We start from the raw sequence: 576,716 nt of genomic DNA on the forward strand, positions 1-576,716 counted from the left end.
AGATTGATGTTAGCACCTGTACAATAACAGGAATAACTTATCGCTCCAAAAAATCACTTTTAGTAACATGTTATTTTGCCTATATTGGTAAGATACTGTCACTGTATATGGACACTTTTATGGTTTGTGTCTGTGGGCCACCTGCTGGATAAAGTGGGCACCGAGGAATACTACCTGGTACCAGGGACACTGGGATTTGCAGTCAATGCACCCCTATCGTTTGGGTAAGTTGACAAAGTCCACAAATGAACAATCAACAACTGATTAATGATGATTTGACTGATCGAAGCCAAGCATGTGCTTTGACTGCCAGGGCTGGGAGTGTAAATATGGACCGACCACCCCACCCCAGATGTTATCAACTAATTCACCCTGCATACAGAGACAGCTGCGAAAATGCCATTTCTCTCTCTCTCTCTCTCTCTCTCTCTCTCTCTCTCTCTCTCTCTCTCTCTCTCTCTCTCTCTCTCTCTCGTTTTACTCTGGCACATTTCAGAGAGGTATTATGACTGTATCACACAAATCCATGGTAATGATACCAAAGGAGATAATTACTATGTGACCTGGTCACAAGGTTCTCTCAAGAAAATTTTAGTGATTGCGTGAGAGGACATTTAAACTACCACGCCTATTTTATTGTTGTGAGGCGGTATTCTCTGCTGTGGAGGAGGGACAGCATAGAGAGGAGGGGTATCTGATCAGCTGAGTCAAGTAGCACAAAAAGAAGGACGGAAGCTTGGCAAAGTAATTTTCGAAATAAAATGAAAACGATTATTTAAACACATTTTCATCAGGATGCGTTTTATTTTGAATGTCTTAAGCGGAAGGTCACTCTCATTACGGACGATGATGTATCCCTTGCTCCACTCTCCATTTTGAAAAAAAAAAGAACCATCAATAGGGGCGTGAAGCAACTGTGTGAATGTTGTGAGGAAAAAACTACTGAAGAGTTTTGTGAAAAAGGAGGTAAACCGTGATTAGAAGCTGAATTCGACTTGTATGCGTCGAGTGGGTGTGGATACGGGTTTTTTCTGTCGGTAAAATGGGAAACTGCCACACCGTTGGACCAAACGAGGCCCTTGTAGTCTCAGGTAACGTAAACGCTTTTCGCACGATGTGTTGTACCTCCTCGGGCTGCTGCCTGGCTCGTCACGCTAGATGACGGGCTCACGGTGAAGACTCCGGAAAGAATACAACACTCTCCTAACCTTTATTCGAAAAGTAACCCATTAATGCGTTAAAACAGAAGTCAATATTATTTGTAATATTATATCAACCCCCCCCCAACTATTTTATTTACTGAGGCAGTTGACGGGTCCACCCTCACCCGCGAAAGAGAAAATGTTTCATATCTGCCTTTATATGTCGTCTTAGGCTCTTGGTGACATAATAGTCACTATATCATGCCGACGTTTATAAATTATGTTTTCTGTAATGTTCTCTCTTTCTCTGCTTTAATAACCTTTTTATTTTTATCGTATTATATCATTGCTGTAATGCGTGTTCAAATGTCCTCCCAACATTTTTGTGGCTGGGATTAATCAGTTTTGGTTCCACATCTGTTTACATTGATTTCTAAATGTAACATTTGCTTACGGAACTGCTTTCAATTGTCCACTTAATTATAATAAAGCAACAATCATGAAACTATTTATAGAAGTCGAGATGTAGGAAAGCTGGGCTAAAATATATAACGAGTTTATTTTATATCTCTATGTCTGAACAGTGGTGGTAGGATATGGCGGCTCTCTGCTGCAGAGGGAATAATGTTACAGCTGGATTGATTAAATTACATGAGAAAGGCTGATAAACTCTTGTGGTTTCAGTCTGGCACACAACATGAACTAAACTATACTACACAGGACACCCAGGACTCTTAATCTCAGGGGCCCCTCATATAAAAACTCAGAGGCCAGCCCCCTCTTTTTGGTCAAAGTTTTGGTCCCACAGACTAGCATTGGATTTTGTTTTAATCAAAAGTCTCTGTAATGTTGTAGAAAGTCAAAAAGAGTATTGTGTATCACTAAGTAATGGTGAAATCAAAGCTTTTTAGCATGTTGCTGCATTCTCCAACGATCTGACATGGATCCCTTACTGACCACTTTAATGAATCCCTGAGTTTTGCGCCTTAAATGAAATCTTTCAGCACTGTAGAAAAGTGGTTTGGCAGTGTAGTGCACCAACAGTTTTTAGCACACCTCCATAATTGAATCTGTTTGGACAACTTCCACTAGTGATGAACAAATAATAGAAATGTCTTTGGGATTTTCCACTGTGAACAAATTTTTAAGAGCATGTTAGTCACCACTTAGAGGAACATAGATTGAGAGCAGAGGTTAATGGCCATGAGTGACATCCTGATCCCAAGGCCAATTCTTTCCACAACAAGAAATCGCTTTCTGTATTTTGAGGAGGATGGGCATCAACACAGAATTTCTTATAATAACCTATTGTGAAATACATGAAATAACACCACCTTATCTGTGTCTTATGAATAAGGCTTGCATTACTTTTCAAAAACAAAGCCCCACATCAAGAAAAGTTGATGATGGGATTTTTTTTATCCTGTGTAGACTCTCATTCATTTGCATGGAGCCCCTCCCCCCTCCACAGAGGAGTGAATGCAGTAAGGAATCTCAGTTATGTCAGTGGTAAACTAGAGCAACTACTCCAAGTATTTCCATAGCCCCTCCGCCTGCTGCTTTAGTTGGAAATAGGATTCTGCAGGAGTCAGGTGGGCTTTAATAGTAAAAGCATGCCCCACCCACATTCCTTTATTGAAACACCCCTTTTAAAATGTAGAAATCAGATTATATCGTAAGAGAACATAAGAAGAAGAACAAAAAGATTTTTTCATGGTACTATACATTCTGCTTGTGGTCAGTCTCTGGTCAAAATTTCAGGATTCAAGAAGGCAAAAAGCAAAAATGAAAGTTACTTGGTTCATGAATAAAGTCACAAGAATTGCAGACGGTGAACTGAGAAGCAAGAGCACAGGAAATGTGGCATCACAGCCAGTTCCGTATGTCATCATTATGAATTCACGTTGAGCGTATTGCTGTTTTCCAGGGACTCCTAAGTCTTTTTCCTGTCCTGCACATTATTGCTACTGTTTCCTGTGGGCTATTGTTCAGTCACACTGAGGAAGTATGTTATTTGTGTAATGTGAAAAGGGTGTCCGAAAGTAAGATTTCTGCTTTAGACTAGAAATTTCACAATATTCCCTTTGAAGAGTTTTTGATAATAATCCTGTTGATGGGAATGTTATGGAAACATCAGTGATGTATGTCAGTATGGCCCCTGGGTTGTAAGGCTGAATGTGTTAGTAAAGATAGCCCAGCTCCTCCCCCTCCTCTGCCTGTCAGTTAACATGTGACAGCTGGGAATGTCACACTAAATGCTTGAGATTAAACTATCAGACTGAGGCCGCTGAATGGGACTGATACATGTTGTCTAACCTAACTTGCATCTCATCTGCGAAGAGCTGCCATTCACTTTGAAGCTGTTGTTACTGTAATTTTTACAGTGCTGCATTAGGAGGGTATGGGCACATGCAGTTTTGAAATTGGATGTTTCTGTTGAATTCTGCACAGGAAAGAAATGTGTGTATTGTGCAGAGAGAACTGTTGGTCTGGAAAGTTTAACATGATGTACAGTATGTGTTGGATAAATGGTTTGAATTAAATCACATGACTCACCACAATCAGATAACACATGCTGCACCACATGTGTATAGCATTTAACAAGGCTGACTAGTTCCAAGTCGAGAAGAACATTTAAGTCAGATTGAGTCAAGAGAGATAAACATGCATCACATGCTTGATTTGAGAAGCTGTGAAAATTACAGTATCCTTCTCTGTGTGAGTGGGAGAAAGGTGACATCAAATCAAGAGATTGAAAGTGACCCTGGAAAGCAGAGATAACCTGCTTGCTTTTAGTGTAACAGCACCCAAACAAACACTGTGGGGACTGTGGTTGGAAGATGTGACTGGTGCTTGTTTTTCTGACTTTTTAAAAGAGCACATGATCATCTTCCTGAGAAACTGGGTCACTGGCTGATAGGTCTCTCCTAACAACTCTACACTTCTTTGCGCTTAAAATAAAATGTGCTGTCACAGGTAAATATAGGATTATGTATTTATGTATTATTATAAAAGATATTCAGTTAAGCTGTTACGTGAATCTTTGTGCACATGCATGTAATCCATTGTGGATGTCTTAAATGAAGTTCATACAGAATTTTGTTTTCCAGCTGTTTAAGAAATTACTTGGTGAGGGTCTAAACAATCCAAATCAAATTACTCCTCTAATGGTTTTTTGTTCTATATTACTAACTGATGCTACTGCAGTTTTTATTTTATTTATTTATTTATTTTTGCTACTGTGATTGTAACCACGTGACATCAGTTTCATCTGTGTTTTTCCAAAGGTGGCTGCTGTGGCTCAGATCAAAAGACATATGTTGTGGGAGGCTGGGCATGGGCCTGGTGGCTCATCTCTGACATCCAGAGGTAAGACATGTGGACACTTTTTGGACACTTCATGTGCTTTTCTACAGCACCAACCCCAGGCCATGTGTTAACTTCAGACACACACAAGATGTAGATATCATAATTTATAAAGCAGATGTAATTAAAGGGTAAGACTGGTGTTATTTTGCTTTTTCTTATTGTCAACAAATCAAATGAAAAGAACAGGCCAACAATGAATCGATCCATGAACTATTGTGTAGCCAAAGCCTGAGGTGCATGTTGTTTATTCCACAGAGCTCCACTATTGTTCAGAAACTCTTAAAACACATCAGTAAGTCACAAATTTGCTCTGAATTATATGTTTCTTCATAATGATGAACAATTGCTTTGTAGTTTATTTTGAGTCAATCACATGTGCACTCTCCTTGGGCTGTAAATACACACTACGAGAGAAAATGCAGATTAATCCACAGCTGAAAATAGTTCCTAACAAATGCACTATTTAATTTTGTGATGTGGTGTTTGCTAAAAATAGAGTGCACAGCTGTTAAACCATACATTTGAGACTTGTTTTTAAAGATTAACACCTTCAGTAGAGACAAATGGGCTTTTTGCCGAGTGCATTGTTGGTTTGGGTATTTTCATGGAATTTGTCAACTGTAAGAAAAATAAGCAGGATTGCCAAACTTACACTGAAACATTTGAGAGGAAAAAGTTTATTTATTTATTTTTTTTTTTCCATTTTCACTTGTAATTTTGAAAATAGTCTGACTTTCATGTCTAGATAGCATTAAAATGTGGATGTTTTAAGTTCAGCTTTGCAGATTCCCTGAAAAAGTTCATAAAGTTTGTTAAGAAAAGAGGTGTGGTTGTACTCTCATTCCTACCATTATACAGTCCATTGAAGAATAAACAAACAACATCAGCATTAAGAACTAATGTTTAACAGATGTGTAAACAAAGCGGATCATCACTGTCCGCTGATTTTAAAAGCCAGCTTCAGAGATCACGCTGGAAAAATAAACAGATGGTACATAATGGCAAGGTCAGAGAAAGTTACAAACAAAATATTTACAAAACCAAATAAATAACTTCACCTTGTAGAGTGTTGAACTACCATTTTAAACCAGTGACACTGGGGGTGGGGTTGGGGGGTACAGGAAACAAAGAAATTGAATATTAATCATTCAATTTAAAAAAAACAAAACAAAAAAAAAAAACAGAAGCTTTAACCCAGAAACAAAGTCTTTAGCCTGATGTTAATCAAGTCTAACTCAAAAAAGAAACAAGCCCTGCAACTGAAACACAGACTCTTTGTAGACTTGCACTCTGTTTATTTGACCTTTACCCCACTCTGAAACATTAGCTTCTTCTCTAAAATGTGCCCATGTATCCCTGTAAGATCCCAGAGTTACACAAGTTACACAAGTCGCTGATTTAATGTCAGTGTAGCAGCTTTTATTTGCAATGAAGCTGTTTACAGACTCTAGGTTGTCTTGTGATCAACTTTTGATGAGACTTTTTCAGGTCTGAGTGATCACAAATTTAGACTGAGCTGCCCAATAATTATGGGAAATTATCTCAACTCTTTTTTTTAAGTGCATTTTTCAAGTACAAGGCTCAATTGCCTATGGTGTTTGTTTGCCTTTTTTTAAAAAACATCTAGCAGTTGAAAACCGATCTGTGAAACATAGTGTAATGTGATCTTATGAAAATAGACTAATCCGTGATAATATTCCCTGTCTCTGGAGCTCCTGGTTTTGATATAAAATAATTTGTGTTTTTTAGTGTTTGCCTGCCTCTGCTCTGTTTCTACTTTACTAACCTGCTTTGCTCTGTCTGGTGTGGATGTCATCCTGTCTCACCCCTAGTGTGTCTCCTTCAGGTTACCCATTTCCCATTAAGTGCTGTTCTCTGTTTTTTGTTGCTAGGAAACGTAATGGTAGACCTCAACAATAAAATAAAGTTGTTGCGTATGTCCGGATTTATAAATCCCCATTTAGAGACAAGCTGTCCCAGGAATTCCCTCTTGTCTATTTTTATTCAATGTTTTCGTCATGGGTAGTTTGGTCAACATTTCAGATGCTTTCTTGGATGATGAGAACAGGAAAGATGCTCTTGCTCTTCTTCAGAGCACTGACCACTTGAGCTAAAAGCCCTGTGTGCATAAGCCAGTAGCTGGACAGCAGTATAAAAACAGGGGGGAGGGAGTGTGGCTTCCCGCTCCTGCTGCAGTAATCATATTAATGTCCAGGCCTGTGACTCATTGATCCAATTCTTCTGTAAAGAGGGGGAGGAGGAGCTTTTAACCAGAGAGTCCTCTCTCCAAGTGTTGCTGCAGTCAGTCTCCCATATCTTTGACTCTGAAGCTGGATTTACTAAAAAAGAACAGCTCTGGGTATTTTATCAGCGCTGAAACATAACCTCACATAAACAGTCCAAGCAGACTAGTATTGAAGTTGAGGATATGATGGCTTGAAAAGGGCATTCCTGAGTAATCTCCATACAAATGTAATCTTGCAGAGTCACAGGGATCAAGAATCCTGTCAACACCGACTGAGTTTTTACCTGTGGATCTCGCTCTTTGTCCCATTTAATTTAATTATTTATGAACAGAGGCTACAGTAGCTCTGTTGTTTGCTTTTGTAAGAGGTATCACCAGCAGCATATATATATGTGAAACAGCCCTCTGGGCTAAAACCAGCAAAACAAGAGGTCACATTGTGTCTTTTACCCCCTATCTCTTCCTTCTTCCTCTTGACCTTGGTTACTGACATTCCTAACAGCTGTTGTCCAACTTACTGTTTTGCCTCTGCTATTCCTGCTGCCCGCCTGCCTGCGTAGAATGTCTTTGGAGGTTATGACCATCCTCTGTCGCTGTGAGAATATCGAAACCTCGGAGGGTGTTCCCCTGGATGTGACAGGGGTGGCTCAGGTAATACATTTCAAAAGACCCTCAGAAAAAAAAAAGCAGTGGCTGGTGCTCGAGATCAAAGGACGACTCAGGAAAATGGTTCAGCTAACAAGCTAACGTTGTCTGTGTGTGTTTGCTCTTCTCATCTTCATTGCTTTTTTCTTCTGCAGTCAAAAGGAGACAATCAACTGTCACTAACTTGGGCTTCGCCATAAAGCTGAACTCTAAGTCACCTTTGGCAATGGAGTCACTAAATGAATGCTATAGAAATGGCAAAAAATATATTTTGAGAAATCCAATGAAATGAAATGCAGATTGCATTATTTGAGCATATATTTGAAAGAAATAATGACAAAAGTTTAAACTATACAAGATTTGTATTGTGGACAGCATCTCATTTTGCTCCGTTGTTAGTGATCTGGAGTCCTTGGGCGAATGGTTTCACTTTGTCCTGTTTTTTTCCTTGTGTTCTGGCCCTTCCCTTCATTTGCTTTCCCTCCGAACATGTCAATTTTTATTTTTTATTTTTCCACATTCTTCACAGGATAACGCTTGAGATTATGACCCTGCAGCCCAAGTGTGAGGATGTAGAGACAGCGGAGGGTGTAGCTATTACTGTCACTGGGGTGGCTCAGGTAAATCACCACACTTTTCTGGGAATGCCAGTTCAGACTCCACTAACCCACACCTCCCTCCCCTCCACCCCTCTTTTCTCTGGCATCACCTCATAATCACAGCAGAGGTGGTATTTCATACAGAGGGCTCAAGTTAAGATGTATACCTGTATTTTTGATCAAGAGACATGTAGATGTACACACAGATGTTGGGTCAAATTGTTGTCTGCATGATTTCTCATAAAAACGTATCTGACCAAGCTGCAGCCTGACTGACAGTAGTGCTGTGTCATTCATTCATTTTGTTTGTACCACAGATTTGGCACAATGTAGCATTTTGTTGACACAGTGCTGTTTTCAGTCTTTCAGTGAACTTGGTACTTGTGTAGTGGCTGATGTGCATCTTAGTGTCAAAACATCTGTCAATGTTTTTATTTTGCTTGTTTGTGTTTTTTGTGTCTGCTGTTTCATTGTTCAAACCTCATCAGTGCCAAAAGGAAATCTTTTAGGTTGACAACTTGAAATGTTGAAGAGAAAATCCACATAACATAACATAATCTGCTTCATAGTCAGTTTTGGTAACAATGCTTATACATTAAAAGTTAGCAGCAGACTGAATACATTATAATGATACTTTCTCTTTTCTGTGATATTCAGAATTCTTTACATTATAAAAAAAAGAAAGATGGCAAATGATTACAAGCAAACTAAAATACAACATTTCACTGTTGTGTTTTAGTTTGCTTATAATCGACAATATCATTTCAAACATTCAGGTGTCTTAACAGATCATAGGGATAAAGCAGGAGCCTGATCATGTAAAGCTTTTCTTAAATCGACAGCCGGGATTGTAGGAGTGTGGTCTTTTCTTTTAGTTTGCAGTATTATGCACAAGCTACAGTCAGTTTATATTTCCTCTGACAAGAGGAGGTATTCACATCATAGCAATCAAGCGTGGGTGAGATAAAAGCATGAACTAGCAAGGACTGGATGAAAAAAGACCAGACTTTGTTTGCCTTAAGCAGGAGTCGTCAAAAGGCTGACAGTGGCTTCAGAGATACTAAGTGATCATGGACGAACCCTGATTGGTCAGTCTAGGCTGCTTGTGTTCTCCCTGTTGACTCCCTAATGCAGATGGATATTGTTGATCATGAAAAAAACATTAGGAAATTTGAGGAAAGGTTCAGTAATCTGCTGTTTTTCAGGCAAAGCTATCTTCAATGTTTCTCATTGAAAGAAAGTTAACACAATAGTGTAGGGAATACCATGAAAGCACTTGACTGACCCTGTCTTTGGACTCTCCTAGTCTCGGCTTGAGTCTTCAGTCTTGAGGAAAGTGTAGATTGAGCTCCAAACAAGTGTAATAAAAAGGGAAATCTTTTTCATGGTGGAGTTTCTTTTTGATAACTTCCAAATGATATCCTGTTGTTTTTCATTTCCCCTTTTTAGTCTGCATGCCAGTGTTTTTTGTTGTGTTTAAAACATAATGCCACATCATCAGTTCTTCATTTTCACTACAGACATGCCGATGTTCCTCTCCTCTGTGTTTTTCTACATGCATGTCGACAATGAGCCTACTGTTTGCAGCTGAACAGCCCCTTACTCTCACACAGTTCACTTCACAGAGAGGCTCACCATGCCACCATTTGATTGGTCCAACCTAAGCCACAGCCATTGTAGAGTGTGTGTTCCATGGTAACAGGGGTTGTGTGTCCTTCTTAAATTAAAGAGACACAAATGTATAGACTCAGAGGGAGGCATCCAGCAGAATTCATTTAAAGAAAACCAGAGCAGAATGTTAATGTAGGATATTGTTTTAACTTCATGTTACTAATAAATCAGTCACATTCTTTGTTCACATTTTGCCATGTGACTTTAAGTAGGATTATTTTTGTCTACTTTGACATTCTGCTGGTCAGTTTCAGTAAAACCACATCGATTTAAAGACCTAACAAATGTGTCACCTTTAAAAGATAACTTCTGGCCTTTGAGGAACATGAGTTGGATGTTTTGTTATTCTTTTTCTGTCACATTTCCTGTTACTTGTGCTTTTCAGTTTTGTATCTTTAAGGAGCTTTGTGTTTGGAAGAGGCAGGAGGGAGGGTGGTGTCATGAGGGGGATGTGGTGGGGCTGGGGTAGCAGGTCAGGAGCAAAGGGCAAGAAATTACTATTGCACAGAGGTCCCTAATCCAGTCTCAGCCACGGTACGGCTCCCCCTGCTGTCTGTTTGAGCTGGCTTGTGTGTGGTTGTGTGGCTGAGTTGCAGCCTTTTCTGTTTTCAGATGTGTTTCCTTGGAATGATGTTCATCTCCCCTGACATTGTGTTGCCCTCATTCCTGGTATGAGTGCATGTTGCAAAACCAAACAATGTGTAGACCTCTCGCCTGAGGACCCAGCTCACACTCTCTCTCTTTTTACAGCTCCAGTGGAGTACATCATCCAAAAACCTCTGTCTCACACACATTTTTAATTTAACAGATTAATTGTCTAAGTGAGCTGTTGTATTTTCACTGACTGCCCTTTGTGTTTATCTTGTAAACCTCAGGTTATTGCCATTGATTTTTTTTATTTTATTCCTCTGATTTTTTCCCCCCCTCTTTAACTTCATATTTAAATGATCCTGTTCATTGTTTTCAGACTGTGTAACATGTAACATGGCACTGCATTGCCATGAATCCAGCTTATCAGATTTTTCTCAGTGTAGCTGATATTTGAATGCAGAATCAAACAGGGACTATATCCTTATATCTGTATTTAACTCTGTGATTCAAGATGTTTTAATGTAGTATTTTCATTTACAAGTATGTCTATACAGTACATGCTTTGCTTACGCCCAAAAGGAACAGGTTTGAAGTCAAATTTATGTCTGCATCTGCTGATATTGATTAGCAAAGTAAAGCATATAGTAGCTGATTACTGACCATGGTTTCAAGGATTCTGTTGTCTGCACTAAGTCCACTTATATTGTTTGCCTGCAGTCACTATACAATGATGATTTATATGAGGAAAGAACAAAAAAAACAACATCCCAAAATAATCCTAAAATTAAGTGATATGTAAACTCAGCAGGTTTTATATGAATTGGTAATTTATCTGGCCATATAGACTGTGCTTCATGCCAGTATTGGCCAGGATTTTCCCTCCGTCCCCAACACCTGCTGAACAGCTAACTGCAGTGGATTATGTGTATAGACTTTTTCTGTTCTGATTGAAGCAGTTCATCTCAGTACAAGGTTTCTTTGCCAGATCAATAGCAATGATGCATGATTGTAAGTTTGAAGCACTCCAAATTGCTTCAAAACAACCCAGAATATATGCATGTATGTCACTACTGCATTGCAGACTTTGTAAGATTTCCTCAAATTCTGTTTGTGTGTTAATTTCCCATTATATTATACTTTCTTTTGTACTTTTAGCTGTTTTCTATGTGTTACTGATGGTGTGATGTTGTGTGATAACTGCTAGATAGAAAATTATTGTTGGATGATACCACAAAAGCTAGTATGTGTCATGTTTTGATGTGTGTCACACCTGTGTGTGCCTGTATTTGAGCTTGTGTTGTGCCCGTGTTTGTGTATGTGTGTTCAGCTGACGATCTTTGTCCATGTTGACACCAGGTCAAAGTGATGACAGAGAATGAATTGCTGGGTTATGCCTGTGAGCAGTTCCTGGGGAAGTCAGTCATGGAGATCAAAAGTGTCATCCTGCAGACCCTCGAGGGTCACCTGCGCGCTATCCTTGGTGGGTAGCTCCCCTAAGCTGCATGCTCACTTCTTGTTTGTTTCTTGAGATCAGGGCTCTGTGGGGACCATGCCATCTGTTACAAGCTCAAAATGAAAAGATTCACGCAATTGGCAAACAGCAACCTGGAAAGGTCAATTGATCAATTTCACTGAAGTCATACATTTTTTAATTTATTTTTAAAAAATTGAAAAGTAATGGTATGTGCTGCTTCTGTTTATTCAAGTAAGCTGCTAATGCAAACAGAAAATGTATAACATGCTCACATGATAATTATTGTTGACGCAACATTAACCATTGTTTCTATTTTTTTAGGAACCCTTACTGTTGAGCAGATCTACCAAGACAGAGACAAATTTGCCTCACTGGTGCGAGAGGTGGCAGCACCTGATGTTGGTCGCATGGGCATCGAGATCCTCAGCTTCACCATCAAGGCATGACAAATAGAAAAACTAAGTTTGCTTCATTATGCATTTATCATTGAAATGTCTTGCACATTTGAATGATGATAACTTACAATGCTTTATCTTCACACTTCTTCATCTGATAGGATGTATATGATAAAGTGGAGTACCTGAGCTCACTGGGCAAAACTCAGACAGCTGCTGTACAGAGAGATGCAGACATTGGTGTTGCAGAGGCAGAGAGAGACGCTGGCATCAGGGTAAGAAGAGCTTTAAGAGGAAATTAAACCTACAGACATGAGCAATTTAAAAACATCTGTTCTCTGATTGTTAAGAGCTAATAGATATCACATTAGGAAACCAACAGACTGCTCTTGATCCATCTCCCTGTCATTACCTTTTGCACACTGTCTTTCACAGGAAGCTGAGTGTAAGAAAGAAATGATGGATGTTAAGTTCTTAGCTGACACAAAAATGGCCGACTCCAAACGAGAGCTGGAAATGCAGAAAGCGTCCTTCAACCAGGAAGTGAACACAAAGGTATAATAGCTACATCTGAATATATCTTCAGCAAGCAAACTCAATGAGAGTGGAGTATAAATAAGATCTCCTGCCTTTTCCAGAAAGCAGAGGCTCAGCTGGCGTATGAGCTGCAGGCAGCCAAAGAGCAGCAGAAGATCCGTCTGGAGGAGATAGAAATTGAGGTGGTGCAAAGGAAGAAGCAGATCTCTATTGAGGAGAAGGAGATCGCTCGAACTGACAAGGAGCTCATCGCCACTGTGAAGAGACCTGCTGAGGCTGAAGCCTACAAGATGCAGCAGCTGGCTGAGGGACAGAAGTGAGTGGATCCCACACAGTTTGCCCCTCTCAGTACACACAGCAGAACGTCTTTCACTGTTATTTTACTTTAAATGTGTCTATTCTCGAGGGGAAAATGCTAATGACTAGTTTCAATTTCAAATGTTTTAATATTTTTCATGAATCAAATGTCAACCGACAGCAGTACAGAAATCTGCCTTAAATTAAGCTGTTGCCATTTCTTTAAATGCAATTCCAACACTGAAGAATCCATAATGCAGCAACCAATGAATAGCAGTTCATGATGGCACATTCCTTATGCTTATAATCCAAGCTGTGTTTAGTCCCTGTTCAGATTGAGTGACCATCATGCAAATAAGTGCCCTAAAACTACAGCATCATGAAAGACAAGCCAGGCTTTCACATAGTTACCTTTGCTCACAATGAACACCAATAAAAAACAGTTGAGGCAGGTGACTACCCACCCTGAGTGTGGTTCTGCTCGTGGGTTCTGCCTCTTAGAAGGAAGTTTTTCCTTGCCACTGTTGCACTGTCACAACTCCTGTTGTTATTTGGCGCTTTATTAAAAAAACTGACTTAAGGTACACATAATAAAATCTCTTAAAATCAGGAAGGAAACTGGAAACAAGATAAAACCATGCTGAGTCTTGTCCTTTGTTTTTGGATAAACATGCCTGTAAAGACACAACCCTTAGTGCCAATGCAAACAAAAGGAGCTCCACGACAAGCAAACATTTTAAACACAATTCATACGACTGAATCAATCAACTTAAACTTTAACTTAATGTTTTCAGATGTTTGTTTACATAACCGTACAATAAAGACAGCAATAAAACTGGGCTAAACTGTATTTTAGTTTTATAATCAGTTGGACATTTGTGTATATTTCACCTGTAAGTCAAACTTACATATTAATCAAGTATACTGTATACATACATGAAGAAACTGCTAATGTAAGCAAACAATGAACAGTCCTTTTGATGCTTCTGTAACCCTACCCCAGGATAAAGAAGGTGCTGACGGCACAGGCAGAGGCTGAGAAGATCCGCTGTATCGGAGAGGCAGAGGCTGCCTCCATTGAAGCTGTGGGAAAGGCAGAGGCTGAGAAAATGAGGCTGAAAGCTGAAGCCTACCAACAGTATGGAGAGGCTGCTAAGACAGCTCTGGTCCTGGAGGCTCTGCCTAAGGTCTGTGTTATACATTTATACACCACTGGTTTTAATAGAAATACAACATTTGGTTTAATGGGTTTATTCGTCTGTGTCTACAACACTAGATGATTGGCACCAAGGTCATGTCCATGTCTCTTTCAATAGACTTTTTCTTGTGAATGCTAAAAATGAAACAAATAGTGTCAAATAAGCATAGTTAAAATGAGACATATTGTTTACTTTTCTGAAGTCAGTATTGATTTTTATACTCACCACATCAACAAACCAGTCATCACTGGACAGCACTGAGAGATACAGCAGCTGTCTCTCCTGTCATGTCCTGTGTAAACAAGAAGTCCCAGGGGAAGAGAAACGATCTGCCATTGTCAATACTTGTAAAGAGTGCATTTCCTCATGTTTCCTTAACAGTCTCCTCCTGTTTCCTGGCCTGGTATGTGTATCATTAAAATGAACCAACCCAAACCCTGCCTTACAGATGCTACAAGTACTAATTTTCTCACATTTAGTGTGGGGCAAACCCCCTTTAATGTCTTAACATGGCATTTGTTAAAGCATTAGCATGCACAGTGGTGAGAGCTACAGTCTAACAGAGACATGACTTTGGTGCCAATGTTTTTGTCACGTGTTGCTGTGGAGAACAAAGGTACAAACACCTGAGGTTTTTTAATGAGGAATGGAACAGAATGAATGGTACAGTATATATTTATGTCCGATCTTGTTTACCTTCACATGTATGTGATGGTGTGGAGCAGAGGAGTGTTTTGTCAGTGAAATAACAGCTCACTGTGTCTTATAGATTGCCAGTAAGGTGGCTGCACCCCTGTCTAAGACCGATGAGATTGTCATCCTAAGTGGAGAAGGCAGCCGCGTGACTGGAGAGGTGAACCGTCTATTAGCTGAGCTCCCCGTCTCTGTCAACGCCCTCACTGGTGTGGATCTGACTAAGGTGAGAATGGCACTGTTCTCCACAAGAGTTAATAGATCTCATCAGACCCCTCATCTGAGCTTAATCCTTATATTGACTGTTGTCTTCAGGGCCAGCTGTTTACTTTCTGGCTTAGAAGATTTGGGTGTTTGAACAAAAAACAGAATACAAAGCAGCCTCAAAATACTGTTGTCGATGCATATATTTGTCAGAAATTAAAAACATTATGACAACAACTGACCACAGGGCACTTAACAGAGCACAAACACCCACCAACGCTCAACAGTTCTCCATCCTGCCAAGCTGCAGCCTCCATGCTGTCGGTTTATCATTCATGTCTTCAGGGACTTTCCTACAAAATAGCACAAGAGTGCAGTGCGGTGTAGAAGCAAACATGAAGAATTTCACCACCCACATAAAAACAAAGTTTAATAGTTATGCCTAAAAACACCATCTTATAATGTAAATAGGCAACTGTTTGCTAACATGGTCACCCTAACAACTTCATAAGGTGATTATACATGTCAGTGTGGATTTTCAGCTTTTTCATTTGTTCCCCTAGTGGCTGAAAAATACATTACTGCAGCTTTAAGATGAAGCAGGAGCAATTTTCTGGAATTATCTAGATCTTGTAAATGTTTTTTTTTCTCAAACCAGTTCTTTTCATTATTTCTACAGATTTCATTCAGTCTTTACAAAATTTTGTACATACATTTTTTGGATGAGGTTAAAGTTACTCATTGTTGTTTGCCTCACCAGGTAAGTTATAATAATGGTGCAGTTACAACTTAATTCCGTCAACACATGCACACACTGACTCAGGATAATTCTGTGGGAATCTTTCCGTGTCTGCTCCTTGTTAGCCATGATTGGCCATCAGAGGGTGCTGAAGTCATTCTTTAAAAATCTCTGGCCATATTTTACTTTAATAGATATTTATATATATTACATAGATATTTCATTGAATTCAGAGGATTGTGTCCAAAGCTTTCACCTTTTTCACTTTGCAGCAATCACCTGTATTTACTTCACAAATGGTGTGACAGAATAATACAGCACAGAATACACCGATATAGTGTATACAGAACATAGCTGGAGTTTCTGAATGTGTGATAGCACTGTGTGCTAAGCCCTTATGTTCATTACTCTCTGTTAAAATGATTTAAACCTTCTGTTGTCTGATCCCACAGATCCCTCTGCTCCAGAAAATGACCACCCCACAGTGCCAAACAGCCATCTGATGAATCAGGCCGGAGACTTGTTACTCTCAATCCTTTGACGTATATCTGCCTCAAGCATGAAAACAGTTTTTTTCAGCCTCTGACCCCTTATGCAGCTGCCTTTGACCAGAAGCACTCTACACCAACCAAGAGGGTTTTTTTGTATTTTTTTAGAGATTTATAATTTTCAAGAGGAGAAAAAAGCTGGAGCCTTACTTCTAAAGGACCAGACTGTATGTATCTTTTGTTGTTTTAAATTCTTGTGTTAGACACATTGATTTTTATCACACTGCACTAGTTAGCCAGGATTATATGCTGGATGCCTGTCAAATCCTACAAGTCATCCAAAGCAGAGCTGGGTATTTCTGAAAAGTAAAAGTCAGCTTTGGCTCTTTTTGAATCTGATTGTGTTAAATATCATTTATAGAAGGAAAAACACCACAGTTTTTAATAGTAGGTGACAGAAAGAATCCAAAAAATTAAGGACACATCTGAATACTGTTCTCCAGAGCTGTCTAAACTCCTGCCTGGAGTTTGGAGTGCTCTACTTCCCTGTCAGCTGTTATGACATTTATTCACCTGTGGGAGCAGAGCAATGTGTGCCAGCTTCTGCCTCTTCATTAAAAGGTGATTCATCTAATGCTCAGAGTCCAGTTGTAGCTGGCAGCAGACTGAGCACAGTGTGATATGGGTAACTTTTATTTCCTCTTTACTTTGAAAACTATGTTTTTTATAGATTATTTAGATTTATCTCTAACTCAGAGAGAGGTTGTTGGATTACCAAACCGTTGTTACACTTAAGGTTCACCAGATTCTCACCCACTGTGATTGTAAAATTTACATTTATTACAATATCTTTGAATCGTTTGTATAACCCTTACCTCGTGGTATATTGTCATGTCGGCTGTCTTCTCGTTTTTGATGTGCAGTGCCTGTTTCACCACTCAAGTGCCCAAACCTTAGGACAGTGGTTTGGCTTTAGTTGGATCTGTGATAGAGTGTATCACTGTGTTATAGATGGATGATGTTTAAATATTGCTCTCTGCTCTCATAACATCTGCTTATACTAACAATAGTGTTTACTCTTCACATTTTTTCACATTCTGACACAATGCAGATATAAACGCTAAGCAAACGTATAATACAAAGCCATACTTAGAAAAGATTAGCCTTAATAGAGACCTTGGACGCGTGCCAGGCTTACTGAACATTTCCATATTACCTCAAGTAGCACATGGTAGACATTCAGGTTCTGAGCTTTCATTCATTTTGTTACTCTTCTCTCACTTTCCTCCTTTGGAGATGAAGTGGTAGTCCTCCCTCTACTCAGATGTGTTTCTCAGATGTTGTTTGAAATATTCAGATTGTGTACGTATTTTGTAATTTTAAAGAGTAACCCCCCAATCTAAATTTTTTATAGCAGAAAAGTGACCTCTGACCTCTATGGGTTGAAAGTTGCCACTCTGTCACCTCTGACCACATCCAGCCTTTGACAGGAATTTTCTAGGAAGTTGGAGAAGGAGCATGTGATCAGGTTGTGAACACTGTACATTGTGCTCAGGTGGTCTTCAGTTTGGTAAATGTGATGTGAACATAATGTAAGAGTGAAGCAGTTGGAATAATGGCTTCAACTACTGTAACATATAATTTAAAGTCAAGACTCTTGCTGATCAAGTCAGTCTAATCACATGATCAATGGTTCAGTGAGACATCAGCACTCAGTGTGGGATCACAGTGTGCAACAAGTTGTAAGTTTCAGCCTCTGGGTGGCAGAGTCTTGGCAGATTTTAATCCATATTAAGTTGCTCCTTAAACTGAATGAGCCTTTTGTTGCATCCTGTTACAAATCTAACTTTCATATCTTCGTGCCAGCCTCTTGATTTGCTGCACTATCCGACCTGCTTACTATGCACACAATTAGTTCAATTCTGTATTTTGTGTAAATCACATTGTGAATGATCATTAACCACTTTTCAGAGTCTGTGACCTGAACTACTATGTTTTATTGTGTCAGTGACCATTATGAATCGTAATCACACCATTTTTCTTACTTTCTGTGAAATAAACATGAGGCTTGTGGCTTGTTTGGTCTGAGCAAATTTCATCTTGATTCTGTTTTTGACATAAATGTTACACTTACAGTTTACATTTACAAAGCAAACACAATAACATGAATAACCAGTTTCCTAGCCATAACTTGAAATGGCCAGTATTTTTTAATAAGTGATTAGTAGTATGTAATGTCAGTCATTAGTCATGCAAACCTGACAAAGATCACCTGATCAGGGATACACTGCCCCATAATTCACTGCAGCCTGGCAGAACTCGCCAGTGTTTTACTTCACTGCAGGAGAGAGACTGACACACACATCACTTTAAGTTGGCTGCACAATAGATGATTGACACGTCTCTTCTTCACTCAGACATCAACATGAAACCGTCACACACCTGAGAGAATGGCTTCACCAGTTTCTAGCAGTCAACTTTTAAACTATAAAAACAGCATCTGATCTGGAAAAAATATTATATTTTGCTGTGCTCCTTTTATTGAAAAAAGCAGATTTTGTTTCTATACACAGTGCCTTTGTTAATGTGCAGTTTGTTAACTGTATCGATCATATGTATGGAAATACTAATAGGATGTTGTATCATGAATATACTGTAGGACTAAGACTGACTTGTAGAATATGTGAACTTTATACATATATAGTATTCAACTGTAAGTTTTGCTCTTTCTGCTTTTTCTCTATGATATTCAGTACTACACATGTATAAGGGAACACAGATATATATCTAGTTAGATGATAAGTAGGAATGTAGCTCTGAGTAGCATTTAACAGCTTTTCCTGTAGGATCTGGAGCTCTTGAATAATGAATTTCCATTCACTATTTTGGCCATTATATCATGTGTCAAAAAAATGCGTGTTCTTGATTTACATTGTCTGATCAGAATATTGGCAACTTCCTGTTGTGGAGAGGTGAATGTACTTAAAGACCAAAACCTTACAGATCTACGCCATTACTTTTGTCTGCATCTGTCGTCTATCACAGGAATAATCTGTAATCTCCATTCAAATTATACTGTGGATTTAACTTGTGGCTTCTCATGTAACACTGGCCTTTGTAAAACTGATCCAGCATGGCATTTGAAGCATGTGTTCATGTTATTCTGTGTTGTGTGCCGCTCTTTAATAAACGCAGTACCACCTCCTGTTGGCCTCAGTGTGTGTCTGTTACACAATATTAAATTAGGGAGGCTTGATTTGGCATCTCACACTGATAGCTTCAAAAGATCATGCTGCAAACACAGCATAGCTGTCTAAATATTTGGGAGATTAATCATCATATGAGGATAAGCACCACCATCATCGTCATTAGTGTTACTATGCTGTGTGTTTTAGCGCGCAGCCGTTCCTCTTAGCAATATGACAGGGCTGCAGACTGAGTCCCAGCACATGAAGACAGAGATAAAAAAAGCCTTGGGTCACCAGGAGCAGATGTGTTCTCTGGTCAGTGACCTCTCCACTAAGCTGGGCATCGTCATTGTCACAGGTCATAGGTCCAGGTGCTGTTGAAATAACTATGGTGAACCAGTGAAATAAAATCTTCAATCTGCTATCTGTATGTTTGAAATCACAGTCATTTTCAACAATGAGACTAGTGAATTAATAGGGAGCTAAACTGATATGTTGGACTTGTCATCTTTGTGCCATTAAAGGTAAATTAGACATATAAGAAATTTCCTGTTAGAGTTTGGTAACATTGTACTTTATTTGTGTAATTGCTCACTGTTACTCTGCAGAGGCTAATGTGTGCAAAATGTGGTTACTGTGGTCATTTGTGTTCTGCTGTCTCTCATTACTTTGCATGTCTACAGATACTGAGTACTCATTGTTGTCATTATATTATTTCAGCGGTGACCAGCTGCTCAATGCTCCTCTGCATGATTAATGGACTGTCTTGGGAATGCTGGTTTTATTGCTACTGTTGTCGTCATGTATGTGTTTCTTAAGCTTCAGCTGATGGAGAACATGACTGTACAGCCTGGCCCACAGACAGTTCATGTTCAGCCTGCAGAGGGCAGTCAGAGTCATCTCATTAACACTGACTGGTGACACAAATAATGCAGCAGCAAACTCCAGCACCACTGCTAATAAATAATAACCATAAAAATGTCAGTGTCAGTGTTGTGACGTGTCAGTTCATTTCTGTCCTGAAGGAAAATCAGACCTGAAGTAACTGGTAACCTGGAAACATTAAACATCAGGAACATCATATGTCAGCTTTAATGTTGTGAAAGTTATGTGGCATTGTACTGCCACATAATGATAATAACATGATGTTCCTTCCTTGTTGGTGGATATCTGGAAAGTGTGGAAGACAATTCATATTGTTTTACAGATGCCTGAACATACAACAGAAATTATATAAATATATTAAAGTTTTTGCCTTAATCTCTGACTCACTGTTTCTTTTCATTTTCAGATTCATTACTTAATAGCAAGCAAATACAGAAAAAAAACTACCTTGAATTTCCTTTTTTTGGGGGGGGGGGGGCGCTGTGTGAGTCAGTGCATTTCCTCCAGGAAACATCATCTTCACTGTTTCAAAACATCAGATGACATTAATGGATCCGAATGGAGACCTGCTCCTCCTGTTTATTTTAGAACTTGAGGGTCACAACCTAAATCTGAGGGCTCAGGAGATCATAAATGGGAAAGAAGAAATAACCAAGTTCTACAACACATATTTATATTCATTGTTCTGGTTTAGTCTGGTTTAATGTCAAATCTTAACCTGAAAGTAGCTTGTAATTACAGTTGTCAGCCACCAGTGGTGGGGTAAAAAATACAATATTTCCCTCTGTAATGTTGTGGAGCAGTATGATTAGGCATAAAATAACACGTAATGTGCAAGTACCTCAAAAGTGCAGCACTTGAGTAAATGTACTTAGATACATTCCACCACTGCTCGTCTTCCTTACCATCGTATGATACAATTTAATGTAATGAAGTAAGTGCAACATTCAGCTGCTGCACTGCTCATATCCCACAGTCATTAACATACCGGCAAATACAGCCTTTAGAGACACAGTGGCAGGTTGTGCCAGTTAAACCAAACTCATGTGCAGCCATGTTTGTAGCCTTCCCAGAGGACACAAGCTCCCTCCTAATAAAAACAAATGATGTGGTTCGAATTGCTCCTGACCAGATGTTTCATAGTTATCAAATGGTGGCATGAGCTATTCTCAGTTAATGACAGATGGATTTAAAAAAAAAAACGAAATTCTCACTAATTTCTTTTAGACCATATATCACCTCAGAAGATGATCATGATGCCTCTTCATTAGTCTGTTTATATAAAACATATTTCCACTATGTTGTATTTGCTCTGAGTCAGTGGGTTTGGGTGTGCAGGGTTGCGGGTGAGGAGGGGGGAGGTGGTGGTGGTGTTGGGGGGGGGGGGGGGGGGGGGCAGGTTCAGACTGGAAAAAACTAGAAGCATGTGACAGAGAAAGAGTGGGGGTGGGGTGGGGGGTCACAACATGATGTCATGATTGGGACTACATTTAACACGTGCACGCAAAAGCCACTGATTCAGGCAAATATCTTACCTTCTTCCAACAGCACACAGTTTAATCAAACCTCAACAAGTTCCCCTGATTACCTTCAATAAAACCGGCTTGTTACACGATGGGAGCGTCCTCCCTTTTTGTCTCCACAAGCATGAAAGAATAAAAAACTTATCTTCGAATGCAAATGGAAACTTGTAGAAAAAAGGCAGAGGCATTTCAGCGGCAGATAAAGAGTTGGAGGGAAACCAAACCACCCAGATAGTCCTACCTCCATCTTTATCTGCACCTACAGGAGGACCTCTCACACCCCATACCAGCTCCCACACCCTAACCATGTTACCATGGCAACTGCCATATCCCACCTAACCCAGGCCTTCCTACAGAACATGCCACTGTTCACATACAAAATCTAGAAACAAAGACATCTATGTACTGAATTGAATTATTAGGTTGTTATTAGAATAAAAAGAATTACAGTCCTTCCTTTATATGCACAGAACTATATGTAACTGTGATTAATGAAGTTGACCTTAAAACAGTGGTGTAGTGGTGAAGACGTGAGTGTACTCTCAATAGTTGTATGTTAATGACTTGGTGTTGGAGCATGGGTATTCATCAGTTTTGCTTGAGAAATCACTACACCTATGTGTTCTTATATCCTGCAATACATGACTTTGACCTTTTTCATTTAATAGTAACAGCAATGTTTGGATTTAAATTCAATGAATCCACTTCTAAAAGAAAGTATAAGAGCTAAAATCCCCAGGAAGGCTCCTTTTCTCTTCAAAAACAGTCTGTTATTATGGGATGTAGACAAACCGTCAGGGATTAAAGACAAACTACAGCAGGTAACCCGCTCTATTGCAGTCCATGCATAATTTGATGAGCTCTGTGTGTGTGTGTGTGTATGTGTCATATCTAATATAAAATCTCCATATCCTGGAATCTATCATATGAGAAGAAATCCACCGAATTTAATAAGTCAGATAACATGTCATCAGCTGACATATTGTGGTATTAAATTCCAATCCATGAAACCATCACGCATAAATCCGAGGGGCTATGAGATTCAGAAGACTTGAGAGATGGTGAACATTTATTACTACACTGTGAGATAAAGCTCAGAGCACAGCTAATGGACAGTAAAAATAATTTAAAAAAAAAAAGCCATGTTCTCTCATAAGAGTTCTTTTGTTTGGGCATGTATGACCAAGAAAGGTCTAAATTCTGTGAAATGGCTTTGGACACAGAATTTTGAGCAAATAGGAGAAGAGTCAGTGCTGTTAGCTGCTGAAACTTAACTTGATTTTTTTCCTCTGATATCAATAAATACTTTTGCTTAAAAAGGTTACATCTGCACTTTTCTTTTTAAATAACATTTTACAGATTATGATGTAAAAAAAATAAAAACAGGATTCATGTGTAATATTTGTGCAAAGTCCAGCTGGGTGTAATAAGGGTGTGGACCATGACCGGACAGAGGCAGTCAGGTCAGGACCAGATAAGAAAAAGTTCAACCCGTGCCGTCTGGTCCAGCCCAGATGTCATCATGTTATGCTAATGAGCCAGGGGCCTTTAAGTGTCAGAGCCCAACCCGGGCAGACCAGTTTGGAGAATGAACCTGAAGTGGACACATAGCAGACCTTAAAATATGAACATGGTGTGAAGGGAAGTGTCAGCAATCCATAAAAGATGCAACGCAGAGAGGTGAGTATGTAAGACAGAGAGGCGGCCGCTGAGGCCTGAGCCTCATGGCAGGTGGAGGGTTAAGGATGTTTTACAGTACACTTTATTGAAAAGGGAATTTTCTTCAGTATTTAAATACATGCCAAGCTAATTTAATCATATAACCATAACCATATAATTAACATTATTTTCATTTTCTGTTTGCGTCTCATCTAGCCTCACCTCGCAGACGACAACAACACCCTGCTAACGGTTATGTCTTGTGCCCTGGACAGGATATCATCTTATACTGTAAGTTTATTAAAGAGACACTACAGTATAGATGATGTACTATCCAGGGTTTCATTCCCACTCTGGCGCTATCAGCACATGCTCAGGCCTAACTGTCCACAGGCTGCACACACTGCAGAGGAGGGCCGTCAAACCGTTACCATTACTGAGTTTTAGTAATGGTAAGGGTTATATGGCCCTCGCTCAATGTCGTCTGGACCAGGAGGAGGAAAAACAGGAAAAGCCTTTGATTGATGTCTTATTCATGAGCTTCGTCTCTTAATCCCATTTTTAGATGTACTTGTGGTTGCATGTAAAATAAAGCTTACGGTTCCCAAACAAATGACTGCCTCATTATTTTGGTAAAAGCACACGTGAAGCAGGGTTTCAGCTTTCTAAATGTCTTGTGTTTGAAGGATTGCTTTAATGTGCCAGCTGACATACATCAGCTATAATATTTTCAAGCAGCAGTTGGCTTGTCTAAGTGGTGATCTCTGCTGCGCAACCGGCTTGTCTAATCACTGGGAAGCAGCCATTTCAGAAAGAGCTTGAGGGCTTGACACAGCTTCTGTGAGACATTCAAGGCCTCTCCCTCTCTCCCTCCCCTCCCATCGCCCTTGCTTTAGGCCACTGGCTGGTTATTCATCAAGATGCCCCGGATAGAGTAACTGTCGAGTTAACTCACAGGCAGCAGGAATGAATCTAATCACCATTATCTGACCCATTTTAGCATCAGGTTAGTGCTCCATTTTGCCATCCATTAGGGAGACAATTCAGCCCTCGGGGGCAGAGCAGGGCTTTATAAGAGCCAAAAAAGCAGGGGGGGGGGAGAAAAAGGGAAGAAGCAGCGGAACAAAAAGTGATAGTCAGAGGGATGGATGGCCACACTTCAAAGGCAGCGGAGAAGGCTAAAGTGATGTGGGAGTGCGGGGAACAGGGGTGGATGGTACATCAGGGACATCTGAGTGAACATGACTGTGCAGGTCCCACTTCAGTTTATCTACAGTCCGTGTTTGCACGAGGCGCCCGCCAAGTAAAAAGCTCTGAGAGCCAAAGATAAACCATCGGCCTTTTCACAGCTCGCCAAACCTGCTCAGCCATAAACACACTGTCAAACTTGTGTCAAAACATCCATTTGATGAGAGTCTCTGTCATGTTTGTTACCTAAAATACATCAGTGCTAAATAAATGTCTATAATTCATAACACTTTATTTTGCAGCTTGTGTAAGCTGCTTTTAATCGACATGTTTTCTCTGTTTCACTGTCTTGAAATAATGAATACAGTTTTAGAATGATGTTGGGGTACCATGGGGGCCTTGCAGTTGACAGTCAATGACCCTGACTGGTGCTCAGTTAAGTCTCTGCTGTCAGCTGTCAAATAAAGGCATTGAATGTCCCCCAGAAAATCTAAGGAATATATTTTACATAGCTTTGTTTTACAGCAAAAACAGTTTTATCACATTTTTCTACCACTATAATGACAGCATCTTACAGGTATCACCTTTATATCCAAATGTTTTACATCTTATGGGACCACAGGGAAGAATGCTGCTGATGCAAACGTCAAACTTTGGCATACAACCTCAATTTCTCAAAGAAGTACAAGCTCAGTGGGAGCTCTGGGACTATGGACACAGTGTATGCCATCTCATAGTTCCTTTTCAGACTCACAATGAGATCTTATCCTTTGTTACAGAGATATCCAGCAGGATCTGTCTCCACCTTTTCATGTCTTCAGGATTGCACCATTAAAGTCCTTCCATCGTCTTCACTTTTTCAGCTTGGCTGAGAGCCTCAGCTTTACATCCCTCAGGTAGACGTGGCTCAGGTCCTCACCTGCCTCTTGGGCGATCTGTGCTACCATCTGGCCACCTGTGCCAATCACCATCTTCTACAGAAACAACAAGAAATACAGTGACATCAGGCACCAGTTTAAAAAAACACAAGGCCACAGGTTTTATTTTGCTTCAGGAAGAACAGTCCCACTTGAGAAAAATTTAAAAGATATAAATTTAGATTGGAATAGTCCCTGTGGAAAACAGTACCATGATACTGGTTGGCTGGATATAACACCAAAATATAGTATGTTAAAGGTTTCTTTTTAAGTTAAGATATTGAAATGTATCCCTATTAAATGATGATGGCAACTATGTTATGCTCGCTGACACCACAAAAATATTTTAGAGGATGTTTTTTTTTTAATTCATTTTTTATACGCCACTGTTCAGCCAATGTATTTCTACCTCCTGTTGAGGTTGTGTGTGAGGCTTGTTTTCCATCAAAAAGCCTGCACTGATTTGATAAAGTCAAAAAATATCATTTTCAGTTTATTCAAATAAAACTGAAAAATGTGGCTTTGCACCACGAACTATTTGCAAAATAGATGAGATTTGATTTCTTTGGTCAGTCATCCCTGGGAGTTCTAAGGCAATCTATATTTCTTATGTTATTCCCTTTGTTGAATGTAAAAACTAAAGAATGGTGTTGGTCTGAGTCACTCTTTTCAGCAGTCACTGGCCTTGAAACACTTCAGTAGCCCCGATGTAGCTTCAAATATTCTTTGTCATCAAATATGTATGGTTTAGAAAAGCTGCTCAAATATTTACAAGTTAAAAACATGAGGAAAAGGAAATCTAAAGGTATGGGGGAACAACAAATAAATATCAGATGCTTCAGATGTCACTTCACTTCCTGCAGTTTTGTGTCTGCAACTGACTCAACCTCTTCAATCAGTTTAAGACTGATATTTCAATAGACTGTTTGTGTTGCGTTTACATCACATCTGACTACTGGAAGAACAGAAGAAAACATTCATTTGTGCATTCCAGATTGTGATAATAGTGGGACTTTTTTGCAGGATTTGATGTGTCATTTGACACTGGCAGCCAAAAGTGATTAAAAATCTAAATTTGTCCACTTTTGCTAGCTGGGCCCCAGTGAACACACAAGCACTTTCTAGCTGACACAGTGAAATCACATTCGTCACCTCAACACATAAATGCTAAATTAACCCACAGTAAGTACTAGATAGATGGATAGTGTTGTTCATTAATCCCAGAGTGAAAGGTCAGTGTTACAGCAGCCAAGTCACACGAAACACACACATATATATACAATCTTTTTATTGTATATATAATACAAAGAAGAAAATAATCATAAATGTACACTAAACTAACCTCCTTTCAATAACCAGCTGGACATACACAAAAACATACATTTACAGAGTGCACTTACCATGTGAGAATCTTTCTTGACATAAAGTTTCACAGAAATAAGGAGTTTGCCCTCTTCTCCCTCTTGCCAGAGTTCAACAGTCTGAAAACAAAGACATTTAAAAGTTAGAAATTTCTCAAAAAGCCAGTACAGTGAGATAATTGTTCAAAGTGGAACAGGAAATGTCAGCTGCTGGTTGAGAGCTGTGGTCACTACTACACATCCCAGAATTCCTTGCCTGAAGGTGTCCTCCACAAGAGGCTGACTACCATATCTAATAAATAAGTGTTAAATATTTGCATATGAATTAATGTGTTGTTAGTTTGTCAGAAAACACTCATGCAACATACAGTAACTAATAACAACTATACAGTCTACACAGCAGCAATAAATACACACATGACAACATTGAAAATAATGAATGGGAAATGACATCCTTGGCCATCTACAGTGAGGCCAAGGTGAAGCAGGTGGAGGATGGGTCCAACAGCTGCATCAGGGCACATGTCAACATGTAGAGTGGAAGTGAGTATGAAGGGCTTTAAATAGGCCACAGAATCAGTGCAGTGGGATGATGTGTGTTGTCAATTAGCTGTCAGCTTAGCATCGCATGTGACTGTTGAGTGTCCATGCTGAATTGGTTCATTAGTCACCTGTGTCACTGAGTAAGGCACCTCCTGGGGCAGATGCTCCAAAAGCTTCTCTCGGATTATGTTTTTGCAGACTTCCTCTGGACTCTGATCGGTCAGGACTTCACTGTGGTACTGCCATGGACCTGGCTTAGCAGCAACCATAAAGTAGCTCTACAACAATGAGACAAAAATTAAACATTAAACTACAATGACACTAAGTCATAGAAAAAGAAAAATGAGATATTGAGAATAATCTCATACTGAACTAAAGCTAACATGTCTACCTGTAAAACTGCAATATAGCTGACACGTGCAAAGGTGTACAAGGTTTACAAAAGCTTCTGTTTGCATTTTAGTTAAGTATTCAATCTGTTCCAGTTTCCTTAGTTTTCAAAAGGGGGTGGAGAGAGGTTTTCTTCAAGGCATAACAACAGAAGTTTTTAACATATGTTTTGCACATTTTGAAATGGTAACACAGTTGTTCTTACTATGGCCATATGTGTGTACCTTCAGTGTCTCCACGTCTTCTCTGTCCACAGAGGAGAGCATGAAGACATCTTTGAAGTGAGGCCAGCCTCGCTGGCTGCTCAGCTCCTTCAGCTGCTCTTTGTTCAGCTCAGAGTTTGGCTCAGCGCTGCCCTCAGGCCCTGCGCTGTCCTCGTCGGCTGATAACTCTGAATCCCTCTCTGGCCTCTTTTTGGCCCACGGAGGCTTGATCACTGGCCTGACCCGCATTCTGCGTCCATTCACCACTCCACACGTCAGCTCTGCTGTGATATCCAGCAGCCTGTCTTTAGCCTTCACCAGGTCCACCTTAAAGAGAGAAGAGGGTTAGTGAAGACCTCTATAAGACACTTAAGTCCTGGTGATTATTTCTTTGAAGTGTTCAGAGGAAGTCTGGTGATATAATATTTTTTTTATTGTCATCAAATCCCAGGAAAGACTGAAACCAACAAAGTACTGACAGCCTCATACTGTACATCTTATTCCTCTGTGCCATAGAGCTCCACTGTTGTCAAAATGTGTCCAAATAAAAACACATCAGAGCCACACTGTTGCACATATATGATTCAGGGGAGAGAATACCTTATTGAGGACCAGGATTGCTGGGATGTCTGGGTGCTTGGCCAGGCACTTGAGCACCTCAAAGTCAAGCCTGCTGCACATCCATCTGTCTGCCACATCCACCACCACGACCACTGGAAACAGTTCCGATTATAAGCCACTGAGACTAAACACTATATCTCACTCTTAATATTCAATCTATGACACAAAAGAATAACTCAAAAAATTACTGGCTCAGAGTAAATATATATATATGTATAATACTTAGTTCGGCTTCTTTGACTGTGTTCCAAGGATCCACAAGCAAAGACTTCTCCAGCTGGTGTCTATGGAAACAGAGGATTCATTCATACATTACAATGTGTGATAATACTGTATGGAGACTACAGACTTTGAACAATACCAACAATATAAAAAAGAGAGGCACCTTTTAACTTTTGATGGGGTGGTGAGACCTGGAGTGTCCAGCAAAATCTGTAAAAATACAAATATATGCACTGACTCAAGCATCTGGCTGTTGAATGGTATTAAAATGCATCAGATAGATGTGAAAAAGTTCTTACTATCTGTGTATCATTCTCTGTTATGATGCCCAGGGAACGTGACCGTGTAGTGTGTACTTTCTTGGACACAGCAAACACCTTTAAGAAATGAACACTGACTTAAAAAAGTAAGCACCTCCTCCTCCTCCTCCTCCTCAGTGAGACAGATACATTGTAGTATAGAAGTTTAAAAGAGAGACAAGTTAAGACAGGGACCTTTCTGCCGAGGAGCTGATTGGACAATGTGGATTTCCCAGCATTTGGGGCACCTAATATAGCCACTTTCAAAACTTTTGGGTTGTCAGGCTGATCTGGATGCCTCAGTAACAAAGACATTTGTTCACCTGAAAAAAAATACAAGTGCAATTAATCATGAGACAGACAATGAAAGTTAATATGAAGCAGTAAAAACAGGAACTAGAACATGAGAGTGGTGGAGGGATGATGTCTGCAGTATTTGGAAAAAGGCTGAGGCAGAATGATCAGATGAGTTTAGGGATGTAAATCTCTGAGGCAGTGGTCTGGTTACCACTGTCCGGCGGAACTGAGGCTGGGAGGCGATAAAAGCTGCTGTCTGCCTCTGCTGCTTTGCCTTTCATCAGTCTGTTGAGCAACGCCTCTGATGTAATAAAACAAGCAGGAGTGAAGATAAATCCATTCCTCCCTCCTCTGCTGCAGGCAGCACTTCCTGTAAAGACATCAACATATCCATCACTTCACTGCCAGCAGGGCTGCAAGGTAACTGACTGATTGTACTTATTTGGATGATAGGCTGACGCAGTCTTATTATGCTTTCAGATGATCACTGTTTATAATGTTTATCATGTCATAAAATGTATCCCAGAAACGTCTCATTCTAACTAAGTGTTGGAGTGTTTGTGCAGATTGAGTAGTCCTTTAGAAATCACACAAGATTTACTATGAATATTAAATATTTAACATTTTTACCTAAAAATGACATACCTTCAAAGGTACCCTTTGGAGTTTTTGACCACTGGTAGTGTTACAGAGCAAAGTTTTACGAGTGGGCCTCTGTTATTTCAGTATCGTGAATGAGCATGTGGCAGCATAATTTACTTCCTCCAGTTGGTTTCAGGCTGTTCTGCTGATGAACAGTTAGTGGTTGTTAACACACCAACAGACCTTACAATGTGCCAAAAAAGCCAGTGAAGAAGACTGCCAGCAAGCCGACATAGATATAAACAATTCGCAATTGCAAATATTTGCAAAAATGCGTGCTATGCAAATGGTTTATGACGAAGGACATCCCTTCAGCTAATTTGTTAAACCTCAAGGATACATACAGTGCATTTTGATGGGAAGCATTGACTGTAAACAAACCTTTAGATAACATTTTCTGGTTCCACTTTTTGAAAAAGTGGAAATGCGAGAACCTGCTAATTTTCTCTATTGTATATTATGGCAAATGACATAAAAATGAGACATCATTGAGGTCTGGGCTGTTGGTTAGACAACACAAACAATCTGGAGACATGTTTCTTTGTTGGGCAATTGTTATGGCAAAACCATTAACTGATTAATTTGAAAAAATCTACACAGATTAATCTATAATTAAAAAAAAAAAAAAAAACATAGCCCTCGTTCAAACAAATGCATGGATGTAATGTATGCGACCCAGTTGAACCCAGGTTGTCCAGCATGTGAGCCAGCTAAATTTTTAAATATCCCCTCCAGACATAAAAATAGTCTGTTTAATTACTTAGTTTTAAAAAAATCTCCAAATTACATCTGCTCCTGTAATATATGAATATTTAAACATTGTTCATTTCACTGGGTTAAGTGCTGGATACAAATGTCTCCTACTTTACCCACTCTCAGTGTATGTGTCCTGGAGGCTTCATCAGATAAATGTAAAAATAGTTTTCTCTCTATAGCTCAAACATCCATAGCTCAAGTAAAGGAACATTTCTGAGAGGTGGGGGAGGTAAAAACTTTATCGGTGCAGAACATTGAATTTAATCTGGGTGTGTTTCTAAAATGGGAAAGAAATTTTAGAATTTTATCAAAATAAGATTCTGGTGTGCCTGCTGCCTTGTCAGGTTGCATTGGATGTGTGCCTGTGTCTCATACTCCGTCTCAGTGACACGGGAACTGATGGGATAAATGAAAAGCAGCATAATATAGTTTTTATGAACGTGTCAATCAGAGGAGCAGAGAGATGTCCTGATTTGTCTGTTTTGTCGCCCTGTCCCCTTCAAATGTCAGTGTACGCTGCTGAACTGAAGGTCACATTTTACCCATTTTGTACTCGTGCCATACTTTACTAGCGACTAAATACGTATCCATGCTAACAAAAATGAAAATACACGAGCAGCAGATGATCCTTTTAGCACTGACCTGCTTTGAGAAGCCATGACGCACTTTCCTGTCGAACAGACACGACGACCCGTCTGGAGAGGACGGCGGAGTCTCTGAAAAACCGAGCACCTACTCTAAAAGCCATGGAGCTTAGATAACAGTTACTGCTGTATTTCAGCTAATATGAAAGTATTTGTCGTTTGAGAGGTGAGCATGCCTGTTTACATTCACATTGCCCATAGGGTGGAACCATATTGCTTTGACCAAAGACAAACATCTTCCGGTCTGAAGAATGTCCTCACCGAGGTTAGGGTGGAGGCTACACCGCCCCCTAGCGCCCAATATTTCAAAAGATAATTTGCCTTTCTCCTTCATGCTGTCTTTAGCAGTCGTTAAACTCAGGACATCAGTCTGACAGTGGTGTCCTCACAGCTTAAAACACCTCAGCAAAGATTCCCATTTGACTACTGACCAGAGGAGGAGTTGTGTCTAAAGCAACCCAGTTTGAAATGTCTCCTGTTGGCATGACATGAGTTGACCTAGGTTATTTACATTTACACAGTTAGTACCTGATGCTTCTATCTAGAGAGATCCACTAAGACTGCACCAGTAGAATAAGCTTCAGTTCCTACAACAACAATGACAGATTAGAGTCTAAGTGACCTTAAAATGATGCATAAGAGAAAAGCACCAAGGAAAGAAATAACAAGAGTTAAAGAATGAGGTGGAAGATAATTCAATTTAGAGGAACTGAAATGAGCAGGGAGAGGAAATCATTCAAGTGGAAAAAACTGCACTGCAGGTTTTGAAACCAAAATGATGACAGGGTTAATTCACATTTATATGTACATTAATTTGTAAAATAACTAAATAAAATAGCAGCCATGCTTCATTTTGCATCAAACCCTCTGGAACTCCCTCACAGCTCCTGGGGCCCCTGTTTAGGAACCACCTGTCTACAGCAGGTAGGATATTCAGAGGCTAAAATCAGCCAACGGCAATTCTAAATCAGCTCATCACAATGCACAAACACTCTGCCGACATGAGCAACTCGCAGTTTAAAATGGATGACAGCGCTCAAAGGATCTTTTGGCTCGGGTGATATTCTCCAGATTACTTTGTGAGGGATGGTGCGGCTGTAACCACAAATCAGATTGCACTGCGCAGACTTTTTCTTTCCCTCTTGTCCCTTGAGTACACACAACAGAGCTTATCCCCAAGGGTGCTTGAAGCACAGTTGTGACAATGCTGCTGAGGATATATCGAGCATTCATGCTTAGAGCAATATGCCAACATGAGGAAAACACAGCATTCTCTTGTAGTCACACCTTATAACTCCTCAGGACTAATTCGCAATGACAAGCTTATATAATCACTTGATAACCATGAAGTCTGTAAGGTTAATCATCAGACTAAAAGGACACCGTTTGCATATTGATTGATTACTGTAACACGTAGTTTTCATTCTGTATGGCAAAGCCAGGCAGAGCAGATGTCTCCCTATAGTCCATCAAATGCGCCGGCTGTTTGTTAGTCCTCGAGGACTTGCTCGGGGCGGAACAAACACCTCCACTGGGGAGAATGATGAAGGATATCAGGTAGCTCACAATCTGTCATCATCTAACTCTAAAAGCTCAGCAGCAATGGAAGGGCAACAAAAATGGAGCTTTTAGTAGACACTTTCTGCCGAATTCCAATTGAACCAGAAACCAAAAGGATATTTGAGGATCAGTAATGTTTGAACTTTCTCTCTATCTGCCTCCCTCCCACTCTCTCCCTCTCTCTCTCTCTCTCTCAAATTCATTCAAGGCCTTTTCTCCCTCCGGGCTTTCCTCACATGGCCATTTCACGTGGGAGTGTATCAGAGTTCTTTCTATGACTGCATTAACTTTGGCCTTCAGAAAGAGCTCTCTCTCTAAAAAAAAAAAAAGACAAAAAGGCTTCGCCTGCAGACCATTTAATCATAAGCTGTAGCCCACTTTGCCATTTGAAGTGCACTTGCCAATGAGATTCAGCATGGTGTTACAGAAAACCTCTCTCTCTGTGCTGTAATTCAGTGTGCTGATGATTCCTAATCAATCTCGTTCTCTGTAATTCAAACAGAACACACATATATTGATAGGGAACAGGTCAAAACTCCCTGAATATGCAGAATTTTTCTGCAGCTGAACCAGGTGATGTGAGACAAAGAGGTCTTTGCTCTCTTGTTCATTTGCTGGGGTTAGATGTGAAATAACTGGCAGCTCCTCTACTAATAAGAAGACCTTGCTGCTCATGAGGAATAACAGAGTGCGTGGAATAAGAGGCACGAGCCATGGGGAATGTCAACGGGGAGCAGAGGTGGGAAAAAACAATCAGTCAGTGCGTCAGAGCATCCATCACTCCATCACCACTGATTGCAGGGAGAGGCGTGATGCTGCACAGCTGGCTGACTGTCTATAAAACAGCCACTCCTGAACTTTTTCATGCTGAAAACTCCCAATGCAGTCAGGTTATTTGTAAAAGGTCCCACAGATTAATGAATGGATGGATGAATTTCCACATCTGATAAATGAGAAAGCAGAGAGATTTGTGTTATGCGATGCCCTGAAGGTCCCCCAAGGTCCCTCGATTCAGCAATCACTTCTCTATATGTTCTTGTTCAGACTGCTTTTTAAAAGAGGTTATTTAGCTCCCAAACTACCCATATAGGTCACATTGATGCTCTGATTGTACAATCTCTCTCTCAGTGGGGGAGATAAAGGAAAAAAAAACTTTTATTCATTCTAGACTTGCAATCGATGGGACTTGTCTGTGAAGTGGATCGATAATGCCTCCCTTTGAAATCATCAATCACGTCAGTGGTGAATTTAAAAAGCGTAATTAGGAACAGCGTTCTTAAACATCCTGTATTGACGTCTTCTTTGGTATGGAGAAAGACACCATTCTGCATCATTAACTTTGTATTATTGCCTGATGGAGCCTGCTGCTGCTACTTCCCCACCTGCTGAACTCGGAGCGCTGTGTGTGATTGGGCTTTCAGACCAAATTCTCCCCTCTTTCACTTGCTGATGGGGGAAGTGAAGCTTGCAGGCCTAAATTGGCTGGAGTATTGTAATAAGCCCAGTCCATACTGGAAGCCAGGCCACAGCTTATCCTTCGCAGTGCTGTATTTCAGAAATGTTTGTGGAGTTGAACATGTGTAATTTTCTCTCTAATCATCTTTTTGATTGCTTTTGTGCAGGTTCTAAGCTGACATGACATTACATGACCATGAACACACATTCTCCAGCATCCCCATAACTCGCCACACTCTTCAGTGTTGTCCATCTGTCTCTCTCTGGTAATAAAATGGTATCAATACTGTGGAGAGGGCAGGTGGGCGGTTGTAATGGAGTAATTTATTTTAGTTGTCACAGAAATATAAGTCTTTGATTAGGGAGCTATACACATCAGGTTGCACAAATAGAACCTTTCATCAAATCACAAAGCATGTGACACTATTGACCGTGGAGTCTTCTCACTGAGTTTAATCTTCCCAGCAAAATGCATAATACAGTATGTGAAGAGCTCAATGACACATAATCCAAGAGTAATACGACTCTTGCTAGTGTACCAAATGAGTATTACATTTGGGCCAGTAAAATGCATGAACAAGCTGTATTTTGAAAGTTAAGCTGAAAATGTTGATGCAAGAAATAACGATTATCATTATTAAATAACAAACCACTAACAACTGAATGTGTTTGAGACATCTTTGCTACCGGTTTGGTGGCTACCCAGGTTCAATGTGTTCATCCATATTATAAATACATACCCCTAATGTTATCTAGCTAAACTGATCCAAGGTGATGTCAAGGATCCAAAAACCATGGGCACTGCTCCAGTACAACTGATGTGAAAAGAATTTTGTTTGTGTTATCGCCATCGCACCCAACAACACTGCATACAGGTGTGGTGATTTAAGTGATTTAGGTTTCATGTTCAGGTGTACAAAAATTGTTAGGGTTATTGGTCAAAAAGTAATACAGAGATGGGTGACTCAACTTTACTCTTTGGGCAACAAGTATCAAAAAACAAGGGAAAAACCAGAATAAATTGCTGTACAAACATAACAAATGCAGATGCTCCAACTGAGGGCACAATGGCTCACTGAATCATTTGATGAGTTTGAAAACGATGTGAATCACATGCTGTGGCCTTTGCAGTCACCAGATCTCTACCCAACTGAACACCAATGGGAGATTTTAGAGTGAATGTTATAATGATGTTAGAAAACACCCTCAACCATCATCATCAAAACTCAAATCATCAGCCATCTTGAAGAATTTTTGTAAAATTATTATTTTCCAAAAATAACTACAGCTGTCAAATTAATGTAGTGGAGAATAAAATGCAGTATTTTACTCTTAAATGTATTTAAGTATAACTCTAAAGTTGAATAAAAAAAAAACTAAATTAAAGTACAAAAGTTGTGCTTAAATACCGTATTTGACTTTGGTTATTTTAGGTTTTAAGAGTTAGGTTTCACAACTGATCACATTGCATGCAAACCCACCACACCCATTAGAACATTATTATTATTTCACAAACAAAATAGTTACGATTTTAATAGCTTTTTTGTTTCTTAGTTTTTTGCTTTTTCCTACTGATGACAGACAATAGGATACAGGTAGACAAGAGTTTTACATGTAGTTTGACATTATTATCTAGGCACTGTGATTAAACACCAACATCTATTTTGCGTTGTCTCTCTAATTTCACCTCCCACTCCCGTACAAATATTTAATCGCCCAATTAAATCCCACTCTGACTGTACCTTTAAACTCCTCGTCTGTCCTGCGCAGCGCACAGCGCAGTCTGGAACTGTCCCAGGTACTGCGCATGCGCCGAAAGTTGCTGCCGCAGACAGCAGCAGCAGTGATTCGGCAGCGCAGGGCAACGGGAGAAAATCTGTCCGTTTTAAACCATGGCGACGTACTAAACGATGCCTTTCGCAGAGGTAAACGGAGAGTAAGTAGTTGTATCTTAATAACACGCCTGCCGCCCTTTACTGTGTGACATCCTCTCAAATTGTTGGCATAAATGTCAGGAAAGGTTGAGAAGGCAACAATGGGACTGTGTATGTTTCAGACTGGCTGGCTAGGTTAGCTAGCCAGGAGCCTGGGCAGTCAGCTGGCACACTGGCAACATGCAGGTTTACAGCTACTATACTGCTCCCCTGTACTGTCTGTGTGTCTGCTGTAAGTCTTTACGGTTTAACTGACTCTCATGAGAGTACACTAAAGAAGGCATACATTCTTGTTGAAAACTGGTGTTAACTGAATGAAACTGGGATTGTGGTGCTGAGCTGGTTAGCTAGTAGTTTTTTTTTGCAATATGACAACAACCAGTGAGGATTATGTGGAGCTCCATTTGCCTGCCAAATCATCGTCATTATTGTAGTTTCATTATGTTTTGTGCCTCATCTCAAGAGAAATTGTAATTGTAATATCCTCTCCTGGAAGGAGCCGGGGCTGTGGATGAAGTTGAAAGTGTGGTTATCTTATGCTATTCCTGGCTTTCAGAGTATGGTATAGCTGTCACTAAGTTGTCTCCCGCTGCCCGTATCTGATACACTCATCAGGATGTGTGTGCATATATCCATATTTAGTGTCAGTCGTCTTCATCCCGTGATACAGATGTTTGTGTGTGTGTGTGTGTGTGTGTGTGTGTGTGTGTGTGTGTACGTGTGTGCGCGCGCGCGCGCTCTCTCTCTCTCTCTCTCTCTCTCCTTGCTCGCCAGCGGCGTGTCTGCAAATAGCGCCTCTTATTATAAGGACACAGGGAAAAGTGTTTCCACCTGCAAAGGCAAGTGTTAAAGGTGATAACAAAAGGTTGACGTCACCGGGCTCATCCTGATCCTGCCGCACAACCTCGACCACTGAGGAGGTGGAGGAGGAGTGCAGGAGGAGTAGTTTCAGAGGAGGAGAGCAGCTCTCTCTCTTTTTTGCCATAACGTCTAATGGTTCGTGTCTGGAAGGAAAGGGTCTATCTCTGATCAAATTTCGGGTATCCTAAGGGCGCACTTAACTAATGGGATCTTATCGATGTTTCTCCCCCTCCAAGCCTGATCTTTACACGGCGGAATGTTAATGTTGCCACAGCCTGTCCGTGTTGTCTTTGGCTGCTCTGAGTCTGGCTTTATTGTTGTAGTCGGTCTATAATGACATGGAGCTTGACGGATATGATTAAAAAACATACCGCAGTAAAGCAACACTCCTGTGACTGACTGGACTATGGAAGTGATCGGTTTCACTCTGCACATGGTAAGATGATAAAACATTTTGTGGAGAATTGTCGGAGAGAACTGCTCGGTCTACAATTTGCATGACAATTTTGACAATCTGTCTAAATATAAAAAGCCATTAAACTTTCTTTACCATAACAAAGGTGAAACTGTTTAGTTTAAGTCAGCAGGGAGGATGTGCTCAATGATATCCTGCGCTTACTCAAACAAGAGCCTGACATTACTTGCCTCAAAAGTGCAGTTTTGCAATGTAGCTTTCTTCCCCTACATTTTCCAAAGAGCAGATAATTAAATTTCAGACCATGTTGTCTGGGAAACTCAGGCCCCTCGACTCTCTGCAATTATCGTGTAGAAGGAACCCTTTTTGCATTGGGGTGCTATGTTTCCCAGCACAATGAAGATTAATTAGGTCTTAGAAACAAATGACTGTAAGGCCTCCTCCCATCTGTAAAATGCAGTCTGCCTCTAATGACAGCAATCTGACAGACACCTAGAAGAATGAAAGTAAAATGCTCCACAGATACTGCGAGATATTACAAATGCGGAGACAAATAACTTTTTACAGTACATGCTGTATTTTGCATAACACAAAGCTTAGTGATTAAACTTTGGCATTAGTGCATTAGTTAATTAGTTTCTGTGTGTGCTCTTGAACACGTGCTTGCGTCTATTTAAGTCTGAAAAAAGATGAGTGTGTTTGCTCTTACTCAAAAAGGCAGCAGATAAGCCCAAATGTCAGGAGCACCTGGTTCATTTGTTCATGTCATGCTGGTCAGCATTGTAGAAAATTATGGTGTTTCACCAAATTGAAATACCACTTGAATGCATGTGTTAATTAGAGCTCTGCATGGCTTTTCAAAGTGTCTCCTCTCCTCTTCCTGTGAGTCATGTGCTGACTCTTTGACCTGTCACCGCAAACCCAGAGTCTTTGCTGAGGACAAACTGACAGGAAAGCAAGTTTGCCATGGTTTTTCAGCCAACCACTGACAAATATATTGGAACATATTGATTTACATTGTGGGCAGAGTAGGGTAATTTCCTCTAAAATACTTGTGTAGCATCTTGGCTGCTTTTGCCTCACAGTCTACAATTTGCCTGTGGATGAGGTTAAACTATTGTAGAAAAAAATACATGTAGTCAACATACACACCTGCGTGTTTAAGCTAACATGAGTGGAAGCTTTAAATTAGAGTGTTGAGTAGAGTACAGCATGATTGTAATATGCTCACCCTCACAGTTTTCTAGATACTAATCTTACTCTATCAAACTTTCCTCTTGTAAACAAATGGCAAGGCACCTATTAGTGAGTGATGGTTGGTTTCACAGAGCAAAATCAATCATTCTGAGCACCTTACACTGACATCCAGATGTTTTGTGTTTCAGAGGGTTCTACACATGACAGCCAAATGGTCTGATTCCCAACATTAGGCTTGTTTCAGACAGCAGTAATAAGAGGATAACATCAAAGCTCTGCTTTATTTCTTGGAGACTTCAGAGCAAGACTATGAATAACAGATCACAAGGTACAAAGAGTGAACCAGAGAACTTGAGCAGCTTTTATGTTTCAGCTGTTGTTGGGATTCACAGGGAGCTCATTAAAATACATTGATTAGTAACAGTCCTGATTCTGTGATTGTTGACTGTGAAATGGCTCGGCTAACCAGCATATTTTTGATACAATGATTTTCTGTGCTGGGATGAGCCACTTGGCTGGTGCTCATTTTGGTTTATTCAAAGCCAGTCATTTGATGTAGCATTTTAGCGACGGTGCTTGAATTGGAAATGCGTAACTGTGCACTCTCCCCAATGCAATACATTTGTTCCTTTCATATTCCAGCGGGGGCCTGTGTATGTTAAATCTCTTGCAGGTGTTGTCTGTGAAGTTTATGTGCATAGCAGATTTTTATTTTCCTCACCTCAGGCATTTTAGATGAGCAGCATTTGTTGAATATCATCCATTTGCTAAATGAGGCTGCCCCCCCCCGTCCCGGACAGCAGGGCAGAGATTTCCCAGGTACCAATGACCTGCCAACCGGCTCCACCTTTCAGTCCTCCAGTCACCAATGCAGCTGTCAGTCCGCACTCACCCACTCAGCCACCCACCATTTGGAGACACTGTCTGTGAGGCCACCCGATGCCTTCTCAGCTGTATGAGTCTGGTTACAGACAGGGAGCAGATGTTTGGTAGCCTTTGTGCAAGTAGGCAAAGTCAAGAGACAGAGTGTGAGGGTCAAACGCAGGTCAGGCTGGGAGTAAAGAACTGCAGCCACATGATACATCCAGATCAGGTGTTGAGGACATCATGGGCAACTTCAGGATACCTCTGAGAACAAGGGACTGACCTGCAGGGCTCAGGCTGTGGGTCAGCTGTTACATGGTATTTAGTTTGGTTCACATGGGTTGTTTTATGTTGTGCCAAATAACTGCAGGCGATAGGCCTGATTTGATGATACACTTTGTGTCTTTGTTTGCTACATATTTGTGTTCTTCATGGCTCTTTTTTGCATGGATTTGCATATTACCCAGCAGGTCCAATTAGGGCAAAAAGCCCTACTCTTTCTGGATAGTTTGCGTAATCAGCAAACCCAAGGCTTTAAGCCAGGGAGTACTGCAAACTGATGTTACAAACACCAAGACCAAAGGGCTTTCTGAAATTGTTGTGTCTTCAGCTTGAGGGCAATCAGGGAGGAATCCGGGCCTCCTGGTGACATTCACGGCAAAAACAGCATTCACAGCAGCAGGAGGAGCAGGGTTTGGTTCAGGACAGCATCTGTCTGATCAGGCTTGTCGGAGGCACTGGAGACGACAGGGCTGTTTATCCACCTCCATCTCACAGGAACAGCAGAAGAGCAGGGCAGATACTGTTATCTGTTTATGACACAAGATAAGGCCGTCTCAATCGGATCACTGACCCTCCACAGAAAATCTCCATCCCCAATACCATGCCCTCTGTAATAAGAGGTTGCCAGGCGAGTCCCATATCACTCTTAAGTAATCCTAATAGATGCCATTAGCATGTCCGCAGTTATTGCTGTAGTTTTCCAATGTCCATGCCAACTGTACATATCAGGGCATCATTAGCCATCACCAGAGAGGCTCACAGTCTGACCTGGTCTGTGGGGTCAGAAAGAATGCCACAACAAAGCACCAGTAAAGCTGTGGGGTGATATCAAGTGGAAGGGATAGAGGGAGAGTGAACTCAAAGTGTCATAGTTGGCGCAGACATTAGATAAGGCTAAGCTACGAGAGGATTAGAGAGGGAGGAGATGTAAAATGCTGTCGGCTAATTGGGCTTTATTTTTAATATTTCAGAGGGTTCATTAGAGACTAAATTGGTGAAGGATTTCAGCTCTGGCTGTAGTCTGAGGGCCTTTTGGGGACAAGCCTTACAACCTGAATAACAGCAGATAATTTTGGTCGAGGTCTTGTCATTGAACACATGGTACAAGAGTTTTTGTTTTTTTTGTTTTTTTATTTAAATGCTACTTTTGTTTCCCAGAACTTCAGTTATGTTACAAAGCTAAATTTCCTACCTCTCCCACTTATCTTACAATAAGAATACAGTGACAGTCATGTATTTGAACTATTTAAAGTAAAAATTTTTATTTTCTTGCCAGGATAGTAGCTTCATGAAATTGGTAGTAAAAACTGAAATCTTTGAGAGGGCGCAGTGACCTTAAGGATGAAGTTTAGGGTGTCATACATTTATCTTCCCCCAAGTGACAAAGCAGTGAATGTATCTGAAGGCATTGGTGCTAAGAGCTATGTTGGAGAGGGACGGAGCCTGAGCTGAGAGAGCTAGTGAGGGGTGAGCGGTCAGTGCACGCCACTTTGCCATGACCCTACTCAGTTTATCATTGGTTGCACCACTTCTCCAGGCCTCTGTGTGTGAGTGGGTGTGTGTGTGTTTTTCTGTGTGCGTCCAGTGTACCAGAGAGCGAGTGGCACATAGAATGGGGCCCTTTATAACCTCCTAACCCTCTGGTCCTGTTTGCAGCCATTGTTGGCCACAGTGAATGGTATCTCCGTGCCTTGAAAAGTAACCAGATGACATTCTTCCTGTTGTTCAAAAGGGCCCAGGGTTGTGTTGTGAAAAGCGGCTGAAAGGATGAGCTAAGACTGTGACCTTCAGAGGCTAATCTCTGGCATGTCATTCACTGCCTGTTTGAGGCAAATGCAGACCTTTCTCTCTGATAGCAATGCACTAAGTCAAACAAGGTAGAAATTCCTCTTAGGGTTTCAACAGTTACTCTCCAAAAACAGTCAAGTTTTTTTTTTTTTTATTGAACATCCACTATAAAGGAACTAGAGGGTGTCTTGTAGAGGCTGAACTGAATCATTATTCCAGACAGGCAGTGTGTCTGACACCTACATTGTCCAAACAGTTTCTTCAGGCTGTGACTGAGCCCTCTGTACACAGACCTGTGGCATCAGCAGCCCCTCTCTACTGCATGCTGAAATACCGCCACTGCTGTGAAAGCAGAGGGGATGAAATGCACTTAGTGAGACAGTAAACATCGGTGCGGCTCTCAAACTAGCTTACGTTGTTTATGTCTCCTCCTCTCTTGTGTATTTGCTGTCTTCAGCTGGCTGCGTTTCCTGGAATGTGCAGAGATGCAGTTGTCGCTCTGCGGGGGGATGTTGGCTGTAATCACAGTTCATAGTTCAACTCTGTAGCTGGAGGAGTCGCATTATTATCCTGAACTAGACGACCACACTTGACATTACTGTTTTTGTGTATTGAGATAATTGTTGCAGGATTTTTATAATGAAGATTGTTGGCTGCACAATAGATGCATATCCTTTTTTTCTGTGTATATTACCAGGTTTAAAACTTGCCTCTTAAACTTTGAATCACATCTGTTACATTTCAGACAACAGCCTTCACAGCATAATACAATGTGGCTACATAGTCGCTCTACACCATGACTCTCAAAACCCCTTTCTCCAGATGCATTTAGTTCACACACAGAACGAGCCTTTACCATTAATGTGTTCAAGGGGATTTGCTTTTCAGCACATTAGAATACACTTAACTGGCATTGAGCTGTCTTTGTGCCTGTTTAAATGATCTCTGAGAGCAGGTCTTCGAGTGAGAACATTTTCTGCCTGTGTCCTGTGAATAGCACTCGTGCTTCCTGTGTTAGTGCTGTGCCACCTGTATGGGGTTAAAATTGGGGTCAGACCTCTTGCTGGAGTCTGTTGTTCGGGTCCCCCTCTTTTTGCAGGAGCCGGTTGTGATGGGGAAAAGAAAAGCTGTCAGATTTTTAAAGGCCTCTTTTGTCAGACATCTTTCAACGATAAATGATTGGCATATCTCCTGTTATTTCCCCCTTTTGTTAGCGGCCATTGAGTTCGAGAGCAAATAGTAAAACTGGCCATTATGTGTGATGTGTTTGCAGCCTGTGTGTGTGTGCGCGCACACACACGCACGCACATGTGCATGTGCATACATAAAAAGGCGAGGTTGTTTACAAAGGAAGCATTGAATTAGAAAAGGAAAATGTCAACTTTTATCATGCTACTGCACAACCATTTTGCATTAGTCAGAAAATATCCCCTGAAGTAGTGTAACATCCGCAGAATGTGATTGAGATAGAGAGGGAGACGGGGTGGGGGTAGAGGAAGAAGGGTGGGCCACAATTTGAAAGGCATACTTGAAAGTACTCGTGTGTAAAGAGTCCTGAGGCAGGTCATGTTGCTGTGTGACAGAGAAGCATTCGTCTTGCTGTGTATCTGACATCCCAGGGTCTCATTGCGAGGGTTTGCCTGCACTGCGTGTCGGCTTTCTGTAATTAATAGCCAGTAGCCCCCTCACCCCATCCAAGGACCAGGTGCTGCTTAGATCTGCCCTGGCATGGAAAGACAGCAGATACGGTTGCAGGTTTCACTATTACTGAGGTAAAACTTGCAGATGTCACCATCATCTCTCTCACTTCATACATCTCGGCTGACTGTGTATATATAAACACACAGTCCTGGACCCAAAACAAAGAGATGTTTAATCATTACTGTGAATTTTAATGGTCCACTGCTGATGGATAGCTTGTTGGTAAAAGATGTGGTTCATTTAGTCTACTTTGTGTCAAGCACCATTGTACTCATGTCCTGTGCTGTTTAGCAGGTCTTGCGGCCCTGACAGATTGCCATCCCGATGGGGAGATTTACCCAGCCAGCACTGCCTATGGCACTGACACCATCATTAGGCTTTGATCAGCTGCAGTCTGCAAGGAGAAGAGGAGAGAGTAATATTCTTGATCTAATTACTAGGAGACATTTCAGGCAGTGTAATGTGTGATTTAACCTCTTGTCAGAGGCTATAAAAGGAAGCTGGGTTAATCTTCCTGGCAACCTCTTTTTCCACGCAGGGGAGAGTGCCTTTAAATTTCCATTTCCCATGAACTGGTAAAAACCACTATGGCAGAGCACTATGCTGACACACTACTGCAGACTTTCTACTTGAAATCTCTCAAGGCAAGAGTTCTCTGACCTTTGAATGTTAGCAACAGCTGGTTCGCCGGAACTCACGTGCTATGTGCATTTGGAGAATTGCAAGTAGAACAAAAAGCTGTCCTTTTGACTTCTGTATGCTTCCTCCAAATGGATTGTTTTGTAGCCCCCTTTGTTTCTGTCTCTCTCTCTCTCTCATTCTTTCTCTCATTCTTTCTCTCTCTCTCTCGCCATCACCACCCACACACTGCAGCATGATGAGTGCAGGAGCCTTGATTGAACAAATAGATTGTAAGTGGAATCGAGGGGTTTGGGTTAATCAGTCAAACATAGTTAAACAATTCTTTGGACATGAAGGGATTAGTCTTGCCTGCATTGAGCTCATCAGAGCCTATTCTCCCCAGTGCTGGCTGGGCTTTTAGGGCCAAGGGCCACGGCCTCTCTGACTCCATGAAGAACCACACACGCACCCCTCAGCATGCTCCATTGCCTCTGAATGCCCCACCACTCTCCTCTCCCTTTGTTACTGAGTACAATTGGAATGATGGATTAGCAAATTAAATGTAGACCCTTCTATTCATGGCCACCCTGGCTCAAAGTCTCATTCACTAGATCTGTCACAAACCTACTTTAAAATGGTTACCAGGTTCACTGTATGTCTTTTAATTCCTTCAGAAAAATGTGTCTTTTACCTTAAAGCTACTCTAGAAAACCAGTTCAGTGACTCTTTGCCAACACAAGGGCTCTCAGTATCTTGTTTTTACAGGATGACTTCCTGTGCATTTTCTTCTCCTTTTATTACTGAGTGCTGATCACACTGATAGGAAGTGGCCCTGATATGATGATGTGTGGTGTTGGCAAGCTCGGTACACAGCTGCAGCCAGCCTGAGCCTGCTCTAAATTACCTGTGTCATTGTCCCCTCTGTGTTCCTGAGAGCAGGGCAGAGACCCTGTTGGCCCACAGATAAAATTGACCTGCCTGACCCACGTTCCCTTAAAATACCACCATGTTGTTCAGTTTAAATTTTTGAGATATTTGGTGTTCTATATACCATGGTTTTGTAGTAGGCACTATGAAGTTTGCATTTATTTGTTTTACATGATTTACTATGATGTTTTGCTCCCCTTTTAACCTATAATTTTAACGTTTAGTGTTTCTGGTGATAGTATCCTTGAATCTTAATGTCAGGGCAACAAAGCCTCTCTGAGGTGAATGTTTAAGACAAACAAGTTCACATTATTCACAGTATCTCTGCCTCACATAATGCTCTTATGTTCTATCTAGAGCTGAAAAGATTGGTGGATGAATGGATTAGTCGATAAACTATTTGTTTAAATAATTTCTTAAATAAAAATACCCATTATGAACTGATTGCAGCTTTGCAGTTGTAGGGATTAGCTGCCATATCTGTCTTATTTGATGTTAAACAGTTGCAAGCTATCTGATGACGTCACCTACAGCTTTGTGATGTACATTTTACACTTTTTTTTAAACATTTTATAATAACATGAACCACAACAATAGAAAGAAAAAAGAGAAAGAAATAAATCATCAGTTTGTTTTGAAATTAAATTAATTATTCTGTGCAGCCCTGTAGTTTTAACTGTGGTGATGTATGTGTAGTTTTTTTAATGTTTATAATTTAAACCACACACAAATATTTTCTTAATATTATGAAATGTTATAATTTTTAAATTAATAATGAAAACATTCTCCATAACTTTTCCCCTGCAAGATGAACTATTTTCAGTTTTTACCCCACTAAGCAGTCAACACAGGCCCCCGCTATCTCTTGCTCTCACTGGCCCAAAGTCCCTCCTACAGTGCAGTGTGGAGGGGGGTGGGGGTGGATTGCTGTGCTCTGTAGAGACCCCAATTAGCAGGACTAGCAGGCCTGCTGAAGGTCACTCCCAGAGCTTTGGTGTGAAAAAAGAGGAGGGCTGGGCCGGTCAGAAGCAGCTCAGAGAGTGACGGGGCTGAGACTCTCAGCTGGACCCAGGAGTTCTCACATAATAACCATACTTTCTTAACAGCAACAGCAGTTTGCATATTCTTCGTTATACAGTGTTGGCAAAAAGTGGCTCAGGATTTTGTTAAAGGTCAAGCGTTCTCGGCGGACTGTCATAGTATATTGTGACCATATCTGAGAGATCCATTTGTCATTAGCTCCAAAGTCCCCTACTTCATCAGCCCGTGTCTGGTGTCGGCTATCTGGGCCTGATTGATAGCTCTGTCCTTATTGAAGGGAACGGGGGGTCGATGGCAAAAAATTTGCTGCTGGGTGCATTAATGCGGTGTTCAATGGCATAGACCTTTGAGCATGCCTCATCAGTCTTGAATCATTGGACGGCCGCAGGAGATCTGTATGAGCAGACATGATGCAAGAACGCAAGAGAGAGAGTGATAGGAGAAGGAGTTTTTATCAGCTGGGCTAACTCTATTACTCATATGACTCTATCTCACCGGTACAGACTAGACTAAGAGATTGAATATTTTGATTTAAGATTTATGTATTCAGGACTATCCACACACACACACACACACACACACACAGAGTCTACCACTGTCTGCCTCTGTCAATATGATACATGTGTTCAATACCTATATTAACACTGAAACTAAACTTTTTCAGAGCCATAAAATTGTATAATATATTTACAAAATATGATATATAAAACAGTCTAAAATTGGCAAAATTTTCAGGAAAAATCAGAACTACTTGACAAAAAGAATAAGTAGCTGCGATGACAAGTCTGACCAGACATTTGATGCTGGCTTTCAGTGTTTGACAGTTTTTGATACTGGGTTGCAAAATCAGCGCATTTCTGTCTGAAAAGTGTTGTGGTTCAATACACAGCTGCTGAAATGAATCTTAATCCACCCAAAACTGGGGTCAGTGGCAAAAATAGAATTATTTAGTTGGGGGATATGAGATGTTGGTTGGGATGTGCGGTTTCACAAATAACATCACAGCCTCTGTGCTAAAGATGCAAACCAAACTGTTAAATCAGTAATTTGATAATCATAAGATGGTGCTGTGGTTGTTGTTGTTGTGTTTGTTTTGGTGTTGTGGTGACTGCTTTCTCCGTATATAAAACCGGTACCTGTGTAGGAGTATAAAATTCTGGTGCCATGACAACACCAGTACACAGTGTGTGTAGGCTCACAGTCAGACAGGCAGACAGACAGAGGGGCCCTGCAAGCCTGGGAGGGCCAGATGTTCCCATGCAGACACGGACGTGAGATGTTTGCCACGCCAGGCCTGTGTTTGCCTGGCTCTCCACAGAGTCACAGGCTGGCTGCCCGTTGCCCCCGAGCTGGTGTCTGCTAGGGAAAAGAGCTGGGGGTGGAGAGGTGCTCACATATACACAGGAGATGAAGAAGAGACCACAAATGTCTTGTGTTTCGCCAGGGGCAAAAGGAACAAATCTCACACAACCCTGTCCGGTGCAGAAAGATCTCTTTTATTCCTCGGCTGGTCTCTAGGTGCGAAGGGGACTCATTTGGTCTCACTTGAGGCCAGACTGAATGTCAGAGCTGCCATGGAGGCGGCTGACCTTACCAACCTTCCATAGACACAGGATGGAGACAGATCAGCTTTTATTGAACACATACACCGCAGGGTTTGAAATTGTTATGTAGGGATTTGTGTTTGACTTGTATGACTGCACTTCTCAATACGGCAGAATATTTTCACCAGTTCTGTGCATCACATCCCCTTAGACACGCATCTAAATTAATCCACTCTTGCTAACTGAACCAATGCACTTCAAAAGAATCTTAGTGAGAGCTATTTCTTTGGCCTGTCACAAGACCTTTATAAACTAACAGTAAGAAATTAAACTGGATAAAATAACAGTGTTAAAGATGAAGCTGTGGTTCACTAAAATTCTTTTGGGGGGCAGTGTTTATAAATAATTGAGTGGCCCTGAGTTATTACAGCATCTAAATTCTTAAAATTGATGGTATTCTTACAGATGTAGACGCTGCTTACACTTTCAATATCTCACAAGTCACAGTTAAGCTATTAAGGTGTCTAAAGCAATAGTGTGTGGCATTTGAGTAGTATGGCAACATTAAATAAGAAGACTAACGGTAAATGAAATTGTGTTTTTAGTGAAGAATAGTAAAAGCTTGAATTGTTTGAGTGAGTTCTCCTACAGGGTTGGACCAGGCATAAGTCTAATTAAGGTTTTTTCTTTATATATGTGTGTGTGTGTGTATGTGTGTTGGTATATATATATATATACAGCTCTTATGGGACAGAGGGCAGTTAGTATAATGGCACAGTGGATAAATCTCTCGCAGTGGCCCTGTGCAACACTGGAAGCTGGTTTTGTGCGTTAAGCCCTTTTAGGATGATTTGTGAGAGTCAGCGCCTGCACAGTTTTGCCTAGCAGAGCTGCTCTGACCCCCCCCCCTTAAATCAGCCCAGCCACACTCACAAACAGGCCAGGGCTGGTTAGTGCTGGGTCAGTGATATGGGTCTGGGTGGGACAAACAAGAGAGACTTAACTTTCTTTGTTAAACACAGCGTATATGTCAATATGAAGGCACTGGTAACACAAGAGGAAGTCATTATTCCGGCAGGGGAAAATCATTGGTGTATACTTCATGTGCTTGTGTGTAGTTTCCTATGCATGTTCTTTGTGTGTGTGTATATATATATATATATATATACACACACACACTCACACACACATATATATATATATATATACCTGTGTGAGAGAGATAGAGAGATGGGGGAACAGCTGCATTGATTTGGTTTTGTTTGCTGAGTACTCAGAGCAGAAATGTAAGCCGTGGGAACACCTGGAGAGGGGAAAATGGGAGAAGAGGTGGTGGTGGTGTCAGCTCTGCTATTGGCTCTGTACCAAGCATACATGCATGCACGCACACACACACACACACACACAAAATGTACACCTCTGGTGTGTGAGGGTAGCCTAGGATCCCAATCAGCAGCACTTAACAAAGCTTTCCTCTTTCTCCCTTTAATCGCAGGCTCAATTTGTCACTGGGGTGTCCAATTTCTGATAAGCGCTTTGACTGAGAGTCGCGAGGTGGGTGTGGGGAAGAACACAAAATGGATGCACCTGCTAACAAATGAAATCAAACCACTCCATCTTCATTTCCCCTTTTTCCGCCAGCTGGAACAATGCTGCCGCGCTTTAGCTATCAGCACATTGAGTTATATCCCACTAACCAGGCAGAAGGCCTTGCTGACTTACAGTCAAATAGTTAGAAAGGGCTCATAAGTCTACTTTTAAACCTGAGATGGGCCACTCGGCCCAGTTTCAGACCTGATGGAAGTTACCTGTACAGCTAATTGTATTTTCAGAAGGATTATTTTGTAGAAGCTGGGGAATGTAGGTTCTTGTCAATTTGTCTACACTGCAAGAGATGTAATTCTGAATACATATATCTTTGTATGTTGAATATCATTGCAGTAGATCAGTTCAGTTCAAATATGCTTATCTGTTTGTTTAGGTTTCTTCATTGTGCCTGTACCACAGCTATGTGATTTATAACTGAGCATTCACACAAGGATGCAATTTGAAAAAATAGCTGCCTTAGGTTTGATGTCTATCACTGCACATACTCTGACACACAGAGATAGCAGATTTACGGTACTTTTGTATCTGTATATCTGTGTTTGCTCTAATCATGCCATCCAAGTCCTGTACCAAACCCCAGAGTCTGGCATTTGACATGGCAGCATGTGACTCAGTGCATTGTTGTCTGGTGTGATATGGGTATATGTGAAGATAAAACAGATGTGGTGGCACCACTGAGGAGATGAAAGGAGCAGTGTTGATGTCATATGTATGAGCGCCATCTCTGAGGTGGCTCAAGTCTCTCCAGAAGATAAAGAGTCTTTCCCGCGGTGCTCATCTGCATGCCTGTGCTTCTCAGTGTTTTCCCAACATTGTCATCTGTTAAATCAAAAACTCCAAGCTAGTGTAGTGTGGCTAGAGGGATGGCAATGTTGGTCTTTTGGTCGAAAGTGGTGGACCAGCAAGTGGCTAACCAATTTGGTCCAGACTGAAATATCTCAACAATAATTGTCATGACTTTTTGTACAGACATGGTCCCCACAAGATGAATCTTTATGATTTTGATGATCCCTTGACTTTGGCACCACCAGCGGGTCAAAGTTTTCTTTAGCCATCTAGTGAAACATTTCAAGATCTACTGGATAGATTGGCACAAAATTTTTTTATCAGATATTAATTGATCATATGATGTATCTTAATGACTCTGGTGGTCCTCTGACATCTCTGCTTTAAGTGAAATGTCACAGCTGTGATGGATTGCCGTGGAATTTTGGGGGAAAAATCATGTTCCTCTCAGGATGAACCATAATAACTTTGGTCAACACTTTGCAGATACCTACAAAAGTAATGAAATTCCCATGGCAGTAGCCACACTAGAGAGCTGGATAGCTTACCTTACATTTGCTTCCATGCCTAACTATCTAGTCAAACAGTTTTAATTGCAGTGCTGAGTAAGAAAAGGCCCAGCTTCTGTACATTGTCATGGATGATTTCAGAGCAACCTCTGATTAATTTGACTCATTTCATGTGTTAATCATTAATTAGTATGAGATTTACTAAGAATGAAAGTAAATCAAATCCAATCTCTCGAGCAGCTTCATGAGATCCTCACTTTTTTCTTTCACAACATGTCAGATCTTTTTTATTTTTCTACCTCAAGTGGTTTAAGAGTGTCATGTCTGAAAGTAGGCTGGCTTTTTCCTCACTGAGGCATGCCCAGCCTCTGGCTGCACTCTGGATGGATATTCAGCAGATAAATAAATAACTAGGCTGGCACCCCTCACTTTGGATCCCCTCTGTTGGCAGGCCATCCACACTGCATTTTCTATCAGGTGTAAACATGTCTGTCAAACGGCACAGCCAGGGGCCCCGGCATTTTGGCATTCATGACGCCACGCATGCGGTGCTGCCAGCACTTTCTGTCTGCCTGCCTGACCTTGGCCAGGCTTGACATGACTGAGCACACTTAGTTCTACCTTCCACATTTGAGAAGCCAAGTGGGCTTAAGTGGCTGTTAGTGAAACTGACCCCAAGTTGAAGAATGGACCTTGGCTGGCTGTCCTCACAGCGCTGACGTGGTGGATGGGTAATGTACATGACATAGCTCTGGCAGAGATAGCCAGGCCACGCCAGGACACTCACTGCCTGATATCTTCTCATCTCGCCACCATTACTGTCATCTTCCCCACTGTGAGCAGCCATGGACGTCATCCAAGAGGCTGTGCCACAGGCTCCAAACCACTGATGTAAAGACAAGACAGGAGGAATGAGGTCACTCTGATAAGAAGAGGCCACGTGCTTTGAAAGTGCGCTTCCTTTTCTTAGTTTCATGGTACACAGCTCATCTAAGAGCTTGTGTTCTCGTTGTGAAGCCAACGTTCCGTATCTGACACGTATGCAAAGATTTATCCGATCCAGCTGTGGACTATGCATTATTCTAGGGGCATGCTGTCTCTTTTCACTCCATATCCACCATCTCACCTTAGGGAACTGTCACTTTTTCATCAGTTAGTTACTTAGTGTTCATACAGCCTCCCAGCTCTTCTGCAGACCGCTCCCTCTCTCTAAAGAAGAGTAGTTTCAAGTAGCTGTCTTCCTCTCTCCCACACTACTGCAGCAGTTTCCTTGTTTGACAGTTTTATCCCTGACACACTGTCTCTCGCATCTTGGAAACCACTATTTTATAGACTCTCCGTTTGTGTGCAAGTTTGGTTTGGGGTGGTTATCTTCTCTTCATTTTCACCGTCCGCTCACTATCGTGGCCATCTCCCTCTCTCTCGCCCTTTCTCTTTTGGTGTGAGATAACACTCTGGGTTGATGGGGTGGTCTGTGCTGACTGAAAAAGCAAACGGCCTGTCCCAAACGCCTCGGGACGTGCTGGAATCATCAAGATCCATTGTGTGAGACTGCGAACCAGCCTGTCCTAGCCTAACATGCTCGTGGCCCTCCGCTAGCAGCAGAAATCCTTTTCTACCTCTGTTGTTGGTAAAGCCTGATGGGCTAATGAAGGCCATACCAACATGTTATTTCTTTCTAACATGCTCAAGAGCCAAGGCTTTTTCCCCCTTTCTTTTGACAGAATGCTCTGGCTTGGTATTCAAGGGTAAAAAGCTGTTCTCTTCTTCCTGCTCCTTTTCTTTCTTTACCTCCTATTCAGAGACTCTGCTTGCAAAGAAAAGTAATTTCACTCTCTCTGTCCCTGAGAGAATCAACACTGAAGTTGCATTGAATTTCCACTGCAACATTTTTTCTTGGCTCTATTTCAGACCCATAACCTGGGGGTAAACATGCAATTAAAATAACAGCAGCCTGCTTTCTCCTCCACTCTCCTCTCCCTTAGCCATTAGCCCAAGCCATGTACAACATGGTGACTTGGTTCTCCTAATTGCTTCTGCTTTTAATTGGTATAGTAAAGCTGCAAATATTCAGCCAACAAGCAAACATTCTTTCTCACCTTGTTTTTTTTTTTTTGTTTTTTTTTTTTTTAATTCTTTATAGTTTTTCTCCGCTAATATTTTTGTATGCCAATTCTCCTAATGAGCTTATTTTTAGAGCACAATCCTCGCTTTTCCTCATGCATTACTACTGGTAGATATTTTAATAGACAATTTCCTATGCAGTTAGCCTGATGCTATTCCCAAATTTCTAACAAATGCAGATTGTGGTTATTGATCAAAGCATTCTGCACATAAATGCAGTCAGCTGGTCTAATTTCTTAAATGGCTTCCTTCCTTCTTCTCTTTGTCACACTTTTTTTTAAACTTTCAGATGGCTTTCTTCTTCTCCTTCCCCACTGAGGAATGAATAGAAAATATAGGTCAGCTTTTATGGGAGCAATTTGACACATGACACAAGCCATGTGCATCACTTGCGCAAGTCCTGCTTTGTCTGCTCGCCTTTATTTGTCTATAATGAAAGCCACACAGTTATTCACACACTTTTATTACGGTTCTATAAGTAGTTGGTGGAGACTTGCCGAGTCACGGGGGCCCCCCTAATACTCTGAGAACCCCGTGGTGTCTGTCTGCATGGGGCTGATAGTGTGAGACGCCTGGCTAAACTCCACCAAGCCAATCCCTGCTCCACAAGCCTGCCCAGTTGGCTCGACTGGGCCCTCACAGACTCAACTTTGTTTCCACTCAGGACAGGAGGGGCTGCGTCTCTATATCACAAAGGCTACTAAGCCATTAGGGTAGACACCTACTTGCCAAGATGGATGGATGGCTGGAGGGTCAAGCCCACGTCCAGACCTGGCTAAACCCCCTGCCTGGTGGTCAGAGGGTAATTAAAACTCAGCAGCTGAGCTAGGCACCTCCAACGTTAGTGAGCTCAGTTCCTGTCTGGACTTAGACCCTGTCAGGTGTAGTCATCCTGCTCCTGATACAAATAGTGTAATGTGTTGAAAAAAAAAAAGCCTGTGTGGGGGAGTTTGCCTTTGTAGAAAGCACCAGTGTTTGGCGTGTGATGTATATTTGAAGTCGCTGTGGCAGTGGTGCTGATAAGCGAGTCAGTAGACGTCAGGCTTCTGTCTGTTGGGCTTCATCTCCTCCTGCTCTGCGCTGTAAAGCAGAGTGTCAGCTGGGGCATTACCATAGGCTGACCTTTGCCGCTACACTCCCCACTGCACAGTTTTCTGACATTCAGGGGCGCTGTGGGGGAGGCAGGAAGGGGGTGAGCCGTTGGCCTGTTGGCTGTTTTTTGCCTGTAGTGTGTTGATGTGTGTGTTCTCATAACAAATGAACTGACAGTTTATGTTGATGTTTTTGTGTTTTTTTGTTTTTTTTCCCCCACAGCATTTCATTCTCCTGCCACCGTTTTGCTTTTGAAACCCCTAGCAAAGACACTGTTGTATTTGATATTTAGTTTTCCTCCACCCCAAACCTGCCTGTTGTCAAAGAGATTGCTGTTATCTTTGTGTGAAATCTTGGCACCCTGATAAATGAGAGAGGGCTGGAAATCTTGCCTGCTGACATCAAGGCGCTATGTACCTAAAATCCTTCCAAGGCCGAGGGAAAAGAATAACATATCAGGCCAATTAAAGTTAATGCATGGTGACACGCTGAATCGAGGGCAGGGATTGCTGCCATATGGCGGTCCAGGCTGTAAATCAGAAAGCAGGGGAAAGGGAGAAGGATGAGAGGAGTGGGAGGCTGGGCAACAGAAAGGGTGACGCAGCATCAGCGGCACAAAACACCCCCAAAATCCTCAGATCTGTTTCAAGACTGCTGCTCCGCCACCCACCAGTCTCCCCCCTCTCTCTACCCTTTTCTCCTTTCCTCTCCCTCGCCCCCCGCTGCCCTGCCCCTGCAGCACCCTAAGGTGCAACGCTCTCAGGTATCTGTGTAGAACTGGCAGCTTCATTAAGGCTTGTTTTTTCTCCTCTCACTGGGAGGATTTAAATGAGCTGTCATCCTGACCTTTTTGAGCTCCTGCTTTTTAAAGCGAGTTCAGGCACCCCACCACCCCAAACCTGCCACCCGTCTTTCTCTCTTTCCACCTTTCTCTCTTGCTTTGTCACTCTTTCCTCCACTTGTCTCTTCTCCCCGCAGGGGGGGAAGACACTTTTAAGCCATCACCCTGCGGCAGACAGGCATGCCAAGGTTGTTTTGTGGGTAATTGCCTCTCTCATAGACGCTGTTTGTCTGTGCACACTTGCCGCCCTCTTCTGATGCCACACAGCAAAAGGGGAGGGCGCGGACTCTGTAGACTTAATTTGCTCCCTGACTGTTCTTCAGTGCTGATTAAGCAAGCATCTGTGGTGTTTTGAATACAGCAGTAAGCCAAGTGGAGCATGGCTAACGTTTTCTCCCTCTCTATTACATCAGGTTATTGCACAAAGTGGCAGGCATTTATTGGAGCTGTAGCCCTGTTTATTCATTTCTTTTCCACCACATCCTGAGCCGGCTCCATTGTTTAATGTCCCCAAAATAAAGGCCTCTTTGAGGTCTAGAGGACTGCAGTATCGATCAGAGACTCACTAACTTGTCAGCTCCAGGCATCTTGAGTGTGTTCTTTTCGAGTGTACAGGAGTCATTAATTTCCTCCGCCAAGGTCTGGTAGAGACGGAGAGGTAAAGTGCAGGTAGCAGGGTCCAACTAGCTGACTAACATGCAGGGCGAGGAGGAGGAGGAGGGACTGAGTCGATTTAAAGCTGCTAGCCCCTCAGGCCCAGTCTGCTAGTTTTACTTCAGCTGTTTGATGTTTAATTGAAGTTGTTATTGGCATCAAATGTCACCTTACCTGATGCTCCAGGTGTGAATCAGTTTCTAATTGAAAGGTAACTATGTCTCCCTCAGCCCGGTGCCTCCAGGGATCGGCCACAGAGTTCTATTAGTCCGGACCCAGCCACTGTATCGCCACGCACCATGTGCTGCCTTGCAGTTATGTCTGACTGCTGACCCCCACCCCCCCACCTCTCTCTCTCTCCCTCCCTCTCCCTCTCCCTCTCTCTCTCCCTCTGCAGTGTGAGGAGAAGTGTGTGTCCCATGTTGCATTAGTGTCTGTGTGAAATGCTGGCCTGTCTCCCGGGGCCAGGTGACCTCCCCCTCCAGCTTCTCCCCCACACGCAGATGAACACTGGACTTCAGAAATGTAAGTACGGATCTCAGCACGTACACACGCACACACACACACACACACACACACACACACACACTATTAACTTCCACCACCATCCCACACAATAAACCAAGCTGTTACAATTCTGCTGCCCGCCCCACGTCAGATCCCGATGCCAGCCCTGGCCTGGTTCTCTTCTGCAGCTCTGTGTTAAAACCAGAAAGAGAGAAAGAATATTTTTGTGCTCCAGGACCATAGATCTGTCTTCAAGGGAAATTAGGATGAACTGTGCCATTAATTTGCTGATGAACAGCAAACTAGCTCCCTTCCTCCCTCTCTCCCTCCCTCCCTCCCTCCCCTAAAGATCTGTCTGCCACCAGAGTGTGGTCCAGTATGCTTACTACAACACTACTGCCACATTCTCATGTTAGATCTGACCGTCTCAGTTACTTTTCACCATCAGGAAGATGTCACTTACTGTCAGACTCACAGACAGATTGTGGCTGAATGCTTTTGCCCTGATGATCTTGTAATGTGAGTGAGTTTAAGATGCAATCTGCTGCCCGGGTTTAACAGCAGACTAGTCAGAGCTGGCCCAGTTAATTCAATGTGTTAAAATTTTACAACTCAACTGCTGACAAACTTGGACTCTTCAGGCTGTGAGGGGCAGCAGCACAAATGGAGAGTTGAAGTCAGCAATCAGTCACGAGAACTGAGACTAATTGGCTCTGGAGGACATTAATGTATGACAAGATGATGAATGGGAGTAGCAATATAAGTCAGTATTATTGTCTTTCTGTTGTACCTGTTGTCTTTTCAGCCTGAACACATTTAAACTGACATTTCACAGTTTTTAAAAGTGCACATTATCATTTATTGCTTTTTATATACATTCAAATTCATGTATTCGTATGTTTTGTAACGATAGATATATATTGCTTCAATGATGCCTGCGTATATTCACACTTTATTGTATTGGCAAGCTTTTTAGATGTGCACAAAAGATCAATCACCTCCCAAACATTGATTATTTCCCATCCAGTTGGTCAGCTTTGTTTGTTTGATCAGTAAAAGTCTGTCTCCTTCTCCTCTTGCCTGTTCCTCTCTGAGAAGAAACTCAGCCCCAGCCTGACCCATTTCTGCAGCAATTTTTTTTTGTAAAATGCTCCAGCTCATCAAGACTGTAATTTCAGAATCACAGTAATCAGCCAACCCCCAGGAGATCAGTGAGCGTGAGGGAGTCTGCTAAGTGCCAGCGTCTGTTGCCTCACTCAGGCAGGCTTGTGACATGGTGCAGCCATCAGCTAGACTGTTTCTCTGCTCTTCCTTTATGTGACACACTAAGACACATCAGAGCACAAAGCACAACTGGAGTTCAATTGGTTTTTCTGTCCAACACTGTAATCCATTTCTGTGATGGAGCGTGCTTCCCACTGCATGGCCGTTCCTAGAGGTATAATTTCAATCATTTTTTTTTTTTATTCTCGTAATTTTTTCATAATACTTTTCCTTTTCATCTGCTCTTCAAAGTACTATTAACAGACATGGTGTTACATCAAAAGCCACAGAGCTGTATTTCATTTAGACTAAATCATTTTTATCAAAGTACCTCAGGAAAAAGGGAACACAAAAAAATCTGCACATTCTCAGGTTGCCGCCCTTGCGTGCCTGCAGGTTGTGCAGCTGTCATGTTTTGAGGCATTAGTTCCCTGTGCACTGCCACACAGCCAGAGCAAGGCCTGAGCCCTCAAGTAACACTGCTGTCTCGCTCCCGGCTATTCACAGGACTCATTGTCTCTCCAGAGCCCTGTCGTTTACCCAGCACGGAAGATAATTTGACAGTTTAACGCCATATGAGATGTGCTTGGCTGCTCTTAGGTTAAATTCATAGACTAGTTGTCACTTGAAATCTTTAGTCAATACTCTGTACTCTCTAGTTCCCACAAAAAAAGATACTGGAGAGATGGAGAGGTGGTTTACATAATTAGCTTTGATTTGTGTTCTCATTCACTTATCCTTGACCTCTATCCTTTCAGCTACTCAGCGTGCTCTACTGCTAAGTCTTGTGTTACAGAATCTTGTCTTTTGACCCCACCCCCCCCACCCCCATTTTCTAAGCGCTCCAGATCGCCGTCTTTCCTGCGGGTGAATCTGTGCATAGCAGAGTCATTTAAAGTTACGAGCTTGCAGGTTGCTGTCAGAGGCAAGGCCAGAGCAGCTGCTCTATTTATCATCAGGGAGTGACTGTGAACAGACGATGGTTGTGAAATGTAATGGCTATCGGAGGAGTAGATCAGGTACAGTAAGAGACAGTGGGTCATGAAGAAAACGGCTCATCCCCCAGGCAGGATGACTCAAGTGTCAGGAAGTGGCCCTTGGTCCTCAGTTCTTATAGGCAGAACAAACAGTGAGTGCAGCTGGACCACTTGGCTCATTTTCACATTTCAGTCCCTACTGAGATCAAAAGCAACCGTCTTTTCTTCCTCTGCATAATATTTTTCATTTTTCAAAGGTCTTGCAATGTTGATCTATCAGCATGTGGGATGCTCTGTTCAAAAGTCTGCAAAAGTGTAAGGAGGTTTCTTCATGTGAGAAACCAAAATCATGTCTAATTTGACACCGAAGCTTCAGACCTAATTTCCTGCTCTTGTGTGAAAATTGCAGTTTACAGCAGCATGAGCCCCTGCCCCCTGCTGCTTAAACCTTGTTCAATGAAAACAGTAGTTTGAATAAAAGAAACCCTAATTAGTGCCTGCTGACTGTGCACTTGTGTTCTAGCTAGCTAGCTAGCAGCGGGGTAATTAACGCATGGCCAGACTGGCCTCTTTCCCCCATTTCCCTCTCTGGGAACGTGCTTAGCTGGAGATCTGAGAGATGATACGCTTGTAGCCACCAGCAGCCGCCTACAAACTTCACTCAGATCCTCATTAACCCTCCCTTGATGCTTTAAGCTCTTCAACTAATCCAGGTTTCAGGTTAAGGTTGAAACGCTAATAAGCTACACTTGCTTACTAGAACACATAATAAACAGCTGCCAGGACCCTTGAACAGATGTAAACTGCAAGAGGTTGATTTTATCCACCGTTAGGGGAAACTACTCTAAACAATAATTTACCAATTTCATTACACATTTTACAGCAGTTCTGTTAAACTCTGTCTGATTTGCTTTTTTCCCCCCAAAAAATGCCCACCTAAGCTTTGTTAACAATGTATAATCCCTTTTCCAACTTAATGGATTGGTCAGTTTCCAGACATAGACATTGCTTTCTTTGCTATTTGCCCAAGTCTTACAACTTAAGTATAAAACTCATTATACAAGTGCCGGTGGCAAAGAAATAACACTGTTCCCAGTCACATGCCTGCTGCTGTTTTTCTTGCTTTAAGTGAATGCCATTTTTCTGTCTATCTTTAAAATAACACATTGTTTAATTTCCTGCAAATACCAACATAGGCCTAAACACACATTTATATTAATTTATCAGTCATGTCATGTATTAAATTAAACATATACATCGTGTTATCATCTCATTTTACACTAAACAAAGCCTGGTCATTTTTATTAGAAGGCAACTCTTCATCTCAGTCTTGCAGAGGTAAATCTGTCATTTGAACAGTTGGTGAAATAAGGTGTTAATCATTCGAGTCTGACCCCAAATTCAAAATCTGTGCAGAAACCAAAAGTATTTTTTTTCTCATTTGAAGCTGTTAAAGTGTTTTGATCAGTCAGTTTTGTGTGCTTATATTAATTACCCCCAGTGTACCCCTCCATGTCAGCTCAGTGTGTGTGTGTGTGTGTGTGTGTGTTCAGTGTGTATGTACCCTGATATCCTCCAGACAGATTGTCTGACACAAAGCTCTGACAGATGATGTTACATATAAAGTCACTGTGTTTTTTAACATTCATTCATGCTGTCCACAATCCCGATTTCATCCAGAAGATCTCATTCCGATGATAAAAGATGTTTTATTCATTGCAACAGCTGATGGTACTCTCTTCCCACCTACTCAGAAACCCTTTCTAGAGCTGCACTGACATGAGGTTTTGACAACAGTTGCAGAGGCTGTGCCAGAATCTTACAAGCACTAAATATATCTTGAATACTGATAGCAAACAAGTTGCCTTTATGTGTAGTTTTATTGCGTTTTATAGCTTAAGTGGTATGTATTGAATAGTAAATATAAACCACTGATACTGTGCTGGATAATTGTTAAAATCAAACCACCTTTGTATTTATTTTGTCGGTCTCTGTGTCACTATATGGAACATAATTTCCATCGAGGTCATTAATCATCACCTGTGTTTGACAGGTGAAGTCCATTCTCAGCATGTCTGTGCGCCTGTGTGTAAGTGTTCATTTATCTGTGTTTGCTTACCCTGGCATTTATTCATCGACAGACATTAGGCCTCGGTGATGGCGGGTGTCGAGCTCCAGCTCCTTGGCCCAGACCCCTGCATTAATGAGGCTGCCATCAGCAGGCTGAACACTTAGTCACAGCAGCCCCCCTGTGTGCCGCCCCATACCGGCCCCGCACATCGCTGCCCATTGTTTCCTGTTCACAAATAAAGCGGGAATTAATTAGCCAGTTGGCACAACTCTCTGTGCCACCGTGTCAGCGCTCACAGTTCAGCTCCGTCCCTCATCCCTCAAGCCCAGTCCGCCTTCTGTGAGACTGAGCATAACAGCCACGGCCGCATGAAACTGCAGACCTCTGCCAGCAATTCAGACATTTCAAGTTACTGCTCACTCAACAGCAGAGAGAAGTAGCTGTAATGACGACATCTATTTTACCTGAACTGAAAATACCCCTCCTTGCAGCTTATGAAAGAGGAAGTTAAATGCAGCTGAGGAACTCGTTTTCCCTGCACTCTCTCATGTCCATCAGTCCAATAGTTGTGGTGTAAGTGGGTCAGAGTGGCGGGGCTGAGGTGATAGGGACAGCGAGATGGAGGAAAGCAGTGAGACGAGCCTGTCGTTCTCTAAAACGATTATCACTGACTTTTATTGTGTAAGTGAAGTGAGTGGAAGCGAGCGCACGAAACGCACAGTCACATCTACCCAGGCTGAAAACGGGTACATAATGTACAAAATACTGACACATTAGCCAACACCTGCATTTTAAACAGGCTCATGAATGAGACACACCATCGTGCTCACACATGCACAAACACATAATCATGTTCACATTGTCACTTTGACATTGTTAAATTTAACCACAGTGCTTAGCAGGTATAACAAATGTCTGCGAGCTGAGGCCTGGGAGGTGTTCCCGCAGATCAGAGACGCTGCTGCTGTGTCTGATTACTTGTCTGCTGTCATGGAGCTCTGCTCTCTGCGTCTATCTCTTTCTTTCCCTCTCCCCAAAGCAGCCACAGGGGACCATCACTGCCTCGCTCACTCTTTGTTTATGTTGTGAGTCAGTAGCAAGCAGCGCAGCCCCCCCTCAGCTGCATACTTATTGTTTGCCCGGATGCTGCGTCAATTAAGGCCACTAAAAGCTCCTGACCTCAAAGTCACAGGCGTGACCACAAAATTGGATTTTAGACTGGGGATGTGTCGGCCCCAGTAGTTCAGCCAAGAATGAGATCGGAAATCTCTCTCTCTTCGGCCTCATGAGATGGGAGCTATGAGGGTTTTAGAAGAAAAACAGTGAGGTATGGAATATGAGAGCACTGTTGAAATCAGGTTCCTCTCAGCTGCTCAGATTACAACTGATGAGCTCTTTTGTGGCTTTTACTCTTCTACCTGGATTGTTATCTCTCTCATTGTGCCTTCCTTTTTACCCATTCTCTTCATCTCCCCCACTCTGCCCTCTCTTGATTTCTGTCTCTGTCTTTACCTCTGACCTGTTCTGTCCTTCACCCTAGGGGACACCACACAAAGGATGAGATCCGCTCCATTTCCAACCCCTGCAGAATTGGATGCATATGCTAAGAAGGTTGCCAACAACCCCCTCACCATCAAGATCTTCCCCAACAGCGTCAAGGTCCCCCAGCGAAACCACGTGCGCCGTACAGTCAACGGGCTGGATACGTCAGGCCAGCGCTACAGCCCTTACCCCTCGTCTCAGGCCAGTGCCAAGACAGGCCTCCTCGCCATCGTCAAGGTGCCCACGGTCAAAGGCATCCTGAAAGATTTTGACGGCAGCCGGGCTCGCTTGCACCCTGAAATCATCATGAACCCCCCCACTGGACCCTACCAAGTGGCTTCGACCAGCACTTTAAACCACCACCCACCTCTGCCAAACCTCCCCCGGTCACAGCAAAGCTTACCCCTCCAACCACAGGACCCACCTCAGACTCTACAGATGCCCCTCCCTCAGCACCAGGGCCACACCCAGAGCCTCAGACACCCTCCCCCCATGGCCCAGCACCCTCAGGGCCCATCCAGACTTCAGACTCTGTCTCAGCACCCAGCCCTTGGCCACCCACAGGGGCCCCCTACTGTCATGCTTCAGCAGCAGCACCTTCAGCAGCAGCCGCCCCCTGGCCTGCAGGGGGGCAGGAAGCTGCAAGATGGCGACGCACCACCTAATGTTACCGTTTCTACCTCAACCATTCCACTCTCAATGGCTGCTGGGCTGCACCAGGGCCGCCAGGCCGACCTGAGCACCATTGTGCATCAGATAAACCAGTTCTGCCAAGCTCGAGCCCAAGGTGCAGGAGCCACCTCCATGTGCGAGGGCCAGATCGCCAACCCCAGCCCCATCAGTCGCAATCTGCTTATCAGCGCCTGCTCCAGGGTCTCCATGCACAGCAACCCCGCCACCCCCGGCTTCCCCCCACCCAACTGCATCATTGGCCCTCAAGAGAAAGCCACGGCTCTGGTGGGAACTCACCCTCCACCCAGCGTGGCTGTTATGAACCACTTGCCTTCCAGCCACACTGATCTCAAGCAGCAACACCACTTGCAGCAGCATCTGCATCCACAACAGAATCAGCAGCAACAGCAGATACAACATAATACACAGCAGCAGAAGATGCGCTCTTGGAATCAGCACCAGTTGGCTCATGTACCCCACATTCAGAATGGTGGGACCCACCTCTGCAAGCAGCCTTCCAGGGACCCCGCCTTCCATTTTAAGGGCATGGGCTACCCTGCAGAGGTGTGTGTGGGTCAGCCTTACACACTGAAACCTCCCGTAGAGAGGCCCACCCCCTCTCCCCCTGTCAACAACAACGGCATGCCCGGTCCCATGGCCCACTACCCTAATGGTCACTACTTCCAGTCCCACATTTGGAACAGCAGCATCCTACCCACACCCAACAGTGACAGCTCTGGGTCTCAGGACGTAGCCATGCCATTCCACGGTGCGGGCCCAGGGGGGTGCACCACATTAGACTGTGGGCCCCCCGGGGCTCCCCATTACAGGCTAGGAGCGAGCTCCTCCTCCACCTCCTCCTCCGCCCAGACTACTCTGATGCAAACGGCAGATTACTTGGGTGGGGACTTCCAGACGCCCTACTTCCGCGATCAGAATCTAGGGTTGATGGGCAAGATGCACAGGCCTACTCTGAGCAGGGTAGGTCCAGAGGTTGGGGATGGCAGAACCGCTCTCATCCAGCACCCAGGGTACAGATAAGCTATGGCCTTGTCTACACAACAGTTATCAAACCCCTTTGTTTAGTCTTAAGAAAGGAAACACATGAATAAAATAAGTTGATAACTTAAACAAATGACCGCTAATGTTAAAGAGGGTAAATTAATATATTTAATGAAGAACAGTATTTTTTTGTTCTTTTTTTAATAAATCTTGCAAGTGATCAATTGCTACCTTTATTTTTGTTAATGAGTGCATTTACCTGGCACTTTAGGGAACTTTTTCATGTGCGTGTGTGTACATGTCTGTACTGTGTGTGTCATTCCCTGCTCCCAACTCTATCATACTCATCTATCTGTGTGCCTGGATCTTAACAGATCCTGTGTAATTTCAACTTCAGACTTATCAGTAAAGTTTTCTTCTGCATGTAAGAATGACGATAAACAGATCCCTACTAAAAAAAAACTACCTGGATGTTTTTTACAGGGTCTTGTCAGGAAGTTTGTGTTTTACTAGACAAGCAACTAATTTTCTTTTCGCTCAAATCTCATAGTAAAGTCAAGATTAAACACATTCATTAGGACATTAGGGAGTAATGATCTTGTCTCAATGCAAAGCTATCAAACACTGGAGACTACAAAGTACAGCTTGTGGTATGCACATGTACACAGAGGTTTTGTTCTTTTTAAATGTACTTATTTATTTGTATAATAGGATATTCGAGATTGATTCCTCTCTGTCAGTTAAGGAAGCATGTAATCAAGTTGTTTGTACATAGTAAACATCCAGCAGGGAGCAAATATGTTAAAAAGGTGATGCTCCATTCTGCTTAAAATGCTGCAACGAATTCAGGTGTTCAAAAAAAAAAAGAAAAAAAAAAAGACTTTTTGTCAATGCCAGGAAGGTTTGGCAACAAGATTGTGAAATGTTAAGTGCAGAAGACGTCATGAAAGCTCAACTCTCATACCTTAAAATGGCCAAAGTCTGGTTAACAAGGACACACTGTTATGAAGATGTACCATTTTTGTTTTCCTTTCCTTTTCAGATCGTTTTTGTAACCATGACAAATGTATTACTTGAATGTTGAGATTATTTGTTTTGCAGGTATTGAAGGGGGGTGGGTTAGTTACAAGGACAAAACTCTGGAGTAGAAGAAATAATAGTGTTACTAATGTCATGTAGAATCTAACTACGAGTCTAACCAGAGTTTTGATCCTGACAGCAGGAACTTAAGTGAATTAAGTTACGTGTAGTTGCTACTGATTCTGATGTGAAGTCTGCCTGAAAAGACCAAATTGATCACTTGCAAGATCACTTGGAGGTAAACAAAACTGACTTTTAAGTTTAAAGTGAAACAGCAAATGCATTGTTTATTTTATTGTACACTGGCTTACCTACTAGACTACTGTAACTTTAAAATTTAATGATTGTGTGTGAATGTTGCCTGCTGATGTGGGTAGAGTTCAGGGTGTGTGAGTGTGTGTGTGTGTGTGTGTGTGTATAAACACAATGACGCCCATGTTTTGTTCACCTAACTCCCTAACAGCCCTTAAAAAGCCTTAAGTGTTTGGTCCTTGGACTTTCCTTTGCAAATGAGCATGGTTTTAATGAAAACCCCAAACAATAAGGAAAAAGAGGATGGTAAGGATACACAGAAACAGCATTTTTTTTTTCCCAATCTTTTTATTTTAATGAAGTTTTGTTGAATAGACAGGCAATTCCTTAGAAATTCTTTATTATGGAAAGCAAGAAAAGGAGTAATATTTTGTAATTATATATTTTAGCAATGTGTAGTTACAGAGCTGTAACTTTTTTTCCAAGTTTCAAAGCTTCAGTTTGCAGTTGTGATTATTTATAATACTTGATTTGCTTGTTATTTAAATTTTATTTTCTCCTTTGTTTCTTGTACTATTGCTGTGAAATGGAAGAAGGTCCATAAGCCTTTCTTTTGTGTCATTCTGTACGACAGATAAGAGGCAAGAGCGTGAGAGTTGTGCTACTCTTTTTGTAATATTGTAATAATAAAATAAAGTTCTAATTTATGCTTTGAATTGAGTCTTAAATGTAGTTTGGATCATCTGCAACACTGTTGTACATGTCTGAGCTAACAACAGGCAACTTAACTGCAGTTTTCTTCTGCTCCCTTCATTCCCCATGAGCTTAGATACAGTAACTTAACTATTGTCATCCTGACTGTTCAGGTAGGTTTCTATTCACACACCTGTTTCTCACATAATCAGCCTAACAAGTGGCTGAACGGCTCAAAAGGCCCGTCTGAACCACATAGAATTTGTACTACAACAGCTAGTGCTGAAGGTGGTGATTGTTGCACCAATTGCTGTGCTTTCATGCCATTTATCCGAGCCTGCCTCCGCCAAATAGAAACAGGAAGAGGAGTAGACAAAGCAAGCTGTGAAATCCGCAGGAGTATCTGGCTGCAGTAGATTTAGCTTGTCTGGCTGTGATGAAAATGGGAGCCGTATAAAGGGCACACAGTGGGAAGCCAGGATCAGCACCTTCATGATCACTATTCCTCCATGAGGGATTTTGAGCGATGCCATAGGTGCCGGCGGGTTATGGCCTTTTTGCAGAGAGGATGTGCATCCTGTTCAGGTGGTGGCAGAAACAGCATGCGCAGATTAAATGCTTTATGTATTTTAAAAGCACGGCTCCCTTGGTATTTAAGCAGCACTTGTTGCAGCATTCAGCATTGATAAATTCTACTTTTTAACACCATTATGTCAGTCCGATAAAACATCTACACCATCTTCCTCATCCCTGCTCATGTCAGTAAAATATTGCCTCAGAGATTATATTCAAAATAAAGCTGACACTTGAGTATCAGTCAGTCAAAAAGACAGTGCATCCATTTGGCAGTTACATTTCTTGGGGAACTGAAACTGAATACTATGTTTGAATGCCTCATTGATCGGGTCACTCGGGCTGAGTGAAGCTCTCTGTTGTCTCTTTAGACCGGTGTGGTGCTCAGAGGACTCATCTCTGTGGACTGATATGTCCCCAGCCGCCGACTGCCCTCCATGAATAAGCCTCTCCAGCTCCTCCCTGTGGAAAAAAGGAGGAAATGTTACTAGAGGAGGATTGCTTCCCTGTCACAGAGAAATGCCTAAAAAGCCTTTTCTAATCTAGAAACTTTGAGTCTGCATCCGTGTCTCTGTACCTCTGTTTGTCTGTCTGTGCGAAGGGGTGTCGGAGCCGGGCTGTTGGACATGATCCCAGCAGCCAGGATCCTCATTGATTTTGCCCAGGTTGATGTTCCATTTGTTCCAGTTGACTTCCTCCACTCTGAGACGACAAGAAGAGACACATGCTCCAATTACTGTCTGCTGTGTGACACATCAATCAGCTGTCAGAGAAGGCAAATTAGTGAAGAACAGTGTGCTGCACTTCAATCGATCCTCCTCACACAGCTGCATCTTTTGTTAAATCTTAAAGCCTAAACCTTTGTTTCTGCCTTATTATTATTACTTGCTCAGAGGATCGTCCTGTAGTGTTGAACAGTTTGGTGTAAGAAATTTTTACTCTTCAATGTTAAAAATCTGAGAGGTAAGTCATAAAGAGATGAAACTTTGTAACATGCCAGATAATGTCTCACACCCAAATCAAAAAAAACAAAAACAAAAACAAAAACAAATAGACCAGCCAAAGCTTTAGGTCAGATGACTCTCCAGTACCATACCTCTCACAGTACCCTTCCTATCACCAAGAAACCTGACACACACCCATCATCTCATTTATGGACACACATGCAGATTTAGTGTCTCACCTTCTTCATCTCAACTGGAGATGATACAGGACCACTACTGAGCAGCAGACATATGAATAGTGTATGCCGTCTCTGTCACTAATAACACTGACTAATGGAGATGTATTCAACCATCCTAAATATACCAAAAAGGTTTTTATCTAGGGCAGGATTAATCTGCGGGGGGGCCCTACTTCTCCTCTGAGTCTGTGGCCTGTTGCCTTTTAGTACCAGGTACCAGGTACAGTGCACACTGCAGATTACATGGTGGCTTCTCTACATTTTGCCCAGAAACCAGCTGGTAATAATATGCTGGCATACTGCTCTTCCACTGGTTTACTGTGCTGTGAAACACAAATTGTTTTGGTAATGTGCACTGAAATGATGAAAATATAAAAGACAGATTTCCCTACCAGACAGGACCTCAATAAACACGACTGAATCTATAGCCATGCTAGCAGCTCTGTTCACAGCGGTGCCTTGAGCTAAATACTGATATCCTACACTATGTTGATTTAGCTTGTTAGCACATCATTAGTTTTTCAGGCTTTTGGTTACAAACCACAGTGTTGGACAAATAAAAATATTGAGTTGATAATGGTGCCAGGTGAAAAGCGGGATCACTAAGGTTGTCTGTACTAAATTTCATGGTAATAGTGCAATAGTTGAGACATCAAAACCACAAAGGTTAACATCATGGTGGTGCTAAAGGAAAAGTCAAAGGATTCATGGCAAACCATCCTTAAAGCCTCACACCTGGCATAGTCAGCTGGCTGTTCATATGTGCTTTATATTAGCAGAGATCTTTGCAGATGAACAAATTACACTCATTTCCACACAGCAGGTGGCTTTTTGGGTCCATATAGTGGGGACATTTATTATGGAAATATACATATTATCCAAGAATGAAACTTTTCAGAACATGTCAGTCACTGATTATGTGATCTAAGCTGAAAGAAGCCAACCTGAAACACCGGCGACGGTCATCTCCAAGAGCAGTGCCCAGTTTTTTCTCCACCCCACAACGAAACCTCTTTCTCAGACAGCAGGGCAGCCTCTTCTCCATGTCCAGGATGGTATTGGCCCTCTGAAAACAGTCGCATCACTTCATCAAAACCACAGCTGCCTGGATCAGTGACTCACATGACCCACGAAACCACTGGATGCCTCACCTGCAGCTTCCAGATGCTGGCACTCTCCAGGGTGATCTGCTCCACAGTGCGGTTCATGAGGGCGATGAGCATGTTGAGCAGCAGGATGTAGGTGAGTATGATGTAGCCGATGAGAAGCACATAGAAGACCTCCTGGTACTGGTAGTCCTGGGTGAACTCCATGTCACCCATGCCGATGGTGAACTTGAAGAGCTGCAGTGTGGTGTAGGAGATGTTTCTGAAGCCGGGTTCCACGCACTTCTCAGGGTCAGAAGGGACATAGAGACGGGTCTTCCCACTACTCACAGTGTTGTTAGCAGGGCGCTCTATTAGCAGGCTGACCACCGCTGTGACAGCAGACAGGAAGATTATACACGACATCCATTCATTGTGTACTGTTTGTAGCATTATTACAATTTTTTATCTCAAAGTGGGAGGGTGTTGAATGTCTTTTTGCTCAACTATTTTCATTGACAGAAGAAAAAATGAAAACACCTGCTGAAAATCCAAAGAGGAAGACGATGTAGACGAAGAGGAAGCGCAAGATATCACTGAGGATCATCTAGAAAAAAGAGAGGAGATAAAAGGCTTCAGGGATGAGAACGTTCACTGTGATGTTCACTGTGCTACAGTGCAGCCTTATGTGAACTACCTTCTGTATCATGACACTGTAGATGCCCATGTGTTTGTCACCCCTGGAGAAGTAGAGCAGGTTCACCCAGCTCAGAGCGAGACACAGGACCAGGAAGCCGAGGTACTCCTCCTTCCCCCACAGATACAGCCCGGCCGCCATCATGAAGAGGACGCCCTGGAGGAAACTGCAAACAGCAGAGAGCCAGCTGTGACTTTCAAATCATTTTAATATGTTTTTACCTACAGTAGGACACACGCAGGTCATTACTGGTTCAATGGACCTTTTTCACTGCAGACATTTTGAGACGTCACAGGTCTAAATAATACAATGACTGAATGCTGAATACCACTTAGCTACTTCTGTGTCAGCGTTCTTGTACTTTTAATAATGACTCACTAGTCTCACTGTCACATTTAAATGCAACTGAACCGTTGTTTATATTATTAGAATGTTTTTATGTTTTCATTCCGTTTTGTTGTCTCATGAACTGAGGTCAAAGGTCATTGTGACATGTTTTTGACCTCATGAACAAGATGCCTCAGGAATGACTTGAGGGATTTTCTTCCAATTTGGTGAAAACATTCACTTGGAACCAAAGTTGAACAGATCAGATTTTGTCTGTCAAAGGTCAAAGGGCACTGTGGCCACACAAAACATGTTTTTGGCCATAACTCAAGAATGCACACACTAATTAATTGCAAATGGACTGATTGGTGGAGGCATACAACTGCACTGCAGTAATTCTAGCTCCTATTATGACAAGTCAAAATGTGTGCTGCATTAAAGTCCGACTGGTTGATTGTATACACCTGTGTCTGGGAGGTCACACAATTCTGCTGAGTCAGGATTGTGGTAATATCTACACCACAAAGACAAAGGAACACTCAAGCAAGTCCATGAAAAGGTTTGTTATTTTTGGTGTCAAGTGAACAGTACACTATCAGATGTTACAGGGGTTGACATATCGATCTGTGAAGCAAAGTGCTGCTAAGAGATACAGTTTGTCTCGATTATATTTCAGTTATAGACGTGTCAGTTGTGTCTCTGTTAATGATGCAACAACAGCTGCTGATTTTATTAAATCCTATATTTATGCATCTGAAAGATAAACTGTAACAGTAAACATAAAAATAATGGTTATGTTTCAATGAGTCGCATCAACGACTGTTTATTTTCTTTTCTTTTTTCTTCTTCTTTTTATTTGTCAGTATTGTGTTAATGATTGCACTGTTCTAAAAAATGACCAAAAAAGCCACGTTAAAACCTTTTTGATTCATTGTTCAATTTAATTCAAGGGGTGAAGGCACTGTATGTAAATCTGTCTCCTGATATAAAAATCTTCTAGCATGTTTTCCTGATTAGTTAATCTCTGAAAACTTTCATCACTCGCTTCCCAGTGAGTGAGGAACATGTCAAGACAGCTGCTCCTGAGCCACCAACTAAATATTTTCAGAGAGCAACTTAACACCCTCTGTAAATTTTGTTTTTGATTACTTCTAGCATTTCAATATCTCAAATGGCAGCGGTGATATAGAAGTGTTCTCCATGGTGTGCATGAACAACAGAGCACATTTTTGACCACACCCAGATGAAACAGATATAAAATTGCTACCAGAGGTTACAGTGAAACATGGTTTTTCCACCTGGTGTTGTTTGTTATCTACACAGCATTTTAAAGCTACCCCGCGTAGACTTAAAAAAAATCTGTGGTCACACACAAAAAGATACATGCACACATGAGTAACACAATATATGTTGTCTGCCTTGGTTTCACGCTGTTACACACTGATGGACAGCTGGTGGCAGTAGCGTGCAAAGAATTGTTGCATAGCGCCAACAGAGGCAGTGAAGAAGAAGACACATTCATTAGACCTTAGGGACACACACAGTGCATTTTGGTGACAAACACAGAATGTAATTGTAACTTGTTTGTGTACAAGAAACTCCACAAGGCATTTTTAATTTTGATCAGGTCTAGGGGAAAAAAGCTCAACTACTTACAAAAGAATCTCATAATATCCATCAATCAGCAGTGTCTGCAGCTTCGGACGCTTCCTCTTCATGTCAATTATCTGGGGATTCAGATATAAAAGTGAATACAGTTTCCACAAGGTGCTAATAAGATTGGATGGACTTGAATTTAAAACACAAGAGTAACCACATACCCCTATGACAAAAAAATAGCAGTTTGCCAGTGCTGTTAGTAGCTGGCCTAAAACATAGAGGTAATCCATTGTCGTGTGTTCGATGGGAAACGGTGGCTGAGGGGCAGAGAACACACATCAGCAACATCACCACAGGTCTGTCTGGGATGGCTAGATCAATCACGCAGTGTGTAGCAGCCAGCTCACCTTTCCAGTCTTCTTATTGTAGGCCACAAGAGTGAAGATTATCAGGTACAGGAGGTAGACCAGGAAGTTGAAGAAAAACAGTCGACCGGCAAACCTCTTCCACTTCTCATCCAGCAGCCGGTTCAGAGGCTCCGTCTGGAGCATCTCGTGACGGTTCTGTGAGGAAACAGATGTTTGAGTACAGAATAATGACAGCAGCTGCTCTGACTGGGTTCATGATGACTTACGGGAATGTCACAGCCGTAGATCAGTATCTCCAAGACTGAGTTGTTTTCGGATGAATCCAAAGAGGCCAGGTCATACAGGGAGCAGTGGACGGGCCCGTAAACCCATTCAGTGAATTTACGGGACAAATGTTTTGTGTGACTCTCTTGGAATTCCCGTCGCAAGATGTGTGAAAAAAGCTGGAGACAAATGAAAAGAAACCCAGAAGGTTCAGGGTCATTCATCAAGGCAGATCAGCATAAAGACTGTAGACATGTCTGGAACCCATTTTAGGCACTAAAAGCCAAACTTCTCATGTTCAAGGGTTTGAAACATTTTCTAATTTTCATCACTATATATGCCCATTCCCAAAAGACTAACAGACTTCAACTCAGTGGAGCTTGGGGGGCATGGATTCAATTTTTGCTTCTGTACCCTTTTGCATTTTAATCTTGTCATGTCTGTACTGACCCCTATCTTCCCAGTCTTGGCAGCCATTTTGAGAGGCGTTAGCCCTTTGCAGTTCTCAATGTCCTCCAGTTTTATATTTGGATACAGTCGGGCGGTGGTCTTGAGGATACGATCGTACATGCTGGTGATGAACTCTGTGTTGTCCTTGGAGTTGTCAGCCACCACCACCAGAGCGTGCAGCACTGTGTTGCCCTGAGAGTCTGCCAGCTTTGCATCTGCTCGCTGGTACTCGTTCTCCATCAGGAAGTCCACCATCTCGGCCTGATTGGTGCAGGCTGCCAGAGACAGCGGTAGCTCACCTGAGGACAACACACAGAGAGACTCTGTCATCTTTGTTTACAACCTTTTTCTTGTGTAATCGATTGAAAACGCACAGAAAACTTATTGTTTTTCCTTCCTGTTTGTATCATGTGCTCTACCAAGAGTCTTGTCTAAGAACCTTATCAGTTATCTTTAAATGGACTGTGTTTGATAGAAACTGTCCTTCAGAGGTCATCTAGACAGTCTGCAGATTAAAATCCTGATTAGCTTCTTCTTTTACATCAGTCCATGTTCTAGATTTGACTCATCCTCTTCCTATCTTTGAATAGGACACTGTACAAGGACACACCTGCACACATGCAGTTGGTGTGGATACATATTACAAGATACAAGAGAACAACTGCACTACGCTTTGAGATAAATTAACTGGCATGCATACTTTGAAAGGTCACTCCATACATGGTACAGTGATGTTAGGGTGTGAGGGTTTGAAGGCAGAGGGAATATAAGAGGCAGGTAGGTGCTACTGATGGTATGTTCCATTTGAACTGGAAGTCAGAATTTACAGGTTCCCAGTCGAAAAGTTGAACGGAAACACCACCTGAAGTCAGATTTACGTCTCAGAATAAACGCCTCACCACCTATGACCCCAAAGTTCAAGATGGCTGCTCTGTGCATCATCAGTAATGAAATCAGTAATAATATACTGTTTATTTGCTTTTCTGTCTGCTTTGTGTCTCATTAAATAAGTCATGCACACAACTCTGTCCAATTTCTATCTGTGGACAGTTCGTCACTGTGTTTGTATGTGCAAAATATAGAGTAATGTGTTGTTATCAATTGCTATTGCTATAACAGTGGCTAACCTGGCTAGTGTAAACCCCCTTCACTAACTGAAAAATAAATAAATAAATAAAAGTCAGACTTCTTGTACTGGAGTCTTGGGTGTGATGTCAATCCTAACTCCAACCTCAAAAGTAAATGGAACACAGCATTAAAGACCATGTTGAGTTGCATTTTGGGAAATGTAGGGTCTGAATATCGCTGCCTCTGTTTGATTGATTTTGACCATTCTTCTTTTAATCTGTCCCTTGTGTGCCCCCCAACTTTATGAAAGTGTAATACAGAATCACTGGAGTGTCCCTTTAAGTCAGTACAATATTGATCAGTACAGCTGTGTTCTTTCCTGCTGAAGAAAATAGCATGTCCATTTATGAGCCCGCAGTACATGGTTATTCAGTGGTGTAGTAGTGTCTTTTGTTTTTATCTTTAATTAGCATGAACTAAGAATGAAAGAATGATTAACAATAACTTGAAAGGAAAATAATGAAACACAGTTTTGGAAAATCAAGAAATTAGATATAATGAGAAAGTCCATTTGCAACTCACTGTCACAAAGAAAGCTGAAAACAGACATGTCATCAACAGAAAACCAACAACCCACACTGTCTGAAATACAGTGGAGGAGCAACCCAGCAATGACAGCAACAAAGATGCTCCCAAACTCTCACATGATACCTCCCAGATGATCTGTGTGTGAGGCTCCAGAGGTGGAATGCCCCCTCTCTGCAGCAGCATGGACTCACCAAAGTAAAAGTAGGGGCCGTCATGCGGCTGGAAGAATTTTCCACAAGCTTTGGCATGGACATCTGCTCCTTTACTGACCAGTAGTTTCACATAGGAAATACTCCTCCTTTCAATGGCAATGTGGAGAGCTGTCTGGCCTGTTGAAGTCAGTCAAAATATATCAGAAAATCAGTCACATTTCTTCATATTCCTTTACTGCAGTTAGGTTTCTTAGGGCTTTAATTATGGTGAAAGTTAATGTAGATATTACTCTCCCAGGATTTTTGCTTTATGTGGAGAATTGGAAAGATGCAGACAGAGAGAATGGGGTCAAATATGAAAGGATTATGTCAAATTCAAGTTCCCAGATTCACAAAAATAGTTTACCTTTGTAATAGCTTTTGGTGTAGGCTGCATTCACAAACTCTTTAATGTCACCAAGCTTCTCTGAAATGTCAATTAACAATTCCACAGTCTCGTTCTTGCCATCTTTGAGGTGCAGCAGAGCTTTCATCAGGGCAGTTTTACCGTAGGACTGATCTGCAGGTGCATATATTCACAGGGTTAACACACAAGCCAGCAGCTTACAGCGTGGTGCATCTGCTGCATCGTGGGCCCTGTCATACTCACATAAGGAGTCAGAGAGTTTCTTCATGTTTTGATACAGGTACTGGTACAGGCCGTCCAGCTTTCTGACATCCCTACTGGCCACCGCTTCAAACAACCTTTCAATGTCAAATGTCTTGCTGTCTCTCTTCCTATTGTCCTGCTCTTTACCTCGAATCCCTCTACAAACAAAATATATTTTACAGATAACTGGGTAAAAATTCATGCAAGTCAAAAGGTCAAGCAGCTTCATACGCCACATTAATCAGCACTGTGATAATACACAGCACCCATGATATAATGAACATTTAAAAAAATAAGGCAGTGCTCCATGCATGTTATCATTGCATGGAGAGGCTCACTTGTCAAAGTTGAGATTGAATCTGATTTGAGGCTTGGTCGCCTCCATTTCCTCCTGGTAATCAGTGTCCATGGGAGCCATGGGTGCCTCCTGGCTTGAACCCAAATCAGAGGTCAAGCCATTTTTCTTTGCTGCCTTTTTCCTCGCTTTCTCTTCCTCCGTCCTGTCATCTGCCTCCAGGGAGAAGCCAAACATCTCTGACTTGTCCATCTTTACCTCCCCCTGCTGTGGTCTGTGTAGAAATATGGCACAACAACAAACGGGTCCAGTGAAGATAATTCAACAGCTATAGGTAAATATGTCATACAGCTTCAACTAATTCTCTCCCACAGATTCCCAGGAAAAAAGGGGAAACAACCCAGTCACGTATGATTTAGTTTAGAAAAGCAATATGGAATGTAGAGATGAAAAAATATGTTTATTCTGCTACACAAAATGCTGTCTCTAATCTTCTCCTGCCTCTAATACTACTCAAATCAAATTGAGAAATGCAGAAATTACACTTCCAAACTGCTCACAACTGTGTCACACACACACAGGTTGCTTTGACTTAATTGGTCACAAGCCAGAAGTGGTTCAGTGTTTTGTTGTTACTATGTGTTTGTATCAGCTGAGTCAGAGACATGCTTACCACAGGGGATCGCCTCACTGGCCTGAAAAGGCACAGACATATTTTCAGACATGTGATGTCTCACCCCCAGTGACTAACAAAGAAGTTTATTTAGAAGATGATTTCCATGACTGCAGTGAACGCAGCACTCAGTCTGATAGCCACTTCTCTGTAGAATTATCAAATCATTCACAGTCACGTAACTCGTGTAAAAAACAGAATTTCTGTGCAAATTCCTGCAGAATTCAGCTGATTTTAAGGTAAAGGGAGACGTGTAAAGGAAGATGGGAACCTACATTTCTGGTGGGTTCTTGTTCCCCTTTCCATCCATAAAATGGGGAATTAATGACTCACTAGAAATGCTGCTAAGACTCCGTGATCATCACAAGAGGAATATATATATATATATAGCACAGCACGAAACAAAGGATGAAAAAACAGAGAAGTGAAGCCCATTTTCTAACCAAACACAAATGTATTCTTTATAGCAATTATTTAGTTGCATCAAATCTGAATGACAAATTAACATTTTCAAACAAAAGCTGCAACATTCATACATAAATATTTTTTTTTGTTAATTAATTGTATTTGCAGAAGCATTTTCTTCCACACCATATATCTATATATCCTGCTGTATTATTAATGAATCCTCTCATTCATGACCTACAGCACTGAAAGCCTTTGTTTTGAGCAACATACTCCAGCTGAAGTCTTCTGATTATTAATAAAGACTGTAAAGAGAGAGACAGTTACATCTGTGAATTCTTTTCCCTCTGCTTTTACCACTATCTGCTCTGTATCCTCATTAAAGCTCATAGAACTAGAATCCAAGCCGCGCAAAGTATCATTTTACATGTCTGCATGTCTGAATGTTCAATGTACAACCATTTTTTAAAAAAAATTATAGTAACATGCTATGACAACAGAAAAATATATATTAGACACAAAGGATTTTATTCAATGCTTGAAGACCTGACGCAATCTAATCAATTGAGTCTGGTAAACAAAGCCCTAACATGTCATTTGACTCACCAGAAATAAGTCCTCCTCTTCCAGATTGTGTTGTTGAATAAAAATCTGATCTTCAAGTCAAAAACAAAACAACAGTGTCCTGCAGAAGTCAGGGTGTGTGAATCCTATTGTGCTGCATCCTATGATGCTCGCAAGACATAAGAGACATGAGGTAGCTGGAGCAAGTGAGAGGGAGATAAAGTGACCCGCCCTAGAGAATATCAGAGCCCATTACTGGAACCTCGAAGGCTTAAAAGGATGCTGTATTGACCATCCATGCTCATGTCAAGACAGGAAAAAACATACCACCACAAAGGTGTTTAATAATGAGTTTATCAGTAAGGGGCTGAGGAACTACAGAGCACCTTAACACTATGTAAAGAGCTTTTGCAACTTTTCCATCTGGCATTTAGACAATTACATTCTATTAACATACTCCAAGTAATCTACTGAGGCGCTTAGCTGGAAAGAAATGCAAGGAAGACCAGTGGTGCCATAAAAATTGTCTCTGGAAATATAAACATGATCAACTCATGCCTCTGGAAATTAAAAAATCTGAAAGAGAAACTTACCCCTATTGAAATGCAGATTTTCTGTAACTTGTGTATAATATTTCTCAAGCAAGTTTTCTTTTTTTAGTCCTTAATGTTGTTTAAGCTTCCTGTGTTTTTCACCAGCCTTTTTCACAGCCGTTTCATTTTAATGGGCGTGTGTGTGTTGAGTGCAGCTGTGGTCCTGTGACTGAGTGTGTGGTTTCAGAGCTTCTGCCTACCAGCGCAGTTTCCTTTAAGATTACTTCCTTTATTCACAGTTAAACAGAGCACGGCACAGCAAGATGGTTAAGACAAGCTAGAACTTTATCTGTGCTGATGTGCAGCCTGATGTTACCTCAGTGTTTCTGGCCTTTTAATATGAATTTTTAGTGCTCTGTATTCAAAACCTGAATTTATGGACAAGGATACAATCCAGATGCTCTGTCAAAGCTAACATGGAGATGTCACAAAACATTAAAATAAAAACAATATTTAAAATTTGAGACAAAATGAATTGTTAATACTGCTTTATTTTGACTATAATCACTTCAGGTGTCAACTATTGGTCCAGTGACAGAAAAAACATCTGCATATTAACTGTAGTAATTTCAACAAAATGCTGCAAATTATTAACTAGCAATACTAATAACACTGATGTCATGTGTGTTTTCAACAGTTACAACTGTATGTACTTGTAGCAACTCAAAGTGGAAATGTGAATTAAGACGTAAAATCAAGAGAAGGCAAAGAAAGTGCAGCAATCATTCATGTAAATAAAAACTTGGTAATAAAAAAAGCTTCATATCCCTTAAACCAAAAGCTGTCTTTGTAAAATAGGGCCAGTGGGTGGATAAAATTTAAAGAAAATATAACCAGATAGTTTGAATCTGCTGGGACAAACTGGACAGGAACAGTGAAACATACTATAATAGTATAGCTCAGCTCTTGAGCAAGGCACTCTGAACCTGAGGTGCACGTGTTGAGATACTCTGAGGCCAGCCAGTGCCAGACTTTATGCAGGTGTGTGAATGATAAGGAAGGTGCTCCTGCACCAGACTAAACCCTTCCCTGAATAAATGTGCTGACCTGAGTCCTGTATCACAAACATTAGTGGCTTAGCCGCTGTCTCTGGGCCTAACTCATATCATGACACACTTTTTGATCAAGGCAAATCGCATTGGTAACCAATGTTGCATGTCTTTACCTACTCCAGAGCAGGTGAACTTCAGAGTATCAAATCAAAACCTAACTGACCAATCAGATCAGTGGAAAGATTCAGTCATCATTGGATCCTCGCTGGGACTGAGTTTATAATAAAGTGACAAGTGATGAAGAGCAATAGAGACATTTTTAGGATGGGTAGAATTACTTTGTTTTTCTTGATAATAGAGATATTATGAATATTAAAATTAGGCTTCCAACAATCACAAAGTTTCTTTCATTCCCCACAGGATTCCTGTTGGTGTATAATTTTTAGACTCCTACTCCTTCAGCACTGCTCAGAATAACATGAGGCAACATTTGTTTATCAAATCTTTTTAGAGTCAATAATAATTTGACATATAAAGTATACTCAGTGTGGCTTTTTTTCTCCACCTCTTCCATGTGAATGTGCTTAGAGCTGAGCAGGAAAACCCAGAGTTACAATAAATGAGCCAGTAGAGCCACAGTCAGTTGGACTAAGTTGAACTTGCTCAGTGATACAGACCCATGTACACGTGCAACACCGCAATTAATAGAGTGGGTCCCTTAAGCAATTCCAGACTGTTGAAGTGAAGATATTAAGGAGAGTTGAGCAGGAAACATCAAACCCAGAGGGAAACACAAACTCATCTGATATAGAAGGCAGACAGAAGGAAGGAAAAAACAATGACACAGTAATATATGATGGCCTGTTTTCTGCTTGGATGTTAACATGTTTCATTGATTTTATATAATATGCCTTTCAGCAATGAGCAGGAATGAGCATAAACTTGTTGCTCTCTGCTCTTAGTACATCTGTGTTGGTGCAGAAACCAGCAGCTGTAAAGCTGAGTGATAACAGAATGTGTCGTTTGTTGTCTGTATACAGCCCTAATAAGGCTGCAGTCAGTGGAGAAATTAGCTCTACAGTAGATTTTTTTCTGAAGAAAGATGATGAGCATCTTTCCAAAATAGTACAAATATTTGATGCTGCATTGACTTGATATTGGAAAAAACTAACACATCAGTCAAACACTTCAGTCACAGTGTATTTAAATGTTGTAAATGGCAGATTTGTTGCTGCTCTCAGCAGCTACATTGAGCCAGTATGTCAATCACTTGGTAGATTCTGTCCTTTGGTCTGAAATTTTCCACAACCCCTCCACTCATACTGAGCCACAGGATACACAAGAGTTTTGATCCCTGTCCTGACAAACACAGGTTCTGTTTTTGCTTCACAGATCAAAATAAGTTTCAGTATTTCAGTTTGCTTGATTGGTCCTTGTTTAAACGAAGTCATACCATGTGATATGGTATTCAGAAGTGTGCAAAATTCTCAGTTAATCATGTAAACAGACAGGGATTCCCCTGTGGATTAAGAGTCTCATTCAAAGTCGGTCACAGAGGACCATGGCCACGCCAACAGCAGAGTCCGCATTCTGTCTGTACACCACCGGCTGAGGAAACGCTCTCTCAACTTCCTGCCTTAGCACCTCGTTTCGAGCCAGCGCGCTCCCACTGCCCACGATCCTGCTGACCCCCGCCTGCTGCAGATGCTCGACAGGCATCATGGAGGTGATGTTGTCCAGGACTCCGCTGCACAGCGCCCTGGTCACGTGACCCAGAGAGAGATTGGAGGCAGAGATGTTGGTCACCTGACCGAGGCAGAAGGGGTTGTGTCTCTCTCCGAGGATGGTTGGACTCACCCTCAGGTCACTGGTTTCCTGGTTTAGGGCGCAACCAATCAGCTTCTCATATAAGCATGAATCACTCAGCTCAGCATCTGTGAGGAGCAGGCAGGTAGTTTATTACTTGGATGAAACACATTTGATAGAAATGATCTGTTATATTGGCATCACTTCATTATAATCAATTAATCTACACTAAAGTGGTTAGTACATTAGAAACAAAATGCTGATCACAAAGTGCTGATCAGTCTGGTATCATCAGTGATGTATGTTTTATCTGCTGAAAAATCAGCAATATACTGCGTGTGTAGATAAAGAGTATAGTCATGCCAGCAGCTCTTTGGAGCTGTACTCCTGCACCGCAGTGCTTTGTGCTAAATGTTAATATCAGCATGCTAACATGTTCGCAATGACAATGCTACCATGGTGTTGTTTTACAGATTGCATTTTAGCAACTTATTGTGCATGCATTTGCTAAATAGCACTTAACACAATGGCAATGGCACTAGATGAAAGGTTAGGGGATCACCAAATTCATCCCGAGGGAGCACTTGGAGTGCTTGTACTAAATTTCATAATAATCCATCCAATAATTAACAAAACATTTCCCTCACCATAGCTCTTAGCTGTGTACAAAAAGTCTGGCCATTTCCTTGACCCCTATATAATGGGGGCACAATACAGTCAGATGATTAATGTGCTCAGGATTCGGACGCTGTAGTACAGAGGGAGTGATTCAAGACAAAGCCATTAGGATTCATCCTCTGGGAGCCATGAATGTACACAAAAATTGTGAAAATCCACCCAATATTACAGATACGGTGGCTTCAGAAACATTTTTGACCCCTTCACTTTTTGTACTTTATTGTGTTATGGATTTAATTTTAAATGGATAAAATCTGCCCATCAACACTTCCTCTCCCTTCTAATGAAGACTGAGAGGATCTGTCAGGCAGAATGGAATAAACTGCCTAAATTGCTGCCAAAGGGGCTTCTGTAAAGTACTTAATTACTAGTCTGAATACTTTTGTAAGTTTTTGATTTTTAATCAATTTAAAATTTTATGAAGTCAGTCTGGACCAAAGTGTTGGACTGACCAACACTGCCCTCCCTAGAGCCACACCGTTAGCGAGGCCATTGGAGAAGACCTGAGTTTGTAAAAAGGTAGTTACTGCACCTCTATTAATTTAAATCAATAGTGAGCTTAGAGGAACTTAATCAGTGAGGTACATTTTATCTCTTGAAATATCAATAATATTCTGCTTCATGTGTAGATAACTTAGTAAATAAAAATACATACTGAGCTCTTTCATCCAGGTCGTGAGCATCTCCACAAAAGTGGCCAGTACATTCCCTCCGTTGAGCGACGCTGCCACCGCCAGGTACAAGGAGTCAAAGTAGGGGAAGTAGGAGATGGAGGAGGTCAGCTGAGGAGAATGTGGAGGTTTGAAGTCAGCTGGCATGGCGAAGGTCAGCTGGGCTGAGGTGCTTATGTTAAGAACTGGGAATGTAGGAGAAAGATACAGTATGAGGTGGATGAATAACAGCAACAAACATGAAATGCAAGAGATGATGGTGGGATTACACTTAGTCCATAATGCTTCTGCTTTCTGTGTGAGATGAAACATAATAATGACAAAAACTTTTTGTTTTGGTTGGTTGTTTGGTTTTTTTTTTTTTTAGAAAAATGCAGCATAAGATACATGGGTAAAATGTTTACAAAAACATCAGAGCATCAGTTATAGTACATTGAAGAATTATTAGTAGTGCATTAGTAGAAGAGATCAGATGAGAACAGATATAACATGTTACGGTGCAGCCATAATGGATTCTTCCATTTAAACTGAATAAACTATGAGAGTATAATACATTCAGTGCATTAACTGTGATGAGAGATGAGAGAGATGACTGGACTTCCTCTTTCACCTGCATCTGTTCTCGCACTCATGCAGGAGTAGACAGAGCACTGGAAGTCTCCCAGGGCGGCCCCTACTGGTGTACCGGCAGGAATACCATGCCAGTCAGAGCACGTCTGTCCTGCCAAACCGCCAGATGGCACACACTGAGGAAGCAGGGTCAAAGGGAAGCCGGCGCCCCTCAGACTAGAGCATGCACACACAGAGTAACTTGTTATGTAGGTTACGCATAACAACTGTGACAATGTAAGCTTGTAATGATGTACAACATTTCTCATGCAATTAGTACTTCAGTTGATGTGTCTTACTCAGGAAATGCTCTGCCAGGCTCACATAAAACCATTATTAAATGAGGAAGTGAAACACTTCACATACATGTCTATATTCCACTGGTTGGAGGAAGTGTTGAAGAAACCCCAGCTGGCTGCATTCTGAGGTGTCATCACACACACATCCAAACCACACAGCATGGACACCACATAGTCCTGAATGGTACCTGCAACTGTGAAGTCTTCAAGGAACTCAGGCCTGCAGTGAAACCACACATCTTTACATTTTACTTTCACATCATAAAAGCAAGTTTTACAGTCAGCTCTACATGGGTAGTTTTTTGTGTGTGCTGACCTGTGTTTCATGTACCAGAAGATTGTTGCGCAGCCAAACCCTGTGGCTACACTGAGATGTGAGTCTGGTTTTGGGAGAGAGGACAAGAGTTCACTGCTGCAGCGGCCATCCTGCCAAGTGATCAGCTGACTGGTGTCTCTGGCTGTGAAGAAGTCTCTGTTGGACCAATCACAACCTGTGAGGGGAGAGCAACCTGGTCGCATTAGATTTTCCGTGGTTATAAATCTATAACGTGAAAATAAAATGTTGTATGCAACCAGCAGAGGGCAACATAGTGATAAAAGTCTGGTTGAGAAGAGGAGTTATCTCCTGGTTTCAGTGCCTGTAACCTCCCAGTTCCTCAATCCATGTTTAAAAAAAGCATATTAAAAGTCATCAGTATTACAGACTGGGAGATCACTGTAATTCAGCAGTCTGAAAATGCCACACACTCACTGAAAGGCTTTGTCTGTATCCCCATCTATTATTAATGAATGTTTTTCTGAAGCATGCACTTAAACATTAAACATTAGGTGGACTGTTGTTGCATCAAACTGTGAGTCTCTCTCTCCAGTCTGGAAACACAGATGTGATTGTTCAGATCAGAATCTAATCTGATTTTCTCAACTTTACACAGAGGAACCACATGTGATAACATTCACTGATCTGTGATAATAATTACAGACAACTGGGGGACACACTTAAATGTCAACACTCTGAACAACACATTCAAAATCATTAAATAGCTGATGATATATACCGGGGCGTCACGGTGGTGCGTTTCTGTGTGGAGTTTGCATGTTCTCCCTCTCCGGGTACTCTGACTTCCTCCCACAGTCCAAAGTTAATTGATAACTCTAAATTGCCCGTAAGTGTGAATGTTTGTCTATATGTGTTGGCCCTGCGATGGACTGGTGATCCGTACCCTGCCTCTTGCCCAATGTCAGCTAGGATTGGCTCCAGACCCTTAATGGATAAGTGGTATAGATAATGGATGAATGATATATACTCTACTCTAATTCTAATCTCCATTATGTGCATTCATATTGAGACGTGTTGCAAGAACAATTGGAAAATGCTGGAAGTGATTGTCCCCACCCTCTCACACAACCGGATTAACTGACACTTATGTACTAGCAAATAGATCTATATATCTACTGATGACATAATACAAACTGAAAGAGAGATTAATCTGAGGGACTGTGAAGCCATAAATAAGTTAACAGGCCTTGGTTTCTTTCTCTTCTTTGGAAAAACAGACTTTTCTCTGTGCTCCAATAATAAGATTATTATAGTCTCAATATTTAGGAGACATGTGAATACATCTGATTTATCATTGATTAGCTTAGCTCTTTGGAAATAACTCAAATCTCAACTAATGATCTGTCAAACCATAATCTGAGAAATGAGGTCATTTTATTTGGTAATTCACTCGTGGCCTGAAAACAAAACTAACCCTATGATCATGGATCAGCACATCATTTTAAAAATCATCCAGTCCTTTGTAATGATGGAGACTGTCACATCTGAGAGTGTGGTGTGGGAACCTTATTATGGGCCTCTTCCAGGAATCAGAAGTAGGCTGTCACATGAAAAGCTCTAAATGTTTCTGAACTGGAGCCCCTCTTCATTTCAAAGCCCTGGGTTATTTTAAAAGTTGAACTACCTAAATATGCACATTTTATAGCTGGAACAAATGAGATTTTGCTCATTTTATCTATTTTTCAGGGTTCTGTGCTATCAGATTCACTTGCTCACAAGATAAGTCATCTATCTGTCTGCATCCATCTCTTGTCTCTTCCTCTGATCATTTTTGCTCATACAAGTGAATTAAAGCATGAAGATATCAGTCTGTCCTCCTCAGACGACTCATGTATCACAGTGCCGTTGTTACACAATTCACCACACACTGTTGTGAAATGCCACATCGTGCATACATCCACACAGGCAGGCAGTGTACTCTTACCGCTCTTTGCTTTCCAGAATAAAACCCCGTGCATCTGTCCGGACAGCCCGATGCTGTTGACATGCTGCAGCTTGTCTCTGGGCAGAAGGCCGACGCACCGATTCAAAGTGTCTATGATCCTAAGAGTATCCTGCTCTTTGGCCTGTGTGACAAGAAAACGTGGCCAGGTTACTCACACACACTCAAACACTCTGCGGGGTTAATGCTCCCGAGCTGCAGGGGAAAGTTGAATGGGACGTGAACGCACTCACCTTTGTGACGCTATTGTTGATGATATCGGACGCCGTGGGCAAAGCGTGAGTCGCAACTACAGCTCTGGAGTCAGTTTCAAACAGAACTGCTTTTACCGAGGTGGTACCCAGGTCTAGACCCAGGATATAGGTCGACATGATGGATAATGGCACTGAATACTTCGGCGCGATTAGGTCAGCTGTGCGGCATCATCATCAGAGGGCAAAGTCAACACTGTTGCATTCATGTAAAACTAGGAAATCGTAAATTTCCCTTTTATTTGACTGTAATTATTCCCAAACGGATGGTTCCACTAGTAAAGATAGGAAAACCAAAACAAGCAAGAAATTGACCTCGTAATTGTCTGTGTACGACAGATTGAGGAAGAACTTAAAATCTGCTTTGCTCCCAATTTTAACGCTCCTCTTACTGTGTCATATTCAACGTGTCAGACACTGGTGTAGCTACCAGTATGATTATTGGTATATGATGTATGCCTGAATTCCACTTAAGTGGACCCATGCCCGGGCTTTAGTAATGTGTTCTGGCTCACTGCGATGGCACACCTGAATGGAATTAAGTTATTACTCGTTTGTGTGTTTGTAACACTTGTTCTTCCTGCCATGATAAATCACAATATTATCTGTGAGATGGGCTCACTGTCTGACTGAGGTATAATCCATGCCACAGCTAAAGCTAAAGTATGTCCGTGAAACGTGACAACATAAAGGTCATAGGGGCACGCATGTGGGTTGATTAGGAAAACATGGAATTACCTACTTTTTGATGTGCAGGGAACGCAACATATCGTCGCCTGCTGTGTGATGAATGCCCCTCTCCCATAATGCACTGCGGAGGAGCATGGCCGACTTTGGTTTAGGAGTGTCGTACGAACGAGAATGAATGTGCTGTTTCTGTGCCACACCGGCTGACATTCATCAAAAACAACCAACTTCCCGAGTTTGTGAAGTGACTCTTACAGATTATGATTTTGTAATCGCGCCGTGAGGAGCCGACGAGTCACTGCGTTTATCTCCGGTGAGAAGTTGTCATCAGTTACCGTCAGCGAGCTACCTGCTCAGCTAACTGTGTTAGCATGTTAGCATAAGCACTGACAAGGATGTTTAAATGAAGCAAATTAACGTGCAGTTAAAATACCCAGGGTCGTGCAGTATTTAGTTTAATCATTAGGCTGTACTGACCAGAGTGTGTCTGTATTTGTGTCTCTCTCTGTCTTCTTAGGTGTCTGGTTTTATCTCCACTGCAGGGCTTTAAATGTTTAGCCAGGTTGATTCATTGTGGTCAGTAGCTAAGCTAACGTCGACCACTGTACACTGATAGCTTTGTTTTCTGCCTTTGTCACTCATATTATGGAGCTTAAATGTATCCAAACCTCTGTCGCTTTTTCTATTTTTTCCCCTCTTCACAGTAGTAAAGTTGTTGAACGTATAACTGTAACTTAAACCCACAGTAATCTGCAAGAGATGCAACGGTACAAATGAGTTATTAATGTAGAAATGCCATTGTTTGCCAGTAGTGGAATAACTATTCAAGTCCTTTGAACTAGCATAAGTCGTATTACCGCAATGTACAAGTACTTCATTACAAGTAATGGCTCTGCAAAATGTCTTTAAAACAGATATACTGACCATGACCCCTGTCACAACTGTGATATGTCAATGCTGTATTATTCTTACTATTATTGATACAGTAATATATGATCAGCTTTTTTCATGTAGCTCTTTGAGCCATTATTTATAGGAAGTTCTGTCTGTAATAGTCAATCACATTTGTTGTTCTAGCTCTTATAATTAAAGTTGTAAGTAATTCCTCTCTGTAGCTGTGAGATAAATGTGGTGGTACAAGTAAATTATTTTCCCCCAAAATGTTGTGAAGTAGGACAGTATAAAATAAAAATACTCAAAGTACAAGGGCATATATAATATAATATTTAGTATTTGTTCTGTAAACATGTTCATTTCTCACATTACAGTGGCACCTTCGTGTGATAGCTGACCAGAGCCAACATGGCAGGAGTTGTAGCCAAGCGTGAGGGACCACAGTTCATCAGTGAAGTGGCTGTGAGGGGCAACGCTGCCGTGCTGGACTACTGCCGCACCTCTGTATCCGCTCTGTCCGGGGCAACAGCTGGTATCCTCGGGCTGACAGGACTGTATGGCTTCATTTTTTATTTCCTCTCCTCATTTCTCCTCTCTCTGCTGCTCATTCTCAAGGCTGGACGGCGGTGGAACAAATGCTTTAAATCGCGGCGGCTGCTCTTCACCGGAGGCCTTGTTGGAGGCCTTTTTACCTACGTCCTGTTTTGGACTTTCCTCTACGGAATGGTGCATGTGTACTAAAATGATCTACCACAAATAACCCTGAATTATTTCTACCTAATCCTACATAAACCAATAAAATTGTCTGCCCTGCTGTTTGTAGATACACCATTAGTGAAAGACTTTTGATTTTTCCATTATAGACTGTTAATGTACTGGAGGATGTGTCAAAAATTACCACATGCAGAATGAATTGTCCTCCTTTTAATCCTGCTCCACACTTAACCTGTGACTATGAATTTATTTAATCTGTAACTCAGAATCATCCATACCAGAATAAGAGCCACAGTTATTATAATGTAGTTTGTAGTTTAACGTAGATCAAAACAGATTACATTTTATGTACAATACTATGGTCGGATTATAACAGATGTGATCACTGATTTGAATAAATACCTCTGTACAACTTGTTTGTATACATTATTTATCAGTTTGTCTGTCAGGCATTGCCACGTGTTGACACGAAAACATGACAAATATATTTGTTTCAAATAATAAGGAATATTCAATAAACAGAAACAAGAACAGGAAAGGGAGTCCTCACACCTCAAAGTTCATTCATTAACAATCAGCCTGTACATCAATGACCTTGTCTACTCACTGTGAACTAGTGGCACATGACGAACTCTGTTCCACAGCTTAATAAGTGAAGAAGAACATACAGCAGGAAACATATCAGCAGTGTTAAACAGTGTGTTCAAATGCCTGTCATAGGTACATGATGCTTCCAGCTGAAATACAAACAATTAAGACCGTTCACATTTGCTTACATGTTGCTTACAAGTGCAATTTTCTCTTTATCTATTCTTTCATAATCATTTCTCTCATGACCCTAGAAAGTATTTTGCAAACTGAAAGAAAAATTCACTTCATTTTTTACTTTCCAGTGAATCTATAATGGTTAGTATTTTTGCTGTAATTTTTACAAGTCAGTCCTTAAAATGGTGAAAATAACAAAGGCCATCATGTTTTACTCAAACTGGAGATTATGCTTAATTAGTCTGATCAACAGCTAAAAAAAGCTTGAAGTATTGAAACATACATGAAACAGACACAATGAATTCTTTGCATTTGTAAATCAGTACCTGGCATATATTTGGCAATTCACTAAAAGTCACTCTGCTGACTGCATTAACTTTATCACAGTATCTTTTGCACATCATTGTTTATGGACCTGTTGTACTCTCCCACATTCCACCTTTGGTTCCTGACTCAGCCACTCAAAACCATCCTCTTGTATATCTCTACATCAGTGTCCTGGCTCTCTTGCAGAGTGAACATTGACATTTTCCCTGGTCCAACACATTTTCAGTCAAGGCAAGCATCACTCAGGCTAGTGGCATGCCCACAGTTGTGCCAGTAGGTGAGAAGTGGACATCAGTCCGACTTTTGGTTCCACCTCCTGTAACATAACCGAGACCACTGCAGGTGACTGACTTGCAAACCTAACTGTGTGAGGAGAAAGTGATATGATGTCTTGGCTCTGCACCTTGAGTAGAGAGAATGGCAGAGTACCGTTGGCCTGTGTTGCGTGGAATGGTGGGACCCCGTTTCTCCACAGACGGCTGGCTCTCTTCAATGGGAGAAACTTCCTCAGTGAGATCAGTTTCCTCTGGCTTTTTGATGGAGTTGCTGGCTCCTTTCTCAGCAGCTGGTTTCCTGGATCTCCTCTCCCGGTGTCCTGCCTTTCCGTCCTTGTGCTTGGTCCGGTCTCTCCTGTTTCGTACAGTATATGACAAATGTGCACATGAATGTGTTGATTTAGTTTTGGAAAATGACTAATTTAAAAGTGTATAAATACAGTTTACAGTGTAATACAGTCTTACTTGAAGCTGATGATTTCAAACTTCCTCTCTCTGTAGAAGGAGCTCGTGTTCATCATGTACAGCAGTATCATATCACATGCAAATGCCCCCTGAGAGATAAAAAAAAAAATCAACTGGATTTTCACTTTCTGCTGAAAGTTTATTTTTGTTACTGGTTAGCCATCACCCTCTAGTGTCACTATAATATGACATATTTCAAACTTCCATCACCTCAGTAATTATACAACAATTATCCACTTAGACATCAAGATAACATTTCAGTAAATTACTCACTATACCCAGCAGAGCAACACCCGAACCAATGGCAATTATTGTGGGAACAATATTGAATTTTCCAGCCTGCAAAACAATAACACACTTTCACTGCAAGTCTATTACTGGAATCATGTACCTCCCTTAGAAAAAAAGCGTTCATATCACTGCTGTACCTGGCCATTGACTATGATATCGAAGCGAATTCCATACACTTTATACAAAGTGCGATAGGTTTCACCGTTTTGATCCTTGTAATACCTGGCATATCTGCAGGGGGGGAAAATCAGTTGACTTAAACTGTAAAAATGAAAATAAAACAGGTTCAGACAGGCAGTGGCCTGACACATTTATGTCTGGTTTAATGTCTGTGATGACGTACCTGAAGTTGTATCCTGATGTGACTGAATTGTTCAAGTTCATGTCTAAACGGGTGAAGCTATACTGTGGATTACACTGTGAAGAGTCCTTATCCAGGTCACAGTTCCACTCAATAAGAATACCAACAGACCCACCCTGATGGACAAAAACAGAGACTTTTTCAGTACTAATAATACTAAGTCTTGGACCTTGACATAAGAACAGCCAACAGCAGACGTGGATGTTAAGGGGCGTGTAATTCAGAGATACTGTACAGTCTAGGACAAGGCCATGAAATCTCAATATCATTTCTGTGATAAACTGGTAGCCTAAAAACATCAAAAGGGGAGTGATGTGATCTCTTGTCTTACTTCTTTTGTACAGAATTGTTCTCTGATTTAGACCATTACAGTAATATAACTATGAGGAAATGAGAGTGTGTATGATGGTTTTAGCGTCTTTAAAACCCAGATTTGAGCGAATTTGGGCAATATTTCTAAGACAATACAAAGAACCAGAGACTATGGTTGCTTGTTGAAGCAGAGCTGAACTGTATTTTACCTTGATGTGCCTATGTTATCCGCATTGCTGAATTTGGGTTAACTTAGACAATTAACCCCCCCTTATAAAGCCAATCAAATGGCATTTGTCTGTTTTTGGATATTAACAGGAAATATGGAGAGAGAGAAGGAGAGATTGGCACGGAAAACATTGCCTGGGATTTAGCAGTTGCAGATCAGTTTGTCTTTAACAACAGTTTTTCCATCCCAATAATCCCCAAAGAAATCTATCATTAGAGAATGATGATGAGAGACTGGTTCATGCTGTTCCCTTCAATACAGCCACCACAAATCCTTGTGAAATAATATATATGAATCATGTAAATAATTGTCTTTTGGGTTCAACAGGGAGCATAAGAGTGTTGTTCTATAGTTAATAATTGCCATTGTGTGCAGCTAAAATGGATTTCCATAATTACTAAATATTAAGGCTCATTATCAAATAACTGTGAGGAAGCCAGGAACTGAAATCACTCCCACACACAGTCTTAATTGGCACGTTATTATACTTTGTACCTTAACGGCCATGTCTTGGAAGTCATGATTAGTCCAGCTGACCAGATCTCCGAGGCGGAAAATAGGGCAGTAAGGATGGTTCTCGCTGTCGTAGGTGCATCTTTTCAGGTAGCCCTCATCTGAGGTTTCAAGGACGTTAGACCTAAGAGATTAATACATGAAGAACACGTACCATATATCAGATTTAACCTAGAGACAAACATAAAAACCATCCACTGAAGTTACAAGATGAAAATCGCCAAAGTTAGAGTTATCAGGTTTTCCTTTGAGGAGTGCCTTTTTCCACCTGTGTAATATATATATGATCAGTCACCTGCCCCTCCCCCTGCTCAGTCATCCCTGCTGCAACCCCCCTCGTCTGCTCCCCCAGTACACTGCCCCACCTCCACCTCCACACCCCTGCGCACAGTGTTCAGCTCACAGCTACCCCCCCACTGCTCCTCCTGCCAAACACCCACCCCCGCCACCCACACCTTCCAACACACAGCCCCCCTGCTCCAATCTGTCCCTCACAACAACCCAGGTGAGAGATGAGCTCAGGAGGATCAGGGCAAGAGAGGCTAAGGGTCCAGACGGCATCAGCTCCATATATATATATATACACACACATTTTCCCTTTCCTGTAGTTTTGTGCTTTTTTGTCTCTCTCCTCTTCTGTCGCAGAAAGTAACCCAACTGGTCAAAGCAACTGCTCAAGGTTTCTGCCTCTTAAAAGTTTTTCCTTGATACTGTCACATAGTGCTTCTTCATGGTGGGTCTCTCTTTGTGAATATAATAATATCAAGAATACAGTCTAACCTGCTCTGTATGAAAAGAACCTCAAGATAACTTTTGTTGTGATTCAGCGCTATATAAATAAAACTGACTTGACTTGACAGGGGGCAGCAGAAGTCATGAAGAGACTAATAGACAGCAGACCCTGCTGAGTCACAGAATTCCCCTGACTTCACATGTTGGATTTGACCTTTTGACCTTTATCTTAGACACCCATTTCAGCTCAACCGTAGAGAGCCTTTATACTGTGACAACACACACACACTCTGACTGCAATGTAAGCTTAGATATGCAGAATTCAAACCATTCAAAACCTTTACACCCTCTGGCTGTAAGAACAGAGTGCAGCCGTGTGTGTCACACTGTAAGACGTGTAGTGCTGCCAGCCATTTTGAGGAGCACCTATCAAGAGGGACTTCTATTACCTGCCAATCCCCATTAAGCATAAGTATGTCAAGATTAGTGAGGAAACATAAGAGAGATGACTGTGTAATTGGAATAAGATCCTGACTGATGAATTAGGCGTGGCTTGTGGCATCTCTCTGCCTTCTAGCAGTACTTAAACAGACGACAGCAGAAAGGGCAGCGGCAGAGCTCCCTGGGCCAGCCCCATCCGATCTGACACCTGTCCAGAGCGAGGCCTGCTGTCAAGGACGTCTCAGATGACTGTTTCACTGTCTCACTGACTGCAATGCACAGGCTGGTATAAATAGAGGGCTCTCTGCACCATAAAGCTATTTAAAGGAGCCATTGAAACACGTATATCCCTCAGCTCTCTCAGTGATCTATGTCTCGCTGTCCTGAATCCATTCACACACCAGCAATCAGCACCACTTACTTGGAGAATTCAAACTTTGGAAACCTGATGAAATTCTTGATGTAGATGGTGAAGTTTTCCGCTTCACTCAGTAAGGGCTCTCTGCAAACGAAAGAGACAGGCAGCTGTGTGAAAAAAACAAAACAAGCGGACCTAACAGGCTGTATTAGTAATAAATAGAACCTGTGAAATATCTCGGTCCCTGTGAGGGATCAGAGTGAGTGTGAATGTAATGGCACAAAATGGCTCATTTCCAAAGTTGTGCAGGAGAGGAGGGATACTCACGCGGGTCGCTTGCTGTATTCAATAGGACACCAGGCGTAAATCTCACAGGTCCCAGTGCTGTTTAAACACAAGCCGGTCTTGATTCCTGACAGAGAGGTTTTTTCTCAAAATAAGACATACTGGAATACATTTGTGTATCATGTGTGGTTCGACATGTGTAAGTATTGTTTGTTACAGTATGTTGAAAACTGTGGTCCTCACCATGACCAGCTATTACAGTCTCTCCTTCGACACAGTCATCATTACTTAGACATCGTCCATTTGGCACCTTGAAACTCTGCAAGGTAGAATAAAAGTTTCTGGATATGAAAATGCAATTCTGTGTGCATGCTAATTTGTAACAGTGTAACCTACAGGGATTAAGGTATTAGGATTTTAAAAATACATTTTAAAATGCTAATGAGATTCCTCCTTTTCTGCATACTCACCTCAGCACAAAACCCCAGTCTCTGATTGGGGGTCTCTATGTAATTTGTTACTATGAAGAACACCTGCTCGCCCTACAAAATAAAATTAAGTCCAGACAATAAGATGGAGAAGCAAAAGGTTAAACAAATTACACTCCCCAAGAAGTTCAATGTTGTTAAATCTGCTTAGACAGATGCTGAGGCTAATGATATCCACAAAGGCAGATACTCAATAGCTTCATAATCTCTCCCGACAGGAGCATAATTGGACAGAGCTCTGACATCAGTATTAAAACAATGCAAGCTGAGGTTTCCTTTCTTGTGTATAAGTGAAAAATGAATAGATAGACTGATAGATAGGTAGGCTCACATTTGGGGGTATGACATAATCTTCAGCACTCCAGAGGTGAAGCCCTGTCTCAGAGCTGTTGGTCAGGGTAACACCTTTAAGCTTGGTGATGACTGAGGTCTGGATGGCCTCTTCTCTCTCCTGGTACCCTTTCTTCACTACAAATACCCACCTGAGACATTCATAGAAACATCAGAGTTCATCAGGTTCTAAAGTCTTGTTGCTTTTGGACATTGCATACAGTGCAGCAGTGTAGTATCTGTGATCCCTTGTTGAACAGCTAGTTTGTGACCATGTGGTCTGGGTTGACAGCACACACATTATAACTGTCATTAACTGTGTTCATCAGCATGTGGCAGATGAAAGGAGTAATGTTAATGTGTAAATGTATCCTAGACAACACAGGATGTTTTATGCATCTCCACTGGAGTTATTTTGGAACTATATTGCACATACACGAGGGGTGACAGCAGCATCTAATGAGCAAAATGAAAAATACCAAAGGTCTCAGAGGTGATATGGAAATAAAACCAGTTCATGAGAACATGAGCAGCCATCTTTAGGCTACACTATATGTCACTGATCCAAATATCATTTTACAAGCACCCTGCAGCAGGCACACAGCACACACTAAATCTGTCAAGTTATAGTTCATCTTAACTTTCATCACCAAGTGAGGTCAAACCAGTTACTGGTATTAACCCTCTCACCATACTGCCCCAGTCACCTGCACAGTTAACATTACCCTTATGTACACCAGTGTGACATCACACAGTGAAAAGATGGGCTAAGGTAACCCGGGCTGTCTAAGACAGTACTGATTTCACTAACACAAACCCTTTTCAAGAGACAACACTCTTCCTAAAGTAAGAAAAAAAAAAACCAATGGCGCTGTCACTTTAACAGCACAAGTAAAAAACGACATGCTCAACTATTTTTAACTTGTGAATCACTGTCTAAAAGGTTACTTTATAACATGATCGTAAAAAGGCGGCATGCAATGCACCTCACCCTATTATGTATCCCAGCACGGCCAGCTGATAGAGTCTAAACAATATTCCGATTCTCCTGTTTTCGGCGATAACATATTTCTCTGTCTTGTAGTTGAGGAGAGAAAGGAAGAAGACCCCCCAGCCTGCCATTCCTCCCGCACCGAGAACCCGAGTGAGACAGCAGAGCAGGCTCCCAGCTCATATATACAGCCAGTTCACTTGACATGCAACGAACGGGCAAACCCATTGAGAGAGGGGCTGCGAAACACCGACCAAGTTTGCTTTAAAAGACGACCGCGAGGTGTCTGAAGGAAATTTCAGAATTATCTTCCCTTAGATGTCAAATTCATTTTCACTGACATCAGTTTCACAAAACTTTTTAGAGCAGTAGGCTTAATGATAAATCTCACTCTTTATGTCAGCAATTACTTTATAGGGGCTCTTAATATTTTGGCTAATATTATTGTAAAAAATAACAACCTGTCTTACTCTAAAAAATAAGGATCCCATAATATTTTTTTCACCGAGGAAACACTGTTTCTTTATGTTTTTGTGGGTTACAAGCAGTGCCGTGCAAACGGGGTGGGTGGCTAAGGGGTGAATGCACATCAGCTCTGCAGTATGCTATGTTGTACCTGAGCCACAAGGCCATGAATGCCATTTCCATCCCCAGGGACTTTATATGTAGCCTCTACATATGCATGAAATTGAACTGTAAAATATGTTTATATATAATATATATTGTTAAGTAAAGTGTCCTGCACATAGATCTAATTGCAACTTTAAAATAGAGTACTATGCAAAAGTTGACCCCACTCCCTCCTCCCCCCACTTTGCCTTTAAAACAGCTCCAGTCCTCCTCAGTACACCTGTACTTAGGTAGTTTGTTCCATCTTAGAGAAGTTGCCTCAGTTCTTCTGTGGATTCAGGCTGTCTCAGGGTCTTCTGTCTCTTCATGTAATCCCAGACTGACTCCATGATGTTGAGATCGGGACTCTGTGGGAGTCAGACCATCTACTGCAGGACTTCTGGTTCTTCTTGTCTCTGAGGACAGTTCTTTATGATCCTGACTGTGTGTTTGGACTCACTGTCCTGCTGCAGAATTAACCTGGGGCTGATCAGACACCTCCCTCTACTGATAAAGGATAAGAGTAAACATATCTAAAGTGCCTAAAACTTTTGCACATTACTATATATAATTTAAAACATTAATAAAAACTACAGAGAAAACTGTAAAAATAGCATTTTCACCTGCCCCTGCTCTTTAAGACTTAACCATGAAATATAATGATAATGGTTAAAATCCTTCAGAGATCTTATTTCTATACTTTAAATGTTTTTTTTTTTCAAGAAGAAAGCCATGATAACATAGTTAAGATAGAAATTTTAGTCTTGTCCCCAGGTTTTCACTAAGTCCTGTTACCAACCCCCCACCCCCACCCCCCTCCTCTAAAAGGTTTGGAACAGTTTAAAGTCACATGTTAAACAGGAAGTTCCATCATCAGCATCTTCTGAAACCATATCTTTAAAATAAACACTTTCTTGAGTGAGAAACAAAGGAATTAGTTGACATGCCCTCAAATATACTTTTTGAATGACACATGAGTTTCAGCAACTCATGCCACCACAGCAGGTTGAGCAAGCCCAGCAACATTCTCCAGGACCTTCTTGGGGATCCTGCAGCAGGTTGAGCAAGCCCAGCAACATTCTCCAGGTCCTTCTTGGGCATCCTGCAGCATTTTAGGCAAGCAAAAAAAAAAAAAAAGACCTACAAGTGCTGAAAAAATAAAAGTCTACAAACTATCACTTGAGCTACTGTTAGATGGGACAATATGGTCCCCAGTCAGAGTCAGCCGTTCTCCTTCCATCAGACAACTCCACTTCTTGAGTTGTCTGATGGTCTGCCAGAGCTTCCTAAATGCCAACCAAAAGTCTCTCTCTATAGCCTTCCTGAACTCCTCCCACACCTGGGCTTTTGTGTCTGTGACCCCCACAGCCACAGTCCTTCTGGCCTTCCATCTACTGTTTCAGAAGAGGAGAAGAGGGAGGCCAACCAAAGACATCTTCGTCACTACTAGTGTCCACCACCATGGATCAAGTTAGTGGCACCACAACAAGCACCTACAACCTTCCAACTACAACTCCAAGTAGCTGCCTCCACAATAGAGGCTTTGAACATGAGTATTGCTTGTGAGTAACCTCACACATGCCTGGTGGCTCACTGGTTTTAGAGTCAGTACCAGTGCTGTGTGTAGACGTGAGTCCAACTATATCTAGTTGGTAATGCTCCACCTCCCTCACAACCAGCTCCTCCCCTGCCAGAGAGGTCCTGAGGAAGATCCCAGGGATCATCTCACTTAGGTCCTTGTTCTTGCAGGCTTATAGGACACTCAACTTGATCCTGATTAGTATCCCTGGAGGTGGTCGGCCAACTGGGTGGCAGTTCTCCACAATTCATCTACCATTTGATGGCCAAGTGCACAAATTCCTTAAAGGAGCACTCCACCAATTCAGGATTGCACTCTACAATATTATCAGTGGACAGTTTTTCAAGGGATCAAAATTGACGAAGCAGAATCAGAGATATCATCACCTCTTTTGGACTTTACACTCCCAGATTTATTTTCATTTTCAAATTTTCAGTCTTCAGACCCAATAGATGCTAAAAAGCTCCCTCTGGAACCATGAAAGGCTTAATACAACTTCTCAGACATGGAGTTACTCTCCTGGACCTGTAAATGGACTTTGGTGGATAAAACCATCAGAGTTCCCCTTTAAAATAAGACATACATTATGCATATCATATAGCCTGTGCATTTTTCATCTGTCCCACTTTCAATAAATCTTTCTATATATTGCTAACGCTAATTTTATTTTTACCACATGTATTTTCTCTTTTCATTCTGGTCCAATAAATTATAATCCACTGGTATTCTTTAAAATACACAGCATAGCACTTTTTACTCTACTGTTTGGCTGCAGCAGCCTAATCTCCCACTTGGGATTATCTAATTTTCCTTCCCCAGTCTCATTAATGTTATCACCATCTTCTTTCATTTGTCTTTGACTTCCACAGTACAGTTCATTATCACTGCAGTTAACTGTACTGTAGGCCTAATCATCCAGATGGATAATAATCGCTTTTTCGCAACATGTTCATCAACTCCCTCTTTTTCTGCTTTCGAGTTCCAGACATGGCTCCAAATCTTTTTGCAGGGTGAGATGCTGATTAGAAAGTCTGTCATTCAACCACAGAATGCAGGTTCAAGTCCATCTGAAGTCTACATGACCAACATGCTGCTATTCCTAGCTGTGGCAATACTAGCTGTGGCCTCAACTGTTTTTCCTGTTATTACTATCTGTCTGTATGGCTGATTCTCTTTCACATCTCTGGATGATTAAACCCTCAGCAATAGCAGAGACTTCTCAAGATACTGGCATCCTGACCTCTCTGGAGTCATCTGCTCCCGTATTAGTACAATGGCTGGATTAACTTGTTAAGTGGTCTTGGGCAAAAATTTCTCAATGGGCTCCTTCTGATCTCCCAAAACAATCTGTGCCCTCTATGCATCTGTGACTTCCAGTGATATAGAATTTTACACCATGTGAAAAAATTACATTTCATAACAGGGCCCCTCTTCAAGACAGGGCCTAAATATCAGGTATAAATGAAAGATTTGTCTGAGTGATATAATTTGGTGTTTTAACTCATATGCTGTGGACCTGGAGTGGGTCTGGAGAACTGGAGCAGTTGCTTCCTTTGCCTGGATCCTTGATCAAAACTGCTATCACTGACTTTTATCTCAGTCACAGGAGGAGAGCAGAACAAGAAGACTTATACCAGCTTATACCCTCGGTTCTTTGTCAATTAATAATAAAAATGGGATTCTTTATTTGAGGTATAGTGCTGTGCAAATGTTTTACACACTTTCAATGTATTGTCCGTCACACAATACCATCAGGAAGACGCTTGATTATCTCCAAAACAATGATCCCAAACATACAACCACAGTCATGAAGAACTATCAGAGACAAGAACATGACCCCATGAGCCCTGATCTCAACATCATGGAGCCAGTGTGGGATTGTGCCAAGTTTTCCAAGATGCTTGGAACAATCTACCTAACAAACAATTTGACAAACTGTGTGTGTGTGTGTACCGAGGAAAGTGTGGTCAAGGAGTCAATTGATAATATTAATAATATTCTTGCCAATAATTTATGAAAGCATCCTCACTTTATTTTTAGTGCCTAGTGCTTCTGCACAGTGCTGTACATCACAACCCTGTCACTAGCATTTGAGATGTAAAATAATCACAAACACATCTCTAGATATTTGTAAAGCAGCTGACTTGGGTCAGGACCTGTGTAAATTTCAAGGGCCTGCTCCACAGGCACCCACTTTGAACCAGATTTGTACAGTGGTACAGGAAAGATGTAACTGAAACTTTATGGAGGGTGACCTCTAGTGGCACCATGTTCCATTTCACACTTCATTAAATAGCCTATGAATACAGTGAACACAGTCATAGGACTTTATACAACAGTCCATGCCTGGTTTTACTCAGCCACATTATCCCAGTAAGTCAATTGCCTGCTTCTAGAAACAAAATAAAAACTCTAACCCTTCCTTCTGATTCTCTTAGAAGTTGTATACAATGAAGCCACATCAGCTCACTTTTTATGAATGACCAACTGGCAGTATTTTGTACACTGAAGACTTTTAAATTGCTTATCCATTGTGAAATACATAAATAATAGCAAATGTAGAATGATTGAAGACATAACTATACATTTCTTTGTGATTCTATTTATGTTTAATGATTCCAAACAGGACTGAACAATATGCATTGACAGATATTGTGAATGCGAAATGAGTCATGATTTGATGATGATGTGATTTTTACTGACGTCTGTATCAAGCAAGCATGCTCCCTTACACCTGGAGAATATGATTTGCAGGCCAGGGCACGTAACACTACAATGTGTCATTTATACTGGTATGTAAAAAAAAAACAGTTCAACCATATTGTAATTTCAATAATATTGCAATTTATTGTTAAACCCTAATTCCAATCAAAGTACTTTAAATATATTTTAACCTAACATGTAATGGTAAGTCGTTTTTGCCGGGGGAAACTGATCACCAGCAGTGCTCACAGTCTAAACCAATGTGTAAAAAAGGAAAAACACTGTATATTTTAATATTTTATCTTTTATTGGGTTAGGTTGTCATGGAAATCAAGTAAAAGTATGGGATCATTTATTGACCACCCCTCAGACGCAGGACCAGATGGAGGGTGGACTCCTTCTGGATGTTGTAGTCAGAGAGGGTGCGGCCATCTTCCAGCTGCTTGCCAGCAAAGATCAGCCTCTGCTGGTCTGGGGGAATGCCTTCCTTGTCCTGGATCTTGGCCTTCACGTTCTCAATGGTGTCACTGGGTTCAACCTCCAGGGTGATGGTCTTGCCGGTGAGGGTCTTGACGAAGATCTGCATGCCACCCCTCAGACGCAGGACCAGATGGAGGGTGGACTCCTTCTGGATGTTGTAGTCAGAGAGGGTGCGGCCATCTTCCAGCTGCTTGCCAGCAAAGATCAGCCTCTGCTGGTCTGGGGGAATGCCTTCCTTGTCCTGGATCTTGGCTTTCACGTTCTCAATGGTGTCACTTGGCTCAACCTCCAGGGTGATGGTCTTGCCTGTAAGGGTCTTGACAAAGATCTGCATACCGCCCCTCAGACGCAGGACCAGATGGAGGGTGGACTCCTTCTGGATGTTGTAGTCAGAGAGGGTGCGGCCATCTTCCAGCTGCTTGCCAGCAAAGATCAGCCTCTGCTGGTCTGGGGGAATGCCTTCCTTGTCCTGGATCTTTGCCTTGACATTCTCGATGGTGTCACTTGGCTCAACCTCAAGGGTGATGGTCTTGCCAGTGAGGGTCTTGACAAAGATCTGCATGTCTGCAACTGTGAAAAATAAGGATTCCACATTACTAATACTCTTTAATGTCATGAGGACTACAGCAAAAATTACTTTGCTTGACAGGCAAACCAAGAAGCCTACAATGAAATACTAATAATACATAATACTAATACAACACCTTACAAAATACAGTTTAATATATGAGCCATAGGTTAATGGCTTCTTCCTGTTAACAGGTATACACCAATTGTTAAATCGCATTATTCACGTTCTCCATATAAAGCAAGCCATTTTCGGGCAATATTTGCCATTCAGTCTTACCTCAAGCGGTGAAAGTGAGCTGCGTCTGACTAGATTACATGAACACACTGGTAGGAAGCCGGTGATTCGAGCACAAGCGCCATTTTAAAATAAAGCTATTGTTGTTTGCCTTCGTTTTGTCTGCTAACGTTACCCGCTAATGGAGGATATAGCTAGAAATGTACCATTGTTATTCTTTAACATTCATACCTCTCGCGTTTTAGTTCACGTTAACGCAGGTTTATAATAAATAAACCATATCACGTCGCCTATAACGATGGTTAAGTACATTACTCGTTTGAAAAACGTTATTTCCAGGTTGCGAAAAGGCCTTTACAGTCAGTGTTTACGAAGTGGTTAGCTGGTTAAAAGGGACCAGAAGCGACAACAGATAAAATCTATGAACGATATTAACCTGGTGGAAGAACTGTTGCAGATAAATTTTAATACTAATGGTAACTTTTTTGAACGAACGATTGTACTTACAGTCACTTTTCAGTATTTGGTCCCGCTTCCTGGTGACAACACCTCGGACTACTGTTGTCAAGGGGACAGGATGATTTATAATGGACCACGTCATCGACCGATATTCTTCCGCAATCGAAAATAGTTCCCAGTTTGGTTGGTTTACTTGTGCCACATTTAGCTATATTTCACACAACAAGAACAACAATGAAGTTTGCCTACAAAATGAATGAGATGAACTATGGAACTTGATTAATAACTTTCCAAGGTGATAACTTACCTAGATGAAAACTTAACTATGGAGCATGTAAATATATTTTATTCCAAATGCAATAAAAAATGATGAATAAAGTCTAAACAGAGCTGTTACACTGATTTTTATCATTCTGCAAGCTTTCCTTAACATAACCTGAGGAATTACTGATGCTTCTTAACAAGTGCTCAAAGAAACTATTGTCTTAACTGCATGACATCATGACTGACACACAGGCACCATATGATCATAACATGAGTCACATGTGACACAGGGAGAACTTAAGAAGTGTGTCTGCCAGTGAAGAAGTGTTTTTAATAATGTGCTACCAGCTGCTGTGACAGCAGAGGCACATTCCTCTTGCTCCAGCTATATCAACCAGGACACCTATATGCATACTACATTATCATACTGAGACAAAATAAATAAAAAACAGGGGAATCTGTTGCTAGGCCTGTATGAATAACAAAACCAAGTATACAGTCTGTTTGTTTAAAAGAGTACTGGTTAAACCAGCTATGGCTGTTTTATAACATTGTTAAAAAGCTATGTTTGAGCGTAACTGGCTAAACAGGTCAAGTGTGTGTTATTATTTTGTTTTTCAGAGTAGAGCTGCTCCATGAAAAATATATGAAACAAGTTGTTTTTATAGTGTAATAAGTTGTGTGCTTCATTAATTCTTTGTCATTTCTTTGTGTATTTTCTCCAGATCTTGACATAATAACAAAGTAGATTGTCAAGTCTACAAGAGATAAATGCCTTTGGCAGGATAAACAGATGACACCAGATTATCCACATAACAGTGTTGAGCTAGTTTAGTTTTGGATTAGATGGTAAATATCACCGTATAATCCCTGTTCCCTCCATAAACCACACTACACTCCTCTACTGTTATCCTTAATCTTGTGGCTTCAGATCAGTGATGGACTGAGGTCCTTTATTTACAGTAAGGAAAAGTACTCAGTAAATGTGCATCAGTGCATAAATGGCAATTCACTAGTTGAGGTGGAGCTAGTTTTAACAGTTGTATACAGTTCTGCAGTTTAGTCCAGTGGTTCCCAATCTACAGGTTGGGCCCACTCCAAAGGCTCACACAATAAATAATAAAGAGGGATCATGAGATGATTAATGGGGTAGGAAAAAAAAGAATAAAATAAGTTCTGCTGCATTCATTTGTATTCTTTTCTTCAAGCCCTTTCCTCTGGATTAACTTTACCTTTCAGACAGTTATTTATGTGAAACTGATTTAGAGGTTTGAAGGGGAAATGTCTCTTTGATGCAAACAATTAATCTGAAATGTAACAAGGGGCCCCCTTAATTAGAGTTGGGAACTACTGTTGTAATATTTACAAATGTACTGTGTATGTATAATCTTATCATAGATTTAACTGCAAAATCCATCCATCCATTATCTATACCGCTTATCCGTTAAGGGTCGCGGGGGGCTGGAGCCTATCCTTGCTGACATTGGGTGAGAGGCGGGGTACACCCTTTACAGATTGCCAGTCCATTGCAGGGCCACCACATATAGATAAACAACCATTCACACTCACATTCACACCTATGGACAATTTATAGTCACCAATTAACCTAATGTGCATGTCTCTGGACTGTGGGAGTAAGCTGAAGTACCTGGAGAGAACCCACGCAGGCACGGGAAGAACATGCAAACTCAACACAGAAAAGCCCTGGGTGAAATGGGGCTCAAACCCGTAACCTGCTTAACTGCAAAATCTTAGTCTTCAAAGTAACTACAGCTGTCAAATAAATGTAGTGGAGTATGAAATATAATATTTCCCTCTGAAGTGTAGTGGAATATAAGTACAAAGTATAAAACTGAAATAGTCTTGTAAAGTACAAGCACAGTGCTAACGTAAATCTAGTTATTTACTGTCAGACAGTAATTCATATGTTGGGCAGCACAGTGACAAAACAGCATTGCATGAATTTTCTCACAGATGTTTAACACTCAGCATGGTAAGAGGCAGTGGGTTCCTTTCTGCCTGTCACCAGGACGTAAGACAGTCAATTTGTACAGAACTTTGATATGAACTTATCCCTATAGTAATACAAAATGTTCACCATTAAAACAAACAAAAAGCAAAGTTAATCAGATTTTACTGCTTCCTTATGTTGAAACAGCTTCCAGCTCCCTGACAGAGTGCCTTTGTTCCATACAGTTTTCAGGTGCCAGGACCAAACCATCGACAATGTTACCACTTAGTAGGCTACTGTGTCTGCCTCCTGTCAGTGGAAAGCATATTTTTCCTTGATATATGCCAGTGCTCTTGCACCAGCTGTACAGTACACCTTTCCCGCTTCACTTGATTTTAGCATATTTCTTCTTCCTCCTTTGTTGTTCCCTGAATCTCATTGTAGATTCCCAGTTGTTTACTTTCCTGCCTCATCTCTCCTCTATGAAGCTTGTCAACCATTTAGTCAACTAGATGGCGCCACATCCTCATGAATAAGAATTTCTTCAACCATCAACATTCAAGTCTTCAGTAGACCCACAGCTGAGTGTTCAGGCCAGCAGACAATTCCTGGAATGACTAAGCATTTCACAGAAAAAAATGTAATGAAATGAAGGGGCTTACCAGAATTATTAATGTCAAAATCTAAAAGTACATAAACACATGTATACCATGTCAGTCTACTGGCATAGGACATCTTAATAAATCAATGGACTCTTGTTATCTGTATTTACTAAATACTGTGCTTAACAAGGAAACTCCTGAGTGAATACAAGCACTGATAATAATGCTGGTTGGATTGTCTTGCTACAAATTGAGCTAAAGCTGTGTTTTGATGATATAAATAACACACTCTATTATACAGCACTCTGTACTGAGCACAGTATGGGCAGGAACATCTTGGATCAGATATTATGCTTCCTGTTTTACTTTTGCTGAGGAGCTGTCAAAGGCCACTGGATGTCTCTAGTCTGTAGTTTGAAGACTGTTAATCTAATCAAGCATATGAATGTAAAACTGAAACCACCTTGCTTTTTTATGATTTACAGTTGTGTTGAATATTAATACTTGATACCTGAGATTTCTTAGAGCATAATTCTGATAGAATAAGCTAGTTGATCCTCAACATGTATTATGCCATCTGTTATGTCATACTTGACAAAAAAAAAAAAAACACACCCGCTGTAGTAGTATTACTGCCAATATTAGGTACATTAAAATAGTTTACATCATTACCAGGAAATGAGAGAGCACATAAGGTTGAATTAAATTTATACTACATACAGAACAACGCTATTAAATTCCAACCTTCTATTCCTACTTCATCTTCTGTAATGCTGTATCTAAACAGTGAATCTGCATTAAGAATGAACAACACCAGGAAGTTAAGTTTAATCCTTTATTGAATGTTAAAGTTTTGGTCACGAAAGTTTTAAAATTTCTTATTTGTGACAACTTTTTAAGAGAGAGCATGTAGCGTATGTCATACATAGCACATCAACTTAGTAAAGTAAGGACATGGAATCACATAAGCCATTTTACTGCCCACCCCTCAGACGCAGGACAAGATGGAGGGTGGACTCCTTCTGGATGTTGTAGTCAGAGAGGGTGCGGCCATCTTCCAGCTGCTTGCCAGCAAAGATCAGCCTCTGCTGGTCTGGGGGAATGCCTTCCTTGTCCTGGATCTTGGCCTTGACATTCTCAATGGTGTCGCTTGGCTCAACCTCCAGGGTGATGGTCTTGCCAGTGAGGGTTTTGACAAAGATCTGCATACCACCCCTCAGACGCAGGACAAGATGGAGGGTGGACTCCTTCTGGATGTTGTAGTCAGAGAGGGTGCGGCCATCTTCCAGCTGCTTGCCGGCAAAGATCAGCCTCTGCTGGTCTGGGGGAATGCCTTCCTTGTCCTGGATCTTGGCCTTGACATTCTCAATGGTGTCACTGGGTTCAACCTCCAGGGTGATGGTCTTGCCAGTAAGGGTCTTGACAAAGATCTGCATGCCACCCCTCAGACGCAGGACCAGATGGAGGGTGGACTCCTTCTGGATGTTGTAGTCAGAGAGGGTGCGGCCATCTTCCAGCTGCTTGCCAGCAAAGATCAGCCTCTGCTGGTCTGGGGGAATGCCTTCCTTGTCCTGGATCTTGGCCTTCACGTTCTCAATGGTGTCGCTTGGCTCAACCTCCAGGGTGATGGTCTTGCCGGTGAGGGTCTTGACGAAGATCTGCATGCCACCCCTCAGACGCAGGACCAGATGGAGGGTGGACTCCTTCTGGATGTTGTAGTCAGAGAGGGTGCGGCCATCTTCCAGCTGCTTGCCAGCAAAGATCAGCCTCTGCTGGTCTGGGGGAATGCCTTCCTTGTCCTGGATCTTGGCCTTGACATTCTCAATGGTGTCGCTTGGCTCGACCTCCAGGGTGATGGTCTTGCCAGTGAGGGTCTTGACGAAGATCTGCATACCGCCCCTCAGACGCAGGACAAGATGGAGGGTGGACTCCTTCTGGATGTTGTAGTCAGAGAGGGTGCGGCCATCTTCCAGCTGCTTGCCGGCAAAGATCAACCTCTGCTGGTCTGGGGGAATGCCTTCCTTGTCCTGGATCTTGGCCTTGACATTCTCAATGGTATCGCTTGGCTCGACCTCCAGGGTGATGGTCTTGCCTGTGAGGGTTTTCACAAAGATCTGCATGCCACCCCTCAGACGCAGGACAAGATGGAGGGTGGACTCCTTCTGGATATTGTAGTCAGAGAGGGTGCGGCCATCTTCCAGCTGCTTGCCAGCAAAGATCAGCCTCTGCTGGTCTGGGGGAATGCCTTCCTTGTCCTGGATCTTGGCCTTGACATTCTCAATGGTGTCGCTTGGCTCAACCTCAAGGGTGATGGTCTTGCCTGTGAGGGTCTTGACAAAGATCTGCATACCACCCCTCAGACGCAGGACAAGATGGAGGGTGGACTCCTTCTGGATGTTGTAGTCAGAGAGGGTGCGGCCATCTTCCAGCTGCTTGCCGGCAAAGATCAGCCTCTGCTGGTCTGGGGGAATGCCTTCCTTGTCCTGGATCTTGGCTTTCACGTTCTCAATGGTATCGCTGGGCTCAACCTCAAGGGTGATGGTCTTGCCAGTGAGGGTTTTCACAAAGATCTGCATGTTTTTAACTATGAAAATTGACACACAAAATGTATACATGAATACTGGGAATTCACATCAGAGCTTAAGTAAAACTCATCTAAAACCAAAATTCATAAGTAAAAAAAGATTATCAACAACAACAATCTTACCTATGATATTACCGTTAGACAGAACTAAAAAGACGGGTTTAACACTGTGAACGCTTAATTAAAATTGTTAAAACAAATCTACTACATAGCTCATAACTATCCACAGCTCAGCAGCCATTCCACTCCGAGCGCCATTTTGAGATCATATTGACCCTCCTTTTGTTCAGCTAACGCTACCCGCTAATGGACGATACTGGAAATGTTGAGTCACTGCTGAAGCTAACATTAGCTAACACAACCACTGTCGTGTTGGAGCTTTGTTGAAAGCGACGATGAACCGATCGTAGATAATTGGTAGCTTGTGTAAAATTAAGAAACAACGTAAATTCTACTTATCAACGGACTGAAAAGCAATTTGTGACCGATGCCACCATTAACGTTTCTCACAAGTGAAGTTGAAAAACCGTGACACCGATCACCAAGCAGTCCACTAAAACAGCTGTTGTATACATAGCTCAAAATATCAAGATAATATAGCTTGAAATTACATTTATTTTGTACTCACCAGGAGGAAACGCAGTATAAAATTCGCGTGTTGCTTGCGTTGAATGCTTGTCTTTCGGCTTCCGCTGACATCTGCCGCAGTACAGGCAAACACTGTATTATATACGGGAGTCGGCATACGTCATCTGTCAATATCCGTCCGCATGTAAAAGCAGTTCCCACTGCTCCAGAGCGCACAATTTCAACATATATAATCTATTTTTAGTGTAACTCTGTTACTGTTACTCATAAACATGGGTATTCAGTCGAAAATTATATGCTTGAGAACGATGTTTTAACATATCATCTGTGGCGGAATAATATTTCAGTACACTGCGGCTCAGGCTCCAGAATTTGCTAGAACCACCACAGCAACAGCCGCCCTACCCGAGCTCCTGATTGGACGGCGCAATTGTTTGTTTGACCAGCGATTGGTTGCCGTGTTACAGTAAGTAATGTTTGATGACTAAGTTATGCTTATGACTATGGGAATATAACACAGTCACGTTCAAAAATTATACAAGATCTGAATAGACAAGTCCTGTGTAATACCAGGCTGTGGCAGGGTGGCCTGCGCATCACACATCACACACTGTCCATTTTTCTTCCCTCTAGAATACAAATTATGGTACCTATTGTTGTACTAAGAACTCATCAAGTCTGAGTGACTGTGTATTTGTATGACTGGCAAACAAGGGGGACATGTACAGACATGAATTAAGTCGATCTTCATGAAACGTGCCTGTTAACAACAGATGGAAACGTGCTCGGTAAACGTGCTACCAGCTGTTATGACAGCAGAGTAAAGTATTTAGGGCAAAGAGGATGATCACACTACTAACTGGCCTCCTTTACCCACAACATTTCATTTACTTGCATACGCACATCATGTTCCTAATGACACAGACCATCTAAATAAAGAATACATTCGTGATTTATAGCCAACCTGAACACCACTGCAAAATATGTAATTTGATAACGATAATTTGCTGATACAGTTTATCTGGTAGGCACGCAATACTAGTCATTGCCATAAATTGCATGATCATGACCTTAATATTGAAACAAGGGATGTTTGAGATCTAGTGAGACCATACTTAGTAGGTAATACTGTCATATAGCTCAACCCAGCTGTATTTGAATTCTGGTGTCTTTATTGAAAATATGGACATATGGACAAAATAATGAGTTGTACAGAGTATAAACTGTGAGTAGCACTGAAGAAATCATTTTGCTTAGCATGACGCTCATACTGCACAGAGAGCAGACTGTCAAGTCACCAGTCCTATTTCTAGCTTCAAAAGCATATTGTTATCTTTATGTCTTGTGCTGAGTGACTAACAGTTCAGTTTTAGATTAATTTCTGCCTTCTTTTTTAACCACTTTAGTAAGTTATGATAGTGTAGAACAGTGAGATATTTCCAGTGTTGAAGGTACAGGAAAGTGCTTGATTTTGTTTGCATGAGCACGTCTAACTGTGCCTGGCGTGACGTCAATGTCCAGGTGATACTGGAAAATTCCCATAAGTTAAACACTGACTCTCACTTAAGATTGTGAGAAATTAGTTTAGAGTTTATCTTTAAGGTCAGCCAGACAAGGATTTCCATTTGATGCAGTGAGTTTTTGTGATATGCTCCTGTAGAGAAGTGACCCAGGTGATTAAACACTGTCCATCTGAGATTCAGGTCAGTGGTCTCTAAAGTGGCTTGTGGGAACCAAAATAGGAGTCCAGCAAGATGGTGACAGCTTTCTGTATAACTTCATCACTGGCAGCCTCAAGTGCTGACCAGTGATTTTCCATGTTTAGCTCCCACAGTCATTAAAGACATTTGTGTCACTGTAAACTAAATTAAATCAAAGAGCAAAAGCTCAGATGGGAGTCTGTAACATACTGGGTCTCTTTTTTTGGGTCATAGATATGATACAGCTAGGAGAGTCCCAATTTATGTATTGAGGTCACAACATTCCCTTGCCCCACCCTTCCAGCACCCTGTCATATGACACCCAACCCGTGATGCACCGCCTCAGAGCTTTCCAACACAGAGCTGGGGTGCCTGGCTGAACTAGTTCAATCTCTGAGGAATGTGTTGTGCAAATCTACTGTAGTGTGCCCTGCCCTTTGCTCGGAATTATTATAGACCGTCTCAAAGTGTTCCAGGAAAAACAATCCATCAGGAAACAGGCCTTGCTGAGTACCGGGGAAGCTGACGCTATTAGCACATGAAATGAAAGTGTGTGTGGCTCGGGGCAACAAACTTGACGTTGGCTTTTCTTAGAGGTATCCACCTTTAAATTTAATTGACATATCCAAAGACCACATCAATAGCTGTGAATGGGTCGAGGGTGTAAGTAGGTGAGAGGCTTTTAATGTAAATAGGGCTCTTATCAGTGATGGACCTTGATTAGGGTCATTGTGTTTTCTGCAGCAGGGTGGTTGTTTTTGGTTGAGTCGCTCAGTTCCACGTCAGCAGGTTTCACAACAAACACGTCACACCAGTTTCACCAGACCTTTATGAAAGAGCTGGGTAAATACATTTCTGTTCTTTTACTTGATAACAGCACAGTGACTGAAGTAAGGCTTACCATCCCAGGATACTAAAATATGAAAATACTGTATAAACAGTGGTTTATATAGTTTGTTATTTTCTTTCCTCCTACAGAATGGATCTTGTAAAACATACAGGCGGCTGCCACTGCGGGGCTGTTAGATTTGAAGTCTGGGGTTCCCCAGACCTCCATGTTTTCCATTGCAAGTACGGATAATTAATTCAACTATAATGTTTCATAGTCATATGAAGAATGAATAAAGACATGCTGTCATTTTAATTCTAAAATTAGTAGTATTAGTAGTTGTAATTCTGGGTCAGAAGTTACATTCTTAAGAGTGTGCAAAAAATCAATTAAAAAAACTATCAAGTTATGGAGATTTCAAACAATGTTTTGTGGCTTGTACTTTTTAGTAAATCAGTGTAACTGATGTATGTTTGTTTCTCCAGCTGTAGCATTTGCACAAAGAAACAGAATCATCATTTCATTGTTCCAAAAAATCAGTTCACACTCTTACAGGTAGGAATCTACTGTACGCTTCTCACTGTAACGTTAAAATCATGAGAACATTGTAAGACTGTATTTTTTCTTTTCTTCCCAGGGGTTGGATAATCTGACCACATACACATTTAACACTCATGCTGCTAAACACACCTTCTGTAAAACCTGCGGAGTTCAAAGTTTCTACACCCCACGCTCCAACCCTGATGGATATGGTATGACCATCAACTGCTGACACAAGACAGCCACACGGTTCTCACATGCTGTAAACCGATTTAATCATCCTACTGTTTACTGCAAACTAATTCTGTTGTGTTGACTTCAAACTGTCCTGTCTACTCTTTAATGCTCTGCTTTCATGGTATTTGTCAAAAGCAGAAATGTTCTGTCCACTGTAGAAGTTAAATGTTACAACAGGAAAATAACAAACCAGACTGGAAAACTGTTACTTGGCACAGCTGAACTGGTAAAGCCAAGCTGTCACTGAAATATGCTGGGGACAATGAACTGTGTTGTTAATATGCAAACCAGTGAACTGTCCTTTGTTGCTATTGTTTCCTCCCCAGGTGTGGCTCCACACTGTCTGGATCCAGGCACTGTGTGCAGTGTCACAGTGGAGAAGTTCTGTGGGGAGAAGTGGGAGGAAAGCATGCAAGCTCACAAAAGCATCAGAGACATGTCTAAACCTGCATCAGACACAGCTGAGAGAAACAAAGCAACACCACCGTGATACAAGAATCAAACAGTTTTTAATCAGTAGTAGTACACCAGAAATATTGTACAGTATTTTCAACTATCTGTGAATGAAAAGCCTGGAAAAAAGGCTGCTCCCCAATCGATTCAAACCCTAGTGTTGTTTTTATACAGTGTAATGACTGATAATGATAAAGACACTTCTATAACAAAAAGGAATCAGAAGTTTCAAAGTTACTGTCAGCTTTATTTCGGAAAACTTATGAAAAAAGTACTCAGGCTACTTCAGCCAATAAAGTGCCAGGCGTCTCTCACTGTGAGCAAAACAACTCATCAGATGTGTAAACAGCTTGTTTATTCACTCCTACTACTGTAGCCCAGTAGTTAGGCAATCAGACATCTGAGAGTGTCAATATCAGTGCATAAGGATGGGACAAACTTTTAATAGATCTTCAGGTTCTTTGGTCCTTGTGGGATGATTTGGAATGTGTTTATGAACATGTATCGGGAGAAGGTGATGTACAGATACCGAAACCACAGGAGCTGAGTGCGATGACAAAGCATGGCGGCCTGAAAAGAAAAGAGAGATTATATAACCCATAACAGGCAGACAAAATCTGATGCCCAGTGTAAATGTTCTTTATGTAGTGTTACTTTCATGGGACAGTTTAAATCCTCAACTCAATTTACTGTAGCATCTCTTTTTACTAACTTAATCTCCACTCTTGCTTCCTCAGCACAAATACTGAATGTGACCTTGTTAGAATGAGCTAAAAACATGCGTGCCCTCTTAAGACTAGACAATGACATGTCTTGCCAACAAACTGTCTATTTTAAGGCTTACTTTGGCTTGCCTGTAGCCCTGTGAGCCTATAATGCAGCAGAGACTTGAGAACAGCAGCCAGCTGAGGGGGAGCTCCAGGAAGGAGATGTACTTCCTGAGGAGGCCAACAGTCACCAGGGAGAGCAAACAGCAGTCTGGGAGAACAGACAGAGACCCAGTTAGCTGTTAATGTTGTTAAACATTCGCTTAAGCAGTCGACAGTTAATTAGGACATTCTCAAGGCCGCTTACTCAGGCCATTCCTTGTGTGTTGCATTTGTATTGTAGGTGTAGATTGTGAGTATGACTGGTATGATTGTGTGGGAGCTGAATGTGCATGTGACATATTCATAATGTCAAGAAATCTGGATAACACAGTACAAAAATATCACATTATGTTTCCAAACACAGACTGTCAATATAGTACTGAAATGTTCAACTACAATATTAGTCTTGCAGCAGGGGTTTGTCAAGCACAAGAAGCTTAAAGCTGTTGGTAAGGAGCATGGAGTCTTGCTGTAGAGCCAGGTGAAGAGGCTTATTACAATCACGTTGGGCCTAATTCTCTCTCGCCTCCCCTGCAGGCTACAGTAAGACCAGTGCAACAACTGAGGCGCGAATGCCTGGTAATAAATAACCTAGAGTGTGTTTTTAAGATTGCTCACTGCGGGCTAAAGAGGTCATGGCAGACCAAAGTCATTTTGTCCTAAATAAAGTGTGTGTTTGCAGTTGCCTCAGGACTGAGATGATAGTGCCATTCAACAACCTGGTGCAGCAGCTTAGATCTCATATATGATTAACTACATGAGCCCGTAATGCCTGTTTCTTATCATTGTGTCTACTCAGATTTTATGTGCGTGTGCTCTGTGGGCCTGAATGTTTACCAAACTAGCAAAGAAGTCAGCCTGTTGTAATGTGTGTCACCCTCACTGTCCTACTTTTCCTTTCACATTCTGTGAAAAAAAAATTCCCCATGAGCGTCATCATGAGACCTTTCAGAGGCAACTGAAAGCAAAAACGCTGCCACAGCTCAAAACAATCAACATTGGGAGCATTATATTTAGTTTGAGGGCTAAATATGACAACATAATATTTAGTTTGTAACAAGAGACATCTGTATTGCAACTGATGTTTCTAGTCCAGCTGGCCTCATGCTGCCACCAGCAGACCAAAACATATAGAAAACACAAGGCTCAGGCAGCCCTTTTGAACAGAAGAGGGCGCTGCACATTCACAAAATACCCAGTCTGAGTCAGTGTTTACAGTACTTTCCAGGGTTCTCAATGTGAAAAATGCAGGGTGGTGGTGCTTCTCATTCCTGTCTGATTGTGAAGCAGTTTGTATTTTAAATAAAAACTTAAAGAGTACATGTGCCCATAATTATATTACTTAATAAGCTTTAAGTAATATAATTATGGGCACATGTACTCATTCTCATTTTCCTTTACATATTCAGAGGAATCAGGATTAAGAATTTTTAAGAGTGACCAGTAAATCTGACCTGTCATACTTTTCTCATGAATTTTGAATATATAAACATCTTGGAAGTTTTCTTTGTGTCAAACGTACCATTGGGTACTTGTCCAGTGGATGCGAGATGGCTGTAGGAGGAGAGGAAAAAAAAACAATGTTACACATTCTTGAAAATGTCAAGGATGCAAATATTGTCATCAAAGAGATAAAACATCTTACTGATGAGTTTGTGTCGGCAACTGGTGCATAAAATAGCCAGTGTCATGTTTCTACTTGCCTCTGTGTAACTGAGATAAGAGTTTTGGTTACACTGATTACAACACAAATGGGTAAAAAGTCAGTGTAAGTGCACAGAGGAGGCCACACAGTGCTACCGCCAAGCTACTGCGACATATCTAGCACTGTGTGTGTTTTTGGGTCATGTTGTATTACGTGCTGGAGAGTTATACTTATAATGTTATACTTAGTACAACACGAATGGGTAAATCATCGTCAGGTCTTGTTGGAAGCACAGTCAAGCTTCCATATAATACTTGCACTTCTATATCCAAGTTTTTTTTTGGTAAAAACAAAACCCAACTGTTGATATTTAGAGCGCTCTGGAACTAATAGAAAGCCCCTCTGGGTTCTTGCCTAATGGGAATCATGAGATGTGATTTGGAGAGCTCACATCTTATCAATAGATGAGGCCCACAGATTGACAGAGAGCCACATAGGATAGGTGATGGAAATCAGTGCAATATGGGAACAGCAATGTACACTTCATAGCGCAAAACACATTTTTAAAACAACAGTTTGATGCAACTTGCTTGGTTGGCCTCTCCAAACCAGAGCTGCCCTCCCACCTCACCACTTTAGGGACAGGATTTACTGCTGCTCTCTGGGAGCAGAGCCGAGTGCCTCTGAGGACTCTGTTTGGATGACCTCTCAGCTATGTAACAGACCAATTCTGAAAAACATGGTGTGTGTGTGTGTGTGTGTGTGTGTGTGTGTGCGTCTTTGTGGGGAAACATTTGGAGAGATGGATGTTGATGTGAGTCTAAATATTCTGCATTTTCCTGGACAGTGTTTTATGACTGTGGAGTGGGCTGGTTTCTGTGTGCATGTGTAAGCCACATAATATCCTTACAGTTCAGTCTGTACCTGACAGCTTTATGGATGGCTACGTGATTGGCATGGCCGCTCACTCCTCTTCCATCGAAGGTCAGCACCTAAAACAACAAAATATCCCATTGTGTGGGTAAAAAGCCAGAATCTGGGTATCTAAAAGTGAATTTAAATAAACTAAGGCAAAAACAGAAGGAGAGATTTTTCTTGGGTTAGTGAAAGCTTTTCTGTGTCTGACTGTGGAGCTGCTTGGCAGCTGACAACTGATATTTAAAAAGCCTTTTTCTGTGTGCATGCTTGCACACCAGAGGAAGCAAGTGAAAAAAAAAAATCAGGTCAAAGGGAAAGAAAAAGTGCTTGACTAAAGACTTGGCATTTGCTATGCTCAGACGTATTCTACCATGACTATGTCTTTGCAATCAAGCATAAGTTTAAGCTCCCAACCAACACATATTATAAGTAAACTGAATCTTTTCGATCTTGCTGGCTTGCAGTAGAAAAGCAAGAGAATGGCATGACAACTGAATGTCCAGTTTAAAAGAAGGGAAAATTAACTACTTTTCACATCTAGTTGTTTGTGCCCAGTATTTTTCCTGCCTAAATACATTAAAGAAAATGGTTATGTGTGACTGATTTGATTCTCTAAGCTACTTTTTCATTTGGAGGCATATTTCACTGGTGAGCTTGACAGGATGGGAGGAGATGGTGTGTTTGTTTGTGGTCTTTGATAACAAGAAGAGATCAGCAGCTGAAGGATAGAGGAACCCAGCTGTACTTCCTAATCATCTACCCTTAAGAACTGTGGGTTTCTTGTTTGCCTTTGCTGCTGTACTTTTTGTTTGTTGGAGCATTTGACTATTTTTACCCTTGTTGAGATAGACTGGATGAGAATTCTTTGATTCTAAATTTGCCACATTCCCATTAGCTAATAGTGCAGAACTGCACTGCGGCTGATAAGAAACACAGAGTGTAAACACAGAGATTGAATCCAAACTTTCTACTGCAGCAGAGGCTATTTCCCCTTGTTTTTTAGGGAGGCTCAGAATACAGTCTGTGCTGTACAAAGAGAGATGGCGGCTGTCAAGATTATTATACAGACCACAGTGGAACTGGGATAATGAGCTAGGAAGCTGTGGTGCCAAAACATATGGTGAAAACAAAACAATACATGGATTCTTACACTAAGTGGCAGGGAAACTGTGTGTTAACATCAAACAGGAAATGACAGAAGCCACTGCTTTGAAATGCAAACACAGAGCTGAGTGTACCATGTTGAGGGAGTGGGCTCGTATGTGCTTCACAATTAAGGCAGAGATCAATGAGATGCTCCATTCTGCTTTGGGATCGTCTGGAAGTTTTCTGGGGAGCAAAGAAGAGACCCTCTGGTTATTCACCAACTCAATATTACCACAGTGTTTTACTGAAATACAGAAGTGCATTGTGTCTGTGTTGTAACTTCACTGTAACTGAAAGTCAGGAGCAGTCTACACAACATTAGATTTCTGCACAGAGCAGCGTTTTAAAATAGGCTGTTGTGGAATGCAAACATGAGGGAGCGCTGGGAAGTCTAGGGGTTAAGGGTCGGAAGCATCTTGCTCATCTGAAACAACAGCCTGGAGACAGCGATGGAGAGTACATCAAACATTGGCCAGCCCAAGCCCTCAGTCTACTAAACATACACTTTGTTTTTTAGAAAAAATAAGAGCTGATTTTTTTTTCTTAGTTTAGAAAATTTAAGTATTGCTTTCTATGATTGTTCAACATTCCCCTTGGACTCAAGAGAAACCTGCCACAAAAAATAAATTGAGAGAAGTGCTTCAAATTGTGCTTGGGATGGACCAAAACATTTCACATAAAAAGCAACGACCTGAGGGCTGCATTTCAAGTGGAGAGTGAATTTACATGTACTTAACTGAGGGGATGCTGGTTTCACAAGATAAGAACAAAAATCAATGATGTGACTGCTGTTGTTGTGGACTTGGGGTAGCGCATGGGGTGGCGTGAGTGACATGAGTACGTACATGCATGAATATGTACATGTAAGTGTATAAAGTGGGGGTTGGTGTGGGGGCGTGTGTGTCGGCAGTTGCTCCCCTCCCCTTCTTCGCTAACAATGAGCCAGGACAGTTGAGCTAGTAGAGGGAAGTGATGGATTAGGCCACAAATCTATTGGCTGCCAGCGATGTGAGGGTCAGGGGTGGGGTTGCGGCAGCCGGGGGGTAGGAGGGTCGGCTATGTCACAGAGAGGAGGGGCGAAGGTCAGGGGTTCAGAGATAGTTTAAAACTGTCTGTCATCGAGTGAATGCACCACTGTGACACTTTGATACCAGTGACCTACATATCATAAGGGCTATGAGCGTGCATGTTGTTCTTTAAAGTTGGATGGCACTGTGAACTGACTGATCTCGAAAAATGTCGCCTAACTTAATAAAATACAAGCCTGTCCTAAATTCTGTCAGCTTTGGCCTGAAAAGCTAATAAAAACAAGTAAGGTGTTTGGCATAAGTGCATGTATATTAAATATCCTAATATACTTCACAACTTGGCTTCTCTTTAGCCCTATCTGTGTTTTAACGTTCCATTTTTTTGCACTGCTGCATTTATTCATTTATTATCTATTATTATGTCTTACAGCTTGACAACCGTAGCTAAGCACAAGCCTGCAAGGAGAGGGAAAAAAAAATGAACAAAAGATATAAGACACCTGACCTTTCTCAAGCAGGATGCAGGCTGAGTGTCAGCTTCGCCATGGCAACAGTACAAAATGTCCTAAAGTAACCTCCCTAGCTCCCTTTTGTAGCTTTGCATGTGGATGTCTAATTGCTTGCAGGCATCTGTATGCAGTTGTTGAACTTTGGCCCAGTAAGGGGATTCTGTGTGTGTGTGTGTGTGTGTGTGTGTGTGTGTGTGTGTGTGTGTGTGTGTGTCGGGGGGCGGGGGGGCTTGTTTAGTCTGGTCACATGGACCACAGGCCTGTGAAACTGCCAGACTTCTGTCCACACAGTCAGATTATATGTCCTGCTGGGAACGGCTGAGATGCCACTAAATGCCTACAGTACACCCACAGTATCCCAGTGTAATAAGGCAGTTACAACTATAGTAACAACAGTCACATGAGTAAGTTGTGCAAAAAAAGAAGAACCATCTAATGTGACAAAATTAAGGTTTGTTGCTGGCTGCAGGATTCAATAAGTGGGAAACACAACTATTTTACTATGCAGAGGCCAGTGTGGTGGTGACAAATGTATCTAGGATAAAAGCACAGCCAGAGGTCAGTGGCAGGGCTGGAACATCTCTCCACAATTTACTGCACCCTGCCATGTGCTTATAAATCAGCCAGGGCTATTTTTACCTACTGATCAATGTATATTTAAACCTTGTGCAGGGAGTAGAGTGTTACTGCAGTGAATACAGCTTTCCTTTCCAGAAACTTGAGCTGAAAACTGTGTTTACATCCACACAGAGAATTACACTAATCCAATCAAAAACAAAAGCTTTCAGTTTGTGTTTACTTCTGGCTTAAGATTTCTTAAATACAGTAAATCCTAAAAATGTTGTCACGGACCAAGTCAAATTAGACAGAGCTAGAAGGAGATGTGGTGGGTGAGACAGAGAGAGGCTTCAGTTCAGTCTGATGGATAATATAATGAAGAAGTGGTTGGATTTGTGCAGTGAGCAGCTATAATGAAGACCAGGGAGCAGACACAGGTCAAGCCAGTGCAAGTGGAGGGGCAGTGGAGCGTGCTCAGATCGAGCTTGATCACAAAGGCCCCAACATGCACTGGGGCCCCAGATACTGTCAACACAGCTGTCCTATTCAGTGAGCATTAAAGGGAAAATCCTATTTTAAAACAGAATCCACGTGTTATTCCTGTCATCTTGGAGAACTAGACTGTAGTTGTGAGTGAGAAAGTTTCACCCAGATCTGTCATCATGAAATATAATACACACTGCATGCTAGACTTTTGTTGTGAAGTTGTGACCTCAGCTTGAAAACAAAGGTCCAACGGGGCATCAAAATGCTCTGATGAATGCAATCATGTTTTGACCTTTGATAGCATAAAAATCTCAGTTCTTAAGCCAAGGTACTCATTTTCATAGCTGTACTGCTTGTTTTAGGCTCGACATTATCTTTGATGACTGCATTGAAAGCCTCCTAAACACTTAAGATTTGTCTGTAGGCCAGTACTGCAACTACTGTATATGAGCTGCACTCACCTCCAGTCATACTTGTGTAACCCTGTATTCATCAAAACTCTGAATGAGTTTATGGGAAAACCAAACAAATAGTCATTTACTCTCTGGAGTTCTGTACAACAGTCATTTCCTAAACTATTGAAGCTTAAAGGGCCATTGTTTCACAGCTGCAAAAACAGCAGTCAACATTATGTGGCTGAGTGAGTGCTGTGTGGATCCAAAGCATATTTTCAACTGTTTCCTCGTTGACAACAGCTCCGTAGGTTCATACAACCACAGCAGTTGTCAGTAAGAAAATATAAGAAATAATGAGGTATGAAATTGAACTTTGCAATTATCTGCCAACAAAACACTTAGCTGTGATATACATGTTATTTGATACATTTAATGGACCTTGAATATTTGTCTGGAGTTCCTTTTTACACAAAAACAATGCAAAGTTACAGTGCTGCATTACATTGCACAAGCACAATTAACACGACCTGTTGAGACCAATGTTAAAAGAGGACTGATATGGACCTGCAGTATTTGAAATCACTCACGCTGTGTTTAGCAGTACTTTTAATTTTGTCCACCCAGTATCTATAAATGATGCCAAACAAAATATTAGAAACACCTCTTAATACAGTACAAGTCTACAGCACCACAAAGTACACCCCCCAAAATTACCATATCATTAAAATCAGCAGGATTTATTGCAGGGCTGTTAGATTTGTGTTAGCAAGGTGTGTTTAACTGTGTGGAAAAGTTGAAATGAAATCAAACTGATACAATTTAAAAATCCCCAAACAGCAGATGATTATTATACTATGTAGAATTATAATTCGAAAATTATTTTGTGGCTACCAGTTGCTTGCACTGTAGCCTTTTTTTCTTTGTGCACAGTAAAATGACCAGTAAGAAAACAGGGAGAGGTCAAGTCAAGGATGTACATCTGCACATATTTGGGCAGAGAAGGTTAAGAGCAAAGCCAAAGCGTAGCTAGCCATGTAAAGACACACAAAGAGAAAAACAGTTTGGAATGACCTACATTAGCAGCGCTCAGAGTGCTGCCAAAATGTATCCCACAGTCCTTGGCAGTTGGCCCCAGCAGACATGGACAAGAGGAGGAGGGGTGGAACAGAGGGAGAGAGTGGTGAGAGAGAGAGAGCGAGGGAGAGCTTGGTTGTGAGTGTGTGGGGCTGGGGCTCTCAAAGTGCTGATTAGGTGTGTGTTTTGGGCAAACAACAGAATACACAGAAAGGGAAAATGGGCTACACTCCAGTTCAACAGAAGTGCAGACAGCACTAAGATCAAAGTTCAGCTATATTCTGTGTGCACAAGATGATAAAACTATGAAATGTGTGTGTGTGTGTGGGTGTGTGTGTGTTTTAAAACACACACCAACAATGTTCGCTAGGGCAGACGGCCTGGGCAGGTTGCCAGCTTATTACTGCAAGTTCCAGGTTAGTGCCAGAGTTCATACAGCTCCCCTGGTGAGCCAACATGTAGACACTCACATGTAGGCAGCCCTGAGGTTCTTAGAAACTCAAACCATTTTCAAGGGAAGCTGCAGGGTTGATCCACAGAAAAAAATCCCCCTTTTCAACATCACCTTTAACAACTATTTTCTCTGTAACTTGACCTTGCCAATAGCCAGAGCCAGGGGACTAAAAGTCTTACAGCTGCATCAACAACAAAACAAAATATAGAAGAAAACAGAATAAGCGCAAGTTCCACAAGAATTTGGACAACAATACAGTTCGCAGTTCTGTCTCCAAGCTCTGCTCGCCACTTAGAACGTGAGATGACAAGGGTTATGAGTGAAGTCTGTTTTAACTTAGAGGCACTTACAGCCATACTGAGAGAACTAAATCTGTTTCTATGCATGATTTATGACTTTTGTAAAATACAGATATTTTATTTGCTGTGAAAATCTTTTATTAAATATTTTTCTGGAGAACTCTGGGATGAGGGAGCTAGTGAACAAAAGCCAGAGTTTTTCTTTAACTGTCATGTTCCTGCAGCAAAGCTGGAATTTGCAGGTCTATTCTTACCAATCATTTTCTTACTTAGCTGCACAAGGAAATTGTAAGGGAACCACTGACGCAGAGTGGCACCCTTCATTCCATACCTGTGAGAGGCAGATATGTTCAAGTTTTTCAGTACATGAAACATTAATATAAGATTATATTGACATCTCAGAATAGTTACCATCCAAATTTGAGGCTTGATTTAGGCAATTCTGAGCTACTTGTCTCTGCAGATACTGATGAATGAGAGACTGTATTTGAGCAGCATAAAAATATATATTAGTTTAATTCAGTAGGAAAACGAGGCAATTTAATTAATTGGCAATTACTGCCCCAAATATAATGTTAAACAGCTTTATAGCAGTCCGAATGTACCCAATTACCCCTTTAGGGATCACTGACATATGTGATCACTAATCCATCATAACTGCTCAAACATGTTGATAGGTTGCTCAGAGCACAAAAACAGCTCAGTGGTACAAACATTACAAACAAACAACAACTATCACAGTCCCACTAACTTATTAAAAAAAAGTTAACAGTCAGGCTAACTCATTTATTTCCTGTGACACACTGAGGTGGTACATCAGGCCTAGCTAGATCAGCTCTCCTACAGTGATAATGCATGGGTGTGATTTGTGGTCAAGTCTAACTGATGAGATCCAACAGGCAACAAACATGCTGGGACCTGACTCCTAAACTGAAGGTAACATAAGTATATTTTGTTGAGTGTTTTTTTTTAAAGATAGTAATTAGCCTTAGTTTTAACAAATATTCAGAGTCAGCAATGGACATGTACAGTACAATCATATTTAACACATACATCTGTACATTTTACAACATACATTTTTACAAGTCAAGTTTTAAACATTAAAAAGCACACAGCCAAAATATTGTAACTTGTGTGTTGCGTGTTTGGTGCAGATTGCTGCTTACTTATGGTCTACTATGGTGACTCTGGAGGCTGGTATCCCCAACACGGCACAGCTGTTGAGAAGTTCTTGTTTACGCTGAGTTCCTTGATTGTAGTAGTTTCCTGTGTAATATTTGGAGAACAAATTAAGCTATAATGGAGATGTATCATAATCTAAAATCCAAATACAAGTCTGAATTCTGTCTGTAGACTCTGCCTAGGTGCACTTTAAAACATTCAGCTCAATTTGAAGTATATTTTCTTTAGCTTTGTAATAACTGTTCTATACCATCAGTTGGGTTGGATCAAAATGAAATACAGAGCTGCATTACTGAATAGTGCTTAATTGCACCGCATCTTAATAGCCACAAACACCACAAACAATGTCACCTTCTGAAAATTGAGTAGGTTGGGTGACAAAAGTCAGTACCTTCACTTTCTAGGATCAGTACCTTTACACAGATTTGTGTGATTTTCTTATTTTGATCACGCGCCTTTACCCTTCTTTCATATTTTACCTGCTTGGTTAACTACTGACCTTATGAAATCTTTCCAAACTCCAGTGGAGAAACTTAAGTGCATAGCTTGCGATCTGACCTCCCACAATAGTTGAGAGAGAGAGATTAGTACAAGCCACTAGGAAATCACACATGAAACACCAGCAAACAACCGCCTGATTCTAGGCTGTTTATTATGTCGACACAGCATGGTTTGATTTGAAGTAGAAATCGTTTTCAGCTCTGTCTATTTTCAGTAGAATGATCAACAACTGTACTTGACCAAAACCAGTTTAAAGCAAGGCGGCGCCAAGAGATTTAACAAAACGAGTAAAACTGTCTCCATCTCGTCCCATCAGTATGTAATATGTATGTGTGTTATTTAGTCAGACGCAGTAATCCTTAAATCAGAGACTGACATGCACACACGCTCAAACTATGTAATGTTTTGCTCAGTGATTGACAAAACCACGTCGCTGTTTTGGGGGAGCTGCTCTGTCTTTTGGCCATTAAAGGCAATAAGATTGGCTAAAGCTAGTTAGCAACAAACCACACGAGTTACGATGCTTACTTTAACTTCACACGGACTTATTAACGTTATTTATACAAACAATACTGTGCTGTCACTTTACCTTCAGATAAACACAGCAAATGAACGCTGGCATTTAACTCAACCAGTCGCACAATCGTTGGCGCGAAGAACATACATTCATCATCCGGATGCGCAGTTACAATCACAGCTCTGATATCAGATCCGTCTGTTTCTCCGCTTGATAAAACGTTCATTACATGCTTCAACGACTTCATCAAAGTTCGCCGATGACGATAGTAAATGCATTTTATCCAAAACAAATAGGATAAAACTATGAAGAAAATCAGGTAAATACTCATTATTTTGACCGTTACCGTAAACAATCCGTGCGAAGACAAGGTTAAACGTACAAGTGGTTCCACGTGCGAAAAACAGGTATGCAGTCTGTCTGGTGTACCTAACGTGACCCATTCTTTACAGGTTGCAATAAGTATCAAACCAAGTGCAACAAAGCAACAGCTTCTCACTTTCAGTCACACAGTAGTGTGTTTTACTCACATGGAGTCACTGTCGCTTTCTCAGATCATTTGAATTTAAATCAATTTATTAGGAGAACGAAGACACTAATGTTCTACAGAATAATTTTCTGGTGCATTTGATTACAGAGGACCTAGAAAATAAATGAAAAAGTTATATATATCGGGCTAAATTTCTCATTTTGAAAAGTGAAAATTACAAACAACAAAAACGTTACCATGTTTGAGGGAACGATTTAACTGTCACACTGCATTATCCTTACAGGAACATAACAAATAAAATGCAAATTTTAAGGCCAGCTCCAAAAGAATGCGATAACAGTCCGCTCACTTTATAAATTCGACCTTGATATTTATCTTTGTACATCCACACATGTCGAGGAGTGCCAATTTCCTGTGAATGCAACCGAGTACGAACAATTTATTTAACACTGTCAGGACATCGACCGACAAATGCGGCGCAGCCTTCAGTCTGCCCAGTCGTCCACAGCCCATAACCCGCGGATTTACAATCAACAATTGCCACATATTTCTGTCCAGGGATATCTTTCTTTCCCATCGGTATATTTTCTAAATATGAGGTGAGTGCAAATCGCTAATGTGAAGCAAGGCAACATGTCTAATTAGCACGCTATTTAAGCGCCCCGGTCTACGCTGAAAATTTGCCTTGCAAGATGGCGACGTGGTTGAGAATTCAAAGGTGAATTACAGGCTAAGTTAGCTAGCTAGCGACAACAACAACATCCTAAACGTCATGTTTCAACGCCGGAGTGATGAAGTAGCATATACTTAAATGTTGATCTTTATTGTTATGCATGTTTTTGGTGCATTTCCGGAAGAGCTCTCTGTTGTGGAAATGGACCCATCCCCCAAGATAAGCTACAAATGCAGTTGCGTTTATATGGCAATATGGAGTTAAAAACAACAATAACGACGCACAGCAGCAGTATTTCTCACGACTAGGATGTGTATGGGGCCCCGGAGTTCACCGTGGCTGCTGGAGTTGTATGCAAATCACCAGAGAGATTGTAGATCTAAAATTAACTTTACTAAGAGCTTCATCGGGAAACGACAAAAGCTGACCAAAGCAATGCACACTGCACGCCTGTGCTCTGAAAATGACTTAAAACCTCTTCGGAAAATACAATTACAAACTGTTTAAACGGAAATAATAAATGTAGGAGTGAATGTACTTTACTCACAATGTCTTTTATCTACTTTTATGATCTATGATGTAAGGAATGAGAGAGGGATACAACTTAAACTATATTTTGAATATGTCCACGAAATAGTTCCCCCCATGGATTCCTATGCAAGTTAGGACAAAAACATGGATAAAAACAGTGAACCCAATTATGGACAATCAGGTCACTAACAAGGGCTGCAACAGCCCTGATTAAGAGGGCAAGCGTATTAATAATATCCTACAAACCTAGCTCCTTTTGAATATTAAAAAAATTGTAATTTGTAAATTTCCCCATTGTGGGACTAATAAAGGATTAAATCATTGCAGGGACTCATTGTCTTGAGTCCACAGAGGATGCTGTGACTCAGGCTTGAACCCAAAAGGTCCCTTCCCTTAAATTGGGAACGCAGTTTTTTGTAATGGAGCAAGACCACATTTGAAAGATGACAAAATCCTTCTTGGCAGCAGCAGTGTTTGTTTCCTATTACAATAACTGTCAGTAAATATTGGTAAATATTTTGTCAAGACCTTTCACAAGACTTCAAGTTCATTATCAACTGAACTGAAGACAGGCAAGAGTAGCCTACATAGGAGCAACTTAGTGTAGAAAAAAAGTAAAAGCATATAACATATAAGATGCTCTTGTGCTTCTGGGTGCTCTCTCAGAGCAATTTACATTGAGCTGATTTTTTTTCTCCATTTGTTTTGCTCAGTCAGAAGGTACTGCCTAAAATTAGTCTTAGCTGCTGCTTCGTGTAGAGGACATGGGACATGATAATCTTTGTCACTTCTTTATCGTTTACAAATTTATATCACTGTAAATGAAAGAGCACAATGTAAGAACAGCTCTTTAGTTAATGGTAGAAAAATCACTCTCCAGCAGCAGTATTGACTGGAGCTGGTTAGTTACAAGTGACTTTGTCACTGTTATGTTTTTAGTATTTCTGAAATTGTGAAAGTGGATTAAAGTTTTGGACCCACCAAATGCTGTGGCTTGCGGACTGAAAAAATAAAATAACAGCTTCCCACCCTGGTCATGGTGGCAATGGTTAAAGCTTTTCCAACCCTTAAGTTAGCGTCATAATGTCTTGGTGTGGTGGTCATGCTGTAAATCTTGCAGACCCAGAAGAAAAATGACAGAGCCGGCAGAACACAAATTCACATGATGTATTCCTCTGAAGAATGATCAAAAGAACCAAAAAAAATCCAGTGATGTGTTTGTTCTAAACCAACAGACAGAAACTTTTCCTGTTCGTGTTTGGTAGCATGTTTTTGTCACCTTTTAATTTTCAAACTAGATACAAAATCTGTGTTTGTTCAGTTGCAAAGTACCAGGACATTTGGTGAGTAAGTTTTCTTTATTAACAGGCACTCATCAAGAAGTGTCATGCGGTGCTTCCTGGCTCCGATCTTGGGTCCTGTTCATTGTATATTGCTTAACTGAGCCAGGCTAACACAATTTCATGTATCTAAAATAAACTTGCTAAGGTTCATCCAACTAATATCTTAATTTAAATGCAAACAATTACATTAGGTAACTCTGGGATGTCCTTCTGAAGTAATGGCAACATGAGAGGAAAGTTCAAACCTTGGCTCACTGCTCATATGTTTGTTTGGCATGACATGTAAGAATAGAGATGACACCTTTTTATCACAGTTGCTCAGCATAAATTAATTATAATCTGATGAATTTATACTTCTTTTATCTAGAACATATTTTAACTGTGAGATGACACACCCCACCAGTCCCTTTTCATAGGCAGCAGATTGTTTATACAACAGATGAAATCACATTTTTTTGGACTTAAATAAATAGTTTACTGTTATTTTTCATGACTAAAATATAATCAAATTTAAAATAAAATAGGAGTATTTATAATTTCCACATAGAATGCAAGTAAGTTCATAAGTCCATGTCTTTATACTTGGATTGGGTGTTTTTTTCCATTTTTTAGTAGTGTCTGTTTTATTCCATTGCATTTTATTTTCCAATCACATACAGACATTTAACTCTTTCGTCAAAAATAAATTATGGTAGCTATCTAACTAATACTAACTTTCACTTACTACTGGCTGGCATTTTCTCATCAGGCAACAGTATATTCTCCTTTTGAAAAGCATCGTCATATCACCTATGAATTACATTTGTAGTCAAGCACAGTATGTTTGCATATAATACTACCTAATTTGTTTGTCAGTAACATAAAATGATTGTATTCAACACATCTGCAAAATACTTAGTGGCAATGTATTTGCAGATAAGGTTATACTGAATATAATTGCAAATGTTCACTGTCAATGAGTTTTTTTTTTTTTCTTTTTCTTAAGGCAGGATAAGATTAAGGCAACTCAAACAACTCACTTTAGGTTGGGGACTGTCTGAATGTTTAATAGGTGGACGGAATTCAAAACGTTTTGGCTCCGGTAACGCTGCCAACTCTGAAAAGGCCTGCATTTTTTCTGTTTTGAGCTGATTAATGTGACAAAACACACCACATCCAGACTAATAACAAACCATCAGCAGTCAAATCAAGTTAACCCAGTTATCAGTGTTTGAACAACAGGCCACTGTTTTTAATTCACAAAAAGACTGTTTTGGTGTTTTCTAGAGCTGCAGCTGCACAGTTTGGCCCAATGTTTTAATTCACTAGTTGTTCCTGCACTTTTGGTTTATAGGCCTTGAGTTAAATTAACACTTTAAGGTAAACCAAGAGCTTAGAGTGGTGTATTTTGAATTTGGTTCTAACCTTGTCACCCACATTGGCAACAGGAGGTGATATGAGTGAGGCAGTGCTGTGGGCCTATACTCACCAGCTTGGAAACACAGAGAAATATTTCTGACAAGTGAAAAATGCAAGAAAAAGTGTTGGGCTGCTCTGACTGTCTTGGTCAAGTAAGATTCGTGTTTTAACCAATGTACATGCCTAGTTGTTGTGTAGTATGTACCGACTTCTTAGCACACTGTATGTTCAGTAGACCACGTTGATAGCTCATCTCCAGTTCTACACCAGCACATCTCTCAAAATGCTGTATATTCTGACAGTACTATCCAGAACTGTGACTCTAGCCATATATGTTTTTATCTTTGTTGGCTGATTCTTTCCTCCTCTTTGTTTATCTTTCATGCAGAAAGATATTTAAGAAGCTTTGATATGTTCACCTTAATGTCTTAAGTCTGACTTAAAAAAAAAAAAACTGAATTCATGTCTCTGTCCTGGGGCAGGTGGTTTGTGTCTCCAAACATGGTCTAGCTAAAATCTCTGATCCGTGAAGCCGCAGCAGCCCGGTAGCACTGAGCCAGGATGTCCAGTAGCTCAGGCTACCCCCCCAGCCAGGGGAGCTTCAGCAGCGAGCAGAGCCGATACCCACCACATTCTGTCCAGTACACCTTCTCCGGCACACGCCACCAACAGGTAAAATCTTCCCTCTGTTTTGTTGTATTCAAGCTAACAGACATGTTTGTAATTGGATAATTTAACCGGCACGCTGTCGGCACGCTGTCGGCTTGTTTATGTGACATTACTCAGGTATTCGAAGGTAACATGTAAGCATACTTCTTTAAGTTACAAAGTGAGTTACAGGGAAATATCAACAAGTAACTTCATAGATCCGAATATATAATTTTGGCTTGAGGTTTTATGCTACTGATTTCAGGGTTTGATGTTAAGTATTTAAGGAAACAAGACTATTTAGCTGTTTTGTTCCGCTTTGGTATGGTTAGTTAAAACTTTAGTGGCACTGCACAATAAACACTGTTACTGAAGAAAGTGAAATATTTGCAGTATCCTGTCGTTACACTTTTGCTTTCACTTTCGTACATGGCGTGGGAAGTCACTTGGCTATTCTACATGTGGTAAGCAAAAGATAGGTTAATATTCGAAATAAGAGGGATCTGTCCTTTTTTTTTTGCTTAATTGTGATTTGGGACTTAGATGAGATGCACAAAAAAAGTGAGGTTAGATTCAGACTTCAGACAATGAGGTTGAGTTCAGACTTAATCATGCTGAGCGTTACCGATTATTGTCTGGATGGGCAGTCTCAACAGAAGTGCAGAGATATTTGTTACATAAGGCCTTCAAGCTGCGCCCTAAACCTTTGCTGACATTTTATCTGAATAGGTAATGTGTATCTGTTGACATCTTGGTGACTGATTTGCAGCTTGATGCAGAAAATAAATCAGAAGTCACGACTCTGCTTAGCTTGCGATGTTCATTGTAGCTTCAGCAGAGGGACTGTTGGTTAGCCACACCAAACCACAGCTATGACAACTGTGTACAAAACCTGCAGGTGAAATGTGACTGATTTTTTAGGATTTTCTTGTTAATTGTGGTGGCATTATTATCGGTGTAAATATTTTGTATTGATAATGGTTTAAGTAATATTTTAACTCTCAAAAAGACATTCGCTTCCTGTGAAGAAATACATATTGTGATTCTAATATTTTTCTAATTGAGGCATTTGTACAGGTTGAATGTTTTCTTTGTTAATTTAAAATACAATTAAGAAGAATAATTATGATAATTGTGCAGCTCTGTAAGGTTTGTAGAGTACTTAATTCCAGCGAACTTTTCAGATGCAAGTTCATTTGATTGTTAGATATTGGATGATGTTTGTTTGCTGTTTGGGTAGACATACTTCGTAGAAGCTTACTTTCGCAGAACACTGTCGTTTCTGAGCATTTGGATTGTTTGCTTGAATCTGGGACAAAACTGAAGTTTGGAAATATTTCCTGTAACTGATTTTGCTTGTTCAGGTTTGTTTGGAGGTCACAGTGTGCTGATAACATTTATGTGAGATTTAACCAATAGCTCTTTGATAAAAGCCTTGGTGCTTTAAAAAGGTTTTCATCAATTTCCTTGAAATGACCAAAATTCATTTTAGTTTGGTAGAAAGAAGCAGGGCGACTTGTTTCAGTAATTTTATTGTGCACTGATAGACGAGTTGTTTCAATGGGGGGTGACGTCTTTCCCCACTTCCAGGCCCATCTGTCTTCCACAGTGTAATATTACAAATATGTGGGTTTTTTTTTCGCATCTGTCTGATAATCTTAGACATAATGTTGTTATGCTCTCTTCCTATAATAAGTTACATGGGCACTGCCTCATGTACTTGCTGATAAATGTGTGAACCTTGTTATTTGAAAGCATAGTTAATTAGTTTTTTATCTTTAGCAATTAGACCTCTAAATGCTGACATCGCATCTCTGTCTTACGCTCACAGCTGCAGTTGATGAATGATATAAATGGCCTCTTAATTCATCCAGGAATTTTGCCTTTATTAGATTGAGAACAGCAGAGAGCTTACAGGAAATGAGGTAGGTGAGAGGGTGTGACATGCAACAAAGGTCCTCCTAGACCCAAGCTCTAGATGATGTAAGTACATAGTTCATGTTCCTGCAGTAAACCCTTAGGCCAACAGGGTGCTCCTCAGACGGCGTTTGACAGGGCTCACAGGCCAACACACAATCTCTGTAGTTGCATAAGTTGGAAGAAAGTGAGACTTTGAGGCCAAAAAAGATGCTTCGGGTCACTGATATGTATAATGTGTGAATAAAACAGCCTGTGTAGACACATGTATTGACTAAAACTGATGCATGTCTGTTGCATCACATAGATAGAAACAGACAATGAAAAACGTGGTTCATACTCACCCAGTGTAGACAGGACTTTGCCTGTCTGCAAATATTATTTGGTTGCTTCATCTGTGAAGTGCTTTATTATAGTTGCTAGCTTTGCAGGAACTGATGATGATGTACTTTTTTTCTCTGATCAGTGGACCCGTCTGGTGCTTTACACACAGATCCTTTTTCATACTATTGTGATCTTGTTCAGATTACTTCATACAGTTGTTTGTGGTGTGTGCCTTTTTCCTTCAGGATTTCACCGTCCCAGACTATCGGACTCACATGCAGGATCCACAGGGTCGGAGAAGACCATCTTTACTGTCTGAATTCCACCCTGGAGCAGAAAGGTAAGAGCTTCACTTCAGAGATCGAGCCTGTTGTCTAAATATCTGATGAGAAGAGCATGCTCACTTGCTGTCAGGATTAGGATTTTTTCCCCCTTAATGTTAGGGTCTGTGTTGCAATCCGTCAAGGGTGCCATGGATGTTCCCAGTGTGGGAGTCATACATCTAGACAGACAGTTGCAGTTTCCAATACATTTGTGAATTTCCTGTTTATTCTCTCCTTCAGGCCTCCAGAGAGACGCCATGGTTACGAACAGCAGTATCACTCCGTCACAGCCCAGCCCGAGCACGAGGCCTTAGAGGCTAAGCGCCCTCGCATGGAGACTGTTGCAGAGGCCCACATCACCCGCACACCTCCCACTGCTGGGGGTATGGTCTTACCTATGCCCCATACAGTACAGGACAGCCTAAGAGCCACTGTGGAGGTCAAAAAGGTTGGTCTCAGTTGTGTTTTTGTCCTTTGAGAGACAGTCTGAGGACTAAACCATCATTTACACCACTTGCAACCTTTCAAAACCCTCTCATAATGATTAAGAAGTTCTGAGATATATAGTGTCAGCTAGGGATGGGCATTTGATTACTTTTTGAAGTCGATTAATCAAGCCAATTTAAGTCGTTTAGTCGATTAGTCATGATGTCATCCTTAAGACACCCAAACCAAAATAATATACTATGTTGTTGTGTCGAGTCATGTTTTTTGCAGTGTAGTGTACAGATGCACTAACTTTACCTCCAAAGCTGCACTCATTGACAATGCACCTCAGACTAGTGGTGATGTTCTCAGCTGTGTGTCTCTCATCTGTGCTGCAAGCCTGGAGCACAGAACCAGAAATGTTCAGGTCACTGTCCATGTAACAGCAGATGATAGTGACATAAAACTCTGATGTGAGAGCTGTCCATGCATCGGTTGTTATTGCTACTTTGTTGGCTTGCGTCAAGTTCTTTTTTAGAGCTGTAGCTGCCTCATTGTACTTTTTCTCAATCTGGCCGGTAATGGTCTTCCATGAAGGCACGGTGTATTTGGGTTTCATGAGCCTTTGACAGCTCCACTCCTCTGACAATGGTAAGAGGAAACATATTGTCCAAAGTCATTTAAGTCACCAAAGCAGTTATTTGTTTCTATCGTTTGCTGTCACAGCGTTTAGGTGCGTTTAGGTGCAACAAATCCATAGTATTTTCCACCAGTACCAGCTGTCAGCCGGACATTAAAACATTTTTAGCAGACTACTTTCTTAATGTTTTAAGTCACATTACCATCACTTTTTATAACATTAGAACTACAATCTTAAACCAGGTGAAGGATTTTGTCATCAGATGTCTGGATCTTGAGTAAACAGGGAAACAAGCTGAGCAAACAGCAGTTTGTTTAATAGCCTGCTTTGCTTCTTCTTATTGCTGACGTCTGTTCCAGTGTTTTGCTTGCACCACACAGAGAGAAGATTCTCCGCATCTCTATGAAGTAAAACAAATCTCCTCCCACCCCCAACCAAATAAAAGTTAGTCAAATAAAAATTAGTCGATTCTTTAAAAGAAGGTGTTGACTATGCTTACCTTTTCGACTAATTGACTAATTGATTATTTGTGCACATCCCCAGTGTGCCACTGCCTCAGTAGCTGCTTTTTATACTTTGTAGAGTATGACTTTGTGGGTTGGATGGAATCAATTCAGTCTTGTACAAATGTTGTGCTGTAGTTTTCTGCAAACTTAATGACCCATTTTGTTTCTACCAGGAGTCTCAGTTCACTGTCAAAGTGGAGTCCCCGTCCACAGGGGGACCTACACTACATATGGGGGAAGAGCAGGACACTTCACCTTCCAAACTATCTAAAGAGGAGCTGATCCAGAGTATGGACCGTGTAGACAGAGAGATTGCTAAAGTGGAGCAGCAGATTTTCAAGCTGAAGAAAAAACAGGTTGGTTTCCCAGTGAGACCTTTTGTTTCTGAACATGCTTCAATCACAGATGGGTTTGACAGTATTGTGTATGAAATTTCACATTTCACAACATGTTCAGGTATTTGTAGTTATTTAACTTGTTTACAGTTCAAACCAGCCATAATTTAAATAGAAATATTGTTAAGAGAAAGAAGTAACATGGACATTGGCATAAATAAATAAAGCCACAAGACAGGCCAAAGTTGTTATACAGTTATGTATCAGAACAGAAACATCATGTTGAAGTGACAAATGTTATCAGTGTAGCACAGCAAATTTAGCTCATGATTAAAAGAATCTGAATGTTTGTGAGTTTTTTGGTCAGTTTTACAGCGGTCTGTGGACCTCCCTCTCTCCTTGAAACTCGTGTTTACAGGCTCTACCCCTTGTCAGTGAGGAGAATCTTGCTAAGCCCTGCAGGCTAGCTCATCCTCTCACTGAGGAGTTTTAATCCCTACACACCAACAATTGAATTGGGCTATTAGATACAGATCTATGGATGTATATACAGTATATTTCCCAGTAAGGTGCTTTGAAAAGCTTTACTTTTAAAGCTACAGTCTTATTGTTTCAGCTCATCTTCCTGACTGAATGAGTTTGTTTTTAATCCAGTTTGTGGTCGTCTTTCTCTTGCTATCTTTTTTGCATTTCTGTCTCATTAGATAGGAATGTAAGCTGAGCTTTGTTGGGAGAGAATACCTCTCAGTTTTTCAGTCTGCCTTTTCCTGAGATTTTCAGGGATTTATTTGTTTTTTTGAGGTATTTCAGGAAGTCCTAATCTTGTCCCTGTAACCTGGTAGTTTGCATAACCTTTAACTCGTAAACATTGACCGACCAGACACTCGTTCACCTTGTCTGTTAGTATCAGCGTGGCCTCAATTGCAGAAACATTCAATTCTCTTTAAAAAAAATGTTGTACTTGACCAAGCCTGTAGGGAATCATCTGATAATGCCTGCATGGGCTTCAGATATCAGAAGCTAAGATCAGATCAACACAGTGTGGATGCATCTGTTTTCCACCATTGCATGAAAATGAAGACAGATAAAAAAACACGAATAGAAGAAAGGAGACTCCACATATTTTCCCTGTGTGTATTTTGTATGTCTTTTATTGTGTGCTGTTGGTCAAAATGTTGTGTGTTGGTGTTGTCTCTTAGCAACAACTGGAGGAGGAAGCAGCAAAGCCAGTGGAGCCAGAAAAGCCAGTGACCCCTCCCCCAGTGGAGCACAAGCACCGCAGCATTGTCCAGATAATCTACGATGAGAACAGGGTTAGTTGTCAAACACCAAGACACACCAACAACAGGCATCAGCCCCCTCAGTTTTCGTCATTTTGTTTACGTTCCAAACAACAGCTACTCTTTTAGCTATCATCTCAGCCTCAGAACTGGAAAAAGTTACTTTTACTTACTTTACGTTACTTTAGGCCTGGTTAAACTCCCTTAAACTGTGCTGTGGAGTGCCAAGCTTGGGAACACCTGCATCTCTGCTGTGTCCTCACAGCAGGGGATAACCATGGTGACCACAGCCAACCAGTGACCGTCTCCTCACTGAAACCAAGTCATCTTGTGCACAACTGATGGCTGAACACGTGTCTGTCTGTGTTCATCTCTCAGTACGTTTGTAGCTTCTAACTGAATCTCTGTGGTTTGGAGTTTAGTTTCACTCAAACATGATGTTTGCATCTCAAAATATTAGTCTTGTTTTATTGATTTCTTTTAGCCATATCTGAGCTGTTTTAAGTTACTGAACATTTCCTGCCACTGCTATTGCAAATTTAACCTTTCTTCTAGTGAACCAGGTAGAGCTATGAAGCAGCAAGCTCAGCTCAGCTCTGCATGCATGTCCCCACCCCTGGCGAAAAACTGCATTTGGCATAGTGATTTTAATTTTCAGAAATAATACTTGAGTGAGTCTGCTATTGGGATATGTTCGATTGTCAGTGGTTTTGCATTGTTGTTGTTTTGAAGGCAGTCGTGAGAGAAAGTATGCATGTTTTTACTGCAGTGCATTTTTGTCAAATACATCATTAGTTTTGGTAAACTTTTTAATCAATTGAGAATACATTCAACCTGCAACGATTAGTCAATTAAAAGAAAACATTTATAGCAATCAATTGGCTGTCATTTCTTAAGCAAAAATGCTAAACATTTAATGGTTTCAGGTTTTCAAAAGAGAGAATTTGCTGCTTCTTGTGGTTTTACATTATGAGAAATTAAATACTGTATTTTCTTAGTTTTAGTTTGTTTTAATGTTGCACTGACTTGTCAGAACTAGCTATTTGATGTCATCATCCTGTATTACATTTTTCATTGTTTTTCATTGTTTTTCTGATGTTTAATAGAACAAGCAAATAATTGATTAATAATAATAATTTGTTTATCAAGAAAATAATTAATCAGCAGATTAATTGCTAATGAAAGTAATTGTTCGTTGCAGTCCTGAAACACATTTAACTGAAGGTCCAGGCATTGTCTATATATGTGACCTAGCAGTAAGGGAGTGTGTGTGTGTGTGTGTGTGTGTGTGTGTGTGTGTTTGTTTATGGAGGTCACTGTAGTTCATGTCTGTCAGACAGTGTTGTGGTAGGAGGCTGCTGAGACACGCCTTCCTTCACAGTTAGCTGTTAACCCTTTAGGCTCTAAAGCTGCTCCAGCTCTGTGCACAGCATTTAGTCTGGCAGCTGCTGTTGTTTGTCTCAGTCTGTATGTGGAGGCTTATGAAATGTGAAAATAGAGAGCTATTCAGTGTCATTCTGATAGTCTTGAATGAACTGACAGTCTGCGCTCATTCGGGAAAAATCTTTGCCAACCCTGTTCATTGTGCTGCAGTGGGAACATCCTTTTTTCTTTTTTATCTATTTATTCATTGTTTCTTGTGACATGTATTGCTCTGCTCAGACAGGTACATCTGCTCACTTTTCAAATATATAAACTGCAGAAGCTAATACATCAAGAGCAAATTAAATGTATCTGAAATTATCAAGCAAGCATAAATTTTTCCTTGTTCACGACTTAAGGCCATTATCAAGGTATGTTTTTATTTTTTAGTTTTTTTCTTAATTCTTAATTTTTTAGGCATCTTCTTAATTGAAGCTTCCCTTTATGTTCTGTCCAATAAAATTATCTCATAAATATAAAGCATCATATCTTAAGATCAATATTAACCCAGATGTGATGTGATACTGCTTCTCAGATATTTTTAGGTGAAAATGTTTCATCTTTTAAAGCATTCGGGTTGCAGCTTCTCTTTGCTTTTGTTAGATCTTGTAATTAAGTTAGCAACTCTTATCCATTTTTACAGAAAAAAGCTGAAGAGGCCCATAAAATACTGGAAGGTCTTGGTCCTAAGGTTGAGCTGGTATGTGATTTTAATAGCATTTTTTGTCCTAGCATGAGCTTTGAAGAAAAAGTAATACTTCTACTGGTTTCCTAATAGCTAAAGGGTTTTCCTGGTCTGCTTTTTTCTTTTCTTAGCCCCTGTACAACCAGCCATCGGACACGAAGGTGTACCATGACAACATCAAGACGTAAGTGTCTACATTTGTTCCAAAGATTCATTTCATGAGCACCTGTCAGCACCAGTAAAGTGCAAGAACATTGTAGGAGACACAATGCACACCACAATTACAGCACAGGAAAAGTCTCAGCTGAGCAGTGGAGTGTTGGAGATAATGCTGACCTCAGCAAGATAAACCCAGCCGGTAATTCTGTCTAATCTGATTGCTGAGTCACCTAATTGAGTTGCCCCACTGACACCTGGGAGAGTGATTGAGAAAGGAAGCAAAAGAATGTACGTGCGTCTGCATCAGGTGCTTTTAAAGCAGGGTTGTGTTGGGGGTTGAAGGTCGTGCCGTCTAGGATAAAACCCTTATCAGTGTGTACTGAGAGCATCCCATCTGGTTTAGTCTATTATCAAGACACAGACAACACCTCTGTGTGAATCTGCTGTACAAACCACAGTCCCAAGGTCAGCTCTCGCAATTCTCTGCCCACAGCTCAACATTTCCCAATATTTGGTAAATGCAGCATGGCAAACAAACAATGATATGTTCATGATTTTTTGGAGGGGGTGTTGGAAAATAGATCAAGCTTCATCCCACTAATTTACAAATGTGCTTTCGTGCTAGCTTTGTTCTGACTGGATATTCTCTGTTGAAATAAGAGGTGTCTACTAGGACATTACCTTTTTTTTTTATCTGTCATGCAGTTTTGTATAATTTCTGCCAAATGCCACAATAATTTGTATTAATGTTTTTCAGCAACCAAGTCATGAGGAAGAAGCTGATTTTGTTTTTTAAGAGGAGGAATCATGCTCGTAAACAAAGGGTAAGTGTCCCTGCTGTTAAGAAAGCAATTTCCAGGTACTTGTGTCTGTGCTCTGAATGCAACGTAAGCTGCGCTCACTCACTGCAGTAGTCATATCATACCTGCCGTTTGCTCTCAGATGACCTCAGCTGAGCAGGCAAATATTTGTGGGATAGTAAAATCTTTCAATATGCTATATCTTCCTTGTTTGCCTACAGCTACAGAATATCCACACACTCTGGGCACAAATTCAACAAACCACAGGTTTTCTGTTTTTTTCACATTTATATTTTTTTATTTAATTGGATTCAAAAGGCAGACACAAGACAGTGTATTCTTAAGTGTGAATCAGAGAATACTGTCTTAATGTTAAATGTCATCCCACTCACTGCATACTTTTGCCCTGAATCGTCTTTTCATCTTGAAACCTAGTTCATGAAACAAAAGTCTTCAGTTGTTTGATTGTCCATGTTGTTGAGCTCAGTGAAAATTTAATGCTGGTTTTATATCATTCTTAAACCAAGACACTTATGTAATTATTAGGACTCTGTGTTAAATCTAGAAATAGTGAACTGCAGTTAAACCAATTCATTAACCAGACAAGAGTCTATAACCATGGGCTGATTGGAATGGCATTAGTTTTATAAATATTTAGGAAAAAACAAGGAATTATGATCCAATTAACATTTAGACCTGATAGTGAAAGTCAAGTTGTTGAGACATTTCACTGAAAACCTCAAATGCTAACCTCATGGTGGCGTTACAGGTAAAGTGAGTAGAAGAAAGGAGCCGGGAGCCATGAACGTATACAAAGTTTCATCACAATCCATCCAGTAGTTGTTGAGGTATTTCAGTCGCAACTAAACTAGTGGACCCACCAACATTGCGATGTTTTATATATGGCAAGTCTTCTACCAAATGGAAAACGCCCTGGTTTCCTCTGTTTGTTGAAAAGTATTGTGTGAGCCAATAACTGCTTTTATATTCAGTAAAATAACAAATAGTGTCACATCAAAGAACAGATTTGAGCATTGCTTTGGCCGAACAACACTCCGTCGTTCTTATCTGTGGCCTGTGATTTAAATATTTCTGAATCACCCCATGTTAAAACACTTGGCTCTGTTTTGTACTACAATGGTTCAGTGGGTCCCACCTTTGTCTGGCTCTTCCCTGTCAGGGTCAGACAGACCTTTTGGACTCTGAACAATGCCAGAGTGCACATGGCCTCACGCCAAGAGGAAGGTGAATTGTTTGTCCCTTGCTGCAGAGAGTGGAAACGAGGGTGCATTGTCCTCCCAATACAGGAGTCTTTCCATATTTTCACTAAACATTTTAACTCTTATGCCTCTGCAGCTGAGTTTCATTTTCAGTTTTTATATAGCAAGTGTTTCCCTGTCTGCTAAAAAGTGAGATTCTGTAACAAAATGGCAGTGAGCTTATGAGAGTTATTTGTAAACAGAATAGTTGCATCAGAACAAACTGTGCTGGGGTCAGGACAGTGAATTAGGTAATTTGAAAGACAGACACAAACCCACAACGAACACAGCCAGTTCCTGAACAACATGTACTCTCTCAACTCTTAAGCTCTCACTTCAAGTTTCTGCAGCCTCTCTGTAGTTGTTTACATTTGTTTTCCTTTTCATAAACTCTCACACTGATTTCACTGACACAAATAAAACATGCACTGATAAATTCATGTTCACCCACACAGTCCATAGGAAAGAGAAATGTCATGGACCAATAACTGGTTCCAATAACTGTGCTTCCATTATTTATATCTATTTTTCCTCTTTTTTCAGTTGACTTAGCAACATATGACATCAACTATACCTCCAGCAAACTAAGCTCTATTCATTGCTTAATCAGAAACATGAGAATTTCTCATCTCCAAAACTTCTTAGCCATTGTAAAACGTCCATATCACACCCAGAAGCTTAATAATTCAGTGTAGCTGTGGGTGACATCTGCACCTTCATGATATCTAAAACCGTATTCCCTGCGGATCCTCTGGATCACTGCATTTGCAAGAAGTTCTTTTGACCCTTGCTGTTGTGATGGATGACCACTCCCGATAAAATTGTGCATTTTTCATGCTGTGTACACAGGAACAGAAGATCTGCCAGCGCTACGACCAGCTGATGGAGGCATGGGAGAAGAAAGTAGAGCGAATGGAGAACAACCCCAGACGCAAAGCCAAGGAGAGCAGAACACGAGAGTACTATGAAAGGCAATTCCCAGAGATCCGCAAGCAGAGAGAGCAGCAGGAACGCTTCCAGAGGTAACAGTATTTACCCATGACTGGTCAGCACAGTAATGCACTGTATTTCTGGCACAATATATGGTGGTTCTTTGTTCAGAAGCTTTGCTTTACGATCTTCCTCAACTCAGTAGTAGGGGTAGACTTTGTTTTACAGACTGGGGCTGCAGTCACTATTTTCATTATTGTTTGATCTGCAAATTATTTTCTCATCATTTCCCAGAATAATTGGTCTGTAAAATGTCAAAGAGTGTCCATCACGATTTCCATGAGCACAAGTTTACGCATTTAAACTACCCCATTTTATTGAGTAACACTCCAAAACCCACAGATATTCTCTTTATCATAGAGGACTAAGAAAAGAAGCAAATATTCATTTTTAGAATTTTTTTGCTCAATATATTACTTGAACAGTTAATCAATTATCAGCAGTGTTGCCAACAAATTTTTTTTGTATAATTGTGGCATCTGTAATACAGACCTACAATACACTGGTGGAAGTAGATAAATGGTATTAACAGAAATATCTGTTATCATAGTTTTATAGCTCAGCGCTGCATCTGTTAAATCCAGGTAACTTTTGGTTTTCAAGAGCAGCTTTTATGATAGAGGCCTTAAGTGGAGTATAACCTTTTACTTATGTATAATGCAGTAGTAACCTTTTTTGCAAGCAGTGTAATGCCATCACAGCACAAGACTGAGGTAAACACATTTTATTTAAAACAGTGGACCTATTGCTTGTGTGAGGGTGATCAAAGATGGAGGAATTAGAGAGAAATAATATTCACTCTTGTCATCTTTTGATGCTTCAATAATGCTGACAACAACCACAGCCACACCCAGACATCAAAATAGTCTCCTCCATTTTTAAGATATCTGTTCGGATATCACCTAAATGGAGGACACTAGGTGGTGTGTGGTGGCCTACTTTGTACAGAGACACTGGCTGGCTGGGTGGCTCTGGAAAGGGTGGGAGACAGGGTCATGACCAAGCGTCTGGTTGTTGCTGGCGCTGATGCTTTGTGCTTTCATTGAAATCTCCCAGTAAGAGTTTGCATGTCAGCACTGTTTATGCAGACTGCTAGACCATGAAGGAGGAAGCAAGTAATAACTGGTCAGAGAGACTTGTATTCATTAATAATGAGTACAATGATTCTGTTTGTTAACAGAGATTGTCAAGTTCCAAAACTCGTCTCCTGTTGCTCATGTTAACAATTTGACTTGGTTTTGATTGGAAAGGAAACAATAGTGGATAAGTCAAGAAAGCTTGGAAATTTTATTTCCTCTGAAAAGAATGGAACATAACTGATAATGTCTTTGCACAGCATGCAAATTTAATGCAACATTTAAAATACATTTGTAACATTTTAACATTTGTAATGCATTGTGTCCCTGTTTCCCACAGGGTTGGACAAAGAGGAACAGGCCTTTCTGCAACAATTGCAAGAAGCGAGCATGAGATTTCTGAAATCATAGATGGCCTTTCTGAGCAGGAGGTGGGTACTAACTGGACTGTCTTTGAAATATATCACAGTGCAGATATGAAATAACATATCTAGATGACAACAGTCCAGACAGTTAGTATTTTTAAGAGGGCAAGATCTTAAAAAAAAACCAAAAAACAAAAAAAACTATATATGTATGTGTGTAGTGTGTGTGTGTGTGTGTGTGTGTGTGTATATATATATATATATATATATATATTCTGAATAAGTCACAATGGTGGGGGACAGATTTACAAGTAGAAAGATGTTTTTTCTGTTGGAGTAACTATGGCCACTCTGACTGTCCATGTTTCACAGAACAATGAGAAACAGATGAGACAGCTGTCAGTCATCCCTCCCATGATGTATGACTCTGAGCAGAGACGAGTGAAGTTCATCAACATGAACGGCCTGATGGATGACCCAATGAAGGTGTACAAAGCCCGGCAGTTCATGAATGTTTGGACCGAACACGAAAAGGAGATCTTTAAGGAGAAGTAAGTTATATTTGTTTTGTGGGTGGCACAACGTGCCTGGGTCACCCAGGCCCCTGTAAATCTGCAGTGGAGATATTGTTCATTGACCTCAGTGCCAGCTTGCAAACTTGCACTGATGTATTTTTGGCTATGGCACATGAATAACGGCTGGCATCTCTTTGCAGGTTTGTCCAACACCCCAAGAATTTTGGTCTGATTGCCTCCTATCTAGAGAGAAAGGTAACTTGCTGCTTGTATTTTCACACGTAACCGTTTTTAAAATATATAGAAGGATATAATGGTATAGATGACATTTGGATGCTACATTCAGTCAGAAACACACAACTCTCATAGACCTTAAAGCTCTATGATAACTTGTTCATAGTAAAATATAAACCTAGAATTTTTGTCCATGCTGTAGTCACACATGATGTAATGAAGTATTTAGCTTTAATTGTTTAAGCATTTATTATAAAACCATTACATAACTGCTGATATTGATTTATTATGTACAAGGCATTTCTTTATAATGAACAGAAATATTAATATTTGCACTCTGTGGTTTCCATCGCTCATTGGTCGTATACATATCAGCTCTTATATCACCTTGATAATAATAAACCCGTTTGGTGTGTGGTATCTGCCTCTGGGAGACAAGTTATTATTAACAGGAGTATTACATTTACAATACTTTTTGTTTGAGCATATATGAAAGGAAACAAGCAGATGCTTGAATATGCTGTGATTTCTTGTTTCAGTGTGTTGCCGACTGTGTCCTGTACTACTACTTAACCAAGAAGAACCACAACTACAAGACACTGGTGAGGCGAAATTATGGAAGACGGAGAGGAAGGAACCAGGTAAACTTTATGAAATATTTTCTTGTCCCTTGTCTCTCTCTGAATCAGATGCTCTGAAATGACATGAAAGTAGGTTCATTGCACTTAAGATCACAAAGGCAACATTTTAGATCTGACCAAACAGTTTTTACAAAGAGAAGTATATACAGGGAGTTTTTAGTGGAAACAACTCTGTCAGGTGATTGTGAGATGGTGGCTCGTCACATACCGAGTTTGCAGCATTGGGTTTGTCTGATTCACACACCTGTTTCATGTTTCCTTATTAAACTGACTGCATTTTTTGTGACAGATACACTCATACTACACCGAACCTAATCTCTTGTGTTAAGTGCTAAGGTTTTGGTATGCACATTGCTGGCTCTATTCATGGGTCAGAATGGGTGAAACAGGGAGCAGAGTGCCAGAGTTGGCACCCATTAATTTTCTTGAATCATCCCTTGAAGTATTGGGATATTTCTACTGTATGATTTGCTTGTATGTCAGTATTTCTGAAGATATATCAGCATTATTCGCAGAAGTGACTATATGTATACCCCACCAAATACAGTTGTATAGTTAAATATGGATTAATCAGAGCACTGAATGTATATAAGTACGATTCTGCACATTCTGGAAAATGTGTTTAGGATTAGAAAAAACAATGCTGTTGCTCCCAGTAAATTACCATCTGGCAAAGTTTTGAGCTCAGTGAAAGTGGAAACAATTGATCGATCAATTAGTTCATACACAGAAAATTTTGAACATAGGGAACCTTGGGATGCACTCCAAGTTAGAAGAAAGAAACAAGGGCATATAACAATTCACTGAACTGAATAGTTTCTCAAAAATCAGTGTCAACTAATGCAAAGAAATCAAATAATTCTGTATTTAATGACAAAAGTAGGAGTTGGCAGTCTGCTTGATGCTAATTGAGTGTGCAGTGTGCCAGTGAAAATGACAAAGTTAATGCTATGAAGATATGTTTTTATACACAGATTGTTCTTCAAGGCTTTATATAATTATTGTCTTTGCACCAAAATCCAGTACAAAAAGATGCACCATCTCCCAGGCCTGTGTTGGTGGACATTGAATATTATTTTCATCCATTCTGGTGGATCTTTTCTCCTAACTGGGCTACTCCCTGATTCTCTGATTCTAGAGTCCTTGTACAGGACATTCTGTCTCTGTGCCAAGCACATCTAGTGTGTAACACAATGGGTTGGTTATAATACTGTGTCTTTACATAGTGGGAGGTGGAGAGCACAAGAATTCATGATTACATCTTAACCACAAAGATGTTTCTCCGTACTTTACAATGTATTACAGTTTATGGAGGATACACGTCTTTTCATTTTTGCACCGTTCATAGCATGGTCCTTCTTGCAATGGAGAAAGAACTTGTCTGTTGTTGTGATACAGAGTGACGAGTAAGTGTTGCAGAATGTCTTTCTGTTCAGGCAGCTTGTGAGCTAATGATGCTGATGATGTGTGTTTTTGGAGTTCACGGTCATTTCATATCGTGGATCAATTGCAGGTTTTTTTTTTTTCCAAATTTGAGAAACAGTGTGGGTTTTGTTTGAGAGATTTGAGGGGGTGGGGGGGGGGGGTGGGGGCACATAGATTTCCTTTCTCTGATGTGCCATCAGTCATTTGATCTCAGTGGAATAATGTGAACATGGGTCCAGCACCATCATCTATAGTGCAATGCTAGACATGTCATGCTGTGACATGGAACACATAAAAACACAGGTTTTACATGGGTAGTCACTTTAATGTGAAAGATGGTCTCTATCGTTGTCTTAAGATTTAGGTCAGTTGCTTCAATGGCTCCAGCCCTTTTTCCAAACCATTTTGTGGTCGTCGAGAATGTAATAAATGCATTTTTTTTGCCATTTTGATGCACATTAGGATGCAGTGGATTTCCAAGCTACTGGTGTGACTTAACAACTGCAGTTCGAGTGAGTAGAGTGAGTCATTAGAGAAGGAAGGAAGAGAACAGAGTGAGCAAAAGCAAGAGCAATGGAATGTAGGGTGAGTGAGTGAAACTGAGTGAAAAAACCCTCAGCGAGACCGAGTCAGCGCTGGCAGCTTATCTGGTTGAGTGTGTGCTCTTGTTTTTTTCATTTTCCATTTCCTCTTTCTTCTGTTCCTCTGAGAGTGAGAGAGAGAGAGAGCGAGAGAGTGAGAGAGATATTCACCCCTCTCTGAAACAGCTGAATTGGTACAGCCCAGCCATCTGACAGGCCCAAAAAACTCACTGTGCTGCTGTGAGTGCCAATCAAAGAGGAGTGCACGGCAGGGATTACCTTGAGTGACCCTGCATAGATTAGTGCGTGCATGTGAGATGGACAATTCTTTGGGCGGCTTAAGCGGCCTGATGACACGCTTTCCTGGAATATGTGCGGCGGTGCCGTGGCCCGGCAGCCCTTCTAAGGAGCTCTGCTATGGTGCTGTCCTGCCCCTCTACTGCTATCGTTACCACCGCTATGGAACTACTGGAGGGTAAACTCACATTTGCAACACCAGTAAGCTGTGGCTCACAGCAGAGCAAAGGGGTTTTATGACCAGCAAATGAGCTTGCAGGTATGTCACTAGCTTTGAAACAACAGATTTTGGTTTTTGTAGATACCACACTCCGCTGTTGTCTTGTATCTTCAATTTTTTGTCTGTGTCGTAGTTTCTGTTGCTCTTTTGCTTGGGCAGTTGTGTCTTAGCCCACATATTTACTTGAGGCTTATAGGCAGTCAAACTCAAGCTATTTTAGGCTAGTTTTTCTAGGACATGTGCAGGCATGATTCTCAGTTTAACAGTCAAGCCAAGGCTGTGTGGTCATGCAAGTACATATGTGTTTATGCTACGGGAAATGAAGTTTTGATATGTGGAAATGTAAAAATGTATGAAATTGGAATGTAGGAAACTCAGCTTCAATCAGCTTCAAAAAAACAATAAACAACAGTTAAGTACTCACAATACACACTCTTGTGGTAGCCTGCATAGACTACAGCCCCCACTGTGTCTGCAACCATTTCATTGGTTATTTTCAGTAGTAGAACTTGCTCCTTGAGTCTGTTGTCGTGTCTGAGGGTCTTCTTACTGATGCTGGTCTGTTCTGACAGAAACACAGCATTTCTACAGTTTATCTGTCAGCTAAAGCTCCACCCCTCAAGCAAAAGTCTCAACTGAACAGTAGATGTTTTGCAGTAAAGGAACATTTTCCACCCTTTAGTATTTGTTTTTTATGTAGCATAGGTTTAGATTAGACTGTTTATATAGAGATCCAATTAGGACCAGCTGCAATACAGTGTTGGCTTTTATGATTTTCTCTTTTATGGTCTTGATAATAGCTGCTTATCACTGTGTGTTTATCTCCATTTAATATTTAGTATTTATCTCCATTATAGCTGAGAGACACAGTCCTTCAGTGATTATGTTATAACTTAATGCTGTAATTCTGATATTTATTTTAGTGGCCTAGTACTCCCTGATAAGTGGGAAAAGTATTTTATTTCAAAAATTAGACCTGAGATTATTTTGGCTTGGCCTTTTTTTGGCTTTCTTGGGCAGTAAAGTAAAGTTGCAGTAATTTGGTAGTTGTCTTGGAGTGCAGGTTCACCAGGGAGGTTATCTGTCTGCTTATCTGTTCATCAGCTGTTGACAAATGTGAAAAAGACTGTGTATTGTGAGAGAAGGGCAGGGCAGAAATGACAATGATTGCAATCCAGCAAAAATCCAGTTTTACCACAGCCACCCCTTACGTTAGCTCTCTTGTGATGTACTAAAACACCTGCACTACAGGCCATATTTTGTTATTTAACTCACCAGCACAACACATTAATCAGAGGAGCAGAACACTGACAAACGTCCAGAGCATGTGTTTGTAGTAAAATGCCAGAATAGACAGACAAACTGGATGATAGCAATTAGATAGAACATTCTGCGGTTGTCTGTACAACATTTTACGTGCTAACAGATGAAAAATATGACAAAGGTCAAATTTGATGATGTTTTCAAAATTCTGGAGGAGTGTACACTCTCAAATAGCCACAAAGGGCCAGGAATGATTTGGGAGTGGTCTGCTGCACATCTGTATTGAATCAGTTCATTGACTTGATAGTTTTGCACATAAGCACCTTATTGTCAACACTTTTCATGCTTATGAAAGCCTGTTGCTGAAATGCATCAGCCTTGATATTGTATAGAATTATTTGCTTTGATGGTGTGCAACCTTTTTCCACTTTTGAAATGATTTCTCCTTTGAGGCTGAGCACCCCATTGCAATGCATACTTGTTAAAAAGTTAAAAAGTAGAGCAGACAGAAGTTTTTTCTTAGAAGCATAATGTCTAATCATCTTTTGTTGTGTTGTTTCGTTTACACAATTTATCACCCTTTATCCTAAAGGTTTAATATTCGTATATGTGGTCAGTATTTATTGTATCACATATATGTGATGAGCAAATATAAATAGCTTTTTGCACATCTGTTTTTCTCAAGAGGCCCTCTCTTAATTTCCTGTCAGTAAAGTTTATCAAGCAGTGAAGTAAATTTCATTGGTTTGTAGCATCAGTGATGAGCAGTTCTTTTCCTGCCATGCTCCTAGTAACCAAGGCAACTGTGGCATATTTTTTTTACCTTACTTTTGACAGTAAATTGTTCCATCATGAATGCTTTTAAATTATTTTTATTGTCAGAAATGCCAAAATGAATGCAAGCTATGTACAATGAGTTAAATGTGATGGTTTAAACTTATTCCCTGTTCTTTTCCTTTTTCCTTCTTTCAGTGACAGTAATAATTAGTATAATAATAAGTAGTTTTTTTCATTTCCTGACAGTGCAGTGGAACTGCTTGAAGCAAGAGTGAGAGATTCCTCTGGTGGCTGAAGTTCTGTGGTAGGAAAGGGAAGATTGACTTGTGGCTCTGTCATTTCCTAAATCAAACAGGACTTGTGAATCAGCAAAAGAGGGGAGAAATTAAAACTCTCAAAATATTCAAGCCAGGTCAGGAAAGAGCTTCATTTAAAAACACTGAAGAACCACAGAACCACAGGGCCTCATTGACTTTTGGAGAACATCTGTGTAGAGGCTCTTTACGCAGTGTGGGAGAAGAGGCAGGAATGCCACGGCTCTCTGACCACCTCCAAAGCAAACACAAGCGCTCCCAGACCCAACCAGAACAGCATCTCAATGAAGGACATGTATGGGGAGAATAACTCTGCCCTAAAACAGACTGCTCTCCTCTGCAAAAAGGTCTCTGAATTGTTGAGTGCCAAAAACATTCTTTGCAGACTACTGCAGGCAGGAAATGAGTCAAGAATTTGAGTCCCAGTCCAAGTTTGACGTGGTCCTGTCTGTATACATCAACCTACAATCTGAGCTCTGAGTGTCCAGGTTATTTCTTTAAAGAATTGAACAATCACCATCGTACCACCTCTAAAATATTGTTACATGAATATTCTTAAGCTGCTCTGGCATGCAGCATACTAAATGTGAGTTAACACACTTTTGTAATGGATGGCACCATCATATCTAGCAGGACCCCTGATCTGTAGCTTGTAAGCAACAGTCTTGACAAATAAGTAGTAACAGTGATGACATCAACTACAAATCAATTTTTTCAGTTTTGTCTACAATTGGTAAAAGGGACATGAAGGGTTTTTAACAGCCTAGTATAAAGTATATGTGGTAAACTTAATAGACTATAGTATAGTTTTCTTTTTAAATGTTGATTTTGCTGGTCATGTAACTCTGCTCCCAGAAGGCAAAGTCTGCTGATTATTGGCTGTCTCTGGTTAGAGCTGGCCAGAGCAGCCACTGATTCTGCAAGTCAGGAGACATATACTTGCTACCAGCTGAGTAGTTAAGGCTGACTCTGATAAACTACTGTAACAGTTGCTTACTGTCTGTTTCTAGAGAGTTGTCAGGCTTTTATGTGTCAGGCTTTATTGTTTGATTATGGCAGCCACACTCCTCATGTGCAGAGCCATGTTGTTGGAAAATAGACAGACAGCCACAACCCTGCTTTTTTTTGTTTGTTTGTTTGTTTGTTTTTTTATGTTACAGCCCTGTCTTCCTTCTCTTTGCCTCAGTCCATATCTTTTGCCTTTACCATTGAGTGAAGCACATTCCTTGGCCCCATCTGGTACCAGCATGGGATGTTTGGCTTGGCATAGCCAGACTTGTTCCAGCACAGCGCTTTCATGGAACAGGCAGGAGGAAGCATTCTGTGGTGTACCGCGCCAGCAGTGATGATAAAGAATGTTGCTCTGCCCTCAATCACTCTGTCGGATCTGTTTTTTAAAATTCAGTTTTGAATGATGTTTTGACTCTACTTATGTAGGCAGATATATATCGATCTGAACTCAACTGAACTCAAATACTAACATCATCTTCTCTTCTATTTTATCTGTTGCAGAATGATATAAATTCAGAATTAGTGTTATGGTCAAGCCCTTTGTATCTTTTTTGGGGATTTACTGAGACAAATTTGGTATGAGAACTGGCCACACTCCAAATTTCATCATTTTGTAATTAAGGCAGACAGATCATAGAACAGTGTCTGCAGCGTGGTTGGTGTGTGTTACGTATGTTTCTGTAGATACTCGACCATTTCAAGATCATCCAAACATGGCATAGCCCTAAACCTCTCAGTGCAGGATGTACAACAAGGCTCTTCATCTTCTATCCAGTCATTATATTTGTTGTATCTGTAGTTTTGAGGAAACCTGAAAAGCAGCTTGGAGGTCTAATAACCAGATGGCAGCATACATTTCTACCTTTCATCTAACTTGGTCGATCTGCTGTCAAAGTGAATATTTAAGCTGACCATTCAGGCCCATATTCTGTTGTATAATTTTAGATGGTCCGCTGGGCTCACAGGGCCAGTGCAGGCAATGCTATACCATTAGAAGATGGCTACTGCTTGATGGCATGTAAATAACCTGGACCAGGAAGTGTGTAAATGTCAGGAGGGGTGTAGAAAAGGGTGAGGGTGTGCTGCAGGTATAAAGCTCTGACATAGGCATATGTGGCATAATCTGTGTCATAGTTAAGTAGGTCCAAGAAACAGTAGGATATGACCCTTAAAAATGCTTGTGGTGGTTGTTTGCCCTTTTTGAAATGCATTACAGCACAGTTTTACTTTATATCTGAATTCAAACAGTGATATCACTGAAGAGTATGTACAGCCTTGTATGTTTGGTTATGTGAATTTTTGGCATCTTGAGTCCCTTTGACTAATCTACACATCACCCTTTTTTGTAATGTTTCAAGGAGAAACAACTTAATATTTTGCCCTTGTGTTTTGTCTCCAGCAAATAACACGTCCCTCACAAGAAGACAAGTCAGACGACAAAAACGAAGAGGACAAATCTGAGAAGTCCGAGAAAAAAGAGGACGAGGAAAAGAAGGACGAGGAAGAGAAAGATGAAAAGGAGGATTCTAGGTGAGTTATGAATAGTTGTTTGTCCTGGTGTCGCTGTAGTCCATTAGGCCCCGCAGGTAAAGCTACTTAGTGTCAGTCTTTGGTCCATACACTGCGATTATTCCAGCCTGTAAATAAGAGACACGACTGTAGTCTATGCTGTGCCTAGAGCTATTCCTCCTGGATGTAACTTAGCGACACTGAATAGGAATGAGCGCAGGAGTAAAGAATTCACAAAGCTGGCTTTACTTCAGGCTTTAATGGCACAGGCCCAGAGAGTGACTTTTATCACATTTATCACATTTATCTTGATGTGTTGCCCATTATAATCCTGTGATAAACAGAATGCATATCCTGTTTTTGGATTGTGTTGTCTTACATTGTCAAAATAATCAAAACACCAGAGCTGGCGCTGTGATGAGAAGATTTCACATTCCCAGGCTCTTAGTGGAGTGATACATGTCCATGGTCTGGAGAAGACTTGGAAGTAGTAGAGCAGTGTCTGTTTTGGTACTTTACTAATAAATCAGACAGCTTGCTAACTTGTTAACAGGTCTGTCCAGCCTGAGTGTAGACAAACTCTAAAATGCTTTTCTTGTATGTTCAGTCATGGAGGAAAAGAAGAGATTACAAAAAGGGCCTCTTATTGCTGAGTCAAAAGGGAATAGATATTTGCTGTACCAACGGTCTTTAAAGCTGTGCTTTCCCTCTCCAAAACCACAGGGACATTGGCAAGGACAAAGACAAGTGTGACGGTGGGGAGGACGAGGACGGAAAGGAGCAAAACACGCCGCGTGGCAGGAAGACTGCCAACAGCCAGGGCCGCCGTAAGGGAAGGATCACCACACGCTCCATGGCCAATGAGGCTGCATCTGTGGCGGCTGAGGAAGCACCTCCCCCTGCCTCTGAGCCTGCCTTGCCAGATCCTCCACAGCTCGCTAAACCTGATTCAGCACAGAAGGCCTTGAAGGAGCCTGCAAAAACTCCAGTGGCTTCCATGGATGCTAATAAAGGTGAATCCTCTTGGGCATGCTCTGTGGAAGTTGTTGAAATTTATTTTTTTTTTTTTTGCAACACAGAATTTGATAGAGAGGGAGTTCACAAACAAAAAACCCCACAATATGTTACACAATATGAAGAAAGTATAATATGAGCATCAGATTGACAGTTTTTGGCTCTGCATTCAACGTTATATATTGTCCAGATGGCTGCGTCACTTCTTGATTTTATTTGGATGCCACATTTCGGTGGGGTCCTTTACACAGTCACTCAGTTTATATTCCTTTCGCACATGCAAAGGTTTTACATTACAAACAAAAGTTGTTTTTTGAGTAAGGTGACTTTAACTTTAGCTGTTTTAGCGTTAAAGTGAATAGTAGGTTCATTAGGTTCAGGCACTCAGTGCTAAGTGTCAGACAGACTCTGTCCTGCACTGCACTTTGCTCAGGAAGCTCTGTGTCATCCATCCATCACCATGGCAATCCACTGCTCTGGTTGAGCTGTTGTCATGGTACTTAGTCACGCACTTGTACTCCTCCACCCTTTGAAGTCTGTGTCTCAGGTTTGCAGGTATCCAAGTCCCTGTGTGTTAAGCTTGTTGTGGTGTTAATCTGAATCATTAATTCACTGTTTTGTAAGTGTCCTGTGCTCCTCTGCCACCTGCTCCCGCTGCTGTCTGTTGAGCTCTGTGTTGTTCAGTAGTCTACGTTATGCAAGGTCTACCCTGTAATGATGTAATGATTAATTAACCTTTTACAGTTTGTCCTTCCATCCTCTCAACCCTCTGACCTCTCTGGCCCTGTTCTGGGCATATCATGGTTTACGTAGGACTGTGTCAACTGTAATCTCCCTTAGTGACTACATTGTGGATTTTGTGTGTGTTTGCTTGCTCTGTTGTAACCCCGGCCTCAGTGGGGCTTCTTAGAAATAAGTGGGGTAGGTGCTAAAGGGTAGCTATCTGTCGGTCTTGCCCAGTTGAAATGGTACTAGGCAAGTTTAGGGAGCTGCTGATTCAGCAGGGGGCAGCGGTGGGGGTTTGATCTTGCTTGAAACTGTGGGGGATGGTGTGTGTATGTGTGTGTGTGTGTGTGTGTGTGTGTGTGTGTGTGTGTGTGTGTGTGTGTGTGTGTGTGTGTGTGTGTGTGTGTGTCTTAGGCTAGGGTCTACACTATAGACAGACACCCAGCCTGTTTTCAAAGCCCAGAGATTAATGACCACACTAGAGGGGCCTAACCTGTCACGGGGAGAACATGTGAGTTTTGCCGCGGGGGACGGAAGCTTAGTCCAGTAGACATTTGTTTAACTAAGTGTAACAGACTGTGTGGCTGGGGGACCTTTGGTAGAAGCCATCTAAACAGTGAGAATTGATCTCCTCATCTTCGAGGTGGGTGGGTGGTGGTGCGGTGGGGGGAGCCTCCTGTTAATGTCAAGGGTACATCTGCTGCTATATTAGTCCAAATGTTTACACAGTCTCAGTGGGTGCCATGGAGGAGAGTGGGTTAGAGTTCACTTGGCCCCCTCCACACTAACTGTGCACTTCTGTGAATTTTGTATGGGGGGGTGTGGAACTGTGTTGTCAAGCCAAGGCAAGAAGGAGGAGTGTATATCAGATGCGCAGTGTCACAGTAGAAGGGGTGGGAGGGTTTTGGGCTGGCTCTCCTATCTGACTATTTGTCTCCATCCAAGGCCTTTTCCCAAAGAGAGAGGCACGGCTCTCTACTCCTCCACTGTCTGGTGCTACATCAGCTGACCAAGGCCCTCCCCTCGTGGATTAGAGAGGAGGAGGGCTTGTGCTGGGCTGTGGGGAAGGGGAGAGAGAGAAAGAATGAGAGTGAGGAGGAGAGGAGAGTGAGCTAGAGCAAGAGTGTAAGTGAGGTAGCAGGTCTCGGCAGCCCCTGAATGTAAACAGATTATTAGATTAGTGGCCATGAGAAGGAGACAGCTGAAGAGAGGACTGTCACTCTCTCTCTCTCTGTCTCTCCCTCCCTCCGTCCCCCCTTCCTCTCTGTTGCTCACTCGCTCTCTCTCTCTCTGTGTCAGTGCTCATGGGGCTGTTTTTCTGTTCTTTGTGATTTAGCTGGAGCTGGTGAAACCGGAGAAACTTCTCGCTGGACCGAGGAGGAGATGGAGGTTGCCAAAAAAGGTAGCGTTTCAGTTAATTCCTCTCTCACTTTATCTCTCTGTCCTTCCTCTGTTTCTGTGTTGCTGTGGCTCCTCTTCTTTTTATGATCTTTTCTTGTTTTCCTCCTCCTCCCCTGTCTTTCTCTTTTCCTCTTCTGGGTATCTGATGTTGCCTCGCCTGTTTCTTACATGCACAAAGGGATGAACATGCACATGCATTCGCACAAATAGAAACTTGTTCTGCTGCTGCTGCACTGGAAGCTGACAGAGACCATTGAAAGGTCTCAGGGATTTTTTTCCTTTTAGCTGCACTGCTCTGCTGTCTTCTCAGAAGTGATCTATTAAGGCCATCCATTAAGCAACAGAGCGTGACTTTGTGGCTTCCTCCAAGATCACTATCTATTATTCACATTCAAACACTTTGTCAGATCTCTAAAAAAAATTTAAAGTCACTTTGGTCTCGTAAATTCTTTAAAATGTTGCATACTGTGCCTGGTCTCTGACTGCACAGCTGCAGTCATTAGTCAGGTCATATGCCATTTGAGGGTGCCCACTCTCCCCCTGTTCTGTTGGCTTTGTTGGTATAGGCTCTTATATAGGGTCCCTGAGTGCCAAGAACCTTAGACTGGGGATTAATGTGGATTAATTAAAACTGTTGTGTGGGTATTGGAGATTTTCTTCCCGCTCATGAAAATACATTGCTACTATGATCTCCTCAGGCAGAGGATCAATCTCAGAGCTATATGCTAGATATGTCTGGATTAGTGTACCTAGAAGAGACCCACTCTACTTCTTATAATCATATGACAGAGCAGGTTCAGAAATCACTTTTATGTTATGCTGCCACACATATGCCGGTCATGCATGTCATAGTTGCAACCTGTTGATCTGTAAAAGCCTCTGTGTTAATACAGGACTAACATACCCCAGACCTGTAAGTAAAATCTGTCATTTTCCCCTACGGGACAAGAACTCAGCTTTATGAAGAGAATTAGAGGAGCAGCAGTCTTAATTATTTCCCTGATTTGCTGCAAATACATTATTTGGATAAAATAATGAGAACATCCAGTATATGATACTACAGCACCACAAATAGTTACCTTTAAAATTATCATAAAATCAGCCAGCTTCTCTATGACAGCAAAAATTTGATATTATAGGCTTCACAGAGATGGCTTCTTATTGCAGTGCTATTCCATTATCTTGTATAACATTGAGAGTTATTCCTTATAGTATGTACATAAATTATATTTGCTATGCCAAGTTTCTGCCAAACCAAGAATTTAAAATTAAGATGTTAACATCATCTTATGTCTGTAAAAATGTTAGTCAAGGATTTTTACACAATATGAGTGGGTAGATTGTTGCCATGGTAATACTAAAACAGTTGATTATTTATCTGTAATTCTACTTGCTGTCATTTGTCAGTCTCAAGATTAACAGCAAAGATGGTTAATCTTTAATTGAAGATCTTGGTGCCACAACTTGTATAAAATATGTTTTGTTGAATGTGTTATGAGCAGTGCTGTGAAATGTTTGGGAGCACACCTTAACAATGCTTCTTTGGAAGGTCCTGCTGATAGGAATTGTTATGTGCAAGAACACTTGTGTATATTTTCAAGGCTGGTAGATGAAGTTACCATAGTGGTCATAACAAATGAGGCTCTTGGGATGTCTGTGAGAGTCAGTGTTTTAATATAGGTAGTCTAATAGGTAAAATACACCGTCCTGCTGGATGTTTTTGGATTGTCTGCACTTTTAAATAATGAGACACAAGTCACTCTGAACTGTCCCAATGCCCTCATTCCCTCATTTAAGTGGAAAAGTAATGGGGCTTTGTGTTTAGCTCTGTGGTGATTTGTCAAGCTGCCAGTATCCCTCATCTCAGTAGGGCTGGGAGGGAGGGGAGGTCACAGGGGTTACAGGATTTAGAGAAGAGATGCCCTCATGTCAAAGGTAAATGGCAGTCTTCCAGTTCACTGCAGCTCTGCAATACCAAAAGTTTGCCTTCAATAATAATAACTGCAGCAGCTTTTGATTGTAAAGAGTAACTATTAAGAATTTATTGCAACTATCTTCTTTAGGCATAATTATGGTCCAGCATGAAGCAGTAACTGGAAATGCGAGAATTATCTAATGTCAAAGTATGTCCATGTCAAATCAGGGTTTGATGGCTTTGTACCACTCTGCCCTTCCCTTTAGACACTGTAAGTTGAATAAAATGATTTTAATTTGTCTGAGTCTTTTAATACTGGATTATTTCTCTTTGTCCTGTACCAGGACTTGTTGAGCATGGGCGAAACTGGACAGCCATTGCCAAAATGGTGGGCACCAAAAGTGAGGCACAGTGCAAGAACTTCTATTTCAATTACAAGAGACGTCACAACCTGGACAACCTGCTCCAGCAGCATAAGCAGGTAAGCTGTTTGTTATCCTCTGTTTTCTGTTATGGTCCGTCATTGAACCATTCTATCTATAATGTATGAATGCAAGATGCTACTTTGTCTTTTTTCCCAGGATACACGGCGGGCTCGTGCTGATAGGTCTCAAGGTGAAGGTCTAGCCACAGCATCTCCTGATGATGATGAGGACAACGCTGATGACAGTGAAGGTCAGAGAGACGGATAGCAGAGAGCATGTGCTCATCACTACACACACACACATTCACACTTTTCTTCCTGTTTATCTGAGGCACAGTCCTAGGACAGCCTGAGTGAAGGACACACAGCAGGCTGATAGGTGTTTGTATCCAGTTTTTGTCCTTGCCTATGAGTCGTGAAGTTTTGTGCCTGATATTACCAAGTATAAAGTAAAGGGAGTAAGGAGGGAAAGAATGTAGAGATACGTGCAGTGAAAAGCAGGGAAGACTGATCCAAAATACCCTCTGAATTGTCATTTAAGGATTTCATTTGAGTTGAATGGCGATGTGCTTGCTGTCTACTGACTCTAGTTTTAATGAGTTGGGGGGGTGGGATCAAATGAAAAAAAGCAAGGGGGAGAGAGGAAGAGATAAAAGATATGAACCAGTTCTGACTGCATGGGCGCCTGTTGCATAACAGTTCTTGGCTTTGAAGACTCAAGAAAGCCTACTCTTTGAACACAAGTGCTGGTTCTCTTGTTTGATCCAGCAACCTGCCTGTCTACCCGCTTCCCTCCTCTCCACAAGTCCTTATCTTTGCTGGCATGATACTGTTTGGTGAGGGCATCCTGCTATGAAAAAGACACCATTCTATGTGTAGTATTATAGATGAACACAGAATATTACTGGTTTGTGAAAGCAACATTTTGTCTTTTGAAGATTACAGTGACTTTATTATGCTCTTTTTGTGGGAAAATGGTCATGCTCAGCAAACCTCCAGTTCACAAAATAGCAGTGGCAACAACAGGAGGTCACAAGGGTTTCTGTCATGTTTATTTGACTTTTTCCTCATCTCACAGAAACCCAAACTGCTCTGTAGAGGCCTTGGTGATCTGCAGCCTGCAGATCTCACATTATGCAGTTATACATAAAACCATACAACATTAGTATAGCTCTATTAAAGTGTACTTAGAAACATTGTGATGGTTGTCATTTGTATGTTTAGTAATGCTGCTTCTCTGATTTAGATTTGATACATTTAATGCATCTGCAAATTGTTTTTGCATAAACATAGCATCTGGACTCACCATCACCATGGCAACAACTGCAGCGATAGACAATATGCAAACCAACAGAGACAGGCAGATTTTATATGCAGTTTCTATCTGACTGATGTATGATTTTCAGATATAAATTCATGCTTTATATCACATACAAGTTGCACTTGTCTTGTTTGAAACTCTGTGTATAAAGAAGTTGGCATTTGAGATGCCATAAATCAAAGAAAACAGATGATTAGTTTGTATCTTGAAAAGTTCATTTTTGTATCTTCGAGACCTTGGTCATAGCACAGTCATACTTTAGTGATATAAAGCATTAAATAGACAAAACTTGTTCATAGATTATTTGCAATAGGAACCAGTATTCATATGCATACTGAAGCAAAACCTGATGAGGTGAAGATAACTTGGTTTTATAATCAGTTTAGTTGTATGCTCTCTCTCACTAGTAATTTGGGGCAGATGAGCAGGTATTAGTTGGTGCCACAGATTGCTGCTGTAGATTCTCCAACACAGGTAGAATACAATCTGCAGCTGATGTCTATGTAGTGCTATGCATATTTTTAGGATTATTACATGAAACCTGTGTGCTGGTGGCCATATGTCCAGTTTTATGCATTGATAAATTCAAGTAAAGCCTCTGAACATGATAAACATCCCAGTACTTAGATTTATGTTTAAACAGGTCTACATTTATTTTCATTTTCAAAATTGTTTTTGCCGGTGTTTATTCTTAAATGACAACAGTCAGTAGTCAACTCACAAGGCTCAGAAGTCTTGTGAGTTGTGATGGGTTTCATACGCTCTTTAACATGTACTAATTCATCTTGTCATGCTTCCTCAGGTGGTGACAACAGCTCTGATACAGAGAGTGCCTCCTCCCCCTCTCAGGCTGACTCCTCAAAGTCTGGTGACTCCAAGAGGGCAGACAGCACTGCAGGAGACGCCCAGTGCTCTGACCAGGACAAAGGTCAAGCCAGCAATGGAAAGGCCCCAGAGCCCTCATACGGGGAACTCTGTGTCAAGGAAGAGAAAAGCCCAGAGAGCGAGACTGGATCCCAGGAGGAAAAGGCCAGAGTAGCCTCCTATCCAGGCTCAGTACATCCCAAAACTGAACCTCAGGATGTGGACATGAAGACTGGAGAGGTTCAGGTTAAGATGGAGCCTGAGATCAAGGAGAAAGGAGAAAAGGGAGATCACAGCGAAATGCAGAGGGATCTTCATTCAGATAATGACTCCAGTGCCACCTGCAGTGCTGACGAGGATGTGGAGGCAGAGCCTGAAAGACAGAGGTGTGTTTTTTTCCACTTTTTTCCACTGTCTTCATGTTCTCATGTTTTGTGAAGAAAATTGCTGTTTACAAGAACAGGACACGTGTGTTACTGATACATTTTGCCTTTTGCCACTGCAGAATATTCTCCATGGAGAAGCCTTCATTGCTCAGTCCTCCAGGCTCAGTGCTGGTGTCCTCACCGAAGCAAGCCCAGCTCAACATCCAGCAGCTGCAACAGAGGGCAGCAGCCATCCCACCCATGGTTAGTCACAGTCTCATGTTGGTCTTTTTAGAATAGTACAGAGGCAGGCAGCAGGTTGAAAACACACCCACACATCAGTCATTATGAGCAGTGTGGTATGATCAGAGACTACAGGTGTTTATTCTGTCAGCCTTTTAATTTCTTGTGCAGAGACCTGACATTTCCATCGTGAGCCATTATGTCAGTGTTGAGTGTTTTTTTTAAACCTGTGAATCTGCATCATTTACCGAGGTCTTTATTGAGGTGTAAGATGTATATAGTCTTATTTTTATGTTCATCAAATGTGGAGAATACATTTTTTATTTGATATGTGGTCAGTGCTTCACTGATCAGACAAATCAGTCAATATCTCACCAGGTTTATATCTGGCGTTTCAACTCATCTGGTGTGTTCCCCCCCACCCCCCACCCCTTCACTTATCAAGGTGTCTGGTCCTTTTGGCCCTGGTGGTGTGCCCATCAGCGGTTTTGCCATGTTGCAGCACCAGATCAAAGCAGTGCATGAGTCTGCACACCAGGAGGAGAAGCAGAGGCAGGATCAGGGAGATCTGGAGCGCAGACCCCCTTTCAACACCCGCAGTCCCACCGTACTCGACAGAGATGGTAAGAGATCAAAAACTATCCTCATTCTGTCCTCATCTCTCCTCCTTTCTGTTCATCGCTCCGTCAGCCTCGTTCCCTGTTGCTGCTAGCACTGGGCTATTTATAGCTAATGCATTTTTTAAGCCCCATTCATTTTTGTGCAGTTTCAAAAAAGGGAAACGTTTGAAGGTGATCTGGACTGTCGTAGTGTGGTTCAAGCCAAGATAAAAAAGTTAGCTGACCCTGTTCTACATTTGATGCAAACTCAAAGCTGAAGTGTGCGATGGTGGCACCTCCTGAATTGCCTGTGGAGAAAGGGGACTGTGGTGCTTTTTGAAGCTGAATGACTTGAGCGTGTCAGTGTAGGACATTTGCTGCTTCTGTGCATTCAGACAGAGTTCAGCCACTTAGCTCCAGAAGGGAGAGTGGTCACTAGGCAGACTGCATTACGGCCTGATTTTTTTTTGCAAAGCTTTTAGCACCTTTTAGCCAGAGTGCTGTGAAGAGTAGAGCAGCTGTCAGTAAGCTGCTGAGCTTTGACACCAAGATATTTATTACATAGGTTTCAGCGGGTGTATCCAGATGGCTGTGTTAGTTGTTGAGGCCCGTCCATTCTAGGTCAGCTCAATGCTCACTAGCATTGAGTTCTTGTTTTAATAGTGGTTGTCTTCCCTTTGTCCTTATGCCTGTGTACTGCAGGTAAGCTCTTACCCTACATGCCTTATGACATGAAGCTGGCTCTGGACCAGGAAGCCCACTCTGGTCGGCCAGGCTCTCCCTACAGACTATCTCCCAGGGAGCTGAGCAAGGCCTCACCCCAGCCTGACCCCAACGCCCCCAGTGCCTCACGCTACAGTGTGCCACCAGGTAAAAGCACACATCTTCTCCTCCTCCTCCCCATCCCCTCACTTCTTGCCTCCTCCCTTCCTTTGCTGATATAAACTAGCCTCGGCTGACTCCCATTGAGTCTTTTGTTTTTGACAATGGAGGCACTTAATTGACTGTTGGCAGCAGAATATTATGTAGTTTGGACTGAAATACAGTGTACTTTATGTTTTAGCTGCTCTTATATTTCAGTTTGACATGTTTTGATAGCTATACTTTACAGGCTATCATAATAGCCTGTTTTTATATTTATATACAATTGTCTTTGATTTTAATGATGGCAGAGGAGGACTTCTGTGGAGATTTTAATCCTGTTGTAAGTCTGGGTTTGGCAGTATTTCAGAGCACTTGTGCATTAGATAAGTCAGGTTGAATTTCCTCTTGTCCAAAGGTTTATGTACCCACACAGGGGTTATACCATGTACAGGATGTATGTAGTCAATGTTTAGCTAACATAGGAAATACATTTTGGAAGCTTTGCCAGAGTTTCTCTCAAGGAATATCGAATCAGAAAGATTATAAATTAAGGAATGTTTTTCAAGAAGTTTTATTCTGGGAGGGTGTCATTCTCTGTGTGCTCCTCTTATTTAATGCTAAACCTAGTGTTTGTTTAATAGCTGCTTGGGTCGAGCACTGTTGAATAAGTGCGTGTAGGGTCTTTTTTGTTTGTCCACACATAACACTGTTTTGCATTATATATGTTTGCTTTTTCGGGACAAAAATATACCTTGATCGCTGTACATGGGAAATGCACTGTGTGCTTATACATGTGTACCAGTACAGTAGAGGTCAACCAAGTGTGAGCCAGCTCTTTCTGGTTTACACACTTGAGTAGGTTGGTGATTTTATAATTGCAGTGAGTACATCAGTCAGTGCATGAATCAGTTATTTTTGTTCTTTCCACAAGTACACAGAGAAAACACTAGCACACTTCTTTGAACTTTAATCTTGGCCCTTGTTCTACCTTATTGTCTCAAAATGAAGCTGAGATGATTTGTGAATCACTGCCAGTCAATAGTTGCCATCATCGCCAATTTTATTTAAAAAGTTACTTCACTTTTAAAATCCAGTGTCATTCACATTCCCATGACTAAGACCCATATTAGTTCAATCACCTACAGTAATTTATAAATAGGTAACAAAAACTCACCTACCTATTTAGACCACAATAACTTAGAATTACTATAAAGCAAAAGTCATATGCAACAATCAATAAACATTTCACAGCTGTGTGATACTAAAATGAGAACTTGCACTATATATATATATAAATGTGCTTTTTATTATTGGTAAATGAACAATACTCAGACTGTTGCTGAACTGTGCTGCTGAAGACCATTATCAACAAATCAAATCATTTTTTATATTTACATGTATGTTTGACATTGTTGCAGTGGTACACTGGCTAAATGTATTACATTTCAAGTTCAGATATCCTCTGTAATTGGATATAATGACTTTCGAATCTTTGAACCATAAAATTAAATTCTGCTTTGTGCAGAATAATCAGCAACTGAACTGGGCTTAGTTGTATCACTGCAGTTCATCCAACATCACCCTCTCCACCTTCACCATCATTCACTGTGTGTTTACCAGAGGTTTGAATTATACATCAGTTGAAATCTACAGAGAAACCTCTTTTATTGCTGTTGTGACTTGAAAACTACATAAAGTGGAGAATTTCCAGATATTTGCAAGATTTTTATAATGATACTGGAGTAAAGTGTTGAGGGGGCAGGGGTAAGATCAAAACTTTAAACAAGTTTGATGTTGATGTTCGTGGCAAATTTTAGTTTCTTAGTATTTCACAGACCTGTGTTTACTACACTTTCCAAATTAAAGACCAAGGACAGCAGTAAAGATTTGCTTCTGCTTAAAGAAGGCAAAGGGGCACAGTCTATCAAATTGGGGTGCAGGGAAAACTTTCCCTGTGAAAATGTCCTCTGCTGTCGTTGATGTGGAAGTGGCATTTGGACTGGAGAGTTTCTCTTGCTTTTCATTTGGGGGCAAACATATTTCTCATGTCCTGACAAATTAGGTTGTTGTCTCTGATGGTGAACTGTAGCATGAATGTTAATGTTTGACACACAGTCTCCCTGCAACAGGGATTTATAAATTCGTCACAGAGTGGCTTGTTTTCTTATCTGTCCCTATATGAGCCATCAGGATGATGACGTCCATGCCCGCTGGAGGGACTCTCATACAGACATTTGCATTTTTGATTTTGTAGAGTGCAGAGCATGAGGCGCGCTCCCTGCTGGGAGGTTACTCCCGGTCTGTGTGTGTGTGTGTGTGTGTTTGTGTGTTATGATCCATTTCGTCTACTCAGCTTTCCCAGGAGACGAAAAAGCAGACAGCAGGCATGGGCCAAGGTTACCTCAGGCTGAGGAACAGGCTATTAACTAAAGTCTTCAGTGTGTATTTCACCACTCACTGGGGTCTGTCAGAATGAAGCTGAATATTTTATTGTGCAGTCTTTGATGGGAAAGCTTAATGGAACACGTATGTTGGGTGGATTGGAGCTGTGGTGTCTGGCAGTCAGAAGACATTTAGAGCACAGAATTAGGTTGTGAGCTGGTAACTATTTTGCGATTTCTTGCTTGTGAAGGTATTAAATGCCCAGATTTTTGCTAGTTATCAGTTGTTTCTGACCTTTTTTGTCTTTTTTTATATTCCCACCAGTCCTCCACCCTGCCCCCAACCAGCTGGTCCAGAGTATGCCAGATGGAGTCCGTGTGACGTTCAGCAGACCCAGTCGACCTCCCAACATTCCCTCTCCTCCTCCACTCATTCCAACCACCAAGCCCACGGACAAGCCCTCCTTCATTCAAGGAGGCTCCATCTCCCAGGTAAGACACCAGGGTCAACTGATGTGGAGCAACCCTCCTCTGACTTTTCTACACCACGTTGAGACAAACCAGTGTCAACAAATGTAATTCCTTAATCATCAATTTCACGTCCGCTCTCGCTTAAAATAGATGCATCTTGGTTTGATGATGAAATGTTTTCCACACACATATATCTATGTGTATTAGTCAGTAGAATCAAGAGTTTATGATTTGTTTATTGACTGCTATCAAATATCACAGTATAAATTTCTTGTTTTCATAAGCACAATGACCTGACCTTGGAATTTGTCCTTTGTCCTTACTTTTCCAGGGAACTCCTGGCACATACCTCCCGCCCCATGCTGTCTATGGGCCAGAGGGGACTAAGAGCACTGTGGGCTCCATCTCTCTGGGTTTGCCTCGGCAGCAGGATCCCAGCAAGCCTGGTAGGACAGTAGACAGTCACATTACTATGCTATTTTGTCATTGTGCAGTTCACATTGACAGAACACCATTCAAATAAAACTACACATGACATAAAAAGTAGGCCTGTATGTACCTTTAGACAAACACTAAGTACCATCCCCACCTAGGTTAATGACACCTCTGTGGGATTATTATATTTTGCAGACCATAACACTTTATCTTGACAGTTTGCTAATGCAGGATTTTATTGTATAATGGCTCTGTTGCAAGTCAGTGTTCAAACATATCAAAAAACAAATGCATTACAAATGGTGCACTTAAGGTCTGCTGCATGCTTTTGGCCAGTTCATGTGATGACTGAAAACCAAACATGTGAAAATTCATCCATTCATAAGGCAAGTCAGAATATAGCAGTTAGAATATTCCCTTTAATCTCAGATCACATGAATATTGCCAAACTCAGGTTGCATCCAGTGTTTATGAAGTTATTTATTCACTGTCATTGAACTTGAACTGCTGTGGTTACTGTTCCAGTCTTGAAAATGTGACCATTGCCATAAAAAACAGCAACTTATTTTGCATCCATTAGTCTCAAATGTGAACAAACTGACTATTAATATCTCCACATAAATCAGTTAGGGTACTGCTGCAGGGAACATGACTGCTCATTTGCATTGCCACCAGCTGTTGAATGGGCAATGTTGTTTATGTGTTATGTGTTACTTGTAAACAAGATTGTTAATGACACATTGACCATGAAAGAAAGGCTGATGATTAAAACATCTTTCAGACCTTTTGAGCACAGATCTGTTGTATTACTCTAGTACAGATAGTATGCTTACAAAATTCCCTCTCTGAACTCCCGACACTCTCTCTCTCTTTGGTCTCTAATCAGAGGTGTTTTTACCACCACAAACCACACCAATGGAAACTTCTGAACTGTACTGTAAAGGTCCTGTAAATCGGGCACTGGGACATCTTATTTACCTAGGTCACTTAATAAATTCCATCATCATGTTGCGCAAAACTCATTACTTTGAATGCTACTGCTTCAAAAAAGTACAATGGCTATCATATGTTTTGTTTGGAAGAATCCATTTTCTATTATTACAAGAATTAAGCTTTTGGTTGGACTCCACTAGATAACCCCAACCACACCTAATTTAACTCTGTATTTCCAGGAGCTGGAGTTCCATCCATACAGGATGGCAGAGGCAACCCAGCAAAGGTGGGTCTGACTTTTAGAGGATCAATCACTCAGGTAATGACTGGATGAAGTGGGTTTTATTTTTTAGACTTTTCCATTGGTCATACATTTTGGTGGGTGTGTGGTTTTGCTCTTAATGCTGCATTGTATCTTTCTATCTTTTCTAAAATAGGGCACACCAGCCCTGCCCCAGTCCAGCATTGCTGCTGACCTCCTGAAGGGCACAATCACAAAGCTGGCCACAGAGGACCTGAGCATCCCAGACAAGGCCAGGGGAGAACAGCTGGCTAAAGGTCACGTCATCTATGAAGGCAAGAGTGGTCATATCCTCTCCTTTGATGGTAAGTGTCTTAAGTATTGGTACATCAAAAAACAGTTATGTTCTTTTTCACCAAGCAGACAAACATGAACATGAATCTTTATGTTCAAAAGCTATCAAGAATCCCAGGGAAAACACCCGCAGCCCCAGAACAAACCATGAGATGAAACGCACTTATGACATGATGGAGGGACCCATGGCCAGGGGACACCCTGGCAGGGAAGGCGCTCCATATGAGGGTACTGCTTGTGTGTCCTTGAGTGTACAGTATGTGTCCTGCTGTGTTTGTTCACTATCAGGAGACTGATGGTGATTATGTGTTTTCTCAGGGTTAATCAGCAGAGCCTTGCCTAGAGAAAGTCTGCATGGAGATTCTAAGGAAAGACCAATAATCACTGGATCCATCATGCAAGGTAACTCATTTTAAAGCTTGCTACATTTCCATAAATCATCCACTGTTACTAGTAGTATTAAATAAAGGGAAAAGCTGACAAAGCTTTTCAACCTTTTCCAGGAACACCTAGAACTGCTGCAGAGAGCTATGAAGATGCCATGAAATATGGAAAACAGATAAAGCGAGAGAGTCCACCGATCCGTTCCTTTGAAGGTGGCATTGGAAAAGGCAAGCCCTATGAGGGAGTAAATACTATTAAAGAGATGGGACGCTCCATTCACGAAATCCCCCGGCAAGACCAGTCTGGCCAGGAAATCTGCAAGACCCCTGACATGTCAGACAGGAGGGTTATGGAGGGCCCAATGTCTCAGGTATGACAGACTGAGTTTTGAAAAGCTGTCCAGGTTTTTTTTTTTTTGCACGCTGCATTTAACTGTCATTCTTTAGACCTGATCTGTGAACAAATTATTATATTAGTAGCTTTTATATTTGGGTTTTATTTTACTCTCAATATTTCACTATTATTACTATATCACTAATATTATAAGCAACATGAACAGATATACACAGTGGGTATAACTGATGATGAATTGGTGACTGACCTGTTGTTCCCTCCATTTGCCAGATTCACTCTCTCAACCAGCCGACTATCAAGCACAACGTCAAATCTCTAATCACCAGTCCCTCTAAGCATCCCCACAGCATGCCCCAGCTCGAGGCCATGGAACGAGCCAAATATGAGGAGGGCAAGGCAGTACGTCACACCGTGGTTAACTCCACCACCTCTGTCCTGCGCTCCACGCACCAGGAGGCTGGCAAATCCCAGCTTAGCCCGGGCATGTATGAGGACGCCAATGCTCGCAGGACCCCTGTCAACTACAGCACCAATCCTGTATCCAGAGGATCACCCATGCTTGGACGTGCTCCAGACGGTATATTCCATAATCATTTTATTCCCAAACTGTGGACTTCAGGCTCTCAGCCATTCATTACATGTCCAACACTATAATAACAGCAATTACAGTTAGACAAAATTGAATTAGACAGTTATCTTGCTAAGCCAGGTCATTTTATTTACCAGAATAAGCTTATTAGGACTAATATGTAATGTGCACCCACTGCTGAGGGCACTTATATTCCAGGTGTCTGCCACAGATGAAGTGTCATGAAGTCATGTTAAATTGTTGTTTAACAAAGCATTAACCGTGTGGCTTCCTCTCTCCTATAAAGGTGTTATGAGCTCTGCAAAGTCTGCTACACATGAAAGAAAGAGTGCCATGACCCCAACACAGAGGGACAGTGTTCCAGCCAAGTCCCCTGTGTCAGGTGGTGACCCTGTAGCCTCTCACAGCCCCTTCGACCCCCACCACCGGGCCGTTGTTCCTGGGGAAGTGTACCGGGGCCACTTGCCTCCACATCTCGACCCCATGGCCTTCCACAGAGTGCTGGATCCTGGTAACGTGTTTAATCCCTTTCCATGCTTTCCACCATCACTCCAAACAGAATAATAATAGCCTTGATTCTGAGTAAACTGACTAAAGCAACTCAGGCCTTCTAATTCATAGGCATTACATGTCCAGGATCTTTTTCAGCTATTGACGTCAGCAGTTGCGATCAGTATCTGTGCGCCTTCTGTTCATTAGTTTTGTTTTCTGCCACAGCGTTCATGTTCTCCAGGCAGCCGTCCCCGACAAACTACCACAACACCTACCAGCTGTACACCATGGAGAACACGCGGCAGACCATCCTCAACGATTATATCACTTCCCAGCAGATGCAAGTCATTCCTCGGCCTGACATGGCCCGTGGCTTGTCACCACGGGAACAGCCTGTCGCTATACCTTACGCAGCTGGAGCACGAGGTACGGCCCTCCACCAGCTGACCCTCTCTCACCTGCTACATCAGGCAGGGAGGAGGCCTTGGGCGGGAGGGGCTGTAGTATGCAGATTGTGTGCTTGTGAAGTAGTGGCTACCTTTTCCAGACGCCCAGAAGCAAATGACCTAGACAAATTTTGCTCTTTATATTGGGGCTGCAACTGATTCGGCTTCTATTACTACTCAATTTACAAAGTGGGTATGGTCATCCAAATCTCCATTTGCTGAGTGGTTGCCTCTTACAAGTTGACCACTATTCCACTCACTTTGCAGCCCTGTTGCTTACTTACCAATCTGTATTTGGGAGCACTAACAGAGGAAGGTGATGGGTTAAAGCTAAGTGTATACGGTGTTCGTACATTCAGAAATTGATGAATCGGTTCTTGTTGTTCACCGCTGGCCCTTTGCTTCTGTCTGTAAAAGGGATTATTGATCTAGCCCAGATGCCTCCAACTATCCTGTTGCCTCACCCTGGGGGAACAGGTACTCCCACTTTGGAACGCATCGCCTACCTCCCTGGAGCTCAGCCCCCTTTCCCTCCTAGGGCTTTCAACCCAACCTCCATTTCGCCAGGTGAGGACCCCTCCCCTCCCTATCCCCTCACCCCGTGTTCCCTTATCTTCCTTGCCACGATCTCCATGTTCCCTCACACCTCTGTAAGAGTGCAGCCCTGCACTGGCCTGCGGTGTCAAAGGTCAGTGCTGCCTGTCCAGTCAGAGATCAAGTTGACTCTTACTGCTTTCATACTGGGAAGGATTTCTCACCAAACTGACGGTTGCACAGCAATAAAATGTTTTACTATTTCACAGAAAGAAGAGAAATTGTGCTTCACAGGTCTTTCTTAGGGATTGAAATGTGGAATGAATTGAATTGTCCTAAAATATCCAAGTTGTAATTTGAAACAATTCAAAGACATTCTAAATATTTTAAGTGTATGTGAGACTAAAGCAGCAGCAGATCCCTGTGTGGTCTGTTGCGCTCAAGGCTTAATCTGAAATGGTCAATATGGCAATATTCCTGGGACAGAATATTACCATGATTGCACCGTGAGGGGTTCAAAACTAACCCTGCTGAGACCACATGACTGGTGTGTGTATAAATCTTGCATTTGTGGTGTTTGTCATTGTTCTTCTCAGGTCACCCAGCCCACCTTGCTGCTGCTGCTGCCAGTGCAGAGAGGGAACGGGAGAGGGAGCGTGACCGGGAGCAGCAGGAGAAAGAGAGGGAAAAGGAGAGGGAAAGGGAGCAGCGGGAAAGGGAGAGGGAACGGGAACGTGAGCGGGAGCGAGAAATGCGAGAACGGGAGCGGGACCGGGAGCGAACCAATGAATACATCCGTGGAGGTGAGTTGTCTTGTTGCTGTGTAGATGCTGATCTAAATTCAGATTCATTATGTTTATATCACTTTGATACAGGAAGTCGAGCTATTAGGTACTTAATTTTAAGCACTATTACAATGTTTGATGTATGTGTGTGTATCAGGTGGACCAGAGCAGCCAGGGCGACCAGGGAGTCGAGGTTATCTGCATTCCCCTTCTCCCTCGCTCAGGACACAGGACGTAGTGGTTCAGCAGCGACCAAGTATTTTCCAGGGCAAGAGTGTCATCACCTCTCTAATGTAAGTTTAAACCTACTGTCTCTGTATTTACATTGGCTTACTCGCAGCCTCTGTGTGTGTGCGTCTTACTGTATGTATAGGAGTTTGTTCAGATATCCTCAATTTATGTAAAAAATCTGGCCAGTAGAGAAACCACTTTTTACAACTGAATACATCCTTCATTTCTTAATTTCCTCATCAGGCCCCATTCAGCAGCAGTGACAACAGTGGCACAAAGTAGCTCTCGCCACAGTACTGCTGCTGATGCTCTGGCTGCGCTGGTGGATGCTGCAGTCTCTGCCCCACCGGTGGACGTGGCCAAGGTTAAAGAGAGCAAACATGAACGGGATGATGACATGTCTGCATCAGCTGCAGCTCGGCGAGCAGCCAGCCTCTCCGAACAGCAGCAACAGGAGGCAGAAAGACGATCCATGCAGTCACCATATGGTGCAATGTCTCTGCCAGGAGGTAAGCCCCATCCAGCTTACTCTGAGGGCCCTGGCGTCGGGGTTAAGGATAAGGGACCTCAAACCTCAAAGTCCCGCATCGAAGAGGAGCTTCGGACTCGTGGAAAGACGACTATCACAGCCGCTAGCTTCATTGATGTCATCATCACACGGCAGATAGCCTCTGACAAAGACTCACGAGAGCGAGGCTCTCAGAGCTCTGATTCTTCTAGCAGCTGTAAGTGTGTTGGATACACATGGCTTAGGAGATAGCTGAACCTTGTTTAAAACTGCACACAAGTGCACTATGACACAGTGACATCGTCAGTTACTTAAGTGGGTTAGCACACAAATGTGTTAAACATTAATTGTTTTTTTTTCTTACAGTAGGACTTTGTATAATGCAATCAAACCTTAAGATTGTGTTCTTTGCTTTAACAGAAATAACTCTTTGTTACTTTTTCTACAGTGTCATCTAATCGATACGACAGTACCGGTGGAGGAGCCATTGAGGTGATCAGCCCTGCTAGTTCCCCTGTCCAACTCCAACAGGACAAACCAGAGGATGGGCAACAACAGGCAACAGGTATGAACACATATTCAATTTGTGCATGTAAATTCTTCTGAGTAAAATACCGAATGTTTCAGTTTATTCAAAGATTGTTTCAAAGATTTTGTACTTCATGTCAAAGGTGACATACAGTATGACAACAGTGGGACAAATTTAGCTTTGAGGGCTAAATTTAGCTTCTAGTGGAGTAAACATACCATAACTTAACCCTGACTGACCTTTTCTTTTGAGACTATCAGACACCATTCCTTTGCACCGGTCAAGTCACCAGACTCCACTTGAAGTTATTCCTGTCACTTGCAAGCAGATGTAGATCAGTTACTGCTGGCATACACTAGATTAGTTCCTCCCCATCTTATCACCCCTCACCTGAACTTGACTGTTCCTGGTCGAACTTCACCAGCTGGCATGCGGGCCTACGACATGAGTCGTTACCGACCATCAGTGGACCCACCACAGCCCCCCTCCTCCCAGGCAGACAGCTACTCTCAGGTCCCCAAGACTCACCGGGTCATGACCTTGGCAGACCACATTTCGGTAAGAAATGTTAAAGAATATGAAAAACTAATGCAGCACATATCAAATTTACAATGTACATCATCCTACCATACCTTACTCACCTGGTTTTGTGGTTCCTGTCATGCAGCATATCATAACCCAGGACTTTGCCCGGAATCAGGACCCCACTCCGGTCTCCTCCTCAGCTTCTGCCACATTCCAGAGCATGGTACCAACAGTGTCCTCTTCAAGTCGAGCCAAGGTGCCCAGCCGCTACAGTCCTGAGAGCCAGGTCCAGGCCCTACACCACCAGAGACCTTCCAGTAGAGTTTCACCAGAGAATGCCCCTGACAAGTCCAGAGCCAGGTACCTGGACCAGACACTATAATTGGAGTGAGTCTGATTTATTATGCATCATGTGCCTAACATTAGTCTCTCTCCTTCCTGTCCAGGCCTGGTAAGTCTCCAGACCGAGGAGGCAGACAGATGGAGAACTATGAACCCATCTCTCCGCCACAGAGCTACCAAGGCATGGACAAACAGGAGGCTGGCGGGCCTCCACCCCAGAGGCGAGAAGCTGACAACTCCGAGATCAGGTAGTGGTTCTACATACGTTGGACATGTGATAGTTTGAGGCTGTCACCCCAAGAAGCCAAGTATATTCCTTATAGAAGGGAGTGGAATTTTCTCTGTGCAGTTTGTACATGTGTATTGAGATATAAACATCACCTGTAATATGTGTTGTTAATATCAAATTACCAGTATCTCCACACTTGATCTACACACTGCTAAAGATAATTTGCTGTTAGCGCCCTGACATTTCCTGCATGACTGTATTGGACTGTAAATCAATTTCTTGTACGGATGCCAGCAAGCCTGAGTGTTCCTCGCTGTCAGCAGCCATTTGACATCTCAGTGAGGTGAAGGTCCCAGCCGAGGGCTTGTTACCCCACTTACCCCTTTGTTGTTTGACTCTCATCCTTTACCTGGTTGAAGGAGCGACTCCAGGTCCCCGGGGAATGTCAGCTATCTGCCCGCTTTCTTCACCAAGCTGGAGAACACCTCGCCAATGGTGAAATCCAAGAAGCAGGAGATCTTTCGTAAGTTGAACTCCACCTCTGGTGTTGGTGATTCTGATGCTGGTAAGTGGGTCTTCTCTTATCGTCTTCCTTCAAGCTAACATGCATGCAGCAGACGATGAAACTCTTTCAGTTTGTGTGCATGCAAGACTTTTGTGTCTCAGAAACTCAGCCCTAATTTTTCAAGCTCATTAAGCATGTGATAACACTGGAACAATTTGTCTTACCCTCTTATTTTTAACTCTGTTACTTGTCAGACATTTAGTGTTTTTCAACAGCCGATAATTGTCTTGCAGGAAACGCGCAACCAGGCACAGAGATTTTTAACTTGCCGGCTGTTACAAGCTCCAGTAAGTGGCTGTGAAACTCACTCAGATACTTAACACTTCAGTCAAGTTGAAGTCTCCTTTCAAACTGTTTTGATGTGTTTTTGTGTTCTTTGTAGGCAGCATCAACCCCAGGAATCACTCCTTTAATGATCCAGCCAGTAACCTGGGCCTGGAGGATATCATTCGCAAGGCTTTGATGGGCAACTTGGAGGAGAGACAGGAGGAGCACCAGGGAGGAGTAGGTGCCATCAACAACACACCTGGCGCAGGCGGTGATGGCCGCCAGGAAGCCAACCCATCACCCAGTATGGGTAGGCACAAATCACATTATCAACATCACACACGTTAAGAAGAGCTCTTATGTTTAACATGTCGCTGGTTTACACATTTGGCCTATTTGAATCTACAGGGAAGCAGAAGCAGGGCAAAGCCAACAGCCGCAAATCCAAGTCACCTAACCTGGGTCAGGCTTATGCTGGAGGGGAGCGTCCCTCTTCAGTGTCCTCCGTCCACTCAGAGGGAGATTATCACAGACAAGCCCAAGCCCAACCCACATGGAGTTGGGATGACCGACCCTCATCCACAGGTGAGCTGTCCAGTCTCTGCTGTTTGGTAAAATCAAAGACAGAAAAACCTGGCTGAGATTAATCTTCATTTTAAATGTTTAAATCTCTTTTCTTTTAAATGTTTTAAAAATCTCCTTTTCCCCAGGATCCATGCAGTTCCCTTACAACCCGCTGATCATGCTAAACAACACGCCACCAACATCCATAGCCTCCCCCTCCATACAGAGCCAGCAGCAACAGCCACCTCCATCTGGAGCCCCGGTGGCCCAGCAGCGCGTGTGGCAGTCTCTGCTGTCGGAGCAATACGAGACCCTGTCTGACAGCGATGACTGAGCCCTGCTTGCTACAGCTCCAATAACCACAAGAGATGCCTGCACTGCGGCATTTCTGTTCACCCCCCTCTCCCAGAACTAACCTTGCTCATTCGCAAGTGTGACAAGTAGATGGGGTGGTGTCATTTTTAATTTTGGTGCTATGGCGCCCCCTGGCTGTTAGCTAAGAGTACAAGCAGCAGCCTGTGACAGGCAGGGCTCTCCAGAACAAGACTTGCTTTTGGTCCGGAAGCACTCACCCAGCCTGCCGGGAAAATAAACAAAACTCGACTGAGGGGATGACGTGAGCTATAGTAAAGATGAAGAACTTATTATGTAAAAATAAACAACATAAGAGATTATTTCTGAATTTTGTTTGATTTCTGTAAAGATATACTTTGTCTTTAAGAAAATCATTGTATGTAAATAGAGTAACCTTTTGCAGTGTTTTTCTTACCTTGATTATTTCTTATTTTAATGTCGCTTTTAAATTGATCCACTTTAAATGGGAAGAGTAGGGGTATAATCTTTACTATCACAGTTGGTCTCTCCCAGTCCACCTCCACCCCACATCACCTGACCCCATTTTAATATTTTTACCATAGCGACGCTAAGAGAGACCAGACCTGTGGTTTGTACTTGACCATGAGTGGAGCACAGAGATTGTGCCACCCCGCACGCCATCCACCAAGCACCACCAGAGCCTGAACATCGTGGACATTCGAGGACAAAACAAAACACAGACTAACATTTCAAACAGCTTTGATATCTGATGCCTGTCTTCGCCACTCAGTGGAGATGATGTATGGATTGTAATTATCAGATAATAGATGTAACTTCTCACCCGGTTCTAGACAGAGAAATGTCTTCAAAAGTTGAGAACACTGGTGTCATAGCAGAAAGGTGAAAAGTCTGATATAAGCTTAATTTTGCCAGAAAAGATATCCTTATGACTACTCCTGGACCCCGTCTGAATAATGAAAGTGAGCCAATTTTATTTTATTTTTTTCTCTCAATAGAGCTGACCATGGTGTGACACATGTTGCTGTCTCTCTCTGCAGTTTCCAGCCTGTCCAGAATGATCTGCTCTGCAATGTTGTCATGGTAAAAAAAAAAGTATGTCAGGAACTTTTTTTTTTGACTGTTTTGCCATGCCTTGTGACTTGAGAAAGAAGGCAGCTTTAAGTAATTTTCTCAGAGATATACGTTGGTGTTTGATGTTTGTATTTGTTTCTGTAGTCCCTTTTTTTTGATACTATCCTGACAAAAATCTGAACTCTGTAAATTGTCTTTCCATTACACAAAAAGACAAAACTAACCAAACATAAAGAATGGTCTGCACCATTGTTGCACTTTTTTGCTTTGTAGCTTTTGACAACAAAAAGCATACTACCTGCTGTGTAACTTATTCAGCCTCCAGCACAGGAGTATACTAAGATGTGCTTTACCTTTTTCCCCACCACTCACAGAAATCTGGATGTTTTGCTTTTCTTGTAGCTGGTACATGAGTTTGTAGTATGACACTTGCATCACAGTTACAGTTTTAAGTGTATGGTACCGTTAAATGTTTAGGAGTTTTCTGTCATGGTGATTCAAATCCATGACCACTTAGTCTCTGCTTTCATTGTGTCAGTCAACAGGCATAATGCTTAGAATATTAATTATACTAGGTCAACATCATAAATGGCAGTAACGATCCTTTGCAAATCTTTTTTTACATATGTGAAAAAAATACCATATTCTGGCTTTTTCCACTTTCACTTTGCTCAGTCAACTAATCCATTCTGCTCTAAACTCAATATTTTGTTTCTTCCTTTCATTTTGAATCATTTGTCATAGCACATGTTCAGATTTTTATTTTCTGTCATTTTCAACATCTTTGTTATTCATCCTATTTAGAAGGGATGTTATGTGTTTACAAAGGCAATGACAAAAAAAAAAAGTTTACAAACTTGAATCTTAAAGAAATCCGACATGAAGCCGAAAAAGAATTGGAGCATCTTTTCAGCTCTCTATCAAACACACAGTGGTGACTTTTTTTTGTCTTTTTGAAATTGAGACTTGAAAACCCGTGTATCCTATGATGTTGAAATGCAATGTTTGTATCGCACAATGTCTCTTAGTAGGCTATTACAAGAGTTCAGACCAATCAAATAAAGTGGATCAGTTCTCCACCACTGAAAAATGTGTAGGTTCTTATAGGTGTCTCATCTTTATATTGACTATTGTGATGTTACACTGCATCCCCAGTTTCTACTGCTGCCAGTTAACTCTTCAAGTCAAACGTGAAAGGTGTGAATGGCCTGTTGCTTCAGATCTCATCTCTTCTGACATGTGCATTATGTTGGTTATCATTAATATTTATCAATGAAAAACACTTAAGAGAAGTGTCTCTACCAGATACATGGTAAGGAATTATGGGTTTTAGCACTTAAAAAAAAAAACAAGCTAAGCTGTAGCTGCCCTGACTGCATGATCAGCGGGTGATAAAGTGCCTTTGTTTTCACAAGAACGTTAAAATTACCACCTTATCCCTTTGGAAGACCAAAAATCCAAGGGCTGCCCAACAAATACAATTTTATTTCTTGTAGGTCTTTTATTTTGGAGGAGAGCAAAAGGCGGAAGTTGTAATATTTTGGTCGAAGCTTATTGGCTGAAGGAGTCGATGACATCATGAATAAAGCGGGCTGAGAAATGCCTTCACTATTACCTGCAGTGGCTGAACAACTTTTTCGAGACATCCAGAAAATATACCAGGAAACGTCTCAAAGTAAGGCGAGAGTGGTTAAGAGAGATTATTTTGTCGCAGTCGGCCCTTGGATAGTTTTAACTTATAAGTAGCCGTAGCATTACTAGCTAGCAGTTTGCTGTAGCAAGGTGACAAACTCGCTTGTCTTAATAAGAAGACTTGGTGTGAAATTATCCCTTGTGTGGAATGGATAGTTAACTTCTCTTTTACATTAATTAAACGCAGCTGTCGTTGCTGTGCACCAAAGAAACGTTTATGTAGTATTTGGTATATTGTGTTTGACTTCACGTTATTCCAGTTTTACAACGATGTAGTCTAATAATCTGACTGTAGGGGCCGCTGTTGTAACACACTTCATCCTGTAGATCATTGTGATTTCTTTAGACGGCACATTGTTATTCGGGTTATACACCCGAGAAGATAGATCTTTTTCACAGCAGTAATTTTGACTTGTCAGTGTTAGAAAAGATCGTTTTAATTATTTTTAATAACCCTAGGAATCCACTCAAATGCCCCAGTGAACCATGACCTCAAAACAGAAGTATTTAAATGGGATTCAACCCAAACGGATTTTATTATTAACCCCTGTGCTCTGGGACAGGTCTTCTGTCCAGTGCTGGCTCACTGGACTGACTTATTGGCACATTAAAATGGAGCGGAGCCACCATTTTCCATGAAAATAATGTCTGATATTGTAGTATGAACATGTCCAGCATGATGAACCTGACACAATTCACACATCAGTAAGCAACTTATGCCAATAGAAACCCGCAACAAAGTTTTGTGCAATTCCTGCCAAGCCATAAACCCCAAATTTGCTTGCTATGCCTCAGCGGACCTTTAATAGCATTAGTCACTGGTTGTGTTTATGTGTCCTAGCCAATTTTTAAAAGATCAAACTGAAGAATACATTTTTATTTTTAGTTTGGCTTCAGGGAGGAGCTGATTTAATTTGTAAGGGGTCAAGGGACTAAACAATACTGTGGGTTTGAATAGTTGACATAGAGCCACCCAAAGGCAGTGCCTTGCCCAAGGTCATCTGAACAGTTCTTTTTTTGGCCTTATAATCTGAAACACATAATAGACTTGAACCAACAACTGTTTGGCCATCAGCTTCCCCCTCCACCCATCAGTCTGCAGCTGCTTCCCTAGCAGGATACAGAAAACTAGCTAAGTGCTTTACCAAAATGTGGTAGTATAATTCACATTCAGCAATACCATACAATTTAAAAATCATAATAATAATCAGCTCAGAATGGAGTAGAATTTAATACTTTCAGTGCTTTTTTATTAAAATACAGTGTAACAGCAGTTTAATGTGTCACAGGATGAAAACACCAAGTACTCATGTTTGGAAAGAGTTCTCCAGTGGCTCATAAACATTTTCTAAGCAGCAAGTCAAGCCAAACAAGTGTACACAAATAAAAGTTTTGTCTGTGTATATAAATACATTACCTCTTCCTCACCATCAACACAAAAGCAGAATGAAAACAGACAAAACTGCGACTACCATTTTATTATTTAGTTAGACAGATTGTCTGAGGCAGCTTGTGTTTGGTTGGAGGATCTCTGTCATAATGTAAACGCTTAACAGATTAAATCAAGTAAAGTGTCACTGTAATCTGTCTGCATGCAATTAATAATGAACATGACAGTACTATTAAATCTGTGCAATTGTTTTTTTTGTTTGTTTTCTTAAAAGAAATACATGAACTCTCATTTCAATAAGTTTTTTCTTTTTTGCAGTCCCTGATGACCTGCTTATTGCGTAAGTGTTGATCATCCTATTCCCATTTCCCACTGACTTCCATCACAAATGTTTATTACTAACTCTGCCACCAATGACTTTATTTTACTGTCAAGGTTTTTAAGGACAGTCCATAAATCAATTTATCCTCGCCTGGGTTAAGATGTGAGTAAAAAGGTTGCACGTGGTTGAATCTGAGTGGGTGTGAAGTGCAGTAACCACACTGGGGAGGGAGGCCTTTTAACAGTCTGGATTTGCCAGAGTGACGCAGCGCTGAGACACAGTGTCATGATGCTGCTCTGTGTCTTCACTGAAACATTTCCTGGCATAATGGTCTGAGTTAGTGAGAGTGAAGTGGTGCTCCCTGTCTGGGTCACCATGGCCACATCCTGTCTGCTTGTCAGGAAGACTCAGGTTTGGAGGCTCTTCATCACACTTTGTGGTCATTCACAAGCAGACGCCATTCCCTTTTTATATTTATCTCATCCTTATCTCATCCTTGCCCCATGGGGAAAATAAGTTTTTAATGTAATGCATAATAGAGCATTGAACACCAATATAATTATCTTTTATGCCACTTCACATCCTTTTGGCATATCATTGTACATAGTAAGTGTGGAATAATATTCTTAGTAATATGTATTTTGGTTTCAGTCCTTGTTTGATCTGAACTGGTAAAGAATAATATAATACTGGTAAAGAATAATAATGTTTTTGAAACCTCTGAAGCATCCATTTTAAAGTTTTGGTGTTAGTTTTTTTTAAAACCAAAGAGTTTCATGACTGTATGAGGATTCAACAGTCATACAGGGAAGAAGTGACTGTAAAAGAGGCAAATGTGGTTCTTCTACAACAAAACTGATCACAGTCCTGTACTGCCATGTATGTGTATAAAGTTGAGTGCACAAGTACAAAACATGACGTAGATGACTTTATGTCTTTCCCTCTCCTCTCATATTATCGTCCTCATTCCAGTCTGAAGTTTGTCTTCGGGCCTTGTGCGCTACAAGCTTTGGACCTGGTCGATCAACATTCAGTCACCTGTCTGTCATCTCCCAGTGGGCGCAAGGCCTTCCAGGTCTGTCATGTATCTGTCATTCTTTACAATCAGTAGTCCTGCTTGCACAGTTTACATCCTACAAATTAATGGTTTATATTCTAACATTAAATTACTACCACAGTATCCACATTCTTCTACCGCAAAAAAATTTCCAACTTGTGCAGCCACATAATTAATGTGTGTAGGAGTATTCTCATTCCTCTGAATCAAACTATGATGTCAGAATTTTCTGCTCCAGTACTTAGTTAATTGCATGTTAACACTGTTCTCCTGGTGGCCCAGTTTTATTCATGTCAGGTTTTTCCAATCAGAGAAGAGAAATGATGTCAGTTCTGCCGTGTTTTTGTCACATTATCAGTTTAATAATAGTCTATAAATATATATTTCCATCTGTATAAAAAAGATCATCAGCACAACTGATTGGAGGGCTTCTTTTTAATCGTGGAGAAAGTGTAAGACCAAAGATATGTTCAGATCTTCCGTGCACCTTGTCCAGTTAAGCCTGGTTTTTGTGTGAGGGTCTGAGACTCTGGCCCATATGGCTTTATCTCTAAAGATAATTTAATTCAAACTCTAGTAAAGAATCAAAGTTTGAATTTTTCCCTTCAGTAGTCATCCACCTTTTCTGTCAAACCACCCTCAATAATCAGATTTTTCTTTCGTCAATCACCTCCATTCACTGTTGAGCGCCAGTATGTTAAATATCCTTCCAAAGAAAAGGACATGAGTTACCAACTGAATGTCCAGCTAATCCTGGCGTGTGACATTTTATAACTATAATAGCAACACTGAGGGGTGGAAACAAAAGGAAATAAAAGGTGTTTCCTAACTTGAAGTTCTTTGTTTGACTCTCTGTTAATGCATAACATTTATACATTTTACTTGGCTTCCTTGATTGAGGAGGAATGCAGAATATTATCTATAGTTACCAAATGACTTCATATCTGAGAAGAAATGCTATTATTCCATACTGTCTGAAGTGACCTGAGTCATGCTGCCCTCAAAGTTAAAAGTTAACCTCAATCGGAAGCAGAATTACTTGTGATGGGAGAACAAGGCAGTCCACTGAGGTTGTGGTCATTGTGACCCAAATTTCCTGTAAACTCCTTCAGGGCCCTGAAAAAACAGTTTTATGGAAGGAACTGTGAAATACAATGCATCTAAATAAAGACATGGGTTCTGTTGGTACACTTTCAGTTCACTTCATTTTGCTTAGGATTGTTTGATGTTCAGCAGAATTTATTGGAAATGATTAATATGTCTGTTTTCATTGTCTTCTCTTCTGTTTTCCTGAGAACAAATCCAGCACACAATAAGAAATTCATGAAAGACGAAACTTCCACAATACAGATTTTTATTTTAAAAACATTGTTTCCCTAAATATTTCTGTAGTCTTTGACCTCTTGTGATATTTAGATTTTTCTGATGAAACCTCATACATTAAGGTCTGTGATTCCAAAAATATTGTATTTGTACAAACTGAAGTTTTAACCACACTCAGTCGTCCTTTAGCTGCAGTGATTAATCGATTGGTCTGGATCAGTTTGAATGACAACACCAAATATTTAGTTGGTTCCACCTTTCACTTAAATTCAATTCAGTTTTATTTATATAGCGCCATAGAGAATAGCGAGAGAAGAACATAGCATAACACGGGTTCCATGTATGATGTACATAATAATAATAATAATAATAAAGTATTAACTGCTAACGTAGCAATAAAACTAATAGCAGTATAAGTAATTTCTAAGTATAGCAGCAGGAGACTTCATCACAGATCAGACTCTACAGCTCCAGAGGCAGAAATACCTGCAGAAAGAGACAGAAGAGGAGAGAAAGACGAAAGATATTGAGTTAGTAACATGTAACATGGGATATGAATCCATATTGAGTGGAGAGAGAGAGAGAGAGAGAGAGAGAGAAGCTCAGTGCATCAAGGGAGATCTTCTGGCAGTCTAGGCCTATAGCAGCATAACTAAGGGATGGTTCAAGCCTGAGCCAACCCTAACTATAAGCTTTATCAAAAAGGAAACTTCTAAGCCGACTCTTAAAGGTACAGAGGGTGTCTGCCTCTCAGACCGATTCACATTTCATAGACTAAACAAATAGTGAATTAATTGATAAAGTAACAAATAGTCATTATCTGCAGCCTTAGTCAGTCCAGACTCCTATCATTTAATCCTAATCTTGCAGTTTTCATGGCATTATTTTGTACATTGAGAATAAATGATAATAAATTGCTGATTGCCACAGTGTCTTTCCGACTCTAGAGTTCAGTGGAAGTGACACAGGTCCTACGTGTCAGGACATCAGCTGAACTTCTGGGAAGGTCACACATGTCTCCCTCTGTTCTGCTTTAAGCTCCATTGCTTACTTTCTGCTCTGCTGCACTTAATTTTTAACTTGGGTGTGGACCACCACTCACACCCAGCTGTAGATTAATGGCGGAGAAACTAGTTAGTAAAGGAATAGGTTAACATACTGGGAAATACATTTAATCCCTTTCTTACCAAGACATAGATGTGAAGAGTGATACCACTCTCATGTTGATGCAATTAATATGAAGCCAGCAGCCAATTACCTCAGAGGCAGATGAGATGGCCTGGACCTCTGTCAGAGGGTACACAAGTCCACCAGCCCCTTTAAAGCTCACTAATTAACACATTACATCTTGTTTGTGTCATTTGTAGAAAAACTGAGGTGTAAAAACAAGTTGAAGTTTTATGGTACATTATGAGCTGGATTGTTTCTCAGCTGGTGATGCAGCAAGACAGTGACCCTAAACACTGAGGTAAATCTACATGTACATGTTTTGGAAGAGCCCAGGCCTTAACTCAATACAGATGCTGTGGAATGACCTCAACAGAGCCGTTCACACCAGTCATCTTAAGAAATATGGCTGAGCTGAGGGCAGTCTGTGAATGGTCTAAAATTCCTCCTGATTGTTGTGCAGGTCTGATCTGCAGCTACCTGCAGAGCTTCTTTGTAGTCATTGCTGCCAAAGGAGGTTTGGCCAGTTATCAAATCCAAGAGTTTACTTACTTTCTCACCAACATTATGAACATTTAATGTGTGTGTTTAATAAAGACATGAAAGATTATAATTGATGAAGATTTTATCACATTTTATGACCAATTAATGCAGAAAACCAGAATATTCTAATGGGTTCACTGACTTTTTCCCACCACTTACCTTTGAAAATGACCAACAGCTGAGTAATAAGTTTTAATTTTTACCTTTCCAGCTACTACAGATTTGTCTATTCATGATGTTTCCCATCAACCTGCAGGATCAGGTTTTCCCTTTGAGAATAGTAGTATACATCATGTGGTAAATCACAAGCCTTCACAGGGAGGTTTTTAACACATTCATAATCACACAGCATTCCTCTTTGTTATAAATCTTGAGGATTGAGTTTATTTCATTGCATAAGCAGCCGTGGGCGTTGCTCCTGTGGTCTTGGCAGGTTCTGTTTGAGGTTTTGACAATTAGGGATACATTAAGTGAGACTAAAGTTTACACAGTGTCTGTCCAAATGTCATCTGAAAGCCATGGCACAAATATTTAGCTTACACTGGTCTTTGAATCTCAACTTAAACTTCACACTGAGTGCCTCAGTGGGCCACTGTTAAAAACAAACCAAGTTCTTTTTACCTAAATATCTGAAACCAGAACATGGCTGACATGGCATTAAGATATAATTTAGGTTCTGGGTAAATGTTTTCACAGCAGGTGTCTGACTTTTAAGAATTAGAAGTTGGGGCAAAGGAGGTGAAGAGACCTCTCTGAGGATAACAGATCGAGTCGTGACAGGCAAGAGGTTTCAGGTTGGAGGGCTGTACATTCTTACTCAGTGTAGACCATATGTGAGCTGCACATGACAGCACTGTGAGTTAGAGGAACGTCATTAAACCTCTAGAGGAGAGTGACGCAAGGCTGAGGAACAGTGGCTAATTTTAAAACTAAAGCCCATCTGCAATTAGTCTTCCACTTGTCAAGAGACTTCACAGATTTTCTGTAAGGCAGGAAGAGGAGAGAGAGCAGATTTCTTTCATCAGATCATAAAAAATAAGCATAAAAACAGAAGTTGAATTTCTTAAATGCTTTCAGGAAAATCATCAGACTCATATTTGGAAATAAACAATATTCTCAGAACATATGCAGCACTGACGTTACAGGAAGTACAGTGATTTATGTGTTAACTGGACACTGTCTGAGAGATGCTGAAATAGAAGTTGATAAATTAACAAATTCCCCCATTTCTGTCATTTCCTCTTTATGTACTGTTTCCATGGGACACAACCGAGTTTCTCATGTTGTCATGGTTATTTGGTCTCCTCTTTCCTCTAAAGGAATGAATAACTCATGAGACCTTGGCATTTTACTGCTTTTCACCTTATCTCATTCCTTTCGTTCAGTGACCTTTTCATAGGAAATGGTGTACCAAAGTCTTTGGGGAAATAGAAGTAGTTAGTGTATTCTCAGCAGTGATGAAACTCCAATTGTATGAACACGAACACTCTGTGGATGGCGGTTTTCAGTCTTTTACTCAACAAAATAATAAGTTTCTGATGAGGACAGCAGTGCTGAAGTGATTAGCTGATTAAGTAGATTACTGATGTTAATCAGCTAGTTTGGTATTTGATTAAATCACTTAATTTCGGGTAGAGATGCCAAATATTTGCCGACTTGCTGTTTTTTCTATTTTGTAAATTGAATGCCTTTGGGTTTGGGGCTGTTGTTTGAACAAAACAACCAATTTGTATAGTTTTTTCAACATTTTCTGTCATTATATACACTAAAATACTTTGCTTCATGTTCATCAAACAGTGCAGTTGAAAGATACAGTAGGAAAAAATACCAGCCAGGACTAGGATTGTAATTTTTTCTGTCTCTCAGTCCATGTTAATATCTCTGATCAGATACTGTGTTCTATCTGTGGTAAGGAGCAGTTGAGATGCTGTTGTGTTAATGTGAGTGCCTGGTTATGAAGAGTAGCAGCTTAAGAGACCCTCAAATTTATTTAATCCTTTCTCCAGCAGTGTTAGTTTGCCAAACCATCCTCCCAGCCTGAATGGAAACAAACTCTATGTGGGATGGAAGAAGGCTTTTTAGCACTTAAAGGAGTTCATCAGCACACATATAAGAGACAGGCGGTTTTTGAATGGAATAAACTGCCAAAGACTCACAAGTCAAACTAAATGCATCCAATCAGTGGTTACTGGTGATGAAAATATAGTGTGTTGGAGTACAGATACAGAGGCTGTGTATCTCAGCAACTTCCCAGAGCTTTAAATTTCCCCAAGCCCTTTTTGTGGTGTGAAACCAGTGGACAGAAGGCCGTCCAAACTCCTAGCCCTCTGGCTCATAATGGCTTCCCGAAAAGTATTCCCATGAGAGCCACCATTTCAGGCAGAGATGGAGCCAGAGCTTTGCTGATGCTTTAACTCTCACTGTTCCATCTACAGTGACTCAATGGCAGATCTTGATGTATAGTGTTTGTTGAGGAAATCTGGATCCCTGCCAGGCGGTGGAAGCTTATAATTCGTGGTGTCTGCTGATGATATTAGCTGCCAGCTTTGGAGTGTGAGCTGCAGCAGAGCCGCATAATCTATGATGCCAGCAGACAACAAAAAGGACCCAAGTGTGAGCTGGTTTTCAATAAACTTGGCTCTTTAGAAACTGTAGCAGTCGTTGGCTTGGTCCTCACAGTTGCACTGCTTCTGTCCCCATCCTGCTGTGTATGGTGCTTTATTCATCTTTACCGAGGTGGTTTAAGTCCATGTAATTGTCTCTTTTGCCTTATTTATAATGAAGTGTCACATTGAACAAATGAGGTGTTTTTACTCTAGTAGGTCACAGGGAAAGGTAATTTATCGAAGCTTCGGAGAGTAATGGAGCCTGCTCTGCCATCTTTGGAAACATTAGTTATTGTGAAGTGTCAAGCTAATCTACTGACTTAATGTCCTCGTGTGTCACGTGCTTGAGGATGAGATTTAAATCACTGTCTATAGCTGGTAGTGAGCAGCAGCATGGTGGGCAGGGGGTACTGTGAGCCAAGGCCATTAGACACCACGCAGGTTGTTTAAAAATGCAGCATTTCTATCTCATTTCCTCTAAATAACTAATGTAAAATGATGAGGTTGTTGCAGCCTCACCTTCAACTCAACCACTGCTCTCTCACTTTTATGAAACATTTAAAAGGAAAGTCCAAAAAAGTTCACATCTGCATATTCCTGTAATTTTGGACTGTTAATGTCTTAAGGATGCACGTTTGAATCTGCAACTTGAAGTCATGATAACCTCTGACTTAAGCTGGTACAATGACACTGAAACAGTGACAGACTCAACAGCTGTTATAAAATACCATGTCAGCTGTCATAATCTGTGAACGGTTTGATGAGGCAGCTGCAGGGCTTGTCTCTACATGACATCACCAGTCTTGTCTGTTTGTTGTGTAACTTGAGGACAAACTGGCTCAGATTCAGAAAAGATCATTTCTTTTCACATCAACATTCAGGAGGGTTTTTTTCCCTTTCTTAAAAACTATTATTCAATGTCAATATAGCATAAATAACACATGAAAAAAAATCCAAGGTGAGTGAATACTTCATAAAGTCAGTGTCAGTCATATTTTAAGGTTAAGGTTGTGGCTGGAGGTGGAGGAGGGAGAAAGAGAAAGATGTTCTTGGAAGCGTGTTCATGTCTTTCCTGCTCTATACCTCAGCTCAGCCTGTCATGTGTGGACTTGTAAGACATTTATGAAGCAGTAAAGAGTTTGTTTTCCTTCTTGTCTTTCCATACTTTTTCTGTCTCCACTGCTCCTCAGCTGCACCAGCTGTAACTAGCAGCCACTACGAAGCCTTGTGATCTTTTTGATTGGAAAACTTCCCCTTTATGAAGAAACAACTGACACTTGTCTCTGTGTATGATCTTTCACAGACAAGCTGTTTGTGTATGAATAGCCACATATTTGAATGTGCTTTGCATTAATCTGTTCCAGGTGATGGGAGGCTCAGGACGTTTGTACACCTGTTTTTTGTCCTGTCACTATTGCCCGTGCCCCGCCTTCGCCTACACCGTGCTTCGCAGAAATGAGGGCTTGCTGGTGAGTCTCATATAAACTCTGACACAGTTTGGGCTGTAAATGGAGCCTCAGGCTGTTTTTGAAACCAACAAAATATTTATTTAATGCTCGGTCAGATTTATATTCTTCTTTACTTATATGTTGATCAGACAGTTTTTAAATAATTTTGCCAGTTTAGACTTTAGTTTGGTTTCTTTTAAATGAAGAGCTCTGTAGAAAAAAACTATTTTTATTTATCAAAATAATAATAATAATAATAATCTGTCCTCAAACTCAGGAAACATATTTGCAATAATGATAAAATAACTGTAAAAATATTTGACCCTTCACACAGGGAGACAAACACACACAAATGTACACATTGTCCTGTTGGGGTTGATTTTTGTACAAACACTAACTCACACTCACAGGAACACATACATATATGGTTTACAGTATATACAATGACATATTTACACACAGGTGAAACCCCCTTCGCAGCTATTGTGTCTTGTCAGTCAGGCATGCATCCTGTAGAAAACCATCGCCCAGTCAAAACTGACAGGAAGCACACATTGAAATGTGTGTAACAGATGTGGTCTGGTTGTGTTTTTGTCTGGTCACTGAGGGACGTCTCCACTCTGACTGGCTGTTTTTTTGCCTTAAATATCTGCAAGCAAAACGACCTCAGCTCCTGCCCTGATTATCAGAGCGACTTGTTTCCCTGGAGTGCTGCTAAAATCAGTATGAGAAACAGAGAGCTGCAACAGACCAAGGAGACTCCCTACGAGCGGATCAGCGTCACAGATATCATTCCCCATGAAAACACGCACGAGACAGAAAAAAAAAAACTCTCCAGCAGCTTAAATAGGGAGCTGTTTGAAGCTAGAGTTGATTTTGTGTTGTTACATGTGTGGAAGCTAAATGAGGCTTATGGTGTCTCTGCAGTCTCACAGTCAAAACTATATGACACTTAAGAGACTCTGAGTTTGATCATTCAGTCTGCTGTCCTCCCCCACTGGAGCCACTCTATTCATTGAGGGGCTCTGCAGATTCCAGCATGACTGGATAAGGCCAGACCAGGTCCATACTGCTGACAAGTAGGTCAGGACAGATAAAGATGCTCTCCCACCAACAGCAGACAGCCATGAGCTCATAAACAGAGCAGACGGGAGAAGCTAATAAACAAACTTTGTACCTTTGTCCTTTACAGCACACTTTGAGTTTAGGTAAAACTCTAATCCATTGTGGAGGAAATATCATTTATATTGGATGGAATAGCCTGAGGCTGCAGCTGAAAAACAAAGTCAGTGATTAACATTTTAAAGCTGATAATAATGAGAGGAGCTTTAGAACATGTTCAGTGGCACATGCACACAAATACAGAGGTGCAGGGCTACTTGTCATGCAAAACACACAATGACCGGGCTCACTTTTTATTCATCACACAGACGCTCCATTCGGAAAATGTAACTCACTTGTAACCCTGTTAATCACTTGTACTTTTTGTTTAAAGAAATGTTTATAATTTGATATAAATATTGGAAATTGTTCTGGCATTTGTTTTGTGACTAATATTCTCAGACTAAAGGACCACTCAGTGGAAAATTTCCAGCAGGTCACAACCAAGTGGTCCCTTTCTAGGCTTGTGTTTACATGAGATCTTTGAATTTAAATTACTGCAGTGTCATTAGGGTTTCATATCCGTGTCATTAATCACGTTTAATGAATCAGCGTCTGTGCTCTTTTCTCCCAGTGTAAACACATCCTGGCTGCCTACCTTTGTCAGGCCATGGGCGTGACTCAGCAGGAGAGTGTTTCTGATCAGCAGATGTCCATGCTGCTCAGTGGGACCACAGCCCCCTGACACCCAGGTACGTTCACCACCCAGCACAACAGCTGGACCAGCAAACCTGGCCCTAAAGGGACAGCATGGAGCCTCCCGGATGAGAGCCCATGATTCAAATGGACATTTCAGGCCACTGCAGAGAGGAACACCATGTTTCCTGGTCTTACATGTCTCTCTGAAAGACACCAGATGTTGCTTTATTTATTTTTTCTTTTGGAGGAATTCTTAATCTGTTTCCAGGGAAACGACATCTGTTTGTTGAGTGTGAGCTGCTTTTATTATTAGGTTATTTTTATCTGACGTCACATTAGTTAGGGAAGCATTGTGCGTGTGCAGAAACATTTTCAAAAATATGAATACATTTTTCCCCCATGCATCTTTTGCAAATGTGAATTGTCATATGATTTCAAATTGAAATTTTAGGAATAAAGACTGATCTGTAACAATATAAACATTACCTTTATTAACAAAATTATTCACCATACATACAGATTGCATCATGTTAAATAGCAGTATCAGTTTGCAGTTGTAGTTTTGTTGAATGAAAGAAAGAATGTCCTCTGGAAAGGTTGCACACAAGCTCGACCACAGTGGATGTTTTTCCTGATTAGTAACGACACTATAGCACACTGACAGATAGGTACTTCGGAATGAAAGGCAGGAATGTTGAACTAGATCAACTTGTTATTGTCTGTCTTACCTTTAAAATCGCAAAAGAAGGCAATAGTTTGACATCAATCAATAGCTTGTAGAAAGCCAGACACCTACAGTACTTATTTTTACACATCAGTCAACAAAGACAATAATACAACATTACAGTGCAGTTACAGTATAGATGTCTCCATTGGAATGTACTAAATGCTGGCACACTCCTGTATTTTAGCCCTTGAAGTCAGGTCAGAGGTGGCACACTGGACACAACAGCAAATGAAGGGAGATAATGAAGCAGTACTCAACCCAAGAACACTCAAACACCAACACAACATGGTTCAACACCACCAATGAAGCACACCAAACAGGAAATAATCTAACATGTCAGTGCAATGTGTTTTAATTTGTGTAGTGATGGCTCTCAGGTGACCGAAAACACCCTCGTTTTTTTTTTCACATAAATTACAGCACTCCAAACGAAACTCAGCTTTGCTCTAATGAAATCTACCAGACCCTTTTTGTGTCAGCTCTCACCTGTCTTCAATTTCAAAAGATTAACAGGAACATTCACAACAATGCTGACCACCACACCCCTGCAGAAAAGACACAAAGCATCAGGTGCTTTAAGATTTGAACTGGGGGAAAGCAGTGTTGCAGCTGTGTTCCCTCAAACTATGACGTTGCACTACAAGCACCACTGAGTGCAAAGAATGTGCCTCTCAGAGAACATGTCATTATTACCTGCTTCATTAAAAACGGTCTCTCTTTTTCTGGGGTCAGCTGTACAGAGGAGAAAAGAGTGTTAAATTATTAACAGTATGTTTAAAATGAGTCCTCAGTGCAGTATATTTCTGAGGTTATAAAATATATAGTTTTCTCAATGAAACAGCTTGCCTCAGTTCAGTCATTGACTTCAGCAGCTTAGGGATGACTGACTGCACGAACAGGGACAGATGAGAGCCTCAGGATCCCAGCTGAGACTGTGTTTGGGGGGGGGGGGGGGTGTTGTCAGCTGGACTCCTAAGGCAAGTAACATTCATATACAGCTAACTGAATCAAAGCCTTGATTGCTTTGCGTTATGTAATACATGTGTACCAGATGCCTGATGCTGAGGAATAATGTAAATTGCACTCAAATTTTAACTGGCCTGTATGTAATCAGTTGGCTCAAAACAAAGCAGCTAAAAATGCTCTGTGGTGACGCCATATTTCTATAAAGGGTACAATCAGTTTCCCACTTCCTGAGCTTTTATCTTAAGAAACATGGAAATGATATGGAGCACCACTGCAGGTGTGTTTTTTCTAAACTACTTATTTCTGGGACTGCGTGACTAGATCAAATCAGGCTGCTTTTCTTTGAGCCACAAAAACGCTGTCCTCTGGATCATAGCCACAGGGGTCACAAGATAATTTTGTGACCCTTACAGCTATGAAAGATGACTCATGGGATAGGGAGAACATTTTTTTCTGGTTCATGCTTGCTTCTTCTTGTAGTTTAGTTATTTGTGATTTTTTTACTATGAAGGACAGCCTGTTTTTGACCCCTCTGTAGACCACCGTGTCCCTCCACCTATACATGCATTTTTTGGAGAAATTACTAGTGCAGCAACAGGGACACCTGCAAACACTGGCACTTAGTTGAAGCAGCAGATCAAGAACATTTCAATACAAAAGTATTTTGTATATATCTTAGCTGACTCTTATTTTGGATATTGATATGAAAAATACCATGGATCCACTTCAATACCTGCTCAAATAAAACATCTCTCTGTATATTGAGCCTGTGATGGTCATGAGTATGTGGGACCTTTTTAGGTCCACAAGTATAGATCTAGCCACTCAAAGTTTTTTGATCTTTACATTCTCAAAGATAAGGCTGTGTAATAAATAAATTATTAAACACTGGCACTGAATGTTGACAATATAAAATAGCAGGGCACAAAAAGGAGTGTAACAGGGTGGATTCAGAATGAACAGCAATTTAAGTTTGGATCCTTTTCAGTCCTACAAATCCAGTTAGCTTCATCATGTTTTTAAAGTCAAAAATCCTTCACAATACAAAAGTTATGTAAGACGCACCATTCAACATTTCACTGCGTGACCCCTGATACTTGGCACAGTTCATAAATAAATGTCCACATTCAAGGCGCATTTGACATCGGTTCATCTTCACATATCATACCCTTGTTCTGTAAACATTAGAAACCTCAGTGAACATAAAATTCACGACTGAAAAAAACAGAGTTGACACAGATAATACTCCTCCTCAGTACGACTCTATAGCAGAGGGTCAATGGTCATGTGGATTTGGTCTCTGTTGCGTCTGCTGCCGTTGGAGCTGAGGTACAGCTCCTCTTTACGGCACAAGAAGTGTTGGGCCAGGATCTTGCGGAAGGTGTTCCTGAAGTCCTGGATGCGGTAAGCGTAGATGATGGGGTTGACCGCAGAGTTGGCGTGCGACAGAATGATGGCCACGTACATGACAACGTCCGGCTTCTTCAGCTGCCCGTAGAACAGCGTGAGGCAGTTGAGGATGTGGACGGGCAGCCAGCAGAGGGCGAATAGTCCCACAATAATGGAGAGGGATTTGGCGGCCCGGATCTCCTTCTGCAGCAGCCCGTGGTGATGGCTGTCCCCGTTGCCCACGCACTTGAGCTCGATCTGTCTCAGCTGCTTCCTGGCCACAGTGAAGATCTTCAGGTAGATGCCCAGCATGATGAGCAGTGGCAGCAGCACACAGACAAAGAAATTAAAGTAGACCATGTAGTGCATGTCCACTACACTCTCAAAGAAGCACTTGAGCTTACAACTCAACAGTGAGTCTCCTCTGCCACTCAGCCCCTGCTGGTCAGCATCTGTAGTGTTGTCCGTCCTGGAGCTGTTGTTCAGACATTTGGCATACTTCAGGTTCCAGCCAAAGAACGGGATGAGGCCAATGACAAAGGAGAGGATCCATAAGATAGCAATGATCTCTCTGGCAGTCTTTCCTGTCATTAACTCCTTGTACCTAGAGAAAACACAGCAGTGGTTACTGGCTTTCAAAAACAGGAGGCTAAAGGTTGAGTACAGCCCGGTCACAATAGATCCAAATACAACAGAGCAGTGTGAACACAAATTTATTCAGTTTCCCATGTACCTCTCGTGAGTTTTACATACCTCTACCTTTATTTCATTTACTCAAAATGTAAACTTAGCAGACAAGTCCTGCCACTATTTTGTGACTTAAATGTTACTGATAAAGAAGTTTTACAGTCCTTGAAAAATATTTTGTGACCAAAAAAAAAAAAAAAAAGATCTGATGATCCATTTTCTATGTCTGACATAAATTGTTTTCTCTGTTTTTAACTTCAAACAGGTGAAAAAAGTTTTGCTGGGATAGTATTTCTAAAGTTCCTTAAATTTTTCTTGTCATTTGTGAAAACAGGTGAAAAAAAAAAGTTTGTTATTGTAATACTCATTTCAGCCACAGAGAGCTGAAGTGCACCACTATTCTGGTCCAACCCTGATCAAATACCTACAAAAATCCTGACAGAAATTTTTTTTTTTTTTTTTTGTCTCCTCCCAAAACTTTTTTCACCTGTTTTCACAGAAGAAAAAAATGAAGAAACTTTAAAAAGATTGTCTTGACAAAACGTTTTTCCTCCACCTGTTCTTAAGTCATAAACTCGAGAGAAAAAATCAGATCAGTGAACCGCTGTTGGTGTGGACTGATGGACTCATTGCATTATTTTTGTACAGTGCATCAGGATGCACACTGGGCTAACAGCTTACTTCTGGGTCTGCGTGACTGAATCAAATCATGTTGTTTGTCAGGGAGCCACAAAAACGCCTTCCTCTGGATCATAGCCAACAGGGGTCACAAGATGATTTTGTGACCCTTATGCCTAAGAGAGATGATTCATGGGATATGGAAAACTTTTTTTTTCTAGTTTATGTTTGCATTTCCCCAGTTCTCTTCTAGCTTAGTTACTAGTGATTTTCACTATGCAGGAGAACCCCTATTTTAGTTAGCACTGTGCATCATGTTACATTCAAGTGTTTTTTTTTTCTGACTTCTTTTTTTTGTTTTTCAAAGAGAACAACGACTAGAATTAGTCCTTTGTGGCTTTTGCCTCCACCATCCAGTAAAGTTGATGGTCACAGTCTCCCCATCTGTGTGTGAAGTTGACCCTTTTGGATATAAAATGCCATCACTTTATCATTTTATCCTGTTACACATTTGTGTGAAATTTTGTGACCTTTGAGCACCAAAATCTTATCAGTTTATCCTTGAGTCCAAGTAAATGTTTGTATCAAATTTGAAGAAATTCCCACAAGGCATTACTGAGATATCACATTGAAGAGAATGGGACATAACATAAACATAATGGCCATGGCTGCTGCCGGTGTGGAGGCATAAAAAACATCAGCTTCATAGTCTTGACAGTCAGCTTGACTTAAAAATTTCAATTATCCAAAACAAAAATACCACAAACTTTGTTGAACTGTATGTGTATCTAAGAAGAGCTGTTTAACTCGTCTCCTTTTACCTTTTCCTTTTACAAACTAATTTCTTGTCACTGTAACTCCAGTGAATAAAACACAGAATTACACCCTCAATTCAGTTTAAGTGCACAGCTGGTAAACAAGACAAAAAAAGATTAACATAAATAGCTAAAGGCAGTTACACCTCAAATTACTTTCCAAGTACTTTCCAATGTAATTATGGTCTGACTGCAACACTGTCAGACAAGCCTGTTTTAATGTCACCACGAACACATTATCAGCTACAAAATGAAAGCACAAAGTCTGATGCAATCTCTGACAGCATCACACATCCTGCCTCACTTAAATTCATATAATGCTAAAATTACACACACCTCACTTGAAAATTGAGGAAGGTTAATATATCAGTGTACATAAACAGATACGTGAGTTTCACAGGCTGTACCCACAGGACATGAGGACTTGAAAGTGAAAGAGGCCAGTGAAACCCATAGAGACTGCAAGTTATTCTGGTCTTAACTTTTGTTCCTTTCTTGGCTTCACACTGTTATATTTTACGCTGATTTAGTGTGTTCCTGTAGAGCCATCTGACTGAAATATGATATGAAGTTCTCCACAGCAGGTGCACGGCTGCTGTGGATCGAGATGCAGGGCTGAGTCACGCCAGTGTCGCCCTGACTGTCCCCATCATATGAACAGAGCTCGAAGCAAAAAATGAGCTGTTTCCTCAAAGCGATTAAGGCAAGCGAACCACATGGCAGTGACTCATACACATGCTGACATGCATGACACACACATACACACAGCAGTCTGAGCTGGGGGTGCCACTAATAATCTGTCTGATCTCTACTACACATTGCTCGATCACGCTATATCAGAACTTAAAATCTGACTTTGCCTGTAAGCAGTATTACATAATTAATAAAAACATTTTCATCTATTTGACAAATTATTTATTTTGTGACTGATTAATAATTTCTAATGTACACCTCTGCATCACTGCCCAGTGTTTCACTGATTAATATTAGTGTTTCTTGTTCATGTCTTTCACATCCTTTAACAGAAGGCAGAACTATTACACATACTGTGAGCAGACACAGACACAAGCTCAGACTATCAGTGGGCCACAAATAGCCAGTGAGTAAAATAAATTGAGGAACTGGTTGTGTTACTTCAGGAAGAAATGTTATACATACATAACCAACATTGTATGTACACAGTTTGCACTGTTTAATTACATTACAGCAGATGTTTAGTGGTTCTGGGTACGCTGTTCTTGTTCAATACTGCACCGATCTCAAAGTTTTTTGCCCCTATCAATCCTTTACACCCGAAAACAAAAATACAGCCCAGGTTCAACAATCCCAGAGTTATTCTTAAAGAAGATGTAGATAGTGCTGTGTTGAGTTATGACAGAATATGTCTCCCAGTACATCATCATTTGATGATGATCAATGTCAGGCTGTGGCTACACTGACAATACTGGTTAGTAAGATAAAATCAGTGTTTGCTTTTGGTCTGGTCCTGGCATTTATACTGAAAAAATAAATAAAACTAAAAATGAAAGTCAATCCAGGCTGAGAGGAAGTGGGTTCAACCTGCAGCATATGGCTCTGACTCTGGTGACACAGGCAGGATGTCAAAGTTATCAAAGTGCTGCTTTCAGATGCAACGAATTTGCCAGTAAAATGAAAGTCATGTTACTGTAACAACACAGCTTCTTAATCATTAGCTCAGTCTCCCTCTGACAGGGCAGTCAGACTGAAAATAGCCCTGTGTTCTAATAATTATGACAGTCCCAGTCACTTTTTCATCAGTGGCGTGCGAGCCCAGCCTCGGTCCTGCTAACCCCCTGCATGGAGGCGAGCGGGTCGCCCCGGGGGGCCATGAATAATACAGCACTCTGCCCACTCTGGAGGAGAGCAAGCTTCAGAGCTGACCATGACCTGCACACTTCCCCACATTCCAACACCCAATCCTCTCCATCCTGTCCTCCTCCCATCTGTCAGTCACAAGTACATCAGGCTCCTTTTCCCAGAGGGTCCATCTCCTGCACATCCCCTCCCACTCTCTCTCTCTCTCTCTCTGTCTTTAGAGGCAGGGAAGGGGCGAGAGTCTGAATGGATTAGCTCGGGCATGACGGCAGCACACTGGCATCTATCTTTGTTTTGCTTTCTTCTCCTGCCCCATTCTCCATACATCCCTTCTCCTCTCTCTGCCACTGTGCTTCTGCCTGGGACCACAGACCTCTGACAGGCCACAAACACACACACACACACACACACTCAATGTTCACAGGGTCCACTTAACTATCCGGCAGTATCTGCTGCTCAGCTACAAACACAATCAAACATGTGGCCGTTCCCACTGACAGCTCTATGGGATTTTATACTTCACCCAGCCTACCTGTGTGTATGCAAACAGAGCTATTTGGCATTTGGATTATGAAGGACGAGGGCAAGTTGAGAATAAAACTATGTATCTATGTAACACAAATTTATATTTGTATAGCTGTCACACTTTGGTGAAGTTGTGATCATATCAGACTTGAACTGGTTTGACAGAAGTGACACAAGCAAATATAGATCTCTGTGCATTTACAATAGGAGGTTGGACTCGCTAAACTAGAGTGTGACAGTGCGTCTTGCTGTGGAGCTCAACAACTTCTTCTCCACAAAATCTTTTGTTTTTCAGTATGAAATACTCAAAGCTTGAAAGCTTGATAGTGGGCTGTGGTGAGCTCGGTTTTTACTGCCAGCAATCTCTGTAGGATTAACCCGTAACCTCCACTACCTCTCAGTTCAGCAGCTGTATGTGTAAAACATCCATACTGCACTCCTGAATTACACGGTCTCAGCCCAAGTGAATAGAAGAGTTTGGAGAGCCCTGCACGACAGCGCTCGCCACCGCCGCCATCAAAACACTGTGTGAAGGAATAACTTATAGTGTTCACTCCTCAAGCTGAGCATTTAAGCTGCTCTGCAGGTAACAGTAAATACCACCCATACTAACCGTGTGAGACTGTAAACTCTTCACCCCCACTTTTAAAGTGAACCCACACGAAAAGCTCCACCTGGGAGCCAGTTAGCTTAGCTTAGCACAAAAACTGGAAACAGAGGGGAACAGCTAGCCTGGCTCTGGGCAGAATGACTACATAATAAAATACATAAAAGGTTTTGGACAGATTAAAGAAACACATGAGCTAAGATAATCGTCTCCTGGGCTTAGCTTCACAGTTAGCGCACAGATATGAAGGAGGTATCAATCCTCTCATCTAACCTTCAGGAAAAAAGCAACTAAGTGTATTTCCCAAAATACATCAATAAATCACACAACACTGACATCAGGTCCTGAAACCTTAACTCATCTCTAAACCATAATGGGGAACCTTTGCTAACCTTGTCAACACTACATCACGCTGCACTTCATTGTCCTCAACAGCTGATCTGAGGTCATTTCAGGACTGTGCATTTATTGTAGTCAAGGATGCACCCATCACTGTATGGAACATGTACAAAATAAAACTGATTTCCATGTCATTTCTATGCAAATATAATAAAATACAGATCATGACATCCAGCCATCTGGTTCTTCAATCTTACATTATCTTGACTTTTTGACCTTTTTAATGATCACACTAACATAGGATATATCAAGGATGACACAGTGCCACACCCACTACACCCCTACATGCGCTGAACCACAGACAAGAAGACTGTTAAAACTCTCCATTAAAATGATGATGACGCTGCAATGTGCTGAGTCAGCAGCCTGAGGCAAGACCACAGCAAGTCAGTGCCACTGGCGTGGGTGGGGACAATCCTCTGTGGTCTACACTGCACTAAAGGCTATTTGAAAGCTCCAACAGAACAGGGGGGACAAAATAGCCGGAGGGTCTTTTTTTCTGAGAAACTCGGACAGGGGAAACGAGGGGATGGAGGAGAGTGTTGAGTGGGTGTGCGGCTCAGTCTTCTCACGGGAGTTTAAAACATCTGGCTCTGGCCTTTCACTTCTTCTGAAACCATCTGTGAAAACACTTTTATCTGAGAGAGATTCGCGGCCCCAAAGGGCTGCAGACTGGCCCAACTCACACACACACACAACAAACATCACTGCATGTAATTTGAGCTGAACATACACACACTGACATTATTATCACATGAACACGTGTGTGTTGTGGTGGGAGCTGAGCTTTCAGAGGAAACCATTACATGTCATGTTGAAAACATTTTTTTACAGTTGAGTGTCGCTGGTTTACAGGCATTAAAGTCAGTGTTCTGTGTGTGAGGTAGAATGTTGTACATTAAGTTTTGGTTTCCATCTGTAAGTCAAAAATAGAAGCACAAATGGGGATTTTACAAGCCACTTGGTTTGTGGCAGTTAGACAACTTTCATCCCAGACTAGTGTCAAACTGTCCTTTCTTGCCAGTGTTTGAGTCTAATGGAAATGACAGCACATCACAGCCAAACAGCCCCTCAGCACGAACAGCCCCCGAAGACAAGTCCAGTGCCCACAACATTCACAGCACTGAATGCTGCCTTTAAAAAGAAAAAAAAAAAAAACAACTGTCAACTCTGTGACACGGTGAAATGCCAAAAACACCACCACCTGGAGACAGACAATTCCCATCTGATAATGAAGCTTGTGTTCTTCAATTCACAGAAATATCAAGCAGCACCGTGCTCTCTCTTGCCTGCTTCTGTTTCCTCAGGCGGAATGTGGACACGCTCAGCGGGCTGCACGGAGGATCTCTGTGGCCTTTGCCATCAGGATCAATGGGAGTGACACACCGGGGGCCAGGTATTGATCCAAAGGCTTCTCCTAATGTGTCCCATCAAAGAAGCTGCACAACAGATCTTTACATCTTAATGAGCTGCAGATGTCAGATTAATTATCCAAGTTCTCAGACACAGACCTCTTGTGTTTCTGCTGCTGTAATAACAGAGTCACCACTGTATACTGAGAGTAAACCTGACATTCTGTAAAGACTGTAGATGAATGGAATTAAGGTTACGAAACAGACACAGACAGACAAAGTGTTTGCTGAGTCTGTCTCTAACACCTGATTTAATAATGTTTGGAGAGCTATCATCTGATTATCATGCCAGGTTTAGATATTAACCCTGCTATTTTTACATGAGGCATTAATCTCAACAGGAAACTGATTCATGAGATCACAGAGCTGATACTGATCTCCCAGACTCTGAATTAGATTATTTTTCGATGGGGGACACGTGACAACATGCAGGGACTTTGAGTAATTATATTGAGCATTTTTTGTGAAAGGGATTAAAGGAAGTTTTTCTGCTTATTTAGCACAGTGTGTATTAAGGTGGGATTAAACAGTTAGACCACATTCAGTTTAAGTTGCAGTCTTGGAACCAACAGGGTCTTTTTTTTTTTTTTTTCAATTCATCCACTGTCTTCACACTGATTCATCTCACACCACAGATCGAGTAAACACTCACCTTAGAGGAATTTTGACGGCCAGATATCTGTCAATAGCAATGGCAAGAAGACTGAAGATGGAGCTCTGTGTCAGTACCAAGACAAAACAGGCCAGGAAGAGGCATCCATAGAAGTCCAGGTGTATGCCGATGCTGATGGTTATTGCGAAGGGGATCGCGAGGCAACCGACCAGAATATCAGCCACAGCCAGAGACACCAGAAAATAGTTGGTAGCGTTCTTCAAAGTGGTGTTGATGGCGACAGCCCAGCAAACCAGTACGTTGCCGGATATGGAGAGAACAGCAATTACTACTTCAATCACTATGTATAACGTCTTCATCTCAGCAAAGTGTGTTTTGAAGGACTAAAACCTGCAGGTTGTTCACGGAGAAGACGATCACCCACAACACTGTTTCTAGTCCCAGAGGAGTAAAGAAGTCTGTCTGCTATAATCCAGGAATATTCCACAAGTGTGAGCTGCACAGCCAGCCATCTGCGGGAAAGAAAATCATTTACATTACGTTCATGTTGAGAAAAAGCAGCAATTTACTGATCCTGCATCACAAAGTTTGCACAAAGCTGCTCAACTGTGCCTATTAAACAGATAGAAAATCACTCAACATTGTTTTCTCACCTCAATGAATCTGTACATCGTCTCCGGATGTTCTCACACCAACAGCGACCGATCTGAGGAGCGTTTAAGCCGCATCTATAGATGTGTAGCGCGGACACTGTGTAACACAACTTTAACCGCGACAGCAGTTTTGAGGTGGAGAGAAAAAGGGGGGAAAAAACTCAATTTCACAGAGAAGCCACGCCCCAAACACACACATGTGTACACACACACTCGCAACACCCACATGCAGTGACAAGTGGCTGGTAAGGGTGGAATCCCAATCGAGTCACTGGTCCTCCGTGCGTAATTACGCGCCAATTAAACAGCACCCAACGACGCCACCACGTGTTTTCCGTTTACTGTAATCGCCGGCTTTTATGTTGTAGGTTTCAGCACCCGCGCCCGCACTCACTCACACTCACAGGCGACTGCATCTGGTTTCAATCTGGGGTTTTTGCCCCCCCCCACACACACACACCGGAGACTCATAACACAAAGTCAGAGCAGAAAGTTGTGTCTGTGCAAATCCGTGTTAAAGAAAGGGACATCGTGTTTGTGAAATGATTTGTTATTACTGAAGGATTGTCCTGTGATGATAACTCTACAGTCTGTTTATCAAACAGACCCTGTAATGTTGTCAAGCCTTTGATCTATTTTTTTTTATTAATTCTCTGAGGAGCCATTCCATTGGATATTTCAGTCATCTCTAAGTCCTGCTTCATGGGTACCTGCACAAAAGGTGCGCTGTGAAAAGCAGGCGGTCGTTTTCCAGTCAGTGTTCCCACGTACCCGCATGTTTTATGGCCCTGGCACAGAGCTTTAATGGGCACAGTGGAAAAGTAGTTTAACCTCAGCCTGAGCAACACAGCAAAACACACTGAGAAACTGGTACGTTCACACAGATTGACTCAACAGAGCGGAATGCTTCAACTCAACTACTGTCTATTGTACACAAGGAACAATAATAAAGAAGTGACTGATTGAAAATAAAACTTGACAATCCTTTATTGAGCAATATTCATCCAATAGGCCTCCAAATCTGAGATCAGTAAATAGAAAACTGTCTATCTGTCCACAGTTTCTCTTTTCAGGATGCATGTCTCGTAAATAAATAAATAACACTTTTATCTTCCAAAACATAAGGGCATCTGCAAATGGAGGCTTGTCTAAACCATACCACAGGGAACATGTTGTGCCTCCACTCTTACATGTAAAAGTAATCCTCTCCTTCATTATTTAACATGGCATGCGAAATATAGATATATATTTTTGCAAAGCAGCTGCAGTACCATAGTTGTTGTGAGAGTCTTGATGGAAAACGACGGGAGGAACGACACAGGAGGGCACGGTACCATGGTCTGATTGAGTCAATCCTTACTGCTGTAAACAACACAAACATAGAGATCAGTCTGTTGTCATAAAAATATTCTACAAAACTATTCTGCAACTCTCGTAGTGTTAAATTATTTTAGTGTGGCATCACAGATGGCAGCTAAGGTTTGTCTGATCTCTGTTTTTAAAGGACAAACACAATTAAAGTGGAAAATAGAAAGGCTTCAGTTCAACTCAAACCTGTTCAAAATACTCTCTGCTCTGCAAAGTACAACTCCAGCTAGTTTACAATAAGCACTCAGCATCCACTCACTACAGCAAACAGGACCCATATTTACCCAAAGTTGGGTTCAGTGAGAGGGGACATCGCACTGAGACAGATCACTACACTCAAACCATGCATAGATAGTCTTGTATAAGTTGTGATTTGGCAGAAGATTTGGCACAGAGGTCAGACCATTTCCACAGAGCGTCTGATTCACAAATAAGAAGTGTTGGCAGCACAGGGTGACACAAAGACTGAGTTTTACTGGAAAATAAGGTGTGAAAAATGTCGATTTTTTTCCACTGACAGCCAGTTTGTGACCCAAAAAAAATCTAAATCAATATCAGTTGTACTGTCAACTGCTACAAAGTCTGAACAGTATTTTGTACCATAATCTGTTTGTCTGTGAATCAGATGCTTCACTGATACTTTAAACCTTATATAAAGAACAGGGGGATGTGTTTCCTGGCTGCACTGTTGTTGAATTTGGGTTTTCAGCACTGACCATCAGGAGTTACGACAGAAAACAGCGAGTTCATGTAACAGCTAAGTTTCTCAGCAGCAGAACAGTCCTCTGTCATGTCTCTGGTTGAACAGGAGAAGGATTAAAGTGGCAGGGCTGGGTCTGTCTGGAAGGTGAGGGTAGTGCTGACAGACAGGGCAGAAAAGTGCCGCAGTGCCTCCGGTCTTCATCAGTCCTCAGCTCCTCCTCCTCCTCCTCCTCCTCACCGGTCAGGTCTCAAAGTACTTGTAGATCTGAGAGACGTACTGCATGACGCTCTGCCAGTCCGGTCTGTCGGTCTTCATCAGCTCCTCTATGTCCTGTTTGGAGCAGAGAGAGAGAGTGAGGGGGGCTTCGGGGGTTGGAAACATTTCGAGCTTTACAAACAGCGCCGCCATCAGGCCGGTCCATCCCCTGAGGTTGTGTCAAAACTGCACCAATAGTGTATGAAACGCAGTTTTACATTAATGATTAATTAATGAATACATTTCTGGTGTTAATATAAATAGTTAATGTATTTTTCAATGTGTGATCATAAAAGTGCAATCATTAAAGGTGAGTAGTATTATTATGAAGTCACTCTTGATAAAAGCATCCGCCATGAATATGAACTGTTGAATTTTTCACCCCTGTTAGTCTTAGTTAGTTTTTAAATGTTGGAAGACACAAACATGCAGCATCGACAGAAGATTCATCACATCAGAGAGTCAGAATACAAAGTAATAAAACTCAGCTGCATTAGTGCTCAGTTTTTCTTTTTTCTGCCAGATAAGCCAAGTAAATACAAACATCAACACCTCTATGAATTGTAAGAGCAAAATATCAGATGAGTTCTGCTTGGATGGTAAATGTCAGAGAGATTTACATTTTGTTTTTCATGTCTAAAGTTCCTTATTTGCATGTTTCCCTCCTCTCTTCCATTTTTTATTTCCTGTTTTACATCACTGTTCATTCAGTCAGGTGTAGAGGATGTTTGACTTAACTATTGAGTTAGTGTATTTAAGCCTCAATGGGAAATCACAACATGACTTCTGTCACACTGACACAGTTTCTCAGACATTTTATCGTCTTTGATTTAATAGACAAATGAATGTGTTGCGCTGCTCAGAATAAAATTATGTAGTGATTGTTCTCAATGTTTTGAGAACTGCAACAGTTGTTCAGAAAATGTGTTTAAGCGATTGAGAAAAACTGTAATCTCCAGTATGAGCAGACTCCTGTCGTCATAAGAGTCTGATCAGCTGTGTGAAGCTGCAGTCAGCCACTCAGGGACAGATCCTGTCCAGCAGTGATGAGTCAGGCAGTGAACTGGACTTTCACATGACTTAAGAAGAGTCACAGCATCTTGTGTTAGCTCAGATGTACACAGAGACGTCAGTACAGTCACCGCCATGATGTCTCAACCTTCTGACGGGAGGATCGTTGACTACTCTGTGGACTGTGTCTGAAATTTTGTTTACGCAGCAGACACAGAGATGAAAACAAGGCATGGAAGTTTGTCAGTGGAGAATAGAGTAAATCATTTGTTTACAGCATTTTGAAGTCACTGACATGGGATCAAGTTTGCTGCATCCAATCTTGTAACCACATGCACGTAATGGAGAATTAATAACACAAAGAAATGTAACTTTGGTCTCGTTTAAATACTTAAAGCTAACTGACTTCCATCCTGAGGTCCAGCTGGTTCTTCCTGATTTACATCCAGTGAGCTGATTCAGAGCAGTTATTTTTGTGGTTCACATGTTCCTCAAACCATGCAGCCATTATCAGAAGTGCAGAGAGTAATAACAGGAGAGACGTCAAGCACAGATGTTGAACAGGCAAAAGAGGTCACAATCTAAAATCATTACAAGTGCCAGCAGCAAAAAAACAAAAAAACAAAAACGTACCAGTAACAGCAGAAAAAACATCATTTTATTCCTCTAAATCCAGCCCTTTATATCTGCTTTTCCTGTAAGTTGTGTGTGTGTGTGAGGAATTTACCTGACCTGGTTAGCATGTTTGGTGTTTACTAGTAGTGATACATGTATTTATATCAGAATGATAAGAAACAGTAAAAAAGCAGGGAAGCATCTATGACCAGACAGCAGTGAAGTGACTGAGTCAGAACCTGTGACAGTTTTATGATATTCTTTGCTAAAATACAATGATTGGGATAATGAGTTTTATCCAACTCTGAACAACTATTTCTTCTGTCAGGTTCTTACTATGAATATCATTAATAATCAATGCTATATATAGACATACTTGATTCATTTGAAACCAAGTCTAAGGGCTTTAAAGGAAAAAATCCCCCATAAAATGTCATTCTTAGACTCTTGCTCTGAGTGAGACTCCACAAAGTGACTTTGCCCAGCAAAGAAACAGTCCAGAACATCATCGCCAATGAAACCACAGCTTGTTGATTTTATTAACCATGCAAGCAGTAGCTCTCTGTCGGACAGTTAGTTGGTTGGTCCACAACTTTGGTCCAGATTGAAACTGTCAAACTCTTTACATGACTGTGTTTAGTGCTAATTAGCAATTGTTAACATGCTACCACACTAAACTAAGACAGTGAATATTGGAAACATAATATCTGCTAAATCACAACTAGGAATGGCTGTAGATTCTTCATCTTGTTAAATGCTGTTAATGTCACGTTTTGTGATATTGTGTCATATTTTAGGAATCTTTATCTCTGCCTTGTTACACTCCTGTTTCTGTGTGGTTTATACAAATAAGATATAACATGTTCATTAGTCAAATTTAGATGTGCTGGTAGGGCTCTAGATTTGCTGTCATAAGCTTATTACACTGCTTCACAAGCAAGTAATTATGAAAGTGACCTGAAAGTGAACACCCTGGGAAAAAAATGGAAGAATATTCTCTAAATACTTCAGTGGAACAGTGGGTTGTTACGCACCCATTTCCGAGGAGAGCTGATAATGTTTTCACAAACAAACAAAGCTAATTAAAGTCAAATTATATCTAAATTATGTATTAGGTTAGTTTTTCTCTTGAATTAAAGTGTTGCAGATTTCCAGTGCACAGTGCTGGATCACAGGATAAGGGCAAACATAAATACAGGGTAGTCTCAGTAACTGATATGATACAGTTAAACTCAAGACTATCAGGGCGAAAAATGGTTCAATAAAATGGTTGTAGGGCATCTCTGTTCTGAAGCTTCACATCCTGAAAATTGAGCTAATCAAAGTGTACTGTTTCCAATTTGCCTAATCAAAGGGTCCCTCTGTGTTATCTGTGTACGTGTCGGTGTGTGTGAGCTCTGTGGCAGTTCAGCTCACCAGGGAGGGTTTGATGCCAATGCTCTCGGCGGCCTGGAAAGCCAGGGTCAGATTCCGGACCTGAAGAAAAACAAACCAGGGGGTGTTGAGACACAGTGAGACTCCCTGCACAACGTCATCCCGCAATGCCACACATGGTGGTTCAAACAGCAACAATAAGCTCACAAATACATTTATAAACCCTCACAAATACCCAAGAGACGGTCTAAAATGTCTGTACGCCTTTGCTTGTTTGTGTGAGCATGTGTGTATATTATAATATCCCTTATGTTTATTTGATATGTGTAAAGCTATACTGGACAAACTCAGTCTGTAAAAACAGACCGGTCTGTGAGCCTAATCAACATCCCCATGAATGAAATCCCTGTAGATTTAACCTAATTCCCCTTATGAAACCGTGGAGCTTGAGGAAACCACTTCTCCACAGAAAAGAAGTGATGAATCACAACTTCAAAGTGAAATGCAAACTGTTCTTGTAAGTGAGCACTGTTGATATAGACTGAACTCACCAACAGATTTGTCTCTCTTATCCTGACATTGTATTTCTTCTGCCTGTTGAATTATGAGTGCAGATCCATGAGTTGCTAATCAAGCCACTCACAACCACTCCATCATATTAAATGCCTCTAGAGATCAGCACAGCTGGAATAATGAATTAATAAATTATGAATTTATAATATTTAGCTCTATAGTAGTAGAAAGAATAAAGTTCCCCTGTTTCACCTAAGATCTAAGTCCACCTACAACCTGGTTTTCTTAAAAACATCTATGATAAACGACAAAGGAGAGCAGTAATGGGATTATTGAAAGGACAGATTATTCTGGGAACAGGTTGGGTGTTTGGGCCTCGGGGAAAGTCACTCAGCAAGAGTTATTAAAGCCAACACACGTCTATTGAATTATTCAGAGAGATGGGCCACGCAATGTCTCTGTCATCAGCTTAATGTTACACATTCACACCAACGCGACCATGCGCGCACGCCCACAACTAGTTTGTCACGTAGGATGTGTCAGGCCTGGTCAGAGGTGTTTGTCTATTGTTTTAATGCTGTAGCGGGATGAAAGGTCCACAGTCCCCAGAGAGAAACCATATTGTTTGCAAAGTTATACTGCATATACCACCTGCAAGTCCACATTACACAGCTGTCAACACTGAGCTATAGCTACTGCCCTGTGCTCAGGATCACTTACAGTGTGACTTCACGTTCATAATTCACCTCTAGGCTATCTTTTACTGCTGTATGGACAATATGGCAGACCTATAAATGTATATAACTTCACACAGGAAGTCTGTAATGTGCAGCTTAACGGTGGAAAAAATGACTCCCGGCAAAATGGTTTGAAAGCATTACAGAGGTTTTTATTTTCCTCTTGGCAAACATGCATCTTTCAGACCTACACTGTATAAGCAGACAATTTTCACAGTTTACAGGTTCACATTTTCCACAAACAGCTTCTTGTGGATTCATATGTGGTATTTTCTGGCGACACAATTCTGCAAGTCTAAGTCAGAGAGAGGACAACAAGATGCTGAACATGGAGTTGTTTGCTCTACTCCTGAATCAGAGGAGACATTTTCTTGTTTTTGAAACAACAACAATTCACCTTACTAAACAAATGCAACTCCTTCTTAATTCATGCCTGACGTCTGAAAGATAAATATCCTCATGAGGTCAGTTTTTGTATTAATTCAACTTCTTACACAAGAGTGGATTTTCTCAGCAAAGCATGTGCGACTCTGTGCCCTTCTGCACTGGTACAAACTGACACCAAACCACTGCATTGCTCATATATGGATGTTTGCATAAGCTCGTTCGGTGATGACTGAATCCAAATATTCAAGTGTGCTGGTATTTAGATAATGGGGTTGGATGTAATGTAGGAAGAATAAATTGATGGATCTGAGGAGAGAGCCTGTGTGTATTAAATGTGCTGTACATCCGTGTGTATAAATATACTGATTTCTCATCAGTTTAGTATCTTTAGTTTAACTGCTGCTGAGGCACTCACACACCTGATGACACTTGATGTGTATGTGAGTTAAGCACCTCACTGAATGGGTGGGTGGGTGTGTGTCTTCCTGTAGTTTTCTACCTTATCTTGACTGATGAGTTCCTGGTAAGGGATATGGGCAGGCAAATACGTGTGCAAGAGGGCGCAGAAAGCCAGGCCGTCACTCCAACTGCTGCTGAAGTTGGTCACATCAATGTTCTGTAGGCAGAGAAAATAAGTGGAGGCAAAGGTCAACATCATATGATAATAACGAGCTGAAAGTGCCCATAATTTGGGTGGAAGAGCTAATAGGAAGAGCAGGCCATGAAAAAATCCATTAAGTCATAGAACCACAGGAAACAACATGAACATCAAATTGTAACATTATTATATGCTGTTCTGGGTTTTTCAGAGTCCATTAATGCCTGGTCATGTTTCCTCTGGACGATGTTAGAAAGAATCCTAGAATCCCTTTAAGCATCAGTGTTCCTTCTGGTCTCTCCTCTGGGTGACAAACGTGCATAGCGGCACGTCCAGTCTGTTGTTTTTTCGCGTGTGTGTTTCACAGAGCATCGTCAGCTCATACACTATGCAACATATTCACGGTATGATAAGAGGAGAAACCTCAGAGGAAAGACTTCCTTCAGGCCATTGTTTGGCGTTGCAGGCTCCCTGTTCGATAGATAAGTTATTTCCGGTATCTTCCTCTGTTATTCCTCTCATGAGCTTTGGGAATGGGGCTTGTCTGTAAAGCTTCCTAAGCCTTCCCACACTTATACCCATTCATACCCTGAACCTGGGAAAGTTACAGTGCTCTGATCCTGGTCCACTAAGTACAGATGGAATGACTCAGAGCCCTACAAGCAGACATTGTTTAAAATGTCAAAACATGCAACAAAAGTAATTAAAGCTACAATATGTAACTTTAACACCTCACATTAAAAATATCCGGACAAGTGTGTGCTTGTCATTTGTGCACAAGTATTCGGTCTTAGACTAAAGTATTGGAAGCCTGTGAATATTCTCATTCATCCAGGTCATAGTTATCTCAAGGAAAGTTTTAATCGAAAGCAACTGGGCTTAGTTATAGTCTAGAAGACGTTTCACCTCTCATCCAAGAGGCTTCATCAGTTCGTGTTCGCAGCTGACCAGGCTGGGACTGGTCCAGTTGCTTTCGATTAAAACTTTCCTTGAGATAAAGTATTGGAAATATTAAAAATTTGACACGGTGCTATATATGTAGAAGGTCAAAAGATCACCAACATAATTACAATTCATCCTCTGGGGATAATAAATGTCTGTCAAATAGTGTCAAAGATGAAAAAGAGAGAGCTAAAGCCTTTGAAGGGATCACCAAAGTCAGTGGAGTTTATCCTCTGGGTACCATGAATGTTTGTTCAAAAGTTCATGACAATCCATTCAGTAATTGTTGAACTATTTTAGTCTGGACCAAAGTCATGAGCATTTCTATCCCTCTAGACTCTGGCATGACTAAAAATGACATATGACACATTATAACACTGTCCAGATGAGACAAGAAGCCCTGCTGTACTGTAACTGTACTGCAAAAAGACTTAAAAAGGAATAGAAAGATAGTTTTTTTAATGTCACTGTTTGCCATAAAATTATGTTTGGGATAAAGCATTGCATTAAATATCTTTGGGTACATCTGTGTGTCTGCATACACAACATTAGCTCCAGTGAGATGCTGAAGATTGCACATGCAGCCATGTGTTTGTTTACTGTTGCTCTAAGCCAGTGGTCTTCAGCCCTCACCCTGAGGACCACAGCCCGGCTGATTTTCGATCTATAAATCTAATCAGTGACTGATCCATACATGTGACACCAGGTGAATGTAATTAACTACCTGATAGGACAGAAAAACAGCAGAAGTCTGGGTCCTGAGGACAAGAATTAAAAATTACAGCTTCAAGTCACTGCAGTAATGAATATCCCCTGAGCTTCAAAGAACTGTTGACAAATGTGCTATTTCTAATTTCCTTCACTTGTCTGCTATGATGTTATGCATCCAAGTTATCTCATCTTAAAGAGAGATGCAGTTTCAAGATAAGAAGTAGATCAACCTCAGAGAAAAAGTACCTATGGTCTGATATACATCCCATCTGAAAAGCAAAAAGTGGCATGTTTGTTTGTTGTTACTGCCAGGTTACATCAGTGTCACACGGACAGGGCTGCCTTTAGCTATGTGTGATCCCTCGGTTATTTTTTATCTACTTTTTAGCCATGTAGCAGCGTGCTTCTGTGCATGTCAGATGATCGGGCAACCATTTTGGCCTAGAGTGACAATATAATATGATAAATAATGTTGTTAACATACAGTAAATATTTCATCATGTTATTGTTAATCATCTCCCTACATCTGAGACAGGTTGGAAAATCCTTTACAGCATGCAAGTGAATGATCTACGTAGCTTAAATCTGACTTGTTAAAATGCTGGATAATGAGTGCATTAAAAATGTATAGCCAATCATCACTGTCCAATTTGAGGCATCGGGGAAAGCTACAGAGCCTCTGGGGTCCCTCCCTGTCATTATACACTTTGACTACCAATTTGATATTTGACAACATTAATTAACAGTAAAATTTTACATCACTCCCAAAAAGTGATTTCTCCATTGCAAAACAGAGGAGACCTAATTTTCATCCATAGTCTTTGATGGTACAACAGAGGCTGAAAGGGAGTTTTTGATGCATTGACCTCCTCTCCATCGTTCACTCCCTGTCTATTATGTCTGGAGGGTAGACCTGTGCAGTCATGTCAGCCCACATTCCTCTCATAACTCCCCCCTTCTCTCTCTTAGCTGGCTCAGCAGCACCACTAGTAGCACTGTGTGTCTGTAATGTATGTGCACACACACACACACACACACACACACACACACACACATATAGAGGGACTGACAGAGGGTTAGACAGACCAAGATAGACAATGACAAATAAGTTGATAAGAGAGGTTGTAGAGGGCAGTTTGTGTATGGCTGTGAGAGAGTGTGTCTGGGTGTTGGGTTGGTCTGAGGAGAGCACATGTTCTAATCCAGGCCAGGGATGGTAAGTATGTCTGAGTTCAGGGTGGGAGAGGAAGGGGGTTGGGTGGTGGAGTTCGCTCAGGGGCAGAAAGAGAGGGAGAAGCATGAATGCTAAAACAGCAGTGGACAACAACAGCTCTCTGGGAGCCGGCTCAGAAAAGCAAACACAGCATCAAGCGACAGGAAGCGTCTCGCTCGGCACAAAAGGCAGAGCTGTCGCTTTTTAGGGCTGAGAGAAAGAGAGTATGAGAGAGAAGCAGGGGAATTGTACAGAGAGAGGACTGAACAGAGGGGAAAAAGGGAAAAGTTGATCTGTGTAGAGCTTGTTCTGACTCCAAGTGAAAAGCAGATAGGATCTATGATAGCATCAGTAGTTAAATTAAGGAAAATGAACCTGGAAATATTCATTAAGTAACAAGTCCACACAAAACACCCAGCCTATTCTAAACATCTTACCAGTGTCACAAAACTTTAAATGGAAAGAGGTGGAAAATTGGTCAATTTTCATAGAATTAATGTAATATTTTCCATTTTTACATAGTTAACAGAAGAACCTGTGACTAGGCTGCAACTAACCAAATTTTGTCCTATCAGGAGATATCCTCAGTGGAAAAGCTGAAAACAGGTAAAAATTAAATAAAAGAGACTTAAACAATAGCAGAATTGTTGGTGATTGTTTTTCTGTGGATCAACTAAAAGATTTATTGACTCATTGTTCAAAGCTGCTACATGTAAAACATAAAAACCTTAAATTATCATTATCAACATAATGTATAGAAATAACAGTTTTGACATCGTGCCTTCATGTTTATGTATTATGTTGCAACAATATCTATTGAAGCTAGCATGCAAACCAGATAGGCCTAGCCGATCCCATTTTGCAATACCACTTTATACCTCAAGAAGCAATAGTGAGTAACTGTAGTATCTGGTCTAAGTCCAATAATAGAGGAAGTAGTGCTGCCCAGAAGATGTATTCTAACCTCTTGTCAATGAGTCAATGAATTGAACAGTTAACACAACAATGTCTGAAGCTCTTGGCAAGCGACGATCACCACCACCACCTGCTTCCAGCAAGAAACCACATTCAGTGGAAAACAAAAGTGAGAGAAACAGAGATAGAGGCAAAGCAAGAGTTAACATTGGCCTTGCTTTCCACTGCTGGACACAGCTCTCTGTGAGTAAAGGAATGAAGTTTGATGCTGAACTTGCAACATTTCTATTAGACTGTTAAGTAAACAGCTGTTAATGCTAATGTTGGCTATGTAGCGATAGCAAAGACTGACATATATTACCTTTAAGCCATACATGTGACTACAGCTGCAGAGGACATTAAAGGCCAAAGACGTGTCGTTTCCAGCCTGGACAACATAACCTCTCTGATGTAAACCATTTAGAAATGGAATTCACAGACGAGCTGGACACAAGCCAGGTACTGAACGCCACAATAGAAGGTGTGTGTGTGTGTGTGTGCGCTCCCTGCTGCTGGACTGGTGTCAAGTCAGTAGCAGGGATTAAAGCCTCTCTGCTGTCAAGCTTTCATGACACTTGACACCCAGATGTCAAAGTGCCATTATTGCAATATTGAGCTCTTACTCATAGATCAAGAATGTAAAAACACAAAAGAACAATGCAACATGCAGCAACCAGCTTGGGATGGAGGATAACTAACACAGACAAGCACAGTTTGTTAAAAAGCCATCAGTCTAAAGGGTGAAAGTAGGCAATGTCAAGGTGTGACTGATGAACTTGTCTCAGTGTATTTTCCTGTCACATATTCTTTCTACTTCACCTCAAATGAATGAATATGGCAAGGGGAAGAAAAACAACCAGGAATGAGATGTGGGAAATAAATAAATATAAATGTAGGAAAGAGAGCAACAGAGGGGGAGAAGACAACAAATACAACAAAAAGGAGAAAATAAAGTTAGAAATGTAAAGACAAAGAACATAAGAGGAGAGAGAGGAGGAGAGGGCCCTAATGGAAGTTGCAATGAGTCACAGTCAATGACAGACTGAAAGCCCAGGCACGCGGGACCATAGAGATAAAGACAGGGGAGCAGAAAAAGTCACAGAGCTGGTGGAGCTGAGGAGTGCTACTCTCCATAGATTCAGCCTGTCTCTACATACAATTTAATGGACTCAACCTACACAAAGGACAGGATAAAAAGTGAGGAGGGCGACCCAGGTCAAAGACAGCACAGGAGTACACAGATCAACTGTGCTGATACTTTGTGACAGATGCTCCATTTGTTATTCACACAAAATGTATTAGCATGAACTTGATCCACTTCAAAGTTGTGGTGAAAAAACCCCCCATCTCGAAGTATTTATACTGTAGCACTGAACACAGCTGAAGTTGTTTGCTTAAAAGGGATACAATACATTCCCAGTTTTTGGATATCTAGCTCTTGCTAAGATGTCAGTTATTCTACTAAATTGCCCATATACAGTATATGGCTACACAGCAGCTAAATAATGTCACTCATTATTTAAAATATTCTTTAGACTTAAAACAGCACATTACTAATTTAACAATACCCATAGCTGTACCACTGATTTAATGACTTTGTGTCTGTGATCACCAGTGTTTTGTGTGTAAAAGTAGCTTCCCCATGTAAAAGCAAAGAGTTGCATTTCCTTGACTCTTCCCCTGCTGAGCTAGCCTAACACATCCTCTGTATGGGATATATTCTTCAGATTCAAAGAAAGATTACAAATAAGCATATCTCTCAAAATGTCACTATGTTCCTTTCATTAGACAGCACAGCATTTTCTCCCATTGTTACTGTTGAGAATATTTAACTGTACCTTTTACTCAAACCAAGTTTAAATAACCCTTAGCACAACCACTTACCAGATGTCAAGGGTTGTTCAACATGTAATTTCTTTGCACATAAGTCTAGACAGCTCCACGGATTTTTGTTCTCAAATTTCTACCCAGTGTTGACCTGTATATCATGATCTGCTTTTTACTGATGATTTTAGGAATTTCAAAAATGATGTGGCACATTGTTGAAGATATTCCAGTCTTCTATTCTGAACTGCAGTGATCCCTCTACTGTGATTAACTGCAATATGTTATTTCACACTGATGACCACACACAGCATTATTATTGTTAATACTACATTATCAGAACTTAGCGTAATGACTACTCTTTGAACTCCAAGTCTCTTCCCCTCCTCGATGTCTGACCTCCATTCTACACTCACCCTGGGGGTCCATTCCTGTTTCTTCAATGGTTTTTTATGTGTGTGTGCGTGTGTGTGTGCATGTGTGAGTTTCCCAGACGAGGCCGGATGAGCTGTGCTCTGTCAGGCCCAGCTGAGTCTAATGTTCAGAGCCTTTGCTCATTGTTCCCATCTTGAACAAACAGCGCATTTATTTTTGTTTGGTTTCTTTGGTTAATTGAGAAAAAAAAAGTTTAAAAAGTGTCCGGAGCTGTCCTAAATTAAGACATCAAAGAGCCTGATAAATATACAGTAGGAGGCTAGAGTGTTTTCCAACACACCAGACATTCAAGAAAGCCTTTGCTCATTGAACATGGCCAAAAATGTCTATGTTTGGAAAACTGGAACCGCAACAAGTGGATCATTTGCTTCTGAACACAAGACACAATTACAGCAGAAAGATTCACAGTGTACGTCAAAAGTTTTGACAGAAAAATATAAGATTTTGTGATTAAAAATTTGAAAATTCCATATGAAATTGGTCTAGTCGGCTTTATGATCACATATCATTGTAGTCTGACTGCTGTCCAACTACAAAGTCCATTCAAGCAACGTAAAGATTTAAAGATAGAGAGCAGGAAAGAGTTACACACACATACACAAAATACATAAAACAGCCAATTTCAGGCTGAGTGTGACCTCTTCAGCAACGCATCTTACAAACTGCCTTGAAAACCAGTATAACAAGCTGTATAAAAGCGGTCTTGTGTTTCAAGTCTGTGTCCAGGCCAGTGCTGACGTGCACAGGATCCCATGTGAATACTAATTTCCTGTGAGAGGCCCCTTCAGTCTCTCCCACAGGGCAGAGTCAATCAGAGCCAGCTTAAGGTCTTCACTGATCGATCTGCGCTTCCCAGAATCTGACATTTGAGGTGTGACAGAGCCTGTCTGGGCTCACATCCCATCCTCCGCTGAGAGTTTAACACAGGTCAGGTATTCAGCTGCTCTAAGGACCTGTGCATGGTTGATAAACACACCCCTTCACACACCACATTTCCCTCAGGGGGTTCGAAGGCTTTTCTCCATGGTGACAGCACGACCATCCTACTCTTGTGTGTGTGTGTGTTTATATGCATTTAATTTGCCATGTTTTCCCTTTTCTTTCTCTCGCTGAGTTACCCTTCCAGAGATCCATAGAGTAGACACATGTTCACACCATCGCAAACACACATGTCCATACATTGACACACGTGCTCGCGGCTCAGCTGGATGCATGATTTACGGCACATAGGCCATGGTACCTCCTTTAAATACCACCATGTTACCTCATAGATCAATAACTAAGGTGAAATTAAGCTTTACATTCAGATTCTTTTAGCACATCATACATCTAATTTCACCCTCTCCATGTGAAGATCACCAGCATTTATCTCACTCCTTTATTGATCACAGTAAACAGGCTATGATCATCACACTTTGAGACCAGCTGTAATTACACACATTTACTGTACCCTTGACGTGCTATTTGCATCTCCTGACATGCTTATAATGCCTCCCGTTTTCTGTTTCAGTTTAATTAGGCTGCTGTTTGACCAAAAGGTCTGACAACAATAGGACTGTAATAACAACTGGCACAGGGCTGACCCTCCCATCGGCTTTGTTCTCGTCTCACACAGTGGCTTTTCTGGCTCCAAGCTGGCAGATGAGCATGATTTAAGAGCCTGTTTCCTGACTCCACCGTTTGGAAACGAGAGGGAATGGAAAGTGAACAACGATGGTCAAAGCTGCCTCTTCAAAATGACCATTAGTTATGTAGACTGAAGAGGCCAACATAAATTACAACTGGGTGACTCTATGCTAAAAGAGCCAATTAGTGTTGAGTTACTACCTCTTTGACCTTAGTCCACAGCAGAGAGGAGATGGACCGCAAAGTGACTATGGGATGTACTGATAAAACTAAACCTCACTAACCTTTATCAGAGCAGAACACAAGCATGACAGAGAGAGGGAAAGAAAAAGTGGCCGACTGGGACGTGGTTGTATTTCAGACATCCCTGCGTCTGGCTGTCCCGGAGCTACAAACTGTGTGACAGATTGGCCAGTGTCTCTGGACCTCAGGCCCGTACTTAGTGGCTTCCATGTGGACGGAGGCATCGTAACATTGTACCAGTCTGACCTTTCACCAGACATATGAAGCTCAACACATCCTCTGACAGTAATCTTTTCCTTTAGTTTTGCCACGAGACTCAAAGAGGGGCTTGCGGTCACATATTTTCTGGTGCAGCGAACTTAACTTACTGTAACTAATGCCCAAACTTTACTGTATGTTGCACACATAAACATACAGTACAGATCCATGCATCACTGAAAACAGAAATCCTTGTGGAAGGTAGTGGAATTCACCAAGAGAAGGAGAAAGCTCAAGAGGCTGATAACAGCCATTCTCATAAATCTCTGCTGAGAAACCTAAGTTAAAGACCAAATGTACAACATATTTGGGAAACTGTTCTGAATCTGTTGCAGGACTTTTTGCTCAGTCTACATCTCAAATGTCTCAAAGTGAATCTTTAACTCTTTTACTTATCTTTTGTGCATGATGTACATGTATAGTCATTTCACATTTTGTACAGTATATTTGGTGTATTAGAATATTAAGAAGCTCCTTAGTAACTTAGTCTGATGAACAGATAAAAAAAAGTTTGTCTTCTCTCCCTTCAAATAAATAAATAAATAAAAATAGATAAACAAAAGATGTATTCTTAACATATTTATGACAATCTGCAAGTTCGCTGGAAACTGATATTCATCAGATATGCACACAGATATGTGTCATGATCAAATGCCCGTAAGGCAGTACAGTGTAAGAGAGTCACTGTTATTCTAAAAATAGTTTTTTTTAAGGTTAACTGCCCAATAGCCTGTGAATGAATCCAATTACAGGTCAGGCACATGGTGCACATGGAGGGAATGCATCACAGCTCAAATCAAGAACAGTTACTCCAGGAGGGGACTGATTATGCCATAGACTGAAACACTCCTAGTAACAAAATCTTCTTACTGCATTCCTAATACTTGCAAATAATCACACTGTGTTACTAAGTCCTTTGTGAGAGGGGATCATAGGTTCCAATGTTAATTCCTGACCAATGGGAATGAGGCTCTATTAAGGGTTTTGTGTTGCTGGACCCCACTGTCCTGAACTGAACTGGGATTTGCAATTCCATTTGGGTTTTAAGTTTAAGCATGTGGTCAAAAGTAACTGAGTACAATTACACAAATATTATGCTTAGGTAGCTATGTATACTTGAGTATTTTCATTTTATGGTACTTTATGCTTCTACTCCACAACACTGCAGAGGGAAATACTATACTTTTTACTAAACTCCATTTATTTGACAGCTACAGTTACACACACACATATACAAAATATCTGATGGAAAATTAACATACACCACATTTGTTGATTATAACTACACCCAACAGGACAGTTAAAATTAGCCCTAAAAATATACAGTACAATAATTTAACTGTGAGAAAGATGGGATTCTGCAGAATGATACGGTTATTACATTCAGCTCATGGTATTTCTATAGTTCTAAATTCTAGATGCAGCAGTATTTTCACAATGTGGTATTATCCCGACCAATGAATTTAAGACTTTAAGCTGGTGTTCATACTCAAGGCAACTGACACAGCAGGGAGGGTGTGGGGTGTTCTCATGAGGGTAAACTTCCTCAAGACACCAGACTGGCTGACTTTGTTTAGCCATTTAATCCCCTTTAAAATTTGCTTTGATAAACTTGAATGTGTATACTGTATATTGGAAGTGTTGTTGAAATCTTTTCATGAAAAGCCTCCTTCTTCTTGTATCTAATATAGTTTCATCATTAGCACCTGTCTCAAGTTGTTCTTTAGTACTTTGTCTTGAAAAGCTCCTATTGTTTTTACAGAAGGTGATGGTGGATATCGACAGATATTAATACCAAACCACTGATGTTCCATTACAGGTCAGGGTCTTAAGACACGCTCCTGCTGCCCAAAGACTCATGTTAAAACGATTTGAGACATTGCAGTCTCTGTACAAGTCCAGCCTTTTGTGAGACACATCATTTATCTGTTGGTCAACAGCAATTTTATCTCATCTGCTCAGATGTTTCCATCACAGAGGATCTGCTGTGTGTGTTTTACCAACACACATGCTGTGTGACCATCAAACACCCCACCTCAGATGTAGGGTGACTCAAAGTTCACTGAGCAGCACTGCGCCTGAGAAATAGGAACTATTGATCAGAGAGCTCATTCAATTATCCAGAGCATTTATCACTGAGAAAGCTAGGACTATTTTTAGCAGTTTATATCAAATGCATCTTTTCATACTTGGTCAAGTCAGAGGTTCATGCTGTTAGACTGAGACTAAACAGACTCAGTTATGTGAATGAATCCTCTATCAGAATGCTGAGAGGGATGAAATGACTTCTCTTCCTTCTAAACTAGAGTTTGTAGGCTGGGACCACTTTGCCTGCTGGTAAGCATTTTAGCATTAGCTAACTGGCATGCTGGCACAAAAACATGATGATTACATAGGCAAATCTCTAATCCCACTGGGCTTAATGGGCTCCTTAAACTGGGTATTAGGGAAGCAGCTAAGCCAGCTGATTGTCACCATTTGGCTCCATGGACACATGGAACACAGATGGGAACACAACTCAAAAACAATACATAAACAAATGGACATGCATTAAAAGAAAGGGGGGGGGGTAATATAAACACACACATGTATAAATCCAGTGTGTCTTTAACCCCAGTGCTCTGCTTCACTGTTTCCATTACCTTTGTGCCACAGTGACTTCATATCCCCAGGGAGATGACAAGTGGATGAATGGTGTGTGCGCAAACACAACTTTGTGCCACTACAGTCTAGCACCTCAGTGATAGCTTAAATAAATGAAATAACTACTGAGCCCGAGGGCGTAGGCAGACCAATACTGCACCTGTGCAATATAAAAAACGGGAGTGGGGGGAGTGGGAGCCATCATTTCACTTTTAAATGAAAACTTGAGGAGTGCAAGACTAAAATAAAACTGTCAGACAAAGATGCAGAGAAGAAGTGGGTGTGAAAGTGAACGGAGCCTGCCTTGTATCTGAAAGAGGTCTCTGGCCTCTGATCCCTACCGGATAGCCTTCTGTTTTCTTCTGGCACCACTTCAGTAGAGCGTTTCTCTTAGATCCTCCATACTCCCGCGCCAGTGCAGCCAAGGGGTCCTTTCTTTCCACACTGTCACCGGGGAAGCACAAACCGCAGTCACATAGAGGAAGAGGGACAGGTACAGCATGTCACTTTGATTATCCTGTACAACTGTTATCATCTTACATGGACATAAAGTAAGCTTCAAAAATACAATAATTATCAAAATTCTATTATTTTATTATCATTTATTTTATTATATCATTTTATTCTTTTTTTATTCTATTATTCTCATAGTATCAAACTGTGTTCAGTTAAGTTAGCATTTTGCATATAAAAATCCTCTGCAGGAAATAATTTCATGATGTCTGAAACTTGTTCATAGTTGGCTATAATAAAAGCTATATATATATATTTAAGCTATAAAGATATAAAAGCATTTTCCCTATTTCTCATAGGAGCGCTTCACAGACCTAAAAACTTACACTCTTCTATTTTGTAAATATAGTTTTTTAAAGGGTTACCGGTCCTGTTTACACTCCAGAGGGAAAACAGCTCAAACATAAACAACACCAGAAATAAACTGGTGTTGTTGCTAACTAATGGTCAAATATTCAGTACAAGATCATGGTTAAAACATACTTGTCTTCACATAACATATGCGGTGCACAGAATTAATATTAACAAGAGAATTTCCACCAGAATGATATCGTATAACAACCTACATAGCATGTACCATGGTGAAGAAATTGAAAATACATTCTAGTAGTTAAGGATCAAATTGACCAATTTGTACAATTCTTTGATACTCCTTTTCCTCCTCAGTTTATCTCATTCCAACAATCCCACAATTCCTGGATTTCCATCACCACAGAGAACACTGTGATTTGATCTTGCAATATCATTACAAGATTAAAGCTTTGAGTCCAGAGTTGGCTCAAGATTACTCTGGAGTGAAGCTAACTATATACAGCTCAGAGCGTTCAGTCTGGCTTTAAGTGTAGGATGTAAAGCTTTACCTCTGTTTTTCAGGCCGCCCATCTACCTTCATGGGCTTGTGCTCGAATATTTACAAACAGCATACTGACTGCACTATTATGAGAGAATAGAAATCACGAGCGGCACATCATAAAACAGATTGGTTAAATGCCTATTTGCGGTAGTATTTAGAGGGTCTGCTCCCTGGGGTTTGTGCTGGAGCCGAGGCCATGGGAAGACCACAAGACACGGTCATTGCTCTGAGCATGGTAAACATTTCACACGTCACCACCACTGTGCTGTTAAATTCGTTATTCCTCTGTTTCAGGCAGCGTAAGGCCAGAAGCAGCTCGACGCTGTCCAAACAAATATTGCAGAGGCGGCGATACAGCAGCTACGTATATTACAACCCTAAAACCATACCAAACACAGATGATGATGTTTGAGACAGAAGGTGTGCATGTGGGTCTGCAAAACAGTCACACACATTTACATTAATTATCCACAAATATGTTAATATGCAAGTGCTTTTAGACAGACTGTGCACATGACTTTTAACAATTTATTGTTGGTGGTGGCACTTATGATACTGTAACTAGAGGAGTTTAGGCTTGACAGACAGGCTTTTCAGTTTCAAGAGAGTGGTCATCTGTGGTCATCAGAGAAGTCATCTGTGTCACATCCACACTGTTGGCAATACAAACTGTGCAACTCCAGAGTCTTCCAGCTGGGACTTAAATATTTAAATCTGAACATCATAAGTTGTTATAAGTTGTTGTGCTTTAATCAATTTACTATTTCACAAAAATGCAGAACTGAAAGGTTTTTATTCTACATCAGTATTCCACTACAAAAAGCTCCATCTCGCCCTATTTACCCTATTCTTTATAAAAACTTCAACCAGTTCCCAGGAAAACTGCACAGCTAATTAGTGGAATTACTGGGTAATCCCACCTGAGTTTGCTGTTGCCTCGGTTGTAGCTGAAGGATCCTGTGCGGCTGCTGAGGGACACGGGGGTCTTAATTACAGACTCCAGTGAGGGGCTCTTCCTCATAAGACTATTAGGTTTTAGGTCTTCCCCGCAGCTGGACAACTTATCTGTGGGTTGGAGAATGCAGCAAAGGGAGGGAGGCACAGGAGAAGAGTCAGAGAGAAGAGTAAGAAACAGAGGGATCACAACACACATATTAAATACACTACTCACAATAAGTTAGGGATATTGTGAGAGACTCAGTGGATGTCATACATACGGTGTTTGTTTCACTACAGAGATTTTTGGGATAGGGAGGCAATTGTATTGGGGTGATAGACACACCTCATTTTGTGTTTTCCACATAATGGTCTCACTGTGTACAGTGTGCCTTACATATTGGGGCAACAATATCCCTAACTTATTGTGAGTAGTGTATATACGGTATACAGTGTGTGTGTGTGTTTATATATATATATATATATATATACACATACACACACACACACACACATATATATATGTTGACAGTCGATACGGACATTTAGACATAGTTCCTCTTCATTTAACTTACTGTGTAGACTGATTACTTTTGACCTATCAGCCTTACTCATTTCTAAAGGCACTGACTAATAGCAGTACTTTGGCTGGCTGTCCCCTGATGTAAAAGTAGAGTGTGAGGCCATTCATTGTTCCTGTATGACTAATAAATGAAATATCAGTATACACATAATCAAACACTATGACCACATATCTACAACCATCTCTGTGTTACATACCATGAGGATGAGCGAATTCTCCCTGATTGATTCTTTTTTCCAAAGTCTTTGACAGTGGCTTTATGTACGAGTGTCTCTAAAGCAACATAAAACACAGAAAGTATCACATCACATCAGAGTCAAAAACAATTTCACATACAAGAAGTATGTTTTTAAAGGAAAATATCTGGTGTATACCTGAATAGGGGAGACAGCAGCAGCAGGCGGGGTACGTACAGGAATCCCACTCAGCGGGCTTCTTGGTGAGGAATGCATTTGAACTGTGTGACCTGGTCCATCTAAGAGACCAAACAATATACAGTACCCACTGATTACTCTGTCAAAAGAGCCTTGAATATCATTTTCTAGTAAATAATACATGTTGATTCTGCAACTTATTAATGCTACAGAGAAGACAGGCAGTGTACGGCAGCCTTTCTCTTTGTTCAAATTACAGAAAAGGGAATTAAAACCACTATTTGCAGTGGCAGGTGGTGGACTCACCAATAGAAAATGACTGTAAAATGCATTAAAAAATCGACCAAGATATTACAAGGAGTGTGTGTAAATGGGAAGGACAAAAAAATCAGAGACACCTCTCAGTATAATGTATAACACCTTTAAGTATGACTTCAGTAATAAACATTACATCAATTTTACATATTTTTTACATCACCAAAAACCAAACATTTGCTGCTTTGCACAGATGTTTGGCAGAGCAGTTGCATTAGACTGTATAGGTGTACCTAAGAAAGTGTCAACTGAGCGCATGTTTTTGATTTAAAACTTTGATCTGTCCATTTATCTATCCATTACCCATGTCATCTTTTACGGAGCCAAACCCAGCTGACACTGAATTTAACACTGGTTTTTATTTAATTCTCTGATATTACTGTGTATGTTAACATAACACATTCAGTAACTATATATATATAGTAGGGTTAGTGTTAGGTATTTAAACCCACACTACAGACTTGTCAGGTCATGATAATTAGAATATGCTTTTTTATTTGATACATACAGAGCTTTCTGAGAGAAGGTGGAGCCATGATCTCTACAGTGCAGCTGTAATTCAGTCTAAATAAAAATGAAATTAAATGAAATTGCTTCTTAATCAGTCCCAGATTTATCCAACAAACAGGCATCAACTGATTCTGCTGACAAACAATACAACAATTCTTTGGCCTTTATGAGGTCATTTCAGGTCACACAGTCCAGCACAACTACACAGAACTTTGCTCCAGAGAAATGAGAGATATCCACGCTGGAAATCTCACCAGCTGTTCTCCTCTATAGTTACACTGCTGGAGTGGGACTCCCGTGTGTGTGTGTGTGTGTGTGTGTGTGTTGAGGTGCTCGGTGCTCACTCTGTCCAACAGTATCAAAGGACTTTATGAGGGATTTGACAGTAGCTCCGGGCTCTAAGTCGGCATCTCCACCGGCGTCCGTGGGTGTGGTCGGGATCATGGAGATGCCACACCAGTGACGGCTGTTATCGGTGTCGGACACTCTCACCTCATCACCTTGGGACCTAACAGACAAAATGAACATGGTTGCTGTGCAGAGACAATACACAATACATATACACGAGATAGCATGTGCACTTGTGAACTAGAGACTGGACATTCAAAACCCTCACTTTACTACTTTTCTTCTGTGATTACCTGTTGATTAGAATGAATGTTGTAAAATAGATTAGGTATATTGACAAGATCATGTGACCATAGTTTGAAGTTTGATCTGTAAATAACTTGCAGACACTTTGGAACAAAATCTGAGCAATCCAATCATTGTGACACTTTCTAACCCTGGTGAACTTTGGACTACAGGCTGTAGAGTAAGGGATTTGGGGTGCCTTTATCAGTGATGGATGAGGAATGAATAACAAGTTAGGAATTTGTCTTAAACATTGAACTCAACTCACCTCCAGAGAGTGCAGACTGAGAGAGATACACAACCACAGTTGGACTGGTGTAATTTCATTTATTCATTGACCTAATGAACAACAGTCAAACAGACGTACAATACACTTTTTTGTAATCGTTCACAGGAATAAAGCCAGTCTTTCTGAATCTTTCTTTGAAGAATAAATTAACAGCACATTCACTGTATTGTTCATTAAATGGCTTTACTACAGACAGAAAACGACCTATCACACGGTTACCATCTCATCTTTTTCTCAGTGTTTTTTATATTTATCCAAATGTTTACATTTTGAGCACCAGCGCCTTATTATCTGGTAGAACAATATGGCTTTTAATAAAAATGCACAAACTGAATATCTGTGATAAAAGTTAGACTGTAAGTGGAACCTGAGATCCTGTAACCATATCCCATTATACTACTACTACACAAAGTATTCTGTAAGGGTTTGGCTCAAAGATGAAATAAATCAACCACATGATAAGTGACATATAATTTTTTGGAAAATGTGCGACATGACAGAGTCTGAATATCTGATAAATTAAAAAGGAGGTTGAAGAAATCGCAAAATATATTTCACATGAGTTTTGAGCTTTGAGTGACCTCGGATGTTCAGATAATTGATAGGTGGTTAATTCTATAATCAACCACACAGAAGGTTTGAATTGACTGTATTCAATATACTTATAATGTGGAATGATCCAACTCATTATTTGACATCTGCTTTAAAGGAAAAAAATAATCCCTTCAGGAACCTATAGCACAGTCTTCTTGGTCTTTGACTTAAAATGGACCATCAGCCTTTTGGTTGGTTTAAGGAGAGTAAGAAATGACTCTGAGGTACAGCTGTCAGTGTCTGTGGCAGTTCTAAAATCTAATTTTGGCAGCGCTCTGGATCTGCAAGTATGGCTAACTTCAACATCGTTCTGGTTATTTTATCTGGCAGAGAGAAATAATAATAAACATTACTGTGTAAATTTATGACAGACAAACAAAGCAGACGACACCAGTATATCCACATGGAAGTTACCCGTTTATAGTAACTGTGTGTTCTGTAGTGCCATCTAATGGCTAAATGTGACAATGCATTTAGTTTTACCACAGAACCAAAGACTAAAATAAATTGTTTTGTTTTTGCAGATCATAAATGTCAGGTTTTAAAGAAATAGAGTTCAAAGTAAAATAGTAAAAGAAGAACCACTTAGTTTTTGAGTAATGGACTTTCAAATCTGCTGCGTTGCTGTTGCCTTAAAATACAGATTTTCTGACGTTAGTCTGCCTTTGTTTGGCAGAATGCTGCTGAGAATTTGAACTTTTTCAGCTTTGCCACTGGCTGAACATTTACCAGTATTTTTCATACTTCAGCCTGCTTTTTTCACAGGTCACACACTTTCTATCTTCTCAACTCTCTAAAAAGGCACAAAGCAGCTTCGCACAGTATAAAAAGGAGAGTCTCTCAAACTTATGGCATTTCTTCAACACAAGTTGAGAAAATTTACAAACATAGAGTACATTCATTGAGAAATAAAAACACAGTATTATTATTCAAAAGGTTCCAAAATGTAAAGATGTGGAGAAATGGAAACCAGACTGTGTGTTATGAGACTGTGTAACTGCATCTACACAATGAGACTGGTTTACCACGTTACATTTTGAATGACACAGAAAGCTATTAAGTGCAATGATAACACTGTCTTCACTTGGTGCTGAGGTGGAAGGCACTTCTCTAGTGCCCCTCAACTGCAGTCTTCGTATCAAAAGTGGCTCCAGTGCTTATTCTGAAAAGAAAAAAATAAGGAAGATGAACGACTGTATACAATTACTGTACGCAAACTATTTTAAACAATTAAATTTACATGGGCATAGTACATATGCAGCAAAAATAGAGACATTTCTTCTCAATAATGTTGTTATGAAATGCAGACCTCTGGGCACTGTTGACTTTTAAAAACTGCTCCATGCATACCTCATTGGATTAATAAGGTCACTCATAATGTCAAGTGTGATTAAATCACCCGGTGATGAAGACGCTATGCAAATGTATCTGAAGCAGATGATGCATAGCATGAGTTTAATCCAGTCATGCCGTGCAGACCATCCTGCTATTTCACCAAAAACGTAGGAGGGTTATTCATCCAAAGAACAGCAGGTGGCACCAGATACATCTACTTGAATGGTAAGTTTAAAGAACCAGGCAAAGCAAATCAAAAGGAGAAGACAGTCCTGGAGGTGCAGTCAGCCACCATAAGGAAAGACAGACAGAGTTGACAGGTTGAAGCAGCAACACAAAGCCAAACACAGATAGGAAGGTCAGTGAGCAGCAGCAGCACACAGGGCAGGGAGAGGGAGAGGCAGGCTGGCTGAGAGAGGGCTGACAGGGCAGGGGACTCACCTGGACTTTACATAGGGAGGCTTGTCAGAGGGACATCTTTGACAGAGTCGTCACAGGGAGCTGCTGGAGGTGGGGAGCGGACGTAGCGTAACAGCTAATCTTGGGGAAAGTTTGCTGATTTAGCCATGGTCTAAAACCAGTAATATACGTAATATCTAACTATATATTTATAATTATATTCACAAGGACTGCATGGAATTAGAACAAGAAATATCTGGTTTTAAACCAAATATTACCATGTTTGAAATACTAAAACTGCTCTCATGAGATTTGTAAGGTGATACAGTATGAATGACAATGTTTCAAGTTGAAATCATTTAGAGACCATTAGACCTACATGAAGGTAAGAGACCATTTAGAGACTGGCCAAACATAAACAGAGTAATATATAGTAGCAGATATAAGCAGACTTTGCCACAGGTACAAAGTATATCGACCTGGCATGATAATGAAAGGGGACAACACTGTCAAAAACACCATGGCATTTGCACGTTCAAACACTTATATACAGTTTACTCACACACAAACCAATGCCACGCTCTTTAAAAAAACATCAGTCACATTACTGCATGGCCACAGTGCAACAACACTACATGAACCTTAAATAGCATGATACATTGGTGTGGGATATTTTCAAAGAGAGACAGTGTTACACTGGCTTCAGTGTTGCATTGTAAAACACTTGGATCAGAGCAGTGTCTGTGCATTGAGCAGATCCACCACAGCATCTGCCTGCTCATATAATAATAACCTCCTCTAATAAATATACTGCAGGTTATTATGATGTATGAGGTTTGAATGTTACTAGAGGTCAATGGTCAGTGTGGAAGAGGGAGACAGAGAGGGCAGCAGCTTAAAGGAGTAGAATACAGAGAGGGAAATACCACAGGAGACTGCTCATTTACCAACAGAGTCTGCCAAGTCCTAGGAAGCTGAACTCTGAAAGATTTAATCTTGTGAAATACCAAGATATGTACCAAATAATGTTATCCTGCCTTAATACCAGATAGGAATTTTAGAAGCCTCTTAAGCAAGAGATTCTTGGGAGAAAAAATTATAATCTCTCTGTTTGTATTACATGTATAAAACATGGCACTGAATGAGGATATGGCAAGACTCTGGCAGGTATCTCATCTCCACACTGTGTTGAGAGAGAAAGGAACTGCAGCCCAATGCTAAACAAGGGGAGCCCAGGGGGGTGGGGTTGAGGGGGGGAGTGGTGTAGTATGGTGAAGATGGTACCTGACTCCCTGCAGGGCCTCTAGATCTGCAGAAAGCTTTGCACTGCGATCCTGCTCTTCCTGCAGCTGCCTCCTGAGTGCACGCAGCTCCTGCTGAGCCTCCACTTTGATGTCATTGGCCACCACCACTGCAGTCTGGAGGTCCGCCTGGAACCGTCGCCACTCCTCTTTTTCATCCTAAAGACACAAATATATGGATGTGTATTGTACAGGTAGATCCACATATAGACAAACATAGTCAGTAATCATCAGCAGACACAGGAAATGATTGCAGAGCCTTTGGATTTAGCTGAGTATCAGCTATCCTAAAATAAAGTTTAACAGATGAATGAAATCTGATGGTTACAAATGACACACAAACCATTATAACTTCTTATGTTTTTTTTTTACTGAAGACACTGGTAAATCGTTTACAGTTTAGGCTGGAAAAAACTATATGAACCTGAATGATTCTGTTATGACTGTGGCTGTTGGTGTTAACAACAGCATCTGTGGAAGTAAAACATTATCTCAAACCAGATTTCAGATAACTCCCACCATTTCAAAACAGGGGAAAAAAAGAAAAACACTCTTTGGATCTGAACAACAAAAGAGAAGCAGAATAACAGGTGCACTTTGGTTTGCAGCAGACAACAGGAGTTATCTCTTGGCACCAAGGCAAAAATATGTAGGTCTATATTCAGTGTTGTTAAAGCAAAGATCAGAACTTTGCAGATTACAATGTTTTTGGCTATGTAGCCACTACATTAAAGGCTTTGTACTGGATAATGTTTTCTACTGGCGTACCTTGACTTCTCTTGGGAATTCATGTATTCCAAACTTATATTTTCATATTTTCAAATCAGCATCTAGTCAGACTCAGGTTTCCACCAATAAAGAGTCAGGAAACAACATGACAAAATAAAAAGTTTCAAAGATCACTGGATAAGCACTGTAGAAAATTAATATCAAGGAGGAGACTGAAGTCCAGAAGATGGTGTCTGGTACACTTGATAATGGCAGATATTTTAAAAATACTGATGATCACAGAAGAATACCATGGAGAAAACCAGTGCCTGCCAAAAAATACATAGTGAACAGCCTACCTGCATGTTCCACAATGCTACTGGAACAATACCCGGTGGAAAGATTCCTCCAAGGTCAAACATTTTGGCAAAAAGACAGGGAAAAACTGAGCGCTAGAACATCATCCTGAACATCATCCTGATCTTAAAGTGATACTCCACCTAAAATGTGTTGTTGGAGTATTTCTAATTCAGCCATATATGGATGATGGCTGGCTGTAAGCAGATGTTCACTTGAATTTAGTCAACAAACTTTTTGGCAGGAAAAGGAATCAAATCTTTCACAACACCTTTTCAATCTATAACTGAAACATAGTTCACTTTTCTGCTGTTCATACTAATTTTTTCCCATTTTCATTTCTAAGGCATCTGAGGGTAGACAGAGAGAGACAGGAAGTAGTAGTACAAATGTAATATACATAAAAACTGCTTTAATGACTGATTTAAAAAAAAGGGAGTGTATGTTGCTTGTCAAGCTTTCTTACCTTCATCTGTCTACTTAAGACTTTCAGTTGTCGCTCTGCTTCAACTTTCTGCTCCTCCAGCTTTTTAACAAGATCTGCAATGACAAAGTCAAGGTTTCTGAGAACCACTTACCACTGTACACTGCATACTGCAGAATTTAAGAATTAAACATTGTATAGCAGCCACTTTATAACATAATGGTTCATATAAAGTGACTGTTGTTTCTGGACATTATTAGATTTGTCTAGAAATGTTTGTCATTGCAATCATAATGATAGACCAATCTGAACAGCCATGATTTATAGACATTTAGTCTGTAGAAGTGCAGCATAATGTATCTGGCTATACAACATTTGCCAGCTGCACTAACAGGAAGTCATGTGTTAAAGTCTGCACTAATTTTGCATCTCATTTTCATATACATTCAATTGCTAGTCTATTATAGGGTTATTTATATGGTGCACCACACTTAAACTAATACAATCTATTACACCAGATGTGCTATAAATTTTACCTTCATGTAGGTTATAATGTCAAGTTTTTGGTGGAACTTTATGGTCATTTTGAAGGTGTTTCTAATATTCTGTCCACCCCATTTAGATAAATGAGAATACATTAAATATCAGAAATCACTGATGATTCATATGTGTAGATTACATTTAAGACTGCAGAGCCACAGAGAACTGAGCAGCAAGTGAAATTAACATACTCTCCATGTCCAGGACAGCTTGGTTGGTGTGACAGTTGACAGCTCTCTGTTGCTCCACCTGGTCCTCCAGTTCAAAGATGGTCTCCTTCAGCTCCTTCACCTGGTTCTCAGCCTGGATCCCAGTTTCCTCCAGGGAAGTAACCTGACTGCTGAGCTCCTGCTCCCTCCTCTCAGCCCACTCCTGAACCTGCTGGCATTTGGCCTCCACCTGTGTGTGTGCGCACATTTGTGAGATTACAATGGGTTTAGTGCAGAAATGGGTTTAAACAAAGAGGCAGTGTTTCTTGTTACAGTGATTGGCTGGCTGGCTGTCACTGCTCTGATTAGATGGGAACACTTAAGTCACCTTTGGAACAAGAAAAGACAATTTATGACATTTTCCAGACATCTTTGTGGTACAGTGTTTCAGTTTAATCGTGACAGTGCTTTTATACACCCCTATCTTTTCATAGAAAAAGGGTAAATGTAATAACTTAATAAAAGCTGTTATACTGAAGACCACATAGTATGGTTTACACAACCATGTCTGACAATAACCATAAATAGATGTCATGACATGGACTCATGGAAATAAGAGTTCAGTACTCTGCGTCACTGTGTTATTTGCTCCAACTACTGAGGCTGAAGTCAGTGTACCATGAGGATTGCAGTCATCCTGAGAGATGGCTCTGTAAAGCAGATCTCTGTAAGCATAATATACTAAAACAAGTTAATGATCTAGTTATGCAGGACACTCTGGCTCTAATAGATTAAGATGTTCGTGAGTGAAGTTATGGAGCGGCCTCACCCTCACACTCACGTGGCAGAGGACACAAGTGTGACTCAGAGGGTCACATACTGATGAACCGCCCTACTGTTGGCATCACAGTCACAGTCCAACAATGACTACATCACTACATTGACGGTGACACGCCTTACTTTGGAGTGACAACCACCAAAATGACCAAAATGAGCCCCTCTGGTGTTTGTGGTGATGAAGGGGAAAACCAAAGTGACTAGCGAGCAACATATGAAAACTGTTTTGAGTGAAAATGAGTTCATATGTTGTGGTGGTGAAGAAAAGTACCCAATACCAGCTGTGAACCCTGTTTAATGGTCATTATCAAACCCTTGTGGAAGATGTGTGTCCTCTTACTCACATTCAATTTGTAGTGATTGAGCCAAGAATTGTCATGGTCGCCCACTTGACTCACATTTTCTAATCATTAGCATCAGTTATGTGCTATTACCAGAAAAATACATTTTAGTGTCTTTCAATGCAATTCCAAAAATGTCTGCATTACAAGTAGAGCATCTGAACAAAAATCAATAAACAGTTTCTATACAAGTGAGGTGTTTGCTTTGCTTTCAGAGATTCCTGAAGGCTTTGTGGAACCATTTAGTACAACAGAATTAAAGCAACTGAGTGGCAAATATTTCAGCTGCACAGAGTTCTAACTAGGAAACTGTCCAGTTTTAAACAAGGTCATATAAATACTCGCTGACAACATCTGTCTCCAAATATTGCCTCCAAACAAACAACATGATTCAATGAAAAATACTAATGTTTGCTGTGGCATTCTCACTGAATCTGTGAGTAGCTCTTAAACAGAATTACATGGAAACTGAGCTGTAACCTTGCATCCGTCCTACCTTGGCCATTGCGGCTTGCACATGCTCAGTCTCAGCCTGGGCCTGTAGCAGCTCCTGCCTCAGCTCTGTCAGCTCCACTTCCAGCCTGTCTCTCTCAGTGTGGGCCGTCTTCAGCAGGCTCTGCAGCTCTGTGCTGTCACTGGCGCTTTGCATGGCCTTCAGCTCACCCACCTTTTGTCTCTCAATGTCAACCTGCGCCTTCAGTCTACTGTTTTCCAGTCTGAGACAGTCTGCTGTCGCCTTCTGCTCCTCTGCAGCTTGTGCTGCCTGACCTCTGACTTCCAGCTCCTTGTCCAGCTGAGCCCGCAGCCTGTCCATCTCCTCTCTGAGGAAGCACACCTGGCCCTGGGCCTCCTGGTGCTCCTCCTCCAGAGCCCGCAGGCTGCCTGTCAGCTGTTGCTGGATGTCCACCAGCTTCTCCCGTTCAAAGCGTGAGCTCTCCACCAGCTCCGCATACCTCTGCTCCAGCTCGGCCAGCCGAGGCCCTTGGCTACCCAGCTCTTCCTCCCTCTGGGCCTGAGTTTGGGCTTGCTCCTGAAGTCGGACAGCCAGCGCCTCATTCTTCTGGGCCAGCACCTCCAGACGTTCTCTCTGCTGTTGAAGTGAGGTTTGCAGGAGGCGCTTCTCCTCAGCCAGGCGCTCGTTCTCAGCCGTCAACTCCTGCACCACTTGCTGCTGGTCAGCCAGCTCCTGCAGAGTTGCCTGCAGCTCCTCTGCTGTGCTGTGGTGGCTCTCCTCCATTTTGTGAATCTGTTCTGTTAGGCTCTGTACTGACACATCCTGCCCCTGTGCATTGGTTACTGCCCCTGCTGCAACAACCTCACCACTGGCACCACTGCTCACGGATTCGGAGCATGATGGGATCTTCTCAAACTCTGAAGAGTCTGGAGATGGTGAGTCCTTGGTGATGTCAGACCCGGAAGAGACAGAGGTTTTAAGTGGGCTGGCAGTAGAAGGGAGACTGTCTTGTTGTGGACCTGAGGAGTCTGAGGGCAGTCCATTCACCAAAGGCTTAGAGGGGGAATTTGTGTTTGCACTAGAAAGCGGAGAAGCTTCTAAGCAAAGCAGCTTCTCCTTCAGCAGCTGGTTCTCCTCCCTGAGCGCAGCCAGCTCTCTTTGAAACTTCCCGTTCTTCTCTCTCAGCTCCCCAACCAGCACAAGGGCCTCAGTCATCTGTCCCTGCTCCCGATCTACAGCAGGCTCTTGGCGGGAGACAGAATTGGGTGAGGGTGAGGAGGAAGCAGTGGAGGCCTTACCTTTACAGCGCTGCAACTCCATCCTGAGATTGCTGATCTCTAAGTCTTTAGCTTTGGCCTCAGCCAGCAGCTCTTTCACCTGGCACTCCAGAAGGCCTTTTTCTTGGACCTCTGCATCTCCGCGGGACTTGGTTGAACTGCGTGTCTGCTTTGCCAGGGTGGAGAGGCTGGACGTGCTGGCACTGGAAACCATCCTCTTAGTGGAAGAGCTCCTCAGCTGGTCCCTCAGAGAGATGCGGTCTCTTGTTATGGTTGATGGGATTTCTCTGGGGGCTGGAATACCGGACTTCTTGGCTGCTTGAACACCTGCAACACAGACCAAAATGACACATGCATATTGAGACAGTGTTCAAGTATTTAAGTGATCAAATCGAAATTTACCTAAGTCCATTCACAAAGGAGCTTTTGGAGATATCAGATTTATAATTGTAAATATAATATGAAAAAGGAAATTTTACCCGCCAAGCCTGTTTTTGCAGGCTAGTACATGAGTCATAAAGGCTTATCACTATGCGACTATCAAATCCGTTTTAATATCTCAAAACCTTATGTGGACATAATAACTGTGACCGACATTCAACAAAAAAAAAATCGACATTATCAATCAAAAGATACATAAAAGGCAAAAGCTGCTACAATACATGAAAACTTAACAGTAACTATACATGCATGTACAAAATATTTCTAAGGTCATAATATGCTAATTGTGAACGATCACATCAGATACACATGTAATTCTAGTGTGACATATGCATTTAAAATCAAATTAACATGAATATCCACAACACAAACTCCAGTCCAAATTCCAAATCCAAAGTTTCAATGATGAAACTTTTCTCAGTAGAATTACTGTACAGCAGTCTTGACACTGACAAGGGAAGGTTAATGGAATCAGCATACAGACGTGCTGGGACCATGAATTTGTTAACATTGTGTAATGACACTAATTGAATAGACAGTGTGTCTCATTCAGATGACTTGTATTATTCAGCAGTTTCATGTTGCTGGTCACTGTACCCTATTCACATATTCTCTGTTTGGACAACAGAGCATCTGCCTGGCACTGTCTGTCTGTTGCTGTCTGTGGTCATTCATTGTCACAGCAGAGCTTAACTGTGGCATTTCAAAAGGCATCAGCGTGGGCCGCTGGCGCAAGCCTTTTCTAGACCCCTCTCAAATATGAAGAGTATTTACTGATGCCTGGCGTGAGCTGGGTGCCACCTCAAAACAGTTTTTTGTGTGTTTTTCAGATCATCAGCAAACAGCGATGCCGACACAAGAGGGTTTCTTGTTTCAAAGGGTGACAAAGGTTCCTGTGCAAGTGGCGCGTTCATGCACAAAGCAGCTTAAGCAGTGCACAGACAAAGACAGCACTGTGTCTCCCACATGCATACATCATAATCAAAACCCACAGAGCAGAGGCTAGACAGACAGCCTGTATGAGGAGATAGACAGCGCATCACCCTGAGCAACATGTGCACACGCTTAGAGTACACACACACACACACAATCCACAAACAAATGTCCTAGTTTGGAATGGAAATCCTATACCCCTGTGGGCTCTTTAAGTACTCTGCCATTGATAGGCACTTTGCACAGACTATCCCCTTATTGAATAAACTGGTGACTGTGGCAGAAGCTGCCAACACTGGCACAATTTTGGGGGAACAAAGCCGTTTAACATTCCCAGAGTGTGCAGCTGTGGCTGAGAAATCTTTAAGTAGAGAGGTAAAGACACATCACTGGTATGAAAGTAAAATCATGAGTATATGTAGATTTAAAGCAAAAGCAAAACATTATAATGATGACCAAAACACAAAAGTTCAGAAAATCAGGCTATAAACATGTAAAATCAGACTCTCGGCTCCATCAGCTCTGAATGTCACTAAGATAAGACTCTCAGTTAAAAGCCGCTCTTTTAAAAGTACTCCAACCTGCTCGGATTGAATGCTGAGATTCATATTAACAGAGGAAGCACTCCATCCCAATCAGATAAATTTGCTACCGGACAGGCCTGCACTTCACAAAGAACCAGAGTGCCATTAAAAATCTACAGTCACTTTTCTCTGCACTTCACAGAAGATGAATCCATGACTGACAGAATGGGGACAGCATGCGCTCCTAAATTATGTACTGTCACATGGAAATTGTTAACACCAAATCAGCACTGTGTGTTATAAATGATTATTTACTATGCGCTACAGGAAGCATCATCCAGACAGAGCAGAAAAAGAAAGAAACACAGAGCAGTTCATGTCTATTCTATGGCCACTTGTTATATTCTCATTAAAGGTGGCAATAAAGAGAGGGACAATAGGTCCTTGTTAGAAAGAGAGAGAGGAGTCCAATGTGATTAGGATCAGTCCATTCCCATGAGGATGAGTGATGCCAGGACTGGGACTGTGGGACAGCCTTTTCATTGGCTGTTCCTTCATATTCTGTTTTCCTCTTGCTCTTAGTGAATAAAACCCAGATGGAGCACATGAACTCACTCATCTTTAGATCGCCCACCTCTTTAACCATGACATCACCACAGCTGCTTAATGTGCACAGAGAAATGACACCAGTCTGGATGCCAGGAGCCAGCACATGCAAGACAGCAGGATCTTTAAGAGCCACAATAGAGTGTCAAATAGTTAGAGACGCTCAGAAATGGACACCAAAGCCTTATAGCAGAATTGGCTTTAGCCTGTATCTAGAATGCATGACCAAATATATTCAATCAAAAACCACTGATGTTTTTTCCATCTGTACCAGCCATTGCAAATAGCAAAATGTATTTTTGTAGAACAAATGCAGGTGCAGAACAGGTTCTTAAGGTCATTAGGTGTTTTTCATACAATATGATTCTATTGGCTCTTGTATTAAGTAACTTACTCCCAGAAAGAAAGATTCTAAAAATGTCATTTCCACAATTGGTTAAATGCTTGAGGTCCCCCTTGAAAATGTGATGATGTGTCTCAAGGGGTTCATCCTCAGATTAAACCTTTAATTATGATTAACGTTGGCTGTAAAACCAATATTAGACCAGAAAAACAACACTGTTTTATAAGGTTGAGATGACTCCACCTAAACTGACACTAAGAGGGCAGGAGATAATAGATCACTGAAACTAAATTTGCCAACTTTTGGCTAAACACATTTGAACTTGATAACTAGATACCAAAAAAGTCTCTTTAATCTGTTTGACATCCATTTTGAACAATCTCAAATGGTCAGTGATGAAACTGAGAGAAGCCTTTCTCTTATTCAAGCGCTAGAGCTGGGATACTCCTGAAAGAGACACTTAATCTCCAATTGCTCTAACAGAGCTGCTCAGCACCTGCTAAAGACTCCCAAGAGAGAATGTGGATAAGATTAACTGTGGAGAACACAAAGTCTCAAATATACAAACCAAGCCAAATACACTGCAGACAAACAATAAAAGTTACTAACAAAAAGTCCACCTTAACACAAAATTTACACGCTAAGTTACAGTCCAACAGTTCAGCCAAAACAATATTAGTGGGTGTAAAGCACAAGAAAACACAATGGAAATGTTTGTTTGAAATGTTGTTTCAGATTTAATGAACTGAAATTTGTGATGTTCAACAGAGCACAGGAGCTACATTTCTTGGTCTTCATAGAAAATTATTTCTACTAAAGGGGCACAAGTGCAAATCCTTCTTTCACAAATCAAAGCAACAATAACCGAGACCAAGGTGGCTAAGACTTAGTTCAGTCTTAATTTAGTGCCGTCTTCGATGTAGGCCGGCTCAGGTCCAGGACCATTTATAGCTACCTCTGAGAAGCACTAAATCTGTGAAAAGGAGTGGAATGGGCAGTTAAACGGCTCACTGAGGAGCTTTCCTCCTCTAGCAAGGAATAAATCCTCATGCAGTCTGAGAAGTCTAGCTCTTATTGATAACAAAGTACAGAAGAAAATCACTTCCACCTAAAGATTGTTATTTTTATATAAGGAACTGTTTTACAGTCCCTCTTCTCAAATGCTAAAGAAAAATCATTGATGAATACACAGAATGAAGAAAACTTTTACAAAGTTTTACTGACTGTTCAGACAGTTTAGACAAAAACAGACCTGCTGCCAAGTTTAATAAACCTGACTGTGCAACCGAGCACATTAAATGATTGTGTTGCTTGCATTGTACTAATTATCTAATTGAATCACATAGACTGACTTCCAGAAATCCAAAGGCGTTCAGTTATTTCATGGGAAGTCAGCTCCCTGATCACAGTAATGGACTATGCTGGCTTCTTTCTTTCTAATGAAGATAAGCTTTCAAATCACAGCAGGAGCCATGTGGCTGGACACAGTCCAGCACCAGCCAGTTAACTGCAGCCAGCCTGCCAGCCAGCCAAGAGGTGACAGAGTACATTGTGAGCAAAGTGCATAGAGTCTTCAATTTACAGTTGAGGAAGGTCATGGGTGAGGAGTCATGATGAATTAATGACTGCAGGTGGTCAAGTGTCAGAGAGTTGGCACCTAAAATGACGCACTAGCTTCGTCACCACCAAACAAGCTTTGGATGGGAATCTCTGGCTGCCTCTCCTTCTTCCCTTCTGGGTTCCAGGAAATGTGCTGTGTGTTTTTGTCAGTCAGATGGAAGTGGAGAGGAGAGACAGAAAACCTGGTCTGTGTTCCTGGCCTTCCTGTTGTCTGACTGACGTGGCATGAAATAGGTCAATAGGCGCCCACCGGTCAGTTGCTGGGCATTCCTTTCCTCTTACTGGAGTGGAAGATAGACAGAACCCTGGCTCCATGGCTGCCACAGTGGCTGAGCAGAGATTAGCCTGGGTGGTACTGTAACCTGCATCACAACAGTCCAATATGCCACTGAAAACCATTAAAGCACCACTTGTTGATAAAATTGCTCAACTGTGGTATGATACTGTACACAACTCCAAAATCAGAAGTTAGATTAATAACCAATTCTGTAACAAAGTTTACCCCACTTTGTGAATGAAGCTACAATCCTTAAAAAGAGGCTGAAATCTATTCACAGTGTAGGGCAATAAATCATATGCAAGGTGATAAATAAATAAGGAAACAGATAATACATGACAACAGAAGTTCCATGGATCCATGTCAAACAAGGACAACCAGATTTAACATGAGGAAATCAGTGTCTGTGTTTGCAATAGTCAGCTGCGTAAACCAGATATACTGTACACTATCCCCAAGCTTCAGAGATTTACTGAAGCTGATGACAGTCTTCACCTGTCTTGAAAACTGACTTTAGAGACTGACTACGCAAAGGATTTGAATGGTTGTTTGCATTTGGGATAAGTTCATAACAGAATCCAGATTTGTTTGAGATTCTTTGGGGATTTTTTTCTCTTCTGCCATCAGATGAATGGAGGTGCTATTGTGCAATAACACAAAGGGCTCCATTCAAACTCATATATATGCAAACGCATCACTACAAAACCGATTCCAAAGCACTAGGACAGATATGCATGAAGTCAAACAAAATTATCATATTTAATATTTTGTGGAAAGTGCTTTGTAGTCAATGACTTGCCCAAAGCATTTAGTCTGGTCTTCATCAGGTGGAATGTAGCTCAGTTATACTGAGATCAGGTACTGACTCGGCCATTTGAGGACATTCCATCTCTTTGGCTTGAAAAGCTCCTCGGTTACTTTGGCTGTACGTTAATGATTGTTGTCCTGCTGAATAATGCAACGTCAACCAATGAGTTTTGATGCATTTTGCGGAGTCTGAGCTTTTTACCTCTACATTCATCCTGTTCTCTCAGCAGTGAAATCACCAATAAATTCCAGCAGTATTGCAAGACTTCATTCCAGTGTGTCAGCTCCACTGGAGCCGTACATGCCCAAACAACAACAGAACCAGCACCATGTTTGACAGATGAGGTGGTGTCTCTGGGTCATGGGCTGTTCCTCTTTTAACTACACACATTCCTCTTTCAATCATTTTGATAGAGGTTGATTTTTGTTTCATCAGACCACACAACTTTGTTAACTTTGTTCTAGAACTGCAGCCTGTCCTTTCTGTGTCTGTAGCTTATCAAAGGTTTGCCTGTCTTGATTGTTGATGAGAAAACATGTATGCCCACATCCTGGAGAGCTTTCTTATTTTCTGCAGTCATAAAGGGGTTTTTCTTCAACATGCAAATAATTTTATAGTCGTCTGCGCCTCAGTCAGCCCATTTGCCATTTTTTGTTTTTTCCGCCTCAACTGTTGATTGATTGTGGCAAACCAGCTACTCACATGGTCACCCACCCCTTCAGTCCTTATATTGAAAGACAAGTCCGAATCACATCTGAGCTTTTTCCGACAAACATTTTGTAACTAAATATCCAATAACTTTTGAACCTTTGCAACCTGGGCTCTATATATATATATGTGTGTGTGTGTGTGTGTGTGTGTGTGTATATATGTCAAAAGCATTAATTATGCCAAACCTTCTCCGTAAGCAGGAATGCAGTAAAACACCTTATACACTCTAAGTCTGAAGTCACTGCACTGTGATTCTCATGTCAGCAGGCGGCATGTTAATCAAACGGGCCGACAACTGACCAAGCAAACCTTCCACCCTGCCTTTAAAAAACGGCGTGCAGTATTGCAAGACTTCATTGTGTATTTAAGCTGAGCTGCTTGTTTCTGCCTGAAAAGTGAACAGCTCTGTGCCTCTTCTGCAGCGCAGCATGAAAGTGCAGCATGAGAGCTGGCAAGCCGCAGAGGGCCACTTGGCCTGGGTTCTTTGGCTCCTTTAATCATTTTGATTGAATCATTTTAACTGGCCTGCATGCTAAGACTTTTAACACTGTGTCCTTATGCTGATCCACTCTGCTTTACACTACTTATGGAGCCAATACCCTACAGAGATATCCAATAGCACGGCCCATGAGCTGGCCAACTGAGAGAGAGAAAATTTCTTTATGCTCCAAATGGAAAACAGTTTAACACAGTGCTCCCTGAAGGAATAATAATATGCCATTTACATGATTGCAGGTTTATAGGATCAGTGTATGTGATGGGTAACAGGTTGTAATGAGTACATTGCTAAACTTAGCTTTAAGCTCCTGATGATTTCGATCCTAGCCTTATACCTTTACAATAAACATTACAAGACTTGGGATGTATTAGGAGTTTGTGTTTTACTTTCCTGGATTGACCACAAAAAGGATTTAAAAATAAATTCTGTGGAAAGATTAAGCTGCAGAAAGGAAAGGGATTTACAAAAAGGTCAAAAAACAACATCAGCCCCTAATCTCAACCAGCATTTAGGTACTGTGGCTTTCCACTGACCACAGTTTAAGTCCTAACCAACAGAGAGGCCCCCCAACTCTGCATACGGGCTCAATAACACCAGTGCTTGTAAAAGCAACATTTTGGACAAGGCCTGTAGTGCATTCAAGTTCAGTTCAGTTTGGTGAACTTTTACATGATAATTCACACAATCTTGTCAATCCCTGACCTCAGAGAGGACCAAAGAGTCCTAAGAGGAAGCTATCAACAGGCAAGAAGTCTCTACACCTTCAAGCTTCCAGCACCATCTTTTTGTGAGGATGTGATAATGAATGTTACTGTGTCACTTTCTGAAGTAACTGGGCAAAATATAACACACATAATCAATAAAATGACACAGAATAATCCTAATTTATAGTGGTACTATAGTGCTATGACCTTTCTTTAGGCTGTTGTTCTCAACACAGAAACAGCGCTGGGTAGCAGACAGCAGAACCAAAATTCACAGAAGCCCAAGATTACCATCCTCATAGAGGGGATGAACCACAGGCAGCTGCTGACAGATATATAAACCACATTAGGACAAGTTTAATTTGGAATGCATTGAACACACAGTCACAGGCCTAGTGGCTTAAATGTCAGATCCAGCTAACACGTTTTTTAGGGTGTCCGTTTCATACACACATTGTTTGTTGCTCTACCATACATTACTGATCTTTTGTAATCTCAGGCCTGAAAGATATAATGAACCAACTTTGATGTTCAGGGTATAGTCTCCAGTTACACAAACAGGACATTTAAACAGTACACGCCTCCCTCTGCAAACACAAAGCACTGTGGAATGGCCGGTGTGTTTATTGTACCAACTGCTAACTGCCATGGAAAGTATGACTGATGTAACTTCCTCACAGTGTCCCAGCTATCAGAATTTGGACAAACTTGTTTCCTCAAGTTGTATCCCTGCTCTACGTCAATTTGCTCTCTGATACAGTGTTGAGATGGCACAGTAATCTATGAGGTTCCACATTCTTTGGCCTGTTGCTCACTGTGGTGTCAAAGTCTGCTGTGCATGGGAGCAGTGCCCACCAGGCACAATGAATCACTGCTTCACCAGACATAATAGTGGACAGATAAGCATTCAGGATCAGTGTTAATGCCTTGACTCATGGATCTTGGCTGTTTTTAAACATCATATGAGGGGAATGGGTCAACTCAGGCATGGTCTTAGGATATTATTTTCAGTGCTATGATAAATATGTTAGCAAGATGGCTGCTCAACAACAACAATCTCAACAAGCAACAATATCCCTGGGAAAGGGAAATACACAGACACAGACACAGACACACACACACACACACAGACAGACAGACAGACAGACACACAGACACAGACACAGACACACACACACACACGCACACGCACACACGCGCGCGCACACACACACACACACACACACACAAAACTATGATTGGAATTTCATTCCATGTACCAATTAAAAGGTATTGGTTGTCCCACCCCAAAAGATACAACAAAGCTAACAGCAGACTGTTGGAAATGTCATTCAAGTATAGTCTACACACCCACATATCCTGAGAGGTACTCTAATTAAATAGATTAAGCGAAAACACCGGTGTTGGTGGACCATGACTGTGTGCTTTAAAAACACAGGAAGAGCATGAATATATTCAGAAGTGGAAGTACCCAGTAAACAGCAGAGGGAAATTATTAGCCGTTATAATTATTTCATATGTAAAACAGTCCTAAAAAGGTAAGGATAAATATTAAATTCAAGAAATTATACAATTTCATACATAGCTTGGATGTCTTTATCTGACCTTAGTTTTTGGGCCCATACCAGCACTCATTAAAATTATAAATAACTTAATGTTGCTGTGCTGCCAGTAACAGTGAACAGAAAGAACCATGTTATTCCAATGACAACACGCTTATTGCTACATTTATAGCACCCCCTGCTTTCAAAAAACACTATGCCTTTCCATGTTTTTGGCAGCATCCTCAAACATTACAGCTGCCTTCAGGCATCCTGATCAAACTTCTGGAGAAACCACAATTGTCTGAAATTTCCCATTTTTGACCATGTGGAAGTCACAACGATCTATTTTACCCGACTACACAAACATGTTTTCATTCCTTTTATCCTGGTCCCAAATGGGTACGACTGACTGAGTTGTAGCCCTGAAAATAGACCCACTGTTATTGGACTATATTTTACTGAAAAATCATCAGCAGCCGACAACATACTGACCACAGACTCTGGTCTTGGCCGATCTCCTGATGAGCCAGTGGGGAGACAGGAAGGCTCGTTGTAGTAGCCGTCAGTGTAGTTTGGTGCTGATAACAACCTCCTTATCACTGCAGCAGACAGCTTACTCCTTAGCCTGCCACTTCAGAGATAACACCATCAATCACTTATGAACAAATTCCTCCTGTTCCCACGTTTCTTTCCCTTCTTCCAGCACCAGAACTGTTAGTCTACTTTCCAGGCCCAAAGTCTGACAAACCTCAGCTGGCTATGTTTCACTGTCTGGCTGGAAGGAAGACTATTGTGAAGTTTACAAACTTCACTGTCCTTGTTCATCACTCCATTGGTCTTCATCAAAGCAATGAACCCCTGCTTCAATTCAAGGTTTAAAAGTCTGTATGCCTATTAACATACTTCCACCTTGTGAAAAACAGTTTCAAGGTCTTTTGTGTCCTTGGCCTCAACACTCTTAGATCTACAGCTTCATGTTCATGAGTGGGCATATTGAAAAATCAAGCCATTTAACGATCAATTCTAATTTACTATAGAGGCTCATTCGAGAAAATGGAGTGGATTTTTAAGAATAACAGTCAATCAATTGACAATGTAGCTGACTGCTTCATTTCATAATGGAGGTTCATGTGGGAGGGTGGACTGAGGATCACGGAGTACTGTATCAAGCAGGGTTTAAATATTTTTCATAGCCTGGAAAACATGATCAATTATACGACAAACATTCTACTCTGGCTCATTTCATGTTCAACCCTGTGTACTTCCTCATACTACCTGTGTGCACCAATCTCATAATTATTTTGTACCAAGAGTAATATTTAACAACAAGCAGCCCACTTTTGCATACTAAATACAGGATAATTAGTGAAATAAAAAAAATGTAATATTAGCTTCCTTTGTTCCTACTTTTTAACTCAGCACTCAAAAATCTTTTGTTTTGTGTATAACGTATTAACTGTGCACTGTACACTGTGTGTCTGTGTGTGCGCGTGGAGAAGAAACTGGGAGCTAATCTTTTCAAGCATGCAGCAGCTTGCCACCATTGCCTTCCAATCTGAGCCTACTGTGCTCTATCTTCAAGCAACACATGCCACTGCTATGAAATGATGCAGCTTAAACACCCACTCCTGATAAAATACTCCACTATGGTCTTGTGTGTATGGGCGTGTGTTTGTGTGTGTCCATGCTTGTTGCCCTAGCAAGCCACCTGACTCTGGTCTATACAGCATCTATTTTTGTTGGGATGGAAACATGCAAATATAATGACATAACAGTGATTATATGCTCTGTGTGTACAAATACACTGTCTATACATATGTGTACAAATATGAGGAGACTCATAGACTCGCATATACACAAGAACACATATTAAGATGCAAATGCTTGTTTTGTTTAAGAAATTCAGAGAGGTTACAAAGAGATGGAAGAGCTCGGTTGTCTTACGATGAGTGTGAAGTTGCTGCTGAGCGCAGTTCAGAAGCACTTTGAAATGGAAATCTTACGGAGGTGCAGTGAGCTCGGGGCAGTGGAGGGGATGTGAGCCTGAGACTGATGATAACATCTCCTCTGGCAGCTTCCCTCATGCTTACTGTCAGGCACTCACTCAGCACTTTCCCCCCGCCCATATATGAATATCTACACACAGGTGCAAACACACACACACAGACCTGCACTGACTGAATACAGGAACTAAAACACACCATAACCACCATAACTACAGACACAAAAAGTGTGAACATGCTTGCACAAATAAAGGCAGAAGAACGGAGCAGAACAACCAACTTCTAACCCGTTTAAACAGCTTCTATAACTCCAGGGCATATTAATCAATACTCATCAGTCAGCGCTCTGCTGGTGCACATCTTAGTCAGTTCTTATTAGTCGGGACTTGTCTGTCAGAGATGTACTCAGACACGACAAGACAGGAGATTAAGCACAGATCTATTGTATTTAGCAAATGAACGTCTAAGCCTTTTACATCAACAGAGAAAGACAGACACAAAGAGGGGATAAGTGATGCTGAGGAAAACCATGATACAACACAAGCAGACCTGACTCTGTTTCCTCCAGTCTCCCTGCCTGGTTCCCCATGTTGGTCCACTCCGCGACTCCCACACTCCGCACCGGGGCGGACTAATCCAAGAATCCGTGGCTGCGGGGGAGAGAGGTGTGTGCGTGTGTGTGAGTGTCGGGGTTGTTGTCTCTGTTCAGCACCCACAATCAACGCCGGTCAGTCACACAGAGAGGAAACCATGGAACATTAAATTCTTCTTATTCTTCCCTTCCTTTTGGTCTTCTTTTCTTTTCACTACTCCTTCCCAGGACTGTGTGAGTGTGTGTGTGCATGTGTGAGAAGGCAGGCTGTCAGTGAATGACTGCGAGTGTGTGTGAATGTGTGCGTGTCCTCCAGAACAGTGACAGTATGTCACACTGGCAGGCAGGCAGGCAGGCAGCGTCGTGCTCACTTCATTATCGCTGTGATGACTGGAATCAGCTCAGAGGAGGAGTGGCTTCCTGGGCCACACACACACACACATTAACACACCTCCTCCCACTGCTGCCAGCCAGTTTACTCTCACCAATACCAGTTAAACAATGGTGAGATGAACCGTGCCTCTCACTGGTACTGAAAGGACAAGTAAGAGAGCGAGGGAAAAGAGGGTGGAGGGAGAAAGGAAGGAAAGAGGAGCACAAGGAAAGGAAAGGCACTATTTGTGTTTTTGGCAGAGGGTGACAGTGCAGCTCTTGTCTTTTTTTTTTTTTCATGTAAACTTGCAGCTTAGTACCTCTCACAAAATCTCCCCTGCCTGATCCCCCACAGAATCACAACTGTCATTTCCCAACAGATGTCTTCATAAATGAAACGAGATGCTGGGTTGAGGATCAGAGGCCACCCCTAGCTTTCTGTACCATTTTCCCTGTAGAGCACCCAGCAGGAGATGACAGCATGCGTGTGTATGTGAGTGTGCGTACATGTGTATAAAGATGGGGGGTGGTGTGCTAGTTTTGGTGGGGCTGGGTGAAGCTAGTATGAGAATGGCTTGTTATTCTCTGTCTCTCTCATTCACAATGTATACTCAGGTTAAATATTTATGATGGCAGAGCTACAGGGACAAACCAAGTCAGAAGGGAGATTGACTTGTCATTTTCAGCCTCTTTTTGGGTCACCAATATTGCTAATATTGATTTATTTTGTTTTTTGTTTTTTTTCATTATAATTATAATTTATCTAAGGGCCAAAAATATATCATAATTACACCCTGTAACAAAAAACCACAGGAATTATAAAAACCTTTAATTTAAACCTTTAATTTAAATTTATAGGTTAAAACTGCTCAAAACAGCAGTGACTTGAATGATTCTTTACTTCCCCTCTAAAGGTGGCAGCCACAGTGTTCAATCCAACCTTTAGCCCATATGTTGTTTTATCCTATCCAAGTACCTATAATACAGTGTGGTACTGTGATGGTCAAAAACTGAAATTCTCTTTCACTATGAGATGCTATTTATCAGATATTAAAATTCATCATTTACTGCATCATCAATTTTTTAAAGCCATACTTGACACAGATAAGCACTGATATTTTTAGTAGTATGAGCATCTATGTTGCATAAGCTCAGTGCTAGCAGCTTATTTCTCTCGTGCTCACTGCTGAGAAGAACCAAGGAAATAAAAATGAATTTTTGAAGCTGCATTTTTCTCAGCGTGTATTTGATGCATAAAATATTCTAATCTCCAGCCAGAAAAGTCCTCAAAAAAAACTCTCCTATAGCTGTAAAGAAGGTCGAGTTTGCTGCATGATTCTGCCCACGTCAGGCTGAATATTCAGCACTTTGATACAATACTGCACATAGCCGCTTCCAAGCCTTTCATATCCTATAATGTTGCATAAACTGTTGGTAGATTTTCCTCTTCCTTTCTTAATATTCTCCTCTCGCTTCATCTTGGAGCAGCACATCCACCTTGGTAAACAAACATGCCTGTATGTAATCCAGCTAAGAATGTTCTCCTCACCACAGGACGTCCATCTCTGTGGGCCCTCTTTCAAGATCTGGCAAGACCATTTCTCTCAGTCTTGCATCTTTAGGGGACTTGTTGGGGTCACAAGCTTCTCATGGAGGAATTTCAGACTTGATGCCAAAAACTCTGGTCAACAAACCTAAAAGGGGCCAGGTGTGTTTATGTCTGAGTTGATGCCAGATCTGTAGATACAGTATTAATTCTGGCCTTTGAAGCAAACCCTTTACATGCACTGTACTGAGTAGGAGGAGAGCTATTCCCGCTTACCATAATCCTTTTTACACTGCATGCGTGATAAATGAAGGAGTACATTATCATACTGTATATACTGTAATGTATACAGGACAGGGCGGTATCTGAGCTGTAAACGTTAAAGGTGTAAGTTTTTTGCATGCATATTTTCCATGTATGCATGTATGTTTTCTTACTGTTTGTGTCTGGCATGGCTGAGTGCTTTTGCTGAGGGGTCCCAGTGGACTGAGGCATGTTTGATTAATTCATCGGACAGATATGAAGAGCTCAAGGACCATGCTTCTCACTCCTCCTGCCTCCCAACAATGACACACACAGACAGGGCCCTGCTGGGACCACATTACTGGTGTCTGGAGTCTGAGTCGTGCATCATAAAACTCACACACGCTCTGGGTCCATAATATTGTCAGCTTGCCTTTAGTCTCTCTGCTCTGCTTATCCTTCGCTAAGACTGTTAAGGTCAACTGACACGCATCATACATCCATCCTCCTTCTCTCTCGACAGTGAATTGGCACTATGAAGAAATGATATGAGCTATGAGCTGATTAATAGGGAACAGTCATCTGGTGTTGCAAGCATACCTCACATATGGCGAAGCCAAGCTGAGAGGAGCAAAAATAATGACCTGTGTTTGGTTGATGAATATTTAGGGAATGACACAGCAAAAAATAATTCTGGTCCACTGCAAAATGCATTTGAATCAGCAAGCACTAAACAGCATGTAGCAACTCTCTATGACTAGTGACTGGGACTCATGACAACAATACCATTGGTAGAGGGGACTGACAAAGCATTATCTCTGTGTGTGAGATATCATGTTGCTATTCTATGTTTACCATCAGCAGAATCTCCCTCACACATGAGAGCACTTCACGCTTCTTGGTAAAGCTAAGCTAATTCTGATGATTCACTTCTGCCTTTTTGCTGAGTGAGATTTATGAAGTGACAGTTTTATACTGAGACATATCACTCAGGAGAATGACACCTTGCAGCGGACACACACTGACACTGACAGATGCATGTGTTTTCAAATGTGCAAACTCTTGTCAAAGACTCAACAAGTTTGTTATCAACTTTTACCTGCAGGCAAAATATGATGCTGCCAAATATATTCAGCTGGAGCATGGAATACACTATGAAGTAGGCCTAAAGAGGTAGAAACCTTTAACAATCCTACTTTTAGATCCTAGGTGATCTCAGTATGAGATAACTGTGTACTGTATTGTACTTTTCTGTTGTATTCAATGATGGTGCCCCAAAAGAACAACATAAAAATTATATATTTCAAACCTATTTATTTATTGCTAACTTATTTATCAATTGATTAATGTATTAGACAATTGGACATCATACTTTGTAATCTCCTACAATGATCACTGTTATCCTCTGATGACTCTTCAGGTCTATTATCTGAGATACAGTATGACAACTGAAACAACAAAATGCATCAAAACATCACACCACTTATAAACGTGGTTGTAGAATGCTGCAGAGGGTGAAGTATTAGTAGAGGTGGATACATGCTGAAGCAGAGCCTCTGAACAGGAGGTGTGACTCATATGATAGCAAAAATGTTCAATGTTGTTCTTGAAAAAGATTCACTGAGGGACTTTTATGCTAAGCTTAATGCTACTATTAACAATCAGTGTGAGAGCATCAAAGAAACAGAGGTGATGAAAAGTACCTGTCTATGAAGTGCCCGTTTATAAAGTTATGCCCTGCAGTCACCCCTACTGGGCTTGTTATTTATAGAGCAGGACAGTCTTATCTCCTTCTGTCTCTTCTCCTTGCACACTCCACAGGGACTCCTCTCCAAGTGAAAGCTTTACTGAATTATTGATGAGGTGTTTTAAATAAGTCATCAGGATGAGGCTGGGTTTTAACCCGTTGTCTGACAGCACAGTAGAGTTGGTAAAGTGCCAATGGGGAGAGGCACAGGACTCCATTAGCAAAAATAACAGTTTTTACTCATTAGTGCGGCATGCTGTGAGGGCAGGCAAGGGCGGGGTCAGACTGCCAGTCATCAGACCTTTTTAGCAAATACTGTGTGTGTCAGTGTTTGTGTGTGTCTTACTGTTTTAAAGCCTTAAAATGTATTGTGATTGCATTCCTTGGTCCCTAAGGCAAGCCTGGCTACTCTGCTTGAATATTGTTTTTTTTTATAGATTTAGATTTAGTTTTAAAGTCAGAAAACAGCCTTTTATCACACAAGAACAGTGACTACAGTGAGATCTGTCATTTGCAGCACAAAGTCCATAGCTACAGAGCTGATATCTGGTTGGAAATTTCAGATGAGAAAGCACTACAAAATATTTTCCAACATCATGGTAAAAATGGCAGTTTATGCCTTATGTGGGCAGGTGTGCCTGATTTCATGCAGGCAAAGCGGGCAACACAGATCCATTTCATGACTAAGGAAAGACTGTTGTACTAAACAGAATTTGAAAACATGAGAAAATGGCAGGTCCTCACTGTGCTGCAGTATTTTCAAAATGATACTAATTAGCACAAAAATCATCTATATTGACAGTTTCTTTGATTTTCTGTGTAAGCAGAGTATCTCAAGCACATCTGACAACTTCAGAAAAGTATGTTTTCACCGCTGAGTAAAGAGTCTGTCATGTATCCACAGTCTAGTCACAAAATGTACTTGGACGTCCTCTGAGAAAAGACTCAATTACTGCCTGTCGTTGATGATGACAGTTCTGCTGCATGGTGCCTCAGAGCCCAGTAAGTCCTGATCGCTTCTTGTCACTGTGTAATGTCACGTATCAACTAGGGAGAGGCTCATCTGTTTAGGACCAGCCTGCTGGATGACAATATCACTGAGACAAGCCTGAGGATACATCTCAGGATTTCAGGGAACACGTTTATCCCAAAATGTCATGATGCAAATTTTGGAGTTTTTTTCTACTCTTCCCTCAAAAACTAAATCTTCTTCAGAGAGTCATTCTTCTTCCCTTCTTCACCAGTACATGCAGATGACACTTGAGACATTCCCAAGCACTACATCTCAAAGAGTTCAAAATACCACAGATCACCACCTCAATCTATATTCAAATCATGACATTTCCCTAATGTGAAAATTTCAGTAGCTCTCTCAGGTCAGGCAAAGTGACTGAGGGCAGCAGACTAAATGATGACTGTCACTGCTTGCATACGTGGTTAACCATTATGGTTTTGTCAGGTGTCTGATTTGATTTTCCACTTGCTGATTAGACTGACTTTTGCAACCTGCTTGACATATCCACTCATTGTCTGTCTCTGTCTTTATGTGTCTTGACATGCACTTATCGTAGAGTCCTAGCCCAGGTGGACGACCTGATGGGAAGATTACGTATGAGCAAAAGTCTCCACTCTCACTCAACGCAAGATAATGATATGCCAGTCAGAACACATTTGAGAGTATTTCATTAAGAAAGTGTACATTATGAATTATTATTGAATTCAGCGGCACCAGCCACTTTACACAGCATTAGACGGCTCTGTTTTGCACAACAATTTGCCACTTTAACCTGCTATGTGCCTTAAGTCTTTGTATTTATGGACTTGTTGTTGTGTTGTAGATGTTTATTTTTTGTATTTATTTTTAAATTCTTTAAAAATATTTTTAAATATATATTTTGCTATTGTGTAAACTATTTTTGAGTGTTTTCCTTGCTGCACCGTGGGTCTTAAGAGTAACACAATTTCAATCCTCTGTATGTGCGTACATATGGCAGAATTGACAATAAAGCAGACTTTGACTTGACTCTATCAACTGAACGACTTTAAACTCTGTGAAATTACTGTGATGAAATATGTTTGATGAGATCAAATCATCAATATTTTTATAACCAGGAACAAAAAAGTAAATAAACTTTAATTTCTTTGAGGCTAAAATGTAGAGGAAAGCTTTTTTTCAAGGGGAAACCCCATCTGATGATTTTGCTTCCGTAGTGATGGCAAACACCCTGTTAAGATCAGCGACTGGAATGCAAAACAAGCTCAGTATAAATGGTCAGTGTATTTTACATAAAGGATGTCACTCTGCCTGATAGAAAATGCAGCTACATAACAGCAACTCAACTCTGTCCTATATTAAAGATGGTTTTATTTTCACCAGTAATTATTTAACAATATTCCAACTGTGGTTGGCTACCAGAAATTGGCTAGTAAAACTAGGCCACGCAGTATGTGAAGACTAATGAATTTATCATGAACAGCACAAAGTGGAAACCTGCTCTTGTCCTTGGGTGTGAAAAAGGCTTTGAAAAACAAAACTTTTGGTTAATTAGAGCCCAATCCAGTGAAAAGCTGATCATGGTCTAATTGTGTTTGAAAGAGCCGAGAGTCTCACTTGGCCCTGGTTTCTCAGCTCCTCTGGAGTCTTTTGTCAAGTAGAATTCAATTATCTTCGCTTCAGCACAACAGCCCTTTGAAGAAGAAATTCACCAGACCACAGGATCTACATACTGTGTAGATGGGCCACCATAAACAAACACAGCAGAGGATTTCCAAGGCTGTGCTGTGAGCAACATTAATTACTGCAACCAAATCCCTGTCATTATCAACCGCCATATTTGTTCAACATGTATTACGATTTTTGCAAACAGGACTGTTTGTAGTTGCTCTGCTTACCAATTAGCATACCTAGCTCACACATAGTCCAATACTAATACCCAATTAATACATAATGAAAAATACTTTATCATTAGATGGAATTCTATCGGCAGTATTGTCAGTGACAAGGAGAGCTGACAAAATAAAGTATGTGATTCAATCACAGGAAATGAACATGGATGGACCACACATTTCCAACAACAGCAATGTTCACATACAAGAAGCAGTACTGTTTGTTTCATATATGTCAAACCATCATCACCTGAGGTACATTATCATATAGCTCCAGTCTGTCAGGTATCTCCACCCCTCACACCCAGAAAGGATCTACATGCCTCCAGGATGTCACTTGAATTATTGCTGGTGTGATTGCTGATGGTCTTAATTCTTGCCACACCTTTACAGACAGGTGAACAATCTGATAATAGAGGTTAACATAAAGAGAGCAATTACAAAAGCATCTCCGGCAGGGACACTGACAGTGTTGATTGGTCAAAAGCAGCAAAAACAATAAACACAGATGCAAGTAATGCAAAATGTTGCCAGCAAGAATGCACTGTGATTCACCATCATAAGAACTAGTTTTTTCAAGTGTATGAATTTAAACTTGCCTGTGTTCTTCTGGGTGTATTTTTTGTGGGACTTAGAAAAATGTACCACACTTTGAATGATGGAATGAGGAGAGGGATTTGAGGGCCATGGAGGATAAAAACTATGTAAGACAATAACTAACTTTAATTAAATATGGCACTCTCAAGCAAAATGAGGAGTAGTGCTGTGAAGTACTGCATGTAGTAGATGTACAGTGCAAGACAGCTGTATGGTAATGAGTTAAATAATAAGTTATAGGTGATTACAGTAAATAAGACACTTTCCATGAATGCTCCTTTCATGTTTGGCCATGTGTAAATATTACATCATGTTTACTGTGGAACATAGTAAGTGTTTTATCAGTATCATGATGAATAAAATGTCTATACCCAAAATAACACCTTCATTTTGACTCGACTAAAGTTCACACAAAATACTATGTAACTCTAGAACCTAGATAAGTGTGATAAGTGCCCCTCCTTACACTCACCTTGTCTAGCTTGGTAAGTTTCCAGCAAATTTCCAGCAGTCTTTTAGAAATAAATTCTCACTTTCACAGTCATAGTGGAGTGGAATCAAAAGGTCTGTCTAAAATAATGTGTGTTTACACAGTATTTATGTGTTTATGTTATAACAAAGCATACAGTCACCGAACCTCTCCTTTCATTCAGAGGTCTGGAGTGTTTCTCTGTGCTTCAAGAGATAACTCATGGTTGAACACACAGACCATAATACAGTACTTTAAACTAAACCAAAACATGTATCAACACTTACTGTGCATTCACAAAAGCGCACAACAGTCATCAAAAGACCAGCCAATAACCCCACCAACATAATTTTTTGCTCTCCTGCGCTTGGATAGAAAAGAAAAACTTTCATTTTTCCTCATTTGTCAACCAAAACACATCCTGCTGTTCACATGGCTGAGCAGATGTTGTCTAAGGATCAGACTATGAATGCATCCAGTCTCTCAGTTTTGGACCAAAACCCAGAGAACCTTAGTCCTCAGCCACCTGCACTCCACCAGTGCCAACCAAACAAGAATAAAGAGAAACAGGAAAAAAGCAAAAAGCATAAAGAGAAGTATCTCTCAAGCTGCATGTTACTACCAGCACCCTGGGAGCTGTGGGATGCATCTTTAGTGGTGTACTGTGGCCCTCTAGTGGCCTCAGGTGGTTAGTTACACATTCCTCATAGTGTTCAACATTAAGGATAACACCTATAGTTTGTGATTACACCTCTCTCTCCTCTTTTTTAGTATCATATGGCTTTTTTCAATAAAATCAAACCAAGTCTCTGAGACTAGTTGCTTGGAAATATCTAACAAGAGTTGTGGTCCCTTACCAGACAGGCTGCGAGGACGGGCCTCAGCGAGATCTGAGATGGCTCCTGTGGTCACAGTCTTCTTCATCCGGGAGCCAGAGGCAGCGGCTCCCAGCGCAGGCTTTGTCAAGGCATCATCACTGCTGGCTCTTTTCAGCTATAAAAACACATCTGCTGTTAATGCTAACTGTGTGGGTCTAATAATGTTACAATAATGTTCTGAAGTGACTTCATTCAAACTGACATCACTCATGTCAATCCATCACCATGTCGGTTAGTGGTAGATTGCAGTGTGACTCACTCTGCTGAGGCGCTGGTCTGAGGAAAGCATGTTGGAGGATCTGGAGGTCTTCATGGCTGTAGAGGTGGTGGAGGAAGAGGGGGGGACCGAGGAAGCTTGCTTGCCTCTCTCCTGGAGTCCTGGCTTGGGCAGCCCCACCTTGGTGGCGCCCGCTTTCAGCATGGCTGTGTGTCAGCTAACTGCACCTGAGAGAAGTCCAGAGAGGAGAGAAAACTGTAAAATACCAAACTTTTGAAAGGTTACCCTCAAGAAAAATAACAGCATTAATAGGCCTGTGTATTCAAAACAGCTGCCCTGGAGCTGGAAGGCAGATTCTTTTAACACAAATGATCAGTGTTGTCTTGTTGAAGGTTGCTCTTTCGCCACAATACCCTACCACTGTCCATGCCCCAAAGGCACCAGGGAGTACTGGTGAAATATGAACACATGATCTCCCATTAACTAGAAAAGCAGTTTGAACAACAAGACAACTGAAAATGTGTAAAATGGCTTCTGACTTCTGCCCAGAAAAACTAACATCTTTATAAATACACTTTGTTGATAACTTTACTTTCAGCCTCACCCACATGTAACTTGCTGACTACAATCAAGCCATTGATTAAGTAAGTACAAATGACCAATTTTAAATAAAGCTAAAGTTCCTGCCTCTTTCCTTTGTGGGGCAGTATAGATCTAAATCTTTCTAGGAAACTGTCACCACTGACAAAAGGACATACAAGATAAAAACATAACAAAGTAGTTCAAATATCTTAGAATGACCATATTATAAATAGAACAATTTTTGCAATACAACACCTATAGATGTGAGTCAGACTAGAGTTGTTCCTTCAAATAACACTATAACACTCCTGGGGAAGAACAGAATAATAGGTAGCTCCTTTGCTTTGTGTGAATAATAATTTACTGCATTAACACTGTATTAACACTGTCTGGTGACATTTTTGGCTGTTCCAAAACATACAAGCCAAGAGCTTGCTTCTGAGGGCAGCTAAGGTTAATCCAGTAGCAACACCATTGAACTACTTCCTGCTAGATGGTGGAGAGAGAACAAAATCTCTTATCTGATTTGTTCAAACCAGAAGCATTGACCAACACACAGCACTATCTCCACACATCTAGTAGGAGGTATGCAGCCAGCTGCAGCCACAACTGTCATTCCTCTGTAAAATGCAGCACAATAATGGCTTCATTTTTCCTACTTCAACAGGATGTGGTCACAGGGGCTGTTAAAGGTGTGCATGTGATGTCCAGAAGGAAATGTACTCATCTGGACAAAGAGTAGCTGTAGGAAATGGAAGGACTGTGGAGTGCACTTAACCAGGGGAAGTGTGCACTGGTAAAGAGCTCTGTAGCTCCCAGAGGACTGGGCTGACTCATTGATCAGCACTGAGGTAACCTGATCTTCTGCCTCTCACATGCACAGGGATACCCCTCTAGTCTCTGCCAGCATATTAACAAGTTAACCCAGGATGGGGCTGTCAGCGAGAACAGCTTTTTCCCTTTGCTCTATTTATACTTCATTCTTCTGATGGAGTGACTGAAATGCTGTACATGTAGAACAACAGTTGAAAGCAGGACAAGTGATGCTGCAATAAAAATCTGCAGTAGCCACAAGTCGAGTGTCCTACAAATAATGATATAATAGGTGCTTAAGGATTTAGCTGATTAAGAGCACACTGTATGCACTTTGTTTTTTGCCAGTGTGAGAGCATGTGTCTCCCCGCTGGTTCATCATATGATACCAAGACCGCTGCAGGCTATATCCTGTGACTAAGAGCCTGGCCTGGTAGTCTAACACCTCAGCTATGATGGATCACCTCCCCTCAGATCAGCTTTCATGACTACAGCACCAGTCACTGCCAAGCACACGTTTGACCTGCTTCTCATCTTGCTTAGATCTTAGTGTCGACTAAATGAGGAAGAGAGGGGAAATTGAGGATGTCCCTGTTGAGGCTTTACTGTTTTCATTTTTGAAATAGAAGGGAAGTGACAAATGTTTTTGTGGAACTAATTAGGTCAGGCAACTGTGAAATGTAATGTTTGAAAACATAAGCCTATAAAATGCAAATCAAAAGTCTGTATACTAAAGTCTAATCCACCTTCTTTGGACCATCGCAGAACTCAATTATGCAAATATGACCTCTCCATATTCCTCTGCAGCGAAATGAGTCTCAGGAGCCAGAGCTGTGTCCCAATTTCTTTACAACGACCTAGTTACGAAACCAAAATGTCTTTGAGAGACACATAGCAAGGCTGTATTTTAAACTTGACCTAGCCAAGAATTAAGACAGAGGGTGTGATTTGCATATCTCTTCTTAAAAGCAACTCAGCTGACAAAAATGACAAACATTTACTGACTTGTACTACACTACAGCTTGTACGGTCTGACAAAACAAACATGTAGGATGATGACATGTGGCTAAATATGGAATTTGCTCTGACAAATACTAAACTAGAAAACCAAATTTAATTTGTAGTCACCACAGCCATAAGTAATGGGTTGTCATGTGCCTTAAATATATTGCTTCTAAAAACAAGATGATGAATGTAAAGGAGCAGAGGAGTTTCTCAGAGACTTTCTGACATGCTGCTGGACTGGACTGCTGTGACGAGATAAGGAGAAAGCACGAGGAGTCAATACCAACTGACAACTGACAGCAGTTATCAGTTCTGGTCCAGCAGTTGAAACAGACCCTTGCATATCACCTGATCTGATACAACCCTGAGGGAGAGGACTGACGTGCTTTCATCACAAAACCAAGATATACAGTGATACATATTGAAAATAGCTTGAGTCAAGACATACATTTGTCAAAAAGACATTACGACACACATCCCTTATTCTACCCCTTCATTTAGCTGAAACATAAACAAAGAAAATAGATGAGAAAAGATTACACCAATAATTACTATAATTTACTATATTCTATTTTTACTTAAAAAAAAGAGTCACATGTATAATCAACCTACAGTAGAAGTACTGCTCAGCAAAAACAGGACAGCTGTTGAGACAAAACCAATAATTACTCTGTACAAAGCCCCTACTATATAACAGTTACAGAAAAAATACCTTGCATGTACACATCCATTGCTTGAATATGTAACTTGGCCAGTTCAGTTTGCCACAACCACAAACTGCCTCAGATTATGGAGGGAAATCCAGGCTACCCAGTCCTGACCATTCTCTGACCTCAAATGCTGGTTGTTCTTGTTCAGTTCATGAGCTGTATAGAACATGGAGCACATGGGAGTGAAAGGCACAGTCCTATCACTAGGAACTCTCTGTGTATAACAGCAAACACTCTGTCACTGCCATTTACAGATACCACAAAAAAAGATCATTAGTGATCAAAGAGGAAACCACAGTCCTGCAAGGGGGTTGCAAAACCTGCTGCCTTCCTGTGGAGGCGCTTAATCAGGCAAAGTGCATTCAGGTGTGACTGCACTGCCTTGCTACAATCAATTATTCTTATTCCATCCACAGGGAAAAACACATTCAAATATTACAACAACTGAATTTCAGAATTTCTGTTTCACATTCACTAAAACTTACATCACACCACCAAAACAAAAGTGGCAACACAAGTGATTCAGTGAGGAACTCATAGTCTCCTATAGTGGACGAAAAAAGGATATAAGACACTAGGTTAAATGTCACTGTGTATCATCACATCCTTTCATGAATGCTTTCCGGTCTTTTTCCTGTGGTTGATTGGCAGGTTAACTTTTAAAAGGCCAACATGACCCTTAACATAACATACTTTAAGCATAACATAGACCTAAATACAGTCACCTCCTTTTTAGTCACTGTTGTAAAACCTTGCATAAATACTAATCCTTCATAGTACTTCACAGGTTGCAAAGTTTAGCAGAGGCCACCATTCTCTTTAAGAAACATAGCCTCTTTTCAGTGGTTGACAAAAATGTGAGAAAGCTGGCCTGAAATATCAGCAGCAGATGTTTTCAGGCACTTTCTTCCTTACTTATTATGAAATGACTTCATTTTTTCCTCTTTCAAACTTTCCTATTCCAATCAGACAGTCATCAATCACATCTTCAATCCAGAAACTGTAAAACAATGACTGAAAATAAAACAAGATATTCCAATATCATCTGAGAGCTTAAGGTAGTGACTAATGAGAGGGAGGGTGAAGGCAGTTGAGTGTCACACAAAAAATGCTAAAAAGAAAAAAAAAAAACAAAAACAGCACAGTGGTGCAGGTCACTCACGTGTTCTGTACTGGATGCTGTCCCAGCTCTGCCTGAGTGCCCTGAAGTACAACTGACCAAAAATATTTGCCCTTTTCTGAGTTTCACGGAGAGAGTCTGAGGGCGAAAACGACAGGTCAGGAGCAACGGCTGTCTGCCTCAATACAGCAAGTCAGGATGAGGAAGTACTGCAGGCTGCCAACCGCTGTGCTGTGTGTGCTGTTGCCTCCTTCACTCTCTCTCATGCAGAGAGGAGGGGAGCGACAGAATCTCAGTCATGGGTATGTTTTTCTCCTCTCACCGTTTTTCCAGACTTTGTGAAGAAAAGACAGTAAGAAAGGCAGAGTAGACCAGGAGGAGGAGGAGGAACAGATCTCCAAACATGTGGCACTGAGACTACTGGGTCAGGCACCATTTGGGTAATGGTTTTTATTATGAGTGATCACACAGCCTAAACCACCATTGTTTGAAAGGCAGGTTCCTGCACTTTGTTCACAGGACAGTGGCTTGCAATTTGATTTAACCTGGGACCATATGTGTGTGGTTTGTAGATGAGACACAACCGTTCAATTGTATTCTTAAATTTGAAACCACAGCTGCATGAAGCAGGTACTTGTACTGATTCAGTGAAATGTTTGTCCACTATATCTGAATTTTGTCTGACTCACTGATGTAAAATAAAATTAGATTTATGACATTGTTATGAGTTCTTTATTTCCAAATGACCAGTAGGTTGTTTGTCACACAATCAGCAGCTACAAACACTCACAAAGCCAGTCTTTGTCTCAGACTCACTTCTTGATGTGAGGGTGGATCATTTGTGGAGGGGTCTCCATTGTACGCTCTCCCACACTGGTCTAATTTGGGTCTCACAACATACGGCATGCCAAGGCCGTAGAGCATGTGGGTAGGGAGCGTTCTGCATTCTGGGCTGCGATGAAACAGGCTTCAGTTTGTGGCAAGTGGCAAACTGAGGAACTTGGTCTGACCACACCCCTACACCACCACAAAAACTGCTTTTTAAAAGGGCGCTGCAAAGGGTTGAGAAACAGTTCAGAGGACTTTTTTTAGGCACTGCATACTGTTTCACACCCTGCTGCACACAGATTTAGAGTTTTGATTTGATGTACACTGCACTGCTTCTGTAATGTTGCTCCTGGAGGACACTACCTTTTTGATTTCAGCCTTGTTAAATGCTGCCAAAGCACTCCATCATCCCTGTGATTGTTCCCTGCCAGCGGATAAGTGAAAACAGTGTCCTGCTGGTGGCACTAGATAAAAAGTTAGGGGGTCACCTTATTAATTCAGATTCATCCTGAGGACACCATGGACATGTGTTGATACCGGTCAAGATATTTCCCTAAAAAACAAGAATGCCAATCTTGGGTCTCTGGAAGAAAGGGCATTCCTAAAAGTTAGTTACCCTCTTTGGCAAAAAAAAAACCAATGCCTCTTGGGATGGGTGTACACAGTTTTTTGTCATCAGCTGCATCTTTTTGTCTACAACCAAGGAGTTTTACCCAGAAGATATAGCACACTTCCACACACACATCTGTAAAGGTGTCCAGACCCACCTGCAGGAGTCACCAGTGCAGCAAAAAGCTGATCACTTTTCCACTGGTAAGAGGCCGTAGTATAAGAACAATAACACAGCACAGACTGTCCCAATATAGAACATGTACTTGGAGGAAAAGCAAGGAACCACTTCACTTCATGTCCACCTCACATGCACCACAATGAGAGACTAGTAATTTCCAGTATACTGACCATTTCTAAGCCATAAAAATAGCCAACTTATGTATGAGCACATTTTTAGGAATTTCCAACAGGAATAAGCTGCTGCCAAAACCTTCTGCATACATTAAACTCAACACTTATAAAGAGGGTGAATTAGGAAAGAGGAAACAGCCGAACCCTGGACTATGAAACAGACCAGTCATTAATAAATAATGATGGAACATGAACCCTGCGGCTGGATGTGTGGCTAGGTAAAGCAGGTCTCAAGAGATTCCTGTCATTGTGTCAAACAAGAGGCTTCTCAGATAAAACCATCAGCAGGCATGCTGTAGCTCCTGATGACGCCTGCTTCTTGTTCTCTTCCCTTTTCCTCCTTCTGTCCACAGGAAAGTGCACTGAGTCAGACTCTCCACATAGACACAACACAGTTGCGCGGGATGTGAAAACAAATGGGAAATGTGCAGTGATGGTGATTCAGCGGAGTGTGTGGCTAAATATAGTGTTTTTCCATGATCACTGTAAGCAGAGCCTATTCTCATTACAAATCCAAATGTTGAGACACAAAATTAGAATAAATTGTACAGACACAGGATTATTGCTCTTGATGTGGTATTTGGCACACATACCACTAAGTATTAATCAAAAAATAAATAAGAATCCATTAAAAATTCACTGACCTGAAGCCTGTAAATGGGTCCCCAGTTTCCCCAATCCAATCTTCAAAACTGTTTGACAAAATACGAAAAGATTCAGTAATGTAGTTTTTTGTTGACAGTGACAGTTGTACAGTGGACAGTGGTAAGGAGTAGATGGTTTAGATAGCTTTAGTGGCGAATTAACAATAACCTGACATTTCACATTTTATAATACAAAAAATCAAGATGAACTGGTCAAGGTACAAGCCAGGTACAAGCAAGATTAAAAGGATTTTGCTGCTATAACTGTTTCTAGTATTTAAAGATGATGGCAATGAGAAACGCTATGTAATTAGCTGTTATTTTGGTCTAATTTAAACTAAAACTTTATATAACCATGATGACATATGACATGAAACACTGGCTAGTCTGATCTCAGTCCAGAGCATTAGAAATAAGCTTCTTGCAAATAAAAGCAGAGGTTATATGTCTTCTGCTTCTGCTGATGTGACATTGATGTGTTGCTACTGTTAGTGATATTACTCATCACATTACCATAACAACAACTGAACATATGCATACCAACATCTGCAGTGGAGCCCCGTGGGTGAGCTGAGATTGTTGTTGCTATATAAACATATATTACTGTAGATCCATTTCACTTTGATATAAGTCTATTATTTGAGACAATGATATTGCAGTAGAAACCATGTGTAAAAGCCAAATATGTAAGCTTTCAAATATTAATGTATTAATTGTGCTTCACCACGTTGGCAGCTCTGAAGCATCTGTAAATCATCTGGGTCTAAGGAAGTGCTGTGTGCAAACTCATTATTTCAGCTAAAGTGAAACAGGAAGAGTGTGGGATTAAGTCTGTATCTCATGCTGTGAGACGGTCTCTGTTCTCCCTCTGGGTTCCCTCTTAAGTCTGGAGGGATCTGAAACTAGTACAATAAAAGACGCAAACCTCCTTCCCAGCAGCTGTATCGGGGAAGTTACAGCCTAGTTTCACACAATACTGCAAACATGTGACATTTTCTGTAGTCGGTAGCAATTTATGAGAGTTGTGAGGAAAGCCGAGATGCCAAACACATAAGAATGCCTACAGCTGTACAAATATTAGCAGACTTTAAATGGTTCAAATTGCACTCCTGGGAATTAACCTGAATCTCCAATCAAGATGCAACAGCTCAGAAGTGATATGTACTGTATAAGTTTGTATATATTGTGTTTGAGGCTACTGACTATCATGCTGTCTTTGTATGGACTAATAGTGATATAAATTATTAGAAAGTGCAAAACACACCTTGCGGTGTGATACTATAATTTTTCAACTACAACACAGAAAAACTATTTCTCAGCATCTGAATATGAAATAGCCCAAAGATGTGAGCCACTGCTTAAATCAGCATCTTTGAGTTCAGGAATAGATGAGAAGAAAGCAGAGCTAGTGAGGAAAGTGCTGAGTTTGTGATTTCCTTCCATCTGTACATACAGTAAATCAATAGGTTGTTTGGCTGGCCTCTGGGCCCACACAGCAGGGGTTCTCCAAACTTTAAGAAGAGTTTGCAATGGGATCCTGGCTCATTAATTGTGATGCATCATGTCTGAGAGGAGGGGCTAGGAAGTTCAATTCCCTATTTTTAAGTCTGAAAGAATACTGGCACTTTGAAACTAACAGAATTTTCACCTTGTGTACTTGGCCTCAACTTTTAAACTATTTATTCCTGGATTATCAACTGTTATACCACAGAACAACTAAACTCTGACTTCTAACAGCATATAATTACAGTTATTTACACTGACATTAGCAGCCCTCCCAGGATAAATGCCCCTATTAACTGTTCTACTGTTGATGATACATGTATATCCTACATGTGAAGTTTAACAACTTATTGGGCACAAATCTCATCTGTTTGGCCCCATCCAAACAGAGGATTACTGATTCACCAGGGCACTCACATCCATCCATTATCTCCCAAAAACCTGCTCTGTCCTGGATTCACCAGGCATACAGTAGTAGGAGCCAAGACAGATACAGTCTTCATGCATATTTCATCTGCCTCATACTCCATTTCATCTTTCTCAGAGCCGGGCTCCCTCGAGGGCCAAACTTCCTGCTCTGATGGTGTCAAAGTTCTTGTCTAATAAACAGTCAGTCAAAGCCACGTTGCAGAAACTTTCAGCTGCTTTCCTGTCTCCCTGGCTGGCGGCATGTACAGTGAGTGGGCGGATTCCATAGAAACACTCGCATAGCATCCATGAGAACTGTGAGGGAATGAAAAGACAACCACTAGACAGAGCTCAGTCTTTTTCCACAATGGAACGTCATAGTATAAATGACACTGAGTAGAATTACTGTCCAACCCAATAGGAGTGTTCCCTACCCACTATGTCTTTCAAGTATAAAACTGTACACAGACTTGTGGCATGAGAGCTATTTGATGTGCACTGTGGGTGTGTTCAATTTATCTTGTATGACCAAAAAAAGATTACAATGGATCAGATATCTTTCAGCTGCCAAGCAAACATTTTTACAACACTCCCAACACATCTGTATACGTCACAGTTGTAAACCTGCTTGTCCTGTTTAAGTCAATAATATCACATCATCTGTCTTGCCTGCCCATAATACCTCTACAAGTCATGCTCTCAGGCAACAAATGAGGCAAAAAGAAGTGTGACGTTCATGTGTAAAGGCCATATCTCTGCTGTGCTGAAGTGGCCCAGATGACCCATTTACAGAAACAGCAGCATTCCTTGTAGCCAGTGAGTTAGGCTGTGATGTTTGTCAAGTATGCAGTCTGTTTCCTGGACGTTACCGAATTAAAAACAGAAGTGCAGGAAAAAGATGCTTGGAGCTGCCTTCCTTCGCAGCTAACTTATACACCTCTCAGACAGAAAGCACTGCTGTGCTAGTGTAACATATTTTTCTCCACTGCTGGCCTTTTGGTAGATGACGCTTGAGAGGGGAAAAAAAAGAGAGAAGGTAGCCTGGCAAAGATGTGGAGGCTGGGAACCATCCGAGCCTTTGCAAAACAACAGGTTTGAGTTAAAATATCACAGTATCAGAATTAGGTGCAACCTGCTGACAGAGCAATGAGCAACCTAACATTCTGTCAGAAATATGGGTATTTCTACTTATTCAACTGACTCAATGCCACACTAGTTATCATTCCTGCTCCAATCAGTTCATCTCCTCTTATCTTCTCAATTAAAGCCTCTTCCACTGCAGTAAAGGACGTGCCACTCCAACTGTATGCAGACCAGACCTTGCCTCTTGAGGATAGATAACAACTCTTTCTTCTAAGATCACACTGAGTGCTTTCCCTGAACGTGTGAGTAAGAGTGAGAAAGAAAGCTGACTGGCCACAACAGGCTGAGAACTGTGTTTCTGACGATTTCTGTATTTTCCTCAGATCCTCAAAACGAAGAGTGGTGAGAGCTGGTCTTAATACAAACAAGAAGGTTGACATTCAAACAAACGAGTGCTAACAGACCTCAGAGCATACTCCCTGCTGTGCTGTGGTCCACCGGGCAGACCTGCAGCTCAGGAATCATGAACCACACTTTTAGACCCTCTTTCTGGTACCAGATCTACCACCAATCAGGCTAGGGCATATTTACATTATCTATTCACCACTCATTATGAATCATTCCACAAGATCTTCACCTGATAATGTATCCCAGGGAAATTGTTGCCAGGTTAATCCCTTTATAAACCTGCATTCAGTCTTTGAACTTTGCGCACTTGTTGCCGACTGCACAGACTTCCAAAACTGCCCCACCAGCCAGCAGGAAATCCTCTATCTAGTCTTCAATTTGTTTAGAGATACGATCATTTCCACATCAAACAACATTTTATATCAACAGAGACTGCTGCGTATCTTCACTCAAGCTGAAATTTGATCATAAAACCATTTTATAAATGAGGCCATTTACACTGTGAAGAGACTGGCAGAATATTTTCAACATATGGAGCGGCTGTGGCTCAGGAGGTAGAGCAGTTGCCCACCAATCAGAAGGTGGGTTCGATTCCCGGCTCCTCCAGACCGCATGCCGAAGTATCCTTGGGCAAGATACTGAACCCCAAATTGCCTCTGATGTGTGTCATCGGTGTGTGAATGTGTGTGTCTGCGTTAAAAAGCAAATTGTATAGAACAAGTGCTGTATGAATGTGTGTGAATGGGGGAAATGTGAGCTGTAGTGTGAAGCACTTTGAGTGGTCGAAAAGACTAGAAAAGCGCTATTTAAGTACAGTCCATTTACCATTTACATATGCACAACATTGTTGCTCCTCCAACAAAAAATAAAAACACAGTCCCTCCACACTGACAGATCATTACAGGGTGACACAACACAGCAACTAATGGACTTGATGAACTCAGCACCCACAGGCTCAGGTGCAGCATCAGGTTCAGGAGGACAGCCAGGAGGTTAAAACTGGTCCAGCTCTGTGACCTCTTTGATCCTCTTCTTCATTACTGTGGGGTCATGTGTGCGTTCTGGTAAAGATGGGCTTCCCACCTATGTGACTGTGTCATGCTGGCATTTTTAATCTCTTTCTCAATCCCTACTCCCTAAAATCCTCACCAAAAATCCCTGCCCTGTCTCCTGAAATTATCAAACTGAGCCAGGTGACTATGCCTTCACACATACACACAGACACACACACAGTTCTGGTTCTCCAACCCCACAATGCATTTTGAGATAAACTGGCATTACCTTGCACAATTCAAGGGTGTACATACTATTTAAAAGTAAGGATACATAAACAACTAAATGATGATTAATTAATGAGAGGCATATCCACTTGTATATGAAAATGACTGTATTTGTACACAGCTTTTAGACTTTCTTGTTTCTTATGTTGGAGTACTACATGTTAGGAAAGTGTTTATTTCCCCCATTCCTTAGACAGTGCGACCCAGACTGATGTCTTACAGTTACATTGAGACCACAGGTCATTATTATGCTGGTATCTCCTGCTATAGAGAGCAGCTAGGTAGTGAATTCAGCATATGAGCATCTGACTCACAGTAGAGCACTATATCACTGCAGTATCTGCCTTTCACCCTCCTTACCAGAGCTGGACAAGGTCATTCTAAATGTATTTACCCCACCCCCACTATTATTGCATATGTCACTTACAGCATGTGGATGAAGAACTCCAGTGCTTCTGCTTCACAAAAGTGAATCCAGGACACCAACACTGGTAGGACATACTCCTGAGTGTGTGGGACAACACCGACAGGAGACTCTGAATTCCTCTTTGAACGTCACACATTCACATACATTTAAATTCTTCCCAGTGAGCACAGTGGTCAAGGAGATCACCAGGTATCATTTTCTGCCAGAAAAAAACAAGCCATACAATCTCTGTACAACTACACATGGGTACTCCCCACATATCCCCTGTCTATTAATAGCAAGCCAATGACAGAAACTGCCTGGATAATGAGTTGAACAGAGGATGAAAGCAGCTATAGAGAGAACAGGCGAGGGGAGACTCAGTGCTCTAGGCTCTACAAGGACATCAGGTAAGAGTGCCTGTGTCTTTTCCTCCATCACTGGCAAACACAGTGGTTAATCAATAATAAACTCAAACAGACAGATTGCAAATCTGGCAATCCTATTAGATGCTGTCAGATGTCTTTGTGTAATTTTCTTGGCTGTAAACACTCTTACAAAAGACATCACAGACACCTCTACATGCCACCATCCAGCAGTAAACGTTAAACTAGATGTATCCAGAGCTTAGAGCTGTCTGACTGATGATCATCACACTGACACAAGACCAGCCTCCCTTAATGCTATCCAGCATAGCCTGTCCTGAACACAGCCCCAAAGCCAAAGACAGATTCCCCAACTATTTCTCCTTCTTGGATGGTTAACCATGAGAAAAACAAGGCTGTAATTACCTACAAACAACATCCACACTGACTGCATCATAACTGACTGGTGCACTGCTTGCATTTGAACTCTGTTTCCTCCTGCCATGATCACAAGGAACAGAAGAAAGTGAAAGCTGTCATTTGTTGCCCACTTGGCTTCTGCCAAAGGACCCATGCATGTACCATTGCAAGGATGGTCTCCTCTATAAACACGAAACTACAACATAAGCTCTTCAATTAGGATATTTTACAATTTAACCTTCCCTTTTGTCATTATTGACACGTCCAATTATGCTGCACAGCAAGCCGTGGCAAAAATAGCAATGGTATTTTATTCAAGCAAGTGTTTCTGTTACACTTAGGTAATGCAGTTTACAAGTAAATGTTCTGTGGCAAGAACAGAATTACGCACAGTAGCTCAGTCAGGATAATTTTCCATAATGAAGCATTTAAGGACCTATTTAAGACATAAACAACAAACTTTCACAGATAACTTTGCTAAACACAACAAAGCCTCGTTTGACTGCTTCACATGGCAGTAATCTAATGAAGAACAAATGGCTGGCTGATCATGTGAAGAAAACCCGCTTGCAGCACACTGAATAGGTTCCAAGAAAAACATTCGCAGTTCACTGAAAAGGTTCCAAATTTCACATTTTGCAGCCAATGCAGCAAAATGTGAAATTTACATAACACACAGGGAAACCTAAGCAGCACAGCTAATTTGGTAAATACATTTATATCTTCATCTGCCAGTAGATTCACAGGTTTCCATCAGGGAGGAAAGACTGAGAATCGTATGCAAGAAGCAGGTGTTAAAGAGTCCTTAGCTATTGTATATAAAGATCGAAAAGGAAACTTCTCATTCAAGTCTTGCAATGTTCAAAACATTTAGCATTGTAAATGTGAAAAATCCAGGTAAATTAAAAAGTATCTTTTAAAGCTTTGTTTTGGTTTCCTGTCAATTTTTAAGTGAAGTGGGGGGCTGCATTGTGCCTTCAGTATTTTAAAAATCCTGGCTACAGCTTTGATAGAGTTTGGGCTGCAGTATTTTCACTGACCTGCCGAGTTAACTTGACATGTCCCACACAGGAGAAAATTCATAGTTGTCGGATGAAACGCTACCAGACATCCCTTAGCAATGACAACACTACCCCTGTATTAAGAATTTTACTCATAACCGTGATGAAGTAAGAACTGAGCCTGTAAAATTGAATTATAAATTTACATCGCAGATGGGGAGTATTGATTGAGGAAGGATCCTGTTGAACTCACGACTGGTGCAACGTTAGCAAGTGGATCACAAAAATTCAGGATGTATGTCTGAAGCCATGTAAAATGGAAAATAACATATTGTATGCGTCGATGTTATTCGACTTTCTCTTGCCTGACATTACAGTCATACAGTGACACATTCATTTAGTGTGAAGACGTGTCCTTTGGCTAATTTAATGACAAACGTTGTCGTCGTATCGGGAAAGACACGTCTGCTTCAAAATGACTTAGTCATTAAATTAAAGGAACAGAGACGTCCTCTGTGGCTTAACGCTGCTAACAAACAGGCTGTCATCAAAGTCAGTTTGGCGTCTCCGTCAATTGGTCAAACCAACTGATCCCGAGCGACTCTCCCTTTATTTCCACTGACAACACAGTTAACAAAGCGTTAACAGTAAAGTTTACATATTTCAACCCGACGAATTTGTGAAAAAAGAATAAATGCTCTCAAAACAAATGAGTATTAGCCACTAGCTTTAGCTCACCTGTTCAGTTTCGCTGCGGTGCTGCTGTTGTTTGGTCAAGATGATGCTGCTGCTGCTGCCGCCACACGCACGCGACTCATTAAAGTGTCACCACCACCGGAGCCGATAGGCGGAGTGCGTGAAACGAGTTTGGCGCAGTGTTCGGAGAGATTTCTGGGAAATGTAGTCTTTCTATTGAGAGGTTAGAGGAGAGAAAATGTAAGAAAAAAACAGAGAAAATGCAGTACACGTACCTATTTTAACTACCAATTTAAGTATCTACTCCATGACCAAACTATAAATGAGATGTTAATATATATATCCGGTATGTACAGTACCTGAATGCTCAATATTTAAAAAATGATGGCTGATAATGTCCTCTGTGTATTGATGTGTATTGGTGAAGTGGATAACATATAAAAACATTCAGTATAACGTGTATAAGAAGTTTAAAAAAAACGTTGTATAACCTGCATAGACTACAGGTCTGTTGTTGAAGTAACGTGGGCAGGTTGACCTTAGTGTCGAATGTGCTGACAAGAAATCGAGATGAGAGCATATGAACATTTTTTTAAGTGAAAAAGCTCAAAATATATGTTGTTGCTTCTGTTCATTAGTGTAATTATCTAAATGTATATTGTTTGTAATGTTTATTTGTGTTTCCATTATTTCCGCTCTGATAGTAGAAATTTGACGAATCTGCAGCCGCTTGTCGTTGACTACATTAACCTAAAGCACTGTCATTGAGAAACATGGCCGCCTCCAGTGGTGCTGCAAACGTTGCTGCCTCCGACTCACAAGGTCCAACTTCGGCTGGTCCGGGTCCGGATAGCCCACCGATTCAGTACAGTATGATCCTGGACCATCTTATCGGGGACAAGAGGCCCGTAAAGGACCTGAACCCTGCCGTAATGGGAGGGCTGCCGGTGCCTCCTAAAAGCGACGAGCAGAAGATGATCGAGAGGGGAATGGAGAGCTGCGCCTTCAAGTCTGTTCTGGCCTGTGTGGGAGGTTAGTAACCACACCAACATTACAAGTACATGAGGTTTTACTGTATACTGTTCTGGTGTCAGAGCTCCAAGATTAAGTGGAGGGGGATTTGAAGATGAGACTGGGATCTTTGTATGAGGTTGCCATGATTAAATCAAGTTAAAAAAAATTAATTGATTAACAAAAATCCAGTCTGTTTTTCAAGTAAAACAACAAACAAACACTCTCTAGCCCCAGCTTCTTATTTTTGTTTGCTGCTTGTCTCTGTCTGAACTGTCAGTCAGTCAGTCTGTTTAAACAAGAAATGTGTCGATAACAACCTTGGGCTCTTAGAATCAGTAATATCCCTTTTTAACATGTTATAGATCAAATGCAGCCCTGCCGTAAAGTTTGCAGTGCATTACACAAACATGACCAGTCACTTCAAGAGCAGTAATAGTTCTTATATCAGAGAACAGCATGCATCTTTCATTCCTCACGTCTGTAGATATTTTTCTGCCTTATTGTTTAGGCACTCATGTTGGTGTTTCTTCTCTCCACAGGGTTTGTTCTCGGAGGAGCTTTTGGTGTTTTCACGGCTGGCATCGATACCAATGTTGGCTTCGACCCCAAAGACCCCCTGAGAACCCCAACAGCACGAGAAGTCCTCAAAGACATGGGCCAGAGGGGGATGTCTTACGCCAAGAACTTTGCCATTGTGGGCGCCATGTTCTCCTGTACAGAGTGCATCATAGAATCAGTAGGTCACGCCGCTTCTTCTCGTGATCTCTTCATCATGTGGGGCCACTGGTGGTGGATATAACCACACTGCTCCATGTACATGGCTGAAACTAATGACTTTGACCAGAATCTTGTAAATAAAACTACTACACATCACTCAGCTGCATAATGTGTTTGTTTTTGTTGTAAAAATGCACAGGCACAATTTAATAAGGCCTTGTGCTTTCTTTGGTTTCACAGCCTCACTTCAACAGTTCTCTGACAGCATTTGGGCAGACATTACTAAGCACTGATGACTTAAGGAAATATATTGTTAGTGTAATTATATTCAAAATCCCACATTGAGAGAGATATTTTAGGAACCTCACTGTAGTTCTGTTCTGCTTTTTTTTAACCAACTCAAAATGGTCCAGTAGCACCCTCTGGTGACTGTCTGCTGAGATTTAGATTAATCCAAATTATGGCAGTTATTATACAGCAGGATGCCAAGTGGCCCCTCTAATTGGAAACTCTCACCATTTCCTGTCTTTTTTTCTTCTCTTCCCTTTTAGTTGGTCTCTATAAACCTCATTTCTTTTTTGTGTCTGTTTTTCATTTGCAGCACAGAGGCGTATCTGACTGGAAGAACGCCGTGTACAGCGGTTGTGTAACTGGAGGAGCAATTGGATTTCGTGGTGTGTAACCTGGTACACTGACTCTGATGTTTTAAATTTAAAAGGCCTTTATTTCTGATGTATCTTTCTTCTGTTCCACAGCTGGTCTGAAGGCCGGGATCCTGGGATGTGGAGGCTTTGCTGCGTTCTCTGCTGCCATTGAATATTATTTGCGGTGAGCCGCTAAAAGAGCGACTCTGTGGACAAGAGGTTAATCAGTGCCCATCTTGATGAGCCTGTGAGGACTCACACTGTGAGAAATACAAGGTTGTGAATATTTACCTGCTCATGGAGGATTGCTGCCAAAGCAGAACGGATGTATTTCTGGTGGAAGTGGCAGGTTCATGTTTGTGACAGTGATGCCACAGTGAACTGAAAAGACCTGTCTGTATTTTCTTCCTATGTCTCATTACTTTTATGTCATGGACAGTTTGAGCAAAGCAAACCAACTCTACTTGGAGAATCAAGATAATAAAATATGAACAGAATCAAGAACCTCAGCAGAGTGGGTCTGCTTCTGTCTCAGAGGTGTAATGATGAGATGAAAATGCTGAACACAAATCACGTTCTCTCTGAGTCACAACCACCTTGAATCAGACTCAGATAAACACCGTTCTTGTTGTAGAACATTGGTTTGATGTGTCGCTAACTAATCCACATCAGGATTATTTATATTAAAGATGTTTTTTTGTTAAATTGGGCCTTCAGCACCTTTTTCTCGATGTCAAGTTTTTTTTTTGTTTGTTTGTTTGTTTGTTTGGGTTTTTTTTTTTTTTTTTGGGGGGGGGGGGGGTTTGATTGGGATCAAGCGTGTAGATATGTCTTTATTCTAGTCATAATGTATAATGTATAATGTAACACAATCATGACAAAGTATACAGAATTAAAGTTTCCAGCATGAGAGGCAGCCAAAGCTGCTGTCCTGTCACTTAGTTATATGTACAACTCAAGCAAAATCACATATTTAGTCATTGGAATTCAGTTTTAAAGTAGCATGTTGCTTTTTGGCAAGATGATCATTTAATAGCTTTAACAAATTAATAGCTCAGACTTTATTTATTCCCCAAGACAATTGCTATAATCTGTATACTCTGAGCAAAAAACACAAGTACTAATGTCAGAAATACTGGAAATAAGTAATAATAATAAATTGGACAAATTTTTAAAACTCCAAAACGCACTAAAGCACAGACAAGTGTCAGTTAAGTGTTTAGTGGTAACTAATGTGGTTACTGATGTGGTTGAGTGACAGGTGCTGCTCATAAAAAAGTGAGAGAGAAATCTGAAGTTGTGGGTCTTTAAGGCTAAATAAAAAATGTGTGGACGTACTGATATCAGCTATTTCTCCAAAATGTTTCAGAAACTGACCAAAATCAAATGTATGAATATATAGACATTTTAAAACTTAAAATATTTACCGGTTATGGAAAAGGTGAAAACTTGTGCTATCAAATCAAGTGTTCTGTGTATGAGTTAAAAACTAAAACAGCAATGATCAACTGATCTGGCAAAAGAGGAATGTTTCTGCTACACTCAACACAACATGTCTCTGTGTACCCTTCTGCATTTAACATGCTTCACCCAACATCACTGAGGATAACTGATCTCACAGAAAACAGTCATTTCAGATGTGACTATTTTATTGAATTCATCATCAAGTCAAATGAAAATCAAAACAAATACATGAATACTTTCACAAATTTACTATGTAAGATTTATAGATTATATATGAAAAATTCAATTGTTTCTAATATTAAAAAATATTAGAATACTTTGTCTTATATATAGGTATATATATATAAGTATTATACATCTACAGTAACATACTGTACTGAAGGTAACAAAGCTAAATACTTTTCAGAATGAACTGTTTTCTCATTCAGTCTGAACTCTGAGTCTCTCTCTTGCCTGTCTTGATCTCTGAGCAGAAAGGTGGTGAAAGCTTCCTCTGTGTGTGTGTGTGTGTGTGAGGAGCTTCCCAAACCCACCAGCACAGAAGAAGCACATAATGAAAACCTCTTCTGTGCAGGTCGAGTCGGGACGGTCCTCATCCTTCTGGCTGGTAACTGAAGAGGGTGGTGTTGCTCAAGACACAGAACGAGTCCTGTCAAACAGTCAAACAAGTAATAAGTCACTTTGGATGTTCTGCATTGTTGGTCACTATTGTGTTGAATGTGGCCTCTAATAATGTCATTTTATTCTAAACAATATTCAAACATGTTCCCATAATAAATGTAATCCACACACAGAATGTAATGTTAAGTTTAGCTCATCATCACTTTAACTGTAACAGTGGTACTGTTGTAGTCTTAGTCAGGGGATTACTCACTTAGCTGAGTGAAAAACAGGCTCCACCGCTCTCCAGTTTGTCCTGTGGTCATCCATCCTTCTCTTCTGGTCTGGAGCAAACACGTCAGCTCTGTTCTGTCAGAGGTGCAATCTAATGATAGAATAGTAGTAACACTACTGAAGTATTAACAAGTAATATGAAGACTTACAGGAGACATTTGTTCATGATGTCATTAAGCACTGACTTACCTTTGTCTGGTAAAGCATCTAAACCTTCTAAAGAAAAAACACAAGTATAACAGAGTGAGTAAGAGAAATGATTTCTGAGCTGTTAAATACAATTTAAATTTTCTTTGTTAATGTTGTTAATAATGATAATAAACTTACCTGTGTATGGGCATCTATGATGTTACATAGTAAACAGGTATATTGTGTCTAAACTAGTTTACACAGTTATACATGTCTTAATATAACAAGCTATAGTAGTAAATGTTGTCATACTTACCTTTTCAGACACATCATATCATGAGCATTTCATACATTACCTGCAGTTTTTTTGTTTGTTTCTTTTTGTTTTTGTTTTGTTTGTTTTTTTTTTTTGTTTGTTTGTTTGTTTGATCTTTGGCTCCTTGTCTTCCATTCTCTGCTTTGTGTGGGTTTTTGCAGGGTCTGAGTCCAAAGATGTCCAGAGATTTGTGGGTTAGGTTGCCTGATAGAGCCGGGGTGGATTTAGTTGCTCCTGTTCACATGTTGAAGTGTGTTTAGGCAAGACACTGGACCCAAAATTGCTCCCAATGTTTAGGCCAGTGTCTTACATGGTAGCTTGCTGCTATGGTGTGAGAGTGTGTGTGTGAATGGGTGAATGAAAGGCACATTTAAAGTGCTTTGGATTAAAATGTTATGTGAATGAATTCAAGTGTCTTACCTGTTGAAGAGAATTCTTATCAAGAAGAAAAGTGAATATAAAAAGCTAGATTCATAGGAAAGCTAATGCAGCTTTCCCAGCCCTCCAGATGACAAAGAGACAATCTAGCCACAAGAGATTTACAAATAAGTCCCGGAGCAAGACGCTACCAAGGGCTTTGACAGCCTTGCTAGATGCAAAGGCCTGGGGCCAAAAGGAAAGAGCTTTCCTAATCGGAGTCGCTGTCATCACACAGTGGAATGAAGATGGGTCCTGGGACTCCAAAAGGAGTAACAGTCCAACTCCTGCCGGTGAGGAATCGCTGGAATGAAAGACCTGTGTCCCTGCTGTCCACTTCACCGACCCTGTTCGGAAAGTTCCTGAGGCCTGACGTGGAAGGAGCGGGCTCCTCAGGGTTGTCTTCATCATCCCTCCTCTGTCTCTTCATACTTACCTCCTCTGCGTCGCTCTCTCTGCTCCTCTTGGAGGTGGAGGTGGAGGTGCTGACGCCTGAGGATGAGGGAGTGGGGTCCTCCAGCCTTGGAGAAACGGGGAGCAGACCTCCTCCAGGTTGTTCCACTTGCTCTTCGGGAAGCCTCTGGTGCTGAACAGGTGCCTGTCGAGCAGCAGGATGGGGTTGGAGCCAGTCTGGGAGGACAGGCCGGAGGTCGTCGGAGTCTCTGGAGCTCTCAAAGTCTTCCTCGTCAGTCATGGTGCTATAGCCTGAATCAGGGCTCTCATCATCTGACCATTCCTCTTCAAAAGATGACACCTCTTCTTCAGATGACTCCTCTTCAGACAACTCCTCTTCATCCTCCTCGTCGCTTTCGGACTCACCTTCCTCACTGGATGACAGGTCTGGGCGATTGACATCTTCGTCGTCGCTGTCCAAAATCCTGATCACTTCAGGGACGTCATCTACTGGATCCTCAACGATGTAGTTCACATCACCTTAAAGCAAAAGGTTAAAGCACCTGAAAACCCTCATTTTAAATCCCAGTATTTCTCATGTCACTGAATATTTAGGACTAAATAAGCAACAAATCCAAGCTAACTACGACTGTTCTACATGTGTCATGAAGCCACCAACAGTCAAGAGGTGATCCTGTTTTAACATTAATATCAAACACTGTGCAGTCTGCTATTATTATTTTGTACAGAAGGAAAATACCTCTGTGCTGCATTCATCTGAGACTTAATGACAACCACTGTTTACTTTAGTTATTCACAATCACACTGTAAATGTAAAATCAACAATGCTGCATTTGGAATCTCAGCATGATGTAAAGTATAAGCCAATTTTACTCATGTATTCACACATGTTTGTATGATGTGAGAAAGTAAATACAATGGTGACTGCTAGAAAGAATCACCTGCATGTGTTACCATGACAACATTCAACACAGCTGGTTTGACAGCACAGTTTTCTGATGACTATCTTGAATGTGGTGACAGAAATTTGTAGAAAAATCAATTTCATTTAGAGTTGAAAAGACACAAACCTGGATCTCTCTTCACATTTAAAAGCAGCTTTGACTTTTGACTTTTTGGACTGTTTGGCTGGCTGATGAATAGAGTATTCATGGCACTCATGTAATGATTATTTCATATTTACAAACTTAATACTAAATATACAATTGTAACATATTTGTCTGTCAGATATTATATGAGCTCAGTCATAAGGATCTGTGTTTTATTCTGGTCCAAAGACAGTGGTTTGGCCTGTGTTGAATTTAAGACAAACTATGGAAGTATATGATGCCATTTAAAATGAGAGTAAATGCTTAGAACTCTCCTCTTGTGAGTGATAAACTCTGAACATGACAGTACAAGATGATTCAGTATCAGATCTGAATATAATAAGTCAAGCTTTAAGAATCAAAACAGGCTCAGGGTCCCGTTCACACAGAACAACAGGCCCTGGTGTGTTTACACCTGTACGTCATGACGTCCTGACGTTCGGAGCTAAAGGTTCCATCGTCTCCATGGTGCACAAGAAAAATATATTTTTGGTATCATATGAAATTTGACCCAGTTGATCTTTTCCTCAATAATTTCGATAGAACATTTGGACAATTTGATATCCTCAAACCAAAATAACAATGTTTGAAATCACTGCACTCATTGTTAATGATTTCTACACAATATTTAAGGAATTAAATAATTATTTTACACGGAAAAAATCGTCGAGTAAGTTTCACCAAACACCAACCTGTTTTTCAAACAGGATTAATGACATAGTATGAACTGTCCACTTTAAATAAATAAAAACTGCACTCTGAACCAATGAATAAGCCATGAGTAAAATATTAAAATATTAATATTAGAGAATAAATGTCAAAGTGGCCTACCTGCATCGTCGTCGTCCGACACATAGATGACTCCTGGGTCCTCCTCAGGGATCTGTGGTCTTCTGAAGGCCATGTCCAGACTTCAAGTTTTCCTCAGCAGTGAAGTTCTCCAGTCGTTTTGCTTTTAAGCAGAATCCGGTTTTTCCAGTAGGTTTTTTTTTTCTTCAGTAGTTCAATCTTCCAAGAGATCGCTTTCCAAAGGTTTGATTTGCAGCTCACCAACTCGAGTCAAGTTTAGATGCAAAGGGAAAGTTCTAATGATGTGTTGTCCTTATATACCCCCGGGAAGGTTCTTTTAGTGACGCACGCGCGTCCGTGTGCGTGAACAAGACACAGAAAGACATCCTGTATTATATTTATATCTTTGTCATATTTAATATTACTTTTAAAGTTTTAATTTCATTTAATTTTCATTTAATTTCATTTGGTCGCACTTAATTTTATTTCTTATAGTAATGTTTTTATGTAGCAAAGTACAAACCATTAGTCTTTTTCTTATTTTCTGGGTCATTACTGGCACTGTAAACCTTCTACAACTTCAGCAAAACTTATGTCAATTCAACAAATCTGAATTTGAAATTGAAACCAAATCTGAGGGAGAGGGTGCAAGGAAAGTTTAAGCAGACCAGCAGATTATATCAGTTGTCTAGCATTTTGTGTTAACATGTTGATATATAGCTATGATCACTCAATATGTCATCCATGATGATAAAACATACACAGCGTGGTCACTGTTAACACATCTGTGAGCATTTTCAGTGTTTAGTTGTGGCTCAGTGCTTCTTGTGTGAGTTGTGTTTTCAGTGTCTAAATAGTGCAGAGTTGAGGAAACCATCATCTCCAGTGTTATCAGGTTTGATTCACTGGATCCATATTAACTCCTGTATCATCAAATTATGTTTTTAAAAGATCTTTATTGTTGTGTTTTTACAAAATACATACACAACAAGACACATTACCTGCAGCAGCTGACCGATTGTTATGGGTCAGTGAAGAGGCCAGTCAGGAGCTACTGTCAGTCTTACTGTACCTGGGCTGGTATGTACAAAACTTCAGGAAAGTGTCTTAAGAACAATCCTACATTTTGACATGAGTCCAAATATTTTTTGTAAACATGCTGTAAAATAAGAACTACACATACAGCCCCCCCCGAGCACTGAATCCACCAAAATCAGCTCTCCAAAGGAGATGAGTCATAGCTGCATCATATCAGTCATCACAGCTTCATCTGCACTTTGTCATGATTAAGACTACCCATCATGCACAGTAAGATTCTATAATTAAAAGGCTTTTATGTATCCCTTACAGTTATGTTGTTAACTTCAGTTGATGCAGTAGTATGCCCTTTAATGGAGGATGCTGTAGTCATTTTTAGGTGATAGCCTATTCATCTGGAGGCATGTTCATGTGTAAATCTGTATTTCCAAAAAAACTGAAACATTTCCATACAAGGTTTACCAACAAATACATATATTTGAAATTAGTTTGATTGGACATTTTAATATCTGTCAAACTCACCAGCACACAGCTCAGGTAATCTGAAGGGTCAGGAGGTCTCTGAACCAGATCTCCTGTGTGAGATGATTTATTTATTGTTGGCAAAGTACTCAATCAGAAGTCTTTCTGGAAAATAGCCCATCACACTATACATCCATGCATATCTCACACTCATCTAAGAATTGAACACTTTTGACTGAAGGCTATTCAAACTTCATCATCAGGTTCCCTACCAGGCCTTCAGTCATACCACAGGGATACCTTAGATCCAAAGTGTTGACCTTGTTGTGAAACACTGAGCTGATGTTTCCAGGATTAAAAGGTGGTGTAAATTCTAAATATACATACAGATTTCAGAAACATTTGAACATATCAGAAAGTTAACTGCACTCAATCATAGCAAATTTACAGTCATGAGAATTACACTTGGATTGGAGGTCACGCTTGACAATTTGTAAAACTGACCACCAGGGGGTGCATGTAAAGATCTGAAACTTTCAGTAGGCAGTTTAATTTGTCAGGAGTGGAAACACTACCTGCTAGAGTTGTTCAAGATTTAGTGAATGATTTAAAAGTATCATAAAAATAAATTGAAGGCTGTTACAGTTATAAAATTTACATGCACGTTGTTTTTTCCAAGACTTGAAATTATTTGCTGTAAATGCAGAAAACAGTTAAGTGCAGTATTTTTGTTCAACTGGGAGAACTGATAGTCATCCTAACAAATGTTGATATGAAATGCTGTGATGAATGTGTGATTTCTATTACTTATTATGTTACGTGATCCACTGTTTGAACAAGGCAATATTACTGATATCTTAAACCATCAAGTGCAGACAGGAAACAAAATGAGAGTGTTTTGGTAACTTTTATTTTACTAAAAAAAAGGGGGAAAAAGTTCACATTGACATTTAGCCTCAATATTACAGTATACTGAAATTCTTCTCAAAGGAAGTAAAATACAACAATTTTTATTTTTATTTTAATCTTATATTAAAAATATCAAATAGTACTCATCTAGCAGTGCTTACAGTATTTGAAGATATGTCGCAGGCTTGATAGCAGAAAGGTTGGCTTTGTACATAGCAGAGATGGGTGTTTGCCAGTCTTAAACAGGGCCTTGCAGAGACAACCTACCTTTGTGTTACCCAGCCTGGTTTGATTGACAAGCTGAACATGCAATGAGGGCAACTACACAAATCATCCTATAGATTATACCGGTGCAGTAAGACACTTGGAACAGGCTTGCAATGCAACAACAAGAAAAAAAGCTAAATGTTCCATTCATTGTGTTTTTTTTCTTCCCTAACAACCCTCATGTCACAGATTAGACTTCCTCCTCTACAAAGTGATCTGAAATTAATTGGCAGACTTTCTGGTGATCTTTTCAGTACAGCTTACCAACCATGGACATGGTGAATGAGAAAATCAGACTAAAAATAACATCACTACCTGAATAAACTTCAAAAACAGACTCCTTAGAGCATTTCTCTAGTTGCACAGAACTGTACAGGCACACATATTATATATATTTAAAATAAATAGGGCTAATTTGGCCAAGACTCACTGGGGAGGGCAGTTCTCTCTCGTTTGTCAGTACAGAGAGACACATCCAGCCATTTATTAGGATGGCTTCCCAGCCACTTCTAAACCTCACAAGTTCTCATAGTCCCTTAAACACACACTCACACACTCTCACACACTCAAGTACATCCACATTGTCACTCACACACCCCAGCCTCCTCCACCACATGCACAAAGCCAGAAAGACAGAGAAAGGAAACAAAAACAGCCGCTGAACAGAATTATAAAACATGTAAATGCCATTTTTCTGGAATGCCTCTGATCAGGAAAAAAAGCTGGAGGTTGAGTCGACTGAGTAGGTTTCTGAGATCATTCAACCAGTGTCTGGAAAGGGCTCACTAGATGACACCACCGCAGACGCTCGGGCATGATCCCGTGCCACCGCGCCAGGCTGTGGCCTTCAGACCCCCCTCACCCTTTCCCCACTGTGGTCCCAGAACGCCTTGTCGTCTTGTCGGTGGGAGGTGGGGAGCGGCTCGGCTCTCCTCACGTTACAAACAGGAAATGATGCGTGACTACTAGACGACCAGGAAATCTCCTTCACCACCTCCCTTCGTGTTCGGCTCCATCTCTTTTTAGGGGCAGGTGGGGGTGGGGTGGGGGTGGGGGTGTAAAGATGAGAGATGTGGGGGACAAGAGGGCGGGAAGGGCGCTGTACAGTTGAGATGAGCTGCCTGCTGGGAGGAGAGGTGAGGCAGGAGGACCGAGTGGCAGGGACCAAGGTTTCTATGGAGTCTCCCCACTCTCTCGTCTCCAGGTGCCGCCCTGAGGGAGGTGGGTGGGGTTTAAACGTCAGTGGAGAAGTAGAGCGTGTTGCGCTTCAGCTCGGCAAAGGAGATGGGAGGATGCTGCAGGTAGTAGAGCAGCACCTGGACCTAAGAGGAGAGAAAACAAGTCTGTGCGATTACACATTGCATCTAACTGTGTATCTGTATCATCCTGGCTGTCTATGGCTATTCTCAGTCTAATACTTTTCATAGTCTGACATTGTATTCCTTCCATCCACTTAGCCTTTATTTATTTACATTTTTGCACTATTAAAGGCATGCCGAATTAACTATTGGGAGCCCCTGTTTGCAGTGTACCCATGGATATACAGATCACTATCACTGAAATACTTTGATACTGAAGAAAACTTAGAAACGTGATTATTCTCAGGCAAGTTCTGGTGTTCTGGGTAGAGCAGAGTATATTTTTTCTATAATTTCTAAGAGGATTTATGGATGTTTTTGTGCAATGGACATCTGGTATAATGAGATCCTCAGAAAATGTAAATCACACTGAATCTAAAAATGTGTGTTTCATGTTTGTGTGTTCAAATCTGACTGATCTCAAGAGGGAATAAGACTGTTGCTTGAAATTACAGAAATCAAGCAGCACTTTAATATTGATTGCCTCTGTGGGCTGTGTATTGCAGCTGATGCTGCAGCTGCTGATCCTGCCGATAACTGGGCTAAATCAGCAAAACTGCAAATAACACCTGATCTACTGCATTCATACATTTCTAATTTTACTTTTTTAATATGGCTCCATATAAGAAGTTCTTTGGCATGAAATGTTTTTAATTCTGAGATATAAATAGCTGCCATTCATTGCTGCCTGCCTTTGTACTTTTGTATAAGTACATAGTTTTATCTCTATGGTCAGTTGGTTCTGCTTCCTCATTACTTTATTCTAATAATAATTAACCACATGATGTGAACCAGACAGAAATATCTTCCCATGTTGTTTTTTCTCTACATGAAAATCACAACAGAATCATTTAAAGTGAAAATGTTTTTCTCTTTAGGTGAATTTTAAATACTAATTCTGGATTTTGTGGCACTTTTTTTTTTTTTGTAAATATTTAAGTAGTTTTGGCTCATGAGCTGGCTGCTTTGATGTGGCACTACTGTATAATTCAGCACTTATATTGAAGTTTTACTTTGCTCTCTTGTCAGTTCATATTTAGATCAGTACGTGCTGTTTAGCCACAGAAAAATACTTGCCCCTGACCTCAGTGTGACTAAAATGTTTAAGCAAAACCACATATTTAACACATAGGGCAGGCTCTGGCAGTCAGTAGCCTCTAGGGAGAAAATCACTTTTGAACATTTCAAAAATGTTGCTCTATGTCTAGACAATCCTCTTTATGAAAACCAGTGAATCAGTCTAATGTTCCCTTCTTGCTACGCTCCACAAATTTCCCTTAATCTCCCTTTTAATCAGTTTCATCAGACAGGCATAAGTCTGGAAAGTTTAATTTGATTCACTGTTTGTTTAATGTTGCTCACAGCTTACCAGGAAAAAGGCTCCAAGGACACAATTGAATTTACGATATGCATTTTACTACTCAGTAAAGGTGTACTCTGTGAGTCAATGGACCTTAACTTTAACTGCAAGACAGGTTTTTTATTAGAGTAGGGCAAATACATCACTCTGAGATCATATGCAGGATATGCTGGCGGAAGCATCTTTCTTTGGTGTTTGACATTTTGTGTACTTAAGCAATAAACATTTAGAATTTAAATAAGCCACAATACAAACACTCAGCTTCACTGTAATGGACAGCCTGGGCCTCCTACATGTGCACGCTGCCCCATTTATGATGATTTTACTCTGGAGGTTGTTTATTCTGCCAAGAAAAGACATTTGTGCACAGGAAACTCATCTCTCAGTAGAGATGGATGGATGGCCTGCAGCCTAAATACAGCTGGGAGAATAGATCGCAGTGACATGGGTCACTTGGCGACGTGGGAGTAAAAATTCATCTGGAAAACACATGCAGTGACCGAGGAAAGATGCATGTACGCACCAGCCTACCAACTCCTGCATACACACTGAGGGATGCTTACTCAGTTTCAAACTGTCAAGAAGACTTTTTAGTGAAAACCAAAGAGACAGAAGGCACCAGATGAATGCACCATGTTTCTCAGTCACATGCATTCCAGTTTTTTAAATGTCAAACAAAAATGTCTAGATAATGGAAAGATGAAAAACAAAACCAAAATTCAACTTCAACTGCACATAGGTACCTGTGCCATGACATCGTGTGACCAGATGTCAGAGGCGGAGGTGATGTGCTGTCCCTTCGTGCTCTCTGACTCTGAGGGCCTGAGAAGAGTGGGGCCAAACACGGTGGCCAGGTTATGGAGGGACATCTTGTTGATGGGCTCCTTCTCAGCCACCCTGCAGGGAACAAACACCAACAAGTCGTCACAGTCAGGGAGGAGAGAAGGCCAAGTGCTCCATTTTTGTCAAAGGCAGATATTACAAAACAACAGACAACAAGTAGAGGGCTGTGGTTGTACTTGTGGGTGAGAATGTGAAGCTATTAAAGAATAACAAAGTGTGTGAATACATTATTTGACCACAAATGAATTTACTTTCCTAATTAACCCAATAGTTTTTAGTTACTTTTTGACTGGTGAGTGAAAAAACTGTGATCAGTGGGTGCCTTTGTGTATGAGGGATGGTTTTTGATTGTGTATGTGTGAGTGTGTGTGTGTTTGTGTGTACCGTTTGAGGTGCTCCAGCAGAGTCAGGAAGGTCATGAGGTTGGGGTCTGGCAGGGAGCGCAGGAGGTGCATCATGCAGTTCTCCTTGGCTGCTGGGTCTGAGAGCGCTGCAAAGAGAGAAAAAAAATATCAGACCCAATTATGGTAAGATAGCTTTTTAACTTAAGTCCTCGTCTCTTTCAGTTGGGCAACGTTAACTCCCTGGTAAAAGTCTAAAATTGCCCGCTGATGCCAAACAAACACACACAAACACACACTTCCTGGACAAAAGGTCGCACCTATGCCCTCCATGAAGGCGGGGTAGAGGCGGTCGGTGAGCAGAGGCTCCGGCAGCTCCCTGAAGTACAGCTTCAGCGTCCCTGCGATGGCGTTAATGTCCATGTCGCTCAGCATCACCAGGATATCTTTGGTATCTGCGGATCAGACACAAACAAAGACTGATTAGAGTCTGAACGCGCTGCGTTATCACAGGAACACAATAACACAGCTGCTGTCTCCCCTCACTGTCTCCAGGAATGATGTAATCTCTCAATAACCCCAAATCCAGACGGAGACAGATGCTTGATATTACGCACAAAAATGAAAGGTGATACCGGGCTCTGCTCAGTCTGGATCTTGGTGATGTAAAAGCAGCCGTGACCGACAATGAGACTCTTACGCAACAGAAAAACTCCAACACTTGACAGCTGCTGCTCTTCATCTGTTCTGGGTTCCCTGACAGCCAGTTCCCACAAACCTATTCTCTATAGAGTGTTAGAGTGAAACGCCTCAGTTACTACGACCCTGGGCTGCAGATTTCATTACAATAAATTACCGAATGGCCCAGTGCTGCATAGTAGCAACCAAAAATATTAAATAGCATTATTTGGTCTTCAGTTGGGATGACAGAAGGAAGAGTCCAGTGCGTGGAGTCTTACTGGTGTCAAATGCTGCTTTGAGGGCCTGGATATCAGTGGCCACCCCTGAGATCCTGTAGATTCCTACTTCATCAATCCCCCTCTTCTCCACTTCCTCAATGCACTGACGGACAATGTAAGGCACCTTGGAGCGTTCACGCCTGTGGACATAAACAGCAGGTTACTTCTCTGATGACGTGCGTGAACTTAAACAGATTATTTTTCTTTATTGTCCATGACCCCTTTTTTCCAAAGTTTGTTAGCTCAAATATAAACGAATGAATGTGTAGAAAGTTGTAAAGTTTTATCTTATTTTCAAGAATCTGAGCTTTAAGGACAATTTTGAGCTCAGTAAATGGAACATACTTTGTCACCACGTTGATTTTGACTCCAAACACCCCACTCTGTTTTTTGGACGGCGTTCTCTTCAAGCTGAGGTCCCGACTTGTAAACTTCATGGAGAATTCCACTTTGATCTGAAGATGAATAAACACCACAGCTAAAGTAAACTGCATTGCTCTAAGAAGTCAAACCCCTTTTTTTGTCTGTGCATAGTGGAGGCTATAGTGAAACTATAAAACTGAGCTACTGATACAATTACAATACACAACATCTTAAATATATTACATTTAGATTTTATTGTAAACAGATCAAACAGATCAAAAATCTGCATGCACAAATTCCTAACCTAAATCTTACTTTGATTTCCTGCAGGAATGTAAGAGGGTACTGTGCTGTTAAGATACTGACTATTGAATAAAAACAGAAAAACTGGCCAACGTTACGTTGCCTTTGCCAAACACAACAGTTAAAATTTCTCGAGCCTTACCCCGTTCATCTCTATGACGTCCATGTGCCAGTTCTTGGACTGCACTGTCTGAGGATCCAGCTGAAAGACACAACAGAGAAATTGGACGATAAGATTTTTACTCAGTCTTTTAATCAAATAAGGTCATGTGACCTAATTCAGGAGGAGGAGGTTTAATCACAACGTAAGGTAACATTTGACACAGTGGGAATTTCACATTTCTACATCATGGGAAACAACAGCAGAGAGTCACTACCTGTACACTCACTAGACAGGCAGCAGTTTGCTTAATGGCAGCACATCAGAGTTGAACCATCAAAACAAAATGCTTTTCCCTCATGAATCACTGGGAATAGTTTTACCCGAAACAAAAGGAAGCCAACTTTCACCCTCTCAGAGTGTATTCCCAGCCAGGCTTAGTCATACTTAAAGTAAAAAAGTAGCAATGGAAAATTCAGTAATGCCGTGTCTCTTTTTCAAAGTAGCATTAAATTCCGAATAAGGCAACAAAGAGTTAAGTGAAACATAGAGCAAACCCTTGTGAAGAAGGAGTAGCTCAAGTATGTGAAAGATGATGATGGATCAGATTCACTCCTTCACATTTCACTTAGCAAGAATCTCACTGAATTAGCAAAAAAAAGAAAAAAAAGAAAAAAAGAAGTAAAACAACTAAGATTCATCCTAAAGGCCATTTAGGATTGTTGTTTTAAAGGATAATGGCAGCTGCAGGGAAAATCATGAACTCATGGAGTTACCCCGCATCTATGACGTGTCCCTGAAGTTAAGTTCTTTTTATCCACATTTGAGCTCATTGAAATCAAACAGCAGTGAGTTCAACACTTGCTGTTTATTTAAGACATTCACCTTGTTTTCGTTAGAGATGAAAAAGTGCTGTTCCCGCCCGGTTTCGAACCGAGGACCTTTCGCGTGTTAGGCGAACGTGATAACCACTACACTACGGGAACTGGCTGACAGCTGCCCCCTCCCGCTCTGGGCAGATAGTCCACCTTAGAGCGTCTCCATTTTTCTAACCTCTGAACCAGATCCCAGTCAAGCTGTTGTTGTGGCCTGTGTCCTGCTTCTGCTGCTTTACAACGACTCAGCCACTAAGTCTACTTTGGGAAAGAATGATGCTGCTGATGTTTCCCACATATGCCTTCCGCAGTCTCTTGGGGGTCCAATAAGGGCTCCAACTTGGCTCAGACACTTGGCCTACTTCACCACACACATTCTTAAAGTCTGGATCACATGTCCCATGATGCCCTCTGAGACGTGATAGATGGCAGCTTGTTGTTGCTTTAAGTTTCCTGGAGTCTGTGCCCGCTGTGTGAGGCCACAACAGCTAATGCTTTTTTTATAGGCTGTTTGAGCATCTGCACTACACAGTTATGTCATTACAACCCTGCATGGTGATATGCTCAACTTAGAGGAAAATAATGATTGTTGGATGAGCGCAAGGGCAGCACACTTCTCCATTGTCAGCATTAGGCTGCAACCATTAAAAGTTCTCAGTGAGCGTATTTCATTACCTCGTAAAAAGGCCATTTGGCATTGGTTTCACGCATTCCTATTATCGTTAAAGCTTGTTTTCCCAGCAGGGTTTGGGTTTGAGACGAGGGACAGGTAATCACTGCAACTGGGTCTTTACACAGCTACTGCCAAGAAGAGAAGTGGGCAAAGATCCAGGACTTATTGACGATGCCTCCTGTAGCCCCTCAAAGATTTACTGAAAAAACAAAAAACATTCCTCCAACCTATTTCCTCTCTATTACCCTCTGTTAATTTCTAAAAAACCTGATTAAAAATGAATGTACTCAAATAGGGTTGTAAAAACAAAAAGGAGCCTTTACAGGCAGCGGTTATACTCTCTGACCCATCCCAAGAGTATCCTCAACTGGGCTTTTTTATTAAAAAATACTTAGAGAGGAACTTAGCCCATTTCCCCCCTGTTCCTTTCCTGGGAAATGAGTTGGTTTTAAGGGATGACTGCAAACAACTTGGCTGTGGAGGCCTGCACGAAGCAAACTCTGACTGACTTATTTTCTACCAAATATTATGCTCAGAATAAAGAACAAAAAACGTCAGAAGGGTTGCATGACAAGGAGCAGGTTTCTTGGAAATGAACTGTGACTTATTGGGGGACGTGTCCAGGCGGCTGGTTTAAACAAAGCTGAAGGAGGATTACAGGTTTAATCCTGAGTGACGTCTCAGGCGGGGAACCAGCAGGAAGAGGGCAGCAGGTAACAGCGGCTGGAGAGGCAAAGGTAGTTACAAGGGAGATTTTTTAATGCAGCCTAGAAACCAAAATAAAAAAATAAAGCCTGTCTAAATCTGACAGTGAAGGTGGACATGCGTTCATAGAAGGAAATGGAAAAAGGAATGAATGGTGATTTAAAACCAAATAAGATATACTGAAAAAAATGTATTTCAAAGAATCATTTACAGCTGATTTACTGTGTATTTAGACCTTTTCAGACCTTTTAAGGAGCCAGAGTCCAGCATCGTTTTAGTCCCCATTTAATTCTGTCCAGAAAGATGAAAAGGAATGCTTGAGGGGAATTTCGAGCACATGAGCATCTACAGTATATGTGCGCATTCATGCAGATGTCTAGGAAAAGATAAAAGTCAGAAGTCAATCTTGTGTTTCTTTTTTTTTTTTCCTCAAAGACGTCCTCAGGGTAATATGGTTTTGATTAGGATCGCATCACTGCGGTGTCAAAGCTCTATTTGCAGGACCGTGAAAACTATCAGGGATGTGTGATTGAGGAGAGACCAGAACAGACTGCAGCCTGAGACAAAGCACAGAAATACTTCAAATCTAGCAGACCGTCGCCTACACTGATTTGTACGCATTCCAGTTGCAGCACACACTTCAAAACCTTTGCCGAATATAGAATACAATAAATATGTGTGTGTGTGTGTGTGTGTTTCAAGGACCAGCACATCACACTGTTATATGGGAACTCATTGTTCTCTAAATGTGCCAGGTTTGGGCCTCAGCTGGTAACTACACTGCCCATTCACTCTCTCTCAGCTCTGTGCATGGGGCACTAAACCTGGTCTCTGCATTCTCTCAAACACACACACCCACAACCCACATATACACTCATGTCATCGTTCCTCTATGTGTTTGAGCATTTGAAATAAGTGCAACAGGAGGCATGTGGCTGCCACTTGTAGGCCCTACAGAAAGGGATGGTTCCTCCCTGTTCAGCAGACAGCCGTGAGCCAGGATGTACATACAGCCTGTACTTCGCCCTGACTGATCTACAGGGACAGAACAAAGCAGATAAGATAAGTCATGCTGTTCTGTGCCACATAGTCTTTCTTTCGTGCAGGCAATGCAGGAGAAAAAATAGTCTGCTCTCTTCCTTTTTTTGCAACAAAAAGAAAAAGAGGGACTTGGTGGGGAAGTAAACTCACCTAAAGTTCATTTATTTACATTTTTATTTGTCTTAATGATGAATTATAAGTGGTGATAATGACTTTTGGGTGAAAAAGACCTTTTCTGAAAATGTGATGACTAAAACTAAAGACTTGACTGCTCTCTTGCCCTCTGGTTCTCTGCTCTTTGGATAAAACAAGAAGTATCCTTGTAACAATGTGGAAAAAGGAGATTTGAGATATTCAAATGAGTTAGAACAGTAAATTGCCTACACTGATAAGATTAATAAATGGGTCTCTGTTAGGACCATCAGTCACCAGCTTAGCATTTTTATCAACCATTAAATTATTATAAACAAAGATAATCATCGTTTCACCCTCTGTTCAATGATTTAACCTCTTTGCCACAGATTAAAAAGTGCTGTTCCCGCCCGGTTTCGAACCGAGGACCTTTCGCGTGTTAGGCGAACGTGATAACCACTACACTACGGGAACTGGCTGCAAGCTCCCCTCCCTCTGCTCTGCAAACATAATCCCTGCCCTCCCTCACCAGTGAGTGACATGTGAGCCTCACTGCTTCTGCAGCCGTAATGAGACTGACAGCAACAACAGACCGACACAGCAGGACAGTCAGAGGTCTGCTCCCCTCTGGACCTGTTTCCATTTCCTACACAACACACAGGAGACATGCTTCAGCACTGCAGCACTGCAGCAGGAGAATAATACATTCAGCTCCCTGATTTCTTAGAGCAAAAATCATGCATAAAGTCTGACACAGTAAAAACATGTTTGGCCCAGGGGCATGTCTGTGGCATGATCATCTATTAGAATATTTTACATGAAAGCAAACTTCACTGAAAAAGTGCAAACCTGCAATATGTCCACAAAATGTGCTTTTACAAGTTATTACTTAAATGACTGAACTGGGACACTGAATCTAAACATTAAGACTGAACCTACCAGTGAGAAATTTTGTACATTTAATACCATGTTTTGCTCAGATTTAAATGTATTCAGTTTTAATTAATATGGAGTTTGTTCTACATAATATGAATATAACGTCCTTCATAAATGAGTGCTGGTTCATGTGGATCCAAGACAAAAACAATCTGAGTAAAGGTGCATTAAAACAGCAGAAGATACTGTGCCAGTAACTGAAGTGATGTGTAACGCCTTTAATAATAAAATCCCTATACACTTAATTAGCCTATTGTTGCTGTGCTGGAGAGTTAATGCATGCTGGTGACAATATTCAAGACACAACATGATCTTGTGATATGCTAAATTAATGAATTTCTGTTTAATTTGTCCTTTGTGTTTCATCGCAGTTTTCCACTGCTGCTCTCTGGCTGATTAAATATTCATTCAGCTGCAGAAAGCTTTTTATTAGTGCTTTAATTAGAACGTAGCTCAAACTGCACGGCTCCTTGGTTTTAGTAGGATTACAGGAATTGTTTGTACAGTGATTGAGCCTTTTTTTTCACTCCTTGTTAACACATCACACTGCAGTATATCTGCCTCATGGAACAGAAACACATAACTATTTTTAGACTCATGAGCCGCATAAGCATAATGTTTATATGTGCATCAGTGAGAGCATCTTTTACTCAACAGCTGCTGATGTCACTGTGGCCATGTGAGGTCTTTTGACTCAGTTGCCATGTTGCCTCGTCCACTAACTTCCCAGTTTGAGCCAATCGGCGAAGGTTTTCAGCCAACAGAGGGTTGTGATTTGTGGAGTGGGCTACCATCTCTGCGGGGCAGTGTGTGTGATTCTCTTATAGGGCCTGTAAACAACAACACACAGATTCATACTACACTTACGCAACACAACCCTGCCTGCAGCCTGGGTGAGTAAGAGTGGTGCTGATGCAGAAAGAATTGTGAGGTGCCCCACACTCAGGAACAGAAAAAGAGAGAAAAAGCCCTTTAATGCTGTGATTTTGAGTCAAACATGCACTTCCTTCGTTCAATAGTGCTTTCATTTTTTTCCCCTAAAAACACTCAAGTGATTTCCACATTTTTGAATGTTGAATATGAATACACTCTGTAAAGATTGACATTGGCCTAAAAATGGACGGTGAAAATCTGAAAATCAAAAAAAGCATGAAACATGGTTTCTGAAATCTCTTTACGACCTCTCCGGATGTTACTACTCAGCTCCCATCAGGGGCCCCACAACGGTTATATAAAACCCAGATACAAACACCACTTTGTTCCATTGTTACACAGACAAATTTCTGATTTAATGTAGAACAGCAGAGACAAAACTCACATATGCTACCAAGAGACTGGGATCCAAGTCACATTTTTGTCATGTGATGAACCCTCATGTTTTTCTTGGAGAGATCTGCGGTGATCTGCAGTCTTGTGGGGACATTGCATAGTTGTGGGCTCACTCATTACTTCACTATCCAGGTCATTTGTGATCTTTGCCTCTAACAGCATGTACCATTTGTAAGCCATTAGATCATCTCTACGTATGTTTACTCAGTGGAGCCAACAAAATTTACTGTCACTGCAAAACAGGAAGTACAAAGTGTTTGTTTTGAAGCAGGTGCCAGCTCGATGATCAGAGGGGTCCCGCTTCAGCTCTGATTTAACATTCACCAAGTTTTGATTACTAAGTTGGAGTGTGTCACTGAGCTGAAAAATGTCATTTCCTCCTGGTTTGGTTATTTCAGCTCAGAAAAGTTTCAGAAAACAGCTAAAAAACCTACTGAAATAAACCAGCAGAACAACTCAGAAACTGATCGTCCTTCAATATTCCAGATACATTTTTTGAATTCTCTCTGCTCATGTGGTAACTATGAGTCATCCTCTTTATGTAGAACTGCACGCTCTCACAACTTTCCGGTCATTATCTAAGCCCAGACCACTGTTAAAGCATGTGATGAACATACCAAGAACCCACATCTCCTAACTCTCAGTGCCTAATTAGGTGATTAATACCTTGTTGTCACCCTATGGAGATTAAAGCCACCCTGTATACGGCCTGCTGCAGGACCAGAAGCGAGGGGGTCATTGTGGGTATCAACCTGCGAATGCTTTACAGACCTGCCTCGTCTCTCCTGGAGCTCATTAACCAATCGCAGATCCTGCATGCTGGGGATGGATTGGGGCCAATAAAAGGCTATGCCCTCCGGTGGGGACAGACGGAGATTTATGTGGCCTATATAAAAGGCCATTAGGGGACTGCCTGGCATTTTAGGCACGCAGGAGGGATGAAACCCTAATATCTCATCTGCACTAATCAACATACTCAAATGGAAAAGCATAATTTCATATGTGGGCTAAAATGCAGCGGGGGCGAGAGGTGGGATGAGCGAGGCAGAGGGCGGATAATAATGGTTGGATCTGATTCTCTTTCACGGCTAAGCCAGCACGACAGCTCCATTGTTCTCCCTGCTAAGCTGACTGAAAGTCCACAAAGAAAATAAAACCAAACGTGCCCAGCAAACAATTCATCAGCCAAAATAAGTCCAAATGTGATGGTTAAACACACAGCCTGGTAACAGCTTAATCATCATTTGTTCTTTTGCTGGGACACATATAATATATTATGTCTGGTTCTGGGCCAATTAGTGTTTCCAGCCAACCTCTCATCTCATCACACTGTGTCTTAATTAGGTGCCGCTTTAGGCTGAAGGAGTAAAGACTATTCCCCGGTGTGCTTCAAGTCCTGCATCCTTTAACATCCACATTCCTCTAAACACCCTGTGAATAACAACATGCATGGCACAGATACATACAAACAAAAAACAACAATATGCCCTCAAGTCTGCTTTCCCCGCAGCCTTCAGTAATTCTTGAAAATAACACTCAAAGTCGCTGTATAACAGTTATTTGCATGTTTTAGAAAGCTAAACTGATTTATTTTCAAGACAATTTTAAGACAAATTTCTGAGTAAATTTCATCAATTTAAAAGGAAAAATAAAGATAGCAAAAACAATTCAGAAAAAGAATTATTTTTCTAAAAGTACATGTAATGAAAAAACTATGTATTAGCCCTGTCCTATCTTCAACATAAAAACAGGGCATTTTACAAAGACCTTTCAGACATCAGATTTTGATGTTTTGAAAATGAAGTCCTTCCTGACATGTTGTATTTCATTATCGCCTCCCCACCATCACACAGCATTCACCATCACATAGCTGACAGGATCAGAAGGCAGCTGAGCAAAGAAAAACTTCAACACAAGTTCACTCACAAAACCTGGCATTCAAAATGAATGAATGGATGAATGGGACTTCACAGAACGGGGATTTCTGAGCAGGGAGGTAGAATCACATGCAACTAACTACAGTGCTGCCAAATCTGGATAGCAACAAAATAAATACAGAAGCCTCCTTAGTCACGTTCTTTGACATTAAGACATGGGGATTTGTGCACAGAGAGGGGAGGAATTAATCAATACAGGACCTGCAGGTCAATCCCGTAAAGTCCGGGCTTAGTATGTAATTCCTGTTTTATCCCGCTCAGTATGACCAGTGGTCAGCCTTCCTCAGGCCTGTTGAATAATGGAAAGCACTGATGCAAAAGGTCAAGCCAACTCTCAACTTGGATTCTTTGTTCTGATCTGGGTTATTACGCACACACCTCAAAGTGCTGGCGAGGCACTCATGATTAAGATGAGGAGGACTGATGAATAAACAAGCAAAAATACAGTGAATTAAGACAGAGAAATACATCTAGGGCTCACATCTTCACACATTAGTCTTAGTTGTGTGTGCAAAGCTATGCATAGAACCAGAGCAGGCTCACGTGCTTCCACCTTCCACATTTAAAAAGCATCTGGAGAAAAAAGAAGGTGCCTCTTTTCCTGCTCCCACACATGAGTCACTATCCAGAACCTGCATTTAAACTATGCCACACCAAACCTGTGTATGTGCATGTGTGTGTGTGTGTGTGTGTGTGCGTGCCCGCCCATTTTTGGGTAACAGATCCCCCAACACAAGAGGTCATTCAGTCCAACCTCAACATTTTCACCAAATCACAATAATTGCCCTTTCTGAATGAACCTCAATCCTATAATAGCACACACCATGACTGCTTTGTTTTCCATCTAATTTTGATCAAAAATTCGAGTGAATTAGAAAAAAATCATGCACACACAATGAAATGTCAATAGTTTATGAGTAACAAAACACTGTGGGGGAAACTGCTGGTAATTGGCTAAATACTGCAAAAATGTCGAAGTTTAACCCCAGCTTTTACCTTTGCTATAGTAACTGCATAAAAAAATCCCTGATGTAAACATGCCAGACACATGTTTCAGGAGCTATTTGAGATAATGTGACAGTTAATTAGTGGAGGTAAAAAATATCTGAGCTTGAAAATGCCAAAAGGGCATTGGATCAGTTCAATGCCTAAAAATGAACAGCAGAGGGAGCTGGTCTGATACTGAAACACGACCATAACCAACAGGATTTTATTTGGAAATACTGTGTACTCATCACAGGGAGCTTTAAATGAAAACCAACAAAGGCTGGTGGATGTAGAGAGTGACAGGAGCGACAGCAGGGAGGAGGAAGTGATTATCCCACAAATAAACACACAGAGGTTTCTAAAGTGATGGTGATTTTCACCTCTTGAAAAATTGTACAGTCTAGCATCCTGGGAATTAAGACGTCTTCTTAATCTGTGTTATTTATCAAAACATTAACATCAGGATGTATCTGCTTGTGGTGGAGGATCGATCCTTGACAGATATTTTTATCTGAAGAATAAAACCACTTTTAAGCTTATCTTTACAGTAAGTAACATCAAATAAATATGAGGTATTTAAGTTTAAGATTATTTAAGAAGAACAAAAGCATAAATGAAAGTTTCTCTATTTTTGTATGTACTATGGCAGGTGTTACCGCAGGTCACAGGTTAGCCACTTTCCGATTTAGCACCACATCACTGCCTCTACCGCAGTCAATAAACCCATCAGATAAGAACAATAGTCAACTCTGCGCTGAAAGAAAGACACCCAGGGAGAGAGCGCACGCACATGGAGAGGAATACACTGAGAATAAAAGACACACAGAGCAAACAGATGGAAGTGACACAGTGACAAACAGGAGAGAGCAAATGCAAAGGGTCAGAAGATAAAAGAGAGGAAACACAGCTTGTGCATGTATGTGACGTGTGTGTGTGCATATGTCAGCCAGAGACCTTTTGTCTGAGCAGCTTGCTGCGGACGCGGCCCCATAGCTTGGCCCCGGTGTTGGTGTGCCTCTTGAGCACAGGGGTCTGCGGCTGGCTGGACAGATTGTGCTGGTTCTGGTCCACGCAGCAGTGCTGCTCCAGGCGCTCACACACCGAGTTCAAGTTTACATCCGACACCAGGATCTCCGTCATCCCAAAACCTCTGATTCTCCCCTTCCACCAAAACACAGGTGGAGGAAGTGCGCTGCTTACTGCGAGGTGTGTGTGTGTGTGGGGAGGGCAGGATGGGTCCCCACGTAACCTCTAACAGATCACCGGACCAGGCGCTGAAAAAAACGCTTGGGGGATTTCACCAACAAAAAAGGAAGGAAAAAAAGTCTCCCAGATGATTTTCAGTTCAAAAAAGGGACGAGTGATGAAAGGGAAGAGAACAAGGCGCTGCCATGGTTTCCTTGATAAACCTGATGATAATTCCACGTTGGTGCCTCTCTCTGTGAGCTCATTCCACAGTCAACTGCCAACATCTCCTCGCTGTGCAATCTGACTTCCACAACGGCAAACACAGATACAGAGCGCTAGAGCGAGGCAGAGAGAGAGAGAGAGAGAGAGAAGAGGGAGAGAGGGAGAGAGAGAAGAGGGAGGGAGATCGGGGAGTGAATGAGCTCCCGTTGTCACTGAGCGGCTGTGCTTCTCCAGATGTTGATGGACACACCTCCGAAGAGGGGAGGGAGGGGTGGAGGGAGTAATAAACAGTCTCAATGAGAAATGGGAAGGAGAGCAGAGAGAGGGAGAGTGAAAGAGGAATGGAGGAGGGAGCGTGCGGGTGGGGGCGGGGGTGTGGGGGGTGGACTGCTAAATTCTGTACTGTGTTTAGTTCAGGACTTTGACCCCTTTTCAACCTTTCCCAGAGCTGGTCAGCACACTCAGGAAGTGAGTAGAGAGAGGAATGTGATGGATGAAGAGGAGGCAGAAAAGGTGTGAAACTTTAAAGTGTGTGTGGGGGGGTAATGACTGATAAATATGAACGGCAGGCATATTTGCTTGCCAAAAACTTATCTCAGTAAAAATCTCACGAGCTTTAAAAGCCTCCGCATTGTCATATCATCTCAAAATGCGACACGTTTTTCCTTCTCTTTCAACCCTCCTCCTCCTCCTCTGTCTGTGTTATTGTGCCTTTCTCTGCAGATGACTTCTCCTCACCACAATCTTACAGTTCTCTGAGCTCCACCATTTCCCCTCTGTTCACTGTGAATTTGTGCGTGTGCATTTTTCCACTACAATGCTTTAACCCTTTTTTCACTAAGCCTGTTTGTTGACATTGGAAAGTCACTCAAAGACATCCACACATGTACGCCGCCTCGCACATCCTGGGAGACACGCAGAGCGAATCACCATCTTTATTCAACAGGACAGCCGGAGCTGGCTGCTCTTAAAAGGCGTATTCCCTCTGTATAATGGATCGATCGTGGGCTTGGGAGTCTGTGTATGCCTGTCAAACTCCATCTCCATCCACTGTGTCCTATCTCATTTGAATTAGGAAATATTCCGCTGGGGAAAGGTTACAGACACGACATTGCATTTTAAAACCTCCAGACCAGTAAGGCAGACTGCTGGGCTGAGTGGTAGTTATGATTCAGAGTTGGTGTGTACTGGCAGGTCGACTGATGCGTGCTGATTGTACAGTGATTCATAAAGGGGGTTCAGATAAGAAGAGAGGAGCATGTTACACAATTTCCTTGATCTACAGAAATGGTGGGACACAGCTGTGTTTACTAGGATGGGAAGTGAGATGCATAAATATGTAGTCCAAAATAAACAGCTCTTCTGCAAATTATCTCTCTCTACTAGGGAAAAGAATCAGATTTAATCCCTGTGGAAACATTTTTCAATATCTCTATCTACAAACACTGAGATCATAAAAGACACTGTTTGTACATTCTCTCTGCCGCTGAGCAGGGTTTTTTCGACGGGGGCGGGTAGTGGTGACGACCACTTGCCAAGAAATTCAACTATCATTGTGTTTACCATATAAGATGTTAGAATACGCCCTCTGAGCAGCACTATCTCTTCAGGGCAGTCTTGACGTTACAGCCATCGGAAAGTGATGAGACGGGCCGGCTGGGCCGAGGCTAGCTAGTTAGCATGCTAACTTCAGTCGAAAAAAAAAGAGGTGATAGAACTAGAAGCAGAACATTAGCGTAAATGAAAAAAAATGTGTACATATGCAGGCCGCTCTTGTCTATAAGCCGCAGGTGTCTACGTTGTAACATGAGATATTTACACATTTACGCTGCCGTCTCCAACATCTCACCATCGATTCACTGATGCCAAGCTTACATGCAGCAGCTCTATTTCCTTTTTCGACAGCCAGATCAATTGCCTTTAACTCAAAAGCTGCATCATATGCATTTCTTCGTGTGTTTTCCATGATGAGGGTGTGTGCATTAAGTGCAAAATGACTGATCTGAAGAATTTAGTGTGAGTGCGTTTGATCTAATTCCAACAGTTTCATTGGTCCACTGTGACCTGTTCTGTAATTTCACTGGTGTGATGTGACAAGACTAAATGTTTTTGCGGCATGAAGCTCGTTAGCCCGTAAAAATCTATAAATTAGCCTCATCATCGTTTAAGCCGCAAGGTTCAAAGCGTGTGAAAAAAGTAGCGGCTTATATTCCAGAAATTACGGTAAGTTTGATGCTGAACTCACAAGGTTTCTTCTAGATTGATAAGTAACAGCTGTTAATACTAATGTTGGCTATGTAACAAAACTTACAAATAGTTCCTTTAAAGTCACTAAAATGACTGATTATTGATATTTTAGATGACTTCATATTTGTAAATCATAATTCCCCTCTACTACCAGTTACCAGCAGAGACAGCAAGTGTGTCATTTCCATGTAACCTCTGAACACACCCCTAAACAAAGTCATCATGAGGTGTCTCAGACAGTAGCAGAGAGTACGACACCATGATGCAAAAACATGTGGGTTCATGTGTGTTCTGTTGTGAAGATAAAATAGCCTTTATGTCTGACTTTGGGACGGATGACATAGGGGAACGGGGGCAGGGTGGGCTGATATGGAAGGGACCTCAGCCAACCCTCCCCACAGAGTATTTTTAACTCCAAGGGTTCGTAACTATGAGATATACACACTCCATGCGTCATGTCTTGGAAAGAATGTCTGGGAAAACCATGTTTTGCAAATGGGAGAAAAAGAAAACCACAGGGAGACAGGAGATATTTTTGGGCAAGATGAGAGAGAAAAGGGGAACAGAAATAGATGAGTATATGTTAACTGTTATATATGTGACTTGTTGTAACAGAGTCCTGCTGTCACAGCATCCATCAAAGAAACATATGCTGGGAAAAAAAGTCATATTCATCATCATTGCCTGAATGATTTCAAATGTTCCTTTCACTGTAGTCCTGAATAAGTCAATTTATTCTTTATGGGGATCCAACTTTTTCTCTCTGATACCTGAACTCAGTCTTGTATCTGCCAATACAAAGAACCAATCTCCTACCTCTGCTCTGTTTTTCTCAAATTCAGAGGCTGTATACCTCACTGTGTGGATTACTGCAGCACTAAAAACTGAGCTGGCAAAAAATTGGATGTACCTGACAGCAGAAACACTGAATTTTACAGTGACATGAACATTGAGATCTGTATTTAATGTTGATTAGTCACATTTAGATGATTCAACAGTAATGACAAACTCCTATTAAGATTTAAAAACCAAAGATGATGTCGTCTAATTCCTCCGTCTGTGTCATCGACAAAAAACACAAAATATTCAGTTTCCAAAACAAAAAACTCTTCACTTTCAAGGGACACTTTTTAAAGCTGTACATAACACGGTGTGTGTAATCTTAATTTTCTATAGACTTTAAAGTGGGACTACGTAACCTTTGAGAGAAGAAATAACACATTATTAATCTCCTAAATTCAAAACAGGAGTTTTACTGATGCAACCTTTCTTGGTCATGTAGAACAGGTAGCTGATGGTGGCCACTTTTAATTAATCTTAGCAAAATTTAGGTCAGTACTGCTGTATAACTGACACTAGTGATTGTGTTCACCGACCTGAGGTCCTCTGTCTCTGTCCTCCTCTTACACTTTGTTTTAGCATGAACCATTTTCTTGTAATATTCATTTGCGGCCATAGTTTCTGTTCAGCAAACGTCACACAGGCTTACTTTAAGGATGATGCTACTTTCTTCTTTCCAGTCATGCATAGCTCTAATTTTAACATTTCTCTGCACATGTATTCAAATGTTTTTGGCTGCTAGTTTCCCTTTTAACTGTCAAGAAAGCCTGAAAGTCGACAGATACAGACAGCTCCACTGACTCCACTGTTTCCTTCTGCATACTTTTCCATGCCTTTTTTTTCTGTACATCTATATTCACAATCATGAGCTTGCAACCAAGAAGGATGCTCAGGTGACAAACGCTCTCAGTTACACAGGGCACAGTTATTCTTTAGCGCAGAAGCAGCAGCTTTCAGGCCTCTATATGACAGGGTCAACCAGAGTCCAACACTTCACAACACATCACGTCAAAAAAATCATGGGGTGAACATGCATGCACGTATGCACGCCCCAGCACATACTGTATATTCATATATCCAGTGCTCCACTCTCTCTAGACTTAGTGAATAACTTATTTATGGCAATGAAACCATGCCTTCACACTATACATGCAGACATGTTAACCCAGAATACTTTGGGTTCACACAACTCCACACACAGGCTGCACACAGACCGCCACAGTTCACCAAAACCCAAATTTACTCCATACGTGACATTTAAATGCAAAAATAATAACAGGATAGCGATGTGCCATGATAATATTTGTCTGAATCTTGTTGGAGGCAAACTATTTCAGCTCCCTTTTTTAGTTGGTTGGATGGGTTTCTGCTGCATGTAAAAAGAGTGGAATAATAGCCCCCTTATTTTCCTAAAAGGCCCTCGCATAAATAAAAATGTACTGTAGAGATAAATTAACAGTGTGAGAGGATGAACTGCGTGGGGCCTTGAGCTTGGGAGACTTGGGAATGATAAAAAGAGGAAAGATGCAAAGGGGAGGAGGAGTGTGTTCAACAGGGAGATGAGATTAAGAGTTCTTGTGGGAATAAGAGCCTACATGAAAGAAAAGAGAGTAATTAGTAAAAATGGTAATCCTTGAGATGGTTTTTTTTTTTTTATCAGGTTCAGAGCTAAGCACTCATTGCTGTTGTGTTGGTGTGACAGTTGGCTTGCCTTTTCCCCCTTTTCTGTTTATTCAAGTTCAGTTTGCTCTGGCTGATACTTCTGTCTTCTTTTGGGTCGTACCAACTACCCAATCTTTCTTCCATTTCTATTCCAAGGAGCTCTTGCTGCTGGAAATCTGTCCACCAAAGGTCCAAAGAACAGCGTATTAACAACCCAACTCACAATCTATTTAATTTCAAATATGTAGATAAAACATGAAAAGGTGAGGGAACAGATGGTTCAGGACTGAGTGCCTATGCTCTGACATCAGGACCAGTCCTGGCTCTTAATTATAGATGGGCTGGGTGGCACAGCCCCTCGTAAAGCTGCTCCATATGACCAGACAGAAGGGGGGGTGGGGGTGTTGAACCAAGTCCTGGTTTCCACTCCAAACTCCATCTGGGAATATGGCCACTCCCTGAAAAGCAGCATGATTCTGTTGATTCTGCGATTCTCCAGCCTCTGCTCCTGCAAGCTTCAGCACTGCTCTGCCAATCACAGAGACCTTTGAGATCCGGAGATAAATTAATGATCAATTTAATGACTACGGCGCTCTGACATGAATATGGAGCAGCTTTGAATCCATGCCTGGCTAATGAATATGGGATGGTCCTGACACTCTGTAATGAAGTCAGTCCAGAGTCAGGTGTTTGCCATGTAACAAGACAGTACAGTGAATATCTTGGGAGCATTATTCAGCTGCTGAAAACATCTGCCCGTAAATGTTTTGTGGTTGACCTTCACCGTATTCCCCCTTTGTGTGAAACAAACCTTGTGTGTGATACAATTTTGCCATAAATTACATCCTAAGTCATAGCTGGAATATATAACATCAACTCCAGATTTTTCAATAGGAAGCTGAATTGTGTCTCTGCTCACAGTAAAAAGGTCCTAGGCTCAAATCCAGCTGGGGCCTCTCACTGTGCATGTTCTATCTTGTCCTGCCTAACTTGTGGAAAATGTATGGAGGCCTGGTATTTTTTATTGTTAAATGGAAAAAATATTTTGGAAATAAGAATTTTTGCTTTTTCTTTTTTACCAAGAGAAGATAGATACCATGTCTGAGCTTTAACTATAAAGCTAGAACCAGGAGTTGGTTAGCTTAATTTAGCATAAAGACTCACTTCAGAGTTCAAAAAGTGCTAACCGGTACCTCTAAAAGTCAATAATTATAACCTAGTGGGGAGTCCAGAACCTCCAGAGAGAAACAGTTTAAACATGCAATTCTTGATTAAAAAAAACAAACAAAAAACACAACATATCATTTTTACATTTTGGTGCACAGATTGACCAAATAAAATTATACATATTAAAGAGCTTTAGAAATGCTGGTAGGAGGACATTTGAGTATGTCCCTCTGTTCCCTGTTTTTATGCTAAGCTAAGCTAACTGACTCCTAATTCTAGCATCACATGGACATGAGAGTGGTACTGATCATCTCATCTACTGTAACCTTCAGCAAATGAATAGATAATCATTATATCATATCATAAAATACAATATCACACAGTACATAACACACATACTTCCCAAAAATGTCAAACTATTTCTTTACAACTGAATATTTGAGGGATTCTTCTGTAAATTTACACAGCTAGCAGAAAGAACAAGTATTATCTCCACCACAACACTAATTGGATACCTTGTATTTTGACAGTCATGGTGAACATGCGGTTTGTTGTCTGCATGCACTTACAGCAGAAGCAGGATTCACATTTTCATTCACAGGTTTAGAACTGCAGCCCCAACTCATGCTACACAGTCTAACACAGAAATTAAAAAAGGTGACGCGGCGGCAGGCTTATTTAACTTACTCATCAAAAATGACGTGATGAAGTGTTTTTCATCATATGTGCTCTGCAATCGGCTGCCACGACGGGCTGGGTGACACTGATAGCCGCAAACCATGTTGTGAGCGGATAATTCAATCAGATTTAATGTGAAAGGTCTCTGTAAGTATGTCTACAGGATGACCCACTCTGCCTCTTTGATCTTTCCTGCTGCCTTCTCTAATGCTTAGGCAGGATGAAGAGCAGACAGAGTAAAGAATGAGGTGTGTGTGTGTGTGTGTGTGGGGTGGGGGGGTGAGCATTTGAGGGAGGGTCCTTCAGGGTACTGTGTGAGTGCTAAGATGGGAGTGCAGAGGCGGGAGGGGGGGGGGTTGGCAGGGTGGGAAATCACAGCCTTAGGGTGCGCTACAGATTATTCCTGTTTCTCTTTCATCTGAGCCGATGGGGGGCATCTTCCTCCGATTAACCGCTCCATCACTTATTAAGCACTTTGGAACAAAAGTGGTGATGGAGAGTGAGGAAGGAGGAAAAGAGAAAGACACAGCAGAGGGTTTCATTAGCATGTAGCCCCAGTCTGTTGTGTGTTGTTGGGTGTGGTTGGGATGAGAGCAGGAGCGAGTTTATGTATCCTCTCAGAGACAGGGAGTGGGTGGAAAAACAAAGCATTCAGGATATGAAAAGCTAAGAATAGACCCAGATATTTAAAACCCTGAAATTCACTTACAGGTAAATGTAGCCACAACTCAGCAGAAAAACCTTTTAGAACCAGTGTTTTTTTGCCACAGTGTATTTTGGAGTCTGATCAGTACATTTGGATGCAGGCAAGGACAGAGAGCGAGAGAGAGGCAGATAAACTGAGCAAGGGGAAACAAAGCACAAAAAGAGGTTGAGAAGCAGACTGATGCAACAGCAAATGGTGAAGCAGTAACGCTGCAGGTTCTGCATGACAAACTTCCAACCAAACATCGAGGTCACACTCTGTATACATGATGGTCCTCGCATCTTTAGTGATTCATAGTTACACTTAATTTGCTATAACTGCTAATTGTCATGTTTGTTGCTCCCCCCTCTGATTTAGTCTGTCTGTTTTCATAATTCTTCATTATGATTTGATTAGCATTTAAATTACTCTGATGTCTATCCGCACAGAGGAGCGAGACAGCTGATGCTCTGTATTCACTTAAAGCAGAATCAGAACTCAGTAGGCACTGATAATGTAAATCACGAGTAACGCTAAAAAAGTCAGCCTAACATTTGATATTTAACAACTGAGTCAATCTCTCTTTGTCGCATAGTTACAGCTGAAGAAAATCCTAAAAGGCACAACATTAGCTGCAGAATCAACAACAAAATTCAAATGTGTCATTGCTTGGCTCAAAGTGTATTTGTTCACTAAACAACAGAGCCTTCTCTGTGGAGATAATTACAGCTCAACAACACAGTGAACTTTCTTTAATTACAACTGATCCGCCCATCCCTGGCAAACAGCATACAGCATATAGCCCAAGCCGAGATAAAACGTGGGTTTGCTTTAAAAAAACACCCATAATGAAAAATGAAGTTAAAGCTGTACAAGGCAAATTTGCATTTTTGAAACCCCAAGTGGTGGTGTAAAATAACTTTTTGGGATTTTTAAAAACATTACTAATAACGCACCAAAACATCATGAAACTGCATAATCCTGAGTGTCTGGGTCTAGTTTTTCCACAGCAGGAAGTAGCTGAAGAGATTATGATAAGAAATCTTTCCATGGCGCGTTTACTTTCATTGTGGTGTCCAGGTATTTCTGGATTGCATCTCCACGTGCTGTACCTTGCTCCGGGATTTGTGGGCACAGACAAGATTCCCAGTTGCTGTCATACCTGGCATTACTTTAATCTGGGGGATGACATATTCTACTGTGTTTCAGCAGCACTTTCTGATGTAGACTGGTGCTGGGTGCGATTTCTTCATATAAACCACCCTGCCCTTAAGTGTGATGTGGATGTGAACCCGCTACGCTTAAAGTTGTGATCTCTGCTTGACTGGGACAAGGCTGTGTTACATCTGAACACTGTGACCCAGTTCCAGTGATGAAGAGAGTGCAGCCTTGCAGGATGACAATGTTGCTGACCTGCTTGAATAATTCACTCTGAAGTGTAAACCCATAGCTGACTGGACGCAGCCACCTGGAAGATTACACGAACAGGGAGGAGAGAGATGGGACTAGTAGAGAGAGACGAGGTGACAGGATGATCTTGAATGACACGAAATGAGACGAGAAAGTATTACGCAACTGGAGGTTATAGTAAAACGCACTGGCGGAAAAAAATTAAGCACAGCTATCTAAATGTTAGGAAAGGAGGCTTGGATAAGACCATATTTCACACAAGTACACTGGATTTAAACTGCCACAAGACTCATTTTTTTGAAAGTTTTTGGAAGTGTGTCAGTGACACTGTTTCTAAGACATCCCACCATCATGAGCCATAGCCATTTTAGCTATAGCCAACTTATGGCATGAAAGCCAACAAGAATATTTCCCTTAAGTGTTGAACTATTCCTGCTGTTGAACAAAGAAGGTCCTGCCTGGCCTGTAATGTCTAAATATTACTTTCAGCACAAAATGTGACTGAGGTGATGCACAATGGGCAGACAACTGAGGACACTCCTTAATGAAGGACACAAAATCCCACACAATCAGGAAAATCAGTTTCATAAGATCTGACATTTTCTTTTTCCCAACAGAACTGGATCAGCTATTCTGTTAACTAATTCACAGCAGCCCCCACACCCTCCCAGTCCCTCCTTTCAGTCACCAATAATGAGTAAGAAATACGACCATAAAAATAAATAAATAAAAATCAGTGTAGGGTCAAAACCTCATTAGTAGGTGAAGAAGACGAGTCAATGTTTAAGTGGAAAATCAATTAATCAATCAGTGGAGACTCCACCAGCTTCAGCATCCTGATGATTGTGTTGTTATGATGACCAGTCTTTGTGTAACAGTGTTAGCAGAGCAGCACAGACAAACCACCTCAGGCTTGTAAGGAGGAGCTGCAGCTGAACACTTCATCTCTGATGTACCACACTACCCTGCCTTTCTCCTTCACTCTGCTTTGATCCTCAGTTTTTCTCCCCTGTCTCCTTCCAATTCACGGATAAAGAGGACAGATTAGAATCTACACAAGAGTGTTTTCTACCAGTGATCGATACCGAGTAGTCAGTGGTAGCATTAGTGTGGCTGGATCATGATGGCTTCTACCTAACCAGAGTTGACCTGCCTTCTTCACGACAGCTGAGTGAAACATCATCAGGTCATACTGGAGGGAGAGGAGGAAAAGATGGAAGTAGGCAGAGATGCAATCAACAACAACAACTCCTCCGCTGCTCCTGGAACACACACATACAGTACATATTCCTCTCTCGGCTATTATACAACACGCATTACATAATTCAAATTTGTGACTCTGTGAAATAGACTTTTGAGGTGCCCTCCTTCATAAACACCCACTCAGCTCTTTGAAAGCAGCACCAGCACAGGGAACAGGTACACACTCGAGCCGGCGCCCCCACCGGATCAACACATTTTCTGCTTCTGCCAGGGACGTTTTTTTTTTTTTTTTTTTTTTTTTTTTTTTTTTTTTAAGATTGCTCAGATGAATTCAGTACGACGTGCTGGTTATGCAACAGGCTGCTTCAAGCGAAGCGAAACACAGAGAGCACTCATCATCTGAGAAACACTAAGAGCTGGAGAGAACAGTGTTGTTCTCCAAGGTTATTTACACAATGTGCATTTTAGTGGTTAATTTGATAGTGGAGTATTTTATAACGACCATTATCAAACTGTGCCTTATTCAAGTCTTGCATAGCAACATCAGAGAACTTTTTAAAAAGTACATGAATTGAAGCCATTAACAGAAACATAAAGCACACTTAAAGTCAAGAACTGATCTATGCACAATTCCTCTCTACAGAGGTTTAACATTCCTTAATGTGTGAAGAAGGCAGAAGATCAAGTTGAAATTCTTGGATGCTTGACATGTTACATGTGGTGTCAGCCTGCTCTGCAGCACCAGCACTGGATTTGGTGAGGCCTTAAACACTGGATAACTGCACTGGCAATGATCTCATCTTTTACACAGCTGACAAGTTCAAAACATCCTGGCGGGCAGTCTGGAGGGATTTTAAAAACATTTCCTCCACATGAAAACAATTACATCATCATTAGCCTAATTTGTGGTGGCAAAAATGGGCCCAATACTGAGGTCCCTGGTCAGAAGCCAATAAACAGAGCTTTGTTATTAAGGTGCTGAAAGAGTTACGCAAAGTGTGGAAGCAGCTTATAATGATTACTGTCATATGTTTACATCATTTTAACTCATTACAGCATATGTATATCTGCCAAGTGAGGAATGCTTTGTTTCGTTAGTGAATAAACACCTGTCAGGGTGGCCAGCTGTCAGCCTGGCTGCACATTTGTAAGGCAGGACTGGAAAAGGCCTGCATTATCAGCGGTGACTGTAGACTATAAAGACATTGATAACACAATACTTGATTTAATAAGGAGAATGGATGGGGTTTTTGATATTGACTTGATAAAACAAACAAACAAACAAAAAAAGACAAATTAGGTAAAAGCTTTAGTGATCATCAAGAGTTCATGCAGTCTGAACAGTCCGGACAGGAAACAGGGAGTCTCCCTCCCTCGCCCTGGGACAGGAAGTCATAAAGCAGGATCAAACGCCTGGCACTGCTCATGGTCCTGCCATATGAATAGTATAATGTCATGGGAAGTCATAGACTCGACAACAACTCAAAGCCTCTGCAATAACCTAAGTTATGAAAACTTGATCCTCTGAAGGTAACAGGGTTTTCAGAGTGCAATTCTGCAGATTCTGTACATGAAGCTGAAAGGTTATTCATGATCATCTCAGTAGTACACAACCAAACTGCCCTGTTTCTTGTGCATTTACATTAAACATGGAGAAGCCTTGTCTCACTCAGTTAAGTGGAGTGGAAGGAATATGGAGAGGTCATCAGGACTTGCTGAAATGTGAAGAGGGGGAAAACAAACACGAAAGCACCAAGTTTTGATCTGAGTTAAAAACCTTTACAAAGTCCACTATTTCTGTAAAGTGCTGAAATAGCTCCCAATAAAAATATTTTGAAAAAACACTGATCTAAATCAGACTTAAACTTTATAAGTCTCTATAATATAATCAGCTGTCATGCATTTACTGAATGTTGATGTTTGTTTGCTTCTGACCCACTGCACTGTTATGGTTTGGTATAAATCTGGACCACATAAACTAGATCTCCGCCACTGTACATCAGCTCACACTCACATTAGGGTTAAAGGTCACAGTCTAGATGAGGCCACAGGCTAAAGACACTATTTTTGGGGGCCTTTCACTCACTTTAAATCTCCCTACAAGCCCGAGAAGAACTCTATTAATAAGCGTATTTTCCTCAGCCAGCAGTTTTTCATGTCCACTCATTCTTCTCACTGTCTAGCAGGGAAATTCAGTGTGTGTGTTTGTGGCTGGGGGCTTTCTCTCTTAACTCACCCATGAATGCAGTTAGATCACTACGAGAGCCAAACAGATGCCTCTGCAACACTCTAGCATGCAAAAACTGCATGCAGCAACCCAAAAATAACAGCTGCAGTACCTCAAGCTACTGATTAAGAGTCAGCTACTGTTTCATCCTCATATGGTGTGGAAGAATCACAAGCCCAATGCAAGGTACGAACCAGAGATTTGTGAAACTGACTAGCTTGGAAATGGGAAATTATGGACAGTCTTCCTTTACAATCTAGCAACTAGCAGAAGCTTTGTATACCTTCATGAGCGCAGTGCTGTTGGTGTTGTCACTCACTGACAATGGCAGTGTGAGAGCTATTGGAGCTTTAGGAGCCCAGCAGAGCGTATTAAGGCAGATCTGACAGCTTACTGAGGCATACACGCAGATACAGTATATAGTTACTTCAACAAAGACTGTAGGGCTCAGGGACAAGGAGTAGCCTAGGAATGAGCACACCCATGGTTATGGTTATTGTCAGGGGTGAAGCTCATATTTCAAAAATTATTAGAATTTTCAAGAGGGATGTCAGTGAACAATAAACTGCAAAAGCGACTGGATAAGATCAGACAGACAATATTAAAATCTCATATGATTGTGTTGGTCAAACCATTTGCTGTTCTTCAGCTGTTTCTCCCATCTTGTTGGGGAAGGCCATCAAACTTTGTCTAAACATCATTAGATCTGAACCAAACAAAATGTTGTCATTGGATCGTGGATGTTTCACAAAGCTTCTCCTGAGGCTGGAGAACGGAAAACCAGGATGTCAGTAATCCCTCTGACACATTATACTACCGGACAGATTCTTATGGACGCTTCTGGAGAAACGTTTAGAGTGAAATGCTACACAGTAGACAGGATGTAGTAGGAAAGTGTGGTGAACTGGGAGGTCAACCTGCAACACAAGTCCTTCTAAAGTGTGCGTGAACAAAGTATGGAATCCAGCTAAAGGGTTAAACAATGAGAACTTCCTTGAAGACGTCAGTAAACCAAGACAATAGCCATGCATCTACAAAGTTAGGAAGCAAATCTTACATGTGCTTTGGATTAATGCCTCTGCAACTCAGCATTACACAAGAAAGCATTCTGCCAATTATTATAATTCTATTTAGTCCTGGTGCAGACCGCTGCCCCACTGTCCTCTACACCATATCTCCAGTTCCTATAAGAAACTAAACCTCATACAGGCCCCACTGGACATCAACCATCCTGCATAATGAGGTGCAGAACCACACTGGGCAAATACTTGCTCAATCGCAGACCCCAGCTCTGGCCATGTGGAAAACATCGTAGTTCCTGCATAATCATCATGTCTAAACAAACAGCTGAGAGGAGCATTTTAACAAAGTGACATTTGAGTAACTGTCCAACCCAATCACCAGTGTGCCTGGGGTACAGTGTGGTTCAAAACAAACTCAGCCCAGAGCAAACGTCAGTTACAGATGGATATCCATCATATCTCACTGTTGTGGAAACAGTTCTGGTACCCTGACTGGTCGCTTGAAAGCAAGAACGGGCTCACCACACTGGGACACAGTGTGTTGCTAAGGCCCATTTACTTTAATATTGGCCGGAAGGCTGCCAACAACAGCAAGAGGAAAAGGGAGAGGGAGGCGGTGGGGGAGAAAGTATTCTGGTCTCACTGGGTTTTGGGGGATAAAAAAGACAGAGTTGCATCTGGTGGTCAGAGACTTGGTTCTGGCAGTGATGTGAAATCTGATTAAGAAAGAAAAGAAGTCAGAGAGACAGTGAGGGTTGCCTCTGTGGAGCTGTCCCACCAGTCAACCAACAAAGGATGAAGGAGGAAAGTGTGGAGGAGAGAGAGAGAGAGAGAGAGAGAGAGAGAGAGAGAGAGAGAGAGAACAGGCTAATATTATTGGGAAATATATGTATTAACTTAGTAGCAGAGAGTTATATGAGGAGATTGATACCGCTCCCATGTTTGTCCATCAAATTAAAGGCTACAGCCTGTAGCTGATCTGCTTCCCTTAGCGTAAAGACAATAGATTTGTTGTCTTCAGACAGATCCAGCCTATTGGTTTCCCCCTGTTTCCAGTCTTTTTGCTAAGCTAACCAGCTGCTGGCTGTAGCTTCAGACAGATGTAAGAGTGGTATCAATCTGCTAATCTTTCTCTCAAAAATAAGGCAAACAAGAGCATTTTCCAAGATGTCAAACTACTACTACTAGTCACCAAACCACTAACAAAGCAGATAATTTCTGCCCCAATATTTTTTTCTTAATCCAATATATGGTCCATTACAATTTAAGATAAAAAAACAAATAGCCCAAAACAATAGGTAAACCCTGGGAATGGATCAAAGAGGACAGAGCTGAAAACAAAGCATGCATCTTCAGGCAGACTTTAACATGCGGGACATTCAACCATTGACCACACAGGGATTTCTCAGACCTACAGCTGATGTGAGACCTGGACAATCCTTGGGTTGAGCCTCACAGTGCGCCTGGCAGGCAGAGCCAGGCATGAAATGAGCTTTAGTCCTCAGAGAGTGAGACTGGGACCATGATGACAGGGATGAGGTGAATCCCACCTCCCCCAAAGTCATCTGTTGTCTCTAAATCCACAGCTTGAGAAGAGTCGTGGAATGTGTGTATGTGAGGTTTATATGTGAATTAGAGGAGAAGAATAACCTGGACCAAGGAAAAAAAAAACCTGTATTAAACTTGATATGTCCCAGGATTCAGAGAAAGAAAAACTGTTATAGAGTTCACATAAGAGGGAACAGGAAAGCCTTTCCTCTCTGATAGTGACAAAAATACACTGTGTCACCATTTGTTAGTCTGCTAACACTCGTCCCCTACTATGAAAAATGGATGAGTCGATTGTTTTCAACATAACATGGTGACAAAGACAGTGAAAGGCTGGGGTGTTAAGAAAAAGTCTACTTGTCATTATTAATGACCACTTCTAACTTCTCTCTGTGTTTTTGTCTTTGACTGCAGAGCCTCTGTATTATTCTCTTCAGCTCCCAGGTTCCACCACTACTGAGCAGCTGAAACATTAAGAGAGCCAGTGGGAAATTTTAAAAACAATCAGGTTAACTGATCCTGATTGGTCTAAACTGAAAAGTGAAGCTCTCATGGTCGGACAAAGAGGTTTTCATCCCTCTCACAGTTTTATCTGAACACACGATTGACGGTCTCTGTGTTCAAATATGACACTCTTTGTATTAGCTGACCCCACCCCCCCACTTCAGACTGTTTCCAATTATCTTTGAACCCTGACTCCTCCACGAGACAAAAGGGCAGTAGGAAATGCGTGAAGAGATTCACAGTGTCTCTCTGGAGAGTATTTCATTTGTCAGGCTGTGATGAGCTCCTTTGTTCTCACTTTAACTCTCAGCATCACATAATTGGCCACCATCTGGGGCTCTCATTCCTATTCTCCTCTTCTATCCCTTCCCATTCTGTGTCTCTCTAAGTGCCCTCTCCACATGTGCTACACATGCATGTTCATGGTAGGAAATCATACATCTGTTGTCAATCCCTTACACTTCCCTGAAAGATTATGTAATGTTATAATGAGGACCAATTACCAAGCAGCTCGCTCTCGACATCTTGGAGGTTCAGAGGAGGGCAGTGTGTTTGTATTTTCTGCCGTAGGAAAGATGGAGAGGGATAAATGGGACGGTGAGGGAAAAAGAGACAGAGAGGAATGTGAAGGAAGTCACACAGCGATCCTTTGGCCTTTAAATGGCCTTTTTATAGTCTCACTTTATTCTTTCATAAGGTCCTCAGTCATCCAACGGCTACGGCAAAGCTTCTCTGTTTTGCTCTTCCTACACGGTTCACAGTTCACTCTTTAAACTCAGCTGAATCAAAAGTCTGTCCAACGCCTCCGATTTGTACGCAGTCCAGCAGCTGAGATTTTAACCGGTTCTGGCATCTCCTTACTATTAGATTCAGAATTTAGTTAGATTTTGCTCATCACTTTCCAAAGTGAAATTTATTCTGATTTTAGCCACGTTGGCAGTGTGTCTCTAGTCAGACTCTGTGGATGTCACGTCTTCTCCCTCTACAGGTAATGTGAGACTTTTTAAATTTTTACTTTAAAGACTCTCATAAGATGTGCATGTTCCCAGTTAGTTAGGAGTGGGTTAGACTGGAATGAATGTGTGGTTATATCTCTGTGATTTAAGCAATGATGGAGCAGACTTCATGGGCTAAAAGCAGAACTGTGAGTCAAAGTGCAACCAACTGTGGCTCACAATACAAATGTAGTTAGGCCACTTGCTCTACATGATTAACATCATTCCACTGATGTTTATGCACAGAATATTACTGTTTTCAAGGTCAGACCAGTCCAACATACCAACATATTTTCCATGAGAAGATGGCATTATAACAATACATTATAATTCCTCATGCCTTGAGCCAAGATCATCAGAATCCAAGAAAAAACAACAAAAATATTGAGCTGGATGTTGATTAACTGTGTCAGGGGTTTTCCTATTCTACTCACAAAAAGAAAGAAAATTGGGTACCTGCACGCTTGCATGATCTAAGAATGCTTACAGGATTGCATGTAGTTATTTAGGGCATGAATATCCCAAGTGGCAGGGAGTGTTTTTTTTTTTTTTTTAAGTGGGAACAAAGGCTGTCTAAGTGAGGGGTTGTGACGGAGGAGCTTCTTTGAGGGAAGATGACAAGGAAAGACTAAAAATCCATCAAAACGCTGCTATCAGCTCCACTGATCAAGGATCGTCTGATGAGGAAGTTGGCTTAATTGGGACTCATCAATAAAAAAGCACCGTATGCTCCAACACAGGCAGAGTATGAGGGATGAGCCTCATTAAAAACCGTCGCTGAAGAAACTGTATGGGAACATAAAGAATAAAATAAGCAGGTTTAGGACTAAAAGAGTAACAAAGACTTGGGACAATATTTGTCTCCTGAATGAATGTACACGCTCCATCCTGCTACAACCCCCATACCAACACACACACACACACACACACCTGGCCAGACAAAGGAGGCACAGGCTAATAAACACCAGGTAATGTAGCAGGCTGGAGTTATTGATATAATTTACAATGCATTAGCCCATCACCCATTTGTATATGTATGTGAGTCTGTGGTTTGTCCCAAGGGGGTTTGAACACACACAGCAGAGTCCCATCTGTTAGTGTTGTTGACAGCTGTGTGTGTATGTGTATGTGTTTGTGTGTGTGAATATGGCTGCAGGGGGTGTGTAGGGTGGAAACATGACAGATCACAGTTCTAAATGACAGGAGGCAGAAACAAAATAGATGATACCATCTATTAGACATTAATTTATATTAATACCTACACAATGACATATGAACACACACATGCACATGCACGCACACACACACACACACACACACACACACACACACACACATTAAAACCACTCAGCTCCATGTTCAAAACAAATACTACATGACATACCACCACACTGGGTGCCCCAGAGGCAAGACATTCTTAACAGAAATTACATCCCAGGAAAAAAAAGTTGGGAATCTTAGGCAGTTCCCATGAAAAACAAAAGAGAGAAACAATTCATTTTGTTCCCCTTGGTGTGAATTATATGTTACACTGCCACAGGATCTAGAAATTATTTTCCTCTGACGACTACAAGAATATGAATAATCCCAAGAATGTTAATTTTGTGCTGATTTCCTTATCTGCTCACAAATACTTTCACTGTTTTCTGGTGAAATTTTCTTCCTTGTTTATACATAGTCTACATATTTCTAAATGCACTCACCATGCTGTGTTTCACTCTCATGACAGCCTGATGCTGGCATGACATTTGATTGAGTGCTCAAAGATTAGATCAGAGCTTGAGGCCTGCACTCTCTGCACTGGCTGAATGCCACTGGTCCACAAACTTCACTGCTAATTGTCCACATGGCTGGTCTGCTATTAGCGCAAACAACGGCACTTTCACTAATAAACCCTTCATGTAGCATGTAAATGTCAAACTTTGCATCTAATGCTTCGTGTAGAGGAAAGAGCTTCAGCTCTTAAGTGGGAGAGCGAGTGCATATAGATGCTTGCCTCAAACTTTACAACCCCTCTGCACCCGTAGTTTTACAGTAACGCAGGCTAATGCGTGCACCCCTGTCCAGCCCCTTGGCTTCAGGGAGGGAGCTAAGAGCTGCCAGGAACAAACAGCTTCATCGCCCCCTTCTCTTTTTGTTCCTAATGTCCAACTTCTCTGGCTCCCATTATCTCCAGGAACCAGTTCAGAACTATCAGATTACTGAGGCCTGGTAACACTGTTGAGATGGGGGGGGTTTGACATGCGCTCACCCCGGATTACAAACCAATAAAAACAACCCCCCAGCGTCTTGCAGAGGGAGGTGAGAGAGTCTGAGGGAGGGTGGGCAGAGGAGGGGAGGAAGGGGGTTGAGAAGTTGAGGTGATGCTCCTCTGCTGGGGACATTACTGGAGATGTTACATGATTCAAGGAATAATAGGATCACCACATGTGGCTGCAGAAAAGAGCTATGTGCAGGACAAGACACTGCAGAGAACATGTAGTTCTAGTGTGGACACACAGTATACGATATATGTAACACTGTCAGCAGTACATTCAGAGCAGATCTCTTAAGTGACAGATTCAACAACATGGACGCTGGCAATGTGCTGACTGTTTTAAAACAGGGGATTTCAAAGTCTGACACTGAAAACTGAGACTACATGCTTTTAGATCCACAGTTCCAAGTCATCTGGGGGATTTGGTGAATGTAAACAAGTAATACAGTGTTGCCATGGAGTCAAGTGAGGTATCTGCAGGCTACAAACTGAGCCCCTATTTTTAGTCTATGTTTGTTTACATTTTGGCAAATTGACACCATTAAAAGTATGTTGAATTAGCCATTAGCAGTTCCAGTGTGCAATGTACCCATGAAGAGACAATTATCACTGAATTATTGAAGAAAACTTAAAGATGTGAAGATTCTCAGACAAGTTCTGGAGATATAAGGAGATCACTATTCACACTGTCATATCTGTGTGTTCAGATCTGACTGAGTTATGACACTGAGAAAGTGTCTGAGAAGAGAATGATTATTGTGGATAATTGCAGCAATCAGACACTAAGTGTTTTAAAGAACCTTTGCCTCTATGAGCTGTGTGCCACAGCTGCTCCTGCTCCAACTCCTAACTGCATAAGTTGGCCAAAATACAATAACTAACTTCCAGTCGTTTTAAACCTGCCCCTTTCACCTCACCCTTTAAAAACCTCTGTTCCACAAAAACAGACAAAAACGTCAATCTAGAGCTTTGAGATATGTGTTATCCATAAAAGGGATCCCATTTCCTCTTCAAAACCAGTCCCCCATGGTGCAACAGCCGACAGAGACTGACTGAACTGCTGAGGGTGCTGGTGGTGGGTGTATGAAAGACAGCGCAGTCTTCTTCTGATAAGACAAGAAACAAAAGCCTTAAGAGGTGAGCCCAGGGGAGGCTGGGATGGGGTGTACAAGGGCTGGGTTACCAGATGAAAGCATTGCTGACGTTGGGTGATATGATGCGTTTCTGCTACACAAAGCACTGGGGCTGTTAACCTAAACAGTTACATAATCGGTCGTCTTGAAGACAAGCATCGCAAGCTACAGCTGACACATAAGGGTCACTTGGGAGAACTTGCACTTTCCAATAGTAACCACCAGTTCAGGACTTGGAGTCTCTTTATAGCAAGACTGAACACAATCCTGACAACCAGAGATTTGTGAAACATTACACTGGCACATCTCTGGAGTATTATGAAGGTTTGATCCTGAAAAAACATCTAATTGGAGCTTTCAAAATGTAGTTTTGACGTCTGAAAGCAAAAATAATCTCTGAGTCTCTGATTGTAATTGGGGTCACACCATCTGAACAAAGGTTTGTTTAGCCGGAGGACAATCAGTGGTCGAGGAACAGAAATATCAGTGACAACATGCCAAAGAATTTCACACTCGAGGCGGCGCTTTTCTTTAACTGGCAACTTTAGGAGCTGATACTGATCAATTTCCCAAATCGCCTGCTCAGAGACATTTAAGAATCCATTTGTGTTGCCAGTTTGAAGGACAGGGGGAGCGAAACCCCGACATTGGAAGATTAGCAACATGACCTCAGAGATCAGAGGTTATCTGCTCTGGGTGAAGTGCTGGAAATAAATGGTAGTATTTCCCCTGTGGTGAGGCTGTGGTTGTGGGTGTGTGTGTGTGCATGTGGTCACTGGTGGACATCACTAACAATATATATCCTGAACACAAAGACACACCATTTACAGGAAAGTCTCAAAAATCCTATACGTAATCATCAGTCACTATAAAAATAAAATCTCTGGCCTGAATCATAACATCTTTTGATGACAGAGGCGATCATCTTTCTCATCAGTAACAAAGTAAAGGCAGTGGGCAAAAGAAAACTGCAGGCCCAATATGCCCATTTACGGTCAGTCAGTATTCCACAAGCTTGTTAAATAAATCAGAGGGTCTCCAGAGAGGAAAGCAAAACACAGAGGGCTCCTTCTAAACTCAGCTTCACCAGGAAAGCAAACAGCTTGGGTCCAAGTGAAAGTCTCTTTAGATAGAGCAGACTGATGTCCCTAATTCTCTAAAAAAAAATGTGTGAGAGAATTAGCCTGTTAGGTTCCTTGGCTGTCATAACCCTAAGGCATGAGATATCTGTTTAATGTGACCTCAGCCCTGCTCAGGATTTCATCACACCTTAGTGACGATAAACCAACTCTGCAATCACAGGAGTAAGTCTTTAACTTCTGTAGTGAGGAGGCAGTGTTGACAGTTTCTCTATCAAAATCATCCACTTCTTTCTCTATCAAGCACTCAACCTTAATCCAGACAAACCCCCTCTACAATACACACTCACACACCATTCCCACCCCCTCCTCTGAGTCTGGGACAGGACATGCTATTCTCTCTCTCCATTTCTATCCCCCTCTCTATTTTCCCCCCTCTCACAGTGAGCTAGTGAACATGTGGTGTATTTATTTGTTTTTTTTTAGCTGTTGTTGGCTTGAAGTGGATGTTCCCAGCAGCAGCAGCAGCATTTGTCTCTTTGACTGGCAGCCATACCAGAGGGTGGGCTTTACTGTCATATAAGATACAACGCTGAACCACTGATGAACTACTGAACCTTCTGTGAAAAGATGGGATGATTCCTCTTAACAAAAAATTGAATTAAACAGTGTATTATTCATCTGAAAAACTAGAAGTAAAACTAGTTACAAAATCTTTTATCTGTGACAACCGAGGACTGCTTACTAACTAACTGAAGGCGTTATTGAAGAATTTGTTCTTCTGCCTTGAGCCAAGTTACTTTACACACAAACAGAAACACATGTACAGTACTTTCTGTGCATGCACGTGCACAATTATCTTATGATCCCCTCATGGGTTCAGGAGCTGACCCAGTTAACAAAATCACACAGACAGAAAAGTAAGGTTGGTAAATAGGTTTAAGTCCTAGAAGTCAATCAATCACTGATAGCTGGGCAAAGAATAGGAACTGTTATGATGAAGATTTTAATCAATTACAACCACACTAAACTCAAAAGACTAACTGGTAATACATATTTCTACATTAATTATTTTGGAAACATCTAGGCTCATAATGAGAGACAAACCAGTGCCACATTAAGATGCACTGCCATTTGTTCTTCAGAAGGAATCCAAGGCAACATTCAAGGACACAAATCACCAAACTGAAAAAAACAGTGATGGTGACAAACAGGAAACGCTACAACAAACATGTTGTGGGTCTTTTTCTACTCAAAGACCTTGTGAAAAATATACGACAAGAACTTAGTTCTGAGGAGAAACAGCTTACCCACTCAAGAACATAAGATGTATGAGATATTTTTGAGATGCATCCTGTCCTTTAAAACGCAACGTTATGTGAGTGATTCATGTTTGCCCCACTTTCTCTCTGTGTTAGACAGGAGATTTGTATTCCCACTGCAGCCTGTCACTGATGCTGCTTTTACCAGCTATGTGCAGCAGCAACAAACGGTGGAATGTTTTATCTGATTTATTTCATATATTAGATTTAGAGAGCTAAAAGTGTCAGAGGCAGGCTAATAAATAACCTGCTACAAGCTGCCCTCTGGCACCGACACATCACTTGAGAAAAACATGAGGACATTAATTGACGATAAGAGCAACTAAAACCCTCAGAGTTGACTCAGTTGCATCAAGTGAAGCTCTATTGATTACAGGGCAGCAGTGGAGGAAATGTTTAGCGCAGCAGCAATTTGACTGAACTGCAGGAAAATGACAGGAGTCAAGCTTCACTCGACCAAACCCATTTTCCTACCAAGTTCTGGAAAAATAGAAATATGACACTGTAGGCTGTTCTGTAAAACCTAAACAACCATGCAGCATTTTGCTTCAATTCCAAGAAACCACAGATTCCACTGTGTAGGCAGCTTCTAGTTAACAAGAGTCTGAAAGGGACTTTTATAGGGACATTTCTCACAACAAGACAGGGGAACCCCCCTTAAATAAACTCTCTTTCAGACTATTAATTCAACCAGCATCATTAGAGGCCGCAATGACAAAACCACTCCATTGTGCGTGAAGGCAAGACAGCTAATTAAAATGAGTCACATGCTGGGAAATCTCCCCCAAGAGGACACAGGCGTCTCTCTTTGAGTATGGTTTATTTTTGTGATGGTATGTCAGCAGCTGTCCTCTTACCTGGACCTGCCCCTTTCCCATGATCTTGTCCACGATCTCGTTGTCGTCCTTGTTGAGCATGCTTTTGTCGTAGCACTTCTCGTAACACAGGATCCGCAGGTGCTGGGAGCCCTCCAGCTCGATTTCAAACTCCTATTGGATGACACAGAAAAAGGAGAATAAGATATTTTCCTGTGCATAGCGACAAAAACGGAGCAATGTACAGTAAAAGGGCATGTTATGTCACTGACTTCATTCCACTGTGGCTCTGTGGTGTCTCTAAAGACTCGGGTCTTGGCCTTGCTGACAAAGTATCCATATGAGTCCACTTCAAGGGTGCAGTATAGATCTAAAAAGAAACACAGAAGACAGATCCATCAGATATGGTGATAAAATAACTTTAATGGTCTTCAGACTGAAAATGAAAAGCACTGACTAAACATTCAGGTTTCTTGACTGATCTGTCACTGCTACATGACACATCTGGGTAGTTTTATGAGATATTCTAATAACAATGGAGTCTAATTAAAAGCTTCTGTTGATCACATTTTTATCATCTTGTAGTAAAGGCTCAGACATTAAAGGGTTATTAGAGTCATTAAAACAGACTTTTAGTGGGTAGTAATAATACTACATGGAGATGAAGGTCAGTATAATTACAGGCCAATTGTATTTATGGTCAGTGAGTCTCTCTACATTAAAGTCATGTTTTATCACATAATACTCACATATGGCTTTAACCAACAATTGTTTTCATTATTTAATAATCTACCAATTATTTCCTCAATTAATCATTTAACCATTTCTCCATAAAATATCCAGCTAATGGTCCAATACCCAGATTTTCAGTGTCATTACATTAGAAGATTAAGAAAACAATAAAAAAAATCACATCTTAGGATCTAAAACCAGTGAATTTTTTTCTGTCAGCAAACTAACTGATCAATCAACCAGTCGATTCAGCTCCCTACTCGTGCATCTTTCTAATACACCATCCAGAGAATGGCACATCACAGTGAATGAAAGTACTTTAGCTTTACAGCATTTGAAAAACCTGGGTCAATACTTGCAGTGCTATACACAATATTTCACTTAAGTCACTTATAGAGTACATATGCATTAACACAGTTCAGCAGTGATCAACATCACATACGTAAAAACACAAGTCTAAATAGATAACAGTCCTGAACACATATTCCAGCAGATTTTAAACAAAGGTTTCACAGTGACTGTAAGTGTGACTCAGTATCTAATTCTAGTGGCAGCTTTGTAACAAATGTGCAATTATAGGGTGAAAAAGGTTGTTTCCAATCAAAGTGAAATAGCCCTTTAAAATGTCAATATGTTGTAGTTTGTGAGCTGACAGACATCAATCTCCTGTCTGTGTACACAGTCAGTGCTGCGAGCCCCCCTCCACTCTTTACATCCTCACACCACAGTCGTCACTCCTCTGGGATCAGCTCGTGCTCTGCTCTTACACGGAGCAATTAAGTCTGTTAATGTGTTTCTTTAAATGCTGCTGTAGCTGTTCCTGCAGACTACGCTGCCGGCTGTCTGTAAAGTGTCTATACTACGTCCTGTGGCGTGGACCCGGTCCCTCGGGTGCACCTCCATCTGACAGCATGATGGATGGATGTACGGCTCCACCTCTCACGAGGAGAGTCACAGAGATTGGGTGAGGGAATGAGGGGAGTCGGTTGAATCTCATTTGCATATAAAAACACACTCGACAGAGAATTTAACACTGCAACATCAAATGCAATGTCATCAAAAACAAAAACAGCCTGACCTGGGTGTGGTTAACGTTACTGTAAGATACCGACCACGCAACCTGGGCGAGCAATGACTAGTTGGGGCAAACATTGGCATATGCAGCCATATACCTATCACTAACAGGACTATACAGTATAATGGAATCTCATTCCATCTGGTTTCATTCCTTCTTTGTTTGTTTTCTCAGCATCCTGAAAGGCTCTGGCATAATTACTCCCAATGAGGAAGAGATTAGCAGCAGTGGTATGAGGGAAGTTCAGCGGAGGGGATTTCAGTGTGACCATCTGGGGGATATTTATTGAATGAAGCAGTTATGGTACGCTTCCGCTACATACGGAAGCATAACAGCTCTTTGCAGTCACCTCTGATTTGACATCCGACATCCAAAAAATACACAAACTACCTGTCGGAGTCTGCTGACATTTGATCCAGCTAGTCACTTTTTCTGAGTACAAAAACAGCTGTTGGTTGTGTTAGGTTTTCAAAAAAGTAGTGAGAGCATTTGTTTTAGACACTCGTCTGAATTTAAACCTCTCTCTTTCATGTGGCCAGGAGTAGAAAAGTGTGTATTCATAGTCCTGGGCAGCTCCTAGATTTCTCTGAAAGTTGATTTCCTCTCCATCTGAAATGGGTTTATGCGCCCAGACCTAAAACTCAAACAAGGCCAGAGAGAGCATATTTAGAGAGGTCTTTTTGTGTCCTCGCTGTGGATCCAGGAGGGCTCTGGTAAGTAGGACAGACTAAAAGAGGCCAAACTCCATGAGTTTTCATTTTCCTGGCAGGTCACCATCAGGCTCAGAGTATGAGGGGGATAAATTGGTCAGCATGGGGTCTCTGACCCCTAAATGCACGGGGTAATGGATACCATCCTTTTCCATCTCAATTAGCTGAGGACCGCAGCCCTTGTTACATGTGTGTGTTCTTATACAGGAGGCTAATCTTTGCCAGGGGCTGTGTTGAATGCTGGGTCAAACTGCGGGTTCACAGAATTAGGAGACAAGTGATAATCAGTTAAACTAATCAGAGTCTCTACAGCCACAAGTCCCAGTGTTTATGGTTTGCTTGGAGGACTGAGGAGAAAACATTTTTCTAAAAGAACAAAATAAGGGTTGAACATGCAGAACTGAATTGTTTTCATAGAATCCAGAAGGAGAAAACTAAAAAAGCATGGCTAACAATGAATGAGGATGCATGCAGCCAGGGCTGTATTCGATTACATGCAGAAATCATGAGAGTCCTGAGAACATGTGAACACTTCCAGCAGTGTTTTACCTTTCATTTTTTACGGGTACACTGGTGAGTGAAAGAGTTTGTTCTGAATCAAGAATAAAATGCACTGTTGGTCGAGTAACAAGAAGAGCTATTACATAACTTCTTTTTTATCCTGACCAACTGCACTGTTATTCCATTACTAGTTCTATATCAAATATGAATTCAATTCAAACCTCTTTAGGTGTTGCTGGACAAGCTCATATAAGTGACACAGATAACTGCAGCTGGCCTCACTATAAATGCCTGTGTGATTTTCTCTCCTTTTGATCAACTGTGGCAGTTCAATTTGGCTCTGTGCTCACAGTCCCTATGTAGCATGGGCAAATACAATTTTACAGCATCAAGTTGCAGCAGCTGTTTAATACATACAGTGGGAGCAACACTCACGCATACATAAAAATAAACCAAGAACAAAGTGACGAGTTTTGCACCTCTCTACTAGTTCATGTTTTCCACAGATTTTTTTTAAACAGAGTTTTGGGGAGATGCTCCACTCTCTTCTCTGTGACCCAGTTTGACTACTTTGCCCTGGGCTGAATTTAAAGCCCTCTCCCATTGGGGGTGGGGGGCATTGTGACACAAATAACACAGGTCCAATAAGATCTTCCATTACAAACTTATGTGATTTTTCAATCAATAAAAGAAATAAGAAAGTATCAACTATTGTTGATGATTACATTACATACTTAAGATCTGAACCACTGAATAAAGACTGCTATTTCCAGTCATTACACATTTCCATTTTGATATGATAATTATTACCATATGCAACAACGGAGAGCGTGCATGCACATGCACACACACACACACACACACACACACACACACACACACACACACACACACACACACACACACACTATTAGGCAAAAGAGCAGCAAATTGCTTCAGAATCCTTGTGCAGAATGCATGGCTTGCAGGGGAAATCAGCACTATGAGAAATGTCTTATGCAGAGACAGTGAAGAAGACTGAGACCACATTGAACCTCAAACACACAGAGGCTGAATTACACAACAACATCACCAACACAACAACAACAACTACATAAAAAGGCAAATTGGATCTTGTCTGCAGGAAATGGTGTAATTTTAGTAATTTGTGGTATTGGGGAGACTCATACAAGACAGTATGTCGAACACAACGTCTCCCGTCATCTCTATGATCACGGCTGTTTTCTAAACATCTGTATGTGAGAAATTCTGCCAGTGACATGTTTCCTAAGATCTGCAGGGATATTAATATACTGCCACACACCTTTAACCTCCAATGGAATTGGAAGTCAATACGAAATGTTTGTAGGACACTAAGGAATAGATATTTGATCTGAAATTTGATTTTATTTTGTTTTGACTTTTCAGGATAAATGCCTCCGTAATCATGATCATCACTACCACCACAGTGATCACTAACAACACCATCACATCATCTTCCACACACTACCACTGTGGCTTGCATGCCCCACCTTGGCTCTGTACGCTCCACTGGACACACTGACATCAAACTGTATCAGTGGAACTTCCCAACTCCCCTTTACATGCACTTTCTTCATTTTTAAACCCCTCAGCTCTCAGCGCTCCATCAAGGATCAAACAGGCTTTCAGAGGAGAGAGCTTTCCAATCCATTACCCAGGAAATTTTAGCAGGCCCGCTTTCATATACTGAAGGCTGTCATGGTAACTGAGGAAATCATATTTCTCCCTCCCTGTCTCTTTTCCAGATATTTGATATTTGAACTGGTGCTTGTGTAACAAGGCACAAAGTGTACTGGAGCGCCAGCTGTCCACTACCGACACGTCTGAAACAGCCTCTGCACGGTCTTGCCAACATCACACAATCTGCTGTGCATGATTTAAGACATTCTTTCTCTTTCCTTTTTTATGTGCCTAGAGTGTTTTTGAATCATTTGTGATGTCTGCAAACGAAGACAACCACAGGAATTCCACTGAGGCTCCCACTTCTCCTCTGAGACTCCCTCTTTCTCCCACTCTCTCCCCTATCCTTCATCTTCCAGCTCATTCCCCAGATCCATCCATCCATCTGGCCTTCTCTGCATTGGCCACGGCATGATGGAAACTGCATGTGCAGGCCACAGTGATTGACTGGATCATGTGTTTTGCTGGCACAGACGTCCATGCGCAGCAACTATGCGCAAGGGGATGCTGAGCCAGGGTGTGAGCACGAGTGTGGTAAAAACAGAAATAAATGCTGTTTCTGGCCAACTTACTGGCTGACTCCTTGAAACCTTTGGCAGAGTGGACGATCACATGCAGAAAGCCGTACAGGCCAGGAGTCTCCTCATCTGGAAAACAAGCACACAGAGCAGTTAGTCCAGATCCTAGTGTAAATATGGTGACGCACTGTATTTAATAGTCATTCAGAGCTGGGGTTTGTGTGTGTAAAATATAAAGATAAAAAAGATAAACAAAGATAAACAAAGCAAAGATAAACAAGCATGAAAACTTATGACACACTAGACACTGCTGCTGTCTGTATCTCTACATACACAAAATGTTTTAGGCATTCCTTTAGGACACCAGGCCCCATGAATTGCTCATACAAACAGATGTGTCCTTAAAGTTGCATGTACCAGTGATTTAAGAGTAGCTATACTTTGAATTTTCTCTTTGGCACAAACAAATTCATCCAGATCCTGTCATACCAGACATGAACAGTCTGCATTTCATCATACTGAAATAAATGCACATGAATATTCTGTTCTGTTTTTGGGGATTTTAGGATTTTTATTGTCATCTTTTGATGCAGTAACTTCTACAGTGCAGTAGTTGTTAGAAAATGCTCTCAGTCTGACAGCTACCTCAGGGACTTGCATGCAGGGCAGTGTCCTGTGTTCAATCTGACAGTGTGTGCTATGATGTCTAATATCTCCATGACATGTCATGTCCCTTTGGCCACCTTGCATCTCAGTCATGGACCATTTTGCATTAGGAAGTTTTTTTCAAACCTTACATTTCTGTGACAGTTGAATGCTGCTCTGATGACACTTAAGTGGCAGCTGTATCAATACTTTCATGTAATACGACTACCAACACTAAATTTGTTGTTTTCATCTGATGATTTTACAAGTAGGGTGAAAGTCTTTTTTCCTCTTTGGTAACATTTTTGTGAAGGAGACTTCTCCACAAACAGAGCTGAACAGGTTGCCTTACATGGTGATTTTAGGGTGTAGATTGAACAAATGAACACCTAGTCATGAACAGATGGCATCCATCAGGCTGAAATGGGCAATTTACTGTAAGAGAAGTCTGTGCAGTTAAGAGACTTTGGAGAGTCTGACTTGGAACACAAAAAGTACAAGAGATTTAGAATAAGATTATGAAAATGTTCTTGCACGAGGCCCATTGTCAAGATTCTGCCTTAACTTCCACTTTCAAACTCTGTACTCTACTTTTCACCTCAAGGTCTAAAACCTTTTGAAAGTTTTTAAAATGGCTCATCAACATAAAAGTGCTCAGTGGGCAGCATGTGTGCTTTTCATTCCTCTCTGGTTGGGTGGTCCAAACTGTGGATAAACTTATCATTATTAACTTCCACTACAATAACTGTTCTCACCCTTCTAACACCCACATGCTGCTTTATCTTCAAGAGGAGGCACATTCAAATTCAAATGACATCAGCAAGAGGACATGAATACAATACACAAGATACATGGCTGAAGAAAATGGCTTATCTGAGGGTCTTTGTGAAAATTAACTGTTATTACAACCTTTCCTCAGATCAGTATCAGACCTCACATCAACAAGCACAGTCTTCTGCCATAACAACTGAGCTGACTGCTGAGGGGAGGTTTGTGGGTGGACGTTTTTTGGGTGGCCTGATATACCTCCCTCCCCCGTCTCGCAGACAGACACATGAAGGGGAGACACTGTTGCTTTGCTTAAGGCCTGTGAAGCCTGACTGTTTCCAGGTAAATAAACTATGATGGAGGGCTGCAGGACTGTTTGGAGCTCCACTGTAGGCAGCTGAGAGGAGAGCACTCAGTCCCCAGAGTTAACTTTGTATGTGTATGTGTATAAGTGACAGGGGAGTTCCACAGGGGAGACGGTTCAAAGGTTCAGCTTTGAGGTGGCCTATATGCTGCTATTAGACTGTCCTTTCAATTATAATCTAACCTGAGCAATAAATGCAGGAAACTCAGAGAAAACCATTAACTAATCAGTGATAATTCATAATGATTCAATCAAAGGAGTCAAATGAAAGCGTGAATATTTTGGGGTCTCTGTATATCATCAATCCTCTTAGTTATGAGAAACATTCCTTTGCCAGCTGGTCTCCATTTCACCCCCTACTGTGCTCCCTGCCTGTCATGTTACTGAGTTGTGTGTGTGTGTGTGTGTGTGTGTGTGTGAGTCGATGTGTCTGTGTGTCTATTTATGTTTGATTTACTGTATAATGAGGAATGGGTCGTGGGGCCTGAGCTCTGTTTTAGCACACAGGGATATCACCTCCCTGGAGAAAAATATCAACAAAATGATGGAGAGAGGTGAAGGTTTCATCAAGTTAGCAGAGTGAGTTAACATGTAAGGAAAAACCTGCTGGAGTCTGCCAAAGCAGGTTACATAATCCACCAAACTTTAATTCTGAAAAGTTTTTAAACATATACATTTTTAAGTGGTAGACATGAGGGAGAAGTTCATGGCCAGAGGATGTAAACTGAATCAAATAAATTCTGCTATTGAAAAAATGTCAAGGAATTTCAGATCAGGTCATATTTATAAAACAAATCTTTTATCTTTTCTGAACTAAATATTCATAAGGCTATGAACATAAAATAAACACTTCTGGAAGATTCTTCAGTTGGATAAGAGCTTAAAAATGCATTTAACATCCTCCCATATCAACAAGTAAAATATGAGGGGATTGGCTGATTAAATATGGTATAACCCCTTCAGCTATCTCCTCACAGATGTGCCTCCTTTATGCTGAATCCAGCAATCTATTTAAAAAACAGGTGCGATTTCATATTTCACAAAAAGACAAAAAAGAAAAAGAAAAATCACTTGTGCTGACAATAAATTCTATATTGGAAACGTGAACTCAAAGAGAATCATTTTGTTGAGACAAATCATTCAGTATTGTTTTTAAGATATATTGTAACTGAGGAAGTTCCCCTAAAATTCACCAGAATGTACAATTAAAATAAAAACCAAGAATCCCTATAATCACTACTTTAAATGTATTAAATGTCAAAATAATGGCTCACTTGCACAGAGATACCATTGTACATGAAGCAAACATGGATCATTTTTCTGTATAATATGAGAAAGATGAAGACAGTGTGCCTTTCACAGTCTTAAAACCTCTCTGTCAGCCCTGTGGTAGTGAGTGTGTGTTGTGTGTGCACGTGAAAGCAGAGACCCCTTGTGCCACTCGAGGAGATCGTAGTGGGTCGGCCAGATGGCTTTAATGTCACCACTCTGAAAGCCGTTGCAACGCGGAGATCTGGAGCAAAAACAAACATCTAGGAGCTGAGGGCTCAGCGCAGCCCACCGCCGACACACTGCGTGGCATTGACTGCTACGCGCTAGATGAGAAACATATTGTAACCTAGATTCATCTCCTGCACGGCCCCCTTCTCTCATTATGTGGCTTTTTTTGTGCTGAGAATGTAATAGATGCTTTTGTGTGAATTTAAACTCAAAGCAGAGAGGAGAGGAGAGGAAGGAGCAGCGGGAGTCTGTGTGTGTTTGTGATTGCGGGAAAGAAGCATAAGACACAGACAAAGCATCCAAACATAAGAGAATGAATAAGATACTGTGTGAGTGTTTCTTACCGTCTTTGTTACTGGTGACAGGAATGTTGTGGACAGTCCGGAGCTTGAAACAGGAGCTGGTCAGGACCTGGAGCTCCACAGAACTTAATACACAGGCCTGGAGATCTGGACAACACACAGCAACCACACAGCAACGGTCAAACTTGCACTTTCCTGTGGTGCAGTGTATAGAAAGTGGGTTTAACCCACTTCTTAATGAAGCAACACAATGCTTCCTGAGGACAGAAGTAGTCAATAGAACAATTCTAGTCAAGGCCAGTGTTACCTTTCTTCTGGAGCTTCTGGATGCTTTCCCTCCATTCTGACCTCTCGTAGTCAGATGACAGGAGGAACAGATAGCTCTAGATTCACAGAAAAAACACAGTTAACAGGTGCACAAAGGACATCTTCTCTGCACTAAAATTATTACTGACAAACCTAAAGGAGAATGAGAAATTCAACAAGAACACTGAAAATTTTACACAGAAAGTTCAACTGGAAATGCTATGGTGTGAAGACTCCTTTGAAAGGTATATATCTCCCTCTAGTGGTGAGACAGGAACACTTCATCAACATGGATGCAGAGGGTGACATGACGGGTGGTCAGATTTACCTTTCCATGTTTGTTGTGGATGCGGAAGGGGATGGTGGGGGAGTGTGTGAGCAGCCACGACTCCTGCTCATTCATCTTCTTCCTCAGACGCTCCACGCGGCTCTGACCCTTCGGTGCTTTCTGTACACACACAGACACACACACACACAGACAAGCAAACCGACATTTACAAGTTTATTTGTTGCTAGAAATAATATCAAATTAATCAATTAGATGATAGAGAGAAACGTTTATCAAGTAAAACAGCAGACATTGCTTTTGTAGCCCCTGAAACAGGTTTTCAAACTGTGATCAAGAGCTGAACTATCTGTGTCACTTTTGAGTTCACAGCTGCTCTTGTGATTCTCTTCGTTCTTATTTTTCATTAATATCTGTGGGCATGTCACTCTTAACAATCTGAAATAATAATAGGAGACTGAGATGTGACTGCAATGTGAACTGAACGTTTGTGCTTCCATGCTTATGCTTTCTGGTTTACTGAAAAGAAAACAAACTTTGTTCTCCAACAGAAACAGCCTTTATTATGACAGCATAAAATACTGAATAAACATGAGTATATTCTGAGATACAATTAGATTTTTACATTATTTTATAAAGAGATAAAGCTAAAATCACAACAAAGTCATCAATCATTACAGCTGATGTCAGTTCTTATCAGCATGTAATCAGCTTATTTTCCAGGAAAGACTGCAGATAAGCTCCTGAAACTATGTGGTGTGCTGCACCAGTCTTTATATATAATTCAAGGATCTTATTTCTGTGTGAGTATTGAAGGAAAACAAATACACACATCCTCCCAGCCCTCACTGGGAAGCTATGAGTCAGAGCCTGGATACAATCAGCTCAATCTCTCACTGCTCTGGCCTCCTCTGACTGTAAATACCAGCCATGGTCACTCACTGTGCTCCGAGTGGGCGACTTTAACGCAATGAGAGGGGAATAACAGGAACTCTCTGCTCCTGAAGGCTTCGGTGTGTGTCAGCCAGGGGCGCGGGGGTGAACTACGGTACATATTTGTAACTGCTAGAGGCTTAAAACAATTTTTTTCCCCACCCCTAACCTGTGTCAACGACTGAATGTTTCAGCACTGATAGGAATAGACAAGAAAGGCTGATACAGTAGCAAACACTCTCACATGTCAGTGTTAATCAGCAGTTTGACCACTGATGCAAATCACAGTAAACAATTTGAAATGAGAATTTTCTAAGTTTGTTAATGGTGAGGTTTTGTTTTGAGCTTCTTGTTTTTCCCCCAGTTTTAGAGTCTTTATTATACATGTTTGGATTTCACTTTCTCATAATTGCAGGAGTTTCCCTACATGGCACATTAAACCTGACCTTGACACTCTCTCAGACAAACAAAGGTGTGGGCGACAACTGAGTTAAAACAAAGGGACAGTGGTTCCAGTAAGGAACGCTGGCATGGAGCAGTTGCATACTGAAGTCTGTGTATACAAAGATAAATAACAGATTGCTATCAAAGTTCCACTGGAGACACAACTCAAAACTTCCCTCCTTCTCTTAACAGTAAGAGCTAATGATTAATACTAAGGAACCCCAGAGGGACCCTCCCAGAGAAGAGAAGTTTCTGGTGCTAATTTTAAAATAACTTTTTCTTAATTGTGTGTTTCTATAAATGTTAGAACACATCATATACAGTAATGTTTTTTCTTGTTTTTTTGATGCCCGAGTCTAAACCTAGATTCCATAGCATGTAATTTCAGATTTCACACAAATGCGTGTTTGTAAAATGCCTGTGAGGTCAGTCCCAGTAGATAATCCAGTCCTTGTGCACTATGACCACAGTGAGATACTTTGGTTTTGTTTGATGGCGCCAGTCTTTAAAGTAATTTCAGTTACAGTGACTCATGTGGTTGTTCTGTATTAGCTTAATAAGTTCGTAGTCAAACTATGTCAGGCAAAAAAAAATGTATGCAAAGCATTTTTCTAACCATATGTTCTCTATCAAGTCCAGTAAGGCCTCCTTAAGGGCTCCAAACTCTACATTGGCTCTGGTTTTTGCATTAATACAGATTAAAAGTGGTTTCAGTCCCCTGTCTCAGTGTTAAACCCACACTTTCTGACTAAGCCATTCTAAGACATGTGAATTCATTGGATTTTGCTCTTCATGCCAATAAAAGCCAAGAGGATTTACCTTCTCTTTCTGGATCTCACTCTTTAAGACCGAGATCTTGATCTTCATCTCCTCCAGCTCATGCTCAGGCAGGACTTGGATGCTGGGGCAAGAGTCGGAGTCGTCCAGGGTCTGGAAAGTCAAGTCCGCCAGAGGGATGTACCACTTACACTCATACTGCTGGTGACGACTGCAGAAGGGGAAAATACAAAATTAAATTAGACAAACAACACAACACATTTCAGACAAACAGGATCAACAAACGTACTACATCCATACAGCCTTATAAATGACACTAATCTAAGGTCATAATCATGAATAATTACTTTTGTATTCAAAAGTGTGTTGTTTGACTTCAGGTCTAAGACGATGTGAAACACGTTAAAATAATGATTCGGTTTCAGACTATTCATGTAGTCACAAAGCTATATTAATGAAAATGACTCAGCAGAGTGGTACTTCCACTGAGGCTGATTGATTCTGATTGTCACTAATGACACTTTCATATGTGTTGCTGGGTGCTGCACAGGCAACTCATTAACAGTGTGATACCATCATCAGAGAGCCAATCTGAGCAGCTTGAAAATGAGATTAATCCATACTGGAAACTCATATGTTACTTTACTGGCAGTTTATTGTAACTAGGTACATTTACTCAAGAACTGCACTCAAGTACAACTGTGAGGTACTACTCCACTACATTTCAGAGGTGAATATTGTTTTGTTTTTTTTGCTGCATAATGAGAGTGTTTACTTTTGATACTTGTACATTTAGCTGCTAATACTTATTTACTTATTACCAACAACATTAGGTTAAAACAGATTATTGTACATATCTGATGTTCATACACGGGATGGATTTAGAAGGAAAAGTGTAGCCTGGATTTCACAGTAGACAATTTATATTACCTGCCCTTATTGCAGTAGGATAATGTTTAATGAAACGACAGTGTCTTCTATGAAGAGTGGGACTGGAATTTATTTCAGGCATTCATTTCAACTTGGACTGTACACCTTTGTTCAGCCACAACAAGAACAATGCAATACATTGTGTTGAATTTACTTACTACTACTACTATTTACTACTCTATGCTTCTGTCAAAGCTTATCCTGTGACGTTAGCAGCAAATGAGAGACAGGCTATTCATTTCTTAATCATCTAAGTACATTCATTTTATATCCCTCAAAGCCTCTCTCTTTTGTCTTATTTACACACCTCCCTCTGCTGGTTATCAAACCCTTCGTCTCACGGCTCTCTGGCCTTTTTTGAAATCTCTTTGTTTTACAGACCAGCCATTCATTTTCATTCCAGTCACAGTCAAACACACCCTTGAAGGTATTGTGCACACATACACAAACAAAAGCCTGAAGCTAAACTCAATCCATGACTGAGCTGAAAATGAATACATCATCATATGCAGTCTCCTGGCCCTTTAATACCAATAGCAGGGGTGCAATGTATGTATAAGAATCATGTGACTGCAAAGTCAATGTAAGTATGACTAATTCCAAAATGACAGAACAGAGATAATCATAGGATTCAATGGGATTAAGACTTAACCCGAGGTGATTGGGTTTCTGGATGTTTGATTTGTTTTAACTGTGTGTCTGTGTGTCTGTGTGTGTGTAGCCTGTAGGCGGCTCACTGAGATAACACTACAGACCATAATAGTCTGATTTACAGGTCTGGTAGTTATGGCAACACTGTGTTCCTCCAAGTGAGGGGCGGCTGCAAATGACACAGACAAATGTTGAATGTCAACCAAAATAAGATCCAATCAGACTAACAGCAGCCACCGTGCTGACGAGGCGAACGACACACAATCCCGTAAATGTGGCACTTAATCTGTGGACATGTGTCAAGCTTTCAAATGTGGCATTACACACTCGCACACACAGTCACTGTGTTTGTGTCACCTCTCTGTACTTTGCCTATATTTTTTAATAGATTGCTTCCTGAAACACACAACCCTCTGCCTGTGCTTGTACCTTTCACTGAAGAGCACCCTTTCTCTCTTTTCACTGTGTACAGTATATCTGTTACCCTCCTCCACTCTAAAAAATACCAGAGGCAAAATGCCTGCTTTTCTATTTCTTTGTTACAGAGGCTTCAAAAAAGCCCTCCTGCTTTGCAGAGCCAGAAACAGAAGGAGACACAGGATCTTTTGTCAAGTGCCGGTGTAATTCTTTCAGTCTCACAGTCGGGGGCTGCAGTGCTGATGTGGAAAATGAATGACACATAGATGGAAACATGGACAGGATAATGCCAGAGGAGTGGATATCTCTGTGCTGAACACACTGTTGTGATACTGTGAATGGAGAGGAGAAAGTTAATGTGGACTCACCCCACAGCCGTCTTCTTCATCTTGGCACAGAGCAGCAGGTCGGTGAAGAGGAAGACGTGTCGTAGCTTCCTGGAGCTTTCCGACACTTCCACCAGGAAGCCATCCTTCACCAGCTGACGGGCCTAAGAAAACACCTGGTGTCAAGCCTTGTTGTGCCACCAATAAAAACACAATGCTGATGAACTTGACCCAACACTGGGCCAAACAGTGCTGAGTTTTGGCAACAATTGAAAGAAAAGAGTGAGAAAAACACCCTTGTTCTCAGGAAGATCAATGCATTTTTCCAAACTGTATCTATCTGGGCATGAACTGTTAGCATGTTCAAATTGTGGCTGCACAGGTTTCAACAAGGTCACTTTATTGGCCACAAACCACCAACAACAGACACTAAAGTTGCAGTTTGCTTTAAAAAAAGAATCTTTCAGTTTATGTAACATTTAATTTAGCTTATTATAGGATTGCACTTGATTCACGTCTGATTTAAACAATTGACATGCTCATATTTACAATGAAACAGGTTTTGCTGACTGGAGTAATTTCCTCTGTTCATGCTGGCCATTAAAAGGTTCTTCTGCTTAAGCATTTCCAGTGGAAGTGCAAAGGTTTATCTCTTTATATGTTATGAGAATTCAGCAGTCTGAGCTACAAAATTCAAGTGAGTATTTTGCAGTTACACTCATATTACATACTACGACAAACACTATCTGGGGAAAGAAAAGGAGGGAATTTTCTACAAACATATAGTTATGTCTGTTTCAAGACGGATCCTTTAACTCATATTACCTCATATTTAACTTGTATGACATATTTTCTTAGGTCAAGACAATATGTCATTTCATCAGAAGTAAAGAAACTACAGATGATGGACATAAAGATAGGGACTGATTTGAATACACATCAGTCAAAGGAAGCATACAGAGTATTAATACTGGCTGCCTTTCCCTGGATGGAATTTTTGCCTCCATCCAGGATGCACCCAACGACACAGCACCTGACTTCAAAGTCCATTCATTAGGATCTGTTTTTTTGCTGTGCCTCATTCATACTTTAGATGATGAGCGTCAGCACTGTACACTGTAATCACACACAATCCCACACACCTCTCCCTTGGGCGTGGTGACAGCGGTCCTGCGAGGGTCGATCTCCTCATTGATGGAGGAGAGGAAGTTCTGAGATATCCGCAGAGCGTCCTGCAGGAGGGGGAAGTCCGGGTGGTCCTTGGGAGTATGTTTCAGCAAATCCTGAAGCACATGCACAAAAAGGTAAGGCTACATAAACGCACACAGTCACAGTCTAATTGTACTGCGATAACACAGAAATAATTGTTGCTGTCTCTAACAACAGTGAATAAACTGTATTTTTGATGCATTAAAGTAATTTTGACCTTCCTCGGTATGTCATTAGAAATACATCCTCACTTTCTAATAACTGCGGGCGCTGCTCCATTCAAAAAGTAAGCAAACATTCTGATTTCATTTCACGTTCTTAATCAAAACATAACTGCACTGTATATACACAGCCCTCTTGAACACTGCAGTAATCTCTCTGAAAATCTCATTTCCTTGCTTTTGTTGAAGCAGCTTTCATCAGTATAGCAGGGTGATGAACAGGACAGCAGACTTGAGAGGCTTGAGCTCCTGTCTTCCTTCCAAAATGAACGTCTGCAATTTTTTTTTTAACCACCTCTTATTTTGCATGAGTGACAGGAACATGACCTTTGTGAAAACACGCTCGCTAGCCGCGGATGCACTGGACATGTTGTTGTTCTGACAGCTTTATGCAAACTTATTCATGCAATACACTCCTGTAACCTAACCAGGCACATCCAGGCTTCTCTGCTTGCTTGATTGGCAGCTTCCACTTTATTATTATTAATCATGCAAAGAGGCAGGCTTATTTAAGCTGGGAGGACACTGTGATAAACAACAAAAAGCAGGCTTTGACTTTTCAGCACTTGGCTGCTGTGTGGAGTTGCTAACCAAGATTTAAAATGTTATTCTCAAGGATGGATTTGCTGTGAATGTAGAAAGTCTATCAGAATGGCTTCAGTACAGTCTTTTTATTCTGGTTTGAGTGAATGAGTGTGTGTGTGTGTGTGTGTCATTAAGAGGGGCTTTAAGAGTAAGTTCACCAAGTAATGAAAAGAATATTTTCTCACTTATCTCTATAGGTATTATTTTGGTCGTGTGTGAACTGTTCTTTTAATGTACTATGTACTCACATGGAGGACCAGGGTGCTTCTGGTGACGCGATCAATAGGCTTGTAAAGGAGAGCTGTGGGGGAGAGAAAGACAGGGCTCTGAGTCAGTGTTGCACACACGTCAATACACACAGACACACACATTCACACACAGGAGGTCAGGACAGACACTCCCACTCAGCTCACACAGAGTTAAACACAGCACCTATAGCATGACTGTGTAAATCCTTAGGGTTGATGTTCAACATACTGAAAGCAAGCATAGACCCTGCTGAACTGTCCGTTAGCATGACATGTAGCCAAACCCGACCTTTGACCTCCCTGTCAGGATAAACACAGGATCACATATTGTTACTTTAAAAGTAACAGTAATGTGTGATGTTCTGTAGGCTGGAGTGAATGCAGCAGTTTGTTACTGCACAATGTAGGGATGGACACACACACAGACTGAATGCAGGCTGCTTAACATGCAGTCCAACTCCAGTCTAACTTCAGCCTCCCATTGGTTCCTAAACAGTCTGCTTCTACTGCATATTTAGACTGCTTCTAGGTAAACTACTGCCTGGACAGTGGACTTTGAGAGAGTCGTCCATGAATACCAATATAAACAGCACAAAGTTATGCATATATTTATTAAAAAGTGCAATAAAACAGACTCATGCCCACACGCCTCCACTCCTGTCTCTAAGTCAGTTTAAATCTGCACTGCCACACTTGGCTGGATTCCCCTGGGACGGCTTTGCCGCTGAGGTAGTGTGAACAGCAGCAGGTCTGACATACATGACAGCTCTAGGTGAGAAACTCCCACAGACAGGACAGAGGGGAAAAAATAGGAGATAGGCAGCAGGCAAGACAGCAGAACCCCAGGGGAGAGACGAATAAGAAGCAAACACACATATAGATGTAAAAGATGAGGTGGGGGAGGGGACTTTCATTCTGGATTTCCTCTGTCAGAACTAGGTCCAGCAACTGTGTAATGAAATGCCAAAAATGTCTCATGGTCTCAAAATAATAATGCCACTAGTGTCGCGAGGCGCTGTTAAAAAAAGAAAAAGAAAAAAAAAAGCTCGTTGCTCTACACATATGCTAAAAAAGAAAGAAAGTAAGGATAAAAAACAAATCCAATCCACAAGGGCATATAAATTATGGAACCAGCTGATGATGTTCCACTCAGTGATCAAGCTAATCTCCATTTATTATAGGGAAAATTACAGATTTAAAGTAAGCGACTTTAAAACCAGAGGGAAGAAAAAGCCTGCCAACTGAAACAGAGAGAAGTGATCTGCCTTCTGTATGCAGGGCAGGTCGTCCCAGACAGACAGTGCTCTGCTCCCACAGAGAGGTAGAAACACAGCTACACTTCCCCTTGAATGTTACACTTATCTGTTTAAACCATTGAACATTGCTCCCTTCTGTTGTAGACCAGTGATGTTATGATATCTCTCTCTTGCTCTCTCCCTCTGTGCTCTCACTTTTTGAGTGTTAATTCTCCTTTCTTCTCGTTCAAGTATAAGAAATAAAAAAGCGAGAGCAGCAACCTACAGGGAACACATTCAGATACACTGATAGAGCTTGTCATATTAAACTTTACACCCCCTATACACGCTCTCATATACTCATATATACATACATACACACTCAGTGACTGTGTGAGACCAAAGAGAATTTTCTACAGGGCCTTGCTGATGCACTTTGAAGTTTCTCCACCCCTCTGGTCATTAATAATGCGGCCTCCATCAATGGTCCTGGCTCAGTGAACCAATACTGCTACCTCCTGGAGGATTTACTACAGGACCTGCACTGACTGCAAGGAGAGTGTGAACACCATCTAATTATGCATGTGCAGCTTTGTATTCACCTCGTGTAGAGGCACTTCAGGAAAGTTTAGGTGAGTTGATTACTTTGGGTACAACACAAGAATCACATCTTAGGACAGTACATGTAAGTACTTCTGTTGTGACTATGTTAGCGGTTAGAAGTCAAGACTTCAGCTGTATTGATTATTTTCTAGTTTGTGCTGTATGTCTGAAATATCATTGCAACTCAGTTCTATTTGGAAACAAGAATTTGTAGCTACACTCATCCTCTGGGGATCATGAATGTGAAATCGATCAGTAGTTTTCTGATGTTTCTGTCTGGACAGAGTCACATACTGGTTGCAGAAACCCAGAAACCCAGGTAACAACAACCATTTACTGTTTTTGAGACACTGGCATATGCTAACTTGGTTCATCCTTAACTGTTTTAAACATGCAGAGAAACCATTTCTGCTCTTCCCATTTTTGGTTTTCTTTCTGTGTAATTATATATGCAGAGATATGAATAATTAGAATACTAGCTGTTCCAGGGAAACCTCATATTCTGAGTACAATCAAAGACCAGATAAGGATTATAGCCAGGATGCTAATGTGTATGAAAATGTGCCTCTAGTACCAATGCAGTGTAACTGCATGATGAATTTTACACATACTTATTTATGTGCATTTTACAATCAAGGACAAAGTCTGGAACAAGGAGCGAAGTTCAGTCAAAGTCAGAGCGAGGGAGGATAAGAAGACAGAGCGAGAGAGAGAATCAGACAGAGAGAGGGGGATTATTGGAAGTCGATGACCTGTCACAGTGAGGTGCCTCTGATTGGTCCTGTTCTCAAGGTCGCTGTGACGACTTGGCTGATGGACAGACAGTTCATCTTTGCTAACGAGGGGATAGACCATGTGGGTGAAGTCTTTGAACGAGCACAACACACACACACACACTGCTTCGGGTCTACAGCTAGGACACGGGGACTGCCAGCTTTCAACCCTCGGTATTTGGCAAGGCGCTCAGCTACCAATGCCAGGCATGAGCCGTGAAGGAGGGCGAGGAGGACAGACTGAGAACGATGGGAGAGGGAAAATAAAGAAGGCAAAATGACAGATAGGGAGAAGGCATATGAGGATTAAAGAAGAGGGAGCAAATAGTAGCAGTGTGGAGCATGAGTCCCAATTTACATGTAAAACAGGATGTCAGATGCTCATTTGATTTAGTACTTGTGTTGCTATTTGCATCCATTGATTAGGAGGTGTCAGGCAGATGAAACAGCTAGCTTTATTATATACAAATATATCCTGACAAATTGATTTATTTCATTGAGGAAAATACACAAAAGCACACATCAATTCTTTTGGCCAGGGTCCAGTAGGAGGAAAGACAGGTAGGAAGTATGATAAAAGAAATATGGAGGGAATAGAAAGAGGAAGTGGTAGTTTCAAAGCTGAGGTAGACAAATCCCTCGACTGCCTTGCCAGGTAATTAAGGAACTGCAATAGAAACAGTAATCAAAGCAATTGCCACGGGTGCTGACAAACACTGATTGTTGAGGGAATATGAAACTAGTTTCCTGCCACTTAACTACCATGGTAACCTCTGGTGAAGCGAACAAATCATATAGTCGTCTGAGATAAGAAAGTATAGAAGGAATAAAGAATGAGAAAAAATAATGGGCGCGAAACAACAAAGATGTCTTGACTCTTCCTCATTTACGATGTATAAATTAACAGACACTTCACAGGTACATGCTGCTGAAAATTGACACACATATAAACACTCACCCGCCTGACAAAGCCACACCTTTGCTCATCATGTTTGCTTATCATTGCATAATTTGGACAGCCTACAATTTCCCTCTTTCCCTCGCAGCACAAGGTCTACCCCCCGGTTTAGTTGAGCAAAATCCCCAAAACAGCTTTAGTCTGCAAGATGCCAGCAGAGCAGAGGCATGTACAAGCTAAAACACACACTCACTAACACAACAGATCAGACTTGTTCCGATCCTCTGGTGATAAGTATTCCTGATGAGGAGCGGTCTGGGGCTAGCGGTCCTTATACAGACTAAACGTGGCTTGCTTTTAAACAAAAAGCACGCAGATAGAAGACGCTGTCCTCCTGTGTATTCTGCATGGCAAAAGACAGGAACTGTTGGGAGTCTGTCAGTCCTGGTGAGCAGTATATTCCACAGGGTCTTCACTCAGCAACCACATAAAAAGCTCTGACGCTTCAAAAGAAACTAATTTTATCACTGCAGTTACGTGGGCTAAAGCATGTAAATGTACAGAAACAGGCAAAATCCATTTAAGGTCAGAAATCGTCAGCAAGCAGACAGCACAGCCAAGTAATGAGTGTCAGTGCATTAAGCTCGATATATCAATCAGACAAGCCGGTATATCAAATCAGTAACTGACAGTGTGTTAATAACTGTCTGAACATTACAGCAAACACATCAGACTAACCGTCTACGATCTAACAACAATCAAGCTGTCTAAACCAAACAGCGGCGGCTCAGATCATGCAGACGTTACCGTATGTGCAGTTACAACACAGTCTGAGGACCAGAAGCACCTCCATATCCCTCTTCTCCTCTCCTCACTCTGTTCTCCTGCTCACTGCCTCCTTTCTCAGGCAGAGAGACGGACAGAGAAAGAGAGAGTGAGAGGGAAAGAGAGAGAGCAAAAGTGTGTGTGTGTGTGTGGTGTGCTCACACATGCGCAAGTTTGCCTCCCAAAGCCCGCCACTGCATACACAAGTAGCAGGGGCAGGACTGGAGTCTTAAAGCACCAAGACAGCCTAGACAGACGTACATGCACGCTCACACATAGACACACACAAACACAAACTTACCTTCCATTGAGATAGTTGTGGTACAATCTTTGGAGTCTTTAGGACCTTTTACTTTGAGGTTCTGAAAGAGTGAAATGATCAAATTGATTAATTAATACACACAACCATGCCCTTTCCCTCCCACACACACACACACACACACACACACACACACACACACACACACACACACACACACACACACTGAGTTCTGTACTTGCTTGGCTAAGGCTGGCAGAACTAATGAAAAGCTATTGGGTAATTGCAGCAGGCCGAGACAGTTGAGGGATGCTGGACAAAGCAAACTTCACATTCACCTCTCAGTAAATGCTTTCAACCACCAACACACCTTTAGCATGACACTGAAATAATAATAATTATTAATGTTATTCAAATTTGATGAAAACCCCTAAAACTAGTAGTGCTGTAGAAGTAGTTTTAGTAGTATTGAATTAGTGTTACAACTTTTTGACAATGACCACAATGATAGGAAGACAAAAGTGTAATCTACTGATACCAGTTTATATTAATGTAACTTTTAATGCTAGCGGTTCTACTGTGCTAGAATCCAGCAGGCAAAACACTTGGTAGCAAAGGGATTAAAAAATGTAACAGGAAATTAAGGTTTTATATTTATCAACTACAGGTGACTAGGCGTGAAATTTTAAATGCATGCAGATATAGTTTTCAAGGTGGCTAATACTATAATATAATAATACTATAATATTCTGAGATCCTAATATGATTTTCATGATTAAAATCATTCTTTTGCTTCTGCATCTTTGTGTACATTTATGATCAGACCCCTGTGCAAATTTTAGGTATGCATCTATGCACTAAGCTAGCATGGAAAGAGAGTTGGTTTGGCATTATCACAGGTATCAGCAGTCACCTCAGTCACAGGTGTATTGTTAATTAGCATCTCTCACACCTTCAGAGCTATCAGGAGGATTTAACACCCCAGGACACCCCTCCTTCACACCAGCTCCCAATACTAATACACCAACACACCAATACTAAATATATCCAACTTGCTGCAGCTCTGTGTTGACGTACAGTAGTTCAAACCCTCTAATGTGAGTTGCACTGCTCATTTTTACATACACAACTAGGTTTAAATGTGCTAAGTGTAGCATACGTTACAATGTATCTGTAGTAAAGCAGTGTTCCTCAAAATAATACAGGGTTTCACATAAACACTGATGTTTCCTGTCAGAAAGAGGATGTTTCAACTCTCCTTTCTTCCCCTATTTACTGTTGTTCCATGTGCATTTGTTTTCTTCTTCACTTTTCTGAAAAGTATTAACGTAACACTTGAGACCAATTGAGGGACTGTTTTTCGTCTTACTGTTATGTGGGGGAACTGGGGGACTTTTTTTTTCCTTCTGCTTTCCTCAGCAAGCATGTGTGTCGAAGAGCAATTCACATTCACAATGAAAACTAACCCAGTGGCAGACAATTTTAAATATAGTGTAGAAATGACATTCTACCAATCTCTTACCAATATATTCATGGTAATTATGCTAGTGACTAAAACTTATGATTTCAGTTGATTTCAAAATGACCAAATCCTCATATTAGCATCACTGAATCTACTGAATGCTACACCACTACTGTTCAGGCATTTTCGCCCTCCATCCTCCCATCTGCTCTGAGACTTATCTCTGGAGGACAATCTTACCTCAGATATCTTCTGGAACTGGCTGTTGGCTTGGCTGCATTTCTCTGCTGTCTCTAGGGCCACCTTGTAGTTGTCCACAAAGGCCTTGTACACACCCAACTGGCTGGCCTGGATCAAGTGAGAAGAGACAGAATAAGAGACATGAAGGTACAGGAGAAACAAGCAGGTGTGAGGGGAAGGTGTGTCATTTCCATCTTTTGTTTTTTATCTGAATGGTTTGATGGATATTGGAGACATGATGAGAAACTGATTTACTGTCTCTTACAACAAATGTCTGTTATTGCAGTAAACCAATATATAGTGAAGTGAGTACAACATGCAGTCACCTTTAATTAACACTTCCATACCTCTGCATGTCACATGACTATGTTAAAATTCATATACAGTTCCAGCAGATGAATATTTCTATTCCCATCAGAATTTTGCCTAAAGTGGATAGTTAGATAGAAAAGAGTGCTGCAGTCCCTCTTTTGCTCTATCAGCACCACCACACACACATTACAGTATAGTCAGTGAACACAAGATAATCACATTCCCATGATGCCACTCCACTGGTGGCTCAATGCAGTCCTCCTGATTGAAACAGAGTCACTTTCTCTTTTCTCTTCCCTTTAGATAACAGCCCCCCCTGTAGCACTGTATGTGCATTGTATCACAAGCTGCGGACCAGCAGTGCATGAATATGCATCTTGCTACAGCTATGCTTGAATGGCCAGGCTGAAGAGCTGGGTGCACCCTATTAAAGCAATGAGATTGGACTCAGCTGAATAGAGTGAATGAGTAAGACTTGTTACTTTTGTCCTTTAATCCCCCTCCTCCTACAGTATTTTCATTTCCTCTCCTTCCACTTCCTCTATAGAGTGTGAAGTGGAGTGTTGGCCACAAGAGAGGAGATGTGAGGGAATCATTTGGCCTCATATGACACTTAAAAGATGTTGTAGATCAAGAAGTTCTTGGTAAAAACAGATGAAAAACAAATAGCCCACAGTTATTTTGCAATATAGTGATCTTAGCACAAATCTGACACTAACGTTTAGCCACATAATGACTCAAATAGACAAGCAGTCAGCCAAGCGAGCGTCAATGTCTGTAACATCATCTCATCATAACTGCCGACTTCATCATGTCAAACCAAAACCTTGGATGGAAGGGAAAAACCACTATGTGTGATCACTGAATTTCCAAAGATAGAAATTTTTGGCAGCTTGGCCGGAAAGTACAAACCAAACAGAATGACGTGATCATGGTATTTCATCAGTTCATCATGTTGCTTGGACACACTGTGACCACTACGCAACCTCTCAAGCTCCGTCCGCCATGGAGACGCAGGACTTTGAGCAGCGCTCCAAATATAGTGCCTACACTTCAAACAACAAGATCTCAGGTCAAAGTGGTGGGTGGGAAAACAACACTGTGTTTAAGAGTGGAAGTGCGAAGGAGAAGATGAAGAGGGGGAGAGAGGGGAAAGTGAGGGTCAGAAATAGAAAGAGTGATAGGGGACAGTATGAGAATGTTGACTAGAAATATACACTTTCTAGCAGATCAAAATGCCTGTAGATAATTTCTCTGACATGTTGGACAGCAGATGGCCATAGTCCAAACTATGTTTATTGTAATATCTTTTGCATACAGCTCTGAGTGTAACACACAGCATTTTGTCTGATTTAGACTGAATCAAGGGGAGTTTGACATCAGTACAATAATTAGCAATATCTCTATGCTACATGTTTGACTGCTGTCTTTCAGAGAAAAAGCCCAACATACAACCAGTTCCACAATCATACAATGGACGTGCACCATTCTCTGTTGTCTCCAACTCAACAAACAGTGCACCTGACTAGTGCCTGCAAACCAAGATTTCACTGCAATACTCACTCATTCAAATGATGCAATGACTAGCATGTCTGAGTGACCACAGCATAATTTAAACATAAATTCAAATCTCAAAGAGAGATCATCCTGATTAAAAATGGGTGGGCCAAACACTCTGATATCTCCTCATCACAATTTTATCCTGAATGAACAACAATAATCCAGTAACAAGAATAAACAGCAGAAGTTTGAATACTGAGGAAAAACATGAACAAGACCAAGATTCTATTGATAGGTTTAGATAAATGCTATTGTCATTGTGCTAACATAACAATGACAATGTTAACATGCTGACAAAGTACAGTTGAAGTGGGCATGTCATCAGTTGTGCATATTTGGTCATAAACAGATGGACTGGACAAATTATAATTTTGACCTTATGATAGAGGCAGATGAAAAGTTAAGGGATCACCTGTTATTACAGTTCATCCTGAGGTGGACATGAATGTCTACACCAAATTTTATCCAAATGTTGATAAGATATTTCACTGAGGACAAACATGTTGCTAGAGTAAACAGTTCTTGAGGTATTTCGGTCTGGACCAATTTGGTGGACTAACTGATGGACTACAATGGAAGATAACCATGGGGAAGTAGTAATCCACTTATCAACAATAAAAAAATACATTGACTACAGCTAGAATTAGTGTCAAAAGATGGAGGTGTGTCTACAGAAATGTGTTTTTATTTGTCTAAAGTCCTCCTCAGAACCATGACCGTTCCAAGATTAGACCCTTCCCACTTTATGCCTCCAGGGACTTTTATAATTTGGTTTAACAACTGCAGTTCTGGCAGTCACAGGATGCAGCTGAGCCTCTCTCTTCGCTGAAAAAGGTGAGAAAAGTTGGAGTTGCGTCTGGCTCTTATCCCACGTCTGCCTGCTTTTCTAACTCCGTCCCTCCGTGTTGCTCCAGTGGCCTCCATGCTGCTGACAAGGAGCAGTAGGGAGCAGACCAACTAATTACACTGCCATCTGTACTCTCACACTGCCACTCTGACTAAATGTTTAGCTGCCACATGACATGCTCATGTACGCACATATACACAGCACAGATGGGAGCTGATGACTACACTAATAGGTGTCACTTGGTGGTGTGACTCCTGGGGTCCCCAGAGAGGAGGAGGGGCTGAGAGGAAGTACTTAAAACTAATAAAAGAATAATATTTCTAAATGAGAGCTCTGTTCTGTTCCTCTGCTACTAAACATAAACTCGTGTAGCGTTGCTTATCAATCTTCCTGAGAATCTTTTATCAAATAAATGTTCCATTAAATATCAAGTCAAGCCCATCAGTTTGTCAGTACCCACTGAACGAACTGAAAGTTGGAATCTTAGTCATTACTGCTAATAATAACACTGTCTATAATGTTTTTTTTAGATGAAACATACCTGAAACCCTTTGTGAGTTGCTGAAAACTAAAAGTGAAAGATGTCAACAGACAAGCCCAGTTTCATATCAGAACTAGCTAGATATCCTAACCAGGTTCCTCATAAAGATGACCTGAAAGTCACCCAGTTATTCTAGCAGTCGTGATGTTTATACATCTGTAAATGATCAGACCTACCGCCCACTGTATGTCTACTTTTAAGAAGCCTAAGATGTTGTCTATTCTACTGACAAGAACTCTATTTCTCTCCATATCAGTCACACTTAAAACATACTTCCGGTTCTAAATTAAACCTCTAAGCCCACAGACACAAACACTGAATCACAGGCCCACAGAGCCAGAAGTGTTTTACAACTTCACACAGCAACCACTCTTTTTGTAAGACTACAACAGAGGCCAAGTCTTAGTTGTGAGGTCTTTATTTGTCTGAGCTGGCATGACACTTACTCCTGTCCTCTAGTCAAAACAACAGTGTGCTCATGTCTTGGCAAAATGTCACAGGATCTCTCATAATGGGACATCTGATCAACTCGCAGCTCATTAGCAAGATTAAATCGCATCTCTTAAGATCCAACATGGTGTAAACTAAATGTCGGACATATTTAATGAGTGATTCAGTCATTATCTGGCTGCTGACAAAATCTAACAGCAGATTTTTAAAACTGCACGTACTGCTATCACACATTTTCATTTTTTCCATGCCAGTCTTCCATTATTCATGTCACGTTGCCTCTAAGGTTCTGTGTTTTGACAATACTATTATTTCACACAACAGCTGTACACAGTGTCTCTCAGCTACAGAATATTCATTGCTGTAGAATGATGCCAGAGAAAGCAAAGACAAATATAGTAATAAAGTATATATATAGTAAACCTGCATAATAAACAAAAGTCATTGTTTTGTTCTCTATTTCTGTGCCATCTCCTGTCGTATTCTGAGGACCCCAACTTTAGAGCAACATCCTGTCATTAGCATCAGGTGGAGTTGGAGCAGTTCACTGCCACTAAATAGAGAGCGTTTGTTTTCCTGTCTAGTTTCCAGTCCAGGAAAATTACGAACCATAATATTTTATTACAGGCTGCCCACAGTGGGATGTACTCAGGGTGAACTAACAGGACACAGTGTGCCAGGGCTGAGCTACTAGCTACCACTACTGCTCACAAGACCAAATGAAATTCAAATTGACCACTGAAATTTACAATTTCTCCTAATGGTTGCCTCTAGATTTTAGACACTAAATGGGCATTACCTTGTGAATTAAACTTCTATTTTGATTTATTTTTCCTACTAGAAGTCCAGTATCTTAGATCTCAACTCAAAGTCTCTATTACAGCACGTTGCATGAGCCTGTCTACAGTGTGCCAAACAAACATACACACTGTACAGTAAATGCAAATGCTCTTAAGATGCCCCGTTCAAGCTACATTATCCTCTCTGCAAATATGACAATGTAATGATCTCACACAGAGGGAGGACTAACTCACTTTAAGACTAGCTGAGGACTGGAACCTTACTAATTCTATACACAGACAACAATGCTGTTTATGAATTTATGTTTATAAATTATGTATTGAGAGAGTTTGTTTAAGCCACATAATCCAGAGAAAATATAACAGTTTGATAGGCCGGAGGCTACAACATTTCTGCTAATGCACTCAGACCACAGACACAGGGGTGTGGACACACACACACACACACACACACACCCTCACACACCCTCACACACACACTCACTTACGCACACACAGCCTAAATTAGAAGGGTGATTCACTGAGTGCAAATAGTGAGAAGCCTGACAACCCTGCTCTTAATACTGATTTACATGTACCCTCTGCAAATGATGGAGAGATGGGGGAGAAAAGATCAACATGCTGCCGTGTCAGACTCACCAGCTTCTGGAACAAATGTCCCACAGTGACTTTCTCATCCCACTGCTGAATGTTGGGTAAGAGGGCATCATAGAACTCCTTGTGGATCTCGAAGATGTCTTGGATTTTGTAGAAGATGGTCTCTATCTGCTGGATGGTCAGCACGGGCTGTGAGGTCGTGGCCGTGGCTTTTAGAGGACGCATGGGCTGGTGGAATCAAAGACGGAGAGAATGGACAGTCATGAAAACAGCTCGGCTAATGAGGAAGCAGCCATGGACCAATCTTGTGTGTTTGTGTTTTTCAAAGGTTAAATAAACCTATTAAGAACTGGAAAGCAGGGCATCACAGTTTCAGGTTTACTGTAATAACTAATATTTTCCCTATAACATACAGTGGCGTGCAAAACTGGTCAAAATTGCTGTTAATGTGAACAGTTAAGCAAGTAGAAGATGAAACGATAAAGTTGCAGATGACACATTCCCTTTACATTTTAAACAAAATTTTTATTTTTATTTTCATCTTTTACATTTTCAAAATGACAGAAAAGGAAAAAGACCTGCAGCAAAGGTTTGGGCTCCCTGCATAGTTAGTACCTAGTAGCACCCCCTTTGGCAACTATACAACTTACACAGCTTACACAGCTTGTAAACGCTTTTTGTAGCCAAGAGTCTTTCAGTTCTTGTATGAGGGATTTTCACCCATTCTCCCTTACAAAAGTCTTCCAGTTCTGTGAGATTCCTGGGCTGTCTTGCATCACTTTTCAATGATGTTCAGGAGACTGAAGACCATGGCAAAACCTTCAGCTTGCGCCTCTTGAGGTAGTCCATCGTGGATTTTGTGTTTAGGATCATTATCCATTTGCCAAAGCCATCCTCTTTTCAACTTCAGCTTTTTACAGATGGTGTTATGTTTGCTTCCAGAATTTGTTGGAATTTAATTGAATCCATTCTTCCCTCTACCTGTGACATGTTCCCTGAGCCATTGGCTGCAATACATCCCCAAAGCATGATCAGTCCACCCCCATGTTTAACAGTCGGAATGGTGTTCCTTTCATGAAATTCTATGCCCTTTGTTCTCCAAACATACCTTTGTTCATTGGGGCCAAAGAGTTCTATTTTAACCTCATCGGTCCACAGGACTTGTTTCCTAAAAGCATCAGGCTTGTCTAAATGTTCCCTTGCAAAATTTAGATGCTGAATTTTGTGGTGAGGACTCAGGAGAGGTTTTCTTCTGATGACTCTTCCATGAAGGTCATATTTGTGCAGGTGTTGCTGAACAGTTGAACAGTGTACCACAACTCCAGAGTCTGCGAGATCTTCCTGGAGGTCGGGAACGGGGGTTCTGCCTTGCTTTTCTAGCAATCCTACAAGCAGATATTTTTCTTGGTCTCCCAGACCTTATCTTGACCTCCACTGTTCCTGTTAACTGCCATTTCTTAATTACATTTCGTACTGAGGAAATCGGTACCTGAAAACGCTTTGCTATCTCCTTATAGCCTTCTCCTGCTTTGTGGGCATCAACCATTTTCATTTTCAGAGTGCTAGGCAACTGCTTAGAGGAACCCATGGCTGCTGATTGTTGGGACAAGGTTAGAGGAGTCTGGGTATTTATAAAGCTTTGGAATTGGCAACACCTTGTCTTTCCTAACAATGATCATGAAGAAGCCTTGACCCTAACAGGCTAATTAAGGTCTGATACCTTGGTCAAAGTTATCTGAGAGCTCAAGTCTCCTGGGGTTCCCATTCTTTTGCAGTGTGCTGTTTCTTTTTTTCCCCACTCTAAAATTGTAGAAAACAAAAATAATATATTGCTTAAAATATTGCAAAAGAGTGTTTCATGCTTAACTTATGCCTTTTGGAGATCATTTCATCTTCTACTTGCTTAACTGCTCACAGAAATTTTGACCAGGGGTGCCCAAACTTTTGCATGCCACTGTATGTTCATACAGCATGTTTTGCCATAAAGTTTATTTAAAACACTAATCTAATTTCAGAGCAAGCTGTGAGTACAATTTGGGGCAGTTAATTGGCCAATCAGTGGCCTAATTGGGCCAGCGCCTGAAAAAAGTTTCACACAGAGATAAGCATGTACTCTGAGCCTCTGTGCTCTGTAATTGGGTGACCCTCTTCTCTGCTGTGCTGCTTCTGACCAGTCAGATAGCATGCCAGCTCAGTTAATCATAGATATGTGTGGAGTTGGCATGGTGGTGGCTGGGGACACTGAATTACAGTGAAAACATAAAAGCTTTCACGTCATGGAAGCAGAAGTTCTCTAGGGCCGATGATGAGTCAGTCTCCCACTGATTGCAGGGGTTGTATGATGGCTAATCAGACAGGCTGGCTCTTTAAAAGCACTGCCAATGGCTGCAGAGACACACGTGACGCCCCCAGTACAGTCTATATATGATGGCAAAGCAGCGAGCTGAAAAGCCCTCATCAGGTTTGACACATGCGTTAGACAGACGAATGGATTTGCAAACCAGTTGCCCTCATACATTTCCATCTCCATTTATCTTTCCATGTTATACATCTGTGTGTTTTTCTCAGTTTAACGCAGCAAAATGTGTGCGGTTTCATAAATTATTGATATTGGAAATTAAAGCAGGAGCTCATCTGATCTACTGTCAGTCAGACAGGTTTCACATGAGATGAGATGTGTCAGTACACAGTGATGGCCCAGAAGGAGGAGGGGAGAGTGTTTGCTCATATCTGAACTTACTAATAATGTTCACAGAAAAGAAATTAGTTAAGTGTCTAGTCAGTGTCTGCGTCCTCTGAATCACCTTCCTTTATCTACTGTACAGTGTTGAACCAGCTCTATCAGTCCTGTTAGGTATTTACCAGTAACCAGAATATAAAGGTGGCTCTCTGTCCCTCTGAAGCACAGTGAGGTGAAGTATCTTACCAACAAGCTAAATACAACTGACATGTCTATTCTTGCCGTACCTCCTCAGGTATTAACAGACGGCAGTTTGCTGTTACACCAAAAAAAAAGTTTATTGCCTCTGGTAATGCTTCTGGCTTCTGGCAGTATAAAGTCAATGTCAAATAAATATCTCTGTGTATATAAATGCAACAAATCAGAAACTAACTGTGATCACACTTTGTATTTTAGACAGTCTCTAAATGACTGAGGAAGTAGAGAGGGACAGGACTGGCTGAACTGTATAATGACTTGTGTCGTCAGTTGGAGCTGAAAGAGGGAACTGAAAGACAAACCAGATTTCTGCCAGCTTTGTTGCAGTCTTTGTTTATCTCACTGACTGGCTACTAACAACTGCTTTTTGCACTGTAGTGGTGGAGATTTTGTGCAATAAGTGGTGGGCAACTACACAATTTTACAGTGTTGTTTCATGTTGCACTTGATGTCAAAGTGACTACGTTTCGGTCAAAGTGCAACATGTGGCCGACAGTGACAGGATATGACATAGGAGCTTAGCATGTTCAGTTAGTGTTTCAGGAAACTGCTCTGACTGTGGTCCTTTCAGTATTACCATTAACCACAAATTGTGTTTCTAGCTGGTCAAATGGGCTTGCTCCAACTCACACAGCAGCAACACACATGATGCTAGATGAGCCTTGACATGTTCCAAAAATCAAATGAATTAGTCAGACAGGGTCAGAACACTTAGAGAAAGTGAAATTATCTCCTTATTTACATACGCTGTCTCATGCAGAAGAACATTTTTTGCAGTGTGTGTTTGTGTGTGTTAGTGTGTCTCACCAGTAGCAGGGCCTCCAGCTGGTTAATGTAGATCTCCTCACTGGCCAAGAAACCAGACAGCACCAGTTTCTTCATTTCCAGCCCTTTCTCAATTTCTCCCTGCAAGATAAGACAGAACCAACTGTTATACATGCAGTTATACATTTCACATACACACACAGACACATACAGTCATGTCTCCATGACTTCAGAGGACATTAGACTTATTCTAACCTTAACCATAACTACAACTTGGCTATCCCTGACCCTTACCCTAACTTAAACTTAAATCTAACCTTAACCCAACCTTAAATGTCTTCAACCTTAAAATTTAATGATCTACATAATGGAGACTTGCTGTTTGTCCCCATAATGTGATTACAACAGATTTCGGTCCCCACAACATGAGCAATACCTTGAAAACTCACACAGACAGACACATTCACTCGCATGCACACAAATATATACAAATATATAATAATATACAAATATTTACCCAGAATGCATTTCTAACCACTGCCACATTATAGTACCATGACTCTAGCTCATTTCCTGCATGATCACACAACTGTTACCACATCAGGTAAATGTGATATTAATATACACACACTGGAAGTGCATAGGAATGAGCAGCAGCTGTGTGTATTGGGAGTCCCCGCTCATCTAAAAACATCTAAATGGCTTGCTTCCTCCGTGGCAAAGTCTTACACCAAGTGCTCTCGGGCACTATTTTGACTTGAATACCAGGAAATCCACCACCCTAATCATGTTTGAGAAACAAGCAGGCACAAAACAAGACACAGTTGCATTTTTATGGCTATACTGAGGAAAACGATAGTTTGAGTAAAAATCCTCAAAACTTTATAAGAGTAAACATGAGACATATAGCTGCAAACAACAAGCTAGAAAAGGTAAACTGAGGTGAAATGTGTGAGTCTTATTCATATTCTACATTATCACAGAATAGATGAGCTGAATTCATTCATCTTTCTTCCTGTTTATCTCTATTGAAACTATTACCCTAGCATACACTGGGCACAGTGCCCATTAATGGTTTTAAACATCACCTTTTTATATAAATATATATTTATATATTCACTTTTTGGGGTCTAACATATGATCAGGCTTAATGCAGTCCAACACACAAGATAGGATGAGACAGACAAATCAGACTCACTTTCACTCACACCATGGCAATTCATCCCCATCTAATGTCATACACCCATTTATTTTGCATGTAATCATGGACCATAAGCCTCTTAGTTAACATATTTCTGGCCAACACAGCTAATATATACAGAAAAGAGAAATTATAAATGAGTTGATTCGAGAGAACACACCAACAAACTGTTTATCAAGTAAAGAGTTATAAAAGTGAAGGATCTGGCTGAGTTCAAAACTTTGTTAGTTATGTTTAAAGCCAAACACAGATTACTGCCTGATAATTAACAGAAGTTGTTTGTGTTATCTGCTGGTGACGATCAAAGAAGCAGATTTCATATTAAACCTAAGTCTGCACATTAAAGCAGATGTGTGTGTTTCAGTGGGTGGTGTCAAACTGTGGAATTCTCTGGTGAATAATTTCAAATACTATTCAAGTGTTATTCAATTTAAGAAAATGTATAGAGACCAAAATAATTGGATGTTATGAACTCAGTGAGTTATGTTTATATTTAATATGTGTATAATAAGTTGCTGGCAGATTTTATTCAGAGAGGAGCAGGTAATGTGAGATTTTTCTTCTCCCTTCTCCTTTTCCATCATAGAAAGTGTATTATGTTTTTTAGTAGCTTACATTTTTGTGGCACTTTGTGTTGGAAGTGTGCAACAAGGTATTTGAAAAAATAAATAATGAAACTAAATTAAATCTTCATGTGTGAACATGAACTGTGCCAACGTCTATGCAGAACAGCACAGATTCAAAAATATTCCAAATGTTTAATATCATCACTGGTGCCCTCTCATCTAATCAGACAGCCTTGGATAAAATATATTTCACACTATGTGAAGGTGTGAAGATGATAATACTTGTTAATACACTCACTGAGCACTTTGTTAGGAACACATACACCTGCTTATTAATGCAGTTATCCAGTCATCCAATTGTGTGGCAGTGCATAAAATCCAGGAGCTACAGTTTAAGTTCACATCAAACATCAGAATGAGGGAAAATATGTGACCTCAGTGACATGATTGTTGGTACCAGACAAGTTGGTTTGAGTGTTTCTGAAACTACTGATCTCCTGGGATTTTCTCACACAACAGTCTCTAGAGTATACTCAACATAGTGTCTACAACAAAAAACACCAGTGAGCAGCAGTTCTGCAGATGGAAACGCCCTGTTGATGAGAGAGGTCAGAGGAAAATGGCCAGACTGGTTGCCGCTGAGATAACCAGTGTTTGCAGCATCTCAGAATGGAAAACATGTTGAACATTGAGATGGACGAGTTACAGCAGCAGAAGACCACGCTGGGCTCCACTCCTGTCAGCCAAGAACAGAAATCTGAGGCTGCGGTGGACACAGGCTCACCAACACTGGACAGCTGAAGTCTGGAAAAGATTGCCTGGTCTACTGGGGCACGCAGATGGCCAGGTCAGAATTAAGAGCCAACAGCACAAATCCATGGACCCAACCTGTCTTGGGTTAACAGTCCAGGCTGCTAGCAGTATAATGGTGTGAAGAATGTTTTCTGGAACTGAATCGCTAAAGAAATGTTTTCTGAGAACAAGGAGAGACCTAGTATTAGTATGGTATTGTTCCTAATGACAGTGATGTAATAAACACCATGATTCACACTGTGCTGGAAATGGCAAGAATCTACATTGGTGTTAATATACTGTCAGCTCAGGTCAATTTATTTATCAAGCATATTAAAAAAAGCTGTTGACCAACACAATTTACAACCTTGAGTGGTGCGAAAGCTACTCAGGAAATCCTCATTCAAACACTCCTCCTTCATAAAACTGCACAGAACTTAATAATAAATCTACAACCACCCTTAAGAATACACATGCCCAGGCAGACGCTCACTCTCTGCTGAAGAAACACATATACACAGCCAGACAGCAGTAAACTGGAGACTTGTATTCCAAGTAACAATGAAGTGACATGTGTACTTTAAGGGAGGCCAAAGAACAGCAGTAGATTAATTATTAACACAGTCAGATCCTCACAATGATATCAGCACACCAGCTATGTCTGATAAGACAAGGAAGAAGCCATGACCTCATCATTTTAACCCGATCATGACCAACATCAACCACCCTCTCACACTGATGTTATCCTTCAAGTGTGTGCACAATATATAATTTTAATTACAGGATTATTAGGAATTTGAAACATACAGTGCATTTATCAAACTCTTACAGAGAAATTAAAAATATGTGGTATCTGTGTGAACTATTTTGATGAATGCAAATGGCCTATTCTAAGTATAAAATGGGTTATATATTAAAATTCAGTGATGCCTGTTGAGTAACTGTCAGTTTAAAGTAAATCAGAAGGAGAACCAGGATTGATTTCTAAACCTGATGTTTCTTTTAATTTAATTGTGGAAAGTTTTCAGTCATTTGTTTTCTGTCATTCACCTGTTCAACTCTGAGTCTGTGACACTTCATGTACACTGTCACCTCAGTAAGGTAATGAAGGGTTTCAGCAGCTAGGTTTGAGAACATGAGAAGAAGCTTCTCAACCTTTTTAAAAGATGGCATTCCTTGAGAGAAATTGAAAGGCAATTTGTCCTATAGCTACAAACTAGAAATGAGTCACATTCTTGAAACTCTTTGATATGCAATGCTGCTGCAGTGCTCACCATTTATTTTAAGCACCACAAACCACATGCATGTCACTGTGTTTTTATTGAAATGAAATGCCAGATGAACTTTGTACAAGACTTCTTAGGTTTTTTATATGGTCTGAGAAATGATGCCAGATCTTTGTAGTGGCCCTGAGTCTTGGTTAAGAGGCACAGAGAAATGCATTTCTTTGTCAAAGTAAACATGCACAACTCAAAGGATCTGTGTATTTGTTGGTGACGTGTTAAACTCACTCCTTCAGTGACAAATATGTAACAGCAGGATGGAAAAAGACAGGACAGGAAGGGAAAAACTACTTTTTCCAACAGCGGGAGTATTTTCCCTCTGCTGTACAAAGAGCTACTGTGTGGCGAGAAGGCAGAATGAGAAAGACATGATCGGTGAAAGGATCTTTCCACGGCAACCTGCGCCTGTGCGAGCACTCTTAAGACACGCTTTTCATACAGAAATACGCAGGCTGCCTCTCTATTGTGCCCTCTGCTCTTATTCTATGTGATAACGGAGCTGATATCGAGAGTGACCGGCAATGGCGTAAGGCAGCCCTGCTTCTTGTCAATTCATCTAATGGGAGGAGTACACACACAAACACGCATGCAAACACACAAAAGCTGCTCAATATGCAGAAGTTACAATGAGAAACAGAAACCAGAGTGCTTTAAAATGCAGCAGAGTGAGGAGACATGTGCTTAAGAGTAGCCACCGCATCAGGCCACGCTGATACACCGAATGGCTGTCACACACACACACTTGTACACACAGTCATGCAGCACAGACGGTTTATAGGCACACGTAGCAGCACATGACGCCACATCATACAAACACACCAATAACACTTTGCTATATTTAGTCAAGCTTTCATGCCTGGTCAGAGTGATAGAGCTGCAAAAGTGTGTACATGTATATGACTACAGTATGTGTGTGTTTTCCCTGCATCCAGCTGTCCAGCCGCTGTCTCACCTTGAACTGTCTATGCATCGGAGTGATGGGATCCAGCTCCCCATCTCCATATTCAAACACCTCCTCCTCCTCCTCCAGCACCCTGTCCAAGTAGCACAGTACCTCCTCCTCTTCCTCTTCCATGATTCTTCCTCTCTTTTTCTCTCTTTCTTTCACCTCCTCCTCTCCTCTTTCTGCCTAAGATTCCCCTCTTCAGGGCCTGCCTGGACACATCAGTGTTTTCCCCCTCAGAGCAAGTCGTCTGGACACCGAGAGAGAGAAAGAGAGAGGACCCCGCCTACACAACCCCACCCCCTTCCTCTGCTGGGCTTCCTGGTCTGTGTGTACATGTGTGTACTCTATATGCGTGTGTGCGTGTGTGTGTGTGAGCCACTGTTCCACCTCGGTCGATGAGGTCTGCCCTCCCTCTACAGCCGCCCCTCCCCTCACAACAAATGCTATCCAGCCACTTCCTTGATGGCTGCATGGGCCGTTTCTCTCTGTGCTTCACTGGGAGAGTCGGTCTGCTTCATTCTCTTCGTTTCTTTCTTCCGTTTTCTTCAAGCAAATGCCACTTCCTCATCACACCGTTTCTCTCTTTTTCTCACAAGACTGACTGTTACAGAGTTCATTTCTGTCTCCTGCTCTCTGCCCATTGTCTGTATATTGATCTGCTGAGAGCCTTGGATGTTGAGCTGAGACCAGCTAATGCGCTGCTGGTGCGGCTGATTCTAATTACAGGTCACATAGTTCACTGGGCTACAGCAGTTTCATACAGGCAGAACATGGGGTTAAAATATTAAATAATTTGTGTGTTCTGCAAGACAAGCTGTTAGGAAAATCAATAACTCTGGATACTTGAGATTAAATGAAAAAGAAAATGTGAATGAAAAGTCAAAGTCAAGATATCATGGTTTAATGCATGTATATGACTTGAGGATGGGTTAATGAATGAGCCCAATTCACCCACCACAACCTCTCACCTCGCTCCTGACCCCTAGATGCTACTTCACAGGAAGTGACACCCACAATTGCTCTACAAGCCATTGCCAACTATTTCTTGGACTCCAATTTCAGCTTGTCTGTGTGTCCCTAACCTCTTCCTTCTCCGGGCCATTTAATCATGCAAAATAAAATTAAAGTTAGTCCTTGGCCACATTATGTAGGTCAGACTTATTTTACAGGCCACGGACTTGGAAGAGTGTTAGGGAAAATGAATAAGGATACATTTATGCTTGTGGCTTGTATTTCTGGGTCACCACAGTTATTAGTAATTAATAAGAGCAGAGAAAGAATCATATAAATCGAGGAGGACAAAGGAAAGAAGACCTAAAGAAAGAAAGAAAGTGGGAAAAGAAAAAAAAACACAAAAAAAGAGGATGAAGAAAACAAAAAGCAAAATGAGTCAAACCAGAATTTGTCTCATACACCCTCCATTTAACCAAGGAAAACTCTTAAAAGGAGCAGTAAAAGGGAAAAGAAAAGTCAAATAGAGCAACAAGGGAAGGATCCGTCTTCCAGCACAGGCAGATATATAGTAATATTTATACTGTTATGCATGCACATTTACATACATGCTCCTCATGCTGAATGTATGTATCTTGGCATGGAGGTGTCAGCACTGGTGCTTTCATGTCAGCAGATGAAAGGCCCATGCAAATTCAGTGGAAAGAAAGGCCAACTTAACAAGGCGGTGAGAAGAGACGACCTCAGTGGAAAGACCTTTAGAGTCCATGAGGCAGCCGCGTCTGACATTAATTTCTTCACAAACAATCTTTTGTGGCATCAAATCAGCAGGCACTGTGAACTCATCTGACTCAATTTGCTACTTAAGTGTAGAGGTCAGGAGACATCTGAAGGACAGAGTGGGTGGATTTCTTTTGGCATCTATAACCATTAATATATTCAGCTGAGCACATAGTTTAAATGTAATCTTTGCTCTCTGAGTGGTTTATTTCATCCTTAAGAGCAGCATAAGTTTCCCGGATTCACCGCACTTGAAACTGATTGAGCACTTCAACTGCATTTCTTTGCAGAGATTGGTGGTAATGAAAATATCATTAGTTTCCTTCAAGGCTACTCATTTCCTGAGATCTAGCCTCTAGCTGCACGTCTTTAACCATTCTTGTCAAATGTTTAGTCTCTGAAATATGGAAACATTTGGCTTGGTCTGTTCTTACCCAATCTTGCCACTAGATGGAGACACATTTTCATTTACATGAGCTGCCCCTGCACAGAGCGATACATAATGAATGCATCAAAACAATAGAATTAATAATTCAGAAAATACCACTATTACAAGAAGATCAATGAGGACTACAGAGTATTTAAAATACTGTGATCATACAGTGATAGTAAACTGCTTGGACAAGAAATTAAAATGGAGACAGGAGTAGAGACAGCAGGTTTAAAGAGCAGACAGAACAAGTGAAGGGTGAAGACGTACAGTGTGAAATTCAGGATGGGGAAAGTGATGTGACACATCTCTTCATAAGCTATCAAAAGTGAGAAAGCTATTTCCAGAAAAAATCTAACAAGGTACATTCCTCTTGTGAATTTCCCGTGCGGATGAATAAAGTATCTATCTATCTATCCATCTATCTATCTATCTATCTATCTATCTATCTATCTATCTATCTATCTATCCTCTAAAGCTGTAAAGATGTAAATCTCATAACAAAAGTCTGAGCCAAACACTCATGAATGTTGTAATGCTGCTTGTCAATGCTGCTGTGATGTGCGAAGTGCAAGTGCCAGCGAGTGTGTGCGTGTGTGTGTGTGTGTGGGAGGGTCGGTTCAGGTCAGGGTCAACATGACTCCCGCTGTGCATCCCCGGGGTGCCAGAGCACCCACTCACAGTGTCGGAAACACGAGTGGTCACACAGGACACACATTCACATTCATACAACTGCATAAACGCACAGCAGCAAGGCAGGAAAAGAGCACTGCTAACCTCTAACCTACTTATATGGAGGGTGACAGGACCACAGACGCTGAAATATGCAGATAAAAACATTCAGCATTTATATGCTAGTAGTCCTCTCTGCCAGAAATGAATAGAATGACAACAACCCAACAAATATCCATTTCATGAAAGCTTTTGCATCAGCAGGTCTAAATGCCTGGTGTCTGGTAACACTTTCCTGGGAAAATCCACAGAAAACAGAGTGTTTTTTTATATTTCAAGCAGCAACAGCAGTTTATTTTGAATAAACAGAAGAGCAAACTGTTTGCACTTCCTCTTCACTGTATTTCATCTACTGTACTATGTATAACATGCACCACAGCACTGAACACTGACTGACAGATGATGATGACAGCACTGATCACTTAGCACCAAAGACGGAGGCAAAGTTTAAAAAAATTACAACATTGTGGATAAACACGGTCATCAAACATATTGTCTGTTCACACGCAGACTGGCAGATTGGCGCTGGTGGCGTCAAACCTCCATCTGGGTGAGTGGTCATTTCCTGTCGCTGTGAATGCGACACCTGCTGTGCGCTGCAGGCAGTCCAGCTATTGTGGCTAATCATTAACAATTACTACGGGTCAAGATCCGGCAGTGGCTAACATCAGGAAGAAACAATCACCAGAAAAACTAAAAGACTGTCATCACAAAGACATCAGAGTCATCAGGGAGATGGAGTCTGGAGTGGAGTCATCCTAGGTGAAGCTCCTACTACTATTAACATAGATACGCTGGCTGACTATATATCAGATTTAATGGGAGGTGTGCTGCACCTGTGAGCAGTGATCAGTCATCTAGCGTGTGATCACAAACTGGGACATCAAGCCAATGATTTATGTCTCACGTCCCCTCTCTCTCCCATCTGTCACATTATTCCTTTGTCTCAAAGTATGAAGAGGTGTGTAGAGGCTGAAACGTGAAGGTTCTTTAGGTGTGTGTGTTCTTACCCCAGGCAGCAGGCCCTCTGGTGGCGTGGGGGAGACCGTCTCTCCGTCGGGCCCTTGGGGCGCGCACAGCTGGGGCGACATGGTGGGCGATTCATCTATATAGGGCAGCGTCTCCGAGCCATCCTGAGACTTGCCATCCTCCGCCCCGTCCCCCTCGTAGCCATCTGTGTTGTAGTTAAAATCTGGACGACGGAGTGAAAAAGAGCGATAGATGCTGGTTAGTATTTCACCACAGAGAACAAGGCCATCGCTGGGCTACAGTGACTCAAAACCACAACTTAGTGGGAGCAATTCAGTATTTCCTCAATGCCATTTTCAAGCATTGAACTCTCCTCTTACCCACCACTTATCCTTTTAGCTGTGCAGAGATTAAATGTGGAATAAATCTAACCAACAGGGGAAAAAACATGTCATATGACTTCGTTCTGGGACTATACAGAATCACAGACTGACACTTCACTGGACTGTAGATGCTGCTGTGAAGCTCAGCGGTGTCAACAAGCTGAATACATGCCAACAACAGCATGAAACAATCTGTCTGAACTGACTTCAGGGCTAAACTGAAACTCAAACACAGATACCCAGTCGACCCCTGTGTAACCACATGTAACTTGCTTAATTTAACTTTAACTTTGTCTCCATGTTATCACAATCTTGAACTGTTGTACGTTAGGCTTAGAGTATTGAGGTCGAAATTCATGTCCTGTGACATTTCTGGCATCGGGGCCTGAGTAACGGTGACAGCTCCAGTGGAAGGGAACAACGCTGACTCTGAAACGACTCGTGCACTGACTCCAAAGGGACACTGGTGAAGAAAGCAATGGAATAACACAAATGCACAGAGAGATATAAAAAGCCTGTGTCAGACAAAATAAAATGTCAGGTTGACATCTTTTACATCTGGTGTCCTATTAGAGAGGTGTATTTTTGATGGATAGTCAGGGGTGGTGACAACACATACTATAATGAAAAAGAGAGGATTTTTTGAGCAAATAAAAAGTAGAAACACAGAAAACAAAGATGTTTGCTTTTGCTTACGCTGTCTTGGCCAGGTCTTTGTTATATAAAGGAAGCTGAATTTTGAGGATATTAGTTTTCCACCCTGCTGGGACACAAATCCTGTTTATCTATCTAATACAGTACAGTACATTTCTCCTATGAACCTGAAATAGGAGAGGTCCATGCACGAAAGCTTGTGTAACTATCTGTAACTATTACAAAAAGCCATATAGCAGTGGGCTGGTGTAAAAGCAGAACCAAATGTTTGACAAGAGAATCGTGTGGGAGGCGCGTAGGTGTGACTGACCTGTGCCAAGCTCAAACCACCACTTTAAACCACAACTGTGTGTCAATTCACCACCACCTCACAGGCATATGTGCGCTCGAGAGCGTGCATGTGTGTAAGCACACTGGACAAATCTAACAAGCTGCAGAGGAGAACTAATTGGAAAATGAAAGCAGGGGTCAATCCCCACCGGTATGACACACACCATCAAGCTAATGTTGGTGATGGGTGCCTAGAGTGGCTGACACACTGCCGTCTGTCACCTACTGACACATAGCATATCCCTCAGTCACTGGACCACCCACCTGTCAATCAAAAATAAATAAATAAATAAAAAAAAACCTCCATCTGTTACTTGCATGTGAATCTGTACATGGACCGTGGCGAGTCACAGCTACCATATGGTTTATTAGTAGCTGTTGGGCAAATAGCTGACAAATGGGGCATTTGGGTCTTAGCTGACTTAGTGAAGCATGCACAAAAAACACTGACAGTGTGCTGAAGCGCTGCAAGATGACACAAGTAGAACATGAGACCTTAAGGTGAAGAGGGGGTGAGGTAAGTCCAATTCCAACAGTGATGATCAGGCCATAGGAAAGATCTGCTCTCTCAACAAGTGTGTGTACGTCTGTGCATTTGTTTGTTCTCTTTCGCTCCATCTCCCTCTCCCCCTCTGTTCCCTCTCTGACTCTGGCCTCTAGTTTGTCCCAATCTGCTACAGTTATGTGTGAGTGTGTGTAAGCATGAGAGAGACAGAATTGTTCTTGTTCTCTTAGATGTTTATCTGATGTTGTAGCTGTCAATAACAGTGCTCCAAAGTCCTCAAATTCCAGCACAGCTGATGCTTTGAAACCGAGCTGTGAGCTGGAAGGAAATTTTGACTGAGTGTGCCAGTAAGTGTAAGGCACAAGGTTCCCATTGACCCTGTGAACACTGCACACCAGGGTTCTGTATGGGTCCACTAGAAACTCTAAATTGCCTGGAGGGATGAACATGAGTTTGAGTGTGTTTCTTCAATGTGTTAGCCCTGTGACAGACTGGTTCTCACCCAGTGCACGCTGGGAGAGTTGCCAGCCGTCCGTGACCCTGAACAGGATAAATGGGTATAAAAAACAAATGGACTGCACAGAAAGCCTTGGTGCACTCAACAAAACGCTCATGTCTAGACAAGCACCAAGGTCTGTTCCCTCTGTTACGAAGATGTAGGCCATGATTCATTTCTATTTGCAGAAACATCAATAGGCAGCAGAAACCATTCAGAAATACAGTCTGTGCTGTGCTGAGCAGAGAGCCAGTCCATCATGGAGAACAGAGTTAGAGCAGTGAAGACAAAGCAGAGCAAATGAGCTGAATGTAGACTCAGCTCTTTGACTCTATGCGCTTCTTCTATGCTTAGTTACACTTGCATGAGCTCTCATGCATTTGTTGGTTTAATACTGCCTGCGTATTTGTGTGTGTTAAACTGTTAATGTGTGTCATTACAGCAATTCTATCTGAATGAATCTCTATGAGTGTAATTTGGTGTGTGAATGGTCATTATTTATCCTCATTATGTCTGATTAGCCATGTTAATGCAAGACGGACAGAGATACAGGGACAGAGAGAAGCGGATACAAAAGAGAGGGCTATTGTGAAAATGTCTCTTTCGCCTGGGTGGCTGCTGCTGCTTGGCCACTCCATGATGAAATCAGACCGAGACCCAACACAGTCACAGAACTCAGGGAGACAGAAGTAAATGTTGTGCATTCACAAACACTCTCAGATTGCATGCAGATGTGGTGTAGATAACACAGTCATTTAATAGATCGGTTTCAGGGCCCATCAGGTAATATCACTGTACATGATCGGGATACACAACCATATCTCTGAGGTGATTAAAGTCTGATTGGTCAATTCTTTTAAACAGAAATCAGCAGGATGATGAAACCTATTCATTCCATGAATGACAACTGAAGCAGATGCTCATTATAGTTCATTAAAACTATGCTTTAGTACTCTAGTCAATCAAAATCACATTTACTACCCTGCCTGGATTACACCAACACTGTAGCAGTATCTGCATCAATTGACAAATTAAGCATTTAACATAAGACATACAGATATCAGTCTAAACTAAAAGACTATATGACTACAGTACAGCTTTCATGTCAGTCAAACACCTATAAATGTGACTGAAATGCATTTCTGTATTTATATACTTTTGCCACAGAGGGATATTTACAATAATGTCAGTGTTCTCAGTTTGACTGCCCCTGGACTATAAAGGACAGAGTAATGTAATGTCCATTTTATTTAGTGCACAGCAAGAACATCTCAGTAGGCACCAGGCTCAGCCCATTTATTGTTTTATTTGTTGATTAATGTGTAATTTTACAATATGCCTTCTGCACAGGGAAGTTCTGTAGGTGCTGTGAGGGCAGCAAAGAGTCTTGCTGCATTAGGAGTAAACAGCCTGTACAGCCTGCACATGGCAGATTCACACACCAGGAAGTTAGCATGATAGATAAACACACTGTTCAGCGCTTAGTATCAACAACACTATGCTTCTGTAGCAATGTCATAATCACAGGTCAAACTCTAGCAATACATACCATCTCACTCCTCCACTACAGTGACTGAAAGCACTCACAATGTGTTTACAGTATGGAGGCATACAACAGTGCACTACTGTAGATATGACAGGGTTATACTGCAGAAACCATCAGACATCAAAGAGGAGAAAGGTATACTGCGGAGGAGGAAACTGAATAATGCATGTCAACCAGCTTATTGTTTAAAGACCAGACAAAGAAGAGGGGTACCCACAGAGTGTGAGTTAAAAAGGCAGCATCTATTAAGAATTAAGGCTGTGAAACTAAACAGGGAAGATGATGACGGTGAGAATCCAGTTTCTGTTGGTACAAAGCACCTGACAAAATTACTTTTTATCACATTCAATGACACATGAGATGTGGCTCAGTCCAAAATGTGACATGATAACTTGATATTTGTTGCTCACTCAACAACACTGACAATCTACAGCCAAGTACAGAGGTGCTGCAAGCTAAATACTCATAACATGATCCTAACATGTTCACAATGTTTCTGCTAGAAGGTTGATATTTAGCAAATGTTGACCATTTTCACAGTCCTAGTTTAGTATGTTAGCATGCAAACAATTAGCACTAAACTCAAAGTGCAGCTGAGGCATTTTTTATGGGTATTTTGACTGGGTGATGGCAATAGATAAAAAGTTAAGGGATCAGTTTCATTGCAAATCCATCCAGTAGTTGTGAAGCTATTGAACTCTGAACCACAAATTTGAACCTTATTATGGTGAGCAAAAGTCAGGGGATTGGCAAATTTTGTGGGCTTCTTTCTCTGGGGACAATGAATATGCGTACAAAATGTCATGGTGATCCAGCAAACATTTGTGAAATGTATTCTTTCAATTATTTCCCCAACCACTGTGCTGTTTTTTATAACAGAAACCAAAGTCACTGATTACTTGTGCAGCTCCACAGAGTCTATAAAGGTAGCTCCAGCTTTATCTTACACCATGAGTAACTCCTTCATTGAATTACTATAGTAGTAAGACAGTAAGAAACTGTAACATGATCACAGACATTTCTTGTTTTTAATGTTGAGATCAAGGAGTTATATTCTAAATACAGGAACATTCAGCTTTGTAACCAGCAGCTGAGAGAGAGTGCGACAAAACTGTGGGAGTGTTTGTAGCATATGTGTCCAGAATTGCAGCCAAAGTGTAAGAGAACTCAAACCAGCTGTAGAAGCTGACAGCAGTGTGGTTGAGAGCATGTTTTGAATGTTTCATTCAGCTGCACTGGAGCAGTGGGTCCCAAGTGTTTGGGTTTGTGTCTAAGATTAGTTTATCTGAATGATTTTTAGAGACCTGAAAAGGTAGAATCAACCCCTAAGATTTATTTATTTAGGTGTAGAGAATACCTTATTGCCTAAATGGCATCTTGTCATCTACATTTGTCTGTCACAGCACTGTTGTTCTACACTCCTTTTTAAAGACAGCTACCAATAATCTAGAAATAATGTGAATATTACAGTCACTGGGCTGCCAAGATTAATAAAAATGAATATATCCTTCAGATTTCTTATTTCTTATTGGTTGAGTAAAACAGGTTTTCAAAGATAAGAGCACATTAAAACTGTGAGCCAGAAACCCTGATCACAAGTATCATCAAACATCACTTGGTTGTATTGCTGTTTTGTTGTTGACACACTCAATGCTCACATGTGCCAGTGACAAGGAAGTCTGCACATGTACATGTTTCCCTGCACTCTGACAGGCTAAAATGTAGGCTGCCTCAGTCCGCTAATGCACCCTGACAATCCCCATGTGCGACAAGCAGGAAAATCAATGCTGCACTGTCAGACGGACATGGACAGGATATTTATTTTATTTTTTTTAGTGGAGAGGATTCATTACCCCTAACCTGTTATTCCTGCTCAATAGAGCAGTCAGCAAACATGTACACACATATACCTCACAAGGTTAAAATGGGGACAGGCTCAACATGACATGCGATTAAACAGGAGACAACTTCAAGTAAAAGGATTGACATGCAGAGGAGGAAGATCAGATTGAGAAATCAATACAGCCTCTGACTGGCACATCACCACAGTGAAGTGAACCTATGGTTGTCAAGGTCGAGCCACATGCTCACACACACACCCACAGAGAAGAAAAACTAGTACTAGTCAAACACAGGGCAACCTGACTTACCATTGCTGGAGAGGAGAGAGCGAATGACACACACAGCCTCAAAGAAGAAAGCCATGAGTGTGTTGGCGTGTGGGTCTGTCAGTATGTGTCGAGTGACCGAAACACCTTCACTGGCAGTCATCCATGTCACCAAGGCAGTAGGGCAAAGATTATATCACAACTTAAGTCCCACCAGTCCCATTTCTTCGACTCGGACTCTACAACACGAACTGAGAGGCTTGTGATATGAAAATAAGACAGCCGGTTTTGAGCTGTTCAGTTTTGAATACTTCCACTGTTGTAAACCTTTCAGAGAGGGATAATTCAAATGAAGGCAACAATGTAGTATTCAGGAACACCCACTGACTAAGAGGAAGCAACAAACACATATGTACAAATAGAGCAGTAACTGTATGGAAGTTATAAATGTAGTGAGGCATCAATATTTTTCTCTGTGTGTTGAAGTCATTTCCCAGCTGGCCAATAAAGACTGTCCTGTTATGGTTTATGGGTCATGCACAGAGGCATAAAAATCTAAGGTGTGGGCATCTGTGCATGAGTTTTGGGTACACTCTATGCATTCCACTATGAGGAACCAACAAAAACCGGATCAGATTTTGATTCATTTAGTCAGTAATTCAGCCACTTATCAAACAACATAATCGAAAGCCAACTGCCCAAACCAAACGCTGAAACGCACAAGCTACTGCAGTGGAGCCAACTGTGGATTAGCAGAGTCTTCATATTTGGAAATTATTCAAATCACGTTGTTGCTGCACACTAACACAGCAAGCCGCTAGTGAGGAACTGTACTGTGATTAACTATTTACAGGGCTATTAGAATGTGTAGTTTGGGTTTTTTCAAGCTACTATGAAAACTTTCCTCCCTGGCTCTTATCAAATAGGGAACCTGGCACACCACACAATCACTGGCATTTAGAAACATAAGTGGTGGTTAAAAAGTAGACATGCATTGTCATCCAAACACAGAAAAAAAAAATCTGTCTATCTAGACACCTGTAAGCAGCTCTGAAGCCAAGTCTGTGGCTGTCAACTTCAGTTCAGTGTTTATATTGTATCCTATGTCTGTTGTGAAAATGTGGCAGTATCATAGGGCTGGGCGATAAGGTCAAAAATGTTGTTTTAATATTAATTGATATTGATAATTATCACAATAAATGTCAAATCATTATTTCCATCAAGTTTAAAGACAGATTTTTGCTCCTGAGTTAAAGTTGAAGATGGTTAATTAAACCCTTCTTCATGGTCATGACAAACTCTGGAACATTATAATGATAAAATCTAATCTAATTTGCATACCTTTATTTCTGCTGCATGACTGGCAGTTCATGATTCATTTCTGTGCATGATATCTAAGCATGGAAATTAATTTTACCTACCATTTGTTATATTTCTACAGAGTAAAATTTTATCATATTTTATCTTGAAATATAAAATCATATTGTGATAATTATTAGTATAATTTTATTGCCCGGCCCTGCTGTATCATTTGGTGTCTGCTTTGGCATCTGACAAATGAACACAGAGATGATCTTTATGGACCCAGCAGTTGACCTGGCAGTCATTGGACAGACTAATGAACAGCTAAGAGCCACCAATGTACATGAAAACATTTATCTAGACCCACTAAAAAGCTGGGCTAGAGCTCATGGCCATTACTGTACCATTAGCTGAACTGAGAGTGTATGAACACACGACCAGTGGAGACCAAAAACTATGAGGAAGATAAAACCACATCTACACTGTTCATATCCTGCATGTGCTGACAGAGGCAGGAATGGCCTACACAGAGCTTTAAGGGAATAATAGCTCTGACTTAATGTTGAGGATGGTTCAAACCAGTTGTAGATGTTGCATGTGTGTGACTGCTGCCACTACATAATAAGGTAAGAAGTGTGTGAACCCTTTGCAATTACTTGGTTTTCTGCATTAATGTGCTTAAGCTAATAACACACAATTATTATACTTCATACATTCATTACCATCCAATAAAAATTCACAGTGTTGAGTGAGAAAGTAAGTGAACACTTGGCTTTGACACTTGGTTGAACCTCCTTTGGCAGCAATAACCACAAACAAGCTCTCCAGGTAGCTGCAGATGAGACCTGCACAATGTTCAGGAGGAATTTCAGACCACTCTTCCTTAAAGACGCACTTCACTGTTGGGATGATGTTTTCATGTGCCCTTTTTACACCATACACCATACATAGTGCTGCATGTTCTACTCAAACAATTCAGCCTTGGTTTCGTCAGTGCACAAAACAATTTCCCAGTATCTTTGTGAAGAGACAGGGTGTTCTCTGTAAACATCAGGCGTGCATATGATGTTTATTGTTTTGGACAGCAGTGATGTGGAGCACAGTGTTCTACTATGAACAATGATTTGCATATGGTAAATTCATGAACAGAGACGCTATACAGCTCCAATGATTGTTTAAAGCCTTTAGCTTTTACTCTTTTTTTTTTTTTTTACCTCACTGAACGTCTGTATGGAGTTATCTTAGGTAGGCACTCACTTCTAGGAGGAGTAGCCTCTCAGATTTCTTTGTTGTGAGGCATGGTGCACATCAGGAGATACTTCTTGTGAATAGCAAGCTCAAAATGTTTGAGTGTTGTTTTTTTTTTTTTTAAAGTCAGAGTGGCTCTAACCCACACCTCCAATCCGGTTTCATTGACTGGACTCCGGGTTTGTTAACTCCTGACTCTAATTAGCTTCTGTTGATGTCATGAACTAATAGGTTCACATACTTTTACCAGCCTACACTGTGAATGTTTGAATTCAATATGGACAAAAAAAAAAAACAATCATTTCAATGTTGTGTTGTTGATTAAAACAGTGTGTCTTAAGCTTTGATGAAGATCTGATCGTATCTTAGGACAAATTCATATGTAACTGCAGATAACTCCAGTGGGTTCACTTAGTTTTTCTTGCCACTGTAAAATGTTGCTGGCTTTTTTGTATTGTGAAACAGGTAGATGCAGATTTGTTCTTTTCTGTGTAACTGAAAAATACCATCGAACGCTGTTGTAGAGATAAAAAAAACAAAAAGAAAATATGCCTTTCTGTGATATGTCACTGTCACTCCACTCTTAAGTAAAAACATGTCTTCCTGACTGCATTGTATTTTGGTCTAGTGAGGAGAAAAGACAGTACAATGGGTTTTCCCCCTGGGTGAATAAAAAAATATGTATAAAATGTCACTATAAATATAGACAGAAGAGGTGCTTTTTGATAGTGAGGGACAATCCAACAGCTGACAATTCATCTAATGTTTCATAATACTGAAATACTAAAAAGGTCACGTTATGAAATTTGTGGCATTACATCATCTCTGCATGGCCAGCTGCTCACAGGATAAGAACATACACCAACAAACAATTAAGATCATGTAGTGTAAGTGTTTCAGTGGCGAATTGTCAGACTACTATTCTGAATACCAAACACATCAGTCTGTATACTTCATGTATTTGATGTTGCTCTCACTCTCCATGGACCTCCTATGTGCTCCACATAACGCTTAGGGAAATCAGTGCAGCCCATGAGGGAACACAGACACTCTCACCGTGTCACTTACACCACAATGCTCTACACAGTTATTCATAAGCTCTGGTGTGTTTTCATGGGGTTAGTTCAGTGAGGCTCCGGTTAATGAAGAATGGCTTGCACTGGAAAACCTTTCAAATGGGGTAAATACACACACACACACACACACACACACACACACACACACACACACACACACACAAATACATGCAGAGCACTCTAATCTGCAATTGTAGAATTGCTCACTTCAGCTACTGCTTAAGTCTATGTGACAGTGTGCAGAAGCTAAGTGTTTGAATATGCCTTGAGTGATGAAAGCTACCTCACCAGTTTCAGAGCAGCTAGTTCCACGTGTTGGAAAAAATTTATTAGAATGGGATCAAAGTAAATGCAATGAAACAAATTAGAAAAATCATAAAGATGCCAAAATGCTGCCAATGTCCTCATCGGAGTACAGAGCAATAATGCAAATGGCTGGGCATTACGTAAGGTCAGCCTGTTAGATAAAAGATAAATGGTCCTCAATCTCTGATGCCATTTATGTCCCTATAACACATGCATGCTGGCTCAAAGCCATTGTTAATGTTATCAGTATCACCTGTGGTTTTCTGTCTATGATAAGTCAAAATGTTGCTGTACAAAGATTCATATTATTCTTTTCTCAGCATCACTGTTTGCTTTGATTTACAGCCATACTAGTGGTCCTATTGATGGCAATTTTGGTCTGTTGGTCGGTCTACTACTTTGGTTCAGACTGAAATATTTCAACAACTACTGGATAAAATGCCTTGAAAGAAACACTGATGGTGCCCATGGATGAAATCCAATCATGTGACTTCTTCTAACTCTTGTCTCTCGTTTTGTGTTAAATGTCGTGACAACTTTTAGATGGTTTGCCATGAAATTTGATACACATGGTCACATTCCCCTCAGGGTTATTGTATTATCTGGTGATCCCTTCACTTTTCATCCAGTTCATCAGTTTGTCCAATAGTTGGGTTTTTAACCAAATACCTGCAAAACTAATGGCACTCACTTCAGCCTCCGCTGTACTTTGTGTTTAGAGCTGATAAGCAAATGTTAGCGTGCTCAAACACTAAAGATGAGAAACACTGCAAACATTATACATGTTAAACCTGAGTATGTTAGCATGCTGATGTGAGTATTTAGCACTAAATATCGTAGTGCCTAAGTAGAACTGCCTGTCAGACAACACTGCATGTAAATGCAACTTCTTCAACTATTTTTTCTAACTAAATAACCCATAATGCAGTGCATTTGATCAATATACCAAGTACCCTCTTATGTGATTTCCACCACTGACAGCTGGCAGCAGACAAACACTAGATCCTAGTGATGCAGGAATTCCACAGGTTCTCCAGAGAATCACTGCTGTGATGTGTGTGGCAGCAGAGACAATCCAAAATGCCTGCTGTGCAAATAAAAACCAAATATAAGCAACCACTTATATCTGCAGTCCTGTCCCTTCTACCCTGCTATACCACCACCCAGCCAGTGACCTCAGTCCCCTGTCAGCTCACATCACTCTCACTGTTAACCTCTCCTGACAGACAGTTCTAAATCCACCTGTCGCTCTCAATAACCGGCACTCGTTTCCATGGTAAGGACAAAGGCTGCTATGACAACCGGCCAGGTTGATGCAAATGCTTCCTGCTTGCCAATAACCCTTTTGGTTGTGTCAGGAGGTAGCCAGTGTTCCTGGCAGGACTGTACTATTTATACCAGAGGACAAGAGAAACTTTTAATACTGAAGAGGCTGAGTCATAAAGTAGCTGAGGGCTGCAGAGGGAAGTAATACCACCTGCTACCCACCCCTCCACATTAAACAATGAATCTCTGCAGGGATAATATTGTTTGCTCTCTTCTCATTAAGCACACACACCGACTTAGAACCCGGCACAAAGAAGAAATCCATTACTGTGAATGTAGCAGATCTATACGTGCATTACAGCGGACATTTCAGTTCTTCTCTTTGTTTTGACCCTATGTCACGTGACAACAAATTGCATCTCAAAACTGTTTCTCATCTTTTAGTGGGCTGGGCTCCTGTTCCTCTCACTAGGAAGACAGCTGTGCTGCAAGAATATAGAAAAAAAAAAACACAACTAAAAAAAAAAACTGTGACCTCTCTTGTGCCACATCACCTGTCACACCCACAGTGGGCAGCTGAGTGACAGTTCCACTGCCAGGCAACATCACACAGACTGACCCCTGCTTATAGTCGATACGGCATGCAGGCCAGTCTCCAGCTGTTTAACTACAATGAGCCTTCAGCTGAAGTGAGTCCAGAGTCAACAACAATGGCTGCTTCTCTATAACCTCACCTTTATGCATGTTTTTTATTCTTCTTTTTATGAGTGGGTTGCAGCTGTGTTGCAGCTGTGTGTGTGTGTGCATGTGTGTCCCAGGGGAGGTAACGGTACAGTGGGAATACAGAAACCTGCCGTGGTATACAGTATATCACACAGCCAACATGTCCACTGGGCTACAGGGGACTGAAAAAAGCATCCATCACTCAAACACAGCAGCAGAAACACAACCGTGTGTCAGACAAAAGCATTCACATGTATACAAAAGCATCTGTGAGGGGAAAAATAACATAAGCAGTTTATATCAACTGTTAATCATTCTGCGATATGGAAACAGGAAACACTGAGAATGTGTCAGTATGCAAATGAAGCTGTCTGCTGCACAGCTACTGTATCTGCATGTTGAAATTAACTCATTTTCTCATTGCCTACCTCTGAATCAACTCTAATACATATTGTAGTGCCAGTGACAGCAGTATATCAGTATTCATTGTGTGTGTATGTGATGTATTACTATATGTTGACTTCTACGTCCTCTGTCAATGCAATTATTTTCAAATTCATTCCATTAATCTAATGGTAGAAATGTTTAGGGCACCAACCAACCACTTGCCCATTATTTTCTTGATTAATCAAAAAACACATTTTCAAAATATATCTAGCCCACTATACAGTCCACATTTAATCATTTATTTACACCAATACATACGGTAGAATGTGTGTATTTGCAAGAGGAAAACAAACAAAGAAGGTGCATAGACTCCTTTGGATAAACAGAAAAAGAAGAAGCTATTATCAGATCTATACTGTCTTCCTCCCAGCTCTCTCCCTTGTCCATCTATAGGAGCTTGGACCGGCTGTGCAAAGTTGTAAACTAATAAAGTCAGAGGAAGGAAAGTTGCCACTGCAGTGTGAGAATTCAATCAGGGAGTTGCGCTGCCTTGCTCAGCAATTTTTCTAAGGAGAAGAGGGATTACATCATGCCCTGCAGCCAGCTAACACTGTGTGGGCACAGAGAAGCAGGCCTGTAAACTGCCTCTGTATACAGGGCATGGCTGCAGCAACTGAGCGTGCACGCACACGCACGCGCACACACACACTCATTTACAATAAAAGAGTGTGTTTATGAGCGAGGGTTGCATTGCACCTTCAAGTTTCTTCAGGGAGATAATTAAAACAGGAGAAAATGTGTGTGAGAGTCAAAACGTGTTTGTGCATGTTTATTATTCAACCATCTTTACTATATATACACTGTATGTGCGCTTGTGTGTGTGTGCATGTGTGTGTGTCTGCGCGTTCTGGGTGGATGACAAGATATTCCTTTGCGCCTTCAGTGCTGCTCTCAAAAGATGTAAGAGAGCTCAACCATAACAGATCCAATTCTCCGAAGACCAGATAAAAGACAGAGAGGACAGGCAAAACAAAAAGATGGAGTCCTGCCTCCTGTAGTCTCCCTGGCTCTGTGGAGCCATGACAGCATGACAGTACATCAGTGGCTTGATAGATGTGTGGTCACTGTGTGTGTGTGTGTGTGTGTGTGCGTGTATTGATGGCGTACATGTAAGCTTTTACACCCCCTTATCGTGTGGTCATCAATCAGGAGGTGACACTGGGGAAATTAAAAGTCTTTACGAAGGTCTATCTTTACAGCACGGGCCTGTATTCCCCTCAACAACATAAAGTTTTCAACCTGACATGAGACTCTGGGGACCAGCGGCAATATAGTAACACTGGAAACCAATATAATTCACATTACGCATCTGCTTAACATTAAGAGAGAGGCTTTGTTGAGAATATAGACGTATTTGAAGTTGTAAATGTGAAAACTGGAAAGCAGTTTAAGCCACTCTTCAGCTCTAAGGACAGAAAAGAAACCTCTGAATGAAATTATTGGACCTGATTTGCAGCTTCATTAGCTTTTAATGGATTCTTTTTTTTCCCTTCAAACCAGAATCATTAGGTGCTCAAAGGTCTTTCTATTCACACAGTTAATTTTTAAAAATCACCCAGGAACTAAAGGCAAACCTGTTCACCGCTGGGCAGAGAGACAGATGTGAAGCGACAGCTTCTGTTCTGCGTACGGCTTCCCCCAGGAGTAATCTCAGCTGTGATCAATCCAGGTTAGGTAGTGATTGATATACAGGCTGACACACCCACCATCTTCAATACGCACACACACAGTTCCTAAAACAATTACACTGAAAACACATATAACAAGCGGCCACATGTGCACACAGCGACAGATCAGCAGATGTTCAGAGAGCGGACTCTCCCTGCACAATGACAGATTCCAATCTTGGCTGTTATCTGAGCATTAAATTGGAATTTTATTTGACAAGGAAGCTCAGCAACAATTCAGAGATGACTGCGGCATTGGTGAAGCATTTTGTCAACAGATGTTTGCTACACAATAGTCGTCTTACAAGGTCTTAGATAAGGAATAGTCAAGGGCTTTAGTCAAGAACATGTGTCTCTAAAGCACTTAGGTTCACTGATTAGATAAGCAGAATGTATTTAAATAAAATATCAGCTTTTAAAGTAGGTTTGCCAGGATCACTGCAGCACCACAGAGGGGATGAAGGAGACTGCAGTCAGAAAATCTTGTCTTGTTATTGTCTAACAAGACATTTCAAAAAATTCAGTTTACCAGAGGAAAAGCATCACATCCACACATTTGAAAAGCTGGAAGCAGCACATTTTCCACATTGTTGCTTTAAAAGGTGACTAAGACTTAAAACTAATTGATAAATTAATCAATGATTTGTTGCAGCTCTACAGAGGAATAACAGAAAAATAAACAAGTTCACACATTCTGTTAATTAGGAAACTAAATAGCTTTAAAATGGCATTTAATGAGAATACTAGCAAACTCTCCCTGAGACCCACAACCTCATGGTCCCAGAAAACAATCTGTACGCTGATGGACTTTCAGCTGTCAGCTACAGACCACTTGATCAAACAACCTGTACGGTACATACAACATACACTGAAGATGTAAGCATCGCTGAACACAAGCTAAGAGCTTTTAGAGTTTAATACTCTAAAAATAACAACATGAATTTCACATCAACGCAGGATGTGGCAGGTAGAAACAGCAATAAATACAGGTTGCTGAGTGTATAAGAGGATGCTGTAGAGGTGTGAATGATTCATGGTCTAATTCAACAACTACCTGACAAACAGCAGCATTTACAATGCTCACAATTTCAGACCGAAAATCATAGTTAAATGTCAGTGTATGCTCCTTCTGTTTAAACAAATAGGACATCACCCCACTGCAGTCTACTGACTTGATGTCACGGTAATGCTAAATAATGCTAACTACGCCAGTGTCAAAAGCTGTGAGTAGCTGCGGTCTGAAAGCCTTTGAGTCATCCAGTTAAGCCAGGGTCTTTGTTCCCCCATTTTCCCTCATCTAGCCCTGTTCAAGATGATGATGGGTTGGGTCCTGAGATAATGCTAACCACTGTGCTCAGGAAACAGGCTGAGCACACTTTAAAGGTCAGTAAGCTGCAGGACTCCTACACATTAGTTACTGGAGAGAGAGACAGAGCGAAAGGCGAAAGGAAGCACAGAGGAAAACAGGGAGAGATGGCTCCAAAGCTTTAAAGGGAGATGACAGGAGAGTTGCCAATCCAAAATCAGAACAGCATAAAATATCTAACATAGGTAGGCAGATGAGACTTCTAATGTATTACGCTTGCGTATGTGTTTCACTGGAAATGTGCTGAGATGATGCTAATGAAGATGTGTGCCCCATTATACACTCCACAACCTGTGCGCACACATCCAGAACACTTCCCTGCCACAGAAGAGTCCAATAAAAGGCCCTTTATGCCTCAAATGAATGACAATTCTACTACAGCTGCATATCTTCACGTGCCATATGCCTGTAGGCAGCGAGAGATAAGGACCCCCTCTGCTGCAGAGCCACATGCATGAATTACTATTACCCCCATCCCTGTGTCCCCCAAAACCAACCATGCAATGTTACCATGGCAGCCAGCCACTATACATTGTAATTAGCTGGCTTAAATCCCCAAGGCTCGGACTGGTTGGATACAACCCACTGCTTCCAAAGATTAGGACAACCACTGTCATACACGGAGCCCGGAGCCGCATCAGTCTGCACACTCACAACACAAGAGATTAGATTCGAGTGCAGACACGCTGAAACACACACACAAAGAGACACAAACATCAACACAACCCTTTCTAATCCACCACATATTACAGCCCACTCCCACTTTCCCACCTTGCCCTCCCTCCCTGTGTTTGTATGCAGGTATGAGGAAATCAATCCCTCACATGTACTGTTGAGCTGTTCACTGCCAACATACACCCACATTCAGCACAACAAGCACTACAGCAGTTCTACTGTGTGGGCATTTATGCCTCAGTGTGCAGCAGAACCCTCCACATTCGTTCGTGGGCATGTGCTAATGGAAAGTGTATCAAACTGTGCAGTGAAACAAAAGAGCTACAATGAGTGAAGCTATTAAAATGCAGGCGGCTGTCGATAGCCCTCAGGGCGACCCTGGCAGTGATTGTGGTGTCTATTTATTGCACTCCACAGCCCAATTAGGAGAATATGATGCAGATTAAAGGCAGAGAGCTTGATACACTCTAGGTGTGTCAGATAGAAGAGGATGCCCTGAGCAGTGGTGCGCAGCTCAGTCAGGTCATATAAATGTTTCACATCACAGTAACACCATTAAAGTAACTTTAAATGAAAGGCAGATAGAGCTCCTCTGTATATCAAAAGGAGAGACTCTCTCATGTGAGACAAAAATCGATGAGAGTTTGTGACAAAGAAGAAAATTGAAAACTGGAAACTAATTAGACCAAAATCCGAGATGGAGGTAAAAACTAACTAGCAGTGTGTGGGTGTGCACTCCAAGTGAGAACAACTTTTTGTTGTATCAAACTACTTACTAGCACATTTTATAATATATTTGAGCAGACTGAGTGGATAATTTGTGGGCAGTTTTCAGAGAGATTTGTTGGAGAACAAAAGTCCCAAACTGGTATGGACAAAGTGTTTATAGTATCATTTGTCAAAGAGCTACAAAATGAGTCAACATCCTGCTGAATTTTATCACTGTGATGACTTTGAAGTGTTAAAACAGGAATCTGCTTACCATATCAACATGTAATATCATACCAATCTTTCCCATATGGAAACTGTTGCACATAGTTGCACCAAACCCACCCAGTTATTTATATACTTCTTTTTGGTTTTGCTTTAAACCCCCCTGAGGCCAGTTGCTACTTCTAAAAGCAGAGACAGCTGGTTTAAACAGAACAGTTTGGTTGTGTTAGTGCCAGTTTGTCACATGAAACCCTTTTGAGAACAATATTGGAATGACTGCACACTATAAATCAATGCTGAATTCTGACTGTGAGCTGTGGCTGTCTATGGGATGAAATCTAAGTTGCGAAAGACCATACACTGCTGAGAAAAAAGGAGCTGAAAGCACTCCCACGTTGTGGCAGCTCTTTTGTCACTAGAGAACTGATGGCAGGAGCGCAGGTATAAAAAGAAACACCTGCATAAGGGAAAATGAGAAAACTACAACTAAATGTGGCTTTCTCAGGAAAAATTGTGAATTTAATAGGGAACGGGCTTTTCTGCAGATTTATCTGACTCTATCAGGGTTGTGCAGTGATGCTTTGTTGTTCTCTTCTCATACTCACCAAGCATTCGCCAACTGTCACTGCCTTCTATCTGCCAGGCTGTGAAAACTACAAGGTGTCTCACGTGTCACCAACCATCTTGTTTTTCTTGTTTATGTGAATGAATGTAGATTTTTGCAGACAATGATGCCTGGCCTCGGTATTTGTTTCAGAAGTTTATTTTAAGAGACCTCTATTGAACGAGACATTGGAAAGAGTGGCAGGGGAGATAAGAGAGAAAGAGGGGATGCAGCATGATGCCTGATAAACAGAGAGCACTCAGAGCCACAAGGCCATCTGCCATGAGTGCATGAGCACAGCACGCACACACAGAGACACATGCACAAAGACTGGACAGAGACCTTGTGGATGTCACTCCATTGATCATGAGTTTGGTCCATCTACAAAAGGTCACAGTAAGTGGTGAAGAAGTGGACAATGATTTTAAAGAATGGGTGTGCCATGGCCATCATAGTCTGTAATCATGCTAACATCCTATTTATATTACAGAGAGGGAGAATATAAAACAGATTATGGGTAAATATGAATTAATAAACTTCCCAAATGCAGATAAAATACTCCTTGCATTTAAAGAGGAAGGTAAAAAGCATATATTCTCTGTTATCATCATGTGTTTTCAACTAATCCGTTATTCTGTAGGTTACAAGCTTACTTAAGCATCACCTGAAAATATGTGCTATTTTCCCTAATATCCCAAATTCTCCTCCCTGTACTGTAATCCCAACAGCTCCCATGAAACACAACAGATGTGTTAACCTTTCTCCCTGCCTGGATGTTTCTATTTCACCGGTTTATGTCTCCCACTTAGGTTCTCCTCATTCTCACTGAGTCTCTATAATGTTGAAGAAACATCCACACTGGATGTGAGCATCCCATTTTGACCACAGCAGAAAGACGACCTACTGAGAACAGAAGGCCAACTCTTACTGGGAGCCTTAATCTTTAATGATGCTTGCACAAACAAGTGTAAACACACACACAAAAAGAAGCGAGAGATGACTATCTGCAGGTTAATTGATGGTTTGTTTGACAGTTTGTAATATAGGCTGTAATCATGTAACCACACATTTACAGAATCAGATTTATAGCCATGATTCAGGAATGTATTATGAGTCCATTTAAGTAAAATAAACCTGAGGTGATATATGACCTATATGCGTTTGTTCACCTGAGTCTGTCTGGGTGACTGGTCGTTGCTCGAGTCCATCCGTCAGCCCTCTCAACTCATAATGGCCTCATCTCCTTTTCCTGTCTCCCCCTCTCCTCCCCTCTTTTTTCCTCCTCTCTTCTCTTCCGCTCGACTAACCTGAATGCTTAATGATGGCCCCTGCCTTCCGGGAGCACGTAAACACGCCAGCCGCAGCATTGGTCGGGATGGTGGTGTTAGTCTGTGCCGATTGGCTGAGGGGACGGGGGCATGGGTGGCAGAAGAAGAAGGGGTTGGTGGTTACCATAGCCCTACAGGATGACTGCTGTCCATAGTAACATACCAGACACACACACACACACACACACACACAGCTCTAGCCCCTCAGGACATGGTGAAGGTCCCCACAGACTCACAGAACACAAACACACTCAGACACATGACACACCCTCTAACATCAAGCACAACAAAGGATTTTCAGAGCTTCACCCACATGAAGATGGCAACAGATTTGGCACTGAATCTGGCTAATGCTGCTATTTGAGGGATTATAGAGGGTTTTTAGCTTAGCTTAAACCAGTGATTTTTGTGATAAGCAAAAAGAACCCTGAGGCTAAAAGTCCATAATTTCTACATTTCAATGAAAAACACAGACCACACAGTTGATATGGGGTCAAGCAGACCACAAAAATATTATTAAAAAAGCACACAATGAATCGTTTGAGGAAAATAAACCCAATTCCATGGTGAAAGGTTTCCCGGGGCTGAACTATTAATTTGTTTTTATCTTATAATTGCTACTTAAAATTTTCAAACTGTAGAAGCTCCATTATCAACAACATATAACAGGATTTTCAACTAGCTGGGTTATTTTTTCTTCAGAAATATGAGGACATTTATACTTTTGCAAAAGTAGAATCTCCTAGATATTACATGGTTATAAAAATTATGTTGGAAATTAAATTATCATGAGATTTATAAATGATAATGGAGCTCTGGCTTTAAGCTACATTTGCTCAAGCAGCTAAAGGGCAGAGCCATCAGCAGGATCATTTATATTTTGTCACATATTATTGAAGTTGCATTTTACACTGTCAGATATAGCATACTGGCAGTTTGTCAAGTGGTCATAAAATGACAGCTATGTAGCCTGGAAATTAATTTACAGAGGACAAATTCATAATAATAAATCACAACTACAATATTGGTCAGAAAATCAGAAATTGGATATTTGCCCCAATCGTTCAATCTGAGTAATTCATCAGGTCTAGTGTGTTTGCTGTGTGTGAAGGAGCCACAACAACATACTCAGCTGAGCCAAAAGCTTCATCTATTATTCACAAGGTTGTCATTGAATGAACCCGAGCAGCCATGGTTCAGAGGAACCCCAGCAGGGTTGTGGGCGAGCTAGCAGCTAAGTTAGTGTTATGACTTGCTGCCAAATCTCTCCTCCACTCCTTTCAGATGGACTCACTCACTTGGAACGATGAGAAATTAACCATGTCCACGTTCCAACGTTGCTGCCTCTTCACTACAGCTGCACAGTCGCTGTAATTGTGAATGACAGTGTATGGCAGTCTTAGTTTCCACAGTTAATACCAGTGCACCAATGACATATTGGAAATACTGGACCAATTAGAGCCCCATGGGTTGTTTTGATCACACGGTAAGGACTACTCTTAATTGTCCATTTGTCACTTGTTTTAGGTGGAGACACAACTTCAACGGACACCATAATTTCACCTGGGCAAACAGTGTGCAACTACAGGGTCACACTTAATGATACTGCAATGCTCTTCTCTATTGCAGGCACAATATGTAACAGGTGTGTTTTTACTTCAAGTTTACTATTTTCTGAAGTGGATCCTATCATGGTCTTTAAATTATATATATGGTACAATGGTAAAAATACCTTTGATGGGCGGGTATCTGTAAATAAAGATGGGATTTTAGGTGTTGCTGGATAGAAACATCAGTTAAATTGTTTACTTCAGACACTCAAACTAGAGAGCATTTGGTTCAGCCGCAACATGCAGCTGTTTCCTGACTGTTTTAGAGAAAGGAGCATGAAGCCCATTACATAAGCATGAACCCCTTGACAGGCCCAATGGGAGGAAGATGCTTGAACACAAAGCAGAGAGAAGCATGGCATGGAAGAGACTGTGGAGATGACGGCGTTACATAACAACACTGCTTTGGGCTGACTCAGATTCTTTCTCCCTCTCGGTATGTGAATGAGGATAGATTTAAGTGTCTGTTTCTATAGTTACTGTACAAGGAAGGGAGGGAACAGCTTCATCTATTGATCAGGATAATGGAGGAGCTTGTACAGTGGGAAGACAGTGATTCAAGATTTGACGTGCAGCACAGATACAATTACACAACATGCAATTCTATTCTTACAAAGAAAAATGTTATCCTCACTTGCAACATTTACTGGTTATTTTACTGCATAGCAACTGTGCCATGATGTGGTATCAGCAGTAGAGCTAACGGCAATTAATTGATAAATAATGGTACAATCTGGCATTTCTAATCTTCCATCCCTAGAGAGCCAGGCTTTGATTGCCAGTAATGGTACCTCCAGTTTTACAACATTATTGACTACATGTGAGCAAGGGGACTCGTCCTTGTCTCTACACTCGTGATCCTACCAGTTATTATATTTCAATAATATTTGCTCAATAACCCCAATTTCCTAAAGTACAGAAAATGGATTAGCCCAACAGCACCAACAGTGAAAAAATGAACCAGGGTTTCAAGTGGACCCTGTGGCTGTGTCATGTTGTGCTCCTCTCTGTGGTCAAGCCACATCTGACGTGTTTGGAAACACTGATCACATTGATCTGGACTTGTTTCTGCTGGCACAGAGGGGTCGAGTCATTGGTTATTCACAGTGAGACAGACAGAGACACAGGGAGAGAGAGGTAGGTGGTTTTGTGGAAATAGATTTCGTGAGGAGTGATAAATGAGACATCCCTGGTTGTATTAAACTCCCCTACGACACTCTGCTGGGAAGCTATCCAGAATCACTTTGCTATGCCCCTGTTTGCTGAAGCAGGCCATGTGACAGCCAACTAACTACTGACATTAAACACTTAAAGACAGAACTGGGACTGGGACGAAGTCAGCCAGGAGCAGCTAGCCAACAGCGAAGTGTGCTCCATCCATTACAGTTTATGTGCTGCAGAGGGGAACCGGACCAAGGGTTTGACAGCCCGGGAAAACCACCGTTTCGTGATGAGAGGTGGAGATATAACCCAAAAACTGTTGCATCTGTTGTAGTGCTTTGTAGTGAGGCATTAGAGGAGCCTAAAAGGTTTAGAGAGCACAATTAATACCCAGAAGGTCACAGGTTCACTGACACATCAGCCAATGTGTCCATCACACTGAGGTCACACCAAAGCTCAGCTTACTTACTAATTGCATTTTGTTCTGAATACAAGTGGCACATAATCATTTTAATGTATTATGGTGTTTAAATGCCTACCTGTCACACTTAAACAACTTCCTAACTTTCCAAAATCTAATTTAACAGTAACAGCCATGAGTGAGTGATACAGACAGTAAAGAGGTGCCTCAGACAGGATTTCAGTAGTGTGTCTCAAGGTGATTTAAAAGACTTTTGCTCCATAAAATAATATTGGTGTGATTGTTTGAAAGCATGCTGGCCCAGATTGACAGGTATCTTTATCACAGATATGGAAAGTTGCGTGTCCACCTTCAAAGGAACTGGCTTCAAAATGTCTTTTTCGAAGGCTATGAGTGATTTTATCTACACTACAGCCACGTTTTTCAACAGTTTATGATTGAAGCACACTAGTTGGATGGCAACATGACAGACAGCAGATTACTTCTTGCCAGAAACATATTATTCCATATTACCATCTGCAAATACTGGCAGCAGAAAGCAGGGATTATTCAGCACATATTAACCCTTTACAGACTGGCAAAGGGCCCTCTGTGACTCACACTGTGGTATTTTAGCTCGCCTGGCTGAACTCAAGTACCCTCGACACTCTCTGTTCCACATTGACAGGATGTACAGAAACAAGGATATTTTTTTTAATGTTCCCTCAGAGATGCACCTAAATTTGAGTCGATCTCACTGTGACTCGGATTAGGAAAAATCATTTTGACATACGTGCATGCACGAGTCTCTGCATGCACACGTGACACCTCTGCTCTGCCATGCCAAAATTCCCATATTCTGGCTCTTACATAATCTAGCTTTCCTTTGATGTTGCTTTAGCAATCACGTGGCACTGAAGCAAGCCATAGAGTAGCCTGGCTAATTCTCTGAAGGTTACAGCACAGGCTGCCTGAGTCAGAAGTCAGATTCAGTCTGCCACTGTGGAGGTGGAAACAGACAGCACAGTGAACTTAGCAGAACTTTTGGGCTCATGTGGCTTTTAAAGACCAGTGAAGTTTATCTGTTAGATATATTCAACATAAATGCTCAGTTAAACAAAATGAGAAAATGAAATACTGAGAGTTAAAAGTGCCCTGTAATGCCATATAGTGGAACAAATGTGTTCAAAAAGAAGTTTAATGAGAAACCCAATCAATATTAATTAAGGCTGCTAATACATCTGTTAACATCAACAATCCAACCGTACTGTAATTTAGCTGATGTATTAGCAAATTTGTGATAGTGAATTTTGCTTAACATTATATTCCTTCTAGGAGTTGTATTGGAAACTCATGTTCAGTACATCACCACTTTCTACTGATCTGTTTTTCCCGTTCTTCACATTCATCTGGAAGAACAGCCCACTCAACCAGAAAAAAGTTGTGTAACAAAGATTCTCAGGTCAGTGGTTATGAGGGTACAATTTGCCTAAACTGCTGGGCCAGGGGGCTTATCACATGGGGGATCTTGAGAACAGTCTTTTTTCCCATCTGATATTCCAAAACAAAGAGGCCAACACTGGCCCAACATGTCAACACTAATATCTGTCTAAATTTGGCGAGGGAAATAAACATTTGAAAGACACGGACGTATAAAAGCAGCTGCTAGAGACAGTTTCCAATGTACACAAACCACTAAAACAACCAGTATAATGCACGACACAGGGCTAACCAATGGACTGGTTAGAGAATGGAGAAAATGGAGACAGTGGCACCACCAAAATGTTCCCAAAATCAAATCATGGGAAAAAAAAACCTTTTATCCTGCTGCAAATTATAACAAAACTGATTAACTTTATGTGTATGTGTGAGAAACACACTTGAGACAGCAATGATGAACTACTGAGAGTAAGACGAGAGGAAAGACAAAAAAAAGAGTTAGAGGAGAAAAGATGAGAGGGAAAATAAAAGGGTTTTGTTGGAGTAATGTATTTGTAACCCACACACACACACACACACACACACACAAACACACAATAATAGCCTTCTGGGAGTCTACCACTTACGCTGCTGACCGGACAAATGGGGCAGAGGATGACTGATGAGAGGTCTGGGTCGGTGATTTTGTGTGTGGTGTTGTGTACTTACACTGATGTGAGTGTGTACAGCTCTTGAGCACATTCAGCTTTTATTTTATTTCTTGAATGATTCTGCAGTCTGTATGCACTTGCCTGAATGTGTATTTTGTGACCTCCAAAATTAAAATCTGTACAAAACAGTGCTGTGAGAAGATGCAGTGGAAAAGAAACAAACAGTCAAGCTGAACAGAAAGACTCTTGGGGGAACAACCAGGCTGTGGCTTTGAGCATCCACTCCCACTTTACTCAGCAAGTTAAGGATGTGTGGTCACTGCTTAACACTGTGCCATTAGCACAGTTTGGCTGGGGAGGCAGAGTGCAATCACAGCCTCATGTTTGATAATCCACTACATAACCAAGGAAGCTTTAGCACTGATGCACTATGGTTTAGGAAGGGTGGGACTGGGTCGTCACACACCATCAACTACCAGGTATGAGTCATACCTCACAGTTAGGTGTGTGTTGTCCTGGTGTGTTATAGCCTGTGAACCAATGAATGGGCTGTTTCAGGGTCAGTGTAGTGGTGCTAAGGACGCATACTTAACTGTAGACCTCAAAGAGCTCCCAAAAGTGGTGGTATATTTCTAATCTCCTGAGTGGAAAAAGAGGGCAAGTTCAACAGAGCTAGATTCACCAATTTACTTACACAATACACACAACGTATAGGAGTAGGATAAAGGATGGTGGGAGAGCAAAGGGATGATGAAATGACAGGAGCATAAAAGGATTGTGCCCTTTTCCCTCACAGGAGCTTATAGTAAAGCCTGAATTGAGCCTGTTGTAATGTTAATAGTCTGTCTCCCATTGTACACATCCAGCCTCTTGCAGAATTTCAAATGTGTTAATGCAGATTAGGTGCTAATCTGCATTAACCAAAATAGCAACATTAAAATAGTACACAGACTAAGTATAGAGTCCCTGGCGATCAAACTTCATTATTATACAGTTACACTGACCTGATCCATTTTTCAGAAGTGGACTAATGCATGCACTGAGAATTCAGTGCTGTGATGCATTCACAGTCCCTAGTAAATGATGGACTTTGATGAGTGTTTCTACTCTGTCAGACAAAGAAAACAAAAATCAACTTTCTTTGTGGCTGAGATGAGAAGATCAGAACTGCTCTAATTCCTGCACACTAAATATGAAGATAGAGCCAATAGCCAGCTAACTTAGCTTAGCATAAAGACTGGAAAGGGAGGCTCAACGGACTGCTTTGTCCTGCAAGGTGAGGGTCACATGACCAGCGGGGTTAGCCAAGCTAGCACTAATGCTAAGCATTACTGCCTGTTGACCACTGTTGGCTGCACAGGCTATTACAGTGTTATCTAACAGCCTGCACTGACCACGGACTTAACGATATTGCTTTATGAGTTTTCATCCAAAAATATGGCATAGTGGACACATGTCAGTAGGAAGTGATTAGTGAAGATCATTATGTTTGTTGTCTAATAATTACAATGGCATTAAGTTAAGAGGTTGCACCACTTTCAGCGTGTCACTGCTGCTGCAGGGCCAAACAAAGCTATGGCAATTAAGCTCACTTTGGACGAGGTTACGTTACTGGAGCTCAGTTAAACAGCAACATTTCAACTTTCAGCAACCAAAATGCTTTTGGTACAAACATGATGTCAAACAGGACCCTATCTTCCCTTTGACTCTAGACAGGGGTAGTAATACTCCCGGTGAGCTGTGTGCTTCTTTACCTCACTTCTTGCAGGTCATAGTTGTCCACTGAGTCTTACCACTAAAAGCAGGATAAAAAGGCTAGCCTGGAAGTCACTGTGATCAGACAAAACATAGTCACAATATGTTGTTTTTATGCTTCAGTTTACATTAGAATTAAACGCATGAGATATATCATGTTAATTAGTGACTTTAGATGTACTGGCAGGTGGTTTGTGTTTTTAATCTTTGGACAGAGCCAGGCAAGCTGTTTCTCCTGCTTCCAATCCTTATGCTAAGCTAAGATAACCCTCTACTGATTCAGACATGAGAGTGGCAGTGATCTTCCTGTCCAACTCTGCAAGAAAACAGAAAACACTTCCCAAAAAGTTAAATCATTCTTCTAGAAACTAACCAGCTGATCACCATCATGAAAAATATGAGTAGTTCAATGAATAACATACATTCTGAATATTGCCACACCTCATCCACACACAGGTTTATCTTCCAATTATTCAGTCTCACACTTCATTCAGCAAAATGATGAATGGCGCACAATGTTACACATCATTTATAAAATAATACACTTGAATTGACTCTTTGTAATTAACTAAATGAACAGGCACATGACTTTGCATGAATCACTCAGGTAGCTGCTTTCAGTGTGTTAGCGAGAGAGTCCCTCTGAAGAGCTGGAGTAACAGCTGCCCTCCAAATACACTTCTGACAACATGTTTTTATTGTGTATTTCTTTCTGTTTCTTTATTACTAAAATCCCAACCACACTGCCACCCTGTCTCCCTCTTCCTCCTCTATTCACTCCCTCTCTGCAGATTAAAGGATGGTAACAATGGTGACACAGCAGAGCAAATCCCAAAAGGTTGTGTCATGTGCCCAGAACTCCCAACACACACAAACAGGGAATCACAGCTGTGCCTGATGTGATGTGTGTATTCACTGCAAACTGCTTCGCACTTGCTTTTCTGAGATAGAGCAAAAAAAGCTTTTGTATCTATGCAAATCAGCCTCATTAAACCTTAAATGTTGCACTTACACACAGTTAAAAATCAAATCAAAGTGTGGCTATTTTAGAGGGGAAAGCAGAGAGACTAGATTCTAACTCGTTGTTTCTCATCGGAACGTGCAAGCGCTGCTAATGCCTGATCTGAAAACACGGTCAAAGTAACCCAGTGTACAGTATGACATGTCAGACTGTATCTACATCACAAAGTGAAGTCCACAATACAGAGTGGATTAAAAATTCAACATCAGACAGCTTGTGTCCTCGATAGGATGGAACATAAAGTTCTACCTCCAGGTTGTAAGCATGACTCACACTCTCCCACACTACATCTCTCCAGGCTTTCCCCGGGCTTCGGTGCTTAATAGCCAGCAAAAAGCCAGACCAGAGCAGACAGGAGTTGCCACCACTATCGGGGAACTGAGGCAAAACAAGGAGTGGGGTGGGTTGTGGGGGGTTGACCATGTTGTTATGGACAGCCACAGTGATGCACTCTAATTGGAAGTCCTGAGAAAATGCAAAGTGTTCTCTGTGTGCATGTAGCCCTGGTTGTAACAGGAACAGGCAACCCATGAGATGAGAGGAGGGGGGGAGGGAGGTGCTGGGTAAAAATGGCTAGAAGGTAAAGACGAGCGCAAAGATAAATGGGAAGCGATGTGAGGAGAGGAGTAAGTAGATGGACGGAGGGATACATACTGCTGTAGAGGGTGTCGATCCAGGAGAGCCGGGGCAGGCCACGAGCACTGAGGGGCTCCATCCTCCTTTTCTCTCCCTATCTCACTCACTCTGCTTCTCTCTTATTTCTTCTCTTATCTCCTCTTGCTGCTTTTCACGTTGCTTCTTTTCTTTTCCTTATCCTTGAAGAACAGCATTCATCTCTCAGGAAGAAGCGAAAAGAATCATTTGGAGAAAAAAAATGTCAAAAGACACCCCAGGGTCCAACAGGCAGACGAGCGAACGAAAGAGCCAAAGGAGTATATGAGTGAGCAGTGTGTGTGTGTGTGTGTGTCAGAGAGAGAGAGAAAACAACAGGCTGGAGACGACTACCGCCGACCGTTGCTAGGGGAAGGGAGAAGCACTCCCTCTCTCTCTTTGGCTTGCTCGCTCACTTACATCCACCACCCCTCTCTCTCTCTCTCGCTCTCTCGATTCTGCGCGAAGAGCTCATCAGCCTCTCTCTCTCTCTCCCTCTCTCTGTCTGCAAGCAGAGGCAGGAATTCAGAAGCAATGCATAACGACTGTGTATCAAAAGGGCTTGTGTCAAATGTGAATTAAATGGCAGATTCTCTGTTTCATTCTGTAGAGTGTGTACTCAGCTGCTTTACATTGACAACCTGACTCTGAAGCTCAGGTTCTCCATCTTTGCCTCAGGTCACTGCCTTTCTCTTCTTTCCTTTTTCTTTATTTAACCATGTGAAAGTCTCACTAAGATTAAAGTCTTTTTCAAGTGATAACTGACCAAGAAGGCAGCATAAAACATTGTTATAGAGTAGGAGGAAATACAAATAACCTCCTGTGTGGCAGAGGCGACTGTGACATGATACAAAAGAAAATAAACAGTTTCCTGTTAAGATGCATATACTGGCATTTGAATTTTTTTTAAACTATTCACAGATAAACCATAAAGAGGAAAAAGCATTAACTAGGAGCACAATTTTCCAGATTCTTTAAATCTGACTTGATTTGAGTGAACACCAATTTCCTTTGATACACTATTCCAGGTGGAGAGGGCAGTGTAATGTAATACAATTTCAGGCTATATACTTAATATGTTACAGCAAGAGATCCTCTTTCTATAAGATACCTGGTTGTCTGTGGTTGTCAGTTTTTTATGTTCTGTTCTGATGTGTGATGGTAAGAAACGCATTACATGGTCAGCTCAAGATCACTGCCACTTGACAGCCACACACAACAATGAGCTGCTTTGTGTGAAACAGAGTCACTCTTTGAGTAAGAGAGAGAGAGAGAGAGAGTGTGACTGGTTCAGATGTCATGTTTTAAGCTACTCCAGTCTTCTGTTCCCGTGGCAACTTGCTCTGCCCCCCTTGTCTACGCAGACACACATTTTTGAACTACATAAAAGAGACACACAAACATGAGAATGTGTGTATGTGTAGCAACTGTGGAGAGGTGGCTGGACCAAGTTGATACATAATGTGAGAACCATACTGGACAGACAAGGCTCTTTTCTGCTACGTGCACCACCAGTCACCGTCACACTATTACATTCTTAGCTTTCAGGAGAATATCTACATTAAAACCCTGATATGGCCGCATCTTCAAAATACCTACATACCTAGAAATACAGAAACTAGATTACATTACAACTCCATCCAGTTAGAAAGACAGATTTTGTCATTATGCTATTAAGAATTTCAGTCTGCTTTATTGATTTTCAAATTATCACTCTGTCGGTTTTAATGGGCACATTAGCTCATTTAGCACATTAGCTCTCCTGTTGCTCCCCGTTCCAAGAAACAGAGCTGACAGCATCACCACACAGCACCCTTCCTTTTCATCAGACTCAGCTATCGCTGTGTTTATGAACGCATGTGCTACAGACGAGGGCAATCAGAGAGGAGCATCATGCCAGCAGCAACAAAGCCTGATATGAAACCCTCCCCTCACACCCCTGTCAAGTCCACTCCTCCCCCCCTTCATCCTCCTCTAACCAGCATGGGGGAGGAAAGACAGGAGGGGTTGAGAGGCAGAAAAACTTCAATTAGGACACAAAGGCTGACAGGGGGAACCCCATCACCGCTCCCTCCTCCACAGGCAGAGCACCAGGCCCAGAGCACCGCTCTTTGTCTGGCTCCAGAGTGCTTATGTGCCAGCTGGAGGAAACATGCACATTCAACGACAAGGCACCCAGAGAGCTCATCCTGCCAGAGGTCATATCTGCATGTGTGTGTGTGTGTGTGTGTGTGTGTGTGTGTGTGTGTGTGTGTATACGAGTGTGTGTGTGTGGGTGTGGATGTGAGTGTGTGTGTGTCAAGGCATTTAATGTGAACCTCCATGAGTTAATGTTTGTCAGGGATATTAATGAATATAAATGTGTCATTATGAGGGAGGAAAATCACACTGGTATGACAGAAACATGAGTGAACTGAAGTGAACACACACACACACACACACACCACAGGTTCATGTAAAGGCAAAGCCAAGCAGGCAGAGGGGAAAACAGGGTTAGTGAGTGGCAATTCATCAAAAATAGATTTATGTACTGTACAGTCTTACACATCCTTTGTTTTAAATCTGGGACAATAGGGTCTCTCTCTCTCTCTCTCTCTCTCTCTCTCTCTCTCTCTCTCTCACACACACACACACACACTTCTATTCATGTGTGCAATTCTGTGTGTGCATGTACCTTTCTTTATGTTTTTGAGAGCAAAGCTGCCCACCTCCCCCTCCTAAATGCCTCATAATTCAAGGGGCAGAGCCAAACAAAGAAAACATGTGTGCCATGCTCACACACACATACACACAAACAAACACACACAAAATATATGCAAACACACCACACTGCCTGTTCCTGGAGCGTCACAAACCTACATTTATTAAATATTAATAGACAGTCAAGCTGTGTAGTAAAAAGGGCCATTATTAATTGTCTCTACAACATTCTGATATACGCACACGCACACACACACACACTCATACATAGTTGGTTCAGGTACTATACGAGCAGGTGAAGTATCAGGCTGGTTGCAGATTATGAGGGAAGCTGTCTGGTTCTTTGTCACTCAACAACAAAGCTCGGCACATCAGTAATGGTTCAATCTCCATAAAGGTCAACATTCAGCAACAGCCGCCCGCTCTGTGTGTGTCTGTTGGCATAAAGGCCGAGCAGGTGGATTGAGTGGATGGATAAGATCTAGACTTCAGGCTATTTTCATTTAAAATGTCTCATATCGCAATTGGTTTTTCCCAGAAAAGAAGGTGTATTGTATCGCGTCCCCTTGGCAGTTCAAAATCCACTCACACAGTCCACTCCAAATCCACAAAATGCGTGTAACTAATGTGGGTACAAAAAACAAAAAGACAATTCATAATTTCCCAGTACAGAGACCAAGAAATACGGCTTGTAACACAAAAAAGCTAGAAAATCAATGCTGCCTTTGATCATGCATGTCATGCCACTGTGAGCAAATACCACGTGAACAAAGGACAGCACTGGATCATTGTGCTGCACGATGCTCAAAGGCATGTTTAGGCTTCACAAAGTCGAATTTGAGTTCGAGGTCTTCACTCCCACAGGAAATTGGATTATTCACATCACTTCTCTATTGAAACACTGTTTAATAACCCATCTTGTGAGGGTATAATAAAGACACTTTATTCTATACATTTAAAAACAACTGCTTCAACTTGTGGGTGTCAAAACTAAAAGTGGATAAAAACACTGTGTCCATTTCTCTATGTTTATACATTAGACTTCAGTGCATCAGACTTCAGAGCAATTTGTTTAGTGTTTACTTTGTACAGAGCAAAATAATTACTCACTCAGAATATAGAATATATCCTGAACATATATAGATTCATTTTTTTATTTTTTAAGATTTACTGTCATATAGTTTAGAGGGAGACTGGGTGGTCACCAGCAGACAACTGTGTGTGTGTGTGTGTGTGTGTGTGTGTGTGCGTGTGTGTGTGTGTGCGTGTGTGTGCATGGGTGTGTGTGTGTGTGTGCGTGTGTGTGCATGGGTGTGTGTGTGTGTGTGTGTGTTGGTGATCAGACAGCACACCATCCCACAAGCCAATCAAACTGCCACCCACCACTCTCCCACTCTCTGTTCTACCCAGATACCCCTGCCCCACCTCTCTCCACCAGCCTCCCCAACATTCTGACCCCAACCACACGCCTGGTGCATGATTGGTGGGGTGGTCTGTTGATATACACAAATTTTCCAGTCACCACCCCATTACCTCTCTTAGGGGTAGTGTATGAGTGTGTGTGCAGTGCCACCCTCTGCCCCCCTTGGTTTGGCACTAGAATACTAACGAGAGCAAAGTAAACCGGAAATATTAAAAGCCTGATCTGCCCCCCTCAAACAATCTGCTCCTGCACAACCACCCCCACACTTCAAATGTTTTAGTTAGAGTGTGTTTTTGTACATGGGGGGTGCACACACAGGAAGTAGACTTCTATGTTTCCATATGAGTGGCTTCAGAAAAGCCTAATGAAGCACTGGAGCGAACAGAGAATCCACAAATATACGAATAATTCAGGCTAACTGAAATCATTCCTGACAAAGAGAGAGGATGGATGTGGTCATCATCAAACTGAAAAATTAAACATCTGCTGCTGTTGTGACTCAATTAGATGAGTCTTTTTTACTGTAAATTTTGAAGGTAGTGAGACACATTAAAGTCACACTGGCCTCCAGAAAATGGAAAATAACCAATAAATATGAAAATCTTTTCCCACACATTTAGAATAATAAATGAGTGTGGCATATTTGCAAAAGTTAATTTTTAAACTGAACTACAATATTTCAGTATTGACAATATTTTGTCATTATTAAAGACAGAAATTAAAATGAAAATGCAGCTGTACACAGCAACAGTACAGTCTATAGTTGGTGCCCAAGATCAGTGCCAACCATAATTTATAAATCAGCCAGGCTGATACAAAGTATGTGCCAACATTATTTTGTTGCAGATATATTAGTGTTAGTGTATGTTAGCCTATAAGTAACAAGAAACTGCAGGAGAGAAATGCCTGTGGTTTGAGTTCATTTAAAAACAGTGTCTCAACAACTCAACAGTTGATTTTTACACTGTAAAATGTCACACTTGGTATATATGATGCACTAAAAACCCCAAAACATACCTATGTGATGCATATAAAGACTGTTTGTTTGTATATGTTATGTTTAAATGTAAAAAATAATAAGTAAAAAAACAGTATCAGCTGATATATCACTATCAGACTTTTTTGTAACTCCCAAATATTGATATCAGTATCGCTCTCTAGAACACACAGCAACAAATCATTTTTTTAAATTCAGGCTCAAGTTCCTGTCTAACAGTGCATCATGAATGTGGTGTTTGAATTGTCACTTGCACCTGTGTGAGATTGAGGAACTCTCCCAAGTGTGAACACACTCCTTGAAGATGGATGGCAATATTCTCTATCTATATATTTCTCTGACACATTGCTTTGTTTTTTGGGGGGTGGGGGAGATGGCAGCAGGGACGAGCAATGACTATGCATTATTAAAAAGCCCTGAGTGCACCAGTGATGAATGTCTTCTTGTTAAATGGGGATGCCTGAAAACATCTGGGATGGGCTTTTTTTTTTCTTTTTATTGTTTGTTATTGTCTGCTCAAAGGGTGTCTTTTCTCAACATAAGTTATTTTTCTTTCCTTTGTGTTTGTCATAATCACTGTGTTTTCTCTCCATCAATTCAAGTTTTATGTGTGAAAAGACACCAAGAGCCATTCAATCAACAATTATTTCTACGGTGATTCTCTCACTCTTTCTCCCTCTAGTCATATGAGTGCATGTAAGTGTTATTACAATAAGACTATTTGTTATATGACTTTAATTGTTAACAGTCCATGACAATTAACTCACCAAGCTTTTTGTCTGAATTATGCGCCTGTGTCTGTGCATCACAGCATGTGCTCTGGTAGGCAAGATCCCCGCTCACCTCATTTGCCCTGGATCTCTCCCCAAACTCCTTCACCGTCCAATTATGTGAATCGACCCTGTCTAGCTGTGTAGCCAAACAATTGTGACATATCTGCATGTGTCTGCTGTTTCTATATTAAACCTGCTGCTGATTTCCAATAAGATGGAACTCCCTGAAATATAACAGTTAACCTGTTTGTGTCCAGGAGAAAGACAGAAGATGGGACAAAGAGACTGAGGAAAGAGTGTGTGTGCATGTGTATGCACGTGTGTGTGTGTGTGTGTGTGTGTGAGAGAGAGGGAGAGAGAGGGAGAGAGAGAGAGAGAGAGAGAGAGAGAGAGAGAGAGAGAGAGAGAGAGAGAGAGAGAGAGAGACAGACAGAGGGAGCCATAGACAGAGAGAGTATTCATCCCATGCCAGCTGAATTCACTTTGATCTATTGAGGTCAATGTGGAAATCATCTGAATCATGCTGCGATTGGACAGACACCAGATAAGGGAAACTGCCCTCCACACACACACACAAATGTGCACACATTCTGTAAAACATCTCATGTTTTATTTATGCTGTTTGCTCATCATTAGTGTTTGTGTCCTGCATAGACAAGCTTCATTTTCTCTTTTTCAGAGCTACACACTTGCACTGGGAGCTTGTCTGGCATTTTGAAACATACCCAGAGAGGAGATCAGACTGCTCCTGTCTGCACACATGAATATGTGTGTATGTGTTGGTAAACTGAATCCAGCAGCACAGTGTCTGTCTGTGCTCATTAAACTGATTTCTGATCTGACTGATCTAGTCTAGCCTGCCCTGTAAATCACAAAGCCACCATCAGGTTAAGTGCTACAGTGACATATACATACAAACCATTAACAAAGTGGACAGGCAGCACAACAAAGGTGCCCTGTCTAAATAAAGAACTACTGCACTCTAGTGTTTCTATTCTGCCAACACAAGTTCATGGGCTCAAGATATCCTTTAACCATTACTCCAACAAACTTTGACAGTGGTGTGATAAGTTTATTAAGTTTACCATGAAGCCAGCCTCACAAAACTCAAACTTGAAAGACAATGTAAGACCTTTGAATTTTTTTTTAAAGAAGTGGGCTCACACTGACTCAGCTACTTCTTGCAACAAAAAGGGAACAGCATGCCCGTGTCAGACAAGTGGTATTCCCATTACCATAACTATTAGTCAATTACCAGCCCATTAATGGGTGAACTAAAACTGTAGTCACTGGTAAGAAGTATCTTCAACTACTTAAATTTTCATTTACATTATTCTCACAAGAAGCAGAATAACATAAGAATGGTCAAAAATCAAAGTAACAGAGGCTGAGGTATCCTGACTTTTAGGGCATTTTCATATTAGATACACTTGCTTTGCATTGTGCCTTGAGTCCAACTGCCACCGCTCTCTGCTCCCCTGCCAGTCAGCTTTCAGACTAGTTTTGTTGTTCCATACCCAAGTACACTCGCGAATCTTCACACTAAAGTAGGTGGTGGTATGCACCTTGTTGGTTTGCAATCTGCCCATAAATATAAAGAAGTGTACAATAAACTACACATTCTACATAACAGTTCGCCTGTGTTTTGGTGCAGTTGTTTTCACACCTGAATCAAACCATACCCCAGTACACATGAATCATACTCGAGACTAGACACCTTTTCAAGTGGACATTGGCACAGATCAACAAACCATGTCTGGGTACAATACAAAGTGTTCACACTAATCAAATGAACTGGAGTTTTGGGTCAGGAATACTCAGATCCAGGCCTGGGTCCATAATATGAAAACCACCTTATTCTCTTGTATGGATCAAAAATTTTAAAAAAGTATTTTGCACAAGATTATGAAAACATCTTCACACAGTAGCCTTGTATAATGTCTTTACATGATTTTTCTTTACATATGATAAATGAACATGAGACAGCATGATGATATAGGTGTGCTATTCAATGTTGAATGTTATATGAGTTATCATTTTTCATCCACACGTGGAATTCACTCAGTAGAATATGGAGGAATGTGATTTTTTTCCATTATGAAGTTATAATATGTATGTTATTATAACTTGTAACTTGTATGTTAAAGTATTTTGTGGTATGTGTTGGTGTGTTCTTTCAAAGGGGGGTGTTCCATAGGTTTGGTATACTGTATGTGAGGCTGAGAGCTTCCAGACATTGGCTATAAATCTGTCGTAAGTCTTTCATTGTTGTTCAGGAGAATCTCCTCTCACACACTGCTTGTTTAAGTGAACATTCCACTATAATGTTCAGTTCATCCACATTACTGTGAGTATTACCCAGCCCATCACAGGCTGGGTAATACTCACAATAATGAGTAAACTGAATTCCATTCCATCTCTCTTTAATAGAACACACAAATGTAATGGAAATGATTATGGGGAATAAGTTCACCCGTACAGGATTACATGACTGTGAAGACTTGAATCATTACCAGCCTCTAATAGTTGAATATTTAAGGAAACTCAAATAAACATTCAAAACTGAACACAGATAAGCCAGAGCAAAACTGTCGTTGCTGCAGCAATCCACATGAGGGCGCTGTGTCAATCCCCTTAGTATCCCATAATGCCTCTGAATCCCCTCCAGTTAAAGTGAGCTCTCACTAACATTATGTCACATTCAGCTTGCAGGACCTGTTTACCTGTGGGGCAGCTTCTGCTCTGAAACTACGTGACAGTGACACAGTGGTATAGGGAAGGAAATACAAACCAGCGGCACTAAACAAAAACTAAACAAAATTCAAGACATTAAAACCTCAATAGAATTCCTATTCTGACATTTTTTTGCAAATACAAGGCTCCACCAAAGCTACTGATATGACGTGGCTTGATACTGGAGCTGCAGAGGGATTTGTTGGCCAGTTACCACACCTCCCGTGTCAGGTTAACGGTATCATCAGGACAGAATGCAGCGAGCACACTCACTGACACATGAGAGGTACACTCACCGCAAAACGAGTGAATGTGAACATTGTTGAGGCAGAAGATCTCTTCATTCATCCAGATTAGACTGTTTTCAGCTTGTTAATAAATATATGGACTGTCTCTGAACCAGAGGAAACTGTTAAAATCCACCTCAGCGTCACAGTCATTTGTCACACACTTTTCTTTACAGATGGTATAAGCATGTTGAAATACTTCTTAACATTATGGTTTTTAGCATTAATGTTGTGTGTTGTGTCTTGAGAACATTTCATGCTCTGGTTGCTGGCCTCTACAGAGGATGTTTAAACATCACATGATACCACCCTCCTCACCACAACTCAATGGCAGTACAAACCAACAGGTGACTGCTATGAGTGGCTGTGACACAAAGGGGAACACAAACACAAAACATAAAAGCTATCAGATATCACACTCTCTTCTATATGCTGAAATCATAGTAAAGCACTAAATATGATGAATTCAACGAGATGAAGGCAGTGAAAGCTGCACAATTAGTATGGCTTAAAATCAAATCCTGTGAGCCAGCAGCATTGTGTTCCATTGCTCTTAGTTCATTTGCCAATAACTTGCGGCTAGAGAGCAATTATGAGAGTGAGCGAACGAATCATCAACAAACAGCATCTGATCCTACAAGGAGTCCCTCAACACTGAGCAATCAGCTTGAACTACGTGCAAGACAGACACAACTTTCTACTTGAGTGATGTTACTTTAAGTATAATGCTATGCCTACACTTTTAACCCTAGACCTGCGGGCTCAGTGTAGCTAGTTCTTCACACAGAATGAAACTCAATACCTACATCAGGAGCTCCTGTGACCTGAAACCCAAACACTCCTTCCCTTTCTCACTGACTTAGTCAGATAACCAGTGGGCAAGCGTTCCTATCCTGACTGTCTTAATACAGACTGAACTATTACATTATTACTGTGTTGAGACATAACTAGAGCACAAAGAAGTTTCTATTTTGCAATTCATGTAAAACTTCCAATTCATCTATCTGTTTATTTGTCCATCTGCTTCCACCTAGCAATAAGAGGAAGTGAAAGGGATGAGCACAACAGAGGATGTACTCAGGATATTAACCAAACCACACTGTGACAGAGAACTGAGAATGCCTTCAACTCATTAGCACAGGTGATTTTATCTCAACATATGGTTGTACAGAAATACAATGCTTCAGTGAAAGCCTATTTTTCATTAATTCCCCAGTGTGCAGCCGACAGAAATAGCTTTCTTGAGAAGGACACAGAAGGGAGGGTGTAACAAAGACTGGTGAGAAATGATGTCTTGTTGTGCTGAGAAAGAATACCTCTGTGTTCAGGGGTAAAAAGAAAGTGAGGTAATGAGAACATCTCCTGCTGTGACAGCTACGAAAGCTAAAAGCCTGTGCCAAGTCTCCTTAAGACATAACGGTCCACAACAGTCCATGAAAGAGTCCATTTTTTTTGCTCTGGTCTGAACATGGCTGCCATCTGACACAACAACACTGTCACAAGAGAACTTCACACACCAGCAGGGAGAAGACGGACCCGACATTCAGGAACAAAACAAGACAAAACAAGACCAAGAGTGCGATCACAACTTGTTTACTGTCATCCTACATGGTTTGAGTATTTGGTGATGGTTAATGGACTTCATATCCAAAGACATTAACAAAAATGCATCAGACCCAATATGGTGTATCTTGCATCCTTGTTCTACATACATAGTAAACAAATGACAAGAGTAGAATTAAGACCTCAAAGAGACAACAATTTCACAAGAGGTTGATTGTCTGGGACTCCCTACTAGTCAGTCAAAAATGAAGAGGCCTTTCAGATGAGAGGTGAAATGTCTTCAAGAAAACTCAAGTAAGTCCAGTTGTCTTTGTATAGCATTTAGAACCACAACCTGGGTGACTGAGCGTCTTCACAGACAGACTGCTTCCTTTTTGTTACAATAAACTTTCTAAGCATTAGGAACTTGGTTATCAAATGTCAACTTCAGCTTTCTTATGCTCATGAAATAATATTAAACAGCTCAAAGAGGAACATATTTAAAAAAGCATTTTTGTCCAGATTATGTCCTCTCCCCAACCAGCCTGCATCAGCATCTGCTGACCATATGCCTCCCACTAGCCAACTACTGCATTCAGCTTCTTTCTGCAAAATGTGACTGCCCTCCAAAAAAGCTACATATTACTGATAGTCAGTTTCAGGTCAAGGTCAGTCAACTTTTCTATGTGCAAAATGTCTCTTGTTAACATCTGATACTCTTTGATTTCCTCCTCTTTCTGGTGTAAAACAAGTAATGACAAGTTTACCATAGCACTTTAGTAGTGATTGCACTCATTACCATTGCATTACACAGCTCTCATGCCTTGTTAATGAGCTGAATTAGGTTTTTGGCTCATACTTTCAAAACTGAAATTGAATGAGTTAGGGCATGACTGAAACATTGATAAAATATTCTGAATACTGCAGTGTCTTAATTTGCATTTCAGACAATCCAACTAATTTGACTTTCACCTTATCAGGTACATGAATACGTACATAATGTGAAACAATTTAAGGTATTAAACTCCATTCATCATTATAAAATTGTTATATATTATATATATGTAATTTTTCTTATTTTCATTATAACAAAGTTTAATAGTTAATTTTCTATTTCATATTTGATTTTTTTATTTTAAAGGCTTGTTTTTATTCCATAATGGATTTTTTTTTGCCAATAATAGTTTTAATTTGTGTCCCTTTTTATTTCATACAGTATTTCTTTATGACAGCATGTACCATGTATATTTACAGCAGCAGTTTCTGGTTGGTTAATTCTGAAGTGATGCTTTAACTAACAGGAGCAAACTGGCTAAATCTAGTAACAGTTATTAAGCTTGTTAGCTGAGGAGCCAGGAGACATGATTGGTTGAAAGGTGAGAGGGTGGTGACATCACCACTGTCATGTAAAGTAACATTATGAAATAAAATGGATCATTATGAAAACTGACAAAAATATAAAAACAATATTCCTTAAAAATGAATAACTACTTCATAATGTCATTTGTATTTACTAAATATTTAGACCTAAACCTTTAACCAATAACCTCAAACGTTTTTTAGGGGGTAGGTGTCAAAATTATTGGGGGGGGGTATTGATGTGGCCATGCACACGAGAAGGATGCATATGCATATGCACTGCACACACACACACACACACACACACACATTCACCCACCTACCCTTACCACACAGACATCACGGTGGTCGTCTCCATGGCAGCCATAGCATTCAGCCGATTAGACGTGGCTTGGTGTTTTCTTTAATTTCAGACTGAGAGGAAGTTTTTTTCTAAATGTCAATAATACAAAAGGAGTTGAGCTGTATGTACATGTCTACACACAAGCTGCATCTATTTTATGTCTACATAATTAATAAACATCCGATTGAAAAGCCTAAATGATCCGGCCTTGCTTGCTTGAGCTCAGGTCACACAGTTTTCATCATAAACATGTAGCTCAGACTGCTTTTCCAGAAAGACAACTGAGGTCGACTGCAAACTACCAACAAATATTATATAATATAACCAATAAATATTAGACACATTTTTAGCACCCACAATATTGAGTGCTCTGCTCAGAATCATAGTGTCCTGAGGGGAAAAATCTCAACTGGAAACCTTTTAGAGGAAACAGGATGAAGTGAGTCTCTTCCTCTGAGTTTAAAAGCCAGGAGGGAGTAGTGGTGGGGTTATTTTAGTTAAATGTAACCAGTATTTTCCATGTTCTTTCCATTTTCGCCTGGTAGCTAATGTGATTTTTCTTTCATTTCTGTTGATTTACAATCAGCAACAGGGAGAGAATTTATTGACGTCACTTTAATGTAGGACACAAAGGTGGTTTGTTCATTTAGCAGGGCTGTATGAATCAGTTAACTGACAGGAAAACCACCACTCTCAAACGCCCCTTTATGTTGCAGCTGCTCATCTCAACTTGATTTGAACTGAGAGACTTTCACATAAGGAAATGAGTTTACATTTCCTCTGCTTCTGTGCTCTCTGGTACAATATCCTAGCTCCAAGACAAAATCTGCAGGAATCACAATAAGTAAGGCAGATCTCTCAGTTTGTTTGTCTGGCCTCTGTTTATAAAACAGGCTGACTCAGGGCAAGAGAGGGTGAATGAAATGTTATCCAGTGTCTCATAGGAGATGGGAACAGTAGCAGGGGCTTTCATTAGTGGATTGGGCGCCCAGCTTTGTGTCTAGATGACCATCACTTCTAGTCACTATTCCCTGCTCCTCTTGATGTGAAAGCCTTCCCAGCACAGCTATGTCCCTAATCATAAACCACTGGGAGGTCCACGCCTTTGTTTATTCAAGGAATGGATAAACACACGTACAAAGGGCAGCGTGCCAGTGCCCCATAAACAGTAAGATGGTGGGGAATCAGGTGCAGTTAACAAAGCTCTGCTGTCATGGCAGTGAGTTCATATTGTAGTCCAGAGCAGATCAACTGTACTATAACAAAACCACTATGTTTGTGGTCACAATCTTTACTATTACTTCTTTGTTCAGTCATTTCCTGATTTCTACCTGATACAACCACAAAAGTGACACTGTCAGGAACAAAGCTCGATGATAAAACCACTTTGAATCACATTTTAATCTGACAGAATCTTCATATCATTTAATTAATCTATGTGATCAAAAACTGCCATTATACCTTGGTCAGGCGCTTCGACTGCTTTCATTTCTCATCACAGTTTCAGAGGCTGATGATTGTGACTGTTGACACTGCATTACAGGACTTTTCTGTGACGAGAGAGTAACTACACTGTGCGTCATATAAGCCTGGAAAAGCACTGAGGGAAATCCTGCTATGGTGAAAAAAAGCTGCCTGCAAACAACACACTTCTGTTTAGGTCACCAGGTCAAGTCAACTTTATTACTGTAGATTTTTAGATATGCAACATGTAACAAACTCTAAGAAGCAGGACCTGACCTTGATTTTTGTTTTTGTGCCTGTGCCTGTGCACATACTGAGCTAGATGCGTATGTATATATAGATGCATCTAGCATGAAGATGCTCGCCTCTTTGCATTGCAAGTCCTGGTTTTGCATTTCACACCTCTGATGTAGGCCTAAAGTCAAGGCCCCTGCACACATACAAATATATATCTCCTGCGATCACCTTAAGCAATGATGCTGCAAAAACCCACACCTCCTCATCACTGACATCCTGTCTGGCTCCCTGAACAGCCACAACGACACTTTCATCACCAAGGTAACACAGGGACAAGTTAGACCATTAATACCATTTTAGTTTTGCAAATTTACAGTCATAGGTCTTTTGACTGTCCTTGCTTTTAGATTAGACTTGGGTAAAAAGCTTTTTTTTTTATTTTAAATTCAAACTATTACTTTTCTAAATACTTGAACATAAAAGAAATAGAATTCTGTTCATGGAGAACATGAAATAGAATCACCAGGTAGCTGCAGACTCACAGTAAAAAATCAAAGCTTTACCTTCCAAGTAAAACTGCAACAGAATTTGTGATCTAGATAAATCTATCACAATCTGAGCATAGCACACAATCTGACGGACCTCTGAAGCAGCCTCACAGTATGCCCGTCTGAGCTCTAACAGCAGTGTTGCTTTGGAAATATCTGAGATGAGCCAGAGTTGTGAGAGAGATTTACCCTGATTTGTGGGGATTTTTGCCTACATTCTCAGAGGACTGTCTTCCACAGTGTAAAGCCTTCACTTCATAGTGAGACAGTTTAGTAATTGGGCTGTCAACTGTTCAGTAATAATACATTCAAACCAGAAGTGAGTACAGCGACTACTCTGAGGCCTCAGAGGCAGAACACTGTAATTCACTGGTTTATGACAAAAACACAAACAAACCAAAGACTCTTAGCTGCCATTTACACCACTGAGTGTTAAAATGGAAACAATATGACAGGCTCATAGTTCCCCTGCTACACACGCTATTCAGGACGGGCCTGGACAAGCCCTGCTTATCTGAGGGAAGAGGAGCCAACCCAAGGGAAAAGAGAAATATGTGTGTCATAACCAACAACCAGTCTCTGTAGAGTGACAGAAACTGGTTTCTACATCAGTTTTTAATTTCTGAGCATGTGATGACAGAACCGTTTTGTCATGTGACTGGTGATCCACACCAGCCTTTCAATGTCCTTGTTAAAAATAATAACAAGGACATTTTTTTCATTCTGTCTTCAATATTCAAAGACATGAAAACTGAGCCCATTAGCAGGGTGACACAGCATGTGTTGCCAAGTCTTTATTCATTACTTTGCCGCAGCAGATCATCTGTAGAAGCCAGTCAAAAAATTTTGCGGAGAAAATATGATCTAGTCTTATGAGATAATGCTAATGATAATAGAGCATTATCAGTGGGCATTATCTCACCACCTCCTGTTTACAGGAGCAGTAATCTAATTTTTAAGTGGAAAATTTTGTCTGTGTGTTCACGTTATCAGGTTGGTTTTCATCATTATCAATACACCTTGCTGACAATCTGTGCATGTATCCTCTGGTTTTAATACGATTTAGACGCTACTGTGTTGACATTAAACATCTTGTTCTTTAACTGTATGTTTTGACAGGACCTTCACTTCAAAGAGTCTAATTCCAAAAGTGATACCTGTGGACCATAGTCCATAACCAAAATACTTGTTACCACAAAATTAGTGTTACCATGCATGTGGTGACTCATCTTAACATGATGCTTACGAGGTTTTTAAAATAAATAACATATCAGGCCACATCTGTGTCTGTTATACAGAATGTCATGGTTAAATACTCACACATTTGAACGTGTTTTGAATTTTGTGAAATTTTTTTCTTGTCTGGCGATTTTCTGAGCAACCAAGATGCTGAACAGAGAAATGTGTTATAGGTAAGAGGAACAGGAAACAGCAGTCTCAGCTGGGTAAAAAGACTTAAAAAGTACAGCTTTTAACTAATTGACACAATGAACTTGAAGTTGTTATCATCACATTTATGTTGTCATCTGAAACTTTATCACCCATTTAACTGTGAGTCATCGTTAAGCTAAGCTTTAATGTGAGCCATAATTTTTATTTCTAAAATTTCTAAAAAATAAACAGGGTAGAACACTTACTCTTCCTTGCACTCAATAAAAAAACAGATGTTTCTCCACCAAAATGCTTTAAATTTCTAGGATATCTGAAAAATTGTATGCTGCAACTCCTGGCATGACTGGATAGGACTAATGCAAGGCAAACATCAGCAGTGTAAACTATTTCTAATTTTCACGCTGTCTCAGTGAGATGTTTCAATCAACAAAATCATTTTTTAAAATAATACAATGCTTATTTCAACAATCTTGCAATAACAAGTGGATTAGTTCAGGTTTAACCCAACACTGTACTGTGAATCAGAGGTGAATCAGGAAACATACAATGAGACAAGACCTATGGCTTCAGACTCACATAACCTCATGGATGACCTCTTCCCAGCACGTTGCACAAAGGCATCAGAATGAGCAAGACCCCTGGCATGAGCCCACTGCTGGTGTGTATGTGCACGGACAGAGGCCCTCCAAAATACCTCTAGGTCTTTACAAAGCTTCTACACACCCTCCATTGTTTTTGGCCACAATCAACTCTTTCCACTGATTATCTAAGATGTAAGAGCAAAACATCAATATCCTGTTGGACCTTAAAGATGGAAAAGACTAAGACACATACAGTAAGTGTTTATCCTCACTGACCCTCACAATTATGGGAACAGTGATCCCCCAGACTGTTACAATGCAAAACCAAGAAGTGTGCCACGATTAGAAAAAACATTAGCTGTTTGCTTTTCTTCCTCTTGGTTCATCCAGTTTTGTATTTAGGACATGAGACAGATTCTTGATACATAAAATGCTCTCACACTGACTCATGTCCAAGTTTGTTTCAGGAATCTCCGCCTAAATATTCAAACCTAAATAATTTCATCTATTTCAGACCAATTAATATTCAGGACATCATTAAATTCCATCAAAAAATGAATATGAGCAAACAATCAGTATTAAGCCGCCCATAATCCTCACATATAGTATTAAAGGACCAAGCAGACCAGAGCATGAGGATGTGGCACAGAAATGTGTTGTCTGCTCAAAAAGCCTTCCTCAATCTATTCCAATGTTCAAGTTAGTCATTCTCTCCTGACTCATGACATGCAGACAATCTTAGTCAATATTGCCACACTTTCTTGAGGAAGTAACTGTGACTCCAGCTTCCTGCATTAGGCTCCATATTATTAGTTTAACCCCCAGACTTGTTTTCTCAAGGGTTATGGAGTAAATAGATTCTGTGCTTCACAATACCAACCCTTTATCTTACAAAACTACAACTACTTAAAAATCACTGGAGAGCAGCTCTCAGATTTTTGTTCTATATTGAAGTAGAGTATTCCTGATGAACTGACACCTTAAGGAAACAGTTCAACATTTTGGAAAAGTTAGGTGAGAGGATTGGTATCACTCTCAAGTCTGTAAGGTAAATATGAAGGTAGAGCCAGAGAAAGGTTAGCCTAGCTTAGCATAAAAACTGGCAACAGGGGGAAAAAGCTAGCCCAGCTGTGTCTACAGGGGGCAATGTGTTGCACCACTTCTTGGCCGGGAGCAGTAACTCTTGAGGCAATTTCTTGTCCACCACAAGACATAGTCTGGCACAATACCCCTAAAAACTACCACAAACTTTGATCCAATTTCAGTGTGATCTGGGGTCTCAAGATATTTTTCTTTTGACCATAACAATGCGGCCATTAATGTGGTACCCACCCTGCCACTGAACTTAAAGGATATGACCTCAACATGACATCACACAGCATCTGTTTGATGTCATATCAGGAAGCTAGGAGGAAAATAAAAGACTTTTAATCTGATAAGCAAAATGTTTCACATTGGAACAGATACCCTCTGAACCACATTTCAAAGTATATTAATGTGGTTATCGTAGGTGTTTAATAGATAAGTCTGCCTCAAATCTGTATCAAAACACTGGATTTTTCTGTCTGTGTAAATCTTGTTTCATTTCAATAAGCTGTGACCCTCAACTACTTTCAGTTCCTTTAGGTCTAGTCTAACACCTCTTTTTTTTCCCTAATCTACACTAGAGACATCAATTTCCAAAGTTCAGACCACCAGTCCCATTGGCTAGACTCCTGGATAAACAACTTAATGTAGGCTACTTCACACAAGGAAGATACACACTAATGCAATTGCATCTAAGTCCTCTGTTTACACACCGCACCAAAACCACACAGACAGAATATCTTGGCCCCGTCTGAAAAAAAAAAAAAAAACACTAATCCATATGATTTCAAAAACTCAATGTGGTACTATAGCAGGGGTTTACACAGGAAATGACTTCTTAATCAGTTCTGTAGTCACTCACTTTTCCGATCTTGCCCCTACCTGAAGAGCGTTATGTAGTGGCATCCTCTGTGGTAAAAGGCGTTAGTTGACTTAAGTCATGCACTGGCTGATAAAAACCATTCAATGAAACCTGACACTGTTCACTGTATTTGGATTATTCTGCCAACTGTAAAGTTTTATGTAGAAAGGTCCCTGATGCCAGGCTCCTCGCTACATTTAAAATGCATTAGCTCTACTTCAGACCCTCACCCAGGGCCTTTCCGACTTCTCCACTGTCTTGAATCAGAACTGAAATCCACCTTCACGTGTTTCACTGTTGTGGTATGTTCTGTCATACCATCTCCCACCCTATTTCTTGAGGCAGTGATATTGTGTCTTCATTTGTCTATATCTCATTTTATTAGCAGTAACAGTAGCAGCGGTGGTGCTGGCATTACCTGCAGATGAGGAGTCATCGTGGTCGGAGCTCAGGTACCCATCACTCCTCCTGTCAGGGGTGCTGCATCCGGAGCCGCGAGAGGCTCTGTTGTAAATGTGCGGGAAGGACGGGGACAGCCTGCCGTCGTCACCGGAGTCAAAGTCCCTGCTGTGACGGAAAGGCCTCCGGGTGTCCCGGTGGGTCCTGTGGCCGTCCCTGCCGCCGGCCTTTGGTGCCAACAAGTTATTCCTGACGAAATTCTCATTCAGCTCCGCATCCTCGTACTCTCTGTCGCTGCCCTCCTCGTTGTCATTCGGCTGAGAGGCAGCGGTAGGGGCCGTGATCTCTCTCTGATAGCTAGGTCTCTCTGGCGGGACAGGGATGGGGACGGGCTTACCTGTCTTGCCGCTGAACCTGCTCCGCTCCCGCCCGAAAGCGCTGATGATCCCCGCTGTGTTACCTGCCGCGTGGAGCCTCACGCCTCCGCTGTCAGACACCACGGTCCTGTCCCCGTCGCCCTCATCGTACCGCCGCAGGGGCTTCCTAATATTCCCCGTGTTGGAGAGGGTGAACGTGTCAGCGTTAAAGTTCTCATCTTTGCCTTCAAACCTTTCCGGGTCGTTTCTTTTCTGTCGAGCCATGGTGGTCTGCAGGTAGATCACCTTGAATTTCTCCTCCGCCAGAGCCTTCTGGAGCCTCTTCAGGTTGGATTTACACGTCTCCAGCTCCGACTCAATGTCCTCTACGGACTTCAGGTCCATTTTAGGCACTTCTCCGTCGGGAAATTCATTCCTCCAGTGTTTTGCAAATTCCTCCTGTTCCCACATTTTGATATTCACAGCGGGCTTTCTGCCAGCCGCAGTCTCGTAACACAACAGTCAGAGAGAAAGGTTGAAGCTAACTGTTCTGAGTCTTCACCGACAGTTAGCGACCACTCTGTCGCATGTATCCACCTTCCTCACTCCTTCCCTGTTTCCTGAGAAAAACAAAACTGCCTGCCGACATTAACTAGACCACTTTCTGACCATCTTCAACCTCCCACACATACAAACGGCAGGCGGACGTGCGCGCTGTGAGTCGTGCATGTGATGCAGACAACAACTTTACCACTATGCTGAAAAGTTTCGAGACTTCCTGTATCGAGAAGTGCTGCCTTCATGTGCTGCTCGGACAAGTGCGGGACACCTTAATACGAGATTTTAAAGCAGGTGCGTTTAGCTTTGGCTGGGAAAAAAGAAAAAAAAACGTAACATTTCTCCATGAGCTTTCAAATTTACAAATCAGCCACAGAACTAAAGCCTACTTAGCGATAGATTATTAGAATGGCAAAATATGTTTCAAATTTGTATGAGCTATTAAAATACACACAATACACAATTATTATAACGTGAATATAGAAAGACAATTATTTTTGCGTAAATTTCGCAAATTAGACAGCCTAGATAACAGCTTATGATAGTGCTATCACTAAATTTTACCATCAATTCTCAACACAGCTTTTATCTCCAGATAAAATATTTGCCTATGTGCTATGACGGGTGCCACGGGATATTTCCTGTAATTTTCTTTAAACCTCTGACAGAACGTGAATGCAACAGTTACTTGTACTCTGGAAGTTGATGAGTTCATTAGACTGCTCTGTTCTCAGTCAAAACCGTTTCGCATAAATTTTGAAGTCACCTTTCAGTCACATTCTTGCAAAATAATATGATATATGAATTAAATGAAGACTGAAAACATGAATTGTTATCTAAGTCACAAATTAATCTTTTCACAATCTTTTCATTAATCTTTTCACTTTTCAATCTTTTCATCTTTTTCACTGTTATTTTCACTGTTAACTTTATAGCTAGCAGCAAGATCAGTACTTGCTTTTGTAGCTTGCTATTACTTGAATGCCTTGATAAAGTACAGGCCTGTCAGATGGTATGTGTGTCTCCACTAATCAGCTGGTTTTACCTGTTTATAGGAAAGCCAGAACCTAAAGAAATGTCATTTGGTGGCCCTAGTCAGGACATCTATGAAATGCATATTATATAGATACCCAGTGAAGAGGGAAAGCTGCAACACTTTGTCTGTGTGCCACAGAAAGAAAATAAAAACCTTGGGTAGTGGGAGTATCCTCTTCTCATTTCTTTTTATTAAGTCTCTTATTATTTTGATATTATGGTCAGACATTTCTCATAGATACCAGAAGTGATTTTCCAACTTTCAATATTACTAAAGAGGAGTTAACTGTAAAAGGAGGGCAAAGACCATGTCTCCTTCCCTCTAACTGCTGGTTTCAGTGGTTTGACGTCAAGGAAGGGACGAGTTCTAAATGTGCATGTGTTTATCAGGCTACTTGCTATCAGGCCTCAGGGGAAACAATCTGCTGCCACCACAAACGTGTGCACACATCAGTACATCTTAAAAGCAGCTTTGCATGCATACTGGATACAAGTGCATGTCATAACTTATAGTAAAGCACATTCTCTTCCTTGTTTTGACTGAGGCTGTTTTATCACCACAGGAAAATATTTGCTGAAAAATGTCACGCCTGCTCAGCTTTTCACACCCACTTGATATAAACCACACCAGAGAAACATTTATTTCAGTTCAGTATTTTTAAATTTAGCAATGGAAAAATTTGTTACATCTTACCTTGAAAACCTTTGATTTTCATAGTGAAAAACATAATCTCTGACACGCCCACTTTACACAAAGGCCTAAAACCTGATCGCCTAAATCTCAGGATCTGTGCACCTGCATCCAGATAAAAAACCTGGTCAGCAGCCAAGCAGTAGACTTCCAGTAAAACAGGGGTGTAATGCTATACAACAGAGGAGAAAGTTTTCACTACGGACAGGGACGGGAGGGTGGAGGCAAAGATAGATGCTTGGTATTTTCGAGTGCCTGTTTGGACCCCTGCCCAGAACCGAAAGATCATTCTCCTAAAAGCTTCCAGCAGCCTGAGGGGATCATTGATCAGCACTCGCTGCAGGTCTGAGAGCCCTGATTGGGTTACTGTAATGAATAGACGAGAGGGGCTATGACCAGCCTGTAGTCATGAAACTAAATTACTAATCACAAGCCTGACATCATATAGCAGAAAGTGTACGGACTACAAGTGTCCAATACAGTCAGCCAGTGGAAAGCAGAGGGGTGACTGTCCAGCTAAGACAATCACATCTCTCATACTTCACTGGTGTGACTGTAGCATTTCAGATTTTAATGACTTTTAGCTCAGTGCTCAGATAATGACATGACTGGGGGAATGGTACATAGGGCTATACACAAACAGTACATCTCATTCCCATCAAATACACCACGGTTTTGATTCAAATGTACATGTACTGCATTCATCAAATGTGCAAAATAAGTGTAAAGGAATGCTCCAATACAGTGACATACAGTATTCTGGTGAATGTGTTTGCCTTTGTTTTTTCTTTGTGATATCTCCTACACCACATTCGAACATATTCTCCACACCTCTCAGCCTCCTTCACTCCTATTCAATTCCGGATGTCCTGGATTCCTCAGATGTCTAATTTGGTTGACGAAATGGAATTTATTCCTGTGAACAAGAAGCAACCACCAGTGTGAGGCAGACATTAACAGGATCAGAAACATGAACAAAATCTCCATTTATGCTTTAACTGCAGCATTATACTCATTCCTCACTTTAAATATGTGTCTTTTATAAACATTGCACGTTATCTGTAACATACTGTATACACTATATACTCAGGATATCAGTAACAGCACACACTGTGTGGTGTGTCAGTCACAGAGTTTGTTATAGATGTCAAAAATTAGAATGAGGTTTGGTTAGGATTTCAGTGCAATACTTAAATAAACTGGATGGAAGTCAGGATCCCAAATGTCTTTTTAACAGTCGGTCTAATGACATCTACTCCCTAATGTCTCCATTAAGTGTTTAAATATGGACATTTTCCCAGATATATGAAACATAATGAATGTACATGTATGTAAGTAATACAGTGAAGAAGGTAGTTCATTATATTTGAGCTGCACTGTAGGTCTGTGTTTCTGATACAGGGGGGAGTAATGTCACAGCTTTAGCTACAGGGTAAATTCCCTGAATGGCTGCATATTGCCTACAGTGCATTGACATGCACTGCACCAGTGACAGGCTAATGAGCCAAGAGATCTGACAGTCTGCGACTGGCTACTCCAGTTTATTGTACTGTATGCTGCTGCAGAGTGAGTCACAAGTAGAGAATGTTAATCAGTGGTTGTGTGGTGCCCTCTTGTGGCTGCAGGTGCTACAGGACAACACAAACATAACAACTCAAAGCAGCACAGTATGAAGGATCCATCTGCAAACAATAAAATAGCACAGTATAGCATAGTACTACATTTATTGATTGGATCATTTCCACAGGACTTCAAGGACAGTGAGGTTTACTAATCATATAAACAGTGCTACCAAAAATATTGCTGAATGAAAAATGAATTACTGTAAGACCACAGCAATACACTTTGAGACAACAAAGACGTAAAAACATTAGAAAGTACATATGCTTTCCATGAATCAACAACTCTTAGACATCACTTAAAACCAAACATACAGTACAAGTATATCAAAATAGACACAAATATATTATTATAAAACACGTTTCAAACTGCATCCCATTTGTGTAGAGGAACAGGACATATACCATTTCTTATCAAAATAATATCTTGTTATCCGACACATATAATCAACAAATTCCACTCCAAAATCGTTGTGCAATTTTCTCAGAAATCTCTATTAAGGCAATGATAGGACAGCACCACAGATGCAACCACTGGAGTTACAGGTAGGTAGTATCAAAGGCCACAAACACCCTCCTAAAGATGTTACAAATATATTTTCAGAAGAAGACAAACAACTACAGTTTTGGGTCGAGAGTTGCAGGTTATGATCCTCAATGGCCTTCCTGAGCAGTAGTAGGAAACTTAAAGAGTGTTGTATAATGATTCATAAGCCATCAATGATTAGGCCTGGCCTCCAGTATTAAAAAAACTTGGTTGATGTAATGTGAATATATTTTTTAAATAAGAACAGTATCATAAATACTTACCACAACAATATACCAGTCTTCAGATCAAAGACTTTCACAGTGACTCTTTGCAAAGCCTTCACAAATATTCTTTGCATAGTTAATTGATTTTCTGATAGTAAATGCATAAAAAATGAAATCAGTGTGTATTCACTAGTCATTATGTGAGGAAAGTCTGTCAGTTTCTAACAGAACAAAGTGCAAAATCTATACACAGATTGTTGCTGCGGCTAACAGATATTCGTGATCACTGTTAGCCTCACAAAGCAGTTTTCATGCTTTTCTGATGGCACTTGCTACCAAGGTTTCTCGCCTGGTGGTTACAAACGCCTGTTGTTTTTCATAATAGGCAGCCTCATTAATAAAAGTGGGATAGACGGTGCCGGAGCCTTGGTAGTGGATGGTCTTCCCGTCAAATGTTTGGAACATAGGGTCACCGGGGTTCAGCGGCTCCCAGTCTCCGTCCTGAAACAACAACAAGCAATAACCACAGGGAGAGTAACTTGAGTATGTTGCTCAAAGTTAAAAAAAATATATCCTCAAATCAACTGAAGACGTCTCATTTCCTGTTTCATAATAACTCATATCTACAGGTTCAATAGGTCAAACACTGTATATGGGCGAGAGAGTGAGGGCAGGTATGAATCAGGCTACTGTCATGTTTACCTGCAGATTGGGGTGCACCATTGCGATGATGTTTCCATTGGCATCTCTGGGGTAGTCAATCCTCTCTGAGACGCGGAAAACTTCAACAGTACAGGGAGGGAACTCCATGCCTGAACAACACACAGGAAACAACATCTTTAATGTTGTTCCTAGAAAATCCTGTATACCAAAAACTACTTCATCATTTAAAAAGATACATGATAATCTTAATAACAACAGAGGGAAGAGGCATTATCCCTGCATTAAAAGAAGACTGCTGGTCAATGCCATGTGAATATAAGTAGCATTTATATCTAAACACAAATTTCACATAAAAACTGCAACCTGGGGATGCTCTGACAGTCATTTAATGTGGTCTATGAGGAGAGAGATGTGTGAATTTTAAGTGAATATATTGATGTTTGGGATTATGCAATGAAAGAAATATGTCTGCCATTCAAGATCTGAGTTAGACTGAAAAATCAAACTCTAAGCAGTAATTTGCTGTAGGTTTTCAAAACACTTTCAGCATAAGGCAACTTATCTGAAAGGCAATACCTTAAGAATAACATCAATAAAATAATACTGAACAGAGAATAGGTACCTAAATGCCTCTTATTCACAAGACTCTGTAGGCTTTCATGGCAGTGTAATAAAACTAAAAATGTCAAACAAAGAGCTCCTATGGGAGATTGTGATTTTTTGCAAGTCTTGAATGAGATTGGAAGAACGTGAATCAGTAAATTATGATCATGCAAATTTCTGCCATGCATGTTAATGAGGTCAGCTCAAGGTCCAATGTTCAAGGTAGAATCTATTGTCTTTCTCTTGATACACAGCACACAGTGTAGAAAGAAACACACCTTTGCTGCTGTGGTATACAGACACAATAAAAAAACAGAAAGCAAGTACAAAGACAGTAAAATGCACGTAGCGTGTGATGAATGAAAGCTTCTGTTACTTAGGGAGGAATGAGCCTTGCTTCATTAAAAATAATTACATTTTCTGATGGATAGAAATATACATAACTATATTCTTTGTGTGCAGTTCACCATCAGATACACAGCACTTACTTAACAGCTGAAGGAAAAACTTTGAGTACTTTTAAAAACAAACTCAGATTTTAAAAAACATAATATATTAACATACATTTAAAAAAAAAAGCTGTAATAAAAAGAGATAAGTGTTGAAAAATAAAGCTGCTAAGGTCTTGAGACAGACTGACACAGCTAAACTGACATCTCTAATATAATATTTTTAAACTTACATAAAGCTTAATTTTAGTTCTTTGGTAGAGTTTGTGGAACAAGAAGCTGGATGGTGCCACACGGTGCCAAAGTGACCTTATTCAATCTCTGGAACAGAACAGGAAGTGCCGTAGTGTTTGGCAGAGCTGGGGCGTTAAGCAAGTACATGTTTAAATTAGCTTGTAAGTGTAAGACAACTGAGCTGGATTGATATGCAAGTGGCAGCATAGAGTAAAAAGGACAAATGTTCTCATAGACACTACAGTTTTCCCACTGAATCTATATAAGACTTTCTTCGGAGAAAGTCGTTTTCAGGAGGAACAACAATAGTCTGTTATTGCTAAATGAGTTGTTTCTTCATGCTGCTCAGCTTCAAAATGCAGGAACACCGATTCATCACTATGCCAAAGCATTCATCAGCACCAGTGTGGCCCCACGTCAGAAGATTACAACAGCATTGGCAGCCAGACTCTAACGACATGGAAACGGACCAACTCCCAACAAGCAGGCCATTCAACAGCAGGCCAGTCAGGGAAAACCAACAGACTGCAACTCACACTTGGCATACACGGCTTGTTTACGTAAAAGAGGAAGGAAAAGCTGCCTTGCACCTAAACATTGCAAACACTGTTCCTGTGCCTTAGGGAAGAGAGAGGGGCAGAGCGGAGGCGTGATGAGCCAGATGATGCAGATAAATTTAGAGATCTGGGGTGTATGTACATCTGGGTGAATCAGACGAGCACCCATGGGCATTTTGTCACACAGTGTTTTTTGTCTTGCTGATGCTGACAAACATCCACTGACTGTAAACAACTTATTTGTCCATTATATAACACATTACGTATCATAACGTTAGTCATCCTCAACTCTGAATTCAGGAGACATGATTTAATACCTGAAAAATTTATTCAAACTTCAACAACAGTGAGCTAATTCTGTGGCCACGTTTGCCTCAGTTTGAACTGCTGAGGCATAATCCTTCACAGCCTGTTGGTGAACAGCATACACGTGTTCTTGTGGTATGATATAGCTTCAAATTCTAAGCTGCTGTGGTATGTATGTTTGTCCTACCTTCATTAAACAGTTCGATGAAGTCCAGGGCATGTTTCAGTATTACCCTCATAGCCTCGAAGATGTTGCTTCTCAATACACCCTGAGGCTGAGGGCCCACTTCCAGACCTGCAATGAAACAGAGGACATATTTTCATGTATGTTCTACCAACTACAGGGACACCTTAAGAATGTCTTAAATGTCCAGGGCCGAAGCAAGACAGACAACCAGGGGTGGCATGGCATTCAAAAACCCCTTCACCTGCCCCAGTCAATGTTCACGGACTAATCTGGCTGGACTTGAGACACTCACCAACAGGGTGCTTGGCTACAGAGCGTGAAGTGGAATACTTTAGAAGAGGATGTTCATTCAGCAGAACGAGACAACTGGCTGGAGCGATGGCTTTCTGTAACACAAAACCAACAAAGACAAGATCTCAGCTGCAGATCAAACATTCGCCTTAACACAGTCGCATGCTGCACACCAGCCAACTGTGGTTTAAGCCGACCAAACTGCGAGTGACAGCTTCAAGGTTCTGCTCAGCAGAACGGAAAATTAAATCTGCAACAACTCAGTTTGGAACAAATGTGACACATGCAATAACAAACAGAAGGATGATCACGGACACTTACTAGGAAGTCAGTCACAGAGCACAAAGTTCAATCTGTTACCAAATAAAGGGCAGAGAAATGAGTCATTAAATAACTGATGTCTGGTGATAAAACGCTGGCTGAGTGGGTGAAGTCAGTTGTCTATCTATGTATCTCTGTGTAGCAATTTGCATTTCTAAAAGTTATGAACACATGTCTCATGAGCTCTATTGCTTACAGTAACCGAGAGCATGTTGCTTTTGGCTCCTCTTTTGCTCCAGGTGTTGCTCTGCTTGCTGCCTTTGTTTTATGTTGAAGAGCAATAAATGGTACAAGAGCCAGAAGCCTCAAACACCTTTCATAGTTGTATATAAAACAATGTTAAGTTCATCAGGGAGATTTGTGGATAAAGGTAGAAAAATAACTAAAAAAAAGAGGCATTCCTCTGGTCAGTTTGGAGGGTTAACCCTTTAGATGAGCTTGTCAGATAAACAGATCAGTCTATTATTTACACAGGTTAACTGAATCCTGAAGACCTGATTTTAGCAAAACATTGACTCATTGGTGAGAGGAAACTAGAGACCCAGAGAACTCTTTCATTTTGGCCAGAAGTTGGCCTGCATCTTAAGTTTTTTGACGCACTACATACTGTGCTGCAGCAACACATACAGTGTTATTTGTAACAGCAGGTTTTCAGGACAGCTGCAGTACACAGGTGTGTTTGTGCCGTAAAACTTTCAAAAATTCCACTGTGCTCCTCGAGGCTGTCACCTTGATGTAGTTCATCATCTGCAGATTGAAGTGGTCTTTGGAGCTTTCCAGGATCAGAGTGCAGCCCATGTTGGATGTGGTGTTGTGGAGGTCAAAGATAACATCGTAGGCCTCTGGGCTGCCCTTAGGGCCAAATATCCTGTTGATCTCCTGGGCTCTTTGCACCTCGTAGGGTAAGTCATCTCCTCCCGGAGCACTGCAGGACACAGACACACACACACGATTAGAAAGCAGCCAGACGCCAGCACATTCACGCCTTATCAGACAATTAAGAAAGCAATGAAGCATGTTAATGATTTACACAAGGGTGTCTGTTTGTCCTACATGCTCTGTAACACTTTCACCAACCGTTGACCACAGTGGAAAAATCCCTCTGAGCAGCACCCAGAGAGTGTTACACAATAACTGAGGTGAACATATGGTTTGTATGGACTGCAGTCCTTCACATGTGGATAACAGGAAAACATTAATAACTACAAATGATCTCTTGATGGTTATTACTGTGATACAACCTACATTTGTTAATGTAGAAAGTCATGGCAGCCATGAACTCTACGCAGGAACACAAAAGCCGGATTCAGCAGGACAGTGGCCTCCTTTTGTGAGCATAAAGAAGAAATTTAATCCACTTTTTTCCAAGCCTTGCATGTCTGCACTAAGGGATCCTTGAGAACTTTGTTTTGTCCCTGGGCTAAACTTGCTTTTTTTCCCCAGACAGACATTCTGCACACTCTGACCACAGAATGAGAGCTGCCCCCTTTTTTTCTCTTAGCTCTTTCAAAGCGTTTCAAAATAACCACTAGTCTAGGACATTCTCCAAGCTACTGTAGAATAGCACCTCTGCTGTGCATATTGTCTCTCCTCCCTCACATCTGCTCTTTAGACCCCATTTTCAGCAAATATCTGGTATTGTCTGGACATGAGTACACAAGCGTAGTGGGAGCTACAGCTGATAAAGTGGACACCAATATACTAACTTCATCTGAGAGAGCACACGGACAGTAAATATGAGGAGGAGCAGGGCTGTCAGTCTATTTAAGCTGAGGACACCATGGACTGTTTTTTAGAAAAAAAGGCTCCAAGTGGTTAATCTTCTTATATGTTCCCCTCAGAGAGGCCAAGCAGTTTGTAAGCTGAAGAGAGCTGAGAGGATCTTTCAAAATCATTAAACATTTACATGATGAGGCAGTGTCACAGTAGCTTCACCCATATCATCTGAGCTTTCATTGAGATACAGAGTTTATCATGAGAAATCCTGTAATACTTAATACTATTAAGTGTTCTGCATGTAGTGCAGGAAGTATTTCATTAATTTACTTAAGTAAATGTAGCAACAGCACTATAAAAATACTTTATTACAGTTAAAAGTCCTGCAATCATAATTTTACTTGAGGAAAAGTACAGAAGTACTGGGAACAATATGTACTTAAAGTGTTACTCATTATGCAGACTGGCCCCTGTAGGCATTATACTGTTATGTGAATGGATCATTAGAATTGATGTATTCATATATAAGAACTAAATGATGTGAATGGTCAAGGCGATGCTAATTACAGTTGCAACATACTTTAGTACTTGAATGTTCAGTAAGAAATCAGATTTTGTAAAATCAGATTAAAAGTATGATCAGTTTACAAAATATCTCCTTTATAAACAAAGTAGTATAAGTATGAAGTGGCTACTTTCAACTACTGACCAGTGATACCATAAAAAGGCCCAGATTTAACTAATAAGCACATCTTCAAATATTATAGGGATAAAACTCAACTCACAAACATAGGGATTACAGTTGCCTTACTATGTAGCACACACACACACACACACACACTTCAGTGACCTTGGGACTGTTATTATGGGAATAATGTTTTATGAATAGTGGGAGACGATGCTGTTATCCAACCACATTAGTGTAAATAGGCTGTTGTGTGTGTTCATGCAGACTGCCTATATGAGCCAGCTTTTGCGTAAGACTTCATTTCCGCTATAGTGCACACGAAAATCGTCTTAAATCATTTGCAGCTCGGTCACGTTCCGCTCACGTTTTTCCTGCTGGCTGACAGTCAGCTGAAGCCCGGGAGGAGGGGACACACTGCTCTGCTGTTATTGGCAGAGGGGCGGGGGGTGACGGTACATGGCTGATGGTAAACACACACGATACACTACCTGTGATGATATCTCTTTGACGGCAATGTCCGCCACTCTGTTTTCTGTAGGTATGACTAGACTGAGGTCAGATTTTACAAGGCGTGCTACAGCTGCAGTTCAGTGTGAACCCTTTCTTCACGACCTGTCATCAGTGCGGCTGCGTTTATCCATCTAAACTGTATTGTGTTCAGGTCTATTGTGTTAAACATAAGCAAGAGATCCTATGATATTCTCATCATTTGTCTGACAGAGCACAAACACACAGCCGATTGTGTCAATAATGTTGCATAATGTGAGCTGGCATTACATTTCCATCACATTCAAAATAACTGGAGCGAACATCTTCAAAGATTCAGCCCAGACCACCTTGAAGAGAGTCCAGCAGGTCTCAAGCACAGTGATTAGTTAGATGGGATTTTTTTTCTAGTCACGCGCCATCATAACAGCATGTACATAAATAACACTATTCAGACAGTGTCACAGTTTACAGTATGGATGTACATGTGCCCCCCTCCCCTTTCCCTTGAGATGGAGCTGAAAATCAGAGCAACAATCTAATACGAGTCTGTTGTTGAATGTCAGTCTGTTTTATGGTTCCGCTCCATGACAAAGTTTGCACTCAACATGTATGACAGCAGCCAGGAACAACAACAACAACAACAGCAGCAGCAGCAGCTACACGGTGTCGGTGTGTGTGTACCTGAGGTTTTCGGGGGTGAACGCTCGGTTCAGGTCCGTGTCCACGTATCTAGTGCACTTCTCCACCGCCTTCGGGTTGGTGATGAACGGTTTGGTCTCGACCCTCTTCCTCTGCACCTCGGCGCTGTTCTTCATCCACAGGTTCACCAGCGTCACGCCTGACATCTCGTTCCCGTGCGTCCCACCGAAAATAGCGACTCTCCTGGCCTCGCTATAACACGCGCTGTTGTTATAAGACGACATGTCTGAGTGATAAAAGGGAAAAAAAATGGTGCGCAGAGTTGTTGGGTGAAGACACGCTGGTGTCACGGGCTTCAGAAGCGAAGGAAAAAAAAGTTTCTGGCTGGAGCTTCACGGGCTTCACTATTTAAATGCCTGCTGTGCTGTGGCTGCGCGCTTACGTAACGTGCCCGCTGGCTTGTTGTGGTCAGTCACCGTGCGTAAAATGCGCTGAGTTGTGCACGGCATCTCGAGTTGCAACCGAAACTCCGGTTAACAAGGTTCCTCCCATTGTTTACCTGTCACTGTGAAACCGACACGAAAATTTAACCGCTCATTTCCGGCCAAGTTCTTCCAAAATAAACTGTACTCAAAACCTTGTTGCTATTAAAGTATCTGCGTGAAGTCTATTAAGCTAGACACGACGAGACACTACTTCCGGTCATTACCTTCAAAATAAAACGGTGCAACATTTGATAAACAGAAAGGGGAAGAAGACAATTGCAGTATTTACAGCCATATAATCCTGTATTGCGCTGGAGTTTTGGTCTAAAACAAATTCAGTGGAGCAAAATAACAAATAACCTAAAATACAACTGTTTGTAGGATGCCATTACTGGTTCCTCTTATCTAATTAATGATGTTCACAGTATAGAAACACAAGCAGACAAGTCAGATGATTTTAAACCTAGAGCCATTAAAATTATACAAAATGTAAAATATTTTGCACATTTGTCTACAAAACATGAACTGCCTGCACCAATAACAAGCAGAAACATGATCATACTTTTTTGGTAAGATGTCTTGAAAATGTTTGACGTGCAGAAGTGGTAAAGTATTACCTATTAACTTCATGAATAGTCCCCTCCTAAGGTGTACATTGTTAACCCTGCAGCAAACACTGACGCTCACTCAGCCGGAGGGAGCCTGCTGACATACCCAGCACAGAAATCAACAATCACACCTTCACCATCATGAGACATTTGAATTTCAAATTTGGCAGGTGAAGTTTGTAACAGTGATATTTCTCATAAGACATAAGAATTTTAGTTAAACTTGAATTTATCTTGATTTGAAAACATTTTTCATTTTTAATAAAGGTACGGCTGCATGCTCATAACAAGGCAAGGGAAAAATTGTCTCATCTTACTGTCTCAGAGAGATAAAAGATTGGGGAACCTTTCTCTCAAATGCCCATTAGGTGGCAGGACAGGTGTTCAGATTTTCATTAAATTCAAAACATAAAAGACAGACTCAGGTAGTCCTTATGGTTTTGTTCCATATTCAACAGTCTCAAAAAACAAATGGATAACAATTATTTAATGTACAAGATTTGGACAAATTTTCCTCCACCTAGTTTTTATTTTGTAAGTAAAAATAAAATAAAATTTCTGATGGTTGGGCCTGTTGTTATTTCTCCAGAGTTCATCTCAACTCCAAAAAGGCTGAGAGCTGTGTTAGTACAAAATGCTTTGATACAAAACAAAATACATAAACAAAGCAACTGTGAAGGTCTCACAACTTAACAGTCACATGTAGACTTGCAACTATAACACTGTCAGTTTAAAAACATTGGCAGCTTCATGATAGCTGCAGCTGCAACAGTTATTTTTTGCGATTGCGTCTTTGCTGGTCAAACTCAGGAAGTTCATACTAACAGTCTGAGAGGAAGTCCTCATTTGTATTGTGAAGCCTCCTCTTTTTTATTTGCTTCTTTTTCTTGATACTGAGGGAGGTGTCTGAGGACACAGGGCTGCTGGATGTCAGGCTGGGAACAGTTATTGGCTTATTTCTCTCCTTCATTTCCTTCTTTTTGGTTATAGAGGTCTCAATTTCTGCAGATTCAGCCCCGTCCAGCAAAACATTACCAGTTGCTTTTATTTTTTTCTTGTTTTTCTTCTTGTCTCTCATATCAGTTAATACTAGAATTCCAGCCGTCTCTGAAGATTGTGAGGCACTTTCAGCCACGTTCAGTGTTTCCTTGGTCGCTTTTTTCTTGTGTGAGACTGAGCTACAGGTTTTCAGTGCAGCTGCTTCTGATTCAGCATCATCAGTGGCAGTTGCCGGACTCTCCTCTGTCACATGGCACTGCTCCTCTTCACGCTTTTTTTTCTTTTTCTTCTTTTTTAACACCACAGCCTCACCACTTTGAGAATGCCCGCCATCAAATGCATTGTCTAACCTTTCCACAGGGGTCACCCACTTACTTTCATTTCTCTTACTTTTCTTTTTTTCCTTCACCCCTGCCTCAGCCGTTTCAGACAGACCACTCTGACGTGGTTCTTCAAAATCCTGCTCGTGATCCTTCTCCACACTCTCCTGCATCACTGATGTCTTTCTCTTCCTTTTCTTTTTTCTCACCCCGTCATCAGATGCCTCCAAATTTCCAGCGATTTCTGCCGAGTCGGCTTCTAAGTTGCCGGCGCTGACACCGGGCTTTTCTGCCGAGACGTGCATGGCTACAGATTGTGAACGAGGACAGGTTTGTTCTTTGTGTGTTTGAGCATCTTTTTCCTCCGCGTCAGCAACAAGGAAGGAAGAGGTCCTGTTCTTTCCCTTTTTCTGCACAGACACTGAATCATCGCTCTGTGCCACAGTCTCCTCTGAGACATTTGAGCTAAATAGTTCACTCTTTTTCTTCTTCTTCTTCTTCTTTTTCTTAGTCAAACATTCAGCATCTTGGTCGTCAGGGCGCTCCTCTGTTTCCTGAGAATCATCTGCATTCTCAACCATTTTGTTTTTGTCAGGAGTGCTAGAATTATCCATCCCCTCAGAGATACTTTCCCTCTTCTTCTTTTTCTTCTTCACTGACTGTCCTGAACTTCCTTCCATAGTTACATCATTGGACGAGCTCAGATCTACACCACCTTCTGCTCCAACCTGAGCTTCATCATGAGAAACTGACTGTTGCTTCTTTTTATGCTTTTTTCTTTGCTTTTCATTACTAGCCTCAGTATTTTCTAAACAATTTCCTGTTTCCTCTGACTGTTCTTTTGGTATCTGAGGTACATCAGAAGTTGCATTCAGTGCTTCCTCTTCTTCACATTCCTCCATGTTTACAATCCTCTTTTCTTTTCTCTCTCTTTTCTTATTCCTTTGTGTCTCAGCCTCATCATTTAGAAGCTCGGACACGGCGCTGGGCTGTAACTGCCCGACGCCCTCATCGTCCTCAACACCTCTTTTGCTCTTTTTATTCTTCTTCTTTGTTTTCACTGACTGTCCTGTACTTCCTTCCACGCTTACATCATTGGACGAGCTCAGATCTACACCACCTTCTGCTCCAACCTGAGCTTCATCATGAGAAACTGACTGTAGCTTCTTCTTGTCCTTTTTTCTTTTCTTTTCATTACTGGCTTCTAATGTTTCTTGAGAGGCTTCAGCCTCATCGTTTGGAGGTTCGAAAACAGCGCTGGACTGTAACTGCTCAATGGCCTCATCGTCCTCAACACCTCTTTTCCTCTTTTTTTTCTTCTTCTTCTTGCCGTAATTCACAGTGTCACATGTCTCCAGTCTCACCTCAGATTCTAAGTTTCCATCCTCCTCCCGTCTGACGTCATCTGCTGCCGACTTATTCATCTTTCTCTTCTTTTTCATTTGTTTTGAATCGGGGACGTGCCTCTCCTCCTGTCTCAGAATGACATCACCGTGTGACAAGTTCTCCGTCCAATTTTCTCCATTAAGCTGCGGCTCATCACTGGTCTGTGGTGCCGGAGGCTCCACTCTGTTATCCTCAGTCTCCTGCTCTGCCTCCATGTTCACAGCTGCTGTAGCACGCAGACCCTCTGGCTCCTCCTGACTCTGGCCCTCTCCTTCTTCTACACCTTCATGATCTCGTTTTGCTTTTTTCTTCTTCTCTACCCTGGTTTCATTTTGTACCCTATCATTATTAGTGTCACTTACAAAGTCTGGGAGACTCTGGAGAAGACTTTGGCTTTCAGGTTCGTCCTCTGCCTGTCCCGTCTGTGACAAATCATCTGTGTGGAAAACATCAGCTCGGGGCTCTGTTACATCTGGGGATACTTCTCTGAGCTTTAGTGTGTCTTCCCCTGGACGTCCCTGTGGCTCCAGTAGCTCACAAAGTGTAGCATCACTATCGTCACAGAGCTCTTTCTCCCTTTCTTTTTCCTGAAAAAGAATCTTTTTCTTTCCTCTGGTAAGACGTCTCTTTGTTGTTGGTGTCTCAGTCTGGGCCAGGATACTTCTGTCACTTGTCACACGTTTATCACTCGTCTCCCTCTGAGCCACAACTCTATCGGAAGGATCTTCACTATCAGAGCTCTCTGTATCTGAAGACAATAGCGTGGCCCTTGATATGAACGCCTTAGCTGGTATTTTATGTAACGTCCTTTTTTGTCTTCCTCCTGACATTTTTTGTCTGCCTGTCCTCCTCCTCTGTTGTTTTACCTGGCTGTCTCTCATCTCTGGAGTGTACCAAGGTTGTGAGCACTTTGTTTTGGATGGTGCAACAAAACATCTCCTCTCCTGCAAAATGACACACAGACACACAGACACACAGACACACAGACACACACACACACACACACACACACACACAGAATAAGCTCACACTCAGGAAGTTCTTTGAGATCCATCATTTCTTTGTTTTAACAGAAAACCTACCACCACTTTGATGTCCTCAAATTCTGACATCTCTTCTTCTTCTCTAGAACAAAACAGATGTTTTATTACCAATCAGTCAATCAAACTGTATTTGTATAGTGCCTTTCATGCAGGTTAGTGCAATTCAAAGCGCTCTGAAGGTGACCAACAAATGAAGAAATGTACAGTCCAACAATTTGTGACTGCACATGATAAATAAAAATAAAACTGTAATAATAAACCTAATAAAACAGATAAAAATATATTTAAAAGAAGACAAATAATAGGGACTAAAACATCTCAAAACACAAGCCAAATGAAGGAAATTATTAAATACTGGCCATACGAACATTATCAAAAGCCAGGCTAAAGCATTTAAAGATATCAACACTGTTTGGAACATAAAGACTAAAAGCTGCCTCATCAAATTTAGTCATGATAAATTTGGGGGCATGTGAGACAAGTAGGCTGGTACAAAACAATGAAGTGCTTTAAAGACAAGGCAATGTATAAAGACTTAAAAATAGATGTAATGTGTTCTCTTCTTGCAGAGGGGGTAGATAGGAGACAGGTAGTCAGGAGAGCATTACAGCAGCCCAGTCTGCTGGATGTAAGTGCAGCTCTGTGTTGCTCAGAGTGAGAAATATCTGCACTTTAGTTACATCCCAGTTTCTCTCTCTGAGCCTCATAACCTTCAACTAAAATGTGTGTTTTATCCTGTTTTGGGCTTGCAAATATTTCTATCTTAAAGGAGCTTCAGTTGGTCCTGTGTCATAAGGAGACACAGCCACATCAATCTGTGCGTCATCACAGCTATGGAAAGAAATGCCATGTGTGTTAATAACACCACTGAGGCTTAATATATATATAAATAGATTAATTTGAAAAATCTGGTGATCAACTGCATCAAAAGCAGCTTTCAGATCGAGTGGTACTGAACCCAAAGGTTTACTGGCATCTAAATTTATCCTGCTATCATCAATTACTTTTACTATATGGTCTCATTTCTAATGTATTGTTTTAGTAAAGATAATCATTTAATCATATTTCGACTGGTTTCTCCAAAACTACACTTAAAAATGGATGATAAGAGATTAGCCCCATAGTTAGAGGTTGAGGTAGTGCTGACATCATACTGCGCGTGACTTTGTTTGAGCACAGTTATTCCTGGAAACTTACTCTGACAGTGGAGATATGTACTCCCCCTCCATGTCAACCGTTGGCAGAGATGACGCCAAATCTTCTCTTTTTTGATAGCCCTGCCACAGCTCTCGGACACATTTAAAGAAGCCTCCCATTGTATGATTCTGTAAAGAGGAACATTTGATGAAGGTGTAACAACAATAACAACCAGCTAAATAAAATGCACATTGAGGTATTGGAGGTATCAGCTGTCCTTACATGAAGGGCTGCGTTCTGCCGGACAGATAACAGAGTGCTCCTGGGCTTCCGCTTCCCCTCTGTGAGGAAAGGGAAACTGTACTTTGGCAGATTGGTTTTCTTTCTTTTCCTCGTTTTGCCTGTTTTGGATTCTCTATGGGAAGAGGATGATGAAGTGTCATCTTCACTTTCTTGTACATCTCCAGGAGATGTTAGGTTTGACCTCAGGCTGTAGCGATGCCGCCTTCCTGACCTCACAGCCTCAGGCACTGCTTTCTGAGTTATGAACAGGCTGTCTCCTGAGTCACTGCAGAGACACAGTTACACATGTAGACAGTCAAATTGGATCATTTTCAGGCTGCTATCACAGGAGAAGTTGTTATTATTATAACATGAGAGTATCATCCTTACCTCTCTGCTTCAGCTGGCTCATTATATATTTTATCCTGGCTGCTCTGTCTCACAGAAGACTTGAGGTACCGCGATATCTTCTCCACATAGTCTGGAGGAGATGTTTCCAGGACAATGTGACACGACTCTGCTGATAAAGCTTCAACAATTGCATTTGACTGCGTCCAATTTAAAGAATTTCGCTCTCCTGTCATTGTGGAACTAAGACAAATACAGCGATCACAATAGTGCAGGTGGTCTTTGACCAGAAACAGTAGGAGACTGATCCTCTTGGTGACGAAAAAGACGCTCGGAATGTGTGGTTTGTCTCTGATTAAAGCTCCGCTGTAAACACATGATGATAATATGATGTAAACATCTCGCCAATGTCGTGCAGCTGCTCCAAAACAAACAAATAAATAAGATTAGACACCACGCATGTGGTTTGTGGAGCAACCAGGAAGTGATTCTACGTCATCAACGTGACGATGACGAATATTCATCATCTGACCAATCACCAAAGAGGAGGCAAACGGCAACGAGAGGCCTCACTCTTTTCTACTTCCGTTTTCGGCTGCACCGATTCCCACAATAAATTCAAGCTGTTCTTAATCAGTTTTTTTTAAATACAGACCAGTAAACGTGACATAAGCGCATAAATCATTTTATGGGTTAAATAAATGAGCAAACGCCATTCGCGGATGAAAAAATAAACCAGCAAACTGACCTTGAGTTCGTTTTATTCTCTTGAAAAACATTTGGAAAGATATAAACACAACCTTTCAGATTTATACATAAGTTGTTTATATTGGTCAACTTGTTTATTACATTTATCTAAGTGCAGGCTGTTCTACTGATAATGCATAGACAAGGAAAGGCTATCCGAGATAGGAACTATCTTGCTAGTGTTTACTCTTTGGTTGTACTTTACCCATACAGTATATGTGCTCGCTTTAACAGTCGACTTCTCGTGCACAGCTAACAGTCTGCTGGTACATTCACCCATAGCTACAGTCATGGCAGATATCAGCAAAACTGAGAGGGTTCAGCTGCACGCCCCAGATCTGGAGGAACTGCGCGGTGGTAAGAACTTCTACAGCTCTCACACAGAGGCAAAGGCATGTTTATAAAACAGGATGTACCAAAAGGGAGAGTACTGAAGGCATGTTTGCTGGTTACAGTATTACAGGCAGGATTGGAAGGCAACTTTGCAGAAGTTCAGGTGAGCGTTGTGGAGTGTCCAGATCTCACCAAGGATCCATTCCAGTTTCCTGTCAAAGGTAAGAGCAGTCCACTGTCATGCACAGTTGGAAACTTTGTGAAACATGCAGGCTACCTGAGGTGCAGCTGAATTGACTTTGCAGATTGTGGACTGAAATTCTTGATTTAGCAAACAATGTTGCATAAACTGGAGGCCTGCCTGATTTGTGTCATGTAATAGAATAGAATAGAATAGGCTTTATTGTCACTGTACAGTTAAGTACAACATAATTGTGGGTGCTCCACGAAGACAAACAGTGCACTATAGAAGAAATTACATACAATAAGAAACACAAAATGTATGCAAATAGTACAAAAAATACAAAAATTTACACTAATTTTACACAAATGTTTCCCTCTTAATGTCACTTTTGTCTTCGTACTGAAGGCTTGTGTGGAAGTCCTCGTATCACTGATGTTGGTGGTGTGCCGTACCTGGTTCCCTTGGTTCAAAAGGACAAGGTAGCTTTTTCTGGCCACACACGGTGCAGTGAATGAAAATATGGCACGGTGATAATGTGAAATGACCTGTAGGAAATGAGATTATTATATTGGTCTTCCCTCCTCCCAGGAATACAACATGAACACTGTATCAAAAGAGCTGGAGCTACCGGGAGCTTTCATCCTGGGTGCAGCAGCTGCTCCCTCCAGGATCGTTGGAATGAATGCAGAGGTTACTCACCTTTACCATTAATACTTTATCATCAATAAATCAGTGGATTCCTATTGTTACTGTAAACTTTGAGTCGTTGATGGAATAAATGCTCTGATCCGCAGCTGATGCCTCTGGTTCTGACAGAAGCGGAGGGAAGGTCTGCAGTGAACAGCAGCTACTTCTCCTCCATCAATCCGGCTAATGGCCAGTGTCTGCAAGAAAAATACAGTGACAAATTCTCTGATTGCAACTTTGGGCTGCTGGGTAATCTGTATGCTTGTGAAGGGAAGTCTGGAAAGGTAATCAGTCTTATCTGACTGAACAAGAGCTTTTTGCCTCAGAATTAATGATTGGAGTTTCTTCAAAAATGCACTGTCATTATTTACTTTGGTTTTTGGCCAATAATGAACTTCTCTCTGGTTATATATGAACTTAAACACAATTAATAACCAAGTGCATGAACTTCAGCCCCATCACCACATGTATGCTCTTAACATTTGAGAGAATAAACATTAACAAAACATGGTGAATACACAAGTTGACCTGCCTTGCCCTCTTCACCCATGTGCCTCTCCAGGTCATAGAGGTGCGGGCCAAGAAGAGAACAGGAGGCCACAGTCTTGTGACGGCCTTGAGGAAGACACTCGAAGGCCACTACCCTGATAAAAGTCTGGCTCTAGGAGGCACCTTCATCATCCAGAAAGGGAAAGCTAAAATCCACATCATGGTAAACAACAGATGTGACACAGAATGTAGTGATGATAATTCCTGACATTTTACATGTGTTGATTATTTTTCTTGTGTTGGCTCTTCAACAGCCAAGAGAGTTTTCTGCCTGCCCCCTCAACACCAACGACGAGGTCAACAACTGGCTCAAGCACTTTGAGGTCAGCGCTCCACTCATCTGTCAGTCGGTGCTCGTATCCAGAGATCCCGTAAGTAAAGCACACACGGTCGCATCGCAGCGAGACAGATGAAATGAAATTGTTTTTTGTTTTAGTAACTATCAGAAGTGCATGTGCAAAGTAGGGCTGTTTTGTAATGGTTCTGTTCATTTGTTTGCTGTGTATTCAGGGTTTGGACCTGCGTGTGGAGCACACCCACTGCTTCAGCCACCATGGAGAAGGTGGCCACTACTACATAGACACTACGCCTGACAGTGTGGAGTATCTGGGCTACTTCATGCCTGCAGAGTTTGTCTACCGCATCGACAGACCCACAGAGACCCACGGAGTTGGACGAGATTGAAAAACTTCAAAAATTCTTAAGTCACATTTGCAAATTAAATGTATCAACCAGTATGAGATTTATATTAAGTTCTATGCATTATAATTCCCCTCAAGTAACTCCAGTTTTACAATGAAAAATGATTAGTCAGCATTACTTCTGTGAATGTTTGCTGTTAAATCACATTTCTCTCAAAATTACTCACATTTCTTATGAACAAAATCACTGTATTTCATGAAATAAAAACAATGTTGAGTTTCTCTTAAGTGTTTTGGATTGTCTGCTCACTGCACTGACTGCAGTAGTAAATGGCAACTTTTTTTTTACCTCTAAATAAAGAGTGAATTTGGGATCTTGAAATACATAGGCGCCTGCCAACTCCATCATGGAAGAAAATTGCACAAGGCAGAGCAAACCAGACAGATTCAATAACGTGTATGTTGTCACTGTTTGCACAGGCAGAGAAAACAAGCATTTTACTTTTTAAAGGCACATTTACCTAACTGTGACACGTATGCTTGTTTTTCAGGCTGAACCCAACTTCTGTGTTTTAAGCTGTTATGAGATGCCACAAGTTCAGTGTCAACATTGGACACAGTATTCTTCCACATACAGTTTTCTCCAGAGGAAAACAATTACATCTACACTAGTGGTGGTGAACTAGAAAAACAGATGCAACAACATCGTCATCTCATATGTGGCAGGATTGTCAGAGAAATTGAAGCATAACATCCCTGTGCATTTCAACAACACCCTTAGGCAAAAACTGATTCATCCCAAGGACAAGACACCTAAGCACAAGCTGAGCAACTTTGTGTATGATGTGCAATCCAGTGAGGAGTGCTCAGACCTAATGTAAAGACCTTAATGTGAATTAAAATAAAAAATGTAAATTTCCCCATTGTGGGACTAATAAAGGATTATCTTATCTTATCTTCACTCTGCTGCCCTATTTCCTTTTCATACTGACAACAAAATTACTATTCAAATGTGAAAACTGGTGTTGGGAAATTACATGTTATAGAAAACAAAACTTTGACCTGTGTGCAGTTATATTAAATATAATTGGGTAAGCAGCAGAAATATAATGACACATTTTGTCATTGTTATCAGAGTGGACAATTCAAAGTTGAATCATCACTATCAACATCATAAAATGATAGAGTAATTAAAATAAAGGTTTTTAATCAGTCTATTTAGATTTCTATACAGGGCCATGTGCATATACCATGACTCTAACTACACTGAGTATTTATTACTGTCGAGTTTTGGCAAACTGCAGAGACCGCATCGCATTACGTTTGAGTGACTTACACTTGTTGTCCGTGTATAAACAGCGCCCTCCTCTGACCAGAGCAGGTAGCACACCATTTCCCACAATGCTACTGCCGCACCAGCCCGGAAGTAAGGCGTTTATTGACAATATGGCCGTTGAACTGGGCTTGGATTTGGAGAAAACTGTAATTTGACAGCGCTCACCGGGGCTGCGATAACCACCAGTTTCCACCCGAGGAGTGTCAGGAACAGATGCATTTGAATGAAGGGAGCCGCGAAGGCACGGGACGGTGTCAGTGAGCTGAGGAAACGTCCAGAGTGTGAAACCCGTCATGTCGTTTTTCAAGAGGAAAGGTGAGGAAGAAGCTCCCTCTGAAGGCTGCAACGTCAACGGCAGCTAGCAGCGCGGAGAGTCCGGCTGAGAAGAGAGTGCCCCCCGATAAGATGTAACTAATGTGGTCGAGACTGCGGCCGCGAGTAAATTAGCTAAGGACATGGTGGTGGTGTCTGTGGAAGCGTGTTTTCGTGCTGCCGCTGCTCACTGCAGTGACATGATTAGCTTAACGGTGGCCTCTCTATCCTCCCTGCCTTATCTAACATAATGTTAGCCCTCGCGGCAGTCTATCTATCACAGGGAACTGCCAGTGGTATACAAATTACACACATCAGTATGAATTTGCTTGCCTAAAAATATACGTATACCTGTTTAAATCTTCCAATGAGCACTGTTATCTGTGCTAGCCAACAGAAGTGTCCGAGCTGTGCTATGGCTGCTAGCTAAGATAGCTTCATCAGGTCGTTTTCATACAGCTCTACCGAGCAAGAAGTCTGAAGGAAGGTCAGAAATGCCCATCGTATTTGAATTAGACACATTAGTTGTCTAAAATAAAGTGTGCGTAGTCCTTATTAAGAAACGTTGACCAGCTAGGGGTGTAGCTAACGTTAGTAACTTGGGTCAGCATCATCCAACACTCAGCAGAGGGACATGACTGATTTGGATCTGACTTTGAACAGTGTTAGCCATCAACAGTAACATGACCTGGCATTGTTTCAGGCTACATCTTCACAGTTTAGGCCAACAAATAAAAGAATGGTCACTGCATGACCAAAGAATAAATGGAAAATTGTTTATCAGCTTAATATCTGTTTTGTCCTTGCTTCTGTACTGAATTGCTAAAACTCAAGTGGGCTAGTGGTGCAAAGTATATACTGGTTATACTGTGATGCCCACTCATTTGCTGCTTTATCAGGTACTTCACTGATGCAGCTGTTGCAGGCTAATGTCTCAGCTGTGTTATAATGAATTATCACCTCTTTAAAACAAAACTGGACATTATAACCTTAATGAAGGCAGGATTTATTGTGGGCCTATTGTATTAGACTGCACAGCTTTCAGTTGGTAAAACGACAATGGAGTGTGTTCAAATAAGCACTACATTTACCTACTACCCCACTGTATTCAGATAACAGGAGGCACTTTCACTGCTACAGTATATCTGATTGATAGAGAGTACACAGATATGAATGGATAGACTAGAGAGGCAGTGATTGGGAAATTGATTTCAGTTGAGTTCTGCTTGTGTGTCTTCAGGAAATCAGGCTGCACTTGTACATCTTGAACTGTGAGAGTAGTGGTTTTCCCTCCTAGGCTACAGTGGTCAAAGCAGCTGACACAGCAGGGCTCCAAAATGAGGAAATATTAGAGAGAGTGCTCTCATTATAATGCTCTGAGCTAGAATGACACACAGGACAAAGTGGAAGAGATTATGTTCCTTGGGATAGGCATGGTTTTCTGGTAATATATCCAAAATATTGTTTGTTGTTCATAACCATATCATCCTTTGCAGCTAGCAACCTGATGAATATTTATTTAGATTAGTAGCATCTGGTGTTATTTGTACCACGTTTCAGTTCAGTGCAGCAGAGGGTGTTGGAGCTTAGACTATTTAAAAGTCATAGCTCTTTTCTGTGACATACAGCCTTACCAGTGCCAACCGACTCAGACTCTTGGCTGACACATGTATTCACAAATTGCTCTGTCCAAAACGTGTTACTGAAAGAGCATCTTCTTCTTCATCTTTGGCCCAGACCTCTCAGTCTATTTTGTAATGTCAGTGCTTGAAATTGATACTTGGCCTGGCTGCTCTTTGCAGTGACAGCCTAATCTGAAGATATGAGCGGTGAGTCACTCTGATGATAGCTTGCCACTGAGCTTAGGAGTGGCATCAAATATTTGTAGCGTTGAATAATTTTGCATCAGGCCACATCATTTTAGCTCCTCCATTAAGTTCTGATACCATATACTCTTTGATTGACACCCAGTCTTAGAGGGCTTCAGGTGTAAGCTATCTGACTGTCATCTGGGACCCACCAGAGCTAATAGACCAAGGTCGCAAATCTTAGGAAGCACTCTTACTGCTGACGTCCAGTGTAAAAGCCCTCCTTTTCCTGCTTACTGTGTAATGAGCAGGAATGAGAGGGCTTTTCCATGTCAGAACACAATTTCCCTATTTATCTTCACCACTGCTTTTCTAGTATATCAGTTTCCTCACTACAGTATGTCATTATGTAAGCAGATAGCTTGTTTTAGTCTTTCCAGTGACACCACACCAGCACCTTTAACTCGCCCCTCAGTGAATCCCATCTATGTTTCTCACTCGTCTCACCCTGTATTGTGAATAAAAATGCTGCGTGCTTCTTCAGTTACAGCTTTGTTCTCATCTTTCTCCCCACAGCCAAAAGCAAAGAACCTGAGAAAGTTACAGATGCTAAAGTCAACAGAGGTCAGTTCATAATTACTTCTGTGAGGTTATGAAAGAGTTGTTGAACTGAAAATGCTTTGTTTTAAGGACTAATGACATGGCCGTACAAGGGTATTTAATATCAAATATTTTAATTATTATCAGTACATATTTGTTGACCTTTTGTGTGTGTCGTGGAACTGAGATTAGCCTTTTTAGCTGTTTGCTTAAGATGGCTCTCACTGTGTTTAATCACTGCTGGTTATATTGTCACAAGGACCCAAATTGTGACCTGTAGCGATTAAGTAAAACACATACAGCTCATAGTCAAACTAACACTGAGCCATCTGTTGTCTGTTGTCATACACCCTGAGGCCTCTGTACACTAACTGTAAGATCTTTCAAAAACCCTCGCTAAAAAGAGCTTTTCATGAAGTCACACTGATGTTTTACATTCAGCCCACTTTCATTGTACCTCATTGTACTCTTTTTTTTTTTTTTCCCCCCCTGCTCCCAGCTCCAGTCAGCCCTCACTCTCCATCGTTAGGACTGAGGAACCACCATGCCATCCAGGAAGCTGCGGGGCCCAGCCATGTGGCTATCAACGCCATCTCCGCCAACATGGACTCCTTCGCCCGCGGTCGCACCGCCATCCTCAAGAAACAGCCAAGCCACATGGAGGCTGCGCATTTTGGCGATCTTGGTACAGAGACTGCATTCCTGTTTTTGTGTACTGGTGTTGGTGATAACAGCCAAACATTTGACAATATGAATATGAGATAGATCTCATATTTGAATATTTGGAGAGTTTGGGTTATAGACAGAAAACCAGAATTTTAGGTTTCTTAATTAGTTGTAATTCAAATTATTGGACCGTTTTAGTTTCTGCCTGCGTCATAAGCTCCTTTTTAATCATATGGGAATAATTAGGTTTCTTGTAGTAATGTTCTCTAGCTACAGTATGACTCTTGTGTCACTAAAATGGCTTAAACTGTCTTGTGCAAGTGGCGAATACTTGCCCATTAATCCTGCGTGAGGCAATCATGTGACCTCATACATCAGTTTTGATGAGCACCCAAACATTCCAGAGCCTGTCTGGGTGAAGTTAGTCTTACAGTCTCCTAATGTGGTAACAGGGTGAAGAAGCAGCCCCTCCCTTTTATCAGAAGAGCTCTAAAATTAGATTGTGTGTATGAACGTTGGATGCCATTAAACATAGTGTGGCTGAAATGTTGAATGGCAGTAGTGACAGGAACTGTACGAGCAAGTTGGCTAGAGAATAGCAGGGGTGTGCCGGAGAGGAGGTGGAGGAACCTGTGCCGCAGCCCTGACAACAAAACCGTGCGCCAGTGATTTCTGGGCTGTGGTTTTAACACAAGAAAGAGAAAGGCAGGAAGTGATGGAGGGAGGAGGATTCAAGCAAGTGGGGGGTGGGGGCGGCGGAGGGGTTAGCATGTAGGCTGCAACAGCAGTTTAACCTAGAGCTGAGGCTGAAATCCATAATGGAGATATACAGAGTTAACAATAAATCTTTGCGGGTCAGTGGCCTGTAGCAAATGACTGGCAGTGAGGACCACAATGCTTGTATGATTTCCCCGAGGTCTTTTGATAGAGGTTTAAAGAGTACAGAGCAGATGTAGCACACACAGGGGTGGTGGCTCCGAATAGATATGCCAATGAAGCATGAGCCTTTTATGATTCAGACACAGATGTTGCATCAGTTGTTTTGATTGTAACAAGCTTTAAGGCAGCCTTGACTGTGTGATCTCAAGGAATGTGAAGAGGCTGATTGGTAAGCACCTCAACATGGTTGACACCTCTTGAACCACTATGTTGTTTTGAAAGAGCAAACACAACACTACGAAGCCTTGGCCCACGCTCAGTCTAACTACAGCCGATGTGCTCTGATTCATAATCCAGCAAGTGTCAGGTTTGTAGTCAGCGAGTGCGCTCCCTCGCTTATTTTGTTTTCTAGGAGGGTGTGTGTGTTTGTGCTCGCAGTCCCTCAGGATGGTGGATATTATTCAAACAGACAGTCTCTATTTGAGACATCGTAAAGTCAAATAATGTGGCATCCCAACAGGAATCTCATTTTTTCCCTTCAGCGTTCAGATGTAGCTGGAGTTTGAAGCACTGCAGTCAGAGCTGACCACTTCATACACGCATGAATGGCAGGATGGACAGAACACATAGATGCTGTTGACGTATGATTCTGAAAAGTTTGTCTGGGTTAAATCATCTGTGAAATTGCATAGTCCAAGGCCACCTTTAGACAGACGGAGAGCTTGAAATTCACAAGACTTCAAAACAAATATCCAGGAGTTTGAATTCAGCTCACGTCAGCTTTCAGTCTGGACCAAATTTTCAGCTGAAATGAGAGAGCTGAACTCAGAAAATCCGCTTTTTATCTATAATTTTTTGTTCCAGCTCCCATAAATATACTGCACATTTTATCTTTCGCCTAGTTTGAAAGTTGAAAGCTGTAAATAGTAGAAAGTGTATGCTCAGTGTTTCACAAAGATATATTTCAGTGTGAAGAGCAGGCATCTTTCTAAAGTTTGTCAGTAACAATGTAAGATCTGCTAAAAAATACATCAAATATATGAAATCCAAGTTAAAGCTTTTACTCATAGCTTTAGTTTTATAATTAATTAAGTCTTTTAAATTGAGATATTTAGAATGTGATATATTACTAGAAATACACTGTTTATACTGTTGTATTTTGAGTGAGGAGTTTAACTAGAATGCAAATCATATGTACCACAAAAGACATGCTCTTGAAGTCTACAGTATTTATTTCTAAAACCCATATGTTCATCTGTTAAGTTGATTGATCAATTGCATGTGCATTTGTATGTTCCAGGTCATTCCAGTGTGAACTATCAGCCCCAGGAGACCCGCTCTCGACTATCCAAGACTGTGGACCAGGTCCTCCGGGACAATGTGGCGATGCCCCACTACATGCATTTCATGGAACTTCAAGGTGCCGACCACCTGGTCCGGTTCTGGCTTGAGGCGGAGAGTTTCCGCTCTACCAGCTGGTCGAGAATCAGAGCGCACAGTCTAAATTCTGTCAAACACAGCTCCCTGGCTGAGCCCGTCCCTGCCTTCCCAGATGGCTCAGAGCTCCTAGAGAATGCCTCACACACACCCCATGTCCTCTCCCGGGACAGTAGCATTGAAGGTCCTACGGTGTCGTTGGAGCGGCGGAACTCCTCCAGCACAGAAGCAGGGCTGAGACCAGGCACGCCTAGAGCAGAAACCCCCAGCAGGCAGGCACCCTCCAGGACAGGGACTCCCTACAAGGGGCAGTCAAACAGCACCCTGCGAGAGCTCTCGGACAAACTCATGAAAAGTGAGTCAGTTTTAAACAACTATATATTTGAACAATTACCCTAAATTTATTCAGGATATTTTGAATTTAGAAAGTGAATTTTCATTATGCTGGTGGTCAACACATCTCATTTAATATACAGGAGAACAGATTAAGTGAATAGATTATGACGCGTGTGACTTAACTCTCACTCAAGCTTCCACTGAAGAGACAAAAGTAATGGTAGACAAAAACATTAGATCTGTTTGGAGCAGTGAGGAGACACATTACCAAACTAATACATGAAACAAATATAAATGTCATATTTCCATCATATTTTAAACGTGATTTTTGTGTGTTTGGTGCTCTTTTAATTGTGGCGTCCTGTTTCGCCCTCTTCTGCAGTAGTTTAGTGGACTGGAGATTTAGCACCACCAAGTGTTAATCTGAATGCATCAAACTCCAATATTTGCATAACAATAGATGGACATGCACATTAATTTACAATTTCTTTTGACAGTTCTAGAAATTTTGTTAAAATATATTCTACATTTGGAATTTGGTTACTGTCTGAGGATGGTGGAAAGGAACTTTTTTGCCCACCTTTTTCTCTCTCTCTCTTAAGTATCTGTTCCTTGTTTCCTGTATGCCAAATATATCTCTCACCAGGGACCTGAAATTTTTTGGTTTATTCAAGTTGCACAGTGCCAACCCAGCCTGATGCCACAGAATCTCTGTTACAGCCCAATTTTGTGGTTAGGAGTTGTCTTTTGCAGCAAGTCCACATTTCTCAAGCTTACTGTCAATAGAAACACAAATAGGGAAGTTCATATTAAAAAGACTGTAACTGAAAATAACTACCTTTTTTTTCTAGCTCAGTCTGCTGAGGCGTCATATTTACTTCAGCTGAATTTTAGAAGTTATTTATGCAGAAAACAAGGCCTGTGGTTTCTGTTCCACATCGTTTACATTGAGGGTATCTCTGTGAGGCCAGAAGGGACAGAAAAAAAGATCTTTTAAGATATACACGGGGAAGAAGCATCATCTTCACATCATCATCATTGCATCATCTTAACAATCTTGTAGCATCACTGGATGATCACCTATTTGCATGTGTGTGTTCCAGGTATAGAGAAAGATGCAGTTACCATCTTCACAAAGTACATCTCTCCAGACGCTGTAAGGCCCATCCCCATCACAGAACAGATCAGAAACGACATAGTTGGTAAGATACAGATGCTGCCAGTAGGAATTTACTGTATTTTAAAGAAATCAAACACTTGATCGCCCATCTTAAATGTTATCCTGTTGTACAGTAATATTCCTGTTCCTCCTCTGTGTAGCTAAGATATGTGGAGAGGATGGCATGGTGGATCCAAACTGCTTTGTCATTGCACAGTCGGTGGTTTTCACCATCTTGGAGCAGCAGTGAGTTTCTGTCTATTCATTTTCTACAGAAGTTAATACTCACATGGCGAGGTTTCCCCATTGCTGTGTCTTGACATAAAGATTAACATGTAACTGGTGTCCTTTTTGTCAATTTACCGCCTTGACATCACTAGCAGCTGTATTCATCTTCCACTTGCCCTTTCATTTCCAGGCACTTTAGCGGATTCCTGCGGAGCCATCATTTCTGTAAATACCAGATTGAAGTGTTGACTAGTGGCTCCGTGTTCCTGGCTGACATCTTGTTCTGTGAGTCAGCGCTCTTCTACTTCTCTGAGGTGAGTGGACTCAGTGGTTCACAGAACATTATTTATTTGTGATGGCTCATCACAAACACGTTTCTACACTGATTCTATTCAACTGTCCTCTCTTGCTGCTGCCACAAAAGTTCAGTTTCTTATGTTTATTGATTAGAGGGAACTTCTTTTGTCACAGCAGCAGTAAACTGAGTACATATAACAAAACACAAAAACCCTGTGAATGCCCCCTTTATAGTCTCCTAACCTACTGATTTGATAATTAACACCAAGTCCAATTTATCATGAAACAAGGATTGTTGCAAAGACACACATGGACTGTCAGTTTATCATGTGCTCTTTATCTAATTCCCTGCAGTACATGGAAAAGGAGGAGGCGATGAATGTACTACAGTTCTGGCTGGCAGCAGACAACTTCCAGAACCAGCTAGCAGCTAAAAAGGGCCAGTATGACGGCCAGGAAGCTCAAAATGATGCCATGATCCTCTATGACAAGTAGGTGTTCTGTCTGCTGATTTTAGTTAGGCTACAGAGTGGGTTTGATTTGACACTTGGAAGTAGTCACTATGATAAAATCATTATGTCTATTAAGTCTCAGGATATATTTTTTTCCTTTAAAAAGTATAATACTACTTGTCCTGTATCAGATGTCATTTTCTTTGGTCAAAAGGTTGCTCTCCCATTTCACTAGGCCCTGTGGCCTAGCCTTTACTAGTGATTTTTTGTGTCAAATTTTTAATTCCACTCCAGTGTTTCAGTTAACCCATAAACTTCAGTTTATGGGTTAACTGAATAGTATCAGATCAAAAACTGTCAACAGCCTGACTAGTAATGATTCCTACAGGATCCTGACATGGACAAAAGAGCTTACAATTAAGTGACATAACAGATCTATTGAAGGAGTTTTTACCACAATAAATACATGATTATAAATGCATTTTAACTGCATCAAGATTCTTTTATTCATGATTCCTGATATTGGGGTGCTTTAACACAGTTTATCCATTGCTTCAGCTTAGACTGACACAAGGTGACTTTGTGATAATTAGAAGTAGAAACTATATCCTCTGTTGTCTTTTATGAGAAAAATAGTCCACACTGTTAATTATCACCTATGATCAGATACATACATCAGACACTCTCCTTTGTTTTGGCAACAGAAACAGTTTTGCACCACTTTAAACTTTATAATTACATTCATAATGGGTTGTTCAGACAAACTAAGCAACATATATATACATAACACATACTGTATATACGTTAACAATCCCCATACTTCTTTGTATCCTTAGCCTTACTTTAATATGGACATAATTTCTAATGTTTCCACATCTTATTATTCTATTCCACTAATGTGATTATAATGTATGCATTTTACTTAGTATGCTGTTGCTATGGCTGAATATTATGTACGTTCTTGGGTCAGATGATGTTACTGTTGTAATAAATTGGGGACGGCTGTGGCACAGGAGGTAGTACCAGTTTACCATAAACACCTGTTTCACATAAGCATGTCTGTACCTGGACTGTAAACCCTGAGGTACTTAAGCTAGTTGACCAGCTTCATTTATAGGTTATTTAGGTCAATCAGTGTTGTGGCTAAGTGAAGCTAAGTAACCCAAAGAGAGTCAGAGTTAAGTCGAACTTGTTTGTTATTTTGTGTGTATCAGTAATAATGATAAATAGACAAGTGTGCACCAACAGGCCCTATTAAACGGTGAGTGATATTCTATTAAACTAGGTGCACTCTTGACTGTGTGTGCGCACAGAAAATTGTGATTGCAGTGATAAAGAAATCCTTTTTTCCAACAAAGGGGGCTTTTTTTGACCTATATAATGGGTTACATCTTGTAGTCCATTCATCTTTTATTGGAGGATTTGTCTGCAATCAGTAAGAAATCCTTTGAAAGTTTTGTATTAGTCTAGCTCACCCTGTGGTAGCCTGAGCAGATGGTAGGTTTCAGTTACGTGAGGCTGAGGAGATAAAAGACCAATCACTAGTTTATAGTAAGAGAGAGTTGGTGGCAAGACTGCATATAATGGCTATTTTTCACCTCTTCCATCCATTTTAAGTTATCGTTTTTGCAATCCCTGGGGTTTAGTTGTTGCCCTTGTTATTTGGTTTTTGCACACACACACTTGTGTCTACCGACCTGCTTCTTCAACATCCCAGTTTAAAGTTTTCCAGTGTCCCAAACAACATCCTCTGTTCTTAATATGGGGCGACAGTATTATGGCTTCATTGTGTTGCATTTTGGGCAGTAATTAAAATCTTAATATAGGTGCCCTCTTCAGAATTCAGTTGTTCATTGCTCTGTTTCCTCTCCAGGTATTTCTCACTCCAAGCTACCAACCCTCTGGGCTTCGGCGACTCTGTGCGGATGGAGATAGAGTCGAATATCTGCCGAGAGGGAGGGCCTCTCCCTGACTGTTTCACCACTCCACTCCGACAGGCCTGGACAACTATGGAGAAGGTCAGATTCTTTGATGGCCATCCACCAAAGGATTTTAATAGTGTCTGTGTGACTCTTCTTTTGCTCTTTTATTATATAAGGAAATAGGGGATGTTCAGCTATGTTTTCTTGAGTTTAATAGGATCTACCTAAAGGTTTTGTGTTGTAAGTCACTGACAAATTGTCTTATTACACCACTGACAAATGCAGCTGCCTAATGATAATGAAATAAAAGCTCAACACTGTTGTTAGCACGTAAAGGTCAGTAGCAAACCTTTGTAACTTGTGCCCAGAAATATATCAGGCAGCTCATTATTTTCTAACAGAGTTCACCTTGTTTTGCATTTGTTCAGGTCTACATGCCAGGCTTCCTGTCCAGCAACCTTTACTACAAATACCTGAGTGACCTCATCAACTCTGTGCGGGCGGATGAATTTGTGAATGTCAGCACGCCAGGTCAGAGCGGGCCCGCAGACAATGACCGCTCCGGTTCAAATGCCAGCGAGGGCTCGCAGACCCAGGTGACCTCCCAGGTTTAACCCACATCTTCAGCCCCTGTGTAGATGCTCCCCTGTCTGCTGACATTTAGACCTGTTCTGCCTCATTACATGAATAATGAAGATATTTTTGTTAATGCCAAAGGGTCATGATCATTCCTGTCATTTAGTTGTCTTCATACAAAAAAAGAAACAGTTTCCTGTAATGTTGCTAAACATAAGGTTCATGGTGTCTTCACTACAGCAAGGTGCCAAAAAGGCAGTGATCAAGATCCTGAAAAACTTCGATGAGGCGATCACGGTGGACGTCGCCAGCCTGGACCCTGAGTCCTTGTATCAGCGGCCGTATGCTGGGTGAGTTTTGTGTGTGATGCTCCTTTAGTGTCAAATAGGTGAATACAGATGATCAGATAAATGGAGATCAGTAATATGCTGTACACAGATGTTCTCTTGTGATTTGGGCTCATGTAATAGTGAAATGAATGAGAATCAGTGGCTGCCTGAAAGGCCAGAAATCAATCTTAAACATTTGATTTGCTTTTAAAAATTGGTCAGCTGTAAAGAGAAAATGTGTGATTCGTTGCTGATTGGTTAAAATGATACATACCCACCAGTTTGTGTTTCTGTATTTTAAATCACCGCCTAAAATGTACATTTCCTAGACTTGCTGTCATCTAGTTTATCTTTTTTATTTCCCTCAGATTTCCTAGTTGTCTTTTGTGTTTCTCTCTTTTTATGTTGCTTTGATTGCTCACATTGCTGTTTGGATCCTGTGTTTGTATCAGTTTTGTTTTTATTGACTCAGTTGTAAAGTGTTTTATGAGTGGAAAATTGTACAAAAATAATTCAAGAGAACCATCTTATTAATAGACAAAGCTGTGGTCCTTTTTTTCCCCCTCCATTGAAATTGTAGTCACTGAATAGATACACACTATCAGCTTTTAAATGCTGCCTGTGTGCCCGAGGCCCAGTTTTGTCCCGTTTGCTCTGTCAGCTGTCTTCATCCGTCTCTTCTCTTCTTGTCCGCTCAGAAAAATGACGTTTGGGAAGGTGAATGAGCTGGGCCAGTTTATCAGGGAGGCAGAGCCAGAGCCGGATGTGAAGAAGTCTAAAGGCATGATACACTCAGACTCGTCCCTCTCTCTCTCTTCTACCTCCATCTGTCTCATTATTCTCTTTGTATCTTTGCCCTCACTCTGTCACATTTTATCTCATTCCTCCTTGCAGTGAAAAATGTCCACTGTGTGCCCATGAATATAAACCTCCTCTGATGGCTGCTTCCATTCTCCTTACAGCTCATAGTCCCCTGAAATATTTAAGAACATTTGGTTTGGAAGAAAATAAATTGCCTCCACTATTGGTCTAGAGTCAAGTACCAGACATTTTGGCTAAAGAATAACTTGTCAAAATGTTTGCTCTCATTTAAAATGGTTAACTGCCTACTGATAAAGTATAATTCAAATCTCAACAGCAGCTGTCTAACAAAGCATTTAATACCTGATTATGTCAGAATGAACTCTGCTTGATGTAATTTTGAGAGCACTTTTTCAGAGCAAGTCACGTTAGCTTGTTGCAATGAATTTGTTCAGTTAAAGCAACAAATGACACTAAAATATGAGATTTCTGCTATCTGACGTCTGTCTCCCCTCTCCTCTCATTTAGGCTCCATGTTTTCTCAAGCCATGAAGAAATGGGTCCAGGGAAACTCGGATGAGGTGAGGCGGCAAAATATGAAATAATCATAAATGATTCAGTGGACTGAGGCACATAGCAAAGCTCTCAACAGCATGTATTTAAATTCACTTTGTGACATCACCCCACGGCATATGATTTATTAAAGAATATAAATAAAGTCTGTGGTGAATTAAAGTTATTGATTGTGCTGTGACTCAAGGCCCAGGAGGAGATGGCATGGCAGATCGCCAAGATGATTGTCAACGACGTCGTCCACCAGTCAAACCACGACAGCCCCGGCAAGGCCACCAAGGTACAAAACCTCGCTCAGTATTCTGGCTCCTGTGCGGTGATGTGTGGAATGACTGCAATTCCTCTCTAAGTGTTTTCTTTTGTCTGTCTACAGTTATGACCCTGCCGAGGAACCAGAGGACCGTCACTCCCTGCGGACGCTGGCTGAGCCGGCGACAAACTGCACACACAGGCTCACCCCGCAACAAACTGCATTACTCTGAGAACGAACAAGGCTTTTTACCACCTCCCCAACCACCATGTGTCTGTGTCTGTGTGTGTGTGTGTGTGTGTGTGTGTGTGTGTGTGTGTGTGTGTGTGTGTGTGTGTGTGTGTGGGGCTGGCTGGCTGTGAGCTTGGACGAGTGATTGTTCACGCATGGGCTAGTGGCAAACTTGAAGTACATCATTGTTCCAATCTTCCAACTCCATAACACTATAAAGGTACACGTGTAGTCGCCAAAAGCAAGGTGCTTGCGTCAGACTGGAGGAAGTCTCTCCTGAGGAAGGAAACATTCACCGTGACGCTGGAAGAAAGCAGCTTCTCAGGCAGGACTGACGCTGTGTTGCTGTAGCCATAGTGTTTGTACAATGTCTTATCTTGGACCTATGGAGGACGTGACAAAAGACTGAATCCCCCTCACTCCTTCATGACACACCTCCCCACACCTTTTATAACCATTCCTTGTTTTTAGATGAAATTCTCTTTTAAGGGTCGGTTACTTAAGGATTGAGCAGATGAAAATCATTGGTTTGGAGCGTTGTACAGTTTTTGCATACGCTTCCCTCAGCCTGCCTGGAGTAGTTTTGTCTGCCGCTCCCCTCACCTGAGCTGTCCTACATTGGCTGTTAACTGTATGTACTGTAGAACGTCTGGAAATGTGACAATGAATGAGGTTCTCACTCAGTTCTGGGACTGGCTGACTTCCTGTGTGAACCTCCTGGCACCTTCACAGAGTGTAGAAGAAGAAATACTCCCTATTGAACTATGAATTTAAGTGCTCCAGTTGTGTTGGAAAACTCCAAACTCCATGTCCTAAATGTTTATATATATATATATATATATATATATATATATATATATATATATATATACACACACACACACACACACACATTATATATCTATAATGTAGATTTCTGGTTTACCCCATATATTAATGTTAGTCCTTTTTTATGGTGACCGCTGTTTTTTTTTTTTAATGCATCACTGAAACAAGTGTCAGTGGTAACTGGACTGTTCAACTGGAAAGTGTGCTCAGTGAATTAAACTACTTTTTAAATTTCTGTTGAGCCTTACTTACCATGATGTGGAAAAGAACCAGAAAAGACTCTTGGTACTATGTACCACTAATGTTTTCTGACATGTACGTGTACTTAATCTATAATATATTTAAATTGTGTTTGATTTAAATACATATATTATGAAATGTTTTGTCTGTTCTCATTTTTCATTGAGGTGTTTGAGCTGAAGTATTGGTATATTATTGTGGTGTCAGGCCATCGCAGGCTGTGGTCATTTTGATATAGGAAATGTATGATGTTTACAGGCAGATGTTTTTCAAAATAATATTGTAGTTAAATGCGGGGAACGTGACAAGCCCAGTGCCAACAGCTTTAGGAGGGACTATTATCACCTCTGACCATGTGGGGGCAATGTTGACTATATTGCGCTATTAGGGTAAAACAGAAAAAGGACACTGATGACAGTACGTTATTTCTGACATAATAAGTTTGTGTCGTTTTTCTATGAGCTAGGCTACTCTGGCCTCTCATACCAGGTCTACAGATCCAGAAAAATCCACAAATTGTAAAATACACCCCATCTCAAAGGGCTCTAAAATCACCTTGGGTACAGTACAATATACTGTGGCTTTATAAAGCATTTGAACTGTTAAAGTCTCATCTCGCTGTTTGTGATTAACACAGTCGTGTTGTTCGATATCTGCTTTATAAGTAGCCCAGCATTTCTTTAAATAACAGCATATGAATTACACTTCAAATACAGTTGTGTGTATTTTAAAGAGACAATTATCCCTTCCCCTAAAGCTAATTAGTGTTAAATATCAGACACAGCAATTAGCTAAATGCCAACATGCTATTTCACGGCGTATTACTACGTGCCGATTGAAGTTCCGCGAGCTTATTGTGGTTTCCAGATCGAGGCTACCTCCACGTGCAGAGGCAACGCCCACCTCAATACAAACTAGTCCCCATGTTGAGCTCTGATTGGCTGAGATGCTGTCACAGTGACTCACACAGACCTGTATCTCTGCGCAGCAATTAATACACGAATGACCACTTTTACTGTACATGTCGATGCTCAGGAGTATTTCTGTTTTGCGGAGAATAACATTTCACTGAGATTAAAAAAAAAGGTTAAATTAATAATCTCATACATTGTTTTTATTACAATGGTGTGTCTCGTTGTCTTCGTGAGAAGTAGTGCACACAACGTGCATTAACAAAGTGCAAGGTGCATGGACAGGTACCCGCGGTCAGACGCCTGCTGTCAAACCAAAAAGAGGCAACATGCAAAACACCGGAAAAGAGCGTTTTATCCTTCAGAATAAAAGTGTAATTAAACAAGAGACGTCACAATGGTCACAAGCCTCTGATAGAAACAGGTTTTTAAACCTACAAATTCTAACTATTCCCCATATTCTCCTCACTCATCTGGTTTCAACACATTGAGAGCTGCCCACCTGGACACAGTTTGCATCCACTTTACAGAGACAGATGGTGCTGATAGATGTAACACAGACATGCATCACACTGCATTATTTAAAAAAAAAACTAAACAAAAACAAACAAAAAAACATATTCAGTTCAGGTTATTTTGTTGTTGTTTATTATTTTGTATTTATGTCGAGAGACTTTTATACAACTGTTTTCACTTGGAGTTCATTGAGACTGAGAAGTACTCATCACGGCGGTAAACTGACATACTGTTCAAAAGTGCCTGCGAAGTTGTAATCGTTTAGATTTACACCTTGTTTTACTGCGACGGCTACACTTTGACTGCTGCCTCATCTCTCGCTACGCCGCTTTTTCGTGATTTTACTTTGAAAATCACACCCGGAAGTACTAATGTCAACCTTTTTCAGCTTGACGTTGTCCAGACGCACTCTGTCTGAAACACAAAGTGCGCTGCTGTCCGTGTTGAGGCAGCGCAAGTGCCTTGAGAGGAGCAGAGCAGAGCGGCGGATCCAGGACCTGTTTGTGTCTCTGCTTGTGTCTCTACACTGAACTGCTCCTCCAGCCGCGCTGCTCTGACAACTGCGCATCCAGTTTTGGGTGTGACAAACATCTTGTGTGTCAGATTTGGGCATTTCTCCAGCCTGAGTAGGAGACGCGGATGACTTCACTTTATTGTATCGCCATCACTCCTCTTTGCTGATGTGTTTCGGATGTTTCCTTAGAGGTTTTGTTTTTCCGGGACCAGATGTTTGTGGGGACACACTCCACTCACACTGCTGCCGCCGCGGATGCTCACTGATTTTATTTTGTGCTGATGTAGCGCCGGGGCAGGGACTGAAGTTGAAAGTCTCGCTCTTGAAGGTGTGAGCTCCAAATGCATTCGCTCCTGGGCCGGGAGAAGAAAGAAGAAGAAGCCGGGTTTGGGATCGATCTGGGTCTGTCTCCGGGCTTTTTGCCCCACGCTGCCACCATGTTCAGCTGTGTGGGCTGCTTCTGGGTGCTTCTCTCCTCCGCTCTGGTCGCCGTCTGCAGTTTCAGCTTCATATCTCCTGCCTGGATTGTTAAGGACCAGCTGAGGAACAACCAGCACCACCAGCACCACCAGCACCACCACCACAACAAGGACTCTGTGAGCTTCGGCTTGCTGTGGCACTGCTCGGAGTCTCTGGATCACATGTACCGCTGCTACACCTTCGGGGGACTAGGGAAATTCGCAGAAATCCCCTCCAGCTCCTGGCAGGTACTTCACCTTACACACCCATGTCTGTCACATGTGGATAGATGAGAGCATGTGGTCCATCCAGAGGGCAGGGCACATCATGGCATTCAGGATCGCGTGTTTTTACAGCAAAAATGAGCAAATTGTCCAGTCATATTCAAGTCTTATTATACCTGATTAAAAAGATAACACTTGATCCTAGACATTTAATCAAACAAGTGGATTTGCATCACTAACAAGTCCTGCATCAGATTAAAAAAAAACAAAAACTTATTACATGACTTATAATGTAAATTTCACAATATTTGCTCATCTATCAGCCATCATAGCTTATATATCAGTTCATTGTATTCCTCAGATTTTCTCAGAACTTCTTGTGGCAGGTGACAAAAGCTGGAGTGACTCAGTTCAGGGTTCACTGTCACCACATGATACAACTCTGCAGTTAGGCACATACATGCTGCACACACCATATGTGTCGCAGTAAACTGAATGTTGCCCATAAGATAATTACCCTGTCCCTGACGCCCCTCCCTCTGTCAGTTTTCCTGAAAACACAGTTGAGATGATGCAAAAGAAATGATTCATTGATTTGGGGGAGTGGGGGGGGGGGGTGTGTGTATCATACAGAGAGGCATCTGCAGCACAGCACGCCTGACACACATCAAAGCTGTGAAGGTGGCACCGGGTTGGCAGGTTGCTTCACCGTTCAGGGGCAACTTCTACCAGCAGGGATTTTCAATTTCGTCTCTGTTCATCAGATTGAAAATGGTTAGTGAACGTGCAAGCCCCCGCCCCACCCCACACACACACACACCCCATCACAGGAAGCAGCTGTGTGTTTATATCCACATCCCCTAGGAATGGGATTTTTTTAGGGTGAACATCTGATCATCACATCAGCATTGTTGGGCTAATATTGATCTGTTTCTTTATCACTTGGAGAAAAAGTTTGGAAATTCGTCTTTGGCATCAAATCAGATTGTTACTGAGAACTGAGGCTATAAAAGTCTATAAGCAACAACTGGCTTTGGTAGACATCTTGTATCTGGGACGCTTACTATTCATGCAAGTTGTGGGATAATTGAATTCCTAACTACAGGCAGACTGTTTGGACCCCCCAGCCTCGCGCCTCCCTGTAAAAATCTTAGAGGACAAAAAACCTGCTACACTATACCAGCCACCTCTGGAGTTATGATTTATGTATGAAGGGGAATTAGCATTTGAAAGGGAGATATTAATAAGTGGCTGCTTGGTTGTGTGATTGTAGCACTAGTATCTGCAAAGAAAGAAGAATGCAGCGGCTGGGTTTGTTTTCACAGGGAAGCACAGGTGTTGCAGAAACAGATTGAGCAACGAGCAAACACGGAGCAGATTGAGATCTCTGTTCTGTTTCATCTCATTGAGATTCAAACATTAACCACTGCGTGTCCTTGGTACACTGTGTTTAAGGCTCATTTGGCTAAAATCAGGAGTCATTTTGCCAGTTAGCCAGTTGTCAGGGAGTTAATTAGTGGGTCTTCCAGTGTGAGTGTGTGTTTGTGTGTTAGGGAGTGTGTGTGTGTGTGTGTGTGTGAGGCTGATGGAGCTGCATTTGTGCGCAGAGCTACACGTGTTATTACGGTGGTGAACCCAAGCGCACGATCCTGCTCCCACAGCCATTAATAAAAGGTGAAGGGGCCATTAAGTTTTCATCAGAGCCACTTTATTACTCCACCACTCCTCACTGATGTGCACATCGTTTTGCTGATGCCTTCTGTTTTTTCTTTTATTTTTTCCAACAACCTGCACACAAACACAAACCTGTGCAGAACAAACATTATGTGCTTAGGCAACAATATTACTTGCTGTAGTATACACACACGGACACACGTCTCAGCAGCCATTAGTCCCACTCTGGGCTGGTGGTAGGAGAACTATCACTGTTCACCAAGCTCTGTTGTCTCCATCAGAGTGGAGGAGTGTACTCTTGGCTCACTGTGAAAGATCAAACTGAGCCTTGCGGATGCTGAGTGAGTGAACCAGAGGAGGACAGGACAGGACAGGGGAGGAGGATACAGAGGAGGAGAGGGAGGAGGAGGAGGAGGCTCCCAGAGAGGCTGGCCTACTTGTGCTGTAGTTTCTCTGGGCTTTTCTGTTGTTGCTCCATGTTGTCAAAAGCTTTTGCTTGGACTGTGCTGCTTTCCAGGGCTGCTAGTGCTCTGGATCCCAGTGCTGTGAGCCATCGCCCAGGCTGGCAGGGCCTCCATTTACACACACACACACACACACACACACACACACACACACACACACACACACACACACACAGACAAACCCCTGGAAGATGTTACAGTGGGTGGCAAACAAACATGGGCTTATGCTGCATTGATGTTAAATTGGAAGGATGGTCAAGATGGAAAAGATGCCAGTGTTTATGGTGCATCCAATCATCTACGTCATCAAGATCGATGTGTAATTGCTGAGTTGGTCATGTGAGGTTTAATAATACTGTCTGTACAACACATTACTGCAGGTTTTCCTACCTCCCTTTTTTCTATTTCCATTTATATCACTAGCATGTATTTATTTATTCTTTCTTTGTTTTCTTCCAACAGTGTGTCAGTAGGTGAAGGGCGGTGAATCTGTTACTGTCGAAATGCTCATTGCTGTATTATTTGTTCTTCCTGGGCTGCTGAATGACACTTTTTGTGTCTATTTATTTGATGTAGGATAAAAAACAAAGTGGTAATCTGCCATCAGTTTTTACATACTTGTACTTTTCTTGAATAACTTTATTTTTTGCTACTTTATACTTCTACTTCACTACATTTCAGAGGAAAATATTGCACTTTATATTTCACTACATTTATTTGACAGCTTCAGCTACTATTTAATTTGCAGATTCAGAGTAGTAATTCAAAATATAATCAACAAATAAGTGATATTATGTCAGACAATATGCCATCAGTATATAATGCAGCTTTACCAATATTAAAATGAAGCTTACATATTGATGCACCAGTAACTATAATCCAATTCATGTCTATGAATGTAATATATATTATTCTGAAATGGGCCATTCTGCATAATGAGTACTTTTACCTTTGCTATATTATGTTCCTTTTTGAATGTAGGACTTTTACATGTAATGTAAAAGTGTAATGTAGTATTTCTGTGCTGTGTTTTTTACTAAAGTAAAACATCAGAGTTATAGAAGTAGAATAAAGATCAGAAATAAATTGTCCAAAAAGAAAAACAAAACACAACTGTGATTGATTATATAACACTATATCCATTAACTTTGCATTTAATTACTTTGAGCAATAGACTTTCCAGGGACTTTCATATTACTAAGCACCAAGTCAGACATATATGAACTTTCAGAAAGAAATCAGTCATAATCGTGACTTGGATGTTGACGTGAACTCCAATTTACAAATTACTGTCACTATAACTCAGCGTTTTCTGTGATCCATAAAGCTCAATGCGGTGTGGCACCACCCACCACACATTAAGCTTATTGCAATAGGAAAGCTATTGAAAACAGCCTCTTCTACATCGTGGTTTTCCACATAAATAATTCCTTGTGTTACTTCTGCCTGTTTCTGCTGCGTTGTGTGATTTTCTATCCAAGCAGTTGTAGTGGTTAGAGTGTGTGAGCATGTCAGTGTACACATGAGCGTGTGTGCAGAAGTCAGTGGAAGTGTGAAGGCGTGTGCGCTGCAGCAGCCGTTGCCAGGTTGGACGTGTCAGTGGAGGAGGTGTTCAGTGAGCTGCTGCTAGGTAAAGTGTGAAGGAGGAGGAGGAGGAGGAGGGCGCCTGCCAGAAAACATTTTCACCTTAACTTGTTAACAGCTCATGTGTTTCCAGCTGCTTCACAGCACTAAACACTGGAGCTGGATTAGCTTGGCCTGTGTAGTAAGCAGCCAACAACTCAGACTCATGCAAACTCTGTGTATGTACACGGGAGGTGGTGTGTGTGGGTGCTCTTTGATTGTGCTCTGTGTGTTTTCCTGCCTCTGTGCTGGTGTGTGTGCTCGTGCTGATCGCTGAACGTCAAGGTCGTCTTGTAGCCTAAAAGAGCTGTGGCCGAGCTCCAGGAACACTGATTGGAAAACGTCTGAGTTCGTCCTCATCTTTTGTTTGTCTGTGCAGAAAATGGCAGCGCGTCAAGGAGGAGATTCTGGTGCTGTGATTGGCTTCTGCTGAAATCCTCTGACACATGAGACAAAACAATCGGCCCATGTTCACTTCACCGCAAGCCAAGAAGATGAATTGTAGACGTTACTGGAGATGTTTCACCATGCCTAATTACCAGCTACACGTGAAGCACACTTACTGGTGCATAAACCCTGCTAGATACTCTAAATGTCATTTCACCACTCACTGAGCCAGAACTAGTTTTAACTAAGTAGATAACTCATTTAATGAAATTCACTTACCATTCCTTTGTCTGGCAGCGACTCAGCTTTTGTCTTTGCCCTCCTTTGTTAATGTCAACATGCAGACAAGCTCATACACTGTGAAAAAGAGGTTAACGGGAAATGCTACTGTCGTATTTTCACTGTATCTTTTGTGCGAGGCGAGGATGTTACTTTACATAAACAGCACCTGTCGAAGCATATTCACTGCTTGTGCTGATTTGTCTGTAGTGTAGAGCAAAACTAAAACCAATCAAGGCTTCAGTTTAGCAGCAAAAAAAACTAAAACCAAATTTAGCAGGAAATAGACGTTAAAAACTACATCAAGTAAAGGTTGTTTTTAACTTTAAAAGTTGCTTTTATAAGAGAAAAATTGTAACTATTTTACCTTTACTGGTTTTATATTAATGTAATAGCTTTTAGTGCACTTCTACTTTGTGTTTTAAGGTGTGTAATTTCACTTTTACTGAAGTAGATTTGTACTGAAGTTCAGTTCAGTTGGCAACATGCACTTTACAGAATGAAATGAGCATCGGAAAGCGTGGAGCCCTTTCCAGCGAACAACCAACCAGTAAAGAACAAAACACTAATGTGAGTTTGTTCACTTCATTGTCATTTCCAATTATTCCAGCTCAGGGGGTGTTTGAACATTATTAGAGGGAGAGGGGGTCAGAATGGGGGGGGGGGGCAGTAATTTTTTCTTTTGGCTGAAGGTAGTCTGACTTTTTTAGGCAATCAACAGAGGGTCTTTTATTTCTCCATGTCCTAATTTCTTTTTATTTCAACCTTCCTTTCCAATTTACTTGTATCAAAAAAACAGCTCTCTCTCATGCCGCATTTCATGAAGGTACAATTTGCCGTATTCAGAGCACAACAGTTCTGTCTCTGACGATCAAACGTGTTTTAGCAATTTAATGCTATTATTTTGATGTACTGTGTTGCAGTGTATTTTTTCTCAGTGCAGAGTAAGGTTCAGAGAAAACATTAATAACTCCGGGGAGGGCCTTGTCTTTCTCTAACAAAGTGAAAGATAAAGTTTAGCCTACACTAACTGCCCTAATCATTTTCGTACCGGTCCTTAAAACAGTCTAGTTTGAAGTCATAAAGATCACATCCAACCAAGCATCTAAATAACATTTACTTTGAGCTTTTATATATTTTTAACCAGATAATTTAAAAATATTAGCACATTTTGTCCGCATTTTATGGAGAGTGATTTAGTCTAAGGAGACATTTGCCACCTCAGAATATGCTCCCATTCAATATATTGTCTGACTTCAAATAGACGCCGTTAAGACGATCAATCGCCACCATCTTTTTTATAACACTTTTTTATAGCATAACTTCAATCCAGAAGAAACAGGACAGAGCAGAGTCATTGCACTTTTATTAAATATTTTTCGTTAACCAGGTATGCTGTGTGCCCTCCGAAGCTGAGCATGATGGGATGCTCTTGGTGCAGAGCAGGTTCAGACGGGAATTCACCACTTTGTGTGCTGCCTAATAACAGAATGATGGACAAGGTCTGGCCTTTATCTCTCTGAACAACATGAGAGAGAAATGAAAGGTCTTCACTTTGAGTCGGCCTCCACCGTGAGGGGCCAGAAGGTCCAATGACACACATACAAACACACACACACACACACACACACACACACACACATGCCTATTCCCGGGGGGACTCGGTGTATTCCCTGCCACTTTCTGACAAATACAGCAGCTCAGGAGACTAGCAGAGAGCTGTGAAATCTCCACTGAACAGAAAGCCCGTCATTTCATCCTTGATGCAGGCTGGAGTTGCTCCTTAGATTTACTGTAGCAGTAAAGCTTCTCTCTCCCCTCTCTTCTTCCTATAGACTCTCCCTTAATGCTAATGGGGAACCACTGTGGTGAAAGCCATTTGTGTGGAAGTGTGTCTGCCTGTTATAAATGATGTTATGGGGTCTAATGCACATGTTATATTCCTGCTTTTCCCCTGTGGGGACTCCTTTGCCCAGTTTGCACGAGAGACAAAAAGGTGGACTTGTCTGGCTGCTTTTTACTGCCGACCTCATTCTGTTCAGAGCTTCATGTACAGTGTGTACACACAATACACACACACACACACACACACAGAGTATGATTAGATAGCTCAAAGTGATGTGATGTACCCATGCACACACATACTGCTTTCACACATGCACACATTGAGATGAAAAGTGATGAGTGAGTGATGCAGATGCACACAAACACACACACACACACACACACACACGCATCAGAGTGTGATCAAAAGACACATTGATGTGATGTGCAGTGGCTGTCCGTGTCAGCGCTGATGCCGTAATTAGAGGTTCAGGGAGAGATGGCCGAGGGACATTAGGGAGCAGAGTGAAAGAGAGGAGAAAGAAGTGGATTCACTGAGTTGTTTCAATGAAAATCCCCCCTCCTGTCACCCTCTTAAAAACACCAGCTGTAACAGATCGTCCATGCTAAAACAAGTCTGTATCCACTCAAAACCAGCACTCCGGCAAACCGCCCCCGTTCGCACACAAAGCGGCCATCATCCATTTTCACACTTACAGTAATAAAATGAACTCTGCCTCCTTTCAGCTGATATCATAAAAAGGAAATCCACCTGTAATGCCGTGGCTCTACAGTCTCTAGCCCATTTCCCGCTCTGCCCCCCCCTCCTGACCTTTAGCCCAGCCTCTTGTTCTCCATGCACTTACCTGCGAACAGAGAGAAAGAAAAGGGCGAGGACTACAGCACGGATGAGAGGAGAGAACGAGAACAGAGGGAGGTCAAGAGTCGTGTTTTACTACCAGCTCTTCCACCAAGTTGTTTTTCAGGTGGCTGGTTTAGAACAGAGCTACACATCATCTCTGTGCTGGTGGCAGTGCGCTGCCCGAAAACACGTGCAGCCGCTGCTTTATGAGACAAACACATCCTTGCCCCCCCACCCCCAGCCCCACACCCACGCCCAACCCAGGCTCAGCCAAATATAAATTAGTGGTGTTTTGTGTTTGGTTGTCTGTTCAACTTGACTTATTCCAGGTACATAAATATACTCATTACAAAAAGCACAGTGTAGAGCAGGAGAAGGCGCAGGAACTGGAGGGAGAGATAGATGTTTAGTTCTTTGACAGCAAGTCTTGCGTGAAATGTGGTGTGCTGACTTATTATCATACAGCGCATGTTTACTTCAAGGCCACCGTCTGACTGGTAACAAAATTAATGGCAGGCAGTGTGTATACGGAAGGGGTGGTGGTGGGGGGTTTACAGTGATAGATTTGGGGATGAATGGGCCGTTTGGATGGCATCCCGATTCTCGTTTTTACTCACATCACAAGCTACAGTTTACTTTTTCCTCTTGCTGGAACTAAAAATCATTCTCAACTCCCACTATTTTTATGGTTATGTAATAAAATTTCAGTACAGTATCTACTGGAACGGGCTAGAAGGACGTAATGATGTACTTTAATGACAGGCTGGTATTTATCTTTTATTTCAAACTGAGCCAGACGTTTTGTCTGAGCAGTTCGTGGAATTTTCATTGTCAATACACCGCTGGTTGTCTATGGAAGGCACTTAAAGGATCATTCTGTTGGCTCTGCATTTATTAAGCAATTAACTACAAATCATGCATACTTTATGTAACAGCTCACCACTTTTAAAAGCACATCAAGAGTCTTTATGCTGATTTTCTTCTATCAAAGCAGCTGGTTTCAGATTATGTCAGTGCAATATCAACATACAGAGACTTGAGAGTTGCTTGAGAGAGGGAATCCACATCAGTGAAAAATAAGTCTTTATTTATATTAATTATTTTAATTGATGTTATTATGGTGCCTTCATGGAAGCTCCAATGTCTGGGATGTCTGAGTTGGCTGCTGATCAGAAGCCTTTTAATCCATGAAACAACCAAATTCACACACTCTATCTCTACACATACGTTTCTTCTGTTTGTCTTCTGGATGACAACATGCATTAGCTATAGATATCAAGTGTTTTCAGATTTTAGAGAGTTCTGCACTAGGCCAAAACTGTGCAATGTGTCGGCTATGCTGCCTCTCTTGGGCATTGTGCAGCTATCTGCTACCCCATGATACACATGGACGCAGACGACTGGCAGAGTCAAAGAGAGAGAGAATTTTAAGTTCCATTTGAACATAATCCACTGCAAGCCTGAAGCTTTAAGCAACAAAACCACCTACTGGGTTTGGGTCAGATTGGTGAGCTTCATTTATAGTGTCCTTGAACACTCTTAGTCAGTTCACAATGCCTTACCCATCTCAAGAAAGTTCCAACTCTCTGCAAGTTCATTTTCATCCTGTTCTGAGAAGAATATAAAGCTGCCTGGAAGGTAGGAAATCAACATAAAAGGCTTTAGAAAGTGGTTTGCAGTAATGTAGACAATACCTGATTTGTAGCTAATTCAGTTCAGTTGATTTAACAAATGCACAGAAATGCTTGTGGAATCAGTACAGTTTGTAATAACAGGTTTCCATCAACATCGTTACAGGGACATAAGCATGTAGACATCAGTCACCATCACATATCGTAACATATAGAGCAACTGTGTCTCATAGTTGTATAACTTTTACAATCAATTGGCAGTTGCTTTTGTCCAAAGCAACCTGTGCCTCACATACACACATTTTTGGACATAATGAGAATCGTCATCTTGCTCATGGACACTTTGACATGTGGAGGTTGAGACTGACCTTGCAGTAATGGGCTGAGCTGCTGCGCCACCTGAGCTATAGCCGTCTACTGAATGTTTCAGAGGTTTAGAAATCTGGGAAAACTTATACATATTAGTTTTAGTATTTTAGGAGTTACTACCTCTCTGTGGGTAGTATGTGCCCTACCTCAAGACAGTCTGAATCCAAATTCATGGATGTAAGATTTTAGGGCGTGAGGCTTTGAGGGAGTGTGTTGACAGGCGGAGCAGGGGCAAGAGGTCAGCGCTGTATACGGGGGAGAGAAATTGAAAGTGCAGAGGAACAGCTGTCCAGATGATGGATAGAACAGGTGCCTTAGAGAGAGATGGGGAGGAGGAGGGGGAGAGGGGAGCTGCATGTTGATCTGCATTTTATACCCATCTAGGTGAAATAGAGAGGAAATCAGTCTGGCTGAGAGGGAGAAGGATTTATGATCATCAGCCTTGATGGATGGATGTTACCTGCAGTGTATGATCATTTTCTTCTGCTTTTTATATCTGATATTTGATATTCTCAAAGCAGTGGGCACGGCGAAACAGTCGCCGTGATGATGTGCGCCTCCGCAGCCACTGATGGTCAAAAATGTGATATACTCTTCCAGCAGACAGGAGATGTTTATTCAAATATTGGCTGAATTCCCAGCAGCAGCGAACGCGTCGACACTGCAAACGTTTATCTCTCTTATGAATTATATTCTTTGCTTTGGCGATATTTAAGAGCCTCTGATCAGCAGTTCCCAGGTAGACATGGCGAGCGTGTCTGACTGATAGTAGAGGAGGAGAGATGGGGCAGCATATCGGAGCGCTGTTTCCTTCAGCGGGGAGGTGATGGTGGTGGTGGGGGGGGGCGTGCTGAGTCAGCGGGCTCCGGGAGGCCGCCATCCATTTGTTAAGCGGCCTGTCACTTCCACTGCCTACCCTGTGGATCCTGCGGGTAGTTTATGTATTGATTTAACAGGGAGCCTTTCTCCATTTTTTAACATAAATGATGGCTCACTCGGCTCAAAGTGCAGAAGCCAGTTGTAGCCGTGTGAGTTGGCCTCCATCAGCAGGGAGAGCACAGGGGTCACAGGTAGAAGAACAAACAGGATAAACACTTAAACGGTAAAGCTACCTCCGCTTCACATCTTAAAAGATGCTTGTGAGGGGTTTTTAAGGGGAGAAGATACTAGTTTGATGGAATCAACTATATTTTTGTGATTTTCCACTGTGTCTCGATATAGTTTTACTGCTCCAGTTTTTCTGTACTTCTCGCAAATCCGGCAACATCAAAACGTAAAGCTCCTGGGATCCAGCCAAGCTTCCAAACATAACTTCTCCGCTGAATCCCAGAGCGAGCTGTGCAGCTTCAGAGAAGAAAATCCACAAGTCCCAAGTGTGTAGACGTACTCAGTGTTATATAAAGGGAAGTGTCACTGAATTTCAGCCTTGGAATATGTTACTCACATAAGCTCTTCAACAGTTTAGACATGTGAGACATTAAAAAATTAGCCATTGGTTGAGAGATGAATTGCCAGTGTTCCTGTTTGGTTTGGGATGTCAGAAGGGAATTGCAGCAACTAATCACAGTTTTCTGTTTGGAGTTGACTTTCTAGTGGAGACGAGAATTTTCTTCCTCTCTCTCTCAAACTATGTAGATAGAAGCAGCCGTTACATGGGAAACATTTATTGCGACACAGTGGAGTTAATGTTTTTGTGTATTAACGGTTACGTTTTAAACTTATATAATATTTATATCAGTTTCACATGATGATCATGAACCTCACAGAACAATATGCCAAAATGCCTCTGTATTCTTTTAGTTTTACACATGGACAACAGCAGGTATTATTATAACCTAATACTGTTGGTTTAGTTTACATAAGCAGTCTTTCTTGCCCACTAAAACCACCTGAGGGGGGAGAAATATTCTGCAATAAAAAGTTAATTTCCTCCTCTGTAACACAGAAGAGTTTGCCGCTGCTGTGCTAATGTGCAGCTCCACAGAGAGAAGTGAATGAAAAGAAAAGATGATTATGGAGGCACCCAGTAGGACATGGGTAAAAGCAGAAGTACAACAAAGTCATTTGGATGCAAGTCAATTTGCACATCAGTGTAACATCTCAGATTCCAGTCTAGCTCAATCTGTTTTGTGTAAAATCTCCAAGGCCACGAGAGTGTGAATCCTGAATTATATTTTCTTTCCCAACAGTGGGTCAGTTAGTAATGACTTTAATAAAATCTATAGCTTTTAGCTGCAGTTTGCTCAACTCAACATTATCTGTATCCTGTCACGCACTCTTATACTCCCATTCTAAAACATGGTTGCATTTCAGTGTGTACAAGCTGTTTGTCTAAAACTGACAGAGTGTAGTGATGAATTCTTATTAAGGAAAGCACAATAAATGGTTAAACACATGCTGAACCCACTTGTCATCTATCAGTGTTTGCCTAGCAAACCACAGCCATTTACAAAATGGAGCTTAATTAGTGACCTACTGTGTAATGATAAGCTGTCATCATGTAAGATGGAGCATCTCAGCAGCATGTTGTTGTCCAGTTACATCATTCTTACCCCGATCCTCAATAGGCCAGACTCTGGGCTCCTTAACATGCAACAGATGCTCTTTCTGCAATGAGGATGATACTTAATCAGACTGATGCAACTGTGATCCAGACCCAGTAACACACTTTATTTATTATTCCTGTGGGGATCTACTTTCTTCTTGATTTGTGAGAGGAAGAATATTCCTGATTAGTTCAGAGCTCCATCCTGAGATAAAGCCACAGTGGTATCTCAAACTAAAGATATTACTTTGGTCATTTGAATCTTTTCTAAATGTTGCTCTGGAGGTAGATGTTCATTTTTGGGGTCAGGGAGTTTGTTGTAATCTCAGTGTAACACGGACCAGTCTGACTTGCTGATGAAATGAAGCAGAGTGGTGGAGGCAGATATAGTAGCATTTCCAGTTGCTACAGTACAGTATGCATGAATTATGGAAGGTGCACTTGGGACCAGCGGTAGTGCAGATCATGCATAAATGCAAGAGCAAGCTGGGCTGAGTTTTTGAGGGTGTGAGTGTATGAGAGGCTTGCTGAAGGATGGCCTCCACCAACGCTCTCATGCTCTCTTAAACTTCTCCATTACAGGTGGAGGAGGCTGGGCCACATGGAGACGATTCAGTGTGGAAAATCCTCCTTATGTTAGTATGTGTTAGAATGAAAGGATATACAGAACCAAGACAAATATTACATTCAAATTCTTAAAAAGATGTAGAGTAAATTACCTCTTTTCTGTTAACTCATAGGTTATCTGGGGATCAAACTGGAACATTGAAAGTAGCTCACTCTGCAGAAGATTATCTCCTCCACAGATCACTGATTAAATCTCTCTCATACTCTTTTCAGACTAATTAATTTTCATGCTCCTTAACTCATCCCTGCCTTTTAAACTACTACATGTCATAATACAGTTATTTAATCATGTGTTACGTTTTTCGTGGCTAACAGATAACAGCAGTGTTGTTCAAATGTGTCTAAATGAATCCAGGCTAACATGTTATCAGGCTAAAATGATCCTGCTAATTCCCATCCAGCTGATTAGGCTCTTTGAGCGCAGAGGACCGATTTGTTAATCCTGGATGAAGTCATGAATCACAGTGAGCTCTTAGTTCAAAATGAAGGCAACACATGTAGAGAGTCAAAGCCATGGTCACTACTCATATCACTGGCTGAGTGTTGATCATGGTTTTACAGTTACATAAGGCACACTTCACATCTGATGAGGTTCTCTGCAATGAAAGTGCAAGAGACTTTGAAGTGATAATCACAAGCCCTATTCCATAATAATTCTCCTGTATGCTGTAAAATAATCACATTTGAGAATACTAACTTTAGACAAGCCACTACTCTCACTGTGAAATGAAACTTTGCTAAAATCTCTTTAAAAATATGGCTTTAAAGGATTAGTTTGACATTTTGGGAAATTCACTTTCTGATGATTAGATGACAAGATCGACCACTGTCATGTTAATGTTATCTTAACATAGCACAAAGAAACAGATAACCTGGCTTTGTCTGAAGGTTATCTTGTTTAAACACGTATTTTATTCAATATTTAAAAGAGATGTGACCTGTTCATTACTGAGCTTTAGAAGTGCTGCTTGTCTTATTCTCAGTTAGTCGGTCAGTTTATCCCTGTTTCCAGGCTTAAGCTAAGTTTAGCCTACTTGCTGCTTATGCTAGAATAATATTAGCCAGTGGTCTCTTCTCATGAGAGAAAGTGAAGCCTTTGCTGGGACTGTTTTTAGTGAAGCGAGTTTAACTGTCACTCATTTAATAGGTTTTAGTGCTGAAATGACACTAACATGTCAAATTAAATGTCTTTTAATAATCGATCACTTTTAATTGAGTTTATGTCCACAGCTATCTTTGGAAGGGTTCTTTTTTAATACACATGTTTTTGTTGTATATTTATCATGTATAGATATAGTTAACTATATTATTAAAATGAAATTATGATAATTACACCAACGGATAATGGTTTCTCAATAACCTGTGTCTTACCATCTAAAATCATGATTATGTCAACAATTTTTCATCTTACTATAAATAAAAATAAGTAATTTGTGTCTGAAAATGAGTTCAGACTTTTTTTATTTGTTTATAATAAAATACTGTGGTCATGATCCAGCTGACTATGAATAAGTCTGAAGAGGTATGGAAATAGTAATTGAAGAGAAATTCGCAATCTGTGCGAATGCTGCATTCGATTTACAGCACAGAATGTCAGTGTGACATGGCTTGTCAAGTAAAATATTTTACTTTTCACCGGAGGCAGTTGTAGCATTGTGGGGAGGTGAGTTGCTGCTGCTTATTATTAAGACCTGAGCCGTACATTTTGTTTACCTACCAACAGGACTAAGTGAACTTCAGAGTAGATAAAAAGCTCTAGTAGCTGTTGGCTGGTGGATGGATAAGCCGACTACAGATGGAGCCTTACTGTATGTGGGCTGCAGTGTTATGCCAACGTGAGATAGTACAGTATTTCTTCACTTTGAAAAGGCAAAGTGCTCCTCCCTCCCTCTCCCCCACATCTTCTCTAGATTTCTCTCACACTCCCCCGTCCTCTCATCTTGTACTCTCCCCTCAGCGCTCTCCTCTCTCTCTCCTGCGGTGCTGTGCTGTTTGATGTAAAATGATCAACCGTAATTTCTGGACTGGGGCTCTTTGTGCATCAGTTACGTGCTGCTGTTTGTTGGGATGCCAAACATACATTTATTCTAATGAGCAAATGTGCTGATTAATAGTTACCGTCTTTCAATTTTCCCCTAAATTTATTCGTTTCATAACATTATTCATCATCCCAAATTTTAACAGTATTCTTTTGATCCATTTCTTATTAGCATCTGTTTTTAAAGCCAAGAGACAAAACAAGACAAATTCCATGGCTGGTGTCTTTTGAAGAGACTCCGGGGGGACGGGTGGGGGGAGGGGGAAGAGGGGGAGGTTGGACACAAAAGTATCAGTTGCGCTATAATTCAATTACAGCATCTATTGAGAGAGAAAGAAAAAGGAGAAACTTTGCCTGGGGTCCCTCTCTTTTGACTACCTATCAGCCCCCACCACCAGCAACCTATTATAAGAGCTGAATAAAAACCTCTGGCCCGGCTCTGAGGATGTCATCATTAAACTGGGCTGTGAGGGATCCCATACATTTCAAACCCGCTATTTGATCCTCCTGTCTGATCTGATCTGCTTTTGTGATCTATTATGAACGAGTGGTATTAAGAAGTTTCTGGTTAGATGCGGTTTTCTCACCTCGACCTACACACCCCCTCCTCCCTCTCCCTCCTCTCCGGGACATCAACTACGATTTAATTGAGGGTAGAGAGAAGTAAGAAGAAAGAAGAAGCAGGAGAAAAGGCTTTTGTATCACAGCTTTCAACTGTGTTTGGATGCTTTGTGCCCCACAGACAGTATGTGATGACTCAGTTGTGAGGTTTGGAGGTGCATGGCAGCAGGAGGAGGTATAATGATCAGGAGAGGGGATCGTATCTACAGAATCTCTGCAAGCGCTTGGCTTTGGACAGAGAGAAGCAGCTATGTATAAGCCTGCTGCTCTGATCACTGCACTGTGGGGAAAACAGTGGGAATCGGCCATGTAGGGCTGCAGTGTGTTTGTGTGTGTGTGTGTGTGGCAGGTGGTGCTCAGCAATGCCAGATGGACACTTGATCACTTCTCAGACAGTCCTTGATTAACCCATAAAGAGTAACCATTGTAAAAGCCCTCATCATCAGCATCCTCATCATCAGTGAATCAAGGAGGAAATTTACTTGAAGTTACTTAAAGTTTCTTTAGCTTTTAATTTCCGGTCTGCATGGCTGCAGTGCAGTGCATGTAGTTGTAAAGGGGAGGTATTTTTTTGTCAGCACAATGTGCCTAAAATAGAAGCCTTTCTCTGCATCCTGTAGCCCTGCATAACCGTCTCTTCCATATGAGTCACTGTCTGTGCTGCTCTACCTGAGGGTTTCATAAAGATGATTCTCCTTTGGGATGAAACCAGCATGCATCTATTTCCTCTTCCTGCGCCGCAGCTGATATGAAACTAGAGCTGTGGTTTATGTCTCTCTCTAGCAGCTCTGGGACCAGAGCCTCACTGAAGTTTTTTTGGCAGGTTGGCAGGTACCTCAGGCAGTTTATATTCACACAACGACTATTCATAGATTGAAATAAATCTTTTTCTAATCGTCCTTTTTGAAAATTGAAGACATGATGGAACATAATGGCTTTGACTGTGCAGAAAGCTCCAGTAATTTCTCTCTGGTGTAAACTTTGCTCTCCTTTTCTCTTTTGTTGGTGTGGAAACATTTAGTCTGCAATTTTTACCTTTGAACATCACTGATGAACGACCCAGCACAGACAATGCTTCTGCATGTCCTTCCTGCTACTGTATTATTATTGTTATTGGCTGCATGTTTTATTTTGTTAAAAGCTGAGAAGGTATAAATTGAGGTGAAATTGCAGTATTGCAGAAACTTAATATAAAGTATGCTGAAAATCACAGCAAGACAGAGACAGAGAGAAGACTGCAGAACAATGGGAAAATGATAACAGTAAAACCTATATTAGTACAGTTACACAGTCTGCACATACAGTCCTGACTGGGGGCTCAAGTGCTGAGTCATTAGCTGTCATCATTCAGACTCACATTTTACTTAATTATAGTACATGACCACTTACTGTATATAGGACACATTGCATCAGCTGCTGTCAGAGCGAACACAGTTGCTGAGCGGTAGGTTCGTAGTGACAGGTTATAGTGCATCTCCAGCTCATTGATCAACAATAATTTGGGTTTATTCATTGCCCTCGAGCTCAGGAGCAAAGTCCCTTTGGTCTCCAGGTGGTGCAGGTGGCGGTTAGTGGCCTGGCAGGGAGGCAGCTGCCTGCCAGCTACACCACAGCACTGTTGGCACTGCCAGTCTAACCTGTTAGAGTTAGGACACAGGGGCAAAACTTTGTTATTGGGCCTCTATTGACTCCTTCTGTTGATGGCAGTTTCATTATCTCCCCAGACACACAAAAACAATCCAACACTCCTATTTTGGAATAATACTACCTGATCCCAGGTTTTCTCTTTGCCAGTTACTTTGAAGCAGTTTGTTTAAACACAACATAATTTTGAGAATATGGACCATGTGAGCGTGGTATATTCTACCAGGGGCTGTATTCACAAAGGATGTAATCTTTCCACCAGCAGTCCTCCTAAGAGTTTCCTCTTGCACCCGAGAGGCTAACCCCAACCCAAACACCAAAGCTGAGAGAAGCCGGGGTTGATCCTGTTACTTTGGATTACATCATGTTTCACAAATGAACTGACTCACTATGTCTACAGTGACAGGTGACTGGTCTGTGTAAGCGAATGTGCCAGGAAACTTTTAAAACAATACAAAGGACGACAAGACACAAATTAAATTGAATTAAACTGAATCTGACAAAATCAAATTAAAATTGATCAGTCTCATTTTCAACATTGCAGATATTAAACAGCATTTGCATATAGACCCTGTGATAATTTTATCTGATCTAACATATTTTAATTCTTTTGATGAGGAAATTCTACGTGTAGTGGAAATTTCACTGTGTAATCGAGCAATGGCTGCAAAAAAAGCTTTATTTATTTACCTTGGTGACTATATCATACAAACTTAATAAACTGTTGAACAAAAATTGGGGTCATAAACATGTTATTTTGGTTTGATTAATAATTCTGACAGATTGCTGAGATATATTCCACTCATCATGCTGTGTATGGTATTTTCCAGTCTCACAGTAATAGAGGGATATGCAAATCATCATCTCTGGTGTTGGTAAGCTGATTGGATCCTGACTGACTCACTGCCATCAAATATATACTTTTTCATTATTCATCACTGACACAACGAGGTGCATTACCTGCAGCAACATGCTACTAATTGGACTACCTCTCCTTTCAGTGCTAAAAATGTTTTTTAAAATTACTCTTAAATCAGGAACACACAAAATGTTTGGTTGGTAAATAGGGTCTACCAGACAGAAGTTGGAGTGAGAACAGAGATGACAGGTTGCGGTGGCGTTCCTGCAGCCTCTGGTGGCTCTGAACCAACGTCCTGCCCTAAACCGAGATCCAGATCAAACATCCCTGCACACCACGTACACCACACACGTTGCAAGGTGAAGTATAAAGGTGTGTGTGTGTGTTTCCTTGTCTCTGATGTGTTTCCTGCATAGGCTCATGCATGGCATTCCTCCAAGTTCATTCAACTGTCAAGGGGAAAAAAGCAACACTCTTGTCCGTATGAGAAATTCTCACTGTGTTTTCATTTAACACGACACCGAAGACTTAACACCACATTAAAGCATTACTTTGCAGTGGGGAGCGTCCTGTGTGGGTCCCTGGAAGAAAACAATGGCCCCTCTGATGACAGTGAGGGGCTTTCTAGTGTTACTGTGTGACTTGGCTCTTATTGGGCAAAAGGGAATCTGACACTGATACAGTAAAGGAGCAGTGGTAGTAAATAAACAAGTAAATGTCACAATCCATGTCCCAAACAGAATGGTGGTTTGTGTTTGAGGTTATATGAAGACAACAACAAAAATATTCAAACTATTCCAGGTTGTAGACTGTATAACCTTTGTGTGGCATTTGGCAGAACAAGCATCAGGGATAAGGTAACATGAGGCCAAAATAGCTTCAGTATGTCAGCCCATATGGTGAGATTAATACAGAAAGTTGGCTTTTTCAGAGACGGCTTCAAAAATTGTGCTGAAATTCAAAAGGCAGTCCCTTAGAGCATAGGTTTTAAATTATTTAAGCATTACATTTTTAAATTATTCATTTTAATGTCATTACTTTGATAAAAATTCTTCATATCTCCCTCTACATAATGACATTAAAGCTGGCATTTGACCTTAAGCACATAATTTCAGGAAGTCAGAGTTATTCTATCTGATTCAAAGTTTTGTAAGTTGGAGATAGTTTGCTGTACTAGTGGAAGTATAGGAACTTTTTGAGCTAAGAGGAATCAAGTAAACATAAACTTCAGTTTACAAGTCATAGACTGTGTCTTTTTGAGGGGCTGCTAGGTTTTATATACTTGGTTTGTCTTCCTGATGATGCTGTGTAAGAATGTGCAACAAAACCTGAGTCTGTGTGTGAGACAATCGCAACAGGGTGAGAAATGTGAGGGAAATCCGCAGTTTGATTTTCATACATTACACTACTGAGACCACATACAGTAAATATATCAGAAAAGATGTGTCACCGCTTGTCAGCCTCTGTAACTTTGCGAGGGAGTGAAAGTATGTGTGAGGTGTTTCTCACAAACCACTTTGAGGATACATAGCAGGATGAAAGATTGTCAGCATGGTAAATCTGTCTTGTATGGACACCAAACTGTCTTTTTCTATTTGGAAAAACATAGCAGTCGGAGGTGGATTCTCTTGTGTTCCTGAACAACAAATTACAGCGGCAGATTAAAGAAAGAAAATGATATCAGACTGTGCCTCAGAAATATATCACAAAGTATACACAGAATAAACACGTTTTCTAGCCAAGTACAAAAACATTTCAAACTGCTCTTCTGAAGAAGGGGTTGTGGTTGCTTTTCTCCATGTTAATACACTGAAAACCTATAGGAGGTAGGATTTATTTCTTTAAGTAAGGTCCCAATAATTGAGAAGATAGTTTTTAGCCCTGCCAGTGGTGTAGCTTTTGGTCCGTTGGTTGGAAATATGTCAACAACTAATGGCTGGATTGCTATGGAGTTATGAACAAATACATGTGGTCTGCAGAGGATGGAGCCTAAAGACTTTAGTGATTCTCTAGTGTCAAAGTCAGGCCAGAATTTTAACTTTATTTATAACTACAAAACAAATGAGCCTCAACTTTGTTTTTAGTTCTAAATAGCAAATGTTAGTGTGCTAGCATGCTAAACTAATCAGGCCTTCAGACTTGTGTCACAAAAACAGAAGGAGCTGTGTTGGTGGGTGTGTGTTGCTGCAGGTCCAGGTGATCCAGGAAATCCAGTTTGAGAAACATCTATGATTTTGAAGGCTTGTCAGATGTACGTGTTTGTATGCTAACATTAAGTGACTCGTACATGCATCCCTGTGTGTGTGTGTGTGTCCGTGTGCTCCCATGTCCTAAGTGCTCCTGAATGTCACATCCTATCTACAGCCTTTCCCCGAGGCACAAATGGACACTCCATCCACTTGTCAGGTGATTAATCTCCGCTCCCCTCTCTCCCTCATCTCCTCTCCATCTCGTATTCACTCTGTCCACACAGCTTCGTCAGCCATTCAGAGAACCATCATGCATACACACACACACACACACACGCAGTTATCCTTACAACACTCCCTCTCTTCCAGTCTCTTCCCTACGAGGATCAATGAGGAAGATGAATGTGTTATTCATCACATTAATTTAGAGGTGTGGGGGTGTCGCATTTTTGTATTAGTGTTGTGTTTGGCAGGATTATCAGGATGGATTCCTCTGAAAGATGATGAAGTCACGAGACAAGCAGACAGAGAATAAAGAGGAGTGGAAACAGTTTACAGAGAGAGCAATGGACAGACGAAATCTCAGCTGATTCCTTGTGTGTGTGTGTGTGAGGCGGATCGAGCAGAAACACCTCTGGTGGCTCAGAGATGTTCTGGGAAGCTGTGTTATGGCGCTAATGGGCTTCTAGAGGCAGAACATGTCAAGGCTGATGCTTTAGTGTGACCACTGGGCTCTCATGCTGCTGAATGCTGATTAGGGAGGGGATGGCTGAGGCAAGCTCACCGAGGATGAGACAGCAGTTGCGTGCAGATGGCATACCTGTCCACATTAACAGTGGACACACACTAAAGCATGCACGCACGCACACACACACACACACACACAGAATGAGCCGTCTAGCAATATGGCAAACTTGTCACGTCTGCTTATCGGTGGATCTGCAGTGCTCTTGCTTCACCTCTTGTCCTCCATAAAAGCGAGGCACTGGATTGTAAAGTGGTGGGGTTATTTCTGTCAAGGGCCGGTGCTGAGCATTAACTGTCTCCTCTTCCTGGCACTTCTGAAGAGCAGAAATCTCCATTTTCCGCAGCCCTGCGCTGAAACATTTAGCCGTTCTGTCTGGTCTTGGAACGGCAAAGTGTGTTTAATGAGACATGCCTTGCCATCTCCATCTTGTAACTCCCAATTGAGGAGACAATGAAATTTCATTGGCCCGTACAGTGTAATCCCTGACTTCCTTAATGTAATTGGAAATCAAAGAGTCCCCTTCAGACTGTCCCATTATTACTCATAGCAGCTGGATGCAGGTTTTTTTTTTTTGAATTGGTTCGGTTATTGGTCTCCATCAGGCTCAGGTTGTGGACCATTTATTGTGGGAAACCAATAAAGTTTCTTTATGACAGAGCTGGGTAGTCTTACATGTGTATCAGTGTCTGTGGCCTTCAGTTTTATCAGCATTGTAACATTTGTATGGTTATATTAACAGCTGCTCCGGGCCACTTGCTAGTATCGTGAGATTAAATGGTGGTTGTGGGTCAAGTCTGCCTGTTACCTGTATTAATTATATTGTGTAGTAAAAGTTGAGTCTTTGTGCCTCAGTAAGTCACAATATCCCGAGAGGATTACCTTCCAAATCAAGTTTTCAAACCGCAGCAGAGTGAAAGACAATGAGATTGAAAGAACTCTGCCTGTCTCTTTCTGTCTTCTGCTAAAAAACAACATTTTTTTTCTCCTCCCCATAATTTACCACTCTTTCAAACCCCCCTCCACTCTCCTTTCCATCTCCAGCTGTTGCAGTGGCGCGACCAGTTATTCACACATAATTACAATCTATTTAGGAAGAATCACTGAAAGGACCAGCGCTGTTAGTGGCTCATTTTCGACTAAATTAACTTGTGCTCAGAGCAACGCAAGTACAGTTCAGGAAAGAGGCCTCCGAAATGTTTCTGTATAGTTTGTAAGTAAAACTTGTGATGATTATGAGTTTATTTCATCAGAAACACACTCACAATGCAGACACATTGCTGGGAGCTGATTAATGAAGACACAATTAATTGAAATGTTGGTTGTTTTCTGTAAAAATAACTGTGTAGTGCTCTGATAGCCTTTATTAGTCTCTTGGGCTGTGTTTAAATGGCACACAGAAAATGTCGTGTATAAATCTATTACTGCTCGCAGATAATTAAGTGACTGAAAAATGGACAGAATGCACAAATAGCAGCTGGATTTACAGCTTATATGGAAATATTTAGATTTACAAACAGCTACAGCAATGTTTTTGTCATTTTTATGTTAATTATCATTATCGAACTAAATTCAGCTGTTTCGTACTGTTTAGTGAATGTGTACCCTAAAGAACCAAACATGGCTGTCCCCATTTCCACCTCCACTCCCCTATATGAGACATGATGTGCCTTTAATGTGCTGCAGTGAATTGAGAACAGCAGGGTGGGAGGTAGGCTGCACACCAGGAGCCCACGAGGCACGCCAAGATCAAGCGGCGCAGAAAAAGGAGACATTCCTCTGCATACATGAATATCATTCCAGTGAGAGAGAAAGAAGAACAAAGACCACAGAAGTTAATGGCTTTCCTGTATCTTAAAGTGTGCCCCCACATTGTCTCTGTCTTCTTGTAGTCGCCCAGGTTCAAAACAAGAAAAGTGAGTATTGTTATTGGTACTGTATTGGTTATTTTAGTGTCAAAAAATACAATTAGAAATTAGCTTTTTCTACCACAGTGTCTTTTTTTGGAACTGACACAAAGACATAAAATTCTCTCTCTCTTTGAATAATCTTTTTGATTATTTAAACACACTCTCTTCTCAAACTCCATTGTAGCTGCTGGAAATATCACATTATCCAATTTTTGTCCAGCTGAGACTTATATAGCTATTAACATAGCTGCACTATGGAGAAACAGAATGACAAAATTAGGTAAACAGAGTGAAAACATATATGAGGACTGTGGATACAGGAAAAAATGCAGATGTGAGCAAACACTGGTAAGACCTGGGCAACACAACCTCCCTAGAGAAGAGGTTCCTGTACTCACTGTGGAAGTAGGGCAGACTACGAGTCTAAGCTATACTAGGTATTTAATCATAAACCTGGCCTGGATTACAAAAGTCAGTAGGATTTATCCTCTGGGGACCACGATGTCTGTACAAAATTTCATGACAGTCCATCTCATAGCTGTTGAGATACTCCAGTCTAAGCAGTGGACTGACTGACATTGCTATCACTGGAGTCAACAGAGATACATTATGTGTTAAGACTGGTAAAATACAGAAATATTAATGATGTTACAGACGGAATTTCTTGGTGTGTGTTTCTGTCTCTTGGCTAATATTGAGGCTTGCATTTGTAACTATCCCAGCAGCCATCATGAAGGAAACCAGACCCTGCTCTACTGAGTACCAAGAAATGATCACTGTGCTGAATAATGATGACGTTTGAATCGCAAATTAAATCAAACCAAACTACTGTCTTTCTTAAAATGATTTGCAGTAAAACTCAATTTCCTGAAAGAGTTGTTCTTATTCTGCTCATGTTCTTTCCTTTCTTAATTGTTATGGCCAAGGTGCCCTTATGCAAGGCACTTAGATCGCAGCAGTTCTCAAGGAGCTGATCTGTAACCCAGATGTGAGTGTATGTAAATTGTTATGTATGTGGGGTGATGGGGAAGAACACACACGCTCAGCAAACCTGGACAAATAAAGGTCAAAAGAATAATCATTGTCATTGCCACCAACATCACGACACTTCAATATTTCCTGGCGCCCCTCTCTGCCAAACACCCAGAACAAGCGAATTAAATCTTCTGTCAGGCATGGAAATCGCTCTGCTTTCATCCTCCCTCCATTCACATCAGTCACATCAGGGACATGCATAATGACACGTGTTTTAGGGCTGTAATTCCCTCGTGCATGTCAGACATTTCTCTCCGATCGCCCCCGCCTGCATGCTAATCACTAATGTGGCGCTGTTTTCTGACTGCGTTAGTGTGTTGCACTTGTCCAAGTCGGACACATTTTAAAATGTGTTGAGGAGGATGTGATGTGTGGCAGCTTTATTGAAGCTGGAGAGCCGGTTTGAGATGACTATGCAGATCAAACAGCACCACAAAGGCACACAGGTTGTGGGAAACACACTTGCACACCCACGCCGAGACACACTCTCTCTCAGGCCTTACTCAGCTGCCACTTGTCCAGGAATGCACACTTTCCCAGGAGTCTCTGCACGAGCAGAGCTAGAGGGCAGTTCAGCACATTGATTAGAATGAAAATCCAGTCAAACTCTGACAGGACATTGCACAAAGAACCCAACTCCCTCTCAGCTGGAGAATTAAATATGCTGCCTGCTTGTGTGATTTTTACCAGCATAGACACATTTACACAAACAGAAGAATTGTGAATGAATCATTTGTGTATGAGTAAATCCCTCCTCTTGCAGCATGTGTGTATGATTAAGTGAAGATGTAATGAAAAGGGACAGTGCCCTGTTGTCTGGCCATGGAGTGCTGTTTTCCAGCTGAGAGAGCCATTAACCTGTTAGGAGGATTGACTGTGAGATTATACAATCTGACCTGACCAAAACACAGACATTTGGTTTTGAGGAGTATTAACAAGTGAAGCAATGAATCATAACGCTTTAACACAGGAAGGTAAATACATTGCATTTGTCTGTGTCTACATGACAGAACAAGCAGCTGTCCACAGAGGAGGAATTTTCTCCCACTTGTCAATCAGCGTGGTTTTCGGTCTACTTTCACTGGAGCTAAAATTAAATTGTTCTTTGTGTGTGTGTGTGTGTGTTTTGTGTTCTTTAGACCAGTGCGGTGCTGTGTTCAGGCGGCTGTGCTCTGCTGGCTGTCAGCTCCCTGTTGGCCATCATCACCATATTCCTGCCCAGTGGAGGATGTGAGAGGAGGATCTGCACCCTGGCTGGATACATGCAGATGGCTGCAGGTTGGTACATATGTGAATACACACAAAGACACAGCAGCTTGCACACACTCCTTCACACAAATAGATAGTAATGGCAAATAAAAGGTGAACTTTTGAATTTGTGAAGTCCTGCATCAGTTAAGAATTCATCATTTCAGCATCCTGCATTCTCTATGTGCCTCTTGAGTATAAGACATCCTCCACTACCCCATCTTTCACCATTACAGCCACTGTGCATCAAGCACTGATAGCGCTGCCTATTACCAGGACTGTGGAAGAGGAGCTGACTTTGTTACCCATCAGTCAAAAAAACAAAAAACAAAAAACAAAAGAAACAGCTCGAATACAGTTGCTGCTAGGCAACCAGAGTCGGCAGGGCACTTGTAGGGGTGAATTGGCGAAGGGAAGGAGAGGATAGATTTAGAGCCTGCTGTAAAAAGACAATTACGCCTCCTTAACACAGGTCATTGGTTCAGGGCTACATGTGGCTTATCAGGCTGCCGCTTTCACTCAAACAGAGAAGTAGTCTCGTAAACAAAGTGCGGTCTTGTCAGCGCTTGGGCTTTAAAAACCCATAATACAGCACGGCTCATGTCACTGCTCAGTACTGGCCTTCACACTCTTGCCTTGTGCATTGGACCATTTTAATGGCAGTTGGTACAAATGTGAAGCATTTTGCTGTTGTTATGTGAGAGGATATGGTTCATGTGTGCTTTAGTTATAGCAACATATTTCCTTATACTTGTTGCACCTTCACACTTACCATTGTGATGCTACATAAGCTGGTTCTTATTGTGCTTTCCTGAACTGTTTAGGGAAATAAGACATAATATTGTGTGCAAATAAATTATTTTCTAAAATTCAAAATGAGCAATAAATTCCTGCAAAGATAGTGACATTCTCATCAGCCTCAGCTGTACTTTGTGTTTAGTGCTAATTAGCAAATATTATCATGCTAACACTTTAAACTAAAATGGTGAACATGGTAAACATTGTGTCTGTTTAACATCTACATGTTAACGTTGTCATTGTGAGCATGTTAGCATGCTGATGTTAGCACTGAGCCTAAAGGTGCTGTTTATATGTTTTTGCTATTGCTACATAGCCAATGTTAGCATTAACGGCTGTTACTTTCCAGCGTAGAAGAAACATTGCGAGTGCTGAAATTAGCATGCTAACCAGAGGGTGTACTCTAACCTCTTGTCTTGCAACAATAGCTGAAGCTAGTAAACAGCCATTAATGCTAATACTGGCTATGTAGCAATAGCACAAACATACATATTGCACCTTTAAAGAACCACTGTGCCTAATAACAGCCTTATTGAGCTCTTTATTCTCTATGTTTCTGGCATTTTCTACCTCTTCCGAAGCTTTTCTAGCACTTCTAATACCATTTGATTTAGTAAGTCTCAAGCCACTTCATCTGCACACTCTGTTCTTCAGATCAACTGATCCACAAACCCTTAATTGTTTTTTCCCCCCTCTCTCATTTATTTAGCGTCAGCAGCAATTACAGAGCCTCTATCCTTGAGAATATTGAGTAGCTAATTTAAATCCCTGCATGTGGCATTTAACCAAACGTAATTAGAGGCTGAATTCATTGGGCAGGTTAAATCTTTATTGGTAAAGCTGAAACTTTCACAGGGCATGGTTAATGTTGTGTTTGAAGTGGTACTTATTGCTTACAGCCAGGCTCTCATACTTCACTGTCTGACTCCAGAATCAGATCAATGTTGCTTTGGGAAGATGAGAAGGAGTTTGTGCCAAAGCAGAGCCTCTTTTGTGTGTGTATGTGCATGTCTGTGTGTGTGTGTGTGTTTAATCCCGTTCAGTGTGCCTTTCGTTGTGGCAGACTTTGCTAAATAACAATGCGAAGTGAGGAGCCAGGCCTTTGTTCCGTTTCCAGGTCGACTCTTGTCTAGATAGACAGAGGTTTCACAGAGAACCCACAAAACCCTGAGGAGGCCAGATCAGAAGAGTGTTTGTTTTCCCAGCATTGTAAGTATGGCTGTGTGTGACTGTGTGTGTGTTGAGAGGGTGCTATCAAAGTGAGCTGATAAACTGAAACAAGCAGATTAAGAACAATGGTTTTCTTTGTGGTGTGCATATTACCAGTGTTGTTTTTGAAGAAGTTTGTTTTCTAGCAGATTGGGAGAAATGAACTGCTGACGAGACACTGCTTGTCAACTTTCCCTTTGCAGACAGAAGTGGTGCCTGTTTTGATCCCTATATTTTCTACAGCATCTCTGACAGGCAAAGGAAACATCTGTATGTGTGTGTTTGATGTTGTGTTACTCTACTTATGAGGGCTGAAAGTCACTGAAGAGACAACAAAAAACAAACAAACAAACAAAACAACAGCATTTTGCTGTTCATTACTTCTGTCAAGGTTTGGATTAAGATTGGAATAAGGTATAGGTGAGGGAAGAGGCTAGGGTTTAAATCACCTATAAGCAATGATTTGAGAGTTTCCTGGTTCATTTTTATTCTTTTCTGTTGAAACAGACTTCTGAAGTAAGACATAATGTCAGGTGGGGTCATTCAGAAGTGTAAACTAATGAAATGTCAGGTATGAAGGGAGGGATACATTTATTTGAAGGAACTTTGACAGTGCTTGGACTGGAATGTCACCGTTTTAATGAGTAGAGAGTTGTTTTATATTTATAAGGTGATAGGATTAAATAAAGCAAAATGGATTTCATATCAGATACAGTGCAATGCAAAAATCCTCTACTTTTCATGGAGCTTATATCACTGCATCAAGTGTCAATAGGTGAAAAGACGTTTTATTTTATTGGACATTAGGGTTAAAAACAGCTAGGCATGTCGTGGATCTATGGTTAAGGATAAAGGTAGTCGACTGAAACTTTATGTGATAACTTGGCACAGTAGTGACACCCTGGTTCATAATAGTCTATTTCACTTTTGATGATGTTAGACTTAAACCAGAGTGTGCTACATTACATCATGTAGGATTCAACAACAAAACACGTTACTGGGTTAAAACCCTCTCCAGATGTGTGTTATGACATGTAAACACACAATCCTTTGACTTTGCAAGTGCCCACACACACACATACACACAGCAGGGGTCGAACCAGGAGAAGTCTTTTCTGAGGTAAACGTGCCCAGCTCTTCCCTTTCTCAGCCTGATGGTCCCATGGGTGAGGTCCAGAATTAGATGTGAACTTGCCAACCTTCCACTGGTTCAGCTTGGTACTCCATCCAGCCGGTTAGCTGCTGCGCTGCCGAGCGCTGCCGCCATCAATGTTTTACGCTCGGAGAGAGGGGGAGGCGGAACATTTCTGTGTGCTAAGGCGGTGAGCTTTTTCTCCTGTCATGCATATTTCATTGGCCTGTTCTTTTTAGTGGTCAGGATCCATTGGATTGGACGGCTCTTTGGTCGGGCGGTGTGTGTGGTGTGTGTGTGGAGGGTGTGAATGGAGAGGAAGACATGCAGATAGACAAATACAAATTTAACATTTAACTTTCTATGTAGCTACCAAGCTCTGAGTAACAGTAACTTAACCTTTATTCTTGCTGGTAATTCCAGTTAATTTTACTCAGACTCATTCGTTGACAGAAGCAGCTGAAGACCATGTCGGGGTTTCACTGTGCAACAGCGCTCATGCAGATTCTCACAGTGCAGTTATCTGTTCAGGCCTGAAAACATGTCACACTCCGCTGAGTGTACAAGCACTCACTGCACATACAAGCTTAATCTCAGCTGTTTTCCTGCAGGGTTATAGCCAAATTAACATATAGAGATCATTTACATTGTGTGCTTACATAAAAATATCCTGAAGGTTTTATTTGTCGCATTGATTGCCTGTTGTTTTCTCTTTTTATTGATTTGACTGCCAGTGAGTGCTGTTCCAGTTCAGAATGAAAGAATGTTTTAAAGTGGTTCTTTGGGAGTTTCAAGGGTTGAAGACTTGAAAGGGATACGCCTGAAGCTTTGTTATTCTGCTCTTGAAAGAAATATGAACCACAGGCTGTTTTTTCTTACCTGTACAGTCAGAGATGTTTGTGTTGCTCCGTCTGGAGCAGCAGCAGCAGCTTGCGGTTTTTCATTGTAACATGGAGAGATAAAAGGAGAGGAATGGCACTCACTGATAAATGGGGAACCACAAGTGAAATCTGGCTTTATTTTGTGCACTGAATTTGGCAGAACGTTTTTTTTAACACATGAAGAGTATGTAAAAAAAATAATAACAAGGGATCCTGTAATCTAAGAAATAGCTTGTGCAGCAACACAAAAAATGTTTTTGTGCTTTTCCTAAAATGCCAAGATCAAACTGAAATTGTTTTAGCTTAAAAAGAAACCAACAGTTGAAAGCACAACAAATTAACAAAAGTTTTTAAAATTATGTTTTTTGGTGAAGTCCTAAGTAATAGCTGACTTAACTGTGTAAATGTAGATTTTCCTTGTTGATATACAAAGCCTGGTATGGTGAATATACCTGCATAACATTAGTATATCCGTTTGTCAATGTGAGCATGTTAACATGTTGACATTAGCATGTAGCTCAAAGTGCCATCACAGAGAACTGTCTCGGAAACTCATATGTCATAATATATATTCTGTGCAGCAGAATATATATTTAAATTATTCCTTTTTTTTAGCTTGTCAACCATCAAGCAGCCCCTCTTTATTTTGTTACCCATGGTCCTTTACTTCACAATCACTGATTTAGAGAAATATTTGATATATGGCTGTAAGTGTTAAGAGGCAGGGTAAGATGCTCATGGGCACAAACTAACCTCTTGTAAGACCTAGACCATTCTTGTGGTATCTGCAGATATTTTGTTTTAGCCTCAGGACAGTATTTAAATCAAAAGCGTGACACTCTGGCTGTCCTTGGCACCGAATGAACAAATTTTGCAGTCACGACTGAAACGATCCTGCGAAAGAATGTTATCGTTCGCTTGGTGGACCAACTTTTGGCTGGAAAAGGTTTCTAATTTGGAGCTGAACTTCATCCAACACAGTGTACCCAGTGAATATTTCCCTTTGAAGATTCCCCCTGTACAACCCTCTGAAACTGCGCCCTCTTATCTGCATCCCCATCAGAGAGAGTCCTTCAGTATTGTTACCTCGACCCTGGCTGCTTGGGGAAAGGAAAGGGAGTTTGTATGGCTGTGTATGTGTGTTCCCTCGCCCACAAATACACTCTCACATCCAGTTTCATTGTGCTGATGCTGAGGAAGCCTGGCCTGCTGTGTCAGCGTTCCCTTGGGCAAAGCTGCTATGCAGATGTCCTCCGAAGCATAGTGATGAAAATAGGAAGTTGCTTTGATCAAAGCACCTGCTGTGTTTTTTCAGTGCTGCTGTCGCCGCCGGAGCCCATATGGTACCTGTGCCAGCTGCCAATCATCTCTCCGATACAGATGAATACATTTTCCATATCAGGCTGGATTAGCGCAACAGACTTTATTAGCAGAACGTGTCCCTCCAACAATTAAATTACACTTTGTGAGTTCTTTTCTCATCACTGTGTGAGGAAGGATGATTGGAACATCATTCATGTCACCATTAGTATTCTGAGAGTTTCTCCTCGGAAAAGTCTCAGACTGAGCGAAGGAACTTTTCTTAGAGAGCAAACAACACCAAAACATTGTTTGATTATCTCTGCCATCTTTGAATTCCTTCCAGCTGCCTCCAGGCACATGATGTAGCCGTTCCTGTCCAGTTTTCCACTTGTCTGTATAGTAAATCCATGCTTCTTTTTCTGACCTGTCACTCCTCCATCTTCCACCCAATTTTTTTCTTTCATCCTTCTTCTCTTAACTCCTCTCCTCCTTGCTGAGTATTTCCCATAAGCACATCTTTATCGCAATCAGAGCCCCAAAACCTCTTTCTGCTTGTTTTCTGTCGATCACTGATATTTCATTCTGTTTCATCATTACGTTTTTCAAGGGAGAACTTGTTCACCACCGAATCACACTGATCTTCCACAGAAAGAGAGAGAAAAGTCGATTTAACTTCCACACATGAGCGCCTGCTATGTTTTCTGTCTGTTTTTGTGCGTGCGTAGGTGCGCTGATAGATTGTGACCCAGTTTAGATGCAGCGTGCTGCTGACACTTTAACCCCTTCACCTGTGACTCACAGCGTGCTGACAATACACATTAATCATAGATGAGGGTCTTGTTGGTCAGAGTGTGTTGTGTGTGTATGTTCAGTGCGTGTGTCACTTTTTGTATAATCAGAACCTCATTTTGCTCTTGCTGTTGACAGTAATGTGATTGGTCATATCTCACCATTGCTGTCTCCTACACACACACACACACACACACACACACACACACACACACACACACACAGACACAGAAATCTGAACATTTTCTTTGGATTTATGCTCCAGTTTTGCAGATCTCATTAATTAAACAGGACAGAAGCAGATTTACACAGAAATAATTAATATTTACTGGAGAAACACTGCACAGCCACTTCATCTGCAAACTTGACAAAGCATTTACAAACATGCAACAAATTTGATTCATTCATTAATATGTTTTGCTGCTGTATTACAGCATCTTTCATTTTTGCAAATGTACCCAAACGGCTAAGTTAGGCCTAATGTCTACATATGAATCACAGCCTGCGCATGTGTATGTATTTGTGTATGTTAAGCTTGGTCATTGGTCAAACCTGATGCCTGGTGTAATTATGAACACGACAGCACTTGGCTCTGTTCACTCACTGATGCATTACCCACAAAAACCACAGTAATTGGTCCACCAGTCAATTAGAGTTGGAATTGAGTTGTAATTAAGACTGAACTCTCATCCTGTCCAATTCATCTATTTTCTTTTAATTTACCAGAGAGCTCTCGTATAGACGTCTGAGATCAACAGTTTTCTAATCTATCTTTAATGTTGCCTTTTGAAAGTGCATCTGTGCTTTGATATTTCCCTCTTCATCACAGGCAAAGAGGCAAGAAAACCAGTGTGTTTCACAGAGTTTTCCTGTGATAATAATCTTCTTTACAATATTCATTAAACTTCCTTATCATCTGTAAATGTTAGAAACCCTTTGATTATCTCTGCCTCTGCATAACAAACACAGATATATATAGACATACACACACACACACACACACACACACACATACACATACTGAAACTGTCCTAGCGTCCTACACCTTTCTGAGTTGTGTCATGGTAGCAAGCAACAAATGACAGAGGAGAAGAGGAAGATGAACAGGGGTAGATTGAAAGGAGAAGAGTGGGAATTATACTTTATATTTTTTTTTACTTTTTCCATATTTGTTCTGGTGGACAGACTCAGTCCTTCCACCTCCGTCAGACAGAGAAGAACCAGCGCAGGGCCCAAAACACATTCAGCTATTTTTTATTCCTCTCCTGTCTCTTCCTGCTTCTCCGTCATCCTGCCATGAAAACCCTGGCAAACGCACACGCGCGCGCACACACACACACACACACACACACACACACACACTCAAAGAACCAGTGGCTATGCATATTACATGAGTCCTCCACCTCTGAAGGCCTCTCTGCTTTTTTCATTTTGCAACTTACAGCAGAGATGATGAGGTGGAAGCCAGATCCTGCACTTAAGGGCTGTTTCCTCTCTTTACTGCAGAGAAGAGAAGCTGCTGTTTATGGGAAACTCTGACTTGATGTTGTGTGCTTGTGAACCAGGAAATTAAGAAAATCCATTTGCCTATTGATGTGCCGGTGACGGCGTTTCCCTATTGCTTTCTTTTAATCTTCCTGTACTTGATGTTGCTCTGAATTTCTTTGCCTTGGCTTTACTAAAGATGTTACACATGCTGGTGGGGATTTTTCAACAGCAAGCTCCTCTTTGTTTCTTAAATGATTTTCTGACAAAACAACACTTGGAGCAAGCAAGATAGAGATACAAGTACGCAGAATAAATGGGTCTTCTCCGAGCCCGCAATCTTGCTAATGGTCAGTTAGCATACCTGTTAGCTTCTTAGCCTGATGGGACAATAAGTGCACATGGTTTATTCAAAAGATGTATATCTCCCATTAACTCCCCTCTCATAACTGTTTGTAAACCATTGCTCCTCTGTTGAACAGTTTTTACACTACTCTCTGTTCTGTTGAAATTCAGCACTGTCTAAAGTTCACCAAAGTTGAACTCGTCATGAAAACTTCACATGGCTTTAATTTACCACTACAAATAAATTCACCTAGTGCTGCAATTTTATTGGAAATAACTGGCATGAAACTCATATCTAAATATTCTGACCCATTCTGAACAGGAAGCACTGCTAACACTCTGGTTGTTAAATTAGATCTAGATGGCTGCTGGTTACAGTCATGCTAGTAGGTTGACTCAGTTATGGTCACAGTAATACAAATCAAATGTGTGTGTGTGTGTTTGTCTTCAAGTAATTCCCACTAGTGCTTGTTTGATGAGAACAACAGCCAGGATGACTCATTGTTGTGTCTGTGGCTGTTGGATTGCAGCTGTTTTAGTCCTCCACACTGGGCCCTCAGCTGTAAACACACACACACACACACACACACACTTGGATGATTGTATGCGTGTGTTTACACGTGTGCATGTGTTTATGCGTGCTTTCCTTTTGGTTTCATTTTTCTTATGTCATTTTATCCTCTTCCCTCTCATGCAGTGATTGATCCTCTGCTCAGAGGCTTCTCCTGAGTGCGTGGTGATGAGTGAGAGCTTGTGCCGTGCTGTCGTGTTTTTGTTTGTGCCATCTGTGTTGTTGGGAATTTGTTTTTGTAGGCAGTATGCAGGGTTGAGACCGTCGGTACCTGTCACACACACGCCATGATTGATTAGACTGTGCTGCTCGATTGCTATTGCTTTGCTTGTGTTTATGACTCTCTCATTTGCATGAAGTGAATGACTGTGTTTGCTCTGCTAAGTGAATTAAAAGGGCCACATCTGAAGATCGTGTGTCTATGTATACTGACAAACAGATTGTGAATTTCTGTACACATACTGTATGTGAAAATCGAGTCATGAAACAGTAGGGTGAAACAGATTTCAGTTCAAGAAATTTGAGGTTGAAAGGTTTTATCAGAATCTGCCCTTTGACCAACTTGGCAGTGAAGCAATGAGAAAAGTCTAAATTATTGTCTATGATAAAGGAATAGGAGTAGGGATTATGGGAAATAGGTTTATTTGCTTTCTTTCTGAAAGTTTGGTGAGAAGATTGATACCACTCTTATATCTGTCCATTAAACAAGGTTCCAACCAGTAGCTGGTTAGCATAGCTTAGCATAAAGACTGGAAACAGGAAAACCTATAAAGTGCACTAATTTACATGTTATATAACTCAAAGTGTCATATTTATCCTTCAGATATTAGAATGGTATCCATCTTCTATGGTATTAAATACTCAGCGAGGAGGAGAAGAAGAACTTCTTTAAATGTCATGCTTGGTGACAGAATAGTTAAAGGAAAATGAAAGCTCTACAGCTAAAGCCTAAACAATCATAACTTAAATGCAGCAATTTCTAGTTCTGTGTACAACTCAGATAAAATGTACAGAAAAGAAGACAGAAAAATAACATACTGTTTTGTACTAGCACAGACTATTTTCTCTGCACGTACAGTCGCTGATCCTGCAGGTCTGCAGATGAAAAGGGAAGAACAGCGGTGATCCAGCACATGTTTGAGCTTTCAAGTGTCTGTGGCAAAGGCAGAGGGAGCAGCAGAGGGAATATTTTCTCACAAGGACATCAGTGGCAGCAGCGCATCTGGGGACTGACTGTGCGTTCAGAGTCAGCTGGATAACAGCAGATATCAGGTAGATTCAGCCAGGTTGTTGAAGAGCAAGTGGGCACAGTGGTCAGTTTCAGATCAGCAGCAAAAGCAGGTCAGAGTTTATCGCACTTTTTGAGGGAGTGAAGCAAAACCCGAGCTACATCAGAAAACCTACCAAATCTGACAAATTCTAGAACAAGATCTAGATACTGTATGGTTGTGAATGCACATACTATTATATATAAATATATAAAGAGATAACGATGCACCTTAAGGCAGTGATACAGAGCACATCAGCTTTTTTAAGTGCAAGAAGAAGACATGACTGATCTTTTGTCTCAAACACAAAATGTGTTTGTCCCTGGAGCATAGCAGTGAATCACTTTGGTGTCTTTACAAAAAGACTTTAACATTTAATACCTCTGTGTTTGGTTATTACTCCGCTTTGTTTTAATTTCATGCTGATGTTGCTGTGTCATCACTGCAATGAAAACTACACCCAGTCCTGAACCATCTGATCCTGCTAAACCGGATGCATTTGCAGCAATATGATGGATCTCAAGCACTGTTACACCAAACTGTTTATTCAAGCATCTGTTCCCCAGAGGTTAGTTCTTTCAGCAGGATGCTCGAATTCCCTCAAAGAGCAGAGCCTTTTCTACAAAATGCAACTATATTCTCATTCACTACAAACGGTTAGATTCTTAAGGCAAACATCTCATCTAAAGATTTTTTTTACCCCCAGTTAATACTATTTTCACCTGTGTTTAAATTTGACACGTGAACTCTAACTCTCATTCTTTGATGTGATGTGATGGTGTGATGAACACACAGCTGCTCTCAGTGCTTTCACATGTTTGGTGTGTGGAAGTGAGACACGTTTGTCTGTCTGTCTGTCTAGACTAGACTACAGTATAAAACACTAATGAAAGATGTCTGCTATTGAGCTTGACTTAGAGAGTGTGTGTGTGTTTTGATGAGCCACGAGTCACTTTCTAACATACCTCTACATCACTGTGAAAAAGATGTATCCACAGGTGCATGCCTTTGACACACGCACGCCCACACACACACACAGAAACACATACCCAAAGGTAGAGGGAGAGGGCTTCACATTCCTGTCTTGACCCCCCCTGAGGGCCCCACATAGAGTCAGCACTGTGTCTTCTTAAATCAAACACGCATTCTTTCACACAAAAGGGCAGGTAGACATATGGGTGAGTTCACACATATACAGATGCAATATTCGCTCTGTCTGGCTTATATATATCACATGCCCATATGCACATACACAGACACACACATCTTTGTTGTTGGTCCTGAAGATGTCTATCTCGGCTCTGCAGAGGAAAAGATATGATATGTGCATCTCTTTCTAAGGTTATTTGTAAGCAGCTATCATATCTCACCATGTAGGTAGATCTCAAATCAGTATTCTGGGAGAGACTACAGGCACACACACACACACACACACACACACACACACACACAGAGGTGTCATAAAAGCGCTCGATCGTGGATGGTCTCTTCTCCTCACATGAGAACCAGAGCATATTACTCTAGACCTGTCCACAGTACACACACACACACACACACACATATTCACTCTATCCATTGATTATATCGATCATTTTTGTAATGAAACCTGTCCTCGTGTTTCCATCCCTTGAGACCCTCTTGTCAAGGTGTGTGTGATCAGGTTTTACTTCTGTAAAAATGACATGGGTTTAGAGGCCACTATGTCTATTGAATAAGTAGAAGGGGAAAAAAAAAATTCAAGTTCAAATGTGAGGATAATGATGTCACCTTGGTCTCTTGAAACTTGTGATGGTTTTGTTCACAGTTTTTTGATCTTATATAGACTGAAGAATTAAGCAATCAATGTTATTAAGTAATGTAGAATGAAAATAATGGTTAATTGCAGCCCTATTTTTAAGTTTCAAAGTGTGAAATGTTAAAATCACTCCACATAGGTTTGTCCTATTTTGGGGGTGTTTCTGTTAATTTGTCCACCATCCCCTGCAGATAACCTCGTAAACTTTGAGTTCTAGTAAGTTAAAGAAAATGTGTTTGCTTTCCATGATAGCAGCCTTCTATGTAACAAAATCAAGCTTGTACAATCACGAAACACACACACACACACACACACACACACACACACACACACACACACACTTCCCTCCTAATTGATATGTGTGTGTTGCACTGCTTGCACAACTCACGTTGATTGATCTGCTGATGGGATGGATGCTCTGAAGCTTGTGATCTAATGTTACAGCAAAGCGGTACACAGACTGAAGATAGAGAGGATAAAAGGGGGAGAGATCTGCGTGCCCCCCCCCCCCCCCCCCCTTTCTCTGTCCCAACACATCCTCACCTCGCTTGGCTCCTTCTGATTACAGTTTAAAGAGGGCACCTCACAGGAGCAGACAGACGGGGGAGGAAGACGGATGGGGTGAGCAGCTAGTCTGGGACCAAGCAGATTATAGCCTGGTCCCCCCACCTCACCCTCCCTCAGCCTCTCTTGTTCATTTCACTTCTTTCACCGTGTGACTGCAGGGTCAAAACAAGGCTGCGAGGAAAACGAGGAAGTGAAGCATGAATAAGACTGGATCACCCTGACAGACCCATTTCTCAACCACACCCTTTATTGTCTGTTTAATTGTCTGGTTTTTGTACCGGACACTGGCTCAGCTGTCCCTGGAAAACTTTGACAATGGCTGAATGTTCAGTAAATGCCACTTTGACGAAACACTGTTCTGTGTTCCTCTCTTCTACATCCTGAGTTCTGACTCCTGCAACACACAACTGTAATCTTGTAGATCTTAAATGATATTCCTGATTTATTATAACTTGGGTCTTATTTTTGTAATTTCCCCCATAATTCCTATTGGTATTAAAACATTGTGCTCTCCTACTATTAGAGATATTGCAGGTGGTTTAGATAACTTATAGTCTGACCACCATTGGTGTATGGAACGGGAATAATGTCAGATAAGATAAATATTTCAACAGTGTATGTTTAGGTGTTTGTGGATTAATTATTTTGTTGTAATTTAAGTATGAACAAAAATAGTCAATTTGATGAGAAAATGCATATGGTGTATATGCTGTTACCTCAGCTACAAGCTGAAGAGATGCCAAAGGAGCTGCAAAACAGAAGCATAGCAGATGAAATTTTGGCAGCTGCAACCCTCCTGCCCCCCAACTTGACCGCCTGCTTTTTTTAGTCTACATGTGTTCAAACTGGCACCATTAAAATGAGCTATTAGCAGTTAAACTCCACAATGTACATAGATATCAGCTTAATGTTTAATGTGTCCTTTGCTGTTACATTTCTTTACAGCAGTTTTAACCAAGTCAGCAGCTGAGCTTGTCCTTGACCATATTGATCACATCGTTCTCCAGCTGCTGTAACTTCATCCATTTCTGTCAGTGTTTAATTACTAAGCATTGCAAACATGTGTGCATATACTGTATGCTGTTGTGTGTCTGCAGTTACGCTAAGCAGTTTGCCCGGCTGAAAATATGTTCCTGCGCCCATCCTGACTGTTTGTCACGTTTCTCTCCCTGTTACACTTTGTTGTCTCCAGAGTCCAGTAATTCTATCAAAGATAAAATTGTACTCACCAATTGTGAAGTGATGGTCAGAATTACAAAAACAAGCGACAAGTTGTAACAAACCAGAATATTCCTTTAAGGAGGATGAGTGTAATAACAGTGATAATGATTTTTCTTTTGTGATGAGCTGTTGGATGTCTATTAATCACAGTTCTTGTTGTCAAGAACTGCTCAGCCTAATCTCATAATCCATCCAGCTATTTTCCCCATTATCCCTTCTCACTGACAGGCAGATACAAACAACCTCAGTGGGGGCTAATACTGTGTCAGCGGGGCTGAATCGTCCGTCCAAGGATGAGATGCTCGCCATCTGCTGTGTTTACACTTTCAGACTTTCAGAGTGTATTCTTTTGACAGCCTTTGATGCATTAATGATTTCTCCTGTCTCTCGGGCCTCTCAGTTTGGTCTAGCCCTGTTTACTCTGGAGTTAGCCGCACTCTTTCATCATGGCTGGAATTCCCCCTGGTTCTCCATTTCTAACCAAAGCATGTCAGAGAGATGGGAAGTATGAGGAGAAAAGTATATTTCTGGCAGAGTTTGAGAAAGCCAGGCTGTCATTGTTTTCTCGTCAGACTAATGCGGTGGAACAGTGCTCATCTTCAGAGCCTTCTTAAGATCGCTGTGGAATTTCTGCTTTGTTAGATGGAGTAAAAACAAAAACTCATGATCTGGATTTGTACTGGGGAGTTTCCAGGACTGTGTGAATCTTAACCTGCTGATGCGTCAAGATGCAGAAGCAGCAGACTGTGTTCACTTATCAGAATGATTGCTGATTCAGGAGCTAACTGTAATAGTAAAACTTGCAGAGAAAGATTAGTTATTCAGCCCTGTACATAGCATTTCTTACAGAATGTACATTTTATCTAAAAATGCAGTTGCTGGCAAGTCTTACCTTTTTTTGAGCACCTCTTGTGATGACATATGAGGTGTGGAAAGTGGCTGCAAATTGCTCCTCTTTCTCTCTGTCACACAGTAGCAATTTAATGCCAGAGAGCAGAGCTCCTCAGACAAGGGGACATCTATGTGATACAAGCTGTCTCTTGTGAGAAGACAAATGAGAGAGACAAACGAGGGAGACTAAACCAGACAGAAAGAGAGAAAAGAGGGTGTTTTGGAAACCCATGCCATCTCCCTTCTTTTTTTCCCCGGTTGCCTGTGGCAGAGCAGGCCCGTATCTGAGAGTGCAGCTGACAGTCAGCAGGAGCAACAGGAGCAAGAGGCATCATCGGTCCACAGAGTGTCCCAGCACCCTCAATCTGTCACCACACATTCACACACAGAGGGGAGAACACACAGACAAACGCACACACACACACACACACACACAGATGTATGGACACACAGTATTCAGCTCAGCCACACCACAGAAAACTTACACTAAAAAGATTTTTTCTTCATTTTTTTATTTTTTCTCTAAGCAAGCTGATTTGTTTTTGGCTGTTTGGGGGTTCTGTTTTGATCTGACAAAAAGTTTCCCCATCAGCTATCAACAAACATAATCTCTGAATGTAGTGGCAGCCTGAAAATAACACACTAGGTCTGAGATGCTTTCTAGCCTTAGTAGTAGTAGTAGTGGGATTCATGGTCCCCAGACTTTCTGACTTTTACTGTAGAGTACCATGATACAGACATTCATGTTCTCCTCAGGATGAATTGTAATAAGTTTAATGATCTCTTAACATTTCATCCAGCTAAATCAAACTGGGCCAATACATTGGTGTGTGATGAAATACCAGTCGAACATAAGGATATTATGATCAGCCTCAGCTCTACTTTGTGTTTAGTGTTAATCAGCAAATGTTCACATATTATCGTAGAGGGTCTGACTTCCTCACAGCTACAGCAACAGTAGCTATAGTAGTAGTAGTTTCTCCTTAATGCTCTCTGTGCCTGTGTAACATCATGAGAAAAGTCACCAAACACCTGACGCTGACATGGTCTCATGGTCTCAACACGGTCTCTCTCACTGCAGACCACACAGCAGAGGAAGTAAAGCTCACAGAACTGGGACAGGGACGCTTCATAGAATATGATTCCTACATATATTGCTATAGTATAGTCAGTTTCCCTTCATAGATAGGTGTCTTTACATGCAACTATATTTGCTCCCCTACAAAACATACAGACTGCATATGAACATGTTGAATCTCGCATTTCTTAAAATACGTGGTAAAAATTCTCACTTATTTTCTAATAATCCTTCCCTTTCATTTCTTTTTTATTTTATTCATATTTATATATATTTTTTATTATTCCTCTTAAGTTTAAAAACTGAAAATAAAATGAAACAGAATAAGCATATCCACAGAATCTCGCCGTCTTTGCAGATAAGAAGAGCTTCAGTGAACCCTGAAGGGAAGAAGAACAGAACAGTCATATAGGTTAGTGTTTTATTAATAAAGCACATGAATAAAACAGTAATAAAGGATATAATGCAAAATAAAACAGATTAAAACTAGGGCATCTGCATTATTTCCATAAAATATAGCTCCTTGATGTCTTAAAAATTGGCACCATGATGGTTTTTGACAGATTTAGAATTATATGCGGCTAGTTGGAAACACAGCGGTCTCTGTGGTGGAGATAAGACTTTTACTGGGGAACAGAAGAGACAAATCCCTCTATCATCTGTGCTTTGCCTTTTATAGCCAGGCTGTTTAACACAGTCTGGGCACGCAAAGGCCAGAGGAAGTCAACGACCCTCATGAGAGGTCACAAGGACAAACAGCACTCTGTATGACCGAGGACAGACACAGTGTTCATCTAATCCTGAGAGAAATACTATCTGAAATAAAGAAAAAAAAGTTGCTGCTCAGCACAGTGTAACTCTTTCCAGGCTTTTCTGTCCTAAAACAGAATTACAGCCTGTCAAAAGCTCTGAGAGGCACAAACAGCCTCCGTCGACTGAAAGGCCTTCAGCAAGAGGAGAGGGATGTTTTCCCTGTCTCGGGAAACGATCATGATTTCTGCTCCATCTTTACAACAGCAGGCCTCCGCTCAGTGACTGCATGTCGACTGCTATTTCAGAGAACGACGGACAGGAAGAGAAATGGCAGTGAGGCGATATTCCAGAGATCCAGAGGCCTGACAGCGAGATTGTGTGTGCAATTATCAACACCGCGTCTTCAAAGAAAGATGTAACAAGAAAATGATACACGTGTGCAATTTTTCCTCAAGAATATGTCCCCCTCTCATCCTCTGTGCTTTAGCTCTTTCTTTCAACTCCTCCTTTTGTTCCGTCCTCACCCTCCGTCGCCTCTTCATCTCCCTTACTCCCCCTTCTCCCCCCTCCTGCACATCTCCCCCCAAGAATCTTTGAAAAGCTCTGAAATTGAAATGTATGGCGTCCTGCCCTGCGAGGAGGATCTGGGTCTAAGAAGATGTGTGATTCTCTTCTCCTTTATTATTTCTAAGGGGTTCCATGCTTGTGACGTCCCCGTGTGCCTTTGCATCTTGCAAACTCTTATCTATGTGCTCTATAAGAGGAGTGCCATTAATCTCCCTGTCCCGTGAGAACTGAGTTGTTTGTGTGAGTAATGAGCTCTGTACGTCCGAGCTGTGTCTCTGTTGTCTTTAATTGGTGCAGCGTGACTCTATTAGAAGGATCCGGTGTAATTAACATCTTCTCTAGAGTGGGAATCCAACTGTAGTCCTTCACAGGCCTAACTTGTTTTAACAGTTTGAAGGGCTGCTGTGCTCAACAGGCTGCTGATCAGTGATTAATAACAGTGAAGTGAAATCTGAGCACCAACTTTTATAGGTCAGGTGGCTATGTGCTGAGATGTTTCTGTGTAGGAATGCGTGCGCTCTTTGTTTCAGTGATCCATGGTGTGTGTGTGTGTGTGAGTGTGCCTGCCTGCAGCTCTTTCATATATGTACCCAGGTGTGTGAGAGAAGCCATAAGGAGCTGATAAATAATAATGATGATGCTCCCGTCAGCCCCCCCCCCACCCTGCAGCTTTTTAATCAGTACCTTGCACAGCCACTTTGCCGTTAATTTGCAGGTCTGTGCTCAGTCAGGCTGACAGTGAAAGCAGAGCAGTGTTTTATGCTGCACAGTTGTACAGTAACTGTTGTTCTTGCTGCCACTGACCAACACTGAGTTCATTTAAATCCCATGTCAAGATTTCAGCCATTTATTGCACCAATATATATATGTCCCTCACAACCTTCTCTGGCAGAGCTTGAAATACACAACATTCAAGGAACATGAACACATCATAAGAAACATTCAGAATCACATACAGCACATCTGAATGCTGATACAAGAGTAGGCTGGACAAGTTGAGGGCATAAGATTTACATAAGCAGGATGCAGCAAGGATGCAGGTCTCAGTGTATTCATATGGGCTGCCTATTGTGAAGGAGAGGCCATGAACATATGTGATTGGTGAGTGTACGGAACATGTGACGTGAAATGATTTCTGCGGTTGTCTGAACTCACACAAAGCCCCATTGTTTTTTTACTGTGCTCTAACTGGTTTGAGGTGGGCAGGAAGGTGATATCCTGTATTTCTGTGCACCACTCAAGAATCAGTAACGTGATATCTGATGACAGTTGGTGGGTTGTTTGGTAACTGTCAGTCAAATCTGATTAAACCACACCCACACAATCAGGACTGTGTGGATGAGTTTTGAAGTAGTAAACTCTTCATAAAGTTCAAATTAAAGGGATTCTGTGATTGACTGTTGTTACTTTATGTAATTATGGAATGATGAAATCTTTCTACAATCTTTCTAACAGTTAAGTTTTGCTGCCAAAATTCAAGTGTAACTGGCAATAAGCTGTAATTTCTCACCAGACATATTGCCTACGAGCCCAGTTTTCTGAATGAAATAATTAGATGAGTCACACTTGGGATCTGTGGGAATTATTTTGTATCAGTGTGTGTGTATCTGTGTGTGTGTACAGTATCCATGTACACTGTGATAAAGACCTGATATGTGATCTCCCTCCTGATCAAGGTGACTTGGATGAGAGGTGGGTTTTGGGTGAGGCGGGCAGGCTGCCTGGATAAAGATGTCAGGTGACGCTGGCAGGTTTGGGACTGCTGTGCTCCCTCTGATATGACTGGCAAACACACTCCCTTGCTGAGCCATGCATCACACACACACACACACACACACACAATACAGTACACACTGCTAGTTCAAATAGTCCCAGTCAGTCTGTTTGCATTTGTGTTTGTTTTTGTGTTAGTGTTTGTGGATGATCTGTGCATCACTGCCAGTATCCTTTCACTCTCTCTCTCTCTCTGATGGTTGGAGGCACAGTGGGCTTGGCTCAGCCTTGATGTCACTGTCATGCCAGCGATCTGAAATCTGAACCTCCCTGCTGCCCGTACCAGCCCGAGGAGGGACACATGGAGGGATGGGTAGAAACAAAATAGAGAGCAACAAAGAAATTGAGACATGGAGGAGAGGATGGAGAGACAAAAGAGAAGAGGGATAGCGCTTCGCTTTAGATCTGAATCCTGGATAGCTCTCCTTTCATGTCTCTGTGTTCTCGGTTATTTCTCTATCCAGGTGATGATGGTTCACTACAATGACAAAGGATAATCCCTTAGCTCACAGATAATCAACTTACACCCTCTCACTGCCTGTCAGCTCGCTCTCTGTATCCAGCTCCGCTCTGAGTTATTGATCAAAAAAGCTTTATCCTTGTTTAGTCTTCTTTGGAGCTTCACCCAGCCTCATCTTATTTGTTTTCTCACACATGCACATGTGATACGCACTCTGCTCTCAGGTAGTCGACAGGTTTCGTTGGGATTTCTCTCTGAGAGTCTTTCTTGTCAGGGTCTCCATTTAAGTGTCAGGTTGTGGTTTAGTGAAAATAATAGCACCCGCTGTGTGGTTTGTGGGTTGTGCGTGTGTGAGATAGAGTGTGCATGTGCTTCAAATGCATCTTAAAAGGGGTAATGAGGTGGGAAGACTTCATCAGTTAGGGTGTGTGCGTGTGTCGGGGTGTGTAACTGTATCCTCAGTCTCACTCTGCCTCACCTGGGATGTTCACACACACACACACACACACACACACACACACACTGTTAATTCTCAAATGAATATGAATGAGAGTTTCAGTATCTACTGTTTACAGTGTCACAGCACAGGTAGGACAGGTAAAATGATCCGTTGTTTGGTTTTGCTCCCTGCAGCATCATTCAGTTGACTGGGTGTTACTAACCGTGCGTTGAGCTCAGCTTTGGTTTCACTTCATTTATGTTCATTTAACAGACAGAGACAAAAACCGAACCAAAGTAGTCTTTATTCTCGCCCTCAGACAATCTAATATTAGATAAGAGATGCCCTCTTGAAGTTTGGCAGCCAATCAAAATGATAAACAATAACAACAAGCATGACAATGCTCACTTATCATGTATTTCTTCATTACAAAACACAAACTAACACATTAGGTGCAGAAAAGTGCTGCATGAGCTGCTGTCAGTCACCAGAATCTGGTTTTCCCATGTAGCTCTGATGACACAGGACCGTAATAAATGAATTAACTGTCACTCTGAGTAACTTGGTGACTCTGTAAAAACCTGGTGTGAGCACACAATAGAACTAAATGGCAAAAATATATCATTTATTTCCTTCGTCCAGGTGACATGAACTGAACCACAGGTGTGAAAGTGCTCTGTGCAGGAACAAAAAACTACACACTGAACTGGCTGGAATTCATTTGTGAAAATAAACACAATATTTATGTTAAACAGCAAAACTCAGAATGGCAGAGTGGTGAATATGTAATGACTCAGTTGTATAATATTGCTGTAAAGATTTACATTATTCTTAAGATTTGCAATTGCTGCAAACAGAATCAGCGATAAATTAGAACAGTAGCAGATGAGAGAAGAGAAACGTGACACTGAAACATGATGAAATATATACGTCGGGAATTAGTTATATAGGTTTGTGTCTGTTAAAGTTAATCTTTCCGGTTCTTTCTGCTGCGGAGGTAAATAGACTTCTCTGTTCGAGCTTTTACAGCATCTACATCGTCATTTGAATGAGCATACACAGCAAACACTGTCACCTGCACTCAGCTCTACAACCTCACACACACAACATGACACACTCACCTACGGCTATGTGTCACATCCATTTCATGTAAAACCTGTCGCTCTTTATGTACACTTCTCTCTCTCTCTCTCTCTCTCACACACACACACACACACACACACACGTGTCATATCCCCACCCGTTGAGAGGAATGACACCAATTCCGTCTGCCATGTACAGTTAAAGATAGTCACACACACTCCCTGTCAAATAGTGCCAAGGCCATGAACCACATAACAACTGTATACGTATTCTGTGTGTGTGTGTGTGTTTGTGTTTGAAAGTGAGTTTCCATTGTGGCCTCATTGTGCAGCAGTGAAGTGTCTATAAAGCAAAGATGGATAAACAACTCTTCTTTGTTTGGCCCCTAGTGTTGGCTGCACACAATCCATCCAGCAAAGACACACAGACTGTCAGTATAATTTCACACACAAGCACACACACACTTACACAGCCATACACACACAGATGCACACACACACACACACACGTACACGTACATGTTTACTGTCTATGTTCAGTCATCATCTGTGTAATGATGGCCCTATTTTCCTCTCAACTCAGCATGGCCTGCACTTGGCTTCAGAAACACCCCATTTACTACGTGCCAATTACAGATCTCTCCACTGCATACACACACACACACACACACACACACACACAACACAAACACACAGACAGTACAGGTGGGGTTTTTTTGCACTAACAAGACAAGGGTAAAGATTTAGAGAGAAAAACAATCAGAAGTGGAGGCTTGTGAAGTGTCACCATCACATTGATTTTTTTTTTAACCCAAGTTTATTCAGGATAAAAGTGCTACTGCTCTCCTGTATATTCACATCTCTCCGCATGTGGAACAAGAGGTGTTGACAACATAACACCTTCACTGGTGAAGAGAACCTGGAGGAGCTGCTGATTTTGGAGTTTGTTTTTTTTTCCACACTGTAAATTCCAAAACTTTAACATTTTCTTTTAATGATACTCTCAGTCTGTAATGTGGAAACACAGCAGTCTCCTGGACAATTTAACATTACTATGGTTTCATGTGTAGTTTCTAAATTTTTGTGTTTTTTCCATCAGTTTGGCTTGAAAGATACTACAATACCCAGGAGCCACAGCTGCCATTATTGTGGATTTGCCAGTCAGGCATGTGAGTCGGAGCTGTAGTAAACTCATTCATTCAAGTCATTGTAGTTGGGATTGAAATAAGTGCTAATCTGAGAGGGAACTGATTCAAAATTCCAAATTTAAAGGCTCTGTTACTTATCACTTCAAATGTCCTGGCTGAAATGCTGATTAAATTGACAGAACTGACAAACGTGTTGTTGTTTACATGACATGAGAGCTCTGGGTGTTGATATGTGTTGATGTTATATCTTATGAGCAGTGTGATGTCACTGAGTAACAAGCCATACACTCTGTATTTCTTGACCTCTAACTCCCCCTTAAGGGGTTGAAACTTTTATTTTCCTTTTATTTTTTATTTTTTAATCACTCACCAATCTCTCAAAATGAATCCATTACCATGATTGAGATCTGCTCTGATTTTGTCTCAACATGACCCAGCACCAACTGGAGGACAGATGGTGGTGTGACTGTGGTCTAGCATGACTCTTTTCACACGTCGCGCAAAATAACTCAAGTTAAAGCTGCGCTTCACACACCATCCTCTGCTTTAGTGTGTTTGTGCATGTGAGAAACTGTGCGTGCCTGCATTTGTTTGCCTCATCAAGATGTATGTTCTCAAGTTTGTCTCTAAATCAGCCCACTCATAAACAACAGTGTGTATTTAGGGATTCTTAATGACTGCTGTCATGGATATAAATGCTGCAGAGTCTTTGGAAGCTTCAATGTCAACAGTATGCAAATACACATGGAACAATAAAGCTTTTAAAGCGGTAAGATGTTACTGTCAAGGTAGGCTCAAGTCAGCTTCAGATGATTGCTTCCCAGCAAACACACTGATTAACCTCTATGTCTGGCTGAGTGAAACAGACAGTGAGGGTCTGTGCCCTCACACACACATACACACAAACACACACACACACACACACACACACACACACACACACTAACTATAGTATGTTAATCATGTGTGTTTTCCTCAGATCATCAGAGAACAGACTGAAGCTGCTTATTGAGATACAGAGCCGTATTAACTCCAAATGGTAAAAACAGGGGCACATATGCTTCAGAAATGCAAATACCCCGGGGGTGTGTGTACGTGTGTGTGCATTTGTGTGAGGGTGTACTAGCATCTGTCGGTTTCTGTGTGCGTGTGTGTGCGTTTCCATATCAGAACTCTGCTTGCATGTGTTAGCACTGTGGTGTTTCCATGCATTTGTTTTTATTGTGGTCCAACATTGACTGTGCCAACAGTCCACAAACCTCTCAAATTTTATACAGATTCCTACATTTGGACAGAAGTTAATAAAAGGCCTCAAATCTAAAAGGGACAGTATTATTTTAGAGGTCTTCAAGGGCAAAAATGAAAGTGCATATATTGAGAGAGACCCAATGAGTCATAAAATCTGTTTATATGCTAATTTATGGAAATAATTGAAAGTCCTATTTTTACCTTTTGTGGCAACAATAAAACATGTTGCCAACTGGTCTGACCTATATAAAATCTCTGGGTCAAAATCCAAAAAGTAAGAATCAAAATCTTGATCCTACTCAATCTAGTTACACAGAGCATAATTCAGACCTTGTTCTACCTGGGTTGCGAATCAGGTCTCGTTTGAGAAGACATAGTTTGTTTGTGCTCCAGCCAAACGTTATTTATTATAATCAGCTGAAACCACACATGAAATGCATTTATTGTACAACTTTTATAAGTCGTGAATATACTAATTTCAAATAAATTGCATATTGGGGCTTTAAGCGCATTAGTCAACCATAATTAATTTTCATATAACTGTTCCTGTTGCAGTTTTGGATAGCAGTATAGAATATAGAAAAGCTTCATTGTCTGGTCTACTGAGAAAAATCTCAGAAGTACAGGTAACAGATAACTCAAATCACGCTGTAAATCACACTCAAAAACACCTCAAGCCTGTTTCTTTACCAAAAAGGATCCAATGCTGCATAACTATAACTATCCTGCTGCCCTCCATCCATAAAGTGGCTATCGTGTCTCTGATCTGCATTCTCAATGGCTACAATCTATCATTCCCTCTTTGTCCTCTGTCTTTCTCAGGCTCTCCCTCTCCTAAACCCCCATTTCTTATTCTCTTTCTATCTTGGTCCTGTCTCCAGACTTCCCCTGGGTTTAGGAGGTGGTAAAAAGCTGGGAGGTTGTATCACAGGAGATAGGATAACCCTGTGATAAGAGCAGGTTCAGAAGTGAAGAGCAGACTTAGGATCCCTGTCAGCTCTCACTGTGGCTGGCTGTTTGTTTTATTCTGGCCACACTGAGTGCGAGAACTGGGAAATTGGATTCAGGTGTCCTCTCCTGCTCCTCGAGATGTCTCACTTTGTGCTAGTTAGTGTTGGGGCCACTCTCGGCAGTGGTGGGCGTGTGTCTGTGTGCTACTGGTGGCGATTACGGTGAAGGAGAAGGTGTGTGCATTTGAGCTTAAGTGTGTTTGTGTGTTATATTTACACAACAGCTCTTTCCCTTTGATAACCGCCCTTAAGTCATTGATGCAATCTCCGCAAGCCTCTGTGAAAACACACTTCTTCTTCTTCTGATGCAGAGCAGATAGTCCCAGCTCACAGAGAGCTCAGAGAAGCAAAGGAGAAATAATCAAAACAACAGCATGCCACACGCCGCATCACATCCTCCACTACTGGAGAGGGAGGGGAGGGGATGAAAGCAGGTGTGTACCGGGGATGTGTGTGTGTGTGTGTGTGTGAGAGAGAGAGAGAATGTGTGTGTAGTGGGGGGGTGCAGACAAAAGGGCTGTGGAACATCTGGATGCCGGTGATAGCTCTGCTCACACGCGTTACGAGCCAAATTAATCAAACCTGGTGGGGAGACTGTCAAGTGTGTTGGTGTGTATGTGACGTGTATTAAGAGTTGATCCACGTATAGTGGTCCAGGGAGGGTGGGGGCTGAGGGGTGGGGTGGAGAGAGGAGTGGAAATGGAGGGAGGAGTGAAAGTATAAATCAATGGGTTGACGTCGGCAGGGTGACTGCGCTCGATACGGGAGTTAGTCCCAGTGAGAAGAGAAGCAGACACATTATGTTGTTGCCTTCCAAAGCTCTTTCAGTCCCACAGGAAGCAAGCTGGTAACACTCTGCTCAACTAGCCTCTTTTACATTGAAGAAGTAAAAAATATGTTGTCATTGCTTCACTCTCTGTCTAGATGTTTGAGCCCAGATGTAGGGACTTATTTTATAGCAATGCTAATGGCATAGATACAGGTATGACAGTGCAGGTTGGTCCACTTTGGTCCAGACTGAAATATCTCTGTAATTTTTGGTTAGATTAGCATGAAATTTTGTTCAGATATTCAAGGTCTCTGGAGGATGAATCCTAATAACTTTGGTAACCCCCTGCCATCCCTAGGGGATGACTCCCACTGACTTTGGTGATGCTCTGACGTTTCCTCTAGGGTCACCATGAGGTAGACATTTGTGATTTTGCGAGAAATATCTCAACGACTATTGGATGGATTGCCATGAAATACATGCATTCACGCCCCCTTCAGGAAGAACTATGATAACTGATCCTTAAATTCTTCCTCTTGCACCATTGCACCCATTTTCAGTTTGTCCAGTTGTATGGTTTATGACTTAATATCTGCAAAACTAATGACTCTCCCCTCAGCCTCAGATGTACTTTGTGTTTGGTGCTAATTAGCAAATTTTAACATGCTATCACATTAAACTAAGATCGTAAACATGGTAAACACTGTACCCTCTAAACATTAGCATCATAGCATGTCATTGTGATTAGCATGCTGACATTAGTATTTACCTTAAAGCACTGCAGTGCAGCCACTAAATGAAACTCAAGAAAGTCAAATTGTTGTTACTCAGTAATTTTGGACCCTTGGGTGTACTAGACCAATGTTTGCAAATCACTGAGGTAGAGAAACCATGAATGTGATTAAGCCAGAGGTGTTTCTCTCCTCCTCCTCCTCTTCCTCCTCCTCTGATTGTGATGGTATTGGGGAGGCAGCAGCGATGGACCACCATCACTTATTTCCCGACTTGACTGGAGGGTCGATAAGAATTAGCATTCCTCTCTAAATGAAACCTGTAGGGATTTACAAGTCACTGTTTCAGTTGCTTGTTTCACTTGAAGCCCTTTGCTGAAAAATAAACTCATTGCTGTGGTATAAACACGTAGTTGTAAGTTAGTTAGTTATACAACACAACATTTTAAATATTCATTCTCACTTTCTGTTTGATATGATAATGATCCAATCCACAGTTTACACAATTCACCTCTTAAACATTTCACTTCCCTGGAAGATCATTTAGTGCATGAGTGAAAAGTTTTAGATTTTATGAAATAAAGAGAAGAAATCGGTTGTTATTAAGAGTTTGACCTCTGCTCTGTTTCTGTCTCTGTCATGCTGCTGGTATGTTAGGGAACATGACATTTTCCTGGGGGGTCCTCTGTGGCCTTGCCCTCCTGTCCCATGTTAATGTGAGTGTATTATATCAGCATTGATTTTCCACACATGAATATATCACGTTAACTGCTGAAGTGCGCCGGGTCTGGGGTTTATGCAGTGGTCAATATGGCATCAGGAGGAAGATAAAGGGACTGTAGAGACTCCATTCTGATTCAAGGAAGACAAGTGTTTGGCTCACAGCTCTTTCACATCTTTCTCTCTTTGGAAAATCCAATTTCCCTCTTCGAAATTTCCTTTAGCGTTGCAAAGAGACTCAGTGTCTTGACATCTTTTGAAAAAAATCTACTTGTTGAGGTTGAAGTGAAGTTATTTATTTAGCTTTTTTTGAGATCTGGAGAAATATCACTTTTTTTTTTTTTTTTTAAACTTTGTGACCTTTAGTGTCATTTGATTTTTTTTTCACCCATCCAAAGAAAAACAAGAAATTCAGACTCATCACCAGACAAAGTAGCTCTGATTTGTACTGTCGATAAGTGTTTTTCATGTTGGCAGCTGCCCTCAGATGAATATTGTGTTTATTGCCATTATTTATCTCTCTCTCTCTTCTCTCTCTCTTTCAACCATCCCTCCCTCGCATTCTCTCTGTCTGCTGACGAGGGCAGGTAGCGCTGACGGCTGTGAAATCAAATTAAGCGTGCCTTCCACCCCTCTTTTCCTCCCCCTCCTCAACCTCCTTTGACATGCAAAGGTTTTAATGATCATGAAGCTGGGAAGCATTCCAAATGGCAAACACTTAATTGAGAAAAATGAAAGGGACAGTGGTACGATTCATTTATCTAAACAGAGGAATGCGATGTGCGGAGGGTCGTCCCGTCTTTAATTTCTCTTTTTTTTTCTCCCCCCCCCCCCTCGACAACCAACCAACGCCCTCCGCCTCTTCAGCCACTTGCTCAAAAGGGAATGTGGGAAAATTTCATTAGGTGAGGGGTGGGATAAATCAACATGACGAATCTCTCTGCTCACGTTAATTGTGTTTCGCTCAGCAGAAAATCAGACAGGGGCACTGCTGGATGTTGTGGATGCTCTGGGTCGTTTGGAGAGGTGATGTAGCATGATGATGATTGATCAGGAAAAAAACGAAAAAAAAAAAACAACAAAAAAAAAACGAATTGTACGAACCAGTATGTGTTTGTGTAGAGTTTTTGTCAGAGCTTTATCTGTGTCGTTCAAGTGAAGGTTGATCATATCAGAGTGAAGAGTTAACAGGGCTGGGTTCGAAGGGCTGACCTGGTAATGAACCCTTTCATTAGTGACATCATTAGCTGCCTCCTACCATGGTTTAAATCGCACCTGAGGGATGAACCTACAGATCTGCTTAAATCACCACAGAGCTCCATCCTCCATCTCCTCTCTGCGTCTGGTTAAAGCTGCGTCTGGGCTTTCTGTGCTGTGCAGGGGTTAATGTGGGGTGACCCCGTCGAACCCACCCACCCATCCCGAACTCCTCTGTTCTCAGCCCCTCTGTCTCCTTGCTCCGCACAGCCCCGACAGCTTGGCTCAACCCATTGCTCCCAGCCAACCCGGCCTAATCTGTGATTATGTGTCAAGCGGGAGGCCATTTATTCCAGATTAATTTATTCATCTTCCTAGTGTGGCTTCCGCTGCGGGGGATTGATGGTGCAATATATCTGAGGAAAAGAGAGCAGGAGAGGAGAGAGAGATCATCCATTTCTATCCTCAGCTCTGTGTGAGGGGTGTTTTACTGCTTTACGTCTCCCCCCTTTTCCTTCATGGTAACCCCTCGTCAGGCCACGTGTGACAGACAATTAATCAGCCAATTAAAGAAGAACTCTAAGAATATTAGCAAGGTTCACTGACCTACATCTTCATCTCAGTATTAATTGTGCCTCGCAGATAGGTCATAACTTACTTGATAGTTAGTGTTCATATTTCTCTCTAATAGGAAATAGAAAAGTGTCAGAGAATCAAAGTCTTAATCTGAGTGAATCCTCAGCTTTCCATCTCTGATGTGCTCATCTCTATATTAAAGACATACCCTGAGGTTTTGAAAAGTCGGTCCTTTGATCAACTTAATGTTGCACAGCAAGAACATTGGTAGCCTCTTCACGTCTTAGGGTTAAATGCTAGTGCTGCGTTGCTCTTCACATTATAGGTTATATTGTAAGGCTATCTGGTTTCCTCCATCACACTGTAGACAATGTCTGTAGGAAACATCTTTATACCAGATAGTGCTGGCCTTGTTTAGCAACAGACGTTTACTATATGTGTACAAACTGTCTGGTGTGAGTGTTTTTCTTATCCACCATGTTCGGCCTCAGAGTGAAAACATAATGAGTGCAGAGGGTGCTGAGATGAATACTGAGCATTTGTGAGCATCCAATAAAGAGGCTTATTCATTCATCATGGTGCTGATGAACAGCATCAGGCCGTATGTTTTGTTCCGAGGGGTATGTGGAGAGTAGCGGCAGTTTATTTTATGGTTTTTCTCTCCTCTACACAGCTCCCCCTGTCTCACTCTCTCTGTCTCTCTCCCTCTCTCTCTGTGTAGCTGATATTCTGAGCTATAAAGGTGAAGTGGATCTCCAAGACTGTGATGGCTCATTACAGAGCTCTTCCAATCCTGTACAAGTGTCTTAGCTGGCTGATAGGTATGGTGGTGGGTCCTCATAGAAGCACATACACAGACAGCCAGGCAGCTCTTCCCTTGTTCTTCCTCCTAGTGGGCTGTTGAAGCCTGTCAGTGTGTTTGCATGTGTGTCTTTAAACGCCAAGTAAAAACTTGCAGAGACGTCTACTCTAGGCAGGTGGAGACTGCTTGCTCTTGCTTTTGAGGGCCCTCAATGAAGGTGTTAAGACCGAGAGACAAGCAATGGGGAGGAGAAGCAGAGAGGTGGGAGGCTGAGGAGACTTTTAAGGTTGCCCTCTGGCTGCCTGTTTGATGGAGCTCCCAGGATAGCACTTGAATAGGGGGATAGAGGAAGGCCTTGCCTTGAAGCTGTGCTTTTGTAGCTTTTGTAGAAGGGGCAGACATTCGTTATGAATGTGTTTCACCTATATCCCATCTAAACCTTAATGTCTTTATTTGTAGTCCCAGCAGCGGAAACCCAGTGGTTATTTTCAAGCAGGAACAACTTCTCTTCAGTGAAATATTCCCCCCCTCCTCCTCAGTCTAATTGCTCTGTGAAAATGTCCACAAATTCTGCATCGAGCTCTTGCTGTATTTCTTGCGGCAGCGTACCCTGCTGCAAGATCTCTACACAGTCATAGAAATACGGTCAAGGCTCTTGCACTTCTTGTGGTGCGATTAAATTTATTGCTTATTATACTGCCCCAGTTATTGTATTGGTTGGAATGGGTGAATGCATTAGCAAAATGTCTCCAATGTGCTGTGTAAACATGAGGTCAGAGAGGCCAGGTCAGTGCTGAGGTTATAACAGGAGTGTGTTTAAATGAATGAATGTGAGGCAACGTGTTGGTTAAGCTAATTTTTCTTAGTTGAATAAAAGTCAGAGATGAAGATGTTCTCACAGGTGACTCAAGGACAGGAAGGTTTTAAAGATCCACTGCTTCAGCCACATGCTTGAATATACGAGAGGCATCAAGTGAGACTGATGGGAGAGGCTTATTGAAAGTCAAGTCAAATATACTTCCTCCAACCTTTCCTCCTCTCTCTCTCCTGTCAATCTACTTGTATCTCTTCATCACTCGCTCTCAGTGCTGCAGTCTTTTCTCTGCTCCGTCCTCCCAGATGTGCCACATTAATTCCACAGCTGCTGTCCCCATTAATGTTCACCGTCACAGCTTGCATACCCTCATTTTCAGCTTCTTCAGCCCCCTCACCACTGTGTGTGTCTGTGTCTATGTGTGTGTCTGTAAGTAACTGTGTGTGTGTGTGTGTGTGTTTGACAGAGAAGTGCAGCAGCTGTTAGCCCTCCACTTCCTAGTAAAACTATAGTAGCAGTGGTGTGAGGAGGGGAAAGCAGCAGATTTACTCATTCATGGAGGTGTCATCAACAGCAGCGCTCATGCTTGTCTGTGACTCGCGCACACAGGGACACACACTCAAACACACACACAGCATCAGCAGCAGCAGCACCGCCACCACCACTCCCTTTCCCATTTAAAATAGCCCTGCCTGAGAAGATTTCAATAATCCCCGCTCCACAGTGGGCTGTTTTTCCAACACATTGCCCAGGCCAGTTGAGCCCGATGGACGATATCTGTTCTATACCCCCAGGCTACCCCTAAGCCCACAGTACCCCCACCCCCTTTTAAAACAAAGTGAGAATGTTTTGTGTGGTTGTAGTTGGTGCACTGTATCTCAAAATGCAGATACACACATCTAAAAGAGAAAGAGAAGTTCAGAATACAGCATCCACTGATAGTGATACATTTTTAAATTCTCACTGCGTATGCATCAATTATTAATTTGTTTACTTAACAGCTCGGCCTCTCTTGTAATTACGACGTCCTGGTTAATATGTAAGTGTTTTATCCTGGGCTCATCAAAGCCTGTGGTAAGTATTAAGGCATTAAACTGATTTGTGTTTGATTTTGTGCTTTTGCATAGTTATACAGTATTTGTTCTCTCTCTTTCTCTCTCTCTCTTAGCCTCTCTCATACCCTCTATCTCTCCTGCTAAAGACAGTTAATTTGAATGTGGAGGGTAATAACTGAAGGTCACACCTTTGTGTTGGCTGCCTGGCTTAATGATGGCTGAAACAGTCTTCAGGATGAGTGCGATTCGGAAGTGGTGAAAACACACGTTTTCAGCTGCTACACCTGGGATTGCTGTTGGAGCCAGTCACTGAGTACCTTGAAGACAGCGGTGATCTGTGTATAATGGGAGTTGCAGCTGTTCTCTGTCATTGCTTTTATTCATTTCCATACCTGTATAAGGACAAAAGGCACTGCAGTGCCAACTTTAAAGGGGAATGCCACCAATTTTACACATCAAAATGAATTCATGATTCAGGAGGAATACTACTCAGCCTGTACAAACAGTTTGATGATGTCTACTGTGGCTCAGGAGAAGCTTTGTCCTGTCTGAGAAAATGATCCTACTGATTTCATTACGATTTATCTCAACTTGGGCCTACGACAGACTTTTTTTAAGCCAGTTTTACTTAACTGGGAGCAGAGTTTGAAAGACACTGGCAGGCATGTGTAGTATTTTTGTTGCTTGACTCAGAGTAAGAACTAAAACTCCCAGATTCCCCCAGCTTTATGTAGCTGAAATACTAAGTATCCCTTAAAAGCTGCAATCCTTGAGACTCAGTTTGATTTGGCAACACCTGTGGTTGCCATGGTAAGGGCAATGCCATGAATACCAGAATTCTTTGGACGGCAAACGGACCTTGAGCAGAGACAAAAAAGCAACAGGTTATGGTGCAGGCAGACAATCTCGCAGTGTTTTAATAAAGAAGTCAGTCAATCAATCTGATCTCAAGCTGCACACAGAGAGTCGTGTGGAGACACAGCAGCAGGACACAGTGAAGGCTGCCACACTGAGGAGTTGGAGGTGTGCAGCCTGTTACCTGCAGATCTTCATCTGACAGCTCACTGTGGCTGCTGCTTCTTGTTCTGTTTCTCTGTTTCTCTCCTGTTAAACTGCATCACTGTCAAGCAGTGCCTCAAAATGACCATTGTCTTGTTTTGTAGATTCATCTTTAAATGAGTCAAGCAGTTAATTTTGACTGCTGTGACAAATACATCACATTTCCTTTGGTTTCTTTGCAAATAAAGCAATTCCCCCATATCACTAGTTGAGCACTGTCAGTGGAAGATGTTTCATTTGCGATAAAAATAAGGTGCTACAGGTCTGATGTGGTGTAAACAGAGTGAGCAGTAAACAGTGAGGCTGTTATCAGTCAGATAAATTAGGCTGAATTACACGAGCGCTTCTTTGTTTCTTGCGGATCCCTTATATGTGTGAATCCAGTGCAGGACCGCACCACTAACAATGAAAACAACTATATAGAGAGGTTAATTACTGACTGTAAATACATAACATGGTTGTTGCAGGGGACCTATTGTATCTGAAGTCGTGACCCAGCCCTGCCTGCCTCAGATAACAGAATTACTGCAAATTGAACTTCAGGGTTTTCTCTCGTGCTCTGCTTTTTTCCCCTCTTCAAATCACTCTATCTTTCCTGGTACACGCGTTACCTCCTCTGCTGCTTTCTCTCGGATTTATGACTTCTCGGAAAACCATCCTCTGCTATCCTGCTGCTGCCCCGGAGAGAAAGAGAGAGGGAGGCTAAGACGGAGAGGAAATGGGAGTGAAAGAGAAGAGACGTAGACAGAGACAAAAAAAGATGAATGGCTGTTGGGCAGAGTGATAAAAAGCAGGAAACAGACAAAGAAATCAAAGAAGAGAGGGAAGTGAGACAGATGTGTAAGGTAGAAACAGGGAGGCAGTGAAGCAGTGGATAGAGGTAAAATGATGGAAAAGGGAAGAAATCAAGTCAGGAAAAAGACTCGAGGGAAGGCTCTGCACTCCCCCACACCTTTTCTTAATTAGGAAATATAATATTGCGAGAGGATTGAGGTGGATCAAATGCAGGAGATAATGGTTTTATCTACAGCCACCACAGAATTAAGGATACAACTGGCAGAGACCTTTCCAGGTTGGCTACCCGGAGTGAGAGGAAGTGTGCGGAAAAGAAAAGCCTCTGGCTATGATTTGCACAATGGAATTTAACAGAATTGTATGCAATACTCTTGCATTGTTAAAGCCCCCATTAGAGACAGAGAAGTGTGAGTGTCTATTAACATAAAAGTGGATTTAGGCCCTAAAGGGACAGACAAACTTGATGATAGAAATTCATCAAACCAAATGGTGATTTCAGACATTTATTGTTGAATAGATGTATATGGCTTTATGTCTGTTTGCATGAATTAGTGAGTGTGAGTGGAAAAAAAAACGAAGGGCTACTTTCATTATTGATTACTCTATATTTCTTTGATTAATTGATCAATCATCTAGTCTATTAAAGGAGTACTGTGGTGATTTAGTGTTGCACCTCCATAAAGTTGGGGGAAAAAACAGCAGCAGAGATATCTACACTATTAGTTCCTAGTAAGAGTCAAGCTTCAAAAATGCTGGATCCTACCTTTCCCATAATGCAACAATAACATCTTTTCGTTAGACCCTCCCTGCCTCCCCAAATGCCCTCTTCTTTATAACCCACACCTCCGCTCTGTAAGGCAGATCTACTGATAAATATTTATGACATCATCAGGGTCATCTTTTCAAACAGAGGATATTATAAACGTGTTTTCAGAGGCTGAGTTATGAACAAAATTTTGTCTAGTAAACAAATTAGTGTGTGTTAAAAAAGGGTGGAGAGCCCAATTAAATGTCAAAAAATTTCCAAATATATTCAATTGATAATGATATGAAAAAGAGAAAAGCTACAGATCATCACATTAGCGTATTCACTAATTAAGCACTTAAACTATTGGTTGATTACTAACTGGTTGATTAATTTTGTGGATATTGACTAAATGACATATACACTAATTGTTTCATCATTAAATAAATTGTTATTCTCAGGCCCACTTCCCGTAAGCACTCCACCCCCACATGACCCTTAGCCTTTTTGGGGTTAAAGGTCATGATTGTTGACCTGTTTTGGCAACGTGTGCTCCTGCTGATAGGCCAGCAAGACTCTAATGTTGGATTCTGGAGCTCCTTCCAGGGAAATCTCTTTTATGGCAGCTTTAAGTGTGTCCTATGGTGCTTCCATGGTCTGTTTTGGAGTATCCTCCTCTCTGATTGAATCCTAAACAGATTTTTCACCCGTAAATCCTCAACATTCACAATAACCTTGACTATTACTACGGCGTGCACACTATTTTTATAAATACATATCACTCTCCTTCCTTGCAAGACACTGTTAAATACAACAGTTAGTGTTATTGCCTCATTGGTGGAGACTATTTGAATTTCTTACTTTCTCCCTTTTGGACTTGAAGGAGGAAGTGAGTGGAATGTGATTGTGAAATTGCACACAACATTTTTTTAGAGAGCAAAACACAGAAAAACACTCTGTTTTTCCCAGAATTCAGGGAGGGATGTAGACCAGAGTGCCCTATCACCCAGATGGGTGTTCACCACCTTGGGTTCATTTTGAGGCTTTGGCTGCTATTTTCATTCCCCTCCACTCTCACAACTCTTTTCTTTGTTCCTTATTGTTTTTTTAAAGTCTCCTCCATTTCCATCAGTTTCTGTCCTCTGCCAAGTGGGAAGCTGTTGTCATCGTAACCACAAGTGTCTGGCTTTCTCTTTCTCTGTCCCTGTTTTGCTCTGCCTTCCTCTCTGTCTGTCTTTCTCTGGTTCCTGTGATGTGATAAATATTTATCTCTACGCCTCCACTCAAGGAGGGGGGTGGGAGGTATGACGAGGAGGGCTTGAGTGGTTTTTAAGGAGCTAACGGAATTGGAATTGTTGACTGGTGCCCGGGTACGAGGACAGAGCACAGACACACACACATGCATGGGCTGAATGGAAGGGAATTGATTGTGGCGGCAGCCTCATGCTTTTTTTACAAACCTGTCTCATTCACTGAGGGAGGCCTCTGGCCGCCTGCCCTCTCAGGGGGGTCTTCAATATCTGTTGTGGGTGGGTGTGGAGGACTGCCTGATGTGCCAGTCAATTTTAATCATATAAACCTGTCTTGGCCACTCACTGAAGGCATGTCAGCTTTATATTCAACTGCTGACCCTGAAATAGTGTTTTGAATCATGTGAGGAAATTTTTGAGAACAAAGGACAGTTAGAAATACTTTAATGTGTACACTACTTGAAGATTCAAACCTAAAACTGAAGCATCTCTCTCAGCTTTTTCAGTTATTGCACAATATTGAAACAAAATCTTATTTTGTAGTTTTGAGTAATGGACTATGTGTATTTACATTCCTGGGAGAGATTTTCATGAAAACAAAGTCTGGTACTACTTTTGAGTTGTGTACTGTGGATTCTTATTTTTCTTTGGCTTCCTATTTTAAACTAAGCTCCAAAAACTCCACAGCCCTCCCATACCATTTTCCCACTGTTTCCCCAGTGAGCCACAATTACAAATCTTCCTCCCACCATATGGGCCAAATCCTATAATAGCTCAAACTTAAAGAGGTGTGTTTGCTCACACAGTCCCTGTTCCTCATTCGCGCAAAAATTACACGCATTAGTAGCTGCGGAACAAAGCAGGGCTAAAGAGAGGGACCTCTTGTAGGCAGCGATGTGAGATGGTGCAGGGCTGGAGAAGTAGTGGCTGTTTTGCATGGCAATAGGCTGATAGTATGTGCGGATAAAGTCTTGAGGCTGGCTGGCCATCAAACAGAGGCTGAATGTGAAGGAGGCCGGGCCTGGACGCTCCATGGCTAATTGTGTTACCCAGAGAAAGCCCGGGCAGGCCTTTTCTCAGCCATTGAGGAGTGAAGGCGCTGGTTTGAATCCTTTCAGAGCAAGGTAGAATGGTGCCCCGGTCTTTGAATGGACCCTTCCAGAAATTGAGAATAGCTGTAAGACAAAACAACAGGAGGAATGTGATTATTGGATTGGACCTTTTTCCCAGAGACTGAACTGTGTTGGCAAACATACAGTTGAAAGAGTTCACTGGTGCTTTAGAGAAACTGATACTGTCTCAACCGACTGTGTAGGAATGAATGAATGAATCTGTTCACCACTCCTCAGTGCTAACACTTCTTGGCCACGGTCATGATTAGCTTCTTATTACCTTGTATTGATCCCTGGTAGAACTCTGTGTTTACTGCTGTGCTTTTATAGCTCACTAAACCACCTGGAGCCAGCCTTACCATAGGGGACTTTGGTTGATGACATTGTCATCTCTTCTGCACAGATCAAATAACCTCCTTTTATACAAGTACCCAGGATACACAGCAGCTGGACTTGATGGTACTTTCCTCCTGGAAAACAAACCTTCCTCCTACAATCAGTCCTTCCTCTCTGTCCTTTTCTTCTTTTCTCTTTCCTTTTTCTCTCTGTGGTCATAATTTACAATGAGCTCCACCAAATCCTGTGAACAGGAAGATTTACTTTCATGATATAAGAATCACTGTCTCCCAAACTGGTTGCTGGTGTGTCTAAGGATGAAGTGCCAATAACCTGTCCTGCATCCTGTATCATCTCCCCCACCTTGACTTTGCTGACCTTGTGTGCTGGGATATTTAACCACAGATATCCTTGAGCCCTGCTATTTTTATGTCTTCCCTAACCTTTTAAAAAATGTTCTACTCGGCCAATGCCTTATTTTATGGTCTCCATCCATCTCTGTCGGCTGGCGAATGCACCCCAGAAAGACATAATCGGATTGTGGTGGCATTAAACAGCGAATAGCTGCTGTCATTGGGCAACCTGCTAGTAACCAGGTTTAGAGGGAAGCACAACATTTGTCAAGTGTCAGGGCTGAGGCACAAACACCAGATATGGACATCTACTGTACTGTACACTTGCTCTGTAGTCTCACAGGAATTCACACAAGCTGTTAGGATGAGGGGGAAGCTGTCTCATTTCATTTACTGTCAAGCTGGACATATGAGTTAATAGGGTTCCTTAAGCCGAAATGAAGATTTGAAATCTAAGGGGGTTCAGGAAGGTAATCTCTCTGAGGGTGAGTGTTGCTACAAGTTCATGAACGTTCACTGACACTAAAAATCACCAGACTCTGTTTGGCTCAATATAGCACACATGCAGTACTGGTTTCACTTTACCCATTGTCCATTGATACAAAGCCATTTGGTCACCAATCAGGTCTCCAACTAATCTGCCAATTATTTTTTATATAAATTGATTGTTTGATACATAATACATGACAAAGCAGAGAAAAATCTCCTTTGAAATTTCCTAAAGCCCAAACCCTGTATCATCAAATGTCTAATTCGGTTTTGACCAATTGAATCAATCAACATGTCAATTAATTGAGTAGTCAATAGAGTTCACAGCCATATGCACCATATTTTAGGTTGAGCAAATAACACTAAAACTGCACCAAACCATTGTCATGGTACCCAAAGGTTTTCTACTCATGAGTGCTGGGTAAAGTTAACCCAGTGGTTTTAATCGGTAAAGAATTAGAGCAGATGTTTTCTAATGTGCAAATTGTCTATTTCCTCCTGCCTGCCAAGTGAGTTGTGTTGACTGTGTCCTTTCAGATAGCAATATTCATTTCAGATGTCTGTATTGTTTGTTCTGGAAATGAGAAATATGTATCAGACACGGGGTGATGTCTCATTCATCACTGGCTTCCACTGTCCGAGTATCTCTCCACCCAAGACAGATAGATATGGCAGAGTATTGTCTCCAGCTGACACCGTTGTCAGAAACGGTCATTGTGGATGTGAATGCATCTCATTCGCAGGACAGATAAAGCAGAGCCCTCTCTCTGTCCTTTGTAATTGTATTCCGTCTCCATGCACTGAAGATGTAAGTATCAGATGATATGAGTAATGAAAGTCCTAAAATGAGATGCTTTCCTTTTTCAAACTTGTTTTTAACCCAGTTGAGTGGGAGGATAGATTATTTGTGTGTATGTGTGTGTGTTTTTAAGAAGGGGGAAACGGTGATTGGTAATCATTTGGAAGGGGGAAATGAAGCGCCTCATCAATCACACGGTATTCGTTAAAGGTTACGTCGCCACATCTTAGCAAACGTATTCGGCCTTAGTGAGGGGAATAAAAAAGTAATTATCCTTTATCATCAGCCAGAGGAGACTTGACATAATTAGGTTTTTTTGGTTTGAAGCAGATTTGGGCTTCCTGTCCTTGGGGATTAAATATATCAGCCAATCATTCGACTGTTAACTAGCCATCAGGCTGTACAGTCACTCGTCTCCTAAAAGACCCTGAGACAGAAAGTTGTCCATGGCTCTGTCCTCCAGCTTGTCTATTGATCAGCTATGATGATCTGTGTTACACCTCCACTCCTGCAATATATCTCCTGGTTCAACTGAAACCTACTGGTTGTCATTTATACTATGTCTGTATGTGTTGTGCCTTCATGACCAGCTGTACAATGCCTCCATGCCTACAATAATTTGATGTGGGGGTTTTGGGATGGCAAAGAATTTCCCCTCAGGCATCAATAAAACATCACACTGTACATTAATAAAGCTATGTTATTACAGGGCAAGGGCACATTACTCAGATCTCATTTTCACAATAGCTCATCTTTGTAATTGAATATTTCATATCCATTTGGAAACAGGCAAGTAATATGTCCTGACGTCTGCTGCTCCTAAGCCCTGAGCCCTGAAACTCTGAAAATATTACATCCTAAAATCTTCTTTTATTGTGGAAATGTTGCTGCTTTTTTGAAGGGTTCAACTCAGCATGCAGCTTCAATATGTACTCAGTGCTTGCTTTCATTTTTCACAGATAGATAGATATTACTTATAAAAAAGTCTGATGATTTTACCAACATTGTGTCTTTGTTTAGCCCATAATAACTGATAGAAAAGTATCAGAAATAAACTGAGAACACAACACTGACATATTATCACCTTTAAAGTTGATATGGCACACTTGTTAGCTAATAAAAAGCTAAAGATAGCCTATGTACATGTGGTAGACACAGAGCATTATTAACATTAATTTGCAGCTGTGTCTCTGGTGACTTGATGAATGAAAGTCAGTATATATGTGTGTAAATATGTAATATAAATTTTCACCCTGCTTTTTTTTTTTTTTTACAAATGTGTTCATTAGTTTTCAGAATAAATAATCACACTACAACAAGATATAATACAGGTGCAAAACAGAACTATCACAATAAGGGCACATCTTCAATGAAATACACATCACAGGGCAGTAGCATGTGTTATTTTGCACAGTCCAAAATGTAAATAATCCGTCAACTCCCTTAAAGAAAAACATTAAAAAAAAAAAACAACAAACAAATGTAAAGGTGAGTTTTTCCAGTGCCAGCGAATCTGATAGTCCTGCAAGCCAGACACTAATACTTGGTGTAGTAGTGGATTTCCAAGATTTGGCTATAGTGTATTTGCCTTCTAACAAGCAAAAAAAAAAATCATAGATTAATTTGCCTTACTAAGGTTATGATTCATCGGAAAAATACCAAGGATACAAAGTTTGGGGTCTGTTATTAGTTTTATACCTGTAACCTGCAGAATCATATCCATCACCTTGCTCCAAAAGGCCTGAATCTGTGGGCAGTCCCATAGGCAACGGTATAGTGTGCCCTCTCTACCACATTTGTAGCACGTGTCAGGGTTATTAGGGTTTATTTAGCTGAGTTGGTGTTACATATATTTTCATTATCCACTTGTACTGAAGTAGTTTAAAATGGGTATTTATTGTTTGTGTTTGCGATTTTAAGCAAATCTTCTGCCAGTCCTCAGTGGAAATTTTCACCCCTCCTTTTAGTTCTGGTTTTGCTCTATACCAGCTCCTGAGGGAAATATCTTCACCGCTAAACATTGACTAGCTAGCTGCCAACTTTGTCTTTCTGCCATTTAGTGCTGAGCAAGTAATGAACAGTGGGTGTATCAGAGCTTTTTCACTGAAAACAGCTTCATTTTGAGGCTAAAAGTGATGCTGTGAGCCTGAAAACCAAAATAATGATCTTAAAGTCGCTATAAAACATTAAAAAAACAAAACAAAAAATATATTCAATATTTAATTGTAATTGAGTGTTAGATCTGCCATTCTTGCTAGCTTGATGAATCCTCAAGGTGAATACACTTAAGGCTGATAGATTCATGTGTCAGACCATCTGTCTACATGTCATTTCAAACTTTACTCTATGAGGACAGGCAAAAATGTTACAGCCAGCAACTCAACTACCTGAAGTGCAAATAGCAGTCCTTGGACATCCTGGCCACAGAGTGAGCTGTAATGATCTTGAATTAGAGGTGGACCAGGACAACGTAGCCTCTCTTCCCACCATCATGAAGCTTCTAATTACCTGCCATTTCCCTTTACACCGTGGACTTCACACTGGGTTGTAAAGACAAAGAGAAAGAGAGGGAAGAGAGGAAGAATTATGGAAAAGGGGGCAGGATGAAGGAAGGGGGTTGAGAGACTGTAAGAGAAAGAGAGAGTGAAAGCCAAGTGAAAATCCATATACATGATTTATACCAGTGTGACTGTGCGCGGTAGGCAGGAGTTATCTTTTATTTATGAGGGCATCAGCAGCAAAGCGCCCAGATGTTAAGCTGTGTGGGGATCTCATCTAGCCAGAGTCGCTCTCTGGCAATAAAGCTAGAAGGTAGGCTGTTTCAGAGCTGGGAAGGGCGGCGTAAGGATATGTGTGGATGAGAGACGAGACTTTGTCTTCTTTGACAGAAAGCTTTAGGCTGAATAGTTGTGGCTGGAAGCAGGAGCCTTAAAACTTCTGTTAGATTTGTTACAATTTGCTGAACTTGAAAACTAAGAGAGAGAGAGAGAAAAAAAAAAACACAAGTGCTGATGGAGTCATTTACTGGACTGGCTCATTTTCCACACTTCCATTATTTATCAGTGGAAGACAAGACACTTGTTGTCTGTCAACAGCTCATCAAAGAGGCGCTGAGGATTCACTTTCATTATGGAAATGAAGCCCTCATTGTCAACCTCTGCAAATCAGATGCAAAATCTCCATGCGAAGGAACATCATCATCATCAATCTAACCTCACATTAACACAGCCTGGATATGAAAAACACGCCTCACACACTAATGGCACTAATAAAGATGGTCGCTAATGTTGTGCTGCAGCCTCACGCGGGTGGAGGTTGCAGATGGGGCAGCAGCTCAGGCTCTACATGTTTGCTCTAAAGCGAGCTTTTTCATAACATGGCAGCACTGGTGACAAATGCCCAACAGCCCCAGGGTGGAGCAGAGAGAGATTTGTGAACTGTAACAGAAAGGGAAAGGTTACGCTATGACCGGGTCACTGAAACCCTCCAGCAAGCCAGGCAGGTCCAGCAGTTGTGTTAGTTTAACTGTGGCTTCTTTACAGCTCCAGCAGCTTTGGTTGGCAGGACAACCACATTTCAGGCATCATATAACCGGTGTGTGTTCATTTTCCTAAGGACGCACAAGTACTCTAAACCCACAGACTGCTTTTGAGCTTCTGTGCATGTGTAAAGTATGTACTGTGTGCCTCTAGTTTCAGCTTAATCCTGCTTAACAGAGTGTATAGTGATATTTTCCAAACCAGCCTGGCTCTGCAAGGTCAATTAAGATCTCACCAATTGGCTATAAAACACAGTAAAAATGGAAAGTCTCTGGAAATGACCTTGAGGAGCTGGTGAAAGGAGACTAAATAAAAGCCAGTGTGACTAAAAATGTTAAGTATCGACTTAAGAAAAGACGTTTGGTGTCCTTACAGGGAGACTTTGTGTTGTGATGGTGGCTGTTAACTTGCCCCTCCACCTCTGCTCCATTATCTCAATTGAAGCAGTTAGTTACAGTAAATGGACAGTCTTAACGTGACACTTCTTGGCTCCTGAAGCAGGTGCTTACGTTATAAAATGCATTTAATTTCTGTGCTGAGCTGCAGCTTCTTAATAGCTCCTTCCCTATTTGCAATTACTGAAAATGAAAAAGGTTTTGCCAAAGTGTTCTATGTGGCCAGTTTGAGGTTTTAAAGTATCTTAATCTACCTTACAGAGATCAAAAGGGGAATGACGGGATCCCTAAACATTTGCAGTTTTCCACTTGGGTAACCAGGGGCATCTGAACTGTCACATGTTTGATAACAGAAATCCATATAGCTTTCACATCAGCTTTGCACCGCTGCTGATGAAAGGTGTAATCTCTGTCGCTGACAAATAGAGACTGTCTTCTGTCTGCTAGAGAAGCGTTTTCTGAGCGTGCCTGTGTGACTGTGTGTGTATGTGTGAATGGGTAACACAGTGAGCTGAACGCAGGCAGACAAAGAGCCACTCCCTACTGGTCGCTGTTGTGTAGATGCATGTCATGTTGAAACACTGAGGAAAGGCTGTGTCTCTTAAAATAAAAATCACATCCCACAGCACAGAGGATGTAAAGTAATATAAGACATTTTATTGTTTATCTTCTGTCATGGGACTTTTTTAATATTTAGAGCTGTGATACACAATTTTCCAGTCTAAATTAGCATGGTCAGATCTCCGACTGATAATGAAGCTTTCTGTTTGACTTCTTATTAAAACACAGCCAAAAGTGTGCATCAGCCAGAGAACAATTTCATTTATCTAGAACTGACTTTTATAAAACAAAAACATTTTGTAACATGCATCAATATCAGAAGAAGCTCTTTCCACATGTTTCCATATCGCCCAGTCAAACCAAAAGCCTCTGTGTGTTACAGTTGTGTAGTACAGTTGAAAGCTCAGACGCAAAACTAGAATTTTGGTCCAGTTAACATTTACAGCTCATGTTTCTTGCTATGTTAAAGTGCTGATTTTTTAAAAACCCCTTTTCTTGCATACAATTTAAAAATTTAATTTACCTTGGAAATAAATATGGTGGCTTGAAATTTATCGATTTAAACTTGCCATGACTTTTTTAATTTTGATTTTTGCAAATGCAAGTTAAATTTTCACTCCCCTTTTAGCGCTGTTATTGTCCTTTACCAACTCCTTTACCCAGTAATGCTCCACTGTGTTCACCAGCCAGGTGCTAATTTTGTCTATTGTTTCTGGAAATGCTGAAATCTAGTAATGGTAGTACCAGTGCATCCTCTGGTGTTGCTTGAGTAAATCTTAGCTAATTCATCTTTCTAGAACAAGTTTGACATTTGGAGAAATAAACTTATTCCCATTCTTACTGGCGGTATGGTATGAAAATCTGTTCACCAAAACTTCCACAGCCCCTTGATTAACATTTTAAACCCTGATTGTTTTTATAAAAACTGTAGCAGAAAAATGTCAGCTTGTGGTTTTGTTACTGTGTGTGTGAGACAGTATCTTGGCTGGGAACACTCACTTCCTGGATGTTGATGAGACATCAGGAGAATCTGAAAATCTGAATTAAGAAAAGTGATTTCCAAATATTAAATTGAGTGATAATGGCATTCAATTTCATTTGTCAAGTAAAATTTTTATTCATTTATTCAGATTTCATTTTACCTAAATCAGCAGTTCAATATGTGCATTACAAATTCAAATATATGCAATGCAAATACAATCAGATATTAATTTCTCTCCCCAAGCCTAGACCTCATATGCCCACCTGCCCTCTGTTACCCTACATCTTCACTTCCAATAACAAATCATTGGAACAGACAAACCATGGGAAGCAAATATGCAGCAGAGGACATTAAATCAGATAAGAAAAGGAAAATATGCTTCCCTCAAGATGCAGAGAGCCTAACCTGTGGCCAGGCTGCTGTTACTGTATCACCAGACAGCACGTCAGCCCCATAGAACCTCCATTATCGTAATGTCCCTAGGCTTAGCACCCCATCCCAAAGGCCAATGGGGTCTCCATTTCACCACTTTAATAATGGAAAGTACCTCAGAGCCCTGCCAGACCTCCAGGTTTAGCCTGCTTAGTGTTGGGCCATTAGGAATATTGTGAGGAAGAGTGATACATGTGCACATGTGTTTTTAGCGTGTGTGTTTGTGTATATAAAAGCTGGGACAGATGTAATATGGGAATAATTCATTGGCGGTAAATGGGATTTCACTGGGAGCTCGTGTTGTTGACAGTTTACTGTAGCCACCCACCTCAGTGTGAATTATTAAACGGGTGTGAATTCCTATTAGTGGTTGTGACAATGGCGCAGGCCAGACAAAGAGGTAGATTCACAGACAGCACCCACACACAGAACAGAAGCCAGAGAAACGGTTACATGACGCTGAACTCTTTCTCACAAAAAAAACCCCAAACCTGGACACACAAACACACAAACTCACACACATTTTATCACACATAATTTTATTTTGTACGACCAAATTTAATCACTACTCACACAAGTTTTAGGAATTACAGATGTGAAATAGGCCTTAACAAGATTTAAAGGAAAGTCTCCACAGCCAGACCGCCTACAAACACACACACACATACAGAAAACACATATAACCAACAAGACTGAGGAAATAGCTCCCTGAGTCACAGGGAGCTTTAATTTAATTTCCCAGTGTTTGCTTTGAGATGAGACAAGGTCATTCATTTAAGCTGCTCCTCAACCCTCCAGTAGGGTAGAGACACACATAGGACAAGGGAGAAGCACGAGAAAGCTTAGGTTTAAATAGAAAAAAACATTGCTTTGGCCTGTGAGTGTGTTGCGACTGCTCGAGGTTGTCTGTGTCTACGTCTTTGTCTGTCTCATTATGCAGATACACAAGGTTACAGTGGCTGCCTGCTGGGTGTCAGTGTGTGTTTGTTGCAGTGTTTTACTATCTGTTCTCGGCTTTCCACATGAACATGTGCATCGTGGACAGGACTATTAAAAGCCAAGGTGCGCCCTCAACCAAGCTGTCTGTCAGCGTGATTGGTTGGCTGTTTGTAATCGATGGAGCCTGGCCCACAGGCCAGCCACCTAAATCCATACAGACGGCTGGGAAAGATGAGATGGCAGTAGGAGCACAGGCTGCAAGAAAAGTTTCACACACACACACACACACACACAAACCCCCACTCCTTGTTTAAATGGCTCCCCACTGTTTAAGACCCCATCGATCAGTTAGTGAGCGTGTGGCATTTTGACTTAAACCGTGCATGGATAATGGGCTTGGCAGGCACCATACAGATAGTGGGACAGCAGCCCAAGCAGCAGGCAGAGAAGGGGAGGGGAGGGGGGTCATTAATCCAGGGGCGTGCCGTCATGCAGTGACATAGCCAACAGGCTGCAGCTGGATTGAAGTGCATCTGGAGCAGACCCCCCCCCAAATCATCAGCTCACCCCCCCTTTAGAGCAATGGTCTGGCCTGGTCTGGTGCAGTTGACTGCCAAGGCAGATGGTACATTGGGTGGCTACAGGCTGGGCATGAGATGTGCATGGGCAGTGATGTGGGTGATGAAAGCACACAGACATGCTTTGGCTTGCACTGGGCACACTGGTCATATTTACTTAGAGAGGGAGAGTAATGTGGCATTCATGGTTGTGCATTTTGGGTGACTTTATACAGCTGGACATCAGGGGGATGTGGGAATTGGTAGCCTGTAGAGACTTTCTGCATAAAGCTGGGATCAGACTACACAATATCAACCTGAATGTGCCTTGATCCAACAGACGAACATTTGCACTGGGTATTACTATTTGTCCTTTAATCTTCTGTGGTGTGTCATAGCCTCAAGAGGCTGACAGACTAGCATGTTTGCAGCAGCTCTGTGATGTTGCTCTGTGACTGTGGTTGTCACTGTTCCATAACAGGTCACAGCAGGACCACAATCACCTAATATGACATAGTGACCACCCTGAAAGACATAAATGTCCTATGGTCTGATCATGTTATAAGATGCGCTCACCCTCAGAGCAGGCACAGATTGGCATATTAAGCTGTCCACAACTTTTAAAGGAAGACTACCTAACTTCTGAAATATGAAATACCACTTTCTTACTCTTGCAAATAAAAAGTTTAATTCATAAGCAATAACCTTTCTCAGGTCAGAAGATTTATGCTACAACCTCACATGGTCTGGTGTGACCAATAGTAGCAAACTTCTGTAAAACTAGGTATTTAGTTACATAGTCTTGCTTTGTTGATGCATGTCACACTGTTTTACTGAGCTTAGCTGGTTTGACTCACACAGAAGAATCCAGCCAGGCAATTATTGGCCAGATATTGACAGTGACCGGCTTTACAGATGGTTTTATGGTGATATGTAGTTCAGGCATTCATCATGCTCTGCTGTCCAGATCTCTGGATGCAGGTCTGCATACTCAGTTTGTTTTTGCTGTTCAGTCAATGCCGGCACTGTGATGCATCAGTCCCGCAGCACCTCTGTCTGGTCCTGCTCCTGCAAAATTACACCGTCATTACAGACTAAACACACACTCAGTGGTTTCCAAACTCAGACATCAATAAACTAATCACACACCCAGTACAAGCCAAACGCCGTGTCGATGCGCCAGAATCGCAAATGTCAACGCTAATGAATGTAAATGTATTCAGTGTAAACCTACACACACCAGTTGAAACGGCGGAGGGCAGAGAGGTGGAACAGTGAGCAGAGAGATGTACTTGTCCCACAACCAGATGGTTCACATTCAGTTTGACCATCATCCTCATCTCATCGCTGTACTGTCCTTGAGAAAGACTCTGACTCCCTACCAGCTCTGTGGTGCTTTCCTGCAGCTGAGACTGACCTTTGACTCCCTTGTGGAAGTGGGAAGAAAAAAAGAGGAGAACTTAATGGTATTGTTTTGACTCAGTAGAAGATTTCTGTTGTCTTTTCTAATTATACAGATTATTTTCTGCACATGCACAGTCTCAGCACATCGCCTCTCGTTAGCCAAGATGGGCACCAAATTGAGCTGCTTAATTATCCCAAAACACAGCAAGGAGAAAATTGCTAATGACTGGGAGCACAATTCACATTACGACAGCATGGGCACAAGCATTTGTGTGTGATATTGTGCACATATATACATATATCTCTGTATGTTTAGCTGAAGCCTGTTCTTCTGAATACCAAGTGTAATGAGCATAATCTGAGCTACATATGGTTGTATTCTGGTAAACAGCAGACAGCTTCATTTTAATTAACCCGTAAAAATGAAAGGAACAGGAGGCCACAGTTTGTGTGGGCGTACTGGACCGGCTCTATGAAGGAGAAACCTTATCACGGTCTCATTGCTGGGACCTGAACTGTGGAAGGAGACATCTGATAGGCTGACAGTTCTCCCCACAGTGGCGATCCTCCGGGTCTGTGCTGTATTGTATCAGCTCAGTAGGGGATTGTGGAGGAGAGACAGTGATGGTCTCATAGCTGCTTTTTAGTGCATGCTAATGGCTAATTAGGCATTTCATGACTAAAGCTGCATGGTTATTCTCATTACATGCTACTCAGTACTCCCAGAGTGCCGTAGCATTATGCTGAGGACGCGGGGAAGGCCTGCCTTGGTTTTCAGTATCTCGTAGTAAATTCTCTGTATTTTCTGGGGTTTTTTTGTGACCTAAACACCAACTGTATTAGCTGGTTATTCATAGCTGTTGGATTTAATGGTGGGATAACAGCTACACCCCTATCTCACTCTCCATAGATGGGTTTTTTTGACTGCTCTGAGTCTTTCTCCCTGACATGATAGAGGCCCTATATGCTTCTGTCAGCTTAAGTCCTCACCATGCTCTGGGTCATTAAAATGGTGTCTGTCAAACACTCTCCAAATTAGACACAGCACCATTACATTTAAAGGGACAGTGAGTGTGTGCATACATGTGTATGTGTGTGTGTGTATGTGTGTGTGTGTGTGTGTGTGTGTCCCTTGGTGTTTGTGTGTCTCTTGGTTTTTCTGCTGTTGCTTAGTGATAAAGCTGTTAATAGAGTAGCCACTGAAGATGTTAACCAGTCTTTGTGCCGTGTGATGAACGCCCCAGTTATCATGATAATTTGACTCTAGGGAATGAAGCACTCTGTTTATGTGAGTTGGGGATCATTGTTTGTACGTCTATGTCTGTGTGTGCGTGTATGTGTGTGTGTGTGTGGTTGGTGGGAAGGGTAGAGCTTCACAGGAGCCTGTAATAATAGAAATCCTGCATCTTTCTTGTTTCTTTTTTTTCCTCTGGTTTTTCCAGACATGCATGAGATGCTTTTGGGATGAGGGAATGTTTGTACACAGCGAGGAGATGAGTGTTGATTTAAGACTGTAAAAACAAGGACTGTACCTTGTTATTAAAGCATGACCAGTCGGTTTTGCACCTGGCTTTGTCTCCCGCCTATTCATCCTCCCACAGACAGTGTGACAACCAAGTGGCCTTGCTCCTCCCTCTGGTTGAGTGTAACTGCAGCTCCAAAATAAAACAGAATATTTAAAAGGGTTTTGATGAATAAATCTTATTTAGATTGTCTGTTTTGTCACCCATTTGCTCGTGTTTACAAGACTGCTGAAATCCCAGATACTTACATTCAAAAGCTCCTTTATATCATCTTGGAACACAGCAGTTATAGTTGCCAGATTTTCACATTTTCGTTATAATTTTCGCACTGATGAGAGTCTCCATGTAGCTTGCAGAAAATCAGATGGGGATACTTGATTGTGCTGTGTGTCTGCATTCATCCAAACACATACTGCACCAACTTAAGATAACAGCTCCATTTATGCTGCCCTGCTTACCTCACCGTTCTGTAGTGATAACACTTAAAAGTGAGCAAGCACTTCACTGTGTCAGGTGAGTGGCCAGCACCAGCTGCGGCCAGCCAGTGGAAATCTGCACTAAAACTACAAAAATACAAACCAACTGTAGTACAATTTTGGCCGATTGAAACCAGAACCCAGACTTAGAAGATGAATAGGATTCATCTCTTACATACTGAGTGCTGAAGGCGAAGGGATAAGCATGATCTTCTGCGGCTGATGTGTTTGATCACCCAGTGTTACAACCCAGTGGCCTCCCACCCACCCAGTTCACCTCTCTGACCTCACATCCCAGGGTGATGATGATGATGATGAGTTCCTCTCCTCCCCTTGACAAATTGCACAGTGGGCCAGTCTGGACATGAGGAGGTGTGGACTACAGAAAATGCATCCTTCTCTACGCCAGATATGTCTCCCAGTGAATCCTGTGTTTTATGATGATGGAGGTATATACTGGGATGTCAAAACCAGATTTTTAATCATGTCTAGTGGAAACACTTTATATAGCAGACAAAGACAAGAAGGCAGTGACCCACTTGTTCAGCAGTGTGATAAACTCATGCACAGATATACAGATGTGCACTGGTTTCAGCAGATCTGCCATTCCAAGCATCTCTAAACGTCATTTTATCCACTTACATTATACTTTGAAAACTTTTTTCTTGCAATAAGGACACCTTGATCTTTGTTGTCATGATAACCCAGCCATTACAGTGTCCCATCTTCTCACAGTGAGTCCACTCCACCCATCAGTTTGTTGTGATAGCTGTGATTGAAGGACAATCAACATGTCTGTGTGTGTTTGTCAGGGAAGGTGGTGCTCAAATTGAGCTTTGAAACCACATGGGGAAACCAAAAGGGGGGCAACCAACAACAGGACTTTGGTGTTTGCAATTATACTGGAGCCACTTGTGTGCGAACATGTACTATAAATGATTCATGATACCATTAGGTCCTGTGAAACTCTTGAAAAGAATAAACAAGCTGTCAGCAAAATTGCAGATCAGCATACTGAATCTGTAAAAGGTGTCTCAATTTTCATAACAATGCAGCATCAATTTTCATCTACGCAACCGATAAATAAATAATAATAATAGTAATATACCATCATTTATTCTCACTTTTACTTCTGAATGAGCATTTCCTGAGTCGCCATTATTTCTAGATACTTTCTCTCATGTCTTTCAGGCTGTCACTTTGGCCATGATAGATGCTCAGGGGGTGAAACAATAAGTATGTATGATTAAGCCCCAGAGTCACGCCTGAATGAACAGAGGTCACCCTTTGACCCTGACCACTGACACCCTGTGTGTCTGTGTGACAGAGAGAGAGAGAAAGACAGCAGACGAAGCACCAAATAAAGGAGAGGGAGGCAGATTGTTGTTATTGAGACTCTGTTCCCAAGAAGGACCAAATGTCATGTAGCCAGTGTGTGTGTGTGTGTGTGTGTGTGTGTGTGTGTGTGTGAGAGGAGCACAACCACCGGTGCTCTGACTGCTCTCATGAAGGCGGCTGTAACCAAGGAAATGCTTTCACCACATTAGCGCTCCTCTCCCTTGTGTCTCGGTGGTCTTCTTGATTACCTCTCTGGTCATCTTTGTTACCTAAGCCTTCATTTACAGATCTGAAAGCATGTGATCGATTGAAGGGGAGACGGAAGCCATTTATCAGCATCGAGAGGCTGAAGGTAGATTTCTGATTGGCTCTTTTGATTAAAGAAAAGATGCAAGTGATTAAAGAGCAGGCTGAATCTCGCTTTGAGACAGAAACTTCAGAAGTCCAATGAGAAGACATAGGATGAGGTTGAGAGGAGCTACTAAAGTCCCTTATTCCTCCATTAGCATGGGCAGCACCTCAAAAGATGTCATTAAGGTGTGTGTGTTTGTGTGTGTGTGTGTGTGTGTGTGCACCTGTGTGGTGTACTGGCAGAGCAAGGAAGGGAGATGCTCATTAAAGATGAATGACTTTTCAGTCTAGCCCTCATGTTGTGTTCATTTCATGTTAAAAAAATTTGTGCTCCCGGTCAAAAATGACCTGTCCATTAAAACTCCATAAAAACCTGTAATAATACATATTATCGCCACTTGTTGTGTTAGATTTTTTAATTAACTTAAGTTCTTGTGAATGTTACAAGTTTTGAACTTCTATATAATCATAGTGGCCTGTGTGCCTCATTGATCTTATATGCATGAAATCAAGTTCTAAAAAACATAATTTCTGGACTATTTTGACTATAAGAAATAATCAGATGACACATGGCATTCTGTTAATTACAGAGTGTGTGTGTGTGTGTGTGTGTGTGTGTGTATGTCCATCTGACAAATGAGGATGTACCTGAGCTCTGTTTTCACTCTAATTGTTGTCTCCCCCATTCATTTCTAATGAACGGAACATTAAGAGTGTACAAAAGTTGAATAAAACTCACAAAATTGTATGCAAATCAATACAATATCAATATCAATCAATACAATACAATTATTTTGTGTGTTCAAATCCTCTTTGTGGACAAAGTCATGGAATCTTAGGTCAATCTGAACAAATTAACTACATTTTTCAGAGATAAAACTTTTAAATCGGTCACATTTGACCGTAACACAACATGAGGGCTAGAAGAGAATAGTTTATCACATGGTGAGAATAGAAATCAAGATCAGTCAAGTCAACGTTAAGTCTGATGTGAAAATGAACAAATAAATGATAATTCAACAAGCATTCGACATTAATAGAGAAAAACAGAGTCAATCAGTTTCAATTGAGAGGACAGAGCTGATGCACAGCAGTGCACCTGATGAGGCTAGTATGAGGCTATCACACTGATAGATTGTAACAACTGGACCAGGAAAGGACTTCACCTCTGGCCTTGAGTACAGTCAATCTTGACTTCGAGGGTTAAATATGATGAGAGTGTTATCTGAGGAACAATACGCTCTTTCACCCTTTCTGTGCAGTATCAGAGATCAAAGATAAAGTTCATCTAAATGTTACTGAGAACTGATGTTAGCATGAAAGACATAAATGTATTAGAAATTAGTTCATCTAAATGTTGCAGAGGAGCTGAGGCTAGCCAAGGTTACACTGAGTCATACACACATACAAATAGTATTTCAGCTCCAAAAGAGTCTAAATATGGTAAAGATAAATTTTGCTCTTACAAAGTTCACTAAAGTACTTGTTTTTGCCACTAATATGCTCAGATTGTGTCTGAAAACAGAAGGGATAGGATTTCCCCAAAGACATGTTTGTTAAAAGAGTAAGATTGTTTTTGTTAAGCTATGCCGTTATATCTCTACCAGACTCCACTGACAAAAACAGCAATTTGACTTTGCAGAACATAGGAGTTGCCAATCAACCGCTTTCTCAATCAGTTAGTTTGTTTGTTTTATTGTATGACTTTCAGTGGCAGAAGAGGTATTGAGATCTGTTGTATAAGTAAAAGCACTACACAATACCACAAATAAAACACAGGTTAGAAGTACAGAAGCCCCTAAAATGTAAAGTTAACATTAGATAAAAGCTTTGCAGAGCTCATGAAATTCATGCCGTGTCTTCACAAGTTAAGGAAACAGAGGCCCATACATTATGTGAGTAATTTTAGCATGTATGAAAATCCTTCTGTTAATCATGAAATCATAGCAGACAATACTGTATGCCAGATGTGTTATGTGCAGTGTACACAGACAGTTTAGCACAAAAGAGTCTTTTTTCCCTTTTTTTTTTTTAAAATCAGCCCCATAGTAACAGTGTGAGATGAGTGTTTGCTAAAAATGGGTGTTTCCTCCTCACTCACCAGTTTCTTTACATAAACATCCACCACCTTATTAAAACTCAGGAGCCTGACCAGATCACTAGATGCTAATAGCTAATTCTGCACCCCGAGCTAATTAAGTAATCTAAGGCAGGTTTTTCTCATGAGACTGAACGTTTTTGACCCATTACTTCTGTGATTTGTCTCGCTTATGGCACAAAAACAACTTCCTTTGCTGATTTCCCTTTAAACTCTTAGTCATGTGTACACGCATCTCACAATAGTCAGATGTCTACATTATTAAGCAGCTAAATCTGGTGGTTTAAGTCTCACACAAAATATATTCTTTGTTTCAGCTCTAAGTAAATGTGGTATGTGATAGTCTACCTCCCTCATTCCCCTGTTCCCTCACATTCAGCCATTAAAACAGTAACAGGAGGAGGAGAGGAGGAAAGAGAAGGCTAATGAAAAGATAAAGAAAGGAAAAGCAGTGCCAGAAGGAAAGAAGCTTGTCTTATCTAAAAGGTTCATCTGTGGCAGGCTGTGGTGGTGCTCCATCTCTTGTAATGAACTTGATCTGCTGAGATCTGCTGATCAAATCATCTCCAGCCAGTAGCACTCCAATTTGAGAGGGCAGCCAACAGTGGAGGACGCAACCACTACAGCTGACACATCCCCGGTACGAAAGGAAGGCAGCTCACAAAATATCATTTGTTGAGAATTAAGACAAAAGCCTCCCTTTTGTTCTCGTTCCCCTGGGGTGCAGTGGATTTCTATCCTTCTTGACGATGGCTTCGAGATGCAGCTGAGAAATGTGATAAAATGGACTGCAGTTGGAATCACATACACAAACACGCACATGCACACACGCGCGCGCACACACACACACACAACTGGAAAGCATGGTCTGTTTACTCTGTTGGAAATCCACAACAAACAAAGACACTCCACTCCTAATAAGATGCATTCAACCAAGGATGAGCTTAGTGGGGAAATACAGAGAAACACACACACACTCACACACACACACACACACACACACACACACACACACACACAAAGCTGTTAAGATCCCTGGGCAGTTTTAGAGACTTTTGCTGGAATGTGACTGAGAGTGAACATCCAATCTTCTTTAAAACCTCGTCCCCTACGTCTCCAGCTTATGTGTGTGTCTGAAATAAAGTATGTCCATGCTAAAGTTGTTTAGATGGTTGTTAAGATACCCTCCTCTCAGGTCTGTATGGCTTTACCTTACATTGAACACGCTCACAAACACCTGGGCTCAGTTACAGCCTGTCATTGTTGTGACAGACGTATTCCTCACATACAGTAGGAAACCTGTCTGCTCTGTGTCCCCTGCTGTGCCTCGTCTGTACCTCAGCCCCCCTCATGTTCCGATTCCTAACCAACACACACACACACACACACACACACACACACACACACACAAGCACGCGCACACACACACACACACACACACACACACACACACACACCTATGTCTGCTCTAGGTCCCCCACTTGGTAGGCCACCAAGGTGGAGGCTGAAGGTAATGGTTTCCATTTTTCCTTAATGCCAGTGGGTCAGGGAGCAATGGCAGGGCAGAGCTTCATTACAGCAGCCCAGCAGGGTCCCATGTCTCCTGTAGGGATTCATTATGTGCCCCCCACCCCCCACACCCACCCAGTTACGTCCTGCATTCTTCCTAAAGGTTTCTATATATTGCCTGATAATGATCCTTGAAGTTTTAACATAATTGACGCTGCAACATCCTCCTCACGTTTTTTTTTTCTTTCTCTTTGTACAGACCATTCTAACTCAGCTGTATTTTTGGGCGTGTTGCATTTTCTTGCACTAAAAGCAAAGTCTAGCTTAACTTTTCCACAAGAAGACACACAGAGCACATAATATTTTACAGTATTTGGAAACTTGCCATGCAGGGGTGGCTAGTGCCCTAAAATTGCACTCAGCAAGTCTGTGCACACTACTGAGTTCAGAACCATTATTGGATTGTGCTTTTCACTGTAAAAACAGCAACAATTCAGTTCCACACACAGCAGGCACACTACCTGCTGAACTGTCGCAGACAAAGCAAAATGTAAGGTTTTCTGTATGACTGTTCTTAGATAGTTCTGCAGTACACATTTTTCTCCCTGATTTTTATGAGCTCTGAAAATGCCCCTAAAAATCAGAGGTACTGAAGATATATTTTGCAAACGCATTATCCCTTTTTTCTGATGTTTTTATTTATTTATTGTTTAAAAAGTTATTTTAACAGTATATCATTTACTCTGCAAACCCCATAAGGTCCCTCTTCTTGTATACAGCCAACCCTCTCTTTCCTAACCCAACACCTTTACACACATACAGTAGCACACATGCATAGATTGAGATCAAGATTCATACACCAAGACATTCATTTATTATCTTCAAATGTTCTGTGTGCAGACTACACAAGCAACACAAAGATGCGCATTTGCAACATACACACACACACACACACACACACACAACCACACTGATGAATGAGAGCTCATATATAGTTACTTCGCCCAGGTGCAGTGCTCTTGATCTTCTTTTGTCTACAGCGGCCTTGTACACATCGCACTCATACTGATCCACTTTCTCCTCTGCTGCTTCATCAACAACACACAAGCCAAGGCGACACTTTATAAAACTGTCTGTGGATGCAAAAAATAATTTACACAACAAAGGTGAATTCCTGTAGCAGGGCTTTTCACATTTTCTAACTTGAGTTACAGGGCTGTCTGTGTGCTGAGTGAGTTGTATAACCCCAGGACAAAGGAAACCCATTCAAAATATGTTCTGCAATTTGAAATATGTGTGGCATTCAACTGGAAAATAAATACCCTGTTTTTAGCCCACCTCATGAATTCATGCATTTTTGCACTTTTCATTATACCTGTAGTGTTCTGCGGGGGGTTATGGGTTCTACAGTATATTCTATCAGCTGGTATAGTTACTGTGTTTATGTATACATGTAAATTTATTCAAGAAAATTCACTATATCTTCGTGCTGCTCTCATGCATGTGTTTAGCAAGGGCAGATTTATAATCTTTTGAATAGAGCACTGGATGTCAGCACAGTTTTGGGGGCGCATTTGCAAAACTGTACATTAAAATGTACATTATTCATGATTACACTGTTTAATAATATTCTTATAGGAAATAATATCAGTTAGTTCCTGATGTTTGTAACTCCAAATAGCTCACAGACATGGAACTGTCCTGAACTGTACTCTGCTCTGTTTTGTCTGTCTTATCTTGCCACAGTTGCAGCACTGTTCACCTTAATGTTAGCCAGGCTACACTTTAAGCATTTCACTGCATATGTAAGTGAAAATATATGTACATACTGTATATACATAGGTTCACAATGATGCATTCATAGAAACATATGTTTTTCAGAAAATAACCTTGTGGGGACAAATAAAGTCGAACTAGTTCCTCATTTAGTAGCTTTCATCTACTCTGCATGATACATATTGTACAAGATCATATTCATTGTAGTGTATTCCACTGTCCCTTTCTCCCGACTGACTCTATGGCACACAGATGTGAACTGTGATGCGACAGCACAGCTGGATATACAATGCGCCTACCCATGTCACTGGGTTGTTCTGACTTTCACGGCTGACATTCCTCGTTGGACCCGAGGCAGCTACTGAACCCAGGAGACATCTAGCTTAAGGGCTTAGCCTCAGGGCCAAAGGCTGTCAACACAATCATGGGGTTAATGTCAGACACACGGCTGTGCACACATACACATACAAACACAAACATCACCTTTAGCAGCCATCCACATGCAGCACAGGGACAGACCTTCAGATAAGCCATTGTTTCCTCATCGAGTATTTCCACACACAGCACACCATCGTCACCGTAAGCGCAAGTTTTCACAGTTGATTGATGTCTTCAATCTAATGTCCACTTTCTTTCTTGTATTATTTTTATTTATTTTCCCATTCAAGCATATGAGGTACTTTGTCTCCCATGCTAATTCAATCTGGGAGGTGATATGGATGGATTGAGCGACAGATGAGGTTTAGTTAGGTGGTACTCTGACACAAGCCTGTGTGTGCAGTGGGTTGCCTCATAAGGGATCAAGTCAAGGACAAGCAATTTGTCTGAGGTGTAAATTAATTTGCAACATAAAAAAATAGATGGTGATATAGAATTGGAAGTAATTAAAATGATAGATTGGATGCAGCATGTGAGATTCATGTGTTATTGCTACAGCGCTCCCAGGATGGAGGTTTACAGTCATAAGCATGAGTTCAGATGGCTCGGCATGCACAGGGAGCTAAGAGACACACAGTGTAAGTGGCCTTTGTTTGGAGGCTGCAAAAATGATGTTGAACCAACTGCATGCTATGCTGTACATCTTTTCCTCTTTCTTTTATTTGTTTTACTTTCTTCTCTTACACCAGCAAGTGGCTTACATTATCCTCTTGTTGAAAAAATCAGCAGCAAAATATCTTTCTTTCTTTCTTTCTGAGGACAAGCCACTGACCTTACTGTCAGCAGCTTTTTAGGAACTGGTTCTCAGTAGAAAATGGTTTGTTCCAACGAAAATTGTTCACAGTATATTTAAGAGTAAATGAGATAATTTATGCCAAACTTTTTACAGGAATAGTGTAATATTATGAGAAATATTGCCAGCTTTCTTGCTGTGAGTTAGATGAGAAGATTGATGCCCCTCTTGTATCAGTTTGATAACTATTAAGCTAGAACCAGCAGCTGGTTAGCTTAGCATAAATACTGGAAACAGAGGGAAACAACTCACCTGGTTCTGTCCGAAGGTTAAAGATGTCCGCCCATTAGGATCTTTAAAGTTCACACTACACACTAGTCAGCTTTAGAGGAACCAGGCTGGTTGTTTCCCCCAAGCAAGAAAGAAAATAGCAATGATAAATTATTCCTTTGAATTGAGCTCTGTCTTTATTTCTTTATTTGTTGAGAGTATTCACAACATGTCCTCAAACTGTAACTTCTTGCTGTTTTATCTTTAATACTCTGATTTGTTCTTATCTATGTGATTCTCTTGCTGCAGTGCCACACACTGAATCATTAAAGCTTCACTTAATCGTCTCAGATCATCTCCAAGATGCAAAATGCTTGTACAAGTTAAAAACATTAAGAGGACAGGAGACTAAACAAAACATTTACATTTCCAAATGCATTCTGGACTGGCAGTTTAACCAGCAACTGTATGCAGTCCTCTGTGTGAGCTTAGGGCAGCCTGAATGATTCAGTGAGAAACAGAGCTATTATTGAGCTCTGATTGACCAGTCCACAGGCAGACCTGCTCACTCTAAAGATAGCAGAAGCTATTTTATTGCCCCGCTAATCTTTCCCAACCCCCTGTATTTTATTTCTTCTCTTCTCTTTTCTTTGCTTTCCCACTCTGTGGTGTCTTCTTGTACAGCTCTCAAGGTCAACAGGTTTTTGTTTTTTTTTTTTTACCTCCATTGACCGTGGTGGACCATTTCCACTGAAAACGGTTGGATTTCCTCTTTAGCAAGTCCCTCTCACATGGACAAGTAATTCCCCTCTGGTTTCAAACCAGCTTTGTAGACATTCTAAGCATGTGGTCTTGGTTTGTCTCAAATCTTTGTTGGGACTAAGGAGCAAGCTCGACCCAACAAAATGATTTTCTCCCAGTTCTGTTATTAGTGCTTTTACCGAGAAGTCACAGCTGTTGTTCATCACAGACTTCTGATTGTCAAATCTCTTCATTTACTTTCCTGAAACTGTCACTTTTAGTTTTAACTGCTTAGTTTTTCTTGGAGGTGTTTTTTGTTCCATCATTTTCAGTAAAACTGAGTTGTAGTTGGAAATGTCCATTTGGACCAGCACCCTCTCTCTTTTCTCTCTCTTTTGCTCAGTGGTCTTTGAAGAAAATAAAATCAAACACATAGTAGCAATCACAGGTCTATCTACCAAAGTGCTTCTCTAAATCTTCAAAAACGTATTTCTTCATCTCTCCGCTCTCTCCTCCCACTGCCCTCTTTTCTCTCTTTAATCTTAATCTTACAAACATTTATTAGGGAGTTGTGTTTTAGTTGCTGCCATGAACATGATCACCTTCAGCCAATCGTTTCAAGAAATGTAGGTAGCCAGAGGAGAGTCATTAGCATAATTTCCCAGAGGCACACTGAGCTTAATTATCAACATGGCTGTGTGCAGACTAGAGTGCAGCTCATCACATTAGGATGGAGTCCCTGCTGTTTATGCCCATGCTCCGCCAGGTCCCAGCTGACTACCAGGAGATTCATTGCTGGCACAGTTCAACTCCCAACAACTCCAAAACTTTCATCCTCCACTCTACGTTTCCTCACCTTGAGCACTTTGAGGGGTTGGAATAATGGAGAAAACTTAATGTTTTAGATAAGTAACACTGGAGACTCTAGTGGACCATTTGTTGTTGCCTGTATACAGTGCTGTATGTTATTTCAACTCATTGGTTTTCTCAGGGATTCTCATTCCTCTGCTATTCCTTTATCTATCATTTCTCCCAAATGCACTACCTCATCCATGCTTTAGACATCCCTCTGCTTCCTTCCCCTGCTGCCAGGCTGTAGGCCGAGGAAAAAGTGTGTGTTCGCTGTGTGAGAGAGCAACAGAAATTATCCAGCCCCATCTACTTTTGGCTGTAGATAGTGGGGGGAAATGGAAGTACTCCCTGTGTGTGGCCAGTGAAAAGGCAATTTCCTACACACACCACTGTTATGTACTGCCCTTTGTTATGCTTTCATTATGGGACACACACACACAGAGTCTGATTTCCACCAAATACACACAGTGATTACACAGTTAAGACCATAATGTTTTGGATTAACCGGTGAAACTGCTGCTGAGCCGGCATCAAGCCCCAAATGTTTTTGTGCCACTCTTCACCTGGACCATTACATATGCGTGTGCATATGTAAATGCTTATGCATAATTGTGCATGCCTATGTATATAAAATATTACAGTGAGTCTACACAGTCAGTGTTTACTGCCCCAGGCTGTTGCTGTAAATAAGCACCTCATTTACATCAGCTTGCCTGATCACATCTGGGTTATTATTAACTACATGGGACTGCAGATGAGCTGACCTGTTCTATTCATGGAAAATGCTGACTTATGGAGAAAGAAAATGGGGGACAAGATGATGAAGAACATGGGCGGAGGAAGACACTGCAGAGAAGCAGTAGTTCTGATGTATAGCTTTGGGCCTGCATCTGTAATTAAGCCATACTTCTCAGCTTTTTCCAGCATATGTTTCCTGTCGCTGCGTTTCATCAATGACAAACATGGCCGGCAACTCAAACAAATGAGCGTTGTGTTGGCAAATCAAGATTTATTAGATGCATTTTGTTGTTGTTGTTCTGTATTCATCTCTTTACCTGGAAGAAGGCAGGCATTAGCCTTGGCAGAGAAGAAAAATATGTGGAATTTTTTTTTCTGCCAACGGCTTGTGTGTGGATGTCACCGCTATGTGAGGTAATGTGACATCAAACAGGTTTGCGGTTATGTAAGGCCACAGTCTAATGTGAGCACTCTTTCATGTCTTTGAAGTGAATAGTAGCAGCAGATAATGTCCCTGTTTGGACAGCAGCCAGATAAGAAGTTTCTTTCAGGAGTGGGAGCGAGCAGTGGGTGCTGTTGACAAGGAGGATACAAGCAACACCCAAAGGTGCAGTGTGGTTTTTGTGCTTCTTCTTTTAATGTTTTTGTATTTATGCATCTGACTGCTTTCTTTCCCGGTAGAGCTGGTGGTCTCTACCTGACTGCCTGCCTGGCTTGTAGGTCAGAGAAGATAAGCAGGGCATTAGTCTATTCTAATATATTCTACTTCTCTCTTGCTTGCTGTGAGCCTTGAATATATTGCATAACCTGTCCTGTCTTATTTTTCAATGTCAGTGTCTTCCTGCTGCAGACTTCTCATTATAAAACACTTTCAAATTCCTGTCCTCCAAAGAAGAGCACATTAAGACAACATATTAGTGCTCTAAGCTACTGTTAGACTGTAAATCTTCTCTGTGAACTTTTCAGAGGTTTAACAATGGTACATTGTTTAGATGGTGAGTCACTGCTTCAGTACAAGGCAACTGTACACCAGGCTTCAGTGTGTAATAGCTGTCCACTCTAGACAGGCGTCTCTCTGTCAGGGCCTGGGTGACAATAATCTACTAAATATCTTTTATGTAAGTCTTTGCCAGAGGGAGCAAACAGACAGATGACACAGTGGTAAAACTCAAATTAAAGAGCGCGGCATCCGCAGCAGGAGAGCCGCCCATTTCCTATAGAGTTTAATGCAACTCTGCCTACCACTAACAGAGTTAGGCAGTCAGCACAGGGTGGCAAGAGAGATAGATCCAGCGCAGAGGTCTTGCTATCGTAATGAAAAGGCCTCAAAGCTCACAGAATTTAATTTTTTATTAGTAGTATCTTGGGAAGAATGAAATTGAAGAATAGTACATAAGATACAAGGTGTATGAATGTATGAGACTACAGTATATTGGATTTCTGACATTTTCTGACAAGACTCACTAGATTTCTACAGCTGAACTGAAATATGACATGAGTAATCCTATAATTTGCTTCTTTCTAGGTTTGTGTAAGTGATTTCTATGTAAGAGGTCTCAGATGAAACTGATTCAGTGTCACGCTTGGACGGCAGGTTATCACACACCTTCCTGCCCCACAAACCCATTCAATCTCTTTCTCATTGTCAGTGCCACGAACCTGGTTTTCTGGGAGCAGCTTTCCATCCCTCGCTGCACCACTGAGAAAGAGATTTAAGGTTAATTTAGTTAATTTAGTTGGTAAAAGCTGCACTGAATCTTTGTTTGCTTGTATGACACTTACTCCTCTGTTTTAATTAATTTTAACTACCCTTGCTGTGAATTCACACACATAAACACACATAAACACACAAACCTTTATAGAAAAAGAGAGATGGAAGCATATAAAGGTATTTGCTCTCCATTAGTGTATATAAAGGCCTTGCAGCCTCGCAGCTAACTATGAAATCTGGCTGTTTTTCTTTCCAAATCAATGTTTTCAGTCTGAAGTCTGTGTGCACTTCATAGCTGCTCAAGTGTGTATTCAAACTACCTGTCAGTCATAAGAAACACATTGTGAAATCCAGGGGCATTTTTCAAGACTAACAGACTGCCAGTATGTCAGAGGACAAAATTATGAATGGAAAATTAATCGAAGGAACTCCAAATAATGCAGAACAGCTATTGGTAAGAACTACCATTGCTCCTCATAAGTATGTGTTAGATTTTAGGTTGAAATACAGACAAATAGTCAAAAATAAAAAGAATCAATGATAGTTAGTGAATTTAAATATCTGAGATACTTCTGTTTTATCATCTACTCAGCAGCACTCATCTGGGGCTGACACACACTCTCCATACCTCCTCACTTTTATTCATCTCGGTTTGGCTATACTTTCCTCCCCATCTTGAGTTCATAGAAATGCAGACCGTTGATTGGGGGTTGCAGGGTTAGTAAACTGTCTGGTACTTGGGTCTATTAGGAAGTAAATGATGGAAGCACTTGTAGCTTTTTACTGCCTCGTGGCTACTGTGTGGACAGCTCTTTAAAACCCTAGTAACAGCCTTTAAATGAGGAATTCAAGTTTATTCAAGTTGACCGCCGGCATACCTTTCTCTCAACTGTGATCTTAACACTCAGTCTTGGAGTCCACATCAACATTGCTCTCCTCTCCACCAGTAACAAATGCTTTCAGGTCTCAGTCTCTCTCCATTGCACCTTGCTGTCATGTCAGCCTCTTTCATCACGCTGTCCATTCCTCATAGGATTAGAGCACAGGGTACTGTAAGACCATGTTGAAATTAAGCTTGTCCACCCTGCTGTGGAAACTAGAATCCCATTTCATGCAGTATCTAATACATGTAGTCAGGCATTAGATCATGACAAGAGCAGGCCTACTCCACCAGTTTAGCATTGTCATCAACAACAACGTTAGAATCACAATGAATAAAAGGGATAAATAAATGCAGCAGAACTACAGTAACATTTTTTTGTATCCCACATGCTTTTTGCCTACATTGCCCACAGTGCAACTCGACTACCCTGAGATTTGGGTGTATTACACTAGTCTCTTTGCTAACAAAGCTAATCTGCTATGAAAGTTGGTGCTAATGTTCCCTAAGCAAAGATGAAGATTTCTTTCAGTCACAAACTTGTCGTCTTCAGCGCCCACTGACACTTACTCGAGTGACATCATTTAAGGCATTTCATCACACTTTGCGCTGCTCCTTCTGCAGCCACAAAAGACGTCAGACAATTTTTTCTCAGGTACTCTCTTTGACTTGGAGTTCCCCTTTAAGACATGAAAATAAACACTGGTTTGGCTTCATCCCTCACAGATTTGAAGGATAAAATTGATCCATTTCGAGTTAGGTGGTAGACTTTACAGTTTTTCGACAGTTCACCTCTCATTAAAGACTTGCAGAGATCTAGTCAGCCTCAGCTTCAGCTTATCTGATCCAGACATCCGCCCCGCATACCCTCCTCATCTGATTGATAAAATCCAGCCGTCACCCTGCTTTACCTGACACTTGTTAGAGGCTGCTGTCTTATATTCCTATATTGATTATTTGGAGATTATGCCACATTGTTCATTATTTATCCAGTCTGGGTTTGTGTCCAAGTTTACTTTAAATGCCATCATTTCAGTGTAGGAGGGAAGTGGCCTCAGGTTGTGAGTGTGTGCACTTGTCTTTGTGTATCTTCCACAAAAGCCAAGGATAGTTTGATAAAGAAGGTCATTAAAGTGTCATTAGGCAGTGATCTTTGAGGCACGGGGCTCCTGCAGATAAAACATGGGGCCACTGTGAGAGCTGGGAGGGATGGATACAAGGTTGGGATACGCAAGGCTGAGATACAGACCCTCAATGAACTCCACAGAGAGACAGAGACAGAGAGACAAGCAGGCTAGATAAACAACACTCTAGAGATACCTCTCCCTGACCCATGCACACACCTTTCTTTGTGTTTCTTCCCCATCATTCTGATTTTCTCCACCCAACAGTGATTCCAAAAGCCCCCAGTGGCAATGAAAATGTCAGTGAAAACTTCTTATCTCTTCGTCTTTGTTTGACTAGCACAATCCTTCACTGCCCACACAAACCATTGATTTGACACTCATAGAGCTGTTGCAATGTAGCTCTCATATGAGCACTATTTCCTACTGACCATGAGGCTGCTGCCCTTGAAAGTAGGAAAACCAACATCCCCTGAAATCAGTGCAGCATAATAAGTACTCACTACCACAAGTTCAAGTTTTTCCGGCAACCCCAGCTCTCCAAAGCTAAAACAACTATGACACCTGGCATTGTGATGGAAATCCAGCCGGCACTCGGAATAAATAAGAGCAGCAATGATAGCCTGTAGCGCAGTTAATAACTGCTTGGCAGCACAAGCTGGGGAGACTTGACTCAATTTGTAAAAGTGAGCCGCTCTCTGGCTGCATGGGCACTGAGGGTAGTGTCTGGGAAAGCTGATCGCCACAGAAGTGCAGAGCGAGCTCCTTTTTCTGAAGCTCTGGTGTTTTGAAATGAGGAGTGCAAAATGGATTCAAAGAGGCATGAATCATTTTGCGTCGGAGGGTTCTGTCAATTACAGGTCATCAGCGCTTTTGTTGTTAAATACATTAAAAACTCTATTCTGCCACTGTTGGATTTATAAAACAGTCTAGGTCATAAATTATTTTTCCATATATAACACAAGGCAACAAATCAAAAGTCTCAGTGCAAATAGAGGTACTTCAGCAGTGATAAAGTATTTAAATTACACATTTGACTTTGAGTGAGACTGTTTTTCTGGAAAACCTCTACTGCCACCAAGTGGCTCTGGGTTGGTATGACAGTACAGTATAAACATCTCGCCATCAGGAGGTTAAAGGGAGTTTAATGTATTTAACTGTAAATAAAACTGCAAGATTTTATCTGTGAAAGAAGAGCTATGTAAGCAGCATATTCTCCATCTTGTGTTCTGCTTTAAATCCTTCCTCCAACATCCTCTATGAATATGCTGCACACTGTCTAAAGCACTCTGTCGTGTATCTTCTCTGCAGTGTTCATCATGGCTGCCGGACTGCTGGTCTACCCCTTCGGCCTAAACTCCTCACTGGTCAGGTCCTTCTGCGGGGACTCCGACATTTACAATGCTGGCGAGTGCCAAATCGGCTGGGGCTACATGCTGGCTATCGTTGGAGTTATGCTCACCGTCTTCTTGCCCTTTTTTGCCAAATATGCACCGAAGGAGCAGCTGTCCCCCACCCCTCTGCCCACGCTGTTATAGTGCATTGAAATAAAGTCTTGTTTTTTCTTCCCCTCCTGACCATGCTCTCTAACCTGAGCTTGATGTTATGGAGAAACACCTGCATCCCATTTTTTAAAGGCGGTGCCGTTTGGGAAGCCCCACTCAGTGATAACTGAAGCTGACACTCAACAACAAACACTGTCTTCCTACATCATTATGTAACTAATTCAAATTCAGTTAAGTTAAATGGGATGTTTTATGTTATGTTAAAACTTTGTGGTTATAATCAAATATATTGTTAGTTTTCCATAGTTTATCTGTTCCTTCGTGTCAGCTCTGGAGAGCAGTCAGAAGATGCAAAGAGCAATGACCCCATTTCACGCAATTTAAGAACATTTCCACTAACTTAACAAGTACTTGCTTAAAATGTAAGTGTTTTTTTCCTCCCATCCTTTCTTTGGTGGAAACAAGTCAACATACAGTGTGTAACATTCCAACAGACTGGTAGTTGTCTGCATAAAGAGAGATTATGTGGCTGTATGACTCGACCAATCAAATAACATTTCAGTAAGAGGTTGTGAGGAACATTTGACTCAAAGAGAGAGACACTTTCAGTGGTGGAAATGCAACTGGGTGTTTGGACTGTACATATGGTCTGGATTTATCAGAGCTGATGTTTGAGGTTTGAAAATAATAAAACTGAAAAGAGAACTCTGACACTTTGAGGGATTTTCACTCTTCAGACTTTTTCTGCCTCCCAGTCTTGTGATCGGGCAGTGAACCAGCAGGAGTGAAGAGGACATTTTAACTTTGAGTGACACTGCGTTCAGTAACTGTCACAAAGACAAAGGACAGTAAACACAGCGTCGGACCTGCTGAGAGGATGAATGGAAATGTCTTCTCATAACAAAGAAGTGACTCATGATAATATGTAGTGGTTTCAGAGCAGTGTTGTCAAATATTTTATGTTGGGATACTGCATCCCTTTGTTAACCTTTTCCCCAAAATTGTTTGTGTAATGTAACTTGCTTGTTGAACATGAACAATTTTTTTCTGTCTACAACACACAATACTAAACACTCTAATTCAGGAAAAAAATGATTGCAAAAGGCAGGGAGATGTAGGAACAAAAATGCATGATGAGATGGGCTTTGTTAATGGTAGAACAAATTGATCTAGATTTTAAATGTGATCTGACCAACTCGTGCCTTTTAACATAACCAAGACAAGTGTTTAATACAATTATCAGGTTATCATCTTTTTCTGCTGAAAAACTGTGGATCCTGTTGTGTGAAGTGATTTATTCTTTTTTCCTAATATATATATATATTTTTTTCCTCTCAGTGGTAAAGTGTTTCTAGTGTACTTGATGCAGTATGATCTCATTAACCTAAAATGTTCTGGAGGAAAAAAAAGATGTCTTCTAATCCTTGGAGGTAATGGCAGAGAGAAGGAAAAAAGGAAAGCAATGCACTTGTGTTCAATTATGCCCTGAGACATTTTTGCCAATTATCTAGAAGAGTGAAATCACTTGAATTGCTATATTAAAAGGTTGTGACATGCAGCTAACAGATTCATTCCTGGCATCCTTGTCTTATGTGATTTTGAATTTGAGTGGTGGAGGAAGGAGCTGTACAAATTCAACTTTGCCTTTTGTTATCTGTGCTGAGCTGACACATTACTCACATTATGTGTAAAACGTGGCTTAAAATAATTACCTCCTCAAATAAGCAAATGTGTTGGTGTGTTTTTGTCGACCCACTTCTCCTTTTTAAGCGCTGGCACCATTCCTGTCATGTTCCAAGGACAAAATGTCTACTTCTCCACTTACTGTCCCTGTACACTGCCAATTTCATAAAGCTGGGCTCCCTTTTTCTAGTGGGTGTTTATGTGTGTAGTAGTGTTTAATAATGGGTTGGAGTCTACTAATGAGTTAAACTTTAAATATTTCCAAAATCTGGGTTCCCATAATGACATATCCTGACATTTAAGAAAATTACTGTAATTACGTTGCCATATTTGAAAGAAGGTCAGGAGAGAAATGTTGGTATTGTGTTGGACCTCATACTGTGCTTGATTGTGGAAATGACTGGCGTGACTGCACTGGACTTGTTCCCCTATTTGTTGAACCATTGTGTGTAAAGTCTCAGCACTGGTGAAACTGTTTTGGTAGAGTAGTTTATTGTTTTTTTCCCATTGTGATGTTTGACTGTAAATAAACTAACTGTACTTGATATCACGTTATTCTTAACTGCCCCATTTTTCAAAGATATATTTTGAGATATTACCTCATCGTGTTTGCTTTAACTGACTTAACCTCTAAACTATGTTTGCTGTTCTGTGAATTTTCTTTGTAATAAAAGTATTTCAGAACTTACAAAAAGAGAAGCTTTACTTTCCATTGAAGTTGAATGAAACTACTCTTTATAATTCTATATAACTCTATAGAATTGTTTCACAAATAAATACGAAAACATCTATGCCAGAACATACAAGTGAATTCAACTGTTAAAGTACAAGTGCATTTTGCTTGCATATGCCAAATGGCAACATCACCCCTTCAGAAACTGAAATAACACCTCAAACATACTTATTAAAACCACTGGATTTTGCTTGGCTCTTACAGACCATCATCAAATACTGGGAAACTTCCTTCCTACCAGACTTATAATACTGAAGATATGCACTCATGCTCAAACTTCACTGAGTGATTTGACCAGCACCCTCATTTCTGCATCGCAGGCTTTTACAGCCTCATGGGCATTCCTCAGCTCTGAGGGCAGGCCAGGCCTAACGGACACACACTTGAGGACATCTCTGCTGCGGTCGTAGTTACCCACACAGCGATGAACTTGACCACGGATGAGACGGGGCAGTTCCTGCTCCTGTTGGACCAGAGGCAGAATTAAAGATGAACTCAAGTAAGATTGCAGTGCTAGGTGCTAGTTTTTGTATTGCCAATAATTTCAGTATTTCTAAAATTCCAGTGTTCAGTAATAGGAGCAAACTGACACAGTCCTCTGATAAACCCAGGAACGTCATTAGAATGTGAATGTTTTTTCCTCACATTTTCATAGAAGACACACTGCACTGTCTCCTTCCCATCTCTCATGAGGAAGGTCTTGGCTCCATGGGTACCCAGTGTAACGGCAGAGTCTAGAGTAGCTGAGGGAAGAGTACAGCCTGTCAGATTAATCATGTTTAAACATGCTTAAGAACACATAACAAAATCAGCAGCAACTCTGAAGCAACCGACCAAATATCTCAAATAAATATGGCACTTTGTCTTTAAACTGGCTCCAGTGTCTCATGCCATCGATGACTGCAGTCAGGATCCTCAGTGAGTTCTCAATGGCTGGCTTCACTGGACATGTTTCCTGCAGAGCACATATAAACAAACAATATAATGAAACATTAATGGCAAGGTTTAAAATGTCTGTATATTATTTAATTTTTTTCATATGTATTTCTACCTGTTTTTGAGCTGGTCTTGCAGTCTGAGGTTGATATGAGCTCCCTTTTCCCTCAAAGGGGGACCTCTGAGGCCCAAAGCTGTTGTTAAATTTCCAGGAGTTGTTTTGGGGCTGCACTGCATGAGCAGAAGGCCCACTGAGAGGTGGGACAGGAGGACGCAGAGGTCTAGACTGCTGGGGATATTGATGTGTGGGATTGGGCGGTCTGCAAGATAATTGCTTACTCTTCTGAGAGACCCCAGTATGGGGTGTTGGCTGGCTTTGTGCACTCTCACTGCTGGAGGGAGCTTGATATTTGTTCTGTCTGGAATTAACACTGGAGCTGGAATCCTGTTGTCTGACTGGGTAGCTAAATTGTCCTGTCTTGGGGCTGAAATTAAAACAAATCTCCTGTTTTCGCATACTGAGATCTGAAATTAAAACCTAACACACAGCAAACACCATTCTACCACACACTGCCACAGTAAAGGTAAAGAAAACACACCTTGTGCTTGCAGCTTTGTATGGATGTGGCATGGGTGCATAGGCTCTCCTTGTAGGGGCAGGTCCAGGGGCAGGTCTATTGCTGTCATACTGCTGGGGCTGAGTAGACTGTGGGACACCCTGTTTGTTCCACTGGTGCCTTTGTGAAGCACCAGAAGACGGACCTGAGGTCTGGTAACATCCAGAAGTACCTGAAGAAAAATAAGTTTGCAGAGGAAAATATTATAGCAGCTTTTGTAGTTTAAAGTTATGAATGGTTCTTAATTTATGGGGAGACAATTCATATTATTGCCCCTTGTTTAAAAATAACAACATATGAAATGGTCTCAACTGTGTGGTTCAACAGGAGATAGTAATTTTCAGCAGTCAGACTTTAAACAGCCTTCAACAGCCAGAGATTTATTTTTTAGAAGACATTTAGATGGCCTGTATAAGTCACACCTCAAACATGCTGAAGTATTGTTTAAGATTACTTGTTATTTAAAGTCAACTTAATATTTCTCTTTGGGTGTACTGCCACCCAGTGTCTGAAATATGGTAGAAAAGTAAAGAGCATGAATGAATGTGTCACCTGTTGTACTGTGAGATGTAGCCAAGCTGGTGCCTGCCATGTATTCACTGTGAGAAAAGAATTCATTCAAAGAGGGAGTAGATGTCAAAGGAACTCTGTTTCTTTTCTTCTGGTTGAAGAGCGGCACAGACAGGAAGCCTGATGGAAACACCACAGGAAACACATCTGAATCTATAATACAAATTTAACAACCATAAAAAGCAAATTTGAACCACCATTTTAGGATAGAATAGGAATTGAATGTAAAATGTTGTATGTAAAAATAATGAAAAGCACAGCCCCATTTTATTATCTATTTCACAAGACACTATCTGAACTTGGCATGAAGCAAAGTATTCAATTAACATGAGCATATAAATTCTCTCATTACAAACCTGCTGTTGGCCTGGCTGGTTGGTTTTCCTGTCCCCTCATTGTGGCTGCTTAGAAAAAGCAGCTCATCCAGGTAGCAGTTAGCTACAGAGAGAGCTGTGCCTGACAAAAAGGATATATCCTGGTTAGGGTATAACTTGGTTCCAAAAAAGTAGACTTGACCAGTTAAGAAAGATGATATTTTGCTTTGGTGTTTTGTCAATTTAGCAAGAGGTCAAAGTTAACTAGCTATTTAATTAGCCAAAAAGCTAATCTTTCAGGTAGCTTGTCTAGCTAGTTGGGTACCTAAAGGCTACTCTAATATTACAGCTGTAATAATGTACAAGTACCTTAACAATCAATACTGAACCAATCTATTTTCTATGAACATTAATATTAGTCACTAACGCTTTTGTGACGGTGAAAATTAGCAAAAGTTAGCAAAACACAAAATGTCCCGTACAGTCCAGCACCTTGGAGAGAGACTCGCGCCAGAAGTAACGGATGTTGCCTTCATGTTCCCGTCCTAAGCTCGGACGTCTTAAGCATATGTTGCGGCAGATGCTGTCCTGCCTTCTTCTTGTTAATGTGTGTGTGTGTGTGTGTGTGTGTGTGTGTGTAATAAGTGCAGCTTTCACGGCAGTTTTTAAGTTTTCACCTATTATTTTTTCGGATTCTGCAATGACCAGTGAGAATTAATTAAGGAATAAATAAATTAATGATAAGGTACATGACGCGTGTGCGTCACTTAAAGGACGTAATGGTGACCTACCGAGGGTATATAAGGAATGCACATAATTTGGAATGTTCCCTTTGGTGAGCTGCAAATCAAACTTTTGGAAAGTTTTTCCGTGTAAAAATAATTATTTAATTCCTTAAATATTGTGTAGAAATCATTAACAATGAGTGCAGTGATTTCAAACATTGTTATTTTGGTTTGAGGATATCAAATTGTCCAAATGTTGTATCGAAATTATTAATTAATTGTATATTTAGTATTAAGTTTGTAAATATGAAATAATCATTACATGAGTGCCATGAATACTCTATTCATCAGCCAGCCAAACAGTCCAAAAAGTCAAAAGTCAAAGCTGCTTTTAAATGTGAAGAGAGATCCAGGTTTGTGTCTTTTCAACTCTAAATGAAATTGATTTTTCTACAAATTTCTGTCACCACATTCAAGATAGTCATCAGAAAACTGTTCTGTCAAACCAGCTGTGCTGAATGTTGTCATGGTAACACATGCAGGTGATTCTTTCTAGCAGTCACCATTGTGTTTACTTTCTCACATCATACAAACATGTGTGAATACATGTTATGATGCGTCTGAAAAGGTAAGTATGACAACATTTACTACTATAGCTTGTTATATTAAGACACGTATAACTGTGTAAACTAGCTTAGACACAATATACCTGTTTACTATGTAACATCATAGATGCCCATACACAGGTAAGTTTATTATCATTATTAACAACATTAACAAAGAAAATTTAAATTGTATTTAACAGCTCAGAAATTATTTCTCTTACTCACTCTGTTATACTTGTGTTTTTTCTTTAGAAGGTTTAGATGCTTTACCAGACAAAGGTAAGTCAGTGCTTAATGACATCATGAACAAATGTCTCCTGTAAGTCTTCATATTACTTGTTAATACTTCAGTAGTGTTACTACTATTCTATCATTGGATTGCACCTCTGACAGAACAGAACTGACGTGTTTGCTCCAGACCAGAAGAGAAGGATGGATGACCACAGGACAAACCGGAGAGCGGTGGAGCCTGTTTTTCACTCAGCTAAGTGAGTAATCCCCTGACTAAGACTACAACAGTACCACTGTTACAGTTAAAGTGATGATGAGCTAAAGTTAACATTACATTCTGTATGTGGATTACATTTATTATGGGAACATGTTTGAATATTGTTTAGAATAAAATGACATTATTAGAGGCCACATTCAACACAATAGTGACCAACAATGCAGAACATCCAAAGTGACTTATTACTTGTTTGACTGTTTGACAGGACTCGTTCTGTGTCTTGAGCAACACCACCCTCTTCAGTTACCAGCCAGAAGGATGAGGACCGTCCCGACCTGCACAGAAGAGGTTTTCATTATGTGCTTCTTCTGTGCTGGTGGGTTTGGGAAGCTCCTCACACACACACACACACACACACACACACACACACACACACACACACACACACACACACACACACACACACACACACACACACACACACACACATACACACAGAGGAAGCTTTCACCACCTCTCTGCTCAGAAATCAAGACAGGCAAGAAAGAGACTCACAGTTCAGACTGAATGAGAAAACAGTTCATTCTGAAAAGTATTTAGCTTTGTTACATTCAGTACAGTATGTTACTGTAGATGTATGTATTTATGTTCTTAATAGCACAATATGTATTGTTTTATGTTAAGTATATACAAGACAAATTTCTAATAATACAACCAATATTATTATATTTCATGTATAATTCAGAAATCTAACACATTCTGACCTCTTATATACTTATGAAATTAATATTGTAAAAGTTATTTAATTTGTTTTTCATTTGACTACAATGCATTACTGTTAGTACAACATTGTACAGATTAATTTTGGCTCAGTATTATACATAGTATACATAATTCTTCATATTAATCTGAAAAAATGCTGTGAAAATAATGAAGATATTAACTGTAAATGACAGCAAATTGTGTTTGTAGTAAAGGAAGCAGTTCTGTCATTTTATTTTTTGTGCCTTTATTTTGAAGAGCACTGCTCTTCTTCTTCGTCTACTTCCTGTTGTTGCTGCCGCTAGACTTCCCGCTCCCGATTCGTCGTAATGACCTGCTCCCGTTGTTTCTGTTGGTAAGACATGCAAACAAATTATTTACTTGTTATATTATGTGTAGAAATTTATGAAGGGAATTTTTATTGTGGTTCGCTTCATGTTTTGTGTTGTTTGCATGTCACGTAAGGAATGTCAGTGCGACGTGTATGTGAAGATAGGCTGCTAGCAGGCTGAACACAAACTTAGCGCCCTTGGAAGCAGAAGGAGGTATGGGAAGATTAATGGTGTTCATTGTAAAACAAGTGGTTCATTTCATTTAAAACATAATTTGTGTTAAGTTTAAAAATGTAAACATGTTTCTGTACATTATGTGTGTGTAAATAATATGTACTGTGGTATTTATTATATTTCTGTTCATATAGTTTTCACGGTGTCAGAATGAGAGGAGAAGAAAAGAGGAGAGAAGTAAAGTTGCACCAGTCGAAGCTCTCTGCATTTGTTTGGTTATTCCAAGTGGGCCGCTACATTAACTTTATTCATATCACTCTCTTATATTGTTAAGTTGTTAATAGAGTTAATGTTTGACTGCTTTGATGATGAATTCAATAAAAGAACCACATCTGAAATGATCCTGTGCTCTGTGAGATCACCTACACTCAGTGACGTTGGGTTAACAGAAAGCTGCTTACATACTGAATCACACTGAGGTGTTATCACAGGTAGGTAATATTTGTAGTGGACTGTTTCAGTAATCAGACCAGGGAAGTTTTTCATCCACTGTTTCCACTGATAGTTTGTAAATCAAAACACACAACACTTGACACATAGTCAACTGGTGTTATGCTCTTTTCTCCATGAGCCACCTGCCAAATATTTGATTGAAGTTGAAATTATTACACATGAACATTATGTGTAATATGATGAAACACACAAGCTCTGTTTGAATGCATATGCTATCTGTACAACCTGAAAAAATTGAGGACATGATGGTTTCAGCATGAATACACTGAAATAATGTCAGTGTGAGTCTTTTTTCTTGTGCATGTCATATTGAAGCACGCATAAGCTCGGATGCAGTGCATAATGGGTAATCCTCATGACAAGGTGTCTATGAAGCCATGATGATTGATGTGATGCAGCCATGACATATGTTCTCTGGAGACCTGCATATCTGAATTCATGCTTAAGGGAGGGCACAATGGGTAGATTTGATTGTAGTTGTTAATTTACAACACTGCATTAATGAATGAAAATTATACACAAGTATCCATTGCTGCACCACCAAACGTCAGAGCAGTTTCTTTCCTCAGGTTGCAAGACTACTGAATTCATTCTCCACACTCCCCTCCTTTATTTTTATAAAGTGATTATTTGTTTGTTCCTTCATATAGCTATCATTTTTTGTGAGTAGGATAAAGGGACTATGTTTTAATTATACAACCTTGTATTGCATAATAATTAAATTGAATCTTGAATCTTAAATTCAAAGTGTGCTAAAAGTGTAACTGTTCTGGAAAACATAAAAATGATAAGCCTTTAAAAACATTACTTTGATGATGCAGGAATGGATCCAGTGAGCTCACCTTCAAATCTGATCACATTGGAGGTGATGGTTCCCACAACTCTGCTCTACTTGGACAATATAAAAACACAACTTGCTGCACTGATGTAATTTTACACAAGAGTACACTAAACCACAGCATAACCCTTAAAATCCTGTCAACAACATGTCAGGATTATAAATTCTATTTAAACTGTTTCTTCTGTTGCTTTATCTCTTGGGCTTGATGCAGTTCAGGCCACATTGTCTCTGATTTTCACATTATCAGATATATGACATTCTCAAATAATCCTCAAGAAAAAAAATACATGTGAATTATGACAATGTGAATTTATATGGTAACACGTCAAAGTCAGTATACTAGTCATTGGCACTACTACTCACATTGTGTAAAGTCTTAATTATTTCTCTCTTAATTATTTATCACAGATAAACAGCAGCTGTTAAGTTTGTAATCATTTTAACCCATAGTTAAGGTTGCTTCATCAGTGCTGTCATGATGCGGCAGCTGGGGCCGCATCGGGGTGGGTTCAGGGATTATTTTCTGTTTTGTGTTCTTTTCTCGTTTGCTGCAGGCTGGGAGGCGGAGCCGGAGGTTGAGTTCTGAGTAGCGACGACCAGGCACACCTGCGCAGCCTCCCACACCTGTCTCCACTTTCCCCTCATCACTCTCCCTATTTAACCTGCCCTCTGTTTTCCCTTCCTCGCCAGTTCTTCATAGCAGTGCACCCCTGATGCTGCTAGAAGTTCCAGACTGTCTTCTCCTCCAGCTTCTCCTCCGTTCCTCGTCCCCAGCGTGTTTCCACACCGCTGTGCCTCCCTTGCGTCCCTGGCTGTTTTCTCGTCCTGTCTCTCCTGGGTGCTCTCCCTGTGCTCCAGGTCGCTCACGTGGTCTCTCCTGTGGCGTTCCTCCTGTTCCCCTGGTCCCTGCCTGGTCGTCCTGGCTCTCGAGCTCCAGCCCGTCCTCCCGGCCTCCCTCATCTGCCTTCTACCTGCGCCATTCCTCGGACCCGGCTCTGGTCACGGACCCAGACCCTGCCAGACCCACCGCTCTTTTGGCGGCCTCTTTGTGTTCTTCCCCAGCCCTTTTGGCTCCTTGTTTTCTTTGGACAATAAACGCCCTGGTGAATCTGCATCTTTGAGTCCTCCCTTTTTCAGCGCCAAGGCGCTTCTTAACAGAAGAACTGGCCACAGAATGGACTCAGCGGACAATCTCACCGGGGTGGACCTGAGAGACTTCATCCGGCAGCAGAGCGCTCGTCTCCGCCAGCATGAGCAGGCCCTCTCCCTGCTGCAGGCTGAGAACCAACACCTCCACACGAAGCTCAACGAGCTGTCCGCTGCCGCGGCGGTTCCCTCGGCCGTGGCCACTGCTCCACGCTCCCCTGAACCCCGCCTACCTCACCCCGAGGTCTACGACGGCACCCTGGGGAATTGCCGAGGCTTCCTGCTCCAGTGCCAAAACGTCTTCGCCCTCAAGCCGCTGTGTTATGACACCGAGCACAAAAAGATCAGCTATGTGGTCGGGCTGCTACAGGGACGCGCCCTCGCCTGGGCAGAGGCAGAGGGCTCCCAGAGACCCTGGAGGACTCGCTCCCTCAACGACTTCCTGACTCTGTTCCGAGCGGTGTTCGACTTGCCCGATCACGCTGGCAATGTTGCCCAGCGCCTCCTCGCCCTCTCCCAGGGGACCCGGTCGGTGGCTGCGGAGACCGGGTGGGACGAACCCGCCCTTCGGGGGATCTTTAGCCGGGGACTCGCCGAGCGGCTCAAGGATGAGCTCGCCGCCCGGGACGAGCCGTTGACGCTGGACGCTCTCGTCTCCCTCGCGGTGCGCCTGGACAACCGCCTTCGGGAGAGGCGGAGGGAGAAGCACGCCACCTCCAGCAGCCGGCCGGCTCCACCGGCCCCTCCTCCTCGGCGTCTCCGGTCTTCCACGGCCCCTGGCGGGGAGCGTGGATCATCCCCCGACCCCTGTGAGCCCATGCAGCTGGGCAGGGCACGCCTCACCCCGGAGGAGAGAGAGTCACGGGTCAGGGAAGGTCGGTGTATTTACTCTGGTGCCCCTGGTCATTTCATGTCTGCCTGCCCGGTCCGCCCAAAAGGGCCGGGCTCACCCCTAGTGCCGAGGTTAGTGGTGAGCAATACTATTGGCAAGAATAAATCCCGGTTGGTCCTGCCCCTCACTATTAATTTTGCCCAGTCTTCCTTATCTGTCTCTGCTCTTCTAGACTCCGGAGCTGATGGGAATTTTGTGGAGGCGGCCTCTGTGCGCTATTTCGCATACCCCCCGAACCCCTGGAAGTTTCCCTAGTCGTCACCGCACTTGATGGTCACCGCCTCGCCCACGTCACCCATTGCACTCCCCCTCTAGAAGTTATAGAAGTTATAGTTTCTGGCAATCACCGCGAACACCTCCGTTTTTTTTATCCTCTCCACTTCCTCCACTTCGGTGATCCTGGGGTTCCCTTGGTTCCAGCTCCACAATCCCCACATAGACTGGCGGGGGGGTCGGGTGCTGTGCTGGAGCGCCATGTGTCACGCTGTCTGTTTACAGTCGGCGCTTCCACCGGCACCTGGCGTGACCGCTCCGGTTCCGGATTCCCCCGACCTCAGCTCTGTGCCCCCCGAGTATCACGACCTCGCACCCGTCTTCTGCAAGCACCGCGCCACGTCACTCCCCCCTCACCGTCCGTACGATTGCTCCATTGACCTCCTCCCGGGCGCGTCATTCCCCTCCAGCAAGCTGTACAGCTTGTCGCGGCCCGAGAGGGAGTCAATGGAGCAGTATATCCGAGAGTCGCTCGCCGCGGGTCTCATCCGGCCCTCTTCTTCCCCTCTGGGGGCCGGGTTCTTCTTCGTGGGGAAGAAGGACGGCTCTCTTCGGCCATGCATAGACTACCGGGGTTTGAACCGCATCACCGTGCGCAATAAGTATCCGCTCCCCCTCCTGAATTCGGCCTTATATTTTACTAAACTAGACCTGTGCAACGCATACCATCTGGTCCGAATTCGGGAGGGGGACGAGTGGAAAACGGGGTTTAATACCCCCCTCGGTCACTTCGAGTACCTCGTGATGCCCTTCGGCTTAACCAACGCGCCCGCGGTGTTCCAGCATCTGATTAATGACGTCCTCCGGGACTTCCTCAATCACTTCGTCTTCGTGTACCTTGACGATATCCTCGTGTTTTCCCCCACCCTTGAAGCCCACCAGGTCCATGTTCGCTCTGTCCTCCAGCGACTCCTGGAGAATCAGCTGTATGTAAAAGCTGAGAAGTGCCTCTTCCACTCCACCACCGTCAGCTTCCTGGGGTTCTGTGTGGGGCCAGGACAAATCCTGGCCGACCCCGAGAAGGTTAAGGCGGTGGTGGCGTGGCCCCGCCCCTCCACCCGGCGCAAGCTCCAACAGTTCCTGGGCTTCGCTAACTTTTACCGGAGGTTTATCCGGAACTATAGCCAGCTCGCCTCCCCGCTCACCCAGCTCACCTCTCCTGCTAAGCCCTTTCACTGGTCTCCCCCGGCTGAGGCGGCGTTCGTTAAACTAAAAACTTTATTTTCCACCGCCCCTATCCTGACCCAACCTGATCCCTCTAGACAGTTTATAGTAGAAGTAGACGCCTCAGACTCCGGGGTGGGGGCCGTCCTGTCCCAGCGAGCCGAGGAGGACGGCAAACTCTATCCCTGCGCCTTCTTCTCCCGCCGACTGTCCCCGGCGGAGCGGAACTATGATGTGGGGAACAGAGAGCTCCTGGCGGTTAAGCTGGCACTGGAGGAGTGGCGACACTGGCTGGAGGGGGCGGAACAGTCATTCATAGTGTGGACAGACCACAAAAATCTCTCCTACATCCAGTCCGCCAAGCGGCTCAACTCCCGCCAGGCACGCTGGCAGCTGTTTTTCACCCGTTTTAATTTCACATTGACTTTCAGACCAGGAACCCGCAACGCTAAGCCTGATGCGCTGTCCCGCCAGCACTCTCCCGACGAAGATACGCCCTCTCCAGCCACCATCGTGTCGCCCTTCCGGGTGCTCGGGGCCGTTACCTGGGAACTCCAGAGCCAAATCCAGGAGGGACTCCGCACGGACCCTGACCCAGGTAACGGTCCCCCTAACCGTGCTTTTGTTCCCCAGGGAGTCCGTTCCGCCGTCCTCCAGTGGGCTCACTCCTCCCGCTGGTCCTGCCACCCCGGACTCTCCCAGACCCTGCATCTCCTCCGGCGGTTCTTCTGGTGGCCCACTATTGAAGAGGATGCTCAGCGTTTCGCGGCAGCTTGCTCGGTCTGTGTCCGGGGAAAGACCTCACACCGCCCACCTGCTGGACTCCTGCGCCCCCTGCCCGTGCCCTCCAGACCCTGGTCTCACATAGCCTTGGACTTTATTTCTTTATTTCTATGTCTGGAGGGCCTTCTGCCGGGCGCTGGGAGCCACAGTGAGCCTTTCCTCGGGCTACCATCCCCAGACCAACGGGCAGACCGAGCGGGCTAACCAACACCTCGAGTCCACGCTCAGGTGTGTCTGTGCAGCGGATCCCTCCTCCTGGTCGGAGCAACTTCCCTGGGTTGAATATGCCCACAACACCCACACCTCTGCTGCCACCGGCCTCTCCCCCTTCGAAGCCTCACTAGGTTACCTGCCCCCACTGTTCCCGGCCCAGGAGGAGGAGATAGCGGTCCCGCCCGTTCAGCATCACCTCCGCCGCTGTCGCCGCACCTGACGTCGGACTCGCCAGGCGCTCCTCCGGACCACCGAACAGAACCGTCGGACCGCTGATCGCCACCGGACCCTGGCTCCCCAGTACCAGGTTGGACAGTCAGTGTGGCTGTCCACCAGGAACCTTCCCCTGCAGTCCACCTCCAGGAAACTAGCTCCCCGGTACATCGGCCCTTTCCGCATCCTGGAGGTGGTCAATCCGGTGGCCCTCAAGCTGGACCTTCCCCCCTCCATGAAGGTCCACCCCGTCTTCCATGTGTCCCAGCTCAAGCCCCACCTCGGCGACCCACTGCAACCTCCGGCCCCCGCTCCGCCCCCTCCGCAGATCATCGACGGAGCGCCGGCATATACTATCAACCGCCTCCTTGATGTCCGGCGGAGGGGACGGGGCTTCCAGTACCTGGTGGACTGGGAGGGGTATGGGCCGGAGGAGCGCAGCTGGGTTCCCACCGCTGATATCCTGGATCCGGCATTAATAAGGGAGTTCCACGCCACACACGGCAGCTGGGGCCGCATCGGGGTGGGTTCAGGGATTATTTTCTGTTTTGTGTTCTTTTCTCGTTTGCTGCAGGCTGGGAGGCGGAGCCGGAGGTTGAGTTCTCTGAGTAGCGACGACCAGGCACACCTGCGCAGCCTTCCACACCTGTCTCCACTTCCCCTCATCACTCTCCCTATTTAACCTGCCCTCTGTTTTCCCTTCCTCGCCACTTCTTCATAGCAGTGCACCCCTGATGCTGCTAGAAGTTCCAGGCTGTCTTCTCCTCCAGCTTCTCCTCCGTTCCTCGTCCCCAGCGTGTTTCCACACCGCTGTGCCTCCCTTGCGTCCCTGGCTGTTTCCTCGCCCTGTCTCTCCTGTGTGCTCTCCCTGTGCTCCAGGTCGCTCACGTGGTCTCTCCTGTGGCGTTCCTCCTGTTCCCCTGGTCCCTGCCTGGTCGGCCTCGCTCTCGAGTTCCAGCCCGTCCTCCCGGCCTCCCTCATCTGCCTTCTACCTGCGCCATTCCTCGGACCGAGACCCTGCCAGACCCACCGCTCTTTTGGCGGCCTCTTTGTGTTCTTCCCCAGCCCTTTTGGCTCCTTGTTTTCTTTGGACAATAAACGCCCTGGTGAATCTGCATCTTTGAGTTCTCCCTTTTTCAGCGCCAAGGCGCTTCTTAACAAGTGCCAGTTGACACTAACCAGCTGTGTTGTTGCTAATATCATGTGCAGCTGAATACAGTCCACACCATAAGTATTTGGATAGTTACACATTTTTTGTTCTTAAGACTCTGTGCATCAGCACGTTCAGTTTGAAATGAATTAATGAAGTGCCAACTCTCTACTTTAATTTGAATAGATTTACATCAGTATAGGAAGAACTGTGTGGGAGATAAAACCTTTTAAACACACAGTGCCCACAGTTTAGGGGCTCAAAAGTAATTGGACAGATACACATGAAATTAAACAAAATCATAATTTTTAATATCTATACAGTCAATGACTGCCCTAAGCCTTCAATCCATAGATATCAGCATACGCTTTGTGTCTTTCCCCACGATGCTCTCCCAGGCCTTCACTGCAGCCACCTCCACTTCTTGCTTATCATGGAGTCTCTCTACCTTTGGCCTGGTCTTCAGTGAGAGCAGCTCAGTCAGACTGAGTCCTGGGCCAGTTGAGGATATTCCACCTCTGCAGCCTGAGAAACTCTTTGGGTGCTTTGGCTGAACGTATTTTATAATGTTCATTTTGATTCATTACAGGGACCATAGCCAGGTCTGGCTTAAACATAAGTTGCGAGCACAAGATACTGACACTGTCCAGGGTCTGAACTCTCACACTGCAGTAAAGTAACATAGAGCAACAAACACTGTACTGTCCCTGTGATGCAACAGCTGGGCAAGAAGGACATAAATTCAAAAGGAAATGGGGGGAACAGAAATGAGGAGGTGATGGTTGGACTCAGAAATGTGACACATACATGTTTCGCATTGAGGTTGCACGCTGAAACTGAGAACTGAGACAAAATCAAATCACACAGAACTGTAATCACTGAGGATAATAATTAACATGTCACAAATAACACCAAAAAATTGGCTGAGAAGAACAGATGACAAATTACAAATAACACGCAAAATAGTTTATAAATGATTCATAACATAAATAATATGTAATGAATTGTATAATACTCACTTATTACGTAGAGGGTGGGTCTATGTGACCGCCTCTCTAAATCTGAAGGCCACTCTTTGACTGTGACACACATGGCTTCTCCTGTTTCCTGAGTCTGCAAATCCATGGCAACGGCAGCATGAAGGTCTATTCGGGATGGCCTCTGTTACATCCTAAAAACTATGGATCTTTAGTAAATCAAACCCATTTATTAACCTCACAGGTATACTGTATATGTCCACACTTTTTGTCATACTTACAATATGTCCACATGTATTAAGTTATTGAGCTAGAGTCACTCAGATGTGACATTTTTCTGAGTCTGCCAATGAGAGAGACTGATTTACAAAACCAAAGACCACCCACAGTTATGGGAGTAAACAGTGGGAAGCCTGGTTATAATCCTCACAGGCCACATGCACCTCATTTTGTAAAAGAGACCTTCTGAAAATGTAACATCATATCATAGTCACTGCATATAAATAATAAGTATAATGATGACTGCATACAATAGGATCATATAACTTAATAGGTTCCCATGAAAGCTCATACACTGACTTACAATCTACAGAATATACCAATGAATACATCAAGAGATTATTAGGGTTTAGGTCCTATCTTAACTTCAATGGTCATCTCACATTTACTATGACAAACGTAATGACTGACCTACATATGATATTATTTGCTGCTCAGGTGTTGAGATTTGCCTTCTCACTTCCAGTCTCACCCTCATCTGTCTCCTCTGCACAGATTGAAGAGCATGCAGCACATCTTGTGTAACATAGCTTCGGTTGTTTCCCTCATCTTCTGGAAATTTCAGTGTGTGGGCTATATATTGTCCCTCAGAATACTCTCTCGGGTGAAACGTACATCTGAGCGTTGATTACGGATTTTCTACACCCCAAACTGGCAACCTGAACGTTGTTCAGGGGGAGGCGCTAGTCCGCAGTAGTTTCTGGAAGGAACCTCATGCTTGCACCATGGAGAAAGTGAGTATCCAGCAACTCTTCGCAATTATCATTTTCAAATACAAATATTTAAATAATACCGACGTGTTTCTCTGAGTTACTTTAAGTCTCGTTACAATATTAATCTGGAGGTTATTGTAGTTAGTCACCTCTTTGCACTGGGACTTTTATGTTTGCTAATCAGACAGCTCGCTAGCTTGTTAGCTTAGCGTCAATCCGGTAGTAATGTATGTTATAGCTATTTGGCTCATGTTGTATGATTGGGCTTAATGATGTTACCTAACATGAAACATTTTACCAGCACAAGTCTGCAATGCAGACAACTAAACTTTTAATTCTAAGAGGCGCAAACTTAGCTAGGTTAGCTGTTTTGTCATTTGTGTACGGCTATGGCCAATTTATGGTTGTAGTCGACAAGGTTAGCTAAGTGTTAAGCTAATGTGCAGGACTAAAAATTGTCTCAGCTGCTGCAGGAAGGTTTTTCTGCCTTGGCCATGCCCCGATGTAACAAATCAGTTAATTAACCCCTTTCAAATCACCGGCAAGATTCCTCTAATTAGTAATCCCCGAGTAGGTAAATCACTGTTTAACAGCTAACATTAGCTCGTAGTGTGAATGCTGTCAATAATAGGATGTCGGACAAGTGAGAGTCGTAGTTCCATCCTTTTGTTTAGATGTAGAGTCAGAGGATCGACAGCTTGAACTGCGGCAGTCAGTCGGCAGCACATGCTGCAGGAGTATTTCTGGATCGGCTTCAGCGGCGCCCTCAGTAGCTTGCACTCAGACCGGAGGATCATTCTAGACGCACACGGTGCCGCTGTCATGGCTATAGCCGCAAATTGTCGTCAACTGCCGCGTCCTCTCGAATGTTCTGCGATTGGCCAATTCAAGTATTCATTCATTTTTTTTATTTTGTGTTATTACCGTACTTGAACTGGCCGCTCATCATAACTTATCTGACAAGTTACCGCTCACATTTGATCATAGATAGTCAAAGTAGAACAAAAAACAATGTGTGCATATGTCTCCGAAACAAGACACTTCAGCGACCACCTTTTTTTTTTTTTATAGTGTAACAGCCTCTTTTGTACATCATATAGACTCCATTTTCGTTTTTGGCAGTATGTCTATTGGATTTTGTTTATGGATTACGTGTGCATTCCTGTCCTAAATGTAGAGTGCTAGGTTTTCATAATACCTGAGTGACCTTATCCAAAAGAGAGCATCGTCATCAACAACCAAACTTCTCTTAGATAAATGATCTTACCCATCTCTTGCTTGACTTAATCTGAGAACTTCCCCAAATCAATCTTTGTTTGCCGAAATTTGTGTTAGTATAGAGTATTCTCATAATGATATTGAATACAACAGCCCTGCTTTCTCAATAAATAGCTGCTCACATGGCTTTGGGTCATATTATTTGTGACAGATTTCAATGTTTATATCAGAGTTTTTGTATCAGACAACTGCAAGGATGTACTGAAAATCTGTGTTGGCTGTTGTTTATTGTAATCCCAGCCTACAGCGTCAGAGGAGATTGGGATGTTGCTATGATCTGCCTTGGATTAGGTTGGTGACTGTGGAGGGAAAGCCATGCCAGGCAAAACTCTTTGCCTCCACCTCCTCACCCCACCCCACTCCCAGGATAATCATTGCTGCCCTTCAAGTGTTATCACGTAGTCATCAAATGGAGCTGTAAGAGATGGAGGGTCTCTTTTTAGAACAGAGTGATGCTTCTTTCTGCTCACTGTGCAATTGATTCTGTCACATACTGTAGAGAGACTGTGATAACTTGTCAAACTGGATCAGGCCACCAACAAGTGACAGGGAATGTTGGGAAAACAATCTGTGTGCTCTCATACTTTTTTGCCCTCTCCCTCCCTCTCTTTTAGCATCATCAGTACCCATTACCTTTGTCTGTCTGCACACAGCCTTAGCTAGCAAGCCTGTGAACCATGCTGACTTCTGCATGCACTTGCTGGGAAAACTGTCGGTCAGTTTAAAATACCCTAAGCGACCAAGTTGCTGTTTTGGTCTGAAAAAAAAAGACAGCATTTATTTTTTGCTAAGCACTACCCCCCATGCCACCAAAGGTAATTTTATTTTCAGGCTGATAGAGTAGATCGGAGATGAAAAATTGAATGTGCATAAATAAAATAATGGCACATCACCTCTTTGCATCTCTGCTGGATCTGTCTGACATTTACTCATATGGTACACATTTTATCCTTGGAGTAAACACAAAGTACTGAATCTGTTCAATAAGACAAAGCGTGAAGAGATCAGGTAAAGAAGTGCACAGTAAGTGCTTACATGACACGAACAGCTGAGTGGTTACTCTCTTACTTTTTTCAGTTATGCCAGTGACAGCTGCGAAAGATGTCTTCTAAGACCTATATTAGGGATTGTGTGCATGTGTATTTGTGTAGGAGTGATACAAAATTCAGAACAGTAGAGCTGTAGTATTGAGCAGTTGTCTCTTTCTGCTTCACTGATTGTCTCTCTCTGGCTCATAGGTTTCAGCATTGAAAGACCAGGGCAACAAGGCACTGAGTGCAGGAAATATTGACGAGGCTGTACGGTGCTACACCGAAGCCTTGGCTCTCGACCCTTCAAACCATGTCCTGTTCAGTAACCGCTCAGCTGCCTATGCTAAGAAAGGCAACTATGAGAATGCTCTCCAGGATGCCTGTCAAACCATCAAGATAAAGCCTGACTGGGGAAAGGTGAGATAAAGTTTGTTCTGTCATTATTCTGTTGACGAGACATGTAGTAATTAAAGTTGAGAAGGTGATCTGTAATTATTGAATTTTGATCAACCAGGGCTACTCCCGCAAAGCTGCAGCTTTGGAATTCCTTGGCCGACTGGAGGATGCGAAAGCAACTTACCACGAAGGACTCCGACAAGAGCCAAATAATCAGCAGCTAAAAGAGGGTTTACAGAACATTGAGGCCCGGCTTGCAGGTAGATACTTTACTGAATTTGTAATGTCTTTTGTTCTGCTGAGTGTGGCATTGTGATTTGAAAATTGTGTTTCATTTTTCCTTCCTGTGTGGGTAGAGGCACTAGAGATGGCTGCTGACAGGATCAAAGCAAAATAACATTTTGTTCAAGTTTTCAAAAGAGGAGTAGGCAGTCCACTTGGGTTTTGTTGGATTTCGAGTGTTGTGATTCATTCAATGGACAAGTAGTAGGGGTTACAGAGAACAGAGAGCGTTCGTGAATGTAATTATAGACCAGAGCAGGATAGGTGGATGTTCTGTAAACTTCTTTGTGACCACATCAATGACACTAATAACATTCATTTTTGCTTCACCAGAGAAAACAATGATGAACCCTTTTGCCATGCCCAACTTGTATCAGAAGCTGGAGGGTGATCCTCGGACCCGTGAGTTATTGTCAGATCCCAGCTACAGAGAATTGCTGGAGCAGCTCAGGAACAAACCATCGGAGCTTGGCACGTATGTGCATTGTCAAAAATCTGATATATTTATCATTTTCTGTTATAAGACTAAAGAATTATGTATTTGGGCTGGAATGGAAAAACAAAAAGGATGATGACAGACAGTAGTTACTTTGAGTAGTTTGGTCATTGCCCCAAAAGTCTGGAAAAGTTATGAAAAATATTTTTTGTTCGGTATCAGTACAAGATTGCGTAGTATTTATAGGCCAATGGTCATTTTACATATTTATCCTTAGGGATCATCATAAATCAGAATTATTCAAATTAATTTTACTGTGTTATTAAGAAATGCATTTATTGGACTGTTTTGCAGGAAGCTGCAGGATCCCAGAGTGATGACAACACTCTCTGTGCTGCTGGGACTGAACCTCTCTGAGATGGAGGAAGAAGAGGAACCCACCCCCCCTCCTCCCCCCAAACCCAAAGAGACACAGCCACCTCCACCCAAAGAGGAAGACCTTCCTGAAAACAAGAGAAAGGTAAATTAGTTTAACATACTGTTCACTTTCAATAACTTTTCAGCCTCTTTAGACCCTCTAATGAATCTCTGTTTTTAGTTTTGTTAATCGTCTAATTTACATTTTGTGTACAGGCCTTGAAGGAAAAAGAACTTGGGAATGCTGCATATAAGAATAAGGACTTTGAAACAGCTCTGAAACACTATGAGGAAGCAATCAAACATGACCCCACCAACATGACGTACATTTCTAATCAAGCAGGTACATATTCTTACATGCCAGCCTCATGCATACAAGGTACCTGACCCACAAATATATAGAATTAATTTGGGTTTTAGGATTCTTGGATAGAAAAATCTCCTTTGCCTGTTTTTGTGATTGGTTGTGGTTGTAAAACAGAAGTTGCAGCATTTTAAATGTTGGATGTATAAGTTCCTGCCACTCCTACACTGTGTTGTGATTACCCATGACATATTTTCAAAATGCAAATTGATGTGGGTGTATAGGCTGCTCAGTGAGTCCTTCAGACATATGAAATGCACTGAAATATTGACCTAACAGTCCAAACAGACAGGAGTTTAGCTTAGCGGACAAGACATCTAACTTTTAATTATTGCCTAAAATGTTAACTGTGTACTCCCTTTTGTTATCCCCTTAGCTGTGTACTTTGAAAAGGGAGATTATGAAAAGTGCCGAGAGCTGTGTGAGAAGGCCATTGATGTTGGCAGAGAGAACCGAGAAGACTACAGACAAATTGCAAAGTGAGTTCCAAAGTCGCCTCTTCCTTCTTTTTTTGTTTGTGCTTGAACGTATCTACACATCCTCTGCCCCCACAAGCCAAGAGGGAGACTGGAATTTTTCTTGGATCTTATGGGACACAGAACAAATGTGGGGGCCACAAAATACCACCCCCTTCAAAACAGATTTCAGAGTGATGTGGGGGGAGGGGGTTTCCACATCTTTTTGACTATCTCAAAAGAAAGCCACTTGACAAGCATTTGAAAAGAGAAATCAGCTATGGTGTACAGGAACCACTAGGTGACAGTGTTTCTCTGTTGCTTCACCACAAACTAACCAAATCTAATGTATTGAATTAGGGCACAAACTACCTGTCCATTCAATTCCATTTAGAAAATCTTAATCAAGAGCACAAAGGTGATTTCCCATTCAGAGTTGTTGGTTTTTGTGGTTTTTAGGTGAAAAAAACAAGAATGATGTCAATTGATTTGATGTAATAATGTGTTTTTATCATTTAGAATTTATCATTATCCTCCTGCTCTGTTTCAGGGCCTTGGCTAGGATTGGCAACTCGTACTTCAAGCAGGAAAAATACAAAGAAGCAGTTCAGTATTTCAACAAGAGTTTGACGGAGCATCGTACCCCTGATGTCTTGAAGAAGTGTCAGCAGGTGCAGTGCCATCTCTTATTCCCTTCAGTTACAGTATTCTTTTATCCAGACTTTTAAGTTTCTAATTGTTATTTTTTTCCAATTTGTCAGACTTACATTTTCTTTAACTGTCTGTGTGTAAGTGTGTATTTCACCTTGATGCCTGTAATTGCTTCTACAGGCAGAGAAGATACTGAAGGAGCAGGAGAAACAAGCCTACATCAACCCAGAATTAGCCCTCGAAGAGAAGAACAAGGGCAACGACGCCTTCCAGAAAGGTGGATGTAGTTGTAGTGCTCATTGGTTGACTGTCAATTGGTTCTAATTTTGTCAAGATGTAAGAAGCTGAACTTATCTTTTCCTCCCTGCAGGAGATTACCCCTTAGCCATGAAACATTACACAGAGGCCATCAAGAGAAACCCTAATGATGCCAAACTCTTCAGTAACAGAGCTGCCTGCTACACGAAGCTATTGGAGTTTCAGCTTGCTCTGAAGGTACCTCCTTACCTCAGCACCTACATGAATCAGTTATTGAGATTCTGAAATGACAAAAATAAATGCCATTTTATTTTATAGCAAGTTAAAAATGACCTCCTTGATCTTTTTTTCATTAGGATTGTGAAGAGTGCATCAAACTTGAGCCCACCTTCAGTGAGTTGAAAACCTTTAATTAACTACTACTACTATTTTGAATAATGGTGAAAATGGAATTTTATTGAAAATGCTTACTAAAGTCTACATTCATGACAAATCATCCTGATTTTACAACTAATTTAACATATCTGCCGGCAGTCAAAGGCTACACGCGTAAAGGAGCGGCTTTGGAGGCCATGAAAGATTATTCTAAAGCTATGGATGCATACCAGAAGGCTCTGGAGCTTGACTCTTCCTCAAAGGTATTTTACAGGTTACTACAATGTTCAGAAAAGTCTAGAAATGAAAGGAGAACATCTGGAAAATCCCAGGCATTTCAAACTTTAGATATAAGACAAATGCAAATCAAAAAAGTAGTTTTGTCTTTTTTTTTAATCTTTCAGTATTTATAAGGTACATGACATGGTAGTTATGAATCATTATTATTTGTGTTGCTCAGGGGAAGATGATAATCAGAGTAAAATCCGACCAAATACTGAGAACCAAAATCTACCAAACAAATCAAGAAGTTTGGAACAGTATGATGTTTTGAAATACTTAAATTCTTAAACTGTAGTTAATGATTCATCATTCATCCTGTGTCTTCTCCTCTTTCAGGAAGCCACAGAGGGCATGCAGCGCTGTATGGTCAGTCAGGCCATGAGGAATGACAGCCCTGAGGAAGTGAAGAAAAGGGCTATGGCTGATCCTGAGGTGCAGCAGATTATGAGTGACCCAGCCATGCGCATGATTCTTGAGCAAATGCAGAAGGACCCTCAGGCTCTCAGCGAGTAAGTTTATCAACTTTTGTGTCACTTTATGTCTCTGTTTTGAGTTATTGTTGTGTAGATAAGCAGTATTCTACAGAGATGCATGAAAAATGTAATGTATTTTTTTCCTGTTCCTCAGCCACTTGAAGAATCCAGTTATTGCTCAGAAGATTCAGAAACTCATTGATGTTGGACTGATAGCCATTCGTTGATGAGAGGCAAGAGCCAGATGTGTGAAGAAAATTCCAAGATTACAGCGGAACAACATGCAAAACCCTCCAAAATATTACATCCTCTTTTCTTGCCTTCAAATTCAAAATTATATTGTCCTTGGTCTCACTGAGACTATGTGTGTATGTTATGTTTTTTAAAATTTCACAACTTTTACATTGTATCTAAGAAAGCATCTTGTTGTCATCTGAAAAACTTCAGGACTCCAGAAATCATCTCTGAAAAATCTAGATTCATGTGTACAGATGCTCAAATACATCTTAAAATAAACATCACAATGCAGTGCACCAGTATGTTCAGTGTTTAAAGGGGAAATCCACCCTAAAACAAGTCACATATTCCTATCACTTCATGGAAGTGGTTTAAGGAAATGAAACAATTGACTAGTTGTCAACACTAGTTATCTAAACTGTTGTGTTGTCCTCTTTAAGGCCCAACTAAACATGGTGCTTTATAGTTTAGGTGTCAAATTTGATTTCCTCAGTGTTTCCTCTCTTTTTATCATCTCTCACACCCTCAGGTGCAAAGCTGAATCTGTCCTATCTACTGGCCACACATATGCAGGTTGTGAATCTTAAACATGCTAGATATTTTTTAATACTTATCTGAAGTATTTGACATTTGTTTTAAACCTCATTGTCTGGTTGATATTATTTGTGTACAGCTCATATCAGGAAATAATAGTGTGCTTCCTTGATTGCGGTGGAGAGAGGATGGATATAGACAAATTAAAGCTGGGACCGGAAGAACACTATTCATTTACTTTAAGAGTCCAGGGATATTTTACCATGATATATTTAAGGTTGATCCTTAACAGTGTATTAAATAAGTTCATATAGCAATTTAAGCAACCATGTTTTTATTTCTGTTAGTCAACAATGAAAAGCTTGGAGTCAAAGCTCTTGTGCCAGGTGAAATATCAGCAAGACTGTCACAAGAATGCAGTTGATAATGTGCTGCTCTGTGAGCAAGAGCATAATGAGTTCACCTAGCAGAGCACTCCTCGCTCAGTGCTGTGATTTGGGGATCAGGTTTTAACTTTGTCAAGGGGGCATGTTGATAATTAAAAGTAAGTAAATACATTTTTCTGGTCTCAAAATTTGCTTCTCCAAACCTGAAACAAGAGGGCACGTATAGAAAATGTGAAAACTTCTGGCCTGAATATTCAAAGGTAATAGGAATAATGTGATCGTTAAAGGGTGGATTTACCTTTTCTAAACTGGCAACTATGGGTTAAGTAAAGGGATCCACAGTTATTTCACCTCATGAAGGGTCTTTAATGTTTATCAGCTCCTCTCAAAGAATACTGAGGCCACAGTCTATCTCTCACTCCTTATGTGTATTTCACTCAGCTCTCTCTGATTTAAATTGTAATGCCCTGTCATCTGTTGGCTTCAGACATGGTGATGGTAGTTGTCCTCCCACAGCAGCAGACTGCTCAGCTTCTATTTCCAGAGAGGAAACATATATATTCATGAGTGTTAATATTGCTATTGATCATTAGGCCACATGTGGCTTCAGATACCTCAAAGTCACCACATTGTCATAGTGTCACTGTGCTATGGTTTCCATGAGGGACTCAAATATGTTAGAAATAACATGTAACACCTTTTGTCTTCACATTTCCAAAGTAGAATGACTATATCAGGAATTATCTGCAACCTGTGGCACACAACACAACAGAAATGGGGGTGTGGACATCTTTACCATCACAGTCCAATTGTAATCATAAATTACATGCAACGAATATGTAACTCTCACATGACGTAAGAGAAACTGTCCCAAGACATGTAATGTACTCATGGACATCAGCTGTACTGTGAAATATACAGTATCTGAATGTATTTTAAAGGTCAGTGGTGGCTTTTTTCCCTGTAAGAACAACAATGTTGACATTGACTGTGTGCAGTAGGACACCTACATTTTATAGTAGGTCTTTAATGTGATTTTAACACCTTACAATACACACACCAATAAAACATGCAGTGGAGAAATTCTTCGTACAAAGCTTGTGTGGATGGTTATACACTTAACAAATAAAACAGAACTCTTTAAACACAAACTTGATAGATATTTGAGATAAGTATTTCTTGGTAAATAACTGTTCAGTGTGGACATCTTAAAGTTGAATGTAAGCTTTTTGTCACAAAGGCCTGTATTGCTTTGCCAGTGCACGATACACTGATAAATGCACATGTAGTATGCATGTCAGCTGTAGATGAAAACTGCTGAGGACTCTTGGGGCCCACTCCTAAACCACCCTAAGCTGTGGATGTATTGCACTAACCCTACAGTTGACAATGATATATGTAAATGGTTAAGAAACGTACATAGATCAATTCACAAGTTCTCGAGTAAAAATCTTTAAATATATAGATTAAAACAGGACCTAATGTTTCTGGGTCTTTTGAGGTCTCCTACAGCATCGCTCCACCCACACTGAGGGCTCACGTGACTGACCGTCGCCCAGGTTGTGTCGAAAGCATCCTGGTGTTAGCAGCTAGCTAGCCACTGACAATAAATACTAAGTGAGGTGTAAATATTTTCACCATGGGCGAATTATTAACTCGGCTCTAGTGGAGACACAGAAGACAAGGAACTACCATAACTGTCCTTTTCCAACATGGTCTGACAGCCGGTATCTGAAGAGGCCAGTTAACACAGCGAAGTAATCATTAGCCTTAGCCAACGTTCAAACTTTGACGGGCAACAGCAGCAATTCGTTAGCTAGCTGCTAGTTGGCAAATTTATTACTACTATACCAGCTAGCTAGGTGACATGTCTTGTTATTGTAGCAATTGTTGTAACTAACTAGCGTCGTAGCCGTTCACACACAGATAAATGTCGCGTTAATTTGACAAGCCGTACATGTAAAATTAGCGTTAACGTTATTACTAAGTAACGTCTGCCAACTTATGAATAATGACTAACGCTACTGTTAGGCAGCTAATGCTAACGTTAGCGACTAAAACTGTGTAAGTTAGACGTAAACTGTAACTTGCGTACACAGTGAATCAAAATCAATATTGATAATCTTTGTCTGAGCTAATAGTGTAATAGAGCGATCAGCTAGTGAACATCTGGAATCTGAACAGCAGCACGTCTGTGTTTTCTGATTGATTTCGGCCAATCACATGAGATAAATAATGCGAAACACCAGGATGTCAACGGCGTGGGGATTAACGTTAGGGCAGCAGTATTGTCTAGAAAACACAGCTGTCCGGTCATCTCTATAATCCTTGTATTTTGCACAATGCAACCACAGTAGATTTTTTTTTTAATTGCTGAGCGCGTGGTATTACATTTTGTACAAACGAAAACATTTGAATACCCAGTTCATCTTATACAGTCTGTATAGACTAAAGTCTATATACAACTTCTTTGAGTTATGCCTGGGGACGCATCTGATAGTAGTGATGACTCCGATGCAAAATCAAATGAAAAGGCCTGCACCGTCAAGCATCAGATCACCAATGGTAAGTCAAGTATACTGATTGTAATCAAGTACGTTACTGTAACCACAAAAATAGAAACCGTTGACTGCAATTAATTACATCATTTAATTAGGACAATATTTGTGAAACATAATTTCTAATTGTTGAAGCTTGATTTTGATTTGTCTGTAATGCAGTACAACACAACTGAAAGTGTACCATTGAATTTGATTAATACATAAAGTAGTGCTCAAACTTAAGTCGGCCAGTTTGTGCAACATCGGACTGGTGTTTCTGTTTTTCATCACTCAGTGTAGGTAGATCGTGGATTTCAAAGCCGTCAGTATACACTCACATAATTAGTTTGACAAGATCCTAACCACCTATGTGCCAGGTTTTCAGAGCATCAGTGTGTCACGCCTGAGGAGCTTGTGAACATTGAACACAAGCACTGCCTTTAGAAAGATGTTGACTCCAATTTTAATGCTTTAACCTGAATACAAAATGGAAAAATTATTATTTGTTGTTTTGTTGAAGAGGTGAATTGAATGATCTTGACACAGGTTTTTATTATTTTGTCATTTAAAATAATTCAACCGATTAAAACAAAAATCAATGCATGTTATATACACTGCATAAGTCAAGGTGCATGCCTTTGTGCTATATGAAGTTTCTTCAGTATGATTGTAATCTTACTGTATTTACTCTTAATTCATTTTGATCACTTTCTTTTGACTCTGGCCCATCGAAAAAGAGACTTATTGTTGCCTTATAGTTTGTTTGTGGATACTGTATTTATCATAGAATAGAAATTTACAAAGAAAAATTCACACTTTAAATAAAAACTCACAAAATCACGTAAACTGCTGCACTGTCTTTCCTGACTGGAATGAAAATTGGCCATACCATAATCAGTGGTGTCACTGCTGGTTTTTTTATCAGCCATCCCAGGAGAAATGTATTACCTTACAGTGCCAATGATTGGGGTGTAGATATTGATTGAAGTGCAAAAACCCTTTTATCCATACAGAGCAGAGCAGCTGGCAGCACTCTTATTAAGTTGTAATACAGTTGTTAATAGTGAGGCCTCAAAAATGTTGAGTTGAGTTAATTTCTTTCACAATTAATACATTTATAAACACTTCTAGAATTTATTGGTATTTCTTTGACATTGTATTTTTTGTAAAGCATGCTGAAAGTCAAATACAGTTCATGCATTGCTCTCAGATCAAACCTGGCATCTCTTTAGTTAGACAGCCTTTTCAGCATATTTCAAGAGATGCTAATACACTTTTTAAATGTGTCTGCCTTTCCTTTTAAAACATGTCTGTGTTTGCAGGGTACAGAAATAAAAAAAAATACTGTGTGTTTTGACTGTGGTATTTTCTTTCTGTCTTCAGCTAACCTCACAGGTCACACTGAGAGGGTTGGCATGGAGAACTTTGAGCTGCTCAAAGTCTTGGGCACTGGAGGTAAGTATCTACATGAAGCATGGACAGTATGAAACACTGTTATTGTTAAACCCGAAGAAAACTTGAGTATAATATGAGGCATAGTCAAAGAAGACAGGAGGTATTCTCCAGCCATTCTTTATATATCTCAAGGGAATATTGTTTATAATTGACTTCCATAGCCTGTAAAGAGAAAGTGGCCCTGAGGAATTAAATGCCGTAGTAAAACATGTCTTTACATTCATTTCCTGATTTGGGAGTTTCAAATCATCAAGGCAGTGAGTACTAAGTAAATGTTAAGAAGGTAGACCATATGTTGCAAATATTTCTGTTATTAGATCTCATCCATATTAAATACCTGTGGGAGATCTAAAGTTTCCATCAACAAAAAGACCTGATTAGATTTTGTGTGCAGGAATGTTTTTGCATATATTCAGCTGATATCCAGACACTTTGAATCATTTGTGTTCACTCTCAGCTCAAGCTTTGCAGTGGCCTCAAACTCAATTAAGGCACTAATGGTGCTTCTTTGTTTGCTTGTAGGTGTTTGATTTATTTACCAGCAGTGATCTGAATAACTCAAGGAAATATTTGCTTGTCTTTGTCTAGCTTATGGAAAAGTCTTTTTGGTAAGGAAGAACAGTGGCCATGATGCTGGCCAGCTATATGCCATGAAGGTGAGACTGTTAGTTGAACTAACCTTGAACTAAATGTGATCACAAAACTGAGCAATATTTTAAATTCAAGATGGGGAGCCTTTTAAAAAAATTGATTTATTTTGACTTATTTTGTGTTTATTCAAAATGTATTTGATATTTAGTTATAACACATGATGAGATGTAATTTTAAATAATATGCGAGACAGTGAAGAGTGACAGAAGGAATGGAGAAAAAACATATTGAGCTAATAATATTGCAAATAATATTTGATATGTGACGTCTCTTTTAGCTGCCATATGGAGATACAGATTGCTTTAACTTACTGTATTATTTCCCCTCATCTGGTCTTTATAGTTTACTCCATTCAGGATATGTGACTTTAAGCTCAAGTTTATTTAATTGTTACCCTAGGTGTTAAAGAAAGCAGCTATTGTTCAAAAGGCAAAGACAACAGAACATACCCGCACTGAGAGGCAGGTGCTCGAGCACATCCGCCAGTCTCCCTTCCTTGTCACGCTCCACTATGCCTTTCAGACGCAGAGCAAGCTACATCTCATCCTGGGTGAGTGGTGAAGCACTAGAACCAAATATGGAGAACTGTTGTCTCTTCAGTCTTGAAGTGCTGAATAGATATTCTCTTTATGTTTCTGTCTATTACTGTATGTCTGTCTGTTGGCCTTATGTGCAATATGTGTATGTTTGTATCATTTTTGTATTATGTCTATTCAAGCTCCCTGTGTATTTGTCTGTGTGTGTGAGTGCAGACTATGTGAGCGGTGGGGAGATGTTCACTCATTTGTACCAGCGCGATCACTTTCCTGAGGAGGCGGTGCGGATTTATATTGGAGAAATAATCCTGGCTCTGGAGCACCTGCACAAGGTGGGTGTTGCTCCTTCCAGCACTCTAATTTAAAGCAACATTTAGTGATATTTGGACATTAGGGTGCAAAAGGAAGAAAAAAACACATGTACAGAGACATTGCACTGGCATAATACCTTTACAAAGCAGTTGCCTAATTACACATATTTAGACCAATATTATGATCCCATTTGACTTGCATCTCTGACCACCTAACAAATGTGACCTTTTAGTGCGGGCTTAGCCTCCAACACTGATTTACCCTACAAAATGTTTTTCTTTACCAAATTGTCAGTAACTGTCTGTCATTTGTTGCTAGGCAGGAAGTCCCCTCTGGGCTTTACCTTTACTCCTTGAAATACTCTAGCACACTAACATTGCCTAAGGGTTACCTAATAATGTTTCACAAACAGTTGTAGCTCTAAATTTTTTTCTCACTTGTCTCAGGCAAGAAACTGTGGCATTGAAAGATCCTTATGTCTTCTTCCAGCTTGTGCACAAATCACTGTACAGAAGGATGATGGAATGTGTGCATTTTTTATGTTGTTTTGAGATGATTCTGAGTACACTGCTGAGGTTTGTATTTTTTACCAGCAGTCTGTAGCTTTGTAAGTCATGACCTCCAGCATGTAAATGAGATTTACAATGCAGCATTAAAATTATAATAAAATTATAATAAAAATTATACTGTAAAACATTTTTGAGATAGTAATTTTTGCAGTAGATGCACTATATTTGCAGTGGGTTATTTTTTCACAAATTGTCCAAATTGGTCATTGGTTAATGTTGACTTTATGAGTTGGTTCTTCGGGTAGTGTCAGATAAAACCATTTGAATAATAACACCTTTGGTGAGCAGTATTCATATTTCTGGAGTTATGTTGAAAGTAAGGGTTATACTTGAGCTTGTGTTGTTGTCTGGGCAGTTGTTTATTTTGACAAGTTTAGGGATTAGACCTCCACAAGAGGTCCACTGAGTGGGTTTGAAAAGTGCTATGATTACTGGAAATTTAAAAACCCGGTAATTTCTGTCTTTGTTGTTGGTAAAGATGTTTATGATCGATTGTGGATACTGCTAGCCACAAATTACTGCACTTACCAAAACTGTAACATGTAAGATTTTACTGTATTTTTGTACAGCTTGGGATCGTTTACCGAGACATCAAATTGGAAAACATCCTTCTGGACAGTGAAGGTCATGTGGTATTGACAGATTTTGGGCTCAGCAAAGAGTTTCTAGAAGAAGAGGTATGTGAACACAATACCAAAACCAAAGAAGAAAATTTTGTGTGCATGTGGAAACATAGAATGTGTTTATTAACAATACTCTGCTCACGCAAGATTTGTTTTTACAAATATACTGTATCTTCTTTTGCTCTTCATTATAGAAGGAGAGGACCTATTCTTTCTGTGGCACCATTGAGTACATGGCGCCTGAAATCATCAGGGGGAAGGCGGGGCATGGCAAGGTAGATATTAGAGTAAAGCAACAAGTACTGGTGTTCAATGTTGAGATAATTTTGGTAATGTGAGATGTTTTGAGATGACAGGCTGATCCTTTATGACTTCAGCATTTAGCTGGTGCTTTAATACTAAGTGCTGTAAGTCCCATGACTTTGGGGTAATTAAGTTAGATGTACTTTGAACACTTTATGGGCTGATGTACCACACATTAAATCAAAGATTTCAGTATCAGTCAGTATGACAACAAACAATCCAGATTGCTCTGACAGAATAAATACACAGTGGGTGCATCACCTGATTATATTTTGTTCTCTTTCCTCTATGTCATGTTTTTTAACCTGTCTCTTCCTTCAGTCAGTAGATTGGTGGAGTCTTGGGATCCTGATGTTTGAGCTGCTGACAGGAGCATCTCCTTTTACCCTAGAGGGAGAGAGGAACTCCCAAAGCGAGGTGTCAAAGTGAGTGCTGTTGACTCCATCCCCATAAAATTCGTATTTAACTCTTAAATTAATCCTCCTCATTATCCATTTACTGTACTTAACTTGCCCTTAGATAATTATGCCTGTGATTGTTCATAACACAGTAAAAGTTTTAAAGCCTAATTTGACTTTTGTATTTCCTTTTTCACCTCTCCCACCAATCTTCACTCAGACGTATTTTGCGCTGTGACCCACCATTCCCCGCTATGATTGGACCAACTGCTCAGGACCTGCTGAGGAAATTGTTGGTGAAAGATCCTCACAAGAGACTGGGCTCAGGACCGCGAGGGGCTGAAGACATCAAAGCACATCCCTTCTTCAAGGTCCTCCTTACCTCAGCTGCCATTTACTCTGACATCTCTCTTCCCCTGTCACCTCTTTACACTCATTCACAACCCAAAATTGCTCTTTGCCTCCTAACAGGGTCTGAACTGGGCTGACTTGGCACAAAAGAAGGTGTCAAGTCCATTCAAACCAGAGCTGAAGAGTGAACTGGATGTGGGAAACTTTGCTGAAGAGTTCACTGGGATGGATCCTGTCTACTCTCCAGCGAGCACACCTCCAAGCACAGACCGCCTGTTCCAGGTCAGTTTTTGCTCTCTCACCCATAACCCTTATAAAAGTTGTATTTCCAAAATACAATACCAGTAATAATGAATGACTTTTTCTTGTTCTCTCCATCTCACTTAAAGCAGACCACTCAAAATGTTGTATTTCCTCATATATGCAATATCTCTTCTCACTGATTGCAGGGTTACTCCTTTATTGCTCCTTCCATCCTGTTCAACAAGAATGCCGTCATGGGAGACTTTGTAGAAGCCCAGATTGGTGCCGATCGACCAGGTTCGGCTTCTGTTCAACGCAGTGCAATGTTAGAGGTACGGATCTTCAACCAGTGGATCTTGGCTTAGATTGTTTGTTATAGAAATCCGTGTTCCTTAATAACAAACTATTTTCAGGGACATAAGTATTGACTTTTCAGGTTATATCACATATCTGTCAGTGTACACCAAACATCCCTTTTCCACTGCTGGGAGCCAAGTCCCATAGCACAAGAAAAAAAAAAAAAAGAACACATCTTAACAGCTCAGTGTGACTCACACCATCCCTTCTTTGTTCAGGAATCACAGTTTTTTCACCACTATGAGCTGTGTCTCCATGGGCCACCGCTCGGTGAGGGCAGCTTCTCTGTGTGCAGAAAATGCAGACACAAGCAAAGTGGCCATGACTATGCAGTCAAGATCGTGAGCCGCAGGTGAGCAGAGATGTGATGATGCAACACCATTGTAGTTACAGCTTTGTGCTTGACTATACTTTACTGTGCTGCTGAGTCATGTGATGGTCACATAATGTCTTTGTTGACATTTCTTTTGACTGTGTTAGAATGGAAGCAAACACTCAGAGGGAGATTGCTGCATTGAGGCAATGTGAAACTCACCCCAACATCGTCAAGCTGCACGATGTCTATACTGATCAGGTACAATGAAGGGAACCCACACGGGATGACATGTACAATTACTGACATAATGTTGACACAACAAATAACTATGTATCTACTTTCAAGGATGCTTTGCTGGATATTAAGGCATGTGCAGCAATGAAATCATCACATAAACTCTTGTCTTACCACATCTTCCTCTCCATCAGTACCACACGTATCTAGTGATGGAGCTCCTGCGAGGTGGGGAGTTGCTTGAGAGGATCAAGAGGAAGAAACTGTTTGGCGAGGCGGAGGCCAGTCAGCTGTTACAGAGCCTGGTCTCAGCTGTCAGCTTCATGCACGAGGCTGGAGTTGTGCACAGAGACCTCAAACCAGAGGTGGGCAGTGGCTTAATGACATGATAAATTCCTGAAAATATATATGTAATCTCTGATTTAGAGAAATAATATAATAAGATGCTGTTTATATGAAAACATCAGTTATATATATATACAGATGTGTTACATCATATTGAAATAAGAAAGACATTTCAGTAATTAAAATGAAACTTTTGCTTGAGAAGTTAGGAAGGAAGCCATGGTGTGTGAAATTATTGGCCCCAGTAATGTGGTGAGAAAGAGAATTAGAGAGAACTAAAACAGTGAATTTTTAATTCTCTCAGTATTTTTCCACTGTGAACTGCATGTGCACCCCCCAGGTTGTCTTGCTTAAATCAAGCAGTTTGATGTGTGCGGGGGTTAGTGTGGTTATTTTTCGGCATCGTTTTCACATGATTTAATTGAGGTAAATATAGGGGACAACAGTGTAGAATGTCTTTTTTCAAAATAGAGGCTACAGATTTATCACACATTTATCCTGGTCTCTTCACATGGCTATGGGATATAATTAACTGAAGGATTTCACATGGTTTAAAGCAGCTGTTAATGACAAATAATGTTAAGAATCACCCATTAACTTTTGTTATGCACAGTGTTTTACTGAGATGCCTGTCTTCTCTCAATCTCATAAACCTTTATTTTGGATGCAAATGTAAATTAATTTACTGTGAGAAATAGAAATAGTTTATCTGCATTATTCCATGATTCCATTTATCCTTAAGTATACTGAGAATCAGCATATGATGAATCATGGATCAGTTCTGTGGAAATAACTCTTGTCCTCTGGCATCTAATTTAATTTTCATCAAAATATCAATAACATGCCTCATTTGAATTTTGCCTTTTACTCCCATCTTTGCACCACATATGCTGCACTGGGCATGAAAATGCCCCACACACGGGCAAAACATATATCAAGGTCAGGAACATACCAATGCGTTGTATTTACTAGCAATAATAGTATTTACTAGTGGTATTTACTAATCTTTGCTCTGTCAGGAGAGTGGAACACTGAGATTAAAAAGTGAAGAAAAATAAAAGTGGATTAGCATGGTTTTTGTTTGTTTACCTTACAGAACGTGCTGTTTGCTGATGAGGGGGAGGACTCCGTGCTGAAAGTAATAGATTTTGGATTTGCCCGCCTGTGCCCTGCAGGCAGTGCCCCCCTGCAGACTCCCTGCTTCACACTGCAGTATGCTGCACCTGAACTTTTTGAGAGTGCAGGATACGACAAGGCCTGTGACCTCTGGAGTCTTGGGGTCATCCTGGTAATTTCCACTTCAAACTGCTGATTCTGTCACATCAGTCAGGTGAACGTCATTTGTACTAATGACTCTGTGTGTGTGTTTTCATCAGTACACCATGCTGTCAGGCCAGGTGCCATTTCAGAGTGAGCAACGTGGAATGACATCATCATATGCTGCAGACATCATGCAAAAGATAAAAGAGGGTGATTTCTCACTGGATGGAGAGGCGTGGAAGGGTGTATCAGAGGATGCCAAAGAGCTTGTTAAAGGTATGTGATATCTACTATGTAACTAACTGTAGCACATGTTTTGTGAAGAGTTTCTGCCTGGCTGTTTTAGAATGGGATGGTGGAGGGTTTAGGGACTTTCCACTGTTTTTTAGGGACTTGTATTTTCCAGTTAGAAAAAATGTTTTCCTACACCCCCAACCCACAAGGCAGATTGCTTTGTCTGTGTCCCTAATGTCCTGTTCTCTTGTTGTGTCCTTTTGCCTATTTTATTACCTCTCTCTATGATAAAAGGCCTACTAACAGTGGATCCAGAGAGGCGTCTGAAACTCTCCGATCTCAAAGAGAACAGCTGGCTGCAGGGTGGAGCATCCATGTCCACCACTCCGCTATGTACTCCAGATGTGCTGGAGTCCAGTGGGCCTACTGTTCGCACCTATGTCAATGCTACCTACAAGGTAATAGCATTGTGTGTTAAATTTCTCAAAGCTTTTAAAACGGATTTTAAGCCCATGTCCTCAGTGTGTTTCATCTTACTGTCATTTCCTTTTCTTTTGTCATTTTCCACTCTTAACCAGGCTTTCAATCGAGGTAAGAGAGAGGGCTTCTTTCTGAAAAGTGTCGACAATGCTCCGCTTGCAAAACGACGGAAGCTAAAGATGACTAGCACAGGTGTAGAGACCCGTTGGAGTTCATCCTCTTCCTCCTCCTCTTCTTCCACTTCCTCCTCTGCCTCTGCAACCGCATCCAAAGCACAGCCAAAACAAACTGTGACCCCAAAGCAGAGCTAGCCTAAATGGCAGGAGAGAGAACAGCTGGGAAATGAAGCAGCGTGTGCTTATACTGGCAACATGAAGTCCTGCAGTGGTGATAGGGTCACTCATTTTGAGAAAACATTCTGACAAACCAAAAGACTGGTTTAGGTTAGTATTAACTTTTCAGTATAAAATGAAATTCCACTCTTTAGCAGTAATACATTGTCATGCCATATTTTTCCCAAAACCAAACATATATTTTCCACAAGTGGATGGAAGAGAAAATGGTAGAGGTCTAGTTTGGTATTAAGATGTACAGAAATCTGTGGCCTTTAGACAAATTAATTTTCAGTATTCACTCACCATAATGTGGTGACATCACACTAAAAGTAAAAAGGAGACATTTACCTATTTTCACTGTGGGTAAGAAACAGTGCCTGGCTATATAGGGTTAAAGGGAAAAAGGAGCCATAAATGAGCAGAAGCCATATATACAGCAAAGCAGTCAGTATATGAATTGAGCCGCGGTGAAAAAAATTGCACATAGCAAATAAACAGTCCTTCCGGGAATTTGCAAATTGATTGATTGATTGTATCCAACTATTATTAACTTTGCCACACGTATAATGATTGGCAAAGAACGGGAAGAGTGATGTAGACAGTCAGTCCAGTAAAAATAGCAGTTTTGTAAAAACTATAGATTTTTTTTTTTTCTTCATTTGTTTAAGTTGGGCAAAAATAAAGCTGTTTGCACAGTTTGCAGAGAATGTAAATGCTCAAATGGTCAAAAGACAAAGCAAATTTCTGGAAGGACTGAGCACAGAGGGAAACGCTTGTGATCTATATAACCTTAGAGATTGTGTAGGATGCATAATGCTGTAGTCGACATCTTCTCCATTTGATACAGTTTTAACTGTGTGATGATCTTTTAGTCCAAAGGGCACTGTCTTTACAAAGCAGTTACACCTCCAATACACTACCAACCCTACAGATCCCATTGAACACAGTGTGGAGCGCATGTTTTGATAGATGGCTCTGAGGAAGTGTTATCATAAACAATCAGTTTGACTTGAAGTGGTCACAGTACTAACCAAGTGTCCAACAGTAGCACCTGTAAAAACAGATGGAGACACAGAAGCGGTTGTAACATACAGTGTGATTTTCTCATCATACTTTGCTGTAAATTACTTGCATCATTGTGCTGGTCTGAAAATGTCTAGCATGCTAATCTGTTGTGATGATGAATTATGAGAATGTTTTTTCTATATTTTGAGTATCTTGGGCTTACTGAGGAAATGTCATCCATAATGTTTTATATGCTACCAAGTGCAGCTTGAGTGTTTGCACGCAGACTGGAGTAAAATCCATTTTGGTGATTTTGAGTGTACACTGCCTTGGGCTTGTGAATTTTAAAAGGGTATTACAGTTCTCTGTTTGTCCCATCAGACCAGCGCCATATGCGGCCACCACAGATAGCATCTTATTTGATACAGTGAAATATTTTTGCCTGATGATTAAGCTCAGCTTGTTGTTACCTGGGCTGCAAAGGTCACCCATTTGTTTTTTTACAGAGGTGGTTTTAACACATTGTATGGCTTTGAAATTCAAATTATGTCACAGAATGAGACACTTAATCGTGACTTTAAAATGGCTCTTTTAAGACCTTCCTGGGACGTCTGTTGTGTAAATACTCATCCTTGATTTAGAGCAAAAAAATGATGTCTGTAATGATTTAAAATTGACAGCTGTTTTAATGGTATATCATTCTCCTGATGTAATTATGTTTTTATTTGACTTTTTTTTTACATGTTGCACAGTCAGTTGATCAATTAAACACATTTCAGCTTTAAAGGTGCTTTTACTGATATTTATTACATGTAATTGATTTTAATGCTGTGGTAATGGGATTATGATAATTTGGCTCCTGTTGTGTACCAGCACCGTGTGTGTGTGTGTGGCTGTGTGAGAGCATGAGTGGCACTGGGAGATTGGTTGTACTTATATTTCTCTACCAGATGAAGCATAATTGCAAGTTACTGTATTATTTCCTTGTTGTTTGCCGCCTTTGTCTGTTTAGAGGTAACTGGTTATTTGTGTTTGAACATTGAATTTTTACTTATGAAACTGTGCTTTTATTGGTGTTGATATTCTTTTGATGTAGTAAATGATATTTTTCTCTTTCTTTTGTTGAGCATTACTATTTTACTGAGATGCACTGTCAACTGATGTCGTAACTGGGAATTTATCTTTTGCACCAAGATTTTTTTGGTCGGTGCAAAATAAACATTACTTTTAAATAGATGGCTGTGTGTTTTGCCTTTTGAGTGTTGTAACTGTTGTTTAAATCATTGTGATCAAGAGTTCTCATTAGTTTGAGCACTGTCAGCACTGACTCCATTAATATTGATGGTGAGAGTTAATGGTACTAAATGCAAAAGCAAAATAAATAATACAGGGAGTTTGATAACCCTTCCATTTGACAAAAGCCATTCCAAATGTACCTTTTCATAACAGGAGGGAAAAATTCTCATTAAAATTCAGTGAAGCTTTAATTAATGTCAAAACAACATGAAAAGTTATCGGTCAGCTTTGGTGAACTGGTGCTCGTACAATTGCTGGGATGAGAAATTTTGCCACTAGTGAGATCAGGTGATTGTGAAGCCATCACAATTTCTAAACTCAGGAATCTATTTTGTCATTGAAATGTATCTTTAACTACCTACTCAACATGATCTGCAATGGTTTGCAATAGATGATTTACATTTGTTTAGCAGGGGGCAGAGGCACGCTGACCCTGCAGATAATAGGCAAGGCCATAGCAGAATGTTGAGATTTGTTCTATACTTGTCCTGTTATTTAACTCGTCCTTGAAATTCCTGAGCCTCACCACTACTGAGATCTGTCAATGTAAAAAGAAAGATCTGCAGTGTTTGTAACTGTGATGGTTTCTCTTCTGTCAAACAATCCCTCCATCCTGCTGTTGTTGCTGTTCCTACTGAGCCTGTAGTACAACTGAGCTGCTCAACAACAGTAGATAATCATTGCATTGATGGTACTTGACACTGTCATACATTGCACTGCACTGCCATGGTTACTGCATAGTTTTTCATGTTTTTTTCATTGTACATGTTATAAACCCAAAGGGGATTTTGTACCTGTCTTTTCATAATAAAGTTCTTATCTATTATCTCTCTGAACACACACACACACACACACACACACACACACACACTTAGTCAGTGTCTCTATCAGTAGGGGGCTACAATATGCTATCCTGTGTAATGAGTTAATTATACCATTAGGTGGCTGTTGTGTGCTGCTTTGTGTCCATACTGTCCTGTTTTATCTGTCCCTGCATCTTGTCCTGTGTCAGGTGTCCCCTATCTTGTCTTGTTGCTACGGTGAAAGATATTAATATTCCAGTGTGATCAATAGAAATGAATTGTATTCTGTATCTAAAATGACTGATACTATGTACTAATTTGAGTGATGTTCTTCATAATACACATCTGAGTCACTGGATTCAGACTGTTAAGTGCTACATTTCTCCATCAGGTCACATGAATGTTTGGAACATTAATCAGCACAAGAGACAAGGAACAGGACACAGCAGACACAGGGCAGGACAGAAAAGGACACAGTGTCCACCTAATGATACAAGACCTTCATTACACTGAATTATACCTTCTCACTATATCACACCCTCTCTCATGTACAGTGTACAGTATGAGGTTTGAAAGCCTGAGGAGAAACACTGATGAAAATAATGTCAAGATGAGTGAAACACTAATGCCACTGTGTTCAATACAGTTGTATTTTTCTTGGTTATTAATCAGAAAGCAGGAAATAAATTGTTTAATGTAGGGGGGTTCTAGTTACTGTATCCTTTCAATTAATACATAATACAATATTAGAGTAATTTGAAACTGAACAATGATAGTTATTGTACAAGACTAAGAGTCTCTGTGAGGGTGTATTTAGGCACTGAGTTGTTCTGTTTAGAAGGTACAGTCTTTACCTGTTATCAGATACTCTCCTGAACATTTCTGTGTACAAGTCTGAAATTAATTGAAAAGGTTATATAAAGCCAGTGGTAGCCCCTTTTGAGTGGCAAACACCTTGGAGCCAGTGATATGAAAAACTTGAAATGCTTTGCACAGATATAATCAGGACACTTAGAGCTTTCAAACCATGTATAATCTGTCAAGGTTGTGTGAAGATAGAGTCTGGTACAGAACAAACCACACCTGAAGAGGCACCACTGTGGCCAAAGTGTCCCAGGGGTGGGACAGTGTATTTCAAAAGGTTCAAATTTCAACCAAATGGGGGCACTAGATGAAAAGTCAAATTTATTAAGATTCATTACTGTGAGGAACATAAATGTATATAGCCAATTTCATGGCAATCCATCCAACAGATGTTGGAATGTTAATCAAAATTGTGCTTGAGGAAAATTCAGAGATCATCATTGTCATTAGGACACATCCTCTGGGAACCATGAATGCCTGTAAAATGTTGAAATATCACTCGGATCATGAGAGATGTTAAAATTTTCACTTGCTGCTCACTCTAAAAGAAAGGTCAAGGGTTTGATTGTAGTTGGGATTAATCTTCTGGGGATCATGAATGTGCAAAATTTCATGGCAATCAATTTAATAACTGTTGAGAGGTTGAGATATTTCAGTCTAGACCAGAATGGTGGATTAACAGATACTTTCACCCCTAGAGCCACAAAAGGTGATAGTATATTGGTGGTGATGATGCATGTGATAACACAAAAGCAAGGAGAAACCAATAAAACTGATTGGCATGCTTTGCAGGCTGTTCATTGATCGTTGGCAGCAGATGAATCCCCTGCTGAGCCTCTGGGCTAATCAAACTCCTCGCTTCACATATTCTACAGACTGTGTGCTGCAGCAAAGGCCGCTGTTATTGGCACTGCATCACTTTACAAACAGCTGCACTTTCTGAAGGGCAGGACTTTTGTCTCTGCAGGAAGAAGCAAATGTTTACCCATAAAAATCACACTTTCATACAGAACAAGACTGAAAGCCAACAAACTGTTGGCGTGGTAAAGGGAAACTATATTTAGATTTTGTAAGGAATTAAATATTAATTAGGTGGTGGAATTAAAATGTCATCCTAAGCATATTAACAGCTCCACAGACACCCCTGAAAGTGCCATAAAAGCTGTTATTAGCTTTACAGTGACAATCTGCAATGTTTGGGAAAAAAAAGCCCTTAGAGATGTGATCCATTTACAGTTGTGGACAAAATGTTTTTGTAATGGGTTAGTTTTCTGTGTTGTTTGAAACCTTGCAGAGTATGGGAAAGTAGCTGCTTCAGTGCAGCTGTCCGGTGTAAGCTTTATGTTAAAAACTGTACATTAAGTGTCTTAACTGATGAGGGTGCTTAATGAAATATTTAACAGACTATTAAAATATGTGGCTCATGGTAATATGTACTGCATGTCACAAAATGTTGCCCATGAAGAGCCCACAGTGCTCTATTAGTTCACTGATGAGTTTCATGAACTCTGACGCTGTCCATGGTCCTGAGTGCTGCACCATAAATTCCACACCACCGGGGGTCAGTAGGGTGTTTGGCACTGACAGCACAAGAGCCACAATGAGCAATTGAGAAGGGACGGATAACATGAATATAATGTGTCACTGAGTCATTAATCAAATCAGTCCCCGGGTGAATGATTTGCACAAAATGAATGTAATATATTGAGCATGACATAGACAGATCTGGAAGGAACACTTGCTCAAAATCATCAATTACAATCCGTATGGCTTGGAAGTGACCCAAGAACAGAGTGCACTTCCCTCAGTCAGCAGCATACACACACAAAAGGGGGGAAGTATTTGCTGGTAGCACCATTGTGTTGCAGGAGTTCACTTATTGATGAGTTTTCATAGCAGATCACACAGAGATGAGGTCTTAGTTTCCTCTGTTAACTAACAGTTCAATATTCACAAAGTGTGAAGTAGAGTTGGACTCCATGGGGAGGAAAGGGGCATCAAGACACTGTATTGACCACTGCTATATGACACGAACTGATTCGCAGGACAAAGATTTTTAAAGGGGCACTCCACTGATTTTACACATAAAGGCCAGTTTACTCATTATGGGAAATACTAATGTTCTCTGTAGCTCTGGAGGGATCTTATTAAAAGCCTGAGAAAATAACCCCAGTGATGTCATAATGATGTCATTAGGGTTATCTTAAGTAAGGCTTCAGTCGTCTGATATCAGACAGAAAACCTTTGCCATAAACTGAGGATGCTAAGTTTGAAAGACAAGTGCATCTAACAGGCAGGGAGGGTCTAATGAATGATGCTTATGAGTTTGTTAAGAAACGTTACAGCTACTCTCTGGACATAACAAGAACACACTGAGGGGAAGAAGGAAATTAAATATATTGTATACAGTATAGATGACAAGGTACGTTTCAGCCTTGAAACCAAGGAGAGAATCTCCCTGAGCAAAGGACCAAGCATACTTTATAATTTCCTTGGAGACAAAGAAAAGGACTATGATTGGCTATTTGCCCAAACACAACCTGATATTGACCAACTGGCAAAAAGCCATGAGCTGTCCACAACCTTGATACTCAGGATCAGGATGAGCATGGGTCTGGTTACAATTCCAAAGGGAAAGAAACCTCAGCACAGAACATCTGGATTACATTTAGCATGATGTTTCCAGCTGGTTCAGTTACGCACACTCTCAACAGGCACAGAGCTGCTTCAAAAACACATACACAGTAACAAGGTGAATAAATGATAAGTCAATTGATTCATATAGATTCTACTTATTACAACTTACCAAGTTGCATTGTGGGAATTGTAGGATCCAGCCCTTTAGAGGACTGATCTGTTCTATGGACTAAGAGTCAATATATTCTGGCTGCTACTACTCACTCTGTCTCACAAGTCCTTTAGCTTCCTGCATGTGTAATATTAAAAAGCTGGGATGCTCCTTTAAACACTAAAATCATTCTTTTATAAATTTAAGCCTGAACAATAAAACAAGGAGGAACACTGTAAGAACACAGGCTTTGTTTACTGTCACTGCTGCCTGTTGATCGCCCAAATGTCAGGGACGTAGAGTACTGAACTGGATGACCCGCATTATTTTGCTGGACTTTATGTCATTGGCTTGAAGATGGCTTGGTTTCATTAACCTGAGGGTCAACACATTTTCATAGCCCACAGCTCCCTTTAATTGAAGTCTGAAATTAAAAATAACCAGTTAAGAGGTTTCCACCTGGCAGTGACAGTTTGTGAATTAACAGCGGTAAGTAAATTAATACTTTCCAGCTAAAGAGTGAATCCTCTCTCTCTCTCTCTCTCTCTCTCTCTCTCTCTCTCTCTCTCTCTCTCTTTCTCTGTTGTGGGTGGAAGAGATGGCGTATTTACGGCTTTATGAAACTGCTCCATGAGCTGCTGAGTGCACCATTGGCCGACGGCCTTGTGTCAGAGGACAAGCAAGAATGATCCTTTGTTGTGCATGTCTACTTCCTCCCTCTTACCTTTGTCCTGCTCTGACTCAGTGGCATTTACACAAGCAACTTTAATTTTGCAGCGCATAACATCTGCGAATAGATCTCAGAGAACTGACTCATTCCGTGCACACAGAGCTGCTTTCACTTAATCATGCAGGTCAACCTGAGAGGTATTGCAAGGATAAGGACAGAGATTTCTCTAGCAGCGTATTTCTTTGCTAAATTTACTGGGTGAATAGCGATGGAGTTGACATATTTAGATTTTTGAAAAAAAAAAGAGTGAACCTGATGCCTTATGAATGTGTTAACATGAGGTGATTTCTGTTATGAATGTATAAAAGGCACACTGTAGATATAAAGGTCTTTGCTTTGTGTTTCCCTTTGCCCCCACATCCCCACATCCTCTCACCTCTGTAGTAAAAGAGCCTTCACCCACCGACAGGTTCTCAGAACAAAGACACTGTGTATTGATTCAGCAGCTAAAAAGACATTTTCAATTCACATTTCATTTAAACAGCCTTCCACACACTTTTTACTCTTCCAATTCCATTAACCTCACCCTCCCCTCTGGCACCCATCACCCCCTCTCACTGTCTGTTAACCCTGTACGCTTTATTCTCCTCTCATCATTTCTGCTTCAGCAGAGATACTGTCATTATCTCTCTGCACACGTCCATCTTTAGGCATGATTGTGTGGCGATTGAAATACCACTGTAATCTTATATGTGTTGTAAAAATGTAAAATCACCAGTGTTAATATCCACAGGACAGCTTCCCTGCCAGTGATCCACTTTAACAAGCCTGTTCAGACTGTTATAGATTCCAGTTGGCAGCGGTGATGCCATGTACAAACAAATAATCCAAGTCTGTTAAAAAAAGGTAAACATTATTACAGTGTATTAAAAAAAAAATCACACAGAGGTTCAGCCAGACAAACCTGAAAAGATGACGAGGCAGCTTTTAAACATGTTGAATAATATGCCAAAGTAAGGGTGTGCACACTGGTATGATGTCTTAAGCTTTTGTGTAATATAAATTATGAGGCATATCTACCTCCCCGGCATTGTTAAGTGCACCTCCTTGGTATCTGATCTGCAGGGCTGTGAGCAGTTTATTAAAAATGGAAGTCATTCTAAATGAGCCTGTAATGCTCAACCCTTTCAGGAAATCTTAATGGATCCCAGCCTATCTCTGACAAGGTTAAATGCTTGAGGAGACAGCCAGAAACGTTAACAGACTAAATCATGGAGAGAGATGAATACTAACCAGTACATACTGTAGATCCAGCTGGAAGATTAGACACCTCCATCATGGATACATTCGGTGAGTATGTTTACCAGCACCAAGTACTCCACATATGAACAGCTGAAGAATATATCTGAGGTTCTTAGCCTTCATAATGGCTCATGTATCATGACACAATACCTCTTTGAAACTCACAATAGGGCAGCTGTAAATTTTCGGCTTCAGCATCTCACAGAGGTGAATCTGAAAAGAGAAGGATAGTTTCTCTGCTTAGCATGCTCACCATACCACCACAGAAGTTGAGGAGCAGTCCAGCCTCCAGTATTATTTGCCCTGCAGGCCCTGCTGTTGCTGCTGGCAACACTCATGACAGCACAAAATGAGAATAAGTAAAATCCTGTTGACTAAAGACCATCACCGCAGCCAAACTGTTGGATAACCGTTCACGAGGTCATGTGGAGTGACTTGAACTATAAAATGTAAATGTTCTACCAGGATGAACTGTCACCTCCTCGCTACGCAGCATTTGTGTCCTTCAGATGACACCACTCAGAGGATAAATTCAGCCTCATTAACTCAGAATAACTCAAAGCAGAGGAATTTGTGGTACAGTTTCACCACATGAGATTGTCTGAATAATACATTATCTTTGTTTGTTTGGTGGGAGTGCCTTTAAAGTCTCGGGATGAGCTGTTTATATGCATCTTTAATGTCATGCTCACACGTCCCCATGTATAATGAATAGATATAATCGGAATATGCAGACAGATGCCATGGAAACTGCGCTTAAGTTGACATCCCGGTATGTAAGCATACACCAGGAGTATTTTTAGAGCCTCTTGTAAGTGGAATGAGATCTTGGCTGGGCTTTTTGTGAATATTATGTTTACATGTCCAGAGTCAAAGCCCCACATACATTAATATCAGTACATTTTTCTGTATGACCTCTTAAACTCTGCTATAAAAAACTCATGGTGTGCAGCCAAGCTTTATGTGACTTTATGTACTTGAGGGGGTCTCAAATATACAAAATGCTGTAAGGGTAATGTGTATAAAGTGATGCACAATAGCTCTAAATCTGCTTATATTTGATGGAAGCAGCCATAAAAAAACATTGTATCTTTCACTTAAAGTTAGCATCATATAGTTTTAGTGAATGTGGGAGAAGGCAGTGTCTGATATGTGACAGTCTGATACAGTGTGGATTTGTTTTATAGATGTAAATAAATATAAAGTGAAACTCAGGAGTTTATAGCAGACCATTCCTTTTGTCATCAGGGTATCAGACATGGAGGCTGTAAATGGCTAGTCTGCCTTTTAGGACACAGGGCTTTCAAAAGGACAACCTGTCATGCATTATTACGTCTATCTGTGATCTGGGTCAAGCCCTTGTAATGCATGAGTGCATTTACAGGCGCACACAAGAACAACATGCAGCATGCAGGACCACAGTTTCAGAGGAAACACAATCAAGTCTAAAGTGGAGTGTGTGCTGCCCTTATTAACGGTCTCTAAATGGCTCTTAGCTGATGTGTACGTGTATAACAGCTATCAGGGTGCCTACAGCTATCCCCCAAGCCTCACAGCAGCAATGTATTTATGTGCCACATACTGTATGTTACTTACAAGCTACTAGAGGAGACATTAAATGCATTCCTGTCCTTGCAAGCACAAGCAGGAAGGCATAATAAATATCACTGAGATGCTTCATCTGCAGAATGCAGGAGATATTGTGGTGGAGGTGGGGGTGCACAATGTAGGAATAAATCTGTGTTGTGGAAGCTCTATTATTAATTTAGTCCCCCCTCATGCGTTGCCTCATAGTTATTTTCATGTATTGTTCCTAGACTTACCTGCATAGATAGTGTAAACAGATACACACTCCTCATGTGTGGCGAACTTTCCCACATCGATGATGAAGATATATGTTTAGTATTCAGTCTGTTCAGTTGCTCACTTTGCTTGACCAAGTTAAAGAGCTGGCAAAAGACACTGTACCTGCACACTCCAGCACTTATACTATGGTTTGTTCATAAATGAAAAACGGAATACATTTAGAAATGCTGTTGAATCATAATATATCTGGTGAATTGATCCTACAAACAATTATTGCCTGTGGAGCTGATATAGCTTATTTCTATTCTATCTCATTCTATCGTTGTCCATAGACTAATAAAAACAAGAGTGAGCCACATTGTTGCATCTGGTCTTGTTTGATTTTGTAGTTTCATTATGATCAACATGGGCGCCGTAGTTTATTTTTAAATCAATCCCACATACGCTGTCCTGCTGCTGGAAATACTGAAATATTTTTGGGGCACCAAATGTGTTTTAATCCAGAGCTGAGAATAGTAAATGCACCATCTACTTCTTTTTGAGTAATAGCTCTGAAAACTACTGTGCCCAGCTGTTTGAGAAAATTAGCCTTTTTTTTTTTTTTGGACAATATGAGGAATATTGTCCAATGGCAGCCTTATCCTTTAACTCTGTGGAAATGATAGAATGATTTAAAACGCTGATCTCAGTTTTAGCAAAAGGTCATTTACTGTAAACGTTCAGGTATAAAAGGGGAAACATCTGTCCCAGGTGACCTTTGTTGATCCTGTTGAAGTCCTGGCAGATGTTGCACTGGGCAGGACAGATGAGAAAGGTGTGACAGAAAATCAACATCCAGAGCTGTTCTCACAGCCTGGCATGAAGCCATTTACTGCACCAGGGAGCTGGACGCAGCTCTGACCTCCTTGCAGACTCTGAGGCTTTCCTGCCTGCTTCTGCCATAAAACCGTTTTATGTAGGTTAGTGGAAATAAAGGACTGAATTGCACTCGTGACTCCCAGCCCACATGCAGAGCAGATCACTGGATCGATTCCTGCCCTCAGTGTCTCTCCCCCATGGCTCTCGCTGAGGAAGCGAGGGCTGTCACTGAAAATGTTCCTTCAAATAAAGCATTTCTCTCCCTGACAACCCAAGACCCATTGTTCCCACTGGTAACTTACAGATTAACATCCTGCTATACATGTACCCTCTCATTTCTTTCAGGTAAATTCAATAAATTTATTATTCTCTGTTCAGTTATTGCTAACCACTTTACTTAAGGCTGGAACTATTTCATAATTTCTTAAGCCAAACATCACTTTTTATTTCATATACAAATAGCCTTCATTGCTCTTTGCTTCTCATTATTCAAGTCCACACTGAGGGCTTATAGGGGATAAAGCGTACAACAGAGCCACATGAAAACTTTGAAATCAGAGCTCTATATATCCATTTTTAAAAAAGAAAAAAAAAAAAAAAAAAAAAAAAAATCACACCACAGCAAATGAATAAATGCTGGTGTTCATATTATAGTTATTATGCTGATTTCTATTATTATGCTGTTTCAGAAGTTGGCATATAATGTAGATATTTCCACAGGTGTGCATTAATCCAACTTTCTCTTTGTTCTAAGAGCTTTTTCATTTCTTGTGTCGTCTGTCATATGATTAGTGAGAAATCGTTTTTTGGACAATTGAGGTGTGAAATTAATAATTAAGCTTAAAATAGAAGCAAAAATTCTGTGTTTATTTCTGATTAATGGCTCCTCTGAAATCTATGAATCACTGCATGTAATGCTCATCACAAGTTTGAAGAGTGATATCTGAAAAATTTGTCAGGTTGTAATCCTCAATATATTCTGTCTTGAATAATATGAGGCAGAAGAGTAGACAACTCTTCACATATATGTAGCTGTCACTGGCTAATATTAGGCATTATTGTTTGCTAATTCATTTTTTTCTTGGGAGTGATGGAGAGCATGAACTTCACCAGTATATAGAGATTTGGTGAACTTCTCTGTTCTGAAATGGAAGATGCTCGACTGTAATTGTTAGTTAAAAAACTAACACGCCTGTAGGGAAGCAAACAACCAAATAAACTGTCTTAAACTCTAAACAGTTTTTTGTCTGTTTTTCCCAGTAAAAGGCTTTATATTTATTTGCAAAGATAATTTTGTGTGTGATTGTACGACTGCACTCTCCACTTAATGCTGTGACACACTGTGATACATACTGTACTATATACATACATATATATGTACAGGAAGGTACTAATGATGTGTAAGAATAAAGGATTCCCTCTTAATACTCACTCACACACCCCCCTCAACAATATGCATCTGTGGTGATTTTGTCTCCCTTCCCTGCCTCCAATATTTCTGTCCCGTATGCTGTAGGACAAAGTAAGCCAGCCCAGCGGTGTGGAAAATTAGATCATTAATTGGGAATCATCAACAAGGTATCTTTGATAAGTCATTTAGTGAGTCTTCAGTGGTTGTGGGGGATGAGCTTTCTGCTGAGAATTACTCATCCTCTATAGTCTATTAAAGGATAAGGCTGGCACTATTCTATATTTTTGTTACTG

At 41.3% G+C, this 576,716-nt stretch overlaps 25 protein-coding genes, 2 long non-coding RNA genes and 2 other non-coding genes across 53 annotated transcripts; 13 read left to right on the forward strand and 16 right to left on the reverse strand.

Annotated features, from left to right (window-relative positions):
- Window positions 1-879: 879 nt before the first annotated feature.
- On the forward strand, window positions 880-19,493 carry LOC108893655 (flotillin-2a). Its single transcript, XM_018691857.2, has 11 exons — window positions 880-1,091; window positions 4,430-4,511; window positions 7,931-8,021; window positions 11,619-11,742; window positions 12,058-12,176; window positions 12,293-12,406; window positions 12,567-12,686; window positions 12,770-12,984; window positions 13,969-14,152; window positions 14,934-15,083; window positions 16,253-19,493. Exons 1-11 carry the CDS (start codon window positions 1,043-1,045, stop codon window positions 16,301-16,303), a joined length of 1,299 nt encoding a protein of 432 aa, XP_018547373.1. The 5' UTR covers window positions 880-1,042; the 3' UTR covers window positions 16,304-19,493.
- Window positions 19,494-21,743: 2,250 nt separating this feature from the next.
- LOC108893940 (uncharacterized) lies at window positions 21,744-24,156 on the forward strand. The gene is made up of 2 exons (XR_001962737.2): window positions 21,744-23,564; window positions 23,760-24,156. It is a non-coding gene; the product is annotated as an uncharacterized LOC108893940 (long non-coding RNA).
- An 850-nt stretch (window positions 24,157-25,006) lies between these two features.
- Window positions 25,007-31,867, reverse strand: eral1 (Era-like 12S mitochondrial rRNA chaperone 1). The gene is made up of 11 exons (XM_018692422.2): window positions 31,625-31,867; window positions 29,796-29,954; window positions 29,483-29,610; window positions 29,288-29,365; window positions 29,152-29,198; window positions 28,989-29,050; window positions 28,746-28,858; window positions 28,167-28,472; window positions 27,681-27,830; window positions 27,049-27,129; window positions 25,007-25,705 (listed from the first exon to the last, which is right to left on the reverse strand). The coding sequence occupies exons 1-11, from the start codon at window positions 31,728-31,730 to the stop codon at window positions 25,583-25,585; spliced, it is 1,353 nt and encodes a 450-aa protein (XP_018547938.1). The 5' UTR covers window positions 31,731-31,867; the 3' UTR covers window positions 25,007-25,582.
- A 4,567-nt stretch (window positions 31,868-36,434) lies between these two features.
- fam222ba (family with sequence similarity 222 member Ba) lies at window positions 36,435-65,503 on the forward strand. 3 transcript variants are annotated; one of them, XM_018692107.2, is made up of 3 exons: window positions 36,435-36,577; window positions 55,828-55,955; window positions 61,789-65,503. In XM_018692107.2, exons 2-3 carry the CDS (start codon window positions 55,874-55,876, stop codon window positions 63,501-63,503), a joined length of 1,797 nt encoding a protein of 598 aa, XP_018547623.1. In that variant the 5' UTR covers window positions 36,435-36,577; window positions 55,828-55,873; the 3' UTR covers window positions 63,504-65,503. The 3 variants fall into 3 exon arrangements, with proteins under 3 accessions (XP_018547623.1, XP_018547624.1, XP_018547625.1); XM_018692108.2 differs by having other exon boundaries at window positions 36,437-36,566; XM_018692109.1 differs by lacking the exon at window positions 36,435-36,577 and adding an exon at window positions 37,334-37,872.
- On the reverse strand, window positions 63,575-77,196 carry trpv1 (transient receptor potential cation channel, subfamily V, member 1). 4 transcript variants are annotated; one of them, XM_018692103.2, is made up of 17 exons: window positions 77,023-77,196; window positions 76,472-76,521; window positions 74,831-75,061; window positions 74,493-74,650; window positions 74,250-74,402; window positions 73,883-74,020; window positions 72,036-72,334; window positions 71,588-71,764; window positions 71,361-71,516; window positions 71,175-71,270; window positions 71,011-71,081; window positions 69,028-69,193; window positions 68,871-68,937; window positions 68,397-68,722; window positions 68,190-68,311; window positions 66,640-66,764; window positions 63,575-66,524 (listed from the first exon to the last, which is right to left on the reverse strand). In XM_018692103.2, exons 3-17 carry the CDS (start codon window positions 75,037-75,039, stop codon window positions 66,430-66,432), a joined length of 2,358 nt encoding a protein of 785 aa, XP_018547619.1. In that variant the 5' UTR covers window positions 75,040-75,061; window positions 76,472-76,521; window positions 77,023-77,196; the 3' UTR covers window positions 63,575-66,429. The 4 variants fall into 4 exon arrangements, with proteins under 4 accessions (XP_018547619.1, XP_050934420.1, XP_050934419.1 ...); XM_051078463.1 differs by having other exon boundaries at window positions 76,472-76,550; XM_051078462.1 differs by having other exon boundaries at window positions 76,472-76,590.
- A 297-nt stretch (window positions 77,197-77,493) lies between these two features.
- Window positions 77,494-84,806, reverse strand: shpk (sedoheptulokinase). Of its 2 annotated transcripts, none has more exons than XM_051078691.1 (7): window positions 84,590-84,806; window positions 84,339-84,480; window positions 82,409-82,568; window positions 82,145-82,297; window positions 81,780-81,955; window positions 81,154-81,354; window positions 77,494-79,948 (listed from the first exon to the last, which is right to left on the reverse strand). In XM_051078691.1, the coding sequence occupies exons 1-7, from the start codon at window positions 84,725-84,727 to the stop codon at window positions 79,554-79,556; spliced, it is 1,365 nt and encodes a 454-aa protein (XP_050934648.1). In that variant the 5' UTR covers window positions 84,728-84,806; the 3' UTR covers window positions 77,494-79,553. The 2 variants fall into 2 exon arrangements, with proteins under 2 accessions (XP_050934648.1, XP_018548106.1); XM_018692590.2 differs by having other exon boundaries at window positions 82,394-82,568.
- Window positions 84,807-85,395: 589 nt separating this feature from the next.
- emc6 (ER membrane protein complex subunit 6) lies at window positions 85,396-87,314 on the forward strand. Its single transcript, XM_018692538.2, has 2 exons — window positions 85,396-85,607; window positions 86,563-87,314. The coding sequence occupies exon 2, from the start codon at window positions 86,597-86,599 to the stop codon at window positions 86,927-86,929; it is 333 nt and encodes a 110-aa protein (XP_018548054.1). The 5' UTR covers window positions 85,396-85,607; window positions 86,563-86,596; the 3' UTR covers window positions 86,930-87,314.
- A 126-nt stretch (window positions 87,315-87,440) lies between these two features.
- p2rx5 (purinergic receptor P2X, ligand-gated ion channel, 5) lies at window positions 87,441-94,238 on the reverse strand. Its single transcript, XM_018692536.2, has 12 exons — window positions 94,066-94,238; window positions 93,076-93,226; window positions 92,727-92,798; window positions 92,500-92,575; window positions 92,299-92,383; window positions 92,035-92,115; window positions 90,423-90,564; window positions 89,369-89,502; window positions 89,163-89,256; window positions 89,008-89,073; window positions 88,735-88,823; window positions 87,441-88,624 (listed from the first exon to the last, which is right to left on the reverse strand). Exons 1-12 carry the CDS (start codon window positions 94,194-94,196, stop codon window positions 88,354-88,356), a joined length of 1,392 nt encoding a protein of 463 aa, XP_018548052.1. The 5' UTR covers window positions 94,197-94,238; the 3' UTR covers window positions 87,441-88,353.
- Window positions 94,239-99,242: 5,004 nt separating this feature from the next.
- On the reverse strand, window positions 99,243-106,873 carry ubb (ubiquitin B). Its single transcript, XM_018691098.2, has 4 exons — window positions 106,730-106,873; window positions 104,495-106,101; window positions 100,749-100,908; window positions 99,243-100,006 (listed from the first exon to the last, which is right to left on the reverse strand). The coding sequence occupies exons 2-4, from the start codon at window positions 106,091-106,093 to the stop codon at window positions 99,309-99,311; spliced, it is 2,457 nt and encodes an 818-aa protein (XP_018546614.2). The 5' UTR covers window positions 106,094-106,101; window positions 106,730-106,873; the 3' UTR covers window positions 99,243-99,308.
- Window positions 106,874-107,029: 156 nt separating this feature from the next.
- On the forward strand, window positions 107,030-110,667 carry cenpv (centromere protein V). Its single transcript, XM_018691104.2, has 5 exons — window positions 107,030-107,155; window positions 109,368-109,460; window positions 109,704-109,773; window positions 109,856-109,970; window positions 110,322-110,667. Exons 2-5 carry the CDS (start codon window positions 109,369-109,371, stop codon window positions 110,483-110,485), a joined length of 441 nt encoding a protein of 146 aa, XP_018546620.1. The 5' UTR covers window positions 107,030-107,155; window position 109,368; the 3' UTR covers window positions 110,486-110,667.
- On the reverse strand, window positions 110,486-122,532 carry pigl (phosphatidylinositol glycan anchor biosynthesis, class L). 2 transcript variants are annotated; one of them, XM_018691101.2, is made up of 7 exons: window positions 122,376-122,532; window positions 120,996-121,095; window positions 115,119-115,209; window positions 113,887-113,954; window positions 112,840-112,871; window positions 111,293-111,426; window positions 110,486-111,018 (listed from the first exon to the last, which is right to left on the reverse strand). In XM_018691101.2, the coding sequence occupies exons 1-7, from the start codon at window positions 122,470-122,472 to the stop codon at window positions 110,890-110,892; spliced, it is 651 nt and encodes a 216-aa protein (XP_018546617.1). In that variant the 5' UTR covers window positions 122,473-122,532; the 3' UTR covers window positions 110,486-110,889. The 2 variants fall into 2 exon arrangements, with proteins under 2 accessions (XP_018546617.1, XP_018546616.1); XM_018691100.2 differs by lacking the exon at window positions 122,376-122,532 and adding an exon at window positions 122,102-122,369.
- Window positions 122,533-122,964: 432 nt separating this feature from the next.
- ncor1 (nuclear receptor corepressor 1) lies at window positions 122,965-172,798 on the forward strand. Of its 4 annotated transcripts, none has more exons than XM_018691084.2 (46): window positions 122,965-123,118; window positions 126,947-127,136; window positions 129,599-129,693; window positions 129,917-130,124; window positions 131,422-131,604; window positions 132,783-132,896; window positions 134,929-134,985; window positions 135,102-135,154; window positions 135,887-135,953; window positions 138,038-138,210; window positions 139,595-139,685; window positions 139,992-140,170; window positions 140,335-140,389; window positions 140,908-141,009; window positions 148,297-148,427; window positions 149,130-149,419; window positions 151,483-151,548; window positions 153,807-153,943; window positions 154,044-154,137; window positions 156,010-156,457; window positions 156,577-156,700; window positions 157,125-157,302; window positions 157,981-158,148; window positions 160,849-161,015; window positions 161,326-161,440; window positions 162,602-162,681; window positions 162,800-162,968; window positions 163,060-163,185; window positions 163,276-163,359; window positions 163,461-163,711; window positions 163,966-164,272; window positions 164,571-164,795; window positions 165,002-165,202; window positions 165,640-165,789; window positions 166,353-166,559; window positions 166,699-166,834; window positions 167,016-167,497; window positions 167,729-167,845; window positions 168,234-168,367; window positions 168,477-168,694; window positions 168,781-168,924; window positions 169,325-169,470; window positions 169,704-169,757; window positions 169,853-170,047; window positions 170,146-170,322; window positions 170,448-172,798. In XM_018691084.2, the coding sequence occupies exons 2-46, from the start codon at window positions 127,026-127,028 to the stop codon at window positions 170,633-170,635; spliced, it is 7,197 nt and encodes a 2,398-aa protein (XP_018546600.1). In that variant the 5' UTR covers window positions 122,965-123,118; window positions 126,947-127,025; the 3' UTR covers window positions 170,636-172,798. The 4 variants fall into 4 exon arrangements, with proteins under 4 accessions (XP_018546600.1, XP_018546601.1, XP_018546604.1 ...); XM_018691085.2 differs by having other exon boundaries at window positions 162,602-162,648; XM_018691088.2 differs by lacking the exon at window positions 165,640-165,789.
- A 137-nt stretch (window positions 172,799-172,935) lies between these two features.
- Window positions 172,936-185,536, forward strand: zswim7 (zinc finger, SWIM-type containing 7). Its single transcript, XM_018691109.2, has 5 exons — window positions 172,936-173,383; window positions 175,109-175,130; window positions 176,085-176,187; window positions 183,173-183,277; window positions 184,992-185,536. Exons 1-5 carry the CDS (start codon window positions 173,308-173,310, stop codon window positions 185,100-185,102), a joined length of 417 nt encoding a protein of 138 aa, XP_018546625.1. The 5' UTR covers window positions 172,936-173,307; the 3' UTR covers window positions 185,103-185,536.
- Window positions 185,525-196,668, reverse strand: adora2b (adenosine A2b receptor). Its single transcript, XM_018691099.2, has 3 exons — window positions 196,304-196,668; window positions 195,690-196,162; window positions 185,525-188,742 (listed from the first exon to the last, which is right to left on the reverse strand). Exons 2-3 carry the CDS (start codon window positions 196,007-196,009, stop codon window positions 188,013-188,015), a joined length of 1,050 nt encoding a protein of 349 aa, XP_018546615.1. The 5' UTR covers window positions 196,010-196,162; window positions 196,304-196,668; the 3' UTR covers window positions 185,525-188,012.
- A 604-nt stretch (window positions 196,669-197,272) lies between these two features.
- Window positions 197,273-263,408, reverse strand: specc1 (sperm antigen with calponin homology and coiled-coil domains 1). Of its 5 annotated transcripts, none has more exons than XM_018691091.2 (16): window positions 263,273-263,390; window positions 255,661-255,708; window positions 249,038-249,222; window positions 248,758-248,893; window positions 227,201-228,762; window positions 225,569-225,776; window positions 224,880-224,953; window positions 223,332-223,507; window positions 219,142-219,305; window positions 217,973-218,073; window positions 217,796-217,871; window positions 217,000-217,144; window positions 215,055-215,157; window positions 203,766-203,882; window positions 201,672-201,731; window positions 197,273-198,704 (listed from the first exon to the last, which is right to left on the reverse strand). In XM_018691091.2, exons 3-16 carry the CDS (start codon window positions 249,197-249,199, stop codon window positions 198,615-198,617), a joined length of 3,174 nt encoding a protein of 1,057 aa, XP_018546607.1. In that variant the 5' UTR covers window positions 249,200-249,222; window positions 255,661-255,708; window positions 263,273-263,390; the 3' UTR covers window positions 197,273-198,614. The 5 variants fall into 5 exon arrangements, with proteins under 5 accessions (XP_018546607.1, XP_018546610.1, XP_018546608.1 ...); XM_018691094.2 differs by lacking the exons at window positions 255,661-255,708; window positions 263,273-263,390 and adding exons at window positions 252,108-252,261; window positions 253,268-253,886; XM_018691092.2 differs by lacking the exon at window positions 255,661-255,708 and having other exon boundaries at window positions 263,273-263,408.
- A 563-nt stretch (window positions 263,409-263,971) lies between these two features.
- timm22 (translocase of inner mitochondrial membrane 22 homolog (yeast)) lies at window positions 263,972-266,310 on the forward strand. Its single transcript, XM_018691102.2, has 4 exons — window positions 263,972-264,262; window positions 264,784-264,980; window positions 265,563-265,635; window positions 265,717-266,310. The coding sequence occupies exons 1-4, from the start codon at window positions 264,004-264,006 to the stop codon at window positions 265,791-265,793; spliced, it is 606 nt and encodes a 201-aa protein (XP_018546618.1). The 5' UTR covers window positions 263,972-264,003; the 3' UTR covers window positions 265,794-266,310.
- Window positions 266,311-266,400: 90 nt separating this feature from the next.
- LOC127143713 (major centromere autoantigen B) lies at window positions 266,401-271,392 on the reverse strand. The gene is made up of 3 exons (XM_051078830.1): window positions 271,159-271,392; window positions 267,944-269,758; window positions 266,401-267,718 (listed from the first exon to the last, which is right to left on the reverse strand). The coding sequence occupies exons 1-2, from the start codon at window positions 271,229-271,231 to the stop codon at window positions 269,037-269,039; spliced, it is 795 nt and encodes a 264-aa protein (XP_050934787.1). The 5' UTR covers window positions 271,232-271,392; the 3' UTR covers window positions 266,401-267,718; window positions 267,944-269,036.
- Window positions 271,393-273,504: 2,112 nt separating this feature from the next.
- abr (ABR activator of RhoGEF and GTPase) lies at window positions 273,505-399,651 on the reverse strand. Of its 5 annotated transcripts, none has more exons than XM_018691422.2 (23): window positions 398,539-399,651; window positions 352,184-352,365; window positions 343,535-343,633; window positions 339,832-340,017; window positions 334,683-334,790; window positions 333,023-333,083; window positions 328,388-328,440; window positions 327,267-327,407; window positions 326,167-326,288; window positions 323,843-324,011; window positions 321,689-321,808; window positions 321,362-321,437; window positions 321,097-321,201; window positions 317,530-317,604; window positions 312,511-312,608; window positions 312,281-312,412; window positions 279,462-279,521; window positions 278,999-279,108; window positions 278,654-278,793; window positions 278,015-278,149; window positions 277,738-277,843; window positions 277,254-277,407; window positions 273,505-275,114 (listed from the first exon to the last, which is right to left on the reverse strand). In XM_018691422.2, the coding sequence occupies exons 1-23, from the start codon at window positions 399,344-399,346 to the stop codon at window positions 275,025-275,027; spliced, it is 3,330 nt and encodes a 1,109-aa protein (XP_018546938.1). In that variant the 5' UTR covers window positions 399,347-399,651; the 3' UTR covers window positions 273,505-275,024. The 5 variants fall into 5 exon arrangements, with proteins under 5 accessions (XP_018546938.1, XP_018546939.1, XP_018546940.1 ...); XM_018691423.2 differs by lacking the exon at window positions 398,539-399,651 and adding an exon at window positions 379,797-380,160; XM_018691424.2 differs by lacking the exons at window positions 352,184-352,365; window positions 398,539-399,651 and adding an exon at window positions 348,287-348,784.
- On the reverse strand, window positions 280,333-280,405 carry trnav-aac (transfer RNA valine (anticodon AAC)). Its single transcript has one exon. It is a non-coding gene; the product is annotated as a tRNA-Val (tRNA).
- Window positions 283,247-283,319, reverse strand: trnav-aac (transfer RNA valine (anticodon AAC)). Its single transcript has one exon. It is a non-coding gene; the product is annotated as a tRNA-Val (tRNA).
- A 3,215-nt stretch (window positions 399,652-402,866) lies between the features above and the next one.
- aspa (aspartoacylase) lies at window positions 402,867-411,298 on the reverse strand. The gene is made up of 6 exons (XM_018692237.2): window positions 410,717-411,298; window positions 407,872-408,067; window positions 406,823-406,916; window positions 406,531-406,638; window positions 404,234-404,343; window positions 402,867-404,032 (listed from the first exon to the last, which is right to left on the reverse strand). The coding sequence occupies exons 1-6, from the start codon at window positions 410,956-410,958 to the stop codon at window positions 403,841-403,843; spliced, it is 942 nt and encodes a 313-aa protein (XP_018547753.1). The 5' UTR covers window positions 410,959-411,298; the 3' UTR covers window positions 402,867-403,840.
- Window positions 411,299-412,239: 941 nt separating this feature from the next.
- On the reverse strand, window positions 412,240-418,068 carry pho (phoenix). The gene is made up of 5 exons (XM_018692234.2): window positions 417,325-418,068; window positions 416,935-417,220; window positions 416,713-416,840; window positions 415,555-415,597; window positions 412,240-415,416 (listed from the first exon to the last, which is right to left on the reverse strand). Exons 1-5 carry the CDS (start codon window positions 417,516-417,518, stop codon window positions 412,588-412,590), a joined length of 3,480 nt encoding a protein of 1,159 aa, XP_018547750.1. The 5' UTR covers window positions 417,519-418,068; the 3' UTR covers window positions 412,240-412,587.
- Window positions 418,069-418,225: 157 nt separating this feature from the next.
- On the forward strand, window positions 418,226-420,711 carry lg20h11orf54 (linkage group 20 C11orf54 homolog). Its single transcript, XM_018692635.2, has 8 exons — window positions 418,226-418,386; window positions 418,485-418,583; window positions 418,952-419,025; window positions 419,135-419,236; window positions 419,341-419,517; window positions 419,796-419,945; window positions 420,037-420,153; window positions 420,293-420,711. Exons 1-8 carry the CDS (start codon window positions 418,320-418,322, stop codon window positions 420,464-420,466), a joined length of 960 nt encoding a protein of 319 aa, XP_018548151.1. The 5' UTR covers window positions 418,226-418,319; the 3' UTR covers window positions 420,467-420,711.
- Window positions 420,712-421,824: 1,113 nt separating this feature from the next.
- On the forward strand, window positions 421,825-435,828 carry akap10 (A kinase (PRKA) anchor protein 10). Of its 2 annotated transcripts, none has more exons than XM_051078487.1 (15): window positions 421,825-422,166; window positions 424,456-424,503; window positions 424,979-425,164; window positions 427,325-427,816; window positions 428,901-428,999; window positions 429,118-429,202; window positions 429,375-429,498; window positions 429,836-429,972; window positions 431,807-431,951; window positions 432,284-432,451; window positions 432,672-432,781; window positions 433,459-433,541; window positions 434,090-434,142; window positions 434,322-434,414; window positions 434,508-435,828. In XM_051078487.1, the coding sequence occupies exons 3-15, from the start codon at window positions 425,083-425,085 to the stop codon at window positions 434,511-434,513; spliced, it is 1,677 nt and encodes a 558-aa protein (XP_050934444.1). In that variant the 5' UTR covers window positions 421,825-422,166; window positions 424,456-424,503; window positions 424,979-425,082; the 3' UTR covers window positions 434,514-435,828. The 2 variants fall into 2 exon arrangements, with proteins under 2 accessions (XP_050934444.1, XP_018547666.1); XM_018692150.2 differs by having other exon boundaries at window positions 421,825-422,074.
- A 1,557-nt stretch (window positions 435,829-437,385) lies between these two features.
- Window positions 437,386-529,395, forward strand: LOC108893797 (LHFPL tetraspan subfamily member 7 protein). Its single transcript, XM_018692157.2, has 3 exons — window positions 437,386-438,331; window positions 462,773-462,911; window positions 526,974-529,395. The coding sequence occupies exons 1-3, from the start codon at window positions 437,966-437,968 to the stop codon at window positions 527,198-527,200; spliced, it is 732 nt and encodes a 243-aa protein (XP_018547673.1). The 5' UTR covers window positions 437,386-437,965; the 3' UTR covers window positions 527,201-529,395.
- A 122-nt stretch (window positions 529,396-529,517) lies between these two features.
- On the reverse strand, window positions 529,518-532,640 carry LOC108893796 (spermatogenesis-associated protein 22). Of its 5 annotated transcripts, none has more exons than XM_018692155.2 (8): window positions 532,513-532,640; window positions 532,063-532,162; window positions 531,689-531,859; window positions 531,119-531,308; window positions 530,635-531,004; window positions 530,418-530,538; window positions 530,229-530,326; window positions 529,518-530,046 (listed from the first exon to the last, which is right to left on the reverse strand). In XM_018692155.2, exons 2-8 carry the CDS (start codon window positions 532,100-532,102, stop codon window positions 529,855-529,857), a joined length of 1,182 nt encoding a protein of 393 aa, XP_018547671.1. In that variant the 5' UTR covers window positions 532,103-532,162; window positions 532,513-532,640; the 3' UTR covers window positions 529,518-529,854. The 5 variants fall into 5 exon arrangements, with proteins under 5 accessions (XP_018547671.1, XP_018547669.1, XP_018547670.1 ...); XM_018692153.2 differs by having other exon boundaries at window positions 532,503-532,640; XM_018692154.2 differs by having other exon boundaries at window positions 532,448-532,532.
- Window positions 532,641-534,389: 1,749 nt separating this feature from the next.
- LOC108893591 (uncharacterized) lies at window positions 534,390-544,065 on the reverse strand. 2 transcript variants are annotated; one of them, XR_001962698.2, is made up of 3 exons: window positions 543,922-544,065; window positions 543,274-543,425; window positions 534,390-534,909 (listed from the first exon to the last, which is right to left on the reverse strand). It is a non-coding gene; the product is annotated as an uncharacterized LOC108893591 (long non-coding RNA). The 2 variants fall into 2 exon arrangements; XR_001962699.2 differs by having other exon boundaries at window positions 543,274-543,432; window positions 543,926-544,031.
- Window positions 544,066-544,133: 68 nt separating this feature from the next.
- Window positions 544,134-551,454, forward strand: stip1 (stress-induced phosphoprotein 1). The gene is made up of 14 exons (XM_018691749.2): window positions 544,134-544,244; window positions 546,740-546,949; window positions 547,047-547,188; window positions 547,544-547,685; window positions 548,001-548,166; window positions 548,280-548,406; window positions 548,804-548,906; window positions 549,433-549,553; window positions 549,714-549,810; window positions 549,904-550,028; window positions 550,148-550,184; window positions 550,326-550,429; window positions 550,785-550,957; window positions 551,076-551,454. The coding sequence occupies exons 1-14, from the start codon at window positions 544,236-544,238 to the stop codon at window positions 551,146-551,148; spliced, it is 1,629 nt and encodes a 542-aa protein (XP_018547265.1). The 5' UTR covers window positions 544,134-544,235; the 3' UTR covers window positions 551,149-551,454.
- Window positions 551,455-553,609: 2,155 nt separating this feature from the next.
- Window positions 553,610-565,861, forward strand: rps6ka4 (ribosomal protein S6 kinase, polypeptide 4). The gene is made up of 18 exons (XM_018691750.2): window positions 553,610-554,643; window positions 556,002-556,073; window positions 556,662-556,729; window positions 557,124-557,274; window positions 557,477-557,592; window positions 558,711-558,818; window positions 558,959-559,039; window positions 559,389-559,492; window positions 559,686-559,836; window positions 559,937-560,098; window positions 560,266-560,391; window positions 560,635-560,768; window positions 560,897-560,990; window positions 561,161-561,331; window positions 562,408-562,599; window positions 562,688-562,847; window positions 563,100-563,263; window positions 563,384-565,861. The coding sequence occupies exons 1-18, from the start codon at window positions 554,556-554,558 to the stop codon at window positions 563,594-563,596; spliced, it is 2,355 nt and encodes a 784-aa protein (XP_018547266.1). The 5' UTR covers window positions 553,610-554,555; the 3' UTR covers window positions 563,597-565,861.
- The last annotated feature ends 10,855 nt before the right edge of the window (window positions 565,862-576,716 follow it).

Source organism: Lates calcarifer, linkage group LG20, assembly GCF_001640805.2.
Source record: "Lates calcarifer isolate ASB-BC8 linkage group LG20, TLL_Latcal_v3, whole genome shotgun sequence".
Classification (NCBI taxonomy): domain Eukaryota; kingdom Metazoa; phylum Chordata; class Actinopteri; family Centropomidae; genus Lates; species Lates calcarifer.

What these genes read in the sequence shown, in the direction of transcription:
- shpk (XM_018692590.2), bottom strand. Translation starts at nt 84,727, where the DNA reads ATGTCGACCTATATCCTGGGTCTAGACCTGGGTACCACCTCGGTAAAA. An exon ending in TTCTGGTACATGAAACACAG is followed by an intron (nt 82,298 to 82,393) that starts GTCAGCACACAC and finishes GTTTCACTGCAG; the next exon opens with GCCTGAGTTCCTTGAAGACT. An exon ending in GAGTGCGAGAACAGATGCAG is followed by an intron (nt 81,355 to 81,779) that starts GTGAAAGAGGAA and finishes CTACATTCCCAG; the next exon opens with TTCTTAACATAAGCACCTCA.
- p2rx5 (XM_018692536.2), bottom strand. Translation starts at nt 94,196, where the DNA reads ATGGCAGGCTGGGGGGTCTTCTTCCTTTCTCTCCTCAACTACAAGACA. An exon ending in ATTATGTCATACCCCCAAAT is followed by an intron (nt 92,799 to 93,075) that starts GTGAGCCTACCT and finishes TTTATTTTGTAG; the next exon opens with GGCGAGCAGGTGTTCTTCAT. An exon ending in TTTGAAATCATCAGCTTCAA is followed by an intron (nt 88,625 to 88,734) that starts GTAAGACTGTAT and finishes TGTACGAAACAG; the next exon opens with GAGAGACCGGACCAAGCACA.
- LOC108893655 (XM_018691857.2), top strand. Translation starts at nt 1,043, where the DNA reads ATGGGAAACTGCCACACCGTTGGACCAAACGAGGCCCTTGTAGTCTCA. An exon ending in CTCATCTCTGACATCCAGAG is followed by an intron (nt 4,512 to 7,930) that starts GTAAGACATGTG and finishes CATTCTTCACAG; the next exon opens with GATAACGCTTGAGATTATGA. An exon ending in CTGGTGTGGATCTGACTAAG is followed by an intron (nt 15,084 to 16,252) that starts GTGAGAATGGCA and finishes CTGATCCCACAG; the next exon opens with ATCCCTCTGCTCCAGAAAAT.
- timm22 (XM_018691102.2), top strand. Translation starts at nt 264,004, where the DNA reads ATGGCCGCCTCCAGTGGTGCTGCAAACGTTGCTGCCTCCGACTCACAA. An exon ending in TGTTCTGGCCTGTGTGGGAG is followed by an intron (nt 264,263 to 264,783) that starts GTTAGTAACCAC and finishes TTCTCTCCACAG; the next exon opens with GGTTTGTTCTCGGAGGAGCT. An exon ending in CAGAGTGCATCATAGAATCA is followed by an intron (nt 264,981 to 265,562) that starts GTAGGTCACGCC and finishes TTTCATTTGCAG; the next exon opens with CACAGAGGCGTATCTGACTG.
- lg20h11orf54 (XM_018692635.2), top strand. Translation starts at nt 418,320, where the DNA reads ATGGCAGATATCAGCAAAACTGAGAGGGTTCAGCTGCACGCCCCAGAT. An exon ending in ATTCCAGTTTCCTGTCAAAG is followed by an intron (nt 418,584 to 418,951) that starts GTAAGAGCAGTC and finishes TTCGTACTGAAG; the next exon opens with GCTTGTGTGGAAGTCCTCGT. An exon ending in CCTTGGTTCAAAAGGACAAG is followed by an intron (nt 419,026 to 419,134) that starts GTAGCTTTTTCT and finishes CCCTCCTCCCAG; the next exon opens with GAATACAACATGAACACTGT.
- specc1 (XM_018691092.2), bottom strand. Translation starts at nt 249,199, where the DNA reads ATGCTGAAAGCGGGCGCCACCAAGGTGGGGCTGCCCAAGCCAGGACTC. An exon ending in CAGACCAGCGCCTCAGCAGA is followed by an intron (nt 248,894 to 249,037) that starts GTGAGTCACACT and finishes GTGTTTTTATAG; the next exon opens with CTGAAAAGAGCCAGCAGTGA. An exon ending in GAGGCCCTGCAGGGAGTCAG is followed by an intron (nt 219,306 to 223,331) that starts GTACCATCTTCA and finishes TTTGTCTGTTAG; the next exon opens with GTCCCAAGGTGATGAGGTGA.
- LOC127143713 (XM_051078830.1), bottom strand. Translation starts at nt 271,231, where the DNA reads ATGGCCTTCAGAAGACCACAGATCCCTGAGGAGGACCCAGGAGTCATC. An exon ending in GTCGGACGACGACGATGCAG is followed by an intron (nt 269,759 to 271,158) that starts GTAGGCCACTTT and finishes TTTTGCTTTAAG; the next exon opens with GTGATGTGAACTACATCGTT.
- ncor1 (XM_018691084.2), top strand. Translation starts at nt 127,026, where the DNA reads ATGTCCAGTAGCTCAGGCTACCCCCCCAGCCAGGGGAGCTTCAGCAGC. An exon ending in ATGGCCTTTCTGAGCAGGAG is followed by an intron (nt 139,686 to 139,991) that starts GTGGGTACTAAC and finishes CATGTTTCACAG; the next exon opens with AACAATGAGAAACAGATGAG. An exon ending in CCCAACCTCCATTTCGCCAG is followed by an intron (nt 165,790 to 166,352) that starts GTGAGGACCCCT and finishes TGTTCTTCTCAG; the next exon opens with GTCACCCAGCCCACCTTGCT.
- abr (XM_018691422.2), bottom strand. Translation starts at nt 399,346, where the DNA reads ATGTGGGAACAGGAGGAATTTGCAAAACACTGGAGGAATGAATTTCCC. An exon ending in CGATGACTCCTCATCTGCAG is followed by an intron (nt 352,366 to 398,538) that starts GTAATGCCAGCA and finishes TCCGTCGTCCAG; the next exon opens with ATTTTAACTACAACACAGAT. An exon ending in ATGAAGAAGACGGCTGTGGG is followed by an intron (nt 324,012 to 326,166) that starts GTGAGTCCACAT and finishes CCCCTTCTGCAG; the next exon opens with TCGTCACCAGCAGTATGAGT.
- fam222ba (XM_018692107.2), top strand. Translation starts at nt 55,874, where the DNA reads ATGCTGGCCTGTCTCCCGGGGCCAGGTGACCTCCCCCTCCAGCTTCTC. An exon ending in GAACACTGGACTTCAGAAAT is followed by an intron (nt 55,956 to 61,788) that starts GTAAGTACGGAT and finishes CCTTCACCCTAG; the next exon opens with GGGACACCACACAAAGGATG.
- eral1 (XM_018692422.2), bottom strand. Translation starts at nt 31,730, where the DNA reads ATGGCTTTTAGAGTAGGTGCTCGGTTTTTCAGAGACTCCGCCGTCCTC. An exon ending in CAGAGAATGATACACAGATA is followed by an intron (nt 29,199 to 29,287) that starts GTAAGAACTTTT and finishes GTATTTTTACAG; the next exon opens with ATTTTGCTGGACACTCCAGG. An exon ending in AGTCAAAGAAGCCGAACTAA is followed by an intron (nt 28,859 to 28,988) that starts GTATTATACATA and finishes AACTGTTTCCAG; the next exon opens with TGGTCGTGGTGGTGGATGTG.
- trpv1 (XM_018692102.2), bottom strand. Translation starts at nt 75,039, where the DNA reads ATGGACAAGTCAGAGATGTTTGGCTTCTCCCTGGAGGCAGATGACAGG. An exon ending in TCTACGGCTGTGACATTCCC is followed by an intron (nt 71,517 to 71,587) that starts GTAAGTCATCAT and finishes GTTTCCTCACAG; the next exon opens with AACCGTCACGAGATGCTCCA. An exon ending in CCAGCATCTGGAAGCTGCAG is followed by an intron (nt 68,312 to 68,396) that starts GTGAGGCATCCA and finishes GACTGTTTTCAG; the next exon opens with AGGGCCAATACCATCCTGGA.
- akap10 (XM_018692150.2), top strand. Translation starts at nt 422,053, where the DNA reads ATGTCGTTTTTCAAGAGGAAAG. An exon ending in CCTGGACAACTATGGAGAAG is followed by an intron (nt 431,952 to 432,283) that starts GTCAGATTCTTT and finishes GCATTTGTTCAG; the next exon opens with GTCTACATGCCAGGCTTCCT. An exon ending in TATCAGCGGCCGTATGCTGG is followed by an intron (nt 432,782 to 433,458) that starts GTGAGTTTTGTG and finishes TTGTCCGCTCAG; the next exon opens with AAAAATGACGTTTGGGAAGG.
- ubb (XM_018691098.2), bottom strand. Translation starts at nt 106,093, where the DNA reads ATGCAGATCTTTGTGAAAACCCTCACTGGCAAGACCATCACCCTTGAG. An exon ending in TGCGTCTGAGGGGTGGGCAG is followed by an intron (nt 100,909 to 104,494) that starts TAAAATGGCTTA and finishes TGTGAAATATAG; the next exon opens with CTAAATGTGGCACAAGTAAA. An exon ending in CCAAATACTGAAAAGTGACT is followed by an intron (nt 100,007 to 100,748) that starts GTAAGTACAATC and finishes TATTTTTCACAG; the next exon opens with TTGCAGACATGCAGATCTTT.
- cenpv (XM_018691104.2), top strand. Translation starts at nt 109,369, where the DNA reads ATGGATCTTGTAAAACATACAGGCGGCTGCCACTGCGGGGCTGTTAGA. An exon ending in CTCCATGTTTTCCATTGCAA is followed by an intron (nt 109,461 to 109,703) that starts GTACGGATAATT and finishes TTGTTTCTCCAG; the next exon opens with CTGTAGCATTTGCACAAAGA. An exon ending in ATCAGTTCACACTCTTACAG is followed by an intron (nt 109,774 to 109,855) that starts GTAGGAATCTAC and finishes TTTTCTTCCCAG; the next exon opens with GGGTTGGATAATCTGACCAC.
- aspa (XM_018692237.2), bottom strand. Translation starts at nt 410,958, where the DNA reads ATGTCGTCTTATAACAACAGCGCGTGTTATAGCGAGGCCAGGAGAGTC. An exon ending in TGTAGCCAAGCACCCTGTTG is followed by an intron (nt 406,639 to 406,822) that starts GTGAGTGTCTCA and finishes GTTTCATTGCAG; the next exon opens with GTCTGGAAGTGGGCCCTCAG. An exon ending in CATCGAACTGTTTAATGAAG is followed by an intron (nt 404,344 to 406,530) that starts GTAGGACAAACA and finishes TGTGTTGTTCAG; the next exon opens with GCATGGAGTTCCCTCCCTGT.
- rps6ka4 (XM_018691750.2), top strand. Translation starts at nt 554,556, where the DNA reads ATGCCTGGGGACGCATCTGATAGTAGTGATGACTCCGATGCAAAATCA. An exon ending in CAAGCTACATCTCATCCTGG is followed by an intron (nt 557,275 to 557,476) that starts GTGAGTGGTGAA and finishes GTGTGAGTGCAG; the next exon opens with ACTATGTGAGCGGTGGGGAG. An exon ending in GGAGTCTTGGGGTCATCCTG is followed by an intron (nt 562,600 to 562,687) that starts GTAATTTCCACT and finishes TGTTTTCATCAG; the next exon opens with TACACCATGCTGTCAGGCCA.
- pigl (XM_018691100.2), bottom strand. Translation starts at nt 122,360, where the DNA reads ATGAGTATTTACCTGATTTTCTTCATAGTTTTATCCTATTTGTTTTGG. An exon ending in TTTGCTGTGTTTATCTGAAG is followed by an intron (nt 121,096 to 122,101) that starts GTAAAGTGACAG and finishes AATATTACACAG; the next exon opens with GAAACTACTACAATCAAGGA. An exon ending in CACTGGACAAGTACCCAATG is followed by an intron (nt 111,427 to 112,839) that starts GTACGTTTGACA and finishes CTGTTCTCCCAG; the next exon opens with ACTGCTGTTTGCTCTCCCTG.
- LOC108893797 (XM_018692157.2), top strand. Translation starts at nt 437,966, where the DNA reads ATGCATTCGCTCCTGGGCCGGGAGAAGAAAGAAGAAGAAGCCGGGTTT. An exon ending in TCCCCTCCAGCTCCTGGCAG is followed by an intron (nt 438,332 to 462,772) that starts GTACTTCACCTT and finishes TGTGTTCTTTAG; the next exon opens with ACCAGTGCGGTGCTGTGTTC. An exon ending in ATACATGCAGATGGCTGCAG is followed by an intron (nt 462,912 to 526,973) that starts GTTGGTACATAT and finishes TCTTCTCTGCAG; the next exon opens with TGTTCATCATGGCTGCCGGA.
- adora2b (XM_018691099.2), bottom strand. Translation starts at nt 196,009, where the DNA reads ATGAAGACGTTATACATAGTGATTGAAGTAGTAATTGCTGTTCTCTCC. An exon ending in GCCGTCAAAATTCCTCTAAG is followed by an intron (nt 188,743 to 195,689) that starts GTGAGTGTTTAC and finishes TGTTTTCTCTAG; the next exon opens with GTACAAGGAGTTAATGACAG.
- pho (XM_018692234.2), bottom strand. Translation starts at nt 417,518, where the DNA reads ATGACAGGAGAGCGAAATTCTTTAAATTGGACGCAGTCAAATGCAATT. An exon ending in GAGCCAGCTGAAGCAGAGAG is followed by an intron (nt 417,221 to 417,324) that starts GTAAGGATGATA and finishes GTGTCTCTGCAG; the next exon opens with TGACTCAGGAGACAGCCTGT. An exon ending in TACATATCTCCACTGTCAGA is followed by an intron (nt 415,598 to 416,712) that starts GTAAGTTTCCAG and finishes GTTTTGTTCTAG; the next exon opens with AGAAGAAGAAGAGATGTCAG.
- LOC108893796 (XM_018692155.2), bottom strand. Translation starts at nt 532,102, where the DNA reads ATGAGGGGACAGGAAAACCAACCAGCCAGGCCAACAGCAG. An exon ending in ACCAGCCAGGCCAACAGCAG is followed by an intron (nt 531,860 to 532,062) that starts GTTTGTAATGAG and finishes TTTGTATTATAG; the next exon opens with ATTCAGATGTGTTTCCTGTG. An exon ending in ATATTTATTTGAGATATTTG is followed by an intron (nt 530,327 to 530,417) that starts GTCGGTTGCTTC and finishes CTCTTCCCTCAG; the next exon opens with CTACTCTAGACTCTGCCGTT.
- zswim7 (XM_018691109.2), top strand. Translation starts at nt 173,308, where the DNA reads ATGCCTTCACTATTACCTGCAGTGGCTGAACAACTTTTTCGAGACATC. An exon ending in CCTGATGACCTGCTTATTGC is followed by an intron (nt 175,131 to 176,084) that starts GTAAGTGTTGAT and finishes TCCTCATTCCAG; the next exon opens with TCTGAAGTTTGTCTTCGGGC. An exon ending in GTGGGCGCAAGGCCTTCCAG is followed by an intron (nt 176,188 to 183,172) that starts GTCTGTCATGTA and finishes AATCTGTTCCAG; the next exon opens with GTGATGGGAGGCTCAGGACG.
- stip1 (XM_018691749.2), top strand. An exon ending in AAACCATCGGAGCTTGGCAC is followed by an intron (nt 547,686 to 548,000) that starts GTATGTGCATTG and finishes ACTGTTTTGCAG; the next exon opens with GAAGCTGCAGGATCCCAGAG. An exon ending in TTCCTGAAAACAAGAGAAAG is followed by an intron (nt 548,167 to 548,279) that starts GTAAATTAGTTT and finishes TTTTGTGTACAG; the next exon opens with GCCTTGAAGGAAAAAGAACT.
- emc6 (XM_018692538.2), top strand. Translation starts at nt 86,597, where the DNA reads ATGGCAGGAGTTGTAGCCAAGCGTGAGGGACCACAGTTCATCAGTGAA.